General features: G+C 44.3%; 2 protein-coding genes across 3 annotated transcripts; one reads left to right on the top strand and one right to left on the bottom strand.

Moving 5' to 3' along the window:
• Nucleotides 1-27,898: 27,898 nt before the first annotated feature.
• GDPD4 (glycerophosphodiester phosphodiesterase domain containing 4) lies at nt 27,899-199,511 on the top strand. Of its 2 annotated transcripts, none has more exons than XM_089676756.1 (16): nt 27,899-28,087; nt 84,584-84,793; nt 96,943-97,046; nt 100,024-100,117; nt 122,081-122,140; nt 127,525-127,623; nt 128,181-128,274; nt 137,311-137,456; nt 138,566-138,648; nt 149,353-149,503; nt 153,072-153,296; nt 157,898-158,055; nt 173,132-173,279; nt 175,865-175,947; nt 179,546-179,625; nt 190,512-199,511. In XM_089676756.1, the coding sequence occupies exons 2-16, from the start codon at nt 84,611-84,613 to the stop codon at nt 190,625-190,627; spliced, it is 1,824 nt and encodes a 607-aa protein (XP_089532882.1). In that variant the 5' UTR covers nt 27,899-28,087; nt 84,584-84,610; the 3' UTR covers nt 190,628-199,511. The 2 variants fall into 2 exon arrangements, with proteins under 2 accessions (XP_089532882.1, XP_089532881.1); XM_089676755.1 differs by having other exon boundaries at nt 27,900-28,080.
• A 5,362-nt stretch (nt 199,512-204,873) lies between these two features.
• MYO7A (myosin VIIA) lies at nt 204,874-510,472 on the bottom strand. Its single transcript, XM_089676754.1, has 48 exons — nt 510,350-510,472; nt 460,098-460,211; nt 458,947-459,099; nt 435,952-436,136; nt 430,436-430,557; nt 430,188-430,330; nt 429,461-429,574; nt 426,811-426,964; nt 425,299-425,375; nt 414,166-414,285; nt 410,563-410,705; nt 407,103-407,313; nt 404,608-404,743; nt 393,840-393,946; nt 359,827-359,964; nt 339,327-339,485; nt 334,330-334,422; nt 326,169-326,263; nt 323,747-323,831; nt 323,327-323,545; nt 323,139-323,246; nt 315,879-316,088; nt 315,167-315,370; nt 311,557-311,733; nt 309,035-309,124; nt 305,386-305,513; nt 302,298-302,424; nt 293,139-293,258; nt 291,100-291,273; nt 284,943-285,170; nt 282,739-282,909; nt 278,317-278,434; nt 274,242-274,368; nt 258,469-258,638; nt 256,428-256,618; nt 254,821-254,945; nt 247,235-247,392; nt 244,911-245,064; nt 242,414-242,569; nt 239,410-239,515; nt 233,854-233,967; nt 229,888-229,975; nt 226,297-226,403; nt 220,714-220,899; nt 216,588-216,704; nt 213,200-213,283; nt 209,650-209,769; nt 204,874-209,153 (listed from the first exon to the last, which is right to left on the bottom strand). Exons 1-48 carry the CDS (start codon nt 510,365-510,367, stop codon nt 209,064-209,066), a joined length of 6,534 nt encoding a protein of 2,177 aa, XP_089532880.1. The 5' UTR covers nt 510,368-510,472; the 3' UTR covers nt 204,874-209,063.
• Nucleotides 510,473-576,716: the final 66,244 nt, after the last annotated feature.

Below are 576,716 nucleotides of genomic sequence, written 5' to 3'. Positions count from 1 at the left end.
TCCCCCCACTGACACCAACGATGGGGCACTATTCCTCCCCCCACTGACACCAACGATGGGGCACTATTCCTCCCCCCACTGACACCAACGATGGGGCACTATTCCTCCCACTGACACCCACAATGGGGCACTATTCCTCCCACTGACGCCAATGATGGAGCGCTATTCCTCCCACTGATACCAATGATGGGGCACTATTCCTCCCACTGATACTAATGATGGGGCACTATTCCTCCCACTGACACCAACGATGGGGCACTATTCCTCCCACTGACACCCACAATGGGGCACCATTCCTCCCACTGACACCAATGATGGAGCGCTATTCCTCCCACTGATACTAATGATGGGGCACTATTCCTCCCACTGACACCAATGATGGGGCACTATTCCTCCCACTGACACCAACGATGGGGCACTATTCCTCCCCCTACTGACACCAACGATGGGGCACTATTCCTCCCCCCACTGACACCAATGATGGGGCACTATTCCTCCCCCCACTGACACCAACGATGGGGCACTATTCCTCCCCTCACTGACACCAACGATGGGGCACTATTCCTCCCCCCACTGACACCAACGATGGGGCACTATTCCTCCCCCCACTGACACCAACGATGGGGCACTATTCCTCCCCCCACTGACACCAACGATGGGGCACTATTCCTCCCCCCACTGACACCAACGATGGGGCACTATTCCTCCCCCCACTGACACCAACGATGGGGCACTATTCCTCCCCCCACTGACACCAACGATGGGGCACTATTCCTCCCCCCACTGACACCAACGATGGGGCACTATTCCTCCCCCCACTGACACCAACGATGGGGCACTATTCCTCCCCCCACTGACACCAACGATGGGGCACTATTCCTCCCACTGACACCCACAATGGGGCGCTATTCCTCCCACTGACGCCAATGATGGAGCGCTATTCCTCCCACTGACACCAATGATGGGGCCCTATTCCTCCCACTGATACTAATGATGGGGCACTATTCCTCCCACTGACACCAACGATGGGGCACTATTCCTCCCACTGACACCCACAATGGGGCACTATTCCTCCCACTGACACCAATGATGGAGCGCTATTCCTCCCACTGATACCAATGATGGGGCACTATTCCTCCCACTGATACTAATGATGGGGCACTATTCCTCCCACTGACACCAATGATGGGGCACTATTCCTCCCACTGACACCAATGATGGGGCACTATTCCTCCCACTGATACCAATGATGGGGCACTATTCCTCCCACTGACACCAATGATGGGGCACTATTCCTCCCACTGACACCAATGATGGGGCACTATTCCTCCCACTGACACCAATGATGGGGCACTATTCCTCCCACTGACACCAATGATGGGGCACTATTCCTCCCACTGATACCAATGATGGGGCACTATTCCTCCCACTGATACCAATGATGGGGCACTATTCCTCCCACTGATACCAATGATGGGGCACTATTCCCCCCACTGATACCAATGATGGGGCACTATTCCCCCCACTGACACCAATGATGGGACACTATTCCTCCCACTGACACCAATGATGGGACACTATTCCTCCCACTGACACCAATGATGGGGCACTATTCCTCCCACTGATACCAATGATGGGGCACTATTCCCCCCACTGACACCAATGATGGGGCACTATTCCCCCCACTGACACCAATGATGGGACACTATTCCTCCCACTGACACCAATGATGGGACACTATTCCTCCCACTGACACCAATGATGGGACACTATTCCTCCCACTGACACCAATGATGGGGCACTATTCCTCCCACTGACACCAACGATGGGGCACTATTCCTCCCACTGACACCCACAATGGGGCACTATTCCTCCCACTGACACCAATGATGGAGCGCTATTCCTCCCACTGATACCAATGATGGGGCACTATTCCTCCCACTGATACTAATGATGGGGCACTATTCCTCCCACTGACACCAATGATGGGGCACTATTCCTCCCACTGACACCAATGATGGGGCACTATTCCTCCCACTGATACCAATGATGGGGCACTATTCCTCCCACTGACACCAATGATGGGGCACTATTCCTCCCACTGACACCAATGATGGGGCACTATTCCTCCCACTGACACCAATGATGGGGCACTATTCCTCCCACTGACACCAATGATGGGGCACTATTCCTCCCACTGATACCAATGATGGGGCACTATTCCTCCCACTGATACCAATGATGGGGCACTATTCCTCCCACTGATACCAATGATGGGGCAATATTCCCCCCACTGATACCAATGATGGGGCACTATTCCCCCCACTGACACCAATGATGGGACACTATTCCTCCCACTGACATCAATGATGGGACACTATTCCTCCCACTGACACCAATGATGGGGCACTATTCCTCCCACTGATACCAATGATGGGGCACTATTCCCCCCACTGACACCAATGATGGGGCACTATTCCCCCCACTGACACCAATGATGGGACACTATTCCTCCCCCTGACACCAATGATGGGACACTATTCCTCCCACTGACACCAATGATGGGACACTATTCCTCCCACTGACACCAATGATGGGGCACTATTCCCCCCACTGACACCAATGATGGGGCACTATTCCTCCCACTGACACCAATGATGGGGCACTATTCCTCCCACTGACACCAATGATGGGACACTATTCCTCCCACTGACACCAATGATGGGACACTATTCCTCCCACTTACACCAATGATGGGGCACTATTCCCCCCACTGACACCAATGATGGGGCACTATTCCTCCCACTGACACTAATGATGGGGTACTATTCCTCCCACTGATACCAATGATGGGGCACTGTTCCTCCCACTGACACCAATGATGGGGCACTATTCCTCCCACTGACACCAATGATGGGGCACTATTCCTCCCACTGACACCAATGATGGGACACTATTCCTCCCACTGACACCAATGATGGGACACTATTCCTCCCACTGACACCAATGATGGGACACTATTCATCCCACTGACATCAGTGATGGGGCGCTAGTCCTCCCACTGCAAAATTACAGTTATGAAGTAGCAACGAAAATAATTTTATGGTTGGGGGTCACCACAACATGAGGAACTGTATTAAGGGGTCGCGGCATTAGAAAGGTTGAGAACCACTGATTTAGACTATAATCATTTGGAAATGTCTTGTAAGAATTTGCAGGCAAACTCCAAATATTTGTAAATTCCTTAAACCAAAGAGAGGGAACCTTTTAAAAGTCAAAAGAAAGTAAACAGAAAAGTTTCTAAAGATCATTAAAAAACTTCACAAACACAAAGTGTGAGGGCTTTCCATGTATTTACCTAAATCTGAATTATAGAGAGAACACTCTGGCCACATTATATCTGCAGATAAATTATATATGAAATTAATTTTTAAATAAATAACATGCCCATCAATAGTTAATTAAATATAACGGGCAACATTTTACACCTATTCAGTTTTGGATACTTTTTGTGAAACATTTCTGTAGCATGAAGAGTGAGCAAGAAATCAATAAAAGAAACTTTGAGGAGTGAGTGGTATGGGAATGAATGGAGCGAATGAAGAATGAATGGAGTGAATGAAGAATGAATGGGACACAAGAGGAGTGAATGAGGAATGAATGAGGCACTGAGAGGAGTGAGTATGAAATGAATGCTGCACTGAGATAAATGAGTGAGGAATGGATGGGGCACTGAGAGGAGCGAGTATGAAATGAATGCTGAGAGAAGTGTGGAATAAATGGCAACACAGAGGAGTGAATGAGGAATGAATGGGGCACTGAGAGGAGTATGAAATGAATGCTGCACTGAGAAAAATGAGTGAGGAATGGATGGGGCACTGAGAGGAGTGAGTATGAAATGAATGCTGCACTGAGATAAATGAGAGGAATGGATTGGGCAATGAGAGGAGTGAGTATGAAATGAATGCTGCACTGAGATAAATGAGAGGAATGGATGGGGCAATGAGAGGAGTGAGTATGAAATGAATGCTGCACTGAGATAAATGAGAGGAATGGATGGGGCAATGAGAGGAGTGAGTATGAAATGAATGCTGCACTGAGATAAATGAGAGGAATGGATGGGGCAATGAGAGGAGTGAGTATGAAATGAATGCTGCACTGAGATAAATGAGAGGAATGGATGGGGCAATGAGAGGAGTGAGTATGAAATGAATGCTGCACTGAGATAAATGAGAGGAATGGATGGGGCAATGAGAGGAGTGAGTATGAAATGAATGCTGCACTGAGATAAATGAGAGGAATGGATGGGGCAATGAGAGGAGTGAGTATGAAATGAATGCTGCACTGAGATAAATGAGTGAGGAATGGATGAGGCACTGAGAGGAATGATCCTAATTAAAAGGTATGCGCTAATAACAAACTTATACAAAGGTGCATATCATCATCCAAAAAAAACATTTAGTGTTTTAAATAAATAATCATAGTATTCAAACATAAATTAGTGTCCAAAAAAAAAAAAAATATATATATATATATTAGTGTCCAAAAAATATATATATATCTTCAGTGACTTGAACCAATTGTGAAAAATCCACCACCAAAGGAGATTAAATGAACTCACCAGAGCTAATGGCTGGTCAGATTATAAACCAGCAACAGCGCTTGTGCTCTGGGAGCAATGAACCCGATGTCCAAATAGATATGGTGATGTTTCAGATACTTCCAGATAATAATAATCACAGGCAAACAACTTTGCAGCCCAAGCTCTTATGATGAACTTCTCCACTCTCTCATACCTCCATGAGAGCATACAGTACACTCAGGGACAAAAAAGAGAACATAATGGTGCAATACGTTTTTTTCATTTATCTCTTTAATAAAAAAGGTATAAGGAAACTCACAAACAAGGTGTCCAACAGACACCAGCTTCAATCGCAAAAAAAGGTGAGATGCAATTACCGCTCACCGCGGATCTCTCCCATACAGCACAAAACAGCAAGGCTCTCTAACGTCCACATCGAGTAGGCCACGCCCAACCGGTTTCGTCACACCGATGTCATCAAGGACATTGTAAAAAATAGTAAAAAACAGAATAAAATATAAATAATGAACAAAAGGTTATAAATCATAAACTAAAAATTGGATTTTTCATTATATTTTATTTTATTTTTTACAATGTAATTTATTCTTTATAATGTCATTAGCATGTACTATTACCAATATGCTTATCATCCTACCATGTTAACACCCATTATCAACATACCCGCTAGCAACATGTATATATGTTATAATTATTATGAAGCTCCTGTAGAGCCATAACCATATCCCACCTTGCAATCATGCTGTATTACCACTAAATATCTGCTCACTACTGTTACATAATTGATGTGCCAGTGCTGCAAGGTGAACATTTTACTCCACTAATCTCCCAGAATATAATTTTTTTTTTTTCTCCGATCCTCTGTATTCTTATTACCCCCATCAACTTTTTTCACATAGCTTCTTCGATTTTCAGCTGCTCAAAAATCTTTTATTAATGTCATTTTTCATTTCAATAATTTTTTTCATTTTTCTTTCTTTTTTTCATTTTTTCATCATTGTTTTCATTTCATCATTTTTCTTTCGTCTTCTGTTTTCTTATTTATTACATCCTCTCTTTTTTCCATTTGGTTTCCTTTACCCCCCCATTTAACATCCATGACTTTACACTATTCACCTTACAGCAATGGTCAATCACTGGTTAATTGATCAATTAGACTCATGTTCCCTATATATTCACCCCTGTTCATCCACCTCCCCCTGCTTCAAAAAGGAGCGCACTTCCGCCTTCCAGGGCCAGTGCATGCTCCGAAACGCGTCGCAGTGCACCCTGGGATCTGACGTCATCACGGCCACGCTGCCACTACGTTCCAGCATGCGTTCCATTCGGCTCTGAGGGAGGACGTGCACGCCGGCCGGCCTCACCGCTGTTCCCCTCCAGCCACCATGCTGTTCCAGCTGAGAGCTGACCTCCCCACATCGCAGTAAGATGACGGCTCTTCACCATTACCACCCCACCGTTAACTATTGTTAACCACGGTTTTTATGCTTATGATTACTTCACACATGTGAGTGTTTCTACATTTAGACTTGAATTAAAAGACTTATTGCACTTAGAGGCGCTTCTCTCCTTTTTCTCATCTACAGAGGTTGCTACAGCTTATTTGGAAGCCTTGCCCTCAGTGCCACACGGATTCCTACGCTCTTCATACAGTAGCCACTAATACCACGACCACCCCATACTACCATTTCCCAGGACTTTGCAGTGTTTGCGCTGTTACAACCCTCCTCATTTTTTATGTAATTAAAAAGGCACTGCGGAGGGGTTCATCTCTGCTCTTCCCCCCATCTCAGCAGTTGGCAGAAGAGAGGACAGAACTCCTCCTACAGATCCAGCACCTCTCTGAGCAGCCACAGCACCCCTTTGTCTCTGCCCTCCCCCCATCTCAGCAGTTAGCAGAAGAGAGGAGGACAGAACTCCTCCTACAGATCTCGCACCTCTCTGTAAAGTCACAACATCCCCTCGTCTATGCCCTCTCCCCCATCTCAGCAGTTGGCAGAAGAGAGGACAGAATTCCTCCTACAGATCCTGCGCTTCTCCGTGCAGCTGCAGAGGGGTTTGTCTCTGTTCTCCCCCCCCCCATTTCAGCAGTTGTCAGAAGAGAGGACAGAACTCCTCCTACGGATTTTGCACCTCTATGTACAGCCACAGCACCCCCTCGTTTATGCCCCCTCTCTCATCTCAGCAGTTGGTAGAAGAGAGGAGGATATTACCCCTCCTACAGACCCTGTTCTTCGCTTTGCAGCAGCAGTACCTCCTACAGATACTGCACCTCTCTGTGGAGCCACAGCACCCCCTTGTCTCTGCCTTCCCTCCATCTCAGCAGTTGGCAGAAGAGAGGAGGACAGAACTCCTCCTTCAGATCACGCACCTCTCTGTAAAGCCACAGCATCCCCTCGTCTATGTCCTCTCCCCCATCTCAGCAGTTGGCAGAAGAGAGGACAGAACTCCTCCTACAGATCCTACACCTCTCTGTGGAGCCACAACACCCCCTTGTCTCTGTTCTCCCCCCCATCTCAGCAGTTGTCAGAAGAGAGGACAGAACTCCTCCTACAGATTTTGCACCTCTATGTACAGCCACAGCACCCCCTCGTCTATGCCCCCTCTCTCATCTCAGCAGTTGGTAGAAGACAGGAGGACATTATCCCTCCGACAGACACTGCTCCTCGCTTTGCAGCAGCAGTACCTCCTGGCCTCCTCCACTGTCTCAGCATTCAGCAGACTCTGGCAGCTGACTCCAGCCCTCCTCCAAATCCTACACATTCTGCTTCCCAACTCTATCCCCAGCGTATTCCCAGTAGCAGCACAAGGTAAGGGGGGTGTACTATGGTGTAAGGGAGGGTGGGGGGCTCTGGACATCCAGACTTACAGATATGACCAGCTGTTTGAGGGCAACCATAATGCTGATGTGGCCCACGATGAAATTGAGTATGACCCCCCTTGTACTAGACACTAGAGGAACCCTTGAGTTGGCCTTGATACGCTGTTGTGTGTTTTGTACGTTTTGTATGTAAACCTGTTAAAAGCTTTAATAATAAGATTGAGCTTTCCAAGGAAGAAGAATACATGCAACTGTATGAAAAAAAAAAAGACTAAATTGTAGTATATCATGTAATCATACCTTCCATTGAGTTGAACTCTATGGGACCACTGGTCCAATGGGGAGCTGTAGAAGTGGAAGGTCCCCCTAGCACAGCAATGGGCAAACTACGGCCCGCGGGCCGTATACGGCCCGGCGGACCTTTTAATCCGGCCCGCGGAGCGTGGCAAACATTGCCTGTCAGGATGTGTGTAGGCAGGGCAGCGTGAGGAGCGGGGCAGCGTGAGGCGGGGCAGCAGGGGAGCTAGGCTCCTCTCACAGTCCACCCTGAAGACCGGAACGGCGCGGGAACATGGCGAGAGGAACGCGCGGAGCAAAGGTAAGTGAATTGACACAATATGGGGAATGAATTACTATAGGGGGGATGAATTACTATAGGGGGGATGAATTACTATGGGGGATGAATTACTATAGGGGGGATGAATTACTATATGGGGGATGAATTACTATATGGGGGATGAATTACTATGGGTGATGAATTACTATAGGGGGGATGAATTACTATATGGGATGAATTATTATGGGGGATGAATTACTATATGGGGGATGAATTACTATGGGGGATGAATTACTATAGGGGGGATGAATTACTATGGGGGATGAATTACTATAGGGGGGATGAATTACTATAGGGGGGATGAATTACTATATGGGGGATGAATTACTATACGGGGGATGAATTACTATGGGGGATGAATTACTATATGGGGGATGAATTACTAAGGGGGATGAATTACTATGGGGGATGAATTACTATATGGGGGATGAATTACTATGGGGGATGAATTACTATATGGGGGATGAATTACTATATGGGGGATGAATTACTATGGGGGATGAATTACTATATGGGGGATTAATTACTATGCTTACTATGGGGGAATATTACTATACTTACTATGGATGACACATACACATCATTCATCTACTCTTGGTCCGGCCCCTGGGTCCAATATATGAACCCATTGCGGCCCTCAAGTCAAAAAGTTTGCCCACCCCTGCCCTAGCATCTAGGTGTATGCAGGATATGGGTGATGTATCAGGTCCTAGGCAGACAAACCCATAATGGCCTTGGAGTACAATCCTTCAGCAATGGCCTGCTCACCTTTATAGAACACCTGATATTTGATGTGCAGATTACATTACTATGCAGCCGGTTTTCTACGCTAGCTGTCATTTCATTTCTAAGGTTTAAAGTGACAGTTGGTTGTTCTCTGTTATACCAGACGAGAAGGTGGACTACATCACCCTGTACCCAACCAATTTCTGCTTTGTAATACCATTACAATGATCCATAAATGTTTTTGAAGACATTTATAAAGCCAGCTTATAGCTTATCATATGTTTAGTGGCACTGTTTGTCTGATCCAATTTAGTAATTTGGCAAAGTTTACAGCAACTTTTGGGGACATTACCATCTTTGCTATTTGACCTCTGACTTTTCAGACCACAGGTGACAGCAGGCTTCAAGGTGTCTAGGTGATGATACTGCCACCTACAGCACACCTGTTTTTCTATTCCCACACTGCAAATTGAAACATTACCCGCCAATATAAGTAGCATTTGTCCTACTGACCACCAATGTAAGGAATATTCTTCCCACTGACCACCAATGTAAGGAAAATTCTTCCCACTGACCACCAATATAAGGAGCATTCTTTGCACTGGCTGCCAATGTAAGGGGCATTCTTCCCACTGCCCGCCAATGTTAGTGGTAACAACCAATGTAAGGGGCATTCTTCCCACTGACCGCCAATGTAAGGGGCATTCTTCCCCTAACCGCCAATGTAAGAAGCATTCTTCGCATTGACCGCCAATGTAAGGGGCATTCTTCCCACTGACCGCCAATGTAAGGGGCATTCTTCCCACTGACCGCCAATGTAAGGAGCATTCTTCGCACTGATCGCCAATGTAAGAAGCATTCTTCGCACTAACCGCCAATGTAAGAAGCATTCTTTGCACTGACTGCCAATGTAAGAAGCATTCTTTGCACTGACAGCCAATGTAAGGGGCATTCTTTACACTGACCGCCAATGTAAGGGGCATTCTTCCCACTGACCACCAATGTAAGGAGCATTCTTCCCACTGACCACCAATGTAAGGAGCATTCTTCCCACTGACCACCAATGTAAGGAGCATTCTTCCCACTGACCACCAATGTAAGGGACATTCTTCCCAATGTTTTTTTATTAAAAGTCTCAATCAATAAAAAATAATATACAGAATATAAAATAAATAAATAAATATATATATATATATATATATTATTTTTTTTACATGAAAACGAAAATAAATATAGCAAAATCTGCTGTCAGACAAAAGCAAACCTCTCAGAAATGAACGTCATAACTGGGGAAATAAATCATACTACCACTCTACATCACTACACCCGACATCAAACCTGTGAGGTCAAGAAACAACCCCGCCCCCGTTATGCATGCAGCCCTTCTTCATAAGATCTTAATCAACAAAAACTAAGGGAGTGAAAAGAACAGCATAAGGAAAGCGCCCCTCACCCAGAGATGGACAGTTCACCAAAGGCAGGTCTGATATTCCTCCACGCCCTCATCCAGACCGCACAAGGCTCCCTGCCCTTCCCAAGACCCCGAATCTTCCCAACCTCATCCAGAATATCATGCACCATCACCTCAACAGGGAAGAATTTCTTCTGCGGGGTAATCTGACACCGCGCATTCCATGTGAAGTAACGAACAACTATACTAAAAAAAGTATCCAAATCAAAGTCCCAGCGAGCTGGGAATGCCCCATACACCCACTCTGCATAACTCATGTGATAGAGAAAGGGGATGCCCAGAACCATACCCAACCTTTTATACACCTCTATGTTAAACGGACACCGGAGCAGAAAGTGGTCCATAGACTCCACTTTACCAACACACTCCACTCTAGGACAATCCCGATCATCCACAGGTGATGCTTCAGGTTCCCTCTCACATAGAGCCTTCCATGGAAAGTGATCCAGGCTTTATCCCTAAACTTCAAAGGGATTCTCTCCAAATAATTATTCACAATCCCTCCCTCATTACGGAGCCTCCTTTAAGGCCAGTGACACACTGAAAGCAGAAGCCAAAATCCTCTCCTCCAGAAGCTTCCTGGGAAAAGACCTGATATCCTCCACTGTCACCTGCCACTGCCGAACTATTTTCAGACATGGGGCAATATAAGCTGGGAGCTTGCCATGTCGGACTCTCAGACTTTTCACTGGCCCACCATCTTCCCAGCAACGCAGAAAAGGCTTAAACCAAGATTGAAAAATACCCACCCATTCCGGTGGGGTCTCTGCTAACATATTACCAAGATGGTACTTTAAAAAGAGCAAAGTAAAGAAAACTAATATGTTGACCATTCCTAGGCCACCTTCCCCTGGATCTCCTCCATACGAGACAAGACGATCAAGCTGAAACCGCAATTGCTGGAAGGCAATATACGTACCAAGCTGCTTCTTCTTATGGCCTTGAAAAGCCCAACCGCCCTTTGTTTCATAAGCTCCCACCACTCTGACTTACTGCTGCAAGAGTCGAGAATAGAAACCTGTGCTTGAAAAAAATCCTCAAAGAATTGTCTTACCTCTACATCTTCCAGGAGAACAGAATTCAGTTTCCAGACACCCCTTCCCCTGGGTGGAGTGTCCGAGGCATTCAGAGTCACAGACAGCATACAGTGGTCAGAGGACTCCACCACCCACAACTTAGGAGCCGAGAAAGTAGAGTTAACTTTAAAAAAAAAACAAAAAAAAAACTTATCTATGCTGCCCTAACTATTCCCTCTCTGAAATGTGAACATAATGTGAACATACTTTTATACATAAATTTGATGGATATGTATGACATTAATACATAAATAAAAAATCTCCATCTGCTGGATGACAGACGGGAGGGTGGCCTAGGTATGGTCAACCCAGTGGTCTTTTTCTCTCTGATGTTCTTGAAACATAACTTTGGTAACATGCTGGCAGGGAGACCGCCTGCATGGGTAGGACTGTTCCGGATCTGGTTTGGACCCTTTCTGCGCAGTTGGGAGAGTGGTGGGCCAGTGAGAAGCCTGCGGGTCAAGCATTGTGAGCTCCCGGCGTATGTGGCCCCGTGCCTGAAGTTACTCCTGCGGTGGCATGTGACTGCGGAGGAGGTCCAGTCCCTCCCTAGGAGGCTCCGGGGTGAGAGGATTGTGGCATCTGCTTTCCATGCACCGCTGGCCTTGAGAGATTGCCTGGGCCATGTTATGAGGGAGGGTTTGCAGTTGATAAATCTTGAGTGGATCCCCCTGAAGTTGCGGTACCAGGCCTGGCTCGCCTTCCACGGTAGGCTCTGCGTGAGGGCTAACCTGAAGTACTGTCCACCGGATGACCGTGGTTGTCGGAGTGTGGGGGTGAAGTGGAGACTATGGACCATTTCTTGCTTCAGTGCCCCTTTAACGTAGAGGTGCATAAACAGGTGGGAGGGGCTCTGGGTGTTCCTTTCCTCCATCGCATGTCGTATGCGGAGTGGGTGTACGGAGCATTCGAGTGTCGCATGGGATTTGATTTGGACACCTTGTTTTTAGTCAGCTTAGTTGTCCGTTATTACACTTGGATGGCACGGTGTCAGGTCTCCATTCCGCAGAAGGTCCTCCCTGTTCAGGTGGTAGTGAGTGACATCCTTGGTGAGGTTGGGAAAATTTGGGGTCTTGAGAAAGACAGGCTGCGACGCAGAGCTTGGATGGAGGCGTGGAGGAACATCAAGCCTATTGCTGCGGTCTGTTGATCTCGGGTGGTGGGATCTGTCCCTAGTTTCTGCCTTCTGCACTCCCTAGATTTTGTGTTTGGATCTTTTTGGTAGCCTTTTGTATGGTAGGTTGTAGGGGTCAGACGTGGAAGGCCTGCGGGTTCCTTAGCCCTCCCCCCGTAGTGTATATAATTGTGTGGTTAGGTTTTTTTTTTTGTATATAGCTTAGGCCAGGGGTGTCCAAACTTTTTTGGAAGAGTCTCAAACCCCAAATACCTCCAAATATGATATATTCAAATAAAACCCCACATAATTCCAAGCAAAAAATAAATAAATAAATAAAATAAATAAATATATATATATATCTCAAAAATTATATTAATAAATCCAAAAGTGTCCAAGTCACAAAAAATTAATTCCAAAATATTTTCTTTTAAATCCAGTGAAGCAAAAACGATACAAAATACTCCGTGATAACCTCAAAGAAAAAGGAAAAGAAAAAAATTCATAGTGTATTACCCTTAAAATATATAAACTTATATACTTCACTCTGTGCACAACACAAAACACATAAAGAATTGTGCAAATTTAAATTGAATTAATTAAATAAAATAAAACCAAAAACCGTGAAAAATCGTGATCACTCCAACCACAAGTGTATAGTGATACTAGGTACTAGTACCCTTAAACTCCAGCCAAAAAGTGATACCAAGTACCATTACCCTCTTCCAATATTTTCAGGCATAAGCTGACATAAAGAAACGGTTTTTCTCCATCCTTCTTTTTCAGGGGTATTCCTTCCTTCTGGCTAAACCTCAATCTCAGTCCTCAAATACTCCAACAGGCAACTCCAACTCCAACAGGCTGAAAGCATGACCTGTTGGAGTATTTGAGGACTGAGATTGAGGTTTAGCCAGAAGGAAGGAATACCCCTGAAAAAGAAGGATGGAGAAAAACCGTTTCTTTATGTCAGCTTATGCCTGAAAATATTGGAAGAGGGTAATGGTACTTGGTATCACTTTTTGGCTGGAGTTTAAGGGTACTAGTACCTAGTATCACTATACACTTGTGGTTGGAGTGATCACGATTTTTCACGGTTTTTGGTTTTATTTTATTTAATTAATTCAATTTAAATTTGCACAATTCTTTATGTGTTTTGTGTTGTGCACAGAGTGAAGTATATAAGTTTATATATTTTAAGGGTAATACACTATGAATTTTTTTCTTTTCCTTTTTCTTTGAGGTTATCACGGAGTATTTTGTATCGTTTTTGCTTCACTGGATTTAAAAGAAAATATTTTGGAATTAATTTTTTGTGACTTGGACACTTTTGGATTTATTAATATAATTTTTGAGATATATATATATATTTATTTATTTTATTTATTTATTTATTTTTTGCTTGGAATTATGTGGGGTTTTATTTGAATATATCATATTTGGAGGTATTTGGGGTTTGAGATGTGTATCACAAAAATAATTTATTAGATTGTATACTTTCTAGGGAGAAAGTAGTGTTTTGTGGTAGGGGTGCAACTTAGGAGTTTATTGATTAATTGTTTTTTGGAAGAGTGCCAGATTTGATGAAGTGAACATGTGCGAGGGCCGACCATTTTGCCCGACATTCTGATGAACCATTAACATTAAATGCAAATGAACTATTTTATGCAAAAGTTTATTGAAAACGGCATACTTTTCATTTTGTGACTTGGATGACAAATCTAAACAGGTGTTAAATCACTCTGCCAGCACAGGGAGAAGGAAAGCCCAAATCTCGCGAGATCTCGGAGGTCACGAGATTTGGGCTTTGTTTCTCCTTGCACTGTCTGATGACGTCAAGCGATCCTGAGCACCAATCCATTATAGCCCAAATTGATACCGTATTTTTCGCTCCATAAGACGCACCTAGGTTTTAGAGGTGAAAAACAGGAAAAAAAAATTCTGAACCAATGGACTGCAGACATAGTACAGGAGATGACCAGAGACTGCGGACATAGTACAGGAGATGACCAGAGACTGCGGACACAGTACAAGGGATGACCAGAGACTGCGGACACAGTACAGGAGATGACCAGAGACTGCGGACACAGTACAGGAGATGACCAGAGACTGCGGACACAGTACAGGAGATGACCAGAGACTGCGGACACAGTACAAGGGATGACCAGAGTCTGCGGACACAGTACAGGAGATGACCAGAGTCTGCGGACATAGTACAAGGGATGACCAGAGTCTGCGGACACAGTGCAGGAGATGACCAGAGTCTGCGGACACAGTACAGGAGATGACCAGAGACTGCGGACACAGTACAGGAGATGGTCAGAGACTGCGGACACAGTACAGGGGATGGTCAGAGACTGCGGACACAGTACAGGAGATGACCAGAGACTGCGGACACAGTACAGGAGATGACCAGAGACTGCGGACACAGTACAGGGGATGACCAGAGACTGCGGACACATTACAGGAGATGACCAGAGACTGCGGACACAGTACAGGAGATGACCAGAGTCTGCGGACACAGTACAGGAGATGACCAGAGAATGCGGACACAGTACAGGGGATGACCAGAGACTGCGGACATAGTACAGAAGGTGACCAGAGACTGCGGACACAGTACAGGAGATGACCAGAGTCTGCGGACACAGTACAGGAGATGACCAGAGTCTGCGGACACAGTACAGGAGATGACCAGAGTCTGCGGACACAGTACAGGAGACGACCAGAGACTGCGGACATAGTACAGGGGATGACCAGAGTCTGCGGACACAGTACAGGAGATGACCAGAGACTGCGGACACAGTACAGAAGATGACCAGAGACTGCGGACACAGTACAGGAGATGACCAGAGACTGCGGACACAGTACAGAAGATGACCAGAGACTGCGGACACAGTACAGGAGATGACCAGAGACTGCGGACACAGTACAAGGGATGACCAGAGTCTGCGGACACAGTACAGGAGATGACCAGAGTCTGCGCAGACAGTACAGGAGATGACCAGAGACTGCGGACACAGTACAGGAGATGGTCAGAGACTGCGGACACAGTACAGGAGATGACCAGAGACTGCGGACACAGTACAGGAGATGACCAGAGACTGCGGACACAGTACAGGAGATGACCAGAGACTGGGGACACAGTACAGGGGATGACCAGAGACTGCGGACACAGTACAGGGGATGACCAGAGACTGCGGACACAGTACAGGGGATGACCAGAGACTGCGGACACAGTACAGGGGATGACCAGAGACTGCGGACACAGTACAGGGGATGACCAGAGACTGCGGACACAGTACAGGAGATGACCAGAGACTGCGGACACAGTACAGGAGATGACCAGAGACTGCGGACAGTACAGGAGATGACCAGAGACTGCAGACATAGTAAATAATGGTAAATGGTAGCCCCAGTAGTAATTCCCTGCGCACCACCTGGGATCCCTCGGCCCACGTTCCGGACCCCAATATATAACTATATTGAGCTGCCCAATATATAACTTACGGCCCTCCACTAGTGATTCTGCGAACGCCACTGGGAATTCCAGGGATCTGTCGAGCGGGAATTGATGTCATCAGCCGGCACACAGAGAAGGAAAGCCCAAATCTCACGAGATCTCGGACGTCGCGAGATTTGGGCTCTCCTCCCTGCGCCAGCTGATGATGTCAAGAGATCGCTGGAGTCCTCAGTAGCTTTCAGGGAATCACTACCGGGGGCCGTAAGTTATATATTTGGGTAGCTCACCTGTGGGGCCGTTTCAGTCCGGAACGCGGGCCGCAATTGGCCCGCGGGCCGGACTTTGGACATGCCTGGCTTAGGCCATATAGGCTGTAAGCGGCAGGTTTGAATATGGAAATTGAATATGGTTTATGTCTGAGCCATAAAGGCTCCTAATTATGTGGTCTCGGCCATAAAGGCCTTGTAAATACTGTATATAGTTTTTCCTTTCAGGTTATGGACTTTTATTTATGAGCCGTTCAGGCTATGTTTGAGTTTTTTTTTCCCCAGGGACTGTTGGGACTTTTTAGTTTCTTTTCGGTTGAGTTTTGTATTTATTTATTTATATTTGTACTTTTCTACATACGTTTGATGGATATGTATGACATCAATACATAATAAAAAATTTCCATCTGCTGGATGAAGGTCAGGGTGCCATGTTCACTCTCAACCCCCTGGCTGGTTGCTACTGACAACTCCGCTGCCTGACATGGGGGGACGGACGCTGAGGTAGATGGAGCTGGGTCATCCATTACCTGGGGCTGCTGATCCACAGAACTCACTGATGTCTGGCTGACAAATCTCCTCTCATTGTCAAACTTTTCTTTAAATGTTCCACTTCTGGCTTTCAACTTTTCAAGTAATAAAGATGGTCTCTTTACCTTCTCCTCCATGTGCTATAGCTCTGGCTTCATGGCCAATCTGTTTTTACTCCAGGCCTGGCAGTACTTAGCTCTGAAGGATTTATGATCAACCTTCAAAACTTTAAGTTTTTCCTTAGCTTTTCCGATATCCAAAAATCGATATATAATCTTCTGTCTGAAGACATCCACATTCTCACCAGGGCCTGGACCCACAGTCAGGTCATCCACCTCCTCCTCCTCCTCCTCACTAGGCCCTGTGTCATCAGGGGAATCCCTCCCAGGGCCTCCCCCTGGATCAGGCATTTTTCCTGGGCCAAGCTAGCAGGCAAAACCCAGGCTTGAAAATGCTGGTTCTCAAAGAGAGCTCGTTCAGTGTGTCCTCCTCCTTCTCCCACTGACAAATGTAAAGAGCATTCTTCTCACTGATTAGCAATGTAAGGAGCTGTCTTGAATAAAGTGCATGCTCACAGCAACTAGCTAACCGAGGCATGGTCCGTGACTAGTGTAAAGACGGAATGAGGGGGACTTTGAGCATATCTGATTGGCCATGATACACTTTCATAGCCCGCACTGCCTCTGGCCACCACTAGAGGGAGACTCCAATCCAGCTGGCTGACCACACTCAGATACAAATATTACATACAATCTGGTGCACTCTAAGGGTTGGGGAGCAGTCTAGCAATTGGCACTCCCTTCTAGGACTCCTCCAGCTATCCTACAAGCTAGAACCCCAGTGTTAATCACTCTTCCACTGTCCACACACCCCCATACTAGACACGCAACAAACGGTAGCTTGCCACCACCCAACAGTTTGTCCGCAGACTGGTCTGCTGGGCCACCGCACATACACAGATCTTTGGCAGATCTGCTACTTTACAATCTGCATGCAATCTGCCAACACGCAGTGCAATTGCATACAGATTGGCAATGAACTTAGACTGAACACATTATTATTATTATACAGTATTTATAAAGCGCCAATAGTTCGCTCAGCGCTGTACATTACAGAGGGGAAAAGAACATGTGACAGAACAAGAACAATACAATGCAAAACATGAGGGGATCGAGGGCCCTGCTCTTTCGAGCTTACAATCTAGGAGGGAGGGGATGGTGGCACAGGAGGAGATAGCTGTGGGGGATGGAGTGGTAGGAAGAGTGGAGGAGGTTGGCAAGTTAGCAGGGGGCGGGGTAGGCTTCCCTGAAGAGATGGGTTTTCAGGATGCGCCTAAAGGAGAGGAGAGTAGGTGATAATCTGATGGGTTGGGGCAGGGAGTTCCAGAGGATGGGTGACACCCTGGAGAAGTCCTGGAGGCGGGCATGGGAGGAGGAGACCAGGGAACTAGAGAGAAGGAGGTCTTGTGAGGAGCGGAGTGTGCGTGCTGGGCGGTACTTGGATATTAGGTCAGTGATGTAGTTTGGGGCAGTATGGTGGACAGCTTTGTACGTCAGCGTTAGGATTTAGAATTTGATCCGTTGCGCAATCGGAAGCCAGTGGAGGGATTGGCAGAGGGGGGTGGCGGAAACGGAGCGGTTGGAAAGGTGAATGAGTCTGGCAGCCGTATTCAGGATGGACTGAAGCGGGGATAGCCAGCGGCGAGGCAGGCCAGTGAGGAGGGAGTTGCAGTAGTCAAGTCGTGATATGATGAGGGAGTGGATGAGCTGTTTGGTGGTTTCTGGAGTTAGGAACGTGCGGATTTTGGCAATGTTGCGGAGGTGGAGTCTGCACGAGTTTGTTAAAGAGTGGACTTTGGGCTGGAAGGATATGTTGGAGTCCAAAATGACACCAAGTACTCTGGCCTGCAGGGCGGGTTTGATGGTGGCGTTGTTGGACATGATGGAGAAGTCAATGGGGGGTGGTATCCGGGCTGGAGGGAAGATAAGAAACTCGGTTTTGGAGAGGTTCAGTTTAAGGAAGTGGAGCGACATCCAGTCTGATATGTCGCTCAATAGGTGTGTGATTCGGGCGGAGACCGAGGGGGTGAGGTGGGGGGTTGAGAGATAGATTTGTGTGTCGTCGGCATAGAGGTGGTAGTTGAAGCCGTGAGAGTGTATGAGTTGGCCAAGGGAGGAGGTGTAGATGGAGAAGAGAAGGGGCCCGAGGACAGAGCCTTGAGGGACCCCAACAGAGAGGGGGAGTGAGAGGGAGGTGGTGGCATTATAGGTAACGCTGAAAGAACGTTGTGACAGGTAGGATGAGAGCCAGGAGAGAGCAGAATCTCTGAGGCCGAGGGAGTGTAGTTTTTTGAGGAGGAGGTGGTGGTCAACTGTGTCAAAGGCCGCAGAGAGGTCAAGGAGTAGGAGCACTGAATAGTGGCCATTAGCTTTGGCGGTTAGCAGGTCGTTGGAGAGTTTGAGTAAGGCAGTTTCGGTGGAGTGTAGGGGACAGAAGCCGGACTGTAGGGGATCGAGGAGGTTGTTGTCGTTGAGGTGAGAGCATAGGCGGGCGTAGACTAGGCGCTCGAGGAGTTTAGATGTAAATGGGAGCAGGGAGATGGGTCTGAGGTTGTTCGGGTCATTGGGGTCCAGGGAGGGCTTTTTAAGTATGGGGGTGATGTGTGCATGTTTCAGAGGGGAAGGGAAGGTGCCGGAGGAGAGGGAGAGATTGAAGATGTGGGTGAGGGAGCGTAGGATGGAGGGGGAGGGAGGTTGTAGGAGTTGTGAGGGGATAGGGTCGAGGGGGCAGGTGGTGAGGCGGGCATCAGAGAGGATCTTGGAGACTTCTTCGATGGTAGTAAGGTCAAAGGTGCGGAGTGTTGGGGGAGCTTCAGTATGAGGAATGTAGGGTGGGGTGGGAGAGGAGATCAGAGCAGTGGTGGGGCCGTGGGAGAGGGGTGAAGAGGGGGTAGCTGAGTGAGGGGGAAGGGGGTTGGAGGGAGTTTGAGCAGCGACGAAGTCCCTGTGGGTTATGTCGAGGGGGAGGGGGGATGAGGGGGTAGCTGTGCGAGAGGGGACGGGTTGAGAAGGCGTGTGAGTTGCGGCAATGTCCTTGCGAATTGTGTCAATCTTGTTTTTGAAGTGATTGGCAATCTCAAGGGCAGTGAGTGAGGTGCTGGGTGGAGGTGGGGGTGGCGAGAGTAGAGAGTTGAAGGTGGAGAAGAGTTGGCGAGGATTGGAGGAGAGGGCCTTGATGAGGGTCAGGAAGTAGGCTTGTTTGGCAGTATGGAGGGAGGAGGTGTAGGTGTGGAAGGCAGATTTGTAGTGGGTGAAAGGTTGTTGGGATTTGGTTTTGCGCCATAGTCGCTCCAGGGCACGACTGTGTCGTTTGAGGGTTTTGGTGTGATCAGTCTGCCAGGGCTGGAGCGGTCGGGGTCTGATGTTGCGTGTGGTTAAAGGCGCTAGTGAGTCAAGGGCTGTTGACAGCGCATTGTTGTAGGCGGTCATAGCCAAGTCAGGGCAGGACAGGGGGAGGATGCGGTCATGGAGTTGATCAGCTGCGGAGTGGAGGGAGGCAGGGTTAAGGTTGCGGAGGTTACGGCTGGTAAAAGTGTGACATTTGGAGGGGTAGGCGTTGGAGGATGAGGAGATAGAGAAGGTAATCAGGTTGTGGTCAGAGAGAGGGAAGGGGGTGTTAGTGAGGTTGTGGGGAGCGCAGCGGTTGGAGAAGACAAGATCAAGGATATTACCGTCGGAGTGGGTGGTGGATTGTATGCACTGTGCAAGTGCAAAGGAGGAGGTTAAGTGGAGGAGACGGGCTGTGTCCGAGTTGTCGAGGTTGACAGGGATGTTGAAATCCCCAAGGATGATAGTGGGTAGCTCAGAGGAGAGGAAGAAGGGTAGCCAGGAGGAGAAGTCTTCCAGGAAGCGGGGTATGGATCCAGGAGGCCGGTATATCACAGCAATCTTCAGGGGGGTTGGGAAGAATAGTCGGACGCAGTGGACCTCGAAGGAGGAGAAGGATAGGGGGGGGGGGTTTGGGAGGACTCGGAAGGTGCTCTGCGGTGACAGGAGCAGACCAACCCCACCATCTTTACGACCGTTAGGTCTGGGTGAGTGGGTCCAGGTGAGACCTCCGTAGGAGAGTGCAGCAGGGGAGGTAGAGTCAGTGGGCTGGATCCAGGTTTCCGTAATCGCCAGGAGGTTGAGGGAGCGGGAAACAAAGAGGTCGTGGATGGCGGGAAGCTTGTTGCACACCGATCGGGTGTTCAGGAGTGCACATGAAAAGGGGGGGAGATTTTAGGGAGCAGGGGGACAGATACTAAGTTGCGGGGGTTGCGGCAGGACGTGGAGGCGGGAGGGTTTTGTGCAGGTGAGGGAGGTGGTGGAGGGCCAGGATTCGGGGAGATGTCCCCCGCGGTTATGAGGAGGAGAAGGGTGAGAAAGGTGGCATGGGAGCGGGATGTGCAGGAGCGTGAGAAACTCCTAGTGGAGGTGTTCGGGTCAGTGGGAGAGAGGAGTAATAGGAGGAGGTGGTGGGTGCCATAGAGGGGCGAAGGAAGCAGTGAGGACACAATATACAAATGTTTGGGAGGAGCAGAGGGATATAGTGAATAGATTTTGGGAACAGAGGAGAGGAAAATGAGAAGGAGGAGTGGAAGAGGCATTTTGGGGAGGTGATGAAAGCAATAGTAGGGAGATGATAGCAATGAGGGGGAGATGTACAAGTTTTGGGGTGGAGCAGAGGGGTAAAGAAATGAGATTTGGGAACAGAGGATAGTAATATGAAGAGGAGATGGGTGTATTATATAAAAGGTACATGGAGTGGGACTCAGGTATGTAAAAGATGTTTCCTTGTAGTCTGTCCAGCATGCAACAGAGTTTCTTGCTGTTGTTGTGTCTTCCTGCTGCTTAAGTTCTCCTGCTTTAGTTCAAGTGCTGTGTTTAACTGCTCCGCACTCATTCAAAGCCGCACTCCATCATAAGCAGCACCCCCATCAGAGACTGTGCCCCCCATCAGAGATCTCCCCCATGAGCTGAACTAAATTTATAGGGAGATGCTCAAATGAGCATTCAACTCAGCCCCAATTAGAAGCTGATAAGGCTCACATGAATAGTGGGGGATGTTTCTTAGGAACCAGGCCACAGTCATAAACCTGAGTGCGCCTAGAGGTGAGGACAAGTCAACAGATACACAAATATAATTACAACATTTGTTCAGAATTTAACAGGAGTCAATGCGTTTGTCTGGTTAAGAGTGGAGGTAGGAGATAAATGCAGTTACCCAGAGAAGAACAGCAGGAGTCAATGCGTTTGAGCACATAGACACTACGATACAACAATCTCGCTGGAGATATGAGCCCGAGCTTAAGTACACAGAAGTCACTTATTAATTTTATGATTTAATATCCCAAAAGTGGGCAGCGCATAAAATATGTACAAAGAAAAAACAGTTACAGAAAATACAAAAAGACACACCATTGGCTATTCACTATGAAATAAAGAGGGAATAAAACAGAAATTTTACCAAGATTTTTACTGCAACTGGAGAAAGTCAGAGAAAGTCTGCGATTCGCCAGTCATATGGAACCGGCTCCATATGAATCACATCATCCATATCTCAGGGTCCTCAATTTATTGAAATATGGATGTGGGCTGGACTTTAGCACTTGGCCAATCAACCCTGGAGTAGCACTTGGCCAATCAACCCTGGAGGATGTTCCTGTACCAGACCACAGGACATTCTGTGTTTTGAAGTGCCCAATCTCAAATGGGCCAGAAACGGTTTGGATCACTGGGTCAGGAATAGGATTTCCGACACCAACGTGTCAGTCCAATCACGACAGTACCAATCATTGCTCAGCTGTCGCAATCAGGCGCCATATAACCGTTTTTTGTGTTTCTTCGAGATTCTACAGAGGCTACAAATACAGTTTTACATGTAGATGTAGCCTAAAGTGTGTCCAATCAGAAGGAATTATTTTCATCTCTCTTCAACTACTATTTTAGCTTTTATGAGAGATGAAACAGATTCCTCTGATCTATTGGTATAAATCCAAGCTGGCAGACCTTTCAGGGCCTTCTCCCGGTCTCCTGCCGATTTCTGCAGCCAAAATGACTAGGATTCTTCTTTTAGGTTCAAGAAGGTGGCAAATTCTGGCTACATAGGTGAGAACGTTTTTTGGCATCTAGGTGAAAACTCTAGCCTGGAAACTTGCTCTTTCCTTTCATATGCTAATTAAAAACATATGTCTCTGACTAAGGAATACTGCATCTCTACTGATCACATCAAATCTCAACTACCCTACTCTTACATTTACGTTACAGGAGCATTCTTCTCACTGACTGCCAAAGTGAGGAAGATTCTTCTCACTGACCAAGAATGTAAGGAGCATTCTTGCCACTAACCACCAATGTAAGGAGCATTTTTCCCACTGACCACCAAAGTAAGGAACATTCTTTCCACTGTTCACTAATGTAATGGGCATTCTTTCCCCAAAATCCAATGTAAGGCGCATTCTTCTCACTGACCACCAATATAAGGAGCATTCTTCCCACTGACCACCCATTTAAGGAGCATTCTTCTCACTGACCACCAGTGTAAGGAGCATTCTTCTCACTGACCACCCATGGAAGGAGCATTCTTCTCACTGACCACCAATGTAAGGAGCATTCTTCTCACTGACCACCCATGGAAGGAGCATTCTTCTCACTGACTACCCATGGAAGGAGCATTCTTCTCACTGACCACCCATGTAAGGAGCATGGCTCCCACTGACCACCAACGTAGTGGGCATTCTTCCCCCAAACTCCAATGCAAGGAGCATTTTTCCCACTCCCCATCAGCACTCTTGGGATCCTTCTTCTCTTGCCCATATTTCTCCGAATAACACCAATCTAAGACAGTCCTTTCATGGGCCACTAATAAGGGGCTATTCTTCACTATCACTGTGAGCAGACATTTTTCCACTGAACATCAGAAGAACAATAAATTTCCCACTCTCTGCATTCCATTTTCTGGACAAATACTACATTATATTGTCTTAAGTATTGGTCCAGCCCTCCAAATCATTGGATTTAGGTGTTCCAATCACCTCCATGGCCACAGGTGTATAAAATCATCACCTAGGCATGCAGACTGCTTCTACAAACATTTGTGAAAGAATGGGTCGCTCTCAGGAGCTCAGTGACTCCAAGCGTGGTGCCGTGATAGGTTGTCACCTGTGCAATAAGTCCATCCGTGACATTTCCTGGCTACTAAATATTCCACGGTACACTGCTAGTGGGATTATAACAAAGTGGAAGCAACTGGGAACAACAGCAACTCAGCCACCAAGTGGTAGGCCACGTAAAATGACAGAGTGGGGTCAGCGCATGCTGAAGCGCACAGTGAGCAGAATTTGCCAACTGTCTGCAGAGTTAATAGCTAAAGACCTCCAAACTTCATGTGGCCTTCAGACTAGCACAACAACAGTGCATAAAGAGCTTCATGGAATGGGTTTCCATGGCCGAGCAGCTGCATCCAAGCCTTACATCACCAAGTGCAAGGCAAAGCGTTGGATGTCGTGATGTAAAGCACGCCGCCACTGGACTCTAGAGCTGTGGAGGCGTGTTCTCTGGAGTGACGAACCATGCTTCTCTGTCTGGCAATCCAATGGACGTGTCTGGGTTTGGCAATTGCCAGGAGAAAGGTACTTACTTGACTGCATTGTGCCAAGTGTAACGTTTGCTGGAGGGGGGATTATGGTGTGGGGTTGTTTTTCAGGGGTTGGGCTTGGCCCCCTAGTTCCAGTGAAGGGAACTCTTAAGGTGTCAGCATATCAAAACATTTTGGACAATTTCATGCTCCCAACTTTGTGGGAACAGTTTTGGGATGGTCCCTTCCTGTTCCAACATGACTGCACACCAGTGCACAAAGCAAGGTCCATAAAGACATGGATGAGTGAGTTTGAGGTGGAGGAACTTGACTGTCCTGCACAGAGTCCTGACCTCAACCCCATAGAACACCTTTGGGATGAATTAGAGTGGAGACTGTGAGCCAGGCCTCCTCCCCCGACATCAGTGCCTGACCTCACAAATGCCCTTCTAGAAGAATGGTCAAACCTTCCCATAGACACCCTCCTAAACCTTGTGGACGGCCTTCCCAGAAGAGTTGAAGCTGTTATAGCTGCAAAGGGTGCAATGCTGAACCCTACGGACTAAAACTGGGATGCCAGTAAAGTTCATGTGTGTGTAAAGGCCGGAGGCCCAATACTCTTGGCAATATAGTTTATGTTTTTCCCCCTTACAGAGTGTTATTTATATGGATGACCATCATGCTAAGCAAGCTACTTTGAATTTTTTTTTCTTTTTCTGTTCTTTTATTGCACACTATGATTATGAACTGCAGATATAATTAATATCAGGGTCTCCCTGAGAGCTGAAAGTTAATTTATGGGTTCCTCTATGAGTTGATCTACAAAGATTAGGGTTCTCTTTGGAAACTATGTAGCCAGTTAAGCAAGATGTTCTGCAGCAGCTGCAGAGTGTTGTCAGCAGAGTACCCCCTCAGTGCCAGGAGGCAGAACATCACCCAGCTATGAATAGCCTGTCCCTTGGCTGCTGGATGTAGTGTGGGTGTCACATGATCTCCTACTGCTGGAAGTAGTGTGGGTGTCACATGATCTCCTGCTGCTGGATGTAGTGCGGGTGTCACATCATCTGCTGCTGGATGTAGTGCGGGTGTCATATCATCTACTGCTGCTGGAAGTAGTGTGGGTGTCACATCTGCTGCCGGAGGTTATGTGGGTGTCACATCTCCTGCTGGAAGTAGTGTGGGTGTCACAACATCTCCTGCTGGAGGTAGCGTGGGTGTCACATCTCCTGCTGGAGGCAGCGTGAGTGTCACATCATCTCCTGCTGGAGGTAGTGTGGGTGTCACATCTCCTGCTGGAAGTGGTGTGGGTGTCACATCTCCTGCTGGAGGCAGCGTGAGTGTCACATCATCTCCTGCTGGAAGTGGTGTGGGTGTCACATCTCCTGCTGGAAGTGGCGTGGGTGTTACATCTCCTGCTGGAAGTAGTGTGGGTATCACATGATTTCCTGCTGGACGTAGTGTTGGTGCCAAATCTCCTACTGGAAGTGGTGTGGGTGTCATATCTCCTGCTGGAATTGTTGTGGGTGTCACATCATCTCCTGCTGGACGTAGTGTGGGTGTCACATCTGCTGGAGGCAGTGTGGTTGTCACTTCTCCTGCTCCAGGTAGTGTGGGTGTCACATCTCCTATTGGAAGTGGTGTGGGTGTCAAATCTCCTATTGGAAGTGGTGTGGGTGTCACATCTCCTGTTGCTGGAAGTAGTGTGGGTGTTATATCTGCTGGAAGTAGTGTGGGTGTCACATCTCCTGCTGGAAGTAGTGTGGGTGTCACATCTCCTGCTGGAAGTAGTGTGGGTGTTATATCTGCTGGATGTAGTGTGGGTGTCACATCTCCTGCTGAAAGTGGTGTGGGTGTCACATCTCCTGCTGGAGGTAGTGTGGGTGTCACATCTCCTGCTGGATGTAGTGTGGGTGTCACATCTCCTGCTGGAAGTAGTGTGGGTGTCACATAATTTCCTGTTGCTGGAGGTAATGTGGGTGTCACATCATCTACTGCTGCTGGAAGTGGTGTGGGTGTCACATCTCCTGCTGGAAGTAGTGTGGGTGTTATATCTGCTGGATGTAGTGTGGGTGTCACATCTCCTGCTGGAAGTAGTGTGGGTGTCACATCTCCTGCTGGAAGTGGTGTGGGTGTCACATCTCCTGCTGGATGTAGTGTGGGTGTCACATCTCCTGCTGGATGTAGTGTGGGTGTCACATCATCTCCTGTGCTGGAGGTAGTGTGGGTGTCACATCATCTACTGCTGCTGGAAGTGGTGTGGGTGTCACATCTGCTGGAAGTGGTGTGGGTGTCACATCTCCTGCTGGATGTAGTGTGGGTGTCACATCTCCTGCTGGAAGTGGTGTGGGTGTCACATCTCCTGCTGGATGTAGTGTGGGTGTCACATCTCCTGCTGGAAGTGGTGTGGGTGTTATATCTGCTGGATGTAGTGTGGGTGTCACATCTCCTGCTGGATGTGGTGTGGGTGTCACATCTCCTGCTGGATGTGGTGTGGGTGTCACATCTCCTGCTGGAAGTGGTGTGGGTGTCACATCTCCTGATGGAAGTGGTGTGGGTGTCACATCTCCTGCTGGATGTGGTGTGGGTGTCACATCTCCTGCTGGAAGTGGTGTGGGTGTCACATCTCCTGCTGGAAGTGGTGTGGGTGTCACATCTCCTGCTGGAAGTGGTGTGGGTGTCAGATCTCCTGCTGGATGTGGTGTGGGTGTCACATCTGCTGGAAGTGGTGTGGGTGTCACATCTCCTGCTGGAGATAGTGTGGGTGTCACATCTCCTGCTGGAAGTGGTGTGGGTGTCACATCTCCTGCTGGAAGTGGTGTGGGTGTCACATCTGCTGGAAGTGGTGTGGGTGTCACATCTGCTGGAAGTGGTGTGGGTGTCACATCTGCTGGAAGTGGTGTGGGTGTCACATCTCCTGCTGGATGTAATGTGGGTGTCACATCTCCTGCTGGAAGTGGTGTGGGTGTCACATCTCCTGCTGGAAGTGGTGTGGGTGTCACATCTCCTGCTGGATGTGGTGTGGGTGTCACATCTCCTGCTGGAAGTGGTGTGGGTGTCACATCTCCTGCTGGAAGTGGTGTGGGTGTCACATCTCCTGCTGGAAGTGGTGTGGGTGTCAGATCTCCTGCTGGATGTGGTGTGGGTGTCACATCTGCTGGAAGTGGTGTGGGTGTCACATCTCCTGCTGGAGATAGTGTGGGTGTCACATCTCCTGCTGGAAGTGGTGTGGGTGTCACATCTCCTGCTGGAAGTGGTGTGGGTGTCACATCTGCTGGAAGTGGTGTGGGTGTCACATCTGCTGGAAGTGGTGTGGGTGTCACATCTGCTGGAAGTGGTGTGGGTGTCACATCTCCTGCTGGATGTAATGTGGGTGTCACATCTCCTGCTGGAAGTGGTGTGGGTGTCACATCTCCTGCTGGAGGTGGTGTGGGTGTCACATCTGCTGGAAGTGGTGTGGGTGTCACATCTCCTGCTGGAAGTGGTGTGGGTGTCACATCTCCTGCTGGAAGTGGTGTGGGTGTCACATCTCCTGCTGGAGGTAGTGTGGGTGTCACATCTGCTGGAAGTGGTGTGGGTGTCACATCTCCTGCTGGAGGTAGTGTGGGTGTCACATCATCTCCTGGCAGGCTGTGCCCGGGGAGAAGGGTGTCAGTCGTGTTGCAGTCGCAGCCTGTAGCGCCTCCCTCTGTGGGCTGAGCTCTCTATATTCCACAATGACAGCCCAGGCTGCCTCCAGTCTCTGCCAGCTCCGCTGCGATCAGCTCCTGCACTCCGGAGGATCCCAGGTACAGGGTAGGAGCCGCACTTCTCATAGCAACGCCATGGCAACTGCAGGGATGAGCCTGGGCACCGCTGATCCTAGGCACACCATGGCTCTCATCTTTTCTGGGCTGCCTGGAGAATCGGGTGTTGTCACGTCTGTGCTGTCCGGCCCGGCTCTCCATCCGTCAGTGTATGATCGGCTGCCGCAGCTCCTGCCGCCCAAGGGGGTCACAATGGATCGCAATTCACAATGGAACAATGCATTGCTTCCATTGGGGGCTCGACAGGGCGCCCTCTGTGCTTCAGGTTGGGGTAGTGCAGCTTACACACGTGTATCGGGAAGGCTAGCCGGAGGGCTCGTGCTGGCCGCAGGCAGAGCAATTGTCGGGTGATTGTCGGGCACTTTGGGCACACACATTGCAATTGCCGGGTAATTGACGGGCACTTTGGGCACACACATTGCAATTGTTGGGTAATTGTCGGGCATTTTGGGCATACACATTGCAATTGCCGGGTAATTGACGGGCACTTTGGGCATACACATTGCAATTGTTGGGTAATTGTCGGGCATTTTGGGCATACACATTGCAATTGTTGGGTAATTGTCGGACATTTTGGGCATACACATTGCAATTGTCGGGCACTTTGGGCATACACATTGCAATTGTCAGGTAATTTTCGGGCACTTTAGGCACACAGATTGCAATTGTCGGGTAATTGTCGAGCACTTTGGGCACACACATTACAATTGTCGGGCACTTTGGGCACACACATTGCAATTGTCGGGCACTTTGGGCACACACATTGCAATTGTCGGGTAATTGTCGGGCACTTTGGGCACACACATTGCAATTGTCGGGTAATTGTCGGGCACTTTGGGCACACACATTGCAATTGTCGGGTAATTGTCGGGCACTTTGGGCACACACATTGCAATTGTCGGGCACTTTGGGCACACACATTGCAATTGTCGGGTAATTGTTGGGCACTTTGGGCACACACATTACAATTGTCAGGTGATTGTCGGGCACTTTGGGTACACACATTGCAATTGTCAGGCAATTTCAGATAATTTGGGCACACACATTATAATTGTCGGGCAATTTCAGACACTGTGGGCATACACATTGCAGTTTTCTGCCAATTTCAGACGCTTTGGGCACAGACATCACAATTGTTGGGCAATTTCAGACACTGTGGGCATACACATTGCAGTTGTCGGCCAATTCCAGACACTTTGAGCACACACATTACCATTGTCCAGCAATTTCAGACACTTTGGACTTATATATTACAATCGTCAGCCAATTTCAGACACTGTGGGCACACACATTGCAATTGTTGGGCAATTTCAGACAAATCATTCGAAAAAGGGCTTGATATGCTTGATCGTTCGACTTTCGAAACGTCAGTGGGCCAATTCGATTATCGGAATTCAAAGTTTTATGGCAAAAAAATAAACCGTCGTCGTATTTTTTTGAGCCTAAACGATCGATTTTCTTAACATTAGTAGTGGAATTGATCGAAAACAGTTCAAAAAAATCTACAGCGCATGTGCATATAACCCTGGAAGTCCATCAACATTGTGTAATCGATTGCCAAAAAAAGTACCGTTTGTGTGTATGTTGTCATTGATGGATAATATGTCTATAATGGGGGGAATATTTTTGATACAATGATGGCATTATCGCAGGAACGTTCGACAGATCTTTATAAATCCGACCTTTTTTTTTTTTAACCATGTATGGCCAGCATTATACATTGCAATTGTCAGGCGATTTCAGACCCTTTGGGCTCACATATTGCAATTGCTGGGCAGTTTTTTTGGCCACAGACACACAGGACAAGTGACTGGCAATTGCAGCCCCTATGGCCATAGACAGAGCAATTGTCGAGCAATTTCAACCACAAGCACACAGGGCAACTTCAGCCACTTTGGCCGTACTCAGGGCAATTGTCGGTCAATTCCGGCCATGGTCATAGACTGGGCAACTGTTGGACAGTTCCTGACACTTTGGACATGCACAGGGCAATTGTCAGACAATTTCAGAAACTTTGAACATACACAGAGCAATTGTTGGGCAATTTCAGCCTATCCCCCACACACACACACACACACACAAGGCAATTGTCGGGCAATATCAGCCATGTGGCCACACACTGGGCAGTTGTCGGACAATTTTAGCCACTTTGGGGTAGTTGTCAGGAAATCTTATCCACTTTAGACATACACAGAGCAATTGTCGGGCAATTTTAGCTACTTTGGCCATACAAAGGGCAACCATTTGGGCAATTGTCAGGCACTTTCATCTTTTTTCAACCACTTTGGCCAAACACTGGGCAATTCCAGCCACTATGACCATACTCAGGGCAATTGTCTGGCAATTTCAGCCTTGGCCATACACTGGGCAAATGTCGGACAGTTCCAGCCACTTTGGACGTGCACAGGGCAATTGTCGGGCAATTTTGGAAAGCCAGATCAAACACAGGGCAATTGTTGGGCAATTTCAGCCACATTTGCCGCACCCTGGGCAATTGTTGGATAGTTTCAGCCACTTCAGAAATGCACAGGGCAATTGTCGGACAGTTTCATCTACTTTGGATATGCACAGGGCAATTGTCGGGCAATTTCAGAAATGTTGGGCAGACACTGGGTAATTGTTGGGCAATTTCAACCTTTTTTGGCCACATATACCCACACAGCAATTGACAGGCAACATCAACCACATTTGCTACTTGCTGGGCAATTGTTGGACAGTTTCAGCTGCTTCAGAAATGCACAGGGCAATTGTCGGGCAATTTCAGAAACGTTGGGCATACACAGGGCAATTGTTGGGCAATTTCAACCTTTTTTGGCCACATATACACACACATACATAGCAATTGACAGACAATATCAACCACATTTGCCACTTGCTGGGCAATTGTTGGATAGTTTCAGACGCTTCAGAAATGCACAGGGCAATTGTCGGACAGTTTCCGCTACTTTGGACATGCACAGGGCAATTGTCAGGCAATTTCAGAAATGTTGGATATGCACAGGGCAATTGTCAGGCAATTTCAGAAATGTTGGATATGCACAGGGCAATTGTCGGGCAATTTCAGAAATGTTGGGCAGACACAGGGCAATTGTTTGGCAATTTCAGGCTTTTTTGGCCACATATACACACACACGGCAATTGAAAGGCAATTTCTGCCACATTTGCCACATGCTGGGCAATTGGTGGACAGTTTCAGCCACTTTGGAAATGCAGTGGGCAGTTGCCGGGCAATTTTAGAAACATTGGACGTACACAGGGCAATTGTCAGGCAATTTCAAATAAGGCCACACACTGGCCAAATGTCGGACAGTTCCAGCCACTTTGGACATGCACAGGGCAATTGTTGGGCAATTTTGGAAACCCAGATCAAACACAATGCAATTGTTGGGTAATTTCAGCCACATTTGCCACACCCTGGGCAATTGCTGGATAGTTTCAGCCACTTTAGAAATGCACAGGGCAATTGTCGGACAGTTTCATCTACTTTGGATATGCACAGGGCAATTGTTGGGCAATTTCAGAAATGTTGGGCATACACTGGGTAATTGTTGGGCAATTTCAACCTTTTTGGCCACATATACCCACACAGCAATTGACAGGCAACATCAACCACATTTGCTACTTGCTGGGCAATTGTTGGACAGTTTCAGCTGCTTCAGAAATGCACGGGGCAATTGTCGGGCAACCTCAGAAACGTTGGGCATACACAGGGCAATTGTTGGGCAATTTCAACCTTTTTTGGCCACATATACACACACACATACATAGCAATTGACAGGCAATATCAACCACATTTGCCACTTGCTTGGCAATTGTTGGACAGTTTCAGCTGCTTAAGAAATGCACAGGGCAATTGTCAGGCAATTTCAGAAACGTTAGATATGCATAGGGCAATTGTCGGGCAATTTCAGAAATGTTGGGCAGACACAGGGCAATTGTTTGGAAATTTCAGGCTTTTTTGGCCACATATACACACACACGGCAATTGAAAGGCAATTTCTGCCACATTTGCCACATGCTGGGCAATTGTTGGACAGTTTCAGCCACTTTGGAAATGCACTGGGCAGTTGCCGGGCAATTTTAGAAACATTGGACGTACACAGGGCAATTGTCAGGCAATTTCAATCAAGGCCACACACTGGGCAAAAGTCGGACAGTTCCAGCCACTTTGGACATGGACAGGGCAATTGTCAGGCAATTTTGGAAACCTTGATCAAACACAGGGCAATTGTTGGGCAATTTCAGTCACATTTGCCACACCCTGGGCAATTGTTGGACAGTTTCAGCCACTTCAGAAATGCACAGGGAAATTGAAGGACTGTTTCAGCTACTTTGCACTTGCACAGGGAAATTGTCGGGGAATTTCAGAAACGTTGGGCATACACAGGGCAGTTGTTGGGCAATTTCAGCCATTTTTGGCCACATATACACACACACACTCAATTGACAGCTAATTTCAACCACATTTGACACTTGCTGGGCAATTGTAGGACCGTTTCAGCTACTTTGGACTTGCACAGGGAAATTGTCGGGCAATTTCAGAAACGTTGGGCATACACAGGGCAGTTGTTGGGCAATTTCAGCCTTTTTTGGCCACAAATACACACACACGCACTCAATTGACAGCCAATTTCAACCACATTTGACACTCACTGGGCAATTGTTGGACAGTTTCAGCTGCTTCAGAAATGCACAGGGCAGTTGTTGGACAGTTTCAGCTACTTTGGACATGCACAGGGCAATTGTTGGGCAATTTCAGAAACGTTGGGCATACATGGCAATTGAAAGCCCACATTTGCCACATGCTGGGTGATTGTTGGATAGTTTCAGCCACTTCAGAAATGCACACGGCAATTGCCGGGCAATTTTAGAAATGTTTGCCGTACACAGGGCAATTGTTGGGCAATTTCAGGAACTTACAATAAAAGAAAAACAAGCGAATGCTTTATACCTCGTGCCATTTCAGTCTGTTTGCTCGAAACTGTAGATGAGATGTTGCATGGACGTGTTTTCCAGCAGTTTTCTTGGCTTGCATGAAAAGTACAAACAAAAGTATATATAAATCAGGAATATTTTTCCTCTGGATCAGACAGAAAACGGTTTATTTGTGTATATAGCCTATTTTCTTAGTTTTGGATAGAGTAGGGAAGGCTTTACACCCCTGCCAGGTTGTTTTTTTGCTGTCTGTATATCATGGGGGAAATGTCCCTTCACTTCCTGTAGTGATGCAACAGAAAATTAGAAGAAATTTCCCAAAGTGAGGGGAATTCCCTCAGTTACAATCGAATTGTAAAATCTCCTTTACCCCAGGTGGACACCTAAGCGTTTTCTGCAGCGTTTTGCGTTTTTTTTCAGAAATGCAGTACAGTCCATTTAACATGAATTCATATGGGACATGTTCAAATTTCTGCGTTTTCACCTGGTGCGTTTTTTGGAAAGGGTCAGGGACCTTTTTGAACGCAAAACATGGCGTTTTTGGTAGGGATGTACTGAAATTTCGGCCACCGAAACATATCTGCCGAAAATAGCAATGCCGATAGCAAAATGTAGCCAATACAGGAGACTGTGTGTACTGCAGATGTGAGGGGGGAGGGGTGGAGAATGGCAGGAGAGGAGCAGTGTGTACAGTGACTGACTGTCAGTATATGTCAGTGCCAGTTTTTAAATGTAATTACCAGCTTTTTTTTTCTTCACTATAGCTCAGAGAATCAGCTGTCACTTTCCCCCCAGCTAAAAGAAACAAAGTTTCCTTTTGGTTTATTTCCCAAGTTAAAAGAAACAATGTTTCCTTGTAGTTTCTTTCCCGAGATAAAAGAAACAAAGTTTCCTTTTAGTTTATTCCCCAAGTTAAAAGAAACAATGTTTCCTTGTAGTTTCTTTCCCGAGTTAAAAGAAACAATGTTTCCTTGTAGTTTCTTTCCTGAGATAAAATGAAACAAAGTTTAAAAAAAAATATATATATATATATATGAAAGTAGAAAAAAATACAAAAAAAAATTGGAGCCTCCCCACCCCCACATACTCAGCAATTTTGATTTCGGTTCGGTTTTCAACCACATGCATTCTGCATTTTCTGTATCGGTTTCGGCACCAGAATTTTCATTTCGGTGCACCACTAGTTTTTTGTTCTATAGACTTCAATGGGAACGCTGCAGAAAAGCATCTATTACGTTTTTGCTGCATTTTTGCTGTGTTTTTGCCACGTTTTTGATGCGTTTTGTATTTAAAATCTGCCTAGCAACAAGAAAAAGAAAAAAACCCCAAAAATGCATCAAAAACGCAAGTGCAAAAAGGCAATGCAAACCGCAATGCAGAAATGCATCAAATGCAACCTGCATAGGTGTGAACCTAGACTTAGACCCACCAACAAATATGGTAGCGCAAGGGCCTGTCTGATTTGATACAAATTGAATGGATTGTTTCAGTGTGCTGGGTTTTTGTTGTGTTTTTGATGCGTTTTGTGTTTAAAATCTGCCTAGCAACGAGAAAAAAAAAAACCCTCAAAAAATGCATCAAAAACGCAAGTGCAAAAATGCAGCGCAAAACGCAATGCACAAATGCATCAAACACAACCTGCATAGGTGTGAACCTAGACTTAGACCCACCAACAAATATGGTAGCGCAAGGGCCTGTCTGATTTGATACAAATTGAATGGATTGTTTCAATGTGCTGCGTTTTTGCCGCGTTTTTGATGCGTTTTGTGTGTAAAATCTGCCTAGCAACGAGAAAAAAAAAAACCCTCAAAAAATGCATCAAAAACGCAAGTGCAAAAATGCAGCACAAAACGCAATGCACAAATGTATCAAACACAACCTGCATAGGTGTGAACCTAGACTTAGACCCACCAATAAATATGGTAGCGCAAGGGCCTGTCTGATTTGATACAAATTGAATGGATTTTTCAATGTGCTGCGTTTTTGCCGCGTTTTTGATGTGTTTTGTGTGTAAAATCTACCTAGCAACGAGAAAAATAATAAAAAAAAACCCTCAAAAAATGCATCAAAAACGCAAGTGCAAAAATGCAGCGCAAAACGCAATGCACAAATGCATCAAACACAACCTGCATAGGTGTGAACCTAGACTTAGACCCACCAACAAATATGGTAGCGCAAGGGCCTGTCTGATTTGATACAAATTGAATGGATTGTTTCAATGTGCTGCGTTTTTGCCGCGTTTTTGATGTGTTTTGTGTGTAAAATCTACCTAGCAACGAGAAAAATAATAAAAAAAAACCCTCAAAAAATGCATCAAAAACGCAAGTGCAAAAATGCAGCGCAAAACGCAATGCACAAATGCATCAAACACAACCTGCATAGGTGTGAAACTAGACATAGACCCACCAACAAATATGGTAGTGCAAGGGCCTGTCTGAGTTGATACAGATTGAATGGATTGATTCAGTGTGCTGCATTTTTGCCGTGTTTTTGATGCGTTTTGTGTTTAAAATCTGCCTAGCAACGAGAAAAATAAAAATAAATGAAAAAAAAACCCCCGCAAAAAATGCATCAAAAACGCAAGTGCAAAAAGGCAACACAAAACGCAAAGCAGAAATGAATCAAACGCAACCTGCATAGGTGTGAACCTAGACTTAGACCCACCAACAAATATGGTAGCGCAAGGGCCTGTCTGATTTGATACAAATTGAATGGATTGTTTCAGTGTGCTGCGTTTTTGCCGCGTTTTTGATGTGTTTTGTGTTTAAAATCTGCCTAGCAACGAGAAAAATTCTCAAAAAACCCTCAAAAAATGCATCAAAAATGCAGCGCAAAATGCAATGCACAAATGCATCAAACGCAACCTACATAGGTGTAAACCTAGACTTAGACCCACCAACAAATATGGTAGCGCAAGGGCCGTCTGATTTGATACAAATTGAATGGATTGTTTCAGTGTGCTGGGTTTTTGTTGTGTTTTTGATGCGTTTTGTGTTTAAAATCTGCCTAGCAACAAGAAAATGTAAACATTTTTTAAAAAACCTGCAAAAAACACATAAAAAACGCAAGTGCAAAAATGCAACGCAAAACGCAATGCAGAAATTAATCAGACGCAACCTGCATAGGTGTGAACCTAGACTTAGACCCACCAACAAATATGGTAGCGCAAGGGCCTGTCTGATTTGATACAAATTGAATGGATTGTTTCAGTGTGCTGCATTTTTGCCACGTTTTTGATGCGTTTTGTGTGTAAAATCTGCCTAGCAACGAGAAAAAAAAAAACCCTCAAAAAATGCATCAAAAACGCAAGTGCAAAAATGCAGCGCAAAACGCAATGCACAAATGCATCAAACACAACCTGCATAGGTGTGAACCTAGACTTAGACCCACCAACAAATATGGTAGCGCAAGGGCCTGTCTGATTTGATACAAATTGAATGGATTGTTTCAATGTGCTGCGTTTTTGCCGCGTTTTTGATGTGTTTTGTGTGTAAAATCTACCTAGCAACGAGAAAAATAATAAAAAAAAACCCTCAAAAAATGCATCAAAAACGCAAGTGCAAAAATGCAGCGCAAAACGCAATGCACAAATGCATCAAACACAACCTGCATAGGTGTGAACCTAGACTTAGACCCACCAATAAATATGGTAGCGCAAGGGCCTGTCTGATTTGATACAAATTGAATGGATTTTTCAATGTGCTGCGTTTTTGCCGCGTTTTTGATGTGTTTTGTGTGTAAAATCTACCTAGCAACGAGAAAAATAATAAAAAAAAACCCTCAAAAAATGCATCAAAAACGCAAGTGCAAAAATGCAGCGCAAAACGCAATGCACAAATGCATCAAACACAACCTGCATAGGTGTGAACCTAGACTTAGACCCACCAACAAATATGGTAGCGCAAGGGCCTGTCTGATTTGATACAAATTGAATGGATTGTTTCAATGTGCTGCGTTTTTGCCGCGTTTTTGATGTGTTTTGTGTGTAAAATCTACCTAGCAACGAGAAAAATAATAAAAAAAAACCCTCAAAAAATGCATCAAAAACGCAAGTGCAAAAATGCAGCGCAAAACGCAATGCACAAATGCATCAAACACAACCTGCATAGGTGTGAAACTAGACATAGACCCACCAACAAATATGGTAGTGCAAGGGCCTGTCTGAGTTGATACAGATTGAATGGATTGATTCAGTGTGCTGCATTTTTGCCGTGTTTTTGATGCGTTTTGTGTTTAAAATCTGCCTAGCAACGAGAAAAATAAAAATAAATGAAAAAAAAACCCCCGCAAAAAATGCATCAAAAACGCAAGTGCAAAAAGGCAACACAAAACGCAAAGCAGAAATGAATCAAACGCAACCTGCATAGGTGTGAACCTAGACTTAGACCCACCAACAAATATGGTAGCGCAAGGGCCTGTCTGATTTGATACAAATTGAATGGATTGTTTCAGTGTGCTGCGTTTTTGCCGCGTTTTTGATGTGTTTTGTGTTTAAAATCTGCCTAGCAACGAGAAAAATTTAAAAAAAAACCTCAAAAAATGCATCAAAAATGCAGCGCAAAACGCAATGCACAAATGCATCAAACGCAACCTACATAGGTGTAAACCTAGACTTAGACCCACCAACAAATATGGTAGCGCAAGGGCCGTCTGATTTGATACAAATTGAATGGATTGTTTCAGTGTGCTGGGTTTTTGTTGTGTTTTTGATGCGTTTTGTGTTTAAAATCTGCCTAGCAACAAGAAAATGTAAACATTTTTTAAAAAACCTGCAAAAAACACATAAAAAACGCAAGTGCAAAAATGCAACGCAAAACGCAATGCAGAAATGAATCGGACGCAACCTGCATAGGTGTGAACCTAGACTTAGACCCACCAACAAATATGGTAGCGCAAGGGCCTGTCTGATTTGATACAAATTGAATGGATTGTTTCAGTGTGTCCTCCTGTTACATTTTTATAATAGTAGTGCGTGAATGCATGCAACACTGAGTTCATTAACCACTTCCAGTCCGGACACTTTCACCCCTTTCCTGTCCAGGACAATTTTCTGCTTTCAGTGCTATCACATTTTGAATGACAATTGCGCGGTCATGCAACACTGTACCCTTATGAATTTTCTAGCATTTCTTTGAGACAGATAAAGCTTTATTTTGGTGGTATTCATTCACCGCTGGGATTTATATTTTTTTGCTATGTAAATGAAAAAGTCCAAAAATTTTGAAAAAAGTGTTTTTCTTATAAAATTTTGCAAATAAATAATATTTCATCATAAATCTTGGCCAGAATTTATTCCGTTATCTTTTTAGTAAAAAAAAAAAAATAACCCAAATTAGTTTATAACCAAAAATTATCATTTTTAAACATTATTTTTTACTTTTTTTATTATTAGTTATGTTTTTTTTTTTTACATACTGTCACCCTAGCAGTACAGTGTCATCATAGTGACACTGTATTACTTGTGGGGGGGGGGGGATGAAGATTTTTGTTTTTCTTTTTACACTGATTGCTTTTACACCCATAAAGGCTGTAAAAGCAATCATTTCTCCTTCTCTCTGGCTGCATTCTTGCAGCCATTGAGAAATACTGAGTGAGCTGTGATTGGTCACAGCTTGTCACATGGCACAAGACTGTTTTGAATAGCCTTGTACCATGTGACCTCTGTGATCATTCACAGATTTCACACATAGTAAGCAATGATGACAGAAGTGACATCTTGCTTACTACTTTGCATGTGATCACTGATTGGCCAATCACTGATCACATGATCGGGACCTCGCACAGAGGTCCCGTCTGACAATCGGTGTTCCACTGTGTCCAGAGGACACAGGGGGCACCGGATCGCTGCCATTTATAAACGGCCACCCGACCCTGCAGTGCCACTGTCTGGCCGTTTATATAAAATGGTCGGACTGGGAGTGGTTAAATGTGCAAAAAACATGTTGTTCTTGGGGTACAATTCATTGTTTTGCACCCTAAACACAGCAAGCAAACGGCGAGCTGCAAACGCGGCACAACGCGCAGTTACAAAACACACAAAGCTTAAAAAGTTGTAAATTTTTGTTTATTCAAAATCTTGGAAACATACAGCTTGCTAATAAAAACATATTGACATATATACAAAAAATAAAATAAAAATGAATATACAGTGGGGCAAAAAAGTATTTAGTCAGCCACCAATTGTGCAAGTTCTCCCACTTAAAAAGATGAGAGAGGCCTGTAATTGGCATCATAGGTAGACCTCAACTATGAGAGACAAAATGAGAAAAAAAATCCAGACAATCACATTGGCTGATTTGGAAAGAATTTATTTGCAAATTATGGTGGAAAATAAGTATTTGGTCAATATGAAAAGTTCATCTCAATACTTTGTTATATATCCTTTGTTGGCAATGACAGAGGTCAGACGTTTCCTGTAAGTCTTCACAAGGTTGGCACACACTGTTGCTGGTATGTTGGCCCATCCTCCATGCAGATCTCCTCTAGAGCAGTGATGTTTTGGGGCTGTTGCTGGGCAACACGGACTTTCAACTCCCTCCAAAGGTTTTCTATGGGGTTGAGATCTGGAGACTGGCTAGGCCACTCCAGGACCTTGAAATGCTTCTTACGAAGCCACTCCTTCGTTGCCCGGGCGGTATGTTTGGGATCATTGTCATGTTTCAAGACTCAGCCACGTTTCATCTTCAATGCCCTTGCTGATGGAAGGAGGTTTGCACTCAAAATCCCACGATACATGGCCCCATTCATTCTGTCCTGTACATGGATCAGTCGTCCTGGTCCCTTTGTGGAGAAACAGCCCCAAAGCATGATGTTGCCACCCCCATGCTTCACAGTAGGTAAGGTGTTCTTTGGATGCAACTCAGCATTCTCCCTCCTCTAAACATGGCGAGTTGTTTTTCTACCAAACAGTTCTATTTTGGTTTCATCTGACCATATGACATTCTCCCAATCCTCTTCTGGATCATCCAAATGCTTCTAGCAAACTTCAGACGGGCCCGGACATGTACTGGCTTAAGCAGGGGGACACGTCTGGCACTGCAGGATCTGATTCCCTGGCGGCGTAGTGTGTTACTGATGGTAGCCTTTGTTACGTTGGTCCCAGCTCTCTGCAGCTCATTCACTAGGTCCCCCCGTGTGGTCCTGGGATTTTTGCTCACCGTTCTTGTGATCATTTTGACCCCACGGGGTGAGATCTTGCGTGGAGCCCCAGATCGAGGGAGATTATCAGTGGTCTTGTATGTCTTCCATTTTCAAATTATTGCTCCCACAGTTGATTTGTTCACACCAAGCTGCTTACCTATTGCAGATTCAGTCTTCCCAGCCTGGTGCAGGTCTACAATTTTGTTTCTGGTGTCCTTCGACAGCTCTTTGATCTTCACCATAGTGGAGTTTGGAGTGTGACTGTTTGAGGTTGTGGACAGGTGTCTTTTATACTGATAACAAGTTCAAACAGGTGCCATTGATACAGGTAATGAGTGCAGGACAGAGGAGCCTCTTAAAGAAGAAGGTCCAGGTCTGTGAGAGCCAGAAATCTTGCTTGTTTGTAGGTGACCAAATACTTATTTTCCACCATAATTTGACAAAATTTGATTTTTTTACTGAACATACTTAATAGCAAAAAGTCAAAAATATTGTTTTTTTCTCAAAATTGTCGCTTTTTTCTTTGTAGCTGAAAACAAAATGCACAGGCGATCAAATACTACCAAAAGAAAGCTCTATTCGTGGGGAATAAGCGCTAAAAATGGCCTGGTCAGGAGGGGGGGGGGTAAATCCTCTGGAGGGCAAGTGGTTATCCGGACATTGGGCTGAAGGAACAGCACACTCATCTAAGGCTCATCATTTCTTAAACGTCTTACAGGACAACTTCATGTGCCAATTGGTGGATGTCCCAAACAGAAATAATGCATTACTAGATCTATTACTTACAGATAACATCTGGGGGAACTGGAGAAAGTACAGAGAAGGGCAACCAAACTGATAAGAGGCATGGAGGAGATCAGCTATGAGGAAAGATTAGAGGAACTGAATTTATTCTCTCTTGAGAAGAGGAGATTAAGGGGGGATATGATCTCCATGTATAATACATAAGGGGGGGATATGATCACCATGTATAATACATAAGGGGGGATATGAGCTCCATGTATAATACATAAGGGGGGATATGATCACCATGTATAATACATAAGGGGGGATTTGATCACCATGTATAATACATAAGGGGGGATATGATCTCCATGTATAATACATAAGGGGAGATATGATCACCATGTATAATACATAAGGGGGGATATGATCTCCATGTATAATACATAAGGGGGGATATGATCACCATGTATAATACATAAGGGGGGATATGATCTCCATGTATAATACATAAGGGGGGATATGATCACCATGTATAATACATAAGGGGGGATATGATCACCATGTATAATACATAAGGGGGGATATGATCTCCATGTATAATACATAAGGGGGGATATGATCTCCATGTATAATACATAAGGGGGATATGATCTCCATGTATAATACATAAGGGGGGATATGATCAACATGTATAATACATAAGGGGGGATATGATCTCCATGTATAATACATAAGGGGGGATATGATCTCCATGTATAATACATAAGGGGGGATATGATCTCCATGTATAATACATAAGGGGGGATATGATCAACATGTATAATACATAAGGGGGGATATGATCTCCATGTATAATACATAAGGGGGGATATGATCACCATGTATAATACATAAGGAGAGATAAGATCACCATGTATAATACATAAGGGGGGGATATGATCTCCAAACACGGAAAGGTTTCTTCACAGTGAGAGCTGTGAAAATGTGGAATAGACTCCCTCAAGAGTTGATTCCGGCCAGCTCAGTGGATTGCTTTAAAAAAGTCCTGGATTGTTTCTTAGATACACAGAATATAACTGGATATAACATTTATAGGTAAAGATGATCCAGGGAATATCCGATTGCCTCTCGGGTGATCAGGAAGGATTTTTTTCCCTGCAGGAGCAAATTGGATCATGCTTTGCTGGGATTTTTTGCCTTCCTCTGGATCAACTGTGGGTGTAGGATTATAGCTTTTTTTTTTCAAATGGTTGAACTGGATGGACTTTTGTCTTTTTTTCAGCCAGACTAACTATGTAACTATAACATGTATCTAGTCGCAGACAGGGAAATAGGGGACAGCTTGGGAACCAGTGATCACAGGATAATTACATTCAACATAAATAACAGGACAAGGCAGCACGTGGGTAGTACAAGAACACTAAATTTCAAAAGAGCCAACTTTTGTAAACTGTGCACAAAACTACAAGATATTACATGGGGTCAAATCTTAGTAACAATGAACATGGAGGACAAATGGGAATGCTTTAGGTACATATTAAATAAAGGTGTCATCCAGTGTATTCCAATAGATAATAAATATAAAAGAGCAAAGGTTAGGCCTGGGTGGCTAAACTGTCACATAAAAGGAAATATTAAAGAGAAAAAAATGGCATTTAAAAAAGTATAAGACAGAAGGGTAATTGTAGGCATCCCAGCTCTACAAAGAATGCAAAAGGATATGTAAGAGCACCATCAGGGCGGCTAAAATAGACCATGAGAGACACATCCCATGTGGAAGAAAAATATATTTGAAATATATCCTTCCCAAATATACTGACATATATTTGAAATGCCACAATTTTGACCCTATTCAATATATATTATATATTGCATATATATTAGATATTACAAAATATATGAAAAATATTTCTAAATATATATATATTTTTAAATATAATCTTCATATTTTTTTTTAGCATATAAAGAAGTAATTTTAACATGTATTGTTACATATATTTGTAAATGCATTCCAAAAATGTAGATTTGTATTTTTAAAGACATACAGTATACTTGAACTGTATTTTTAAAAATATTTTTCATATATTTTGTAATAAAAATGCATTACAACATGCAGTGTGTGTGTATATATATATATATATATATATATATATATATATATATATATATATATATAAATAAAAGTCATACTCCCATATTACCTCCCTCACCCTTCTGCTTCTCCTAACATCTGGAGACATTTCCTCAAATCCTGGGCCACCATCTTTTTCCTTTGATCAACACACCCAGCACTGCCTATCCTCCAACAGCAGCCGCAATCCACACAATCTGGTTACTATTCCTTCTTCCTAGAACCAGCCTCCCCTTTTCCTGTGCCCTCTGGAATGTCCGCTCTCTCTGTAACAAACTCACCTCTGTCCATGACCTTTTTATCACAAACTCCTTTAACTTGCTTGCAATTACAGAGATCTGGCTTGATGAATCTGACTTTCCCTCTCCTGCTGCCCTCTCCCATGGTGGTCTCCTCTGGACTCACTCTCCCAGGCCTAGTGGACAGAAAGGAGGTGGAGTAGCAATCCTCCTATCCCCTCAAAGCACTTTTCAGGTCCTCCATTCACCTTCCTCTCTGTCCCTCTCCTCATTTGATGTTCACTGTATTTGTCTGTTCCAGGGGCGGACTGACAACTCATGGGGCCCCCGGGCAATAGGGGATCATGGGGTCCCTGTGTCCTCACCCAAACTCAAACCACACCCAAAAAAGCATATGAAAGGTACCAGGGGCATCTCATGGGGCCTCCTACTGACCCCAGGCCCTCGGGCAGTGCCCGAGTTCCCAAATGGTCAGTCCGCCCCTGGTCTGTTCTCTCCAGTTTCTTTAAGAATTGCTGTGATCTTTCGGCCTCCTGGACCGGCATCAAGCTTCCTTGATGACCTCTCTGCCTGGCTGCCTTACTTTCCCTCTTCTGAAATTCCCACAGTCATTCTTGGTGACTTCAACATCCCTGTTAATCTTTACACTCTAAACTTCTGAGCCTAACCACTTCTTTTGACCTAAAACAATGGACACATGTTTCACTCGAATGGTAACTGCCTCGACCTTGTATTCTCCTACCTATGCACTCCTTGCAACCTCACCAACTTTTCTGTTCCTCTCTCTCTCTGATCACTCCCTTATAAGCTTCACTCTCTTCTTGGCTTCCTCCTCCTTGTCTTCCAACTACCGAACAGTTACCCATAGAAACCTTCGTTATCTTAACCCCTCTCTCCTTTTTTCCACAACAGATTGTCTCTGTGACAAAATATGAGCCCTGTCCTGCCCCAACCTGGTCACTTCTGTCTACAATAGTTCACTGTCATCCACCATGGACACATTGGCCCCCCTCACTACACACAGAATTAAGCCCTGGCTGCTACAGCCCTGGCAAACAGACAATACCAGATGCCTCAAAACACGTAGCCGCTCTCTTAAGCGTTTATGGCGTAAGACTAAGACCCATCAAGACTTTGACCAATGTAAATCTGCCCTTCAAAAATACAATTCTTGTCTCCACACTGCCAAACAGACTTATTTTATCACTCTCATTAACACCCTCTCACGCAATCGCCATCAACTCTTTTCTACCTTAAACTCTACTTTGTCCTTCTCTACCTCCACCCACTAACTCACTCACTGCCCAGGAGATCGCTAATCACTTCAAAAATAAGATTGATACAATTCATGACGAGATCGCCACTGTACAGCTATCTCCCTCACCCTACACTCCTTGTCCACAATTCATGACGAGATCGCCACTGTACAGCTATCTCCCTCACCCTACGCTCCTTTTCCACCTGCACAATCTATACTTCCCTTGTTTATCCCAGCTATTATAGAGGAGGTTGGTAAACCTTTTTCTAAAGCCCACCTAACCACCTGTCCCCTGGACCCTGTTCCCTCGCAAATACTACGGTCACCCTCTGGCTCTATCCTTCATTCTTTAACTCATATCTTCAATCTCTCCCTTTCTACTGGCATCTTCCCCAACTCTCTAAAACATGCGCTAGTTGCCCCCATACTTAAAAAAGCCTCACTGGACCCCACCAGTCTTAGCAATCTAAGACCCATCTCCTTACTTCCTTTTGCCTCCAAACTCTTTGAACGTCTAGTCTACAACCGTCTGAGCTGCCACCTTATTGAAAATAACCGTCTCGATCCTCTTCAGTCTGGATTTCACCCACAACACTCCACAGAAACTGCTCTCCTAAAACTCACAAATGACTTACTAACCACTAAAACTAATGGTCACTATTCCATACTCTTACTCTTGGACCTCTCCACTCCCTTTGACACAGTTGACCACCCCCTCCTCCTCAAAAAGCTCTATTTACTTGGTCTCCATGACTGTACTCTCCGTTGGTTTGAATCTTATCTATCTCACTGCACCTTCAGTGTCACTTACAACTCTACCTCCTCCTCTCCTACTCCTCTTACTGTCGGGGTCCCCCAAGGTTCTGTCCTTGGACCTCTCCTATTCTCGATCTACACTTCTTCCTTGGGTCAGCTGATAGCTTTCCATGGTTTCCAATACCATTTCTATGCTGATGACACACAAATCTATCTCTTTACTTCTCAGCTCACCCCATCAGTTTCCTCACGTATCACCGATTTACTTACAGACATATCAGACTGGATGTCAATCCACTTCCTAAAACTCAATCTATCCAAAACTGAGCTCATAATATTTCCTCCCCCACGTGCCTCTTCCCCTGATTTCTCGGTCAGGATCAATAGCACCACTATCAACCCATCCCTGCATGCCAAGGTGCTAGGGGTAACCCCGGATTCTGAACTATCCTTTCAGGCCCACATCCAATCCCTGTCCAAATCATGCTGCCTAAACCTCCGCAACTTCTCCAGAATACGCCCCTTTTTAACCAATGATACCAAAAAGCTCCTAATTCACTCCCTGGTAATCTCTCACCTCGACTACTGCAACTCCCTCCCTATTGGATGACCTTCCCATAGGCTATTCCCCCTCCAGTCCATCATAAATACTGCTGCCAGGCTCATCCAACTTACCAACCATTCAGTATCTGCTACCCCTCTCTGCCAATTACTCCACTGGCTTCCACTCGCTCAATTAATAAAATTCAGAATACTAACAACAACTTACAAAGCCATCCACAACTCTGCCCCCAGCTACATCACCAACCTGGTCTCAAAATATCAACCAAACTCTTCGATCCTCCCAAGACCTTCTGCTCTCTAGTTCCCGTGTCACCTCCTTCCATGCTCACCTCCAGGACTTCTCCCGAGCTTCTCCCATCCTATGGAACTCTGTACCCCAATCTGTCTCCTAATCTATCCACCTTTAGACGATCCATGAAAACCTTTCTCTTTAAAGAAGTCTGTCCTTCTTCTACCTAGTAAACTGCCATTTATTTCCTCCATCAGCTCATCCCCCCAAAGCTATTACCTTTTATACCACTCAACCCTTCCTCCTAGATTGTAAGCTATAATGAGCCGGGCCCTCAGTTTCCTCTTGTACCAAATTGTATTGTAACTGTAATGTCTGCCTTCATTTTATAAAGCGCTGCGCAAACTGTTGGTGCTATATAAATCCTGTATAATAATTATATATTTATATTTTTTTAAATATATTGAATATGGACAAAATTGTAGCATTTCAAATATATATCAATATATTTGGGAGGAATAATTTTAAAATGTATTTCAAATATATTTTTCATCCATGTGGGATAGCAGAGCAGAGTAAGAAAAATCCAAAGAATTTTTAAAAATATATTAACAGTAAAAAATCGAGGTCAGAACATATTGGCCCTATAAAAGATTACAAAGGAATGTCGGTTACAATGATAAGGAAAAGAAAACTGTACTAAATACATTCTTCTCGGTTTTTACAACAAACAGGGAACAGAAGGGAATAGTAATCAAGACTGCATCATTAGTAACGCATCTCAAAATGTACCCTTCTGGTTAACAGAAGCCAGTGTCTGTAAAAGTCTTGAAAAGCGGAAAGTAAATACATCACTGGAACCAGATGACACCCGAGAGTCCTTAAAGACCTCAGCCAGATCATAGCCAGACTACTATTCTTCATTTTTATGGACAGCATATTGACAGGAATGATACCAGCTGAAGGACCATCGTGGTTCCAATATTTAAAAAAGGGCAGAGATATATACCTGGGAACTATAGACCAGTCAGTCTGACATCGATAGTATGTAAACCTTTGGAGGGGACGACAAGGGACTATATCTAAAAATTTGCTGTGGAAAACAAAATCAGTAGTAGTAATCAGCATGGCTTTACAAAGGGTTGTTCTTGCCAAACCAATCTGTTAACATTCTATGAGATGCCGTCTAGATAAAGAGAGGCCAGTGGATGTGGTGTACCTGGATTTGAAAGCGTTTGAAACAGGCTGCCATGGATGCTTAATTTACAAATTGAGGTCTGTAGGCATGGACCATAAGGTTTGTACATGGATAGAGAACTGGTTACAGGGACGTGTAAAAAGCGTGGATATGAACAACATATACTCAGACTGGGCTGGAGTCTGAGTTGGGATACCCCAAGGCTCTGTACTGGGACCAATTCTGTTTAATAGATTCATAAATGATATAGTAATTGGTATAAATAGCTCAATCTCAGTGTTTGCAGATTATACAAAACTAAGTAGGGCAATAACTTCAGGATACAGAAACTCTGCAAGAAGACCTCAATAAAATGAAGGGGTGGGCAGCTACATGGCAAATGAGGTTTAACCACTTAAAATCCAGATACTTTTACCTTCTTCCTGCCCAGGCCAATTTTCAGCTTTCAGCGCTATCACACTTTGAATGACAATTGCGCAGTCATGCAAGACTGTACCCGTATGAATTATTTAACATTTTTTTGAGACAGATAAAGCTTTATTTTGGTTGTATTTATTTACCACTGGGATTTTTATTTTTTTTGCTATATAAATGAAAATGTCCAAACATTTTGAAAAAAAGTGTTTTTCTTATAAAATTTTGCAAACAAATAATATTTCATCATAAATCTTGGCCAAAATGTATTCAGTTATCTTTTTAGCAAAAAAAAAAAAATAACCCAAATTAGTTTATAACCAAAAATTATAGTTTTAAAAAAAATTTCTTTATTAAAACATTTTTATTTATTTTTTTATATTATTATTTATGTTTTGGTTTTTTTACATACTGTCACCCTAGCAGTACAGTGTCACCATGGTGACACTGTACTACTTGTGGGGGGTGATGAAGATTTTTTTTTTTTACATTGATTGCTTTTACACCCATAAAGGCTGTAAAAGCAATCATTTCTCCTTCTCTCTGGCTGCATTCTTGCAGCCATTGAGAAATACTGTGGGAGCTGTGATTGGTCACAGCTTGTCACATGGTACAAGTGAATAGCCTTGTACCATGTGACCTCTGTGATCATTCACAGATTTCACACGTAGTAAGAAATGATGTCAGAAGTGACATCTTGCTTACTACTCTGCATGTGATCACTGATTGGCCAATCAGTGATCACATGATTGGGACCTCGTACAAAGGTCCCGTCCAACGATTGGTGTTCCACTGTGTCCTCCGGACACAGTGGGCACCAGATGGCGGTGCTGCACGCTCCCAGGGAACGTGCACAAGCAGGGGGCGGGGAGGCCGTTTATAAATGCCCACCCGCCCCTGCACTGCCACTATCTGGCCGTTTATATACAAGGGCCGGACGGGAAATGGTTAATGTTGAAAAATGTAACGTAATGCACTTGGGGGCTAAAAATATGAAGCATGTTACACACTAGGGGGAGAACCTCTGGGGGAGTCCAGGATGGAAAAGGTTTTGGAGGTACTAATAGATGACAAACTCAACAACAGCATGCAATCCCAAGCTTCAGAAAGCAAAGCTAGCACAGTATTAGTATGCATTAACCCCTTGCCCTCCAGAGGATTTACCCCCCTTCCTGACCAGGCCATTTTTTGCAATACTGCGCTGCGTTACTTTAACTGACAATTGCGCGTTCATGCAACGCTGCACCCAAATTAAATTTACGTCCTTTTTGCCCCATGAATAGAGCTTTCTTTTGGTGGTGGTATCACCTGTGCATTTGTTTTTGCGCTATAAACAAAAAAAGACTAACAATTTTGAATAAAGAAAATGTTTTTTTGACTTTTTGTTATTAAACATGTCCAGTAAAAATATTTTTAAAAATTAAATTTTGTCATAAATTTAGGTCAAAATGTATTCTGCTCCATGTCTTTGCTAAAAAAATCCCAATACGTGTAAATTAATTGGTTTATTTGAAAGTTATAGCATTTACAAATGGCGGTATATATGCTGGAATTTTTTTTCTTTTTACTAGTAATGGCGATTAGCGACTTATAGCGGGAATGCGGCGGGCATTTTGACACTGGGGGGAATTGACTTGGTGTCACTAACATCCCAAGTGACACCAATACAGTGTTCAGTGCTAATACAAAGCACTGACACTGTACTAATGGCACTGGGCAGGGAGGGGTTAACATCTGGGGTGATCAAAGGGTGCTGGGTGTGTGCTTTACACTTTCCCCTGATAGGAGCTAACAGGAGAGATCTGTGTACTTTATACACAGGTCTTTCCCCATCGGTAATACTCAGCGATCGCCGGGTGCCGGAGGGGAATCACCAGCCGGGACCTGATGATTGACAGCCGAGGCTGCGAATGGTGGTGCGGGTAGGACACGTTTGCGCCCCCTACCCAGAACTGCAAAATCACGTATATATACGTGATTTTGCGCACTCGTGATCCAGGGAATATCAGATTACCTCTCGGGGGATCAGGAAGGATTTTTTTTTCCTGCAGGAGCTAATTGGATCATGCTTTGCTGGGTTTTTTTGCCTTCCTCTGGATCAATTGTGGGTGTAGGATTATACACTTTTTTTTATGGTTGAACTGGATGGACTTTTGTCTTTTTTCAGCCAGACTAACTATGTAACAAACTTAGGGAATATAAGAAAACGTACCACTCAATGAAATTGGAAGTGAAGCGATTTAACCTTAATCCCTTCCCGCGGACGTCACACAAATATGCTGCCTCACAGAACTGGGCTTTTTTCCATGGGGCCGCATATTTGCATATTTGTCTTTGTGCTGGGAGCACGCCTCACAGTGCGCTCCCAGCACAAAGACCAGTCACTGAGAGCCCCGGGTCCCGTTCTAACGATTGGGATCCAGGACTCCAGATTCCAGGTACATGATCACTGTGATGGCCTCTGATTGGCTATCACAGTGATCTGTCACTGTGAAGCCCACCCCCTTGTTTTTTTTTTTTCCCTCTGAATGGAGGAGAGAGATACATTGTATCTCTCTATCTCCTTGCAAAGAGAGAGAGAGAAAAAAATCTTTAAAAAATGAAAATAAATAAATATACAAAAAAAAAGAAAAAAAACAAATACCGAGATCAAGGTTTGATCTAGTTCAGTGCCAGGGTTTGTGTTTGGGTCAAGGTCAGGGTCAAATGGCAAGGTCAAAGGTCAGGATTTTTTTTTTTAATTGGTATCAGTGTCAGTTATTATTATTACACAGTATTTATATAGCGCCAACAGTTCGCTCAGCGCTGTACATTACAATGGGAGACAATACATGAGACAGTACAGTAACAATACAATAAGATACACGAGGAGTTCGAGGGCCCTGCTCCTTGGAGCTTACAATCTAGTGTCAGTTAGTGTCAGTGTGTTTTAGGTAAAAAAAAAACAAAATGCGCTCCATTGTTTCTCGGCTGTGGTACAGGCAACAAATAATATACATATATATGGTATCGCTGCGATCGTCAAGAGCTGGAAAATGTATTTTGGGCTGTTCTTTGGTGGTAGGATATGGTAGTAACAAGAAACACACAGCTGAATTAAATAAAAAATATTTTTTTTTACTCTTTTGGGCCAATTTTCATTGATATTAATTTGATTTTTATAAAAAAAAATCAGGAGATATCCATTACCAATCACCACCAAATGAAAGCCCAATTTGTCCTGAAAAAAACGCGGTATAATTCACCTGGATGTACGAAGTAGTTGAGATGATATGTACGGTTTTACTGACACATGTCAATGTTGTAAAATTTTACTTAGGCTTTCAGATTTGTTTTAGGCGTGAAGGGGTTAAACTGCGCAGGGGATTTTTCACTGTCAGAGCAGTAAGGATGTGGAACTCCCTTCCACAATCGGTGGTGTCATAGGGAAGCATTGATATTTTCAAATAACTCTTTAATGGACTTCTTAGAAAACACAATATACAGGGATATGAGTTTTTAACCTACCTGGCAGTATTCCCGAGTGTAGCTCGGGGTAAAGTTTCAGTACCACAAGCGGTAACCCCGAGCTACACTCGGGAATACACTGCAGCGTTGCTCCAGGATCCCTTGATCACTTACCTTGTCCTGCGCTCCCGCAATGTCCTTCCTGCAGTGTCCCCGGCAATGTAATCCGGCGTATGCCGGCATCTGCCATCTGGGTTCTGTCCCCTGTGACGTCGAGACGTACGGGGGACGGAACGGCGGGAAATATTAAAATGACAAAAAGTGACATTCACTAAAATCACTAAAATCTGATAGTATTCCATTACTGTATCAAACCATTTCACATACATTTTGTCCCGAGTGCTTTGTCCTGTGCCCTGCCTGCATTTTTACTGTTCTTTCTGCCTGGAAACTGAGAAACGTCCATGGCGTCCAAAAAGCGTCCCTTTAGGTCAAAAGTGGGTTTAGATCAGCTAGAGAACAGCGATAGTAAATCAGAACCACTTGCAGAATTGAGTGATAATGATTTGTGGGGAAATTCGTCATCAGACACTGAAAACGATTCTGCGACTTTGCTCAGCGATGTGCGAACTTGGTGCTATATTTAAAATTTCAGTGTTTTTGGTTTGATTACATTATTGAATTAAATTTATTATTATTATTATTTTTTTATATTTTTATATATTTTTTTATTAGGACTGTTTTTTTTATATATTTATTTTTTATATTTAATAAATTATAATTTCGTGTTTCAAGTTTTATCCTACCCGGGATGTTTACTAGACTCTTGTTCGGACAGATTTCAGTGAGTTATTCCTAAAAATTACAGCCTACAATAAAAAAAATACATATTTCCATGCAAAAAAATGTACCACTTTGAGCACAGAAATATGGACATAATCAGACCACTAGGGAGGTTAACATGAACACACACACCGTTGTCACCTTAACCCCTTCACGCCGGCCGCACACAAATGTGCGGCCTCCCGGCATCTGGGCCTAGACGCCCAGCGGCCGCACCTTTGTGTTCATGTAACAAAAAACATATGTGCTGAGACCGTGCGCGCTCCCAGCATGCATGTGCAGTATTCACGGAAAGGTCCCGGTCCGCTCTTTCGATCGGGACCTTTCCCGATCATGTGACCGCGCGTCACCGCGGTCACATGATCCCTAAACCATGCCCCGCCTCCCGGCTTCTGAAACTCTTAAAGGGCCGGGAGGCGCCGGTGGGAAGGGGTTAAGATACTACAGAACACCTTCCCCTCTCCTTATCTTCATAACATACACGTCCCCCCCGCCTGTCAAATGCCTCTAAAAGTGATCCACCGCAGGGCGCTTTTCAGAGGGGTTACAACAATAGTCCCGCGTCTGAGTTCTTAGACAGTTGTAACCAGAACAAGTGTCCCCTCTATTCATGTTCTGGCGACAACTCAAAATTTTGGACTCTCGCTTTCACTTTTGGTGACAGTGGTCACTGGGACTAAGAAAGAGGGCAAATCACCCCCATGGGGACACAGACGGCAAATTAAAAAAAAAAAATAACAGGAATTCTAATTCCTTGTAACTCTACCCGAAACTAAAAAATGGCTCTGTAAACAATTTAAAGTGTATGTTAGAGCAAAATGTAAAAAACCCCAAAAACATTGAGTACATCTCCACGTTAAATGATCACAAATCCATATAAGTGCAATCAAAATCATAGTGTAATAACAATAGTCTCCATTAAATCACAGTCCTTATTCCTGTCCGTCTTCATATGTACAGACCCCATGCACGTCACTGCTCACACCATTGTGTGTTCCCTTATAATTATGACTCCCATCAATCTACCAATCAACTTCTGTCAAAGATGGAAATTTTGATCCCGGTGTACCCAGCTTAACTCTCAGTGCACATCTATGGCTCAGGTTTGACTTGAGAGGCACATCAACTATTTTTCAAAATTATTTCACATACCCAACTGTTACAGGCTTGATTTCACTGCACACTGTGAGCTTCTCACCTTGTGCATTAGAAGCTGTAAGTCTGAATAGAACCCTCCTCATATCCTGACTGGAGGATGCCCAGCATCATCTAGGGCTTTCCTCCCCAGCCTGAATGTCCCTGCCCCCCCACCCTTTCAAATTGTTTCAATCATGGAGGCCCAGCATCGTATATAGGAATTACCTAGAGTGGACTACATAAAAATCCGGTATGCTGAGGAACACCTATGACCCAAACTGGTATCCATCTCATGTGATGTATGTTGTATGCCACACTTTGCCATGACATATGCTCTGCTGTTCAGTATTTTGTATAAATCACACTTTCTGTTGTATACACTCTGTTGTATGTTATATACTCCACACTTTTTGTTGTATACACTCTGTTGTATGTTATATATTGTATTCTTCCCTATTCTATATGTTCTGCTGTATGTTATATTTTATACTCTTCTCCATTGTATACAGTACATGCTGTTGTATGTTCCACTTTTCTCTATGGTATATACTCTGCTGCATGTTATATACTCCATTCTTTCTGTTGTATACACTCTGCTGCATGCTATACATTCCACTCTTTACCATTCTATATCCTTTGCTGTATGTTCTATACTACACTGTTGTCTATTGTATGTGCTTTGCTGTATGTTCTATACTACACTGTTGTCTATTTATGTGCTTTGCTGTATGTTCTATACTACACTGTTGTCTATTGTATGTGCTTTGCTGTATGTTATATACTACACTGTTGTCTATTCTATATGCTCTTCTGTATGCTACATACTGCACTGTTGTCTATTCTATATGCTCTGCTGTATGCTACATACTCCACTGTTGTCTATTCTATATGCTCTGCTGTATGTTATATACTCCATTCTTTCTGTTGTATACACTCTATACACTCTGCTGCATGCTATACTGTATATTCCACTCTTTTCCATTCTGTATCATTTGCTGTATGTTATATACTTCACTGTTATCCATTGTATATGATCTGTTGTATGTTATATACTGTACTTTTCAACATTTTATATGCTTTGCTGTACTTAACATACTCCATTGTTGTTTATTGTATATGCTCTGGGGTATGTTATATACACTACTCTTCACCATTGTAATTACTCTTCTGTGTGTTTTATTCTTTACTTTTTTTCTATTGTAGTCACTCTGATGTATGTTATATATTCCAGTCTTCTCTATTGTATGTTAAATACTTTATTTTCTCCATTCTGTAACCTCTGCTCTAATATACTCTACTCTTCTCCATGGTATACACTCTGCTGTATGTTATATACTCTACTCATCTCCATTGTATACACTCTGTTGTATGTTATATACTCTACTCATCTCCATTGTATACACTCTGCTGTATGCTATATACTCTATTCATCTCCATTGTGTACACTCTGCTGTATGTTATATACTCTACTCATCTCCATTGTATACACTCTGCTGTATGTTATATACTCTACTCATCTCCATTGTATACACTCTGCTGTATGCTATATACTCTACTCATCTCCTTTGTATACACTCTGCTGTATGTTATATACTCTACTCATCTCCATTGTATACACTCTGCTGTATGTTATATACTCTACTCATCTCCATTTTATACGCTCTGCTATATGTTATATACTCTACTCATCTCCATTGTATACACTCTGCTGTATGTTATATACTCTACTCGTCTCCATTGTATACACTCTGCTGTATGTTATATACTCTACTCATCTCCATTGTATACACTCTGCTGCATGCTATATACTCTACTCATCTCCTTTGTATACATTCTGCTGTATGTTATATACTCTACTCATCTCCATTGTATACACTCTGCTGTATGTTATATGCTCTACTCATCTCCATTTTATACGCTCTGCTATATGTTATATACTCTACTCATCTCCATTGTATACACTCTGCTGTATGTTATATACTCTACTCGTCTCCATTGTATACGCTCTGCTATATGTTATATACTCTACTCATCTTCATTGTATACACTCTGCTGTATGTTATATACTCTACTCATCTCCATTGTATACGCTCTGCTGTATGTTATATACTCTAATCATGTCCATTGTATACGCTCTGCTATATGTTATATACTCTACTCGTCTCCATTGTATACACTCTGCTGTATGTTATATACTCTACTCATCTCCATTGTATACACTCTGCTGTATGTTATATACTCTACTCATCTCCATTGTATACACTCTGCTGCATGCTATATACTCTACTCATCTCCTTTGTATACATTCTGCTGTATGTTATATACTCTACTCATCTCCATTGTATACACTCTGCTGTATGTTATATACTCTACTCATCTCCATTTTATACGCTCTGCTATATGTTATATACTCTACTCATCTCCATTGTATACACTCTGCTGTATGTTATATACTCTACTCGTCTCCATTGTATACGCTCTGCTATATGTTATATACTCTACTCATCTTCATTGTATACGCTCTGCTGTATGTTATATACTCTACTCATCTCCATTGTATACGCTCTGCTGTATGTTATATACTCTAATCATGTCCATTGTGTACGCTCTGCTATATGTTATATACTCTACTCATCTCCATTGTATACACTCTGCTGTATGTTATATACTCTAATCATGTCCATTGTATACGCTCTGCTATATGTTATATACTCTACTCATCTCCAATTTATACACTCTGCTGTATGTTATATACTCTACTAATCTCCATTGTATACGCTCTGCTGTATGTTATATACTCTAATCATGTCCATTGTATACGCTCTGCTATATGTTATTTACTCTACTCATCTCCTTTGTATATACTCTGCTGTATGTTATGTACTCTACTCATCTCCATTGTATACGCTCTGCTATATGTTTTATACTCTACTCATCTCCATTGTATACACTCTGCTGTATGTTATATACTCTACTCATCTCCATTGTATACGCTCTGCTGTATGTTATATACTCTAATCATGTCCATTGTATACGCTCTGCTATATGTTATTTACTCTACTCATCTCCATGTTATACACTCTTCTGTATGTTATATACTCTACTCATCTCCATGTTATACACTCTGCTGTATGTTATATACTCTACTCATCTCCATTGTATACACTCTGCTGTATGTTATATACTCTACTCATCTCCATGTTATACACTCTGCTGTATGTTATATACTCTACTCATCTCCATTGTATACACTCTGCTGTATGTTATATACTCTACTCATCTCCATGTTATACACTCTGCTGTATGTTATATACTCTACTCATCTCCATTGTATACACTCTGCTGTATGCTATATACTCTACTCATCTCCATGTTATACACTCTGCTGTATGTTATATACTCTACTCATCTCATGTTATACACTCTCCTGTATGCTATATACTCAATTCATCTCCATTGTATACACTCTCCTGTATGCTATACACTCTATTCATCTTCATGTTATACACTCTTCTGTATGTTATACGGTATACTCTACTGATCTCCATGTTATATACTCTGCTGTATGTTATATACTCTACTGATCTCCATGTTATATACTCTGCTGTATGTTATATACTCTACTCTTCTATAAGGTAAATGCTTTGCTGTTATATAACTGAAATGATTCATATAATAGCAGATCGGTTTGCTACTGCTGTCTGCAAAACCAACATAATTTCAAAAGAAAAAATATATGATTGCACAGGCAGAAATACACTGCCAAAGTATGCTGGTGCTGAGGCTGCACCTGAAAACTGCGCCATTCTGTAACACCACATTCAGCTTGAAGGCGTCCACCAAACCTGTAATTTGAAGGGTTTATGTGTTTTCTATGTTGACCTCAAAGCTGTATAAAAAGTTTTTTTTTTGCCTTGATAAAGCTCCCCTACAGCAGTACTTGGCTTCCCATGCTCTTTGTTCTCAGTGACATCCCACCCACCCATTGACTTAAATGCAGTTTTCCTTAGGCAAATTTATTGATCAGTTTGCTGGACTTTGTATCTAATTCCATACATTTCACTTATCGCTATCAGTAACAGCCCTCTACCCATTTTTTTTTCATGTGTCACAGGGACAGGAAGTGAGGAAAAATGCCCCCAGTGGGGCTACAGGCTGGAATAAAAATGTGTTTTAAATTTCTTCCATACACTATCCAAAATGTAAAAAACAATAATTAAAGTTTGGCTACATTACCGCTTTAACAACAAATATATAGCTATGCGGGGGTTCTTTCATCTTGCTTGTAAGCCACATGGAGTTCCCTTTTAAGTGGAAAATTGCTAAATAAAATACATCATGCCTTGGGCATTGCCTGAAATGAATAACCCACTTTATATAATTAGTATTGATTGCTGAGTGCCGAACCCAATTCAGAGGAGAATTTACTGCACTTGGCAGAGTGAAATTACTGGCAAGATCTGTCTGATAGATACATCCAGTGAAAGTCGTTTTGAAATGCTCTTTATTGGGTCCTTGGAGAGAAAAAAAGGCGTATTTCATACATATTTGCTGAGTTAAGTTGAAAAATGACAATTTGTCCATTAAGTACAAACAATACTAAAATATACTCTAGCCAAAACGTTTATTATTACACAGGATTTATATCGTGCCAACAGTTTGCTCAGCGCTTTACAGTATAAAGGGAGACAATACAGCAACGATACAGTTCAATACAAGAGGGAAAGGACTGTTTATTTTGTGTTTGGGAATAAGTAGAGCCCCTCTCAGGTTTTTATTGCTGTCTGTGTCCCCATTGGAACGATTCACCCTCTTTATTAGTCCTGGTGACCAGGGGCTTAACCACGAATCATGGGGCCCCATAGCAAAATTTTACTAGGGCCCCATAATTTACCAGCAGGAGAACTGTCAGCATAGTCAAACTGCTGGGGACCAGTGTTGTAGTTCTTCTTATAGTAGCAATAATATTATATATATGGGCAACACAGTGACTAAATGGTTAGCACTTCCCCCTGGCAGTACTAGGGTCATTGGTTCAAATCGCAACCATGGCACCACCTGCCTGGAGTTTGCATGTTCTCCCTGTGCCTGCGTGGGTTTACTCTGGGTACTCCAGTTTCCTCCCATATATATAAAACAGTATCTCTCAGAAATGAGTCCACCTCTCACATTTTTGTAAATATGTTATTCTATCTTTTCATGTAACAACACTGAAGAAATGATACTTTGCTACAATGTGACGTAGTGAGTGTACAGCTCCATGATGTCGTCATGGAGGAGTGGAAGAGGACTCCAATGGCAACCTGTGAAGCTCTGGTGAACTCCATGTCCAAGAGGGTTAAGACAGTGCTGGAAAATAATGGTGTCCACACAAAATATTGACACTTTGGGCCCAATTTGGACATTTTCATTTTGCTGCCAGCGGTTTAGACATTAATGGCTGTGTGTTCAGTTATTTTGTTATACAAGCTGTACACTCACTACGTCACATTGTAGCAAAGTGTCATTTCTTCAGTGTTGTCACATGAAAAGATATAATAAAATATTTACAAAAATATGAGGGGTGTCCTCGCTTCTGGGAAATACTGTATATATATATATATATATATATATATATATATACTGTATATACATACATATATACATACACTGCTCAAAAAAAATAAAGAAACAGTTTTTAATTAGAGTATTGCATCAAGTCAATTAAATTCCTAGGATATTGCTCTGGTCAGTTAAGTAGCAGAGGGGGTTGTTAATCAGTTTCAGCTGCTTTGGGGTTAATGAAATTAACAACAGGTGTACTAGATGGGACACAATGAGATGACCCCCAAAACAGGAATGTTTTTTTTCCCTACTCATCTTTGTTACCCATTGTCAGACCCTATGCTGGTGCAGTGGTTCCTGGGTTCTTCCTGGTGCACGACAATACCCGGCCCCATGTGGTGAGAGTATGGAGGCAGTTCCTGGAGGATGAAAGAATTGATACCACTGAATGGCCCCCACGCTCACCTGACCTAAATCCAATAGAACACCTCTGGGATATCAGATTGCACCTCAGACTGTCCAGGAGCTCAGTGATGCCCTGGTCCAGATCTGGGAGGAAATCCCCCAGGACACCATCCATCATCTCATTAGGAGCATGCCCTGACGTTGTCAGGCATGCATACAAGCACGTGGGGGCCATACAAACTACTGAGGACCATTCTGAGTTGCTGCAATGAAATTTCAGCAAAATGGACTAGCCTGCTGCATAATTTTTTTACTTTTTGGGGTGTCTTTGAATTCAGTCCCCTGTAGGTTGATAATTTTCATTTCCATCAAATGAGGGGGCATCCTTACGCTTCTAACACATTACCCGTCCATATCAGTATAGATTTCCAGCAGGAGATTTTTTCCCTATTGAGATCTGATGTGTTTTCAAAGCGTTCCTTTAATTTTTCGAGCAGTATATATATATATATATATATACACACACACACACATATATTCACACATATATACACACATGTACACACACTGTATTGCCAAAATTATTTAGACACCCCTCCAAATCACTGAATTCAGGTGTTCCAATCACCTCCATGGCCACAGGTGTATAAAATTAAGCCCCTGGGCATGCAGACTGCTTCTACAAACATTTGTGAAAGAATGGGTCGCTCTCAGGAGCTCAGTGAGTTCAAGCGTGGTCCCGTGATAGGTTGTCACCTGTGCAATAAGTCCATCCGTGACATTTCCTGGCTACTAAATATTCCACGCTCAACTGTTAGTGGGATTATAACAAAGTGGAAGCAACTGGGAACAACAGCAACTCAGCCACGAAGCTGGCAGGACATGTAAAATGTGAGGTCAGCACATGCTGAAGCGCACAGTGCACAGAAGTCGCCGACTGTCTGCAGAGTCAATAGCTAAAGACCTCCAAACTTCATGTGGCCTTCAGATTAGCACAATAGCAGTGCGTAGAGAGCTTCATGGAATGAGTTTCCATGGCCGAGCAGCTGCATCCAAGCCTTACATCACCAAGTGCAATGCAAAGCTTCGGATGCCGTGGTGTAAAGCATGCCGCCACTGGACTCTAGAGCAGTGGAGACGTGTTCTCTGGAGTTACGAACCACGCTTCTCTGTCTGGCAATCCGATGGACGTGTTTGGGTTTGGCAGTTGCCAGGAGAAAGGTACTTACCTGACTGCATTGTGCTAAGCGTAACGTTTGCTGGAGGGGGGATTATGGTGTGGGGTTGTTTTTCAGGGGTTGGGCCTGGTCCCCTAGTTCCAGTGAAGAGAACTCTTAAGGCGTCACCATACCAAGACATTTTGGACAATTTCATGCTCCCAACTTTGCGGGAACAGTTTTGGGATGGCCCCTTCTTGTTTCCAAAGAAGACATGGATGAGCAAGTTTGGGGTGGAGGAACTTGACTGACCTGTGCAGAATTCTGACCTCAACCTAATAGAACACCTTTGGGATGAATTAGAGCGGAGACTGTGAGCCAGGCCTTCTCATCCGACATCAGTGCCTGACCTCACAAATGCGCTTCTGGAAGAATGGTCAAACCTTCCCATTGCAACACTCCTAAACCTTGTGGACGGCTTTTCCAGAAGAGTTGAAGCTGTTATAGCTGCAAAGGGTGGGGCCAACTCAATATTGAACCCTACAGACTAAGACTGGGATGCCATTAAAGTTCATATGCGTGCAAAGGCAGGCCGACCAATACTTTTGGTAATATAGTGTTTAGATAAAATAAAATGATTCTATCATAGTATAAAATATTTTATATAACAATTATTATAATACACACACACTATTTGATCCCCTGCAGATTTTGTAAGTTTTCCCACTTACAAAGAAAAGAAGGGTCTATAATTTTTATCATAGGTGTATTTTAAATGATAGAGACAGAATCTCAACCAAAAATCCAGAGAAAAACACGATACAAATGTTATAAACTGAGTTGCAGTTCAATGAGTAAAAAAGTATTTGATCCCCAAGCAAAATGGGACTTAGTACTTTGTGGAGAAACCCTTGTTAGCAAGCAGAGAGGTAAGACATTTCTTGTAGTTGGTTACTGGGTTTGCACACATCTCGGGAGGGATTTTGGTCCAGTCTTCTTTTCAGATCTTCTCTAAATCTTCTCTAGGTTTCTTGTTTGTCGCTTGGCAAACCGAAATTTCAGCTCCCTTCATACATTTTCAATAGGATCAATGTCTGGAGACTGGCTAGGCCACTTCATGACCTTAATATGCTTTTTCTTGAGCCACTCCTTTGTTGTCTTGGCGGTATGTTTTGGGTCATTGTCATGCTTGAAGTCCCATCCACGGCCCATCTTCAGTTCTCTGGCTGAGAGAAGAAGGTTCTCTTCCAAGATTTTACAATACATGGTCCTGTCCATTGGTCCCTCGATGTGGTAAAGGCGGCCTGTACCTTTAGCAGAGAAACAGCCCCAAAGCATATTGTTTCCACCCCCGTGCTTGACTGTAGGGATGGTGTTCTTAGCCTCATAGTCAGCATTTATCTTCCTCCAAACACTGTGAGCCAAGTTAATGCCAAAGAGCTCAATTTTGGTCTCATCTGACCACAGCACTTTCTTCCAATCATTCTCTAGATCATTTAGATGTTGATTGGCAAACTTCATACTGGCCTGTACATGTGCCTTTTTGAGGAGGGGGACCTTGCCGACACAGCAGGAATGCAGGCGTATTGTGTTACCAATGGTTTGTTTGGTGACTGTGGTCAGAACTGCCTTGAGATCATTCACAAGCTTCTCCCGTGTAGTTCTGGGCTGATCCCTCACTTTTCTCATGATCACCCTTGCCCCATGAGGTGAAATCTTGCATGGAGCTCCAGACCAGTGGAGATTGATGGTTATTTTTTATTTCTTCAATTTGTGAATGATCGTTTCAACTGTTGTCTCTTTCTCACCAAGATTCTTGCTGATGGTCTTATAGCCCATTCCAGCCTTGTTTACAGTCTTGTTCCTGACATCCTTTGACAGGTCTTTGGTCTTGCCCATGGTGGTGAGGTTTGAATGGAAGAAAGAGATTCTGTGGTCAGGTGTCTTTTATACACATAACGAGTTGTCGTTAGGAGCACCTTCTTAAATTGACAGGACTAATCTGTGTACCACATGAGCACAAAGCCAGTCTGCGGGGGGGCCAAAATTATTGTTGGTTAGTAGGGGATCAAATACTTATTTTACACACTGAACTGCAACTCAATTTATAATATTTGTAATATGTGTTTTTTCTGAATTTTTGGTTGATATTCTGTTTCTATCATTTAAAATACAACTATGATATTAAAAAATTATAGACCCTTCATTTCTTTGTAAGTGGACAAACTTACAAAATCTGAAGGGGATCAAATAATTATGTCCTCCATTGTTTATGGATATAAAATTGCTCTTCAGGAACAATTTGACACACATTATAACATTATATATTATGACAATATTAAATATACTCTTGCACACAATTACTCTATGACCATAATAAAAACTTCTTTAGACTTTTTTGTAGAACTTCAAACCTTTGTTGTCCTTCATTGTTTTAGAAGAGAAGAAACTCTGGGGATTTTCATGACATACAGAGTTAATTTCAGTCTGTAGCAGATGTTCAGAGGGTAATAAATCTACACTAATAGGACAGATAAGGAAATGCTTCTTACCACAACAGGGGGATATCTGTGACTAGGGAGGATCCTGAGGTTGGACTTCAGCCCCTTTTATACTGGGAATTAGTTTTCCTAACAGCTTCTCTAATGAGGCCCCCCCCTCCTACTCCAGGTCCCATAGCAGCCACAAGACCTGCTATGGCTATTGTTGTGTCAGTTCTGGTGACCATTGTCACTGAGATAGATTGATTCTCAGATAGATAGATAGATAGATTGATTATAAGACTGGATGTCGCTCCACTTCCTTAAACTGAAACTCTCCAAAACCGAGTTTCTTTTCTTCCCCCCAGCCCGGACCCCACCCCCCATTGACTTCTCCATCACATCCAACAACGCCACCATCAAACCTGCCCCGCAGGCCAGAGTACTTGGTGTCGTTCTGGACTCCAACCTACCCTTCCAGCCCCAAGTCCAACCTTTAACAAACTCGTGCAGATTCCACCTCCGCAACATCGCCAAAATACACACGTTCCTAACCCCAGAAACCACTAAACAGCTCATCCACTCCCTCATCATATCACGACTCGACTACTGCAACTCCCTCCTCACTGGCCTGCCTCGCCGCTGGCTAACCGCGCTTCAGTCGATCCTGAATACGGCAGCCAGACTCATTTACCTTTCCAACCGCTCCGTTTCCACCACCCCCCTCTGCCAATCCCTCCACTGGCTTCCGATTGCGCAACGGATGAAATTCAAAATCCTAACACTGACGTACAAAGCTGTCCACCATACTGTCCCGAACTACATCACTGACCTAATATCCAAGTACCACCCAGCACGCACTCTCCGCTCCTCACAAGACCTCCTTCTCTCTAGTTCCCTGGTCTCCTCCTCCCATGCCGCCTCCAGGACTTCTCCAGGGTGTCACCCATCCTCTGGAACTCCCTGCCCCAACCCATCAGATTATCAACTACTCTCCTCTCCTTTAGGCGCACCCTGAAAACCCACCTCTTCAGGGAAGCATACCCCACCCCCTGCTAACTTGCCAACCTCCTCCACTCTTCCTACCACCCCATCCCCCACAGCTATCTCCTCCTGTGCCACCATCCCCTCCCTCCTAGATTGTAAGTTCGAAAGAGCAGGGCCCTCGATCCCCTCATGTTTTGCATTGTATTGTTATTGTTCTGTCACATGTTCTGTCCCCCTTTGTAATGTACAGCGCTGAGCGAACTGTTGGCGCTTTATAAATACTGTATAATAATAGATAGATTGATTGACACACAGACTGCAGGTTATTGCCTGTGCCACTGATCAAGTATGGAAAATCTTATAGAGTGGTTGTACAGCAGTTGATTTCAATCCATACATGGCTGACTTCAGATCAAATGTAGTATCTGCTATTATCAGTGTCCATTAAAGGTGATTCACTGTCATTCTGGCAGCTGGGATAACTGGCTGTACAGTACCCCTGCTGGTATGATGGGAGTCCTGAAGGATCTTCCTGTGGGAACTGAAACCTGAGCACGCAATGGGTGAGGTGGGGGCCAGGAGTAATACTCAGGTGGAGGTTTCCGAGGCTGAATTGAGCAGTGCTACCAGGTCTGGCTGAGGGCTGAGAAGGCAGAGGGTCCATGGTGTCAAGTGTCCTGGGGGTGCTGAAGTAACACTATGAGTTTGGGACCCCACTGTGTGAACCTGCACTAGGTAATGACACCTTTGGTTTTTCTGTACAAGGCCTTTTAGCTTACATCAGAACGATTTTTGTTACCAGTACACCTGCCCTAATGTATGTGTTGTCATTTCACTCAGGATGGTAGGGTGTGGGTCTTCGGGCATACCCTGCAGTCTAGGGGGAGGATGTGCAGCCACCAGGTTCTATGCTCCCCTTGCCTTGGGAGGGGGGGTGGTTGGTTCTTTCTTCAGGAGAGCCCCTCATTTAGTACTTGTTGGTCGGCTTCAGCTGGTCCGCCAGCCCTTTCGGCTTGGTGGACCTGAGTGTCATTTTCTCCTGTCAGGAGTTTTGCACATGCATTTTTTTTCATTCATATTTGATGTTTAGTTTTTGCTAGAAAGCAAGAAAGAGTAGCCCCGCTAATATATGGAAAGAGGGAGCGGCGTCCCAAAATGTTTCCAGTAGCTCAGATGCAGTGAAGGAATGAACACCGCTCAAACCAGCCCAGTGAGTCCAATGTATGACCAAGCCCCAGTGGCCTGGACGAAACGCATTAGAAGTATGGTTGAAGCAGCGGCTGAGGCCATCTCATACATTGGACTCACTGGGTTGGTTTGAGTGGCGTCCATTGCTTTACTGCAGCTGGCACTACTGTGTTCTTCCGTCTTTTTATTGGGAGTTTGATATTTTTGTTTCTTTGTTTAAAGGCAGCGCTTAGCTCCCTTACCTGGTGATTCTGTCATGAGGGTCTATTTTTAGGCACTTCCTATTATAGGATGACAATGCTCTGTCCCTGTCTACCAAATTGTCCTCGTCATCTTGTCAGCATAGCTTCTGATATAGACAAAGTACCATTTCAGCAAACATCACACAGGCATGGTCCACTGTTGTCACCACTAGGAAACCTGCCTTGAGAACAGATATGTAGCTAAGTGCATGTAGACATATACCGCAACTGTCCCAGATCTCACTGGACTGTCCTGGAAATGCATCAAAATTCCAGAACACTCATTCCAGCGCCCAACTCCAACAGTGTTTGCATGGTTCTAGAGGCGGTGGCCACAGAGCAGGACACAAGTGAGTATCAACTGTACTGCTGACCACCATTTGGAAGGAGGGATGTTTCACTAGCCATCAGTTCTCTGGAAGGGGGTGTGGGGGACATTTTATTGGCCTCCAATGTGAAATTGTGGAGCGTATTCTACTGAAAAGGAGGGAAGGGTGTATTTCACTGATCACCACTGTCTGGGAAGTAGGGGATATCCCACTGACTAGCAATAACTGGGAAAAGACAGGATATTCTGCTGACTACAAAAGCCTGGAAGAAGAGGTGATCTATTATATGTCTGACCACATAACAAAGAAAAAGGATAGGACTTTAAATGTTCTACCAAGAAGCTATTAATACCACACTTAAGTTAAAAATAAAAAAATAAATATTTGTTGTTTAACAAATATATATACAGTCATGGCCGAAATTGTTGGCACCCTTGATATTTCTCCAGGAAATCATGTATTTCTCACGAAACGTATTGCATTAACACATGTTTTGCTATACACATGTTTATTCCCTTTGTGTGTATTGGGACAAAACAAAAAAAGGGAGGAAAGAAAGCAAATTCGACATAATGTCACACAAACCTCCAAAAATGGGCTGGACAAAAGTATTGGCACCCTTTCACAACTGCGGATAAATAAGAATGTTACAAGCATGTGATGCTCCTGTAAACTCACCTGGGGCAAGTAACAGGTGTGGGCAATATAGAAATCACACCTGAAAGCAGATAAAAAGGAGAGACGTTCACTTAACCTTTGCATTGTGTGTCTGTCTGTGCCACACTAAGCATGGACAACAGAAAGAGGAGACGAGAACTGTCTGAGGACCTGAGAACCAAAATTGTGGCAAAATATCAACAATCTCAAGGTTACAAGTCCATCTCCAGAGAACTAGATTTGCCTTTGTCCACAGTGCGCAACATTATCAAGAAGTTTGCAACCCATGGCACTGTAGCTAATCTCCCTGGTCGTGGACGGATGAGGAAAATTGATGAAAGATTGCAACGCAGAATAGTCCGGATGGTGGATAAGCAGCCCCAAACATGTTCCAAAGACATTCAAGCTGTCCTGCAGGCTCAGGGAGCATCAGTGTCAGCGCGAACTATCCGTCGACATTTAAATGAAATGAAACGCTATGGCAGGAGACCCAGGAGGACCCCACTGCTGACACAGAGACATAAAAAAGCAAGACTACAGTTTGCCAAAATGTACTTGAGTAAGCCAAAAGCCTTCTGGGAAAACGTCTTGTGGACAGATGAGACCAAGATAGAGCTTTTCGGTAAAGCACATCATTCTACTGTTTACCGAAAACGGAATGAGGCCTACAAAGAACAAAACACAGTACCTACGGTAAAATATGGTGGAGGTTCAATGATGTTTTGGGGTTGTTTTGCTGCCTCTGGCACTGGGTGCCTTGACTGTGTGCAAGGCATCATGAAATCTGAGGATTACCAAAGGATTTTGGGTCGCACTGTAGGGCCCAGTGTCAGAAAGCTGGGTTTGCGTCCAAGATCCTGGGTCTTCCAGCAGGACAATGACCCCAAACATACGTCAAAAAGCACTCAGAAATGGATGGCAAAGAAGCGCTGGAGAGTTCTGAAGTGGCCAGCAATGAGCCCAGATCTAAATCCCATTGAACACCTGTGGAGAGATCTTAAAATTGCTGTTGGGAAAAGGTGTCCTTCCAATAAGAGAGACCTGGAGCTGTTTGCAAAGGAAGAGTGGTCCAAAATTCCGGGTGAGAGGTGTCAGAAGCTTATTGATGGTTATAGGAAGCGACTGATTTCAGTTATGTTTTCCAAAGGGTGTGCAACCAAATATTAAGTTAAGGGTGCCAATACTTTTGTCCAGCCCATTTTTGGGGTTTTGTGTGACATTATGTCATATTTGCTTTTCTGCCTCTGTTTTATATTTGTTCCAATACATACAAAGGGAATAAACATGTGTATAGCAAAACATGTGTTAATGCAATACCTTTTTTGTGTGAAATACTTGATTTTCAGGAAAAATATCAAGGGTGCCAACAATTTCGGCCATGACTGTATATATATACACACAGTATATATATATATATATATATACATACACACATACATATACACACACTGTGTATATATACACTTGTGGCACTGTGATTAAAGTTGAATGGTACTTCACCTTTTACATGAAGTTCATTCTTTCTCTTCCCTCACCTGTAACGGAGGGGAGGGGATGGCGAGTACTGTTCTTGGTCAGTACCTACTCCTACTACCTCAATCCTTTCCTAGGCAAGTATGAAGTTGCTCATGTACCCCACCGCCCCACTACCACCACCTGTAGCCTCCTGAGACACGTCACACTTCCCAGGAGGCTGCCAGTGTCCCTGCACCAAGTGATCTTGAGCATGCACAGTGGGGAGCTGTGATTCACAAGTCACAGCTGGCTCCCAAATCCAAGATGGTATCACCTGGGACCCACAGTGGTGAGAAACATCGGCTGCGGGAACACATCGTTGGAATCCATGGACTGGTAAGTACCTGATTTTTAAAAGTCAGCTTCAGTATTTGTAGTTGCTGACTTTTAGTTTTTAAAAAACTTAGCAAAGTTCCTCTTTAAAGTGTTACTAAACCCACAACAGTAAAATCAGTCTGTATATGCAGTAAAGCATGCTTGAAAGGTAAGGGGTTAATCCTCTGCATTGTGTAAAAATGCTGTTCGATCCTGTCGTCTCTGATCCCCCCCTTCTTCCAGTGTTCCCCTCTTATCTCCTTATAAGACATATCGTGTGGAGAAACTCTGCACGTGCTCAGTTTGGTGTGTATTGCTAGAGAGGTTTTTTTTCTTGGGAGGTGCATGTGATCAGCACAGGGCCAGTCAGCACTGTCCAGACAGAGGTCAGGGGTTCTGCATCCTCCTAGAACAGAAAGAAAACTCCTCCTACAAGCTTTAACCAGTGCTCTGCTGGACACTAATAGAGGTCACAAGACTGCTATATACTGCAGATGAGAAAAGATATTTAGCAGTTTATGTTTACTAAAATAATTGCATTTCCATGTTCTGTGTACTGTGGGAGACCAGATATAGTGAATGCAGGGTCTGGGGAGACCGGATATAGTGAATACAGGGTCCTGGGAGACCAGATATAGTGAATGCAGGGTCTGGGGAGACCCGATATAGTAAATGCAGGGTCCTGGGAGACCAGATATAGTGAATGCAGGGTCCGGGGAGACCGGATATAGTGAATGCAGGGTCCTGGGAGACCAGATATAGTGAATGCAGGGTCCTGGGAGACTAGATATAGTGAATGCAGGGTCCTGGGAGACCAGATGTAGTGAATGCAGGATCCTGGGAGACCAGATATAGTGAATGCAGGGTCTTGGGAGACCAGATATAGTGAATGCAGGGTCCGGGGAGACCAGATATAGTGAATGCAGGGTCCTGGGAGACCAGATGTAGTGAATGCAGGGTCCTGAGAGACCAGATATAGTGAATGCAAGATATTGGGAGACGAGATATAGTGAATGCAGGGTCCGGGGAGACCAGATATAGTGAATGCAGGGTCCTGGGAGACCAGATATAGTGAATGCGGGGTCCTGAGAGACCAGATATAGTGAATGCAGGGTCCGGGGAGACCAGATATAGTGAATGCATGGTCCGGGGAGACCAGATATAGTGAATGCAGGGTCCTGGGAGACCAGATATAGTGAAGTCAGGGTCCTGGGTTTAGTAATACATTAAGGCAGGGGTCTCCAAACTTTCTAAACAAAGGGCCATATTACTGACCTTCAAACTCTATGGGGACTGTAGCGGGAGGGAGAAGAGTGTGACCTGGCGTCGGTGGGAGTAAACAATGCCCCATCATTGATATTTGGGGGAGTAATAGTGCCCCTTTGCTGGCATCAATGGAAGGAATAGTGCCCCATTATTAGTGTAGTGAGAGGAATAGTGTCCCATCATTGTTGTAAATGGAAGGAATAGTGCCTCATCATTGGTATTAGGGGAATGAATAGTGCATCTTTGTTGTTAACAATCTTAGGAATAGAGCCCCATCATTGGTGTCAGTGGAAGGAGTAGTGCCCAATCATATGGATGAATAGTGCCCCATCATTGGTGTCAGTGGGAGGAATAGTGCCCCATCATAGGGAGGAATAGTGCCCCATCGTTGGTATCAGTGGGAAGAATAGTGCCCCATCGTTGGTATCAGTGGGAGGGATAGTGTCCACTCATTGGTGTCAGTGGGACGAATAGTGTTCCATCATTGGTGTCAGTGGGAAAAACAGTGTTCCATCATTGGTATCAGTGGGATGAATAGTGCTCCATCATTGGTGTCAGTGGTAGGAATAGTGCCCCATCATTGGTATCAGTGGGATGAATAGTGCTCCATCATTGGTGTCAGTGGGAGGAATAGTGTCCCATCATTGGTGTCAGTGGGAGGAATAGTGCCCTATCTTTGGTATCGATGGGAAGAATAGTGTCCCTTCATTGGTGTCAGTGAGAGAACTAGTGCCCCATTGTCGGTGTCAGTGTTAGGAACTATACCCCACTGTTGCTCACAGTGGGGGGAATAATGACCCAAGGGCTGGATAAAAGCAAGCAAAGGGCCACATCCAGCCCCCAGGCCACAGTTTGGAGACCACGGCATTAAGGTATATTATGTTTGTAGGATATGTGTACAGTACATACAGCGAGTCATGACCAATGTTCAACATAGTGTTGACACATCCACTCCACACTGAGATGTCCATCTTTCTCATGTTCTAAAGTTGTCAGGTACGTAGACAGGAAATTGCTGCAAAGAAGTTGCAAAAGATCTGCTGAGATTAAACAAAAGATGCAAAAAGGAGAAGACAGTATTTAAAAAAAATATTTTTTTGTATGATACCGTGTGTTTTAGAAAATGAAAAATCATTCAATTAGGGTTTACATTTCTTTAAAAAAAAAAATGTTTAGTTGCCTTTTAAATAAAGCCTAGCCCAAGTGATTGGGTTTATAACACTTTTATTCAATGTCGTCACCAATTTAATCAGCTCAGAAATTCTTTGTACATTCCTGTCTCAACCAGCAAATTACTGGACTGCTAATATGTCGCTCTGGTTTCTGCCGGCACCGAGCTCCCTTCATCCAATCTGCTTCATTAATTAGTCACCATGTGATGTACTGCCTTATAAAACAGTTGTCACCTGCTTTTATTTACAGGCAAAAACATACAATATACTGTAAAAATGAGACGCACGCTGCATTCTGGTCTGATAATGTATTTGTAGGCTTGAAATACGGAGAGAAAAAAAAAAGAGAAGCTCAAAAAGTACCCTGTAACCTTGCAAGAATGGGGTCCTGGACTCAACTCCTTATTGGCAGACGTATTACAAGCCAGTGCCTCCAACATTATTAGTCATGACAGCCAGGCAACTAGCATTTTCCCAAGCAGAAGTCAGCAAAAGCCAATTTTCTATTCTATCAGCACAGGTTTCCTTTAAAATAAAAAATCCATTCATTTTAAATATTTTTCGGCAGGATTTTACTTTTGTCTGTGACACCCACTGGGAAGATTTTTCCTCACTTCCTGTCCCTGTGACACCCATTCAAGAAAAAAAAGGGAGGACTCACAACAATAAAAACATTGACAGAAGTTCCAGCCCTTCCTCATCCTGTCCATTTTGGAGAGATTTCTCATCACTTTCTGTCTTAACAGGGAAATTTCCCCAGCAGGAATACAGACAGCAATAAAAAACAGATAGAGTCTCTAACCCAGGGGCTAGCAACCATTGGACAATCAGCCTGCCAGTGAACTCCAGTACATTGTCTTCTTAGGGCTTGTTCACACTAGTGGTTGGAGGGTGGTAAAACCTTGCGGTTGAGGTGCGCTGTTACTGCCTCTCAACTGCTACACACCAGCCTGGGGTGTATACATGCCCTGGGCCCTGCATGGCAACTGTAGGAATTATACCGTCTGTCACTTTTGCCAGGTGAAGTGCCTGCTGAACCCGTCCCATTCAAGTGAATGAGGCAGCTCTGCAAGCAACCCACAACTGTGTGCAATGCATGCGTTTGCAGAGAGCTAGTGTAAGGTTGTAAGGGGTTAAATCAACCGGTGAGGAGGCAATGCAGTACTTTCTCACAACCTGTCAAATGCTCTCAGAAGAGCGATCCAAATGCAAATTGTTTTTCAGAGTGTGAATGAGTCCTTTGTTTTTTTAGTTTTTGAACCCATAGTTGTACTATTAATGGCAAATTAAACTTATTTTGTTTTTTAAAGACTAATGAGATAAAAGAAGAACTAAAGACAAAAATGTTTCTTTTATTTTGGATAGGGTTATAACCCCTGTCAGTTTTTTTTGCCATCTTTGTCCCATTGGGGAGATTTCCCTTCACTTCTTGTCCCATAGCCAAAACAGAAAGTGAAATGAAATACTTGGTTGTCACCAGAACTAGTGTCCCCATTAGAAGATTCCTGTTCTGGGACAACCCAAAATTTAGGATTTTCTTTCACATTCATTCGTAGTGATAATGGTTACCAGGACATGCACAGAAAGTGATAAAAATCTGACAGGCGGTATAATCCGGAAAAAAAAAAGTTTCGCTTTTAGTTACAGTGGGGCAAAAAAGTATTTAGTCAGCCACCAATTGTGCAAGTTCTCCCACTTAAAAAGATGAGAGAGGCCTGTAATTGGCATCATAGGTAGACCTCAACTATGAGAGACAAAATGAGGAAAAAAATCCAGACAATCACATTGGCTGATTTGGAAAGAATTTATTGTCAAATTATGGTGGAAAATAAGTATTTGGTCACCTACAAACAAGCAAGATTTCTGGCTCTCACAGACCTGTACCTTCTTCTTTAAGAGGCTCCTCTGTCCTGCACTCATTACCTGTATCAATGGCACCTGTTTGAACTTGTTATCAGTATAAAAGACATCTGTCCACAACCTCAAACAGTCACACTCCAAACTCCACTATGGTGAAGACCAAAGAGCTGTCGAAGGACACCAGAAACAAAATTGTAGACCTGCACCAGGCTGGGAAGACTGAATCTGCAATAGGCAAGCAGCTTGGTGTGAACAAATCAACTGTGGGAGCAATAATTAGAAAATGGAAGACATACAAGACCACTGATAATCTCCCTCGATCTGGGGCTCCACGCAAGATCTCACCCCGTGGGGTCAAAATGATCACAAGAACGGTGAGCAAAAATCCCAGGACCACACGGGGGGACCTAGTGAATGATCTGCAGAGAGCTGGGACCAACGTAACAAAGGCTACCATCAGTAACACACTATGCCGCCAGGGACTCAGATCCTGCAGTGCCAGACGTGTCCCCCTGCTTAAGCCAGTACATGTCCGGGCCCGTCTGAAGTTTGCTAGAGAGCATTTGGATGATCCAGAAGAGGATTGGGAGAATGTCATATGGTCAGATGAAACCAAAATAGAACTGTTTGGTAGAAACACAACTCGTCGTGTTTAGAGGAGAGAGAATGCTGAGTTGCATCCTAAAAACACCATACCTACTGTGAAGCATGGGGGTGGCAACATCATGCTTTGGGGCTGTTTCTCCGCAAAGGGACCAGGACGACTGATCCATGTACAGGATAGAATGAATGGGGCCATGTATCGTGAGATTTTGAGTGCAAACCTCCTTCCATCAGCAAGGGCATTGAAGATGAAATGTGGCTGGGTCTTCCAACATGACAATGATCCCAAACATACCGCCCGGACAAGAAGGAGTGGCTTCGTAAGAAGCATTTCAAGGTCCTGGAGTGGCCTAACCAGTCTCCAGATCTCAACCCCATAGAAAACCTTTGGAGGGAGTTGAAAGTCCGTGTTGTCCAGCGAGAGCCCCAAAACATCACTGCTCTAGAGGAGATCTGCATGGAGGAATGGGCCAACATACCAGCAACAGTGTGTGCCAACCTTGTGAAGACTTACAGGAAACGTTTGACCTCTGTCATTGCCAACAAAGGATATATAACAAAGTATTGAGATGAACTTTTGATATTGACCAAATACTTATTTTCCACCATAATTTGCAAATAAATTCTTTCCAAATCAGCCAATGTGATTGTCTGGATTTTTTTTCTCATTTTGTCTCTCATAGTTGAGGTCTACCTATGATGCCAATTACAGGCCTCTCTCATCTTTTTAAGTGGGAGAACTTGCACAATTGGTGGCTGACTAAATACTTTTTTGCCCCACTGTATATTTTAACCTCCCTAGCGGTATTCCTAAGTGTAGCTCGGGGTAAAGCTTCAGTACCACAAGCAGCAACTACAAGCTACACTCGGGCTTACCATGCGGCGCTGCTCCGGGATCCCTTGATCACTTACCTTGTCCTGCGCTCCTGCGATGTCCTCTCTGCAGTGTCCCCGGCAATGTAATCCGGCGGATGCCGGCATCTGTCATCTGGGTTCCGTCCCCTGCGAGCATCGGGACGTACGGGGGACGGGAAATTTGAAAATGACAAAAAGTGACATTCACTAAATACACTAAAATCACATAGTATAACATTCCTGTATCAAACCATTTCACATACATTTTGTCCCGAGTGCTTTGTCCTGTGCCCTGCCTGCATTTTTACTGATCTAGCACCACCACCAACGGTCCTGCTAACCCAGGAGGGATCCACCGACGCTCCAGGACACCAGGTACTTCACCAGGGGCGCCCACTACCCACCAGGGAGCCCAACCACCATCACACCGCCAGCCTCCAGGGACTCACTCACTCAGGGATCCCACCATCCACCTGAAACCCCAAACCACCAGGGACCCTAAGCCACTATCCCTCCAGGGATCGCTACTACCCCACCAGGGATAGCACGGCCACCATCCCACCGGGGATCCCCTGCCCACCACCCCACCTGGGATTACCAGCCAGCCACCACACCAGGGAACGCTCGCCCAGCACCCTGATTTCCGGCACGCTATTCCCTCTGGCGACGCCCCGGCGACTAATGGCCCACCACGACCCTTGAAGCTGCGGTCTCTCCTACCGGCCGCAACAGATCACGGTTGAGCACAAACCACGCAGGGCCGACGATCGCTACCGCAACGCCCCGCTCGACTCTGATGACGATCCTTCAACACCTTCAGCGCCTCACGACGCCGAGCCCTCAGCACCCGACGCCTGGCCTCAACAACCCCAGTCACCGAGCCGCCAGCATCACCAGTCGCCGTGCCTACCATCACCCCCAGCCATCGCACCCTACGACCCCTCCACTAGCCGAACCACCGTACCCACTGAAGACATGCCACAGCACCCATGGTCGCCAGCTTACTGCACCCACAGACTGCTGCCAACCAGCTGCCGCCCTCCACCCTCACTCTACCCCTACAGAAGGACTCAAATGACTCTCCCATGGTAACACAGATTCCCCACACACCTTGCCCTGACCTGTATCCCTTCACCTCCCCTGACCCAACTGTCACCCCACCCACCCCAACATGCCCCCTGCACTCCTCCTCCTCATTTTCCTCTCCACCATCCCAAAAATCGCCTCCCTCTACCCGCCTACCCCCCCAAAACAGCTCTACATTGCCCCTTCACTACTCCCCTCTCCCCACTACGGCACTCACCACCTCCTCCTGCTACTCCACTCCCCCGTCGACCCACGTGCCACCACTATCAGACCCACACGCTCCTACACTTCCCATTCCCATGCCACCTTCCTCACCCTTCTCCTTCTCCTATCTGCTGGGGACATCTCCCCAAACCCTGGCCCCTCGCCACCTCACCCCTCCTCTAGGGACCCCCCTGCTCCCGCCAGCTGCCGTAACCCCCTCAACCTCATATCTGTGCCCCTTCTCCCCGCATCCATCCCCCCTCTCTCGGTTGCACTCCTGAACGCCCGCTCGGTCTGCAACAAACTTACTGCCATCCATGACCTCTTTATCTCCCGCTCCCTTAACCTCCTAGCCATCACCGAAACCTGGGTACAGGCCACTGACTCCACCTCCCCTGCGGCACTCTCCTATGGAGGTCTCGTCTGGTCCCATTCACCAAGACTGAGCGGTCACAAAGGTGGTGGGGTCGGCCTGCTCCTATCACCGCTGAGCACCTTCCAGGTCCTCCCTAATCCTCCCTCCCTAACTTTCTCCTCCTTCGAGGCTCACTGCATCCGGCTCTTCTCACCCACCCCCCTAAGGATCGCAGTGATCTACAGGCCTCCCGGATCCATACCCCGCTTCCTGGATGACTTCGCTGCCTGGCTTCCCTTCTTCCTCTCCTCTGAGCTACCAACCATCATCCTCGGGGACTTCAATATCCCCATCAATGACAACAGCCCGGCTACTTCCCAATTCCTCCACCTAACCTCCTCCTTCGCGCTCACACAGCACACTCAATCCTCCACCCACATCATTGGGAACACCCTGGACCTCGTCTTCTCCCACCTCTGTACCCTCAACCAGTTCTCTAACACCCCATTCCCTCTCTCCGACCACCACCTCCTCACGTTCTCCATCTCCCCTTCCCCTAACTCCCCCCCCCCAGAGCGCCAAACCATCACCAGCCGCAACCTTCGCAACCTGAACCCGGCCCCCCTCCACTCAGCTGCCGACCGCCTACACGACAGAATCCTTCCACTGTCTTGTCCTGACCTAGCCACTAACACGTACAACGACTCACTATCAGCTACCCTAGACTCTCTGGCACCCCTAACCACACGCTACATCAAACCCAGACCGCTCCAACCATGGCAGAACGACCACACTAAATGCCTCAAACGTCGCAGTCGTGCGCTGGAGAGACTATGGCGCAAAACCAGGTCCCCCCGTTCATTCTCCCTCTACAAATCTGCCTTCCTCACTTACACCTCCTCCCTCCACGCCGCCAAGCAGGCTTACTTCGTAAACCTGATTAACACCCTCTCCTCCTGCCCTCGCCGACTCTTCTCCACCTTCAACTCCCTGCTCTCTCCCCCCCCTCCTCCACTCAGTACCTCACTCACCGCCCACGAGATTGCCACTCATTTCCACAATAAAATTGATGCTATCCGTCAGGACATAGTCAACTCGCAATCTACCTCCCCACCTAGCCTCCCCCCCCCTATCTCCCCCTCATCTCTTCCCTCCTCTGACCTCGCAACCGCACTGCCCCCCTCCACACCCAAGACCCCGCTTACCGTAACCCCACCAGCTCTGCACTCCTTCAGCCCCGCTACCACTGAGGAAGTCACCAGGGTCTTCTCTGAAGCCCGCCTCACTACCTGCCCCCTAGACCCTATCCCCTCTCGACTCCTCCAGTCACCCCCCTCTTCCCTCATCTGCTCCCTCACCCACATCTTCAATCTCTCCCTCTCTACCGGCGTATTCCCCTCCCCCCTAAAGCATGCGCACATCACCCCCATACTCAAAAAGCCCTCCCTGGACCCCTCTGACCCAAACAACCTCAGACCCATCTCCCTGCTGCCACTCACTTCCAAACTCCTGGAGCGCTTAGTCTACAACCGCCTAAGCGCCCACCTAACTGACAACAACCTCCTTGATCCACTACAGTCCAGCTTCCGTCCCCTACACTCCACCGAAACCGCCCTCCTCAAAATCACCAACGACCTACTTACCGCCAAAGCCAAAGGCGACTACTCTGTCCTCCTCCTCCTGGACCTCTCCGCGGCCTTCGACACAGTTGACCACCCCCTCCTCCTTAATAAACTATTCTCCCTTGGCGTCAGAGACACCGCTCTCTCCTGGTTCTCCTCTTACCTATCCCGACGCTCCTTCAGCGTTTCCTACAATGGTGCCACCTCCCCTTCCCTCCCCCTCTCTGTTGGGGTCCCCCAGGGCTCTGTCCTTGGACCCCTTCTCTTCTCCATCTACACCTCCTCCCTTGGCAAACTCATACACTCCCACGGCTTCAACTACCATCTCTATGCAGATGACACTCAAATTTACCTCTCCACCCCTCACCTCACCTCCACTTTCTCCGCCCGCATCACTCACCTCCTAAGCGACATCTCTGACTGGATGTCGCTCCATTTCCTCAAACTCAACCTCTCCAAAACCGAGCTTCTCGTCTTCCCTCCTGCCCGCGCCCCCCCCCCCATCCTATCCATCACTACTAACATCACCACCATCAATCCCGCCCCGCAAGCCAAAGTCCTTGGGGTCATTCTGGACTCTAACCTCTCCTTCCAACCTCATGTCAAATCACTGACAAACACATGCAGGCTCCACCTCCGCAATATCGCCAAAATACGCACCTTCCTTACCCCAGACACCGCTAAACTACTTGTGCACTCCCTGATTATCTCACGCCTTGACTACTGCAACTCCCTCCTCACCGGCCTACCCCAGTGCAAACTCTCCCCGCTTCAGACCATCCTGAACTCAGCTGCCAGACTCATCCACCTCACCAGCCGCTCCACCTCTGCCACCCCCCTCTGCCTCTCCCTCCACTGGCTCCCTATCGCCCAACGCATCAAATTCAAACTACTCACTCTGACCTACAAAGCCATTCACAACACTGCCCCTAACTACCTCACCGACCTGATTCCCAAGTACCACCCTACCCGTACCCTTCGCTCCTCACAGGACCTCCTTCTATCTTGCTCCCTGGTCTCCTCCTCACACGCACGTCTGCAAGACTTCTCCAGGTCCTCCCCCATCCTCTGGAACTCACTACCCCAATCCATCAGACTGTCACCTTCCCTCCTCACCTTCAGGCGCTCCCTGAAAACCCACCTCTTCAGGGAAGCCTACCCCACCCTCACCTAACTGCTGCTCTCCTTCATTCCTCCTACCACTCCATCCCCCACAGCCACTTCCTCCTGTACCACTACCCCCTCCCTCCCAGATTGTAAGCTCGAAAGAGTAGGGCCCTCCTACCCCTCGTGTGCTGTTCGTAGCTGCTGTAATGTTTCATGTATTGTCCCCCCCTCTATTGTACAGCGCTGAGCAAACCCTTTGGCGCTATATAAACTCAATGTAATGTAATGTAATGTAATGATCTTTCTGCCTTGAAACTGAGAAACGTCCATGGCGTCCAAAAAGCGTCCCTTTAGGTCAAAATTGGTTTTAGACCAGCTAGAGAACAGCGATAGTAAATTAGAACCACTTGCAGAATTGAGTGATAATGATTCGTGGGGGAAATTCGTCATCAGACACTGAAAACGATTTTGCGACTTTGCTCAGTGATGTGCGAACTTGGCGCTCTATTTCAAATTTCAGTGTTTTTGGTTTGATTACATTATTGAATTAAATTTATTATTATTATATTATTATTTTTTATGATTATTTATTAAATTATAATTTTTGATTTCGTGTTTCAAGTTTTATCCTACCCGGGATGTTTACTAGATTCTTGTTCGGACAGATTTCAGTGAGTTATTCCTAAAAATTACAGGCCTACAATAAAAAAAAACATATTTCCATGCAAAAAAATGTACCGCTTTGAGCACAGAAATATGGACATAATCAGACCGCTAGGGAGGTTAACTTACCATTAGCAGTGCACAAATTGGAACTGGTGCCCATACAAAATATGTTCACCCCCAACGCATGTACTTCAGACCTCAGATCAACTGCAATACATGCACTCCAGACCTTAGATCAACCACAGTGCTTGCTCTCCACATCTCAGATCAACCACAATCCATGCACTTTGGGCCTCAGATCAGCCACAATGCATGCATTTCAGAGGATCAACCCCAATTCATGCATTTTAGACTTCGGATCAGCCACAATGCATGCACTTCAGACCTCAGATAAACCACAGTGTATGCACTTCAGATGATCAAACTCAATTCATGCACTTCAGATCAACCAGAATACATGCACTTCAGACCTTGGATCAACCACAATGCATGCACTTCAGACCTCGGATCAACCACAATGCATGCACTTCAGACCTCGGATCAACCACAATGCATGCACTTCAGACCTCGGATCAACCACAATGCATGCACTTTAGACCTCGGATCAACCACAGTGCATGCACTTTAGACCTCGGATCAACCACAGTGCATGCACTTTAGACCTCAGATCAACCACAGTGCATGCACTTTAGACCTCGGATCAACCACAGTGCATGCACTTCAAACCTCGAATCAACCACAATGCATGCACTTCAGACCTCAGATCAACCACAATGCATGCACTTCAAACCTCAACTCAACCACAATGCTTGCAGACCTCAGTTTAGGCACAATACATGCAGGCCTCAGATCAGCTACAATGCATGGACTTCAGACCTCAAATCAACCAAAATGCATGAATTTCAGACACTCAACCTCAATTCGTGCACTTCAGATCAACCAGAATACTTGCACTTTACACCGCATATCAACCACAATGCCTGAACTTCAAAGCTCAAATCAACCACAATGCATGAACTTCAAACCTCAATGCATGCTTTTCAGACTTCAGATCAACCACAATGCTTGCAGAGCTCAGATCGGCCACAATGCATGCAGAGCTCAGATCGGCCACAATGCATGCAGAGCTCAGATCGGCCACAATGCATGCAGAGCTCAGATCAGCTCCAGTCTATGCACTTCAGACCTCAGATCAGCCCCAAACCTAGGTCCTTTAGGCTTCTTCCACACAGCATCTCAAAGTCCTCACCCGCTGGCAGTCTTTCAGTGATGTCAGGGAGATGGGTGGACCATGCTTTGTAATTGACAACCTAGTGAGTTGTCAATTATATACAATGGCAGCGAAAATGGCATCCTAAGGCTCCTAATAAAAAATAAACAGTTTGGCTTGGGTTAGAGTGTATCTAAAGACATATTTTTTTTTTTAAATCTTGGATGGAGTACGGTAGTGGACCTGTCAGTAAACAACATGGTTGTTAAGGAGTGGACAGCCGTCTGCATCCTCCACAACCAGTAAACAACATGAGCAGCCACCGCATTCCCTGCTGACACCTAAATGTAAACAGAAGAATTGCTGGCAATCAAAAATTCAGCAAGAAAACAGCATGGGGGTCCCACCCCAATCCTTTCCAGGCCCTTCTGGTCTGGTATGGATATTAAGGGGAACCCAACACCAAAATGAAAAAAAAAAAAAACGATGTGGGTTCCCCTCCCAAAATCCATACCAGATACTTAGGTCTGGTATGGAATTTGAGGGGAACACCACCCCAAAATAAAAAAAAGGCATCTATACCAGACCCTCATTTGAGCTTGCAGCCTGGTAGACTAGGAAAGGGGGAGATGAGCTAGCCTTCCCCTCCTGAACCATACTAGGCCACATGCCATCAAAATGGGGTGGGTGGTTTGGGGTAGGTGGTTCCCCCTCTAAAGCACCTTGACTCCATGTTGATGAGGACAAGGACCTCTGGCCCGGCAGTTGTGGAGATGTGGGGGTGACTTATCAGAATCTGGAAGCCTCCTTTAACAAGTTTTTGACAAGTCGTTTATTAAAAAAAGAAAAAAAAAGTCCCTCGGTGTAGATCCAGCATCAATCACATTGAATTAAAAAAAATTAATGAAAAAAAAAAAGGTCTTACCCGACAAAGGCTCCCACTGAATGACTGCTCCTCTGCTTAATAAACTAAGGGGCTGGGTATCACTGGGTGACCCCACCCCTTGTGACATCATAAGAGGGTGGGGGGTCACCCTGTGATGTCATCAGGTGGCCCCACCCCTTAGTTTATTTAGTGGTATTAGACGGCAGAGCAGGGGCCTTTGGTGGGTGGGGACCTTCGTTTTTTCTTCGGGTCATCAGAGTGGCGTTCATCATGATTGACACTGGATCTACACTGGGGAGGACAATTTTTTAAATAATTTTTTTAATAAAGGACTTGTCAAAAACTGTTGTTTTTTAACTTGTTTTTACCCACCTTTTTGGTGAATGAGTAAGGGTAGGCAAGGTTTGTAGGAAAGAGGTTGTTATTCTCATCAACATGGGGAAAAGGGGCTTTGGTGATGGAGCCTCCCTACCCCAAAGCACCCCCCTCATGTTGCAGGCATGTGGCCTGGTATGGTTCAGGAGGCGGGGTGCTCACTCGTCCTCCTTCCCCTTTCCTGGCCTGCTAGGCTGCAAGCGTGGATAAGGGTCTGGTATGAATTTTTGGGGGTCCCCCACGCCGTTTTTTTTTACATTTTGGAGTGGGGTTCCCCTTAAAATGCATAGCAGACCCAAAGGGCCTGGTATGGATTGGGGGGGGACCACCATGCTGTTTTTTTTGTTGAGTTTTTAATTGCCGGCAATTCTTTTGTATACACCCAGCTGTCAGAGGGAATCCCTGCTGACAGCTGATGACTCATCAACTGTTATGGTGTTACTAAATCCACAACAGTAAAATCAGTCTGTATATGCAGTAAAGCATGCTTGTTATACTCACTGTGGAACCTAAAGGGTTAATTCTCTGCATTAAGTAAAAAGGCTGTTTGATCCTTTCTTCTCTGTTCCTCCTCTTTTTCAAGCGATCACCACTTATCTCCAGACTGAACCGTAGGCATGCACATGCTCAGTTTGGTGCGTATTGCTGGAGAATGTTTTTTTTTGTCTTGGGAGAGTGCATGTGATCAGCACAGGGCCAATCAGCACTGTCCAGACAGAGGTCAGGGGATTTGTATCCTCCTAGAGCAGAAAGAAAACTCCTCCTACAAGCTTTAGCTAGTGCTGGGCTGAACACTGATAGAAGTCACAAGACTGCTCTAACTGCTGATGAGAAATGGTATTTAGTAGTTTATATTTACTAAAATAATTGCATTTCCATGTTCTGTGTACTGTGGGAGACAAGATATAGTGGATGCAGGGTCATTATTATTATAATACAGGACCTATATAGCGCCGACAGTTTGCTCAGCGCTTTACATTATGGAGGGAGACAGTACAGTAACAATACAGTTCAATACAAGAGGGATTAGAGGGCCCTGCTCTTTGGAGCTTACAATCTAGGAGGGAGGGGATAGTGGTACAAGAGGTAATTAGCTGTGGGGGATGGAGTGGTAGGAAGAGTAGAGGATTCCAGTATTACATGGGGTCGGGGTAGGCTTCCCTGAAGAGATGGGTTTTCAGAGTGCGCCTAAAAGTGAGCAGAGTAGGCCATAGCCTGATAGATTGGGGTAGGGAGTTCCAGAGGATGGGTGAAGCCCTTGAGAAATCCCGGAGACGGCATGGGAGGAGGAGACAAGGGAGCTAGAGAGTAGGAGGTCTTGCGAGGAGCGGAGAGTACGGTTTGGGTGGTATTTAGAGACAAGGTCGGTGATGTAATTAGGGGCAGTGTTATGAACGGCTTTATACGCCAGTGTTAGCGTTTTGAATTTTATCCATTGGGCAATTGGAAGCCAGTGGAGGGATTGGCAGAGAGGGGTGGCAGATACAGAGCAGTTAGTAAGGTGAATGAGTCTGGCAGCAGCATTCATGATGGACTGGAGTGGGGATAGCCTGCGTTGAGGTAGGCCAGTGAGGAAGGAGTTACAGTAGTCAAGGCGTGATATAACAAGGGAGTGAATGAGTTGCTTAGTGGTTTCCAGGGTTAGGAACGGGTGTATCTTGGAGATGTTGCAGAGGTGAAGTCTACATGAGTTTGCCAGCGATTGGACCTGGGGCTGAAAGGACAGATTGGAGTCTAGGATTACACCATGGGGTCATGGGTTTAGTAACACTTTAAGGACACAGCGGCTGCCCACTCCTTAACAATCATGTTGTTTACTGGTTGTTAAGGACACCAACTGCCGCCCGCTCCTTAACAACCAACTTAAAGTCACACAAAGCACAAAATGCATAAAAAAAAAGCATCAAAAACTCAACACTTGCGTTTTTGAAGTCTGTTACACCAAAAACCCAATTTGCTGCTGGAAAAAAGTCCCTGACCCTTTCAAAAACATGCATGGCTCAAAACACACAAATGTGAGCTAGATCCAAAGGAAATCATGTTAAATGGACTGTAGTGCATTTATCTAAAGCGGAAAAGGCACTGAAATCCAAGTGCGAACCTAGGCTTAACCAGAGGAGAAATCTTTAATTGTAGACACTGGTTCTGTCTAAAGATTAGGGAGATTAGGGTCAGACATTGGAAGGCATAGAAAATCTGAGTGTTCTGAGAAGGACATAGGCGCGTGAGTTCCAAGAATGGCATGACGTGTGTTGTTGTGTGATTGAAGGGTTGGAGCTGTTCTACAGGTTTAAAATACCTTCGGAAAAGGTCTGCCTGAACAAAAAAGAATGGCATTCACTTCAGGGAGGCTGAATAAAGATAGCTCTCAGCACATTTTGCAGACACACACCAGGGACAAGGGTGAGCAGGGCCCTCCCCAGGAGAGAGAGTGCTGGTGAGTGTAGGAAGCCATGAACCCACAACCATCTTTCGAATCTAACAGGTGCAGATAGAACAACTGTTATATACTTTGGATTTATAAGAGTTGGCTGCTGTATCTCCCATGGTGATCCTTCATCTGGTTTAGAACTGCTAAGTTGCACATGGATGCTTCAAGCATGACATATGGTTGATAATAGAGACATGATCTGACCACCCTCCATTTTCTGGTAGTGGGTCCTGAAATATGAACATTTTGGCTTGTACCATTGGGCAAATGCAACTTGCTTGTTGCTTTTAGCCTGCATTTGAAATCAGTTTGAGACCCTTCTCAGATAGTTCAAAGTGTATTTGACCTGCAGTTAACTTCCTCCTAACCTGCATTGGACCTCCTTCTAAACATCAACCTGCTTCAAGCTGCTTTTCCTTCCAGTTGACTTGTATGGGGAGAAAAGTTATTCTAACATGAACAAAAGCCCATTGACACTGGCTCTTTGGCTCACTGCCCTTAACCAAAACGAAGGGGAGGCCAGTTGGTGGCTTGGTGCTATCTCTGGCTTATCGCAGAAAAACTACTGATACCTTGTTCATTGGTATTTGTGCGTATCTCACGAGCCTTAGATCTTGGAAATGCCTGAATTCTTAATTTTATCAAGTTTTTCAGTTAAAGTCAAAGCAACCTACAGTATATAGGGCCCTCAGTCGCTAAGTAGCATCAGACCTGCCATAAACGTTCTATGGTTACACGACTGCAAATAAGGCATTTGTCCATCAATTCCACCCCTTACAGATTCTACTGTAATGGTCAAGAAAGAGTGAAAAAATTGGCTGGTAATGTGACTCTATGTATCTAGAAAGCTATACCCTGAGTGGCCTCATGGTGTTAATGAAATGTTTTTTTTTATGTTTTTGTACATTGAATTTGCTGTTTATTTAAAAGTGTGTTTTTTTTAATTTCTAGACACAGGGATGATATGAGGCTCTACAGATGGGGGTTTCGTCCACCAACCTTCGCAGATTGAGGCTGGGGAAGTTGAAAATTGTACGCCGACGTCTCCTGCAGCATTATGAGCATCAGCCGTTCATCTCTTTGCTGGCGGGCCTTTACAGCTGTAGATGGAAGCGGTACCAGCGCCAGAAGACTGAGCCTGGGCAGTGGTGCTGCCAATGGGTAAGGGAAGCTCCATGCTAGAGGTTCCAATTATTGTTCGCATGAGGGACAATTTGGCCAGTGTAACTAAATGGACCATTGATTGGACTGTTGTTGTCTTAGAGATTATTAGATGCTTCCACTGGTTTTGTTGACAAACTACAGGAATGTTTTTATAGGCATATGGGGTAAATACCTTTAAAAATCAAATATATGTACTGTATATATCTAGATATATGTATGTATACTAATTGAGTGTTGGCTGGTCGCAATTGTTACATTAGAAATGTATTCTTGATGCCATTATCTAGTATCTTTCTGACCTTCACAATCCTTTTAGGTTAGGAGACAGCTGAAAACCTTACCATTAGGGGTTCCTTCTGCCAGCAATTTGGAAAAGACCTCAAGGAGAAATGTTTAAAATGCACTACTTGCTCTATATTCGGCGTACAAGTATAGAACATGGCCTGAAATGGGTTAATAGTAGAGATATAACTTAAAACTAAATTTACTTTTTAAAATTTAAAATACTGTTATTAGGGAGTTATAATGGACTATTATTATATAGTGTTTGGAATAGTCTACCAATACCAGTAGACAGTAGGAGTTCCAAGAAATAGCCTAATGTCTATAAGTATTGCTTGGTTGGCACTCCTAGTAGGACATACTATGAGGACCTGACTACCCATGAAAAGTGCTGGTTGAAACAGAATACCAATGAAGGTTACTGGTTTGAACAGACCACCAGTAGGGTAGTGTTCAGAGCAGACTACTGGTAAAGGATGCTGGCTGGAACAGACTGCCAGTAAAGAGTGTAGTTTGGAGTAGACTACCAGTAAAGGGTGTTGGTTTGAACAGTCTACTAGTAAAGGGTGCCGATTTGAACAGTATACCAGTAGAGGGGGTAGGTTGGAAGAGTCTACTAGTAAATGCTGCTGATTATTGCAGACTACCAGTAAAGGGTGCTGGTTGGAATAAAGCACCAGTAAAGATTGCAGGTTGAAACTGACTACCAGAAAATTCTGTTGGTTGTAACAGATTATCAGAAAGGGTGTTGGCTGAAGTAGACTACCGTTAAAGAGAGCTGGTTTGAACAGACTAGTATTAAGCCCTGGTGTTTGTAGCAGGTCTTCAGAAAAGGGTACTGGCTGAAGCAGAGTACTAATAAAGGGTACTGGTTGAAACAGACTACTAATAGAGAGTGCTGGTTGGAACAAACTATCAGTAAAGGGTGCTGGTTGAAACAGACTACTAATAGAGAGTGCTGGTTGGAACAAACTATCAGTAAAGAGTGCTGGTTGAAACAGACTACTAATAGAGAGTGCTGGTTGGAACAAACTATCAGTAAAGGGTGCTGGTTGGAACAGACTACCAGTAAAGGGTGATGGTTTGAACAGACTTCCAGTAAAGGGTACTGGTTGAAACAGACTACCAGTAAAGAGTGCTGCTGGAAGAGACTACCACTGAAAGGGTGTACATTGGAACAGTCTACTAGTAAATACTGATTCTAACAGGTTATCAGTGAAGGCTGGATTGGAAAAGTCCACCAGTTAAGGGTGCTGCTCGAAACAGACTACCAGTAAAGAGCAATGGTTGGAACAGACTACCAGAAAAGGGTGTTACCTGGCATAGATTACTAGTACAAGCAAATAGCCACTGCCCAATCTATAACTGGCCTTCACAGCAAGGAGCACATGGAAGGGCAACACATGTCAAATAATAAAAAAGGAAAACTTCCCAGCTCAATTTACCGACCAGCTTGCGAACAAACCGAATTGTCCTGTCTAACAGTTTTTTTGTTAAAAAACAGGGTTTCAGTTAGCATACATTTGCAAATACATGTGTAAGTTGCAGACCCCCTTCATGGCACCACAATGTTCTACAATTACTAACTATACATTTTGAGAGCCTCTATAGTAGGAGCACATATATCATAATGTGTAGACTGAGGGAGCCCACCCCACCTTAAAAGTACAAGGGCTCACTGGACACCCAGCATATAGCGCAACAGCAAGTTGTCCAGTGCGCCCCTGCAATGGTATCAACAGTACAAACAAATGGCCACTACCATTGATTGCTAGTAGAGAGAGCTGGTTGGAACAGAGTACTAGTAAAGAGAACTGGTTAGAACAGACTACCAGTAATGGGTACTGGCTGGAGGAGACTACCAGTAAAGAGCGCTGGTTGGAGTAGACTACCAGTAAAGAGATCTGGTTGGAGTAGACTACCAGTAAAGAGATCTGGTTGGAGTAGACTACCAGTAAAGAGATCTGGTTGGAACAGACTTCCAGTAAAGGGTGCTGGTTGGATTACACTACTAGTAGAGGGTGCTGTTTGGAATTATCTATCAGTAAAAAGTCTTGATTGGAACAGCCTACCAGGTACTGGTTGGAGCAGACTACTAGTAAAGGGTGCTGGTTGGAGCAGACTACTAGTAAAGGGTGCTGGTTGGAGCAGACTACTAGTAAAGGGTTTTGGTTGCAGTGCTGGATTAGACTGTTGGGGGCTCGGGGGACTTCAAGTTTCGGGGGCCCCTCAACATAGAGATTTAATTACATGACAAATAAAAAAGTGAACTGAAGTGACTGATAAACTGCATTTGTTCTAAAAAAATATAATTTAGGTTCAAAGTTAGTTTCTTGCCAATACACGGAAGAAAGGTCCTCTACTTTGTTGAATTTGTCTGACACTCTGGTATGTCATTCTAGCCCAGCAATGGGCAAACTACGGCCCGGCGGACCTTTTAATTCGGCCCGCTGTCAGGATGTGTGTAGGCGGGGCAGCGTGACAAACGTGAGGGGAGCTAGGCTCCTCTCACAGTCCGCCCTGAAGACCGGAACGGCGCGGGAACACGGCGAGAGGAACGTGCGGAGCAAAGGTAAGTAAATTGACACAGGGAAATATGGGGAATGAATTACTATAGGGGGGATGAATTACTATATGGGGGATGAATTACTATGGGGGATGAATTACTATAGGGGGGATGAATTACTTTATGGGGGATGAATTACTATGGGGGATGAATTACTATATGGGAGATGAATTACTATAGGGGGGATGAATTACTATGGGGGATGAATTACTATGGGGGATGAATTACTATATGGGGGATTAATTACTATGGGGGATGAATTACTATGGGGGATGAATCACTATATGGGGGATTAATTACTATGGGGGATGAATTACTATGGGGGATGAATTACTATGGGGGATGAATTACTATGGGGGATGAATTACTATGGGGGATGAATTACTATATGGGGGATGAATTACTATGGGGGATGAATTACTATGGGGGATGGATTACTATATGGGGGATGAATTACTATGGGGGATGAATTACTATGGGGGGTGAATTACTATATCTACTCTTGGTCCGGCCCCCGGGTCCAATATATGAACCCATTGCAGCCCTCAAGTCAGAAATTTGCCCACCCTTGTTCTAGCCGAATTCTGATTCAGGGCCACGCCTGTCCCAAATTCAAATAATCTCGGAATTTGGGGTAAAACGTTCTAACAAAGTTTTACGCAATCAGGGTCAAGTGGTGAGTGAGCTTCTCTCTCTCATGTTTCTCGCTGCAACAAATTGATGCTGGTCTCCAACTTTATTCCCACATCATGGGGTTGCGCTGTTGCCTGGCACTTTCCAACATTTTTTTTTAACTTTTCTCTTGTACCACCCACTTGTTTCTCAAAAACTAGGAAATACATTCCGTGACACAGCCATGTTAAAACAAACAACTCGAATAATGAAATAATATGAACTGTAAAACATCTGCCAGAAGCCCTAATCCCTTTCTGTGCCTCTGGAGTCAGGTTTAACTGTTCCGTATCCTGACACCCACACACACAGTTTGTTCATTTGTTAAATAATAAAACTAATTTTATAATTATGACATTTTTTTTATAAAGGAAGTCTGGGGCTCCCTCTGGCAGGGGGGCCCTGGACAATTGTTCATTTTGCCCCTTAGAAATCCATCACTGGCTGGTTGGAATAAACTATCAGTAAAGTTTAGAATAGATTACTAGAAGAGACCAGAGGTTGGCACAGACCACCAGCAGGAGGCACTACTTAACCAGTTGCCCTCCACCCTATAGCAGAAGTACTGCTACTGAGGTGGCAGGGCTGCGCAAAATCACACATATATACGTGATTTGCATTTCCAGGTAGAGGGCGCGCACACCACCCTATCCAAACCGCTATTGGTGGCTAGAGATGTAAATCACCGGGTCCCGGCTGGCGATTCTCTGTCAGCACTCGGTGATCATCGGAGAAAGCTGACAGGGGAGAGACCTGTGTGTAAACAACACAGGTCTCTCTCTTGTCAGCATGGACATGCTGCTTTGTATCTCTCTGCACATAAGAGAGATACAAAGCAGCATGTCTACCTAGTAGCACACAGCGCACACAGTAAAACACACACAGCACACAGTTAACCCTTTGATCGCCCCTCATGTTAACCCCTTCCTACCCAGTGCCATGCTTTTTATTAGCACCGATCACTGCATTAGTGTCATTGAGGATGTCAGTGGCAGAAAGGCTGGCCATACGCTATACAATTTTCTGTCCAATTTCTGTATAATTTCCTTTAGATTTACCTTCCACTATGTAGTACAAGGGCCTGCCTAATTGGATACAATTGAAAGTGTTGGTAAGGTTTTGACCTCATATTATATAGTTTTTGGTAAATCTAAAGCAAAATTCTCAAGCAAATTGTGTAATGTATGGCCAGCCTTAGTCTATTCCCCCCCCCAGTGTCAGAATGCCAGCCACAGTCCCGCTATAAGTCGCTGATTGCCGCCATTACTAATATAAAAAAAAATAAAAATTCCAGTATATATCACCTATTGTAAATGCTATAACTTTCACGTAAACCAATTAATTTACACGTATTGGGATTTTTTTTTTAGCAAAGATGTAGCAGAATACATTTTGGCCTAAGTTTGTAAAGAAATTAGATTTTTGACATTTTTTTATTGGATATGTTTTATAACAAAAAGTCAAAGTATTGGTTTTTTTTTTAAGTTGATTTTTTTTTGTTTATAGAGCAAAAAATAATTAACCACTTGAGCTCCTGAGGATTTACCCCCCTTAATGACCAGGCCTCTTTTTGCTACTCGGCACTGCACTAATTCAACTGATAATTGCGCGGTCATGCAATGCTGTACCCAAACAAAATTTACGTCCTTTTTTTCACACAAATAGAGCTTTCTTTCGGTGTAATTTGATCACCTGTGCGCTTTTTATTTTTCACGCTATAAACAAAAAAAGGCCAAAAATTTTGAAGAAAAACAATATTTTTTACTTTCAGCTATAAAAAATGTATAGTAAACTCAAAGTTGGTTATAAATTTAGGCCAAAATGTATTCTGCTCCATGTTTTTGGTAATAAAATCCCAATAAGTGTATATTGATTGCTTTGTGTGGAAGTTATAGCGTCTACAAACTATGGTATAGATACTGTAATTTACTCCATTTTTCTGCTATACAGCGCTGCACTAGTTTAACGGACAATTGCGCGGTCATGCAATACGGTACATAAATGAAATTTACATCCTTTTTTTCCCCACAAATTGAGCTTTCTTTCGGTGGTATTTGATTGCCTGTGCGGTTTTTATTTTTTGCGCTATAAAAAAAAGGCTGACAATTTTGAGGAAAAAAAACCAATATTTTGGACTTTAAAAAAAAAAATGCAAAAATCAAATTTAGTCATAAATTTCTGCCAAAATGCATTCTGCGACACGTCTTTGCTACAAAAAACCCCAATACGTGTAAATTAATTGGTTAACGTGAAAGTTACAGCGTGTACAAATGGCGGGAAAGATACTGGGATTTTTAATTTTTATTTATACTAATAATGGCGCCGATCAGCGACATATGGCGGCGATCAGGGACTTATGACGGCGACCGGCGACTTATGGCCGGACTGCGGGACTGCGGCGAACATTTTGACACTGGGGGGGAACTGACTTGGGGTCACTGACATCCCCAGTGACACCAATACAGCGATCAGTGAAATAAAAATACTGAAACTGTACTAATGTCACTGGGGAGGAACATTTTTAGAATTTGCTGTGTAAGGGGAGTGTTTTACTAGGGGGCGGGGGTGTGTACTGGACGGAGGGGGGGGAGGGAGGGGGGAGCTGATCTAGGGAGAGAAACTCTTCTCTCCCTCTGCAGCTTGTCAGCGAACTGTCACAGAGCAGGGCTGTGTGTAAACAATGCAGCCCTGCTCTGTGTCAGTGATCACCGCTCATCGCGGGAAAACGGCCGGTAAAAACCGGCCATGACCTGGCGGCGGAGACCCGCTGCTGACACCCGCGGGACAGGTAGGGCGCGCGCGCGCCCCCTACCTGTTTTGAAGGCAGCCATTTTAAAACGTGCTTTTGCCTACGAGCGCCGCCCTGCCGCCGTTTATATGTGGTGGCTGGGCGGCAAGTGGTTAAGGAAAGCTGTATTTGTGTGAAAAAAATTGACATAAATTTAATTTATGTACAGCGTTGCATGACTGCGCAATTGTCAGTTAAAGTAACGTAACGCCATATCGCAAAAAAATGGTCTGGTCAGGAAGGGGGGGGGGGTAAATTCTCTGAAGTGGTTAAAGCAGGCAGTTATTAGGAGTGCTTGGAACTGGGTACCAGCAGAGACACAAATATATTTGATAACAGCAGGCAGAAAGTGTTTTCTCGTCTATCTTTGCAGACAAACAAATTTGCAGCCTAGCTCTGTTTGCAATGTATTTTACACTGTGACATTTGATGTACACAGGACACTCTGTGCCACGCACTTCACAAGGGCTCCTGATGGTGCAATAATGGGGGCCAATCGAGATTTCCACATCTAGAAAATGACAGGTTTTCTGCCAGGAGAATTAGGACAGAAAGTGCAGCAATAACCGCCTATTGAATTGTCACACAACAGAGATTAAATTACAGGCTGTAATGGGAGCACGTCTATAACATACAAAGACAATCAGCCAAGACTCGATTTCCTATTACAGCAGAAAAACATTGCAATGTGTTATTACAGAACGGAGATCAGTTTACAATATGACCTGCAGTTCATTTCTGGTATATTTGGCTTGTATGTCAACTTAAAGAAGATACCCTCATTGTCTTATTAGCACTTTAAATTGTAGCTAAAGCCCAAAACAAAAAAAAAAATGTAATGTATTTGTAGCTTTCCAGTCCTTAGATGTGCTGGCTGCATTAGTTTTTTTCCCTTTATTTTCACCTGATGATCCTGCCAGTATCGCATGTCCTGTCCTAGGGTGACAGTGCTCACTTACTCCGCTACATCTATAGAAGGGCAGTATTGTCACCCTACCCACATGGAAGAAAAATATATTTGAAATACTAAAATATTGGCCATATTCAATATATTTCAATAAATATATATATACTGCATGTTGAAATGCGTTTTTATTACAAAGTATATGAAAAATATTTTTAAAAATACATTTCAAATATACTGGGGCAGCACAGTGGCTAAATGGTTAGCATTTCCCCCTGGCAGTACTCGGGTCGCTGGTTCAAATCCCAAGCATGGCACCACCTGCCTGGAGTTTGCAAGTTCTCCCTGTGCGTGGGTTTCCTGCGGGTACTCTTGCTTCCTTCCACACTCCAAAGACATGCTGGTAGGTTAATCGACTCCTGTCTAAATTGGCCCTAGTATGTGTATGTATGAATGTGAGTTAGGGACCTTAGATTGTACACCCCTTGAGGGTTAGGGACTAATGTGAATGTACTATATACAGTGGGGATCAAAAGTTTGGGCACCCCAGCTAAAAATTTGTATTAATGTGCATAAAGAAGCCAAGGAAAGATGGAAAAATCTCCAAAAGGCATCAAATTAAAGATTAGACATTCTTATAATATGTCAACAAAAGTTAGATTTTATTTCCATCATTTACACTTTCAAAATAACAGAAAACAAAAAAATGGCGTCTGCAAAAGTTTGGGCACCCTGCAGAATTTAAGCCGTGATTTGTCATAATTGTGATGATTATGGCTTACAGCTCATGAAAACCCCAAATCCACAATCTCAGAAAATTAGTATATTCCATACAATCAATAAAACAAGGATTGTACATAGAACAATATCGGACCTCTGAAAAGTATAGGCATGCATATGTACTCAGTAGTTGGTTTGGGCCCCTTTTGCAGCAATTACTACCTCAATGCGGCATGGCATGGAAGCTATCAGCCTGTGACACTGCTGAGGTGTTATGGAAGATCAGGATGCTTCAATAGCGGCCTTCAGCTCTTTGGCATTTATTCGGTCTCATGTCTCTCATCTTTCTCTTGGCAATGCCCCATAGATTCTCTATGGGGTTCAAGTCAGGCGAGTTTGCTGTCCAATCAAGCACAGTAATCCCACGGTCATTGAACCAGGTTTCGGTGCTTTTGGCAGTATGGGCAGGTGCCAAGTCCTGCTGGAAAATGAAGTCAACATCCCCATAAAGCTCGTCTGCGGAAGGAAGCATGAAGTGCTCCAAAATCTCCTGGTAGACGGCTGCATTGACCCTGGACTTAATGAAGCACAGTGGACCAACACCAGCAGATGACATGGCTCCCCAAATCAACACAGACTGTGGAAACTTCACACTGGACTTCAAGCATCTTGCAGTGTTTGCCTCTCCATTCTTCCTCCATACTCTGGGTCCTTGGTTTCCAAATGAGATGCAAAAGTTGCTCTCATCAGAGAAGAGGACTTTGGACCACTGAACAGCAGACCAGGTCTGTTTTTCTTTAGCCCAGGTAAGACGCTTCTGACGTTGTTTGTTGTTCAGAAGCTGCTTGACAAGAGGAATACGACATTTGAAGCCCATGTCCATGATCCGTCTGTGTGTGGTGGCTCTTGATGCACTGACTCCAGCCTCAGTCCACTCCTTGTGAAAGTCCCCAACACTTTTGAATGGCCTTTTCCTGACAATCCTCTCCAGGCTGCGGTCATCCCTGCTGCTTGTGCACCTTTTTCTTCCACACTTTTCCCTTCCACATAACTTTCTATTAATGTGCCTTGATACAGCACTTTGGGAACATCCAACTTCTTTTGCAATTACCTCTTGAGGCTTTCCCTCCTTATGGAGGGTGTCAATGATGGTTTTCTGCACAACTGTCAGGTCAGCAGTCATTCCCATGATTGTGATTCCTACTGAACCAGACTGAGAGACCATTTAAAGGCTCAGGAGCCCTTTGCAGGTGTTATGGCTTAATTAGCTGATTAGAGTGGGACACTTTGAGCCACGAATATTGCACCTTTTCACAATATTCTCATTTTCTGAGATTGTGGATTTGGGGTTTTCATGAGCTGTAAGCCATAATCATCACAATTATGACAAATCACGGCTTGAACTATCTTGCTTTGCATGTAATGAGTCTATCTCATATATTAGTTTCACCTTTTAAGTTGCATTACTGAAATAAATGAACTTTTGCACGATATTCTAATTTTTCGACTTTCACCTGTATAAGTACCTGAAATAAATAAATAAATACTGTATGTCTTTAAAAATACAAATCTACATTTTTGGAATGCATTTACAAATAAATGTAAAAATATATGTTAAAATTACTTTTTTATATGTTAAATAAATCTGAAGAATATATTTAAAAAATATATATTTTACATATAAAAAAGTAATTTTAACATTGATTTTTACATTTATTTGTAAATGCATTCCAAAAATGTAGATTTGTATTTTTAAAGATATACAGTATATTTGAAATGTATTCTTAAAAATATTTCTCATATATTTTTTAATAAAAACACATTTCAACATGCAGTATGTATGTATGTATGTATGTATGTATATATATATATATATATATATATATATATATAAATTATTTTTTAAATATATTGAATATGGCCAAAACTGTAGTATTTCAAATATATGGCAATATATTTGGGAAGAATATTTTTTTAAATATATTTCAAATATAGTTTCTCTTCCATATGGGTAGGAAGTGGGTTAGGACTACAGAACAAGCCCCCCCCCCTCCTCCTTCCTCTACCATTTTTTATCCTATTGTCATAAAGGGGAGATTTTCTGTAGTTGGGGAATAGAGCCTGGGATTTGAGGCTCGGTTCACACTAGTGCCACTTTGCATGCCCTGGCACGGCTGCCCATTTATTTGAATGGACTGCCGTGCCTCACAAAACACAGGGAAAAGGTCCCTGTACCTTTCCAGAAATCGCAGCCTGCACTGGGATCCACACATTTTCCCAGATGTGTCCTTCAAACTGCAGCCAGAGTCCGGCCCCAGTAAAAAGTCTAAGGGATTTCATGACCTTCATAAGATTTGTCCTTCAAACTCCAGCCAGAGTCCGGACCCCCTAAAGTCTAAGGGATTTCATGACCTTCATGAGATGTGTCCTTCAAACTCCAGCCAGAGTCCGGACCCCCTAAAGTCTAAGGGATTTCATGACCTTCATGAGATGTGTCCTTCAAACTCCAGCCAATTGAGAATTGTATTGAGTATGAAATGGTTAAATCCTTGCCATTTTTTAGGTTGGCAAGGATTCCAATAATAAACAACACAAATAAATATCATTTGAATGATGCTTAGTGTTACTTATTTTTGGAATCATGCTGTGATAAGCTCTTGCTCTTACATTTTAGGATAATTCCAGCAGAGACTATTATGGGTGTTTTGCTTCAGTCCCTCCCTCCTGTCCGCCCTGCCATCCCCCTTGATTTGGTGGACAGGCATTATGGCAGTTGCTCATTAAAAGAGATTGGAGCTGAGGGTACACCAGCCACTTCTCTGAAGAAATGGGCAGATCCCCAAAATGCATTAACCATGGTAATCCACACAGTCATTGTTTCCTTAAAAGTGGATATATGGACTCTTTGGCTTTGTTATGTGTTTTTATCCATTTTATTTGTAAGTATACCTTTTTGTCTGTCACCCCTTTATACAGTGTAGCACTAACCCTTTAGGAGTTGCTGAAGTTTGGGTCCCCATATAGTCCTGCACAGCGAGGGAACATGCATTTTTTCCACACCGACTTGTATCCAGGAGACAGTAACCAGTCCTTGAGCTTGTATTTTGGATTTTATTAGAGGATTTCACTTGGAAGAGGTAAGGGGTGTATGAGATGCCCAAGGGTAATGGCAACAGAGGACAAACTCCTAAGCTACTATGTACAAGTCTTTACAACAAAAAGTTCTCTTCTCAAGAGCTAGCCATCATCTCTTATAGTACCACCCCAGACCCCAGACAAATCTTCCCCCCATTCAGCTGTACTGCGTGTTTCCCTGGACAGGGGTTCCAGTTCCTGCCACTGCAGTGTGAACAGTCCTGGGTAAAAAGCTAATCCAGTTTCCCACCAGAGTGGCTCTTTTCCCTTACTAGCTCAGGGGGTGCCGGTTTACTCAGTGAGTCCTTTCTCCTGTGTTGCTGGTGAGTCGGTGGTTGCTTCCAGGCCTTCTAGCTGGGCCACCCCTTCCTTGCTGTACAGATGGTCCTCTCTCTTGGGGCCGGTGAATTCCTGAGCTTTCCTCCTTCCAAGATCCTCCTGCCTGGAGGTGAGCCCTTCTCCATCTCGGTCTCCTCCCAGGCTCCTCCTCTCCATCCCCTTTCCTCCTGCTGAACAAGCTCAGTTACTCTTAAAGAATGTCCTGGCCCCTTGCCAAGCCTCCTGTTAGGGATTGGTCAGGATCCTCCAAGAGTACAGAGCAGCCACTCCTCACCTCCACCTACTCCTTCTAGATTTTTCTCCAAAGTTCCAGAGCAGGGGGAAGTCCCAGAGAGCTAGTCTGCAGAGCCTCTCAGCTCTGACCACAATTTGACCCTCCTGGCTATCACACCCAGGCTGCTACTCAGCCCTCCTCACTAACAATTGAACTAGAGCTCCCCCTAGCTAACTAGGAGGGTGCTACAAAAGTGTCAAGGGTAATGTACTAGGTGTTCGCGCCTTCTCTTTGTGTGTTTTGTTGTTCTATAGTTATGGATTCCCCAGTCTGAAGAGGGCTGCACCTGCCTGCCTCAAGTTGCACAATTGACGATTATGCATGCAATGATATTGTAGATGGTTCCCTAGGTTTCTGAACGCCAAGGTGTCAAGTTTTTTGCTTTTTGTGTTTAAACCAAAAGACTATACAAAGGGGTATGTACTGTGAACCTTTGTGGAATTCATATCTCATTTATGTCTTGCAGAAGGAGAGCGTGTTCTTCTTCTTTCTGATCAGTGCGTTTTTCCTGTCTCTGGTCTTCTTGTATTTCTGGGGAGAAGCAAAGAATGACTACAATGATTTTGACTGGTGAGTATTCACGTACCATCAAGATTTTTGAAATTCTTTCTTGGAAATGTTTCTGTACTGCACACCTGACCATAATTTGTGTCTTTAAACCTAGCAGTGCCTGTCCATAGCTTTGGAATTTTTTGGGGGGAACTAGGACCACTTTGAAAAATTTTAAAAGGCCTTGGGCACCCCTTGACAAGTAGACTTCTGTAGGGGTTTTAACCCTTCCCTGCTTGATCAAAAAAAGGGAAAAAAAAGCAACATTGATAAAGAGTCTTAAAGGGGTATTAAACCCAAAACCAAAAATTTAATAAATTGCAACTTAACAAGTATTAGGTGAGGTGGCTGCATTAGTTTTCATCTGGTGATCTGGCCAGTAACACACCTCCTGTATTAGAGTGCTCCCACTTTGGATGAAGGAGCACAGGAAGCACATTTAGACAGCAGCATTGTTAATCTGGGGGATAGGGAGAGTTAGATGTACTAGCAGATTTAGATTCACTAACAAATTGAAGTCAAACTCCAGCTCACACTTTATAAGCAGTTACAGCTATTAGGTTTTTTTTTTTTGCCTTTTTGGGATAAAGGTTTTACACAGGGATTTTTTTCTCACAGAATAGGTGCAGGAACTCTCCCTTTCCGAGTCACCCCCGGACTCTGTCCCGCACCGTCCCTGCGTTCCACCCCTTACCTACCTTCCAGTACCGCCCTTTTAGAACAAAGTATCAATTTGTATGGAATTTGTAAGGATAACAAGAAAAGCAGTAAAATAGATCCCCTGCAGCCAGCAGCAATAGACCCCCTCCCAGCAACAATGGACCAGCTGCAACAAAATACCCCCCCAGCAACAATAGTCCCCTGCATCATCAACAGATCTCCCCACAGCCAGCATCAATAGATCTTCCAGCAGCTAGCAATAATAGACCTCCTCCCTCAACAGTAGATCCATCCCAGAAACAAGTGAATCCATTGCAACAATAGATCCCCACTATCTACAGCAAACCTCCCCAGCCTCACCCCTCCTCCCCCCGCAAAAATGGATCCCCCAGCAGCCAGCATCAGTAGACCCTGCAGTATACCCCACCACCCCTTGCCATTACATACATTCAGTGGTGGAGGTGCCGCATTCCTGCTGAAAAAAAGCCCTGGTTTTACATAAATAGGCAGCACAGTGGCTAAATGGTCAGCACTTCCGCCTGGCAGTACTAGGGCCGTTGGTTCAAATCCCAACCACGGCACCACCTACCTGGAGTTTGCATGTTCTCCCTGTGCCTGCGTGGGTTTCCTCCCACACTCCAAAGACATGCTGGTAGGTTAATTGGATCCTGTCTAAATTGGCCCCAGCATGTGTATGTAGGAATGTGAGTTAGGGACCTTAGATTGTACACCCCTTGAGGGTTAGGGACTGATGTGAATGTACAATATATATGTAAAGCGCTGCATAAATTGACTGCACTATATAAGTACCTGAAATAAATAAAAAAGAAAAATAAATAAAGCTGATCATCTTATGCACCCCGGTCAATGGTTTGTCTCATCCCTGTAAACTCTCTGGAAGAGAGCTTGTTCTTTTGAAAAACAACAGACTTACTGGGTGGCTCACCAGATAAATAGAAGAAAGAAAGCCTAAAATAGAAAACTAATGCAGCCATCACATCTAAGAATTGGTCATCTGCAATATAATAATTGTTTGCTTTTGGGTTTAATACTTCTTTAAGGCCCCATTCCCACTAGCAGAAAAGAGGTGGCCCTCCCACAGCCGACATACGATGGACACTAATCTGCACAACGAACTAGGGCCTGCTAACACTAGCAAAGAAAAAAAGAAAAGAAAAAGAAGGCAGCGCACTGATCAATTGTGTGCTGGCGGTAGTGGTGGTGGTGGAGCAGGGGAGGACATGTGTCTGTGTGTGTGTGCATGCACATGTGTGTGTTTGTGTGTATGTACGTACATGTGTCTGTGTGTACATGTGTCTGTGTATGTATGTACATGTGTCTGTGTATGTATGTACATGTGTCTGTTCGTGTGTATTTCTGTGTATGTACATGTATCTGTGCGTATGCGTGTCTGTACGCGCCTGTGTGTGTATACATGTGTCTGTATGTGTGTGTGTGTACATGTGTCTCTGTGCATGTGTGTACATGTTTCTGTGTGTGTGTATGTACATGTCTGTGTGTGTGTACAGGTGTCTGTGTGTGTGTGTGTGTGTGTATGTACATGTCTGTGTGTGTGTACAGGTGTCTGTGTGTGTGTGTGTGTGTATTTACATGTCTGTGTGTGTGTACAGGTGTCTGTGTGTGTATGCACATGTCTGTGTGTGTATGTACATGTCTGTGTGTGTGTGTGTACAGGTGTCTGTGTGTGTATGTACATGTCTGTGTGTGTGTGTGTGTATGTACATGTCTGTGTGTGTGTGTACAGATGTCTGTGTGTATGTACATGTCTGTGTGTGTGTACAGGTGTCTGTGTGTGTGTATGTACATGTCTGTGTGTGTGTATAGGTGTCTGTGTGTGTGTGTGTGTGTATGTACATGTCTGTGTGTGTGTACAGGTGTCTGTGTGTGTGTATGTACATGTCTGTGTGTGTGTGTACAGGTGTCTGTGTGTATGTACATGTGTGTGTACAGGTGTCTGTGTGTGTGTATGTACATGTCTGTGTGTGTATACAGGTGTCTGTGTGTGTGTACAGGTGTCTCTGTGTGTGTGTGTACAGGTGTCTGTGTGTGTGTGTACATGTTTCTGTGTGTGTATGTGTATGTACATGTCTGTGTGTGTTTGTTGGTGGCGAGTAACTCTTAAGGCCTGGCTAGTAGCTGATGACTTGAAATTTGAAGCCCTGCCATATGTCATGTTGGATCTCCATGTTGGGTAAAACAGGGTCTGGTCGTTCTTCAGAAAAAAAATGGCAAAACTGTTATGTCTCCATATTCACATCACCTGTCATCTGTTTTCCATAGTTCATAACGTTTCTGAATTTCATGCATTCCTTTCCAGGTACACCTATCGTAGTCTGGGTTACTGGTTCCTGTGGTCTGTACTGATCCTGGCGGTGGTGGCCGTTTTGTTTACATATGTTGCATTACTAGTGGTAAGCCAACTCATTTTAAAAAAAATTGCTCTTCTGGCCTAGTCAGTTATACACAGGCTGCTAACTAGCATGCAGGCAGTCCTGGGTGTTTTTACTAGAAATTGTGGCAAGGTTTGCAAAATACATTGTATTGAGTAGTATGCAGTAGATAAAAAAGAGACATTGGCTAATAAACCTGCAAATAAAACAGTGAGTCAATCAGGTCATACCTGACGTATGCACTTTCACTGAGAGAGTAAAGCACAACCATTGTGCAGTACTACTAAGCAAGAAGAAGAGTCTGTCTATGTAATAACCAAGTATGGCTGCCCCCTTGTACATTTATAACTACAAACTACACACAGAGGGCCGGCTCACACTATAGAAACGCAGTCCAGATGTGTTCCAGATGCGTTTTTGCATGCAGGTTTTTGGCGCGTTCTGATGCGTTTTCAACACATTCCAATTCGCTTTTTTATGCATTTCAGTTAATTGTTTCCTCTCTCTTTTTCTTCAAGTTAAATAGGGACATGGGCGTTCCAGTGCGGTTTTTTTCTTTGGTGCGTTCTAGTGCGTTTTAGATGCTTTTTACCGCATTCCAGTACAGTTCTGTGCAGAAACAATGCAGGCTGTTTGCTTTTTTTTCTGCACCGGAAAGCACTGGAACTGCAAGCACTGATGTGAACTATGACATTGACAGCCATATAACCTACTTTATGTGCATTTTGGATGCAGAAGAAAAGCAACTGAAACACATGTAGTGTGAACTGGCTCAGAAAGAAGTTTTTTTCATAGATTATTGCTTAATACTCACAACATTATTTACTTTTTGCTATAAACAACTATAGAACTATCACATCTCCAGGCAGATACAGTCCCATATGGAAGAAAAATATATCTGAAATATATTTTAAAAATATTCTTCCCAAATATATTGACATATATTTGAAATTCTACAATTCTGGCCATATTCAATATATTTCAAAATATATTTCAATATTTATACAGTTCAAAATAATAGCAGTCAGACATCACTAACCGGATCAATCACTGTTTTTGGTAGAAATCATATTTCTACATGGCAAATAATTTACTAGCAGGTGTAGTAGAGTAATAAAAATCCAACAGACCCAACAGTCATGACATGCATGCTGCTGATTCTGTGTAATTGAATCACTCATTGAAAGGGGCATGTTCAAAATAATAGCCGTGTGGAGTTCTATTAGTGAGGTCATTCATTCTTTGAAAAACAGGTGGCAATTATTGCCCTTATTTAAGGAAGGAAGGCAGCAAATGTTGTACATGCTGGTTATAGTGCATTTCTCTCTGAAATTCTGAGGAAAATGGGTCGTTCCAGACATTGTTCAGAAGAACAGCGTACCTTGATTAAAAAGTTGATTGGAGAGGGGAAAACATATTAAGAAGTGCAGAAAATGATAGGCTGCTCAGCTAAAATGATCGTAAATGCTTTAAAATGGCAACCAAAACCTGAAAGACGTGGAAGAAAGCGAAAAACTACCATTTGAATGGACAGAAGAATAGCTAAAATGGCAAGGACTCAGCCAACAATCAGCTCCAGGAATATGAAAGAAGGTGTAAAGTTCCCTGTGAGGACTGTTACAATTAGAAGACGCCTATGTGAAGCCAAGCTATCTGCAAGAAGCCCCCGCAAAGTCCCACTGTTGGAAAAAAGACATGTGCTGAAGAGGTTACAATTTGCCAAAGAGCACATCGGCTGGCCTAAAGAGAAATGGCGCAACATTTTGTGGACTGATGAAAGTAAGATTGTTCTTTTTGGGTCTAGTGGCCGGAGACAGTTTGTCAGACGACCCCCAAACACTGAATTCAAGCCACAGTACACCGTGAAGACAGTGAAGCATGGTGGTGCAAGCATCATGATATGGGGATGTTTCTCATACTACGGTGTTGGGCCTATTTATCGCATACCAGGGATCATGGATCAGTTTGAATACATCAGAATACTTGAAGAGGTCATGCTGCCTTATGCTGAAGAGGAAATGCCCTTGAAATGGGTGTTCCACCAAGACAACGACCCCAAACACACCAGTAAGCGTACAACATCTTGGTTCCAGACCAACAAGATTGACGTTATGGAGTGGCCAGCCCAATCCCCGGATCTTAATCCAATAGAAAACTTGTGGGGTGACATCAAAAATGCAGTTTCTGAGGCAAAACCAAGAAATAGAGAAGAACTGTGGAATGTCGTCCAATCATCCTGGGCTGGAATACCTGATCACAGGTGCCAGAAGTTGGGTGACTCCATACAACACAGATGTACAGCAGTTCTCAGAAACAGTGCGACTACAACCAAATATTCATTAAGTGATTCAAAGGAAAGCAAAATCTTCAACATTTTTCAGTTTATATAGTGAATGTTTGAGTTTGTAAAGAAGAATACAAAAACTGCAATTTTTTTGAACAGTCTAATATTCACTTTTCTTCAATTTTTTTTAGAGGAACAACACAAATTTGATCTATTTTTCTTCATTTTTGATTTTTGATTTGGAATAGAATGTGTAGTGTTCCCAATGTATTTGTGTGTATGGAAATAAAAGCTATTAGAAGGATTTTCAGCTTTATTCACTTTTTTTAACACACTGCTATTATTTTGAACACAACTGTATATATGTGTATATATATATATATATATATATATATATACTGCATGTTGAAATGTGTTTTTATTTACAAATATATGTAAAAATATATGTTAAAATTACTTTTTTATATGTTAAAAAAAATTTGAAGAATATATTTAAAAATATATGCTTCAGACTTTTCTTCAGTCTTCTGTGCAGCAGTTCTCAGACTGGGGGAGGGAGAAACAGCAGAAGTAGCTAATTGTTGGTGGTGCAGTGCTTATGTGCTAACAAGGAGCATTCTGATAGGAGGGGAGAGCAGAGTGACAGAGAGATTAATTTATCAGTCTGCGGTTTCTTTTTTCACTGTCCAGTCAGAGGCTGAGGGAGGGACAAGGAATGTGTTACTGAACTGAGGAAAATCACGTCTTCTGCCCATCCCTTATACATGGCTCAAAAAAATGAAATGAACACTTTTAAAACCCATCAGATCTCAATGGGGAAAAATCTCCTGCTGGATATCTATACTGATCTGGACGGGGTAATGAATTAGGAATGTAAGGATGCCCCATCGTTTGATGGAAATGAAAATGATCGACCTACAGAGGACTGAATTCAAAGACACCCCAAAAATCGAAGTGAAAAAATGATGCAGCAGACGAGTCCATTTTACTGAAATGTCATTGCAGCAACTCAGAATGGTCCTCAGTAGTTTGTATGGCCCCCACGTGCTTGTATGCATGCCTGACAATGTCGGGGGAGGCTCCTAATGAGACGATGGATGGTGTCCTGGGGGATTGCCTCCCAGATCTGGACCAGGGAATCACTGAGCTCCTGGACAGTCTGAGGTGCAACCTGGCGACGTCGGATGGACCGAAACATGACATCCCAGAGGTGTTTTATTGGATTTAGGTCAGGCGAGCGTGGTGGCCATTCAGTGGTATCAATTCCTTCATCCTCCAGGAACTGCCTGCATATTCTCACCACATGAGGCCGGGCAGTGAGCAGTGTTTAAAAAAAATATAAAACACATAAGGCACTTTGACCACTTAGCAACCACACCGAATGACGGCTACAGCGCGGTTGTCCAGTCCTGCAGGGTGACATATGTCGTCCTCCCAGAATGCGCTTCCCACGCGCCCCCAGTGATCTCCGTGATTGCTGTGTCTGTAGGACACAACTGATCACGTGATGTGGTAAAAGGCCAATCACAGCAGCCTTTTACTATGTGATCAGCTGTCCAATGACGGGTAAATACGGTTGTCGGTTATCGGCTGTCACAGTGTGAGGAAAGTACTGCCGATAACCGGCAATTGTCAGAGAACAGATCGGCACAGATCATCAGTGCACAGATCATCAGTGCCACCCAGCAGTGCCACCTACCAGTGCCCAGCTCTGTTCCTGTGAGCTTTGTGAAGGGGGCTGTGTCTCGTCCCTCCAATCAGCTATTAGAGCTGTCCTCACTAAGTTCTGCAGAATGAAACTTCAGCTGTCCACCCCCTTTATTTTCTGAACTCTCAGACAAGCTTTATAAATTCAGCACTTTGAATGGACGTAGACAAGAGTGCAGATAAACAGGTACAACTTATGTAGAAGGATTTGTTTCATCTCTGTGTATCACCTGAGGATAGTCCCTTCACTGGGTAATATGGAGTAGTTTACAACGAATTTAAGGAAAGATGTATTGAAATATGGAGGCTTGTTATTGCTGACCTACTTTACAGAATACTAGTAGCATGTCTTCTGAGTGTTAGAAAATCAATGGGAATGTTAGAATTCTTATTTAAATACTTGTCCCAGATAAGACCCTGAAAAATATTAATGTTGTTGGATCAGCATGACTACCAGGATCAAGCACAGGTGTGCTGCGCCTATTGCATTAGGGTGTGCACCCCAAAGCTCAAACACATGTGCATGTGTGTGTGTGTGTGTGTGCGCGCATATATATATATATATATATATATATAGATATATATATATACAGGGGCATATTTACCACAAGGCAAACAAGGCATTTGTCTAGAGCGCCATTTTTCCAGCAGCACTGCCCCCCTGGAAGACGGGACGGAAGAAGGGACACATGTGGCTTGGGGACCAGATAGGGGATCTTAGAGAGGCTGCGAGCTGCTTGACTCATTTCCGGGGATGTCCAGAGCTGTGAAGGTGAGTATCTTTCTTTCACTGGGAGGGGAGTGGCTGGCCTATGGTAGTGGAAGGCTCTCATGGGGGGGCAAATTTTGTGTTGCCTAGGGCAGCAGAAAGCCTAAATACACCACTGTGTATATACACACACTCTTATGGCAGAGCTGGTCAGAGGGAGATCTTTCCGTCTTCCTTCCGGCACACAGAGTGATAATGCTAATGTGCACCGAGTGATTAGCGTGTGCCCAGGCACATCCGGCACACCCCCTGCACACACCAATGGGAACAAGCATGTTTTAGAAGAAGTCAGCAGTGGTAGTCTACATATATTTCAGGTTTCCTTTTACGTGGTTGCAAAAAGGTGCATTCAGCTAAAATACTTTTCAGTAGCAGCTCTCCCAGCTCCCTCTAAACACTTACCTAAATCCATTCTCAATCCAACCTCATTTGCAGCACCTCTCTTCCCCTATTTCTGGTCTCGGAAGGCTTTGCCATTGGCTCCTGCTGCTGTCAATCAAATCCAGTGAGGAGAGAGGGGGGCTGGGACCAACCTGTTCTGTGTTTGTCTGTAAACACACACAGCCTGGCTCAGAAGCATGCCTGCATGAGCACCCTTACAGCAAGCAGCTTATTATGGGGCTCTTGGACAAGAGGAGGAGCAGAGAGCGATGGAGGGGGACCCCAGAAGAATAGGTTCAGGGCCACTCTATACCAAAAACTATTGCACAGAGCAGGTAAGTATAACATATTTAGAACACGCTATTTGGGTTTAGAACTGCTTTATCTGATCAGGGGTGCCTGGATCACAAGACTGGTTGAGCACAAGTAGAACTCCTTCTGGCAGGTGAAGCAGTTCTGGTGTATTTATTCCATCGGCATATTTCAGCTCTTTGCTGGAGTTTGTAGATAAGGACACTGAGTCTCAGATAAAGAAATAGAGGAGAGTCCGTAGATTGTGACCGGCCATTTATCTCCTTATCACCATCCATCTTCGCTTCCAATCAGATAATATCCGTACTTTGATCTACCATTCTAACCTGAGATGAGCTTTGACAAAGACGACTCTTCACATTTCCCCATTTTCAATAGATATAAAATATACTCTGAAGAAAGACATGGTGAATGGATGAAATCTCCCCTTTTTTTTGAACAATCTGACACATTTCAGGACAAAACACAGGAGTCCTTGTTGTAGAATGGATGCTCAGTTATCAGAAGATTGGAAAACGGAGACTGCGAAGATTCCAGTATTTTTAAAGGAAGATAGTTGTAGCTGCTCCGTTCCTGGAGACAGTTGTCAGCAGTGTGGATAGCGGCACACTGGCTCAGCGGTTAGGACCATTGCATTGCAATGTAGGGGTCCTGCAACCAGTTCCCACCAAGCCTAAAGCCCAACACAACCTATAATATATATCAGCTAAATACATTCCAGGTACATCAAAGTAAAATGTGTTCAGTATTTTTCAGTTTGTTTTCCATCTAAATCAGCCACAGCTGCGTAGAAAAGCCTGTCCTCTGCCAGCTGCTGCAAGGTGGGCCCCTGGCAGTGACCTCAGAAGTCAAACGTGCCCCCTGCTGATTCAAACCTATAGATCTGCAGTCCATCCCATGCCGGGAGCCAAAGAAAATACCTGTGCGGGGTATGGAGAAGCATGTGACCTGCTCCAGGACTTGGCTAATGAATTCCAAAGTTCCAAATATCCACTTACATACCTAATGTATGTGATTGGAGATTGAGCCATTATACCAGGATGAGGCCTGTAGCTGTGGTACCGTATTTGGAGCTGATCGTCAATGTCCCCCTCCCCTGCCGCCGCCTTCTGCAGCTTTATCAAGATCCCCCTTCCAACATAGAGTCTCGATTGACCAGATCATAGAGCCACATAAAGACTAGATCAGCTTTGTTTGGCCCCATGATATAGTAATCTGGGAGCAATGACCTTACATCACTTCTGGTTTACTCAGAAATTAAAAACGATCTTGGTGCGATTAATGCTTTTAAAGTGTTACTAAACCCAGGACCCTGCATTCGCTATATCTGATCTCCCAGGACCCTGCATTCACTATATCTGGTCTCCCAGGACCCTGCATTCGCTATATCTGATCTCCCAGGACCCTGCATTCACTATATCTGGTCTCCCCAGACCCTGCATTCACTATATCTGGTCTTCCTGGACCCTGCATTCACTATATCTGGTCTCCCCGGACCCTGCATTCACCATATCTGGTCTCCCTGGACCCAGCATTCATTATATCTTGTCTCCCCGGACTCTGCATTCACTATATCTGGTCTCCCAGGACCCTGCATTCAATATATCTGGTCTCCCAGGACCCTGCATTCAATATATCTGGTCTCCCCGGACCCTGCATTCACTATATCTGGTCTTCCAGGACCCTGCATTCACTATATCTGGTCGTCCAGGACCCTGCATTCACTATATCCGGTCTCCCCAGGTCCTGCATTCACTGTATCCGGTCTCCCCGGACCCTGCATTCACTATATCCGGTCTCCCCGGACCCTGCATTCACTATATCCGGTCTCCCCGGACCCTGCATTCACTATATCTGGTTTCCCAGGACACTGCATTCACTATATCTAGTCTCCCTGGACCCTGCATTCACTATATCCGCTCTCCCCGGACCCTGCATTCTCTATATCTGATCTCCCAGGACCCTGCATTCTCTATATCTGGTCTCCCAGGACCCTGCATTCACTATATCTGGTCTTCCAGGAACCTGCATTCACTATATCTGGTCTCCCAGGACCCTGCATTCTCTATATCTGGTCTCCCAGGACCCTGCATTCACTATATCTGGTCTCCCAGGACCCTGCATTCTATATATCTGGTCTCCCAGGACCCTGCATTCTCTATATCTGGTCTTCCAGGACCCTGCATTCTCTATATCTGATCTCCCAAGACCCTGCATTCTCTAAATCTGGTCTCCCAGGACCCTGCATTCACTATATCTGGTCTCCCCGGACCCTGTATTCACTATATCTGGTCTCCCCGGACCCTGCATTCACTATATCTGGTCTCCCCGGACCCAGAATCCACTATATCTGGTCTCTCAGGACCATGCATTCACTATATCTGGTCTCCTAGGACCCTGCATTCACTATATCTGGTCTCCCCGGACCCTGCATTCACTATATCTGGTCTCCCAGGACCCTGCATTCACTGTATCTGGTCTCCTAGGACCCTGCATTCACTATATCTGGTCTCCCCAGACTCTGCATTCACTATATCTGGTCTCCCCGAACCCTGCATTCACTGTATCTGGTCTGCCCGGTTCCTTCATTCACTATATCTGGTCTCCCCGGACCCTGCATTCACTATATCTGGTCTCCCTGGACCCTGCATTCCTTATATCTGGTCTCCCTGGACCCTGCATTCCCTATATCTGGTCTCCCCCGAACCCTGCAATCACTATATCTGGTCTCCCCCGGACCCTGCATTCACTATATCTGGTCTCCCAGGACCACGCATTCACTATATCCGGTCTCCCCGGACCCTGCATTCACTATATCCAGTCTCCCCGGACCCTGCATTCTCTATATCTGGTCTCCAAGGACCCCGCATTCACTATATCTGATCTCCCAGGACCCTGCATTCACTATATCTGGTCTCCCAGGACCCTGCATTCACTATATCTGGTCTCCCAGGACCCTGCATTCACTATATCTGGTCTCCCCGGACCCTGCATTCACTATATCTGGTCTTCCAGGACCCTGCATTCACTATATCTGGTCGTCCAGGACCCTGCATTCACTATATCCGGTCTCCCCAGGTCCTGCATTCACTGTATCCGGTCTCCCCGGACCCTGCATTCACTATATCCGGTCTCCCCGGACCCTGCATTCACTATATCCGGTCTCCCCGGACCCTGCATTCACTATATCTGGTTTCCCAGGACACTGCATTCACTATATCTGGTCTCCCTGGACCCTGCATTCACTATATCCGCTCTCCCCGGACCCTGCATTCTCTATATCTGATCTCCCAGGACCCTGCATTCTCTATATCTGGTCTCCCAGGACCCTGCATTCACTATATCTGGTCTTCCAGGAACCTGCATTCACTATATCTGGTCTCCCAGGACCCTGCATTCTCTATATCTGGTCTCCCAGGACCCTGCATTCACTATATCTGGTCTCCCAGGACCCTGCATTCTATATATCTGGTCTCCCAGGACCCTGCATTCTCTATATCTGGTCTTCCAGGACCCTGCATTCTCTATATCTGATCTCCCAAGACCCTGCATTCTCTAAATCTGGTCTCCCAGGACCCTGCATTCACTATATCTGGTCTCCCCGGACCCTGTATTCACTATATCTGGTCTCCCCGGACCCTGCATTCACTATATCTGGTCTCCCCGGACCCAGAATCCACTATATCTGGTCTCTCAGGACCATGCATTCACTATATCTGGTCTCCTAGGACCCTGCATTCACTATATCTGGTCTCCCCGGACCCTGCATTCACTATATCTGGTCTCCCAGGACCCTGCATTCACTGTATCTGGTCTCCTAGGACCCTGCATTCACTATATCTGGTCTCCCCAGACTCTGCATTTACTATATCTGGTCTCCCCGAACCCTGCATTCACTGTATCTGGTCTGCCCGGTTCCTTCATTCACTATATCTGGTCTCCCCGGACCCTGCATTCACTATATCTGGTCTCCCTGGACCCTGCATTCCTTATATCTGGTCTCCCTGGACCCTGCATTCCCTATATCTGGTCTCCCCCGAACCCTGCAATCACTATATCTGGTCTCCCCCGGACCCTGCATTCACTATATCTGGTCTCCCAGGACCACGCATTCACTATATCCGGTCTCCCCGGACCCTGCATTCACTATATCCAGTCTCCCCGGACCCTGCATTCTCTATATCTGGTCTCCAAGGACCCCGCATTCACTATATCTGATCTCCCAGGACCCTGCATTCACTATATCTGGTCTCCCAGGACCCTGCATTCACTATATCTGGTCTCCCAGGACCCTGCATTCACTATATCTGGTCTCCCCGGACCCTGCATTCACTATATCTGGTCTCCCCGGACTCTGCATTTACTGTATCTGGTCTCCCCGGACCCCGCATTCACTGTATCTGGTCTCCCAAGATCCTGCATTCACTATATCTGGTCTCCCCGGACCCTGCATTCACTATATCTGGTCTCCCCGGACTCTGCATTTACTGTATCTGGTCTCCCCGGACCCCGCATTCACTATATCTGGTCTCCCAGGATCCTGCATTCACTATATCTGGTCTCCCAGGACCCTGCATTCACTATATCTGATCTCCCAGGATTCTGCATTCACTATATCTGGTCTCCCCGGACCCTGCATTCACTATATCCGGTCTCCCCGGACCCTGCATTCACTATATCTGGTCTCCCAGGACCCTGCATTCCATATATCTGGTCTCCCAGGACCCTGCATTCACTATATCTGGTCTCCCAGGACCCTGCATTCACTATATCTGGTCTCCCCGGACCCTGCATTCACTATATCTGGTCTCCCCGGACCCTGCATTCACTATATCTGGTCTCCCCGGATCCTGCATTCACTATATCTGGTCTCCCCGGATCCTGCATTCACTATATCTGGTCTCCCAGGATCCTGCATTCACTATATCTGGTCTCCCAGGACCCTGCATTCCATATATCTGGTCTCCCAGGACCCTGCATTCACTATATCTGGTCTCCCAGGACCCTGCATTCACTATATCTGGTCTCCCCGGACCCTGCATTCACTATATCTGGTCTCCCCGGACCCTGCATTCACTATATCTGGTCTCCCAGGATCCTGCATTCACTATATCCGGTCTCCCCGGATCCTGCATTCACTATATCTGGTCTCCCAGGATCCTGCATTCACTATATCTGGTCTGCCCGGATCCTGCATTCACTATATCTGGTCTCCCAAGATTCTGCATTCACTATATCTGGTCTCCCTGGACCCTGCATTCACTATATCGGGTCTCCCAGGACCCTGCATTCACTGTATCTGGTCTCCTAGGACCCTGCATTCACTATATCTGGTCTCCCAGGATTCTGCATTCACTATATCTGATCTCCCAGGACCCTGCATTCACTATATCTGGTCTCCCAGGATCCTGCATTCACTATATCTGGTCTCCCAGGATCCTGCATTCACTATATCTGGTCTCCCTGGATTTTGCATTCACTATATCTGGTCTCCCTGGACCCTGCATTCACTATATCTGGTCTCCCAGGACCCTGCTTTCACTATATCTGGTCTCCCAGGACCCTGCATTCACTATATCTGGTCTCCCCGGACCCCGCATTCACTATATCTGGTCTCCCAGGACCCCGCATTCACTATATCTGGTCTCCCAGGATCCTGCATTCACTATATCTGGTCTCCCAGGACCCTGCATTCACTATATCCGGTCTCCCAGGACCCTGCATTCACTATATCTGGTCTGCCCGGACCCTGCATTCACTATATCTGGTCTCCCCGGACCCTGCATTCACTATATCTGGTCTCCTAAGACCCCGCATTCACTATATCCGGTCTCCCAGGACCCTGCATTCACTATATCTGGTCTCCCAGGACCCTGCATTCACTATATCTGGTCTCCCAGGATCCTGCATTCACTATATCTGGTCTCCCTGGACCCTGCATTCACTATATCTGGTCTCCCCAGACCCTGCATTCACTATATCTGGTCTCCCAGGACCCTGCATTCACTGTATCTGGTCTCCTAGGACCCTGCATTCACTAAATCTGGTCTCCCCAGACTCTGCATTCACTATATCTGGTCTCCCCGAACCCTGCATTCACTGTATCTGGTCTGCCCGGTTCCTTCATTCACTATATCTGGTCTCCCCGGACCCTGCATTCACTATATCTGGTCTCCCTGGACCCTGCATTCCTTATATCTGGTCTCCCTGGACCCTGCATTCCCTATATCTGGTCTCCCCCGGACCCTGCATTCACTATATCTGGTCTCCCCCGGACCCTGCATTCACTATATCTGGTCTCCCAGGACCACGCATTCACTATATCCGGTCTCCCCGGACCCTGCATTCACTATATCCAGTCTCCCCGGACCCTGCATTCTCTATATCTGGTCTCCAAGGACCCCGCATTCACTATATCTGATCTCCCAGGACCCTGCATTCACTATATCTGGTCTCCCAGGACCCTGCATTCACTATATCTGGTCTCCCAGGACCCTGCATTCACTATATCTGGTCTCCCCGGACCCTGCATTCACTATATCTGGTCTCCCCGGACTCTGCATTTACTGTATCTTGTCTCCCCGGACCCCGCATTCACTGTATCTGGTCTCCCAAGATCCTGCATTCACTATATCTGGTCTCCCCGGACCCTGCATTCACTATATCTGGTCTCCCCGGACTCTGCATTTACTGTATCTGGTCTCCCCGGACCCTGCATTCACTATATCTGGTCTCCCAGGATCCTGCATTCACTATATCTGGTCTCCCAGGACCCTGCATTCACTATATCTGATCTCCCAGGATTCTGCATTCACTATATCTGGTCTCCCCGGACCCTGCATTCACTATATCCGGTCTCCCCGGACCCTGCATTCACTATATCTGGTCTCCCAGGACCCTGCATTCCATATATCTGGTCTCCCAGGACCCTGCATTCACTATATCTGGTCTCCCCGGACCCTGCATTCACTATATCTGGTCTCCCCGGACCCTGCATTCACTATATCTGGTCTTACCGGATCCTGCATTCACTATATCTGGTCTCCCTGGATCCTGCATTCACTATATCTGGTCTCCCAGGATCCTGCATTCACTATATCTGGTCTCCCAGGACCCTGCATTCCATATATCTGGTCTCCCAGGACCCTGCATTCACTATATCTGGTCTCCCAGGACCCTGCATTCACTATATCTGGTCTCCCCGGACCCTGCATTCACTATATCTGGTCTCCCCGGACCCTGCATTCACTATATCTGGTCTCCCAGGATCCTGCATTCACTATATCTGGTCTCCCCAGATCCTGCATTCACTATATCTGGTCTCCCAGGATCCTGCATTCACTATATCTGGTCTGCCCGGATCCTGCATTCACTATATCTGGTCTCCCAAGATTCTGTATTCACTATATCTGGTCTCCCTGGACCCTGCATTCACTATATCGGGTCTCCCAGGACCCTGCATTCACTGTATCTGGTCTCCTAGGACCCTGCATTCACTATATCTGGTCTCCCAGGATTCTGCATTCACTATATCTGATCTCCCAGGACCCTGCATTCACTATATCTGGTCTCCCAGGATCCTGCATTCACTATATCTGGTCTGCCCGGATCCTGCATTCACTATATCTGGTCTCCCAGGATTTTGCATTCACTATATCTGGTCTCCCTGGACCCTGCATTCACTATATCTGGTCTCCCAGGACCCTGCTTTCACTATATCTGGTCTCCCAGGACCCTGCATTCACTATATCTGGTCTCCCCGGACCCCACATTCACTATATCTGGTCTCCCAGGACCCCGCATTCACTATATCTGGTCTCCCAGGATCCTGCATTCACTATATCTGGTCTCCCAGGACCCTGCATTCACTATATCCGGTCTCCCAGGACCCTGCATTCACTATATCTGGTCTGCCCGGACCCTGCATTCACTATATCTGGTCTCCCCGGACCCTGCATTCACTATATCTGGTCTCCTAAGACCCCGCATTCACTATATCCGGTCTCCCAGGACCCTGCATTCACTATATCCGGTCTCCCAGGATCCTGCATTCACTATATCCGGTCTCCCAGGACCCTGCATTCACTATATCTGGTCTCCCAGGACCCTGCATTCACTATATCTGGTCTCCCAGGACCCTGCATTCAATATATCTGGTCTCCCAGGACCCTGCATTCAATATATCTGGTCTCCCCGGACCCTGCATTCACTATATCTGGTCTTCCAGGACCCTGCATTCACTATATCTGGTCGTCCAGGACCCTGCATTCACTATATCCGGTCTCCCCAGGTCCTGCATTCACTGTATCCGGTCTCCCCGGACCCTGCATTCACTATATCCGGTCTCCCCGGACCCTGCATTCACAATATCTGGTTTCCCAGGACACTGCATTCACTATATCTGGTCTCCCTGGACCCTGCATTCACTATATCCGCTCTCCCCGGACCCTGCATTCTCTATATCTGATCTCCCAGGACCCTGCATTCTCTATATCTGGTCTCCCAGGACCCTGCATTCACTATATCTGGTCTTCCAGGAACCTGCATTCACTATATCTGGTCTCCCAGGACCCTGCATTCTCTATATCTGGTCTCCCAGGACCCTGCATTCACTATATCTGGTCTCCCAGGACCCTGCATTCTATATATCTGGTCTCCCAGGACCCTGCATTCTCTATATCTGGTCTTCCAGGACCCTGCATTCTCTATATCTGATCTCCCAGGACCCTGCATTTTCTAAATCTGGTCTCCCAGGACCCTGCATTCACTATATCTGGTCTCCCCGGACCCTGTATTCACTATATCTGGTCTCCCCGGACCCTGCATTCACTATATCTGGTCTCCCCGGACCCAGAATCCACTATATCTGGTCTCTCAGGACCATGCATTCACTATATCTGGTCTCCTAGGACCCTGCATTCACTATATCTGGTCTCCCCGGACCCTGCATTCACTATATCTGGTCTCCCAGGACCCTGCATTCACTGTATCTGGTCTCCTAGGACCCTGCATTCACTATATCTGGTCTCCCCGAACCCTGCATTCACTGTATCTGGTCTGCCCGGTTCCTTCATTCACTATATCTGGTCTCCCCGGACCCTGCATTCACTATATCTGGTCTCCCTGGACCCTGCATTCCTTATATCTGGTCTCCCTGGACCCTGCATTCCCTATATCTGGTCTCCCCCGGACCCTGCAATCACTATATCTGGTCTCCCCCGGACCCTGCATTCACTAAATCTGGTCTCCCAGGACCACGCATTCACTATATCCGGTCTCTCCGGACCCTGCATTCACTATATCCAGTCTCCCCGGACCCTGCATTCTCTATATCTGGTCTCCAAGGACCCCGCATTCACTATATCTGATCTCCCAGGACCCTGCATTCACTATATCTGGTCTCCCAGGACCCTGCATTCACTATATCTGGTCTCCCCGGACCCTGCATTCACTATATCTGGTCTCCCCGGACTCTGCATTTACTGTATCTGGTCTCCCCGGACCCCGCATTCACTGTATCTGGTCTCCCAAGATCCTGCATTCACTATATCTGGTCTCCCCGGACCCTGCATTCACTATATCTGGTCTCCCCGGACTCTGCATTTACTGTATCTGGTCTCCCCGGACCCCGCATTCACTATATCTGGTCTCCCAGGATCCTGCATTCACTATATCTGGTCTCCCAGGACCCTGCATTCACTATATCTGATCTCCCAGGATTCTGCATTCACTATATCTGGTCTCCCCGGACCCTGCATTCACTATATCCGGTCTCCCCGGACCCTGCATTCACTATATCTGGTCTCCCAGGACCCTGCATTCCATATATCTGGTCTCCCAGGACCCTGCATTCACTATATCTGGTCTCCCAGGACCCTGCATTCACTATATCTGGTCTCCCCGGACCCTGCATTCACTATATCTGGTCTCCCCGGACCTTGCATTCACTATATCTGGTCTCCCCGGATCCTGCATTCACTCTATCTGGTCTCCCCGGATCCTGCATTCACTATATCTGGTCTCCCAGGATCCTGCATTCACTATATCTGGTCTCCCAGGACCCTGCATTCCATATATCTGGTCTCCCAGGACCCTGCATTCACTATATCTGGTCTCCCAGGACCCTGCATTCACTATATCTGGTCTCCCCGGACCCTGCATTCACTATATCTGGTCTCCCCGGACCCTGCATTCACTATATCTGGTCTCCCAGGATCCTGCATTCACTATATCTGGTCTCCCCGGATCCTGCATTCACTATATCTGGTCTCCCAGGATCCTGCATTCACTATATCTGGTCTGCCCGGATCCTGCATTCACTATATCTGGTCTCCCAAGATTCTGCATTCACTATATCTGGTCTCCCTGGACCCAGCATTCACTATATCGGCTCTCCCAGGACCCTGCATTCACTGTATCTGGTCTCCTAGGACCCTGCATTCACTATATCTGGTCTCCCAGGATTCTGCATTCACTATATCTGATCTCCCAGGACCCTGCATTCACTATATCTGGTCTCCCAGGATCCTGCATTCACTATATCTGGTCTGCCCGGATCCTGCATTCACTATATCTGGTCTCCCTGGATTTTGCATTCACTATATCTGGTCTCCCTGGACCCTGCATTCACTATATCTGGTCTCCCAGGACCCTGCTTTCACTATATCTGGTCTCCCAGGACCCTGCATTCACTATATCTGGTCTCCCCGGACCCCGCATTCACTATATCTGGTCTCCCAGGACCCCGCATTCACTATATCTGGTCTCCCAGGATCCTGCATTCACTATATCTGGTCTCCCAGGACCCTGCATTCACTATATCCGGTCTCTCAGGACCCTGCATTCACTATATCTGGTCTGCCCGGACCCTGCATTCACTATATCTGGTCTGCCCGGACCCTGCATTCACTATTTCTGGTCTCCTAAGACCCCGCATTCACTATATCCGGTCTCCCAGGACCCTGCATTCACTATATCTGGTCTCCCAGGACCCTGCATTCACTATATCTGGTCTCCCAGGATCCTGCATTCACTATATCTGGTCTCCCTGGACCCTGCATTCACTATATCTGGTCTCCCCGGACCCTGCATTCACTGTATCTGGTCTCCCAGGACCCTGCATTCACTGTATCTGGTCTCCTAGGACCCTGCATTCACTATATCTGGTCTCCCCAGACTCTGCATTCACTATATCTGGTCTCCCCGAACCCTGCATTCACTGTATCTGGTCTGCCCGGTTCCTTCATTCACTATATCTGGTCTCCCCGGACCCTGCATTCACTATATCTGGTCTCCCTGGACCCTGCATTCCTTATATCTGGTCTCCCTGGACCCTGCATTCCCTATATCTGGTCTCCCCCGGACCCTGCATTCACTATATCTGGTCTCCCCCGGACCCTGCATTCACTATATCTGGTCTCCCAGGACCACGCATTCACTATATCCGGTCTCCCCGGACCCTGCATTCACTATATCCGGTCTCCCCGGACCCTGCATTCTCTATATCTGGTCTCCAAGGACCCCGCATTCACTATATCTGATCTCCCAGGACCCTGCATTCACTATATCTGGTCTCCCAGGACCCTGCATTCACTATATCTGGTCTCCCAGGACCCTGCATTCACTATATCTGGTCTCCCCGGACCCTGCATTCACTATATCTGGTCTCCCCGGACTCTGCATTTACTGTATCTGGTCTCCCCGGACCCCGCATTCACTGTATCTGGTCTCCCAAGATCCTGCATTCACTATATCTGGTCTCCCCGGACCCTGCATTCACTATATCTGGTCTCCCCGGACTCTGCATTTACTGTATCTGGTCTCCCCGGACCCCGCATTCACTATATCTGGTCTCCCAGGATCCTGCATTCACTATATCTGGTCTCCCAGGACCCTGCATTCACTATATCTGATCTCCCAGGATTCTGCATTCACTATATCTGGTCTCCCCGGACCCTGCATTCACTATATCCGGTCTCCCCGGACCCTGCATTCACTATATCTGGTCTCCCAGGACCCTGCATTCCATATATCTGGTCTCCCAGGACCCTGCATTCACTATATCTGGTCTCCCAGGACCCTGCATTCACTATATCTGGTCTCCCCGGACCCTGCATTCACTATATCTGGTCTCCCCGGACCCTGCATTCACTATATCTGGTCTCCCCGGATCCTGCATTCACTATATCTGGTCTCCCCGGATCCTGCATTCACTATATCTGGTCTCCCAGGATCCTGCATTCACTATATCTGGTCTCCCAGGACCCTGCATTCCATATATCTGGTCTCCCAGGACCCTGCATTCACTATATCTGGTCTCCCAGGACCCTGCATTCACTATATCTGGTCTCCCCGGACCCTGCATTCACTATATCTGGTGTCCCCGGACCCTGCATTCACTATATCTGGTCTCCCAGGATCCTGCATTCACTATATCTGGTCTCCCCAGATCCTGCATTCACTATATCTGGTCTCCCAGGATCCTGCATTCACTATATCTGGTCTGCCCGGATCCTGCATTCACTATATCTGGTCTCCCAAGATTCTGTATTCACTATATCTGGTCTCCCTGGACCCTGCATTCACTATATCGGGTCTCCCAGGACCCTGCATTCACTGTATCTGGTCTCCTAGGACCCTGCATTCACTATATCTGGTCTCCCAGGATTCTGCATTCACTATATCTGATCTCCCAGGACCCTGCATTCACTATATCTGGTCTCCCAGGATCCTGCATTCACTATATCTGGTCTGCCCGGATCCTGCATTCACTATATCTGGTCTGCCCGGACCCTGCATTCACTATATCTGGTCTGCCCGGATCCTGCATTCACTATATCTGGTCTCCCAGGATTTTGCATTCACTATATCTGGTCTCCCTGGACCCTGCATTCACTATATCTGGTCTCCCAGGACCCTGCTTTCACTATATCTGGTCTCCCAGGACCCTGCATTCACTATATCTGGTCTCCCCGGACCCCGCATTCACTATATCTGGTCTCCCAGGACCCCGCATTCACTATATCTGGTCTCCCAGGATCCTGCATTCACTATATCTGGTCTCCCAGGACCCTGCATTCACTATATCCGGTCTCCCAGGACCCTGCATTCACTATATCTGGTCTGCCCGGACCCTGCATTCACTATATCTGGTCTCCCCGGACCCTGCATTCACTATATCTGGTCTCCTAAGACCCCGCATTCACTATATCTGGTCTCCCAGGATCCTGCATTCACTATATCCGGTCTCCCAGGACCCTGCATTCACTATATCTGGTCTCCCAGGACCCTGCATTCACTATATCCGGTCTCCCAGGACCCTGCATTCACTATATCTGGTCTCCCAGGACCCTGCATTCACTATATCTGGTCTCCCAGGACCCTGCATTCACTATATCTGGTCTCCCAGGACCCTGCATTCACTATATCTGGTCTCCCAGGACCCTGCATTCACTATATCTGGTCTCCCATATACAGACTGATTTTACTGTTGTGGATTTAGGAACACTTTAAGGGTCTTGCAGACCCCAATGTTTGGGGGCTCCAAGAAATTTTCTAGCAAAAAATACTGATTGTTACAGGTGAACAAAAAGTGCCAGAAAAGGTCCGGTCTTCCAATTGATTTATTTTTTAAGGGTACTTATATAGCACCATCGTTTTACGCAGCACTTTACATATATATTGTACATTCACATCAGTCCCTAACCCTCAAGGGGCGTACAATCTAAGGTCAATTTCATATATACTAGGGCCAATTTAGACAGGATCCAATTAACCTACCAGCATGTCTTTGGAGTGTGGGAGGAAACCGGAGTCCCTGGAGGAAACCCACACAGGCACAGGGAGAACATGCAAACTCCAAGCAGGAGGTGCCGTGGTTGGGATTTGAACCAACAACCTGAGTACTGCCAGGTAGAAGTACTAACCATTTAGCCACTGTGCTGCCCTAGGATGTTGATGCTGTTCTCCTTCTGAAAATCCTTGTTGCCTGGCTGTCTCTGACTTTCATACTCTCCAAACAAGCAGCCGTCCAGGGAGGTCACCTGATCTGCACTGTTCCAGGGTGGTGGTTCAGAAAATACCCAAGCTATTGGATCAGCAAGGCAGCCAGGCAACTAGATTTTTCAGAAGCAGAGGCCAGCAATGGCAGCCCTTTTCTCAGTGGAGCTTTCCTTTAAGGAAGAACCCTTTTTGGCAGAACGTCGGCAGGCATTTCAAGGCTTTTCCTTTGCAGATAAATCGCATGTGTTGGAAATTAGAGCTTGGCTCAGAGCACGTCGTTAAATTTCCCATAATCCCTCTTTCAGAAGCACAGCCAGTGCAGTTACACATATTTTTCAGGCACTTTGAATGGGCCCACAATTTGCATACTTAGCGTCCCGGAAATGTCAGATGCAAAATCAGCACGCTCAGTCCTGACGTACAAGATTAGGACCAGATGTGTCTCAGTGAAGATTTGATTTTTCCTGTACAATCCTGTACATAATTAAAACGATTGAAACTATTTTAAGAAGCATTAGTCTTCTTTCACATGTGCGGTAAACATACCACCCTCGGAAAAGTGATCTGATTCGGGTCACTTTTCAGAGGGCAGTAGCAGTATAGCACTACTGTCGCTTTCTAAATGTCAGTTTTTTGCTTGTTTGTTTTCTTTTCCTTACTTATATCTTTTTTATTGCCCAGTGGCAATTTTATATTGCAAGATTGCAATGCAGCAGCGAGCTGAGTGTTGGGCTTGTGGTTGCAGTGTGGCCTCATTAAACTCAGTGTTAATCCCTGCAGCCCGAGGTAAAAATGCCACAATAATGCCGCAAAGCATCACTGCCACACCATGTGTGTCGCCTTGTCTGGCTGTATTCTTACAGTTCAGGTCTGTAGCCAGCGGGTAGTAAAATCCTGGCAGCCGCCCCTGTGAAAGAGCCCTTTAAAGGCAGTTAGATGTATAATAAAACAGGTATGAGGCCCCATTTTTTGGGCAGTTTAAGCTGCAAAGGATTTTTTTTTCTGTCTATTGTCACAGTAGCATCTGTGCTGTACATAGCCTGTGCAGAGAACAGAGCTGTGGGAGGAACCTAGAAGGCCCCACCCACTACAAACTACTTGCAGAAAACTACAAGAAGTCATTGTGAGATCCTCAGGGGCGGAGACTGATGTGAATGATTTGATCTCTTTATGCCGTCAAAAGGGGCGGACTGACAACTCATGGTGCCCCCGGCAATAGGGGATCATGGGGCCCCTGTGTCCTTGCCCAAACTCAAAAAAGCCTATGAAAAAGGTACCAGGGGCATCTCATGGGGCCCCCTACTGACCCCGGGGCCCTTGGGCAGTGCCCACGTTTCCAAATGGTCAGTCCGCCCCTGCTCACAAGTATGTTAGGATTAACATGAATCATATAGTGATATTCAATTTTATTGGCCATTGCAATAATTGGAGTGTGAATGAATGGTGAAAGATTTGGCCTTTGATTTTTAACCCCTTGACGCCGACGGCACACAAATATGCGTCCTCACAGAACTGGGCTTTTTTCCATGGGGCCACATATTTGCGTACCTGTCTTTGTGCTGGGAGCGCGCCGCTCGGCGCACTCCCAGCACAGAGACCACAGTATCACTGAGAGCCCTGGATCCCGTTGTAATGATTGGGACCCGGGACTCCTGATTCCGGGTCACGTGATCGCTGTGATAGGCTCTGATTGGCTATCACAGTGATCAGTCACTGTGCAGCTCAGCCCCCTTGTTTTTTTTCTCTCCATGAATGGAAAAGAGAGATACATTGTATCATTATATACATCCTATTATACATTGTATCATTATATACATCCTATTATACATTGTATCTCTCTAACTCCTGGCATAGAGAGAAATAAAAATGTTTGTTAAAAAAAAAAAGATAAATAAATAAATATTAAAAAATAAAATAAAAAATAAAGAAAAATACCTAGATCAAGGTTTGATCTACTTCAGTGCCAGGGTTAGTGTTTGGGTCAAGGTCAGGGTCAAAGGTCAGGATGTAATTTAAAAAAATGGTATCAGTGTCAGTTAGTGCTAATTTCAGTGTCAGTGTGTTTTAGGTAAAAAAAAAAAAAGACAAAAACAAAATGCGCACTATTGTTTCTGGGCTGTACTACGGGTACAAACAACAAATAACATACACATATATGGTATCGCTGCGATCATCAAGAGCTGGAGAATTTATTTTGGGTTGTTCTTTGGTGGTAGGTTATGGTCGTAACAAGAAACACACAGCTAAATAAAAAAAATATTTTATTTTACTATTTTAGGCCAGTTTTCCTTTGATAATAAAAAAAATTAGGAGCTATCCATTACCATTTACCACCAAATGAAAGACCAATTTGTCCTGAAAAAAATCAAGGTATAATCCACCTGGATGTATGAAGTAGTTGTGATGATATGTACGGTTTTACTATCAACATCAACGTTGCAGAATTGTGTTTAGGCATTAAGATTTGTTTTACCCTTAGGCGTGAAGGGATTAAAATAATTTATCCGCAACATATATATTTTTTTTTTAGGTTTTAGCAGTATGTTTGTTGTCAGAAGGTCAGCAGCTCTATCTACACTGGTGTCACAAGGTAAGACTCAGTTAATACAGTATGTCAGTTACATCTGAAAGCTATAATGTTGTTATCAACTACTGACTATGTTGAATCTTCATTTGGGATCCTTATACCCTTAACAATGTATTGCGGGGGGGGGGGGGGGGGGTCATTATTACTTATAATACATCAAAACTAACACACATTGACTAAGAACATGAAAGCAGTGATCTCTCTGCCAAGGTCCCACACTAGTGAGTCATAGCTAAAGCTAGCCACTCAGAAAGGAGAATGAGTTTTGCTAACTGGAGAGCTACAGTGCCTTGAAAATGTATTCGTACCCCTTGAAATTTTCCACATTTTGTCATGTTAAAACCAAAAACGTAAACGTATTTTATTGGGATTTTATGTGATAGACCAACACAAAGTGGCACATAATTGTGAAGTGGAAGGAAAATGATAAAAGGTTTTCAACATTTTTTACAAATAAATATCTGAAAAGTGTGGTGTGCATTTGTGTTCAGCCCCCTTTACTCTGATACCCCTAACTAAAATCTAGTGGAACCAATTGTCTTCAGAAGTCACCTAATTAGTGTATAGAGTCCACTTGTGTGTAATGTAATCTCAGTTTAACCACAGCTGTTCTGTGAAGCCCTCAGAGGTTTGTTAGAGAACATTAGTGAACAAACAGCATCATGAAGGGCAAGGAATACACCAGACAGGTCAGGGATAAAGTTGTGGAGAAGTTTAAAGCAGTGTTAGGTTATAAAAAACTATCCCAAGCTTTGAGCATCTCACGGAGCACTGTTCAATCCATCATCTGAAAATGGAAAGAGTATGGCACAACTGCAAACCTACCAAGACATGGCTGTCCACGTAAACTGACAGGCCGGGAAAGGAGAGCATTAATCAGAGAAGCAGCCAAGAGGTCCATGGTAACTCTGGAGGAGCTGCAGAGATCCACAGCTCAGGTGGGAGAATCTGTACACAGGACAACTATTAGTTGTGCACTCCACAGATGTGGCCTTTATGGAAGAGTGGCAAGAAGAAAGCCATTTTTGAAAGAAAGCCATAAGACGTCCCGTTTGCATTTTGCAAGAAGCCATGTGGGGGACACAGCAAATATGTGGAAGAAGGGGCTCTGGTCAGATGAAACCAAAAGTGAGCTTTTTGGCCTAAAAGCAAACCACTATATGTGGTGGAAAACTAACACTGCACATCACCCTGAACACACCATCCCCACTGTGAAACGTGGTGGTGTAGATGGATTAGAACCCCCATCAGTTTTTATCGCGGTCCCCATTAGGGAGATTCATCCTCTTTATTTGTCTTATTTACCATTATCATTGAAAGCGAAAATTAAAAGTCCCAAATTTTGGGTTGTCCCTAGAAAAGTAATAGAGGGGAAATCTTCCAATCGGTACACTAGTTCTGGAGACCTGGGGGTCCCCAAGATTCCCTTAATTTCCCTTAGTTTGCATGGATTGTCCCTCACATCCTGTTTTGGCTATGGGACAGGAAGTGAAGGTAAATCTCCCCAATGGGGGGCACAAAATCATCTAACAGAGGCTTTCTGTATCCAAAATGAAAAAAAAAAAAGTTTCACTTTAAGGCTGAATTCACATTGACTTGCAATAAAATGCAGGGAAAATGGATGTATTTTAATGCGCATTGACTTGCGTTAATGCATGTTTTGATTTTAGCAATTTAAAATTCATTGCTTTAGCAGGATTTCCTGTAAAATTACATGCTGTGGGTTAGAGAAGGAATGGAAAAGCAAACTTTTTTTTCTTTACTTGCATTTTACAAGCACGGACCTACGTTGCATTAAAATGCATACAACTATTGTTTTTTTTTAGGTGTCTCAATACAAAACATATAAAAATACAGCGCAGCTCTTCCTTACAACAAATAGAAACCAAAATATCAAAAAAATAATAATTTTGTGGTGAACATTAATCAATGCAAGTGAACATGCATCAACTGAAACAGCAAAGTCTCTAAATAGTGATTTATTCAACTTGATTAAATGTCAAAACACTTCATATCTTCATACATCTTAATTCTCCACCATGAATCACCAGATGTGCCCTCACCTGGAATATCTGACCTCACGTTATGTTCGGTCACACAACGCATGCGCCCCTTGAAGTGGACATAAACTGATAGGTATACCCAGGGGCGGACTGACAATTCATGGGGCCCCCGGGCAATAGGGGATCATAGGGTCCCTGTGTCCTTGCCAAAACTCAAAAAAGCCTATGAAAAAGGTACCAGGGGCATCTCATGGGGCCCCCTACTGACCCCGGGCCCTCGGGCAGTGCCCGAGTTTCCAAATGGTCAGTCCGCCCCTGGGTATACCCCGGGTTTAGACTCTTCCTCCAGAGATCAACACTCCCTTGATCTCTCCTCATCCACGCAGTGTATATGATAGAAAAAGATAGGAAACACAATAGTGCTTTATCCTTAAAAACACTCAGCTTTATTAAAACATAAAAGTGGCCACTCACAGATCAAAGGTGCTACATCGCTCCAGATATATAGCGCCTTTTAAAAAACGAACAGTGTTGTAAGACAGGAATACAGAGAAATTTCTTCACTCATCTGCTCTGACCATCAATGGATCGGATTATATGTTTTGTATTGATGCACATGTTATGAGTATGTGGCTAGTGTGAGCTGCTTTCGGTAGTATTTAGTATTAGTATAGCATATTTATTGCTCGTGAAGCTTTTTTGATTATTATGTTTTTTAAGTGTCCTTACAGCTTTGCTAAAATGCAGATCAATGCACTAGTGTGAATTAGCCCTTAATGAAATGTGATTTCTGGTAATCTTCCCATGAAAGTATTTGTTCAGACATTTTATGGGATGCCTTCATCAAAGTGCCCCATTGCATCACGTGTTCCCATCACAGTGTCCCTTTATATCAACTGTCCCCCTCAGAGTGTCCCCTTACATCAGATGTCCAATCACAGTGTCCCCTTACATCAGATGTCCCATCACAGTGTCCCCTTACATCAGGCGTCCCCATCACAGTGTCCCCGATACATCAGATGTCCCATCACAGTGTCCCCGATACATCAGATTTCCCATCACAGTGTCCCCGATACATCAGATTTCCCATCACCGTGTCTCCTTACATCAGATTTCCCATCACAGTGTCCCTTTACATCAGATGTCCCATCACAGTGTCTCCTTACATCAGATTTCCCATCACAGTGTCCCCTTACATCAGATGTCCCATCACAGTGCCCCCCTTACATCAGATGTCCCATCACCGTGTCTCCTTACATCAGATTTCCCATCACAGTGTCCCCTTACATCAGATGTCCCATCACAGTGCCCCCCTTACATCAGGCGTCCCCATCACAGTGTCCCCCTTACATCAGATTTCCCATCACCGTGTCTCCTTACATCAGATTTCCCATCACAGTGTCCCCTTACATCAGGTGTCCCATCACAGTGTCTCCTTACATCAGATGTCCCATCACAGTGTCTCCTTACATCAGATTTCCCATCACAGTGTCCCCTTACATCAGATTTCCCATCACAGTGTCTCCTTACATCAGATGTCCCATCACAGTGTCTCCTTACATCAGATTTCCCATCACAGTGTCCCCTTACATCAGGTGTCCCATCACAGTGTCTCCTTACATTAGATGTCCCATCACAGTGCCCCCCTTACATCAAATTTCCCATCACCGTGTCTCCTTACATCAGATTTCCCATCACAGTGCCCCCCTTACATCAGATTTCCCATCACAGTGTCCCCTTACATCAGATGTCCCATCACAGTGCCCCCCTTATACCAGGTGTCCCATCACAGTGTCCCATTACATCAGATGTCCCATCACAATGTCTCCTTACATCAGATTTCCCATCACAGTGTCCCATTACATCAGATGTCCCATCACAATGTCTCCTTACATCAGATTTCCCATCACAGTGTCTCCTTACATCAGATTTCCCATCACAGTGCCCCCCTTACACCAGGTGTCCCATCACAGTGTCCCCTTACATCAAATTTCCCATCACAGTGTCCTCTTACATCAATTGTCCCATCACAGTGTCCCCTTACATCAGATGTCCCATCACAGTGCCTCCTTACATCAGATGTCCCAACACAGTGTCCCCTTACATCAGATTTCCCATCACAGTGTCTCCTTACATCAGATTTCCCATCACAGTGTCCCCTTACACCAGGTGTCCCATCACAGTGTCCCCTTACATCAGGTGTCCCATCACAGTGTCCCCTTACACCAGGTGTCCCATCACAGTGTCCCCTTACACCAGGTGCCCCATCACAGTGTCTCCTTACATCAGATGTCCCATCACAGTGTCCCCTTACACCAGGTGTCCCATCACAGTGTCCCCTTACACCAGGTGTCCCATAACAGTGTCCCCTTACATCAGATTTCCCATCACAGTGTCCCCTTACACCAGGTGTCCCATCACAGTGTCCCCTTGCATCAGATTTCCCATCAGTGTCCCCTTACATCAGATTTCCCATCACAGTGTCTCCTTACATCAGATTTCCCATCACAGTGTCCCCTTACATCAGATTTCCCATCAGTGTCCCCTCACATCAGATTTCCCATCACAGTGTCTCCTTACATCAGATTTCCCATCACAGTGTCCCCTTACATCAGATTTCCCATCACAGTGTCCCATTACATCAGATGTCCCATCACAGTTCCCCCCTTACACCAGGCGTCCCCATCACAGTGTCCCCTTACATCAAATTTCCCATCACAGTGTCCCCTTACATCAGATGTCCCATCACAGTGTCCCCTTACATCAGATGTCCCATCACAATGTCTCCTTACATCAGATTTCCCATCACAGTGTCTCCTTACACCAGGTGTCCCATCACAGTGCCCCCCTTACACCAGGCGTCCCCATCACAGTGTCCCCTTACATCAAATTTCCTATCACAGTGTCCCCTTACATCAGATGTCCCATCACAGTGTCCCCTTGCATCAGGTGTCCCAATCACAGTGCCCCCCTTACACAAGGTGTCTCCATCACAGTGTCCTCTTACATCAGAAGTCCCCATCACAGTGTCCCCTTACATCAGAAGTCCCCATGACAGTGTCTCCTTACATCAATTGTCCCATCACAGTGTCCCCTTACATCAGAAGTCCCCATCACAGTGTCCCCTTACATCAATTGTCCCATCACAGTGTCCCCTTACATCAGACGTCCCCATCACAGTGTCCCCTTATATCAATTGTCCCATCACGGTGTCCCCTTACATCAATTGTCCCTATCAAATTTCATGTTTTAGGTGGTCGTAACTTGTCAGCTATAAATCAGTTATAGTATCACTGTTGCTGCTGTATGGCTCACCTTTTGTTAGTTTGTTTTCATGTCATTCCATTGGTTTGTTGTCCTACTGACCCCTCTTATCTCTGGCAGGTTGGGACGCTGGTCGTTCTTGTGTTATTTATTGCCGCTCTTGCTGCCCTTTCTAATTTGTGGGGTGAAGAATGGTCCGCTGTTCGCCTTTCCTTCCAGGTACACACAATTGCTTTCAACTGTATTTCACTAAGGCTTCTTTCACATGAGAGCTACTGCTTACCGCCCTCTAAAAAGCAATGCGCGGTGAATCACTTTTCAGACTGCGGTGTAGCAGCTGTTGACAGATGTGTTTTTAACTTTTGTATTATAATTACTGAATGGCAATTTTACGTTGCAGGACCACGCAGCAACTGCAAGCCAAGCATTTGGCTCGTGGTTGCAGTGTGGCACCATTGAACTCAATGGGCGAGTTTGACAGGCAGTGCCATGAAGCAAAAGCAGGCAGAGAGATCTTGAGTATCTAAGACGTATAAGAATCTGGGTACTGACTCGCCCCACCAAATTTCACCCATGACTTAAGTATCAGTTTTGGGTAACCTTACTATTCAAAGGCCCAATCCTCCCACAACTGGCACTTCTCTATAGCATCTAGTCAGAAATTCTCTTTTGCCTCTCTAAGACCTGAAAGCTGACATCCAGTTGGCTGCTAATACATATCATTTCTCTTGTATTCTCTTGTATTTGGTACTACCTCTGTGTTTCCCTATTTGTAGGTGACGGCTCCATACCTGCACATTGGCTCCCTGGCATGCATGACCCTTCTGTCCTGGCCGATGGCCCTTTATTTTGTCCGGATGAATAAAATAAGTAAGGCTATCATTAATATGAACACATATAGGTCCAACTCCAGGCATTTTGAAAAAATGTATTTACAATAAAAAAACAAAAAAAGCTGTAACTGTTATAGTAACCTTATCTCCAGCTCAGTCCTGCAGTAATTCTTTTCTGCCACTAGAGGTCCTTAGTTCACTAGTGTCATTCAACCCTGAAGACTGAGGGAATCCTATGAATGCAGGGCAGGGCTTCAAGGACCCGCCCCTGAGGAACCATGACCGCAGCACCCTTCTTTCACAGTGTAATGGTACAGAAAGTGGGAAAACATCCATAACAGTCCCTCCATCTTGCATGAACAAAGTATAAAATACAACAAGGGAGTAGCATTTTTGGGGTGGGGGTGGGGAGCTTTAAAGCGAAATTCTGCTTTAACAGTGAAAAAATTGAAATGTATTGCAAAGATTTTCGCAAAGATTTTTAGGTTTGTGAGCCTTGCATTGCACTTTCTAAAAGTGAGTACTCAGTGGGAGGCTTTACTTATTGTCATCAGATCAAGTCTTATCAACTCCAGTGCTGTAATATAAAAACACTTCCAAATATCTCATCGGAGATGCACCCAGCCTAAGGACATAGGAGATGCCTGGAACCTTATTTCAATCTCTGGGCTATTCCTGGTTTGCCAGGTGCAAGAGCAGGGGGGTGAGATTTCTAGGGTGTTCTGTCTGCTAAATGTATGTTGTGACCACGTTATCAAAGATTTTAGATAATTTTTTACTAAACTTCATGAAAGTCGAAATAGATTTATTGTTCAGGTACACAACATGCACCCAGCCAAGACTTCATTCTCTCTTACCCAATTCACTCAGAATGGGCTTAACCTCTTGCTCCCCATATAACACATACACTACATTGCCAAACGTATTGGGCCCGCCCTCCAAGTCATTGGATTCAGGTGTTCCAATCACCTCCATGGCCACAGGTGTATAAAATCATCCCCTAGGCATGCAGACTGCTTCTACAAACATTTGTGAAAGAATGGGTCGCTTCTCAGGAGCTCAGTGACTCCAAGCGTGGTCCCGTGATAGGTTGCCACCTGTGCAATAAGTCCATCCGTGACATTTCCTGGCTACTAAATATTCCACGTCAACTGTTAGTGGTATTATAACAAAGTGGAAGCAACTGGGAACAACAGCAACTCAGCCACCAAGTGGGAGGCCACGTAACATGACAGAGCGTGGTCAGCGCATGCTGAAGCGCACAGTGCGCAGAAATCGCTACCTGTCTGAGTCAAAGCTTCACATCACCAAGTGCAATGCAAAGCGGCGGATGCAGTGGTGTAAAGCACGCCGCCACTGGACTCTAGAGCAGTGGAGACATGTTCTCTGGAGTGACTAATCACAGTTCTCTGTCTGGCAGTCTGATGGACATGTCTGGGTTTGGTGGTTGCCAGGAGAATGGTACTTGCCTGACTGCATTGTGCCAAGTGTAAAGTTTGGTGGAGGGGGGATTATGGTGGGGGGTTGTTTTTCAGGGGTTGGGCTTGGCCCCTTAGATCCAGTGAAGGGAACTCCTAAGGCGTCAACATACCAGGACATTTTGGACAATTTCATGCTCCCAACTTTGTGCGAAGAGTTTGGGGATGGCCCCTTCCTGTTCCAACATCCAGTGCACAAAGAAAGGTCCATAAAGACATGGATGACCAAGTTTGCGGTTGAGCGATTTGACTGTCCTAACTTTAACCTGATAGAACACCTTTGGGATGAATTAGAGCAGAGACTGCGAGCCAGACCTCCTCCCCCGACATCAGTGCCTGACCTCACAGATGCACTTCTGGAAGAATGGTCAAACCTTCCCATAGACACCCTCCTAAACCTTGTGGACGGCCTTCCCAGAAGAGTTGAAGCTGTTATAGCTGCAAAGGGCGGGGCCAACTCAATATTGAACCCTATGGACTACAACTGGGATGCCATTAAAGTTCATGTGTGTGTAAAGGCAGGTGTCCCAATACTTTTGGCAACAAAGTGTATATGTGGCGGGCGAGAGGGTGGGCTTTAATGCCCATGCATCCTTGCATCTATGAGCTGTAGATCATGTTCCAAGCACAGTGACAAAGCTGCTAAAGATAGCCCTAGGACTGTACTAATTATTGGGAGTCTCATGACTGGGTCCCAATCATGTGACCGCTGTGACAGCCAATTACAGTGTTCATGTGATTAGCCAATCCTTCTCAATACACCCTATTAAAGGAATGCAGGGTCTAAACGGGAAGGGGTTAATCATAGATTCATCAAAATCTCTACGATGAAACTAATTCTGGGTGAAAGGTGTTATAGAGGTTGGAGTCTTGGTGGGGTGTTTGTTGGGCGCTTGAACAATGATGACTTTGATGTAGGGTTCAGCTTGGACCTATATATCTATGTATATACTATACCTGGCTGATGCCCCTGGAGGTCACTCAAGTAGACATCGCTACACTTGCTTCCGGGTCCCATGCCAAGCAACTGGCCAGCTGCATTCTGAACACAGAAAATCAGCCACTAGGTACTGGGCCATTCAAAGGATGCTTTGCTTTTTTCTGAATGAATGCAAAGTGTTTTCTGATTGGAGGTGGAGCAGTAAATAATTAAAAAACTCAACTATTTTTTTTTAGTCAGAGTTGAACAGTTGTGGTTGCTCTATAGCAGTGGTTCTCAACCTTTCTAATGCCGCGACCCCTTAATACAGTTCCTCATGTTGTGGTGACCCCCAACCATAAAATTATTTTCGTTGCTACTTCATAACTGTAATTTTGCAGTGGGAGGACTAGCGCCCCATCACTGATGTCAGTGGGATGAATAGTGCCCCATCGTTGGCGTCAGTGGGGGGAGGAATAGTGCCCCATCGTTGGCGTCAGTGGGGGGAGGAATAGTGCCCCATCGTTGGCGTCAGTGGGGGGAGGAATAGTGCCCCATCGTTGGCGTCAGTGGGGGGAGGAATAGTGCCCCATCGTTGGCGTCAGTGGGGGGAGGAATAGTGCCCCATCGTTGGCGTCAGTGGGGGGAGGAATAGTGCCCCATCGTTGGCGTCAGTGGGGGGAGGAATAGTGCCCCATCGTTGGCGTCAGTGGGGGGAGGAATAGTGCCCCATCGTTGGCGTCAGTGGGGGGAGGAATAGTGCCCCATCGTTGGCGTCAGTGGGGGGAGGAATAGTGCCCCATCGTTGGCGTCAGTGGGGGGAGGAATAGTGCCCCATCGTTGGCGTCAGTGGGGGGAGGAATAGTGCCCCATCGTTGGCGTCAGTGGGGGGAGGAATAGTGCTTCATCGTTGGCGTCAGTGGGGGGAGGAATAGTGCCCCATCGTTGGCGTCAGTGGGGGGAGGAATAGTGCCCCATCGTTGGCGTCAGTGGGGGGAGGAATAGTGCCCCATCGTTGGCGTCAGTGGGGGGAGGAATAGTGCCCCATCGTTGGCGTCAGTGGGGGGAGGAATAGTGCCCCATCGTTGGCGTCAGTGGGGGGAGGAATAGTGCCCCATCGTTGGCGTCAGTGGGGGGAGGAATAGTGCCCCATCGTTGGCGTCAGTGGGGGGAGGAATAGTGCCCCATCGTTGGCGTCAGTGGGGGGAGGAATAGTGCCCCATCGTTGGCGTCAGTGGGGGGAGGAATAGTGCCCCATCGTTGGCGTCAGTGGGGGGAGGAATAGTGCCCCATCGTTGGCGTCAGTGGGGGGAGGAATAGTGCCCCATCGTTGGCGTCAGTGGGGGGAGGAATAGTGCCCCATCGTTGGCGTCAGTGGGGGGAGGAATAGTGCCCCATCGTTGGCGTCAGTGGGGGGAGGAATAGTGCCCCATCGTTGGCGTCAGTGGGGGGAGGAATAGTGCTTCATCGTTGGCGTCAGTGGGGGGAGGAATAGTGCCCCATCGTTGGCGTCAGTGGGGGGAGGAATAGTGCCCCATCGTTGGCGTCAGTGGGGGGAGGAATAGTGCCCCATCGTTGGCGTCAGTGGGGGGAGGAATAGTGCCCCATCGTTGGCGTCAGTGGGGGGAGGAATAGTGCCCCATCGTTGGCGTCAGTGGGGGGAGGAATAGTGCCCCATCGTTGGCGTCAGTGGGGGGAGGAATAGTGCCCCATCGTTGGCGTCAGTGGGGGGAGGAATAGTGCCCCATCGTTGGCGTCAGTGGGGGGAGGAATAGTGCCCTATCGTTGGCGTCAGTGGGGGGAGGAATAGTGCCCCATCGTTGGCGTCAGTGGGGGGAGGAATAGTGCCCCATCGTTGGCGTCAGTGGGGGGAGGAATAGTGCCCCATCGTTGGCGTCAGTGGGGGGAGGAATAGTGCCCCATCGTTGGCGTCAGTGGGGGGAGGAATAGTGCCCCATCGTTGGCGTCAGTGGGGGGGGGAATAGTGCCCCATCGTTGGTGTCAGTGAGGGGAGGAATACTGTCTCATCGTTGGTGTCAGTGGGGGTAGGTATAGTGCCCCATCGTTGGTGTCAGTGGGGGGAGGAATAGTGCCCCATCGTTGGTGTCAGTGGGGGGAGGAATAGTGCCCCATCGTTGGTATTAGTGACACAAATGATGGGGCACTATCCCTTCCACTGACACTAATGATACTTACCTTGCTGACTCCTGCTCCAGCCTGGGCTCGCTCTCTCCCTCTCCCATCTACAGCCTGCATACCTGGCTGCAGCAGCAAAATTTGCACTTACCTGTCAGCTGTCTTCCTTCTCTGGCCTCTCTCTTCACTCGTTCCTGCAGCTCCCTCAATCTTCTTCGATCTCCGCGCGCTGCCGCTCGGCTCCTCCTCTCCAAGCTCCACCTTCTCGCCGGTGATTGGCCGCCTGTGTGCCTCTCCTGAGCTACAGTTCCGGTGGCCAATCAGCGACGAGGAGGCGGTGACAGGGGCAGCATATCATCCCGCCCACACATCGCCGGAGACAGCAGCGGTGTCTCGGTTCCTAAGACCATCGGAAATATGTTTTCCGATGGTCTTAGGCGACCCCTGGGAAATGGTCGTTCGACCCCCAAAGGGGTCGCGACCCCCAGGTTGAGAACCGCTGCTCTATAGGGTTAGGCTATAAAGATACAGTAGGAATTAGGAGTGTTGTTGGGGTAATTGAGATAAAAAGTCCAGGTACAATCCTTATCTCTGTAGAAGGTACTTTTAAAATGTCCATCTACTAGGGAAGCAAAGATATACAACTCATTGGGGTTGATTTACTAAAGGCAAATAGACTGTGCACTTTGCAAGTGCAGTTGCTCCAGAGCTAAGTAAATGAGAGGAAGCCCAGGAAAAGGAAAAAGAGAGGCGCCTTCTGAGTGCAGTATGTAAAAGAAGTTTAATGATCCACAATGTAAAAACTCACATAATAGAGAAGTAAAACAAGCCCATCAGTAGACCGTTACTGGCCAGTAGAAGGAGCAGTTAGCTCCGAGTGCGCAGCCTGTGTCCTCCTTTCAGTTTGCTGCTTCTCTTCCTGTATGGCGTCACTTTCACCCCCGCTGCGGTTCACACTGGTCACTTCTGGTTCTGGTCGGACCACAGAGCCCTGGACTCCTGACTGCCTCCAGCTTCCAGGGATTCTGCCTGACGCTTATCCTACACTGTGGGACCTCCACTCTCCCCAGCTACCTGGGATTTGTCATCTCCCCTAGCGGCCAGCTCCCCACGATACGGACCCCTGCAGGACACAGTAACGGTCTACTGATGGGCTTGTTTTACTTCTCTATTATGTGAGTTTTTACATTGTGGATCATTAAACTTCTTTTACATACTGCACTCCGAAGACTCCTCTCTTTTTCCTTTTCCTTTGCATACAGAACTGGCTTACTCTGAGATGGCTGCTATCTGAAGCTGTTATTGGCCATAGACTTTATTGGAAATATGGACATTAGCCATTAGCGCGCTAAGATCTCTCTTTTATTAATGAGAGGAAGCTCTGCTGACTTCCATTGTCCAATCGTGTGAAAGACAAAATGCCATTTTTTTAGTTTCCTTACATGTGATAGGGTATTCTATGTAAAGTGAAGCTTTACTTTATTTACTAAACTTTAGAGCAACTGCACTTGCAAAGTGCATAGTCTATTTTCCTTTAGTAAATCATCCCCATTGGGTTCCACGGTCCATTCTATAGAAATCATGGTTTCCATTCACTGCACTGATAATGGCCAAAAAAGTCTGAAACAGCTGTATCCCAATAAAATACATTTACGTTTTTGGTTGTAACATGACAAAATGTGGAAAATTGCAAGGGGTATGAATACTTTTGCAAGGCACTGTAGGAGAGGTTTATTGTTAGGGTTTTCATACACTTGTAATTGACTAGGAGTAAAGACATCTGGGCACACTTGCTACGTCAGTTAGAATGAGAGCCCTCTGGAAATGTCTATATACCTCTAATCAAAGGTTTGAGTAGAAATTGGTTTTAATGTCAGAGGTCAGAAATAAAATCATAGTGGCACATAACATTCCTGTCCCTATTTAGGCCACAGTCTAGAGTAGCTTTTTTCAACCTTTTTACCCCAGAGGAATCCCAAAAATAGATTTAAGTTCTTAGGGAACCCTATCTAAAATCAATCCATTAGGGGGTTGGTCAACAGAAAAATACCCCTTACATTGTTACACTGGTGGTCAGCAGGAAGAATGGAACTCTTTGAGTAGTGGTCAGAATGCCTCCCTTACATACAGCTAAAAACATAATTGGTGTCATGCTGCTGGCTCTACTAAGTGGCTTTGGCTCTGGAACTATGCAGGCACCATCAGATGGAAGGTCAATCAGCCAAATTTCAAGAAACTCCTAACAACCCCTGGATGAACTCTAAGGTTCCATGGAACCCTGATTGAGAATGGCTGGTCTAGAGCAGTGTTTCTCAACCGAGTTTCAACTTGATGGTTCCTCCTGAGATTGCTAGGGGTTCTTTGAGCAGTAAACAGTGGTGAATTGTTCTCCCAAGTACACTGGCCACCAATGCAAGGGGCAATTTTCCACTAACCACCAACGTAAGGGGTCACTTCTACAATGGTAATTCAAGAAAGTACCACAATTTCCACTAATTGCCTTTCTTTTCTGAGGTTATTATTAATTTTGTGTATATTATTGAAAATACCTTTGTGGAAGGTTGGTAACAAATTATTTGCCCTGGGTGTGAAAAATGCTAGGCATACTACATATTTTATTATTCAAAATGTTCTTTATATTATTGGCCATGCCAATGTATCCTGAGCTGTAGATATAATCCTTTTCAGTGGGGGTTTGCCCAAGAGCCTGAATATTATTTCCTCAGGAGTAAAAAGTTTGAGAAAGGCTGATCCAGGGTTTAATAGATAAACAAAGCACATTATATTACTCTTCATTGATTTTTGCACTATGTAGGCAACAGTTACTACAGCGACCCACCACAAACATGTCTGTGACCCAGTTTGGCCCCCAACCCATAGTTCAAGAAATATTGTTGTAGAGATCAGTCACCCACCTGGAGCACTTGGGAGAAAAGGTATCACATTTGCTCTTCATTGGTCATCACTCATATGCCAGACTAGAATCCACAAATGTTGAGCCATTACCCTTTCACTGAGCCTAGAGACTCCCTTTAAATACTAAAAATTTGTCTTTGACTGAAGCATGGCGAAGTAGCATTTGTATAATGGAGGCTACAATACAAGACTGTCTTGTAGATATCCTGAAACCTTCAGGCTGGTTCAGTATTTTGGCATTCGCTTTGTAGAATGATAACAATATTCAAATATTCGGCAGTTGTCTCTTGCTCGAGGCTCAGAACCAGTGACATTTAGGGTGAGAAATGGCGCCTTTGTTTTACTGCTAAAAATACATTTGCTGATCTTAGGCAAATACGGCACGTATGTGTTAAGCCTTGAAGCAATCCTTTCAAAGGCACTTGTCCTCATAGATCATATGTGGGTAATGTACAAAAATTTTTTTTAATGTTTAGCTCAGAACTGATTCATACGTCTTTTAATGGTGATGTGCAAGTAATGAACCTTCATTCATCATTCAATTAATTATTTTCAGCACATTGATAGCTGTTTGGTTGCTCTGGGTTTCTGTACTCTGCAGGCATTACACTTGATTGAGATCAGTGTTATTAAAGCACAATTATGTGCTTCCCCTCTCCATTGGCCCTACTGTCCCCTTGAGGCCCTCAATGATTCATTGTGAGCTTTGGGCATTATCCTCACGGGTGGGGCCATGACACTGCACCTACAGTCTCTACTCTTTTGGGGACAAGACATCTTGCAGCAAATAACAATTGCGAGGGAAAAGTTCCTGATTGTTTTTTGTTTCTTAAACCAGGGCAACTTAGCCCCCGGGCTTTAAATAAGTCTTAGGTTAATATTGCTTTTTTACCATGATGGTCCTCAGAGATGTATTTTGAAGAACATTTCCAGGCATATATAGTCAGTGGTCATCTACTACTATACCAGTATGGTTACTGATGGCCAGCCTAAATCCAGCCAAATTAATTTTTTTTGGTTAGAGTGGAGAGGAGTTAGCATTATTTTGGGGGTTTTAGCTCTGTCTATGACCCAATTAGGGAGATTTTCTTTTACTTTCTGTCCATGCCCCAGGTAAAGAGAATTTAAATTTTTTTTTAATTCGTATATCAATCATATGGGGTGCTGGAGTGACAAGATGGTTGGTACTATCCAAAATGTACCAAGTAATCCCCTCCAGTACATATTGTTACTGCAGTCTGGAGTAACACAGCGTTCAGGGGTCAGTAAGTAAAGCAGAGGTCAGGAGTAAATAATGCAGAGTTCAGGGTTCAGTAGTATATAACGCAAAGTTGAGAGGTCAGGAGAATGTAGCACAGAGGTCAGTGATAAGTAAAGCAGAGTTCAGGGTTCAGTAGTATATAACGCAAAGTTCAGAGGTCAGGAGAATGTAGCGCAGAGGTCAGAGGTCAGTGATAGGTAAAGCAGAGTTTAGGGGTCAGTAGTAAGTAATGCAAAGGTAAGGAGTAAGTTGATATTTATTGATTGCAAATGTATGGCTGTCACAGTAGAACCCAACTGTGAATTTATTCTTGCACTTGTCCTTCTCCTTCAGTAAATCAGTCTTATGTGTGTTTGTTTTCAGGTTCCCAGCTGATTATAGCAGGTCCATATCTCGCTGTGTTATTGTTTCTGTATTTTATCCCTCTTGGAATGTACTCACCCTGCATCAGACAGGAGGGGACACTTGGGGCCAAACCTCTGCTGATTGGGCACAGGGGGTCACCAATGGTAAGTTTAAAAAAGTCATAATGTGGTATTGTTTACTCAACATGATATCTGTGTATCTTCTATACCCATATTCCATTATCACAGTATAATCTATTTGTAATATGCAGTCAACACACATTTAATTCTGAATTAAACAAAAATTAACTTTTCTTAAAGTATAACAATTGTTTATTTTTTTAGCTGCTTCTGTATACCTGCTTCTGTTCTATAGATCCCAAGACAGGCCATCGCATTACTAATTGTCATTAGTACCATTGACATAACCTGTTAATGGCTTGTCTTTTAATCTTGATGGTTGTATTAAAAAAATAGATTTTAATCATGGATTTTTTTGATTTTTGTACGGTACCTTGAGAAATCCTTTTCTTGTTTGTTGACCGCTGATTATTTAATAAATTTCCCCCTGTGGAGTAAGCTCCACAAATAGCACAAGCAGCATCTTGTAGCCAGCAATCACATATGACTAGAGCATAATGCGATCATGCAAGCTTGATGCTACTACATGCACTTGTGTATACTTGTCTAGCTAAAGCTGGCCATATTCTGATAGAATGCCTTTGAATTTTTTTATTTTAACAATGTTCGTTCAATTTTCTAATCGTTAGCGGGGTCAAATTGATGTTCATTTTCAGCTGCAATGACAAAATATACAAGATATAACATTTTTCTCGAGTGAATGAATTTCTAACAGTGAAACAGTGGTTTTCGCTTGTGAAAGTCCATTCATTCCAAGGTTGGATGTTAAAAGCAAATTAAATTTTGAAGTATTTTCGAGCGACATTCTTAAAGTCATTGAATGTTCTGAGAATTTTTATACCAGTATTTGAAAGTTTACTAGTGTATAGCCAGCTTTAGTCAATAGGGGAGCCATATGGTATGTTGGTTTGGCAACCAATTACTACTCTTGGTGATTAATCTATAGTGATCTCCCTTGTATCTCGAATCTAATAAAGTGGCAGCCAGCTAATGGTTAAACCATTCCATAGCAAGAGATTAAAATCGCCGGTGTAGCTTAGCCCTAAGCCAGTAAAAATCTCCTCATTCTTCAGCAATGTTAAAATTCTAAGATTTTTCCGTGTAATGATGTCTTTGCTCTCATTTCCAAACAGCTGGCACCAGAAAATACCAAGATGTCGTTTGAAAAAACGATTGAGAATGAAGGAGACGGCCTGGAGACGGACGTCACAATCAGGTAAGCTCTTTTCTATGCTTGTTCACCCCCCACCCCTGTTCTACTGATCTCTATAAGGTTTCCATGGCAATGGCAAATATTCTGCAGCAAAGGCTGTGTGAATGAAGGAGATTGAAGATTCAGATCTGGGGGGAGATAGACTTTTTATAAACCTGCTTTGTAGATCTTCAGATCCCGTGTGGTGTTCAGTTTATCTGGGTGCTGAATGGAGCTAATGGGATGGGGCCAGGTTGATTGTAGATAGCGAAGATCCTTCATGTGACCCGTGCTTAGGAGAAGTGTGTGAAATAAGATGCATTTAATAAAGTGATCACCTGATACTGAAATACTGCCAGCCAAGCTCCCTTGCCCCATAAGGAAGCCCCATGGCTAGTAAAAGCTTTTATTAATGTACAACCCTAGCTCATAGTTTTGACCTTTTCTCTGCCAGGGTTCTGTGTAACCTCTACTTACCTGATAATCCTTATTAGGACCTGAAGTTGGTCAGGGTGGATTTGCGTTTTCCTTCCTTGGTGCTTTTGTTTTGGGTTTCTCCTGAGGTTACTAAGGGTTCCTTGAGCAGTGAGCAACATGGAACTGATCTCCCGTCTACATTGATCAACAGCTCAAGACAACAACTCAAAACGCAAAAAAAACCTTGAGTTGTTTACAGACAGGACTGGTGCTTCCACGTGGCAAAATAGGCAGCCACCTAGCGCGCACTGCCACCTAGGAACGCCTGGGTGCAGCCAAGGCCAGCACTCTCTCTATGTGGGATGCCACCACGAATGATCCTTCAGGGGAGGGGCAGCAGAGGGGAGGAAAAAAGGATTTAGGAAGATGCCGGGTGTCTGGGGCCAGTGTAACAGCTGTTCCTCTCAGACTCAGTCCTTTACTGCAAGCCGGCTGGCAGCTGCTGATCACTGTGGAGTTCCAGCCCTTCTCTTCCCTTTCATCAGCAGAGGCGGAGCTGCACCTGCGGAGGAAGGTAATGTCTGACTCTGATGTCTCGTGTCTGTGTGAGTGTGACCCAGCCGGCCATCCATCACGTGTGCAATGTGTCAGTGAGTGAAGACATCATGATCCCACAGCCTGTTCTTCTAGTGCCTGCTGGGCCTGCTGATCTGTGTCAGTGTTGGTGGTGGTGTATGGTGTTGGATCTATCACTGTGTGGGATCACTAAGTTCAGCTGCCTGCTGTCACAGTATTTTATCTCCCCCTATTGCTTGGGATATTCCAGCCTGGGATCTGTCAGTGTGGATCCATCCTCCTCCTCTCACTACAACTGTCACCCCGCCACTGCCAGCCACAGATACAGTCCATCCATGACATTGATTTTGTCTTTAATATTGGTGCTTGTGGCATCTTATGGCACTTATTGTTGCACATTAGAAGAAATTTAGCAGTTTCATGTTTTATTGATTTAAGATTTTCTACCGTTTTTAATGTTTTTTTTTTTTTAGGTGGGGGGGGGGGGGGGGGTGGGCAAGTAGCTGGTCTTGCCTAGGGTGTAAAATAGTCTAGCACCGGCCCTGTTTACAGATATCCAAGGAGACCCACACACTATGTACAATTACAAAAGACCAACTCGATCTTCCCCTCCCTTCCCCTACCACCCCTTCCTTTCCTTCTGCTCCAACAAGATGTAGCAACTCTACCTCTAATTGGTATTGGTGCCTATATGCCTACGATTTTGCTAGCATCATTAATTTTTTTCTGCGGCCTACAAGATTGTTTATTTCACATCTTCCTGGTTACTGATGTTTGTACCAATACAACTTGCATCTTGTTGTCTCATTGTATTCTTATAAACTTTATTGTTCCTTTATGTTTTAAGAACTAATGGAACATAAAATTACAAAACATTTATTAGTATAACATTAGGAACCAATGGACCACAGGATCCTAAAATACCGCAGAGTATTGTAGCACATGTATGTAAATTAATTCAAACATGCCCATTAACACTATTAACACCCTGATATATTCTTGTAGATTTTTTTATTCCAAACATTTCTATTGAAATGCAATTTTGCTTGAGGTGATTGTAGCCGTATTAGTGCATTTGCGACAGAAACAATTGAGTACTGTCCGTGATACTTTTTTATTTGCACTAACATACAATTTTGAGGACAAGCTTTCGGGGTATGTCCCCTTCTTCAAGGTCTAAGCAGTACTGCTTAGACCTTGAAGAAGGGGACATACCCCGAAAGCTTGTCCTCAAAATTGTATGTTAGTGCAAATAAAAAAAGTATCACGGACAGTACTCAATTGTTTCTATTGAAATGAAAGAAATTGTAGCAAATAGCAAAGTGTCCATTCAGTTCTCAACACATTTCATGGTATACCTCTGCTTCCTCGGGATGGAACAGTATCACACTCTATATCAAGGTTTCTCAACTAGGGTTCCTCCAAAGTTTGCTAGGGGTTCTTTGAGCAATGAGCAGTTTCTTCCTCTCAAATTACCACTGACATCATCAATCTTTTTATCTATCTGTAAGGGGATAATTCTTCTCAATGACCACAAGTGTCACTTACCATCACACTAATGTACTGAGACTTTCCTGAAACTAGAAACTTATTTCAAGGGTTCCTCTGTGTTGAAAAGGTTGAGAAATGTGCTTTACAAAGTAAGATAGCTTGATTAGAAACATAAAGCCATTTATGGTCAATTGTAAATATGTAAATGTGACATAATAGATATGTTCCTTCTACATGTCATACTTAATACATTCTCATGCAGTAGTCCAGATATGTGTGGTAGCCAATAAAAGGGGCAAAGCCACTCCCTGGGCGGACACAGGGACAAAAGGACAAAAGCACCAGAGAAGGAAAACATAGATCCACCCTCGCCAACTCTGGGTTCTAATAAGGATTGCCAGGTATCAGTTAGCAGGTAGGCAACAAAGTAAAGAGTAGGGCTACAGAAAAGAGTATCTTCCCACTAATGGGTACTTTCTGAAGTAAAGTCATAACTTACTTGTGATTCAAAAATGGCAAAGCACTATTACCCAGAAAAGCCCAAATAAAAGATGCATCACATTCTAAGTTCTCTTATTATGTATAGTGTGATACTGTTCCATCCTGAGGAAGCAGAGATATTCTGTGAAACACGTCGAGAAGTGGAAAGATGCTCCACCATTTGCTACAATTTCTTGTATTTCAATGTACATGTTTAGTATAGAAAAAAATGGCAAGACTATATTAGTTTGTTATTGATGTCAAGCACCTTGTATCTCTGGAACAGACAGGTGCATTTGCAATGTACTTATGCTACATTACTGTTCAGTATTTTACAATCCTGTGATGTTATACAAATAAACCTTTTGTAATTTTATGTAGTGTGTAATCTACTTTGGTACCTGTAAAGTCCTCATTTTGTTTTCTTTTCTTTTCTTTTTTTTGGCCATCTGGTAATAATTTAGAATGTGGTACTGTGTTAGCCCTCTTTATATATAGACAACAATACAAGTTTTTTAATAACCATTATTGTAAGGCTTACCAGGGGGCAGGTTCAACTTCTAAAATGTGAGCAGCTCTTAACCTGAGATCTGTCATAATCATGCCTGTGATCCATCCACTCTTGGTACCCAAATCCAGCTTCCATTCTGCCTGCCTATTCTCTGGTGCTTGACAAAACATTCAGGATGGTCAATATGGGCCATTCCTCTGCAAAAAGCTCAGGCAAAAGACTCATTAATACAGCTGCCAAGATTGTATTGTGGCTCCCCATGGTGGGACTTCCAATACTATTATTATACAGTTTCTATGTAGCGCCAACAGTTTGTTTAGATGTTTACAAAGGAAAGGAAGAAAATACAGTGACAATACAGTTCAATGAAAGAGATTATGAGGTCCCTGCTCCTAAGAGCTTACAAAGAGAGCGCCAAGTAATACAAAAGGTAATAACTGAAGGCGGATGAGCTGATGGAAAAAGTAGAAGTAAAGTTGTTAGAGAAGGCATAGACTTCCCTGAGGAGGTGAGTTTTCAAAAGTAGACAAAGTAGGAGCAGATTGGGTTAGGGAGTTCCAGAAAGAGGGAGAGGCTTTGGAAAAGTCCTGGAGGTGACTTGGTAGCTAGAGAGTAGGTGGTCTTCTAGGAATGAAGAGGATGGTTTTGGTGATATTTTGAGACAAGGTTGGGGATGTAGCTTGGGGCAGGATTGTGGATGGCATTGTCTGTTAGTATTTTGAACCAGTGTAGTGTTTGACAGGGAAAGTGGTCACTGAGTGATCAGGAAGGTGGACGAGTCTTGCATCAGCATTTATGAATAGAATTGCAAACTAATGAGTCTCTCCAGACCGTTAACAAGCCTTCATTCACCCTCTACAGGTCCTTATCCTCTATGGACACAAAGCTGTCCCTTGACCCCCAATCACAAATCATGGAGGCCAAACAACACTGCCCAGCCTTCCTTACCTCATGTTTTGAAAATGTTTTCCAGCTTTAAACAACATGTACACAAAATTAGACATATGATCTCCAAAACAGATCAACATGTTAGTGCAGTTAAAAATACACTGCACCATATGGCTGTGGAGGTTAAAGACAACAATCTAAGGTGGCAAACCAAACAAAAACCGATTAGTTATGGACTCAACCAGGATATTGGGTTTGTTTATGTATATGATTATATTAAATAATGAATAATAAATAGAAGGGCTGGTGGTCAAAGGCACACAACGATTCCTATATAAGACAAAGACATGTCTAAAAACAACAAAAAATAACACCACACTCCACAGGTCTCAAATAGTATCCCCCATTGTTAGGAGGGTGCCCATCAAATCAATAGATAAGAAAGTTGATGACATTTGATAACTTCCTCTAGAGAAAATATATTGCTCAATGCATAAGGTTCCAAAGCTTGATCGTTTACAATCCTCTCTAATGGGAACACACTCTGCATCATGTATATGTATACGGTTGTGTTCAAAATAATAGCAGTGTATTGAAAAAAGTGAATAAAGCTCAAAATCCTTCTAATAGCTTTTATTTTCATACACATAAATGCATTGGGAACACTACACATTCTATTCCAAATCAAAACATGAAGAAAAATAGATCAAATTTGTGTTGTTCCTCTAAAAAAATTGAAGAAAAGTGAATATTAGACTGTTCAAAAAAATAGCAGTGTTTGTATTCTTCTTTGCAAACTCAAACATTCACTATATAAACTGAAAAATGTTTGAAGATTTTGCTTTCCTTTGAATCACTTAATGAATATTTGGTTGTATAAGCACTGTTTCTGAGAACTGCTGTACATCTGTGTTGCATGGAGTCACCCAACTTCTGGCCCCTGTGATCAGGTATTCCAGCCCAGGATGATTGGACTACATTCCACAGTTCTTCTCTATTTCTTGGTTTTGCCTCAGAAACGGCATTTTTGATGTCACCCCACAAGTTTTCTATTGGATTAAGATCCGGGGATTGGGCCTTGCACTCCATAACGTCCATCTTGTTGGTCTGGAACCAAGATGTTGCACGTTTACTGGTGTGTTTGGGGTCGTTGTCTTGTTGGAACACCCATTTCAAGGGCATTTCCTCTTCAGCATAAGGCAGCATGACCTCTTCAAGTATTCTGATGTATTAAAGCTGATCCATGATCCCTGGTATGCGATAAATAGGCTCAACACCATAGTATGAGAAACATCCCCATATCATGATGCTTGCACCACCATGCTTCACGGTCTTCACAGTGTACTGTGGCTTGAATTCAGTGTTTGGGGGCCGTCTGACAAACTGTCTCCGGCCACTAGACCCAAAAAGAACAATCTTACTTTCATCAGTCCACAAAATGTTGCGCCATTTCTCTTTAGGCCAGTCAATGTGCTCTTTGGCAAATTGTAACCTCTTCAGCGCACGTCTTTTTTTCAACAGTGGGACTTTGCGGGGGCTTCTTGCAGATAGCTTGGCTTCACATAGGCGTCTTCTAATTGTAACAGTACTCACAGGTAACTTTACACCTTCTTTGATCTTCCTGGAGCTGATTGTTGGCTGAGTCCTTTCCGTTTTGGCTATTCTTCTATCCATTTGAATGGTAGTTTTTCGCTTTCTTCCATGTCTTTCAGGTTTTGGTTGCCATTTTAAAGCATTTGCGATCATTTTAGCTGAGCAGCCTATCATTTTCTGCACTTCTTTATTATTTTGAACATGCCCCTTTCAATTAGTGATTCAATTACACAGAATCGGCAGCATGCATGTCATGACCGTTGGGTCTGTTGGATTTCTATTACTCTACTACACCTGCTAGTAAATTATTTGCCATGTAGAAATATCATTTCTACCAAAAACAGTGATTGATCACATTAGTGATGTCTGACTGCTATTATTACATACACTTACACGTGGGATTCCAACTACTTTTCCATCCATGGTGACCTTTTTTGAGTGGCAGATATATACATATACATGATGCAGAGTGTGTTCCCTTTAGTGCCTTTGACCACCAGCCCTTCTATTTATTATACATTATTTAATATAACCATATACAAAAACAAACCCAATATCCTGGTTGAGTCCATAACTAATCATTTTTTATTTGGTTTGCTATTGTGCTGGGGTTAGGTGCTCCTGGATCATCAAATTAATATTAAGGACCTCGAGGCTCCTGGTTGGAGAATCAACAATCTAAGGTTCAGATCATCAAACAAATTTTAATACTATACAAATATATAGTAAATACAAAATGCAGATTTTAAATGATTATTTTATTCATTAAGGGAAAAAGGCTATCCAAATCTGCCTGGCCCTATGTGAAAAAGAAATTGTCCCCCCCCCCCCCACACACACCTTGCTAAATCATACCACAAGTTTTGGAAAGCTGAGTTAAATTTTACTTGCCACATGCAGGCCTGATTACTTCCAGATTTGTTGACTCAAGAAATCACTCAAATAGAAGCTGTCTAACAAAGTGAAGCATGTTAAAAAATCTCAAAAAGCAACATGCCGCAATCTAAAGAAATTCAAGAACAGATGAGAAACAAAGTAATTGACATGTATCAGTCTGGAAAGGGTTGCAAAGTATTTTCGAAGGCTTTGGAACTCCAACAAACCATGGTGAGAGCCATTATCCACAAATGGAGAAGCTTGGAATAGTAGTGACCCTTGCCAGGAGTGGCCAGCCTACCAAATTTAATCCAAGAGCACAACGACGACTCATCCAGGAGGTCATAAAAGAACCCAGAAGAACATGTAAAGAACTGCAGGCCTCACTTGCCTCAGTTAAGGTCATTGTTCATGATTCAACAATAAGATAGAGACTGGGCAAAAATGGCAGCCATGGGAGAGTTCCAAGGCGAAAGCCACTGCTGACCAAAAAAGAACACAAAGGCTTCTCTCACATTTTCCAAACATCTTGATTATCTCCAAGGCTTTTGGGTAAATATTCTATGGATTAATGAGACAAAAATGTAAAGTTTTGGAAGGTATGCATCCGGTTACATCTAAAAACCAACACAGCATTTCATAGAAAGAACATCATCCCAGCAGTCAAACATGGTGGTGGTAGTGTGATAGTCTGGGGCTGCTTTGCAGCTTCAGGACCTGAACGACTTGCCATAAATGATGGAACCATGAATCCTGGGCTCAGAAAATCCTGAAGGAGAATGGCCGGCCATCAGTTCATGACCTCAAGTGCACTTGAGTTATGCAGCACAACAATGATCCGAAACACACCAGAAAGTCCTTCTCTGAAAGCCTCAAAGAAAAGAAAATTGAGGTTTTGGAAAGACCTAGTCAAAGTCCGGACTTGTAAGGGAACCGGAACCCAGACCGCACTGAGTTTTTCCGTTATACCACAGCTTCCCCTGTCCGAACACCATCCACAGACCACACCCTTGAAATCCCTCAGGAAAAAGACAGCACCCAGATCTTCTTAAAACAGGAAGCCAACTCAGTTTATTTTAACACAAAACACAGGATATATACAGAGGGCGGGGAAACACAACCAAGAACAGGAAATACATCATCACCCCTCCCCATCCCACCAAGACACAGAACAATGGGACGAAGCACATGGCAAAGGACATTGACCAACCCCCACCCCAATACACAAACAGTACATCCCATAATAGTTTGCTGGACAGGAAGACACAACACAATGGGGGGTAGCACATGGCAAACAGGCAATGGACAACCATGTGACCGAGAACAAAGGAACACACACTATACACAAGACTCAGACATTCACATACACACCCTGTACCCGTAAACAGGCACAGGGTGGGTTAAACATAATGATTTGGGGAGATGATACAGAGGTCCCCCCACCCCCCAAAGTCACTCCTGTCACAGGACTTATATCTAATTGAGATGCTGTGGCATGACCTTAAACAGGCCATTCATGCTCGAAAACCCTCCAATGTGGCTGAATTAAAACAATTCTGCAAAGAGTGGGCCAAAATTCCTCCACAGCGATGTGAAAGACTCATTGCCAGTTATTGCAAATGTTTGATTGCAGGTGTTGCCACCATGGGTGGCACAACCAGTGATTAGGTTTAGGAGGCATTTACTTTTTCACATAAGGCCAGGCAGGTTTAGACAGCTTTTTTCCCCTAATAAATGAAATCATTGTTTTAAAAAATGCATTTTGTATTTACTCGGGTTATCTTTGTGTAATATTAAAATTTGTTTGATGATCTGAATCACTTAAGTGAGACAAATATGCAAAAAAAAAAATCTGGAAGGGGGAAAAAAACTTTTTTACAGCACTGTATGTGACATGAGGACAAATCTAAACAATCCATTACATCTGTGTTAAATCAGGCTGACCCTTGCATTAAATACTCTAGCTGATCTGAGATCTAAAGGATCTTGTATTAATAGAGGTATAGACTCCAGAGAGAGATATCATATTACCCCGGTACAAATCATTAGTAACACCTCATCTGGAATATGAAGTTCAGTTTTGGGCACCAATTCACAAAAAGAACATTGGGGAACTGGAGAAAGTACAGAGAAGGGCAACCAAACTGATAAGAGGCATGGAGGAGATCAGCTATGAGGAAAGATTAGAGGAACTGAATTTATTCTCTCTTGAGAAGAGGAGATTAAGGGGGGATATGATCACCATGTATAATACATAAGGGGGGATATGATCTCCATGTATAATACATAAGGGGGGATATGATCTCCATGTATAATACATAAGGGGGATATGATCTCCATGTATAATACATAAGGGAGGATATGATCAACATGTATAATACATAAGGGGGAATATGATCTCCATGTATAATACATAAGGGAGGATATGATCAACATGTATAATACATAAGGGGGGATATGATCTCCATGTATAATACATAAGGGGGATATGATCTCCATGTATAATACATAAGGGGGGATATGATCTCCATGTATAATACATAAGGGGGATATGATCACCATGTATAATACATAAGGGGGGATATGATCACCATGTATAATACATAAGAGGGGATATGATCACCATGTATAATACATAAGGGGGGGATATGATCACCATGTATAATACATAAGGGGGGGATATGATCGCCATGTATAATACATAAGGGGGGATATGATCTCCATGTATAATACATAAGGGGGGATATGATCTCCATGTATAATACATAAGGGGGGATATGATCAACATGTATAAATACATCAGTGGTTCATATAGTGAACTCGGTGTAGAGTTATTCACCCTGAGGTCATCACAGAGGACAAGGGGGCACTCTTTACGTCTGGAGGAAAAGAAATTTAGAAATAAGGAAAGGTTTCTTCACAGTAAGAGCTGTGAAAATGTGGAAAAGACTCCCTCAAGAGCTGGTTCTGGCCAGCTCAGATTGTTTTAAAAAAGTCCTGGATTCTCTTTTGGATACACAAAATTTAACTGGATACTAACATTTATAGGTAAAGTTGATCCAGGGAATATCCAATTGCCTCTCGAGGGATCAGAAAGGAATTTTTTTCCCCTGCAGAAGCAAATTGGATCATGCTTTGCTGGGTTTTTTGCCTTCAACTGTGGCTATAGGATTATACTTTTTCTTTTTTTTTTTTTTTATGGTTGAACTGGATGAACTCTTTTCTTTTCTCAGCCAGACTAACTATGTGAAGGAGATTTTACAATTAGAAAGTATAGTGGATGGTCATCTTAAAGGATACGTTCACCTTTGGAAGATGTTACATGTTCTACCCGTTTTTAGGGTGGAACATGTAATGTGTTCCCATAGCCGCAGCCACGCTAACCCCCCCCCCCCGATAGTACAGGGAGAAGTTTCCCCGTACTATCTAAGATTTTAAAACAGCGCGGCCGTGCAGGACTCCACCCACACGGCAGTGTCACTCATTCAAAGAGTTCTGTGAATGAGTGCCTACAAGTCCCGACAGCCGTAGCGGCTGTTGGTTTGTAGGTTTCAATGAACTACCACAGCGCTGTGGAGTGGGCGGTCGCACTTAATGCTTGTTGAGGTTTTCCGGAGGTTCCTGCACTGCACTAGGCTGTGGTCAGGTCTGGTGAACAATGGTAAAAGGGAAGGCGAAATGGAAATGGAACCAATGTGTGGTAAGCGGAGGCACCTTTAAATAAAAGAGGTGCTTCTGAGTAGATTCTTCAAGAAAATTGATATTTATTGAGAAGAGGTTAAAACACACCATCAACGTGTTTTGTGGCTAATCAAAAAATGTTGCCAAACCTTTACAATATATATGGCTGATAAAAAGATTCAGTAAATGGACACATGGCCTTCTTACGCTTTCAGCTATGACGGGGTCCCGTTCCTCATGCATGATGGCACTTTGAAGAGAACAACAAACGTCCAAGAGCTTTATCCCAACTTGACTAACGCCAACGCCGCCATGTTGCCCTGGGACCTGCTGGAGACTCTCAATGCCGGGAAATGGTTCACAAAGGTACTGTGACTCCTGACTTGTGCTACATTGGGACATTCTTCTTCTTCTTATTATTATTATTATTATTATTATACATGTCTTCAGTGTGTGTACAGACATGCCAGATCACTATTTTTGCTGCATGAAAGTCTGTAAACTTTGAGTTATTAAAACAGTCAACACAAAGCGGCCATAAGGCGATGGCCCCATTCACACCTGAGCGTATTGGAAACACACGCAGAAACACAGGTTTCTGAAATGTGCCAAAAATGTGCATTTGGGTGGCATTCATTCTGAATGACACCCCAAACACCTGTAAAAAGCACAAAAATGCACTGTTCAAAAATGCCAAAATCAGCTCCTAAAAAAAGGTACAGGGGCTACCTTTGGCGCGTTTTTTTCACATAGGACAGCCCATTTAAGTGAAAGGGCTTCAGTACATGTCATGCAAAAAAAGTGACGCTCCCACGTAGCTAGGTGTGAATGCAATCTGATAGATCCAATGATTATTTATTTTGATGGGTAAAAAGTTCCTGTCATCAGGTTGAAGGTCTCCTTTTAAACCCTAAGGCTCCATTCACACTTGTGAATCACACTCCAAAATTGTGTGATTTCCATTGCGACTTTACAAGGGTAGAGGGCTATGGCAGATGATAAGAATGTTCCCATATTACAAACAACCAGTGGAATTGGTATCATTTGTATGAAAATAAAAATATGTAAAATACGTGTGTACAAGGTGTCAATGGATTAAAGTGTTTGTTCACCAATGCCAGAAGTCTGCCAAGCAAAATAGGGGAGTTGGAAGCTTTGGTGCATGAAGAGAACTATGATTTAATTGGTATTGCTGAATCTTGGCTTCATTCTTCGCATGACTGGGCCATTAATATTCCTGGCTAGGTTCTTTTTCAGAGAGACAGTAAATAGGAAAGGTGGTGGTGTCTGTCTCTATGTGAGAAGTGATCTCAGAGCGAGTGTGAAAGAGGACCTAGTTGATGGAGAGTGTGATGAGGCTGAAGAGCTATGGGTGGAACTGCACATGGGGGTGCCTACTACAAAGGAAATCATTGGAGTTTGTTATAGGCCTCCCAGTGTTAATGAGGAAGTGTAGACTCCTTGCACTTCCCAGCTCCTTGCACAGATGGAAAGGTCTGCAAGGGCTGGGACAGTGATAATAATGGGGGATTTTAACTACCCGGAAATTGACTCTGGAAGGACTTTAGTCTTTTTTCAGCCAGACTAACTATGTAACATTACAACTCTGATGCAACTTTGGATGGGTGCAACTTGCATGCGACTTTGGCTGTTGACTTTGGCATTGGTTGTTGACCAACTGTCGCATTAAAAACATTAAGACCAGTCTTTCATGCAACTTTTGAGAGTTTACATTGCAGTCTATGGCACTCAAGTCACATGAATGTGGCATCTAAGTAGTGCAGGAATCTTTTTAAAGTTACTTTGACTTTAAGTTGCAAAAATTTCAACGGTTCCCATTGAAATGCATAGACTAAGACTTCTCATAACAAATCACACAAGTGTGAATGAAGCCTAAATCTGAGCTCCATCCTCCCCTTCGGTCTTGCACAGTTGTACCGGCTCCTCTCCTGGACTGAAATTAGTTACTCTGATTTATCTGCACACTGTGAGCTTCACACAATGTCCATTAGAACCTGCAGCAAGTCAGATAGAGCCCACCTCATTTCCTGGCTGAAGAACATCCAGCATCATTTAGCCCGTTCCTCTCCAGCCTGACTGTCCCTGGCCGGGATTTCAGTTCTTTCAATCATGGAAGCTCAGCATCACATGTGGGTGTAAAATGAAAACAGAAACCTTTCCTTGGCATGTTGATGAAAGGGGAAAGGAAGAACCATGGAAGATATCAAATAGGCAGATAAAACTTCAGCTTTAAAATGTATGTCCAGTCATAACTTTTTTTTTTGTTTTGGGAGTGATGAAGAATTAGTCACTTCCTGACCAGCGACAAACCATATGGTGCTGGACTTTCCGTGGTTGTACCATGGTGATGCTGTAGACATCACCCTGGTACAGGGGCGGACTGACAACTCATGGGGCCCCTGGGCAATAGGGGATCATGGGACCCCTGTGTCCTTGCCCAAACTCAAAAAAGCCTATGAAAAAAGTACCAGGGGCATCTCATGAGGCCCCCTACTGACCCGGGCCCTCGGGCAGTGCCCAAGTTTCCAAATGGTCAGTCCGCCCCTGCCCTGGTACCATTTTTTAGAGATGACGGCCGGCTCTCTAGTACAAGCAATCAGAATGGCTACTAGCTGCCTACAGAAAAGTTAATGCGTAGCACCAATACAGCCAACAATTATACAGCCTTTTCGCTAATGTACAGCAAAGGAAAATTACCAGTAGGGATAGGAGGAGCGCCTGTGGCGAAAATTTCCACTAATTGCACAACTAAGCAAAATTAGCATAAAAAAAAAACAGACGTGATTTGTTAGTAAACAAAGCCCACACAATGGCGTACACTGTGATAAAAGCATCACACAGGGGCGGACTGACAACTCATAGGGCCCCCGGGCAATAGGGGATCATGGGGCCCCTGTGTCCTTGGCCAAACTCAAAAAAGCCTATGAAAAAGGTACCAGGGGCATCGGCCCCCTACTGACCCCGGGCCCTCGGGCAATGCCAGAGTTTCCAAATGGTCAGTCCACCCCTGGCATCACATAATTAAATACATGTGGCACAGAATATATTCACTGCACTTTTCTTTGTTTTTGTTCCTTATATTTTGTATTTTCTTGTTTTGATTTTTCACAGTAAAAAATAAACAAATAAACAAATGGAACATAAAATTTAATGAGACAATACATAAGAATATATTTGTGTGTTTTTTTGGGGTTTTTTTTTTTCATGAATTCATTGTTTTATGTAAAACAAAAAAAATTTAAAAAAATGCACAAAAAAGAAACAAAAAAAAAACTTGTAGCGTAGCAGTCAACGGTAAGATCAGTAAATGGATTCAAACATGCGTAGGCCAAACATAGATCTATATTCAGACAAAAAAAGTTAATAAGAATAAAATTAAATTTAAAAAAATTATATATTCAATGCATATATGAACAGAGCAGACTTGATGGACCACTTGGTCTTTTTTCTGCCATCGTTCTTCTATGTTTCTGTTTTAAAAGTCCCTGGGGTCCTCTGTCCCTTTACAGTTTTTTTTTTTTCATCCTTTCCTTTCTTATTGTGAAAAAATCCTCAAAGACAAAATAAAAGACACCCCTGCCCACCTTTGGCTTTTTAAAGCCAATTGAACCCTTAAAAACCTCCTTAATGTTGCCTTCCTATTGACTGTGTTTTTCCAGAATGGCAACATTTGGGCCAAAACAATGATAACTTCACCAAAATTTGACAAAGAAAAGCAGTCAATTGTCTGAATCAGGTAACTGTGTTACCCTGTTTGGCCTTTGGTTAACACAAAGCAAAATGGCTGTGAGGCCCAGTTGTGGTTTCTCGTACTTATTGTAGCTCTGGATGTTAGTAGCAGCTCTTGGATTGTAAGTTTTTGTTTAAGGTATAGTGATCTTTTAATTCATTGAATGATTTCTGTGTTCTCCAGAATCCACCGTTTTCCTCCATGGGTTCTCTGTCTGCAGAAGATCAGCAGATTGCCAGGAACCAGTCCATTCCTAAGCTGAGTGACTACCTGAAGCTTGCAGAACGTGCTAATAAGACGGTGCTCTTTGACCTGTACCGCCCTCCGAAAGATCACCCCTACAGAGATTCCTGGATTAATCGGACCCTGGATGTTATTCTCAATGAAACCACCATTGATCCCAAGCTGGTAGGAAATGTCATAAGAAGAAAGCAGAATTCCACTTTGAATATCATGATATTTCTCATGATATACTGTACACATGTGCATGTGTGTATATGAATTCATGTGTATGTGCATGTATTTATATATGATATATGTGTTTCTCAACCTTTTTTTTTTATTCGTTGCACTCTTCAAAAGTATGCAAAATATCAAGACACCCCTGTCTAAAATGGGGGGCGATCAGAAGCCCCCTTTCACATCAGGGTTCCCCATTCACATCAAAGCCCTTGGTCTATCCTCTTTTCCACATCAAAAGTCCCAACGGGCCCTTCTACACCATGGAAACTCATGATAATGTGCAAAAATATGCAGTGTGGCACCCCATTCAAGCCCATGAGGCACCCCAGGGTGTTGTGGCACCCTGATTGAGAAATTCTGCACTACATAACTGTGGACCATCACACCTATATGAGTTTGTTGAAGATCCCAATCCAAAACCATGGGCATTAATATGGAGGTGACTTCCTTTGTGGTCTACACTCTTATGGGAAGATGTTCCACAAAATGTTGGACTGTGTCTGTGGGAGTTTGTGCCCATTCAGCCAAAAGAACATTTGTGAGGTCAGGTTGTGATGTTGGATGAGAAAACCTGGGTCACGATCAACATTCCAATTCATCTCTCAGTTCAGTAGGGTTGAGGTCAGGGCTCTGTGCAGGACACTCAAGTTCCTTCAAAGGAAACTCATTAAACCATGTCTTTATGCAGCTGGATTTGTACACAGGGGTACAGAAAAGGGCCTTCACCAAACTGTTACCACAAGGTTGGAAGTGTATAACTGTCTAAGATGTCCATGTATGATGTGACATTAACAGTTCAATTCAATGGAAACATCTGAACTCAGTAATTTGGAGGGTTCCCCATACTGGCCATGCAGTGTAGACAGGTCATGATGGCTAGTTGTAAGATGACTTCTGAAAATTAATTCTTGTATTACATACTGTGTCTTGAAAAAGTATTCACACCCCTTGAAATTTTCCACATTTTGTCATGTTACAACTAAAAACGTAAATGTATTTTATTGGGATTTGATGTGATAGACCAACACAAAGCGGCACATAATTGTGAAGTGGAAGTGGAAATGATAAATGGTTTTCAAATTTTTTTACAAATAAATATGTGAAAAGTTCAAAGTGCATTTGTATTCAGCCCCCAGAGTCAATACTTTGTAGATCCACCTTTCGCTACAATTCCAGCTGTAAGTCTTTTTGGGGATGTCTCTACCAGCTTTGCACATCTAGAGAGGAACATTTCTGCCCATTCTTCTTTGCAAAATAGCTCAAGCTCTGTCAGATTGGATGGAGAGCGTCTGTGAACAGCAGTTTTCAAGTCTTGCAGCAGATTCTCAATTGGATTTAGGTCTGGACTGTGACTGGGCCATTCTAACACATGAATTTGCTTTGATCTAAACCATTCCATTGTAGCTCTGACTGTATGTTTAGGGTTGTTGTCCTGCTGGAAGGTGAACCTCCTCCCCAGTCTCAAGTCTTTTGCAGACTCTAACAGGCTTTCTTCTAAGATTGCCCTGTATTTGGCTTCATCCATCTTCCCATCAACTCTAACCAGCTTCTCGGTGGGGATGGTGTGTTCAGGGTGATGTGCAGTGTTAGTTTTCTGCCACACAAAGCGCTTTGCTTTTAAGGCAAAAAGTTACATTTTGGTCTCATCTGACCAGAGCACCTTCTTCCACATGTTCGCTGTGTCCCCCACATGGCTTCTCACAAACTGCAAACGGGACTTCTTTTTGCCACTCATCCACAAAGGCCAGATTTGTGGAGTGCACGACTAATAGTTGTCCTGTGTACAGATTCCTCCACCTGAGCTGAGGATTTCTGCAGCTCCTCCAGAGTTCCCATGGGCCTCTTGGCTGCTTCTCTGATTAATGTTCTCCTTGCCCAGCCTGTCAGTTTAGGTGGACGGCCATGTCTTGTTAGGTTTGCTGTTGTGCCATACGCTTTCCATTTTCGGATGATGGATTGAACAGTGCTTCATGAGATGTTCAAAGTTTGGGATATTTTTTATAACCTACCCCTGCTTTAAACGTCTTCACAACTTTATCCCTGACCTGTCTGGTGTGTTCCTTGGCCTTCATGATGCTGTTTGTTCACTAATGTTCTCTAACATACCTCTGAGGGCTTCACAGAACAGCTGTATTTTTACTGAGATTAAATTACACACAGGTGGACTCTATTTACTAATTAGGTAACTTCTGAAGTCAATTGGTTCCACTAGATTTTAGTTAGGGGTATCAGAGTAAAAGAAGCTAAATACAAATGTACGCCACACTTACATTTATCATTTTCCTTCCTCTTCACAATTATGTGCCACTTTGTGTTGGTCTATCACATAAAATCCCAATAAATTACATTTATGTTTTTGGTTGTAACATCACAAAATATGGAAAATTTCAAGGGGTATGAATACTTTTTCAAGGCACTGTATATATATATATATATACATACACTATACACACACACAAACGAAGGGATGAGGCACAGTTATCTTAGCTTGTAATATTTCACATGGAATCACTATGTGGACCTTATCAGAATGCAGAGTGTTGGAAAGAGAAATATTACAATGCATTAAAGTATTGGAGAAAAGGAAATCTACTTAGTACCCCTATTAAAGTACTTACACCAGCATACTAATGTCCTATAGATTTAAATGAGACGTTGCTCCCACAGTACGGGTATGTCCCATTTAAGTCGATACCAGTGGGCTGCTAACTGTTTCCTGCGGGCTATATTTGCTTGCCTGTATCCAGGCTTGGGGCACCATTCTTCCCACTGACACCAATGATTGGGCACCATTCTTCCCACTGACACCAATGATGGAGCACCATTCCTCTCACTGACACCAATGATTGGGCACCATTCCTCCTACTGACACCAAATGGGGCATCATTCCTCCCACTGACACCAATGATAGGGCACCATTCCTCCCATTGACACCAATGATAGGGCACCATTCATCCCACAGGCACCAATAATGGGGCACTATTGCTCCCACAGGCACCAATGATGGAGCACCATTCCTCCCACTGACACCAATGACTGGGCACCATTCTTCCCACTGACACCAATGATGGGGCACCAATGATGAGACACCATTCCTCCCACAGACACCAGTGATGGGGCACCATTCTTCCCACTGACACCAAAATTGGGCACCATTCCTCCCACTGACACCAACGATGGAACATCATTCCTCCGTTAAATGAAGACTCCTGGTCTATAGGATGTTAGGATCACCATACGCATTACCCAGCTTTAGATGTAATAAAACAATGTAATATGAGCACCAATCAAATCTATCAAATTAATTTGTATCCAGTCAGGCAGACCCTTGCACTATATAGTGTGGTGGGCATGCGTGCGCAGACACAGGCAGCCCACCACAAAATGTTTACCAACTGAACTGAAGCAAGCTTTGGGAAAGGCAAGAACGGACATGTGTGTTGGGTGGGGAAGGGGGGAGACACCTCAATATGTTGAGGGGGCTAGGAAGGGGACTGGCGGGGCTATTAAAAAAAAACATGAGCTTGTATTTTGTTCACATTATTCCCTGCACAGTGGCTGGAGTATCCAGTGAGACTCAGAGAGGGACTGCCTGTACTTCTATATGTGTAATAAAACAGAGAACACCAATGAAAGACACAAGGGGGGAGGCATAATCAGAAATCTAGATATCTTCATGTTTCAGGTACTGGGGGAGCATGGAGAACATGTGGCAGCCAAGGGCACATCGGAAAAAAAATCAAAATTGTTTCCTCATCTTCAAGCATGGAGGAGATGGATACAGCCAAAAGGCATATTATCTGATCTACAGCTAGGATCAACGTATTTCAAGCAGAACTCCAGACTTGAGTTCAGTCTTGCACTGGTTTACAGGCTTCTCTACTGAACCAAGTCAGATGGAGCCTGACTCATTTCCTGGCTGGAGGACGTCCAGCATCACCTAGATCTTTCCTCCCTAGCCTTACTGTCCCTGGCCTGCCCTTTCATTCACTAAATTTAAATGTCATTAACATGTTGCTGAGTGTAAAAAGGAGGAACCAGGGAAGTTAAAAAAAAAAGTTAAACTGCAGCTTTCAATTGAGGAATAAATAATAAATGATTAGCACTTCCGCCTGGCAGTACTAGGGTCGTTGGTTCGAATCCCAACCACGGCACCACCTGCCTGGAGTTTGCATGTTCTCCCTGTGCCTGCGTGGGTTTCCTCCAGTTTCCTCCCACACTCCAAAGACATGCTGGTAGGTGAATTGGCCCCTGTCTAAATTGGCCCTAGTAGGTGTATTTATGAATGTGAGTTAGGGACCTTAGATTGTACGCCCCTTGAGGGTTAGGGACTGATGCGAATGTACAATATATATATATGTAAAGTGCTGCGTAGATTGACGGCGCTATATAAGTACCTGAAATAAATAATAAATAATAAAAGGCTTCTGAGCTGATCCAGTCACAAAGGTGCTATTTCCTTTAGTTAACAGGGGCCATTCATTTTGCTGTGGAAAAATCACCCGAGCTTGGACACAGCTATCCCATTCCTTGTCTGTCTTCTACAGGTCTTGTGGCTGGTGAGTGACATGCGGTCCTTTGTGCAGACGGTTGCTCCAGGGTTTCAGCAGACGCAAGGTTTTAAATCCTCCGTGGAAGAACTGGTCAGCAATCACATAGTTAAGCTCAACCTGCCTTACAGCCAAATGTCCCAGCATGATATCAGGTACTTCATCAAAGGACATTCCACCTGTCCAATGCCAACAGGAATTCATTTACGGGATGTTTCCATCATTTATATTATTTATTATATTATTGTTTATGATAATATATCACATTATACAATATTATGATTTTCCATATTTAATTTGGTTATATGGTTGCTTTATTATTTATGATATTATATTTTATTAATTATATAATTTATCATTATTTATTTATATTCAATATTATTTTATCATTTATGACACTATTATATTATCTTATATTTTATAATATGTATTACATTTATGGATATTTATTTCACTTATGGATTTTTAAGACCCATCGGTTTTTGTTGACAGGGCAGCAATGGTATAGAATTCAGGAACTCATATTAACCAATCAGATGTCAGTTTTTATGAGATCGTCAGAATAATGAATGATGGCTGCTGTGTGGTGGCTATAGGTCACTGTAATAAAGGGTACCAGGGTGCTGCGCTACTAAGTGACTGATATGTGGAAAAATGAATGACATAAACTAGATAAAAATATATCATCAATCAGGTGTAAACATAACATAAATTTGTAAGGTGGTGCAAAAAATACCAAGTGACAGTGCCAGCCGCAGGAAATCGGCTATGAACTACTAGTGACACAAGTTAATAAAAACAATAACTACAAAGAGTGACTTAATCCCAAAATAGATGATCAAAAATACTTCATAAGTGATAATGCCAGCCGCAAACAAACCGGCTATGAAGTGCTAGTGACACAAGTGAATAAATCAACGGCTAATATATACAAAAAGTGACTCAGTCCCAGAATAATCAATCAAAAATAATGGATAAGTGACTCACTCCAAAAACATCAAAAAGTGACTCAGTCCCAAAAAATAAAAAAACGAAAAAAAAAAATATATATATATGTGTAAAAGGAAAATAACAGTCCCAAAAAATCAGAAAAGAATGCAGAAAATAAATGCAGTGAATCTACAGTGCATGCCGTGACAGATCCAGTACTGAAAACATATATGGACAAAACTTCCACCGGCTAGCATGCGCGCTCCCCTTCAAAATTCGACCCACAAAGAGTCACAAAGCATAGAAAGCCTCAAACGATGATTTCCAAGAGAAAGATCCTCGATACAATCAGAGAGCCGAAGATCATCTCCAACGGTGCCGACAAACACTCACAATGCCTCACATGGAAAATGCAAGCAAGAAGACTCCCAGAGTGTAATATGTTACAAACTTTATTTAAAATAACATCTAAAATAGGTCAGCAGACCAAAAAAGGAGGAATAGTGTCAGTGGGAGGAATAGTGTTTCATTGCTGGTTTCAGTTAGAGCAGCGGTTCTCAACCTGGGGGTCGCGACCCCTTTGGGGGTTGAACGACCATTTCCCAGGGGTCGCCTAAGACCATCGGAAAACACATATTTCCGATGGTCTTAGGAACCGAGACACGGCTGCTCTGTCTCGCGATCTGTGGGCGGGATGATATGCTGCCCCTGTAACCTGGCCACACCTCCGGGATCACTCACCAGCTCCGCCTCCTCGCCGCTGATTGGCCACCGGAACTGTAGCTCAGGAGAGGCACACAGGCGGCCAATCACCGGCGAGGAGGTGGAGCTTGGAGAGGAGGAGCCGAGCGGCAGAGCGCGCAGATCGAAGAAGATCGAGGGAGCTGCAGGACCGAGTGAAGAGGAGAGAGGCCAGAGAAGGAAGACAGCTGACAGGTAAGTGCAAATTTTGCTTCTGCAGGCTGTAGATGGGAGAGGGAGAGAGCGAGCCCAGGCTGGAGCAGGGGTCAGCAAGGTAAGTATCATTGGTGTCAGTGGGAGGAATAGTGCCCCATCATTTGTGTCACTAATACCAACGATGGGGCACTATTCCTCCCCCCACTGACACCAACGATGGGGCACTATTCCTCCCCCCACTGACACCAATGATAGGCACTATTCCTCCCCCAACTGACACCAACGATGGGGCACTATTCCTCCCCCCACTGACACCAATGATAGGCACTATTCCTCCCCCCACTGACACCAACGATGGGGCACTATTCCTCACACTGACACCAACGATGGGGCACTATTCCTCCCACTGACACCAACGATGGGGTACTATTCCTCCCCCCACTGACACCAACGATGGGGCACTATTCCTCCCCCCACTGACACCAACGATGGGGCACTATTCCTCCCCCCACTGACACCAACGATGGGGCACTATTCCTCCCACTGACACCAACGATGGGGCACTATTCCTCCCACTGACACCAACGATGGGGTACTATTCCTCCCCCCACTGACACCAACGATGGGGCACTATTCCTCCCCCCACTGACACCAACGATGGGGCACTATTCCTCCCCCCACTGACACCAACGATGGGGCACTATTCCTCCCCCCACTGACACCAACGATGGGGCACTATTCCTCCCCCCACTGACACCAACGATGGGGCACTATTCCTCTCCCCACTGACATCAACGATGGGGCACTATTCCTCCCCCCACTGACACCAACGATGAGGCACTATTCCTCCCCCCACTGACACCAACGATGGGGCACTATTCCTCCCCCCACTGACACCAATGATAGGCACTATTCCTCCCCCCACTGACACCAACGATGCGGCACTATTCCTCCCACTGACACCAACGATGGGGCACTATTCCTCCCACTGGCACCAATGATAGGCACTATTCCTCCCCCCACTGACACCAATGATAGGCACTATTCCTCCCCCCACTGACACCAACGATAGGCACTATTCCTCCCCCCACTGACACCAACGATGGGGCACTATTCCTCCCCCCACTGACACCAACGATGGGGCACTATTCCTCCCCCCACTGACACCAACGATGGGGCACTATTCCTCCCCCCACTGACACCAATGATGGGGCACTATTCCTCCCCCCACTGACACCAACGATGGGGCACTATTCCTCCCCCCACTGACACCAACGATGGGGCACTATTCCTCCCCCCACTGACACCAACGATGGGGCACTATTCCTCCCACTGACACCAATGATGGGGCACTATTCCTCCCACTGACACCAATGATGGGGCACTATTCCTCCCACTGACACCAATGATGGGGCACTATTCCTCCCACTGACACCAATGATGGGGCACTATTCCTCCCACTGATACCAATGATGGGGCACTATTCCTCCCACTGACACCAATGATGGGGCACTATTCCTCCCACTGATACCAATGATGGGGCACTATTCCTCCCACTGACACCAATGATGGGGCACTATTCCTCCCACTGACACCAATGATGGGGCACTATTCCTCCCACTGACACCAATGATGGGGCACTATTCCTCCCACTGACACCAATGATGGGACACTATTCCTCTCACTGACACCAATGATGGGGCACTATTCCTCCCACTGACACCAATGATGGGACACTATTCCTCCCACTGACACCAATGATGGAGCACTATTCCCCCCACTGACACCAATGATGGGGCACTATTCCTCCCACTGACACCAATGATGGGGCACTATTCCTCCCACTGATACCAATGATGGGGCGCTAGTCCTCCCACTGATACCAATGATGGGGCACTATTCCTCCCACTGATACCAATGATGGGGCACTATTCCTCCCACTGACACCAATGGCGGGACACTATTCCTCCCACTGATACCAACGATGGGACACTATTCCTCCCACTGACATTAGTGATGGGGCACTATTCCTCCCACTGACACCAATGGCGGGACACTATTCCTCCCACTGATACCAACGATGGGACACTATTCCTCCCGCTGACACCAATGATGGGGCACTATTCCTCCCACTGCAAAATTACAGTTCTGAAGTAGCAACGAAAATAATTTTATGGTTGGGGGTCACCACAACATGAGGAACTGTATTAAGGGGTCGTGGCGTTAGAAAGGTTGAGAACCACTGAGTTAGAGGAATGGTGCCCCATCATTGGTATCAGTGGGAGGAATAGCGTCCCATCATTGGTACCAGTGGGAGGAATAGTGCCCCATCATTGGTACCAGTGGGAGGAATAGTGCCCCATCATTGGTGTCAGTGGGAGGAATAGTTCCTCATCATTGGTGTCAGTGGGAGGAATAGTGTCCCATCAATGGTGTCAGTGGGAGGAATAGTGCCCCATCATTGGTATCAGTGGGAGGAATAGTGTCCCATCAATGGTGTCAGTGGGAGGAATAGTGCCCAATTGTTGGTGTTAGCATGTGTTATACATTGAGATCATATCCCCCCTTATGTATTATACATGGAGATCATATCCCCCCTTATGTATTATACATGTTGATCATATCCCCCCCTTATGTATTATACATGGAGATCATATCCCCCTTATGTATTATAAATGTTGAGCATATCCCCCCTTATGTATTATGCATGAAGATCATATCCCCCTTATGTATTATAAATGTTGAGCATATCCCCCCTTATGTATTATACATGTTGATCATATCCCCCCCTTATGTATTATACATGAAGATCATATCCCCCCTTATGTATTATACATGGTGATCATATCCCCCTTATGTATTATACATGGAGGTCATATCCCCCCTTATGTATTATACATGGAGATCATATCCCCCTTATGTATTATACATGGAGATCATATCCCCCCTTATGTATTATACATGGATATCATATCTCCCCTTATGTATTATACATGGAGATCATATCCCCCCTTATGTATTATACATGGAGATCATATCCCCCCTTATGTATTATACGTGGAGATCATATCCCCCTTATGTATTATACATGGTGATCATATCCCCCCTTATGTATTATACACGGTGATCATATCCCCCCTTATGTATTATACACGGTGATCATATCCCCCCTTATGTATTATACATGGAGATCATATCCCCCTTATGTATTATACATGGAGATCATATTCCCCCTTATGTATTATACATGGAGATCATATCCCCCTTATGTATTATACATGGAGATCATATCCCCCCTTATGTATTATACATGGAGATCATATCCCCCCTTATGTATTATACATGGAGATCATATCCCCTCTTATGTATTATACATGGAGATCATATCCCCCCTTATGTATTATACATGGTGATCATACCCCCCTTATGTATTATACATGGAGATCATATCCCCCCCTTATGTATTATACATGGAGATCATATCCCCCCCTTATATATTATACATGGAGATCATATCCCCCCTAATGTATTATACATGTTGATCATATCCCCCTTATGTATTATACATGGAGATCATATCCCCCCCTTATGTATTATACATGGAGATCATATCCCCCCTTAATCTCCTCTCCTCAAGAGAGAATAACTTCAGTTCCTCTAATCTTTCCCCATAGCTGATCTCCTCCATGCCTCTTATCAGTTTGGTTGCCCTTCTCTGTACTTTCTCCAGTTCCCCAATGTTCTTTTTGTGAATTGGTGCCCAAAACTGAACTGCATATTCCAGATGAGGTCTTACAAATGATTTGTACCGGGGTAATATGATATCTCTCTCTCTGGAGTCTATACCTCTTTTAATACAAGAGAGGATTTTGCTCACTTTAGAACCCGCAGCTTGGCAGCTCCCAGATCCTTCTCCACCATTGATTCCCCCAGTTGTACCCCCCTAGTATGTATGATGCATGCATATTCTTAGCCCCCAAGTGCAGAACCTTACATTTATCAACATTAAACCTCATTGGCCCCATAGTTGCCCAATTACACAGAGCATTGAGGTCGGCTTGTAAGTTGGAGACATCCTGTAAGGACGTTATTCCACTGCACAGCTTGGTGTCATCTGCAAAGGCTGAAATGGGATTTATAATCCCAGACCCTATATTGTTTATAAATATATTAAAAAGTAAGGGTCCCAACACTGAACCTTGGGGTACACCACTGACACCCCTAGACCATTCAGAGTATAAATCATTAACCACTACTCTCTGAATATGATCATTTGGCCAGTTTTCTATCCATTTATATACAGATTTTTCCAAACCCGTAGACTTTACCTTACACATTAGCCGTGTGTGGGGAACTGTGTCAAACGCTTTTGCAAAATCCAAGTATACCACGTCCACTGCCACCCCTCTGTCCAAGTATACCACGTCTACCGCCACCCCTCTGTCCAAGTATACCATCTCCACAGCCACCCCTCTGTCCAAGTATACCACCGCCACCCCTCTGTCCAAGTATACCACGTCCACCACCACCCCTCTGTCCAAGTATACCACGTCCACCGTCACCCCTCTGTCCAAGTATTCCACGTCCACCACCACCCCTCTGTCCAAGTATACCACATCCACCGCCACCCCTCTGTCCAAGTATACCACATCCACCGCCACCCCTCTGTCCAAGTATACCACGTCCACCGCCACCCTTCTGTCCAAGTATACCACGTCCACCGCCACCCCTCTATCCAAGGTTTTGCTCACCTCCTCGTAAAAAGAAATCAGATTTGTTTGACAACTTCTGTCTTTCATGAATCCATGCTGTCTGTTGCTTAAAATATTTTTTTCCAGCAAGAACTCATCTATGTGGTCTTTTATTAAACTCTCCAGTATCTTCCCAACTATAGAAGTTATACTAACAGGTCTATAATTACTTGGTACAGATTTTGACCCCCTTTTATATATTGGCACCACATTGGACTTACGCCAATCCAGTGGTACTATGCCAGTCATTAAAGAGTCCCTAAAAATGAGAAACAATGGCTTTGAAATGAAAGAGCTCAATTCTTTAAGGACCCGTGGGTGTATGCCATCTGGTCCAGGTGCTTTATTCACCTTTATTCTGTCTAAATATTTTTGGATCATATCAATTGTTAGCCAATGTGGATCATGTGGGGCTGTGTCAATACCATGCCCATTATGGACAAGAGCTCCCCATGCTCCTTTGTATACACAGAGCTGAAGAAGGTATTTAATAAATTTGCCTTCTCTTTGTCCCCAATCACCCACTCTAGATTATTTTGTAAAGGGCCTACATGCTCAGACCGGATCTTTTTACTATTAATGTATTTGAAGAAATATTTGGGTTTGTCCTGCCATATTTTGCAGTCTGTCGTTCATTTTACATTTTTGAAAAATAATTTTAGGCCCAAAGATTACATAAACCCCCTAAACATTATACATTTTTTGAAAGCAGACACCCTACAGAATAAAATAGTGGTAGTTGCAATTTTTATGTCACACAACATTACAAATAAATAACAGCTGATCGTTGTGAACACCCCTGTCAGTCTTGAAGTTACTAAATCCAGGACCCTGCATTCACTATATCTGGTCTCCCCGGACCCTGCATTCACTATATCTGGTCTCCCAGGACCCTGCATTCACTATATCTGGTCTCCCAGGACCCCGCATTCACTATATCCCGTCTCCCTGGACCCTGCATTCACTATATCTGGTCTCCCTGGACCCTGCATTCACTATATCTGGTATCCCAGGACCCTGCATTCACTATATCTGGTCTTCCTGGACCCTGCATTCACTATATCTGGTCTCCCACAGTACACAGAACATGGAAATGCTATTATTTCAGCAAATATAAACTGCTAAATGCTTTTTCTCATCAGCATTATATAGCAGTCTTGTGACTTCTTCCAGTGTCCGGCAGAACACTGGTTAATCTTGTAGGAGGAGTTTTCATTCTCCCCTGATTGTCCTATGAGGCTGCATGACCCCTGACCCTTTGTCTGGACAGTGCTGATTGGCACTCTGCCGATCACATGCACATGCATATCTGGTCTCCCACACTACACAGAACATGTAAATACAATTATTTCAGTAAATATAATCTGCTAAATACCTTTTATCATCAGCATTATATAGCAGTCTTGTGACTTCTATCAGTGTCCAGCAGAACACTGGTTAATCTTGTAGGAGGAGTGTTCATTCTCCTCTGACTGTCCTATGAGGCTGCATAACCCCTGACCCTCTGTCTGGACAGTGCTAATCGGCCCTGTGCTTACACATGCACCCTCCCAAAAAAAACCAAAAAAAACTCTCTTGCAATACACAGTAAACTGAGCATGCGCAGAGTGACTCCTAGAGCTCCATACTATCAGCAGATGGATTGAGGACAGTAGAAGAAGGGGAGGATCAGAGAAGACAGAATCAAACATTCATAATGAGGAGGATTAACCCCTTAGGATCCACAGTGAGTAAAACAAGCATGCTTTACTGCATATAAAGACACTTTAAGTGGTTTATCTCATCCCTGTAAACTGATACATCTGGAAGAGAGTTTTATTCTTTTGAAAAACAATAGATTTACTGGCTGGATTACCAGATGAAAATTGAAAAAAAAAAACGAATGCAGCCTAATAATGCAGACTAATAAATGATTGCTTTCGGTTGTAATACTGCTTTACAGTGATAAAACATCTCTACTACTTTAATATAGGGCACATCTGCTTTTTTTTTTTTATTTCCAGGGATAACATTAAAGCCCAGAGGTATTATTTATAGGCAGGAATGGTTTTCACACTGAGATCCTCTTTCAGCTGTCTACAATAGAAGTCAGGGTCACAACCCACACACATCTCAATGGACCCTGTAGCTCATTGATCGCCCACATGCACCTGGCTCTGAAGACGTCCTTTTCCGTGTCCTATTCTCCGGCGCTGTCAGGACCGGCTACAGCAGATGCTGCCACAATAAATTATACATTATCTGGCGGCAGCAAATCCCTAAATCTGGAAGTAACTGATCATTACACGCTGCTGGAAGTTAGCTCTGTTTTTGTTACCTAGGTGTCGGGAATGCTTAGTGCTGTTGATTTAAAGAAAATATGTCGATAAAAAAAATAAAAAAAGTAACAAGCTTCGAGGCTTTCCTCTTCACCCCCGCTAGTCAGTGACTCCGTGACCGGGAAGAAGTGCGCAGCCTGCGGAGTGAGAACCCGACCTGCATACCGTTCTAGGTCTATGATGTATTTACTGACTGTAGGAGTTAGCCTCCCCAACTTTCTAAAATCGGAAGAAGGACGACATTTAGTACATAGCATGTACATACAGGACACGCCAAATCGACCCCCTGTTACAGCAATGGTCTCCAATCCCACCGCTGTCACCAGAGTGTGATGATTATGCTCTCAGAGTGACCCTATGCAGAGATTTTCCAGTTTGTGGGATAATAATCTAAGGGCCAGCAGACTGAGAGTGAGACTGAGACTGAGACTGAGACTCATCGGGGTCAGTAAACCTGTTAAACACACAGACAGTAGCTGACGCCATGTTTTTAATGGAAACACGCACCTATTACCACATCTGCTATAGAAATTCGGACCTTTTGCACACTGCAGATTGAAAAAGCTCAGTATAGCTTTTGTTCTTTTTTTTTTTTAGATCAGTAAAAAAAAAAAAAAGAACAGCCCTTTGTTTACAATATGTCTGTACACACAGGCGTGTAAACACTCACTGCGTATTCTTTAGTGAAAAAAATACGTATACGGCCCGCGGGCCGTAGTTTGCCCATTGCTGTGTTAACCCCTTCCTGCCCAGTGCCATTAGTACAGTGTCAGTTCTCTTTATTAGCACTGATCACTCTATTGGTGTCACTGGGGATGTCAGTGACACCAAGTCAGTTTCCCTCAGTGTCACAATGTCCGCCGCATTTGTAAACGCTATAACTTTCACGTAAACCAATTAATTTACACGTATTGCGATTTTTTTTTTAGCAAAGATGTAGCAGAATACATTTTGGCCGAAATTTATGACGAAATTAGATTTTTTAAAAATTTTTTTACTGCATATGTTTAATAGCAAAAAGTCAAAAGTATTGTTTTTTTTCTCAAAATTGTCAGAATTTTTGTGTTTATAGCGCAAAAAATAAACGCACAGGTGATCAAATACCACCAAAAGAAAGCTCTATTTGTGGGGAAAAAAGGACATAACTTTAATTTGGGTGCAGCGTTGCATGACCGCGCAATTGTCAGTTAAAGTAATGCAGTGCTTTATCACAAAAAATGGCCTGGTCAGGAAGGGAGGGGAAATCCTCTGGAGGGCAAGTGGTTAATAGATTTTGCATATGAGTGTACAAATACAAAAACAGACATCTGAAATTCCCTGCATTAAGGTAAAGAATGTTGCAGTGTTTGTATCCTCCCCTCATCTCCATTACTTCTTCCATACTTACCTCTGTACTATCCCGGTCCTGCGCTGTTTCTGTTTGCAGCAGCTCTCTCCTCTCTCTCTGCTCACAGAGGTGGCAGCGGAAGCCATTGGCTCCTGCTGCTGTCAATCAAATTCTGTGATGAGCAGGGGGCGAAGCCAAGCCATGTTCTTTGCATCAATAGATGTACACAGCCCGACTCAGGATTGAGCCTCCAACTGATCACTGTGATTGCCAATCAGAGGCTATCACAGCGATCATGTGACCCAAAATCAGGAGTCTCGGGTCCCGATTGTTAGAACGGGACCCGGTGCTCTCAGTGACACCCCAGTCTTTGCGCTGGGAGTGCCCTGTGCGGCGTGCTCCCAGTAAAAAGACAGGTATGCAGAAAGCCCAGTTCTGTGAGTCCGCATATTTGTGTTACATCGGCGTCAAGGGGTTAAGAAACTTAGCCTGAGAATCATTGCAGATACTAGACATCTGCTCATTGAGCATCAGCTCCACAGTCCCCCTCGTCCACTCTTGGTCGGCTGATCCGGTGTTCAGAACCCGGGCCCCACGTTGGGCGCCAAAATGTTTTGGACTCGGTCACTTACAGACCATAGCTGTTGTGATCTACCAGTGAGCCTAATTAATGTGAGAATACGTGCACGTGGAAGTAAGACACTGGCACTGTTGCAGTTTGCCAACTTCCTAAAATTCTGTTTTATTGAGGAACTAACAGTATCATTTATAGGGCTTATGATGCAGGCAAAGCATATACATTGATTGGGTGAAAAGTCCACTGGGTTTCTGCGTGTTTTTCCATCCGTGTTGATATCTTCCAATCATTGTCCCCAAAAAGACTCATTCCCTTTTATGGGGGTTGTTTACATTAAAAGATACTTTTAAAAGATTCTCCTATTGAGTCACCTAGGGTGAGACTCCAGATGAAGGCGCCATCTTAATTATCGTCATTGTTCTGTCAACCTATATCTGATTGTTTATTTAAGAGAGTAAGGAATTTTAAAGAGCAAGAAGCAGAAAGTAGCAAGACTATAAAATTGTCATTTTACTGATCATCTAATAGAACGTGGACTGTCTTATCACAATCCCCTACACAGTCATACAGTCTCTCACCCCCTGGAAGGGGACAGGCAGTTTTTTTCAAGCTTGGTCTATCGTTGGGGTAGCTGACAAAAAAAGATAGGAGCAAGTTTTCGCCGATGAGCATTCAAACCTGGTGTGGGGCAGTGTAATAAGGCAAACTTGGCCTCTCTATGCATAGGTAGGTAAAACAGAGTAAAGAGGAGGCCAAAAACACAGGGCCAGAACCCAAGTAATTTAGGGCATGCCCACCACGTGTGCATTACTTCACCCTGCTGGCCACAACCCCGAAAACAGCGGTCACCGTAGGATGCATTTGCAATGGGCAATACGGGCTGACACCCAGTATCAACAAAAAAGCACCTTATATGCCGCCTCCAAGGTAGCTGTGTAAAATGAGCATTTATCTACAGAAGACCAGGCTTTGCTCCAGTCCACTAGGTCCACCTCAACTGCCAGATCCCTGGCATAGGAGAGATAAGTATGAGAGGAGCGACTGTTCAGCAGAGTAGAGGGCTGAGAAAAGACCTGGAGAACCAGGGTAGTGTTGGCAGGTATGCTCAAAGGCAGTTTTCTGGAACGGATAAGTGGAAGTTCTGTGTAATGAGGTAAGCCAATGTGGGAAAGGACCTGGAAGGTAAAAAATGTCAAATGTGAGAAAACCTATTGGCGACCCACCAAGAGAACACCTGCTTTAAAGACTATTTTAACCACTATTTTATCACACCTTGTAGCAGCCTCTGGCTTTAGCTGGCCATACATGGATAGAAATGTAGCCATTCACAGATGTCTAGCATTCTTCTTGATTCTCATCCGAGCATCCTTAAGGTTTGGGAACCTTGGATACGTTCTTCCTTGCCATCCCTGCCTCCTACTAATTATGGCCTCTTATAGTCGCTGCCTGTGCTAGCCCTGGATCCATGATTCTTCTAGTTTCCCTTTCGTCCATGTTTTCTTTCTGATTCCTTTTTTTTGCTAACCATTTTCTTTCCTCTTCTTTCTCTGGTAATATGTTGGATTACTGCTGCTATTATTTGGTTCGGCTTTTTGCCGTCCCTCCTTGATGTCATTGGACATTTCGTTATTTGGCTAATACAAGTCAGCAGGATGTATCTGTTTATGTGTTTTTGTTCTGCTCTGCCCCTGTGTGGGCATATCTTGAACTTGTTGTATTCTTAAAACAAAACTTTCTTGATAAAAATATTGAAACAGAAATGTAGCCGGTTCAGGAACCGGACAAATTTCGATCCATCTATGGTCTTGTCAGTTCAAATGAAGTCAATCTATTGGTTGATTTATCATGAACTGACTTGTTGGGAAATTTTGTTTTAATCAGCGCATGCAGATAATTGGCTGCAGTGCTGATCAATGTACTCTGCTTCCGGGGGAGTCCCACTATCAATACATTGACACAGCAGGGAGCATTCCCCAAATGTATAGATGGGGAAATGGCCAGCTTTAATGGAGGTTTACGACACCCAATTACAACAAGTATACATTAGAGCTTGTTGAGGACTCAGATAGTGGTTATTATATGCATGGTAGTCTTACAACTAGGCTTTTTGTCACACTACCCTTTACACTGACCTTGAAGAATTACCACAATGATGTGAATGGGCCTTATTCATTTTCTAATAGAGGTCCATACATCAGACCAAAAAAGAGGTACCCCTGAGAAGGGAGGAGAGAAAGAGGAATATGGTTCCAAATGATGGACATTTGAAAGCTATATGTAGAAATGATATCTTTTATTTTGGTCGCTTACTGCAATTAACAGAGGCATGTTAAAAGAGTTTTAATGTTTTTTTAAACTGATTTTAAGTAGAAATATTTAATATTAATAATACAGTATTTCAGTAAATGTAGTAGAGAGAATTTGACAGTCGTGCTGTTTTTTTTCCCTTTTTTTCTTATTATAATTTTACGTTTTATTACTCCTTGCTGGCTTTTGACTCCCAAAGCCATTGATGTGTACTGCACATTTGTAAAGCACATCCCTGTTTTGTATATGTTATATATTTTTTTTTATGCATGTTCTGAGCAAATTCTTTTTTCTTTAAAAGTGTACTTCTAAATTTCGTTTTAGTAGTACATTTAACACACACAAACACAATCTAATGTTACAAAATTTTCCCTGAAATATAAAACACTGCATCAAGTTAAATACAAAATATACAATATAGCTTGCTTCAAAATCATGTGCACATGTGACACTTCTAAAAAAAAAAAATACAATGCCTAAAACCTACAAGACTCAAAATTGTACGTAGGCGACACATTAAAAACTTTACAGATCATTTGTTTTTAGTTAAACCATTATGTTGGTTCTAAAATAATTGTTCTACATCTTGTACGTGTAGGAAAAAATACCTGATCTGTGAAGCGGTAGCTGTTTACGTGTGTCTGTGCATCCCATCTGTGTGTATGGGAGAGGTCTTTATATTTATGTATTGTTTGTGTGGGTCTTTTATTATTTATTTTATTTTACTTACTTATTTTATTATTTATTTATGGTTATGGTTGAACTGGATGGACTTTTGTCTTTTTTCAGCCAGACTAACTATGCAACTATTTAATTATTATTTTAAATTCATTTCTTAATTTAACTGTGTTTACTATTGTAAGGGGACTTAAAAACTCTCTATATGACAGTATTATACACAGTGACGTGCTATTTGTGGAGACTTCAATGGTCCATTGTTCCTCTGATGCCTCCTCTGCCTGCAGCCATGCAGCACAGGGACAGAGCATCCCCAATTTTCATGTTACCTGGCTGCTACCACTAGGTTATTATACCACTGAAAGAAAACACTGGGAGACATGAGCTGGTTTTCAGCCTCTTACTACTGATGGTGGCAGTAAAAGGGTTAATGTATGATACTAGATTGCCAGAGCAGTGTGAGTTTTTTAATGAGAATATGGGTGGGATCTGTATGAAAGCAGGGGGGAGGAGTCACTGCTCTAACAAATTCATTTTGAGCTATGGAGGTCTGCACACAACAGACTTTTTTTTCCAACATGAGAGTTGAAATTTTGTGAAAAAGAGCTTACAGCTCCACCTGCTGTCTGAGTAAAAGAATGCAAATTATTCTTACACAATATTTCACAACTTAAGGAAAAAGTATTCGTAGAAAAAGGTCCTGACCATGCAGAAATGAATCAACTGGTTCGCTTAAATGACTCCCTAGATTTACATAGTTGACTTCCCCACCACTCTTTGTCCAGCCTGTCCAGCAGTGAAAAGAAGTATCCTGTTCTTCTGGCTATAAGAGAGCATGTGGCTCAGTCCTCCTCCTCCTGTCATGTGACAGAGCTGGTCCTTGACAATTGCCCACGTTGGCACTCAGTACTGCCACAGATGGGCGAGGAGAGAGTCACAGGCTCCCTTTCTGTGTTCCTAATGGCTAAATGGAGCAGAGGGGAGCAGGGGCGGACTGACCATTTGGAAACTTGGGCACTGCCCGAGGGCCCAGGGTCAGTAGGGGGCCCCATGAGATGCCCCTGGTACCATTTTCATAGGCTTTTTTGAGTTTGGGCAAGGTCACAGGGGCCCGATGATCCCCTATTACCCAGGGCCCCATGAGTTATCAGTCCGCCCCTGGAGGGGAGTAAAGAGAAGGTTTTCATGTGCATCTGATCAAGGGATCAATTATAACCTAGTTCCAGTCAAACTGTTTAACTTAGTAAGAAGGGGTTAGAAACCAGGTTTTGTTGTCTGTGTCCCCAATGAAAAGTTAGGCTTTAAGTCTTTACAAGAAGTTTGTGATACCAACGTAATTAATAGTCAATTGTTGGGTTTAATAGAATTCTTCAGTTAATTATTGATTATGGATTCTCTTTGTTCATGCTACATGGCTGACCTGTCTTCTTGTGTTCTCCCCTTTAGAATGTATGCTGCTGCCAATATAACCACCAACTTTTATGTGGTCAGCGAGCCGTGGCTGTACTCCCTGGCCTGGTGTGCCGGTGCCCATTCAGTTACAACGAACACCGTGGGCATGCTCAAGAGGATGGATAAGCCCATGTTCCTGCTGGTAATAATATAGAATATTTCTAAATCAGGGGTCTCTGAACCTTCTAAAACAAGGGCCAGATTACTCCCCTTGAGACTTTAGGAGGGCTGGACTCTGGCTAATGGGAGAAGAATAAGCCCCAGCAGCTGGGGTTTAAAGTAAACCTGCTGCTATGCCCTGTTTCAACAAGGTATGGGTTTACTTTAAATGTAGTGGAGCATACTGTATGTGTGTGTGTATATATACAGTGGGGCAAAAAAGTATTTAGTCAGCCACCAATTGTGCAAGTTCTCCCACATAAAAAGATGAGAGAGGCCTGTAATTGGCATCATAGGTAGACCTCAACTATGAGAGACAAAATGAGAAAAAAAATCCAGACAATCACATTGGCTGATTTGGAAAACATTTATTTGCAAATTATGGTGGAAAATAAGTATTTGGTCAATATGAAAAGTTCATCTCAATACTTTGTTATATATTCTTTGTTGGCAATGACAGAGGTCAAACGTTTCCTGTAAGTCTTCACAAGGTTGGCACACACTGTTGCTGGTATGTTGGCCCATTCCTCCATGCAGATCTCCTCTAGAGCAGTGATGTTTTGGGGCTGTTGCTGGGCAACACGGACTTTCAACTCCCTCCAAATGTTTTCTATGGGGTGGAGATCTGGAGACTGGCTAGGCCACTCCAGGACCTTGAAATGCTTCTTACGAAGCCACTCCTTTGTTGCCCGGGTGGTATGTTTGGGATCATTGTCATGTTGGAAGACCCAGCCACGTTTCATCTTCAATGACCTTGCTGATGGAAGGAGGTTTGCACTCAAAATCCCCACTGTATATATATATCCTACTCAAAAAAATTAAAGGAAAACTTTAAAACCCATCAGATCTCAATGGGGAAAAATATCCTGCTGGATCTCTATACTGACATGGACGGGTTAATGTGTTAGGAATGTAAGGATGTCCCATCATTTGATGGAAATGAAAATTATCAACCTACAGAGGACTAAATTCAAAGACACCCCGAAAATCAAAGTGAAAGAATGATGCAGCAGGCTAGTCCATTTTGCTAAAATTACTTTGCAGCAACTTAAAATGGTCCTCAGTAGTTTGTATGGCCCCCACGTGCTTGTATACATGCCTGACAACATCGGGGCATGCTCCTAATGAGACGATGGATGGTGTCCTGAGGTATTTCCTTCCAGATCTGGACCAGGGCATCACTGAGCTCCTGGACAGTCTGAGGTGCAACCTGGCGGTGTCGGATGGACCAAAACATGATATCCCAGAGGTGTTCTATTGGATTAAGGTCAAGTGAGCGTGGGGGACATTCAATGGTATCAATTCCTTCTTCCTCCAGGAACTGCCTGCATACTCTCACCACATGAGGCCAGGCAATGTCCTGCACCAGGAGGTACCCAGGACCCACTGCACCAGCATAGGATCTGACAATGGGTCCAAGGATTTCATCCCGATACCTAATGGCAGTCAGGGTGCCATTGTCTAGCCTGTAGAGGTCTGTGCGTCCCTCCATGGATATGCTTGACCAGACCATCACTGGCCCACCACCAAAACAGTCATGATGAACGATGTTACAGGCAGCATAACGTTCTCCGCGGCTTCTCCAGACCCTTTCACGTCTGTCACATGTGCTCAGGGTGAACCTGCTCTCATCTGTGAAAAGCACAGGGTGCCGGTGGTGGACCTGCCAATTCTGGGGTTCAATGGTAAATGCCAACTGAGCTCTCTGGTGCCGGGCAGTGAGCACAGGGCCCACTAGAGGATGTCCAGCCCTCAGGCCACCCTCATGAAGCCTGTTTCTGGTTGTTTGGTCAGAGACATTGACACCAGTGGCCTGCTGGTAGTCATTTTATAGGGCTCTGTCAGTGCTCATCCTGTTCCTCCTTGCTCAAAGGAGCAGATACCGGTCCTGCTGATGGGTTAAGGACCTTCTACGGCCCTGTCCAACTCTCCTAGAGTAACTGCCTGCCTCCTGGAATCTCCTCCATGCTCTTGAGACTGTGCTGGGAGACACTGCAAACCTTCTGGCAATGGCACGTATTGATGTGCCATCCTGGAGAGTTGGACTGCCTCTGCAACCTCTGTAGGGTCCAGGTATCGCCTCATGCTACCAGTAGTGACACTGACCCTAGCCAAATGCAAACCTAGTGAAAAACAGTCAGAAAAGATGAGTATAGAAAAAAATGTCAGTGGCCTCCACCTGCAAAACCATTCCATTGTTGCCCATCTAGTGCACTTGTTGTTAATTTCGTTAACCCCAAAGCAGCTGAAACTGATTAACAACCCCCTCTGCTACTTAACTGACCAGATGAATATCCCAGGAGTTTCACTTGATGCTAGACTTTGAATAAAAAAGTGCCTCTTTAATTTTTTTGAGCAGTGTGTATTTATATATATATATATATATATATATATATATATATATATATATATAGTATCATATTATAAATCTGCTTTACGGCATTGTGTTGCACACAGGAGAATATTTGTATCTGTCCTCTCCTGTGGTTTAGTAGTGATGGTGTCACTGATATGCTGTGTGAGTCTTTTTCTTGGTAAGTCACCCGATCTCTCTCTATCGTCTTTCAGACTCCGGCTCAGTACAATCTAATGTGGATTCTCACAGATATCATTTCGGCCTTCCTGATTGCTCTGATTTTTGTTCTGCACTGGTGAGTTCTGCCTCCTCTGCTAGGTCAGGAACTGTCTGCCGTCTTTGAAAACTCTTCATCCGGGAAATCAAAGCAACCAACCAAAGTGAACTTTGGAATAGTTAGGCCAATTAGGGCTCATTTGCACAGGCAAAAAAAATGCCACAATTAGATGCGTACCGCACATTTTTGGGCGCATCTAAATGCATCACTATAGTAATCAAAGAGTCCATACTCACAGCTGTGATTACCTGCAAAATATACACTGTGTATAGCTGGGCAGATAAAAAGGACCCCTCTGTGTTCGGGGCCACACAGATCTGCAGATGATTTGCATATAAACGGATACACATGTAAATGTGTAGCCATTCATTTGAATGAAAGAAGAATTGTACACATCTAACTGCTGTATGTATCTAAATGCCAGCACCTGCTTCAGGGGCATCCCTTGTTTTAGTGTCACCAGGTGCGGTAACACTTGGTGACACCCCCTCCGACGATCCTCGCAGGATGGATCGGATCTGCGGAGTCCGATCCATTATGCGCCCCAATCAGCAGATCCGATTCATCCTGCGGGGACCATCGGCATGCAACCTATAGGGGGTGACACCGGATCCGCTCCACGAAAAGGTAAGTTGTAAAGCAAGTCGACGATCCCCACAGGATGGATCGGATCTGTGGATTGGGGAGCATAATGGATCAGAGTCCGATCCATTATACTCAATCCGCAGATCCGATCCATCCTTGCTTTACAACTTACTTTTTTGTGGAGCGGGTCCGGTGTCACCTCGTGCAGTAGGTGTCACCCAGGTAGGGGTCGCACCTGCCTAGGGATGCCCCTGACCTGCTCCCATGCAAAAAATATGCATATGCCTGTGAGAATGGGTCGGTTCACACCAGGAACTGCAAAGGAACATGCTGCGTGTTCCTGTTCGATTTATATTCAGTTTTGTGCAGTGTGATTTCTGTTCATTCATTTTGAATGGGCTGAAATTGCACCGCACCCAAAGTAGTGCATGCACTACTTTTACAAACTCACTGCTACCGCGTTGCATGATACTTTTGTAGTTTTGTTCCACTGTGTTTGCACCCTGCATTTGGGGTGTTATTAACTTTTGTGATTCTAAAAGTTGTAATATGCTTACCTGCTCAGTGTAATGGTTTTGCACAGAGCAGCCCCAATCCTCGCGACTTGGCCCTGCTCCCTCCTTATTGGATCACTGGCTGTCATTGACAGCAGCAGAAGCCAATGGCTCTCGTTGCTGTGTGAGCCAACGAAGAGAGAGAGACCCAGGAGAGCCATGGTTCTCATGCACATCACTGGATTGAGATGGAGCTCAGGTAAGTATTAGGGGGACTGATGGGGGAGCTACACCCAGAAATATTGTATTATAGCCTTTACTTGTAGAAGGCAAATATTTACAGCAGAACCACCAGCTAAAAATAATACAACAAATGAAAAGTCTAATAAAAATTAAACCAGCTTGCAGTACTGTTTTCAGCACAGCAGATTGCATCAGAAACCACCACATCCCATTACCTCTGTGTGAATAGAACCTAATGAAATGTCGATGAAAAGTAGACAGTGCGACACGCCTGGATAGGTGCTTTGGCACTGTGTCCTCCCTTCCGCGTGCATCAGCAGCAGTGCATTTTCATGGCTGCTGGTGTGAATGGGCCCTGAAGAAGATTGTATCAGGGTTAGAGAGTAATTGTGTGGAAGAGCATTAATAGATTTGTCATAGTATATGTAGCACTACCCCCATAGGAGTTGCTGAAGATTTGAGTCCCCCTATTGTCCTTCACAGCCAGGCAACACGCATTTTCCACAGACTTGCACTCAGAGTCAATAAACAGTCCTCAACTTCTTTTTTTTTTCTATTATTAAGGGGTGTTGAACTTGGATGAGGTAAGGGGTCTACAGGATGTCCAATGGAACTGCAAACCAAGGACAAACTCCTTAGCAAGTATGCACAAGTCTTTACACAGCAGAAACTCTTCTTGGAGAGCTCTCCAGCCTCTCCTGGTGTACCTCCCCAGACCCCAGATAAACCGCTTCTTATCCAGCTGCCTGAGGGAATCCCTGGGCAAGGGAATTCAGTGCCTGCCACTTTAAATAATACAGTCCCTGATACAGGGCTGCTGTTAGAAACCACGGGGCCCAATACAGCCAACCTGATAGACCTGAAAGCAAAAAAAAAAAGCAAAAAAAAAACAAAAAACACAGTGGGTGATTAGTATCGATCACTCATTGTGTTCATTCGGGAAAGAAAGGGGCTGGTACAGTAAATGTGATATATTTACCAAACCCTTCCCCCACTCTCCATCCTGCAGGATCCTATTGTGTGCTTGCAGCTGCAGGGGAGGGTGCACAAAGGGGGGTCGGGGCAGCAGGGGGAAATGTATGATGCACAGGGAGGGTGATGGGTGGGGTGGGGAGTGGAGGGGGATTACTGGGACCGATCCCCTGAATGATTCTCTCTGCAGCAGCTGAAAGCCAGTGAGAGGGAAAGAAGAAGAAGCCAGTTTTCAGCTGCTGCAGTGAGAGCCATACAGGAGATCGGTTCCAGTAATTGCCCACCAGCTGTGCTGATCGGTCTCCCTGCCCACATCCAATTTATTAATTTGCCTAGGCCCCCCTTCTGGCTTGGGCCCTGTACAGGAGGACTGGTAGTACCCTCTTATCCACGGCCCTGCCTGGATAAGGAGCTAAGCAGGTTTCCCACCAGAGTGCTCTTTTTCCCTTAACTGGCCTAGGGGGTGTAGAACTACTCACTCAGTCTCAGTCCTCCAAGCAGATTTAGGTAGGTGGCTGCCTTCAGGCCTTTTGCTGGGCTGGCTCCTTTCCTGGCTCCACAAATGGTCCTCACTCTGGGAGCCGATGAAGCCAGTGATCCTTTTTTCCAGTGCCCTGCCTGTAGGTAAGCCTCTTCCCACTGGGCCCTTTCCCAGGCTCCTGCATCTCATCTTCGTCACATCATCCACCCATACTCTCCTGCTACTGAGCAGGCTCGGTCACTTTTAAGGGCTGTCCTGACCCCATGCCAAACTTACTGCTTGGGGATTGGTCAGGATCCCTTAAGAGTGCAGACTAGCCCATCCCCTCCCACTGCTTCTAGAATCTTCTCCAAGATTCTAGAGCAGGGGAAGGTTTCAAGGAACTGATCTGCGGACCCTCTCAGCCCTGATCCAAATTTGACCCAGTTGACTATTGCTTAGGCTGCTACTCAGCCTTTCCAACTAAAAAATGATTAGCTAGCTCCCCTTAGCTAACTAGGTGGGTGCTACATATAAAATGTCATTGTGGTTATCATTATTTTTACTACAACCAGAACTTTTATCCCCAGCACTGCTCCCTAGTAGTATACTGACTATACTGACCTTTCCCCTGCTGTCTCTCCCTGATTTCGGCATACCTTATGGTAAAATGAATGCAGCAAAAAGAAGCAGGTATTGTCACAGTTGACGCTGCCAGCTGCTACAGGGAAAGTGGGGCCCCATCAGTATTTTTCTTTGGTGCCCCATGATTCTTAGTTATGCCCCTGCACATGCTTTGCTTGCCTCGTTTTTTTGACACGTGACTTTTTTTGAGGTTGACTTTATGTTTCTCTTGCATTAGGTGGAGAGAGCGGGGCTTTTCCTGCTGCCCAGAAAATAATGAGATTTCGGATGCCGGTTTCTACAACACGTTCAAAACCGGTGAGTGATGGGATTGTACAGCATCTGCTCTGTGTGCCGTCTTGTAATAGTGCAGTGAAGCTCAATGTAATTGTGAGGTTTGATCCTGCTGCTTTCATACTTGTATCCCAGTTCTGCTGAAAAACAAAGCCAGGAAAAAAAAAACCCTCCTACTTCTTGGGTGCAGCAGGGGGAAAGACATATGAATATCTTCTCCTCTAAGAAGGCCTAAGGCCCCACGTACACGGGACACTTCTATATGATGGAAACTGACTGCTGGAAAACATATGTTAAAAAACGTCTGTTTAGCCGTGTTTGCATAACGCGTTTATGTGCGTTTGCGTTTAGAAGCGTTTTTTAAAGATAAGCACAGTAGAACCTCCCAAATGCCCAGAATTCACTGAAAAGTGGTAAATTAGTAACTATTTCAGACTGTTTCAGAGAAATACAGAGAGTAGAAGCAGAGACAGCAGTACATGTTGAGATAATTAGGTGTGAGTTGCTCATTAACATTTCTTTTGTTTCCAAGGGTGGGAAAGGTGTCTGGTGGAGGGAGTCAGTAAGGTCACCTTTCAGGGGGTCTTAATGAGGAATTTGAGGTCATTAACATATCTTTTGTTTCCAAGAGTGGGAGAGGTCTGAGGTGTGAATTGGTCATTACAATGTGTGACAGGCTTAGTAGGAACATCCTGTGTTCAGTGTTTTGTCCATTTGAGTACCTTGAAAATGCTTTGCATGCATTTTTCATGATGAAAAAAGGCTCTGGACAGCATCGGGAACTGGAAGAGTTAAAAAAAAAAATTCAGCCACAAATGCTTATAAATGCGATTTGCCGCGTTTACAAGTGTTTTGCATTTGAAACGCTGATAAAATCAACTGCTTATCACAAGTTTTCTGCTATCAAAAAAACAACTGTAAACTCAAATGCCTGTGAATGACTGTAAACGAAGATGTGTACATGGACACATAGGAAAAAATTAGGGAGAGTTCAGGGACTGCTGAAAAAAACGCTGAACAGCTCCTAAACGTGAGTTTATCAGCTGCAGTGTACATGAGCCCTAACTGTGCTAAGCAATGATTGAGTTGGAGGGTTTATTAATTAATGTAGTCACTGCTCACCATAACCTGTACGGTTATATTGTTTTGTTGGTTCCCAATACCTACTCCATAGAAGCCATAGTTTCCATACACTGCACTAATGATGACCAAAAGCTGAAACAGCTGTATGCAGTTTTCAATAAAAGTCTTTACAATATTGGGCTAAATTTGCATTATACGCCAGTGGTTCTGGATATGTATTTTGCTGTGGGATGTAAAGGAATGATTTAAATGACCTGTCCTTAAACGAATAATCCTCTTATTTTTTGTTTTGGATAAATGATGAAATGAGACATGAATACTTTCTATTCCAGGAAGGTGGAAGATCTCATGTACACAGGTGCTTTGGGCTGTGTGACATAAAATTTGGTTGTATTTCCATGCCCAGGAGCCACAGATGCAGCATACAGCTGATAGACATCAATGGCTGTCCTATCAGTTGGCTGACTCCTGTTGTGCTTGACATAAGTGAGTTTGACAAAACAGCTAAGCCCTGTTCCAGGAGGGGCTCTCTTGTCTGGGGGAGAGTAGGTGTTGAGAGGACTGTCTGTCTGCTTTGAAGCCTCAGGGCTGGAACCTGGGCCTAGAAGGTGTTGCTTTTCTAAGCAGTCTGTATGCCTGGAGGCCATACTTGTCTGATCTGATATATGCTAGATTCAACACTGGAATAAAGCAAGATGACTATCACCATCTCTTCTAGTGTATCCGCAGTCTATGACCATCTCCTCTAGTATGTCCGCAGTCTCTCGCCATCTCCTCTTGTATGTCCGCAGTCTCTCACCATCTCCTCTTGTATGTCCGCAGTCTCTGACAATCTCCTCTAGTATGTATGAAGTCTATGACCATCTCCTCTAGTATGTATGAGGTCTCTGAACATCTCCTCTAGTATGGCTGCAGCCTGTGACCATTTCCTCTAGTGTGTCTGCAGTCTCTGACCATCTGCTCTAGTTTGCAGTCTCTTACCATCTCCTCTAGTATGTATGAAGTCTCCGATCATCTCCTCTAGTGTGTCTGCAGTCTCTGACCATCTCCTCTAGTGTGTCTGCAGTCTCTGACCATCTCCTCTAGTGTGTCTGCAGTCTCTGGCCATCTTCCCTAGTGTGTCTGCAACCTATGACCATCTCCTCCAGTGGGTTTGCAGTTTATGACCATCTCCTCTAGTGTATCCACAGTCTATGACCATCTCCTCTAGTATGTCCGTAGTCTCTGACCATCTCCTCTTGTATCTTCGCAGTCTCTGACCATCTCCTCTTGTATGTCTGCAGTCTCTGACCATCTCATCTAGTATATCTGCAGTCTATGACCATCTCCTCTAGTGTGTCTGCAGTCTCTGATCATCTTCTCTTTTATGTTTACGGTTGCTGACCATCTCCTCTAGTGTGTCTGCAGTCTCTGACCATCTCTTCTAGTGTGTCTGCGGTCTCTGACCATCTCCTCTAGTGTGTCTGCGGTCTCTGACCATCTCCTCTAGTGTGTCTGCGGTCTCTGACCATCTCCTCTAGTGTGTCTGCAGTCTCTGACCATCTCCTCTAGTGTGTCTGCGGTCTCTGACCATCTCCTCTAGTATGTCTGCGGTCTCTGACCATCTCCTCTAGTATGTCTGCGGTCTCTGACCATCTCCTCTAGTGTGTCTGCGGTCTCTGACCATCTCCTCTAGTGTGTCTGCGGTCTCTGACCATCTCCTCTAGTATGTCTGCAGTCTCTGACCATCTCTAGTGTGTCTGCAGTCTCTGACCATCTCCTCTAGTGTGTCTGCAGTCTCTGACCATCTCCTCTAGTATGTCTGCAGTCTCTGACCATCTCTAGTGTGTCTGCAATCTCTGACAATCTCCTCTAGTGTGGCTGCAATCTCTGACAATCTCCTCTAGTGTGGCTGCAGTCTCTGACCATCTCCTCTAGTGTGTCTGCAGTCTCTGACCATCTCCTCTAGTATGTCTGCAGTCTCTGACCATCTCTAGTGTGTCTGCAGTCTCTGACCATCTCCTCTAGTATGTCTGCAGTCTCTGACCATCTCTAGTGTGTCTGCAGTCTCTGACCATCTCCTCTAGGGTGTCTGCAGTCTCTGACCATCTCCTCTAGTATGTCTGCAGTCTCTGACCATCTCTAGTGTGTCTGCAGTCTCTGACCATCTCCTCTAGGGTGTCTGCAGTCTCTGACCATCTCCTCTAGTGTGTCTGCAGTCTCCGACCATCTCTTCTAGTGTGTCTGCGGTCTCTGACCATCTCCTCTAGTGTGTCTGCGGTCTCTGACCATCTCCTCTAGTGTGTCTGCGGTCTCTGACCATCTCCTCTAGTGTGTCTGCGGTCTCTGACCATCTCCTCTAGTATGTCTGCAGTCTCTGACCATCTCCTCTAGTATGTCTGCAGTCTCTGACCATCTCTAGTGTGTCTGCAGTCTCTGACCATCTCCTCTAGTGTGTTTGCAGTCTCTGACCATCTCCTCTAGTATGTCTGCAGTCTCTGACCATCTCTAGTGTGTCTGCAATCTCTGACAATCTCCTCTAGTGTGGCTGAAATCTCTGACAATCTCCTCTAGTGTGGCTGCAGTCTCTGACCATCTCCTCTAGTGTGTCTGCAGTCTCTGACCATCTCCTCTAGTATGTCTGCAGTCTATGACCATCTCCTCTAGTATGTCCGTAGTCTCTGACCATCTCCTCTTGTATCTTCGCAGTCTCTGACCATCTCCTCTTGTATGTCTGCAGTCTCTGACCATCTCATCTAGTATATCTGCAGTCTATGACCATCTCCTCTAGTGTGTCTGCAGTCTCTGATCATCTTCTCTTTTATGTTTACGGTTGCTGACCATCTCCTCTAGTGTGTCTGCAGTCTCTGACCATCTCTTCTAGTGTGTCTGCGGTCTCTGACCATCTCCTCTAGTGTGTCTGCGGTCTCTGACCATCTCCTCTAGTGTGTCTGCGGTCTCTGACCATCTCCTCTAGTGTGTCTGCGGTCTCTGACCATCTCCTCTAGTGTGTCTGCGGTCTCTGACCATCTCCTCTAGTATGTCTGCAGTCTCTGACCATCTCCTCTAGTGTGTCTGCGGTCTCTGACCATCTCCTCTAGTGTGTCTGCGGTCTCTGACCATCTCCTCTAGTGTGTCTGCGGTCTCTGACCATCTCCTCTAGTGTGTCTGCAGTCTCTGACCATCTCTAGTGTGTCTGCAGTCTCTGACCATCTCCTCTAGTATGTCTGCGGTCTCTGACCATCTCCTCTAGTGTGTCTGCGGTCTCTGACCATCTCCTCTAGTGTGTCTGCGGTCTCTGACCATCTCCTCTAGTGTGTCTGCAGTCTCTGACCATCTCCTCTAGTATGTCTGCAGTCTCTGACCATCTCTAGTGTGTCTGCAGTCTCTGACCATCTCCTCTAGTGTGTCTGCAGTCTCTGACCATCTCCTCTAGTATGTCTGCAGTCTCTGACCATCTCTAGTGTGTCTGCAATCTCTGACAATCTCCGCTAGTGTGGCTGCAATCTCTGACAATCTCCTCTAGTGTGGCTGCAGTCTCTGACCATCTCCTCTAGTGTGTCTGCAGTCTCTGACCATCTCCTCTAGTATGTCTGCAGTCTCTGACCATCTCTAGTGTGTCTGCAGTCTCTGACCATCTCCTCTAGTATGTCTGCTGTATTTGACAGTCTCGTATAACATTACATACACTGAATATTATGTTCTGCCCTTTTGTGCATTCAAGGGCCACAGTACAAGCTCATAAGTTGACAACCATTGGCTTAGATTACCCCCCTATCTCCCCAGCAACCTCTAGCAAGAGAAGCTGCCGAACTCAGCAACCAAGTTTTGGATGTTCCACCATTCTCTATCCATTTCCTGAATAAACAATTAAATTGTATTCTAACGTGGGCCTGCACGTCTACTGCAAGTGGGGACAAGGTGTTCTTTGGAGGGAGTCCTTCTTATCATCATAAGAACCTTCTAGGAGGCACTAAGGAATTACACACTTGCCCCCCTCCTCCAAAACCCGGTTACACACTGAAATAAAATGCTTAAAACACATTAAATGCACATATTAACATTTAGGAAGATTGTGGATGAAATGAGTAGTCTGGACCTCGTTTATTAAAAGAAAGACATTGAACACGTAAAAATCAATCTTGCGCACACAATTTTTGATTGGTATGGTAACACTTTTACAATGGCTGCAAAGTCCAGTATTCCAGCTGCTCTGCATCTCTTGGTGTCATCAGGTGGTGCACACTGAACATGAGCGCCCTCCTCTGTTGCTTCAAAGCACCTCCCGTGGGAGAGGTGCACACTACTTTCAGATCTCATTGCTGTGAAATGCATTTTGGGATTATTCCCCTAACTCAAGCCTGTCTATTGTGTGTGGTGTGACTATACATAGCTGTATTACTAGAGAAAATAGTGATCACATTAAAACATAAAACATATATAATAAAAAAACAAAATATAATTTAGGTTCAGTAAGAGATCATTAAAAACTGATAAATTAAGATAACAACCAGTAAACTAATACACGGAAAATCTCTGTTACTACAAGGTAATAATATATTCTGGGCGCTAGGTGGAGGATTAGTCCTGAAACACGAGCCGAAACACTAACTTTGATGCACAGGGGGGAATTTACTAAAACTGGAGCACTCAGAGTCTGGTGTAGCTGTGCATGGTAGCCAATCGGCTTCTAAATTCAGCTTATTCAATTAAGCTTTGGCAATAAAACCTGGAAGATAATTGTTTTTTTGTGCAGATCTGCACCTGATTTTGCACGCTCCCGTTTTAGTAACTAACCCCATAGTAACACATTCTTAGACAATTCTTGGACTATTCCTCCATCTAGTGGCCACAATATACACTACTCAAAAAAATGACAGGAAAACTTTGAGAACCCATCAGATCTCAATGGGGAAAATCTCCTGCTTTGATGGAAATTATAATTATAAACCTACAGAGGACTGAATTCAAAGACACCCTAAAAAAAATCAAAGTGAAAAAATGATGCAGCAGGCTAGTCTATTTTGCTGAAATTTTATTGCAGCAACTCAGAATGGTCCTCAGTAGTTTGTATGGCCCCCACGTGCTTGTATGCATGCCTGACAACGTCGGGGGAGGCTCCTAATGAGACGATGGATGGTGTCCTGGGGTATTTCCTCCCAGATCTGGACCAGGGCATCACTGAGCTCCTGGACAGTCTGAGGTGCAACCTGGATTGTCGGATGGACCAAAACATGACATCCCAGAGGTGTTCTATTGGATTTAGGTCAGGCAAGCGTGGGGGCCATTCAATGGTATCAATTCCTTCATCCTCCGGGAACTGCCTGCACTACATGAGGCCGGGCATTGTCGTGCACCAGGAGTAACCCAGGAACCACTGCACCAGCATAGGATCTGACAATGGGTCCAAGGATTTCATCCCCATACCTAATGGCAGTCAGTGGGGCATTGTCTAGCCTGTAGAGGTCTGTGTGTCCCTCCATGGATATGCCTCCCCAGACCATCACTGACCCACCATCAAAACGGTCATGCTGAATGATGTTACAGGCAGCACAACATTCTCCATGGTCTAGTGACACTGACCCTAGCCAAATGCAAAACTAGTGAAAAACAGTCAGAAAAGATGAGTAGGGAAAAAATGTCAGTGGCCTCCACCTGTAAAAACATTCCTGTTTTGGGGGTCATCTCATTGTTGCCCATCTAGTACACCTGTTTTTAATTTCATTACCACCAAAGCAGCTGAAACTGATTAACAACCCCCTCTGCTACTTAACTGACCAGATCAATATTCCAGGAGTTTCAGTGGCTTGATGCTAGACTCTGATTAAATAGTGCTCCTTTCATTTTTTTGAGCAGTGTATTATTTACAGTATTATTCTGTGGTTTAGGTTTCCTAGTAATTGGTTGCCGGAAGATTGTGTATTCTCACTCCAGTTGTTGTATCAGTGATTTAACCATTTCCTGAGAGTTGTCTGCCAGGCCTGAATGTATCACACAAAAGTTGCAACACAACCAGTTATGGGCTCAACCAGATAATGGTAGGTTTTGATAAAAATATACAGTATATATATATATATATATATATAAATAGGTGAGCAAAACGTTAAAGATCAACACCTTAAATCTTCACCTCCCTCCCACGCTTCTCATGGTAACGCAGTCTAGAGGAGGAAAGGTTGCACATGTCGATAATATGCTGTATAATATCTTCACCTTCCTCTCACACCCATCTAAGGGGCACGATCCAGGGGAGGATCCGTTCATTAAATCCTTAATTTCCCCTGTACTCCTAGTATTTGGCAGCACATATAAATATGTAACTGGAGATCACATTCCATATCAGTTCAATTGAGATCCAAATATCAATAAAAAATACACAGTCCATAAAGGTCAGGCATAAGCCATTAAATCATAAAGAATCACTTTGAGCAATGAGATATACAGTCCATATGTCAAGGTGGCCATATACTTATCAAAGTCATTGTAGCCATCGAAGGATCACCACCAAGGAAGTCTCCAGAGATAACGCCATCCTGACCGGTTTTGCTGGATCACCCAGCTGCCTCAGAGGCAGGATTTGTTTCAGGTCAGGTCTGAATGTAGCAAAGACAATCACCGCAGACAATCTTTCAAATTCCAAATCTACAAAAACCCACCAAAAGACTTGACATCCACAAATATCTTTATTACATGCTGAAGGACTGAGGCAAACAATATATTGCAGTAGATGTTGGCATTTGCCGAATTTGAAGGTCAAAAGGAATATTTTTTTTCTGAGCCTCAATGTGCATCTTGCAGGAACAATACGGAAAATGACAATGAAGAAGGAAGCTACCTTATACAAAAAGGGAAGGATTACAGAAAATTACAGGCCACAGGGTGGCAACATGGCCATAAATGATTAACAGTGAAACAACAAATGATATAAAGATAGATGCAATTGCATTGCCCATATAACTGATGGAGAAAGCACACCGTGTGTCCCAGGCTTGTCCAACCTACGGCCCAAGATGGCTATGAATGTGGCCCAACACAAAATTAAGAATGTTTTTTGGGGATTTTTTTTTTTTTTAAAGTTTACACTTGGTGAACACATGTGGCTGAAGAAAAATGTGACAAGTCCATCCAGTTCAATTATAGAAAAAAAAAGGGTTTAACTGGGCCTAGAACTTTACTGTGGAAACAGTTTTCATGGACAGTTAAATTTACCGTATATAGTTACATAGTCTGGTTGAAAAAAGACAAAAGTCCATCCAGTTCAACCGTAAAAAAAGTTATAATCCTACACCCACAGTTGATCCAGAGGAAGGCAAAAAAAACCCAGCAAAGTATGATCCAATTTGCTCCTCCAGGGGAAAAAAATTCCTTCCTGATCCCCTGAGAGGCAATCGGATATTCCCTGGATCAACTTTACCTATAAATGTTAGTATCCAGTTATATTCTGTGTATCTAAGAAAGAATCCAGGACTTTTTTGAAGCAATCCACTGAGCTGGCCAGAACCAACTCTTGAGGGAGTCTATTCCACATTTTCACAGTTTTATCTTCCTAAAGAAAAATCTCCCACTTTTCACAATCACACCTATTGCATGTCATCAGATTCAGAAACTCCTTAATTTGTGAGCAACTATCTTCAAGGACGAAGCACACAAAGGGCAAAATTAGAACCTGATGAGCACCATGAGCATGCCAGATATCGCACTAGTTTTATGTTGTCCTCTTTTTCTTTTACTTTTATTATAAAAAATATTACAAAAAAAATGAAGTTTTATTACTCAGATAGGTTCATTATCTATATCAGCTTTTTTCCACCAGGGTGCCTTCTGAGTTTTTCAGGGGTGCCTTGGCAAAATGACCACAAATTGCCACAAATTGCTAAAAAATTTTCAACACGCCAAGGAATGGATCAAGCTTGCCTTCTTATTACACAAAGCCACAGGTTTTTATTGTGCAGCATTACAACCTTGGGCACCGTGCGGGCCAGTCACTGGCATCGTAACGACCAATGATGTCATCAGGTAGTAAAAAGGACATCGGCACCTGCGCAGCATTCTTGTTTGCCCCTCTGGTATCATTTTAGCAGAGAAAAGGATAAACTGTGGGAGAAGAGAAACACTAGAATACCAGTCAGTATCAATCACCTCCAATGTGTGGGTTGCCCACATGTGTGGATGCTGTTGCGATATGTAAAACTATTAGTTTAAATTTTCACATAGTTAGGCTCCATGTATACTGCAGCGGATAAACTCACGTTTAGGAGATTTCTGCATTTTTTTTCAGCAGCCCCTGAACTCTCCCTAATATTTCTTATGTGTCCATGTACACTATGTCGTTTACAGGCGGTTGAGTTTACAGTCGTTTTTTTGAATGCCTCAAACTTGCGTTCAGGAGTAGATTTTATCAGCGTTTCAATCGCCAAATGTTTGTAAACGCATGTAAACGCGGCTAACAGCGTTTATAAGCATTTGGAACATTTTTTTAACTCTTCTATTTCCAGATGCTGTCCAGAGCCTTTTTTCATTATGAAACATGCATGCAAAGCTTTTCCCCAGTACTCAAATGGGCCTGGCACACCATACTTTGAGGTTTCGCATGAAAGAAAATATGTTTGACACTGCTGCAATAATTTCTGCACAGAAATGATCTGGAACACATCCAAATACCGCAAAATAAAAAAATTAAAAAAAAGACAGCTAATCTCAACACATACTGCTCTCTCTGCTTCTGTTCTCTCTATTTCTCTCAAAATGTCTGAAATAGTTAATTTTTTACTATTTTTTAGTGCATTCTGGGCATTTTGGAAGGTCTCCTGAGGTTATCTTTAAAAAATGCTTCTAAACGCAAACGCTCATAAACGCGGTATGCAAACGCGGCTAAACAGATGTTTTTTAACCTACATTTTCAAGCAATCAGTTTCTATCGTTCAGAAGTGTCCATGGAGCCTTAGTCTGGCTGAAAAAAGACAAAAGTCCATGCAGTTCAACTATAAACAAAAAAAAAGTTATAATCCTATACCCACAGTTGATCCAGAGGAAGGCAAAAAAAAATTCAACAAAGTATAATCCAATTTGCTCCTGCAGGGAAAAAAATTCCTTCCTGATCCCCCGAGAGGCAATTGGATATTCCCTGGATCAACTTTACCTATAAATGTTATATCCAGTTATATTCTGTGTATCCAAGAAACAATCCAGGACTTTTTTAAAGCAATCCACTGAGCTGGCCAGAACCAACTCTTGAGGGAGTCTATTCCACATTTTCACAGCTCTCACTGTGAAGAAACCTTTCCGTGTTTCCGTGTATTTTTCTCCAGACGTAAAGAGTGCCCCCTTGTCCTCTGTGATGACTTCAGGGTGAAGAGCGCTATACCAAGCTATTCACATTTGAGAATACGGTGCCTTGAGATTGTGCAGAATTTTAAAGGGTGTCTTGAAGGTTGAGAAACACTGATCTCCTGTATATCAGTGATTGTTAATTGTAATCTGCCTGATGTTTTCTGCTCATCAGCTATCTTTATTGTTAGTGTATTTTATGGCCTAAGACAATTGCCCAGGAAGATCAAAAGGTTGGACACCCCTGGCTTCTTCTTGTATGTGTATCTAACTTGGGCTTGGATCATATCCAGTAAGATGAATCCTGTGTAGACATTTGGACTTAACTGTTTTATTCTTTGCATATTGAGCTATTACGAGAACCCGTCACTTTTTCCATCCCAGGCAGATTTGGCCTTTTTCACTGGCATGCTATACTATGGGTTCATGGACTTTGCCCATTATCATTTCTCTTAGCTTTCCTCATCTAACTTTGCATATTTGTATAAAACCATCCCAAATGATCTTGTGTTGTTTTTCAGAGATGGACATGTCGGTGTCAGAGGACAGTTATGGGAGGAGTCTGCCTACCACCCCAAATGCAAGATCCAACGCTGACAACGTGAGCTCTGCAGAAATTGCCTGTGAGGGCCAGTGACTCTATATAGACAATGGGGCCCTATGATTCCTCTGATAGGTGCCTGGGAATGGATATGTAGCATTTCAGCTGCTTCTTAAACACAAAGGAGGCAGCCAACCTGAGACTAAACCAGTACCTGAGAAATAATGTGAAATTGTGCTCATTTTTCTGTGCTTAAAGCCCTTCCCAGGGGTGGACTGACAACTCATGGGGCCCCTGGGCAATAGGAAATCATGGGGTCCCTGTGTCTTCACCCACACTCAAACCACACCCAAAAAAAACCTATGAAAGGTACCAGGGTCATCTCATGGGGCCTCCTACTGACCTCGGGCCCTCAGGCAGTGGCGGAGTGCCTAAATGGTCAGTCTGCCCCTGGCCCTTCCTATAAGAATAATGTAAACTGAAGTGCCACACCGCTGCTAAAAGGTCCAGATATTACTTTATTTCAATAAAAGTCAGGGAGACAATCCATAGAGTAGCTTTCCTGATTTGGGGGTCCAAAAATGCCCCCCTTCATCGAGCCTGAGAGTAAAATCAATGTAAATGGCTGCCAATACCAACTGCAGGCAGTGTGCCTGTAATCACACTGGAAGAAAAACCATTAAAGGTCCAGTTCGTTTCTAGTCCAATTTTCAATCTCAAGTCCTGATGAAGGGGGCATTTTCTGGACCTCCAAAATGCGTTGGATGCCTTTCAGTCTTGATAGCACCCTAAACACTGCGATTTTGCTGCATTTGCCACAAAATGTGTGAAAATTGCCTCAAAATGCACACAAAAAAACACATCTGGTCCAGAATTTTATCCTTGAGCTTCTTTGCCATGACAAAAGCACATAGGGCAGCCCATTCAAGCCTTATGCATGAGAAATGGAAACGCATGTTAATCGCTTAAACAAAAAAACACAAGTGGGAATGCGCATTCCCACTATGCAAAATGTGCTTAGATATGTGCTTGTTTCCCTGTTAGATGCCTATTTTGGTAACTGCATCGAATCATTTAAACAACAGTGGGGATCAATAGGGTATTGACCGATTCCTTGTTGAACAGTTAGAGGTATGCAGAATTGGGCATGTCTACCAGACAGATGTCACATAACATATATGCTAGTTTTCTCTAAGTCTAGCTGGTTTTGTGAAGGAAGAAGGGTTCACGGATAGACACCTCCTAGCCCTCTACTCGTTCAAGGTGGACAATGGCAATTTGAGGTATTTATAGTGGTAAGATCCTCTTCAGACGTGGTCAACCAGGAGGTTGCTGCTGCTTTTGACATGTGACCGCCCAGTCTGGTCACAAATGGGCAAGCCATGCATTTTTTATCCTATGTTCAGCACAAGGTAATTTATGGGTGTGTATTGCTCTACCCCAGCCTTTCTTAGCCAGGATTCCATGGAACATTTGGTTTTCCCCCAGGCATTCCTAGGGGTTCCTTGAGTAGTGCTGGAGTGATCTGCAACCTACACTGACCATCATTGTAAGGGAGCGATGTTCAAAGTGCATCCAGTGAAAGGGGTCACGTCTACATTGACCAACAATGGAAGGGTATCAAGGAGGCCCACGTGCAATTGAGCATGTGTGTCAGATCGCTGTCACCTTAAACATGTGCTAGGCTTGCCTGAGTCTAGCTGGTTTGTGAAGGGAGAAGCATGCCTGGATAGACAACTCCTAGCCCTCTACTCGTTCATAGTAGACAGTGTTAGTTGGAGGTATTTACACTGATCAGATCCTCTTCAAAAGTGGTCAGACAGGAGATTGCTGCTGCTCTTGACATGAGATTGTCCAGTCTGGTCACAAATGGGCAAGCCATGCATTTTTTTTAGTCCTATGTTCAGCACAAGGTAGTATACAGGTGTGTATTGCTGTAGCCCAGTCTCTCTCAACCAAGTCTCCATGGAACACTAGGTTTTCCCCTAGACGTCACTAGAGGTTCCTTGAGTTTCTTGAGTAGTGCTGGATTGATCTCCAGCCTACATTGAGCATCAATGTAAGAGAGCGATGTTCAATGTACATCCAGTAAATGGGGTCACTTCTACATTGACCAACAATGTAAGAGTAACAAGCGGGCAGTATTTATAAAAAAAATAAATACATAGCTATTTGTCCAGTGAAACTGCTGTACAATTTTTCAGTGGCAAAACTGATCGTTCTTCTTGTTTCCTCTACAGGTCAAATGTTCATTCATATAAAATAAAATGGTTCAAGAAAATACCACACTGTGGCCACTAGATTGAGTGACCAGCAATATAAGGAGCCATTAAATGGAGCTAAAGATCATAGAAAATAAATACTTGTTTTCTATGATCATCAGTGACATCTAGTGGTCATAATGTGGTATTTCCCCAACCATTCCTTTTTTTTATGAATTACCATAATTCAATCTGTAAAGGAAATAGCCTGAGAACATTGGATTTTGCTCTATTTGCACTGGACAAATGTACCAACAGTTTCACTGGACAAATAACTATGCATTTTTTTTTTATAAATACACCTTTTTGCAGCTTGTGTTTTTTTTTGTCATTATTACTATTTGTTTCATTTCATGATGATTATTATTACAAAAATTTAGTCTTATAAGGCAGGAGGTATTGTTAAAAGGATCCACTCTGGGTGTCAGATACTGTAGGTCCCCGGTGCCCAAGCTGCGGCCCAAGGGCCACATGTGGCCCTTTGGTGTATGATGTGTGGCCCTCGGACCTTATCAGTTTGTATCGGAAACATTGATTAGGGTAATAGCATTGATCTCTACTAGCCTCATGTAACGTTCCCAGTTTCATATTGTCTTCTGGAGTATATCCCCAGCCAAAAATGTAGCATGTCCACATTCTCTGCCCCTCCTTTCCTCTGTTAGGTCTGCAGTTCTGACAGTCCTCTGAAGTATTACATATATCGAACATTTTGTGTGGCCCTTTGGTGATATCAGGGGCCACATCTGAGACAACGTTTAGCTCACAAGTGGAGAGCCACTGCTCAGGGTGCTCCAAATGTATTATTGTTTTATTTTAGGAACACCTTACCGGGATGCAGATCTACTACTAATGGACCTTAAGGCCACATTCATATTGTTGAGCTGCGGTAAAGCACATTGCTGTGATGTAGTGACATCTATTCTGAATGGCACCCCAAAGGACGTGTGTCATAGCGCATCACAACACATGGTAATGCATGTGTATTGAATCACAAAAAACTACCACATGCAGCTTCTTTTCTTTTATAATGAAGGCATGCATCTTTTTTGTGGCTCATAAGGCCCAGTCTACACTGTTGTGCTGCAGTAACGCAAATGAATAGGTCGTCTTAAACTGAGCTCTGGGTTTATTATAAAGGCTCCTCCACGCTGCAAGGGGTAATTGTTCCTTTTTGCTATTAAGGGTACCATTAAAAAGCATTTTTACTTACTTTATCCCCCGCTTCCCCAGCAGCTGGTGCTCTTCTCTTTTTTCAGATGCTCTAAATTATGGGCAAGCCCTTGGCGTCCTCACTTAAGATGCAGAACTGATGGTCCTGCATGGAACATGATGACTTAATTGCTGCAAGGCACCAGTCGCATGGAAGAACTTAATTTTCTTCCACCTCAGTACCAAAAGTTCCCCTCAGGCTAGTGACATAGTGGGCTTCTTTTGGGAATTCCCTTCAGGAATACATTGATGTAAAGAAAGTTTTTACCCTACTATCCTCAATCACGCTTTTCTATTGAATGGGCCCCCACTACCGTACAGATACAATCTGCTCCCCCCTAAAGAGCATCATCATCTACTGCAGGCCCTTCACCTCATGGCAGACCCTTAACTTCTAAGCTCATGGGACCTCCTCAAATACTTTCAAACTAAACATTCACCCCAACCTTTGACAAGGGAAGAGGGAAAGGGGTTTCTCCACCTTAATGCAAAAACTTCCCAGTCTTACATTTCACTCTATCCTACAGAGAGGTACACACAGTGTCTCTATTGATAGCTTCTCTCCATTGTTTTTTCTCTCCTACTGGTTCTAAATTGCTCCACAAGGTAGCCTTTTTTTTCCGACACCTCCTTGCAGCTTACAATCATGAATGGTGGTCACCTCCTTCCCTCTTAGAGAGGATTACAAGGAATTTTCTAAATCTGCATGTGGACTTTTATCCACTCAGCAATGCTACAAAAAAACATTTATTCTAATAACTGGGATAACCAGCCTCCTGGCTGCTGTCCAGTAGACTTGCCATCAAGCATGGCTTCTGCCTGGTATTCTTTAGACCTACCACTATATCTCTCTAATTTTAATAGCAACCACAATGTGATGGGTTTTACTCGCTATCTATTCACACTTCAGTGTAGTTTGTACATTGCTGATCTATTCTCACTTTGTGGTGCTATATAATTAGACCCCAAATCAAAGCCTGAACTTTCATGTCCGAGGGCAGCTTGGAGACCTGTTTTTCTTAGCAAGCTCCTGAGTCAAATCTTTGACCCATAGGCCTGAACATTGATGTACTCACTTCTCTCTGCACCTTTCTTGGGCTTCTTCTACGACCTTATACTGCTCAGAATTTCTGGGACTAATCCTATCTATCTTCAGTCATTAATATTTACATTTCCTTCAGCACAACTATTTGTCTATCACCGACAACATGTTCATGAGCGCTCTGCTATTGGCACTCTTCGGTTGCAACCCCATGAGAATTTCTCTCAGGCTTCTCCACTCAAGATCACTGCAACTGTCCTGCTCACTACGTGCAGAGGTTAGCGTAGTTGACCCCCTTTTCTACACAGTTCTCCCTGGCCTACAACTCTCAGACTCTGCCCTGAGTTTTGATATGCCAGCTCTGCACATTTTCAGGTCAATGATCATTGGGCTGCCTGTTTAAGAAGCTGAGATGTTCTGCTCTACCCTCCTTAAAAGATCTGGTCTTTGCACCGGTCGGCTTCATTCACTTTCTTCGACCTAGTGCTGAAAAAATTGTTGTTTGCAAGCGCAAAACACCTAGCCCTTCATACCCAGCAAATGGTTGCTCTTCACCTTCGCTGTTGCAGATATCTGGGGCCTTCCTCAGATGCTTTTTCCATGCAGCCCCCTCTCTTTGTGCTCAAAGAAGTTACTCTCTTACAAGGTCCTCTGTGAGAATGGAACCTTCTTCTCTCTCCTTAAACCCTAACAGTTGTAGTTCCGCCCTTTCTTTCCCTGTGTTCTTCCTGCTTTTTTTATGATACATGAGGACAAAGTGTATTGGAAGTCCTTCTTGCTTTCCTGGGGTTCTTTTTATCAGCTTCTGTGACAATGTCATTTTCCCTCCCTATGTTCTGTCTTGAAGGCATGTAAAACACCCATGAACTGCATTGTAGGTGGGGTCAGGACTATCATCTATGGCTGCCTGCCATGTATTCTCTTGCCAACTGACCCATCTTCCGTTTTTCACAGGGTGGTGTGGTATGGGATTCCCATTCCTATTCCACAATGTATCTATTTTGCTTTTTTAGGGCTTTTGTCTACAGTGAATGAGTCCTCCCCTACCTAAACCCATTCCCCAAGGGATGAGACAGTGACCCTTCCCAATGGTTTCAGGTCACTGCCTGTTTTTCTGTTCACATTCTCACAGCTGTTTTTTGACAGGTGACTGTAACTCTGCTGATCCCTGCTTTGGCTACAAGGTGCTTCTGCCATTGTTTGTCTGTTTGGATCCTTTCACCCTTCTTGTTTTTCTTACAGACCGGTTACTACAGTTTTGGCTGTTTTGGTGCCCACCCCTCGATTTATTGCTTGGGGATGTCCCATGGTCTTAGAATCAACACCTGTGTCCCGTACGGTATAAATAAATAATAGGAATTTTGCCATACCCATAAATTCCTTATCTTGGAGTACAGTAAATGATGCATGACCCCCCCCACCCCCACCCCCTTACCTTTTTCTGTGATCTCCCTACTGCTTGCTAAAAAACCAGAGTCTCACAGTGTGGGTAGGTTATATGCACAATAAAGCCGTAAGTACTTGGTGGTGTCACTCCAGGCTGAGGTGTAGAGCCCCACTCTGGCACTCTGGATAGTAGAGATGCCTGTGTGAGAAAAACGTATCCAGTGAGCAATGAACATTTTAGCTGAAAACCACCGCTTGCCTAGCCAATCCTAGTATGGATGTGTACAAGTGAAAGCCTCAGTCAATGCCACTCCTCAGGCTACGACCCCTGACATGTTTCACCCCACCCACCAGGGCTTAATCATAGGGCCCTCCTATGATTAACCACTTGCCCTCTGGAAGATTTACCCCCCTTCCTGACCAGGCTAATTTTTGCAATACAGCACTGCGTTACTTTAATTGACAATTGTGCGGTCATGCAACACTCTACATAAATTACATTTATGGCATTTTTTTTACCTCAAATAAAGCTTTCTTTTAGTGGTATTTGCTCACCTCTGCATTTTTTATTTTTTGCACTTTAAACAAAGAAGACTGACAATTAAAAAAAAAATATATATATATATATATATATATTTTTGACTTTTTGCTATAAAACATATCCAATAAAACAATAAAAATTCTTCATAAATTTAGGCCAAAATGTATTCTGCTACATGTCTTTGGTAAAAAAAAAAAAAACTAAGTGTATATTAATTGACCATCTACAAATGGTGGTATATATACTAGAATTTTTATTTATTTCTTTTTTTTATACTAGTAATGGCAGCGATCATCAACTTATAGCGGGACTGCAGCAGGCATTCTGACACTGGGTGGGAACTGACTAACTGCCGCTGACATCTCCCTTGGCACTAATACAGTAATCATTGCTAATAAAAAGCACTGACACTGTACTAAAGACACTGGGCAGGAAGGGGTTAACATCTGGGGCGATCAATGGGTTACCTGTGTAGTGTTTTTACTAGGAGACATGCTGCTTTCTATCTCTCTGCTTTGTTGTTTACACACAGATCTCTCCCACGTCAGGTTCTCCGCAGATCACCGAGTCCCAGCCATGAATTGCTGGCCAGGACCCGGTGATTGACATCTTTGGGAGCCACTGACAGCGCGGGTAGGGCGGCGCGTGCACTCGCACCCCCTTCCAAGAAATGTGAAATCAGGTATATAAAAGCGATTTTGCACAGCCACAGTACATCTGGTATGGGGCGGTCTTTAAATGGTTAAGCCCCAGTGGGTGGTGCAAAACATGTCAGGAGGCATGACCCAAGGAACAGCAATGACGTAGGCTTTCGCATGTACACACCCATACTAGGATCGGCTAAGGCAGTGTTTCTCAACTCCAGTCCTCATGGACCCCCAACAGGTCATGTTTTCAGGATTTCCCTCAGATGAAACAGCTGTGGTAATTACTAAGGCAGTGAAACTGATCAAATCACCTGTGCAAAATAATGGAAATCCTGAAAACATGACCTGTTGGGGGTCCATGAGGACTGGAGTTGAGAAACACTGGGCTAAGGAGAGCGGCTTTTTTGAGCTAAAATGGGTAGATTTTATGGGTACACTTGGCAGCAGTCGCAGCAAAGAATCAATTATTGTACCTTGCACTGATACAGATTCAGAATTTACAGGAACATCAAAATACTTTTTTTTTTTTCTTGGTACCATAAGAAAAAATAAGAGCACATAACAATTGCAGTGATGAAGAAGCCCCACTGCAAGGGTACATTTTTCTCTCTTTTTTTTAAGTTCAGCTTTACGCCAAAAAAAAAAAAAAAAAATCTAAAATAAATTTTAGTGTATAATGCTCCATTCGAACCATTTGGAAAAGAAAATGAATGGGGTGCCCTAATGCAATGCACCGCAATTCTCAGCACAAGACGTATGTGCTAATGCAGTGCTACAATGTGAACTAACTACTAAATGGTTAGTATATTATTATTATCATTTTTATCCAGGATTTATATAGCGCCAACAGTTTGCGCAGCTCTTTACAAAATGAAGGTAGACATTACAGTTACAATACAATTTTGTACAAGAGGAAACAGAGGGCCCGGCTCGTCAGAGCTTACAATCTAGGAGGAATGGTTGAGTGATACGAAAGGTAATAGTTGTGGGGGGGATGAACAGATGTAGGAAATAAATGGTGGTTTACTAGGTAGAAGCAGGATAGGCTTCTTTAAAGAGAAAGGTTTTCAGGGATCGTCTAAAGGTGGATAGGTTAGGAGACAGCCGGACAGATTGGGGTAGGGAGTTCCATAGGATGGGAGAAGCTCGGGAGAAGTCCTGGAGGCGAACATGGGAGGAGGTGACACGGGAACTAGAGAGCAGAAGGTCTTGGGAGGATCAAAGAGAGTGGTTTGGTTCATATTTTGAGACCATGTTGGTGATGTAGCTGGGGGCAGAGTTGTGGATGGCATTGTAAGTTGTTGTTAGTATTTAGAATTTTATTTGTTGGGCGAGTGGAAGCCAGTGGAGGGATTGGCAGAGAGGGGTCCCTATTTTCTCAGAGGTAGAGTTGTAACTAAAAGACACCAGGAAAAGTACAGTTTTCAGAGGGGTGCACAGAATAATTTTCTAGGATGAGATTAAAGTTAGCTATATATTTTACCATTTGATTGTACAATCTCTTTACAATGTATTTTTTAGATTTACCAAAACTATATAATATGAGGGCTACCTAAAAAAAAAACTATTACATCTGTACCCAATGAGACAAGTCCCTGCACTACATAGTGGCTGGCAGATCTAAAGGCGATTGTACGATCGTATTTTAATATATATATAATCAGCTAAAGGGAGAGGATGTGTGTCCGCTTTGCAAATTTTCATGTCTGACCGGAGTGTCTCTTTATTATGTGATTTATGTTAGTAATGTGTTTGATGTGTGTTTACAATCTGCTATTGGGAACTGAATAAGCTGCTATGTAGAGCAATAATGTATCTTAATGTATGATGTGACTTCATGTTACTATGGAACTGTGTCGGATGCTGTAATAAAAATGTTTTGTAAAAAACAAAATGACTTCTTGGTTCTTCTCAAGCTGGAAATGCTGCATGAAAATGATAGATTTCTCTGTAATTGTGGATTCAGAAAACATTGGTGATCTATCACAAACCCAAGGGAAGGCTTTGTGCTCAGTTACACTATAGGATGGATTTACTAAAGGTCAATAGACTGGGAACTCCAGAGCTTAGTAAATGAGAGGAAGCTCTGCTGACGCATGTGCAATCAAAAATGCAATTTTTTTTTATGCTCCTTGCGTGTGATTGGGTATTCTTTGCAAAGTGAAGCTTCACCCCATTTACTCTGAGGCTGCAAAAGTTGAAATGCCGTGCTGGCACAAGCTCTGACAGCACGGCCTTTCAACTTTTGCAGCCTCAGAGTGATCCTTGTACCAGCTCCAGAGAGGGGGAATTACCTACTTCACACATCTCTGCAAGGATATCTCTGGCCTGTGGGACTTCATCTTCACCACACGAGGGCACTTCATCTCCACATTTTCCAGCTATCCATTTTCTGACCAGAAAGAGAGGGGAATCTTCAGGATATTATATATACATGCGTATTACCAATACGCTTCTGGTTAGTGCGCATTTCTATCATTTGCACTGGAAAACAGCAAGCACTATTACAGGACTGCATTTCATTCATGATTTAAATTTTATGTTTGGTTTTATTTCTTATCATTACTGTTGCCTATATTAGGGCAACACCATATAGCGCTGCATTTTATATTTGTACATTTATCTTGGGACTTCTTATGTGTTTTCCTTGAATGTTCAGCTGCTGACATTTTGGAGCGCTCACTGCAGTTTTTTCTATTTATATAAATCCCTGTGTTTGTTTATTAGTATTATTATTACATCGGGTTTATATAGCGCCAAAGGGTTTGCTCAGCGCTGTACAATAGAGGGGGGGGACAATACATGAAACAACACAGCAACAACAAACAGCACACGAGGGGTTAGAGGGCCCTACTCGTTCGAGCTTACAATCTAGGAGGGAGGGGGTAAGGGGGTTACTCCAGCCTAAACTGTTATCATCATTATCAGAAATTATTAATGACTTAGAATGACTCTGGATCAACTGTGGGTATAGGATTATAACTTTTTTTTTTTTTTTTAATGGTTGAACTGGATGGACTTTTGTCTTTTTTCAGCCAGACTAACTATGTAACTATGAATGTGTACCCACCGAAAACAATATGGGGGAGATTTACTGAAAATGGTGCAGCTGTGCATAGTAACCAGTCATCTTCTAACTTCAGCTTGTTCAATTATACATTGACAGTAAAACTGTTTAACTGAGAACATTCGATGTTGCCATATTCACACAGAACAAATGTACATGCCGGTTTTGCTGGACAAATAACTATACAAAGTTTGTATAAATAAACTGGAAGCTGGTTGGTTACTGTGCACAGCTGCACCTGATTTTATGGGCATCTGTTTTAGTAAATCTCCCCCCATGCAGTTTATTTATACAAAATTTGTATGGTTATTTGTCTAGCGAAACTGGCATGTACATTTGTTCTGTGTGAATATTATTATTATTATTATACAGGATTTATATTATTATTATTATACAGGATTTATATAGCGCCAACAGTTTGCTCAGCGCTTTACAATATAACGGGAGACAATACAGCAACAATACAGTTCAATACAAGAGGGAAAGGAATATGGCAACATCAAATGTTCTCAGGCTATTTCCTCTACAGGTCGAGTGAGAAATTTTCAACCTGTAGAGGAAATCACAGTCAATAACAGTCAATTTTGCCGTATTTGAACAAAACGAATGAACATGCAGATCCTACAACATTAATCGCTATGTGATTTTTTTTTTATTGTTTCCTTTAAACTGGCTGATCGTACAGTTATCAAACACACACAGTGCAATTTATAGTAAACCTCTACTATAAAAAAAGAAGGTAGCTGCCCAGGGGCGGACTGACAACTCATGGGGCCCCCGGGCAATAGGGATCATGGGGCCCTTGTGTCCTTGCCCAAACTCAAAAAAGCCTATGCAAAAGGTACCAGGGGCATCTCATGGGGCCCCCCACTGACCCCGGGCAGTGCCCGAGTTTCCAAATGGTCAGTCCGCCCCTGCATCTGCCATTGCTGAACTCCTTAAAATGCTAGTGGCCTGGCTGTTATGCTGAACTTCTTGCTTCAATACTATGGAAGTCATGGATCTGAGACAACTCCAAGAAATTATACACCAGTCAGCCATAACATTATGACCATTGATAGGTAAAGTGAATAACATTGATTATCTTGTGACAATGGCATCTGAATGGGGGTGGGATATATATTGCAGCACGTGAACATGGTGTCCCTGAAGCTGATGTGTTGAAAGCAGAAAAATGTGCGCAGGTTAATTGGCTCCTGTCTAAATTGTCCCTAGTATGTGTATGTATGAACGTGAGTTAGGGACCTTAAATTGTACACCCCTTGAGGGTTAGGGACTGATGTGAATGCACAATATATATGTAAAGCGCTGGGTAAATTGACAGTGCTATATAAGTACATGAAATAAATAAATAAGTGTAAGGAATTGAGTGAGTTTTACAGAAAGGATTTGAGCGGCTGGGTTGGAGCATCTCAAAAACTGCAGCTTGTGTGGGATGTTCCCAATTTGCAGTGGTCAGGACCAACCAAAAGGGGGCCAAGGAAGGAAAACCAGCGAACTGGCAACAGGATCATGGGTGGCCAAGGCTCATTGATGCACATGGGAAGTAAAAGCTGGCCTTCATATTCCAATCCAATTGAAGAGCTACTGTAGCTCAAATTGATGAAAACCTTTAATGTTGGTTCTGATAGAGAGGTGTCACAACACACAGAGCATCGCAGATTTTTGCATATGGGGTTGCGTAGCCACAGACCATGCTGACCCGTATCCACAGCCAAAAACGCCTACAATGGGCACGTGAGCATCAAAACCGGACCAAAGAGCAATGGAAGTTGGTGGCCTGGTCTGATGAATTCAAGAATGGTTTGATGAACACATGTTCAAGGTGTTGACAGATCTTGATTCAATTGGGCATCGGTGGGATGTGCTGGAAAAATAATTCCGATTCATGGAGAACCCACCGTGCAACTTACGGGACTTAAAGGGTCTTCTACTGACAGGCTGGTGCCACATACCACAGCTTACCTTCAGAGGTCTAGTGGAGTCCATGCCTCGACGGGTTATGGTGGGTGGTCATAATGGTTTATTGACCTACATACATTTGGATTTTCCCTTTCCTGCCAAAGTGCGAAATAATTTATCAGCAACACTGAACATGGCTCATACAAAGTATCCATAGTTATATAACCAGAAGCATGAGTTCAGCTGTTTGCAGTGAAGGGTACTGTTAATGCTACAGCATATAAAGTCAATTGTGTCTTTCTAACTTTGTGATTAGGGCTGCCATTAAAAATCATATACAGTTTACCTGACAGGAAAGACGCCCCATCTCCCCATATACTCCCCATGCACCCCTCATTCAGCACCCTCTGCATTCCCCATTATACATTCTGCACTACCTGTATACAGTGGGGCAAAACAGTATTTAGTCAGCCACCAATTGTGTAAGTTCTCCCACTTAAAAAGATGAGAGAGGCCTGTAATTGGCATCATGGGTAGACCTCAACTATGAGAGACAAAATGAGAAAAAAAATCCAGACAATCACATTGGCTGATTTGGAAAGAATTTATTTTCAAATTATGGTGGAAAATAAGTATTTGGTCACCTACAAACAAGCAAGATTTCTGGCTCTCACAGACCTGGACCTTCTTCTTAAGAGGTTTCTCTGTCCTGCACTCATTACCTGTATCAATGGCACCTGTTTGAACTTGTTATCAGTATAAAAGACACCTGTCCACAACCTCAAACAGTCACACTCCAAACTCCACTATGGTGAAGATCAAAGAGCTATCGAAGGACACCAGAAACTAAATTGTAGACCTGCACCAGGCTGGGAAGACTGAATCTGCAATAGGCAAGCAGCTTGGTGTGAACAAATCAACTGTGGGAGCAATAATTAGAAAATGGAAGACATACAAGACCACTGATAATCTCCCTCGATCTGGGGCTCCACGCAAGATCTCACCCCGTGGGGTCGAAATGATCACAAGAACGGTGAGCGAAAATTCCAGGACCACACGGGGGACCTAGTGAATGACCTTCAGAGAGCTGGGACCAATGGAACAAATGCTACTATCAGTAACACACTACGCCGCCAGGGACTCAGATCCTGCAGTGCCAGACGTGTCCCCCTGCTTAAGTCAGTACATGTCCGGGCCCGTCTGAAGTTTGCTAGAGAGCATTTGGATGATCCAGAAGAGGATTGGGAGAATGTCATATGGTCAGATGAAACCAAAATAGAATGGTTTGGTAGAAACACAACTCGTCGTGTTTGGAGGAGAGAGAATGCTGAGTTGCATCCAAAGAACACCATACCTACTGTGAAGCATGGGGGTGGCAACAACATGCTTTGGGGCTGTTTCTCCACAAAGGGACCAGGACGACTGATCCATGTACAGGACAGAATGAATGGGGCCATGTATTGTGAGATTTTGAGTGCAAATCTCCTTCCATCAGCAAGGGCATTGAAGATGAAACGTGGCTGGGTCTTCCAACATGACAATGATCCCAAACATACCGCTCGGGCAACAAAGGAGTGGCTTCGTAAGAAGCATTTCAAGGTCCTGGAGTGGCCTAGCCAGTCTCCAGATGTCAACCCCATAGAAAACATTTGGAGGGAGTTGAAAGTCTGTGTTGCCCAGCGACAGCCCCAAAACATCACTGCTCTAGAGGAGATCTGCATGGAGGAATGGGCCAACATACCAGCAACAGTGTGTGCCAACCTTGTGAAGACTTACAGGAAACGTTTGACCTCTGTCATTGCCAACAAAGGATATATAGCAAAGTATTGAGGTGAACTTTTGATATTGACCAAATACTTATTTTCCACCATAATTTGCAAATAAATTCTTTCCAAATCAGCCAATGTGATTGTCTGGATTTTTTTTCTCCTTTTGTCTCTCATAGTTGAGGTCTACCTATGATGCCAATTAGGCCTCTCTCATCTTTGTAAGTGGGAGAACTTGCACAATTGGTGGCTGACTAAATACTTTTTTGCCCCACTGTATCTTCTATCGATTACACCTCACTCTACACCACCGCTACACCTCACTCTGCATCCTCTGGATTCCCTATTACCCAGTACCACCTACATCCCCTACCACTCTCTGTACCCTCATTGCACCTCACTATGTACTCCCCTCCCCCACTACCGTACTCTGTACGTATTGCAATACCTGCATTTTACAACAAATAAAGGAGTACTCCCAACCCTGTGGAAGTCAATAAAGTCACAAGCCCAGTAACAGATAAAATCGAAATTCACTTTAATGTTGGGTTAAAAAGTATGACATGTAGGAGTGAGTGCCCAGATTGATACATCACCAAACCAGTGGAGAGGTAAAACAAATATTCCCAGAAGCTAGAGGATGACACATGATCCTGGACCCAACAGTAGCTTGTTCAGCCCAGGAGCCTCAGGACAGTGGGAGGAGTGTGTGGATGGCGGCCGCCAGGAGCATGAAGATGGCACATCCGCCAGAAGTCAAGTGTTCCAGACCCGGATGTAATATCATACATCTGGCAAGAGACCGTCCGAGCACGAGCTGGTGAGGGCAAACTGGAAGCCTAGGGGAGCACTCAAACCATGTCAACCAAAGGAGAGAAGCTGATCATCATGATAACATGTTTCAGGGACTTGCCCCATCCTCAGACCAAGTCCTGCACTTGCCCTCATTACCCCACAATCTCCATCCCAGCATCCCCCATTATCCAGCACTCTGTACCCCTGTATCCCCCACTCCTCCTTAATTTGAACCCCTTACATCCCCCTAACCCACAGCACCGCTGCACCAGTCATATCAGGGCTATTCCCACCTCTGGAATATGGGGCAAAGCTTCACCTGAGGGGGTGCACTCACTGGCCACTGGAGTCTCGCTCTGTAGTGGTTGGCACTGCACGGTTCTTCCAAACTTCCTTTGCTGCATACTCAGTTCAGACACATCCCCTCCCTGCTGGGAATCTGGGTGTTGGATTTAAGGGAAGAACGGAGAACAGGGAGAAACTCTCCAAAACCTTACAGAAAGCCTTCTCCAAGAGTTCAGGCTGTTATAGTTGCAGAGGAGGAACGGGAGGGGGGAACTCCATATTAATGCCCATGGTTTCGGAATGGCATATCCAGTAAGCTCATATACAGTAGGTGTGATGGTCAGGTGTCTACAAACGTTTGGCCATATTATGTACTGTACATATTTAATTCTAAAGAATTATTTATGCATAAACACCTACACAACACTTACCGTATTGCCCCATCCTCCACAAACAAGAACATTCTACACATTTGTCATTAAAATTCAACCAGTCCTTTTTACTGAATCATTTCTTTTTCCAAATTCAACATTTCAAAACAAAAATGGTACATCATTTTAAGTTAAATAAATAATATATCTTGTTAAAATTACTCTTTAAATACTGTAACATTTCTCTAGGACTCCATCAATTGCGATATATTGGATCAGTTTTCTATTTTTATGTTCCGTTAATTCCTTTTGAGGCATCTTCTAAGATGTCCTCAAATGTTTCTGCTCGGAATATCCATTTAGCGTTCATCTTGTTCTGTGGCTCTGGAAATTGGAAGGATTATAAACACTATCATGTTAAAGAGACCCTGTCACCTCTATTTGTACAATATCCACTCTTTCTGCTCTAAAAATATCTGTGTAGTCTATGAAGAGTTACAGAAATAAGACAAAGCCTGGAGTGTCATGGCCTTGGGGCCCTTCTGCACCAATGCATTGCAGTAATACATGTACTCTTAACGTGTGTTGCAATTAACCAAACCCTGTCAGATGAAGATGAAAGGCCCATGCAATGGATGAGGTATTACAGTGTCCTGAAAGAGTATTCATACCCCTTGAAATTTTCCAAAGAAGAACTTCACTCTCTAGATCTGCAAAGCTGGTAGAGCTATACCCAAAAAGACTTGCAGCTGGAATTGCGGTGAAAGGGGGTTCTACAAAGTATTGACTCCGGGGGGCTGAATACAAATGCACGCCACACTTTTCAGATATTTATTTGTAAAAAATGTTGAAAACCATTTATCATGTTCCTTCCACTTCACAATTATGCGGCACTTTGTTTTGGTCTATCACATCAAATCCCAATAAAATACATTTACGTTTTTTTGGTTGTATCATGACAAAATGTGGAAAATTTCAAGGGGTATGAATACTTTTTCAAGGCATTGTATGCTTACATCTCCAGTGGCCCATGTTCCTATCCTCTCTCCATTCCAGAGCTGTAAACCTCTGTGAAGCTGGCCATTGACAGTTTGAATTTTGGCACCTTGCTGCTTGATCAGCCAAAATTCGATCCATGGATGGCCATGAAACACCACCTCGCTCGATAAAAGTCAGATTAAAAATTGACCAAGCTGGTTGGAAAGTTATCAGTGAAACAGTGATTGCATCTTATCAGATGCAGTCAGTGTTCGCCAGCACCAGCAGCCTCTGCTGCCACAGTTGCCCGAATACATTGGAGAGTCCTCCATCTTCGCTGTTAGTGTTGATGGGGAAATCAATATATTTTTTTCTCTCTTGCAGACTGAATGGCCGAAATTTGAGACTTTAAGCTTAAAGCAGGAAAAAAAACAACGACTCATGAGATGTATGACATCACTTTGGTCTATTGTTAGCCATACACATATCAATTTGATAGAACAATTGAAATTTAAAAAAACAAATTGAGTGCTGAGAGACAAAGGTCGATGCTAACAAATATAAGGTAGTTGCTTGTGCAACAGAGCTGAAGAAAAGGCACTCAATGTCCAAGCAGTGCTGGACAAGGTCATCCAGTGCCCAGAGCAAAGATGCCAAACTACTCCCCCCCATGCATACCTGGTTGATTATGTGCAAGCTTAGGGGATCCTACGCCCAGCAGTCACTCGCTTGTCAAAATCACTGCAACTGTCATTACTCCAGTCCCATGTAAAAGAAGGAAGGTGCCCCCATCCCTACAGCAAACCATTGCGCCCAGAGCAGCCGCCCCTTCCGCCCACCCCTTGTCCCAGCCCTGCAAACAGCAGAGGAATGCTGCTAGAGGGAGGACTTATTCTTTGTTTTTATTTGCAAGGGTTCAATCCTCTGGTAGGTGTCAGTATATCCCAAAGGTGAAAAATTTAGTGTGTCCCTCAGCAGACAAAAATTAAATACGACCGCTTTGAATGAAATTTCTGAAGGTTTACCCAGTTTTGATAATATTTGACTTCAATTCAGTCTTTTGGTAAACTGCATTAAAGCTGTCACTTTATTGCCCAATTTTATGGTGGTGGATCAAACCTGTGGGTGGTAGATTGCTTAGTTTCTGAAGATTACTTGCAGTTGCATGTGTATTTTTCCAAGGCTCAAAAAGTGGTTGAAATTGACTGAAAATTGCCATATGTATGGGCAGCCTAAAGAAATGATGATGTTAAGCCTAGGAAAAGGAGTAATGGCTTTAGGCGACTTGGAATTCCAAGGTTGGATTTATGTGAGATATGTGGGATCAGTACCTCTGTATATACTACACAGGGACAGCTAATGGATATTGGTAGAGATTGCTGTGACAGGCTCTCTTTGAAATAATTACATCCTATGTGTATCAGTCAAGACTATACGGGCAATCAAATCTGTGCTACTGAGAGATTTAACTAGTTGTTGACAATTGTCCCATTAGTAGCACATTGTGTCCAGTGTGATGCAAATAAGGCCAACAAGTAGGTAAAGTCCAACTACATCACTAGAATATACAAGTAGCCTAGGCCCTAGTCTATTTAGCTTGTGCTGCAACACTCACCTCCTCTCTGGCACTGTCACCTGCAGATTCCGTGCTCCAGTGCCAATTTTCTGCCAGGGTCAATGACACTCAATGACACCCAATCCCCGTTCTGTGAGCCCAGGCTGTCATGGACATGCAACCCTTGGAGTGCATCATCACACCAGCCTAGGCTCACAGTACTATTGCAAAGAACAGCGTTCACACCTCGTTGGTCGGAGGAGGGACTGCCCATCAGAAGAGGAGGGACCCGTGACATCACATAACCAGCCAGGAGACTGCAGGTATGGTAGGGACTTTATAAAAAAATAGGGGATCTAGCAAGGATGGAGGTCTCTTAAATTCTGGAGTTAAATCTCTAAGCAGCCAAGAGTCGTAACAGCCTTTGTAGCCTTACAATGGAAACTCTCTTCTTAAGTGATCATTATTGTCATTCCGCACTCCCAGTTTTTGGCCCATTGCTGTAAACCAAAACCATGACCAAAGCTGCCTTCGTCGGTCACAGGTAGTCATCCTCGCTGGACAGGGAAGTTGAACCTTCAGTCTCTGTGTCGGAGGAAGTCTGGGACTCGGCTCTATTCATGTTCCATACCTGAGGACAAAAGCTCTTGCCCCAGCTGCATGGGTAGCCCACGGGCTTGACAGAGCGAATCAAATCTACCGCCAGTTGCCAGCGATCCCGTTCAGTTCACTTGCTGCCCTTTGCTCCCCGTTGTTTGTTCATCGATGTCAGCATCTGGCTGATGTAGGAAGTCAAGAGATCGTCCATCTTGTATCCCTGAAGAGATGAAGTCAGGAAAAAACAGTTACCGGACCTGTGCCCTATGACAGCTGTTTTGTCTCTGACCCCCTTGTGGAAATGCTAGCTTCCTAGCTGTCATGAATCTCTAATGATTCAATGTTTTATGAGTGATTGACCTGGAAGATATATGCAGCAGAGAATGGGGGAACTCCTGCTCTGCCTTCTTAACGTACTGCATTAATGTACTAAAATGCATGAAAATAGGTACTTTGTGCATTATGTTAAAATATGCATCAGTTGGCTTAGTTGGAGTGTCATTAAAAATGAATGGAACTACAGCACCACAATGCATACGAGTGAAGGCATTGCAATAATGAGCATAGTAGCGCATGTTCCCACAGCACATTGGCCTGAAACCATAACATTCTTTGTGAGTTGGGAGCGATGTGAATGTTCAATGTTCTCTGTACAGTTCTGTGTTATAGTGTTAGACCTATACCAAATGAGAAAAATAAATACATGATTAGCTCACCAGTGAAGTCTCGCAGAGCAGTTTGCTGCCTCGCACCAGATTCCCAATGGTGATGTGGAAGTAAGTATTTCCGCTGCTCCAGTTGGAGATCTTTGTGAAAGGGTGGGTGGCCAAAATATCCTGCAGGGAGAACAGCCATTACACTTCTCATGTCATGATTTCGATGAATTGATGTCTATGCATCAGACACCAGCTGACCATAACTTTCTGGATAGGTTAGAAAAACCACTGTTACCCTTCATGAAAGTTTTTCCTATACCATAGTTTGTCCTATGCTGTACAGTATGTGTGTGCCGCACATGGTCCCCTCACCACTGTCTGTGCTGCACCCTGTCCCACCATCTATGTGAGTGGTGCACCCAGTCTCCTCAACTGTGTTTGTGTGCTGGACCTAGTCCCTGCACCCTTGCCTGTGTTGCACCCAGTCCCCCCCACCTATGTGTGCTGCATCTGGTCCCCACGCCCCCACTTTGTGTGTGCTGCACCTTAACCCTCCATGTCTTGAAGAAGTAGGTGCTACATCCAGAGATAATCCCCATGGAGGTGGAATGTCAGTGCTCTGGCTCTGTGTTTCTTCCCAGCGCAGATGCAACTGAATGATGAAGATTGGTATCATAGGCTCAGCTGCATAGAAGGGGCATTTAAATATCTACTAAACCCTGCATGAATGTTCCCGGCTTCTTTCCATAGAAGCCACTGGGCACTTCTAGATTTAAATATGGCTGCTATGTGGGGGGAGTGGGAGAGAGAAGGGAGTGAGAAAGTGAGTGGAGTGAGGAGGGAGATGAGAGAGAGAGAGGATGGGACGAGGGGTAGTGAGAGAGAGAAGGGAGGTGAGAAGGGAGGGGGTGAGATAGAGGGAGGGCAGGGAGAGAGATGGGGTGAGAGAAAGAAAAGGGAGATGACAGAGGGAGGGCAGTGAGAGCAAGAGGGGGGTGAGGGAGAGACAGGAGGTGAGAGAGAGGGTGTGAGAGAGAGAGGGGTGAGAGGAGGAGGGTGAGATAAAGGGAGGGTAGTTAGAGAGAGAGGGGAAGGGGGGAGAGAGGAGGGGGTGTGAGAGAGAAAGAGGAGATGACAGAAGGAGGGCAGTGAGAGAGGGAGGGGGTGAGAGAGAGAGGGTGAGGGGGGGGAGAGAGAGAGTGGGGGGATTAGAGGGAGGGGGGTGAGAGAGAAAAGGGGTGAGAGAGAATAGGGGGGTGAGAGGGAGAGAAAAGGGGAGAGAGTGGGGGGTGGAAGGGGGTGAAAGAGAGAGAGAGGGGGTGAGTAAAGGTAAGAGAGAGGGAGGGGATTAAGAGTTGGAGTGCGAGTGAGGGGGGGGGCTCCCCTTTTCCCCCATACTACACCAGAAGACCCCCCCATTCCCCTATAATTACACTGGATGAACACCCCCTCCCCACCTCAGATTTTATACTGTAGTCTGTAAATTCCTATTAGATGGTGCAGGGTTCCCTGATCATCAGCCATGGTAAAGGAGTCAGTGTTAGTCAGTGTACCTAAAGAATTATGGACTACTCTCAGCTTCCCACTGCCCACCTGCTCCATCACCAGCAGCCTGTAGCAAGGCACTAGCACTGCCCGGGACCCTGACTTGCTCTGCCACTACAAGAAGTGAAAGGTCAGCTACTTCCGGGTTCTGAGGCTGCTGCTGCCTCCTCCTCCGCTCCCCACACTGTCACTGGCAGTCCCCTGCTCGTTGGGTACACATTTCTCCTACCTCCTCATCCACTCCCATCCTGCCAGGTCCCACTCACAGCCATATTCCTGTCTGAATAATGTGTCCAGGTTTCAGGCGGACACATTATTCAGACAGACCTAAATATGCTGCCCTGAATGACATCTGTGAAGCCTCTCATGGGGCACCCTGCTGACCCCAGGCCCTCGGGCAATGCCCAAATGGTCAGTCCACCCCTGTCCCACCATCTCTGTCTGTGCCGCACCCAATCCCTCCACCTTGTTGTACAGCAATTATGTTTATGGAAGGACCTGCTGAAATACATTATGGAAGATAGATTGTGACTACTGTACATGTTTGCTGTGATCACTCAAATATTTTGGGGGATGCAGAATGTTCCATGCACAGTATGATTAAAGGGAATGTATAGTCTTTAAAATTTTTGTATATAAACTTAAAATGGATCAGCTTAAAATAAATGTAAACCCTAAATTAGAGGTCTCCAAACTTTCAAAAGGGCCAGTTTATGGTCTTTCAGACTTTAGTGGGGGCCAGACTGCGGCCATTTGGAGTAGAAAAGGTCCCAACATCAGTGGGGAAAAAAGAATGCCCCATCTCTGATGTCATTGTAAGGAGTTGTGCCCAATCGTTCATGTCATTGGGGAGGTATTGTGCTCTGACATTGGTGTCATTGGGCCCCATTGTTGGTGTAATTGGAATACATTGTGCACCATTCTTGGTGTCACTGGGAGGAATTGTATCCCGTCACTGGGAGGAATTATGCCCCATTGTTGGTATTATTGGATGAAATAGTGGCCCAAGGGCCAGATAAAAACAAGCAAAGGGCCACATTTGTCACCCGGGCTGCAGACTGGAGACCACTGCTCTAAATCAATTTTAAGATTTGGGTTGCCTCTCACGTTTAGGATAGATAACCCAATGACCAAATGAAGTAGATCACACATTCAGGTGATGCGAATTACTAGGCAGTGACCTAGTGTTGTCAGCCTGCAACAGGCTTCACTACTACAGCCCCTGGGTTAGTCCACTCAAAAGTGACATCCTGGTTACAGGTAGAGCCTGGAGGTCTCAGTGAGACCCAGAATTCTAAAATACCTTGGAAAGTCCAACTGTGATATCTCCCTGCAATAATTCCCAATAGTACTCCTGTCTCCAAATTTTGATTGTTTTCAGCTCACCTTGATGTGTCCCTTTTCCTCCTGTTACAAATGTCGCCTGCTTGGTTAGAGCTAGAGCTCTCCAATCAGAAGGGAGCATGAGCTTTGCTCACCCAGTAGGGGGCATGGTGGACCTCTGCAAAGAGACCAGTGCTCCCCCATTGACAGAAAGAGTCCTGGCTCTGAAGCTGCTGGCAGGGGACAGGCTTTTCTACTCAGGCTGTGGCTGTTTAAAATAACTGTGAGACTATGCACAAGTACTATCTTTATACACCTGAAAGTTTTTTCAGCTAAATTAAACTGAAGGTTAAATGTAACTTGAGAATCATAATAACTACAGATAGTGCCAGGACAAGGTCATCCAGCAACCAGGGCAAAGATGCCAAACTACACCCCTCCCCCCATTCATGTGTAAGCTTAGGGGATCCTACCTCCAGCAATCACTCGCTTCTCAAAATCACTGCCTCTATAACTACCCCTGTCAGCCTTGTAACAAAGAGAAGGCGACCCCACAGTAAATCATTGCGCCCAGGGCAGCTGCCCCTCCTGCCCACCCCTTGTCCCGGCCCTGACTGCAGATCTGTCTCAAACATTCAACCACACAGCTTGTGTCGTATTCTTCCTGTGGCAGGCTGACAAGGGAGCTTCGACCCTAATTCTACTGGAATGAGGAATAGAAGGGAGGGTATATATACTGTACCTTTGTCTTAGGGTCTATCAGGCTGACGCCATGCTTGTTAATTGCGATTAGGAGAATTTCTGGAAAATGAGGCTCTGTGGTTTGCTAATAAAAAAAGAAATAGTTGTTTTCCAGGTCAGAGATGTCTTGTGCACTCAAATCATCATCACAGAAAACAATTACTACCTGGTGGCTGGTTTTCATATGAAGCAATATCATAGCAGACCTGTGTTTTGTTCATGGAGGGCAATAAATAGGTTTACTTATTTCCCCTCCAGCTTCACTCACCCCCAATTCACTTCCCCGTTGGGGGGGGGGGGGAATGCAGAGGATGTATACAGGGGTGTATTTACCACAAGGCAAACAAGGCATTTGCCTAGGGTGGCATTTTTCAGAGTGGCAGCCGCATTTTTCAGGGGGGCAGTGGCATTTTTAAGGGGGGCAGTGCCACCCCCCGAGAGAAGGGATTTGAAGAAGGGACACATGCAGCATGGGGACCAGGTGGGATCTGAGAGAGGCTACGGGCTGCTTGAAGGTGAATGCAGAGCCCGACTCTTGTTCTCGGAGATGTCCAGAGCTGTGAATGTGAGAGTCTTCTCTCTTGCCGGGGTGGGGTTGCAAGTGTATCGGGGAGGCGATAGTGGAAGGCTCTCTCGGGTGGGGGTTGGGGTGTTTTGGTCAATGTCAAGCTCTCTTTGTGGGGGGAGGAGGGTGTTGGTCGGAGTCAGGGTCTCTCTGTGGGGGGGGAGACGATTTTTGTGTTGCCTAGGGCAGCACGAAACCTAAATACACTACTAGGTGTACATGCGATAAGACGACCCTGCCTATTACAGTGATTTCTAGTTTAGAGGGAACAAGCTGGATCAGAGAAACTATGTAAAATATCCATCTTTCTCTGAAAGCTCTCTGCCTGAGAACTATGAAAGCATGTGGTCACTGTAGTTTCCTTCCTTGCCGTAATTATCTTGCAGTAAGTGTTTTTTTTTTTATTCGTACCTAATCTCTTGTATATTATATTGTGTACTAGTGACATAAGTGTTTTTGCTGTAATAACAAAGTTTATCCTGAAGAAGTCCTCTTCAGGGAAAAAAATGTGTCGATCCAGTTACACTTCGATCTTTTCACTCTTTCATTCAAGTGAATACAATTACTGCTTTATCTACAGCCTGTATAACATGTTTTTAGATTACCAATTTTTCCTTTTTTTTTAACATTTGTATAAAATGAAAAAGTAATTTTATGTTAGTATTTTTTGGGTTGAGCTTTGATTGCACCTAAAAATCCCCATATCTTCATGGCTCCCCCCCCCCCACCTTTTCTCCTTTTTATATTTTCTGTATTCATATGTAAAATATCCATCTTTCTCTGAAAGCTCTCTACCTAAGAACTACAGGTGAAACTCAAAAAATTAGAATATCGTGCAAAAGTTCATTTATTTCAGTAATGCAGCTTAAAAGGTGGCACTAATATATGAGATAGACTGATTACATGCAAAGCAAGATAGTTCAAGTCGTGATTTGTCATAATTGTGATGATTACGGCTTACAGCTCATGAAAACCCCAAATCCACAATCTCAGAAAATTAGAATATTGTGAAAAGGTGCAATATTCTCGGCTCAAAGTGTCCCACTCTAATCAGCTAATTAAGCCATAACACCTACAAAGGGCTCCTGAGCCTTTAAATTATTATTATACAGTATTTATATAGCGCCAAAGGGTATGCTCAGCGCTGTACAGTAGCAAGGGGGACAGAACATGAGACAAGACAGTAACAATACAATACACGAGGGGTTCGAGGACCCTGCTCTTTCGAGCTTACAATCTAGGAGATGGTCTCTCAGTCTGGCTCAGTAGGAATCACAATCATGGGAAAGACTGCTGACCTGACAGTTATGCAGAAAACCATCATTGACACCCTCCATAAGGAGGAAAGGCCTCAAAAGGTAATTGTAAAAGAAGTTGGATGTTCCCAAAGTGCTGTATCAAAGGACATTAATAGAAAGTTATGTGGAAGGGAAAAGTGTGGAAGAAAAAGGTGCACAAGCAGCAGGGATGACCGCAGCCTGGAGAGGACTGTCAGGAAAAGGCCATTCAAAAGTGTTGGGGACTTTCACAAGGAGTGGACTGAGGCTGGAGTGCATCAAGAGCCACCACACACAGACGGATCATGGACATGGGCTTCAAATGTCGTATTCCTCTTGTCAAGCCGCTCCTGAACAACAAACAATGTCAGAAGCGTCTTACCTGGGCTAAAGAAAAACAGACCTGGTCTGTTGCTCAGTGGTCCAAAGTCCTCTTTTCTGATGAGAGCAACTTTTGCATCTCATTTGGAAACCAAGGACCCAGAGTATGGAGGAAGAATGGAGAGGCACACACTGCAAGATGCTTGAAGTCCAATGTGAAGTTTCTACAGTCTGTGTTGATTTGGGGAGCCATGTCATCTGCTGGTGTTGGTCCACTGTGCTTCATTAAGTCCAGGGTCAACGCAGCCATCTACCAGGAGATTTTGGAGCACTTCATGCTTCCTTCCGCAGATGAGCTTTATGGGGATGCTGACTTCATTTTCCAGCAGGACTTGGCACCTGCCCACACTGCCAAAAGCACCAGAACCTGGTTCAATGGCCGTGGGATTACTGTGCTTGATTGGCCAGCAAACTCGCCTGACCTGAACCCCATAGAAAATCTATGGGACATTGCCAAGAGAAAGATGAGAGACATGAGACCGAACAATGCAGAAGAGCTGAAGGCCGCTATTGAAGCATCCTGGTCTTCCATAACACCTCAGCAGTGTCACAGGCTAATAGCTTCCATGCCACGCCGCATTGAGCCAGTAATTGCTGCAAAAGGGGCCCAAACCAACTACTGAGGACATATGCATGCTTCTACTTTTCAGAGGTCCAATATTGTTCTATGTACAATCCTTGTTTTATTGATTGCATGTAATATTCTCATTTTCTGAGATTGTGGATTTGGGGTTTTCTTGAGCTGTAAGCCATAATCATCACAATTATGACAAATCACGGCTTGAACTATCTTGCTTTGCATGTAATGAGTCTATCTCATATATTAGTTTCACCTTTTAAGTTGCATTACTGAAATAAATGAACTTTTGCACAATATTCTAATTTTTCGAGTTTCACCTGTATGCAAGCATGTGGTCATTGTAGTTTCCTTCCTTGCCATAATTATCTTGCAGTATGGGTGACAACAGACATAGGCCAAATGAAATGGAACCTGTGTATGACAGAATGAAATCTAAATAAAATGTATAATTTTTCCCAGCTTGCATGGTGTGCCTTATGATGCCTATGGCTGGGGAGAAAGCAGAACGTCATCTAAAATGGGTAGAATATCCAGGGTGTTGAGGGTGGTTGGAGAGAATTAGGGGCAGAGCCAAAATATTTCTTACCTTGACTTCAAAAAAGGCTGAACCGAATGTTGGCCACTTGAAGATAATCTTCAGAAAGGCGACCTTGGCCTCCTCTCTGGTTTTCCCAGCGTGTTTATTGAAGTAGGCAATAATGGACTGCAGAGGAACATACAAATGTTAAATATATTTAGTTTTTTTCTTACTAGTGTAAAAGAAACTAAAAATAAGTATACACACGGCCAAATAAGGTTTTAAATATTTAGAATGGTTGCCGAAAAACAATAAATTCCCTTAATGGAATTGTACCTGTGGCACATGGAAACAGTTGACTAAGAACCTTCCTACCGGGAAGGGGGGGGGGGCCGAGCCAACACCAACATGTGAGCAGTGGGGAGAGAGAGCTCCATCTGAGATTCATTGATTCTGTTGTGATCCTGTGAGCAGTGTCCGCTATATTTGTTCCCCTCCGACACGGGAGCCCTCCCTGATTTAGGCTAGGCAATCAGCAAACCCCCAGGTACGCGGTTGGCATGTTTTGCCTAGCGTTCTCAAGATGGAGGCAGCAGCCATGTGGACTGGGGAGAGGTTAGCTTACCACCTTCTATGGTAGCAGAGGATGAAGGCGCAGCTTCAGCAGAGGTGAGCCCACTGCCCAGGTGAGATCGAGTGCAGCCCAGGGGGAAGTCATTGGACCGGCTGTGTTCCCAGGTGGAGCCTTCCCTCAAACAAATCATGGCCACCATACACTTATGGCAGGCTACCATGACGGATCATACTAAAGGCTTGAAATTAGACTTCTCCTTTCTGAAACAAGATCTACAGAATGTTAAAGGGAGAGCTGCTGCTGAACAGTGTGTTAGTGATTTAGAGGACTGTGTTCGACCATTGGAGACTGCAGTCCAGGTCTCTCAGAAAGCCGTTGCCGAGCATTGCACTAAGATAGCAGATATGGGGGATGGACAGCATCGGGATAACAGCAGGCTCGTGGCCTTTCCGGAGGGGGCAGAAGGCAGAAACTCTGATTTTCTGAAGAAATGGCTCAGGGATACCATGGACCCCACTATCTTTTCCTGGCTGTTTGCCATTGAAATGGCCCATCGTATTCTTCACCCCATGATTGCATGGTTGTTACATTTCCGTGACTGGGAAAATATTCTGCAAGCAGCACGGGTAGATCCTGAGTTGATGTATAATGGCAACCGTATTTCCTTGAATTCTGATTTCTCTCTGGATAATAAGAACCTTCCAATGTATAGACAACTGCAATGCAAATTTCAATGCCAGATAATAGCTCTAATACCTTGTTTCTGTTGTCCCGTTTATTTGTTTTCTCATTGCATTTGCTTAACCTTCATTAATACATTTACCTTACTAATTCCCAAGTTGCTCATAATCTATTTTCTGCGTACTATCATACACCAGTAGAATATTAACTACACAGGTGTAAGTAAAGTACTGTATAACCAAATGTGTTGATGGAGACCAAGCAGGTTCAAGTGTGAAGGCAGAGAACAGAGGACCCAACAAACCAAGCGGCTTCTCTGGGGGTAGCACTACTATTAAACTCCAATATTAAAGCAGAATAAATACTTCCCTTTAATAATGGATAATTGAGATGTCTACCCACTAACTTGCAGGAAGAATGCAATCATTGAACGGGTCTTCAGTTATTTTGAGACATCCCCAATTAAGCTCCATTCTCATAAATATGGAATTGTATCTCTAAATTTGTAAGAAGTCCAGGAATAAGGCATTTGGTAAAACTTCTTTGAAGTGGAACTAAACTCTCCTATCCACCAAGGAGAATGCCATCCAAGTTAACAGTGTGCATGCTGCAGCCCTTAGACTGTTTCTCTAATTAGGTGTTCTATCGCCATTTAGACACGTTGAGGCTTTTTTTCTTTCAAAGTGTTTTTCCTGTGCTAGGTTGTTGTTTTTTGACATTGTATACATTTTATACACAGTATGTGTTATATTTGTATCATGCAGGGGCGGACTGACAACTCATGGGGCCCCCAGGCAATAGGGGACCTTGGGGCCCCTGTGTCCTTGCCCAAACTCAAAAAAGCCTATGAAAAAGGTACCAGGGGCATCTCATGGGGCCCCCTACTGACCCCGGGCCCTCGGGCAGTGCCCGGGTTTCCAAATGGTCAGTCCGCCCCTGGTATCATGTATCTGTATGTGGTTGTTAAAGGGGTCATTTCCTTCATCTCCTGTCCTGGAGACAACTCCCCACCATGGACACAAACAACTATAAAACCCTGGCATACGCTGTAATACTTTCTTCTCTTCGGTCTTCACAGTAAGAATTTGTAAATACCCGAACAAGTTTAATGAGCTCCATAATCATAACTAAATTCAGAGGCTGGAAGTGCTAATGAAATTCCACGACATTCTCTCGCTAGATTCAAACATCAAATCTGTCATCAATCAGGCTTAGAGAATTGCCATTTGTCTATTTTTTGGCAGAAATTGGTAGTAAAAAATATCAAATGTCAGGAAAGCCCAACAATGAGTGAACTATTGCCATTGTTTAATATATATTAATGCCTTTGCAGTTTTCCCTGTGCAAGTGTCAGTGCACTGTTGCTGTTGGATCCCAGTTGTAACTTTTCCATTCAGAGATTAAACCACAAACATTTGTGAGTCTGCATGTTTCAATAAGCTAAGCTTTCAATAACCGAAGCTCTTTTTTCTCTCTCTGTATCCTCACGTTATGATTTGAGACTAACTTTTGCTTGGAAATGCCTTAAATGCTGCTTTCTGGTCTTCCACTCCAGTGCTCTGTGCTGACAGAGCTGAGTAACAGCCACACCCCTTCAGACAGACTAGACCCACAGAAGAGAGGGGAGGCGTGTCTAGCCAGGTCTGTTACCCACTTGCTGCACAATCACATACCTGGTACGTTATTGTACTTCGAGTGGTAATTTTTTTAGAGCCGGTGGTTGGCTCTTTTGTAAAAGCAATCAGAGCGGCTAACCAGCCACTCGGTTGCTTTTACAAGCAGCGGGAGGGGCCGCCTCCCTCCGTGCCTCACTCTGTCTTGATCTCCTGGACTCAAGCGACAAGCCAGCACATCCACTGGCTGGCTGGGCAGCCAAAGAAAGCCAGGATCAGCTTTGATCGGTTCTCTATTATAGTAAACCAGAAGCGATGACCTGACATCACTTCCGTTTTACTCGGAACTAAACAGTGCCATTTAAAAAAAAATAAAGCATTCAAAACCACAGATCTTGGTGTTTTGAATGCTGTTAAGTGCAGAGACGGGATCTGGGGTCTTATAGACCCCAGAGCCCTCCATAAAGAGTACCTGTCATGTGCTTATTGCTGCCACAAGTAATGTTTACATTCCTTGTGACAGCAATAAAAGCGATTAGTAAAAAATCTTAAAGGAACAGTGTAAAAATAAAAAAACTAGATAAATTAATAATTTAAAAAAAATTTAAGTGCCCCTATCCCTCCCATGCGTGGAACACATGCGATGGTCCTGCACGCAAGGAAGTAGCAATCGTCCCACACACGTGAGGTATCACCAGGAACATCAGATTATGGGCAGTAATTGTAGCACCAGACCTCCTCTGTAAATCTAAAGTGGTAACCTGTAAGAGCTTTTAAAGTGCCGCCTATGAATAGTAAAATTTACGTAGTTTGACACCATTGCTTGGGCGTTTGCAATTTTAAAGTGCGGCATGTTTGGTATCTATTTACTCGGCAGAACATCACCTCTATATTTGACAAAAAATAGAGTTATGGATTGTGTTTTTTTGTAAAAAACACATTTTTATCCGAAAAAAAAAATGGCATTTGAAACCGCTGTGCAAATACTGTTTGACATAAAAAATTAAAAAACCCACTTATTCTCTAGGGCCTCTGCTTTAAAAAAATAGACAATGTTTGGGGATTCTAAGATATTTTCTAGTACAAAAAAAATAGTTACATGTAAACAAAACGTGCCAGAAAAAGCCTAATCTTCAAGTGATTACTAACTACTGATATCTGAGGTTCCTCAGTCTAATTCTAGTGCCTATTGGACTGAACCTCATTTTTAAATACCCTGTACAACTGACTTGAATATGGAGGTAGACTGTCTGATTGTATATCTATTTCTGTGACTTCAATTGATTTTTTATTCAAATTTGAGATCCAATTATTATCTTTGACCCACCCGCTTCCAGTCATCGGGATTCAGTTGCCGGATGAGATCTTGAGGGACTAGTTCCTTTAACATCTTGGGGATATTTGGGAAATAGGACTTATCATCTTCGAACTTGACTCTGTAGATGAGAGCTGCCAAGTGGAGGACATCTTCTCTTGTGCACTTATGGTATCCGCGTAAGTATTTTGGGAGTTCCTGCAATATAACACATTTGAGGAAGATAGCATTAAAAGGACCTGTCACTTTGTAGAAATCATGGGAACCAACAGATAAGAAAACCACACAATTGTAACTGACATAATGCAACATGTTTATGTGTCTTCATAGCTACTGTTGTCCGAAGACAAGGCCATCTTAACCCCCTCACGCCTAAGGGTAAAATGAATCTGAACACCTAAGCACAATTTTGCAACGTTGACATGTGTTAGTAAAACCGTACATATCACAACTTCTTTATACAGCCAGGTGAATTATACTTTGTTTTTTTTTCAGGACAAATTGGGCTTTCAATTGGTGGTAAATGGTAATGGAGATTTCCTGATTTATTTTTTTTTTATTATCAAAGGAAAACTGGCCCAAAATAGTAGAAATTTATTTAGCTGTGTGCTTCTTGTTACTATCATATACTACCACCAAAGAACAACCCAAAATAAATTTTCCATCTCTTGGCGATCGCAGCGATACCTTATATGTGTATGTTATTTGTTGTTTGTACCCGTAGTACAGCCCAGAAACAATAGTGCGCATTTTGTTTTTCAGGACAAATTGTGATTTCATTTGGTGGTAAATGGAGATTTCCTGATTTATTTTTTTTTATTATCAAAGGAAAACTTTCCCAAAATAGTAGAAAAAAAATATTTTTTTTATTTAGCTGTGTGCTTCTTGTTATGACCATAACCTACCACCAAAGAACAACCCAAAATAAATTTTCCATCTCTTGACGATCGCAGCGTTACCATATATGTGTATGTTATTTGTTGTTTGTACACGTAGTACAGTCCAGAAACAACAGTGCGCATTTTGTTTTTCAGGACAAATTGGGATTTCATTTGGTGGTAAATGGATATTTCCTGATTTATTTTTTTTTATTATCAAAGGAAAACTGGCCCAAAATAGTAGAAAAATTTTTTTTATTTATTTAGCTGTGTGCTTCTTGTTACTACCATAACCTACCACCAAAGAACAACCCAAAATAGATTTTCTAGCTCTTGGCGATCGCAGCGATACGCATTTTGTTTTTGTTTTTACCTAAAACACACTGACACTAATAATTTAAAAAAAAAAACATTTGACCCTGACCCAAACACTAACCCTGGCACTGAACTAGATCATACCTAGGTCTAGGTATTTTTCCATTTATTTTTTATTATTTATTTATTTTAAATTTTTTTACAGGTTTTTTTTTCTCTATGCAAGGGGGGGGGGAGAGAGAGAGAGAGATACAATGGATCTCTCTCCTCCATTCAGAAAAAAAAAAAACAGGGAGGGCGAGCTGTACAGTCACTGATCAATGTGATAGCCAATCAGAGGCTATCACAGCAATCATGTGACCCAGAACTCCCAATCGTTAGAACGGGACCCCTGGAACTCTTAGTGGCACCCTGGTCTTTGTGCTGGGAGCACACTGTGTGACGCACTCTCAGCACAAAGACAGGTATGTAAAGATGCGTCCCCATGGAAAAAAGCCCAGTTCTGTGAGGCCGCATGTTTGTTTTACGTCGGCGTGAAGAGGTTAAAGAAAGGGGTACCTTTAAATCCTGACAGTCTACCTCCTCCTGCTGACTCTCTCCTGTTCCCCAACTGAAGTCCTGAGTTACTCGTCCTGTTTAAGCTCCAAGTTGCTCTATGCCAGAGATTATATTGGGCTAACAATCTTCTCCTTGCCACTGTTTGACAGTGCTAGAGACTAGTTCCTCAGATGAAAGAAAGAGAGGGTCACATGCTCTCAGCATATCCAAGCAGAACTGGGTATTTTCATGGGCTATGGCCGGAGGACATTGTGTTGGAGGAGTGTGTAATGTACAGTTGCAAGAAAAAGTATGTGAACCCCTTGGGATTACGTGGAGTTTTGCATGAATTGGGCATAAAATGTGCTCTGAACGTCATCTAAGTCACAACAATAGAAGAACACAGTCTGCTGAACATAATACTACACAAACATTAGATGTTGCCATGGTTTAATTGCACATAACATGTAAACATTCACAGTACAGGGAGGAAAAAGTATGTGAGGCCCTAGCTTAATGACTTCTCCCAGAGCTAATTGGAGCCAGGAGTGAGCCAACCTTGACTCCAATCAGTGTGATGATATTGGATGTGTTGCTGACAGCTGTCCTGCCCTTAAAAAACACACACCTGTTTTGCGTTTACTGGTTTCAAGAAGCACTGTCTGATGTGAACCATGCCTCACAGAAAAGAGCTCTCAGAAGACCTACGATCAAGAATTGTTGACTTGCATGAAGCTGGAAAGGGTTACAAAAGTATCTCCAAAAGCCTTGATGTTCATGTGTCCACGGTAAGACAGACTGTCTACAAATGGAGAAAGTTTAGCACTGTTGCTACTCTCCCTAGGCGTGGTCGTCCTGTAAAAATGACTGCAAGAGCACAGCGCAGAATGTTGCATGAGGTAAAGAAGAATCCCAGAGTGTCAGCTAAAGACCTACAGAAATCTCTGGCACAAGCTAACATTTTTGTTGACACATCTACAAGAAAACATTAAACAAGAATGGAGTACATGGGAGGACACCACGGAGGAAGCCATTGCTGTCCAAAAAGAATATTGCAGCACGTTTGAAGTTTGCAAAAGAGCACCTGGATGTTCCACAGCACTACTGGCAAAATATACTGTGGACAGATGAAACCAAGATTGAGTTGTTTGGGAAGAACACACAACACTATGTGTGGAGAAAAAAAGGCACAGCACACCAACATCCAAACCTCATCCCCACTGTAAAACATGGCGGAGGGAGCATCATGGTTTGGGGCTGCTTTGCTGCCTCAGAGCCTGGACGGATTGTTGTCATTGATGGGAAAATGAATTCCAGAGTTTATCAAGACATTTTGCAGGAAAACGTACGCCCATCTGTCCGCCAACTGAAGCTCCGCAGAGGATGGGTGATGCAACAGGACAATGACCCAAAGCATACAAGTAATTCAACAAAACAATGGCTGCAACAGCACAGAATACGCCTTCTGGAGTGGCCCAGTCAGAGTCCTGACCTCAACCCAATTGAAATGCTGTGGCATGACCTTAAGAGAGTGATTCACACCAGACATCCCAAGAATACTGCTACACTGAAACAGTTTTGTGAAGAGGAGTGGTCCAAAATTACTCCAGATCATTGTGCAGGTCTGATCTGCAACTACAGGAAACGTTTGGTTGAGGTTATTGCTGCCAAAGGAGGGTCAACCAGTTATTAAGTCCAAAGGTTCACATACTTTTTCCTCCCTGCACTGTGAATGTTTACATGTTATGTGCAATTAAACCATGGCAACATCTAATGTTTGTGTAGTATTATGTTCAGCAGACTGTGTTCTTCTATTGTTGTGACTTAGATGACGTTCAGAGCACATTTTATGCCCAATTCATGCAAAACTCCATGTAATCCCAAGGGGTTCACATACTTTTTCTTGCAACTGTAAGTATCAACAGAAAGGGAAAAGAGCCATGCCTGAATGGACAAAGTTTGAGGTATACTTTGAGTCTTAAAATCTTATATCTTTTACTTTTTTTCAGCCTGCAGCCTGAACATCCAGTGCTGAGACTGGATCCAGCTCTAGTACAGATATCACAGGAGGTCACTAGCTCAGCACCTCCTCTATTCAGAAAAAGCCTTGAATTCTGGAAGACTTGCTGTGGTATTTTTACTATAGCCGGAACTACAAGTCTCAGTGCCTGATGCTCGGAATAATTAAAAAGTAAAGATTTAAGAAATAAGGCACCCAGAGATGAGGCATACCTCACTAGAGAAAACTTATATTTGCTGTGCAAATTTTATTTATTATTTATTACAGGTTCTTATATAGCACAGTCAATTTACACAGCACTTTACATATATATATATTGTACACATCATACATACACATAGTAGAGCCAATTTAGACAGGATCCAATTAACCTACCAGCATGTCTTTGGAGTGTGGGAGGAAACCGGAGTACCCGGAGGAAACCCACGTAGGCACAGGGAGAACATGCAAACTCCAGGCAGGTGGTGCCGTGGTTGGGATTTGAACCGATGACCCTAGTACTGCCAGGTAGATGTTTTAACCATTTAGCCACTGTGCTGCCCTTAATGTACACAAATAGTATTTGGCTTACTTTAGCTTTAACTGTTTACTTTTTTCCTTGTTAATGCTGGCCCCTTGAAAAACTTTTTGAGATCACCAATGGCTTAAATTTCTTAGCCTAGGACTAAGGAATTCAGAGGCTGCTATCTTAAACTGTTACTAAACCCAGGACCCTGCATTCATGATATCTGGTCTCCCACAGTGCACAGAACATGGAAATGAAATTACATAGTTACATAGTTAGTTTGGCTGAAAAAAGACAAAAGTCTATCCAGTTCAACCATTAAAAATAAAAGTTATAATCCTATACCCACAGTTGATCCAGAGGAAGGCAAAAAACCCAGCAAAGCATGATCCAATTTGTTCCCGCAGGGAAAAAAATTCCTTCCTGATCCCCAGAGAGGCAATCGGATATTCCCTGGATCAACTTTACCTATAAATGTTATATCCAGTTATATTCTGTGTATCTAAGAAAGAATCCAGGACTTTTTTAAAGCAATCCACTGAGCTGGTCAGAACCAACTAATTTACATACAATACAACTCAATACAATTATTGTAGTAAATATAAACTGCTAAATACCTTTTCTCATCAGCAGTATATAGCAGTCTTGTGACTTCTATCAGTGTCCAGCCGAGCACTGGTTAAAGCTTGTAGGAGGAGTTTTCATTCTGCTGACTGTCCTATGAGGCTGCATGACCCCTGACCCTCTGTCTGGAAAGTTCTGATTGGCGCTGTGCTCATTACATGCACCCTCCCAAAGATAAAAAAAACTTTCTAACAATACACATTGAACTGAGCTTGTGCAGAGTGAATCCTATCTGTAGATGAATTGGGGACAGTAAAGAAGGGGAGGATCAGAGAAGACAGGATCAAACAGGCTTTTAACACAATGCAGGATTAACCCCTTAGGTTCCACAATGAGTATAACAAGCATGCGTTACTGCATATACAGACTGATTTTACTGTTGTGGGTTTAGTAACACTTTAACACAAAGGACATCTGCAGAGTTATAGTTATATTGAATAAATTATCCTCAGCATTCTTCTGAATGTACTGTACATGTTCCAAGCCCCCAAGGATCTGCTGTAGTAGAGCATTAGGGTACTTAAACCATATGCACCTCCACCAATAGACTTGACTTATAACAAAAAGAGCCTTAGTTTTGTGAAAGGTAGGTTAGGCCTCACTGGAACAAGGTCTCTGCTGAATGGATGTAACCTTAATTAAGTGAAAGGATTTTAGTTTTTTTAGGAGGTTTATAATAAGATATAAGCTGGGGCTTTAAAGAAAAATGAAAATACCTGGTAGTAGTGGAAGATGGAGTCAGCCATGGGATCCTTCGCAGGAACTGTATTTGTCCACAATTTTTTCATGAAGAACACTTGGTAGGTGAGAGAAGGCACTATCCCTGCAAACAAACATAGCATTGTCTGATGGTGTTGTGCTGATTGTAGAATTGGACTCTTTGTGTGGCAAAGCAACAAATGCAACTATGCATAATGGGGGTGATTTACTAAAACTGATGCACACAGAATCTGGTGCAACTGTGAATTTTAGCCAATCAGCTTCTAACTTCAGCTTGTTCAATTAAGCATTGGCAACAAAACCTGGAAGTTGATTGGTTTCTGTGCAGAGTTGCACCAGATTTTGCGCTTTCCAGTTTTAGTAAATAAACCCCAATGTCTGTAATGTCAAATTGTCATGGGAATCACAGCAAGCGTTCACCAAGCAAGGCCCCCTTAGACAGTCTGTCTAATGAAGGGGTCTGTCTGACAAAGGGGTAGTTTGAAAAAGCTTTGATTTCTACTGCAGTTAGGCAGTAAATGTACACTGCTGAAAAAAATTAAAGGAACACTTTGAAAACACATCAGATCTCAATGGGGAAAAAAATCACTTGCTGCATTTCTATACTGATATGGACGGGGTAATGTGTTAGGAATGTAACGATGCCCTATTATTTGATGAAAATGAAAATGATCGACCCACAGAGGGCTGAATTCAAAGACAACCCGAAAATCAAAGTGAAAAAATGATGCAGCAGGCTAGTCCATTTTGCTGAAATGTCATTGCAGCAACTCAAAATGGTACTACGTAGTTTGTATGGCCCCCACGTGCTTGTTTGCATGCTTGACAACATAGGGGCATGTTCCTAATGAGACAATGGATGGTGTCCTGGGGGATTTCCTCCCACATCTGGACCAGGGCATCACTGAGCTCTTGGACAGTGTTGGATGGACGAAAACATGACATCCCAGAGGTGTTCTATTGGATTTAGGTCAGGCGAGCGTGGGGGCTGTTCAATGGTATCAATTCCTTCATCCTCCAGGAACTGCCTTCATACTCTCACCACATGAGGCCGGGCGATTGCCTCTTGGGGGATCAGCGTAGGGTCTGACAATGGGTCCAAGGATTTAATCCCCATACCTAATGGCAGTCAGGGTGCCATTGTCTAGCCTGTTGAGGTCTGTGCGTCCCTCCATGGATATGCCTCCCCAGACCATCACTGACCCACCAGCAAAATGGTCATGCTAAATGATGTTACAGGCAGCAGAACGTTCTCCACGGCTTCTCTAGACCCTTTCACATCTGTCACATGTGGTCAGGGTGAACCTGCTCTTGTCTGTGAAAAGCACAGGGTGCCAGTGGTGGACCTGCCAATTCTGGTGTTCAATGGCAAATGCCAATTGAGCTCTAAGTTACCGGGCAGTGAGCACAGGGCCCACTAGAGGACGTTGGGTCCTCAGGCCACCTTCATGAAGTCTGTTTCTGATTGTTTGGTCAGAGACATTCACACCAGTGGCCTGCTGGAGGTCATTCTGTAGGACTCTGGCAGTGCTCATCCTGTTCCTCCTTGAACAAAGGAGCAGATACCGGTCCTGCTGATGGGTTAAGGACCTTCTACGGCCCTGTCCAGCTCTCCTAGAGTAACTGCCTGTCTCCTGGAATCTCCTCCATGCTCTTGAGACTGTGCTGAGAGGCACAGCAAACCTTCTCACAATGGCATGTATTGATGTGCCATCCTGGAGGAGTTGGACTGCCTCTGCAACCTCTGTAGGGTTCAGGTATCACCTCATGCTACCAGTAGTGACACTGACCCTAGCCAAATGCAAAACTAGTGAAAAACAGTCAGAAAAGATGAGTAGGGAAAAAAATGTCTGTGGTGTCCACCTGTAAAGCCATTTCTATTTTGGGGGTTGTCTCATCGTTGCCCATCTAGTGCACCTGTTGTTAATTTCATTAACACCAAAGCAGCTGAAACCGATTAACAACCCCCTCTGCTACTTAACTGACCAGATCAATATTCCAGGAGTTTAATTGTCTCGAGTCTATACTCTGATTAAAAATTGTTCCTTTAATTTTTTTGAGCAGTATAGTACCTTCAATTCCTTTTTCTTTTTTTAATATTTACTTTTTTAAATTCAGTTCTACGTCAAATAAATTGAGTGGTTTGTATAAATGCTAAAGTAGACCTCCAGAAAAAAAAGTTTAATTTTTTTGGGAAGAGTGGGGAAGGTCAGATTTTTGTCTCTGTCTGTGTTCTTGTTAGCAAGATATTCTCAACCATGACCCAGCCAACCACAAAAACCTTTGCAGAGCGTGACGTCATTCCACCGCCGGAGCCACGAGGAGGCCCGGCGGTCATCATTACTGGGGTCAGTACTGCTGTATTTTATCTTTTACATGATGTACTACATGCATACTGCCCTGCTGTTTTAATAATAAAAACTCGTTTTTTGGACATACTGGGCATCTGTTTCTTGGGGTTCCTGCCTGGAGCTTTCACTCCCATAGAAAAAGCACTTTGCCATCCTGAGAGGAGGTTTTTTCCTGAAGTACCTGGCTGACCTTAAGGGGACCCCCTGGACCTATCTTAGGAGTCTGTGATGACCCACCGTGAGGGAGATGCCTGGCTTCTGATGTACCCAATGCTTGTGATGCATGATCACACATGCGCATAACCCATGCATTTCCGGTGAGTGCGCATTTCTGTTATTCTGACAGAGTGGAGGCCGTGGGAATTCGTATATCTACAGTTTACCACTGTGGATATTGTACTATCACCTTATTGACTTTTCATCTTTTTAAGCGCTGCACTCTATTGTTTTGAGACTGATTGTTTGTATTTGAGGCATTATGGTTGCCTAAAGTGTTCTAGCTGCTGACATTTATGAGAGCGCTCACTATTTATCTTTTATATAATTAACCACAAAAACCTGACACAGGTTCTGACTCCTTCCCACCATACCCAAAGTTAAAAGAAAAAAATTTACTTTACTCAGTGATGCCTTTCAGTGCACATCAGTGCCCTCTATCAGTGCCCACCATTGCTGCCTACCAGTGCCCATCAGTGCAGCCTATCAGTGCAGCCTCATCAGTGCATATCAGTGAAGGAGAAAAATCACTTATTTACACAACTTTATAACAGGAAAAAAACTTTTTTTTTCCAAATTTTTGGTCTTTTTTTTGTTTGTTTAGCAAAAAATAAAAACCCCAGTGGTGATTAAATATCACCAAAAGAAAGCTATATTTGTCCCAATAGAATGATACAAATTTAATTTGGGTACAGTGTTGCATGACCATGGAGTTGTCATTCAAAGTGCAACAGCGCTGAAAGCTGAAAATTGGCCTGGGCAGGAAGGGGGTAAAAGTGCCCGGTAGGCAAGTAGTTAAACCTTCTGTAATTTTTAATGGGGCTTTGACATGTTATCTCTTTAAAAAAATACATGTTTTCTATGCTGGAGATCTTTGAATTCTTCCATGTTGTTCAAGTAGATCTCTAGGTCTCCGGAACTGCCTATCCCTGTTGTTGACAAATAGCATAGTTGACAGATATCACACCAAAAGTCGAGAGGCACACAACAAGCATGTTACCATGTAGCCATCATGCTTACCATCCTTGGAAGGTCGGGCTTTCTTTATCCAGTCTGTCAGATGTCTTACAAAGTCGAAGAAAAAGTCTCCTTCTGGGACACTTATAACCTAAAAAAAAGAATACACACTTTTAGTAGGTAAAAACTTTGGGAGTCCCAACATGGTGTGAGTAATACTGAATAAAGGTTAAAGTGCATCTAAAGCCACTGTTTTTGTATAGAACGTAAAAGGTTTACATTTTTATTGCCGCCTGTGCCCTGACTGGAGAGATTCACCCTTTCTGTTTGTCCTGGTGACTATTCACACCAGATCTAAAGTTTTGAGTTGTCTCTAGAGTAAGAGATGACAGGAATCCTTCCACTGGGGAACCTTGTTTGATCACAATTGTCCCTTTGGAGAATTCTTCAGCACTTTACATTAGGAGTCTTGGGAGGCAGGTTCTATTAAGATACACTTGAGCAGAGCTGCATTTGAATGCTAAAGGGAAGCCTTTGACAACAACATCCATCTACAGGAGCCCTTTACAAGGTGCCCAAAGAAGAGCACTGCACAGGAACCATCTGATGTCTATGACCACCGCTAATACACAGAATAGACTTACAATTGGAAAAAAGTCTTCTTTTCATTTATGTTATAAATATATGAATAGAACTCCTCAAAGTGGCTGTGTCTTCTAACTTTCCAAGCTGTGCCACCATACAAGTTAACATACAATCACACAATTTCATTTCATGTTCATATTTTATGCTAAGCTAAATGAAGACTTTCCTGGCTCGGCTTCTACATAAGGATATGATCTATTTATCCGCAATTATCTATTCTCCCCTTACCTCTTCCCCATTTGGGGTTTTTTGTTTTTGTTTTTTTTCTCTCTTTTCTAAACCCCCCCCCCCTTCCCCCACTACACCACTGCACACTCCTTTCTCTAACTGTCCTATTCTTTTGGACTTATCTTTATTCTTCTTGTTCATTTTATTAATTTTGAAACATAGGGGGGAAGGCATAGACAATTGGCATTAGACATTGTACAGGCTGTGAAATACAGAGAAAAATGTACACAGCAGACATGTCTTTAAACAAATAGGGAGAGAAAACGTCAAACAAAAAGTGCAATGCAAACAAGCTTGTAACTCTAGGCATACAGAGATTATTTTAGGAAAAGGTAACGATGTGCTAAAGAGAGTTCGTTCATTGGGATTAGAGACTCTCCAGAGATACTTAAGGAGTTGGGGAGAGGCCGAGGGGGACCAAGAAAGAGTGGAGGGGGGGGGGGGAGGTGGCGGGAATGACTCCAGGACCAGTGAGAAAGAATATACATAATATGTGAGACCGGTTAGAAGTGGTACCAGCATTGTGTAGGAAAAAAAAAATATTTAATCTAATTTGGATCAAGGAAGAAGGAGGGATTCGTCAAAGTTTTGCGGAAGGAAATTTTCGACCCAGGGAGTCCAGACATTCAAGAACTTAGGAATTGTATCAAGAATTGTGGCTTCAACTTTTGCGTGTATCATAGCTTGTGTTACTCTGGTTTTAACAGCAGCAGTGCTTAAGGCGGGGACTTTCCAAGATTTTGCTATGACCTGCTTGGCTGCTGTGGTAACTTGCATGATAAGTTTGAATTGTGACGACGTCACATTGGGAGGGCATAGGTTGAGAAGAGCTGTTGTTGGGGTGGGTTGGAGTATGTTTGTACTAAGTCTGGATATCATAGTGAAGACATCCGTCCAAAAGGACTTGGCTACTGGACAATCCCACCAGATGTGGTAGTATGTTCCCCGGTCTACACAGCCTCTAAAACAGTTGGGGGAGTAGCTAGGAGTATATTTTGCGATTCTCTATAGTTGGTTTCCAAGGCCGCAACGTTCTGTGAAGATGATTTCGTATTGGCCCATATGTGATCCCAGTCAGATTGATTTAAATGCCTATCCAAGTCTGTTTCCCACCTACAGGTATATGAAGGGAAGGATGCGGTGGCCGAAGTTGTAATGAGGGAGTATAGATAGGAAATGAGGCCGCGCCTATGGGGGTCTTTATAGCAAACTCGCTCAAAGGGACACATGGTATTAGTTTGGTTGGGTATTTTAGCATAGGGGCCATAAAAGTGTTGCAGCTGTAGATACCAGAATATTTAAGAGGCTGGGAGGCTATACGCCTCCTGTAGTGAGGCGAAGGATTTGAATTTATTTCTCTACAAGAAGTGATGAGTGCAGAGTAGGTTAGCTGAGGTCCATAATTTAAATGAGAGTGGCGAAGACCAGGCCGGGGGAAAAGCTGGATTCTTTAGATGTGAGAGTAACGGGTTATGCAAGGATTGGAGAGGGTAGCGAGTCCTGAATTTGTCCCATAATGATAGAAAGTGAGAGGTAATGGGGTTTGTTATCGAGCGGCGGTCACTTGGTCTGAGCCAAAGTAAGTTAGCCGTAGAAAGGGGATCACAATCTATAGATTCAAGAGCAACCCACTGAGGTATTTCATAGGTCGCATGGTATTTTGGCAACTGAGCCAGGTGTGCCGCCTGATAATATTTACCGATGTTTGGTAGACCAAGACCTCCGTTAAGTTTGGAGCGATAAAGGGTGGAGCGGGGTACGCGGGGGCGGATAGTGCCCCACACATAGGATGAAATGCGACGCTGTAGAAAGCTAAGATAGTGGGGAGGTACTGGGATTGGGAGAACTCTGAAAAGATACAAAATTTTTGAAAGTATTGACATCTTTATGACCGTTATTCTGCCAAGCCATGCGAGAGGTAAGGAGGACCACTTAGTCATAAGAGCGGTAAGATGTGTTAACATAGGAGTATAATTAGCTGTATAAAGGTCTGATAAAATAGGGGTTAGTTTGATTCCCAAGAAAGGAATATGATTCCGAGACCAGGGAAATGGAAGTATATGCTTCAAATGTGCCAGCTCCTTAGCGGGGAGGGAAATATTAAGTGCCGTGGATTTGTGGGGGTTTATTATAAGGCCAGAGAGTACTCCGAACCTCTCGAGAAGCCGGAGGAGGGGAGGTGAGGAGGTCAAAGGAGAAGTGAGAAAAAGCAGAACGTCATCCACAAAGAGGCATAATTTATGGTGGGAGACACCTATTTCAAGTCCTCGGACATCCGGATTAGCTCTGATTAGGAGGGCAAGTGGTTCTATGGCCAAAGCAAAGAGTAAAGGGGAGAGAGGGCAACCTTGCCTTTTTCCCTGGGAGATTGGAAAGTGAGCAGATCTATGCCCCAGGTATCTAATGCTAGCCGATGGCTCTCGGTACAAAGAGAAAACCCAGGTTAAAAAATGCGGGCCAAAACCCCAGCGGTTCAGAATGTAGCGTAAATAGGGCCATGAAACCGTGTCAAATGCCTTCCTTATGTCCAGGGACAGGAAACAGGTAGGAATATCACGGGATTTAGCAATATGCGCCAGAAGAGTTGCGCATCTGACGTTGTCTCCGGCCTGCCGAGATGGAATGAATCCCACCTGGTCATTATGGATTAAGGAACCTATACACATATTAAGGCGTGTGATCTTTATTCTTCTTTTTGTATACACTCTCATCATTCACTTAGCCCCAACAGAATATAGCATTTATTCTCTTACAGGCGCAACTACTTCAATGTAACTCACATATTCTTAATCCGGATGCACAACACAGAACATACACGCTTTTCAAGGCTACCATTACCCAACACTTTATACTCCCTCAACATAAGAGCTCACTATTATATGGGTCAGTATCCATTATTATATATATTACCTCGTCTAGTATACTCTTTATATCTGCAGATATGTAATATGCACTTGTTTTAATGTATTGTCCTACTCTGATTGCACTGTAGTCTACAACTATGACCCGTCTGCGATACGGGAGGCTGTCTACTGTGTCTATGCTCGGACTGTGATCCGTAGTTGTATATGCATTGATATGCCCTTTTTTCTTCTAAAAAAATATTTTATGGAAAAAATGTCATGTTCTGAGGCTCCAAACTTCTGTCATTGTCACCTTATCAGAAATCTTCACAAACAGGCTGAAACCTTCCGGGGATTTCAGGAGCAGTCGGTTAGCAATATCTTGGCAGAAATCCTTGGCTTTGGTGCTAGATTCTACTTCGAATGCCTGTAAGACATGAACAGCCGAACATTCAGTTGGACTTTTCTTGATGTAAATTTGCAGCAGAAAATTGGACTACTTAAGAGAAACAAAGTTGTCTTTCATAGCAACTAACTAAATCCATGCTTAAAGATTAAGTTAACTTTCCAAGTAAACCTGTAAATCTAAAGTTTAAAGCTTAAACCCCAACTGCAGCTCTGTCCGGTTTACTGCCTCCCACCCCCATTTAAAAAAATTGTGTATACATACCTTTTTCCGGGTACATAACAAAAAAGGCCTTTTCCTTTTTTTCATCATTGGTGGAAGTCCAGTCCTGAATTTTGCAGAACAGTGCCACATCATGATGATGATGTACTCTGCAGCATTCTCCTATCGGTCAAGGGTTGGTCTTTGACACCATGGGTTCCCATAAATTTGGATGAATAACCATGAGTGTTGTTCAATCTAGAGGAGCAGCCCCATCTCGTAGTACAGAGGACCTTTAGCAAGGGACAGTGCTGGAGATAGGGTGAGCATTGCAGCAAGAGCTGCTTTTTTTATTTTAACCTTTTTTGTGGATTATTTTTGTTTTTACCAATATGGAGTTGGGCCTCAACTCCAGATGAAACTACACAATTTGAAACACATATGAAATCGAAACACAACTGTATACCTGCCAAAGAATTTGTTACCTTGTATAGCCAGTTTTCTGATCCAGGCACTCCAATAAAACTAGGGACTAGACATTTGTGTAGACTACACTGCACTTAAAGCAGAGATCCAGCTGAAAAAATAAAAAATAAAAGTCAGCAGCTACAAAAATTGTAGCTGCTGACTTTTAAAATACCGCCACTTACCTGTCCCTTGGTCCAGTGGTGTCCTCACTACCGCTGGTTTAACCGGCCATCCTCTCTCCCTGGTGCCAGCATCTTTATTGTGGGCACCCGGCTGTGACAGCTTGCGGCTTCACAGCCGGGGGGCCACTGCGCATGCACGAGAAGCGCTGCGCTTTGTGAATGGACCCGTAGTCTTCTGGGACCTGTCACAAGTCCCAGAAGACTACGGGGAGGTGGGGGGAGGACAATGAAGACTATGAAGAGGGGGGAGGACAACTTCCATTTCCGATCGCCTAGGCGATCGCAGTGGAAGTAGGAGCTGGTACCTGTCAAATTCGGGTACCAGCTCCCCCCCGCTCCCCAAAGGTGCCAATCCTTAATGGGGAGCGGGGAACAAAGCATTCAAATCATACTTCCCCTTTAGGTGGAGCGCCGCTTTAAGTAATACAGCCTGATCCAAGACCTGCCCTAGCCTGTGACTGGGCAACAAAGAAGCAACACACTTTTGATTCAATCCATGTTCTATCATCTCCTGTAAGCATATTTGATGGTGGCACTGTTTAATGCAACAGAGCTCTGATTGGCTCAGTGAATTGCCCCTCCCTCTCCTTGTCTGAATACTGCTGTGCATAACAATCACAGGAGGCTAGTAATATAGATTTGGATACATTTGCTAAATTAGATGTAAAAATATATATTTTTTAATACATATATTTTACTGGATTAAACAGTATTTTTCCTGTAGTTTGACCTTACACTAACCCTACAACCAGTGCTCAGTCCTTAAAATCAGCTTACACCCCTAAATCTGGAACTAACTGTTACAGACCCAACCTGGACAGGGGCTTTTCGAGGGGACTGCAGGCTAGACTCTTGCCTACTGACCATGGGCCCTGGCATTTGAGGGGGCTCTATTCTTTGGGAGGTGTGTGCCTGGGGGATCTTTGAAGAAGTTTTACTTCGGATTCAAGTCCGTGTGTCCCCAAAACACACAGACTCCGAGAACTAAAGGACCAGGATACAGATTTGGGGTCTCTGTGCCCAAACCAACATGCTTCAACCCCCTGCTAGATTCACAGCAGATGTTAATATAATCAGCTCAAAACCCGATGCTGAGGTCTCTTGCTGTAATCTGTTTATTAAGGTGTAATATCTTTACTGTGTCCCATTGTTAATTGAGTTATCTATTGTTTCTGCCTGTTGGCTAGTCCTCCTGGAGGTTCCTACATGATGGTATTACTCTTGTGTCAACTTAACCTTGTTAACTAAGCAGTGTGGTATGTTTATCCAAATGTGTAATGTTTGTTTTACTGTTCATGTGGGGCCTGCCCTTATTTCTGAAAAACCTGTATTTCTGTTCAATAAACAGTTCCAGTTGCACCTAAGCTAGTGTCGTCTAGTCCTTGGGTGCAATGCCCAGCTATGATACCTTGGTCCTGTGTCCCAGTGGTGTGGAAGCAGTTCTCTGACTGAGGCACTCAAGCGGAATGCCAGGCAGCCCGTCACACTATCATTTTGACATTTTTCTACTATTTGTACCTATATTTGTGTAGAGGTAAAATGCACTCATGATCTGTTGTTGAATACAGGATGATGTAGTGTTGTGTGACTTCGGCTGCCTGTTGCTTAAAGCAGGAATAGTTAGAGAAAAAAAACACTGATTTGGTGATAAAAAAAGGAACATTTAGACAATTCAGACAGATCACTAAAGTCAATTAAAGCATTAAAATTCTCGCTCACATTAGTTTGATAATGAACAATTTTGATAATGAAAAAAAAAAATAGAATACTGGATAATCTTTTTGTAGTCAGTGATGGACTGCTCCCTTTTCGATGATGAAAACAGAACAAAGCTTTCACAACCAAAACCAAATCTGCCAGATAAAATGGGAAAATGAATGTGGCAGGTCCCATAAGCTTGCAGTTTGGCTAAGGATAGGCAGAGCTCTCAAAATCCCTTCCAGGAGAGGATTGGGAACTTTTAGCCTGGGAGGCAAACACAACCAACTGGTCCTTTTAAGGGAGGGTTGGTTTCCTGTAGACTAAAGAAAGTGAACCGCACAATGTCTGCTGCCATAATTATGAGTGGCTACAGTGAAAGATGGGTTCTTAAGGAACATGGCCTATATAAATTAAACCTTGGGATCAGGGGCAGACTGACAACTCATGGGGCCCCCAGGCAATAGGGTATCATGGGGCCCCTGTGTCCTTGCCCAAACTCATCTTTTTCATACCTTTTTCATAGGCTTTTTTGAGTTTGGGCGAGGACACAGGGGCCCCATGATCCCCTATTGCCCGGGGGCCCCATGAGTTGTCAGTCCGCCCCTAGTTCCAAGGCCAATTAAGGGCGCATTCACACCACTTAGGGTGATACATATCAGGGGAGGAGAGGTCACTGTGTTTGGTAGGAGGTTGCTGCACAAGGAGCAATAAAGTTTAATGAAGATGTAAGTAGAGGTAGTGTCAGGGATGCGGGTGTGACCAGAAGTGTGTGGACTGACACAGGGAAACGTAGGCTTCAGATATGGTAAATAATATAATTTATTAAGACTAACAATACAAACATAAACGCAGTGCACCAAACCCCAAGCTAACACAAATACATACAACAAGGTGAAACAAACCCAAACCTAAACTGATATAGATACACAGGTACATACACATATAGAGCACAACGTAGTCAGGCAGGCCGGGTCGATAACTACCGGGCAGGTAGGTACAGGACGATCAGGCGGAGAGTAGTCAGGTCACGAGCTGGGTACAGCAACTAATGGACAGGTAGGTACAGGGGGTCAGGCAGAGAATGGTCAGGGTCACAAGCCAGGGATCAAACAGGAGAAGTCAGCAGAGGTCAGGATCAGGCAGGGTCGGCAACAAGTCAGGCAGAAACAGTAATGCAGGTTACAAGATACAGGGGCCCATGGAAAAACACAGACCAAGGCACAGACTGCAGGTCTGGCCATCCCTTAAATACACCACCTGCAATCAGCCCCAGGTGATGGCTAATTGCCGAAGTGAACCTCTGGTTGTTGAGAGCACCCGCTGGTCAGCCCTGGTACTGCAGCCCACAAGGCAGGTGAGTCCCACCACTATTGGCAAGTCCATTCCTGACAGGTAGTGTGGCCCCTTTCCATGCACGTTGGTGGATGGTATATTATGACAAAACTTTTCATGTGCACATACCTCCCAACTTTCTGAGATGGGAATAAGGGACACCTATAAGCAAAAGTACATATTCATAGGACACACAGCCCTGCCAAGCCCCCTAACATGGAGAATTTATACGCAAAAAATGATTGGTGAAACCCACAAGGGCTTTTTTTTTTACCACACTATCCTTTTTTATTGGCTTTTGAAATGTACAAATGCAAAAATTCAGAAATTGGATGAAAGGCTTAACACTGGAAAACACTTTTTGATAGATAAATAGTGCGTTTTTAATACGGGTATATACAGCAGGCCAAAATATTAGACAAGGGACCGAGGAGGAAAGAGGAACAGAAGGACTTTATTCCAAATGAGGGATAGTCCCTCAAAATCAGGGACAGTTGGGAGCTATGTGTATATACTGAAAAAAAGGGGTGCTTTAAAGAATGAAATGTGTAAATAGTGAAGCTAAACAAGATGAAATCCACTTTGTGAAAATGATAGGGACTTGTTTAAATAAAATACCATGACACCATAAAAAATAATCCTGATCAGTCAGCTTCAATTATGCCATATCTGATTCCAAAGCTTTTCCCCTCCCTCCAATTGCTCTGGATGACCCTTTGTAACCTCACTTACAATGCAGGTCTGCTGGTCCTGCATTGTCAGAGTAACTGTGACCAACAGAGTGGCAAAGAGAAGCAGTTTGGTAGAACTGGCCATGCAGTTTGGAGGAGGGCTCCAGGAGCGAAGAATAAAGTAGGCATACTGTATATGCTTTTTATGTTGCTGCTAAATAAAATTAACATTAAACCCTTGCAGTTCACGAGGGCCCCACTGCAAAAGTTAATCCCCCCCCCTCCAGAGATCAGTTTTAACCATTGAGCACAACACATTTTACAAATTTGGATTCTTCCAGCACTGATTTTCTTCCAGATATCAGAATTCCATCACATAATATCTCAGAGCCACATGGGAAGCTGATGCTGGAATATATCTGTCCATCAGGCAGGAGTAGACATCTTTGCAATGGCCAGGAGCTGTTACTGACTGGAGGTCCCGGACTGATCACTGTTTGAGTGGGGCATTATCTTCAATGAGGGCCACCAGATAATCATATTTTTAGTACTGGCCCGGGGGACAAATGTCCCTTCCCACCAAGCAGGGCCGTGAAAAGGGGGGGGGGGGGGCACAGGAGGGGGAGCTGCCCTGGGCACAAGGGGACAGAGAATTGGACATAGGGCAGTAAACCGATTCTACAGCATGCATTATCAGTGATGGAGGGGGGTGCAGTTCCACATCCTTGCCCTGGGCGCTAGATGAACTTGTCGCAGCACTGCCACCAAGTCTACATCTCCCCTGGGCATCTGCCCGTATACTAACTCAATGTCCTACATCTTATCTTCTTTATTTGTAATGTACAGCGCTGAGCGAACCATTGGCGCTTTATAAATACTGTATAATAATAATAATAATAATCTCTCACCTCATCTGTGTCATCAGGGAAATACACTTTGTGGAAAATCTGGGTGGTTTTGTGCTGAATTGCTTCAACCTCTACCAGATGCGGCGGGTACTTCCTCGAGCCATTCCTACACCAAGGAAAAAGAGTTACTGAGTTGTATGAGAATCATCTTGCTACTACTATATCATTTATACTAAAAAACATTGACATGGAAAACTAACCAAACCATGAACAATTTAAAGGAAACCTGAATGTAAATGTGTATACTGCCATTGTTGGCTTCATCAAGAAATCCTGGCTTTAGTGCTATTGTCCTGGAACAAGTATGTATACCAAGGGCTATGACTTTTGAAAAACCTGTGGGCTCATCTTATTTTCTTAACTGGTCCCCAATGCACAGAGGAGGCACTTCCAAATAATGATAATATCTTTTTAGCTCCTTGGAATTTCCAAGGATTCCATGATAGTTTCTTGGCTTGCCTTTTCCCATGCCTGTGTCTTCCTATTGGCCAACAGATAAAAATGGACGTGGGAGGAGGTGGGCCACAGAACAAGCATGAAATTTGCAGTTGTTGTCTGCATAGTAGAACACTCCAGATTTAGGGTATCCCGGGGCACAATGAAGATAATCTATAGATATAGCAGGGTTTGCTATATGAACCAAGAAAAAAAAATTAGGAACAGCCACTGACTGACTAGTGGTCAGTGATGCTTATATGCCCAGACCAGGTTCAGCAGCACCAATGTACACTGGTTAGCTCGACAGTAACTCTATCTCTAAATACTTTTTTCATATTAGCTGTCAATGTGCTACTCTGTGAAAGGCACAATGACGGCTCAATGGGCAGTTTATTTTTTTAAACAAATATTAGTGATTGCCATGATTTACTATCATAGTAGCCATGTGACCGGGAACCAGACTGGTTACTGATCGTCAATCAGAGAACTAGGCGCCCCGAGCTGCTCTCAGCTTCTAGTTCCGAAAGGTAGTTTGGACTAACATTTCCACAAAATAGGACTTGGTGCTGGGGATTGGGAGGTTTCAACTCACTGGCTGCACTTTATTTTGGGTATGTGCTTGAGCTGCTGTTAGAAACCACGGGGCTCCATACAGCCAACCTGACAGTCCCCCCTCCCCCCCCCAAAAAAAGCACAGTTCACTATGTTTCAGTTATGAATGAACACAGTGAGTGATCAGTACTGATCACTCATGTGCATTTGTTCATTCAGGAAAGGAAGGGGCTGGTAAATGTGACATATTTAACGGAACTTTCCCTCACTCTCCACCTGAAGGATCCCATTGTGTGCTTACAGTTCCAATGTGTATATATATATATATATATATATATACACCTACATTTTTTTCTCTCACATACAAATGTTTTAGAATTACCACCTACAGGCAGAAGGTGGTGACCAACCAACACGAAAAGCTGAAATCACAGATGCATTGTAGACCTCAACAGCAGGAAATCAATTACATGCAGATTGACTCACAGAGGAGGGATACATCTACTGTATATCATCTTCCTCTCTCCTTGAAGAGATGTTAAATACCCTTTAAAACTCTTGTATTACATCACATTCAGGTATCTCCAAAATCCAGATAGCTAAATATACACTTTATATACACTCACTGGCCACTTTATTAGGTACACCTTGCTAGTACTGGGTTGGACCCCCTTTTGCCTTCAGAACTGCCTTAATTCTTCGTGGCATAGATTCAACAAGGTTTTGAAAACATTCCTCAGAGATTTTGATCCATATTGACATGGGTTATTGTTGTCTTTCTTTCATCTCAAACCAGTCTGCCTATTCTTCTCTGACATCAACAAGGCATTTTCATCTACACAACTGCTGCTCACTGGATATTTTCTCTTTTTCAGACCATTCTCTATAAACCCTAGAGATGGTTGTGTGTAAGAATCCCAGTATATCAGCAGTTTTTTAATTACTTAGACCAGCCTGTCTGCCACCAACAACCATGCCATGTTCAAAGTCACTTAAATCCAATTGTTTCCCAATTCTGATGCTCATTTTGAACTTCAGCAAGTCATCTTCACCATGTGTACATGCCTAAATGCATTGAGTTGTTGCAACTGGCTGATTAGCAATTTGTGTTACCAAGCAATTGAACAGGTGCACCTAATAAAGTGGCCACTGAGTGTATATCAAATTCAAGTCTATTGTGGCCAGAAAACAAATAGCCAAGAGGGTCAGTCCTAGCCCTCCTACCTTCCATGAATGGTTGGACAGCATTCCAATTATGGTGAAACTGCATGGCTGTGTCTCATTTGGTCTTCTCTACCATTGACATAGGTACCATTGGTCTCCATACTACCATTGACATAGGCATACCACCTCAATCACCACTAAGTAGGGAGCCTACCAACAATTTCATATGCAACCTCAGGAATTTGTGGAGGGTTTTGGATTTGGATATATGACTCAGATCCTATTTGTACTGTGGGCTATACAAAATACCATACTTGAATGTTATTAGTGAAAGCAAACTAATTTTTCACCATATATCCCAGAAATATCATACTACAGTATCATGTGACCAGCTATATGGCAGAGATTTTGTTTTGTAGAAAGAAATGGGGTGAAGGGATGTGAAGTTTAAAAATAAAAATTTGATAGGGGAAAAAAAACATTTGGTAGCTACTTGCTGAGGAAGAAAATGAAAACAGAATATACAGCATAGTTCCAATAGTTCTGTCAGATACACAGAGCCTACATAATTTCTAAAATGAAAAGTGGAATCTGATTGGTAAGGACAGCAAAGACACTTTCATACCCAAGGTACTAAATAAAAAACATAATCCGTACCGGAGTCTATATACATCCTCCAGACCCAAGGCACCCAATAACAAGCATAACCCGTATCTGAGTCTACATACAGTACATCCTCTAGCAGAGTGTACCTAACCTCTACATTTCTCTTGAAGAGCAAGTACAGTTTGTAGCTCCTACTCCTGACACTGTCATTCTCTGGTGCTGGTGTTATGCAATATTTTCATACCGGATAGCTCTCTGAAGCCTGTGCATGCAGTCGGCAGCCAGGACATGCTGCTTGTGGGATTGAATGAACCTCTGCACATGGGGGAGAAGAATATTGCTGGGTGGGAAGAGCCCAGTGGCTAACCATAGCAGCTCCCATCCCTTCTCCTCGCTGTACCTGGAAGACAAGCAAAAATAGGAGACTCTTAGCACTGCTTAAAAATTACTCATAGCATATAGATAGCTGTAGGGTTATTCAGCAGTAATACAATCAGCACAGTGAAAAGAAAATGTTTTTATAAGGTGTTTTATAGAGGTTTTCTATATTTTCCAGCTCATTTTATTTTGTTAAACCATTTTCATCCTTTTTATAGAAGTTTTGATCAGCAGAGGTCAATCAGATCATTAGTGAAACATCTTCAACGTTACAGAACAAGTCCAGTTGAATGAGACTCACTACTACTGGCTTTACCATTACACATTTAATTTCCCTTATAAATCAATAGACCCAGGCAACCGTTATGATAGAGACTTAAAGTTACCACCTTATTTGGTTTGACATCTGACTATATGAATTTTAAAGATGTACAAATATAAAAGCAGCTAATAATTTGTGTCTACTATACACATGTGGAAAATTTGCTGCTGCCCCAGCATGGACCAAGGTTCTTGTAGTTTTTTGCTAGTGCAGGCCAAGGTTCTTACAATCTTTTTTTTTAGTGTAGGCAAAGGTCCTTGTAGCCTTTTTAATTAGTGTAGGCCAAGGCTCTTGGAGGATTTCTTTCCTAATATAAGCAAAAGTTCTTCTAACTTTTTTCTTGATGTAGGACAAGGTTTGTTACCTTCTTCCTAGTGTAGGCCAAGGTTCTTGTAGGTCAAAGTCTTTGCAGCTTCTTTCCTAGTATAGGCCAAGGTTCTTGCAGCTTCTCTAGTGGAAACCAACATTCATGTAGCCTTTTAGATAGTGCAGGCCAAGGTTCTTGCAACCTTTTGTCTAGTGTAAGACAAAGGTCCTTGTAGCCTTTTTAATTAGTGTAGACCAAGGAACTTGGAGGCTTTTTCCCCCAATATAGGCCAAATTTCTTCTAATCCTTTTCTTGGTCACATTATTCCAACAATAAGCACGCATATAATGAAATTTGAGCCACAGGATGCGGTAATGATCAGCCTCGCAGGAGTGTTGACACACTCCGTCAGTACTCGCCGTAATGATGATCCGATACGTGGTGACGTCACTGCCCCTCCCCAACGCGTTGCGCCACAGGGAAAAACGTAGCTTCGTCTGGGGGATGTACATCATTACGGCGAGTACTGACGGAGTGTGTCAACACTCCTGCGAGGCTGATCATTACCGCATCCTGTGGCTCAAATTTCATTATATGCGTGCTTATTGTTGGAATAATGTGAGTGCAATATGGGAGCACATTAAAGAGAGTTCATATATACCTTGGATAAGGCACCATATTTCTCATTTTCTTTCTTCTATGGGTCATATGAGGATATATTGAGCATTGGAGTGAGGAGAGGCTCTAGCAGGGAGGAATCCTTATGTCTACATAGGCTCACAGGACGATCCGTAGGTCTCCATCCATATCACCATAAGCGGCTTGAAAGGAGAGTATAATATCGGCATCTTCTAAAAACTTTTTTTTTGCACATTTTTTCCTTTTTGCAAATTTTTGTTGCTGAACTTTATGTATTTATATAATTTTTAACATTTTATTTTCACACACATATATATATATATATATATATATATATATATATATATATATAATTTATTTTTTGCTTTGTACTATTTGCACATTGAACTTTATGAATTTATTTTTAATGAGATATTTATAATTATTTTTGTTTTACACATTTACACAGTACACCTTATGAATTTATTTATATATTTTTAATGAGATATTTATATTGAAAAATTATTATTGGATTTAATCACACACTTTGAATTTTTTATGTTTTACTAAACACTGTGGTAATATAATTAGATTAATTCAGGTAATGCAGTTGTTAAGTTGATATTGACACAGTATTTATTAATTAATGGTAATATTAAAGCGCGGTTAATTACTTATTATTTTTATGTAGCTCACATCTTATGAGGGTGAGAAAAAATTCCAGCGATCTAATATACTGATCTTTGACTCCAGTGACTCACAAGTTCATTTTAATAATATTTTTGCAATAAATAAGGAATGTACATTCTGGTTAAAGATCTTTCCTATGGATGACCACTCAGGAAAGAAATATCTAAACAGCCACTGGTGGACTCTCACGATGAAAATGAGTTACCTGGTTGTCGTGCTGATTTTTTGGATTATTTCTCAGACACCAGCTTATTACTTATTCCAGAGACCTCAAAAAGTAGTGGAGACCCAGGCTTTACATGACAGACAAGCTACTAGCATTCTTAAACCATGCTCAGCAATGGTAGATCCATGTATTTTTCGTAAAACAGATTCTCTTTAACTTGAGCTCTGGGAATTACATTATCCCTATATCTGTTAACTTACTTGATGTGGTTTTCACTGAGCTGCTTTAGGATCTGACAGTAGATCTCATCTTTCAGGGGTTCTGCTTTTAAGGCACCTTCAAAGATCTGATCTGTCAGCTCGTTGACCATTCGCATACGCTTGGATGGGTAATCTCCCATATACTTTAATATAGGTGCAAAATGCCAGTCAAGGAATGTAAGGAACAAATTTTTCACCATGCTTGTGTTAAGACATTACCATTAGTAATTCCTGTGTGTTCTTACAGTCTAATGTTAGTGTAGCCCTGTTTTGGGGGGGGTTATGTGACATGGCCCACACCAAACAGGCTATGGCGCTAACCTGTATATGAGTAGGCAATCCTGAGCCTTCGCTATATGGAAGAGGGGGTTGTGATAATACAAATGGCAGTGCCTCCACCTAGAATAGGGATCCTGCAATTGAGGAGACTCACCCCTTTCTAAGAATGTAACAGGTAGACAACTTAAAGTAACTATACATAGTAGTATTAATGCACCCAGCTTATATTTCTAACATGAAAATATGTCACCACACCTGTATGAGATTAATACAAAGTTTATATAAAGCAGCCACATAAAACAGGATGCATAAGACTAACATTCAGGTATTACAATTTACCATAAATTGGGAGGTTGCAATTATACCCGGGTATATGTGCATGTAGTATACAGAATACCTCCAACCATGAGTTATAGCGCAGTCCGGTTGCAGGGGCCCCTGGAGAGGTGAGAGTCAATAAGATGCACGCTTCCACTTCAGATGCTGCAATGGCGTCCAAGTAACCCGTTCTATGCGGATGATTGCACGGCTTGTCTGACGATCAGCGATGCATCACCTAAAAGGATAAAATTCCCTATCTCTCCTTACTCTTAGTCCCTATCCTTAAACTGGGCTGTCACCGCAACCGGGCCTCTATCTGTCTAAGTGGCCGTCAGATGCCTAACCTACCTCTAGCCTAATCTATCCAACGCTCCCTATGCTAATTCTAGCTAAAGGGAGATCCAGACCAATAAGGGTGCTATGGCTTTAAGAAAAGAGGCTGCGAAGATACACTGCAATTAACAGAAAGTTCACCTGACAGTCTTATGCAGCTGAAAACACTGATAGACAACTATAAGGATTCGCAGTGTGTAAATAGAATAATGATAATGAACCACAAATCTCTCTCTTACAGAGATATTAGGGTTCCTATACAGAAGTTGAAATATAACAGAGGCAGACCTAATCTGCTTCAGTAACAACTAGATAGATAGCAGCCTTGTTAATCTGGATCATTACTCACAGAATCACCATACAGTTCTCCCCAGATACATAGCACATGGCAGGCTGGCACCCTCTGCCTGATACTTCCTGGAAAATAACTATATAACATCCTGGGGTTTCTTGACCTCCTTGTAGGGGCAGGAAGCACACCTAGGGACTTGTCTGTAATGGGACCTCTATGGTAGTGGCTGTATATGAATGTAGACAAACCACAACTAGTGTATAAAATAACAGTTCCCTACATTAGCAACTCCCTACCTGCATCTTCCTAGACCTAGAACATTAATGCTTATCATGCCAATCTTTCATACAACCAAACCTTCTGGTATTAACAAGTAACAAGATGGTGGCCTTAAACTGGACTCTGAAAAATAATTTTTGGTTAAATTCTGCCGGGCACTTCTTGTGTCTTGAGCCTTACAGCTGTACGTCTGTTATGGGAGATCATTTAAGGCGCTGTTGCCTTTGAATGCTAGTTCCAACAGGTTTAGAGTATCATTTGGGGATGTTACTATTTTGCTGCTCAATGCAACTTGGATGCTACTTTGAAGTGGTTTGCATATTCTATGGTGCTAAAATCATGCTGGAATCACACTAAAGTAGTACAGGAACCTTTAAAAAAATCAGTCCGTGCTGTGTTCCATTGATTTCAATGGGCACCATGTAAAACAATGTGATTTCCATTGTCGTGTGACTCAAGTTGCAACTGAAATTGCACTAGTGTGAACAGAGCCAAAAGGGACCATCTGGCCACATATTTTAGTTCTGAGTGTCTAGGATCAGTAGCTGAACTCAAGGTGAGTATAAACAGGAGGAGGAGAAGGGAAACAGGTCAGTCAACCTAATGTTTGAATGGGCAAATTACAAGCTAACTTTAAGATCTCATTATTTCTAAAATGTGGCAGTATGAGGCTATACTGCTGCATTACTAATTATATGTTTTATTCCCTCTGACATTGTAGATGGAAACATTTTTATAGCATAAAAACTGGACTAAGACATATGTCATGTGCAGGTCCAACCCAATAAAATATAGTAACCAGCTTTCCATGAAAGGATATCGATAAATGACATGCATGCCTCCTGCGACAGCTCATCACTCATTAGCACTTTCCTTAGAAGGCCTTGTTTGATTGGCTCTCGAGTGTAGCACCACAGCTTGTCCTTCCCTCGGTTTTTAGTGATCATGACGCGGCTCAGTGTATGTTTTGGAGGCGGCCTAATTACAGAAAGGGAAAGTTATTAGATGCACAGAATGTTTGCAGGCTAAAAGGTATCTGAATGTGACGTTTTCCTCTTCCATACGTCTTATGCTGGCTATACACTGTTACATTTTAAGAAATCATGTATGAACATTCATACGAAAATTCCCATTACATTCAATGGATTGATGAGTGTTGCTTGAAAGCAGTTCAAAATTTAGTTAGCTTTTAACATTCAATTTTGTAGTGAATAGACTTTCCTGAACAAAACCATAAACACTGTTAGAAATTCATTAGAAAAAAAGTTTCCATCCTGATACTTCGAATTTTCTTGTCACTGTGATTAAAAATGAACATTGATTTGAGTTATGATTAGAATATCAAACAAACATTCCTAAAATGAAAAATTTCAAATGCAATTCTACCCAGTGTATGCCAAGCTTTACTCTAGTCTATAAAAAAAAAGAGTCACCTAGCCAGCCAACATACTAAAAAATGTTGCTGCCTGTGCTCCCGACTTCTATATTTTTATTTTAATTGTATTCATTGTCGTTGGCCCACCCAGAACAGTTTCACTCCACCTGCATTGCCATTACACAAAGTATAAATCCGGCCCTCAGCTTGGTACAAAGTGTTTAGTAATTTTGGGTTCAAGTGACATTATCTGCATGAAGTTTGTTCTCCCTGTGAGTTGACTTCTTTCCTGTCCTGCTAATGCATGGAAACCCAATGTCAGCCAAAGTTTTGTTTTTTTTCAGTTTTAGATATGTGTGCCATATTTTCAATGTTGTCTGTCACCCCCATTTGGGAGATTTCACCTTAGTTCCAAAACTTGTGACATCCAGGCTGTAGGCTTGTTCTGGCTCAGTATATCTTCACAATAGGACCAATTTGCTTTTACTTTAAAGTGATTCTAAACCTATTATTTTTTCTTTAAAATAACAAACATGTTATACTTACCGTATTTTCCGGCGTATAAGACGACTTTTCAACTCCTGAAAATCTTCTGAAAAGTCGGGGGTCGTCTTATACGCCGGTGCGAGCCGGCGGCAGGTGTCAGGGTGGCACTTTTTCGAGGGGCGGCGCTGCGCCGCGCCGCCCCCCTCCTCCTCCAACGGACACTAAGTACAGGGGTGGGCAGAGGGGCTGCTGTACCTTACCTGGCTCCGGTCCCACGACGATCCGGTCCAGGCAGCGCGGCTGCTCCTCCTTTCAGTTTGGCCGCTCGATGGTCACGCGGCTGCTCGGCTCTGCCTCCTCACCGGTGATTGGGCGCCAGCACTGGAAAGGCACACAGGCGACCAATCACCGGCGAGGAGGCGGAGCCGAGCGGCCCCGCGAAAATCGAGCGGCCGAACTGGAAGAAGAAGCAGCCGCTCCTCTCCCCCACTGACACTAACGATGGGGCACTGTTCTCCCCACTGATACCAATGATGGGGCACTATTCCTCCTCCCCACTGATACCAACGATGGGGCACTATTCCTCCCACTGATACCAATGATGGGGCACTATTCCTCCCCCTGATACCAATGATGGGGCACTATTCCTCCCACTGATACCAATGATGGGGCACTATTCCTCCGCCCCACTGATACCAATGATGGGGCACTATTCCTCCCACTGATACCAATGATGGGGCACTATTCCTCCGCCCCACTGACACCAATGATGGGACACTATTCCTCCCACTGACACCAATGATGGGGCACTATTCCTCCCACTGATACCAATGATGGGGCACTATTCCTCCCACTGACACCAACGATGGGGCACTATTTCTCCTCCCCACTGACACCAATGATGGGGCACTATTCTCCCCACTGACACCAATGATGGGGCACTATTCTCCCCACTGACACCAATGATGGGGTGCAATTCCTCCCACTGACACCAATGATGGGGCGCAATTCCTCCCACTGACACCAATGATGGGGCGCAATTCCTGCCACTGATACCAATGATGGGGCGCTATTCCTCCCACTGACACCAATGATGGGGCGCAATTCCTGCCACTGATACCAATGATGGGGCGCTATTCCTCCCACTGACACCAATGATGGGGCGCTATTCCTCCCACTGACACCAATGATGGGGTGCTATTCCCCCCACTGATACCAATGATGGGGTGCTATTCCTCCCACTGACACCAATGATGGAGCACTATTCCTCCCACTGACACCAATGATGGGACACTATTCCTCCCACTGACACTAATGATGGGACACTATTCCTCCCACTGACACCAATGATGGGGCACAATTTCTCCCACTGACACCAATGATGGGGCACGATTCTTCCCACTGACTAATGATGGGGCACTATTCCTCACACACTGACACTAATGATGGGGCACCATCATTGGTGTCAGTGGGAGGAATAGTGTCCCATCATTGGTATCAGTGGGAGGAATAGTGACCCATCATTGGTGTCAGTGGATGAAATAGTGCCTCATCATTGGTGTCAGTGGGAGGAGTAGTGCCTCATCATTGGTGTCAGTGGGAGGAATAGCACCCCATCATTGGAATACCATACTGAAATTGCATACCATATTGAAATCAAATCTGATGTTTTTTCATTTTTATTTGGTGTGCCTTGGAAGAGGGGTAGTCCTATACGGTGAGTATAGCTCAAACCCTATATTTTAACAGGAAAAGTAGGGGGTCGTCTTATACGCCGAGTCGTCTTATACGCCGGAAAATACGGTACCTGCTCTGTGCAATGATTTTGCACAGAGCAGCCCTGCTCCTCCTCTTCTCAGGTCCCCCGACGATGCTCCCAATTCCTTCCCTTGCCGAGTGCCCCCCTAGCTAGCCACTTGAATGCATTAAGGTAAAATATCTTCTACCTTTAGAACCATTTTAATTCACCCACACATTTGCACCTCACAACACATACACTGGGGAATTCATAAAAAGTGTCTATGGCACTCTTTAGAATTCCATTGTGCTTCTGCAGAACAAATGTTGGTGTGGGTGACAGATTCATGTACCTGTTCTAAATGATGAATGTGGGTCAAGCAGCATGTGCAGAGGTGCACTGAAGGCACTTGATCACCCAGTGCAGTGGCTGTGGAGTTTTGTAGCTGGGTCAGAGGAGCCCAACATGGTTTCAGAGACACTAGTTCCCCATCAGGTCTGCTCTCCTGACAGCAGACAGTAGATGGATTCCTTAGCCAATAGATTGCCATTGGCTATAGAATCCATCTACTGCCTGCTGTCAATCACAAGGAGAGAGCAAACCTAATGGAGACTAGTGTCTCATTTCGCAATTAGGCTTTCCTCATTGTCAGTGTCACTGCTTGCTAGGAGCTTGTCAGCTGTAAAGCCAACACTGAAAGGTGGAGAGGGGGTAGCAGCAGCAAACATGTTTCTCTGCTACACAACGGTATACAGAGACAGGTACTCTGCCTGTCTCTATATGCCAATTCAGACTTGTTCCTAATCACCTTCAGTATCGATGTCTAAGAGCTGGAGGTATCATTTTGAATTTAATGCAGCCATTGCGGCACTTTGTAAAAGTGTCACTTTTAAAAACTACCTGAATCTGCCACACACATTCCTAAAGCTCCCTAAATTGGTGGGAGGGATTTTTGAGTCTGATGCAGGCTATTTAAAAGTGAAGAGTGTTGCAAGAGCTTTACTGAATCCCTACAATAGTGTTTCCTACAGGAAACACTAGGAACATATGAACCTACGGGATTGGCAATACCTCTTTTCCTCTCTATTTGATGAAAGGTACAAAAATATTCAAATATACACTGCTCAAAAAAGTTAAAGAAACACTTTATAATCAGAATATAGCATCAAGTAAATTAAACTGCTGGGATATTGATATGGTCAGTGAAGTAGCAGAGCAGGTTGTCAATCAGTTTCAGATGCTTTGGTGTTAATGAAATTAACAATAGGTGCACTAGATGGGCAACAATGGGACAACCCCCAAAACAGCAATGGTTTTACAGATGAAGGCCATTGACATTTTGTTCCCTACTCATCTTTTCTGTTTTTTACTAATTTTGCATTTGGCTAGGGTCAGTGTCACTACTGGTTGCATGAGGCCAGATCTGGACCCTACAGAGGTTGCACAGGCAGTCCAACTCCTCCAGGATGGCACATCAATACATGCCATTGCCAGAAGGTTTGCTGTGTCTCCCAGCACAGTCTCAAGAGCATGGAGGAGATTCCAAGAGACAGGCAGTTACTCTAGGAGAGCTGGGCAAGGCCGTAGAAGGTCCTTAACCCATCAGCAAGACCGGTATTTGTAGGTTGATAATTATCATTTCCATCAAACAATGGGGCATCCTTACGTTCCTAACACCTTACCCAGTCCATATCAGTATAGATATCCAGCATGATATTTTCCCCCATTGAGATCTGATGTGTTTTCAAAGTGTTCCTTTCATTTTTTTTGAGCAATGTATATTAGCTAATCCTTCCTTTACTCCTCTTTCTTCAATAGTACAATTGCTTTCTTCTTTCTGTAACGTCTGTCTGTCTTCAAATATTGCACAACTCCCATCGCAAATGTAAAATCATTAAAGTGCTCCACCAAATGCACCAAAACATGTTTCGTCACATTGTGACTTGGTTAGGTGTTAAAGCTCTCAGGGGAAGTGCCTTGCTGCAAAATCATAATTTTAAAAGTCAATATAAAAGGTAAGTTTTAGTATCTAATGGGTAAGATGCTTGGAGCATCATTTTTCAGAAATATCTCTTCCATTGTTCTGGTTCAGGGATAGAGTACTCCACTCAGAGAAGGCCCATAGACAAGAGACTGCTCCAGTGTCCAGGAACAGTCTGACTGTTCTCTGACACATCCAACACTGCCATAAACATAATTATATCCAGCTCAGTCTGTGCAAAAGAAGAGGGGAAAAGAAGAGCATCAGCTGCCAAACCCACTTATCCCAGAGAGAGCAAATTGGAAAAAACTGGTTCATCTGATCTGATCATCTGATACCAACTGTCAGGAGCCGACTGGCAGTAGCCTCTAGCGACCCACAGGCCGGAATTCCTCAGGGCGCGGAGTCTAAGCCTCAGTCTGCTGGTTCACCAGAGCCCCTGATGGTGGGGATGGACTTGAAGCAGCCTGAGACCAGGTCGCGACCCCCGAGTACAACCAGCTGTGGTAGAGGTAGCCGCCAATGGCGGGTAGCAGGTAAGAGCCAGATGTGAAGAGGTATTAACGTAGTCAGACAGGCCGGGTTGGTAACAGCGGAGCAGACAGTACAGACCAGTAGGCAAAATAATAAACAGGTCACAGGTTCAGCAACAGGAGGTCAGACAATCAGGATCAAGCAGAGAATAGTCAGGACGAGCCAAAGGTCAGAGCAGGAGAGGACAACAGGATCAGGATCAGGCTGGGTCGGCAACAAAGCAATCAAATATACAGGAGCAATCAGGAACACAGGAACAAAACCATACGGCAATTTAGAGAGCACAGGGCTGGTTTAAATAGTGCGCCCTGTGCTCTCATTGGTGCCAGGCACGCGATCGCGAGTGTGCATGCGCAGCCGCTGCGATTGCCCAAGCCCCAGTGCTCGCTGGCTAATGCGCATCAGCGTTCTGCGCATGCGCATACCCGTGTGCTGCCGAGATCCCTGACACCAACTCTGGTCCACACAATTCATGCTTGCTCAACTTGGCTCTTTCTAAACAATGTGAGGAAATCGCAAAAGGATCACTGCCCTAATTTTGCAGTTCCACAGATGCCTGAGCATCCATGGAGCTTGCTAGGTGCAAATAAAAACTAAAAGACCAGAGCTCTGCAATTAGGAGTTATAGGGGAGGGGAACTTAAATGAGACCACTGCTTTTACACAGTGAGCAAATGACCTTCTGTGCAGCATGATGGCAAGGGAAAGGTTTTTTTACTTTTGTGGTTGTGGCTGTTTTACAAAGAAAATATTTTTTTCTAAGATATTGAACACCTTTTATTTTGGCGCATCTGGGATGTGTTTTACTGGTTTACATTTAAGGTTCAGCTTGGCTTTAAAGCAGTAGTAAACATTTTAAACAAAAAAAACCTTTTGCACTAGAAGGTAAAGGCATAATGTGCTAGTATGCATCACATACTAGCACATTATGAAAGACTTACCTTGAAAAGAAGCCCTCCAGTGGTGTGCTGCCACTGCTGCAGAGGCTTCCACCTTCACCCGGTCCTGCCTCTTGAATAGCCGAATTGCGTTGATGTCACTCCTGCCTGCATGTGACATCACCAGCTGCCAAGCAAGCAAATATCTCCTAAATCAGGGGTCTCCAAACTTTCTAATCAAAGGGCCAGTTTACTGTCCTTTAGACTTTAGGAGGGCCAGACTGTGACCAGTGGGAGTAGAAAATGCCCTGGCATTGATGGGCATAAACAATGCCCCATTATTTGTTTGAATGGAAGGAATTCCCATTGTTGGTATCAATGGGAAAAATAGTGCCCCATCGATGGTGTCAGTGGGAGGAATAACCCCCCATTAAATACGTCTCATTGGTGGAATAGTGTCCCAAGGGCCAGAAAAAGGCAAACCAAGGGCCACATTAGGCCCCCGGGCCACAGTTTGGGACCACTGTCCTAAACGGTGTACGTTTAAGAGATAGTCATTTAAACTCTTGGCGATGGCTGTTCGCATATATGTAGCCAGCCTCCCCTCTGATGATGTGCTTTTAGCACGAAAGGCCTCAGGAAAGAGGAGCTGTACAGAGCGCGACGTTTATGCCGCTGGAGCCACAAGGAGGCTCGGCGGCCATCTTTAAAGGGGTCAGTACTGCAATATATCCTTTATCAATAGTATATGATGCACACTGCCCTATGTTTGTTTTTATGCTCCAATAAATCTTTCTGAAATACTACACTATTGGGCACCTGTTTTTTGAGCTCCTATGCGAGCTATCACATCTGCAGGAGATCCCTGTGATATCCCATATCCAGAGAAGGGAGCCCTTTCTAAAGCAGAGTACCAGTCCATCCCAAGGAGGACCTCTGGACCAGGCAGAATCTCATCATTCTTTTAGGATCGATGACCGGAGAGACAGCCCAGCACCTATCATTCATTACTACAGACGCTTTTAATATGCGCTTCCAGTGAGTGCGCATTTCTGATAATTACTGGTTGGCTGTTTATACCAGCATTTGGAGTACCGAGATACCTGCCCCATAAGGATTTACCGCTATTCATTGAACTTTTATATATTTATTGGTGGAATTTATCCTAAGTGCTGCACTTTTTTGAGTGACCACATATGTGAGTCCCTGTTAAAACATCTTAATGTGCTGAGAGTGCGCTCCCTGCACACTCCCAGCATGGTAGCAGGCAGGGATCGGTAAGCTCCTGATGCATACTTGCGATCAGGAGCTTTACGATCATGTGACCGCTGTGACAGCCAATCTCAGTATTTTTGTGGCTTTTGGGGACACAGGATAAAATATATATGTCTGCAATAATATAGAAATATGCTAACCTGAAATAGTCATAGGAGAATTCCTCCAGTGTGTATGGCTTAACCTTCTCCTCCTGCTCCTGTGTGGTCATCTGTACAGTCCGCACAACATCCTGCTTTTCATCTGGGGTCATTGTAACCAATGCCTTGATAAAACCACAGCGAGAAAAATATAATTATTGCAGCCCCAAACCTGGAATACTTTTCTGTTTTTCCCATTATAATAGGAAATACTTATAATAACAACAATACATATAATACTTTCAGTACAGTTATCCTTCAAGTGACCCCCTTTCCCTACCAGCAACCCACAAGTCTTTTACTTACCCATACCTCAAAACTGTCCCTGATTTCAAGGGATTGTCCCTGATTTGGAACAAAGTCCCTCTGTCCCTCTTTCCTCCTCATGTGTCCCTCGTTTTGTCTGATCTATTTAGTTGTATATAAAATGCACTATTTATCATTCAAAAAGTGTTTCCCAGTGCTAAAACTTTCATCCAATTTCTAAATTTAAAAAGCCAATATAAAGGAATAGTAGTGGTAAAAAAAGGACTTGTGGGTTTAACTAATCATTATTTTTGTATAATTCTCCTTTAAGGGGGTGTGGCAGTAGGTGTGTCCTAAGCCTGCATACATTTGCTAATAGGTGTCCCTCATTCCCATCTCACAAAGTTGGGAGGTATGCTTACCTGTCCTCCATTATGCATTGATGGGTGCCCTATCCATAGGAAAAAATGGAGATTCAATGAACCCAGCTGGAAGATTTGTGGAGCACAGGCTGTGCAGATCCCAATGGAGATCTCAGAGGAGCATACTTTGGCAATCATTAGACTGTTGGGGGGTCATTTAAAGGGCAACTGTACTAAAAGTATAGCTATCCTTTAAAACTGGAATCAGGGCACAAAACTTTTCATTCAAATTGATTGCTTAATAACCAAGATATAAATGCACTTTGTGCAAGAAATGCTTTTTGCAAATCCAGATGATGCCTTTAAAGACAGAGGTGACATCATTGTGCTGCATATAACTTATACAGAGAGCAGAGCTGTGGAAGGGAGCAGCAGGCACCAACTACAAGTTGCCTGTAGAAAACTACAGAAAGGGGTGGAGACAAGACCAGTCACCATGCACAAGGCAAGAGAGCAGCAGTGACCAGTCTTTATTATAGGAAGCTCCTGCACAAAAGAAAAGCTTCACACTGATTACTGCACAAATCTGGAGGACCATACCAAGATCCAAGTAAGAACAGACATGACTCTTGTATTTACACAATATTTGTTAAGCCTGGAATTCAGCTTTACTGCTCTCTTGTGTCCTTAATTCTGCAATCTGGTCTAATGCTGGTCATAGATATCTGATGATTGTTGGAACTTGGCCATATTTAGACCATTGGCAACATGCAAACATTCATATGAATGCTCCAGTCAATGGTGGAGGGTAGACGTCTCTATGAAGAAGCAAACAGGACCCAACACAACTATTTCTCATGCATCTTGCGTGATGAATGGAAGCAGTGATTAATGCTTTCCTTCCCTCTTCTCATGTATAAATGAGAAAAGGAAGACCTCAGACCACTGCATGAAGCATTTACAACAATTTGGAAGACCATTCGCTTGGCAGGAACGTACCACAACCTCAGAGGGAGGCTTAGTGACGGTCGGCATCACATACACAATCTCAGTGGGGAAATCTCCTTTCTGTTTGCTCCGTTCATTGTATCCATGAGCCCAACCTGCGTTCATGACAGTTTCCCCAGTATCCTGGTCCAGGATGATCAGATCTCCTTTCTGAAAGCCCAGGAATCCAGAATTTTCACCCGCTGCATGGACAGGACAATGCATTCGAAAAAATAATAGAAAAAAAGGCTTACCATGGTTGGTGCATGAATAACTAACATAACAATATTGCACAGTGCAAAAGTTTTCATTGAGGATTCATGTTGAGCTATCACTGTAAAGTCTACTTGTTGTTATGTTTTTCACATTTTGCATGCTTCCTTTGCCTTAAAGAGCACCTGTACTCTTATTTACATAGTTGTAAGGTTTGATAAAGTCACTGGTCCATCCAGTTCAACCTATATATGTGTGTGTATTTTTTGAATTTATCTACATTCCTCACTGACATCACCAACTGTGGAAGCAATTTCCACATCCTTACTGCTCTAACAGTAAAGAATCCTTTACAGCATTTAACAGTGAACTTCTTCTCATCCAACATCATTGTGTGGCTGTGTGTCTTCTTTGGAAACCTTAAGTTAAATAGTTTCCTCCCAATGATACAGTCACCATTTAAATATTTGTATATTGCGATATCCCCTTGAGTCATTCCTCAACACGGAGGTTCCCTAGTCCCTTATTAGCTGTTTCCCTTCTCTGGACTCTTTCCAGTTCAAGGACATCCTTTCTGAACATTGAGACATAGTGGTCAAAAAACCAAGCAGAAGACTAGGACTATTCACAAGTCTAGTTAAGGCTGTGGGCTCCCCATAACTGATCTTCTCCCTAATACTAAACTGTCTATATTGTCCCTAGTATATGTATGTATGAATGTGAGTTAGGGACCTTAGATTGTACACCCCTTGAGGGTTAGGGACTGATGTGAATGTACAATATATATGTAAAGCGCTGTGTAAATTGACGGCGCTATATAAGTACCTGAAATAAATAAATAATAAATAATACTGACTTACCAGAGGGTTGCATAGCAATTGCTGCCTCCTAAAGTCTGGTTTTTTTTTTGTTTTGTTTTTACCTTTGTTTTAATTGACAAATGGCAATTTATACATTGCAGGATTGCACAGCAACTGCAAGCCAAATGTTTGGCTCACAGTTGTGGCACAGCCACATTGTTCTCAATAGGTGAATTTGACAGGCTGTGCCAAAACCACCTTAACTACACTTTTCCCATTGACTACAAAACTGACCTGTTACTCTGACCTATTTAGTTCTGTGATTGTCATCATTGTCTGGTTGGCTAGAAGTTAGTTTAGTCGTGGAAATATTCTAACTGGCTTGTACTGTAATTTTTAAGATAGGTCTGGTACTGTGAATGCTTTTGTACACGCAAGAACGAGTTGAAATGTCTACCTTTTGTCTTGAATTTCTCCTCAGAAATAGCAGTGCACATGCTCTACCCAGGCACCCCTGCACCTTGACCCTTGTAGTTGTGTATCTGCAGTGTGAGATCATCTAAAGCACTGCTGCCTGACTGACTGCTAGTTTCACCAGATTTGGTGATGTCGCTATTGCGTTTCTCAATGTTTCAAGTCAATGTTCTTGCTGGAGATGAAGTTGTACTTGAGGACCTGCAGTGCAAGGATCTCCTTGCTTCTGCTTCATTCAGTGTATCTCTGTTTCCTACTCTTTTCCTGCTATTACTTGATTATTACCCCTCCAGTCATCATATCACCAGCCATCAGGGGGCTTCTCTGACATGAGCAAGCAAAGCGCTGCCTTTGCTAAGATGGGCGCCTCTGCATAGAGACACAATGCAGAATAAAGCATGGAATGGGGAAAATATCAGCTTCATAAAGACCACAGACTGCTTGATTTTTTGGACATAGTTTCCACAATAAAGATAACGTCTGAACATCTGACCTGTGATTGGTTGACAAAAGATGCTTTCCTGTGTACCAACACTGAAAACAAATATTTATCCCTCCAGCCATACCTGGATTCAGATTGTCTTGAAGAGCCACCACATATTTGGATCTTTTTCTTAGTCCCTCTAGGAAAGTCACTACCAGGTCCCTGATGTCTTCTGCGTTGTTGGAGGTGAAGGTGTACTCATCGCTTTTAACGGTAGCCAAGGTAAAACTCTGACCCTGCAACTTACTCCCTCTACCACGGCCAGCAGAAGACAATGGCAGAGAGAAAAAAAATTACAGTGTTAGGAAAAATGAGGAAAAAAATATCATTCACACCCTGTCTAAACATCACACAATAATATCTTAGTTAACGACGTTACAATAACACGTTAAAGTGTATCTAAAGCCAAAACTTTAATGTTTTCTTTGGGTAGAAAGGTGAAGGGTTAGAACCACTGCCCAATTTGTATTACTGTGTCCCCAGTAGGGAGTTGAACTCTCGATCTGTCCAAATGACTGCTTCATTGGGACCGAAAGTGAGGGAGAAACCAACATTGAGAGCTTTCACCAGAACAAGAAATAATGAAAAATATTCCAACTGATACTTATTGCTGACAACTATCTAAGAGGTGGTTTCCCTTACTTTGGAAAATTTTTTTCCCAGTAAAGCAGGGGAGTGGCTTCCAGACAGTTTGCCTCTTTTGATGGATGTAGGTAGGTGGCTTCTGGGAGCATGCTAGCAAGAATGGCTCCTTCAAACCCTACAGGGGAAATAAGCCACCCTCAATCTGGATTTCAGGACCAGTGCTGGAGTAATAATCTGATGCCAGAAAACGTGACAGAATAAAGGAGCAGCATATCCGGGAAATTATTTCAGAAACATATGAAAAGTGTTCTTTAGACTTTCAGTTTAGACTTTGCATACAGGTGCTAAATGCAGGAGAACTTCCAATGCTCAGGTTATCTCAGGCTGCAGTTTACCCTGTTCTGAATACTGCCATAAGATAGCGCACCCATGACATGCACTGTACTGTTGTCAAAGCAATGCCATCTAAATGCACACATATGTACTATCCCCTTCAGCTCACTGCAATCTTTCAGACATGTTAAAGCCAACATTCAAAAGCAACAACCCTTCAATTCACTCTTTATTAGGGCTTGTTTACACAGTGTTAGCCTAGTGAAGAGTGATCTGAAGTGGATCAATTTTTGCAGAGATTTTTACAGGTGGCAAAGAGGTGTTATGTCACTTCCTCACCACCTGTTTAACCCCTAAAAGCTTGTACCACTGCACACTATTCACTTACATTGATTGCACTCAGTGAGTGGTAGAGCCTGCTGAAGGAGACAGGGGCTTTAATTCTTGCTGCAGCTATGAAGCAAAGCATTACGGCCACGATTTGTGTGTAAAACCCGTCTTTTCCCTTTGCAGTTTAAGGGGGAGCCATTAAGGGTTTTTACCACCCCTCAAATGTGACTGTAAACTTACTTACTCATCTTGGCCAATCACAGCTTTTATCAAAGCTCTGGTTAAGGCTGGGATCAACCAATCTGTGTAAGCAGGAGGTTTTAACCTTTTGTACATCATATTCTGCAGTGCATTGCAATAAGGGATGCAATTAAGGACTGCCCTTATAGGGTAAATTCCCACCAGATGCACTGGCATGCATTGATTTACAGCAGGAGGAAGACTCAAATCAGGCACCAAATAGAAGTCCAGCTGTACCCAGACTGGGAGAACCTTAGCAAGAGCAATCAAGTTGCTACCTGTGAGTAAAAATGTTCTTATTCCATCAATTTTGGTGCAAACCACACCCCATAATGCAATCTATGAAATAACGACACCCCAAAAAATATTTGCCATAGCAATGCGTTTTTAATAAACAACAGATCTTGGTACAACACAATGCAAATTCAAACCTAATACAATTTTAACAATCATTACTGCAGGCAACAATGCTAATGGTTTTTCAGAAATACTATGTATTCAGTACTATGAGGCAAACCTTTCCTGCCACAGAACCTGGCCTATTGGTGACATAGCACATTCAGCCATCTGATCATCTATAGTAGAGGCTCTCATGTTTCCCCCTGACAATGATCCGTTCTACATGGTCAAGGTTATGGTCTATAGTCTCATGAAAGTTATAGCCATCCCTCTCCTTTTTTATAGTTGTGTAGCACCCAGGTAGTCTTTATGACATTAGTCGCATTCTGTGGGGACATTTGCATAGCTGTGTGCAGTATATGCCATTGTTTTCTAGTGCACCAAATGTGCACACATCCATCCTGCGTGCACGAGCAAGCCGATCATTAAATATTCGCCTTGCAGGGGTTAGACCCCTCTGCGAAGACAGCAGCATAAGATGTTCTCCTAGGCCAAATGCCTCATCGGCTACAAGAACAAATGGGTATATTGGCTGACCAGTTCCAGGCCACGGTCTGTTTGGTGGAACCTTCAGTTGCTTATTACTCAATATCTTGGCAAGTTTTGAAGTCTTAAATGTTATTGAGTCAATATTGCTTCCAAAAGCCCCAACGCCAATATAGGTGAAGCGGTAATCAGCATCTACAACTGCTAGAAGAACCACAGAAAAATATTTCTTATAGTTGAAAAATCTGCTTCTGCTACCCATTGGCTTTTCGATTCGGATATGCTTCCCATTAATTGCACAAAGACAATAAGTTAAATTGCACTGTGACAAAAATATTTCCACAATATTTGTCCATATTGCTGCTGTAGGTGTTGGCAGGACTCTTTGCTTTAAGTTTCTCCAGATTGCTTTGCAGGTAGAATGCACTATGTAATGGATGGTAGATTTTCCTAGGCAAAACTCCAAATGGATGGCCGTAAATGAATTGCCAATTGCAGGAAACCTGAAAATTAAAAACAAAAACGAATCAATTCCCCTGTTCTAAGTTTTGCAGTGCAATCACGGAAAACCAGATGGCAGACAATGCATGGCAATTTTCAGAGAGAGCTACCTAAACAGCGAACTGAGAATTGTAGTGTTTCAACCTCCATAAAACCCAACCCCCTATGTTCATTTTGCACAACCTGAATTTCTGTGCCACATCATGAACCTTTGTCTGTAAGAAGACATAGCTACATAACCATAATACCTATGTTATCATGAACAATATGTAATCTTTTTTTTCTGTCTCTTTGATATGATGAGGAGGTGGAGGAGACAACAAGGAGGATCCTGCAGGGGTTCCAGTGGTAATATCTAGGTCAACCACTGCCACTAATATTGTGGAAAGGGTAGGACCTTTGGGTCAGTCAAGATGTGCAGCTCCACCACCAGCTCAGATCACAATGCCAAGGCAACCCACAAGTGGTTCAGTGGCTTCCAGTCACAGATCCAAAAATCAGTGCCCTGGGGAACTCATGAATGCACTCATTTTTTCATAGAGAAGAGAGGGGAACATTTTTAATTTACTATGACCCTTATCCCCCTTATGGAGGAACTGCACTTTCACAGGTTGGTGAATATGCGTAAAGATGCGATAGACTTACTTTTCTCTTACGATCAGGACACCCTGCCAAGGTCCAGTAGGCCCATTATGTCTGGTCCTCCCCCACCAGCACCACCACCAACTTCTTATTACAACCCATAGTAGGGACGCCTACCTTACCAACATGCCTTCTCACAGCCTCCAACCTCATTTTTTGACGATCCCCCACTGACTCTGTCATCAATGGGAATCCAAGTTTATGGAGCATAGAGTAACTTTCAGCACTCGCAAGATAGCAACTCCCCTTTTATTTTTTATCTTTAACTTTTTTTTGTTAAAACTGTTTTTTTTTGGGGGGGGGGATTTAAAAAAATACCAAATAAAAAAAGGGCTAAAATATAACCTGTGACACAATGGGGTTGATTTACTAACAGCAAATATACTGTGCACTATGCAAGTGCAGTTGCTCCAGAGCGTAAGTGAGGAGACGCTCTGCTTGCTTCCAACATCCAATCATGTGCAAGCAAACATGCTGCTTCTTTATTTTTACAGCATTGGGTACTCTTTGTAAACTGAAGCTTTAACTCATTTACTAATCTCTGGGACAACTGCACTTACAAATTGCAGTCTATTTGCCTTTAGTAAATTAACCTCAGTGGGTTTTTGTTGCAAATGTTTGTCAAGAATTAAAAATTTTTAAAAATACAAACAAATATGATCTATGCCAAAATTTTCTTGAAAATAAAGAAAAAGTTGTTGGCATTGCTCAAGTTTTTTTTTTTTTTTTTTTAGATAACATTTTCCACTGATTGTTTTTTCTCTAATGCACACATTAAGCACACCTTTGCTTAAAGCAGTACTATAGGCCTTTTTCTTTTTCATTTTGGGTAGAATGAGGGAGTGTTATAAGCCTTGTAATTATATTGGGGAGATTTCCCTATATTTCCTTTCCAATAGCCAAAACAGGAAGTGAGGAAATTCCTGCAAATTACCAGAACTAGTGTCCCCATTTGAACATTTCCACTGTTACTGTTCTGGAAACAACCCAAAAATCTGAGATTTTCTTTTACGTTCACTTTCAATGAAAATGGTAAAGAAAACAAATAGAAATGGTGGATCTCTCTAATGGGTACAGAAGTTCTATCCCCTCTCTACTTTGTCCAAAACTAGAAAAAAAAAAAGTTTTGGTTTTGTGAGAATGTAGGAAGTTAATACTTGCAGATAAACTGGCTTGTGTTATGTTCAGTTGGATATTTAACAAATGAGACCTGTCTCCTAGCACCTAGCACCAAACAGGGGCGGACTGACGATTTGGAAACTCGGGCACTGCCCGAGGGCCCGGGTTCAGTAGGAGGCCCCATGAGATGCCCCTGGTACCTTTTTCATAGGCTTTTTTGAGTTTGGGCAAGGACACAGGGGCCCCATGATCCCCTATTGCCCGGGGGCCCCATGAGTTGTCAGTCTGCCCCTGGCACCAAATGTCAGTATTGGTTAGGTTAAAGTGGACCTGCCCTATACGCTCCTCCCTTCCAGTGCTGCAAATCCCTGGTTAGCAGCAGCACCTTCTCCTGTCTTCTTCAGGGTTTGGATCTTTTGTTACATAAAGGTCCTGATAGAGAAAAAATGTAATAACTGAAACCTTCTGATCAAAGAAGGTTTTCCAGTGGGTCCGTTCAACAGAAACCAATATAACGATTACTTTCCATTGCACGGAGAGGAATACACACATATCAAAATTCAGTCCCTGCTGAACCAGGTGATTTTTGATCCCTGTGTACCCTCCTTTAACAAACCGAACAATGTTTGCTTAGTGTTGGGGGCAGCATTACAAACTGTTAAAAAAGGTATAAAGTATTAGAAACTTACCACAGTGTTACCAGAAGATGTTCAATAGGTGACGCAGCAGTCCTGTAATTTGTGTCCTGCAGTTGAAGATCAGGCAATAGAATTTCAAGAAGAAGGTCAAAGCTATCATGGAAGTGAAAGTTAATGATAATGAATCATCAGTATAAATCATAAACAATACATTGCATGCCATATGTCATATGAAATGACATTGATATTGCTTAATATCCAAATATATTGCAAACATCAACTTACCTTTCAAGTGACGTGGTTATTTTCATAAAAACTTGACAGCAGATCATGGTACAAGGTCCAAAACTGGCCCTTCTGTTCTCTCTCTATAAAAAGCAGATGGAACCAAAAACGCCGATTCTGACGACTACGTCATCCAAGGATAGTGATAATTATCACCACAATCATCAAAGGTGACATTTGCAGCCAAACAACATTGATTCTGCACTGGGAATGTACACAGTTACATACTCCAAGATGCAGAAAGTGGCCAAACAGTAAGTTTTCAATAACGATTATTGAGAATATTAAAAAAACAAAACACAACCCAACGGAATGTGACAAACATGTACCATCGATGTACCTGTGTTTAGCTCCAATGGACAGAATGCAGTGTGAATGGAAACTTAGATAGCTGACTTTTCAATATCAGTTGAATTTGTACCAAAGGAGATATTGTCAAGTACAACGCCACACAGTGCTGGAGGTATGGGTGGCACAGCACCGAGTTTCACGTTATTGGTTCAGTCATTTAGACCAATCTTTTGGAGGTCGCTCGTCAAATGTCAAAAACACCCAGCAAATCACTGGGATATCTCCATCAAACACCAGAATGGAAATGGACCTTGTTTTCTAGGTGCTGCAACAAACAATTGATGGCAACATGGTTAACAAGCAAACATAAGTTGCCGACACACCAATTTCTTCATAAAAATGTTCACGTTAACACAACCCTGGGTTGAAAAACACTTACCCCGGGATACCAATGCCACCCTCTGGGAACCTTGACCAATCCATTACTTTGTCACTTGTTTGAACTCTTGGGATTGTTGCTAATGCTGACTCTGGAACTATTCTCCCTCCTTCTTTCTCCTTTTCCTTTCCTTCCCTACTTTCCACCTTAGACTGCTGGATACTTACTATATATACTGTATCTTCCTGACAACACTTGGTCCTTGATATTCCCAGGACTTTGGCTGGGCTGGACCATCCCTTTGTCATCTCTTTTTGCTCCTTCTAATCTTAAAATGTTTAATTAAATGTTCACTGCCAACGCCTAGCAGATCCTTTTTGCTATACCTATGTTTACCCTTGGAGAAGGGTTAGTGTTTTTATCCGAGCTGTTATCAGTGTGTTAACCTTGTTTCTCCCCTTGTGTGGAGAACTTTACTATTTTCATTAGATGTTAAATTGCTTGTGATGGCATTTATATCATCCAATAAAATGTTTGAATTAAAAAAAAATCACATTAAATTTTATGAGTAAATTGGTGTGCTGGAAATGTATATTGGTGACAGCTCTGAAGGTTCTCCCAGGTCACGGTTTAACTAATAATAGTAAGTTGCATTCAATTGGACTTGTTCTGTAATACTAAAGAAGGTAAACAAAAACGAAAACTCAGACGTATTTGTAACAAACATGGCATCCATAAGTTACCGACACACCAATTTCTTCATAAAAATGTTCACGTTAACACAATCCTGGGTTGAAAAACACTTACCCCGGGATACCGATGCTACTCTCTGGGAACTTTGACCAATCCATTACTTTGTCACTTGTTTGAACTCTTGGGATTGTTGCTGACACTGACTCTGGAACTATTCTCCCTCCTTCTTTCTCCTTTTCCTTTCCTTCCCTACTTTTCACCTTTGACTACTGGATATTTACTATATGTCTTCCTGACAACACTTGGTCCTTGATATTCCCCGGACTTTGGCTGAGCTGGACCATCCCTTGGTCATCTCTTTTTGCTCCTTTTAATCTTAAAATGTTTAAAATAAATGGTCACTGCCAACTTAAAAAAAATCACATTAAATTTTATGAGTAAATTGGTGTGCTGGAAATGTATATTGGTGACAGCTCTGAAGGTTCTCCCAGGTCATGTTTTAACTAATAATAGTAAGTTGCATTCACTTGGACTTCTTCTGCAATACTGAAGAAGGTAAAAAACCCCCCAAAACTCTGAAGTATTTGTAACAAACATGGCATCCCTAGGTTTTTCAAGTCCAGCAATACAATGAGACAGAAGCTTGTACATCCTACAGACCCAACACTCAAACAGTGTAGTGAGGAATGCAAAGACCTATACACTTGAAAGACGAACCAAACTCCTACCCTTCAAGGAAAAAGGAAATTTTTTTGAGGACAGTGAGGTATAAATTTTGGAAGGGGACAACTGGTTCACAAGCAGGGGCGGACTGACAACTCATGGGGCCCCCGAACAATAGGGTATCAAAGGGCCCATGTGTCCTCACCCACACTCAAACCACACCCAAAAAAGCCTATGAAAGGTACCAGGGACATCTCATGGGGCCCCCTACTGACCCCGGGCCCGAGTTCCCCAATGGTCAGTCCACCCCTGTTCACAAGTGCGAGAAGGAAGACATCTACGTCAATCTGGAGCATCCATCACTGAACTGGAATAAAGGCCTTCAACACAATCTGTCTTCCACATGTAATGCTGTTTTAATGTCTCTACCCCAGTGATATGACATATCACACCTTCAACCCATCTGAGTTGAAGGATTAACATCTGAACAGACTCCCTGACACCAGGGAAGGAATTGTGTAACTACATCAGATGGATTCCATAATTTTCACACCTCCCGTCCTGTTCTTGTTCAATGAGTATCTGCCTTTTCATGGTGATTGCATTAAGGTGTCTGTGTTACCTGTGTGGATATAAATGTTGGGGTACAATGGAAGAAGTGGCTTAGAAAAGTTACAAAACATTTTCAACTTTACAGAAGTTAATGGGACTAACTACTGGTAGCTAAAGTGTATTTATGAACTTAAAGGAATGAAAATATTTGAGATTTTTTTCTGGTTTTGGGGAAGTTAAAGTGTTACTAAACCCACAACAATAAAATCAGTCTGTGTATATTGTACAGTAAAGCATGCCAGTTATACACACTGTGGAACCTAAGGGGTTAATCCTCTGCATTGTCTAAAAATGTTGTTTGTTCCTGACTTATCTGATCCTCCCCTTCTTCCAGTGTTCCCCTCTTATCTCCTGATAAGACATATTGTGTGGAGACACTCTGCACATGCTCAGTTTGGTGTGTATTGTTAGAGAGTTTTTTTTTCTTGGGAGAGTGCATGTGATCAGCACAGGGCCAATCAGCACTGTCCAGACAAAGGTCAGCGGTTCTGCATCCTCCTAGAGCAGAAAGAAAACTCCTCCTACAAGCGTTAACCAGTGCTTTGCTGGACAATGATAGAAGTCACAAGACTGGTATATACTGCTGATGAGAAAATGTATTTAGCAGTTTATATTTACTAAAATAATTGCACTTCAATGTTGTGTGTACTGTAGGAGATCAGATATAGTGATTGCAGGGTCCGGGGAGACCAGAAATAGTGACTGCAGGGTCCTGGGATACTATATATAGTGAATGCAGAGTCCTGGGAGACCAGATATAGTGAATGCAGGGTCCGGGGAGACCAGATATAGTAAATGCAGGGTCCGGGGAGACCAGATATAGTGAATGCGGGGTCCGGGGAGACCAGATATAGTGAATGCGGGGTCCGGGGAGACCAGATATAGTGAATGCGGGGTCCTAGGAGACCAGATATAGTGAATACGGGGTCCTGGGAGACCAGATATAGTGAATGCAGGGTCCTGGGAGACCAGATGTAGTGAATGCGGGGTCCTGGGAGACCAGATATAGTGAATGCAGGGTCCGGGGAGACCAGATATAGTGAATGCAGGGTCCGGGGAGACTAGATATGGTGAATGCAGGGTCCTGGGAGACCAGATATAGTGAATGCAGGGTCCTAGGGGACCAGATATAGTGAATGCAGGGTCCTGGGAGACCGGATATAGTGAATGCAGGGTCCGGGGAGACCAGATATAGTGAATGCGGGGTCCTGGGAGACCAGATATAGTGAATGCGGGGTCCTAGGAGACAGGACATAGTGAATGCGGGGTCCGGTCAGACCAGATATAGTGAATGCGGGGTCCGGGGAGACCAGATATAGTGAATGCGGGGTCCGGGGAGACCAGATATAGTGACTGCAGGGTCCGGGGAGACCAGATATAGTGAATGCGGGGTCCTAGGAGACCAGATATAGTGAATGCGGGGTCCTGGGAGACCAGATATAGTGAATGCGGGGTCCTGGGAGACCAGATATAGTGAATGCGGGGTCCTAGGAGACAGGACATAGTGAATGCGGGGTCCGGGGAGACCAGATATAGTGAATGCGGGGTCCTGGGAGACCAGATATAGTGAATGCGGGGTCCTAGGAGACAGGACATAGTGAATGCGGGGTCCGGGGAGACCAGATATAGTGAATGCGGGGTCCGGGGAGACCAGATATAGTGAATGCGGGGTCCGGGGAGACCAGATATAGTGACTGCAGGGTCCGGGGAGACCAGATATAGTGAATGCGGGGTCCTAGGAGACCAGATATAGTGAATGCGGGGTCCTGGGAGACCAGATATAGTGAATGCGGGGTCCTGGGAGACCAGATATAGTGAATGCGGGGTCCGGGGAGACCAGATATAGTGAATGCGGGGTCCGGGGAGACCAGATATAGTGAATGCGGGGTCCTGGGAGACCAGATATACTGAATGCAGGGGTCCTGGGAGACCAGATATAGTGAATGCAGGGGTCCTGGGAGACCAGATATAGTGAATGCAGGGGTCCTGGGAGACCAGATATAGTGAATGCAGGGTCCTGGGAGACCAGATATAGTGAATGCAGGGTCCTGGGAGACCAGATATAGTGAATGCAGGGTCCGGGGAGACCAGATATAGTGAATGCAGGGTCCGGGGAGACCAGATATAGTGAATGCAGGGTCCGGGGAGACCAGATATAGTGAATGCAGGGTCCGGGGAGACCAGATATAGTGAATGCAGGGTCCAGGGCTTTAGTAACACTTTAAGAACCTTGTGTGACACCTTTAAATGAAATTGGCTAAAATTACTGTATTCGATTGCAAGCTGTTATGAGCAGGACCTTCTTAGTCCTCTTGTATTTTATTGTATTGTACCTGTACTGTCTCCTTTTATATTGTAAATCACTGCGTGAACTGTTGGTGCTTTATAAATCCTGTATAATAATAAATAAATCAACTGCATACATTTAAAATGCAAATGTAAATTATATGCCAAAATAAAATAAAAAGTAAAAGATGTTAGTAGATCTTTTAAATCAAAGTACACTTATAAGGATGGAATTATAAGAGCACCCATTGAGGATTTGGTTTTTAAAGGTGTACGCTTCTTGATCCTGGCTTCACTACCAACTGATTTATGACCCAAAAAAGGCGACTCATTAAAGTGGACCTAGCAGATATTTTTTTTTCCTGTTAAGCGCATGCATGGTAAGTAATGTATAAGTATAAAACTTCCAGGTATTTATTACTGCTTACAGAAATCACAGTTCTCCTCTCGACAATGTCTTCATCTGATTTTCTATCCAAAAGGATGGCACCATCTTTTTTCAGGCATCATGCAGAAGCAGCATCTATATCCTAGACTTAGATGCTGACCCAGAAATAACACAATCATGTAAATTCTGGTATTTGTGCAGATTTTTTTGGGCTGTGTTCACAAAGGTCTTCCACAGATCAGCCCCTGCTACCGCCTTTCATCTTGTGTCTTGCTACAAAGTTGCAATGTTACAGCATATTTATGCTGAAAAAAGATGCGTTCATATTATATAGTAATATAAAACTTCTATGGGTATGGTGGAGTGGTTCCGGTGTATTAATAAAATCAAGGACATGAGGAACTGATACACGCCTCACAAGAGAGAATCACACATTTTCATAAGACATGGATGTGTTGGCTTCAGTACTGACCTCCTCCAATCTGAAGGGTGAACATACAGCCTTAATTTACACACGAGTTTGGGATCTTCTCGGTAGACCCGTGGGTGGCAGTGAGAACCCTCCACTCTGTTTTACCTGGAGGAGTGTTGTGTGGGCATATCCCCTCCCCCCTCATCAGTGTCACCCTTTCCTTCCATACCCCTTTATCTTTCCCCCTCCCCTCCTTCTCCTCTTCCCATCCCCCCCCCCCCCCTTCATTCCTCTCTTTCCCTACTCCCCCTCCCCCTTTTTATTTATTTAATTTATTTTTCTCTTTCTCCTTTTCTTTCTCTCTATTTCCCCTCCCCCCTTCCCTTCTTCTTCTCTTTATTCTCTTTTCTTCTTTCCTTTTTTCCTTATACCCCACAACTCCATTAGATACTTCCAGTCTTTCTTTTTTCTCGATTAAGTTTGGGTTTATCCCTATGGTGTTCAACCACTCTTATCTTGTGTTTCCAAACTGACAGGTACATGGTTGGCCCCATACAGTGGTGGATGAGTCTCAGTCCTCCTTCTGGCCCCATACAGTGGTGGAGGAGGTTCAGTCCTCCTTCTGACCCCGTACAGTGGTGGATGAGTCTCAGTCCTCCTTCTGGCCCCATACAGTGGTGGAGGAGGTTCAGTCCTCCTTCTGACCCCGTACAGTGGTGGAGGAATCTCAGTCCTCCTTCAGGCCCCGTACAGTGGTGGAGGAGTCTCAGTCCTCCTTCTGGCCCCGTACAGTGGTGGAGGAGTCTCAGTCCTCCTTCTGGCCTCGTACAGTGGTGGAGGAGTCTCAGTCCTCCTTCTGGCCCCGTACAGTGGTGGAGGAGTCTCAGTCCTCCTTCTGGCCCCATACAGTGGTGGAGGAGTCTCAGTCCTCCTTCTGGCCCCGTACAGTGGTGGAGGATTCTCAGTCCTCCTTCTGGCCCCGTACAGTGGTGGAGGAGTCTCAGTCCTCCTTCTGGCCCCGTACAGTGGTGGAGGAGTCTCAGTCCTCCTTCTGGCCCCGTACAGTGGTGGAGGAGTCTCAGTCCTCCTTCTGGCCCCGTACAGTGGTGGAGGAGTCTCAGTCCTCCTTCTGGCCCCGTACAGTGGTGGAGGAGTCTCAGTCCTCCTTCTGGCCCCGTACAGTGGTGGAGGAGTCTCAGTCCTCCTTCTGGCCCCATATAGTGGTGGAGGAGTCTCAGTCCTCCTTCTGGCCCCGTACAGTGGTGGAGAAGTCTCAGTCCTCCTTCTGGCCCCATACAGTGGAGGAGTCTCAGTCCTCCTTCTGGTCCCATACAGTGGTGGAGGAGTCTCAGTCCTCCTTCTGGCCCCATATAGTGGTGGAGGAGTCTCAGTCCTCCTTCTGGCCCCATACAGTGGTGGAGGAGTCTCAGTCCTCCTTCTGGCCCCATATAGTGGTGGAGGAGTCTCAGTCCTCCTTCTGGCCCCGTACAGTGGTGGAGGAGTCTCAGTCCTTCTTCTGGTCCCATACAGTGGTGGAGGAGTCTCAGTCCTCCTTCTGGCCCTGTACAGTGGTGGAGGAGTCTCAGTCCTCCTTCAGGCCCCATACAGTGGTGGAGGAGTCTCAGTCCTCCTTCTGGACCCGTACAGTGGTGGAGGAGTCTCAGTCCTCCTTCTGGCCCCATATAGTGGTGGAGGAGTCTCAGTCCTCCTTCTGGCTCCATACAGCGGTGGAGGAGTCTCAGTCCTCCTCCTTCTCTGCTGTCCATGATTGGCATCTTTGACTCCTTGTCTCTGTTTTTATGACCTTTTTGGTTTGTGAGTATGCATTTGTAATTTTATAATAAATTTCTTACTATCACGGTAATGCACGAGGAGAGTGCGCCCTGTTTTGTTCTTTTCTGCTAGTATCAAGACTCCTTCTGAGATATGATTATTGTAAAAGGCCCTTCACACACTGTATATACTGTTCTCTACACATGTATTATAGGGGCCCATGCGCTCTTTTCGTTGTTATATTTGTCATATGACTGTTGGATGCTTCTGAATTAAAATTGTTCAAGTTATACTGTTCTGCAACTGTTTTAAAGGTTTTTCCCTTTTTGATCTATAACACTCGTACATGCTTGGATGTGTCTGTTACAACTTCTCTGTACCAAGTCAAATTTGTTAATAAAATCTCTTTATGGAAAAAAACTTCTATGGGTACCATCCCTAATCAAGACAGAAAAAAACTTAGCCTAAAATAATGGGATAAGTATATCAAATGGGAAGTGGTGTAAACCTCAAACATCCAAAGAACAAAGGTATACCGGTCAGGCAAACAATCCAGATCAATCTACGACTGGTGCAGGCTCTGGGCCACCACCACCCACGATGCAACAGGAAGCAGGGTCAGCCGCACATCGGAGGATTGATAAATATAATGTATATTTATTGATCCATAGGACACACAAAACACCAGGACATGAATACAGGACCTGTTAACGCGTTTCACATAATCTCGTGATTAAGCACAAGATCGTATGAAACGCGTTAACAGGTCCTGTATTCATATCCTGGTGTTTTGTGTGTCCTATGGATCAATAAATATATACTATATTCATCTATCCTCCGGTGTGCGGCTGACCCTTCTTCTTGTTTCAAACCTCAAACATGAAATATGAACAAAGCATATCCCTCTATAGTGTGTATTTGTCTCATTTAAGAACAATAAGTATCATTTCTGTCTGCTGGCATCCTCTCTGGTATCAGCATGAGTCACTTTTGACAGGTTTTCCTAACAGCAAGAGAAAAGTGGTGACAGGGGAGGGACCTCCAGAAGATTGACAGCCTCAGCTCTGTTCCTGTGAGCTGTGTGTGTGTATGCGTGTGGGTGTGTGGGCGGGGGGGGGGGTCTCTTCCCTCCAAACAGCTTTCTGAGCTCTCCTCATTAAGCTCTGCAGTATGCAGTTGCAGCTCTCCTCCCCTTTTTTCTGAACTTCCAGACAAGCTTTAAAAACTATGGACTTTGAACGGCTGTAAAGAAGAGAAGACTGCAGATAAACAGGTACAACTTATGTAGGAGGATTTGTTTCATCTATATGTATCACCTGAGGCCAGTCCCTTCACTGGGTATATGTAAGGGTGTTAAAACCACTTTAAATGTACCACAAAAACAAAATCAAATAGTATAAAAATCACATTATCATTAAAAACACATGAAATTGGGGCTCCAAATTAACATATAGAGCTTTAAGATTCAAGATTCATCTTTCACGATGAAACCGCTTCCTCAGGATCCGCACTGATATAGATATTAACACATTCAATCAGGGAAAACTGTATCATTTGGAAGCTAAATCCATACACGTTATCTCAGTGTTTCTAAAACAAACTTATATCATAACCCAGATGTTAATATTGGTCCAATTCAGTGAACAAAAAAGCATAAAAACCCCAAAAGATATCAAAATTGGACCCCCAGACCAATATTAACGAACAAATAAAAAATCCACCAAACATTAAAGGTAGTATGCAGAGGAGTCCCTTAAATAACTTATAGGTAATAAACCACTTCGAATGTGTCAGCAGGGGGGCCCAGGCAGATGGGTTAATCAGATGTGGGCAGGAAGGGTGATCAGCATGGAGTGACAGGTCAATTACTGGAACCGATCCCCTGTATGGCTCTCTCTGCAGCAGCTGAAAATTGGCTTCTTCTCCTCTCCCTCCCACTGGCTTTCAGCTGCTGCAGAGAGAGCTATACAGGGAATTGGTTCCAGAAATTGACCCCCCAACTGCACCCATTATCCTCCCTGTGTACAATACATTTTACCCCTGCTGCACAGGTCCCCCTGTGTGACCCCCACCCCTGCAGTGTTTCCGGCTTCCCTCCTCTCCTTCCCACCGGCAGCTGCAAGCACACAATAGGATCCTTTAGGATGGAGAGTGGAGGAAGAGTCCGGTAAATATTTGACATTTACCAGCCCCTTCCTTTCCTGAATAAACACAATAAGAGATTTGTAGCAATCATTTACCGTGTTCATTCATAACTGAAGCATAGACAATTGTGCTTTTTTTGGGGGGGGGGGGCTGTCATGTCTGTATGGGGCCCCGTGGTTTCTAACAGCAGCCCTGTGTGTCAGCATAGCTAAAAATGGCAAACACTTTTTTTTTATTATGCTGACACACCTGAAGTGGTTATATATTACCCTCATGCTATTTAGGAGGAAACTAAATGATTTGATTTTAAAGTGCTATATGATGATTATATTATTCTGGAACCCCAATTTCAAGTTTTTTTAATGATAATGTGATTAAAAACATATTGAGAAAAACTCATAAATACACAAAATACACATCTATATCAAACAGTAAATTTACTTCAAAATGTATCCTGCTAAACTGAATGTGGACCACTGCAGCCTTTCACATGGGTCCCTAAGAGGTCCCTCAAGCCAAGGATAACACTGATGGCGGTGTAAGCCTGGGGAATCTACATCACAAGATCTCCAGATTTACAGTATGTTCGTGTCCCAGGTACTCCTAACAGTGTCAGAAATGTTTACAGGTTCACATCTGTCCCAAAACCAGATACCTGCTGCTGGATACAGCGGTGATCTCAGGGAAGGAAAGTTCAAGAAGAACTTGCTCCTGCTCATCCACAAAGTAGACCCCAGTCCAGTTAACGGCGACAATCACATCATTCTTCGGTAGACTTGGTCCTGGAGAGCAAAGAGATTATGTATGTACAATCAGCAGAAACAGTAATGACTAGACTTTACAGTTTACAAAATACATAGTTAGTCTGGCAGAAAAAAGTCAAAAGTCCATCCAGTTCAACCATAAAAAAAAAAAAGTTATAATCCTTGTCACGGATCCTCACTGCATGCACACGCCCACAGCGACTAGCTAACCAAGGCGTGCACGTCCAGCCGTGACTTGGGGTAAAGAGTGAATGAGAGGGACTTACTTTGAGAATATAAGACTGGCTGTGATACACTTTCACAGCCCGCACTGCCTCTGGCCACCACTAGAGGGAGACTCCACTCCAATCCAGCTGGCTGACCACACACAGGCAGATACGAATCTTATATACAATCTGGTGCACTCTAAGGGTTGGGGAGCAGTTTAGCAATTGGCACACCCTTCTAGGATTCCTCCAGCTATCCTACAAGCTAGAACCCCGGTGTTAATCACTCTTCCACTGTCCACACCCCCCCACACCAGACACACAACAAATGGTAGCTTGCCACCACCCAACAGTTTGTCCGCAGACTGGTCTGCTGGGCCACCACACACACACAGATCTCTGTCTGGCAGATCTGCTACTTTACAATCTGCATGCAATCTGCCAACACGCAGTGCAATTGTATACAGATTGGCAATGAACTTGACCGAGCATATATAGACACTGCAATAAAATACAATCTCTCCGGAGATATGAGCCCGAGCTTAAGTACCCAGAAGTCACTTATTAATTTTATGATTTAATATCCTGAAAGTGGGCAGTGCATAAAATATGTACAAAGAAAAAACAATTACAAAAAATGCAAAAATACACACAATTGGCTATTCACTATAAAATAAAAGGGAATAAAAGCAGAAATAAAACTTTTACCAAGAGTTATCCTGCGACTGGAGCAAGTCAGAGAAAGTCTCCGATTCGCCAGTCAAATAGAACCGGCTCTGTACGAATCACACCGTCCATATCTCAGGGTCCTCAATTTATTGAAATATGGACGTGGGCTGGACATTAGCCCTTGGCCAGTCAACCCTGGAGGATGTTCCTGTATCAGCCCACAGGACATTCTGGGTTCTGAAGTGCCCAAAGTCGATTGGACCAGGAACAGTTTGAATCACCTAGTCAGGGATAGAATTTCCGTCACCAGTGCATCAGTCCAATCACGACAGTATCAATCGCTGTTCAGCTGTCGCAATCAGGCGCCATATAACAGTTTTTTGCATTTCTCTGGGATTCCACACGGGCTACAAATACAGTTTTACCTGCAGATGTAGCCTACAGTGTGTCCAGTCAGAAGGATGTATTTTCATCTCTCTGCAACTAATATTTTAGCTTTTATGAGAGATTAAATATTTTTCTTTGATCTGTGGGTATAAGTCATAGCTGACAGACACATTGGAGCCACTCCTGGTCTCCTGCTGCTTCCCGAAGCCGAAATGGCTGGAGCTCTTCTTTTAGACTTTAAGAAGGTGGCAAAGTCTGGCTACATAGGTGACAATGTTTTATTGACATCTAGGTGTCACCTCCAGCCTAGAAGCTGCTCTGTCCATATGTCTCTAACTGAATACTGAACACTTGTCTTTAATAACATGGAATTAAACTAGACCTATGATTACATATTTCTACTGATCACCTCACATCTCAGCTACCTGAATCTTACATTTATGTTACAATCCTAAACCCACAGTTGATCCAGACGAAGGTAAAAAAAAACCAGCAAAGCATGATCCAATTTGCTCCTGTAGGGGAAAAAAATTCCTTCCTGATCCCCTGAGAGGCAATATCCCCTCGATCAACTTTATCTATAAATGTTATATCCAGTTATATTCTGTGTATCGGAGACAGAATAAAAATGAATTAAACAGTGGTTTTGGGTTGTAGTGCTCAGGTGTAGTGTAGTTCCACTTTAATCACTAATGTAAGATGATCCTTCTTCACGGTCCACCATTGTAATGAGGTCCTTCTCCTACTGTGCTTCTTGGTGAGGAGGCCCTTCTCCTCCTATGCTCCAATGAAAGGGGGTCCTTCTCCATTGACCACCTGTGTAAGGGGGAACCTCTCCCACTGATTGCCAATCTAAAGAGCCCTTATCCACTGACCATCAGTGTAAGAGGGAACCTCTCCCACTGTCTGCCATTCTAATGGACCCTTATCCACCGACGACCAGTGTAAGAGAGAACCTCTACCACTGATTGTCAATCGAATGGACCCTTATCCACTGACGACCAGTGTAAGAGGGAACCTCTACAAATGACTGCCGTTCTAATGGGCTCTTATCCACTAACCAACAGTAAAAGGGGGCATATATATATTGACAATCAATGAAAGCTGGCATCAATCCACTGACCACCATGTGGGGGAATTTAAATAATTTTGTCTTATAAAACAGTTATGGCTGTTAAATACAGAAGTCTTATTTTTTTTTTATATTCTCATATCTACAGCTTACAGTTCATCGTAATATACCATGAGCTGTACATATTATTAACAGGGGTTTTCTGAGGCCTGAAAGTTATTTCATGGGTTCCTCCATCTTAACAGGTTATGGACCAGAACTATTTTCACAATCCAGTTATAAGTCTATAATACTAGGTATTATTTTTTGAAAGCTGCATATATAATCTTGAAAAACTTACAATTTACTTTTGTAGTTACATTAACACGTTAAAACCTAAATTATATTTTTCCATTTACATATAATTTAATTATGGCTTCAGATTCATTGGCCACTTCATTAGGTACACCTTGCTAATATCGGGTTGGACCCCCTTTTGCCTTCAGAACTGCCCTAATTCTTCATAGAATAGATTCAAGAAGGTGCTGGAAACATTCCTCAGAGATTTTGTTCCATATTGATATGAGTTACTGTTGCCTTTCTATCATCTCGAACCAATCTGCCCATTCTCCTCTGACCTCTGGCATCAACAAGGCATTTTCATCCACAAAACTGCCACTCACTGGATATTTTCTCTTTTTCAGACCATTCTCTGTAAACCCCACAGATGGTTTTGCAAGAAAATCCCAGCAGATCAGCATTTTTTGAAATACTCAGACTAGTCTGGGTCCAACAACCATGTCACGTTCAAAATCACTTAAATCCTTTTTCTTCCCAATTCTGATGCTCAGACGGAATGTCAGCAAGTCGTCTTCACCAAGTCTACATGCCTAAATGCATTGAGTTGCTGCCATGTGATTTGCTTATTAGCAATTAGTGTTACCAAACAATTGAACAGGTGTACCTAATAAAGTAGATGGTGAGTGTCCTAAGGTCCCTAAGTCCTAATGGTTCCCCTACCTCCACCTCAAAACCATCCTTCCACCAAGAGCAGTGTTTTTGCAGAATAGTAACCAACCATTCAGCATATTCCCTTATTTCAGAGTCATTTATAAGATATGTCCAAGGTGTATGATTTTCCCCTATTACTGTCTGAGTAGATCATTATTCTCATCGGTGCAGTAACCCCTAGAGGTACGCTGCTTTGCTGTGCTTACAAGTACACCCTAGCTTAGCCATTCTCAATGAGAATTCCTTCAGATGTAACTAGGGTTCCTCCAGAGGGTGCCATTCCTTGAACTGTGTTTGATAGACTTCCCATCTGATGGTGCTTGAATAATTTTGAGACTATCACTACTTGGCAGAGCCAGAAGCATGATACCAGTGATCCTTTTAGCTGTTGTTAAGGGTGGCATTGTGACCACCACTGTAGGATGGAGGGGAATTCTTCCCATTGGCCACCAATGCCAGGAGAAGTCTTCTCACTGTCCCAGAATGAATTAATTTTAGCAGCGAGACCTAAAATTATTTCAAAGATTCATTTGTGGGTAAAAAGCTAGTCTGCCCTGGTTGAACAATATTTAAAACGCACACACAGAAAATACACAAACAGTATATTGGAACATGCCTACTGTAAATTCACATATAATTTACCTGAAAACTTAAAGGCCTCATAGAATCTAGAGAATAGCAAAGGCCACTTAAATCTTGCAAAATCCACCACGTTCTCCTTCACCTTCTGAGCATCAGATCTTCTCTGCGCATATATGCCCTACAAAGATAAAACAAACATTCATACAGTAGGTTGCTCAAGGAGATGTTCCTTATACACTAATAAAGAGGTAGTATTCTCAAACATGGGACTACATGGGAAAGCCCGGTGAAATTACAAAATTATAGGAGTAAATCCAGTGGTGTGTTTTGGTTGTGTACTGCCCTAGGCAAGAGAAAAAATCGTGCTACCCCCATGTCGGTGGGTGTAGTTGGGGAGAAAGAGAGAGAGAGAGATTCCAGCACTCACCCACTGACCACCCCAGGAGCCATGATCAAGAAAGCCCAACCTTCCTTCTGCTCTGATCTCAAACAATGATCCAGGAATGGGAGTTGGACACCCTTCAACAGCCCACAACCCGCACTGCTGTGCCTGTGCCTCACCCGCTCCCCATCCTCAGTCACTGGCTGCCATGTGTGTTACTTCTGCCGGGGGTGGCGCCACCCCCCTGAAAAATCCTGCCCAAGGCAAACGCCTTGTTTAAATACACCCCTGAGTAAATCCACACAGAAGTTTGTATTTCATCAAAGAAAAATGAACAAAAACAAAGGAAGATATTGTAGGTGATTCTGCCTAGGTTAGGGAAAGGAAAAACCAGTTTGCCAGTCTCCCTTGCCTTCCTCCCCGGTCTATATATACAGTGGGGATCGAAAGTTTGGGCACCCCAGCTAAAAATTTGTATTAATGTGCATAAAGAAGCCAAGGAAAGATGGAAAAATCTCCAAAATGCATCAAATTACAGATTAGACATTCTTATAATATGTCAACAAAAGTTAGATTTTATTTCCATCATTTACACTTTCAAAATAACAGAAAACAAAAAAATGGCGTCTGCAAAAGTTTGGGCACCCTGCAGAATTTATAGCATGCACTGCCCCCTTTGCCAAGCTGAGACCTGCCAGTGTCATGGATTGTTCTCAATCCTCGTCTGGAAAGACCAGGTGATGTCAATCTCAAAGGTTTTAAATGCCCAGACTCATCTGACCTTGCCGCAACAATCAGCACCATGGGTTCTTCTAAGCAGTTGTCTAGAAAACTGAAACTGAAAATAGTTGACGCTCACAAAGCTGGAGAAGGCTATAAGAAGATAGCAAAGCGTTTTCAGATGTCAATATCCTCTGTTCAGAATGTAATTAAGAAATGGCAGTCATCAGGAACAGTGGAAGTTAAAGCAAGATCTGGAAGACCAAGAAAAATATCAGACAGAACAGCTCGCAGGATTGTGAGAAAAACAATTCAAAACCCACGTTTGACTGCACGATCCCTCCAGAAAGATCTGGAGGACACTGGAGTTGTGGTACACTATTCCACTATAAAGAGATACTTGTACAAATATGGTCTTCATGGAAGAGTCATCAGAAGAAAACCTCTTCTACGTCCTCACCACAAAAATCATCGTTTGAACTTTGCAAATGAACATATAGACAAGCCTGATGCATTTTGGAAACAAGTTCTGTGGACCGATGAGGTTAAAATTGAACTTTTTGGCCGGAATGAGCAAAGGTACGTTTGGAGAAGAAGGGGCACAGAATTTAATGAAAAGAACCTCTGTCCAACTGTTAAGCATGGGGTTGGATCAATCATGCTTTGGGGTTGTGTTGCAGCCAGTGGCACAGGGAACATCTCACGAGTAGAAGTAAAAATGGATTCAATAAAATTTCAGCAAATGTTGCATGGTAACTTGATGCCATCTGTGAAAAAGCTGAAGTTAAAGAGAGGATGGCTTCTACAAATGGATAATGGTCCTAAACACACCTCGAAATCCACGGGGATTACATCAAGAGGCGTAAACTGAAGGTTTTGCCATGGCCTTCACAATCTCCTGACCTCAACATAATTGAAAATCTATGGATAGACCTTAAAAGAGCAGTGCGTGACAGACAGCCCAGAAATCTCAAAGAACTGGAAGACTTTTGTAAGGAAGAATGGGCAAAGATACCTCAAACAAGAATTGAAAGACTCTTGGCTGGCTACAAAAAGCGTTTACAAGCTGTGATACTTGCCAAAGGGGGCAGTTCAAGATATTAACTCTGCAGGGTGCCCAAACTTTTGCAGACACCATTTTTTTGTTTTCTGTTATTTTGAAAGTGTAAATGATGGAAATAAAATCTAACTTTTGTTGACATATTATAAGAATGTCTAATCTGTAATTTGATGCCTTTTGGAGATTTTTCCATCTTTCCTTGGCTTCTTTATGCACATTAATACAAATATTTAGCTGGGGTGCCCAAACTTTCGATCCCCACTGTATGTATATATATATATATATATATATATATATATATAGGGGCCAGGGTCAAGAGAGCTTTTCAACAGGACTGCATGGCAAGCAGGCAGGTCTGCACTACAAGAGAAGATGTAACCTGAAGCAACCTTTGTCAAAGAAGCAATTCTCAAAGAATGGACTTTTCCAAGCATGGGCTCTCACCTGTACAAGTATTCCTGGGCAGCCACAGAGTAGTTAGACAGGAGGATTGTGTTATAGTTTAACTGTGATGTCTTCAAACGCTTTTTTAAGCCTGGTCTGAATAGTGGTTTCTATCGTATTGAAAGAACAGGGATGGTACAACATACATGGAGTACAGAAGTGAGGCCACTACAGAGGGTTAACTCAGCAGGAGGTTTGGAGGAAGAGAACAGTCGCCTTAGTTAACCAAGAACTGGTGGAAAGTGAACAGCAGCCTGTCAATAAGCGCGGTCCTGGTGGGGATGACGGGTCCTCTGGTAGCAAGGGGGTTGGTGTTCTGGCTCCTTCCCTAGTGGTCGGTTCCCCCAAAAGTATCTGAGAGTAGACCCTTGGTACAGAAACCCCACAGCCTAGCTGCATGGCACAGGAGAGCAGAAGGAGTTAACTACTTTATGTTCACACATCTAGTGCGCAGCATGAGGGAGGTACGTAACAGAGATACACTGGATGGGCGCAGAGGGCATGGGCTGAGTGATGTCCCTCCTTAATGCAACCACTCACCGACAGGGTGTGTAATAGCATGGGATAGTATATTTTACAGAGACCCTGTATACTTCACTACTACACACTGTGCACGACTTATCTCCAAGTCAGAAATCAGGATACCACCATAATGTTGATCTCAAATTAATGCGGCCCTGTCTAGTATTGACGGTATTGACGAGTGTGCACACACATGAAAGGTACCCCCATGTGCAGGGTGAGTAGGCCCCACTCACAACTTGATTTGGGATCAGATATTCCCTGGAGTCAATGACCCATCACTGCTTCCTCCAGCACTGCATGAGAAGGCACAAACAATCACCTTTTTACAGCTTACAGATCCAACACTGCTTCCTCCTCCACTATCTGGCAAAGCACAAACAGACATCTTATATACAACTTACTGATCCAGCATTGCTTCCTCCTCCACTATCTGGCAAGGCACAAACAGACATCTTATATACAACTTACTGATCCAGCACTGCTTCCTCCTCCACTATCTGGCAAGGCACAAACAGACATCTTATATACAACTTACTGATCCAGCACTGCTTCCTACTCCACTATCTGGCAAGGCACAAACAGACATCTTATATACAACTTACTGATCCAGCACTGCTTCCTCCTCCACTATCTGGCAAGGCACAAACAGACATCTTATATACAACTTACTGATCCAGCACTGCTTCCTCCTCCACTATCTGGCAAGGCACAAACAGACATCTTATATACAACTTACTGATCCAGCACTGCTTCCTCCTCCACTATCTGGCAAGGCACAAACAGACATCTTATATACAACTTACTGATCCAGCACTGCTTCCTCCTCCACTATCTGGCAAGGCACAAACAGACATCTTATATACAACTTACTGATCCAGCACTGCTTCCTCCTCCACTATCTGGCAAGGCACAAACAGACATCTTATATACAACTTACTGATCCAGCACTGCTTCCTGCTCCACTATCTGGCAAAGCACAATCAGACACCTTATATACAGGTTTTTGATCCAGCACTCCATCACTGACAGGGAATACACCAACACCTTACTGATCCTGCACTGCTTCCTCCTCCATTATCTGACAAGGCACATACTGTCAGATTATACACAGTTTATTGATTGAGCAATGCTTCCACTGGCACTCAGATGTCTCCATACTACATGATTTGAGTGAAATTGGGCAGTAAAAGGTCTGTTCAGCAATGACCCACATATAAACCCAGTGGTTGTTTGGTACACAAATCTGTGTACATGGTGATAAAATGGAAACTAATAATTAAAAAATGCTTTTACTACAACTGTTCACTTACTGAATTTATTTTTTTTTCCTGCACAGTCATATTATTGATACCTTTTTGTGTGCAGCAATTATGAACTGCGCCCATTTCTCCACGTTCTTGGACGGTGTGATCTCTCGATCTGGGATATAGGAAGGTATAAGATTTAGCAATCTCTCCATGACCAGCTCAGAGCCGTAGTCCACAAAGTACTGCTGGGAGGCCAGCTCTGCCAGATCTTCCTCCTGCAAGAAGCGTTTTAGATTTTTAGAAAGTGTGGTGACTGGTCAGCAGTGATTGGAGAATAAAAGAAAAAAAAATTATGTTAAATGGTCACAAAACAAGAGTATCATTTTGAATTAAAAAATATTGTTCCTGGTGAGGTGAAACATGATAAAAAAAATAATTTGGACCTTCACTCTCTCTGGATGTACACTATGAGGCCAGAAGTATGCAGACAACTGTCCAAAATATTAGTTTCAGGTGTTTTCAATGAAGGGGACTGCTACAGCTAACAAAGACATTTTAGAATTGTGAATTGTGAACTTCTAATCTCGTAACAACCATTTGGTTAAGGCCTTTTTTCTGTTCCACCATGACTATGTCCAAATCCAGCTCCATAAAGACATGGTTTCATGAGTTTGGTGTGAAGGAACTTGAGTGGCCTGTACAGAGCCCTGACACTATGAGACCAGAAGTATGCAGACAACTGTCCAAAATATTAGGTTCAGGTGTTTTCCATGAAGGGGACTGCTACAGCTAACAAAGACATTTTAGAATTGTGAGCTTCTAATCTCGTAACAACAACCATTTGGTTAAGGCCTTTTTTCTGTTCCACCATGACTGTGTCCAAATCCAGCTCCATAAAGACATGGTTTCATGAGTTTGGTGTGAAGGAGCTCGAGTGGCCTGTACAGAGCCCTGACCTTAACCCTACTGATCTCCTTTGGGATGAATTAGAACGTTGACTGTGAGCCAGGCCTTCTCATCCAACTTCAGTACCTGACCTCACAAATGTTCTTTTAGCTATCTGGGCACAAATGTCCACAAATACACTCCAAAATTTTGTAGAAATCCTTCCCAGAAGAATGGAGGTTGCTATAACCTCAAAGGAGGAGGCCAACTGCATGTTAAACGTAGACCATGATTTTGGAATGCAATATCCAACAATCTTATATAGGTGTAATGGTCAGGTATCCACATTCATGGAGCCATATTGTGTAGTCTGTATGTTCTTCCTTTGTCTGTGTGGGCTTGGTGGAAAGCCATGCTGGTCTGCAATGCTTTTGTGCTGATACTGAGAGTAGAAACAACAGCAGATAGTTATAATGAAGGTTTTTCCATCATGTGATCATGCCAGCTATGAACGCTCTTAGAAGATAGAAGGACCATATGCTTTGCTGGGAGCGTTGACATAACAGCAGAGGGAGAAGGGTGGAGTGGCACCCTCAATCTGACAACCCCAGAACATCAGATTCCTATTAAAAGGTAAGTTCACCTTTTTACAAAAAATAATAAATGCACATTTTTACTGCAGGTAAAAAAATGTGCATTTATTATTTTTGGTTTCTGGAGCCTCTGAAGCATTTCACCAGCGATCAGCAGAAGGTGTCATGCAGGTCTCCTGCAGACCTGTCAATATATCTGCTTACCCGTAGGGGATGTACGGGCAAGCAGATATACTGACAGGAAGAATCAATGAACTACCGTAGCGGTCCACAGCACCTTTTTAGTTCACTGAGAACTACAAGACGACAGCCGTGAAGGTTGCCAGGACTTGTAGTTCATTAATTCACAGAACTCCGTGAGTGAATGACGAGGCCGTGTGGGCAAAGCCACATTTTACAAGAATTGTGACAGCTAGCAGGGAGGAGAAGATCCCCGATAGCTGTCACAATGGGGAGCAAGAAGGAGCAGGGGCCATTCCATTCATAACATGTTACACAGTACACCCTGAATAAGGGTGTAACATGTAACATGTTACGAAAGGTGAACTTATCCTTTAACTCTGCAAGTGTAATTAAACATTATTTTTGCCTTAAAATACAATATTTAATACAAAACTCTGAAATGATGACAAGCTCCAACTTCTGGCTGGAAAAGGTAAATATGAAAGTTATATTTAATGCAGTTTTCAGATTTACCTGAAAAAAGATAAATAAATAGAAAAAATATATATTTTTAATCCTTAACACAATACAAAAAATATATACAGTATATACAAAAGAATATAAAATGTAAAATATCAAATGTGGTAGCCAAACAGGGTTAAACTCACCTTGTCACACCTATACTCTCCAAATTTCACCCCTCTGACAATCTGCTGATAGATGAGATTGGTGGCTACATTGTCCTCAGTAGGATCATGCCAAGGGGTAAAAATCTCTTTCCTGAAAAAAAGTCTCCATGGGGCATTCCTCTCCTGTGCTCCCTGCTCCTTGGCGTACTGCTCGCACTGAGACACAGCGTCCATCACATGATCATTCCCGCTGCCCAGAGAGGACACCTAGTGAACACAGCAGATGATAAACCGTAACCTCTCCATCACAACATATATGGCAAATGACATACATAAAATATATTCCTTACTAATACTGAATGATACACTGTTAAAGAAATTAAAACCTTAGTAAATGATTGAGCATAAGATGGAAAAAGTGCTGTACCAGGGGTGGACTAACCATTTGGAAACTCGGGCACTGCCTGAGGGCCCGGGGTCAGTAGGGTGCCCCATGAGATGCCCCTGGTACCTTTTTCATAGGCTTTTTTGAGTTTGGGAAAGGACACAGGGGCCCCATGATCCCCTATTGCCCGGGGGCCCCATGAGTTGTCAGTCTGCCCCTGTGCTGTACAAGAACAAAATAAAAAGCTAAACATTTAAAATAAACCTGACACAAGCCTGGGATCTTCAGACTGTGCAGATAATAAAAGGAATACAAAAGCATACATTAACAGAAATGAAAATGTCAAAATCAACAATAGATCCATAGAGAATAAGACATACAAGTCATATTTATTTTTCCTGTAACAGTCCAGCTTGGACCCTGCCGCCTCCTGAGCCTTGGTATTGACCCTATATTATGATAGATAGGCTACATTGTCCAACAGGGAGGCAGACATTTCCTTATACTACATAGTATGGAACTCGATTGATGGAAAATCTAAATATCAGCGAACGTTTAGATTTTTTATTTTTATGATTAACCCCTTCCTGCTGCTTCCTCCTGGACCTTTAAGATGATCTAAATACCTGGAGGCGGAGGCAGGCATTCCGGTTATGTGACCACTGTGATTGGCAGTCACAGGATCGGAATCCTCCCGATTGCAAGTATGCATCGGAAGTTTTCCAGTACCCATTCATTACTGTGCTGGGAGCACACAAGGAGTGCCCTGTACAGCACAGTAAAGTGTTTACTTATGGCTGTATATACACCCATCGGCCACTTTATTGGGTCCACCTTGCTAGTGCCAAGAAAATCTCCCCCCCCCACCATTACACCACCACCACCAGCCTGAACCGTTGATACAAGGCAGGATGGATCCATGCTTTCATGTTGTTTACGCCAAATTCTGACCCTACTATCTGAATTTCGTAGCCAAGGGCGGACTGACAACTCATGGGGACCCCGGGCAATAGGGGATCATGGGGCCCCTGTGTCCTTGCCCAAACTGAAAAAAGCCTATGAAAAAGGTACCAGGGGCATCTCATGGGGCCCCCTACTGACCCCGGGCAGTCAGGCAGTGCCCGAGTTTTTAAATGGTCAGTCCGCCCCTGGTCGTAGCAACCAGTCTGCCCATTCCCCTCTGATATCAACAAGGCATTTTCATCCACACAACTGCCATTCACTGGATATTTTCTCTTTTTTGGACCATCCTCTTTAAACCCTAGAGATGGTTGTGTGTGAAAATTCCAGTAGATCAGCAGTTTTTTAAATACTTAGACCAGCCTGTCTGGCACCAACAACCATGCCATGTTCAAAGTCACTTAAATCCCCTTTCTTCCCCATTCTGATGCTGGTTTGAATTTCAGCAAATCGTTTTCACCACGTCTACATGCCTAAATGCGTTGAGTTGCTGCCCTATGATTGGCTGATTAGCAATTTGTGTTACCAAGCAATTGAACAATAAAGTGGCTGTTGAGTGTATGTGCCAAGTCGGTGGAAAGTGGCTAAAGCTCTTCTGCATTCCGGTGCAGTCTTCCGATGACGCATTGTTTGCCCCACACCCTCCTCGGTTAGTGAATGGGGGTGATGTGCAGGGCTCTTAGTGCCATTGGCGGCTACAGATGTCGATCATTGGGTCCTGGCCGGAGATTACCCGCCGACATTCGCCGAGGAACAGTGACAGGGGAGAGACTTGTGTGTAAACAACACAGATCTCTCTCCTGCCAGCAGTAACTTGCTGCTGTGTATTTCTCTGCCCAGCAGAGAAAAACACAGTAGCATGTTTCCCTAGTAAAACATACACAGCACTGATCACTGTATTAGTGTCACTGGGGATGTCAGTGGCAGTTAGTCAATTCCCCCCAGTGTCAGAATGCCCGCCCAGTCCTGCTATAAGTCACTGATCGCTGCCATTACTAGTATAACATTTTTTTTTTAGATTTCAGTATACATACTGCCATTTGTAGACACTGTAACTTTCACGTAAACCAATTAATTTACACGTATTGGGATTTTTTGTTAGCAAAGACATGTAGCAGAATATATTTTATCCTAAATTTATGAAGAAATTTGATTTTTTAAATTTTTTATTGGATAGGTTTTATAGAAAAAAGTAAAAAAGATATCTTTTTCAAAATTGTCAGTCTTTTTTTGTTTGTAGCACAAAAAATAAAAATGCACAGGTGATCAAATACCACTGAAAGAAAACTCCATTTGTGGGAAAAAAATGACATAAATTTAATTTATGTACAGCATTGCATGACCGCGCAATTGTCAGTTAAAGTAACGCAGCTCTGTATCGCAAAAAATCCTAAGGAGGGCAAGGGGAAGTAAACCCTACTTTTAATTATTTACCTACAAGAAAGCCTTTAATAAGGCTTACCTGTAGGTACTGTAAATATCTCCTAAACGTCCACCGTTTAGGAAATATTTACTGTAGCAGCACTGGTGATGTCACCTGCACATGCGCACTGCACTCTCAATGGATGGCGTTCCATCCATTGAGAGAGCCGTGCCACGGGCGAAACAGCCGCGCACATACATGGAAGTAACGTCATCACAGCTCGGCCAGTGAAACATCCACTGCCTGCGAACCCGGAAGGAAGACCAGGTGAAGATGAAACCTCAGGGATTCATGACAGTGCTCCGCTGCAGGGCTTAGTTTTCAGGTAAGTCTTTCATAATGCATGTGATGCATACTAGCACATTATGCGCTTAACTTGCAGAGAGAAGTTCTGTTTAGATTTTTTTCTAACGCTTTAAAAAGGCTTTTATGTGTTTTGTGCTGAGACTTTTTAATAAATGCTACACTATGCAGGGCTGTCTTTCACACAGGGCAAAAGGGGCAGGTGCCCTGGGTCCTGTCACTTTTGTGGGGCCCAAAGCAGCTGTTGCTTCAGTCCGGGAGCGTCTGGAGCAGAGATGGGTAGGGGTAAAATTCCGGCACCATTCTACAGAGAGCACGTGTTGTGTCAGCATGGCCGGACTGATATGGTGGAGGACAGCCCGATCCTCTGTTCTGCCTGTTAAAGTGGACCTCCACCCAAAAGGGGAAATTCCACTTTAAAGACTGGTCTCCCACTCCCCATTAAGGATTGGCATCTTTGGCAATCGGGTACCCAAAATTGACAGTCACTCCTACTCCCGCCCAGTCCCACTCCCTCCCTGTAGTCTTATGGGACACGTGACAGATCCCAGAAGACTACGGGGCCATTCAGGAAGCGCAGCGCTTCTCACGTGAAACTCTCACAGCTGAGTGCCCACACCTGGAACAAAAGATGACTGGTGAAGCGGGCTGCGGGGAAGACACTGCGGGACTGTGGGACAGGTGAGTTGCTGTTTTTTAAGAGTCAGCAGCTACAGTTTTTGTGGGGGGATTTGTGCAGAGGAGAGCACTTTGGACAGAGGGCAATGTTTGCAGAGGGTGCACAGTGTGTAGGGAAGGACAGTGTGCAGGGGAAAGGGGGACTGTTATAGTTGGTGAATTTAATTTGGGCTAAATCTTAGGTTTCTTCAGTGTTTCTATTCAGAATCTACATTGTATTAAACCACACCCGATATTCCTTTTTAATCCAACCATGCCGGAAAGGACAGTGGGGTGGGAGGCAGCAAAATGCACCTTCGCCTGTGTAGACAAAAATCTTTGCACTGGCTCTGCCTCTAGCAACCAGTCAGTGAACATTAGTGATCTGCTGAAACCTCTAGCAACCGATCAGTGAGCAATATTGGTGTGCTGTAACCTTTAGCAACCAATCAGTGAACAACAATGATCTGCTGTAATCTCCAGCAACCAATCAGTGAACAATAATGATGAATTGTAACCACTAGCAACCAATCAGTGAGCAGTAATGATGTGATGTAACCTCTAGCAACCAATCAGTGAGTGGTAATGATGTGCTGTAACCTCTAGCAACCGATCAGTGAGCAGTAATGATGTGATGTAACCTCTAGCAACCAGTGTGTGGTAATGATGTGTGGTAATGTCTAGCAAGCAATGGGTGAGCGGTAATGATGTGCAGTAATGTCTAGCAACCAATCAGTGAGCAGTAAGGATATGTTGTAATCTTTAGCAACCAGTCAGTGAGCCTGAACCAATCAGTAATAGTATAAATATAAAGAACTGGTCCACACTCAAAGTTTTTTGAGACAAGTCTATGTGCGTGTTTGTTTTTTGGGATGTTGGAGTGGAGAGCAAAATTGCATGGGGGGGGGGGAGGCGCAAGAATATGTTTGCCCAGGGTCCAATCAATATTAAATACGGCTCTGACACTATGAGAGATCTTTGTGGCTCCCGGTTGTGAGCATTTATCCTGTACAGCTGCGGTATCCATTTTCCTGTCCTGGATGGCGTTGCACTAACCAGTGGTGCAGTCAAAGAGGAGGCACCTTAAAGGGTCTGCAACCTGAAGACCAGTAGTGTTACCTGGGTGATAAAATTCAGGACTTTTACTACATATATCCATGCAGCCATATGTTCTGGTGAGTGCGGAGTGCTGGTGGTGGCAAACAGCACGGCAGATAATCACAGTGTTGTTCATCAGTCCACGTATTAGTGGTAGAAATTGTCTGCACTTTATATGAACTGGTTGTTTTTTACATTTATTCATTCTTACCTGCAATATCTATACGTATGAAATTGTGGACTTGTCACAATAAGGTATTAGACTACTGGTGGTTGAACTGCACATTTTATTTTTTTTTTTTTAAGAAGAATTACACCTCATTCTGTTTTACAGCACTTTTTGAACTTTTGTATAGTAATATTTTTATTATAGGCGGTGCGTTTTATATTTATTGTTTCATAGTAAGAGTTGTGGTCAAGCTGATATTGGGGTTCTAATCCATCTCTTTAAAGTAGTATTAAATTATCTTTTTTTATGTAGTGGGAAATGTAAAGCACACATCTGTGTCTTTATGTGCAATTTCCCTCCCTGCGCTTGGCTCTAGCCCCAGATCCTCACGTCCCTTTTTCCTGAAGTTCCAGATAGTGAAGCATGCTTCTTGTGCTCTTCCCAGACATGGCACAGCAGGGACAGCATAGGCTCTAGCTGGAGGGAGTAGCAGGGGTGTCAGGGCTATGAGCTTCTGTGGACATAAGGAGACACGTCTACCATGTCAGCCAAGAGCACACAAAGGTGGCTCCATTGGTCGCTATAAGAGGATTGAGCCACCCGAAAAATGGAGCTCTAGTATATTTTCTATAGAGGACTTGAAAGAACAACGGACCTGAAAACAAGGTAAGTGTTGAGGTCTACAGCACTATTTGTTTTTGTTTTTTTTTAATTAGGATTTAATATCACTTTAATTAATTCATTAGTTTTTAATACTATAATTGTATCAGACAAGTACAGTATTGAACACAGGCACACTGTCAGCTAGAGGCTGGCCTCTGAAGCTAAAACCATTTTTTTCTAAATGAAGCCTTCAATTTGCATGTTTGACATACTGGGGTTTATTTACTAAAGCTGGAGAGTCCAAAATCAGACTCCATTCTGCACAGAAACCAATCAGCTTCTAACCTCACCTTGTTCAATGACGCTTTGGCAATGAAACCTGGAAGCTGATTGGTTTCTATGCAGAAGTGAGTCTGATTTTGGACTCTCCAGCTTTAGTAAATAAACCCCACTGTGACTGCTAACCAGTCTTATGGATTCCCAATAGTCAGCTGTTCAAAGGGATGATATTTAACTAAAGGGTCTTCAGCACAGGGCTTTGAAGTGAGAAATGTTTCTCTACAGATTGTAGATGGAAATGGGTTGAAAAGCTCCATACCTTATCGAACAATGCTATATACAATGAGAAGCCAAAACGGTCCTTCAGGCTGATTTTGTCAGACAGTGCATTGCAGAGCTCCTTCGCTGTAGTAGCTGAGTCAGTGAGAAGTGTTTTTGTTGTTCCATCCATGAATGTCACCGGCAACATGATGGGCTTCTTGGACTTTGTAGCCTGAGGAAGGATGGGAAAGGAAATATGGCAGATTAATGCAAACAATGGAAAACACTATGGGGCCTATGCATAAAACGTGTGTTACCAATCAGCAACCAAAAATGTCTACACTTTTTTAAACTCTATTATATATATAAAAATATAAAAGTGCAGAAACGTTTTGAAGATAGTTCGTACTTGAATTGCAATGATTGTCACTACAGGTAACAATAAATGTGTCCATGCATTGGCCCCTAAGTGAACAGTGTGTAAGGCATTAGATAGGAGAGAAAAGGCTCCATTTCGGCTTTACACATAGACAAAGGTCTTTATTTTAAGCCACATTACTTTATTTTAATTTCTCTTTGGAGAACCTTATTCTGGTTCTTTGGCTTTGAAAATTGAGCCTAAAGTCTCCCAGTTTATGAGTTCACTTTCAGCAAACTTAAAAGCAGAGTTCCAGAAGAAAAAAACAAAAAAAGTCAGAAGCTACAAAAACTGTAGCTAATGACTTTTAAAATAAAGCCACTTACCTGTCCCTTGGTCCCACTGTGTCCTCACCACTGCTGGTTTCACCGGCCGTCTTCCCTCCCCGGCACCGGCATCTTCAGTGTGGGCACCTGGCTGTGACAGCTTGCCGCTTCACAGCTGGGTGCCCACTGCGCATGGACGAGAAGCGCTGCACTTTGTGAATGGCCCGTAGTCTTCTGGGACCTGTCATGTGTTCCAGAAGACTACCTTATGGGACTTGTAGTTTGGCAACAGCTTGAGGGCCACCAGTTTGACACCCCTGGCCTAAGGCGATCGGAAGCGCGAGTTGTTCCCCCTCCCCCCCCCCTCCCAGTAGTCTTCTGGAACCTGTCCCGTGTCCCAGAAGACTACAGGGAGGGAGAGCAAATTCTGCTTCCAATCACCTTAGACCAGGGGTGTCAAACTGGTGGCCCTCAAGCTGTTGCCAAACTACAAGTCCCATGAGGCATTGCAAGATTGACAGCTACAAGCATGATTTCGAAAGGTAGAGGCATGATGGATCTTGTAGTTGTGCAACAACTGGAGGGCCGCCAGTTTGACACCCCTGCTTAGGCAATTGCAGCAAAAGTGGGAGCAGGTACCTTTCAAATTCATTTTCTGCTCCCCAAAGGTGCCAATCCTTAATGGGGAGCGGGGGACAAAAGCTTAAAGCGGAACTACCCCTTTTGGGTGGAGCTCCTCTTTAAATTGATTGTAATTTGAACAAATTACATGAACAAAGCATATCGCTCTATAGTGTGTACTTGTCACAATCTAGAGCACTAAGTGTAATTTATATCTACTGCGTCGTTCATCTGCTGACAGCATAAATCACTTCTGACAAGTTTTCCCTTGACTGGCCTGCAGAGAGTCCTGACCTCAACCCCATAGAACACCTTTGGGATGAATTAGAGCGAAGACTGTGAGCCAGGCCTCCTCCCCCGACATCAGTACCTGACCTCACAAATGTGCTTCTGGAAGAATGGTCAAACCTTCCCATAGACACCCTCCTAAACCTTGTGGACGGCCTTCCCACAAGAGTTGAAGCTGTTATAGCTGCAAAGGGCGGGGCCAACTCAATATTGAACCCTATGGACTAAGACTGGGTGGCCATTAAAGTTCATTAGCGTGTAAAGGCAGGCTGACCAATGTTTTTGGTAACATAGCGTATCTTCATATGTTGAGGTATGAAAAAGAAAAAGGGTATCCACAGGATGAGGGAGTGATCACCAATCTCAGTCAAACCATTGTTGTGATTGCTAGTTGGCAGGAGCTATTACAGATAGTTCATACTGCTAACATAATGAGACCCAATGTTATTTTCTTTAGGAATAAAACTGTCATTCTTCTGTAGACAAATAATTGTGGTGACTCACCTGAAGTTCCAACCAGCTGGGTGGCTGTGTCCTGGTGCCATTAGCAAACGTCCTCCGCAGTCGCTCCTCGCAGTACGGTGCATATCCTGGGGGGCCTCCATTAATGAAGTTCCTCAAGTACTAGAAAAGACAGGAATACAGAAATAAAAATCATAGTCTGGTCGCTGGGGTAGAGGAGACTGAGGAAATACTTCTGCCTACAGCAGACTGATGCCATCATCTCAGCCTAGACAAAGTCAGGGGTCTGGAGATCATAGATTCTTGATTATAAATGGTGGAGCTTTTCCACAAATATTACTGTCGCTGTATTTTAATGCGAACTTGCAGGAATACATTTATGCAGGTTTGTAAAATTTTACTTTAGGAAATACCTCATTGGCATGTAGCAGTACCTAGTTTACCCTACTATTTTTACCTGTCATCTGTTGTGATGTGTACTTTCAGTCAATTTAATTGCATGTGAATACAGGGATAATCATTAACAATTTATTTTGAAACAAGTCCTCCAATTATATGTTTTACATTTTAACCTTCTGTTTAAACTGTAGGTTTAAGTAGGAAATAATGTAAAATTAGAAGAACAAAAAAAACTACAGTACTGCAAGAGTTCTGAGCAAACCTTATTTTAGTGTAGCACCCGCCTAGTATAGGTGCTGGGTGGTACATAGATTAGTGTAGTTTGCTCCTTTGCCTAACAGGGTAGCTAATAGGTAAATTTATCCTTGGCACTATGCTCCAATCTATTAGTCAGAACTGCTCATGATGCTCTGGTGCTGTTGAGTTTACCTGCAGATCCATCCTGCCATCTGGAAGCCACTAGAGCTTTCCAGAACATAGGTGGGAACTAGGCAAATGAACAGCATGAATATAGATACATCTCTGGCCAATTACAGGGGAAGGATGGCCCCATTGCATGCTGTGAGCTGGTATTTATATCCTGGGGGCACATGGGCTCTGTGTTCTTCCCAGAGTGGATTGCACCACGCGGGGGTCGAGGCAGGCTTGCCTCCCCTGGCCCTTCGTGCCAGGAGGCCTCAGGTGGGCAACCTGAGGGCCTGAAATTGGAACTGGCGAGTGGCCCTGGTTCTCCTAAAGCTGACTGATGGGGAGTCCACTGAGGATCTGTCTGGTATCAATGAGAGGAGGCTGGTTGTTCTACAGGAGCCTGTGAGTACAAACATTGTGGGATCTCAGGGACCTGGTGCAGTTAACCCTCCTCTTCTGTCATCTAGTTAGTGAATGACCCAGCTCACATCACTGGCTAGTGATCTGAAGAGCTCTGTCTACCTGCCACCTACTGGAAAGGACTTTGCACAAGCTTCTTTACTACTACACTGCCATTACAGGAGAAGTCTGCCAACTGCTCCCAGCAAGGGACTTCACCTTAGGCTCCATCCTGGAACAGCTAGCGTCCTCAATTTCTGAATAATTTTTTTCGGAGTATCCTACTTCAAACTCCTAGCACTATCCAAGTTCCTCTAAAATAAAACTACAAAACAACACCCCTAAACAGGTCTTTGACTCCAACGAGTTAAAAGTGTATGCATCTGGCTGTGGCAAATTACCTTGTTTCTGGCTGTCAGCATAGTAGAGGGGAATACTCGGGCAATAATCAAGCAGCTCCTATGGGGGTAGTGCTACATTAGATTACTACTTACGTCTGATATTCTATACACCCTTTGCTCACTAACACATTTCAAATTCAAGCCAAGCTGGATGATGTCAGTGCAAAACTTGTCAATCACTCAAGTAAACCACCAAAAAAATCTTTCCTACACTTTTTTTTTAAAGTTGCTATTTAGATATAAAAAATTTGACTCAGAGCAAGACCATATACTATAAAACATGGTAAAGGATAATGGGTGCTTACTACCTATTCTGCTTTTTAAGTTAGTAGTAGTCACATTCAACTGAACTTGATCTGTCATTTTGTATTTCAATATTTTTTATTGAAGAAGAATTTAATATTTTTTTCAGCTTACAAAATCAGTAATGTAAACAACGTAACAAAAGTTATAACACATTGTTTACGTCTGGAGGAAAAGAAATTTATTTCCAAACACGGAAAGGTTTCTCCACAGTGAGAGCTGTGAAAATGTGGAATAGACTCCCTCAAGAGTTGGTTCTGGTCAGCTCAGTGGATTGCTTCAAAAAAGGCCTGGATTGTTTCTGAGATACACAAAATATAACTGGATACTAACATTTATAGGTAACGTTGATCCAGGGAATATCAGATTGCCTCTCGGGGGATCAGGAAGGAATTTTTTTCCCAGCAGGAGCAAATTGGTTCATACTTTGCTGGGGGGTGTTTTGCCTTCCTCTGGATCAACTGTGGGTATAGGATAACTTTTTTTTTTTTCTATGGTTGAACTGGATATAGTTTTGTCTATTTTCAGCCAGACTAACTATGTAAATATGTAATTGTTTAGTCTCAGTACAATAAATAGTGTACAGGTTGAACAGAGAATTATGTGGAGGCAATGCCTAATCTCTGCCCAAAAGCAGAGAACATTAATAATATGCCGCTGGAAACATCAAAGAAACATCAGGGAAAAAAAAAAAAAAGATATCCCCACTAGCTATTGTTTGAAGGTACAAACTAAATTGTAACCATAAAATGTATTAACACCTCATACAACTAACCGTGACTTGGCTAATCATTAATATAAGAAAAATAAGGAAACAAATAGAATTAATAGGAAATAGATAAAGAAGGAAAGAAGAGGAAAAGAGAGAGTAAAATCCCGGTTCGTCAAGGGATATAAATATACCGAATCCACGGGTTCCATAAGGTGTCAAATTTTTTAGTATTATTACTAAAAATACAGGTGAATCTGTCATTAATCATATTCCAATTGAGTTTATTCTTGACTTAGTCAAGTGAAATTACCGACTGTTTCCAGTATTTTGCTTTAGCGATCCTAGTCGCCAATAGCATATAAATTATTAATTTGTGTGATTTTCTGGGGACTTCGTCGGAAAATTTATGAAAAAAGGCTATCTCCGGGGATCTACGTACATTTACCCCCATCACTGAATTGATTAAATTAAACATGCGGATCCAAAATCTAGTCACCCTTGCATACTGCCACCAAATGTGATACATGGTCCCCAGTTGGCCACAACGCCGGAAACAATGCGGCAAAGCTGAGGGGTGCATTTCACGATTCAAGTGGGGACCAAATACCATCGTAATAGCGTTTTATAGTTCGCTTCAATTAAGGTGGTATTAATTGATACTATAGATAATGCGAAAGTGATATCTTGCCAATCAGCTAAATCAAAAGGTCCCTTTACCATTGAATCATAATAAGGAAGCTTACTATTTGGGTCAGTGAGGAGAGAATATAGGATGGAGACCTGGCCCCTCAAATGACCTCTTGTTTGGCATGAAAGCTCAAAAGCTGTAAGCGTAAGTGGCCCATCCAGCAACCGAATCTTAGAGCGAATATAAGAGACAATCTGATTGTACCTGAAAATCTCATTAGAAAGTATATCTAATGTTTCTCTAAAATACTGTAAAGAAAAAATATGATCCCCATTTAGATAGTCTCCTATTCTTAACAACCATTTATTAATCCACCATTGAAAGGATGCGAACACCAAGCCAGGTACAAATTTTGGGTTACAAAAAATTGGAGCCAGGTGTGTATGTTCGGAAGATAAACGTTTATAATGGCGCACTCTGTCCCAAACAGCTAAAGAATATGACAAGGGTGGACACAATATGGGAGGGCGCACCTGGTTAGGAAGCCATAATAAAGAGCCAATGGTGACAGGGTGACAGGAGAGAGCTTCAATAGAAACCCAAAGGGGTTCAGGCTCTATAGCAGTGGTGGAGGCCAATTAAGCAATTTGTGCAACTTGGAAATAGGCTTGAAGGTTAGGGAGGCCAATCCCACCCCTCCGTTTCGAGGCAAATAAAATCATCTTGTTCATCCGGGGTTGTTTGTTAGCCCAAATGAAACTCAGAACTTCAGCTTGTAGTTGTTGTAACTCGCTTTTTGGAATCGCTATCGGTAGGGTTCTAAAATAATATAGCAATTGGGGTAGAAACGTCATCTTAATCGAGTTGATTCTGCCAAACCAAAATAGAGAGTAGCCTGCCCAGCAGTGTAAGTTGTCTTTAAGTTTTTTAAAAAGCGATGGATAGTTCGCTCGATAAAGTGTGTTGACAGAGGCAGTAAACTAAGAAGTTATGTGCCCATTGAAAATTATAAGAATTTTGGAGAGCTTGTTCTGTTAAGGGGAGTAAAGACACATTAAGGGCTGTCATTTTTTGAGCATTTAAAGAAAGCCCAGAAAGGTGAGAAAAGTGGTGTAACAGAGACAGTAAATTAGAAATGGTGACTTGAGGGGCAGTGTTTTCATTTTGAAGAAGTTTTTTAGCTTCTCCATGTAATTTCTGTATCAGAAACATGCCCAGTGACAGATAGCACAGACACCTCAATCCACCAATGGAAATCCTGAGGAAGTCACAAGTGTGGTGACACAACGCGTAGATATGTAAGAATGCAGCATCCGGCGAGCGGTGGCGTACTTCCGGTACAACCACCATTTTGGTACACCTGTCAGTGAGGCGAGTTCATCCATGCAGTATACCCATGCATTTGAGGAGGAACACCTGTTAGATCTTGCTGTATTATGGAGGGAAGCACTGTAGTGCTCACCTAATGTAAGTGCTATTTTAATTTATAATAAAGCATTGATTATCTGGAAATACTACACTATCAGAGTTTTCTATATCCTTTATCATCTTGATGAGTGGCGTACCCAGCGGTGGTCAGGAGCCAATGCATCCAGTTTATCATCCCCACCTGATATAATACTCGGAGGAGCTTGTCTGGCAGCATTTGTGGTTAAGATTCCACTAGTGATCTGGAAGGCCTGTAGGCCCTTTTGGGTCGCTTGATTAAGGTGAGGGGGCAATTCAGCCAGAGGAGGATTGTCACTCACCATCACCAGAGTTTTGTCTATGCACTTTGCATGAAGTTTTACTGCGTTGCAGGCACCACCACTTACTATTTGAGAACTTTATTCACGTTTGAATCATTTACCTACCTCACACACCATTTTATAGAGTGGGAGCGAGGGAGGCACGGCTACTGTTATCATTACTATTTCTGTCAATTCATATGGTTGAAGGTGTTATGGCTTTGAGAAGCTACTAAACATCTTTAGCATTACGGAACAAGCCCAGCTCATAGTTGCCAATAGAGATGAGCGAATCGAACCAGGCGAACCGGAATTCGAGTCGAATTTCAGGAAATATTCGATTCGCGTCGAATCCGAAATTTTGCCTACTTCGGGTGCGCGAATCGAATATTTCCCGATCAGCCGGCAAAAGTGTCCCTGCAGTGAGCTCCGCTATTTCTGACAGTTCTCTGACAGAAGGAACACATGTTTAGCGGTTGAAACATTGTATCTATTAGTTTCCATTTAGGATACAGATGTTTCAACCGCTGTACATGTGAAGAAGCTGTCAGAGAACTGTCAGAAATAGAGGAACTCTGCACATACACTTTTTGCCGGCTTGGAATTATTCTTATTTTCATCCTACTTCTTCTTCTTCTTCATCCTCATCCTCATCCTCTTCTTCTTCTTCTGAGGATGAGGATGAAGAAGAAGAAGAAGAAGAAGAAGAAGAAGAAGTAGGATGAAAATAAGATTAATTCCAAGCCGGCAAAAAGTGTATCTGCAGCGCTCCTCTAAGTGTATTTGCAGAGTGTCATTTTTTCCATAAATGACATTCTGCAAATACACTTAGAGGAGCGCTGCAGATACACTTTTTGCCGGCTTGGAATTAATCTTATTTTCATCCTACTTCTTCTTCTTCTTCTTCATCCTCATAAGAAAAAGAAGAGGATGAGGATGAAGAAGAAGAAGAAGTAGGATGAAAATAAGAATAATTCCAAGCCGGCAAAAAGTGTATCTGCAGTGCTCCTCTAAGTGTATCTGCAGAATGTCATTTATGGAAAAAAATAGATACAATGTTTCAACCGCTGTATGGAGTGAGTGTCCCAGAACTGTCAGAAATAGACTATTTCTGACAGTTCTGGGACATTCACTCCATACAGCGGTTTCAACCGCTGTATGGAGGGAATGTCATAGAACTGTCAGAAATAGACTATTTCTAACAGTTCTGGGACACTCACTCCATACAGCGGTTGAAACATTGTATCTATTTGTTTCCATAAATGGATCCATTTATGGAAACAAATAGATACAATGTTTCAACCGCTGTATGGAGTGAGTGTCCCAGAACTGTTAGAAATAGTCTATTTCTGACAGTTCTATGACATTCCCTCCATACAGCGGTTGAAAGCGCTGTATGGAGTGAATGTCCCAGAACTGTCAGAAATAGTGTATTTCTGACAGTTATGGGACATTCACTCCATACAGCGGTTGAAACATTGTATCTATTTTTTTCCATAAATGACATTCTGCAAATACACTTAGAGGAGCGCTGCAGATACACTTTTTGCCGGCTTGGAATTAATCTTATTTTCATCCTACTTCTTCTTCTTCTTCTTCATCCTCATAAGAAAAAGAAGAGGATGAGGATGAAGAAGAAGAAGAAGTAGGATGAAAATAAGAATAATTCCAAGCCGGCAAAAAGTGTATCTGCAGTGCTCCTCTAAGTGTATCTGCAGAATGTCATTTATGGAAACAAATAGATACAATGTTTCAACCGCTGTATGGAGTGAGTGTCCCAGAACTGTTAGAAATAGTCTATTTCTGACAGTTCTATGACATTCCCTCCATACAGCGGTTGAAACCGCTGTATGGAGTGAATGTCCCAGAACTGTCAGAAATAGTCTATTTCTGACAGTTATGGGACATTCACTCCATACAGCGGTTTCAACCGCTGTATGGAGGGAATGTCATAGAACTGTCAGAAATAGACTATTTATGACAGTTCTGGGACACTCACTCCATACAGCGGTTGAAACATTGTATCTATTTGTTTCCATAAATGGATCCATTTATGGAAACAAATAGATACAATGTTTCAACCGCTGTATGGAAGGAATGTCCCAGAACTGTCAGAAATAGACTATTTATGACAGTTCTGGGACATTCCCTCCATACAGCGGTTGAAACCGCTGTATGGAGGGAATGTCCCAGAACTGTCAGAAATAGACTATTTATGACAGTTCTGGGACATTCACTCCATACATGTCCCAGAACTGTCAGAAATAGACTATTTCTGACAGTTCTGGGACATTCCCTCCATACAGCGGTTGAAACCGCTGTATGGAGTGAATGTCACAGAACTGTCAGAAATAGACTATTTCTGACAGTTCTGGGACATTCACTCCATACATGTCCCAGAACTGTCAGAAATAGACTATTTCTGACAGTTCTGGGACATTCCCTCCATACAGCGGTTGAAACCGCTGTATGGAGTGAATGTCACAGAACTGTCAGAAATAGACAGAAACTGTCACAGAACTGTCCTTCTTCTCATCCTTCTCCTTCTTCTCATCCTTCTTCTCATCCTTCTTCTCATCCTTCTCCTTCTTCTCATCCTTCTTCTCATCCTTCTCCTTCTCCTTCTTCTCATCCTTCTCCTTCTTCTCATCCTTCTTCTCATCCTTCTCTTTCTTCTCATCCTTCTCCTTCTTCTCATCCTTCTCCTTCTCCTTCTTCTCATCCTTCTCCTTCTCCTTCTTCTCATCCTTCTCCATCTTCTCATCCTTCTCCTTCTCCATCTTCTCATCCTTCTCCTCCTTCTTCTCATCCTTCTCCTTCTCCTTCTTCTCATCCTTCTCCTTCTTCTCATCCTTCTCCTTCTCCTTCTTCTCATCCTTCTCCTTCTCCTTCTTCTCATCCTTCTCCTTCTTCTCATCCTTCTCCTTCTTCTCATCCTTCTCCTTGTCCTTCTCCTTCCTCATCTCCAAGGGCATTTAAATTAAAGGTACAGTGTTCTGCACTAATTTAAAGGCTCTCTGAAGCCTAGAAACCCTTTTAATAAGTTAACTTCGTAGCGAATTAATTCGCATCGAATCGAATTTCATACTGGAATTCGCCGAATCAGCCGAATCGAATTTTTGAAAAATTCGCTCATCTCTAGTTGCCAACATTTGAAAAAAGTTTTCAGGGACACTTTCTTTTCTGTGTGGTGGGAAAGGTTCGGTGGGCATAACCCAGATGTTATGGGTGTGGTTGTGGCTGTGCTGAAAAGTGGGCGTGGTTTAGAATGTGCCACACATTGAGAGTGGCTTAAAGGGGGTGTGGTTAAATAGAGTTTGAGATGACTTACATAGTGCTCCGGTGGATTGCTACAAAAGTGGCCGGGAGCTCAGTTTAGTAATAAAAAACAGCAGCACTACAGATTACTCCCGAAAATAGAGAAATAGTCCCCAGTCTGCCGTGGCCCACCTACCCGCTGAGCAAATAAGACAAGGAAATCTTTTTAACTGCTCTAAACTCTTTCAGAATTAGGAACCCCTATCTGCTGCTGCCCCCACCCTGATCTTGGATTCTGGGACACTGGCGTGGACTGAGGCATGGCGGGACAGCATTCAAAAATTTGTGACTGTCCGCAATCTGACAGTTGGCAACTATGCCAGCTGAATGTGACTAACTACTATTAGATATACCATGACCTGGAAAAATAAAAACATTCACAGACATTTGTTGTTTCTGATTCTAAGTATGTTTTGTCCAAAAGATGGTATGATATGCTACCCTTAGATCAGGACAGAGATCTGAACTGTGCTCAGGTTCTGCAATACATGCACACTTGCAAAATCTAAATTGAGGAACTCAATGTGCTGGGAAGTTATAGGCCTCCCACACATGTACCTTATTGCCACTAAACTAGGTATTTGTGGGTCTCTTAAAGGCCAAATTCATCTTTTCAAAAAAAAATGAAGAGACAAACTAGCTTTAAATATCCTGACCACCACTTCAGACCCTGCTAAAGATAGAAGCTGTGATGTCCGCAGACTGTACATCGCAATGCACCACCCCAGGGTGAGTATCCATAATAAATGCTCACAATGGCAAGCATACATAGGTGAGCACACGAAAAGGTGAACTTACCCTTTAAAGGAGCCTTCAATGATGCCGCGCAGGTATAAAATGTTCTATATGAATGACACATTCCTTGCACACACACCAAATAAGCAGCATCAAATGTGTGTAACTGACCTTGACAAATTTCTCAGAAGGTGCAAAGCATCCTACACAGAGAGACATGAGGATCCAGCCGCGAGCATGGCTGCTTTTTGAAGGGTTCTGGGTAAGCTGTTTGCATATCTGGCAGTAGATTTCATCCCTGTAGAATCAAAATGCAAGATCAGTTCAGCATACATTGATAGGAGTGCCATGTACTCTATACAAAATACTAGAAGACCATGCTGACCATCTTCTGAATATACAGTACTAGTTGGCCAGCTGCCATCCTGATCTTTTCATATTCCAAAAATTTAAAACAGGACTTCTTCGATTGCACACTTGTGATAGGTCAGTGGTTTAGAATATACTGAAAGCCCAATTATGAGTTTGGGATCACCCATACTTTTTTTTTTAATTGTGTATACATCCAAGTGTCTTAGGTCTGGTGACATCACCCTCTTTTTCTTCCAGTGGTGGGCAGATCCTGGATGTTGCAGGGTGGCACCATGTAATAAACTGGTGGCTCTCTATGCAACATTCTACTTCTGAGTGCAAGGTGGGGGCGGGCCTATGACACCCTGAGCTCTCAGGAAGTAGGTTGATTGCCACTGGAGCAGAAGGCAGAGCAGCAGTAAAAACACGTAGTTACCCTCCATCAATGTACTAATGTGTTTTTTCATCTATGCTCCCAATGCAGAGCTTTTCCAACACTCCCTGTCCTGATAGATGGGTGTAACAGTACACAGTGTCTTCAGGGGCCAATCACATAGTAATGCTGGCACAGACACTGATATCAGCAGTGCACAGATTGTGGCCAGTTATATAATTAATGGATTGATGGAACAGGCAGTCAGTGATGACACCAGGGTTGGGTAGCTACTTATTCTCAGATAAATTAAAGAGTCATTTAAGAAGATGGTGGGAGGAAATGGAATGAAGCACACTAAACATGCTAAAATTGGAGGGTGTGGGTGAGAGGCACCAGATTCTCAGTTTCAGTTAGTGGTGTGTGATTTGCTACTTGTAGAAGAGTCTAGTGTTTGTGGTTAGACAATTTCTGTGCATGCAAAAAAATGCCTCTAGAAGGGTCCTAGGTGTATACTATAGATTAGCATTTCTCAACCGTTACTTGGAAGGTTGCTGGGGATTCCTTGAGCAATGTTTCCTAATACATTCTTCATGAGTATCCCTAGGAGGTCTTTCATTCACAAGCAGGTACCTTATCCCTAGAGGAGATCTTACATTCACAAGCAGGTACCTTATCCCTATAGGAGATCTTACAGTCACGAGCAGGAACCTTATCCCTATAGGAGGTCTTACAGTCACAAGCAGGTACCCTATCCCTATAGGAGGTCTTACAGTCACAAGCAGGTACCTTATCCCTATAGGAGGTCTTACAGTCACAAGCGGGCACCTTATCCCTATAGGAGGTCTTACATTCACAAGCAGGTACCTTATCCCTATAGGAGATCATACAGTCACAAGCGGGCATCTTATCCCTATAGGAGGTCTTACAGTCACAAGCGGGCACCTTATCCCTATAGGAGGTCTTACATTCACAGGTACCTTATCCCTAAAAGACGTCTTACAGCCACAAGCAGGTACCTTATGGAGGTCTTACATTCACAACCAGATACTTTATCCCTATAGGAGGTCTTACAGTCACAGGCAGGTACCATATTCCTATAGGAGGTCTCACATTCACAAGCAGATACTTTAATCCTGTAGTAGGTCTTACATTCACAAGCAGGTACCTTATCCCTATAAGGGTCTTACAGTCACATGCAGGTACCTTATGGAGGTCTTACAGTCACAAGCAGGTACCTTATGGAGGTCTCACAGTCACAAGTGGACACCTTATCCCTATAGGAGGTCTTACATTCACAAGCAGGTACTGTATCCTTCTAGGAGGTCTTACATTCACAAACAGGTACCTTATGGAGGATTTACAGTCACAAGCAGGTACCTTATCCCTTTAGTAGGGCTTCCATTCACAAGCAGGTACCTTATGGAGGTCTTCCATTCACAAGCAGGTACCTTATGGAGGTCTTCCATTCACAAGCAGGTACCTTATCCCTATAGGAGGTCTTACATTCACAACCAGGTACCGTATCCCTTTGGAGGTCTTACATTTACAAGCAGGTACCTTATCCCTATAGGAAGTCTCACAGTCACAAGCGGGCACCTTATCCCTATCGGAGGTTTTACATTCACAGGTACCTTATCCCTATTGGAGGTCTTACAGTCACATGCGCGTATCTTATGGAGGTCTTACATTCACAAACAGGTACTTTATCCCTATAGGAGGTATTACAGTCACAAGCAGGTACCTTATCCCTATAGGAGATCTTACATTCACAAGCAGATACTCTATCCGTATAGGTGGTCTTACAGTCACAAGCAGGTACCTTATCCCTATAGGAGGTCTTACATTCACAGGTACCTTATCCCTATTGGAGGTCTTACAGTCACATGCACGTATCTTATGGAGGTCTTACATTCACAAACAGGTACTTTATCCCTATAGGTGGTATTACAGTCACAAGCAGGTACCTTATCCCTATAGGAGGTGTTACATTCACAGGTACCTTATCCCTATAGGAGGTCTTACATTCACAGGTACCTTATCCGTATAGGAGGTCTTACAGTCACAAGTAGATACTCTATCCGTATAGGTGGTCTTACATTCACAAGCGGGCACCTTATCCCTATAGGAGGTGTTACATTCACAGGTACCTTATCCCTATAGGAGGTCTTACATTCACAGGTACCTTATCCGTATAGGAGGTCTTACAGTCACAAGCAGATACTTTATCCCTATAGGAGGTCTTACATTCACAAGCAGATACTCTATCCGTATAGGTGGTCTTACATTCACAAGCGGGCACCTTATCCCTATAGGAGGTCTCACATTCAGAAGCAGGTACTTTATCTCTCTGTGTGAAAGAGGTCTAAATTTTTGCTATGCAACTGTAATATTGTCACCTAATGTTCTGTACAGAAATAAGGAGAGATTTGTGAAAAAATGTATTTAGAATGGTTACCAACATCCCAACCTTGCCTGTTCTGGAATGGGCACACTTTTGCTAGTAGTAATAAAAACAACTAAAACAACACCAACCGAAGTGCTGGTCTCAGGATTCCATTGCCGATAATAAAATGGAGTTTTTCCAGGTTTGAAGTGGGCCGATCTTCAAGCATGCTGTTCCCCTGCAGGGTAGACTCTCCATCATGCAGTCTTTTTGTTACCTAAACCAGAGGAAGCAAAGGGTTAATGAAAAAAAGGGGTGATCTAGGTGACATTAATGGTAATATCAACTGATTACTTGTGCTGCTTCTCACCTTCTCAGTCTGAGCTCTGCTGTACAAGAACAGCAAGAAGCTGATACCAACTGAAATTCAAGTACTTACAATGCTTGAATAGAAAAACATTTTGGGGTGTATATTATTTTCTATCTGCTCAGAGTTCATCTTTTTACTTGCATAGAATGTTAGACTTGAAGTGGTTGTAAACCTCAGACATGAAATATGAACAAAGAATATCCCTCTATAGTGTGTACTTGTCTCCATCCAGAGTACTAAGTGTCATTTCTGTCTGCTGTTTTGTTCCTCTGCTATCAGAATGAGTCACATCTGACAAGTTTTTCTGACACCAAGAGATAAATGGTTACAGAGGAGGGAGCTCCAGCTGATCGACAGCCTCAGCTCTGTTCTTATGTGCTGTGTGGAGGGGAGTGTGTCTCTTCCCTCCAATCAGCTCTCCTCAATGAGCTCTGCAGAGTGCAAAATCAGCTCTCCGCCCCCTTTTTTCTGAACTCTCATACAAGCTTTATAAATTCAGCACTTTGAACGGGTGTAGAAAAGAGAAGACTGCAAATAAACAGGTACAACTTATGTAGTGGGATTTGTTGAAAATCTGTGTATCACTTGAGGCCAGTCACTTCACTGGGTATATGGAAGGGTTTGCAACCTCTTTTAACACCTGGCCTATAGCAGATTAACGTCCAAGCGGGAAGCTCCTCCTGAGTGGACGTCATATGACGCCGATGACAGATCACCACACCGCCCGCTGCCAGTGTCATGTGACCACTGTGACCAATCACAGCATATCACCTGACAATTGTATACAATAGATAGCTTTCTTTCATGCCATCCATTGTATACAATTGTGTTGTTAGCTGTGACTGATCACAGCGGTCACATGGTACAGACAGGGCCAATGACAGCCCACCTGTACCATGTGTTGAGCTTTGCCAAATCACAGCTAATCCCAACAAAAGACTGCTTGAATCAGTTTTATTCAGTAAAAATGGTTGCTTATATCAATAAAATACATTGGTATTAGCAATCATAGTGTGTAAAGAAAAACAAAAATTCTGATCACTTGCCCAGAGTAGTACAATGTTACTATGGTAACATGGTATTGCTCTGGTCACAGTGTGTTGATAAAAAAAAAGAAAAAATATGTAATAAAAAAGAAATAAATAATAGGTAAAAAATCTAAAGAATTGTATTTATTTATTTTTTAACATACTGTCATCAGTCAGTGTCACGGATCACCACCACACCAGTTATATGATAATGCTGCACTGGACTGGTGACAATATTGTTATTATTATTATTATACAGTATTTATAAAGCGCCAATAGTTCGCTCAGCGCTGTACATTACAGAGGGGAACAGAACATGTGACAGAACAATACCAATACAATGCAAAACATGAGGGGATCGAGGGCCCTGCTCTTTCAAGCTTACAATCTAGCTTTACAAATCTTACAATATGTAAAAAAAAAAGTGAATTTTTTAAAATTTAATTTCTTTGTTTTCCAAAAAGTTACGACAAAAAAATTACAACTTCAAAAAACTTGCCATACCTCCTACTAAATACCCTGGACTGCCATAAATGGGTAATTTGGGGGGTATTTGTACTAACCTGGCATTTTCAGGCCTCAAGAAATGAGATTGACAATCGATTACTCCTGATGTACTGACGGCCATATATACTGTATATACCATGGTTTGTGGACTCTCTAACTTTCCTACAGACTAAATAATATACCGTATTTTTCGCTCCATAAGACGCACTTTTTTCCCCCAAAAAAAGGGGGGAAAATGTCAGTGCGTCTTATGGAGCGAATATAAAGCGGCCGGTCCGGTATTTTTGCGGCCACCATGTCAGAACACCGGGCCAGCCGCTCAGCTGTTGTCTCCTGCAGGGCCTTACCTGTTCCTCGCTCCAGCGCTGCACAGTCTTCCCGCGCCGGCTTCTGTGACAGCCGGGTGCCCACTGCGCATGTGCTGCGGTTTGTGAATGATCCGGTGTCTTCTGGGACACATGACAGGTCCCAGAAGGCGCCGGGCCATTCAGAAAGAGCAGCGCTTTTCGCGCATGTGCAGTGGCCACCCGGCTGTCACAGAAGCCGGCCCGGGAAGAAGAGGGAAGGACAACTCCGCGGAAGTGGGAGCGGGTACCTGTCAAATTCAGGTACCCGCTCCCTCCCCAAAGGTCAGCAGTCTCTAGTCATTCCCTGCACTGTCTGCAGTCTCTGGTCATTCCCTGCACTGTCTGCAGTCTCTGGTCATTCCCTGCACTGTCTGCAGTCTCTGGTCATTCCCTGCACTGTCTGCAGTCTCTGGTCATTCCCTGCACTGTCTGCAGTCTCTGGTCATTCCCTGCACTGTCTGCAGTCTCTGGTCATTCCCTGCACTGTCTGCAGTCTCTGGTCATTCCCTGCACTGTCTGCAGTCTCTGGTCATTCCCTGCACTGTCTGCAGTCTCTGGTCATCCCCTGCACTGTGTTCGCAGTCTCTGACCATCTCCTGCACTGTGTCCGCAGTCTCTGGTCATCCCCTGCACTGTCTGCAGTCTCTGGTCATCTCCTGCACTGTGTCCGCAGTCTCTGGTCATCTCCTGCACTGTGTCCGCAGTCTCTGGTCATCTCCTGTACTGTGTCCGCAGTCTCTGGTCATCTCCTGTACTATGTCCTCAGTCTCTGGTCATCTCCTGTACTGTGTCCGCAGTCTCTGGTCATCTCCTGTACTGTGTCCGCAGTCTCTGGTCATCTCCTGTACTGTGTCCGCAGTCTCTGGACATCTCCTGTACTGTGTCCGCAGTCTCTGGTCATCTCCTGCACTGTGTCCGCAGTCTCTGGTCATCCCCTGTACTGTGTCTGCAGTCCATTGGTTCAGAATATTTTTTTTTCTTGTTTTTCGCCTCTAAAACCTAGGTGCGTCCTATGGTCAGGTGCGTCTTATGGAGCGAAAAATACGGTACACTAATTTGGGGTATTTTCACCAAAGAAATGTAGCAGAATACATTTTGACCTAAATTAATGAAGAAAGGTTATATATTTGCAAAATTTTACAACAGAAACAAAGAAAAACGCATTTTTTTTTTCAAACGTTTTGGGGTTTTTGGTTTTGTTTATTTAGCAAAAATATAAAAACCTCAGTGGTGATTAAATACCACCAAAAGAAAGCTCTATTTGTGTGAAATAAATGATACAATTTTTTTACTGGTTGTTGCATGACTGCACAATTGTCATTCAAAGTGACAACACTGACAGCTGAAAAGTGGCCTGGGCAGGAAGGGGGTAAAGGTGCCTAGTATTAAAGTGGTTAAATAGTATATTTGCCTAAATCACAGATCACAGTCAGTGGTTTAACCCCTTTACTGCAATTTGCCATGCATGTACTATAGATTTGGTTTCAGCTGAAAACTGCTTCATAAATTCAAATAAAAAGCAAACATACACATTTATATATCATACCTCTTCAGTTAACTTGGATTTTTTCTTCAGCGTTAGAGAGACCAGTTTGTGGCGTACACTATTCTTCTTCAGACTGTCAATGTGAGCGCTCTGCATGGGAGGGCAAAGAACATGACATTACATTTTCAGCCTCTGTTTCCTGCTTTGCTTTGTTACACTTTATTGCTCCTTCTCACCGGGAAAGTCTACGAGTCCGCTAACTCACTGAAAACAATGCACTTGAAGGCAAGTGCAGTCCGTTTTCTCCACTGCCTGTAGAGCTGGACTACAGCAGCAAGGCAGTGGGGGGAGGAAGTGGAAAGAAACTGGATTGTAGGCTCTTGTCCCATGTGACTCTGGCAGCCATCTTGGCTCAGGCAGAGCCTATTTAAGACTCTGACCCCAGGTTTTGGCGTGCTTTATGCAAGTGGCTAGTGTAGGGACAGGTCACCTGTCTGTCAGGGACAGGATTAGCGGCAGGGAAGGTTCAGGTGGAGTAGGGAAAGAGTAGAGATTTCGTCTACCTTCTCAGGGAGCTCCCTATTAGGTCAGAGTGGCCAAGCCAAACTCCACTTCTTGTGACAGACACTGTCTGCAGCTCGGTATCTCTGTACTGAACTGTTGTAAGTGCCCTGGTTGGGTGAGTCTCCCGCCGGGCCTGGTTGTACTGTTTTTACTAGTTCTGCTAATTTGCCGTTTTTGGCAAAATTGGAACTTTGGGTGCTTTCTGCCTGCTGCACCTATCCAATACACTCCTGATGTGGCTAATATCTCATCCCAACAATTGTAAACAAGTGAACCTTCGAGGACAGCAATATGGGAGAAACCACTGAATATTGTGAAAACCCAATTTTGGAAAACCTGAATATTATTCCTTGGCATCATTATGTCCAATGCAAGGTTATGGACCCCACAAATATCTTGATGAAGGCATGACCTTAGACTGTTAGAACATGGGGTAGAAGATGCTGCGGTGAATCATCTAGTGGTGAAGGGGAGCAGAGCATTGGGTAGGTTCTATAAATCTACATTCCTAGGGATTCATCACCGTGATGGGCAACCTCACTGGCTAATAGAAATGTGGAGGGTAGAACTGCCAAGATTCAGGGGCTTTTCCTCATCAATGCAGTTTCTTTTGATGTTAAAATAATTTTAGCATTGCATTTTGTTTTTTGAAAGATAAACTGGTGAATTAGGAAAATGCATCCCACTGTCATGTCAAAGTCAAATTTTCCACTTGCAGGTACAAATTAGGCTTCCTATTCCACATATAGAAGTCTAGATATAAAACATTCAATCCTGGATTGTCAGCTCCATCTATTGGCCAAAATGCAGTATTGTTTTCTGATACCCCAAAAAGAGAAAATATACCACATGTTGGCCACTAGAAGGAGCCAACAATCATAGGGATAAATCTATTATAGCCATTATAATAGCCAACATTACTCTATTATAGACAAATTAGAAAAAATTAGAACAAATATATTGGACATTCATCCAACAAATGTTTTATGAATGGACCCCTTAGTCTTTGTAACTCTGTGGCGTGCACATATCCTCCTGGTGCAAATGGTAAACAAATGCCACATATACTCTGCATATTAGAACTCTGCTGCCAGTTAGAGAACTGGCCATCCACAACTCTGGTGCTAAACCAAGTATGTGAGATTTCTTTATACATTTAATGAACAAAATTCACACATACTAGGGAAATCCAGCCTCCCTATCTGTCCTGCTTACTAATGTCATTGGAACTGATAGTGCTTGGAAATTCAAAATGTTATGGTTGTCACAGGAAAAAGAAGTTTTAGTAATAATGGCCTTAGAAAAATTTCCACTAACTTTGGAGAGATTTTCTAACTTCCCATTGTGTTCCAGGATAGGAAGTGATCTATCCCTAAGCAGGGCCGGTACAAGGGGTGGGCGGGTGGGGCGGCTGCCCTGGGTGCAATGGTTTACTGTAGGGACGGGGGTGCCTTCCTTCTGTTACAAGGCTGACAGGAGTAGAGATAGCGGCGATGATTTTGACAAGTGAGTGACTGCTGAGTGTAGGATTCCCTGAGCTTGCACATCAGGAATGGGGGGCACAGTTTAACATCTTTGTCCTGGGCATTGGATGACCTTGTCCCGGCACTGTACCTAAGAGCTTGGATGGGATCCAAAGTTCTTATAGAATGGAATTTGAGCTCCAAAACCAGCCTTGAGTTGTGCTGTATACAGTCAGGTCCATAAATATTGGGACATCGACACAATTCTAACATTTTTGGCTCTATACACCACCACAGTGGATTTGAAATGAAAAGAAGACATATGCAAACTGTTGTAATTCCTACACCGTTCACCTGATTTGGATGTAAATACCCTCAAATTAAAGCTGACAGTCTGCAGTTAAAGCGCATCTTGTTCATTTCATTTCAAATCCATTGTGGTGGTGTATAGAGCCAAAAATGTTAGAATTGTCCCAATATTTATGGACCTGACTGTATAATTAAACATGATTTGAATGATGGACCCTCATTGTTCTGTGTTCAAACGACACTTACCTCACCCTCTCCTTGTAGTGCCTGAAGCTCCCTCTTATATGTCTTCTTCCCCAGCGTCTCGTAGATCTTTGTCATGACGGGGATCTTCTCGCTGCCATCACTCATAGCTGTGTGGTATTTTGGCTCTGGAAGGTCGCCCATAAAACGGAGAATGGTAATCCAAACTGCAAGGGCAGCCTAAGAAATAAATTCATAAAAATGAGATATGGTATGCAAAAGAGCTCCTACTACCGTTTACAAATCCAGGGTTAGCTCCTCTGTCAGAGTTTTATTACTAGATGTGTCCCTATGTTGGAGATCAACCCTCTCTTTCTGTCCAAGTATTGGATATCAGACAGAAGATGAAGTGAAGGGAAATCTACATAACCAGAGTGACAGAGATAAAACCTTGAGAGTGTTTGTAAAGTGTAAACCCAAGAAGAAAATGTAATACAATATATTGCAGTTTACTAATCCTCAGTGGTTGTGGTTGCATTAGTTTTTTGCAGGTTTGCTTTATTTTCACCATTCTTCAGCTTCTGGAGCTAGACATCATTTAACATATTTTTACTCTCTGCTTATACATTTGTTCATCATTTGCTAAATTTAAAATTTCTCAGGACTGGGATAAGTTTACAGTAAATTAAGTTACACCTAAGCTGTGTTCACTTTTCTGTGTTTTTGCAAAAGTTCCAAAGCTCAGTTTTTTTTGTTTCTGACAGCTACTGTTGAGTGGGCTCCACCAGTCCACCCAAGAAGACATAACTACTTACATAGTTAGTTTGGCTGAAAAAAGACAAAAGTCCATGTAGTTCAACCCAGGGGCGGACTGACCATTTGGAAACTCGGGCACTGCCCGAGGGCTTAGGGTCAGTATGGGGCCCCATGAGATGCCCCTGGTACCTTTTTCATAGGCTTTTTTGAGTTTGGGCAAGGACACAGGGGCCCCATGATCCCCTATTGCCCGGGGGCCCCATGAGTTGTCAGTCCGTCCCTGGTTCAACCATAAAAAAAAAATAAAAGTTATAATCCTATACCCACAGTTGATCCAGAGGAAGGCAAAAAAAAACCCCCAATCAAAGCATGATCCAATTTGCTCCTGTAGGGGAAAAAAAATCCTTCCTGATCCCCCGAAAGGCAAATGGATAATCCCTGGATCAACTTTATCTATAAATGTTAGTATCCAGTTATATTCTGTGTATCTAAGAAAGAATCCAGGACTTTTTTTAAAGCAATCCACGGAGCTGGCCAGAACAATGACTTAGAACTCCCAAACATTATACATTTTATTTTTTAGCAGAAGCCCTAGAGTTTTGCGATTTTGTTTATGTCACACAGTATTTGCGCAACAGTTTTTCTAACACAATTTTTTCGGAAGAAAATACACTTTCATGAATTTTAATTCACACAAACACCATATAATACCCATTTTTTTTATAAAATATAAAATATGGTGTAAACAGATACCAAACATGTCACACTTTAAAGTTGCGCACACTTGTGGAATAGCTCCAATCTATGGTACGTAACCTTTTCGCGTTGGCCGCACGCAAATGTGCGGCCTCCCAGCGTCTGGGCCTTGACGCCGAGCAGCTGCGCATTTGCGTACAATTAAGAAAAACATATGTGCTGAGCATGCGCGCCCTGTGTGATCCCAGCATACATGTCTGGTACTCACGGAAAGGTCCCGATCTCCCTTTTGATCGGGACCTTTCCTGATCATGTGATCACTGTCACAGCGAATCACGGCAGTCACATGACCATAAAACCCCGCCTCCCGGCTTCTGAAACCCTTAAAGGGCCAGGAGGTGCCGGCGCCAAGGGGTTAAAAGTGGTTCTAAAGGCTCCAGGTTTTTTACCTTCATGCATTCTATGCATGAAGGTAAAAAACCTTCTGTGTGTAGCAGCCCTGCAGCCTCCCCTAACACTTGCCTGAGCCCCATCCCAATTCAGCGATGTCCATGAGAGCCTCGGTTCTCCAGGGACTCTCACTCCTGATTGGCTGAGGCAGCAGTGGGAGCCAATCAAGAGAGGGAGGGGGCAAGGTTGAGCCAAGGTAGGGCAGAGGAGACCTCTCCTCTGCCCTAAAAGCATCTGATCACACCAAGATCGGTGTGACCAAATACTTAAAAATGCTGCTGTTTACTACACTGGAAACTGGAAGTGACAATAGTACTCGTCACTTCCGTTTTTTTTATCATAGAGGTCATGGGAGACCTTCTGGTCCTCCAATGGCTCTATGGTAAGCTGGGGGAACCACCGGCATCAATTCCAGAGTCTCCATTGGGACGGAGATCCCAGAGAGGCACTGGCAGGTGGCGGGAGGGGGGGGGGGGGGGGTTCCACCTACCTACTGTAAAAAAACAATACCAGGATGATCATCCCAGTATACCACTTGAAACCCGTAACGTATATGTACGTTAGAGGGTCTTCAAGTAACTAAGTTATTATTATTTATTCTAAGTTTTTTTATTTATTGTTATTTATCCTTCCCAGGCAACCAGCAAGGAGTTGGCCCAGTGGTGTGTGTTGAGGGAAGGTAAAACGTGTGCAGCAACCTTCCACAGTGCTGTTCTCCTCTAGGCTCTTTCTACTGGATTACGCTTGCCCACAACCTATCCTGACTTTAGACTATCCCAGAATTCTGCTACCAGCCACTGTCTTTTGCCTGACCCACCTCAAGATTACTTTGTGATCTGGCCAGAAACTATGGCATAATGTTCTAAGACCAGTGGGCAACCAAGTACCAGTAGGCCTCTATGCCTTAAGGGACTGGGGGCTGCTAAATGGAAAGAAAAAACTCACCAGCTATAGTTCCTGAACTAGGCATCAGGCTATTCATGACATCACAGTTGTGAGCAGACACGAGAACCTTGGGTTTAGACATTCAAATTCACTCAGCTATACCTTATGTGTGCCTGGGGTTACAATAAGTTGCTGAATTCTCCTAAGGTAGCTGTTAAGACATACTGATGCTTTTGGTGTTCCTTCAATGTCTCTCCCAATGAGTGTTCAACAAAATATACTAAAGTTACTGGTGTCCATCTTTCCAGACCCAGAACAAGGATCCTCCCTTGAACGTAGATGTGCCTGGGATTTATACTAAAGTAAGTAGACTGGGAAATATCAGATGAGGTACCTACAAGACTGTTTGAAGGTCATCCCACATGACTGTGGTTAATGTTATCAGTTACATCAGTGCATGTAATAGATGTTAATCACATAAGCAGGCTGTAGTATTGGTCTGTCATTAAAAAAAGACAAATATAAAACTTTGATGGTTCTGATTTTTTAAACATGTTGCTTGTTTTCAGTTTTACTGGAAGATATACAGTACGTATGAGATTTACATGGACACATCTAGACTGGAAGATATACAGTACGTATGAGATTTACATGGACACATCTAGACTGGAAGATATACAGTACGTATGAGATCGACATGGATACATCTAGACTGGAAGATATACAGTACGTATGAGATCTACATGGACACATCTAGACTGGAAGATATACAGTACGTATGAGATTTACATGGACACATCTAGACTGGAAGATATACAGTACTTATGAGATTTACATGGACACATGCTAGACTAGAGCATACAGGAGACATTATAGGTCCTCTTACCAGTTGGTCTCCTTCATCTTCATGGTAGAGGAGAGGCTGCTTTAGTGGTCTCCTGATGTAGGTGTTGGTAGTTGTCCCCTGAAAATATGTTGCTGCAAACTTTGCAAACTTATATTCTGAGAGATCTTCTTCCTCCTCTTCAGGAAGGGGCAGAGCCTCATCTAGATCAGCTTCCTCCATGTCCCCTTGGGTTCTCTCCAGATCCTAAAAGAAGACATGTTGGTTAAAGGATGCGTTAAATTAAATAGTAACACATTTTAATTTCTGTAGTATGGAGTTTGTGCTTCTCTGTGTTTATGTGGGCTTCCTACCACAATCCAGTACCATACAACTAGGTTAAAGTGTGTCTAAACCCAGGAATATATTGCAGCTTACCACTTCTTACATGTGGTAGCTGCATTAGTTTTCTTGTTTTTAGGCTCCTTTTCTTTTGATGATGATGAGCCGTTTCCCCTTACATTGGCAGTCAGAGAAAATTGTACCCCATACATTGCATGCCAATAAAAATAGCTCCCTTACAGTGGTAGTCACGGTAGGTAGGAGACAAATCTGCCATTTCTCAATGGACCTCTAGCAAACTCTATAGGAATTATAGAGTTCCACAGAACCTGGTGGAGAAAGCCTGACTTAGAAGCTTTGCTCCTTTCAACATCAGGAAGTCTGGAAATGAGACCATTTGGGATGAACAAGCCATTTGTATGGTGTACATTACCTCAAATCCCGTGGGTGCCTGCCCCTCCTGTCCTGGAAGAGATGACGTTGTTCCAAGGAAGCCAAACATTTTGTCCACCATGTCTGAATCATTCACTGGTTCGTTTCTGGCCTTCTCCATCTTGTCCAGCAACTCCTTCTTCCTTCGGGCCTCTTCCTTCTCCCTCACCTCTCTCTCAGCATCCTCCCGTGCCAGCTGGGCAAGACGTTCCTATCAGTGAGTACAAAATAAAACTTTGTGAGCCAAAAGGAAATAATTTTACATATGACTCTACAATCTCCATGTCCTCTGAGGCTACCTGCGCATTTTTATATTTCAGTATGATGTGTTATAAAGTCCGGTTTGAGTAGTGCCAGATTAACCTCTGTGGAGGCCTCTAGGCATTCGAGACCTTGCAGGTTTTTGGAGGTTTCTCATATGTGGGCTCTAGTGCAGTATTTCTCAACCTTTTTTCAGTCAAGATACCCTTTAAAATTATGGACAGTCCCAAGGCACGTTTTAGAATTGTGGACAGTCTTGAGACACCCCATTCTAAAATGGGGTGCCTCAAGACTGTCCATAATTTTAAAAGGGCACCCCATTCTACAATGTGAAAAACTAATGTAATAGGTTTATATAACGCAGAAACATCCACACATGTAGGACACCCAACATTAGAGGTGATTTGTTCTTCCAAAGCAAATACACTTTTGTACACTGGTACTGAGTAGTATTCCAGTGTTTCTCCTCTCCCTCAGTATTTCTCCATCACTGAACTCATGTGACCCCAGCACTGATGGAGAGGGGCAGGGAAGGGTCAAACAAGGATGCTGTGCAGGCAACCAGCATCCTCCGCATCAACTGATGTCATTGCTTGTCAGGACGCCAGCAGCTAGAAGATCATAAGGGTGCAAATTGAAAACCTGTGGCTTTGTGTAACTAAAAGTCAGGCTTGTTCCCCCTGCTGGCTTGTATACAATTTTGGACAATTTTTAGACATTTTACCAAGGCACCCCTGAGGAATCCTCAAGGCACCCCAGGGTTCCTGGGCACCCTGGTCTAGTGGAATAAAATTGAACTAAGTAGTGTGCATGTCAGCCGCTAGATGGAGATGACCATCACTAATGTACATTACATGTTTGTAGCCTGCACAAAAAAATTTTGACAGCTGAAAGAAGATTTGCTTTTTAGAGACAGACTGAAATGTGAATCTGTCTATGGTTTATATCTTCAAGTTGTTACTGGGTACATTACATGAATACAGTATTTTCCCTATAGAGTCTTTAATGTAAAGTTTTTGTTCCTTTGAGTTGATTCCTTTGTTTGATCTTTTGTAAACAATTTAAGAAAGCTGCATTGTAACTTTCTTTCAAGGTCAATCAACATTATTTTGATCTGTTCATGTGGGGCCCATAAATGGCATGGAGCCCATAGGCCAGTGACTACTTTGCCATTTTGGTAATCAATTACTGGGTTTGATGCATCTTAGGTTTGATTTTTTTTTGTACAACACATCTACCTTAGGGGTGAATGGTCATGCATGGTAAATGCAAGTGAGATGCAACTCATACTTAAAAAGCCCTCCCTGGACCCCAATGACCCAAACAATCTCAGACCCATCTCCCTTCTCCCATTTACATCTAAACTCCTTGAGCGCCTAGTCTACACCCGCCTAAGCTCTCACCTCAACGACAACAACCTCCTCGATCCCCTACAGTCCGGCTTCCGTCCCCTACACTCCACCGAAACTGCCTTACTCAAACTCTCCAACGACCTGCTAACCGCCAAAGCTAATGGCCACTATTCAGTGCTCCTACTCCTTGACCTCTCTGCGGCCTTCGACACAGTCGACCACCCCCTCCTCCTCAAAAAACTACACTCCCTCAGCCTCAGAGATTCTGCTCTCTCCTGGCTCTCATCCTACCTGTCACAATGCTCTTTCAGCGTTACCTATAATGCTACCACCTCCCCCTCACTCCCCCTCTCTGTTGGGGTCCCTCAAGGCTCTGTCCTCGGGCCCCTTCTCTTCTCCATCTACACCTCCTCCCTTGGCCAACTCATACACTCTCACGGCTTCAACTACCACCTCTATGCCGACGACAGACAAATCTATCTCTCAACCCCCCACCTCACACCCTCAGTCTCCGCCCGAATCACACACCTACTGAGCGACATATCAGACTGGATGTCGCTCCACTTCCTTAAACTGAACCTCTCCAAAACCGAGTTTCTTGTCTTCCCCCCAGCCCGGACACCACCCCCCATTGACTTCTCCGTCACATCCAACAATGCCACCATCAAACCCGCCCCGCAGTCCGGAGTACTTGGTGTCATTCTGGACTCCAACCTATCCTTCCAGCCCCAAGTCCAATCTTTAACAAACTTGTGCAGACTCCACCTCCGCAACATCGCCAAAATCCGCACGTTCCTAACCCCAGAAACCACTAAACAGCTCATCTACTCCCTCATCATATCATGACTCGACTACTGCAACTCCCTCCTCACTGGCCTGCCTCGCCGCTGGCTATCCCCGCTTCAGTCCATCCTGAATACGGCTGCCAGACTCATTCACCTTTCCAACCGCTCCATCTCCGCCACCCCCCTCTGCCAATCCCTCCACTGGCTTCCAATTGCGCAACGGATCAAATTCAAAATCCTAACACTGACGTACAAAGCTGTCCACCATACTGTCCCGAACTACATCACTGACCTAATATCCAAGTACCGCCCAGCACGCACACTCCGCTCCTCACAAGACCTCCTTCTCTCTAGTTCCCTGGTCTCCTCCTCCCATGCTCGCCTCCAGGACTTCTCCAGGGTGTCACCCATCCTCTGGAACTCCCTGCCCCAACCCATCAGATTATCACCTACTCTCCTCTCCTTTAGGCGCACCCTGAAAACCCATCTCCTCAGGGAAGCCTACCCCACCCCCTGCTAACCTGCCGACCTCCTCCACTCTTCCCACCACTCCATCCCCCACAGCTATTTCCTCCTGTGCCACCATCCCTTCCCTCCTAGATTGTAAGTTCGAAAGAGCAGGGCCCTCGATCCCCTCATGTTTTGCATTGTATTGGTATTGTTCTGTCACATGTTCTGTCCCCCTTTGTAATGTACAGCGCTGAGCGAACCATTGGCGCTTTATAAATACTGTATAATAATAATAATAATAACTGAATATCTGGAGGGGAATGGGATTTTCAAAGTTCAGGATCTTGCCAAAACTTAATTGACTGAAATTCACTAAATCACCTTCTCTCTTTTATTCTTAAAGGGTAGCTTAACTTAAGTTGAAAAAACAGCAAATTAAAAAAATATATAACTTGTACAATTGCTCTAATTAAATGCCATTTAAAATGACCTTTTCTTTTCAATCTGCAGCATTGTCATTTTCTGTAAAGTTCAATGCATGTAGGCGTTCTGTACACATTTGGTATCCAGAACGCCCCCAGAAATGTAATTTCCTACATTTTGTGATAGACTCAATGATTTGCTACAAAGTTTGTCAAAATTCCTGCAAGGTACATTGATCACCCAAAGTGGACTGCTTTTTTTTTCTCAACAAAAATTGAGTTTCTCTTTAAAGGTGAACTCCAGGTAAACTGCCTAATGCCTATACTGGAAGTGTTTTACATGCCCAAGTATTAGTATTTCTGTACATCCAGTTCTGAGGTTTACACAGCTCTGCCACACAACACACCTTTATCTGGTAGGACAGAAGACTCTGTAGCAATTAAAAAACATTTACAGGTCTTGTCAGGGGCGTCCCTAGGGTTGGTGTCACCCGGTGCAGTAACATTTGGTGAAACCCCCTCCGACGATCCCCGCAGAATAGATCAGATCAGCGGATTGAGCATAATGGATCAGAGTCCGATCCATTATCCTCTTCAATCCGCAGATCTGATCCATCCTGCGGGGATAGTTGGCATGCAACCTATACAGGGTGACACCAGACTCGCTCCATGAAATGGTAGGTTTTAAAGAAAGCAGACTATCATCGGCTTGCTTTACAACTTACCTTTTCGTGGAGCGGGTCCGGTGTCACCCCATGTGGTAGGTGTCACCCGGTGCGGCACGCATCCCCCGTACCTGCCTCGGGACACCACTGGGTCTTATCCTTCCCCCAGCCTGTGACTGGACAAGGAAAGGAGAAGTAGCAGACTGATGAGCTCATCAGTCTGCTCTTTTCTCCAATCTCCAAGGAACACCATGGTCCTTGCATGGAAACTCAGCTGCTTAGCACTTCTCTTTCTCAGTTTGGGCCCTGCTGTACAGTGGCCTGCAAGAGACCAAGTTACGATCAAGCGCTTACACTGTTTTCAGAAAAATATTACTTTTGGGAATGTATTGGTGAATACATTCATGTGTGTCTTTTGTATCAAACTCAATCTATCCGAAACTGAACTCATAATATTTCCTCTCCCACGTGTCTCTTCCCCCGACTTCTCTGCCAAAATTGAAGGCACAACTATCAGACCGTCCCTTCATTTCAAGGTTCCAGGTGTTATCCTGGGCTCTAAACTATCCTTTCGGCCCCACATCCAATGACTCTGCAAAGTCAACGTCTTCAAAATATGACCCTTCCTGACCAATGACGCTGCAAAGCTTCTAGTTCACTCCATGGTCATCTCTCGCCTTGACTATTGCAACTCCCTCCTCTTTGGATTACCTTTATATAGGCTATCCCTTCTTCAGTCCTCATGAATACTGCTACCAGACTCATCCACCTTACCAACCATTTAGTATCTGCTACTCCTCTCTGCCAATCCCTCCACTGACCTCCAATCAGTGTCCTCCACCCCTCTCTGCCAATCCTTCCACTGATCTCCAATCAGTGTCCTCTACCCCTCTCTGCCTATCCCTCCACTGACCTCCAATCAGGGTCCTCCACCCCTCTCTGCCAATCCTTCCACTGATCTCCAATCAGTGTCCTCTACCCCTTTCTGCCAATCCCTCCACTGACCTCCAATCAGTGTCCTCCACCCCTCTCTACCAATCCCTCCACTGACCTCCAATCAGTGTCCTCCACCCCTCTCTACCAATCTATCCACTGGCCTCCAATCAGTGTCCTCCACCCCTCTCTGCCTATTCCTCCACTGACCTCCAATCAGTGTCTTCCACCCATCTCTGCCTATCCCTCCACTGACCCTCCACTGACCTTCAATCAATGTCCTCCACCCCTCTCTGTCAATCCCTACACTGGCTTCCAATCAGTGTCCTCCACCCCTCTCTGCCAATCCTTCCACTGATCTCCAATCAGTGTCCTCTACCCCTCTCTGCCAATCCCTCCACTGACCTCCAATCAGGGTCCTCCACCCCTCTCTGCCAATCCTTCCACTGACCTCCAATCAGTGTCCTCCACCCCTCTCTGCCAATCCCTCCACTGACCTCCAATCAGGGTCCTCCACCCCTCTCTGCCAATCCTTCCACTGATCTCCAATCAGTGTCCTCCACCCCTCTCTGCCAATCCCTCCACTGGCTTCCACTCTTCCAACGAAATCAATTCAAAATACTAACAACAACTTACAAAGCCATCCTCAATTCTGCCCCCAGCTACTTCACTACCCTAGTCTCAAAATATCAACCAAATTGTTCTCTTCGTTCTTACCAAGACCTCCTCCTCTCTAGCTCCCTTGCCACCTCCTCCCATGCTCGCCTCCAGGACTTTTCTTGAGTCTCTCCCATCCTATGGAACTTCCTACCCCAATCTGTCTGATTATCTCCTACTCTGTCCACTTTTAGATGATACCTGAACACCCATCTATTCAGACAAGCTTTCCCTGCCCCCACCTAATATCTGTACTTTATTTTCTCCATCAGCTCACCCCCCCCCTAAGGTTATTACCTTTTCTATCAATTTACCCTCCCTTTTTTTTATTGTAAGCTCTAACAGGCAGGGCCCATTGATCCCTTCTCTATTCATTTGTATTGTAATTGTACTGTCTGTCCTCACATTGTAAAGCGCTGCACAAACTGTTGGCGTTATATAAATTATGTATTATAATAATAATCTGCCAGTTCAGCTTTAAGGGTAGGCAAAAATCGGTAAGAGTTTTTAAGAACTTATTAAATAAATAAACAAGCTTTTGCCTTTCAAATGATTGGATAATTGAAATAAAACTTCATTCAATTCACTGAATGAAAATGTTTTATTTCTTTAGTAAATCAGCCTCTCTGTCCTGGAGTTTATCTCCAATGATATCACTTAAAGAATATTTACTAGTTGTGTTTTTTTCAATAAAATGTATACTTATTTAATCTATATTACCCCTAACCTAATTAGTATTATTCAACAGCATAATTATCTCCTTCCTGCCCTTAGCTATTATTTTTCTGCTGTTTTTTATTATTTTTATTACCATTAATAATTTTTTTATTCGTTTTCATTCATTTATATCTTCTTCAGTGTCGCATAACAAAAAATTGGGCATATTAAAAAAAAAAAGAAAAGAAAAATTAAGTTTTTATTGAGTGAAAAATATTATTTCCTTTAGTAAATCAGCCTCTCTGTCCAGGAGTTGATCTCCATATGATATCACTGAAAGAATATTCACTAGTTATGTTTTTTTCCAATAAAATGTATACTTATTTAATCTATATTACCTCTAATCTAACTTAATCAGTATTATTCATCAGCATAATTTTCTCCTTCTTGCCCTTAGCTATTATTTCTCTGTTTTTTTCATATTTTTATTTTTTTTACCATATATATATATATATATATATATATATATATATATATATATATATATATATATATACTTTGTCATTCAAAGTGTGATAGCTCTGAAAGCTGAAAATTGGCCTGGACTGGAAGGGGGTGAAAGTGTCCAGACTTGAAAATGTATGGCTCAAATTATGACGCACAGAAATCGCATGTGATTTACCCAGGAATGCGGTGCAGTTTCTGTGTGAATCACATGCGATGTGCCGGACTGCATTCGTGTGAACCAGGGCTCAGTGTCGCATAACAAAAAATGGGCATACTATAAAAAAAAATGTTTTTTCCTTTCTAATTATAATAATTTTTTGCAAAATACCATTGGTGAAAGGGAGCCTAGTTTTTCCCAAAAATCAATGTACCTATTAATTTCTTATCTTAAGTAATGACAAAGTTCTTACCAAATATACAGGTCCATAATGGGAATGTAAAAATCGCTCTGTTTCATAAGGGGTATACAGGTAAGAGAGCCAAAGTAGTTAAGTTAGTTGAGTATGCCAAGTTTGGGGCCGCCATTTTGTTTAAGTAAAAAAAGCAATAAATGTGGAAGATAGACACTTTACTTGATGTTTTCTCTCAGCTTCCTGTTTGGCTTTCTTGGCGCTCATTTCCTTTTTCAGACGTTCTTCTTCAGCAAGTCGAATTTTCTCTGCTTCAAGGCGCCGATGATACTGAAGACAAAAGATAAGTCATTAAAGAATGGCCGTGTTCTTGGAAAGGAAGAGCACAACTACATAGACGGCCATCATACCTCTCCTTTAAGGCGCTTGTACAGCCGTCTAGCGATCATGCCTCTGGCGTTTGCCTGAATTGTGTAGACTGCCCAGAGCCGATGTCGGAAAGCTTTTCGGACCAGGTAACCTCGACATCGAGCCTGGAAGTGGCTGATACGCTTGCGGGCTATATGGTACTGCTGGTGAAGTTTTCGGGATCGGTACAGAGCTTGGAGCCGCAGGAAGCCAATCCTCATCTAGAAAAAGAAAGCAAGGTGTCACCAATGTTGAAGCTTCATCTTGGTGGACACTGGACTATCTTTCATGATTCCAGTCTGGACACTCTGATAAGCATCAACAGTCGGAACCATTCTGTTTCTTTGAACCTTTCATGTTGATGAGTGAGTACACCTATGCTTACTGAAGGATTTTAGATTTTTTTTTCAGCCATGACTTACCACTGCGTAATTTTTCCTGCAGTTGTGTCCTCTCCAATATCTCTGGATCAGCAAAACAGATTTTCTGATTTTCAAGAAATTGGACCTAAGAAAATACAAATAATTTGTTTTCTACATTGATTAAAAGATTGATTATGACCATAACAGCAGAATAGCACATTTCCTGGCTAATTAAAAGAAACCTGTGTTTTATCCACGCAAGTCTGCTTTTCGTTTGCTCTCCCACTGCTCTGTTCTTTTGTCTAGAGCAGGGGACTTCAAACTTTTGAAGTTTGGACTGGACTGTGGCTAGTGGAAGTATAAAATGCCATACATTTTGTGGTCAGTGGGAATAAAATAATTATATGAATGGTGTCAGTGGGAGTAATAGTGCCCTTTCATTGGTGTCAGTGGGGGGAATAGAGCCCCATCACTGGTATAAGTGGGAGGAATAGTGCCCCATCACTGGTATAAGTGGAAGGAATAGAGCCCCATCATTGGTGTCCTTGGGAGGAATAGTGCCCCATCATTGAGGTCAGTGGGGGGAATAGTGCCCCATCATTGGTATAAGTGGAAGAAATAGAGCCCCATTCTTGGTGTCCTCAGGAGGAATAGTGTACCATTGTTGGTGTCAGTGGGAGGAACAGTATACCAATGTTGGTGTCAGTGGGAGGAATAGTGTACCATTATTGGTGTCAGTGGGAGGAATAGTGCCCCATCATTGGTGTCAGTGGGGGGAATAGAGCCCCATCACTGATGTAAGTGGAAGGAATAGAGCCCCACCATTGGTGTCCTCGGGAGGAATAGTGTACCATTGTTGGTGTCCTTGGGAGGAATAGTGCCCCATCATTGAGGTCAGTGGGGGGAATAGAGCCCCATCATTGGTATAAGTGGAAGGAATAGAGCCCCACCATTGGTGTCCTCGGGAATAATAGTGTAACATTGGTGGTGTCAGTGGGAGGAATAGTATACTATTGTTGGTGTCAGTGGGAGGAATAATGTACCATTGTTGATGTCAGTGTGAGGAATAGCGGCCCATAATTGGTGTCAGCAGGGGAAATAGAGCCCCACTATTGGTGTCAGTGTGAGGAACAGTGCCGCATCATTGAAATCAATGGGAGGAATAGAGCCTCATCATTGGTATCAGCGGGAGGAATAGTGTACCATTGTTGGTGTTAGTGGGAGGAATAGTGCCCCATCACTGGTGTCAGAACCCCATTCTGACACCAGTGATGGAGCACTATTCCTCCCACTAACTATTCCACTATTCCTCCCACTAACTATGCCCCCCCAATAGTGCTCCATCATCGGTGTCAGTGGGAGGAATAGTGCCCCATCATTGATGTCAGAGGGGGGAATAGAGCCTCATCATTGGTATCAGCAGGATGAATAGTGCCCCATCATTGATATCAGAGGGGGGAATAGAGCCCCATCATTGGTATCAGTGGGAGGAATAGTGCCCCATCATTGGTGTCAGTGGGGAAAACAGTGCCCCATTATTGGTGTCAGTGGAGGAATAGTGCCCCATCATTGGTGTCAGTGGGAAAAACAGTGCCCCATTATTGGTGTCAGTGGAGGAATAGTGCCCCATTATTGGTGTCAATGGAGGAATAGTGCACCATCATTGGTGTCAGCGGGAGGAATAGTGCCCCATCATTGGTATCAGTGTGAGGAATAGTGCCCAGATAAAGTCAAGCAACAGGTCACATCCAGGCCTGCGGGCCACAGTTTGGAGACCCCTGGTCTAAAGCAAAGAGAATACCTGGTACAACTAGGTATGGGGGAGCATGTGAATTACTTCCCTTCATGTGAGGGCATTATTGTTTTGTGATTGCCCATGCGGTTGGCAAAGTCATATGGAGGCAAGTAGAGAAATCTCAGCCCTGTGTATGATCCAAGTAACAATTTGGAGAATACACAGGACATCCTCTCTTCAGTTCTAAAGGACAGATTAGTATGTGCAGCTGGGAATGGTGATAGGTAAGTGAACCTTTGCTTTGCTCTGCATGTGCAAATTATAGGTTCCCTTTAAATGAACATTATGGGCGTCGATGCCATATACACATGGATCACAAAATTCCCTTCCATGCAATATCACAGGCTGGACATTTTTGTATTGAAACTCTGAAAAACATAATGTAATACTATGTGTAAACAGACTTTCATTAGTTACATTTGTGACAAAATGTTTAGGATGGGCCTTCAAATGAGTGTAATGGTGGCACCACTACATGGTGGTCAATGTTAGTTGAATTATACGGTCTTCCTGCCCCCCACCCCACTCAATTGTTTCAAGTGTTCTACCCCTTCCAAGTCCATCATGTGCAATGTACACAGTGGATGACAGTCCCATTATGACAACAGTTTCCACATCACTTTCTTTACAGCCCTTATTATATACAGTATTTAGAGTTTAATGATAAAAATAAAACTGGGAGTTCACCTGTCCTTGAAGCCGCGCACTACTTTCTGGATGAGAATAACCTTGTCCGTAATGGCCTTGTCCCTTTCTATTTCCAGCAGCATGTCATGGTGGTCCTAGAATAAAAAAAAATAAAAAAAACATGATTGAAATAGACGTAAACCCTACCAATGATCTTCTTTGCTCCCTTCTGGTTTGATAATTATACCTTTGATAGCTTTGTGTTACAGTATCTCCCAGAAGTGAGTCCACCCCTCACATTTTAGAAAATATTTGATTCTTTATTTTCATGTGACAACACTGAAGAAATGACACTTTGCTGCCATGTGACGTAGTGAGTGTACACCTTGTATAACATGTAAATTTGCTGTTCCGTCCAAATAACTCAACACACCGCCATTAATGTCTAAACCGCAACAAAAGTGAGTTTCTTCCCACACTCCAAAGACATGCTGGTAGGTGAATTGGCTCCTGTCTAAATTGGCCCTAATATGTGTATGTATGAATGTGATTTAGGGACCTTAGATTGTACACCCCTTGAGGGTTAGGGACTGATGTGAATGTACAATATATATGTGTAGAGCGCTGCGTAAATTGATGACACTATATAAGTACTTGAAATAAAAAAGGCACCCTTTAAAATTATGGACAGTCTTAAGGCACCCCATTCTAAAATGTGAAAAATATTCTAATAGCTTTATATAACGCAGCAACATCCACACATGTAGGACACCCAACATTAGAGGCGATTTATTCTTCCAAAGCAAATATACTTTTTCACACTGGTACTGACTAGTATTCCAATGTTTCTCCTCCCTCAGTTTTTCTCCATCACTGAGATATTCTGACCCCAGCACTGACAGAAAGGGGCAGGGGAAGGTCAAACCAGGATGCTGAGCAGGCAGCTGACATCCTCCTTATCAACTGATGATGTCATTGGTTGTCAGGATGCCGGCGGCTAGAAGGTCATAATGGTGCACAATGAAAACCTGTAGCTTTGTGTAACTAAAAGTCAGGCTTGTTCCACCCGCTGGCTTGTATACAAGTTTTGGGCAATTTTTAGACATTTTGCCAAGGCACCCCTGAAGACACTTCAAGACACCCCAGGGTGCCTGTGCACCCTGGTTGAGAAAGGCTGCTGTGCAGTAATCCAGTGTGAGACGTTACCTCTGTGCAGGAGCTTCCTCTAATAAAGACCGGTCAATGCTGCTCTCTCTACTTGTGCAGAGTGACTGGTCTTTTCTCCGCCCCCTCCTGTATTTTTCTATAGGCAGTCTGTAGTGAATGTAGCCTGCCGGGTCCCTCCCACAGCTCTGTTCTCTGCACAGTATATGTACAGCACAGTGATGATGTCACTGCTACATTTACAAGGTAATAACATGACTTGCAAAGGATTTATATCCTTTGTGGATATTTAGGAATATGAATAAATGAACAATTTTGTGCCCTAGGTGCTGAATACTATACTGTGTTACTGACAGAGAAAGGTACAAAGAGCTCCCCTGACATTACAAAATGCCCTGACAAGGGGATCTCCATCTCTAGCTGTAATTATAAAGTAACCTATGTATAAATATTTATCTGATCTCTATCCTGTTCTTAGGAATAATTTGATAGCCTGTTACGTCCGGGCCCCTCCTGTTTATTCACAGTCCATGGAATGTCCAGCCAGCTGTTCTCTCTATTTCCTGTTGGGGAAACCTCCATTTCCTGCAGGAGTTTCCTTTTGGACTGACAGATGCCACATCCGATAAAAGACATTGGAGAGGCCCCGGAGCACAATAGGATGTCATAGAAGGGGTTTCTGTCAGCTTTCTGGGAAGCTGAGATATAGGAAAGTGATACCAACGTGCTTCTCGCACGGGCCAGTTTAACACATGTAAGCTGGAGTCTACTGGTTACGTTTAGAGCCCCATTGCACTTGCAATGCCCTCCAGGTTAGCCAGATAGGCGAAATAAATAATAAAATGTGAAGTGAATACCACAAAATAAACGTGACCAAAAATGAATAGACCAGCCGTGATTAACCTCCCTAGCGGTCTGATTATGTCCATATTTCTGTGCTCAAAGAATTTTTTTGCATGGAAATATGTATTTTTTTATTGTAGGCCTGTAATTTTTAAGAATAACTCACTGAAATCTGTCCGAACAAGAGTCTAGTAAACATCCCGCGTTTGTTCAAATTTGAAACACAAAATCATAAATTATAATTTAATAAATAATCATAAAAAATAATAATAAATTTAATTAAATAATATAATCAAAACAAAAACACTGAAATTTGAAATATAGCGCCAAGTTCGCACATCAATGAGCAAAGTTGCAGAATCGTTTTCAGTGTCTGATGAGGAATTTCCCCCACGAATCATTATCACTCAATTCTGCAAGTGGTTCTAATTTACTATCGCTGTTCTCTAGCCGGTCTACAACCGCTTTTGACCTAAAGGGACGCTTTTTGGACGCCATGGACGTTTCTCAGTTTCCAGGCAGAAAGAACAGTAAAAATGCAGGCAGGGCGCAGGACAAAGCACTCGGGACAAAATGTATGTGAAATGGTTTGATATAGGAATGGAATACTATGTGATTTTAGTGAATGTCACTTTTACAACTTTCAAATTTCCCACCAGTTCCGTCCCCGTATGTCCCGACGTCGCAGGGAATGGAACCCAGATAACAGATGCCGGCATCAGCCGGAGGACATTACAGGGGACACTGCAGGAGGGACATTGCAGGAGCGCAGGACAAGGTAAGAGAAGAAGAGATCCCAGAGCAACGCTGCAGAGTATTCCCGGGTGTAGCTCGGGGTTACCGCTTGTGGCGCTGAAACTTTACTCCGCGCTACAATCGGGAATACCGCCAGAGGGGTTAATGTGATAAAAAAAGCAATTGAAATTAAAAGTGATCCAAAGTCCATGAAAAAGTATAATAAAGTGATCCAAAGTCCATAAACTCATTTCTTATATTTCACCGCATTTTATAGACTGACAACCAAGTGCTTCACAGAACCCCCCACATGGATGTACACTCACCACAGATAACTGCCTTCCACTCTCGTGGTTGGCAAACAAGCTTCCAGGGATAATCTTCCCAATTATAGATGAAACTTATATATTGCATGAGAAAGACTCCACTGCCTCGAGATAAACCATGTAAAACATACACAGAAAGACGCTCCAAAGGTGTTGTATAAAAACCAGATTCTTTAATTTAGTAAATGGACCTTACTCACAAGCAAACTAGTAAAACAAGTCCAAAGGATTGGACCATGGATAAGCCTGAAGTGATCATATACCAGGTGCTCTCATCACCTTCGGTTTGTTGGTATCGGACGCCGTCGCGTCACTTCCGGTCACGGTCCACGTCACTTCCAGTCGCCGCACCGTCAAGCCCAATCAGTGACGTGGACCGTGATTGGAAGTGATGCGACGGCGTCAGATACCAACAAACCAAAGTCTTTTTCATGGACTTTGGATCACTTTTAATTTTAGTTGATTTTTTATGAAGGTAATCACGGGTGGTCTATTAGTTTGTGGTCACATTTATTTTGTGGTATTCATTTCCCATTTTAATATTTATTTAGCGCCACTACAACACTATATGAGTGTTTTTTTTTAATTTAATTTACTATGGTTTATATATAGTGGCAGCTTTTTCACATATTGATTACATTCAGCGCAATATAATAGGTGTTGATAATTGTCACGATTATATTATCACATTTATTTTTCTTTTAGCCAGATAGGCTGTTTGTTTGTTTTTTTTAGGCAGAGGCTGAGTAGCAGCCTGGGGATGAGTCAGCCTGTGAGTGAGGCAGGAGTTTATCTCAGGACAGGCTAAGAGGCTCTATCAGATCAGGGTTTCTGGAGCCCTCCCACCTCACCAGAAACCTGAAAGCTTTCTGGACAAGGGGAGGAGGCCCAGATCTGCATGTCTGAGGGACCCTGGCCAATCCCCAGGGCAAAGGTGACCTCAAATGTGGCAGAGCCTGGGGAGCAGGGTCAGAGTGTAGGGTGGAAGATGGAGTGAGGAGCTGGAGTTTGGAGCCTGAGAGGGGGTTGGCTATGTTCAGTTGCTGGAAAAGAGGACCTTCACTGCACCACTGTCTCATAGGGAGGACATCCTGAGCAGCAGGGAAGTAGACAGCCCAGCGAAAGACCTGCAGGCAGCCAACAACCTGACAGGAGAGGACAGTGTGAGTACTCTTGCACCCCCCTGGGCCAGATAAGGGGGGAGGGCAATCAGGTGGGAAAACCAACTAGCTTCTCATCTGGGACTGCTGCTTTAAATTGGCGGCTTTTGGGCCTCGTTGCCCAGGGATACCCTTAAGGCAGCTGGGTGAAGAGGAGGGATCATCCATGGTCCGAGGAGGTACACCGAAGGGGCTTTAGCACCCCTTAAAGAGAGACAGTTGCTATTCACATTTTTGTACATAGTTGCTAAGGAGAGTGTCCTCAAGTTCTACAGTACCTAGGGTATCCCATATGCCCCTAAACTCCGTCTAAGTTCTTAACCCTTCAATAAAACCACAAAACCAAGCTCAAGGACTGTTCTTTGACTCCAGGGTGCAAAGTGTGAAAATGTGTGTTGCCTGGCTGTGCAGAGCTTAAAGGGGACCCAAAATTCAGTGACCCCCTAAGAGGGTAGTGCTGCACTCTTTTGCCCTCGAAAAATTTAAGTCAATAAGACCTTCCATCTTAAATGCAACAATGGCAAAAAAAGGCCTTGTGTGATGTCTATCACCAGGGTCAAATGGGGATCCTAGCTTTGCCTTTAGGTCCCTTTTACATTACCGAATGGACATCATAGGCAGGCAAGGCACAGGTTCATTTTGAGTCCAGCATGACATCTGTGCAGGTGATTGAGGTGATGTTAGTGTTTAACTGCAAATGATTGCATCAGACAGTAAACTATAGTCATGGTGAGTTGCAGTGCCTTTAATTTTCAACATTTTGAATGGGCTTCAACATACGCATGTTGAGGTGTGTATGCAAGGTGTGCTGTTCATAATACGTAGCACTGCAATGCACCAAAATCCTTACTTACCAAGTGGTGCAATAATTCACGGTAAAACACCGGCATTACCGCAATGCACAGATGTGAAACTTGCCTTAACAGGAACCTTTTCCTTGTCTATGCATGGCAAAGCAACATGTTCCATTTAGGGTGAACCTAGCATGAAACGGTGACGTCCATTGATCTTGAGCCAGTCTACTCCACCTCCTTCCATATGTAGCGTTACTCCCGCAGGAGCTGCAAGAATACTGTCAAGGTTTCCCCACAATCTTCAATCCTCAGCCACGCACACAGGTTTATTCACACGTTTCATCAATGACTCTAGCACCAGAGGGGTGGCAAAAGCACAAAGGTCTCCAAGGTCTTTCAGAAGCATCTGTAGGCATGTAAGGCTCAAGGACAGCTGGTTGCCTCCTTTGAAATCGTGCCCCCCATCACCCAATAAAATGTAGCACCCTCCTAGGAAAGCTAGGGGGAGCTAGTTGAATATTTTTTTTTTAGTTAGAGACTGAATAGCTGCCTGGTGGAATACTCCGAGGGGTCAAAATTGGGTTAGGGCTGAGAGAAGTTCTGCAGATCAGCTCACTGATACCTCCCCCTGATCTAGAGACTTGGAGAAGTCTCTAAAATTCAGTGGGCCATGATGAAAAGGAGCTGGTCTGCGCTCTTAGGGGATCCTGACCAATCCCCAAACAGGAAGCTTGGCATGGGGTCAGGACAGCCCTTAAGAGTGGCTGAACCTGCTCAGCAGCAGGAGAGTTTGAGTTTGATGGAGTGAGCAGAATGAAGTGTGGAGCCTAGGAGGGGGTCAAGGATAGGGGCCTACCTACAGTTGTAGGAGCTGGAAGGGACGATCTCTCAGTCTCATTGTCCCATAAGAAAGGACAACCTGGAAAGCAGGGAAGGAGCCAGCCCAGTGTAAGGCCTGAAGGCAGCCACCAACCCACAAACTTGCAGGAGAGACTGAGTGAGTAACCCCACACCCCCTGGGCTGGATAAGAGGAAAGGGCATTCGGATGGGAAACATGACTAGCCCCCATCTGGGACTGCTTTCATTTAAAGTGGCAGCTTCTGGGACCTCTTGGCCATGGATTCCCTTGGGCAGCTGGGTGAAGAGATTTCATCTGGGGTCCGAGGTGGTACACAAGGAGAGGCTGGCTACCTCTCCAAGAACAGAAGAGAAAACCCCTTCTGACTACTTGTAAATAGTTCCAGGAAGTTGTCCTGATTTTTACAGTTCCTTGGGCACTCCATGTATCCCTCAACCCCATCCAAGTTATCAATCCCCTATTAAAACCAAAAAAATAAACAAGCTCAAGGACTGTTTACTGTCTCTTTAGTACAAGTCTGGAAGGAAATGCATGTTGCCTGGCTGTGCAGGACTATAGGGGGACCCAAAACTTAGCAACGCCTAAGGGGGTAGTGCTACAAAAAGGTGGGCTTGCTACCCAGTAGGGTGATGTGGGGAGAACATATGAATGGGAAAAGTCCCTGTTTCAGGTAATACACCACTGATTTTCAAAGTATCAGGGTCTTCTGAATGAAAGAAGAAAGCACACAGGCACCTAAAGGAAGACTGGCCACCGAATTACTAGCAATCATTCAAGACAAAGTAATAGGCTCTCTAGAAAGAATAACCCTCCAGTCCTTGATATTCCCTACGATCCTCCAACAAAGTTGCAAACCCTGTGCAAGCTCTGTATTGGAGCTTACACTGTGTTGATGACTTCCCTCCATTCCTCACGTGACAGTGGTCAGGCCTGGTGATTGACCATTCCAGCTCAAGCATTGCATCCTGGGAGTATGGGGAGGAGACCATATGCTCCCCCATACCTTGAAATACTCATTAAAGTCTCAAACCAGGCAATGGAATAGCAGCAAAATGCACTGCAGGTGAGCATCAGTGGTTGTTTTTTTTTTTTTTTTCAAGAGAACCTGCCATTATGCTTTGAATTGGCAAAGTCGCTTTTAAGTGACTCAGGGTCACTTTGTATTTAATATAATATCTATTAAAAAAAAGGGAATACACATACTTTTGAAGTGGCCTGTTTGTTCAAATGCTGCCTATTGGCTGCTCCCTGGCCACTGAAAGTGGTCGGTCATGCTCCAGGTCTGTATGGAAGAGGGGCGGACTGACCATTTGGAAACTCGGGCACTGCTTGAGGGCCCGGGGTCAGTAGGGAGCCCCATGAGATGCCCCTGGTACCTTTTTCATAGGCTGTTTTGAGTTTGGGCAAGGACACAGGGGCCCCATTATCCCCTATTGCCCGGGGGCCCCATGAGTTGTCAGTCTGCCCCTGGTATGTAATACTTGCTCCCCCTCTGCCCACATTAGTTTCTCCATCCAGCTCAAATTTCCTGTAGGAGAAACCAAAGCAGGCAGCAGGGGAGCAGATATTCCAGAAGCATGAAATACTTGAAGAGACACGCAAGCAGTGAAGATAGAGGGTCTCAATAAAGGGACTGCTGGAAAGGTGAGTATATACAATGGGACCCTATGCTGACAGGATCACTTTGCTCATATTATATGGTTTTTGGCAAATCTAAACCAAAAATCTCAAGAAAATTGTATAATGTATGGCCAGCCTTTATCACCGATCTGGCTATAGATATGTTGCATTTGGTTATTGCACTTTGCATCCCACCATTACTCCCTGTATTGCCACATGAAATAAGGTTGGCCATACATTACACAATTTTCATGAGATTTTTGGTTTAGATTTACCAAAAACCATATAATATGAAGTCAAACCTAACAACACTTTCAGTCGTATCCAATTAGGCAGGCCCTTGCACTACATAGTTGAAGGTAAATCTAAAGGACATTGGGCAGAAAATTGTAGGAAAATTGTATAGTGTATGGCCAGCCTAAGTCTATTTAGCCTCCCGGCGTCTGGTCCTAGATGCCAAGCGGCCGCACATTTATGCTCTATTAAAAAAGGACATATGTGCCGAGAGCGCACGCCCTGTGCGCTCCCAGCACACATGTCCGGTACTCACGGAAAGGTCCCGATCTCTTTCGATCGGGACCTTTCCCGATCATGTGACTGCCGTGACGGCGGTCACATGACCCTAAACCCCACCTCCCGGCTTCTGAAACTCTTAAAGGCCCAGGAGGCGCCGGCGTGAAGGGGTTAAGAAACAATGTTTTTGCTTGTTATTTAAATACCTTTAAGAAGATCTTTGTTTTGCCAATCTGCCAATCGTCATCCTTTCCCAAAACACATTCGGCGATGCGCTGACACGTTCCACGCAAGTCTCCCTGGAAATTAAATCAAAATATAAAGTAATACGTTTAGAACATTCAAGGGAAACCTCCACTGTCATCCGTTCAGATCTACGCAACTTAAATTGCAGCAAATCTAAAAAGGTTTTTGCACAACTTTGATGCGACTTTAATGCGACTTGAGTGCCATAGACTGCAATGTAAACTCTCAATGGTTGACCTGGACTTTTGTCTTTTTTCAGCTGGACTAACTATGTAACTATGTAAAAGTCACGTGAAAGTCCTATTTTTATGTTATCAATGTGACGGCTGTGCAACAGTCAAAGCCAAAGTATACAGCCAAAGTCGCATCCAAGTCGCAGCCATTCAAAAGTTGCATCAAAGCCGCAATGGAAATTGCATGACTTCGGAGCCTTAACATTACTTTGTGATCAATGTGATTCAAATCCTAGAATATAGCTCATCAGGGACGGACTGACCATTTGGAAACGCAGGCACAGGGAGAACATGCAAATTCCAGGTGGTTGGGATTACGAACCAACAACCCTAGTACTGCCAGGTGGAGGTGCTAACCATTTAGCCACTGTGCTAAATGGTCCTAAACCTCTGGGCAAACAGCTAAAGGCACAGATCGAACAGATATCTGGCAACTGTTTTACCTGCCGTTCATCCAGTTCTAAGATTTACACAGCTCTGCCAGATTGAAGAGCCATGAGGATGACAGTCCTTACAGATAATGCATGCATGGGGGTCCATGCTGCTGGTTGGATAGAGGAGGAGAAGCAGAAGACTGATCAGGTCATCGCTCTGCTCACTCTGCTTTCTCCTCCTATCAGGAGCAGGGGTAGACTGACCATTTGGAAACTCGGGCACTGCCCGAGGGCCCGGGGTCAGTAGGGGGCCCCATGAGATGCCCCTGGTACCTTTTTCATAGGCTTTTTTGAGTTTGGGCAAGGACACAGGGCCCCATGATCCCCTATTGCCCGGGGGCCCCATGATTTGTCAGTCCGCCCCTGTAGCTCATGTAAAGCATTGTGAATTGACCCTAATGTCACCTATAAATCAGAACAGTGAGGCTGATATCCAACGTTCCGGGAGTAGGATACCCATCTACTAGGAGTAGAAGTGAAGCATTTTATTAATAAAATCTACTGGCTATGATATACACTGCTTTAATAAACTCAATGTCATTCATTTAGCCCGGGTTCACACTTGTGTGGTGCAGCTTATCACGTGATTCGCACAGGCACCGCACTGCAATTCCTGTGCAAATCACATGCAAATTCTGTGCAGTGCGATTTGAACCATACATTCGGTATTGACACCTATACGATCCGATTCTGCACATTGCACCGCGTTTTGCGGACCGATTTCAGTGTGTTGTTAACTTAACATACACACCCGCAGCGGTTCCCATGAACGGGGTGCGATTGTGATGCGGTGCGGAATTGGCACAGAAACCGCTGCAAATTCTGCACCGCATCAATGGGAACCCAGGCTGAGGATGTAAACATCTATTGTAAAGCAGAATTCCGAGCAAACAGTCAAATTCACAGATGAAATACAATAAGGAAACGGTTAACCTATCAATGGATTTATAATTCTGTCCATCCAGCCCTGCGATTTGGGACCCGTGTCAATGAGCGTTGATGGGCAGATGAGATGTTTGTGAGATCCTTCAGACTTTGTTGCAAGTATAGATGACCTACTTCAGCTGCTTTTGAATCCCCATAGACCAGTGACCTCCAAACTGCGGCCCGTGGGCCAGTTGCGGCTCTTTGCTTGCCTTTATCCAGCTCTTGGGGCATTCTTCCTCTCATTGATACATGGCATTATTCCTCCTATTGACAACAATGATGAAGCACCATTCTTTCGTCTGACGCCAAAAGTGGAGTACTATTCCTACCACTGACACCAATGGTGCTGCCCTATTGCATCCACTGGCACCAACAATGGGGAATGCTTCTTTCATCGGATATAAACATTGGAACACTATTCCTCCCACCATTACCAATAATGGGGCACTATCCCTTCCACTGACACCAAATGAAGGGGCACTATTCCTTCCACTGACACCAATAACGGGGCACTATCCCTTCCACTGACACCAAATGAAGGGGCACTATTCCTTCCACTGACACCAATAACGGGGCACTATCCCTTCCACTGACACCAATAACGGGGCACACTGACACCAATAACAGGGCACTATTCCTTCCACTGACACCAATAACGGGGCACACTGACACCAAATACGGGGCACTATTCCTTCCACTGACACCAATAACGGGGCACTATCCCTTCCACTGACACCAAATACGGGGCACTATCCCTTCCACTGACACCAAATACGGGGTACCATTCCTTCCACTGACACCAATAATGGGGCACTATCCCTTCCACTTACACCAATACCGGGGCACTATTCCTTCCACTGACACCAACAATGGGGCATACTTTTGTAAATATTAAATATATAAGTGAAAAAATGGAAACGATGTAAATCTATCAATCCATCCAATAGCCTGTAACATCACTCCTCATGAATGTGATCCTTAGACAAATTATTTATGGAGCTTATTTTCAAATTAATTAAACAATATGTGAAGTGAATGGAAAATACCACAAAACTCTCAACCTTCTAATACACCAAAAATTATATAACCAATGTATAAATAAATTTAAATAAACATTAAAACATATAAAATTAAAATAAAATAAAAAATATAAAATATAAAAATATATATATTTTTAATTTTAATTATATATTTTTTAATTACTTTATTTATATGTTTATTTAAATTTATTTATACATTGGTTATATAATTCTTGGTGTATTAGAAAGTTGAGAGTGCAGTTTGTGGTATTTTCCATTCACTTCACAATGGGGCATACTTCTTTCATCGGAGAGAAACGTTGGAAAACTATTCCTCCCACCATTACCAATAATGGGGCACTATTCCTTCCACTGACACCAATAATAGGGTACTATTCCTTCCTCTGACACCAATAACAGGGCACTATTCCTTCCACTGACACAAATGAAGGGGCACTATTCCTTCCACTGACACCAATGATGGGGCACTATTCCTTCCACTGACACCAATAACGGAGCACTATTCCTTCCACTGATACCAATAATAGGGTACTGTTCCTTCCACTGACACCAATGATGGGGCACTATTCCTCCCACTGACACCAATGATGGGGCACTATTCCTTCCACTGACACCAATAACGGGGCACTATTCCTCCCACTGACACCAATGATGGGGCACTATTCCTCCCACTGATACCAATGATGGGGCACTATTCCTCCCACTGACACCAATGATGGGGCACTATTCCTCCCACTGATACCAATGATGGGGCACTATTCCTTCCACTGATACCAACAATGGGGCACTATTTCTTCCACTGATACCAACAATGGGGCCCTATTCCTCCCACTGATACCAATGATGGGGCACTATTCCTCCCACTAATACCAATGATGGGGCACTATTCCTCCCACTGATACCAACAATGGGGCACTATTCCTCCCACTGATACCAATGATGGGGCACTATTCCTCCCACTGATACGAATAACGGGGCACCATTCCTTCCACTGACACCAATAACGGGGCACTATTCTTTCCACTGATACCAATAACGGGGCACCATTCCTTCCACTGACACCAATAACGGGGCACTATTCCTTTCACTGACACCAATAACGGGCACTATTCCTTTCACTGACACCAATAACAGGGCACTCTTCCTTCCACTGACACCAATAACGGGGACTATTCCTTCCACTGATACCAACAATGGGGCACTATTCCTCCCACTGATACCAATGATGGGGCACTATTCCTCCCACTGACACCAATGATGGGGCATTATTCCTCCCACTGATACCAATGATGGGGCACTATTCCTCCCACTGATACCAACAATGGGGCCCTATTCCTCCCACTGATAGCAATGATGGGGCAATATTCCTCCCACTGATACCAATGATGGGGCACTATTCCTCCCGCTGACACCAATGATGGGGCACTATTCCTCCCACTGATACCAATAACAGGGCACTCTTCCTTCCACTGACACAAATGAAGAGGCACTATTCCTTCCACTGACACAAATGATGGGGCACTCTTCCTTCCACTGACACCAATAACAGGGCACTATTCCTTCCACTGACACAAATGAAGAGGCACTATTCCTTCCACTGACACAAATGACGGGGCACTCTTCCTTCCACTGACACCAATAACAGGGCACTATTCCTTCCACTGACACCAATAACAGGGCACTATTCCTTCTACTGACACCAATTATGGTGCACTATTCCTCCCACTGACACCAATTATGGGGCACTATTCCTTCCACTGACACCAATAACAGGGCACTATTCCTTCTACTGACACCAATTATGGTGCACTATTCCTCCCACTGACACCAATTATGGGGCACTATTCCTTCCACTGACACCAATAACAGGGCACTATTCCTTCCACTGACACCAATAACAGGGCACTATTCCTTCTACTGACACCAATTATGGTGCACTATTCCTCCCACTGACACCAATTATGGGGCACTATTCCTTCTACTGACACCAATTATGGGGCACTATTCCTCCCACTGACACCAATTATGGGGCACTATTCCTCCCACTGACACCAATTATGGGGCACTATTCCTTCCACTGACACCAATACAAAACACCTAAGGTATATAAGGGAGTGGATAATAGGTGCTGGAACCATGAAGTCTTTGTTATTTATTCGTTTTGTAAACGCAGCAGAGAAAAACATTTTTACCGTGACTTTACACATCTAACGTTAGCGGCGTTGTGAAAACGTCCCGTGTGCATGAGGACTGGTGGTCATAGACCGCACAGCGAATGATTCCAATGTATACCCAGACGCCCATTCTGCCTCCTATACAGCACCTGTTTGTAGGCCGGCTTCACTCCTGGCATTAACACTCGATATCGATCCACAAACTCCACGAAGGTGTAACGTATGGGGTACCCAGCCCGGCGGATTCGGATGGTCTCCATCATTCCCGAGTACCGAAGCTGGCGCACACACAGCTCTCTGTCAAATAGCTGGAGGAAAAAGGAGAATCGTTACACCAAATTATTTTTTTATGATTATTTTTTATTTATTTCAGGTACTTATATAGCGCCGTCAATTTACACAGCGCTTTACATATATATTGTACATTCACATCAGTCCCTAACCCTCAAGGGGCGTACAATCTAAGGTCCCTAACTTACATTCATACATACACATACTAGGGACAATATAGACAGGAGCCAATTTACCTACCAGCATGTCTGTGGGAGGAAACCAGCGTTCTCGGAGGAAACCCACGCAGGCACAGGGAGAACATGCAAACTCCAGGCAGGTGGTGCTGTGGTTGGGATTACGAACCAATGACCCTAGTACTGCCAGGTGGAAGTGCTAACCATTTAGCCACTGTGCTAAATGGTCCTAAACCTGTAGGCAAACAGCTAAAGGCACAGATCGAACAGATATCTGGCAACTGTTTTACTTGCCGTTCATCCAGTTCTAAGATTTACACAGCTCTGCCAGATTGAAGAGCCATGAGGATGACAGTCCTTACAGATAACGCATGCATGGGGGTCCTTTTTCCACCCCCCAACCTGCTGGTTGGATAGAGGAGGAGAAGCAGAAGACTGATCAGGTCATCGCTCTGCTCACTCTGCTTTCTCCTCCTATCAGGAGCAGGGGTAGACTGACCATTTGGAAACTCGGGCACTGCCTGAGGGCCCGGGGCCAGTAGGGGGCCCCATGAGATGCCCCTGGTAGCTTTTTCATAGGCTTTTTTGAGTTTGGGCAAGGACACAGGGACCCTATGATGCCCTATTGCCCGGGGGGCCCCGTGAGTTGTCAGTCCGCCCCTGATCAGGAGGCCCTTTCCTCCCCAGCTGACTGTTCCTGTCTCACCCCTTTCAATCACAGATGACATGGGGGGGGGGGGTTACCTAGGCCAGGTCACATGCAAATGTGTCTGTCTAGAAATGCTCACTCTTCAAGACTGACATCCACCCATCAAGGGATTTTTATTATTGCATATCTTCCCTCCCTAAGAGCCAACCCACTGCACGCATCAGGGCTGGGGGCTCTTGGGAGGAGAACTGAGGAAGGATGAACTGAGGAAGCCATGTATAGCACCCTGCCAGTCTCTCCCACCAGCTATGATCTACCTGCATTGCATAGTGAAGCACAGAGACCCAGTGATGACTGGGCCAAGGTTCAACCATGAAAGGAAAAATATAAGCAGATTACACTTGCAGCAGAACTTCAATCCCCCTCCTTCAGTGGCTCCAGTTAGCCAAAAGAAATGAAATGTTGTTCAGCCAGAATTGTGCTCCAGACATCCCTGCCAGACAGCACAGCCAGCTCAATGACATCACACTTGTCAGTTTCAGTTATGTAATATTCCTTGGTCAAACCCCTATCCCAAGCTGATTGGATAAGAAGCAGTACACTGCTGGGAAGATCCATGAGTGCCCTATCCTGCAACAATGCTGGCCGGCAATAGAGCCTTGATTGGCTCAGAATGCTGACCCGCCTCTTCCATGGCTGCTGTGAAGAGGATCTGGAGCAGCCAGTATAATGATGTATACAAATCTATCTAACATCTACAAGTCTATACAAATGCACAGTCTAAAGCCCACACTTTTATCAGATTTAGGCTCCATGCACACTAGCGATTTTTAAGCTCCTAGAAGCTGTTATCAGCATTTTATTTCTGCTCCTAGAAGTTAACCCCTTCATGCCTAAAACAAATCTAAATGCCTAAGCACAATTTTGCAATGTGCATAAAACTGTACATATCAAAACTGTACATATCACCTAAAACTGTACATATCACCACAACTACTTTGTACATCCAGCTGAATTATACCGCATTTTTTTCAGGACAAATTGTGCTTTCATTTGGTGGTAAATGGTAATTGATATCTCCTGATTTTTTTTTTATTATCAAAGCAAAACTGACCCAAAATATTAAAAAACAAATATTTTTTTTTATTTAGCTGTGCGTTTCTGGTTACTACCATAACCTACCACCAAAGAACAACCCAAAATAAATTCTCCAGCTCTTGATGATCGCAGCGATACCATATATGTGTATGTTATTTGTTAGATAAACGAAGGGTGCAGCGCTAAAAGATCATAGACACAGTAAATATAGGCAGATACATGGTTAATCAGTCTTGTGACTTGGTGTGCTCACTAGTTTCTATGACATCTATATGTAACACACCATAGGGCATAAAGAAAGTGCAAAAGGAAAAACCGTCCACACATGTATTGAATACCCGTGTCACTGCGCCGTGACTGTTCAGTATTACATGTGAGTATACAGTCCACAATATTCCAGTAGATGTGGTGAGAAAGATCACAAGGATCCTAGCGGTATATTCAAAAGGTGATGGTGTCCAAAACTGATAAAAGACTGCGCACTCACCAGATGCACAATCATGCGCATGTAAGAGATAACCCCTCTTAAGGTTTTCCCCTGCTCCTGCAGGGGAAAAAATGCCTTCCTGATCCTCTGAGAGGCAATCAGATATTCCCTGGATCAACTTTACCCAGGGGAGGACTGACAACTCAGGGGGCCCCCAGGCAATAGGGAATAATGGGGCCCCTGTGTCCTTGCCCAAACTCAAAAAAGCCTATAAAAAAGGTACCAGGGGCATCTCATGGGGCCCCCTACTGACCCTGGACCCTCAGGCAGTGCCAGAGTTTCCAAATGGTCAGGCCGCCCCTGACTCTTCCTATAAATGTTAGTATCCAGTTATATTCTGTGTGTCCAAGAAAGAATCCAGGACTTTTTTTAAGCAATCCACTGAGCTAGCCAGAAACAACTCTTGAGGGAGTCTATTCCACATTTTCACAGCTCTCACTGTAAAGAAACCTTTCCATGTTTGGAGATTACATTTCTTTTCCTCCAGACGTAAAGAGTGCCCCCTTGTCCTCTGTGATGACCTCAGGGTGAATAGCTCTACACCGAGTTCACTATATGAACCACTGATGTATTTATACATGGAGATCATATCCCCCCTTATGTATTATACATGGAGATCATATCCCCCCCTTATGTATTATACATGGAGATCATATCCCCCTTATGTATTATACATGGAGATCATATCCCCCCTTATGTATTATACATGGAGATCATATCCCACTTATGTATTATACATGGAGATCATATCCCCCTTATGTATTATACATGGAGATCATATCCCCCCCTTATGTATTATACATGGAGATCATATCCCCCTTATGTATTATACATGGAGATCATATCCCCCCTTATGTATTATACATGGTGATAATATCCCCCCTTACGCATTATACATTGAGATTATATCCCCCCTTATGCATTATACATGGAGATCATATCCCCCTTATGTATTATACATGGAGATCATATCCCCCCTATGTATTATACATGGTGATCATATCCCCCCTTATGTATTATACATGGTGATCATATCCCCCCTTATGTATTATACATGGTGATCATATCCCCCCTTATGTATTATACATGGAGATCATATCCCCCCTTATGTATTATACATGGAGATCATATCCCCCCCTATGTATTATACATGGAGATCATATCGCCCCTATGTATTATACATGGTGATCATATCCCCCCTTATGTATTATACATGGTGATCATATCCCCCTTATGTATTATACATGGTGATCATATCCCCCTTATGTATTATACATGGTGATCATATCCCCCCCTTATGTATTATACATGGAGATTATATCCCCCCTTATGCATTATACATGGAGATCATATCCCCCTTATGCATTATACATGGAGATCATATCCCCCCTTATGCATTATACATGGAGATCATATCCCCCCTTATGTATTATACATGGAGATCGTATCCCCCCTTATGTATTACACCTGGAGATCGTATCCCCCCCTTATGTATTACACCTGGAGATCGTATCCCCCCCTTATGTATTATACATGGAGATCGTATCCCCCCCCTTATGTATTATACATGGAGATCGTATCCCCCCCTTATGTATTATACATGGAGATCGTATCCCCCCTTGTGTATTATACATGGAGATCGTATCCCCCCTTGTGTATTATACATGGAGATCATATCCCCCCTTGTGTATTATACATGGAGATCATATCCCCCCTTGTGTATTATACATGGAGAACATATCCCCCCTTGTGTATTATACATGGAGAACATATCCCCCCCTTGTGTATTATACATGGAGAACATATCCCCCCTTGTGTATTATACATGGAGAACATATCCCCCCTTGTGTATTATACATGGAGAACATATCGCCCCTTGCGTATTATACATGGAGAACATATCCCCCCTTATGTATTATACATGGAGATCATATCCCCCCTTATGTATTTATACATGGAGATCATATCCCCCCTTATGTATTATACATGGTGATCATTTCCCCACTTATGTATTATACATGGTGATCATATCCCCCCTTATGTATTATACATGAAGCTCATATCCCCCTTATGAATTATACATGGGTATCATATCCCCCTTTGTACATGTTGATCATATCCCCCCTTATGTATTATACATGGAAATCATATCCCCCTTATGTATTATACATGGTGATCATATCCCCCCTTATGTATTATACATGGAGATCATATCCCCCCCCCTTATGTATTATACATGGTGATCATATCCCTCCTTATGTATTATACATGGTGGGTGATCATATCCCCCCCTTATGTATTATACATGGAGATCATATCCCCCCTCATGTATTATACATGGTGGGTGATCATATCCCCCCATTATGTATTATACATGGAGATCATATCCCCCTTATGTATTATACATGGAGATCATATCCCCCCTTATGTATTATACATGGAGATCATATCCCCCCTTATGTATTATACATGGAGATCATATCCCCCCTTATGTATTATACATGGTGGGTGATCATATCCCCCCTTATGTATTATACATGGAGATCTTATCCCCCCTCATGTATTATACATGGTGGGTGATTATATCCCCCCCTTATGTATTATACATGGAGATCATATCCCCCTTATGTATTATACATGGAGATCATATCCCCCTTATGTATTATACATGGTGATCATATCCCCCCTTATGTATTATACATGGAGATCATATCCCCCCCCCTTATGTATTATACATGGTGATCATATCCCTCCTTATGTATTATACATGGTGGGTGATCATATCCCCCCCTTATGTATTATACATGGAGATCATATCCCCCCTCATGTATTATACATGGTGGGTGATCATATCCCCCCATTATGTATTATACATGGAGATCATATCCCCCTTATGTATTATACATGGAGATCATATCCCCCCTTATGTATTATACATGGAGATCATATCCCCCCTTATGTATTATACATGGAGATCATATCCCCCCTTATGTATTATACATGGTGGGTGATCATATCCCCCCTTATGTATTATACATGGAGATCTTATCCCCCCTCATGTATTATACATGGTGGGTGATTATATCCCCCCCTTATGTATTATACATGGAGATCATATCCCCCTTATGTATTATACATGGAGATCATATCCCCCCTTATGTATTATACATGGTGATCATATCCCCCTTGTGTATTATACATGGAGATCATATCCCCCCTTATGTATTATACATGGTGATCATATCCCCCCTTATGTATTATACATGAAGCTCATATCCCCCTTATGAATTATACATGGGTATCATATCCCCCTTTGTACATGTTGATCATATCCCCCCTTATGTATTATACATGGAAATCATATCCCCCCCTTATGTATTATACATGGAGATCGTATCCCCCCTTGTGTATTATACATGGAGATCGTATCCCCCCTTGTGTATTATACATGGAGATCATATCCCCCCTTGTGTATTATACATGGAGATCATATCCCCCCTTGTGTATTATACATGGAGAACATATCCCCCCTTGTGTATTATACATGGAGAACATATCCCCCCTTGTGTATTATACATGGAGAACATATCCCCCCTTGTGTATTATACATGGAGAACATATCCCCCCTTGTGTATTATACATGGAGAACATATCGCCCCTTGCGTATTATACATGGAGAACATATCCCCCCTTATGTATTATACATGGAGATCATATCCCCCCTTATGTATTTATACATGGAGATCATATCCCCCCTTATGTATTATACATGGTGATCATTTCCCCACTTATGTATTATACATGGTGATCATATCCCCCCTTATGTATTATACATGGTGATCATATCCCCCTTATGTATTATACATGAAGCTCATATCCCCCTTATGAATTATACATGGGTATCATATCCCCCTTTGTACATGTTGATCATATCCCCCCTTATGTATTATACATGGAAATCATATCCCCCTTATGTATTATACATGGTGATCATATCCCCCCTTATGTATTATACATGGAGATCATATCCCCCCCCTTATGTATTATACATGGTGATCATATCCCTCCTTATGTATTATACATGGTGGGTGATCATATCCCCCCCTTATGTATTATACATGGAGATCATATCCCCCCTCATGTATTATACATGGTGGGTGATCATATCCCCCCATTATGTATTATACATGGAGATCATATCCCCCTTATGTATTATACATGGAGATCATATCCCCCCTTATGTATTATACATGGAGATCATATCCCCCCTTATGTATTATACATGGAGATCATATCCCCCCTTATGTATTATACATGGTGGGTGATCATATCCCCCCTTATGTATTATACATGGAGATCTTATCCCCCCTCATGTATTATACATGGTGGGTGATTATATCCCCCCCTTATGTATTATACATGGAGATCATATCCCCCTTATGTATTATACATGGAGATCATATCCCCCCTTATGTATTATACATGGTGATCATATCCCCCTTGTGTATTATACATGGAGATCATATCCCCCCTTATGTATTATACATGGTGATCATATCCCCCCTTATGTATTATACATGAAGCTCATATCCCCCTTATGAATTATACATGGGTATCATATCCCCCTTTGTACATGTTGATCATATCCCCCCTTATGTATTATACATGGAAATCATATCCCCCCCTTATGTATTATACATGGTGATCATATCCCCCCTTATGTATTATACATGGAGATCATATCCCCCCCCCTTATGTATTATACATGGTGATCATATCCCTCCTTATGTATTATACATGGTGGGTGATCATATCCCCCCCTTATGTATTATACATGGAGATCATATCCCCCCTCATGTATTATACATGGTGGGTGATCATATCCCCCCATTATGTATTATACATGGAGATCATATCCCCCTTATGTATTATACATGGAGATCATATCCCCCCTTATGTATTATACATGGAGATCATATCCCCCTTATGTATTATACAAGGAGATCATATCCCCCCTTATGTATTATACATGGTGATCATATCCCCCTTGTGTATTATACATGGAGATCATATCCCCCCTTATGTATTATACATGGTGATCATATCCCCCTTGTGTATTATACATGGAGATCATATCCCCCCTTATGTATTATACATGGTGATCATATCCCCCTTGTGTATTATACATGGAGATCATATCCCCCCTTATGTATTATACATGAAGATCATATCCCCCTTATGTATTATACATGGAGATCATATCCCCCCTTATGTATTATACATGGAGATCATATCCCCCCTTATGTATTATACATGGAGATCATATCCCCCCCTTATGTATTATACATGGTGATCATATCCCCCCTTATGTATTATACATGGAGATCATATCCCCCCTCATGTATTATACATGGAGATCATATCCCCCCCTTATGTATTATACATGGAGATCATATCCCCCTTAATCTCCTCTTCTCAAGAGAGAATAAATTCAGTTCCTCTAATCTTTCATCATAGCTGATCTCCTCCATGCCTCTTATCAGTTTGGTTGCCCTTCTCTGTACTTTCTCCAGTTCCCCAATGTTCTTTTTGTGAATTGGTGCCCAAAACTGAACTGCATATTCCAGATGAGGTCTTACTAATGATTTGTACCGGGGTAATACGATATCTCTCTCTGGAGTCTATACCTCTTTTAATACAAGAGAGGATTTTGCTCGCTTTAGAACCCGCAGCTTGGCATTGCTGCCATTATTAAGCTTGTGATCTACCAGAACCCCCAGATCCTTCTCCACCATTGATTCCCCCAGTTGTACCCCCCCCTAGTATTTATGATGCATGCATATTCTTAGCCCCCAAGTGCAGAACCTTACATTTATCAACATTAAACCTCATTTGCCACATAGTTGCCCAATTACACAGAGCATTGAGGTCGGCTTGTAGATTGGAGACATCCTGTAAGGACGTTATTCCACTGCACAGCTTGGTGTCATCTGCAAAGACTGAAATGGGATTTATAATCCCAGACCCTATATTGTTTATAAATATATTAAAAAGTAAGGGTCCCAACACTGAACCTTGGGGTACACCACTGACACCCCTAGACCATTCAGAGTATAAATCATTAACCACTACTCTCTGAATACCATCTTTTAGCCAGTTTTCTATCCATTTACATACAGATTTTTCCAAGCCTGTAGACTTTACCTTACACATTAGCCATGTGTGGGGAACTGTGTCAAACGCTTTTGCAAAATCCAAGCATACCACGTCCACCGCCACCTCTCTGTCCAAGTATACCACGTCCACCGCCACCCCTCTGTCCAAGCATACCACGTCCACCGCCACCTCTCTGTCCAAGTATACCACGTCCACCACCACCGCTCTATCCAAGTATACCACGTCCACCGCCACACCTCTGTCCAAGTATACCATGTCCACCACCACCCCTCTGTCCAAGTATACCACGTCCACCGCCACCCCTCTGTCCAAGTATATCATGTCCACCGCCACCCCTCTGTCCAAGTATACCACGTCCACCGCCACCCCTCTGTCCAAGTATACCACGTCCACCGCCACCCCTCTGTCCAAGTATACCATGTCCACCACCACCCCTCTGTCCAAGTATACCACGTCCACCACCACCCCTCTGTCCAAGTATACCACGTCCACCACCACCCCCCTGTCCAAGGTTTTGCTCACCTCCTCATAAAAAGAAATCAGATTTGTTTGACAACTTCTGTCTTTCATGATTCCATGCTGTCTGTCGCCTAAAATATTTTTTCCCAGCAATAACTCATCTATGTGGTCTTTTATTAAACTCTCCAGTATCTTCCCAACTATAGAAGTTAAACTAACAGGTCTATAATTACTTGGTAATGATTTTGACCCCTTTTTAAATATTGGCACCACATTGGCCTTACACCAATCCAGTGGCACTATGCCAGTCATTAAAGAGTCCCTAAGAGTCCCATTAAAACACTAATAAAACACTAAAGTTCCTAAATGCTTCTAAACACTACTACCAGCTTTTTTATCCAGCGTTTTTTGTTTTTTTTTTATCCAGCATTTTATGAGCTTAAAAAAAAAAAAAAAAAAAAAAGAGAATGAGGTAGAATGAGGACGCATTTAAATTTCTGCATTTTGTTTTTGCTTGTGTCTCCTGTTGGGGAGATTTCCCCTTCCTTCCTGTGCCCGTGATACCCATACAGGGAGGAGAGCTTATCGCCAGGACAGAAAAGCACAAACAGCACAAAAATATTGTCAGCCATTCTAAACCTTCACCTCTGAAAACGTGTTTTTGTTTTTTTGTTCGTGACTCCATTGCAGAGATCTGCCATCACTTCCTGTACAAACAGGAAACGAGGGAAATCTCCCCTACAGAGACATAAACTGCAGCGAAAAACCTGCCAGAGGATAGAACCCTTCCCTGTTCTACACAAAAACAAAAAGTAAATTAAAATTAATAAAACTAAAAATTAATAAAAATAATACATAGTAACACATTATTTAAAACATTCATAAAACAATAACACACAACGCAATCTATTGAAGTCTAAAAATAAATAGAAAAATAAAAGAAGACTTACATACCTTAATTTTTTTTAAATAATAATTTATTACTATTTATTATTTTTAGTGACTACTATTTTTATGTATTTTTCATAAATATAAATAGAAAAAAATAAATAAAATTTTAAAATAATAATTCATAAAAATAATACCTAGTAACGCGTTATTTAAAAATTTGATAAAACCAGGAAATGAGGGAAATCTCCCCTACAGAGACATAAACTGCAGCGAAAAACCTGCCAGAGGATAGAACCCTTCCCTTTACTTCACATAAACAGAGTAAATTAAAACAAATAAAACTAAAAATTCATAAAAATAATACCTAGTAACACATTATTTTAAAAATTCATAAAAACAGGAAATTAGGGAAGTCTCCCCTACAGAGACAAACTGCATCGAAAAACCTGCCAGAGGATAGAACCCTTCCCTGTTCTACACAGAAACAAAGTAAATGAAAACTAATAAAAATAGTAATTCATAAAAATAATATCTAGTAACACATTATTTAAAAAATTTATAAAACAATAACACACAACGCAATCCATTGTAGTCTAAAAATAAATAGAAAATAAAAAGACTTACATACCTTAATTTTTTTTAAAATAATAATTAATTACTATTTATTATTTTTATTGATTACTATTTTTATGTATTTTTCATAAACATAACTAGAAAAAAAACATTTAAATAATAATTCATAAAAATAATACCTAGTAACACATTATTTTAAAAATTCATAAAAACAGGAAATGAGGGAAATCTCCCCTACAGAGACATAAACTGCATCAAAAAACCTGCCAGAGGATAGAACCCTTCCCTTTTCTTCACAAAAACAGAGTAAATTAAAACAAATAAAACTAAAAATTCATAAAAATAATACCTAGTAACACATTATTTTAAAAATTCATAAAAACAGGAAATTAGGGAAGTCTCCCCTACAGAGACAAACTGCATCGAAAAACCTGCCAGAGGATAGAACCCTTCCCTGTTCTACACAGAAACAAAGTAAATGAAAACTAATAAAAATAGTAATTCATAAAAATAATATCTAGTAACACATTATTTAAAAAATTTATAAAACAATAACACACAACGCAATCCATTGTAGTCTAAAAATAAATAGAAAATAAAAAGACTTACATACCTTAATTTTTTTTTAAATAATAATTAATTACTATTTATTATTTTTATTGATTACTATTTTTATGTATTTTTCATAAACATAACTAGAAAAAAAACATTTAAATAATAATTCATAAAAATAATACCTAGTAACACATTATTTTAAAAATTCATAAAAACAGGAAATGAGGGAAATCTCCCCTACAGAGACATAAACTGCATCAAAAAACCTGCCAGAGGATAGAACCCTTCCCTTTTCTTCACAAAAACAGAGTAAATTAAAACTAATAAAACTAAAAATTCATAAAAATAATACCTAGTAACACATTTTAAAAATTCATAAAAACAGGAAATGAGGGAAATCTCCCCTACAGAGACATAAACTGCATCGAAAAACCTGCCAGAGGATAGAATCGTTCCCTTTTCTTCACAAAAACGGAGTAAATTAAAACTAATAAAACTAAAAATTCATAAAAATAATACCTAGTAACACATTTTAAAAATTCATAAAAACAGGAAATTAGGGAAATCTCCCCTACAGAGACATAAACTGCATCGAAAAACCTGCCAGAGGATAGAACCCTTCCCTGTTCTACACAGAAACAAAGTAAATGAAAACTAATAAAAATAGTAATTCATAAAAAGAATATCTAGTAACACATTATTTAAAAAATTCATAAAACAATAACACACAACGCAATCTATTGTAGTCTAAAAATAAATAGAAAAATAAAAGAAGACTTATATACCTTAATTTTTTTTTAAATAATAATTTATTACTATTTATTATTTTTAGTGATTACTATTTTTATGTATTTTTCATAAATATAAATAGAAAAAAAAAATTTAAAATAATAATTCATAAAAATAATACCTAGTAAACGCATTATTTAAAAAATTGATAAAAACAGGAAATGAGGGAAATCTCCCCTACAGAGACATAAACTGCATCGAAAAACCTGCCAGAGGATAGAATCGTTCCCTTTTCTTCACAAAAACGGAGTAAATTAAAACTAATAAAACTAAAAATTCATAAAAATAATACCTAGTAACACATTTTAAAAATTCATAAAAACAGGAAATTAGGGAAATCTCCCCTACAGAGACATAAACTGCATCGAAAAACCTGCCAGAGGATAGAACCCTTCCCTGTTCTACACAGAAACAAAGTAAATGAAAACTAATAAAAATAGTAATTCATAAAAATAATATCTAGTAACACATTATTTAAAAAATTCATAAAACAATAACACACAACGCAATCTATTGTAGTCTAAAAATAAATAGAAAAATAAAAGAAGACTTATATACCTTAATTTTTTTTTAAATAATAATTTATTACTATTTATTATTTTTAGTGATTACTATTTTTATGTATTTTTCATAAATATAAATAGAAAAAAAAATTTAAAATAATAATTCATAAAAATAATACCTAGTAAACGCATTATTTTAAAAATTCATAAAAACAGGAAATGAGGGAAATCTCCCCTACAGAGACATAAACTGCATCGAAAAACCTGCCAGGAGGATAGAATCCTTCCCTTTTCTTCACAAAAACAGAGTAAATTAAAACTAATAAAACTAAAAATTCATAAAAATAATACCTAGTAACACATTTTAAAAATTCATAAAAACAGGAAATTAGGGAAATCTCCCCTACAGAGACATAAACTGCATCGAAAAACCTGCCAGAGGATAGAACCCTTCCCTGTTCTACACAGAAACAAAGTAAATGAAAACTAATAAAAATAGTAATTCATAAAAAGAATATCTAGTAACACATTATTTAAAAAATTCATGAAACAATAACACACAACGCAATCTATTGTAGTCTAAAAATAAATAGAAAAATAAAAGAAGACTTATATACCTTAATTTTTTTTTTAAATAATAATTTATTACTATTTATTATTTTTAGTGATTACTATTTTTATGTATTTTTCATAAATATAAATAGAAAAAAAAAATAAAATTTTAAAATAATAATTCATAAAAATAATACCTAGTAACACATTATTTAAAAAATTGATAAAACCAGGAAATGAGGGAAATCTCCCCTACAGAGACATAAACAGCAGCTAAAAACCTGCCAGAGGATAGAACCCTTCCCTTTTCTACACAAATACAAAGGAAAATGTTTTGGCTGGAATTGGGTTTTCAATGCTATTTAGAGATGCAGACAGCTCTGCCGTTACAAAGTATAAAAAAGATTTTGTTTAGACTGGAGTTCATGAATTTTAGTAGAAAGGATCTGACTTTTGGCGGAGGCGCTGTGGCAGATAAGAGGTAACTGTGCTGAAATCACGTTCCCCATCACTGTTTATTTACATAGTGTGCGTCGTTCTCCCTCTAGGATAATAAATGAGGTTGTTATTGCTAGCTGTTCCAAAAATCTAAAATTAACACCCAAAAATCCTGTTAAAATAACTCCTGTGTGAACTGTGTCCCCGGACCGAAAAATATGTTTTTTTCATCAATGACCTCCTAATGACAATTTCTGCTCTCTAGTAAATGGCAAGTTCCTTGAAGGGGTCTTTAAATGGCTTCCGATTACTATCAGCAAATTCCATCATCACTAATTTACCAGAAACTTTACACACGTGCCTGTAATAAGTGGACGGCTCGGAAATTCCATTTAAAGGAAAATTTCAGCTCAAAATCATTTGCACATCTGCCCCATAGCAATCAGCTTGTAAAATTGACAGACACAGAACAGAAGGAGCAAAGAGTGCCAGCAGGGGTCCGGGGCCCCTCTGTGCAATACCATTGCACAGACCAGGTACGTATAACATGTTTTTTTTATTTTAGATTAATAAAATCTGTATTTTTTAAAACCACTCTAAAGTGTTACTAAACCCAGGACCCCGCATTCACTATATCTGGTCTCCCCGGACCCTGCATTCAATATATCTGATCTCCCCGGACCCTGCATTCACTATATCTGGTCTCCCAGGACCCCGCATTCACTATATCTGGTCTCCCAGGACCCCGCATTCACTATATCTGATCTCCCCGTACCCTGCATTCACTATATCTGGTCTCCCCGGACCCAGCATTCACTATATCTGGTCTCCCCGGACCCAGCATTCACTATATCTGGTCTCCCAGGACCCCGCATTCAATATATCTGATCTCCCCGTACCCTGCATTCACTATATCTGGTCTCCCCGGACCCAGCATTCACTATATCTGGTCTCCCCGGACCCTGCATTCACTATATCTGGTCTCCCCATACCCCGCATTCACTATATCTGGTCTCCCCGGACCCCGCATTCACTATATCTGGTCTCCCCGGACCCCACATTCACTATATCTGGTCTCCCAGGACCCCACATTCACTATATCTGGTCTCCCAGGACCCCGCATTCACTATATCTGGTCTCCCCGGACCCCGCATTCACTATATCTGGTCTCCCCGGACCCCGCATTCACTATATCTGGTCTCCCCAGACCCCGCATTCGCTATAACCGGTCTCCCTGGACCCCGCCTTCGCTATATCCGATCTCCCTGGACCCTGCATTCGCTATATCCGGTCTCCCTGGACCCTGCATTCGCTATATCCGGTCTCCCCGGACCCTGCATTCACTATATCTGGTCTCCCCGGACCCTGCATTCACTATATCCGGTCTCCCCGGACCCTGCATTCACTATATCTGGTCTCCCAGGACCCTGCATTCACTATATCTGGTCTCCCCAGATCCTGCATTCACTGTATCTGGTCTCCCAGGACCCTGCATTCACTATATCTGGTCTCCCAGGACCCTGCATTCACTATATCTAGTCTCCCAGGACCCTGCATTCACTATATCTGATCTCCCCGTACCCTGCATTCACTATATCTGATCTCCCCATACCCTGCATTCACTATATCTGGTCTCCCCGGACCCAGCATTCACTATATCTGGTCTCCCCGGACCCAGCATTCACTATATCTGGTCTCCCCGGACCCTGCATTCACTATATCTGGTCTCCCCAGACCCTGCATTCACTATATCTGGTCTCCCCGGACCCCGCATTCACTATATCTGGTCTCCCCGGACCCCACATTCACTATATCTGGTCTCCCAGGACCCCACATTCACTATATCTGGTCTCCCAGGACCCCGCATTCACTATATCTGGTCTCCCCGGACCCCGCATTCACTATATCTGGTCTCCCCGGACCCCGCATTCACTATATCTGGTCTCCCCGGACCCCGCATTCGCTATAACCGGTCTCCCTGGACCCCGCCTTCGCTATATCCAGTCTCCCCGGCCCCCGCATTCGCTATATCTGGTCTCCCTGGACCCTGCATTCACTATATCCGGTCTCCCCGGACCCTGCATTCACTATATCTGGTCTCCCAGGACCCTGCATTCACTATATCTGGTCTCCCCAGACCCTGCATTCACTATATCTGGTCTCCCAGGATCCTGCATTCGCTATATCCGGTCTCCCCGGACCCTGCATTCACTATATCTGGTCTCCCAGGACCCTGCATTCACTATATCTGGTCTCCCCAGATCCTGCATTCACTGTATCTGGTCTCCCAGGACCCTGCATTCACTATATCAGGTCTCCCAGGACCCAGCATTCACTGTATCTGATCAAATTTAGCATGTGCAGCTTGCTCTGTTCTATCAGCAGATGGACTGGGGACAGTGAAAGAAGTGGAGGATCCGAGAAGACAGGATCAAACAGCCTTTTTTACACATTGCAAGATTAACCCCTTAAGTTCCACAGTGAGTACAACAAGAATGCTTTACTGCATATACAGACTGATTTTACTGTTGTAGGTTTAGTAACACTTTAAAGCGGAGTTCCACCCAAAAATGGAAGCTCCGCTTGTTTGCCTCCTCCCCCCCTTCACTGCCATATTTGGCACCTATTGGGGGGCAACAGGTACCTGGTTTTGACAGGTACCCGCTCCCATTTCCGGCTCAGTTCACCACGGTGAAGTTAGCTGGACGTTAGGCCCCCTCCTTCCTCCCACAGTCTCCTGGGAACCTTCTACAGATCTCAGAAGACTTATAGGAGGAGTTTTCATTCTCCCCTGATTGTCCTATGAGGCTACATGACCCCAGACCCTCTTTCTGGACAGTGCTGTTTGCCCTGTGCTGATCACATGCACCCTCCCAAAGAAAACTCTCTAGCAATACACACCAAACTGAGCATGTGCAGAATGACTCCTAGAGCTCTCTAGTATCAGCAGAAGGATTGGGGACATTACAAGGGGAGGCTCAGAGAAGACAGGATCCTTTTCACATAATGTGGAGGATTAACCCCTTAGGTTCCACAGTGAGTATAACAAGCACGCTTTACTGCATATACAGACTGATTTTACTGTTGTAGGTTTAGTAACACTTTAAAGCGGAGTTCCACCCAAAAATGGAAGCTCCGCTTGTTTGCCTCCTCCCCCCCTTCACTGCCATATTTGGCACCTATTGGGGGGCAACAGGTACCTGGTTTTGACAGGTACCCGCTCCCATTTCCGGCTCAGTTCACCACGGTGAAGTTAGCTGGACGTTAGGCCCCCTCCTTCCTCCCACAGTCTCCTGGGAACCTTCTACAGATCTCAGAAGACTTATAGGAGGAGTTTTCATTCTCCCCTGATTGTCCTATGAGGCTACATGACCCCAGACCCTCTTTCTGGACAGTGCTGTTTGCCCTGTGCTGATCACATGCACCCTCCCAAAGAAAACTCTCTAGCAATACACACCAAACTGAGCATGTGCAGAATGACTCCTAGAGCTCTCTAGTATCAGCAGAAGGATTGGGGACATTACAAGGGGAGGCTCAGAGAAGACAGGATCCTTTTCACATAATGTGGAGGATTAACCCCTTAGGTTCCACAGTGAGTATAACAAGCACGCTTTACTGCATATACAGACTGATTTTACTGTTGTGGGTTTAGTAACACTTTAAGTGATACCCTTTATTGGCCAGTCGAACTAAACCTCACAATACTCAGCAATGCAATGTCGCTGGTATGAAAAGTCTTCTCCCCAGGTTTGGGGTCTTCAGGCATCCTCATGCTGTACAGTGCAATTACATAGTTACTCTGGCTGAAAAAAGACAAAAGTCCATCCAGTTCAACCATTTAAAAAAAAAAAGGTTATTATCCTACACCCACAGTTGATCCAGAGGAAGGCAAAAAAAAACAGCAAAGCACGATCCAATTTGTTCCTGCAGGGAAAAAAAATTCCTTCCTGATCCCCTGAGAGGCAATTGGATGCAATGAAGGGCTGTTGGTGGCCGCAGCTATGTGTGATCGTTCGCACAGTCAATGATCACTGCAGGTAGCCTCTGGCTGTGTGAAGAAGCACAAATCGCTGTGGTCCCCCTGAGTTGCACTGTACGGGCGTGGCGGCCGCAGCTATCTGCGCACAGCTGTCAATCCCGGCCACAGCTATCTGCGCACAGCTGTCAATCCTGGCCGCAGCTATCTGCGCACAGCTGTCAATCCTGGCCGCAGCTATCTGTGCACAGCTGTCAATCCTGGCCGCAGCTATCTGCGCACAGCTGTCAATCCTGGCCGCAGCTATCTGTGCACAGCTGTCAATCCTGGCCGCAGCTATCTGCGCACAGCTGTCAATCCCGGCCGCAGCTATCTCTTCACAGCTGTCAATCCCGGCCGCAGCTATCTCTTCACAGCTGTCAATCCCGGCTGCAGCTATCTGCGCACAGCTGTAAATCCCAGCCGCAGCTATCTCTTCACAGCTGTCAATCCCGGCCGCAGCTATCTCTTCACAGCTGTCAATCCCGGCTGCAGCTATCTGCGCACAGCTGTCAATCCCATTCAGGAGATTCTTGCTGCCGGGATTTGTATTGTGGCTCAACATCTCTACAAATGGAGCCTTAAGTCCCCTTTTCAAGCACAAGGCTCCGTTCACATATATACATTTTGAGTTTGATGCTTTTTGCAATTTGTTCTGCGTTTTTCTACACACGTTTTTACCGCTTTTTTGCATTTTTGTTCAGTTCTTTTTTTATTTGTTAAAGTGGAATTTTTTTTTTGTAGCTGGCCAGAATAAAAATGCAAAACTTGGCAAAAATGAACTACCATGCATTTCAGAGGCTTCTCTATTGAGCTCTGCTTTTTGCTTTTAAAAAAAAAGTCCCTGACTGTTTCCAAAAAACGCAGCTGCTCAAAAAAAAGCATAGATGTGAACCCGTTCCATATGAAACCATGTTAAATGGACTGTAATGTGTTTCTGCAAAAAGCAAAAAAAAACACATTGGTTGTGAACGGAGCCTTAGTCCTCATGCACACTGGATGTTTTTACAGCGGCTGTTTTTGGCGTCTGACGTTTTTTTTCTACAGCCAGTAAACCCCCCAGCATGTTATCCTATGTGTCCATACACACATAGACTGGAATCAACGTTTTTTGGGCTGGGACGTTTTTTGGCTGGAAAAAAACCCAGAAATAGTGGGGTCCTAAAGGAGGTTCTTAGCTGTAAAAATGCTCTAACGCTGAAAAACATGGTAAAACACTGCAAACCGGCATTTGTGGACTTTTTTCGACCAAAAAAAATTATTTTTTTGTTAAAAAAAACGCTAAAATGCAAACACAGAAAAACGCTGAAAAGGTGGCAAAATGCCACAAACCGGTGTTTTTGGACTTTTTTTGACCCAAAAAATATTTATTGGGGGGTCAAAAAGCGCTACAAAATGCAAATGCAGCAAAACGTGGCAAAACGCCACTAAACACTAAAAACTCACATTTTTAACGTGACTTTACACAGCTAATATCACCAGTGTTATCAAAACATTCACCCACATGGAAGAAAAATATATTTGAAATATATTTTAAAAATATTCTTCCCGAATATATTGCCATATATTTGAAATGCTATCATTTTGGCCATTTTCAATATATTTCAATAAATATATATATATATATATATATATATATACACATATACATACACTGTATGTTGAAATGTGTTTTTTTTATTACAAAATATATGAAAAGTATTTTTCAAAATACATTTTAAAATATACTGTATGTCTTTTAAAAATACAAATATACATTTTTGGAAAAAAAGCTGAAAAACTCATGTTTTTAACATGACTTTACACAGCTGACGTTACCAGCGTTATCAAAACTCCTACCCACATGGAAGAAAAATATATTTGAAATATATTTTAAAAATATTCTTCCCGAATATATTGCCATATATTTGAACTGCTACAATTTTGGCCATATTCAATATATTTCAATATTATCTATTTATTTATTTCAGGTACTTATATAGCACCATCAATTTACGCAGCGCTTTACATATATATTGTACATTTACATCAGTCCCTAACCCTCAAGGGGTGTACAGTCTAAGGTCGCTAACTTACATTCATACATACACATACTAGGGCCAATTTAGACAGGAGCCAATTCACCTACCAGCATGTCTTTGGAGTGTGGAAAGAAACCGGAAGAACTCGAAGGAAACCCACGCAGGCACAGGGAGAACATGCAAACTGCAGGCAGGTGGTGCTGTGGTTGGGATTCGAACCAACGACCCTAGTACTGCCAGGCAGACGTGTTAACCATAACCATTTAGCCACTGTGCTGCATATATATATATATATATATATATATACATATATACACACACTGTATGTTGAAATGTGTTTTTGTTACAAAATATATGAAAAATATTTTTCAAAATACATCTTTAAATATACTGTATGTCCTAAAAAATACAAATCTAAATTTTTGGAGTGCATTTACAAATATATGTTAAAATGACTTTTTTATATGTTAAAAAAAATCTGAAGGATATATTTAACAAATATATATATATTTGAAAAAATATTTTCATATATTTTGTAATATAAAAAAATGCATTATATATAAACTGTATGTTGAAATGTGTTTTTTATACATTACAAAATATATGAAAAAACATTTATATATATTTCTTGAAATATATTGAATGTGCCCAAAATTTTAGTATTTCAAATATATGTCAATATATATATGGGAATAATATTTTAAAAATATATTTTTCTTCCATATGGGCAGTGTGCATGAGGACTTTTGGATGATAACACAGGAAGAAGGGATCTATGGCGTCCCGAAAACTTGCGACTTAAGTTAGTCAGTTAAGGGGCATCGCTTACACAGCAAACATTCTGAAAAGGTTTCGGACACCCAGAAATCTCTATAGGCATCAGAAGAAAGGCTGATATATATTCAGTGTGCAAGTCCGAAGCTAAGACCCCATAAAGTGACCTCTGAAGAGCACCCCACTGAAGGGCGAACTTACCATGGGCTTCTTGTACTCGTTGGGCTTTATACATCGTACGAAGAAAGGCTGACACACGCTCAGGGTTCTCATCAGCAGCTCCAACGAACGTTTGAACTGGCTGCTCAGGGTGGGCGAGCGCTTCCTGGTCTCGGCCCCCTGAAAGGGAAAAAAACACACATATATATTGGAATTAGAAGCAAACAAATTGGAGTCAGGAAATGAAAGATGATAAGAGTGAGAGAGCCTCTTCCTCCCTCCTGTGTCACTGAGAGGGAAACCCGGACAGAGGGAGGCAGAGGTGCTGGACTACACTGATGACTTAACCCCTTTCCTGCTGCTGTCTCAGCCAGGGGAGTGCAGGGGTTTAGAATTCTTGCCCTTGATGTTTAGTCTTCCTCGGTCCCCCATCATCAACATGCTAATGAAGTTTTTAAATAAACCCTTTTCACTTTATGACATGCCTTGTTTTAAATCCAGTGATCACATTACCGTGTCTCTGTGCTTCTCTAAGCAATGCAGGCAGATTATCGCTGGTGGGAGGGGCCTGGTGCTGTACATAGCTTCCTGAAAACATCCCAGTACCCGGACTCAGCCACTCCTCTCAAGAGCCCTCTGGCTCTTGGAAGGAGTTATGCAGGCCATACATGGGTCGAATTCTGAACCCTTTTTTTGTCCGAAGATTGAAAACGTCATTCGCTCGGTAATCCGATGGCGCCATCAATGATTTTGAAAATCGGCCGAAAAGTCATAACGTTCACCCCATATAACAGGCGAAACTTCTGTTCCTTCCAGGTCACGGCTCATGCGCACATTCTTTCCGGAAAAACCATCGTACGATTTGACCATCATTGAGTTGAAAATCGGTGCTTTCTCACGAATTTTCCAACATGCCCGATCACCGAAAAGGGGAGGAACCACGAAAATCAGCCGGTGCCATTGACTCACTAACAGAGCAAAAATCGGCCGATTATTCTTAGGTCCGATGTTCGGATGACAAATCGGTTGAATTTCAACCCATGTATGGCCAGAATTATGCAAATATCAAAATACCTTGATGGGTGGATGCCTTCTATTTCCATGTTTGAAAGAACCGATGTATGAGAGGAGCGGGCAAGGGATATTCAGGATGGGGAGGAAAGATGATGCTGGGTGATGCATTATTATTATTATTATACAGTATTTATATAGCGCCAAAAGTTCGCTCAGTGCTGTACATTATAATGGGAGACAGAACATGAGACAGTACAATAACAATACAATGCAATACACGAGGGGTTCGAGGGCCCTGCTCCTTGGAGCTTACAATCTAGGAGGGAGGGGAGAGTGGTACGGGAGGAAATAGCTGTGGGGGATGGAGTGGTGGGAAAAGCGGAGGAGATCAGCAATTAGGTGAGGGCGGGGTAGGCTTCCCTGAAGAGAGAGGTTTTCAGTTTGACGAATTGGGGTAGTGAGTTCCAGAGGGTGGGGGAGGCCCTGGAGAAGTCCTGGAGATGGGCATGGGAGGAGGAGACAAGGGAACTAGAGAGTAGGAGGTCTTGTGAGGAGTGGAGAGTGCGTTTTGGGTGGTAGATGGATATCAGGTCGGTGATGTAGTTCGGAGCAGTGTTATGGATAGCTTTGTACGTCAGTGTCAGTATTTTGAATTTTATGCATTGTGCAATCGGAAGCCAGTGGAGGGATTGGCAGAGGGGGGTGGCGGATACAGAACGGTTGGTGAGGTGGATGAGTCTGGCCGCAGAATTCAGGATCGACTGAAGTGGGGATAGCCTGTGTTGAGGTAGGCCGGCGAGGAGGGAGTTGCAGAAGTCAAGTCGTGATATGATAAGGGAGTGAATGAGTTGCTTTGTGGTTTCAGGAGTTAGGAACGGGCGTATTTTGGAGATGTATGCAAACGTACACGCACACATATGTGTATGTAAGCAGCAACTACACCACATGTATGAAGAATTGCTGCAAATGTGAGAGCAGTGATTCTAGGGCCATAATGTATCAACTGTAAACTGATAACCTGTAAAGGCTTTCAAATGCACCTATAGAAAATATTTGGTACTGTCATCTTTTGCCAATTCACGAACACACAATTTTAAGGCTCAAAAAATAGTGTTTTATTGTGTTTGTCTGCACTAAAATGAATTTGTTATTTTGTTTGCTGAACATATATGTGTTTGATAAACTATTGTGTAAAACAACGTGTGATATAATACAATTTCAGCTGCCACCCTTTTATTCTATGGGGCCTCTGCTTTTCTTAAAATATATAATTTAAAGTAATTTTTTAGCAAAACATGAAGATTTTAATGTGTGCAACATATTTAAAAATTTCCCATTAAAAATGTCCTCCCTGCACTGTGAATGTTTACATGTTATGTGCAATTAAACCATGGCAACATCTAATGTTTGTGTAGTATTATGTTCAGCAGACTGTGTTCTTCTATTGTTGTGACTTAGATGACGTTCAGAGCACATTTTATGCCCAATTCATGCAAAACTCCACGTAATCCCAAGGGGTTCACATACTTTTTCTTGCAACTGTACACAGCACTGACAGAGGTTCCTGCAGCTCCTTGGGATGAAGTTGGCTGCAGTGTCACACTTGGCAAGGGCTGCATTTCTGTGTTCATTCTCACTCCCAACACAAACCCATAGCATCACAGAGAACTCATCTTTAGCTCGTTACATTCATTCTTCAGCATGTGCGCAAAATAATGTACAAACCGGCTCTGACAGCAAAAGGTTTAAAGCAGTTGTAAAAGCTAAAGGTTCTTTACCTTCATGCATTCTATGTGTGTAGCAGCCCCCCCCCCCCCCCCAAACAGTTACCTGAGCCCCATCACGATCCACAGCGATGTCCACGAGAGACTCAGTTCCTTGGGGACTCTCACTCCTGATTGGCTATTGAGCCATTGACTCCCGCTGCTGTCAATCACAGCCAGTGAGCCAATCAGGAGAGACAGAGGCAGGGTGAATGGACACACAAAACCATGGCTCAGGAGCGTGCCTATTCAAGTGCCCCCATAGCAAGCTGCTTGTTGCGGGGGCACCCGACAGGAGGGAAGGGCCAGGAGCACCGGTGGGAGATCTGAGAAGAGGAGGATCCGGGCTGCTTTGTACGAAACCACTACAGTAGAACTACATTATTATTCGTTATATATGTTATTTCAATATCCATATACACTGCTCCAAAAAATGAAAGGAACACTCTGAAAACCCATCAGATCTCAATGGGGAAAATCTCCTGCTGGATATCTATACTGATATGGATGGGTAATGTGTTAGGAATGTTAGGACGCCCCATCGTTTGATGGAAATGAAAATGATCGACCTACAGAGGACTGAATTCAAAGACACCCCGAAAATCAAAGTGAAAAAATGATGCAGCAGGCGAGTCCATTTTGCTGAAATTTCATTGCAGCAACTCAGAATGGTCCTCAGTAGTTTGTATGGCCCCCACGTGCTTGTATGCATGTCTGACAACGTCGGGGGAGGCTCCTAATGAGATGACGGATGGTGTCCTGGGGGATTTCCTCCCAGATCTGGACCAGGGCATCACTGAGCTCCTGGACAGACTGAGGTGCAACCTGGCGGTGTCGGATGGACCAAAACATGATATCCCAGATGTGTTTTATTGGATTTAGGTCAGGCGAGCGTGGGGGCCATTCAGTGGTAACAATTCCTTCATCCTCCAGGAACTGCCTCCATACTCTCACCACATGAGGTCAGGCATTGTCGTGCACCAGGAGGAACCCAGGACCCACTGCACCAGTGTAGGGTCTGACAATGGGTCCAAGGATTTCATCCCGATACCTCATGGCAGTCAGGGTGACATTGTCTAGCCTGCAGAGGTCTGTGTGTCCCTCCACAGATATGCCTCCCCAGACCATCACTGACCCACCATGAAACCAGTCATACTGAACCATGTTACAGGCAGCATAACGTTCTCCACGGCTTCTCCAGACCCTTTCACGTCTGTCACATGTGCTTAGGGTGAACCTGCTCTCATCTGTGAAAAGCACAGGGTGCCAGTGGTGGACCTGCCAATTCTGGGGTTCAATGGCAAATGCCAATCCAGCTCTATGGTGCCGAGCAGTGAGCACAGGGCCCGCTAGAGGACATCGGGCCCTCAGGCCGCCCTCATGAAGTCTGCTTCTGATTGTTGATCAGAGACATTCACACCAGTGGCCTGCTGGAGGTCATTTTGTAGGGCTCTGGCAGAGCTCATCCTGTTCCTCCTTGCACAAAGGAGCAAATACCGGTCCTGCTGATGGGTTAAGGACCTTCTACGACCCTGTCCAGCTCTCCTAGAGTAACTGCCTGTCTCCTGGAATCTCCTCCAAGCTCCTGAGACTGTGCTGGGAGACACAGCAAACCTTCTGGCAATGGTACGTATTGATGTGCCATCCTGGAGGAATTGGACTGCCTGTGTAACCTCTGTAGGGTCCAGGTATGGCCTCATGCTACCAGTAGTGACACTGACCCTAGCCAAATGAAAAACAGTCAGGAAAGATGAATAGGGAAAAAATGTCAGTGGACTCCACCTGTAAAACCATTCCTGTTTTGGGGGTCATCTCATTGTTGCCCATCTAGTGCACCTGTTGTTAATCGGTTTCAGCTGCTTTGGTGTTAATTAAATTAACAACCCCCTCTGCTACTTAACTGACCAGATCCTATTCCAGGAGTTTAATTGACTTGATGCTATACTCTGATTAAAAAGTGTTCCTTTACTTTTTTTGAGCAGTGTGTGTGTGTTGTGACAGGATGAACGGCGAGGTGATAGAGGGACGCTATGTGTCACCTCGCATATGCTCATACCTGACCGTTTAGGTGGAGTCCACTCCGGGTTTTCGGGGCCACAGTTAAGCAGGTGGGTCCGGACCAGAGTTTGGGCTCCACTGATGACCACCAACAGGTGGTATAAATAAGGCAGGGCTGGAGCAAGGAGTTGCTCGTGGCCTGGGACTCAGAGAGGTGTTCTGAGAGAGCTGTGTGTGTACTATACCTACAAGAAAAGGTTTGCTTTTGTTTCATTTCGGTGACAGGGAGAAGCCCTTCACCTCTGAGAGAGGAAACGCCTTTTGTTTAGTTAGTGCCTGGATGGCAAGGGTTTATTTTCATGTTTTGTTTATTTTCTGCGAACCTTTTAAATAAAGCTGACAACCAGTCAGATTTTGATGAAAGCCTGCTGTGCGGTCTACCTTTGTCCCAGGGAAGGAGATCCCCCACCTGAGCTAACCCCACATATGGTGGATTTGGCGGGCACTTCCTGAGCAAGTGGGAAGATGGAGGAAATAATAAGAGCCTTGCTGCAGGCCAATGCAGCACAACGGGAGACAAATCGCCAGTTTGCGGAGGCCCAAGAAGCAGACCGAGAGCTCCTTAAGCAGGTGGCCCAACACCTATTAGAATTAAAGAAGGAATCTGCAGATCCGCTGCCATTGGAGCAGAAAATGGCACGGGCCAGCTATGTTTTGCAGAAGATGACACCTGCGGATGATGTGGAGGCCTACCTCTCAACTTTTGAAAGGGTTGCTGTTCGGGAAGGATGGAAAAAGGAGCAATGGGCAGGACTGCTTGCGCCATTTTTGACAGGTGAATCCCAAAAAGCCTATTATGACCTGGAACCAGGGGATGCCCAGGACTATGAAAAACTGAAGGCTGAGGTCCTTGCACACCTGGGTGTCACCATTGCAGTCCGGGCTCAGCGGGTGCATCAGTGGCATTACAGGGCTGACAAACCACCCAGATCTCAGATGTTCGATTTGATACATCTCTCCAAAAAGTGGCTCCAGCCAGAGGTATTGTCAGGCCCTCAGATTGTGGAGCGTGTGGTCATGGACCAATATTTACATGCGCTCCCTGCCACTTTGAGGAAGTGGGTTGGCCGTGGAGACCCTAAATCTGCAAACGAGCTGGTGGACCTGGTGGAGAGATATGTAGCCGCTGAGGACTTTTTTCATTCACCTGGGCCGTACCCCAATGTCACTCGGGGTGGAAAACTATCCGGAAGATCCGGTAAGACTGTTCCATGGGCCAAAGGCTCAGGGAAAAATGATAAGACTATTGTGTCAGATAATGAGACTGTAGGCTTAGGACCTAGAGACTGGCCAAATAGGTCAGGAAGGTCCCCGAAGCCGTTTAGAGGTCTAAGTACTGAACATATACAATGTTATCGTTGCCATGCGTTAGGTCATATTGCTGCAAACTGTCCTTTAAATGATGAACCTATGCAATGTGAAAATGCCTATTTAGGAAAACTCATGTCTCTTTTTGCACAGGTGGTATGTACTGCAGCATGTCAGAAACGCATGGAAAAGCAAATGTGTGTGATTGCCATTGATGAAAAGCCAGTAACTGCTCTGCTAGACTCGGGTAGTGTTGTGACCTTAGTTAAGAGTGATTTGGTAAACCCTGCAAGCTTACACCCTAGCATGATTGGAGTTATTTGTATTCATGGGGATACATGTAATTACCAGACTGCTATAGTGGAGATTGATACTCCCTGGGGCCCTGTGACCCATTCTGTGGGGGTGGTGCCCTCTCTGCTTCATGAAGCCATAGTGGGGAGAGATTTTCCCCATTTCTGGAAGTTATGGGATAAGGAGGGGAGTCAGGAGGACTGCCCTCCCCCTGCTGGGGAAACGCCGAAAACTCCTGAACTCACTCCTGACCCCTTTGACGGCAAGGTGGAAGGGGAAACTGTTGGTGTGTCCGAGGAAGGTGTAGATCTTTTCCCTTTCTCTGTAATGGCTGGGGAGCAGGAGGAGTTGGATCCAACCCCAGACATTGAGGATATAGAACAAGAGATGATCGCTGGCTCTAGTGAGCGTGGACAGAATGTGGTGCCTGACCTAGAGGTCAGAAAAGAGGATTTTTGTACGGAACAACTGAAAGATTCCACACTTAATAGAGCCCGTGAAAACATTAAAATAATTGATGGGGAACCAGTTGAAAATGATGTAGCGGTGTCTTTTCCCTACATGGCTCTTAACAATAACTTGCTGTATCAAGTGGTAAAGCAAGGGGAGGAGGTGGTAGAACAGTTCGTGGTCCCCCAACCCTTTCGCTGGATGGTACTGGATTTAGCCCATGGGCATATAATGGGTGGACACCTGGGTGTAGAGAAAACAAAGGAGAGAATAACCCAGAGATTCTTTTGGCCAGGCTTACATGGAGACGTCAAAGCACATTGTGAGTCATGCCCGGAATGTCAATATTCTGCGCCCTCACCCCATTTTCGCAGTCCGCTAGTACCTCTACCCATAATTGAAGTACCGTTTGAAAGAGTGGGCATGGACCTAGTGGGTCCAGTAGTAAAGTCTGCCCGGGGCCATCAGCACATACTGGTTATACTTGACTATGCCACCCGATATCCTGAAGCCATCCCCTTGCGTAATACCTCCGCTAAAAATATCGCCAAAGAGCTTGTCCGGGTGTTTAGTCGTGTAGGTATTCCAAAGGAGATATTAACGGATCAGGGCACGCCATTTATGTCTAGAGTTATGAAAGAGTTATGCAAATTGTTCAAAATCTCCCATCTCCGTACCTCGGTCTACCACCCCGAAACCGATGGGCTTGTGGAGAGGTTTAACAAGACCCTTAAGAATATGTTAAAAAAGGTGGTGGACAAAGATGGGAGAAATTGGGATTTTTTGCTACCATATCTCATGTTTGCTATACGGGAAGTACCTCAGGCATCTACAGGATATTCACCTTTTGAACTACTGTATGGTAGACAACCCAGGGGATTGCTAGATGTTGCAAAAGAAACCTGGGAGACAGAGTCCACGCCCTATAGAAGTGTCATCGAGCATATCTCACAGATGCAGGATAGAATCGCAGCTGCCATGCCACTTGTTCGGGAACACATGGAGCAAGCCCAGGAGGTCCAGAGAAGGGTTTATAACCGGGGTGCCAGGATCCGTACCTTCAACCCTGGGGATAGAGTGCTGGTGCTAGTCCCCACCGTGGAAAGTAAATTCCTCGCAAAGTGGCAAGGTCCCTTTGAAATTAGGGAGAAAGTGGGGGAAGTAAATTATAAAGTTTACCAGCCAGGAAAAAGGAAACCCGAACAAATCTATCATGTGAATCTCTTAAAACCTTGGAAAGACAGGGAAAGTTTGTTGGCAGTACCAAGCCCCCAAAAGGACGTGGTTCCCGTGGCCCCTCAGGTACCTGTACCGGAAACCTTGTCAGTAGCCCAACAAGATGATGTTAAGGAGTTTGTGAGGAAAAATGGAGATTTCTTCTCCCACCTACCTGGACTGACGACTGTCATACAGCATGACATAGTTACCCAGCCCGGGGTCCGCGTAAATGTCAAGCCCTATAGAATACCCGAGGCCAGGCGGGAAGCGGTGGCAAAGGAAATAAAGGACATGTTAGAGTTGGGAGTGATTGAGGAATCTCACAGTGAGTGGTCGAGTCCCATAGTGTTGGTCCCAAAACCAGATGGAACCATTCGTTTCTGTAATGATTTCAGGAAACTGAACAGTGTGTCTAAGTTTGATGCGTACCCGATGCCTCGGGTGGATGAGCTCATTGACAGGTTGGGAACGGCTCGGTACATAACCACCTTAGATCTGACCAAAGGCTATTGGCAGATTCCTTTAACGGAAGCTGCAAAAGAAAAGACAGCATTCTCCACCCCCGAGGGGTCCTTTCAGTATAAGCGGATGCCGTTTGGTTTGCATGGGGCTCCTGCATCATTCCAAAGGATGATGGACAAGACGTTGAGACCACATCGCCAATATGCAGCTGCCTATTTGGACGATGTCGTCATCCACAGTCCCGACTGGGAATCTCATTTGTCCCTCTTGCAAGCGGTCGTAGATTCGCTGCGGGAAGCAGGTCTTACCGCCAACCCCAGAAAGTGTGCCATTGGCTTAGAGGAGGCCAAATATCTTGGCTACATCATTGGTCGAGGTCTCATTAGGCCTCAGATCAATAAAATTGAGGCAATTCAAAAGTGGCCCCAACCTGTAAATAAAAAACAAGTCCGGGCATTTCTTGGAATCACGGGGTACTACAGGCGGTTTATCCCCAATTTTGCCACCATTGCAGCCCCACTGACAGATCTGACAAAAGGTAGGGGGTCAGTCATGATTAAGTGGAATCCTGAGGCGGAGACCGCATTTCAAAGGCTGTGCTCAACCTGTGCTTGTGACTCCAGATTTCACAACAGAGTTTGTGGTACAGACTGATGCCTCTGACGTGGGACTAGGTGCGGTACTGTCCCAAATCAAAGATGGGGAGGAGCACCCTGTGGTCTTCCTAAGTAGAAAGCTCAACAAACATGAGAGAAACTATGCCATTGTGGAGAAGGAATGTTTGGCCATCAAATGGGCCTTGGAGGCCCTGAAATATTACCTGTTAGGAAGACCGTTCAAGTTGGTTACTGATCATGCCCCGCTCAAATGGATGTGTGATAATAAGGAGAAAAACAGTCGAGTGACAAGGTGGTTTCTCGCGCTACAAGTGTTCAAATTCACAGTGGAACACAGAGCGGGGAAACTGCAAAGTAATGTAGATGCCCTCTCCCGGGTCCATTGTCTGGTTGGGACAGTTGCTCAGCCGCAGGGGCTTGAGCAGAGGGGGGGGATATGTGACAGGATGAACGGCGAGGTGATAGAGGGACGCTATGTGTCACCTCGCATATGCTCATACCTGACCGTTTAGGTGGAGTCCACTCCGGGTTTTCGGGGCCACAGTTAAGCAGGTGGGTCCGGACCAGAGTTTGGGCTCCACTGATGACCACCAACAGGTGGTATAAATAAGGCAGGGCTGGAGCAAGGAGTTGCTCGTGGCCTGGGACTCAGAGAGGTGTTCTGAGCGAGTTGCTGTGTGCTTAAATAAGAAAAGCTCTACCAGTTGAAGCGAGTTCCCACAGTGTACATATATATATACACACACACACACAGTGAAGGAAATGCGTATTTGATCCCCTGATGATTTTGAATGTTTGCCCACTCACAAAGAAATGATCAGTCTAAAAATCGAATGGTAGGTGTATTGTAACACTGAGAGACAGAATAGCAACAAAAAATTCAAAACAAATGCATGTCTAACAAATGATGACTGATTTGCATGTTCATGAGGGAAATAAGTATTTGATCCCCTATCATTCAGCAGGATTTCTGGCTACCAGGTGTCTTTCATACAGGTAACAAGCTGAGATTAGAAGCAGTCTCTTAAAGGGAGTGCTGGTAATCTCATTTTGTTACCTGTATAAAAGACACCTGTTCACAGGAGCAATCAAAAAATCTAATTCCAAACTCTCCACCATGGCAAAGACCAAAGAGCTGTCCAAGGATGTCAGGGACAAGATTGTAGACCTACACAAGGCTGGACTGGGCTACCAAACTATCACCAAGAAGCTTGGTGAGAAGGTGACAACAGTTGGTGCAATCATTAGCAAATGGAAGAAACACAAAACAATGGTCAGTCTCCCTAGGTCTGGTGCACCATGCAAGATCTCACCTTGTGGAGTGTCAATGATCATGAGAACAGTGAGGAATCATCCCAGAACTACACATGAGGATCTTGTCAATGATCTCCAGGCAGCTGGGACCACAGTCACCAAGAAAACAATTGGTAACACACTATGCCGACAAGGATTGAAATCCTGCAGTGCCCACAAAGGTCCCTCTACTCAAGAAAGCACATCTGAAGTTTGCCACTGAACATCTGAATGATGCAGAGAAGGACTGGTTGAAAGTGTTGTGGTCAGATGAGACCAAAATTTTGCTCTTTGGCATCAACTCAACTCACCATGTTTGGAGGAGGAGGAATGCTGCCTATGACCTCAAGAACACCATCCCAACTGTGAAACATGGTGGTGGAAACATTCTGCTTTCGGGGGTGTTTTCCTGCTAAGGGGACAAGACAACTGCACCGCATCAAAGGGAGAATGGACGGGGCAATGTACCGTCAAATCTTGGGTGAGAAACATCTTCCCTCAGCCAGGGCATTGAAAATGAGTCGTGGATGGGTCTTTCAGCATGACAATGACCCAAAACACACGGCCAAGGCAACAAAGGAGTGGCTCAAGAAGAAGCACATTAAGGTCCTGGAGTGGCCTAGCCAGTCTCCAGACCTTAATCCGATTGATAATCTGTGGAGGGAGCTGAAAGTTCGAGTTGCCAAATGTCAGCCACCAAACCTTAATGACTTGGAGAGGATCTACCAAGAGGAGTGGGCCAAAATCCCTCCTGAGATGTTTGCAAACCTGCTGGCCAGCTGCAGGAAACATGTGACCTCTGTGATTGCTAACAAGGGATTTGCCACCAAGTACTAAGTTATGTTTTGTGAAGGGGATCAAATACTTATTTCCCTCATGAACATGCAAATCAGTGCATCATTTGTTAGACATGCATTTCTGCTGAATTTGTTGTTGCTATTCTGTCTCTCAGAGTTACAATACACCGAACATTCGATTTTTAGACTGATCATTTCTTTGTGAGTGGGCAAACATTCAAAATCAGCGGGGGATCAAATACTTATTTCCTTCACTATATATATATATATATATATATATATATATATATATATCTGGTAATCCTGTCAGTATTGGCACCTTCTTTTAAGCAAGCACTGCAGCGTTGTCACCATAAGATGCCACCAGCACCAATATTAAAGATAAAATCAGTGTCACGGACGGACTGTATCTGTGGCTGGCAGTGGCGGGGTGACAGTTGCAGTGAGTGGAGGATGATGGATCCACACTCTGACAGATCCCAGGCTGGAATTCCCCAGGCAAAGGGGGAGATATAACGAGGTGACAGCAGGCAGCTGAACGGAGCGATCCCACACTGACAGATCCGACACAACACACCACCAACAACACTGACACAGAGCAGCAGGCACTAGAACAGCAAGCATTGTTATCGTGATGATATCATCACTCACTGACACATTGCACATGTGACGGATGTCCGGCCGGCCGGCCAGGTCACCCTCACACAGACACGGGACATCAGACATTACCTTCCTCCGCAGACGCAGCTCCTCCTCCGCTGATGAATGAGAAGAGAAGGGCTGGACCTCTACAGTGATCAGCTGCTGCCTGCTGGCTTGCAGTAAGGGACTAAGTCTGAGAGGAACACCGGAAGGAGTTGCAGCTCAGCCGTTACAATGGCCCCAGACGCCTCACACCTGGCATCTTCCTCTGTCCTTTCTTCCTCCCCTCTGCTGCACCTCCCCAAAGCTGAAAGATCATTCATGAAGTGGCGGCATCTCACACAGAGAGAGTGCCGGCCTGTGCTGCGCCCCAAGCGCCCCTAGGTGGCAGTGTGCCTAGTTTGCCTAGTGGAAACATCGGCCCTGATGCCGCTAATCATGTAAAGGCAGCGTCACCACTGATAACCCTCCTCCTCACTTCTAATGGATGCTGACCCCGTAATCCAATGGGTGTCCTGGACCTACCTGAAATCCAGTAAGTGGCCTGGAACACCCACTTGGATCCCACCTGCTGGCTCTGGTGGAGTGAATAACTTGGGAGGCCTCTGGAAAGAAGTCAAAGGAGCAAAGAAGAGAATTCCTTTACTCACGGACACAGTACATTGCATTTATTTAGGGGGGGGGGCTGACAGAGGGTCTCTTTCTGTATGTGGATGATAGTATTTAAAAAAACCCACCTAAGTTCCTTTTATCCTAATCAATATACAGCTGTCACATGACCCAGCTCTTTCTCAGACTGTCTGCAGGTAAACATATGTAGGAGGAGCTTATCTGCTGCTTTTCACATACTCAAAATAAAGAAAAAAAAAAAAAAAAACAGCCTTTGGTATACAGAGCAAAAATAAATCATTAATATCAATAAACGCTTTTAAATCATCATACAAATATATACGTATTTGAAATCAAACCTTTATTATTTTTTTACCAGTAACATGTTGTAGGCGGATGTCTGCCAGTCACAGATTATGTCACGCCCCTCCAGCCTGTGTCTTAGAACAACAGGGAGGAGAAGCCTCCGTCAATCAAGATGTACTATCCATAACAATACATGCACAGCACACCAGGGGTATCCCTTTAAACATACTGCAAGAACAGAAAAATATCACAAGCAGTGGAGTTATATAAAATGCCTCTCCCTATGTGATGGAGATCAGGAGGGCGGATGTACTCTGTAGTCCATCAAAGGAGAGCTGGGCAGGGCTGACACCACTGTCACAGGGCAGCAGAGGCAGTATTGCTCCGCCCATAGTTAAAGGGTATCTCAAGGCAAGACCAATTTTTAGTTCTGAGTAAGAACAGGTTACACCAGGCTTTCACAACATTTTTTAACAGCGTGGAACACCTTGAAATAATTTTCAGGTCCAGGGGAACCCCTTCTAAACCCAATTAACTACTTGCCCTCCGGAAAGTTTTACCACCTTCATGACCAGGCCGTTTCTTGCTATGTGGTGCTGCACGACTTTAGCTAGTAATTGCGCGATCATGCAGCACTGTACCCAAATGGAATTGCTATCAATTTTTTTTTTCACACAATTATTTTGGTGGTAAATCCAACAGTAACCAGAACCGGCACTCAAATCTCTCTTGCTGCACTCAAAATGGAATCCTGCACTTGCTGAGGTGCCGCCCTTGGTTATATATTTTATAGCAGAAAGTAAAAAATATTGTTTGTTTTTTTCACAAATTTTTGGTCTTTTTTCATTTGTATAATAAAAAAGAACTCAGTGGTGATTGAATACCACCAAAAGAAAATTACAAAACAGGGAGCACTCTCCTCGTGCATTACTGTGATAATATGAAATGTATTATAAAAATACAAAAAGATACTCACAAGCCAAAAAGGTCATAAAAACAGAGACGAGAAGTCAAAGGATGCCAGTCCTGGACAGCATGGGTCCTCGAGTAAAGTGCTAACGTGTTTAGGGAGTCGAACTCCCTTCCTCTATTGCTCTGAGGAAGGGTGTTCGACTCCTTGTTGGGTTTTTTTTTCCTGCTTTGCCAGGAATTAACAAAAAAAAGTAAGAACGCCTGTACAGAGCTCTGTGTTGTTTACCAACACAGAGCTCTCTTCCGTGAATCACGGAGCCAATCTGCAGAGTTGTACCGGTTTCTCTTCAGTTCTGAAATTGCTTACTCTGATTTCACTGCACACTGTGAGCCCTTCCGAATGTGCATTAGAAGCTGCAGCAAGTCAGTGGAAGTCTGGTCTAACCCTTCCTTACTCTATCTAGAAACTAGAAAAAAATTTTGCTTTGAGATACCCTTTTACTATGGGCGGAGCAATACTGCCTCTGCTGTGGTGTCAGCCCTGCCCAGCTCTCCTTTGATGGACTACAGAGTACATCCCCCCTCCTGATCCCCATCACACAGGGAGAGGTATTTAATAAAATTCCACTGCTTGTGATGATTTTCTGTTCTTGCAGTATGTTTAAAGGGATACCCCTGGGGTGCTGTACATGTATTGTTATTGAAATTACATCTTGATTGACGGAGGCTTCTCCTCCCTGTTGTTCTAAGACACAGGCAGTATGTTTAAAGAGATACCCATGGGGTGGTGTGCATGTATTGTAGATTTTTATTGCATTTTTATTTCTTTTTTTTTTTCATTTTGCCCAGACATATACATTTACCTAAGAGGTACAAAAGATGCGAAGATACTTGGTCAATATTCATTTTTTGCTACAAAAAGACTGAAGTGGTTCTAAATTCCATTCTTTTTTACCTTACTCAATTCCTAGCATTAATGTAAAAAAAAAACTCCCCACTATCTACCCTACCCTTCCCCCACCCTAAACACTTACCTGACTCCTGTTACTGTTCAGGCACTGTAGTGGCTGCAGCACCTCTCCTCTCAGTTCCTGGTCCCACAGGGCAGTGGGAGCCTTAGGATCCAGCTGTTGTAAACCAAACTCCTGTGAGGAGGGATCTGGGGGTGTGGCTTGCTGGTGCTGTGTGTGTCTATGGATGCACACAGCCCAGCTTGGGTGCAAGTCTGCATCGGTACCCGCATAGCATGTGACTTGCTAAGGAGGCACCCAAGGGAAGGAGGAGCAGACAGCACTGGCGGGAGGGCTGCCAAAGAAGAGGGCTCACTCTGTGCAATATTCTTGCACAGAGCAGGTAGTATAACACTTTATTATTTTAATTTAAAAAAAACTTTTAAAGTGTCACTAAACCCACATCATAGAAAACGATCAATAAATGCTGTATTACACGCTATTCATACTCACTCCATCACTATGGGATTCCTTTTCTGGATTCTGCTAAAAATCCTGGCTGATCCTGCTGCTCTCTGTCTCCCCCTCCTGTCTATGTCCCCAATGCAGTTGGGGATTTTGCAGAACAGTGTTGGCAGCCAGTGCACATGCTCAGTTTGCAGTCAGTTTGTGCTACTAAAAGACTGAAGTGGTTCTAAATTTCATTTTTTTTTACCTTTACTGAATTCCTAGCATTAATGTAAAAAAAACTCCCCACTGCCTATTCTACCCATCCCTCTCATTTCCTGACTGGAGGACATCCAGCATTAGCTAGCACTTTCCTCCACCAGCCTGACTGTCCCTTTCATTCATTGGATTTCAATTCTTTAAATCATGGAGGCTCAGCATCACATTTAACTAGGGTGATCTGTTGTTTTCAGAAAGCTATGTGCAGCCCCTTTCATTAGCCATGATCTGCCTGCATTGCCCAGAAAAGCACAGGGACCCAGTTATGACATCACTGGGTATAAAATAAGGTTAATTTAACCATTTCCTGTCCGGCCCATGTACATAAACGGTTGGACGGGAGCATTGCAGGAGCGGGTTGCAGTTCATAAACGACGCCTGCATTTTCAGGCTGTGTGCGCTCCCTGGGAGTGCACGGCACAGTGATCTGGTGCCTGCTGTGCCCTGAGGACAGGCTGGACGGGAGCAGTGCAGGGGCATAAATGGCCTCCTCGCTCCCTGCTTGTGCGCTCCCTGGGAGAACGCAGCACCGTGATCCGGTGCCCGCTGTGTCCTTCGGACACAGTGGAACACCGATGGCTGTACGGGACCTCTGCGTGAGGTCCCAATCATGTGATCACTGATTGGCCAGTCAGTGATCACATGAATAGTAGTAAGCAATGATGTCACTTGTGACATCATTGCTTACTACGTGTGAAATCTGTGAATGATCACAGAGGTCACATGGTACAAGGCTATTCACAACAGCCTTGTAACATGTGACAAGCTGTGACCAATCACAGCTCTCCCAGTATTTGTCAATGCCTGCAGGAATGCAGCCAGAGAGAAGGAGAAATTATTGCCTTTATGGGTGTAAAAGCAATCAGTGTAAAAAAAAAAAAAAAAATCTTCATCACCCCCCCCCCCCCCAAGTAGTAGTGTCACTATGGTGACAGTGTACTGCTAGGGTGACAGTATGTAAAAAAAAATAAAAACTAAAATAATAAAAAAAATAAAATAAAAATGTAAAACATTTTTTAAAAAATTATACTTTTTGGTTATAAACGAATTTGGGTCATTTTTTTTTTTTTTACTAAAAAGATAACTGAATACATTTTGGCCAAGATTTATAAAGAAAGATTATTTATTTGCAAAACTGTATAAGAAAAACACTTTTTTTTCAAAATTTGTTTAACTTTTTCATTTACATAGCAAAAAAAAAAAAAACCCAGTGGTGAATAAATACCACCAAAATAAAGTTTTATCTGTCTCAAAAAAAATGCTAAAAAATTCATATGGGTACAATGTTGCATGACCGCACAATTGTCATTCAAAGTGTGATAGCGCTGAAAATTGGCCTGGACTGGAAGGGGGTGAAAGTGTCCAGAATTGAAGTGGTTAATACATGTCATTAGCATGTTGATGAGGAGGAGGGAGGGATGAACCAGGGAAAGCAAAATAGAAGGTGACTAAACCTCAGCTTGAATGATGAATACTAAGTTACCAATGAGATCTGAGTTATAGGATGTCTCTTGTGTCATACATGGACACTGCGGGCCCCTAGCAGTCATGATGGAACCCCCCTGTAGGTGACCAGCAGTTACAGAGTTACAATCATGTCCTCAGAGGCACTGACAGCACTGTTATCGGAGAAATATGAAAGTGATGATACACAATAACAATTCTAAGAGCGGAAAAAGGAAATAACAGAGACAATGGGCCGTGTTCTGACAACTTTCACTGCTGCCAGAAATGACAATGTCATGCAGAAATGATCCCAAAAATCCAAAGAGCACCCGATTCTCACACTCATGCAATAACATCTGCGCTGAACTACAATCTGACAAATGATATCATTTCCAAGTCGCCTGCAGATGAGATTTCTTTGCTGAGTTTCTGTGTGTGTGTGTGTGGGGGGGGGGGGGTGGTGGTGGTGATGTGAAGGGGGGCAGGGGACACTGCTTTTGGGGGGTGGGGACAGGATACTACTTTTGGTGTGTTTGTGTGGGGGGGGGGCAGGGGTGGACTGACAACTCATGGGGCCCCTGGGCAACAGGGGATCATGGGGCCCCTGTGTCCTCGCCCGCACTCAAACCACACCCAAAAAAGCCTATGAAAAAGGTACCAGGGTCATCTCATGGGGCCCCCTACTGACCCCGGGCCCTCGGGCAGCGCCCGAGTTCCCAAATGGTCAGTCCGCCCCTGGTGGGGGGGGGGATGTGAAGGGCACAGAGTACACTGCTTTGAGGGGAGGTACCGGACACTACTGTGGGGGGAGGGCAGAGGACACTTCTGGGTATGTGTGGGGGGGAGCAGAGGACACTGTTTTGAGGGGGGTACCAGACACTACTGTGGGGGGGGGCAAAGAACACTTGTGTGTGTGTGCGTGGGGGGGGGGGGGATGTGAAGGGGGCAGAGAACATTTCTTTGAGGGGGGTACCAGACACTACTGTGGGGGGGGGGGGGCAGAGGACACTTGTGTGTGTTTATGGGGGGGGGGGATGTGAAGGGGGCAGAGAACACTGCTTTGAGGGGGGTACCGGACACTACTGTGGGGGGGGGGGGGGCAGAGGACACTTGTGTGTGTGTTCATGGGGGGGGGATGTGAAGGGGGCAGAGAACACTGCTTTGAGGGGGGTACCGGACACTACTGTGGGGGGGGGGGGTAGAGGACACTTGTGTGTGTGTTCATAGGGGGGGATGTGAAGGGGGCAGAGAACACTGCTTTGAGGGGGGTACCGGACACTACTGTGGGGAGGGGGGGGGGGCAGAGGACACGTGTGTGTGTTCATGGGGGGGGGATGTGAAGGGGGCAGAGAACACTGCTTTGAGGGGGGTACCGGACACTACTGTGGGGGGGGGGGGGTAGAGGACACTTGTGTGTGTGTTCATAGGGGGGGATGTGAAGGGGGCAGAGGACATTGCTTTGAATGGAGTACCGGACACTACTGTGGGGAGGGGGGGGGGGGGCAGAGGACACTTGTGTGTGTGCGTGCGTGGGGAGGGATGTGAAGGGGGCAGAGAACACTGCTTTGACGGGGGTACCGGACACTACTGTGGGGAGGGGGGGGCAGAGGACACTTGTGTGAGTTTGTGGGGGGGGGGGGGATGTGAAGGGGGCAGAGGACACTGCTTTGAGGGGAGTACCGGACACTACTGTGGGGAGGGGGGGGCAGAGGACACTTCTGTGTGTGGGGGGGATGTGAAGGGGGCAGAGGACACTGCTTTGAGGGGAGTACCAGACACTACTGTGGGGAGGGGGGGGGGCAGAGGACACTTCTGTGTGTGGGGGGGATGTGAAGGGGGCAGAGGACACTGCTTTGAGGGGGGTTACCAAACACTACTGTGGGGGGGCAGAGGTCACTGCTTTGGGGGGTACAGGACACTACTGTGTTAGTGGAGGGTGATGTAAAGGGGGCAGAGGACACTGATTTGGGGAGGGGGTGTACAGGACACTACTGTGTGGGTGGGACTAGAGCGGTAGAGAACACTACAGTAGGAGGGGTGCTGTGAAGGGGAACAGAGGACACTGCTTTGGTGGGGGTATAGGATACTACTGTGTGAGGGGGGGGGGGCAGAAGTCACTGCTTTGGGGGGGGGGGCACAGAACACTACTGTGTGAGGGGGGTTGATGTAAAGGGGGGCAGAGGACACTACTGTGAGGTGAGCGGGAGTGGGGACAAGAAAAGCATTTTTACTCACCTGATCCTCCGCTCCCCCGCAGATGGTGCTCCAACAGTGGACCGTCTATTGGTGTCCTCCCTTCAAATGAAGGGTTTTTGGTCTTTGATGACTTCTGGTGAGCTTACCCTGCCAAAGTAAAGGTGAGAGGAGGCCACAGGGACCTGCCTAGCAGCGCAGAGGAGCTGCAGGAGTGGAGGGTCGGGTAGGTGAAAGTGCTTTCACAGTCCTCCTAGGCATAAAAGTGATCTCTTGCAGAGGGTGTTGTAGGTTTCCACCTTTAAAGACCGCAATGTGCAATGGGTAATTTATCCATGAGTATTGTTAGTCAATGATATATATCAGGAAAGTTTGAATTACGAATTAAAATCTATTGAAAATATTTTTTCGAAATAGGAAGTGAGTTCCCCCAGGATGCATTGCACCTGGGAGGGTTATAGCACCGGCTCCGTGCCTTTAAAGTGCACTTTATAAAGAGTTTTGACAGATAAAAGACTTTATTTTTAGTTTTTTCTGACCTCTGGAATGGAATAATTAGCTTTCAATGCATTCCTATAGGAAACCGCGTTTCGGTTTATGAATTTTTCGCAATACGAAACGTCCCGGGGAACTCATTAAATTCGTAAACCGAGGTACGCCTGTATTTTTTTTCTTTACACAGTTTTTTTTTCTCTCTGCAAGGAGCGAGAGAGATAGAAAGTATCTCCTCCATTCAGAGAAAAAGAAAACACGGGGGTGGGCTTCAGTGACTGATCACTGTGATAGCCAATCAGGGGCTATGACAGCGATCAGGTGACCGGGAATCAGGAGTGCCAGGTCCAGGGGCGGACTGACAACTCATGGGGCCCCCGGGCAATAGGGGATCATGGGGCCCCTGTGTCCTTGCCCAAACTAAAAAAAGCCTATGAAAAAGGAACCAGGGGCATCTCATGGGGCCCCCTACTGACCCCGGGCCCTCCAACTTATGCTGGGCAGATCACAATGCAAAATGCATCAAAAACGCGTAAAAAATGCACTACATGCATTGCTGCAGCATCTCCATTGAAGTCTATTGAACCAAAAATGCAACATTTTGCGATTTAAAAAGTCCCTGACCCTTTCCATAAAAACACACCGGGTGAAAACGTGGAGATGTGAACGTGTCCCTTAGGAAATCATGTTAAACGGACTGCTGTGCGTTTCTGCAAAACATAATGGAAAACACATAGGTGTGAACTGGAGCTTAGCTTCAATTTGTTAGTGTATCTAAATCTGCTAGTACATCTAACTGATACATTCTACATCAACCTAGGTTCACACCTATGCGTTTTCCATTGCGTTTTGCAGAAACACACAGCAGTCCGTTTAACATGATTTCCTAAGGGACAGGTTCACATCTCCACGTTTTCACCCGGTGCGTTTTTTTGGAAAGGGTCCAGTCTCTTCCTCCAATGAAAAAAAAAAGCAAAAAAAAAAAAAAAATGCATCCAAACACGTGTTAAAATGCCCAAGTACATGCTAAAAAAAAGTGCACTAAAAAAAGCCTGATTATGTGGCAGCACTAGTGTGATCCCGGGCTAATCCTGCTGTGGCCTCAACACACTTACTTCCTTTTATCCCCATTGATAGGATTTATCAGTAGGGCTCACTAGCGCCATCACATGGACGTTTTAGGTTTTGCAGCACTATTCTCATTGCTTTATCTTTTCTCACATATCATATCATATCATATCATATCTCATATCACGAAGCCCTTCACTTAGAACTGAATATCCTTCTGATTCCACCAAGCTGTCCCCAACTCCCCACAGGCTTCATGATGGTTCAAGACTAACAGATATGTTGGACCATATTCACACCAAGACTTAAAGCAGAAAGAAACTCAAAAGCAGGGGCGGACTGACAACTCATGGGGCCCCCGGGCAATAGGGGATCATGGGGCCCCTGTGTCCTTGAACACACTCAAAGCACACCCAAAAAAGCCTATAAAAGGTACTAGGGGTATTTCTTGGGGCCCCCTACTGACCTCGGGCCCTCGGGTGGTGCCCGAGTGCTCAAATGGACAGTGCGCCCTTGCCCAAAAGCAAACATTTATAATATTGCGGGTTTATCAAACCTTAGACGTGATGGCTGCATTCGTTTTCTTTTTTTTTTTAGGCTTTCTTACTTCTATTTTCATCAGGAGATCCAGCCAGTAGGTCTGTTGTTTTTATCAAAAGAACAAGTTCTCCAGTGTATCAGTTAGAGCAGGGGTGGGCAATTGTGGCCCTCCAGCTGTTGTAGAACTACAAGTCCCATGAGGCATTTGAAAACTGACAGTTACAAGCATGACTCCCAAAGGCAGAGGCATGATGGGACTTGTAGTTCACCAACAGCTGAAGGGCCACAGTTGCCCACCCCTGAGTTAGAGGGATGAGACAAGCCATTGAACACTGACAGGAGTGCTTACAATGATCAGCGTATATTTATTCATGTAAAACCTTTGTACAAAAAAAAAAGGAAAAAAAAAACATTTCCTGTAATTGCTTAGAAAGTTTGAGCTGGATTTTGGCATCAATTTTTTAGTGTATTTAAATTTGCTAGTACATCTAACAATCCCCCCCCCCAGACTGACAATGTTGCTGTGCCTCCTGTGCTCCTTTGTCCAGAGTGGGAGCGCTCTAATACAGATGTGTTACTGGCCAGACAAGGTCGGACTGACCATTTGGGAACTCGGGCACTGCCCAAGGGCTCGGGGTCAGTAGGGGGCCCCATGAGATGCCCCTGGTACCTTTCATAGGATTTTTTGGGTGTGGTTAGAGTGTGGGTGAGGACACAGGGGCCCCATGATCCCTATTGCCCGGGGGCCCCATGTGTTGTCATTCCGCTCCTGTGGCCAGATCACCAGGTGAAAACAGAGGAAAAGAAAACAAATGCAGCCATCGCCTCCAATAAATGGTAAGATGAAATATATTACATTTTTGGGTTTGAAGACTTAAAAGCAGAAAGAAACTCAAAAGCAAACATTTATAATATTGCGGGGTTATCAAACCTTAGACGTGATGGCTGCATTCGTTTTCTTTTTTTTTAGGCTTTCTTACTTCTATTTTCATCAGGAGATCCAGCCAGTAGGTCTGTTGTTTTTCAAAAAAACAAGTTCTCCAGGGGAGTGTATCAGTTAGAGGGACGAGACAAGCCATTGAACACTGACAGGGGTGCTTACAATGATCAGCTTTTATTTATTCATGTAAAACCTTTGTAAAAAAAAAAAAAAGGAAAAAACAAACAAACCTGTAACTGCTTATACAGTGTGAGCTGGATTTTGGTGTCAATTTGTTGGTGTATTTAAATCTGCTAGTACATCTAACAAACCTCCCCGACTGACAGTGCTGTTGTGCCTCCTGTGCTCCTTCTTCCAGAGTGGGGGCGCTCTGATATGTTGCTGGCCAGATCACCAGATGAAAACAGAGGAAAAGAAAACAAATGCAGCCATCGCCTCCAATGATTGGTAAGCTGAAGTATATGACATTTTTGGGTTTGATCGTGCTTTAAGTGTATTACTTTTTGAACAACATATTTATTAAATGATCTTCTGAACAATCCAAATGTCCTTTGGATTTTTTTTTTTAGTTTCTTTGAAACATTTGAAATATATTTTTTGATAGAGAGAGAGAGAGAGAAAGGGGGGGGGAGGGGGGGGAGGAGAGAGGGGGGGGGGAGAGGGGGGAGGGGGGAGGAGAGAGGGGGGAGAGAAGGGGGAGAGAGGGGGGGGAGAGAGGGGAGAGAGAGAGGGGGGGGGAGAGAGGGGAGAGAGAGAGGGGAGAGAGAGAGGGGGGAGAGAGAGGGGGGAGAGAGAGGGGAGAGAGAAGAGGGGGGGAGAGAAGAGGGGGGGGGAGAGCAGAGAGGGGAGAGAGAAGAGGGGGGAGAGAAGAGTGGGGGAGAGAAGAGTGGGGGAGAGAAGAGGGGGGGGAGAGAGCAGAGAGAGAAGAGAGAGGGGGAGAGAGGGGGGAGGAGAGAGAGAGGGGGGGGAGGAGAGAGAGGGGAGAGAGGGGGGGTAGAGGAGGGGGAGGGGGGAGAGAGGGGGGGACAGGGGGGGAGAGAGGGGGGAGAGAGATAGAGAAGAGAGGGGGGAGAGAGGGGGAGAGGGGGGAGAGGAGGGGGGAGGGGGGAGAGATAGAGAGAGAGCAGAGGGGGGAAGAGAGGGGGGAGAGGAGAGAGAGAGGAAGAGGGAGGGGGAGAGGGGGAGGAGAGAGAGGGGGGAGAGAGGGGAGAGAGGAGAGAGAGAGGGGGGGAGAGGAGAGAGAGAGTGGGGAGGGAGGGAGAGAGAGGAGGGAGAGAGAGGGGGGAGATAGAGGGGAGAGAGAGAGAGAAAGGAGAGAGGGGGGGTAGATAGAGGGGAGAGGGAGCGAGGAGGGGGGGGAGAGGGAGCGAGGAGGGGAGAGAGAGCGAGAGAGGAGGGAGGGGGAGAGAGAGCGAGAGAGGAGGGAGGGGGAGAGAGAGAGCCTGCGAGGATCGGTATGTGGAGGGTAGGCTACATGATTACCAGGGCTGCATGTCCTACATGTGGGACTTTCTAGCACTTCCATTAAAGCAGTATTAAACCCAAACCCAAATCTGTAATATATTTCACCTCACCGATCATTAGATGTGGTGGCTGCATTAGTTTTCTTTTGTAGGTTTTTCCCCCCCTCTGTTTTCACCTGGTGATCTGGCCAGTAACACACCCCCTGCATAGGAATGACCCCATTCTGGATGAAGGAGCACAGGGGGCACATTTGAACAGCAGCATTGTCAGTCTGGGGGGGAGGGGAGTGTTTGATGTATTAGCAGATTTAGATACACTAACAAATTGAAGCTAAGCTCCGGTTCACACTTTATAAGCAGTTGCAGCTTTCAGTTTTTTCCTTTTTAGGATAAGGTTTTGCATACAGAAATAAAAGCTGATCGCTGTAAGCACCCCTGCCAGTGTTAACTGTTTTGTCTCATCAATGTATCTGATTCATTCTACTGGAGAGGCAACAGACTTATGAAATGAAAATAAAAGAAAGCCTAAAAAAGAAAACTAATGCAGCCATCACATGTAAGAATCGGTAAGCTGCAATATTATATATGTTTGGTTTTGGGTTTAAAGCGACAGGGAACTCTAGTTTAGAAAAAAAAGCGTGAATTCTTAACACAGAACAGTACATTCTATCGCTCTCAGCTTCCAAATTTCTACACAATAGACACAGCACAGGAGACACCATAGACACAACACAGAGGGAAGCAGACAGGAGGTCGTAGACCATGACTTTACCTTTGCAGGAGGGGTAGATGATGGGCCGTAAGCACTGCTGGCATAGCCACAGAGAAACTACAGGACAGAGTGCCGCGGAGGAGGCAGAAGAGAGACAGAGATCAGTAAGAAGATTAGTGGGACGGGGGACACAAGGTGAAGCATCACTTGCTCAAATCTCCCAGGATACGAATTACTGGGCCATGTTATATCATCATTGGATTAGTTGTTATGTCATCGCAGACAAGACAATGTCAACCTTCTCTAGAGAATAACATTTCAGATAAAGAAAGATCTCACTGAAAACGTATATTATTTTCTACAACAAAAACCTGAAATCGCTAACAATAATCAAAGAAAGTAGAATTTTACCCCAAACCATTTTTTTTTTAGACTTTTGCCACTAGGGCAGAAAATGGGGGGAGCTCTTCCATAGAAAAGTGGGGGGCATAGATAGCAATACTAAATGGACAGAGGTGCTGACACTCTAAAGGGTCTATTTATAAAACATTTGTTGCATGAATGTCAGACGTATTCCTGCAAGGTGAACAAATGTCACTGTATTTTTGCTAACAGATAATTTCCTGTATCGCCAGCTCCATCTAGTGGCCAAAATGCAGTATAGTTTGATCACTGAAGTATTAAAAAAAAAAAAAAAAAAAAAAAAACCTATACTGCATTTTGGCCACTAGATGGAGCTGACGATACAAAAATGAATCTGCTTCTGACATTTCTGTCAGGAGGTCTCCAAACTTCCTGAACAAAAGGTCATTGCATTTCTGGTGTCAGAGGGAGGAATAGGGCCCCATTGTTGGTGTCAGTGGGGAGAATAGTACTCCATTGTTGGTGTCAGTGGGAGGAATAGTACCCCATGGTTGGTGTCAGTGGGAGGAATAGTGCCCCATGGTTGGTGTCAGTGGGAGGAATAGTACCCCATTGTTGGTATCAGTGGGAGGAATAGGGCCCCATTGTTGGTGTCAATGGGAAGAATAGTACCCCATTGTTGGTGTCAGTGGGGAGAATAGTACTCCATGCTTGGTGTCAGTGAGAGGAATAGTACTCCATGCTTGGTGTCAGTGTGAAGAATAGTACCCCATTGTTGGTGTCAGTGGGGAGAATAGTACTCCATCCTTGGTGTCAGTGGGAGGAATAGTACCCCATTGTTGGTGTCAGTGGGAAGAATAGTGCCCCATTGTTAGTGTCAGTGGGAAGAATAGTGCCCCGTCCTTGGTGCCAGTGGGAGGAATAGTGCCATGGTTGGTGTCAGTGGGAGAAATAGTGCCCCATTGTTGGTGTCAGTGGGAGGAATAGTGCCCCATTCTTGGTGTCAGTGGGGAGAATAGTACCCCATCCTTGGTGTCAGTGGGAGGAATAGTACGTCGTTGTTTGTGTCAGTGGGGGGAATAGTACCCCATTGTTGGTTTCAGTGGAAGAAATAGTGCCTTATTGTTGGTGTCAGTAGGAGGAATAGTACCCCATTGTTGGTATCAGTGGGAGAAATAGTGCCCAATTATTGATGTCAGTAGGAGGAATAGTGGCTCCATTGTTGGTATCACTGGGAAGAATAGTGGCTCCATTGTTGGTGTCACTGGGAGGAATAGTGGTTCTATTGTTGTCACTGGTAAAAATATATCCCCATTGTTGGTGTCACTGGGATGAATAGTGACCCCATTATTGGCATCAGCAGGAGGATTAGTGACCCATTGTTGGTGTCACTGGGAGGAATAGTGCCCCACTGTTGGTGTCACTGGGATGAATAGTGCCCCATTGTTGGTATCAGTAGGAAGAATAGTGGCCCCATTGTTGGTGTTACTGGAAGAAATAGTGCCCCATTGTTGGTGTCAGTGAGAGGAATAATGCCCCATTGTTGGTGTCAGTGGGAGGAATAATGCCCCATCATTGGTATCAGTGGGAGGAATAGTGCCCCATTGTTGATGTCAGTGGGAAGAATAATGCCCCATCATTGGTATTAGTGGGAGGAATAGTGGCTCCATTGTTGGTGTCACTGGGATGAATAGTGGCCCCATTGTTGGTGTCAGTGGGAGGAATAGTGTCCCAGGAGCTGGATAAAGGCAAGCAAAGGGCCGCAGTTTGAAGACCACTGCTGTAAATATTCTTGTATATATTATAAAAAGACCCCTTAGATTGAAATAAAAGGGATTTTATAAACATGGATTTTATTGTGTTATGTTACAACTGCTAAAAAATATAACTGTGTGAATTTTGATGTTTTTTAAGCAGAACTCCAGTTTGGATTTTTTAAATCTTTGCTGCACAGGGGGTCCTGACTCCACTTTTGTTTTCCGGTTCATTCCAGCTTCATGGTCTGTGGGGGGCGCACCTTTGTGGATTTTCCTCCAGCAATAGCTTTGTTGGAACTTCGACTACATGACCATGAGCCTCAGCAGCCACCTTCTGGTCATTTTAAATACTACAATGCCATGCCCATTGGTCTTTACTATTGGCCCAAAAAAGCACAGTAGCCACACCCACAGCAGCTTGAACCTCTTCTGGGACATGTAGTCCGTACATCGCTGCTCCTCCCTGCCCACCGCCATATCTCAAGGAGAAGAATGGGAGCGGTCTGCTTATAACAAGGTGGCCAAGTGAGCCCAGAACCATATTAAAGCTGAATTCCAGGTATGCATATTATTGCACAGCTACAATGATCCAGCTGGAGTCCATGTAAATCTTCAGAGACCTACCTGGCCAATCCCCATGGAAGCAGAGAATTACTGTAGTAGCCCCTGCTACTACATTGATAGCCACTGTCTTCTGAGTTCTGTGCCGAGCAGCTGCCCTGCTACTTAGTGAACACAAAGGGTTGCTTGGGTCTGCCATTCACATATTTTCTATGAATGCAAGGAATTCTCTGATTGGATGAGGTGAAGAGGCAGAGAGGTGACGCCATAATCTCCACCTTGTCCAATCAGATAACGCCTTGCATTCATTGAGAAAAATACCAGGCGCCCTGTGAATGGCGTGGGACTGGGGTATTGTAATAAAATGCACCAAGGTCTGGGCGGTAAAATTTTACGGTCCGAATCTCATGTAGGCCCCTGTGGTGCGCCAAACCACATGTTGCTGCGGTGCGATTTTGAAAAAAAGGGTCGGGGGCTTCTTTGTGTTTCTCATGAGTAGTGCAGCCCATGAAAATGAATGAGCTGACCTACCCATGACGTGTGCACCAAATGCACATGTACAGATCTGAGCCTGGACTTACGTCAGTGTCCTCAATCCTCACTGCACATCGCAGTCCCCTCCTCGTTCACAGCAAGATCCCCTCTTCATCAGTGTCCTCAATCCTCACTGCACATCACAGTCCCCTCCTCGTTCACAGCAAGATCCCCTTCTTCATGAGTGTCCTCAGTCCTCACTGCACATCACAGTCCCCTCCTCGTTCACAGCAAGATCCTCTCTTCATGAGTGTCTCCAATCCTCATTGCACATCACAGTCCCCTCCTCGTTCACAGCAAGATCCCCTCTTCATGAGTGTCTCCAATCCTCACTGCACATCACAGTCCCCTCCTCGTTCACAGCAAGATCCCCGCTTCATCAGTGTCCTCAGTCCTCACTGCACATCACAGTCCCCTCCTCGTTCACAGCAAGATCCCCTCTTCATGAGTGTCTTCAATCCTCACTGCACATCACAGTCCCCTCCTCGTTCACAGAAAGATTCCCTCTTCATGAGTGTCCTCAATCCTCACTGCACATCACAGTCCCCTCCTCGTTCACAGCAAGATCCCCTCTTCATGAGTGTCCTCAATCCTCACTGCACATCACTGTCCCCTCCTCATTCACAGCAAGATCCCCTCTTCATGAGTGTCCTCAATCCTCACTGCACATCACTGTCCCCTCCTCATTCACAGCAAGATCCCCTCTTCATGAGTGTCCTCAATCCTTACTGCATATCACAGTCCCCTCCTCGTTCACAGCAAGATACCCTCTTCATGAGTGTCCTCAATCCTCACTGCACATCACAGTCCCCTCCTCGTTCACAGCAAGATCCCCGCTTCATGAGGGTCCTCAGTCCTCACTGCACATCACAGCCCCCTACTCGTTCACAGCAAGATCCCCGCTTCATGAGTGTCCTCAGTCCTCACTGCACATCACTGTCCCCTCCTCGTCACAGCAAGATCCCCGCTTCATGAGTGTCCTCAATCCTTACTGCACATCATAGCCCCCTCCTCGTTCACAGCAAGATCCCCGCTTCATGAGTGTCCTCAGTCCTCACTGCACATCACAGTCCCCTCCTCGTTCACAGCAAGATCCCCTCTTCATGAGTGTCCTCAGTCCCCACTGCACATCACAGTCCCCTCCTCGTTCACAGCAAGATCTCCTCTTCATGAGTGTCCTCAATCCTCACTGCACATCACAGTCCCCTCCTCGTTCACAGCAAGATCCCCGCTTCATGAGTGTCCTCAGTCCTCACTGCACATCACAGTCCCCTCCTCGTTCACAGCAAGATCCCCTCTTCATGAGTGTCCTCAGTCCTCACTGCACATCACAGTCCTCTCCTCGTTCACAGCAAGATCCCCTCTTCATGAGTGTCCTCAGTCCTCACTGCACATCACAGTCCCCTCCTCATTCACAGCAAGATCGCCTCTTCATGAGTGTCCTCAATCCCCACTGCACATCACAGTCCCCTCCTCGTTCACAGCAGGATCCCCGCTTCATGAGTGTCCTCAGTCCTCACTGCACATCACAGTCCCCTCCTCGTTCACAGCAAGATCACCTCTTCATGAGTGTCCTCAATCCCCACTGCACATCACAGTCCCCTCCTCGTTCACAGCAAGATCCCCGCTTCATGAGTGTCCTCAATCCCCACTGCACATCACAGTCCCCTCCTCGTTCACAGCAAGATCCCCTCTTCATGAGTGTCCTCAGTCCTCACTGCACATCACAGTCCTCTCCTCGTTCACAGCAAGATCCCCTCTTCATGAGTGTCCTCAGTCCTCACTGCACATCACAGTCCCCTCCTCGTTCACAGCAAGATCACCTCTTCATGAGTGTCCTCAATCCCCACTGCACATCACAGTCCCTTCCTCGTTCACAGCAAGATCCCCGCTTCATGAGTGTCCTCAGTCCTCACTGCACATCACAGTCCCCTCCTCGTTCACAGCAAGATCCCCTCTTCATCAGTGTCCTCAATCCTCACTGAACATCACAGTCCCCTCCTCGTTCACAGCAAGATCCCCGCTTCATGAGTGTCCTCAATCCTCACTGCACATCACAGTCCCCTCCTCGTTCACAGCAAGATCCCCTCTTCATGAGTGTCCTCAATCCTCACTGCACATCACAGTCCCCTCCTCGTTCACAGCAAGATCCCCTCTTCATGAGTGTCCTCAATCCTCACTGCACATCACAGTCCCCTCCTCGTTCACAGCAAGATCCCCTCTTCATGAGTGTCCTCAGTCCTCACTGCACATCACAGTCCCCTCCTCGTTCACAGCAAGATCCCCTCTTCATGAGTGTCCTCAGTCCTCACTGCACATCACAGTCCCCTCCTCGTTCACAGCAAGATCCCCTCTTCATGAGTGTCCTCAATCCCCATTGCACATCACAGTCCCCTCCTCGTTCACAGCAAGATCCCCTCTTCATGAGTGTCCTCAATCCCCATTGCACATCACAGTCCCCTCCTCGTTCACAGCAAGATACCCTCTTCATGAGTGTCCTCAATCCTCACTGCACATCACAGTCCCCTCCTGGTTCACAGCAAGATCCCTTCTTCATGAGTGTCCTCAATTCTCACTGCACATCACAGTCCCCTCCTCGTTCACAGCAAGATCCCCGCTTCATGAGTGTCCTCAATCCTCACTGCACATCACAGTCCCCGCCTCGTTCACAGCAAGATCCCCGCTTCATGAGTGTCCTCAATCCTCACTGCACATCACAGTCCCCGCCTCGTTCACAGCAAGATCCCAGCTTCATGAGTGTCCTCAATCCTCACTGCACATCACAGTCCCCTCCTCGTTCACAGCAAGATTCCGCTTCATCAGTGTCCTCAATCCTCACTGCATATCACAGCCCCCTCCTCATTCACAGATCCCCGCTTCATGAGTGTCCTCAATCCTCACTGCACATCACAGTCCTCTCCACGTTCACAGCAAGATCCCCGCTTCATGAGTGTCCTCAATCCTCACTGCACATCACAGTCCCCTCCTCGTTCACAGCAAGATCCCCTCTTCATGAGTGTCCTCAGTCCTCACTGCACATCACAGTCCTCTCCTCGTTCACAGCAAGATCCCCGCTTCATGAGTGTCCTCAGTCCTCACTGCACATCACAGTCCCCTCCTGGTTCACAGCAAGATCCCCTCTTCATCAGTGTCCTCAATCCTCACTGCACATCACAGTCCCCTCCTCGTTCACAGCAAGATCCCCGCTTCATGAGTGTCCTCAATCCTCACTGCACATCACAGTCCCCTCCTCGTTCACAGCAAGATCCCCTCTTCATGAGTGTCCTCAATCCTCACTGCACATCACAGTCCCCTCCTCGTTCACAGCAAGATCCCCTCTTCATGAGTGTCCTCAATCCTCACTGCACATCACAGTCCCCTCCTCGTTCACAGCAAGATCCCCTCTTCATGAGTGTCCTCAATCCTCACTGCACATCACAGTCCCCTCCTGGTTCACAGCAAGATCCCTTCTTCATGAGTGTCCTCAATACTCACTGCACATCACAGTCCCCTCCTCGTTCACAGCAAGATCCCCGCTTCATGAGTGTCCTCAATCCTCACTGCACATCACAGTCCCCGCCTCGTTCACAGCAAGATCCCCGCTTCATGAGTGTCCTCAATCCTCACTGCACATCACAGTCCCCGCCTCGTTCACAGCAAGATCCCCACTTCATGAGTGTCCTCAATCCTCACTGCACATCACAGTCCCCTCCTCGTTCACAGCAAGATTCCCGCTTCATCAGTGTCCTCAATCCTCACTGCACATCGCAGTCCCCTCCTCGTTCACAGCAAGATCCCCTCTTCATGAGTGTCCTCAATCCTCACTGCACATCACAGTCCCCTCCTCGTTCACAGCAAGATCCCCTCTTCATGAGTGTCCTCAGTCCTCACTGCACATCACAGTCCCCTCCTCGTTCACAGCAAGATCCCCTCTTCATGAGTGACCTCAGTCCTCACGGCACATCACAGTCCCCTCCTCGTTCACAGCAAGATCCCCTCTTCATGAGTGTCCTCAATCCCCATTGCACATCACAGTCCCCTCCTCGTTCACAGCAAGATCCCCTCTTCATGAGTGTCCTCAATCCTCACTGCACATCACAGTCCCCTCCTGGTTCACAGCAAGATCCCCTCTTCATGAGTGTCCTCAATCCCCATTGCACATCACAGTCCCCTCCTCGTTCACAGCAAGATCCCCTCTTCATGAGTGTCCTCAATCCTCACTGCACATCACAGTCCCCTCCTGGTTCACAGCAAGATCCCTTCTTCATGAGTGTCCTCAATCCTCACTGCACATCACAGTCCCCTCCTCGTTCACAGCAAGATCCCCGCTTCATGAGTGTCCTCAATCCTCACTGCACATCACAGTCCCCGCCTCGTTCACAGCAAGATCCCCGCTTCATGAGTGTCCTCAATCCTCACTGCACATCAGAGTCCCCGCCTCGTTCACAGCAAGATCCCCGCTTCATGAGTGTCCTCAATCCTCACTGCACATCACAGTCCCCTCCTCGTTCACAGCAAGATTCCCGCTTCATCAGTGTCCTCAATCCTCACTGCATATCACAGCCCCCTCCTTGTTCACAGATCCCCGCTTCATGAGTGTCCTCAATCCTCACTGCACATCACAGTCCTCTCCACGTTCACAGCAAGATCCCCTCTTCATGAGTGTCCTCAGTCCTCACTGCACATCACAGTCCCCTCCTCGTTCACAGCAAGATCCCCTCTTCATGAGTGTCCTCAATCCTCACTGCACATCACAGTCCTCTCCACGTTCACAGCAAGATCCCCTCTTCATGAGTGTCCTCAGTCCTCACTGCACATCACAGTCCCCTCCTCGTTCACAGCAAGATCCCCTCTTCATGAGTGTCCTCAACTCCTCCTCTACATCTCCCCCCTCCACCCCCTTCACAGTTCTGTTCTCACACTTCCTTGACATCAACCCCCCCAACAGTACTGTCCTCTGCCCCCTTCACTGCAGAGTAATGCACTTTTTTACATCATCCCCCCACATTACTGTCCTCAGGCCCCCCCCCCCCCATGTGACTTTCCTCAGCCCCCTCCATATTACTGTCCTCAGCACCCCCCCCCCTATATTACTGTCCTCAGAACCCCCACATTTCTGTTCTCAGCACCCTCACATTACTGTCCTCAGCACCCCCCCCCCCCGCATTATTGTTCTCAGCTCCCCCCCCCACGTTACTGTCCTCCTCCTCCACATTACCGGCCTCAGCCCCCCCATGTTGCTGTCCTCAGCCGCCTCCTCCACATTACTGTCCTCAGCCCCCACATTACTCTCCTCAGCACCCCCCCCCCCCACATGTTACTGTCCTCAGTCTCCACATTACTGTCCTTAGCCCCCCCCCCCACATTACTGTCCTCAGCCCCCCCCCCCCAATTACTGTCCTCAGCCCCCCCCCCCACATTACTGTCCTCAGCACCCACCCACATTACTGTCCTAGCAACCAATCACATGCTTGTTAACCTCTCCATCCAGAACTGTCCTGTCTCCCACTGTCAGCTCTGTGAGGATGACCGCTGGATGGCTGGGGGAAGAAAAGGCTCCTAAATAGCGGGACCGCATTGGGTCTGGATGGGATAGTGACTCAGTCCACATCCAGACCCCGGTCCGCCATTTATTGATGCCTGCTGTAGGACCTGATAGATAGCGGCAGTCACTTTAGTAGCAGCCCCTACTGCAGTGATTCCAGCTTCCACGGGGATCCCACATGAATCCATATACTTACCAGGCTGGACCAATGTAGCTGTCCTATAAAATCCTCACCTAGAATTCCACTTTAACCTCCATATTTAGCAAAAAAAATCTAAAACAGTTGCACAGACTTGGAATACTCTAGATGTATATACTCCAGTATATATATTATATATACTTTATACATCAGCAGATCTGGACGCACAAAAGCATACAGAGATCATTTGTGTGGCTCCATCCATGATGATCATCATAAAGAATAGACAGTTTTATGGCATTGCTGGGTTTGGATACACTTGAAGAGAGCGGTCCCTGGACTGTTGCTTAAGCTGGCTATAGATTGATCGAAATTCGGCCACTTCAGCAGGAACTGGACGAATTTCAATCCATTATTTGTGGCTGTACAGGGTGGGGAGATGGGCCTGGCTTTTCTTTCTTGCGTCAGGTTTACTTTAAGTCCGGAGAAATCTTCCCAATGCACACGTTCCTGGAAATGGCAGTTAGGTAGCTCGGTGCTGCAGTGATGACCAGCTGGGAACTGGAAACACTCAGAGCAAAGGATATGCCACCAACACCCCAAGGATCTCCAAAAAAAGGGTCCAATGACCAATACCAATCACATTACAGCTAAAATAGTGACCTTTTGGGGCCACGCAGGACCCCTTTATCCTACATAACTGATGAAGGGGTTCTGTGTGGCCTTGAGCTGTGATGTGATCAGTAAATAAAGCATTGGACCCATTTGGAGATCCTGCTAGCATAGCCTTTGCTCTGAGGTTTACTTTAAGACCGTGGTAACAGTGTGCGCCAGATATCAGTGACGGATAAACACTGACACACACACTGATATCAGTACTTACCATGGCCACATCTGCCTGGAAGATCTGCTTAATGAATTTATTTTTAGAGGAGTGGACCAGCTGTATGATGTCCCCATGGAGGGTGTCCCGGTTCTTCTCCAGGAATCCTGCAGAAAGAAGGGTAAATGGTCAAAATATATTAAGATGTATTTATGATCAAAATCTAATTTGGATCCAGTAGAGAAGAGATACAACCCCTGGCAGGTTTTTTGCGGTGTCTCTTGACCAGGGGCGGACTGACCATTTGGAAACTCGGGCACTGCCCGAGGGCCCGGAGTCAGTAGGGGGCCCCATGAGATGCCCCGGTACCTTTTTCATAGGCTTTTTTGAGTTTGGGCAAGGACACAGGGGCCCCATGATCCCCTATTGCCTGGGGGCCCCATGAGTTGTCAGTCCGCCCCTGCTCTTGACCCTTTTACAACCCCTCTCACCAACTTAAAAAGAAATCAAGTATTTTTCAGCCTGGGTTCACATATATGCGTTGCGGTAAATCGCATGTGATTCGCACAGGAACCGCATCACATTCCTCATGCGATTTGTGTGCGGTGCATTTTTTATGGCTCTAATCGCACCGTACCTGCACCAAAAAGGTGCAGGAACCTTTTTTGGTCTGCACTAGAATCGGATTGCATGGATATTCACACCTATGCGATCCAATTCTAACATCGCACCACATTTTGCGGACCGCTTTTGGGGTGTTGTTAACATACTGATGCGGTGCGGAATTTGCACAGAAAACGCTGTGAATTCCGCACCGCATCAGTGTGAACCAGGGCTAAATGATTAGTTGCGGCAGTTTTCCTTTCTACATATTATTTTTTGCAATGTGCTTTAAATCTTGACGACTTTATGAGGAGTCAATTCCCTAGCAAAGCTTTCTTCTATCATAGCCTTCTCCTCCTCTGGCAGAGTTTAATTACTGTCTGTGACGGCCCAGCTCCTCCACCCCTCCCCTTACCTCCATACATAACCTATTTCATAGCTGTTGGGTATGTCCTTAGCCCCTTTAACTTCTCCCCCTCCCCTTCACTGCAGAGTACTCCACCCATTTTGCATCATCCTCCCACTTTACTGGCTTCAGACCCCCCCCCCCCCACATTACTGTCCTCAGCCCCCCACATTACTGTCCTCAGCCCCCCCTTTACCCCCCCCCCCCCACACACACACACACTCCTACCTTACACAGACAGTGATTGACAGAAAGTGATTAATTGCTAAGACTGCCCTTCATCCTAGCAACCAATCACCTGTTTGTTAACCTCAGACAGCTCCCGCCCTCCATCCAGAACTGTCCTGTCTCCCACTGTCAGCTCTGTGATGGCTGGGGGAAGAAAAGGCACCTAAATCGTGGGACTGCATGGGTCTGAATGGGATAGTGACTTTGTCCGCATCCGGACCCCGGTCCACCATTTAGTGATGCCTGGTGTAGGACCTGAAAGGTGCCTGTTGGGTAAGAAGCGAAGGGGCATACAATAGAGGGTCACTTGATTGACAGCTCCGGGTCTGCTGAGGCTGCTGACTTCATATGAAAGAGCAGCCTCAGGGCTTTTGGATGCCTACAAGTAAATAATATGCCTAAAATACAATAAATGCAGATACAGGTGTATTTCAGTTTACGAACGCCTCGGTTAACATAATTTTCGGTTTACAAATGAAAATCCATTGAAAATAATGCCTCGGTTTACAAATTTTTTACTAATTGTTTTCGCAATACGAAGTGTATGTCGGTGCCGATTTTTAAATGCAATTGCCGGCTTTTTTTTTTCTTCAATATAGCTCACAGAATTAGCTGTCACTTTCCCCGGAGCTAGAGGATACTTTGATTCTTTTAAGAAACTAAAAGGAAACATTGTTTCTTTCAACTTGGGAAATAAACTAAAAGGAAACTTTTTTTCTTTTAGCTGGGGGGAAAGTGAGAGCTGATTCTGTGAGCTATAGTGAAGGAAAAAAAAAGCCGGTAATTACAATTAAAAACCGGCACTGACATGCTGTTGCAAGAAAAAGTATGTGAACCCCTTGGGATTACGTGGAGTTTTGCATGAATTGGGCATAAAATGTGCTCTGAACGTCATCTAAGTCACAACAATAGAAGAACACAGTCTGCTGAACATAATACTACACAAACATTAGATGTTGCCATGGTTTAATTGCACATAACATGTAAACATTCACAGTGCAGGGAGGAAAAAGTATGTGAGGCCCTAGCTTAATGACTTCTCCCAGAGCTAATTGGAGCCAGGAGTGAGCCAACCTTGACTCCAATCAGTGTGATGATATTGGATGTGTTGCTGACAGCTGTCCTGCCCTTAAAAAACACACACCTGTTTTGGGTTTACTGGTTTCAAGAAGCACTGTCTGATGTAAACCATGCCTCGCAGAAAAGAGCTCTCAGAAGACCTACGATCAAGAATTGTTGACTTGCATGAAGCTGGAAAGGGTTACAAAAGTTTCTCCAAAAGCCTTGATGTTCATGTGTCCACGGTAAGACAGACTGTCTACAAATGGAGAAAGTTTAGCACTGTTGCTACTCTCCCTAGGCGTGGTCGTCCTGTAAAAATGACTGCAAGAGCACAGCGCAGAATGCTGCATGAGGTAAAGAAGAATCCCAGAGTGTCAGCTAAAGACCTACAGAAATCTCTGGCACATGCGAACATTTTTGTTGACACATCTACAATAAGGAAAACATTAAACAAGAATGGAGTACATGGGAGGACACCACGGAGGAAGCCATTGCTGTCCAAAAAGAATATTGCAGCACGTTTGAAGTTTGCAAAAGAGCACCTGGATGTTCCACAGCACTACTGGCAAAATATACTGTGGACAGATGAAACCAAGATTGAGTTGTTTTTTGAAGAACACACAACACTATGTGTGGAGAAAAAAAAGACACAGCACACCAACATCAAAACCTCATCCCCACTGTAAAACATGGTGGAGGGAGCATCATGATTTGGGGCTGCTTTGTTGCCTCAGGGCCTGGACGGATTGTTGTCATTGATGGGAAAATGAATTCCAGAGTTTATCAAGACATTTTGCAGGAAAACGTACGACCATCTGTCCGCCAACTGAAGCTCCGCAGAGGATGGGTGATGCAACAGGACAATGACCCAAAGCATACAAGTAATTCAACAAAACAATGGCTGCAACAGCACAGAATACGCCTTCTGGAGTGGCCCAGTCACAGTCCTGACCTCAACCCGATTGAAATGCTGTGGCATGACCTTAAGAGAGTGATTCACACCAGACATCCCAAGAATATTGCTACACTGAAACAGTTTTGTGAAGAGGAGTGGTCCAAAATTACTCCAGATCGTTGTGCAGGTCTGATCTGCAACTACAGGAAATGTTTGGTTGAGGTTATTGCTGCCAAAGGAGGGTCAACCAGTTATTAAGTCCAAAGGTTCACATACTTTTTCCTCCCTGCACTGTGAATGTTTACATGTTATGTGCAATTAAACCATGGCAACATCGAATGTTTGTGTAGTATTATGTTCAGCAGACTGTGTTCTTCTATTGTTGTGACTTAGATGACGTTCAGAGCACATTTTATGCCCAATTCATGCAAAACTCCACGTAATCCCAAGGGGTTCACATACTTTTTCTTGCGACTGTATAGTGACAGGGACTTTTTTTTTACTTTTTACTGACCTCCGGAACAGATTAATTAATTTTCAATGCGTTCCTATGGGAATCCGCATTTCAGTTTATAAATTTTTTTTGCAATACGAAACGTCCCAGAGAACGCATTAACCTGTATAATCTTTTGGGCACATTTTTGGTAAAATAAATGGTCTGTCTAAAAGGTCTCTATGACTAAGCCCAGGTGGGCAGGGTGAAACGCGTCAGTATGTGGTTTAGTAGAGCCATGTAGGCTGAGGTCGCTCCTCACTCTATGGTCTACAAAGGCTGGACATGAGAACGGCGATCCTTCCATATATACCCTCTGGATTGGTACACACATACGCTGGCACCTCGTTGTCCTGTGGTTCCAAGGATGAGGCTCCTCTTTTGCTTTGAGCGGAGCCATAAGCATTTACTAACAGGTCTCTTTAACCCCAGGTTCACACCCAAGCGGTTTCCGCAGCGTTTGCAGAAACGCACTGCAGTCCATTTAACATGATTTCCTACGAGTAATGTTCACATCTGAGCATTTTCACCCGGTGGGTGTTTTTGGAAAGGGTCAGGAATTTTTCTGAATGCAAAAAGTTGCATTTTTTGTTCTATAGACTTCAATGGAAACGCTACAGAAGAGCATGTATTGCATTTTTGCTGCTTTTTTTGTATTTTGAGTTTTAAATCTGCCCAGCAACAAGAAAAATAAAGAACAAAACACAAAATGCAATGCAGAAACAGCTGAAATGCAACCTACATAGTGTAAAGGATATATAATGCCAAAACAAATTTTGAAGTTTTTTTTTTAAAAGGCAGGGGAGGGTTTGAACCCCTGTCATGATTTTTTTCCTGCCTACATCCCACTGGGAAGATATCACTTCCAGAGGCACAACAAGACGAGGAAATATCTCAAAGACAGTTGCTAGTAGAACAGATGTGTCCATAGGAAGATTCTTTTCAATTCTCCATGATATTAGTGACACAGACAGGGTGAATGTTCCGAGCAGGGAAGCAGGTATTGTAATAATAAAAACCCAACAGGGCTTCTAATTCTTCTACACATAATTATAACTGTGAGAATTCAGTCAGTTACTTTGCTGAACAACTGCTGAGATAAAACTAATATTAGACCCACTATAGAGAAAACGACTTTGGTCTGGAAACTGTATGGGGTTAGCTTGCAAAATATTACATTTAGTGATCAAACTGCGGCCCCCGGGGCCAGATGCAGTCATTTGCTTGCCTTTATAAGGCTCTTGGGGCACTATTGCTTCCACTGACCACAACGATGGGATGCTATTCCTCCCACTGACACCAATGATGAGGTACTATTTCTCCCACTGATACCAACGATGAAGCACTATTCCTCCCACTGGCACCAAAGATGGGACACCATTCCTCCCTCTGATACCAAAGATGGGACACTATTCCTCCCACTGACACCAATGATGGGACACTATTCCTCCCACTGACACCAACGAAGGGGCACTTTGCTTCCCACTGACACCAATGATGGAGCACCATGCCTCCCAATGACACCAATGATGGAGCACTATGCCTCCCACTCACACCAATGATGGGGCACTATTCCTCCCACTGACTCTAATGATGGGACACTATTCCTTCCGCTGACACCAATGGTGGGCCACTATTCCTCCCACTGGCACCAATGATGGGGCACTATTCCTCCCCCTGTCACCAACGAAGGGGCACTGTGCTTCCCACTGACTCCAATAATGGAGCACTATGCCTCCCACTGACACCAATGATGGAGCACTATGCGTCCCATTGACACCAATGATGGAGCACTATGCGTCCCATTGACACCAATGATGGAGCACCATTTCTCCCACTGACACCAATGATGGGACACTATTCCTCCCACTGACACCAATGATGGGACACTATTCCTCCCACTGACACCAATGATGGGACACTATTCCCCCCTCACTGAACCCAATGATGTCCCAGAGAGCTGCTGGGGGGGAGGAGGGTGTGACGATCGTGGCGTCAGACCCCTGACCTTCTCACCAAACTCGTGACCGAAGGACTAGCCAATCTAAAACCGCAATGTGACCTGCGTAACAATGCCACACCCAGCTGCACCCTGCACAACGATTTTCCAGCTAATGGATCACCAACCGATGTACCGGCAGCCTGAATGCGCTTGTTACTGGGTCAGGTTAATTACGCAATTAACCCTTCACACTGCCACCACCTCCTTTTAGTACAGAGAAAGAGGAAACTCGGCAATCTCAGCAATAATACTATGATGGTTGAGATAATCGTCTGTATAGCACTGTCACTGCAGACTGGTTATACAGAGGGTTAAACACACACAGTAGCGCTCTTTTTTTTAGAGGCAGGAATTCGTAAGTTGCAATAAAGAGCTATAGAAACAGTTTAATACTTTCAGAAGGAAAGATTTATTACTAAAAGATCATTTTTGCTCATAACTTTCCCCATGCACAAGTGACATTCCACCCGCAGGTAGATTACTATGCAGACGCATCTGAAGAACGGTTAGATATGAAATGTGAAATACATATTTGAATGGTTCAAGAGATGTAATTTTCTGCTTTCCTAGGTATTCCAGTCAGGTAGTGCGACCTATCAAACTGTTTGTCTTCTCGTGGCCAATCTGAAGATATACCTGGTTTTTATGTAAGTCTCTCATATTCCAAGATATGAGACATAGGGGAAAAATGGATTTTAAAAGTGTTATCTAGTCTCTACTCTTCTGGAATGTGTTTGAACTCAGGGGAAGGCTTGGGTTATCTTTTTACAATGTGCTAGATTGCACAGGTTCTTTGGACAGCAAGGCCCCAGCTCCCTTGGGGGTTTTATAGCTTGGGGCTCCCTGCTGTGCTCCGGCCTCCTGTGACATTGCCAACACACAGGCCATATGTCACTGTGGCTGAACAGAGAGGAAGAATGAGAATGAGGGGGATATGTTTGTACAAGATGGAGGATCCTTTGCCAAGATGGAGATTGGAGCCAATATGGTTGAACCGAGTCCATGTCTGTGGGCATGATTGCTACAGAGGGAACTTCCGGCTCAATTTACCGCAGCAAACTGAGCCAGAAGTGGAAGCAGGTACCTGTCAAAACCAGGTACCTGGTCCCCCCTCCCCCCCAAAAGTTGCCAAATGTGGTAGAGGGGAGGGGAAGACAAATAAGCGGAGCGGGGTTCCTCCCTTCCACCCCTGTCCCCATTTTTCTCTTGGTGTCAGGAAAACTTATCAGGAATGAAACTTAGTGCTCTTAATTGAGACAAGTACACCACACTATACAGGGATATGCTTTGTTCATGTTTCATGTCTGAGGTTTACAATCACTTTAACCAGTATGCACAATCACGCCATTCGCGGCCTCAGCTGTCAATCACCAGGTCCCAGCTGGTGATTACTTACCGGCAGCCGGTGATCGCTGAGTATCTCCGACGGGGAGAGGTCTGTATGTAAACAATACAGATCTCTGCCCTGTCAGCTCCAGCACACTGCTTTGTATGGCTCTTCATAGCAGAGCAATACAAAGCAGTGTGCTCACAGTGAAACACACACACAGCCCCCATAGTGAAACAGCATGCCATCAGTGCCCATCAGTACTGCCTATCAGTGTTCATCAGTGCCTCCTCATCATTTCCCATCAGTGCCCATCAGTACTGCCTATCAGTGCCCACCAGTGCCGCCTCATCATTTCTCATCAGTGCCCATCAGTACTGCCTATCAGTGCCCATCAGTGCTGCCTCATCAGTTCCCATCAGTGCTGCCTATCAGTGCCCATCAGTGCCTCCTCATCATTTCCCATCAGTGCCCATCAGTACTGCCTATCAGTGCCCATCAGTGCCGCCTCATCATTTCCCATCAGTGCCCATCAGTACTGCCTATCAGTGCCCATCAGTGCTGCCTCATCAGTTCCCATCAGTGCTGCCTATCAGTGCCCATCAGTGCTGACTATCAGTGCAGCCTCATCAACGCACATCAGTGAAGGAGAAAAATGACCCGTCTGCAAGATTTTATAATAGAAACAAAGATAACCTTTTGTTTTCAAAAGTTTCTTTTTTTTTTGTTTATAGTGCAAAAAATAAAACACAGTGCTGATTAAATACCACCAAAAGAAAGCTCTATTTGTGTGAAAAAAAAAAAGTATAAAAATGGGTATAATGTTGCATGACCGCTCAATTGTCATTCAAAGAGCGACAGCACTGAAAGCTGAAAATTGGCCTGAAGGGGGTGAGAGTACCCGGTAGACAAGTGGTTAAGGATACTGGAAGTTTTCCTTCATCTGACTGCACATACAAGTTTGAAACTTCCCAGCATCTCTTTAAATGTTTTTGTTCTGGAGTTAAATAGTAAGGAAATCATTGACAAAATTCGATATCTAAAATAGGAGCTTTTGCTCTTCTTATGCATGATCCAGAAAAAAAAAACATATGACCTCTGGACTGTAGGCATCAGGAACATGAGACTATGCAGTAATATGAAAATTGCTTTACACCTGACCCCGAAGACACGGGAGATGAAGAATGGTGTCACTAATTCTGCACCTACCATCTGGCTCCTGCTGCCTATCAAATTCACTGCAATGTTCTCTTCTACACTGAATTACCCCTATCGCCTTTCAGGAGGTGGCCGCACATGGCCTCCCCTCCACCACATGCAAAGTGCTCTCCAAAACCGGGGTAGCTGGGCAACTGGCTCGCCAGCATTAAAAGTAATGCCAAGGGGCTGTATTGGAAAATCGGTAAACAATTGGCAGACTGATCGCTTTGCTGCAATAGGAGTTTCAATTTTGGTGGATATAATTCTCACAGGTAAAGGGTTGCAAAGGCTGCTGGGGACTGAGACGGATCGGATGGCTCTAGTAAAACAAACCCTCCCACTTAACAGTCGGTTTATGCAGAGTGCTTGACAGAACCAACATTAATATTTATTTATTTATTTCAGGTACGCTGTCAATTTACGCAGCGCTTTACATATATATTGCACATTCACATCAGTCCCTAACCCTCAAGGGGTGTACAATCTAAGGTCCCTAACTTACATTCATACATACACATACTAGGGACAATTTAGACAGGAGCCAAATAACCAACCAGCATGTCTTTGGAGTGTAGGAGGAAACCGGTGTACATGGAGGAAACCCGCGCAGGCACAGGGAGAACATGCAAACTCCAGGCAGGTAGTGCCATGTTTCAGATTTGAACCAATGACCCTAATGCTGATAGGCAGACGTGCTATCCACTTTCAGAACCAATTAAACAAACAAAAAAATAAGCATAATCTTTGCTAAACTCATGAATGTTTTCTCAGCAATACTAGATTTTTCAGTTTAGATCAGGGGTCTTCAGATTTTGTAAACAATGGGCAAATTTACTGCCCTTCAGATTTTAGATTGTCAGACTGTGGCCAGTAAGAGTCGAAAATATCCTGGCATCAGTGGGAGTAAGCAATGCCCCATCTGTGCTATTAGTGGGAAAATGAATGCCCCATTGTTGGTATAAGTGGGAGGAATAGTTGCCCACCGTTGGTGTCAGTGGGAGGTATAGTGCCCCATCTTTGGTGTCAGTGGGAGGAATAGTACATTATTATTGGTGTCAGTGGGAGGAATGGTGCTCTATCAATGGTGTCAGTGGGAGGAATAGTGCCCCATTATTGGTGTCAGTGGAAGGAATAATGCCTCATTGTTGGTTTCAGTGGGATAAATGGTGCCCTATCATTGGTATCAGTTGGAAGAATAATTCTCCATTTTTGGCGTAAGTGGGAAGAATATTGCCCCACTGTTGGTATAAGTGGGAGAAATAGTGTACTATCATTGGTATACGTGGAAGGTATAATGCCCCATCATTGGTATCAGTGGGAGGAATAGTACCCCACTATTAGGGTCAGTGGAAGGAACAGTGAACTATCGTTGGTGTCATTGGGAGGAATAGTACCCCATTATTAGTGTCAGTGGGAGGAATAGTACCCCATTGTTGGTTTCAGTGGGAGGAATAGTACCCCATTATTGGTGTCAGTGGGAGAAATAGTACCCCATTATTGGTGTCAGTGGGAGGAATAGTACCCCATTATTGGTGTCAGTGGGAGGAATAGTACCCCACTATTAGGGTCAGTGGAAGGAACAGTGAACTATCGTTGGTGTCATTGGGAGGAATAGTACCCCATTATTAGTGTCAGTGGGAGGAATAGTACCCCATTGTTGGTTTCAGTGGGAGGAATAGTACCCCATTATTGGTGTCAGTGGGAGAAATAGTACCCCATTATTGGTGTCATTGGGAGGAATAGTACCCCATTATTGGTGTCAGTGGAAGGAATAATGCCCCCTTGTTGGTTTCAGTGGGATAAATTCTCTATTTTTGGTGCAAGTGGGAAGAATATTTCCGCACCGTTGATATCAGTGGGGGTAATAATTTTCTATTGTTAGGGTCAATGGGAGAAATAGTTCCCCACCGTTAGTGTCAGTTGGAGAAATAGTTCCCCATTGTTGGTTTCAGTGGGACAAATGGTGCCCCATCATTGGTATCAGTTGGAAGAATAAATATTCTTATTGCCCCACCATTGGCATCAATGCGGGGGAATAATTCTCCATTGTTGGGGTCAATGGAAGAAATAGTTCTCCACCGTTGGTGTCATTGGGAGGCATAATGCCCCATTGTTGGTCTAAGTGGGATACATGGTGCCCCATCGTTGGTATTAGATTGAAGCATATTTCTCTATTTTTGCTGCAAGTGGGAAGAATATTGCCCCACCGGTGGCATCAGTGGGAGGAATAATGCCCCATTGTTGGGGTCAATGGGAGAAATAGGAGTAATAATGCCCCATTGTTGGGGTCAATAGGAGAAATAGGAGGAATAATGCCCCATTGCACAGCACTAGAAGCCTAAAAAAAAGGTTTTGGTTACACCTACACTACATAAGACAACTTCATTAAAGTGAAGTAGTTGTCTTTTGAACAAGGAAAAGTTCCAAGGTTACTAAACCTTCTAATAGTTGACACACCTAAGAGTGGACACCTCGTCCTCCCTAAATGTGGCTCATAAGATGGTGAAGAATGGAGACTCTAGTGTAAATAACTCTTCGCTGATCTGCTCATAGATGATCGGAATATATGAGTATAAATAGCTTCATAGAAAAATAGTAGGACAGTGTCTCACCTTTTGTCTCGTAGTATACAACGCCGGCAAAGTGGTTGATTCCGAACTGCGTCTCGTAGTTGTTTTTCGGAGGGATGTAGAAGGTGTTCAGTTTATGCTGGGTGTTCAGCTTGTTCAGCATGGTGGTATCTGTGCCCTGTAACACCAAAAGCAAGTTATTCCTACCCAACCAATTACTGAGCTGGTTAATGCAGAAGGAATGAAGTTTAGGTATGGCAATTTTTAAATAGCTTAATTCAAGGCTTTCTTCCTCCGAGAATAGGTGCAGAAACTTCCCCCATTCTGAATCCACCTCCCTACCTATCTCCAAGCACAGTCCCTTCGTTCCAACCCCTACCCAGGGGTGGACTGACAACTCATGGGGCCCCCGGGCAATAGGGGATCATGGGGATCATGGGGTCCTTGCCCAAACTCAAAAAAGCCTATGAAAAAGGTACCAGGGGCATCTCATGGGGCTCCCTATTGACCCCGGGCCCTCGGGGCAGTGCCTGAGTTTCCAAATGGTCAGTCCACCCCTGCCCCTACCCACCTTATAGAGCACAGGCATCAAACTGGTGGCCCTCCAGTTGTTGCCAAACTACTACAAAAAGTCCCATGAGGCATTGCAAGATTGACAGCTTCAAGCATGACTCCCAAAGGCAGAGGCATGATGGGAATTGTAGTTTCGCATCAGCTGGAGGGCCACCAGTTTGACACCCGTGTTATAGAGAATACACAGCCAAGTATTATTTTGTGGTGCTATGTAATTTATGTTATCATTTTATGTTATCATTTTATAATGTCTTAATGATAACAAGAAACGCAGTAAAATAGATCCCCCAAGCAACAAAATACCACCCCCAGCAACAATAGACCCCCAGGAGCAACAACATATCTCCCAGGAGCAGCCAGCATCAAAAGACTTTCCAGCAGCCAGCAACAATTGACCCCTCCCTCAACAGTAGATCCCTTCCAGCAACAAGCTCTAAGGGTGTATATAAGGTTCGGGAGGCATTAGGCTAGGTTCAAGAACAAAGAAACATGACTTCATACTAGCAGGAGGAAAGTTCAAATGTAACTAATTAATAATGAATGAGTATTACTTTACTAAAATAGTAATTGATGCTTGGAACAGACTTCCAGCAGAGGTACTGATTCATCAAGAGGAAGAAAAGCAAAATCAGCGCTCAGGTCTATAAGCATCCCAGGAACACGGTAACAGTCACTTGCTGAGGTGCGGCCCTCTAAAGATCGGGGAATCTTGATTGTACCGGAAGAAAGCAAAAAAGGGCGCACCCTCCTCATGCATTACCGTGATAAAAAAAGGATTTATTGAAAATGACAAAAGTATATACTCAGGAACCAAAAGTCATGTAAACCAACAGTCCCAGCAAATGGTGGTCTTGTGAAGGGAGTTCATTTCCCGAAACGCGTTAGTATGCCCTGTCGCAAGACCACCATTTGCTGGGACTGTCACATCGGTTCCTTCTTGGTTTATATGTGTCAGGAAAGGCCTGCCCATAGTGCAGGTGAAACTCCACGGCGCACAAATATGCGCATGCGCAGAGTCCTTGCAAGTCGAACAGATGTGCAGGCACTTGGACTTAGGCGTACACACGTGCGAGTGCATGCGCACTCGCGCATACGGGCGCGCGCGCCTGTCACTAATGCTGGCACCAAAAGGGCTATTTAAACTGGCTGCAGTAGTTGTCCCATTGCCGTATGGTCTTTTCCCCTGCTCGTGTTCCCTGATTCCTGTGATTGACTCCTGATACCGAACCAGTCTGTTCCTGATCTCCACTTGATTGCTTCTGCCCTGACCTCTGGCTTGTCTTGGATTATTCTTCGGTCTGTGCTCCTGTCTGATTGATCTTGCGTTGCTGACCTGGCCTTTGACCTGACTACTCTTCCTCCTGCCGCTGTAAGCCTGCTCTGCCTGACCGATACCGAACCCGGCTCGGCTGACCCTGCATCCTCAGCACGCTGCGCTCGAGTATCCATCCATCCCGCACGGCTACATCAGAACCCTGCTCCTGGCCTGCAACTCATCAGTTCTTCAGCTATTCCTGGACTGATCACAGGCACTCATACCCCACCGTGCCCCTGCGACCGCTGTCTCACCATCAGCGGTCCTTGAGCCGGAGTTGTACGGGAGGCCTGCCTCTTCACGTCAGGCTCACTATCCAGGTACGTGACAATATGACTCTTGCTTTGTGAGTATATACTTTTGTCATTTTCAATAAATCCTTTTTTATCACGGTAGTGCACGAGGAGAGTGCGCCCTTTTTTGCTATCTTCCAGAGGTACTGAGTCAGTCAGCAGTAAGTAAATTTAAACATGCTTGGGACAAACATAAATCTGGATTCAGACAAAAAAATTTAAACAAAACAAACCCCCCCCCCCCCCCAAAAAAAAAAAAGAAGAATAGTCTCGATGGACCACTTGATCCTTTTCTGCTATCACTCCTCTATGTTTTGATCTTGGACTGAAGGCCTTTTCAAGGATAGCTGCCATACCTTTGGAAACTTGCTCTCCTCGTCAATGAGTGAGATGATGTTCATGGGTTTAATGGCGATCATGTCCAGCGCATCCTGGTTGTCGGTGAACTCGATGTGCAGCCAGTTTATGTTCTCCAGGTTGTACTCCTCTTGCTCCAGCTTAAACACATGACGGACGAAGAATTGCTGCAGATTCTCATTGGCAAAATTGATGCAGAGTTGTTCAAAGCTGGAAAATGGAGTATGGTAAAGAGTTAAACCTGAACTGTAGGCACAACTCTAAATCTACAAAGGAAATATATATAAGGGGGCCCCTGTATTATATTGTGGATGAAACCCTCCTAACATTGCCTCTTATGGCACCAGCCCAGACTCACAAAATGTAATATATCTTTTTTTCTCCAATCCCACGACTAATCATGGTGTAGAACAGTGGTCTCCAAACTGCGGCCCTTGCCTTTATCCGGCCCTTGAGGCACTTTTCCTCCCACTGATACAAGACACTATTTCTTCCACTGACACCAGCAATGGGGCATAATTCCTGCTACTGACATCAGCAATGGGGCCCATTGACACCAACAATGGAGCCCTATTTCTCCCAGTGACACCAACAACAGGGCACTATTCCTCCCACTGACACCAGCAATGGGGCACTATTCCTCCCCTGAATACCAAAAATGCATTGCTTACTCCCAATGACACCAGGACAATTTCAACTCCCAATGGCAACAGACTGGCCCCTCTAAAGTCTGAAGGACAGTAAACTGGCCCTTTGTTTAGAAAGTTTGGAGACCCCTGGTATAGAACATAACCAGAGGACTTCAATGTGCCATACAGAGGACAGGCATCCATAAAAACAACATCTTTATTATAAAGTTAAAACATAAGAAATTACATTCACCATATCAAATATAATATGATTACTAGTGCTTATTTGTTATTCCAAGGTAGCATAGTGGATTAACACGTTTCACGTTCGTCTTGCTTCCTCAGGATCAACTCCCTTTGAATTCACAAGTGATATGGCTGCAAGATATTATCAAAATGAGATCCCCATAAAAGGGAAATGGAAGAGTGATGTCACCAAGGACTCCCATAAAATCTAATAGCACGTCTTGGAGAAGTAGTTGATGTCTCTGATACTACTATAATTCAATAGTGTCCTATATATTTCCAGATTTAAGAGGCATTTGCTATTCTATCCAAAAATTTTAAAGTGTACCACACTTTCAAATTCCCCATCATATCAGATCTTTTCAAACAGTAACGCATAATCTACAAGGAAAACAGTGCAGAGAGACATCTTTCATTCTTTCATTTCCCTGCTCCGAGGATCTTGTTTTGGTAATATCTTGCAGACATATCACTTGTTAATTCAAGAGAGTAGATGCTGAGGAAGCAAGGTGAATGCAAAACGCATCGATCCACTATGCTACCTTGGAATAACAGATATACTCTGGTAGTATTGAATTTGATATGTTGGCTGTAACTTCTAAAAGTTTTTAAATGATGTTTAACTTTATATTAAAGATGTTGTTTTTATGGATATGTCTTCTCTGTGGCACATTAAAAGTCACCTGGTTATGTTCTCCACCACGATTAGGCGTAGGATTGGAGAAAATATATATTACATACTGTATGTAGTGCCCTCTTAGTGCAGCTAGGGGGAGCTAGACCCTAATGGTTAGTTAGGAGCTGGTTAGCAGCTTGGGTGTAATAGCCAGAGAGGTCAAATTGTGTTCAGGACTGGGAGACTCTGCAGGCCAGCCCCTCTGGAATTTCCCCTTGGTCTGAGGCTTTCGGAGGAGGGTCTTGGAAGCAGTGGGAGGATTTGAAGATTAGTTGGCTGCACTCTTGAGGGACCTCAGCCGATCCCCAACAGAAGGCTCGGCAAGGGGCTGGGACTCCCTTGAAAGTGTAGGGGTCTGCTCAGTAGAATGAATGTGGTGGGAGAGGTGTAGAGAGAGAGAGCTGAAGGAAGATGTGAGGCTGGAGGAGGAAGACTGCCAGGAGGGCTAGTAAGATGGGGTCTGCCTGCGAGCCTGGAGCTGGAAAGGAGGAAAACTCTGGACTCACTGGCCCCCTGAGGGAGGACCACGTGAATGGCAGGGATGGAGCAGCCCAGCTGATAGGCCTGGTAGCAGCAGCCAACCCACAAGCAGTACAGGAGAGGATCTGAGTGAGTGCACCTACACCACCTGGGCAGATAGGGGAAGGAGCACTCTGGTGGGAAACTAGATTAGCCCCCTTCTATTGACTGCTCATCCCATGTAAAGGGACAGGAGCCAGATCCCCTGCTCAGGAAGAAAGTCTCCAGATTGCTGGGTGAAGAGGAGTTCATCTAGGGTCTGGGGTGGGACAACCAGTAGCTGCTGGCTAGCACTCCAACAGAGACTGTGTTACTTCAAGAAGGAGAAGTTGTGGATCATTCAGGAAGTTGTATTCAGATATCGGTTCCATTGGGCATCCTATACCCCCCTTACCCTATCCAAGCTCTAATCCCCTCAATAAAATAACAAAACCAACTCCCAAGGACTGATTTCTGTGTCCGGATGAAAGCTTGTGTGGAAAAAGGTTAAATGACTGGCTGGGCAGGGCTATAGGGGGACCCAAATTCTCTTAGCAACCCCCAAGGGGGTAGAGATACACATATAAGGGGGCTATTTTACCTACCAATGGATTTATATTTCTGTCCATAGAATCCTGAGATTTACACAGCTCTTATACAGATGTTGATCCTCCGACTGTAGCACACAACCACCTGTCTCAGTCACTGACCTGGAGCAAACATGCAGCGAAGATAAACTGATCTGCATGCTTTTTTTGGGTCAGTGGCTCAGAAATGATTGAAGCCCCTGGATCAGCATGACAGCAAGTCGATTACCATTTCACAAAGGAAGAGGTAAGGAATGAAAGTATCCACTTGTTTCCTTTAGTAGAGAAACCTTATAAAGTAAAGCTATTATGAGAAAAAAATGAGTATGCTACCTACCTATCTGAAATTGTTGGTTGCCTGACTCTAGAGCTGATCCTCTGTCTATAGATTGTCAGTCATTGGTTTGGAGCAAATATGTACAGTGGCTAAGTGGTTAGCACTTCAGCCTAGCAGCACTAGGGTTGCTGGTTCCAATCCCAACCACAGCACTGCCTGCCTAGAATTTGCATGTTCTCCCCGTGCCTGTGTGGGTTTCCAAACTCCAAAGACATGCTGGTAGGATAATTGGCTCCTGTCTAAATTGTCCCTAGTATGTGTATGTATGAATGTGAGTTAGAGACCTTAGATTGTACGCCCCTTGAGGGTTAGGGACTGATGTGAATGTACAATATATATGTAATACATAAATACAGTATGTAATGTAGCCAGTGAAGACAAGGTGCAGTTAGACCTCATGATCTGTATGCTACGTACTACTCGCAGAAGGAGAGCTACCTATGTATTTCTCTTATGAAAGGTTTAACCAATGTGAGGTAAGCCTACCTATTTACAGTGAAGTTCTCAAACCCGAAAATATCCAACAGACCAATTGATCTTCTCATCAGTTTAGGCTCATTGGAGACAGGTCGATAAATGGCGGCGTTAATCTTCTCCACGATCCACACAAACAGGCGTCCATATATGCCCTACCATACAGAAAAGAGAGTATGTCACGCTTTAGCACAACCCTCCATGGAAATGATGTAACTCTTGGCTTTGCTGTGGATGCTAATGTTAACCAATTCAATACCGGGCACTTTTACACCTTCCTGCCCAGGCCAGTTTTCAGGTTTCAGCGCTCTCACACTTTGAATGACAATTGCGCGGTCATACAACATTGTACCCAAACTAAAATTTTATCATTTTCTTCACACAACTAGTGCTTTCTTTTGGTGGTATTTAATCACCGCTGGGGTTTTTATTTTTTGCTAAATTAACAAAAAAAGACCAAAAATTTTGAAAAAAAAAAAAGTTTTTCTTTGTTTCTGTTATAAAAGTTTACAAATAAATAATTGTTCTTCATAAATTTAGGCCGAGATGTATTCTGCTACATGTCTTTGGTGAAAATAACCCAAATTAGGATGTATTATTTAGTTTGTAGGAAAGTTATAGAGTTCACAAACTATGGTATAGATCTGAATATTGATCAATCCTGAAGTACTGATGACCAATCTAATTTCTTGAGGTCCAAGAATGTCAGAACAGTACAGATATCCCCCAAATGACCCCTTTTTGCAAAGTAGACAGTCTGACGTACTTCATAAGAGGCATGGCAAGTTTTTTGAAGTTGTATTTTTTTTGTCATAATTTTTCAGAAAATGAAAAAATTAAAACAATTAGTTTCACTATTTTTTTTCTACATATTGTCACCAGTGCAGTACAGCGTCATCATATAACTGGCATGGTGGTGATCAGGGACACTGACTGGTGAGAGTGTGAAAAAAAAAATTATATATATTTTTTTTTTTATTACATTTTTTTTCTTTTTTTTTTTAATTTTCTTTTCATATTTCACTAGGACCAAAGTAGTACAATGTTACCATAGTAACATTGTATTACTTTGGGGAAGTGATCAGTATTTTTTTTTTTTTTTTTACACAATTTGCTTATAGCAAAGAATTACTTTGCTATAAGCAAGCATTTACCTGAATGACATCAATTCATTCAGGGTTTTTTTTTTTTTTTGTGCTTAGCTGTGATTTGGCCACAGCTAATTGACATGACATGTGCATGTGATTAGCTGTGACCATTCACAGCTAGGCAGTAGTATACAATGGATGGCATGAATGAAGCCATCCATTCTATACAACTGTCATGTGACCTGCTGTGATTCGTCACAGCAGGTCACATGGTACCTACCGGCAACGGGGCCGATACTCAGATCTGTCATCGGCCGTGTCCGAGGTACAGATCGGGCCGCTGCGCTGCTCTGTTGGAGCGCAATCTGCACATGTGCGGGAGGATGCCATATGGCGTCCACCCGGAACGCTGATGACATTTGCCGCCCGCCATTCGGCCATAGGGCGGGCGGCAAATGGTTAATCATGTTGCTTCCAAATATTGAGTCTTGTAGAAGAGACCTTATGCTGGCCATAGACAGGTCGAAAATCGGCCGATTTTTCGGCCAAATAAAAAAATCGGCCGATTTTCACACTGTTTGTGGGTTAATTGGTCAGCTGTTTTTCTGGTTTTTGCAGTTTTTTTATCGGTCATGTTGGAAAATCTGCACATGAGCTGTGACCTACAAGGTTGGCAGCATTCTTTTTACTGTAAATGCACACACACACACACACGTGTGTGTGTGTGTGTGTGTATATGTATGTATATATATATGTATGTGTATATATATATATATATATATATATATATATGTATGTGTATATATATATATATATATATATATATAAAAATAATTTTTTTTATTTTTTTTTTCTGAAAGTCCAAAATTAAATTGTATTCCTAGAAAGGGTAATGAGGTTCTAAAAAGGTTCTTTAAAGTTTTCTATTTTCCAAGTAAAGATAGGTTTATAGGAGTAGAAAAAAAAACAGTTGTTTCAGCAGATGTACTGCAGATATCCTAAGAAGTAGAAGAAGACAAAAAAAGAAGAAGATGAAGAAAAAGAAGAAGTTGCTGCCTCACAAGCAGTTAATTCAGTGCACCATTCTCAGTCCTGGCCTTTGCCTGCCCTGTGACTGCTCTGTACTGCGCTATGGAATGTACAGGTGTCACTGAACGGCGGCTCTGTTCTTCTTCTGCTATTATATTTTATATGAAAAAGTCTTGCGGTTGCAACAAATGTATCCATTTGTATCCAAATAAAAACATAATGTATTTGTATTGCTGTCACATTGTATGGTGTGCTCCTTGTCGCTGTCAAACTGGTTTCTTGTCCCATTCTTTTGTGAGCATTGGTGGCAGCATCGGAAATGGCACCGACCGATTCTTCGTTTATCGATCGACAATTCGGCCAAGAAACGGTCCATCTATGGCCTGCATTAGTCTGCAGCTCTGCCTTCAGACAAGACTACATATGTATTGGTGGAGCGCTGAACCCCAGGGTAGGCAGAAATCAAATTAAGGATGCGACTTTCAGAGGCAGCTCCCGGTCAACCAGGGTCACTAAGGGGGTCCCTGGAGAAATATGGAGATCATCAGAGAGAGGAGAGCACCACAAAACTTGAATGAGTCCAGTAAAAATGCATTTTTCCCCACAAGAAGTAAAAAACAAAACAAAACAAAAAAAACACATTTCTGGGGTTTAGAGCTCCCTTTCATCAAGACAAAGAAACAAGATAACATAACAAAATATAAACTGAGAACCTAAAGCTATAGACACACATTCTATAGTAAAATAACCCAATATCAAAAATAAATATATAAGCTAAGTACTCTAGAAAACTACTGTATATACTGTACTGTAAAAACAGCTATGTGTAAAACAAATCAGCACCAAAAGTTATACAGAGGTAATAGGAACATCTTTTTATCAATTTAAATTATTAGATGTAATGCTCTCTTTGTAGTTCCTATTATCCTTTTATTACTTTTGGTGCTGATTTTATTTAGACTTATAGTTATAGACTTTTTTTGCAGTATGACAGATGTTTTTACAGTACAATATATACTTTTCAAGAGCACAGATCTTTTAATTACGGTAGATATTTTACAATTGATTTTGTGTTTGTAGCTCTAGATCCCCAGTTTATATTATTTTATGTTATCTTGTTTCTTAGCCCTGATGAAGGGCAGCTCTAAACCCCCAAAATGCACTTTTTGTGGGGAAACATAGCAAGTGTGAAATGCGTCAGCCTCTTTCTCTCTCTCTTGTGTGTACATCTGTTACTGCTTTTATGGATATTTTATGATTTAATAAAGAGATTGCTTTATATATTAAGGGAGTGCAACTGTCTGGACTTCTCTTTGTGCCTGGTGAAGGGGAGCTCTGAGCCCCTGAAACATGTTGGCTTTTTGATCTCCTGTTAAAGATAAATTCTTACTAGACTCATTCAAGTTTTATGTCACTCTCAGCCTTCTAATGTTCACAAGACAAAACATGTCATATAGAACAAAAACTGAAGTCATACATTTGACGGGCTGTTCAATACCTTAACAAAGGCGTCCCTGACATCCAGAGCCTGCTCCATGCTGAGAGGGGTGGACACTGTCTCTCCTCTGGTGATAATAGTTCGACTCGTGAGGCAGTTCATGAGATCCTGAGGTCCCACCTGTAAAAGTAAATGCAAACCCAATCACTAAAATCTCATAAATTTTAGTCCTCACGCACACGGGACATTTTTACAGCGGCTGTTTTTGGCTTTTGATGCTTTTTTCTACAGCAAGTAAACCCCCCAGCATGGTATCCTATAGACTGTAATCAACGTTTTTTGGCAGGGACATTTTTTGGCTGGAAAAAAAAACAGAACTAGCGGGTTTCTAGAGGAGTTTTTAGCTGTAAAAACACTCTAATGCTGAAAAATGCTGAAAACATGGCAAAACGCGGCAAAATTCTGCAAACCACTGTTTTTGGATTTTTTTGGTAAAAAAAAATGCTAAAAAACACTAAAGAAACACAAATATGGAAAAACGCGGCAAAATGCTACAAAAAAGCTTGTTATGTTTTTAACGTGACTTTACACAGCTAACGTTACCAGGGTTATCAAAACGTCCCGTGTGCATGAGGACTTAACATGGTTATTTCTCGTCTTGACTATTGTAACTCCCTCCTCATTGGCCGACCTCATCGCAGGCTATCCCCTCTTCAGTCTATCATGAATGCTGCTGCCAGACTCATCCACCTTACTAACTGTTCTGTATCTGCCACCCCTCTCTGCCAATCCCTCCACTGGCCTCCACTCAGTGCCCTCCACCCCTCTCTGCCAATCCCTCCACTGGTCTCCACTCCGTGTCCCCCACCCCTCTCTGCCAATCCCTCCACTGGCCTCCACTCAGTGCCCTCCACCCCTCTCTGCCAATCCCTCCACTGGTCTCCACTCCATGTCCTCCACCCCTCTCTGCCAATCCCTCCACTGGTCTCCACTCCATGTCCTCCACCCCTCTCTGCCAATCCCTCCACTGGCTTCCCATTGCCCAACGGATAAAATTCAAAACATTAACAATAACATATAAAGCCATTTATAACTCTGCCCCAAATTACATCACCGATCTTGTCTCCAAATATCACCCAAACCGTACTCTCCGCTCCTCACACGACCTCCTGTTCTCTAGCTCTCTTGTCTCCTCCTCTAATGCTCATCTCCAGGACTTCTCCAGAGCCTCCCCATCCTCTGGAACTCTCTACCCCAATCTGTCCGGCTATTGCCTACATTTGTAGGCAATCTCTGAAAACCTATCTCTTCAGGGAAGCCTATCCCGCCTTCAGCTAATAATGGAATCTCCTATTCCTCCTACCAGTCCATCCCCCACAGTTACTACCTTTTGTACCTTCAGCCCCTCCCTCTTAGATCGTAAGCTCCCAGGATCAGGGCCCTCCTAACCCTCTTGTATTGAACTGTATTGTTGCTGTATTGTCTCCAGTTATATTGTAAAGTGCTGCACAAACTGTTGGCGCTATCTAATTCCTATATAATAATAATACCTGGATTTGACTAGACAATCTGAGCAGTTCTCCTGCCCTACATACAAATAGAGCCCCTGGATGCAGCCAATGTGGGGCCACAGATGGCATTTCTGCAGAGTTTTAGCCGCCTACAAAGTGGCTGCAGCTAATTGGACAGCTAGTAGGTGGGAATAGCATGGAGTGTTGCTGCAACCAGAGGTAGTATTTAGCCGACTATAAGTGCCTAGTACACACTGCCTTCACACTAACCCTCTACCCCTAGGTTCACACTTATCGGGATTTCAGTGAACTTCCCAGTTTGCAGAAACGCACCACAGTCCATTTAACAGGATTTCCCATGGATCTAGTTAACGTCTGTGCATTTTGAGCCGATGCAGATTTTTTAGAGGGCCAGGGACTTTTTTCTCGCAGCAGATTGCGATTTGCGATTTGGAACTATAATGGAACTGCACCAAAAATGCAAGTGCATGTTGAATTTTGCACTTTGTGTGACTTTAAGCTGGTTGTTAAGGAGCGGGCGGCTGCCAGGATCCTTAACAACCAGAAAAATCATGGTCATTAAAGAGCGGGGCCACAGTCTTAATAATCGATGAGTCATCAGCCTTCAGCAGGGTTCCCAGCTGACAGCTGAATGTAAACAAAGCTGGTTCCGGCAATTAAAAATTCAGGAAAAACATAGCATGGGTCCCCCCTCAATCCATATCAGGCCTTTGTCCACGCATCTAGTTTGGCAGACCAAGGGCATACTGGGTTGATGACGTCACAAGGGAGCTGGGTCACCTGGTGACATCATTGGGTGGCCCCAACGCTTAGTTTAGACGTCAGACGGTAGAGTTGGCAGATGGCAGGAGCCAGCATCAGGTGCGTAGCTCTTTTTTTGGGGGGGTTGGTGGCCCTCCCGTGTAATTGACATTAGATCTGCTTTGGGGACAATTTTTTTTGGATGTTGTGTTTTTACTCACTTTTTGGGTGAATGAGTAGGGGTACTACATATCCCTACTCATTCACATGGGGAGAGGCAGTATCTGGGGGCCCTCTTAAAAAAAGGGGTTTTCCATATTCTGATGTCACCCCCTGCAGACCCCTCAATCACAGCCCGGGGTTGTGGGTAAGATGCCCTTGTCCTCATTAACATGGGGACAAGGTGCTTACCCATGTTGAGGGTATGTGGCCTGGTATGGTTTTGGGGGGGGGAACTCACTCGCTCACCTGAAGGGCCAGGCATGGATTGGGGGGGAACTCAAGCTGTTTTTTTCCTGACATTTTAATTGCCAGCAGCTGATTTGTTTACATTCAGCTGCCAGAGGGGAACCACGCTGACAGCTGATGACTCATCAGTTGTTAACCGCTTCCCCACCGCCCTATAGCAGAAATACTGCTACAGCGTGGCACGGGTGCGCAATATCACGTATATATACGCAAGGCTGTGGATAAGGGGGTACCACCAGTCCTCTTGTTTGGGGCCCAGGCCAGCAGGGGGGCCCAAGCAGCTGGGTGAATTGGATGTGGGCAGAGAGGGTAATGGGCAAGGTGGGGGGGGCGATTACTGGAACCGATGCCCTATATGGCTCTTTGCAGCATCTGAAAGACACACACAGCACACAGTAGGAAAAAAAAAATAGGACACAGTTAACCCTTTGATCGCCCCAGAAATTAACCCCTTGCTGCCCAGTGCCATTAGTACAGTGTCAGTGCTTTTTATTAGCACTGATCACTGTATTGGTGTCACTGGGGATGTCAGTGACACCAAGTCAGTTCCCCCCAGTATCAGAATGCCCGCCGCAGTCCTGCAGTCCCTGCTCGTCGCCATTACTAGTAAGAAAAAAAACCCAGTATATACACCACCATTTGTAAACGCTATAAATTTCACGTAAACCAATATACATGTATTTGGATTTTTTTTTTGCAAAGAAATGTAGCAGAATACATTTTGGCCTACATTTATGATGAAATTTGATTTCATAAAATTTTTTACTGGACATGTTTAATAGCAAAAAGTCAAAAATATTATTTTTTTCTCAAATTGTTGGAAGGCTCCCTGCTGGCAGAACACAATACTTTAAAAATGTTTTAATTGGTAAATTTTTATTGAAAAAATATGGCACTATGACAGCAATTAAATCACTTAGCAGCCACTGCAAAATTGCATTATATCCACCCGGCATTAGTGGTAACAACATGTATTCCTGTCCTTCAGCACCCAATGGGCACATAGTTGTACAATTAGGGTCCTTTCACAAGGGCGTTTACGCATGAAAAACGGACACATGTATTTCTATGGACTAGCGGATATAAATGGCGATCATCTATTAACCACTTGGCAACCATGCTATAGCCGAATGACAGCTACAGTGCGGTTACCCAGTTCTGAGAGGGCGTCATATGGCATCCTCCCACGCACACTTGGGGGTGCGCATCCGGTGATCTCCATGATCGCTGTGTCCTACAGACACAGCTGATCACATGATGTAGTAAAAGGCCAATCACAGCGGCCTTTTTCCACGTGATCAGCTGTGGCCAATGACACAGCAGATCACCGGGTAAATACAGTTGCCGGTTATCGGCTGTACTTTCCTCACACTGTCACAGCATTAGGAAAGTACTACTGATAACCGGTGTCATGGAAATTTTGTATTGTTGGTCGAACTTTAAATGTGTCATATATTCGTGTTATTCATATGTCTCTCATGTGGCTTAATTAAAGCTCTGAAGGCTGCAATTGGGCCATGCGCATGTACAATGTATGTATTACAGTACTCAGCTCGGTAATGGATGAGATGGCAGATCTGCGCTTATAGACCGGCGTGTATACCACCACGGCATTCGATGCGAATGTCGCTGGCAGTAGACCGTGGGCCTGTATCCACATATCAGCAGCATAGTACCACATGGGCTTCATAACGCAAGGCGCCAAGCGGTGTGAACTCCACGTGTAGGCTTATGCATATCTTACAACCCATTACCAACTTGAAACTGTATCTTGGATGTATGTGTTTTAATAAAGATCGTATCGGGCCCATCCAGGTACAGACTGATATTTTTAGGGAATGCTTGTACAAAGAATTTACATACCAATAGAAGCTAGTAGGACAGGAAATATGACCTCAGGTGGCTCATGGGGGGGAAGGGGAGGAAGTCTGCTGACCTCAGAAGACTCATGGGGGAGGACCAGTGATAGATAATAGGAAAGGCTATGCTCCAATTGGAATGTACATCCTGTGTATAGGCACTCCCCATTGCATTGTTTGGTGGGAGGGGATTGACTTTATTCATGTGGGGGGCATGTGTGTATTTTTAATAAAACAGAGAGCTGAGTCTGAAACCAGCCTTATGTGAATTGCAACACCATCCTGAGAGTGTCGTTTGATCATTCTAGGGTAACGGAGCTCCACCCCCACATCTCAACAGAAGCTAAAAGTAGTTGGATGGGCAGGAATCGTGTAGTTTAGCTGCAGTCGTGGTAAGCGAGATTCGCACAGCTTTATGGGGGATTTCTGCGCATCCAACTGCGAGTACTCACGGTAAGGAGAAATTCGTTAAAGCGAATTTCCAAGACACCGGCAATTGTCAGAGAAAAGATTGGCACTGATCATCAGGGCACTGGTGATCAGTGCCCTGATGATCAGTGCCCAGCAGTGCCGCCCAGCAGTGCCACACACCTGTGCACTGCAGTGCCACCCACCTTTGTCTAGCAGTGCCATCCAGTAGTGCCACCCACCAGTGCAACCCAGCAGTGCCACCCACCTGTGCACATCAGTGCCCTGCAGTGCCACCCCCCGTGCTCAGCAGTGCCACCCACCAGTGCCCAGCAATGCCAGCCAACAGTGCCACCCAGCAGTGCTGCTCAGCAGTGCCGCCAGTCAGTGCCACCCATCAGTACTGCCCATCAGTGCTGGCGTTCATCAGTGCAGCCTCATCAATGCACATCAGTGAAGGGGAAAAATTTCCTGTTTGCAAAATTTTATAATAGAAACAAAAATAACCTTTGCAGAAGGGCTACAGGTTCAGTCTGTCTTATCAGCGTGGACATTTGAACAAGAGGAGGGCCAGAGAAGACAGGATCAAACAGCCTTTTTACACAATGCAGAGAATTAACCCCTTAAGTTTCACAGTGAGTATAACCAGCATGCTTTACTGCATATACAGACTGATTGTACTGTTGTGGGTTTAGGAACACTTTAGGGTATCAGGAGTATTTTTGCGAGTATGAGTACTCATGAAAATACTCGGTATGGGCACCGATACTGATATAGGTGAATCCCTAGTGTATAACCAGCTTTAAGCTGTTACACAGTATTACATACAACAGTATTACAGTACAGTATTACGCAAAACAGTATTAGGAGCAGACCTACCACCGACAGGGGCAATTATTCCCTAATGCGCCACTTAACACGTTATATAGTAAATCTGTTGCACAGTAAAGCCTTCTTTCCATCACATATCCATCACATATCCCCAAAATAAGAGGATTTTGCCTCATTTCAGGACAGTGGGTTAAGCTGTGCAAATCATTGTTGTATGCCCCATTAGCCTGATGGACATCCAGAACCCCTGTCATATAGTGCAAATATAGCCTAATGTTACAGAGCTATTTATTCCAAGATGCAGGCAGCCAATTTGTTTATTCTTATGAGCCCATTGTGGGTGTGGAAAAATAAACCACCAGAAATTAACCAAAAAAGTGAACACACACTAAAAAATACATTTGGAGTTTGTCATGCCTGAAGAGGAAGGTCCTTCCCTGACCCCATGGGGCACAAGGCTCCTGACGGGGACAAAGCACACTTAGATCCACCTAGCCAAAAGAATCACTCCTCATGAGCTAACCAACGAGAACCAGGTGAGGCTCACCCAAAGAGAACTGCCCCAAGGCAGGGGGAGAAGGAATCTAAGGGCCTAGACATCAGGGTAGGCCTGAAGACCCACACCTAACAATCCAACTGAAAAAGATGTGTATACAGTGCAGGTAACCCACATGTCTAAAGGAAAATAAGCAAGAAAAATTAAAAACAGTGCCAGTGCAGGTGCAATGGCTAGGCCTTGTGGCCTGGTGACAAAAATTGCCCTGGTTTCGGTCAAAAGGCTTAGCTATTTCATCATCAGTGCAGTGTATGGAAACCATGGCTTTCATGGAGTAAGACTTGGGACTCAACTAAGGTTACCACGTCATCCCTTTAAAACCGAACACATATTACAGTGATACCTCGGTTCACAAACTTAATTCATTCCACGACTCTGAGCGCGAACCAAGGCAAATTTTTCCATAGGGTTCAATGTAAATCAGGTTAATCCGTTCTGACCCCTACGAACATGGTCACAAACTGAATTTGATGGCGAACTGAATGAAATTTTCCCATAAGGTTCAATGTAAATAAGGTTAAACTGTTCTGAACTTTTTTTTTTTGTTTCTTTTTGAACCACAAAATATGAAACAAAGTACAGCACAGTATGAAGAGAGAGAACACTAAGATTACTTGAAACGACTTCTGGCGTGGAGGAGAGGAAGGCGGGTAAGAAGAAGTTATTGTTCGGAGGAAGAGTCCCCCTCCATAAGGACATTGGGGAGAGCTCCTTCAGGGGTTTCCTCTCTTCTTTGTCTCTTAGCTGCAGGCTCAGTTTTGGTGAAAAATCTGTCCAATGTCACTTGTCTTTTATTGCACTGCATAATGCTTCGGAAATGAGAGACCACGTTATCGTTCATCAGATTCCACACTCTGTTCGTTACAGTTATGTTGGGGTGGTGCTCCTCAAAAAAATCATGGCACTCATTCCATTTTTCCATAATGGATTTTATGGCTTTACTGCTAACCTCCTCCTCACCTTCTGCTGCTCACTGTGGAGTTCAGAAAGTTCTTCCATAGTCAGCTCCTCCTTATGCACACCAAAAAACTTCTCAGTACTGTAAGTGTCTTCACAGTACACTTTCAGTGTCTGTCTGTGACCGCGATCTCGCCTACAGGAAGCCACGACCACGTGTCATTGTAGGGAAGATGGCCGCAGCTCATGTTCGTCAACTGAAGCAAATTTTTGTGAACTCTTTTGTTCGTGAACCAAGTTGTTCGTAAAAAGAAGTGTTCTTGAACCGGGGTATCACTGTATTTACACAGGTTCTGAGGCTGATTTAATGCAGATAAGGCTTTAACTGAGTTTAATTGCCATCTTATTCAGCCACAGAACCTGTGTAATTTGTATGTGTTTGGTTTTAAACGGATGAGGTGGCAACCCTGGACTCAACAAGAAAGTAGAACCACACCAAATATGGTGAGATGAGACTAAATGAATACAAAATTACTGTGCATAGCACAATAAAGCCTTTTTGGATCAGAAGGTATTAACGTCTCATTCATTCACATGTCGCATTCACGTCCCAAAAATAAGAGGATTATTCCTCATTTTGGAACAGTGGACAGATATAATTGTTGATAATTTTTACTACTAATTTACCTTACCTACAAGACGCAGTTATACAGCTTTGTGGTTTTACAATTTACACCCTTTGACTAAATGGACTGTTATCAGCACTTTTGTCATTTGTGTACATTTGGATACACTTGCAGCTCCCAGATATCCTGATAAGGATAATTAAGTTATATAATTGTCTTATTATAAAGCCAGCCATACATGGATTGAAATTTGGCCAGTTCAGCAGGGACCAGCTGAGATTTCATCCATGTATGCTCAGGCTGAATGTACCCAAGTCGGTCCATCGATCGACTTAGATACAACCAGCCTGTCTGATTTTTTACATACGAGGTGATAGCAAAAGTTTTGAGACTAGTTTTGTAACATGCCAACAGAAGGTAGCACAAGGTTGCATGCACAGGTAGCACTGACCTTCATAAGTCAGTGTGCCAAAAAAATCGTCCTGTGTATATCAGGAGCTGTGCAACTAGTGCTTTTCTGAGCACGTGCTTTACCACGTCTGCTATTTGATCATGGACAGCAAGTTAGCACAAAGAGCAAACAAGAAATTCTGTGTGCAACTGGGCAAAAAGGCCACAGAGGTATTTGACATGATTCGGCAAGTTTACGGCGATGCTGCAATGAGTTGTTCAAGGTGTTTTGAGTGGCAAGCATGCTTCAAGAGTGAAAGAACATCATTGGAAGCCAATGAGAGATCAGAAGATCTTCAAACAGCTCAATCCCCGAAAAAGTCAAAAACATTTGGCAACTTGTGCATGATGATCGTCGGAGAACAATCCACAACATTGCTGCCATTGTTGGTGTGTCATACGGAACAGTCCAGGCAATCCTCACGTGTGATTTGAACATGCACAGTGTTGCTGCCAAGTTCATCCCCAGGCGCAATGTTCTCATTTCCACATCCACCCTACTCGCCAGATTTGGCTCCTGTGGACTTCGCCCTCTTCCAGAAGATGAAGATCCAGCTCAAAGGCCGCTGTTTTGACAACACTGTGAAGATCCAGTGCGAATAGCAGAGGGTGCATGACTGTCAGGAAAGGTCTTCCAGTAATACAAGAAGAGCACCGCGGCGCACGAATGTGCGCATGCGCAGGGTGCTGAGAAGACCAACAGATGTGCGGGTGCCTGGACAGAGGCGCGCGTGGCTGTGCTCGCGCCCACGCATGCGCACTCGCACACGTGAGTGCACGCCTGTCACTTATACTGGCGCCAAGCGGGCTATTTAAACTGGCTGCTGCGGATACCTAGTTGCCGTATGGTCTTTTCCCCTGCTTGTGTTCCTGACTTCTGTGATTGTTCCCTGGTGCCGAATCCAGCCTGTTCCTGACTACTGATTGATTTCCTCCTGCCCTGACCCCTGGCCTGTCTTGGATTATTCTTCTGCCTGCTCCTGATTGACTGATCTCCTGCTGCTGAGCCTGGCCTGTGACCCGACTACTCTCCTGCCTGCTGTTTATGCCTGATCTGTCTCGTCCAATACCGAACCGGCTTGTCTGACTCTGCGACTTTCTACACGGTGCACCCGCATCCATCCATCCTGCACGGATCCTTCTGCACCCTGCTCTGGTCTGCTACACATCAGTCCAACAGCTCTCATCGGACGGATCCCAGGCCCTCTTACCCCACCGAGCTCCTGCGACTGCTGTTCCACTCTCAGCGGTCCCCGAGCCGGGGTTGTACGAGAGGTCTGCCTCTTCACGTCAGGCTCACTACCCAGGTACGTGACAATGACACACTTCGGAAAAAAAGACTTCCAGGACACATTCCCCACTCCCCCCCCCCTCTGCCAGCAGAACACAATAGCAACACAGTCAGTGCTGATGGGGGGAATCAAGTGATTTTCGTTCCTTCCACCACTAAAAAATGAGTAATCTATGGGCTCACTAATGAGTTAGTTAGGAGGATAGTTTTATTTGTTGACATAACATTCATATTTTGACAACTTGGTCTTTTTTCAAAATTTCCATATTTCCTTATTGTATTTAAACTAGGTTAGCTACCAGAAGCTGATACTAGCTCAGTGCAATGACTCTCATAGCTGAATTCTGGGGAAATTTAAAATTACCTTTGCAGTGAGGCTGCCTTTGCACTGCAAGGGTTAATGCTCCTTCTTGCCTAGGGTACCATTAAAAAGCAATTTTAGTTAACTTGTCTCTCGTTCCTCCGGCAGCCAGCACTCTCCTCATCCCTCCGAAACTCCAGATTGTGGACACGCCCTCAGTGTCCTCACTAACATTGCAGGACTGCTGGTCCTGCATTGTGTGGGATGACATCATATTTTGACTGAGGAATGGAGTGATGAAGAGAAGCGGCTTCTGGGAACCGATCATATGGAGAGGAGGAAGCCCAAAGTATGAGAAAGAAAGTAAATTAAAGTGCTTTTTTATGGTACTTTAGACAAATCGTTACAGTGCAGGGGAAGGCCCACTACAAGGGTAGCATTAAACTTCCCTGGAGTTAATTGATGAGATAAGATATCAGCCAGGCAGGGAGCACAGTAAGCCGAATGGATCGAATCTTGGCCAGTTGAGTGGGTGACCATTCAAGATCCGATTCATGTATGGGCAGGCTGGTTGTACCGAAGTCTATCCATAAACTGAATCAAGCTATTTTCTTTCCTTCCACCCATGGTAGAAGGAAAAAATATTGTATCATATATGGGCTGCCTTATTCCTTGCCAACACATAGACTTGCATTGTTCGAAGGAGCAGTGAATGACAACCATGACATGGCCATCAATACAGCAGTGCACAAGTCTTGTGGTCATCAGCAGACCAGTGCATGGGTGCTGTGGTCAACAGTGGACAAGTTCCAGGGAGTAGTCATTGGACAATGATGTGTGCTGTGGCCAACAGAAGACTAATGTGTGGTTGACTTGGCCATTGGTAGAAACGTGGCCAGCAGGGGGGTGGCCAGCAGTCTCATTTTCACAGTGAAAGTGAATGAGTCAACAGACCAGAGATACATCGCTTATCGAAGGCTTAAAAAAGAAGGATTTGTCCAGTATGGTGTCACTGCATAAATGTATATGGTGTCATTGTGGGTGGGGCCTAAATTTTGTTTGCTGCAAAGAATAATTTAATTTATACTACCATAGGTGATATGCTATAGAGTCCCATAAAAACATATTTATATGGAGTTCATTTTTGAACTTAGGTTTTTGACACTTCTAGGGAAAGGTCTTAGGTTTATAAAACAGCACCAGAATCAGAAATATAATTTCTGTGTAACTAACCTCCAGTAGTGTTGCAGCTGTAGTTAATGAGGTGGAATAAACCACTTCACAGGCATCCAGGTTATCGTACATTCGGGCTGCAAAAATAATAAACATTATTCAAAGATACTATCAAATGTGAAACCTCATATATTAAGATAAAGAACATCAGTGGGAATACAGTTTATTCATTCACTAGAGACCAGAAATATCACTGAAAATATCTTTTCGCTAGAGACCACTGACGTCACTGACAATGCTCCCTGCACATTCAATAGCAAACCAGTAGCACTACAAAAAATGCAGCTTATATAGGCACTGGAGACTGGTGATGTGACAGGAGTCACTTTGGGTGGGGGGCCCATGGAACACAGCCCCCTTAAGAGAGGTGGGGAGACCCGTCTCAGCTCCCCATATCCCTCTTATGTGTAAGTCACCCTGTGCCTGTCAGGGGTACAGGGTAGAATGTCCTGCTATTGTGTATACATGTATAGGTGGGGGGGTTGTTCATTGTTTAATGCCATGTGGTTGTCCCATTGTTCTATTGTGTGTCTTGCTTGGGAGCAAATTATTATGGGATGTATGTGTTTGTGTATTGGCTTGGTGGGAGTTGTCTGCTGTGTGTCTCTTGTTACTAAATGTATTTCCCCCGGCCTGTGTATAAATCTTGTATCTGTGTTAAACTAAAGCAGTCTTTTTCTGGTTTCCTTCAAGTCTGGTGCTGTCTCCTCTTGTATGGTCAGCGGTGGTGTCCGTGGATCTGTGTTCGGACAGAGAAGCGGGAGTCTAACAGAAATACCCTAGTGCAGTCAGGGTCCGGTTACATTACAGGTGACATCACTGAAGATGCAGCCTATCCATTCACTAGAGACCAGTGACATCACTGAGAATGCAGCCTATCCATTCACTAGAGACCAGTGAATTTTTTTTATTTCCAACCAATATAATCACTACATGGGTGCAATTAAAGGAGAAATATGGCCAAAGCTCTTTAGGCCATATGTGTCCAGTGCACTTAGTTCCGTACCCCTGTGTCCCAAATTCTGAAGACAGCAGGTTAAAACCCGTTATTAGCTGATAGACCGTAGACCTAATCCAGGCCCTACAGGGATCTCAGCAATAATGTTGGCTTTCAGCCAGATTCCTGACTGGCAGCTGGCTCAGCCTCTCAGAACACCACTGAGAGCCTGCGCCAGCTGCTCCCACCCCCTCCACAGCCTGGCAGTCCAGTGAGCATTGGAGGGGCAGAGAGCAAAGTGGTGACTGACACTGCCTGCCCCTCCAGCACTCACTGCTCAAAGCCCACCCAAGAACTGAGTGATCAGTGGTCACTTAGTTCTTCGTGTAGAGCCGGTGGGGGACAGCTGCAGCATTGATCTGATTCTGCATTTACATAGATGAGTATTTATGTTTGTTATTTTTGAATCCTGCAATTCTCTTTTTAAAAAAAACTGAAAATGAAATCTATGATTAAAAAAAATTACTTTTGAGAGACTGAAACCAAAGATAGCTGAGCATTTGTATAGTCAATACCTTCATAACGAAGGTTCCCCATGTGCAGTATGGCAGCCAGGAGTCGGGAGATCTCCCAGTTCTCAGTATCAGTAAACATTAAGACTTTCATGGCTGAGCGAATGTTAGCATACTCCTTAGTGTCATCTCTACCATCACAAGTTGTACAGTTGCCCTGCAAGAAAAAGAAGAAAACAGACATATCACATGTTGTCCTCAGTGTACACTGTTGTGAGATCAGTTCGCCTACCTCTCATTCCATTCAGAAGCCCCTCTGTCAGTTTCTGCAATGACCAACATATGGAGGTCTTACAGACAATCAGTCACCAATGGGCATTTATAATAATCACGCATTACATTTTTTTATTATTCACTTTGTATTCTATTCCTGTCAGAATAGAAATGCTGTTGACTGGTGTGTTACACACAACGCAAAATTGTGGGTACATCTGGAACAAACCACAGTCGACCTACCCTTGCCTGGCCTTCCTTGGCACCCGTGGTCCTCTCTGCCATTACCAATCAGACAGCACCCTTTGATAGGAGCAACACCATTTTTAAAGCCACAGATATCTCCCTGCATCCAAGACCTCTAATGCCCATTATAAGGGCAGCGGGATTCTTACCGGGACTTCAGAGCACTCTCCAAGAGCGGACTATTTCACATAGTTCCTTTCTCCAGGAATGGTCATCTTATGACGTCCCAGGAGTTAAAATAGGCCTTCTCTTCGAGTTTGGACTTTCTTTGGAGAGCACAACTGGGGGCATTTGTGTACTCTTTACCAAATGAGTCTATTAACTTGAGGGAGCCGTCCTCGTTCGAGAATATATGTAGGGCTGGTGAACCCCTACTTCACTCGCTTTCTCATTTTTATACCTCCTTGATAGCATCTGACGATCCATCTGAACTCCCATTTTTGCAGTGTTGGGAAAGGGACCTGAACATTACTTTTTCTCAAAAGCAGAAAGACAGAATCATACTCTTTGTCCATAAGGCCTCCCAGGAGGGGGGATACAAACTATTCTGACTCAGATTGTTGTGATAGCGATTTATCCCTTGTGAGACCTCTCTGCCTAGCCTGTATAAGCAGATATAATCACTGTGGACAATCCTTATCAGATAGCTTGAACTCACCAATACTGTGTTCATCCAGAAGTTGCTTTATTCTGTACATGTGAAACAGGATACAGCAGAATGAATGGTTTCCAGTATTATGCGGTCAAAAGATTATACTTTCCATAGCGTACTATGCAGAATACATGTGTCCCTGTTACATGTGGTCTGTTAGCTGCATCCATGACACAGGAAGTGCTGAACTCAAGAAGAAGGGAGGAGCTTCATATACAAAGGAATTGTGTCATAGATCTCAGGGAGGTAATATAAAAAACAAATACATTACCAAATAAGGCCACTGGATGGCAGCATAACTAACTATAGAAATGTCCATAGGAAATGGTACAAAAAATAAACTATATGAATTCTCATGTACATTAACATAAATATTAACTGTGTAACAGCATACAAACTTTCCACTGGATGGTACAGGATGCCAGAGGTACTTCATGGTATGTTCCCCCAGGTCTCGAATCTTTGTTGGCGGTGCAAGAAATCTGTAGGGTCTTTACTCCACATTTTTTGGGAGTGTCCCAATTTGCAAGATTTCTGGACTATGGTGGAACAGACGATACACACACTAACGGGCATATCCCTTGGAGGGAATCCTGCAGTCTTTCTCCTTCATGACACACCCCTGTCAAGCAAACATTACAAGCACTCTGTCTTAAAATATCTCCTCAACATGGCAAAAGCCTGCATCCCGGCACTGTGGAAAAATCCATTACCCCCTACAAAAACACACTGGCTTGCCCGAATTAATGAGATTCAAGAAATGGAAAACATGACCATGATGCTCAAGGAGTAAGGAGAAAAATACTGGAAAACTTGGACCCCTTATTTCTTCTATAAAGATCAAACCGTGTTAGCCTCCCAAACATGAGTTGACTGGGGCAGAAGCGCAACTCTTTACATTGGCCGATAGACCTATGGGAGCTTTCGCATGGTCGGTCAGTGCGATGCCAAGGATATATATATTGGATTGGCTGTGAGTTTTAATACATTAGTTTTTATTAACACAAGATTTTAGCTTGTGCTGGTGGTCAGTGGAACTTTTCCCCCTTGTGCTGGTGGTCATTGGAAATTTGACCCCTTGTGTTGGTGGTCAGTGAAACTTTGCCCCGTTGTGCTGGTGGTCATTGGAACTTTGCCCCCTTGTGCTGTTCGTCAGCGGAACTTTGCCCCCTTGTGCTGGTGGTCAGTGAAACTTTGCCCCCTTGTGCTGTTCGTCAGCGGAACTTTGCCCCCTTGTGCTGGTGGTCTAGTGGAACTTTGCCCCTTTGTGCTGGTGGTCAGTGGAACTTTGCCCCTTTGTGCTGGTGGTCAGTGAAACTTTGCCCCCTTGTGCTGGTGGTCAGTGGAAGCTCTGTTATTGGTAATGTATGGGTTACGTTTTCTAAACTTAAACCTCAGTATTCAGGTTTAATTGCAGTGTTGGCACTTCGCAATAAATTAGGGGGTTTGGTTTGCAGGTTGGGCACTCGGTCTCTAAAAGGTTTGCCATCAATGCCCTAGGCATTAGCCCTTATGGTCAAAACAACCACCATACCCACTCACCATACAGAGGTAGTTGTAGTCAATGGCTTTTCCTAGACCCAACTTCTTCTTCTGATCTGGTGGCATCCCTTTCAGCATACAGTAGAAAATATGATAATTTCGTTCATCTGAAGCCTAGGAAACAAAGCATTCATATTTGTATCTAATATATAATTAGGAGTTAAATGTACAGTTAGGTCCATATATATTTGGACACAGGCACAATTTTAGTTTGGATGTACATACCCTCAAATTAAACCGGAGTGTGCACTTTCAGCACATATCCATTTTATACTAAAGCTTGAATATGTTTTGGTCAGTACCTGAAAAACACTAAAATTGTGCCTGTGTCCAAATATATATGGACCTAACTGTATAATAAATTGAAATTAATAATTTAATAATGACTGAGGAAGCAGATGTTTTCTTGTCCTCTTTGTCAATGATGGAGGATGCATATTGGATAGCACATGTGCAAGAGATGCTGTGCCCAGTTCACCCTTGCCAGGCCAAAAGCAGATATACCCCCAGCACTTCTGCTACTATTACAGTACCTGTTATACCTGGTATTGTTACAGCTTCTAAAGTTAGGTTCTATGCACATGGTACTGTAGTTAGGAGTCTTTCTCTCCATTACCTCTCCTCTTTATTGCAGTATATAAGTGGAAATGCAACACAAAACACACAAGTAAGAAGGTAAAATTAACCGCTACTCTCCAACATGTATAATGGACACTTTTCCATCTACCTGTCGACAAACCCGTGACTTTTCCAGGAGATACTGCTCAATCTTGGCCCCTTCTATGGCTCCTTTCTTGTTGAAATGAATATCGATGTACTTTCCAAACCGGCTGGAATTATCATTTCGTATTGTCTTGGCGTTGCCAAAAGCTGAAAGTGCAAAGCATGAGTTTGAAACAGGAACAGCAAGAGTGTGAAGCTTCAAGGAGCTATAAGTTTAACATACTGGAAGAGATATGAAAACCACAGTCTGACCTTCTAGGATTGGGTTTGCTTCCAACACCTGCTGCTCTATCCATGAGTGCTGCCCGCTGATGGCTGCAAGGAACTGCAGAATTAACTTGGTGCTTTCCGTTTTCCCAGCGCCTGACTCTCCGCTGCAACAGACCATAAGAGAATGAGACATTGGGTTTTATTCAGTAACATACTGGAAAGAGAAGCGATTAGGTCTCATATGAGTTTAGTGAGACAGATGGAAGATGCTTTCTAAATAGAAGGATTGAATGAACAGAATAACCTCCGCCTTCAGTCTTTCAGATTCTGACGAAGTGCGCTGCAGCCTCCGCATGAATGACCAATTCAGGTCCGACTTGTAAACTTCAAGAGTGTTTAATCAATGGTGGTGCCACCAACTACACATTGTTACTATGCACATGGCAGATCTGAGCAGCTTCAGCCAGCCAATAGGGTCCATTTATGCTGTATGGTGGAAGTATGTGTGGCACTGCCCCTTTAGGAGTCGCTGAGTTTAAGGGCCCCCTACAGTCCTGCACAGCCAGGCAACACTCATCTTCTTCCTCCACACTTACACTATGAGATAGTAACCAGTCCTTAGGCTTGTTCTTGTACTTTATTAAGGGGCATTGAACTTGGATGGGGTTGAGGGATGCATGGGATGCCCAAGGAACTGTAAACTACAAGGAAAAACTATGCAGAAGTCTATGGACAGAAGCAAAATCTGTCTCTTCTTTGAGAACACTCCAGCTCTCCAGTGTACCATCTCAGACCCCACAAGAATCCTCTTCTTCACCCAGCAGTACTAAGGCAGCTTCTGGATCTCCTGGGTAAGGGTATCCAGAAGCTGCAAAAGCTACCAAAGATTAAACAGTTCCAGCTGAGGAGCTAGTTGAGTTCTCCACCTGACTGCCCTCTCCCCTTATCTGGCCCAGGAGGTGTAGGGTTACTCACACTGTCCTTTCTGTTAGCTTTATGGGTTTGTGGCTGCCTTTAGGCCTTCTGCTGGGCTGACTCCTTCTCTGCTGCTCAGGGTCTCTTAGTAGACAGTGACACAGTGGAAGTCCCCTCTTCCAGAATCAGTCTGTAGGTAGGCCTCTTCCCTGAGCCACCTCCCAAGCTCCACAGCCCAGCCTCATACTCCATTTTCCATCCAAAACACACTGACTACTTCCTGCTGATCAGGCTCAATCATATCTGAGGGCTGTCCTGAACCCATGCCAAACCTCCTGCTTGGGGATTGGTCAAGGTCCCTCAGACATGCAGATCAGCCCCTCCCCACCTCCACCTACTACCTTCTTGAAACTTCTCAAATCTCTAGAGCTGGGGAAGGCATCAGGAAACTGATCTGCAGAGCCCTCAGCCCTGACCCAAGGTGATCTGGCTGACTCACACCCAGGCTGACACATGCCTAGGCTTCTATTCAGCCTCTGCCTATGTGGGATCCTGCTTTCAGCAAGATCCTGTGTAAATCAATATGACCATGTGAATGAGGCTTTACATTTAGGGCTTATGTAGGAGAGGCTGTCTTGTCTAACTTATCCCTATATATTCAATTGCAGCGCTTCTCAAAAGCATGCAAAATGCAGAATTTGACAAGAAAAGGCTTTGACCTATTTTGCCAGCAGTTCAAATTCACCTCAATAGAACATGCTACATCCAAAGAAACACAAAGAAATGTAGGTCAGACACATCCTCTGAACTGTCGTTTACACCACTCCATTGAAGTCAATGAGAATCTGCTGACCTGTATTTGACGTGCATTTCAAACCCACTTCAAATGTGGTATAACCAATCATCTGCGTCCCTGAGAATTACATAATAAATCTTTGGTGAAAGACTGATAAAGACCCATCTACTTGACAACTGAAATTTCAGTTATGAGTAGTGTAACTCATGCATGGACATGTACAGTATATGTGCGGCTACTGGGGTGGCAATGCCTCGACCACTTATGATTGGCAGTCTGCAGTGACAGCTTCCTGGCGGGATAGGGCAGGCGAGTTTGGACTAGTATCCAAACACACTTGAGCTCATTCCTAGGGACAACCATGGCTTCCTCTATAGATACAATGGAGGAGTGAGCATCGCCACCCACGGAAAGGAACTTATTCACAAAGTGAAGCTATAGGAAGATAAGGTGGGAAAAAAGAAACTAATGCAACCACTACATCGAAGGACTGGTAAGCTGAAATATATTACAAATTTTGTTTTCTGGTTTAGCATAGTTGCCAACATTTCCCAAGAAATTTTTAGTTACACTTTTTTTCCAGTAGGCAGAATATTATTTAAATTAGGGGTGGGACATTCATTAGTGGGTATGGCCTAGCCATGGCAGGAAAAAATATGGTTGTGGTTTTAATTGCCAGCCCATATCCTCATTATAGACTGTCCTCAATACAGGTCCCCTCTTAATACAGACTACCCTTATTTGTTTACCCCCCACCTAAGTACAGACTCAACTCCTTCCAGCCCCCCTTCCCCAGCATAGAAGTGTACAGATCTACAGAAGTCTCCTTTGTGGGTATAGGGGGTAGAAGAAGAGGGGGAGTGAGCAGAGTTGGGGGGTGGAGAAGAAGGGGGTGAGCAGAGTTCGGGGAGGTGGAGAAGAGGGGGGTGAGTAGAGTTGAAGGGATGGAGAAGGGGGGATGAGCAGAGTAGGGGCGGGGGTGAGCAAAGTTGGTGAAGAGAGGTAATGATCAGAGCTGGGCTGTTCGGGGCAGTCAGGATATGTGTATTGGGGGTCAGAACAGAGACTGCTGGGAGGGAAAACTGACACTGGGACATAGACGGTTGGGGGGACAGGCACACAAAAGCTACTGAGTACACGCACAGGACTTGGCACAGGACAGTCTGCAGATGGCCTTCTATTGGAGCACTTACCAGGCTGTGGCTTTTCTGGCAGATGACACTATGGCAGGCAGGGATGTGGACATGGTGTTGCCGCACACCGGGTGTCTCACTCTGTTCTGCACTGCCCTTATCCTTCAATATGTCAGAGACAAGCCGCAGGGAAGTCTGCGGGCCAGTAACGTCATGAGGCACAGTAGACACCTAGCCCCTCAGGGAGCCAGGACTAGGACTGGAGACTGGAAGGAGCCTTATGGTGGGCATGACTTTGACAGGAGGGCTGCGTGGGAATCCTGTAGCCACACCAGTGGTTGTGATTACCTTTGTCAGTTCCAAACTCCCCCTGTCCGTGACAAAGCCAAATTTTCGGGATTCTGCCCAGGACAAGCTCTGAGCAGGACATGTGTCTGATTTCCGTGAATGTCCTAAACAATCTGTGACTGTTGGAAACTATAGTTTAGATAAACTTTAGATCTGCTCGCGGATAGGTCAGAAGTCCTTGTGAACAGAGGAGAGGTTGCATGAAGTCTGTGCTAAAAAATGCTGTGAGTGGCATTTGGATCCTAAAAGTGTCTTAAAGAGACAGGAAGCTAACCTATTATTTTGTGCAGTTTTGAACTGACACAGACCTCTACAAGCAAAACTCTTATGTTCAATACCACAGGGGTGAATGAAGAAGGGCAGGAAGCCCTCAAACGTTTGGTGTGTGGACTACCTCCCTGCAAGCTTGCCGTGTAAACGTGATCCATACAGTAGACACTAGTGAGCTAAATCACTTCATTCAATCAGGATTCCTGTGTTTTCCCTCATCAACCACCTGGGTATTACTCATCTTATTATACTCTGTAAAGTACATTCCAGAATGCAGCCCAAAACAGGGACCCTGAAACTATGGCTGCAGCAGGTTGACAGAATGGGGAACACTGAATTAGAGATCACATTATTGGGGTTTCTAGGAGATTTAATGTGTTACTAGACCCAGGACCCTGCACTCATTATATCTGGTCTCCCAGGACCCTGCATTCACTATATCTGGCATCCCAGGACCCTGCATTCACTATATCTGGTCTCCCAGGACCCTGCATTCACTATATCTGGTCTCCCAGGACCCTGCATGCACTATATCCGGTCTCCCCGAACCCTGCATTCACTATATCTGATCTCCCAGGACCCTGCATTCACTATATCTGGTCTCCCAGGACCCTGCATTCACTATATCCGGTCTCCCCGGATCCTGCATTCACTATATCTGGTCTCCCAGGACCCTGCATTCACTATATCTGATCTCCCAGGACCCTGCATTCACTATATCTGGTCTCCCTGGACCCTGCATTCACTATATGTGGTCTCCCAGGACCCTGCATTCACTATATCTGGTTTCCCCGGACCCTGCATTCACTATATCTGGTCTCCCCGGACCCTGCATTCACTATATCTGGTCTCCCAGGACCCTGCATTCACTATATCTGGTCTCCCAGGACCCTGCATTCCCTATATCTGGTCTCCCACACACAACATGGAAATGCAATTATTTTAGTAAATTTAAACTGCTAAATATCTTTTCTCATCAGCAGCATATAGTCTTTTGACTTCTATCAGTGTCCTGCAGAGCACTGGTTAAAACTTGTAGGAGGAGTTTTCATTCTCCACTCACTGTCATATGAGACTGCAGGACCCCTGACCCTCTATCTGGACAGTGCTGATTGGCCCTGTGCTGATCACATGCACCTTCCCAAGAAAAAAAAAACTCTCTAGCAATACACACTAAACTTTGCACATGCAGCTTACTCTGTTCTATCAGCAGATGGATTGGGGACAGTGAAAGAAGGGCTCAAAAGAAGGATCAAAGAAGACAGGATCAAACAGCCTTTTTTACACATTGTAAGATTAACCCCTAAAACGGAGTTCCAATCACCCTGTCATAAAATAAAAGTCAGCAGCTACAAAAACTGTAGCTGCTGACTTTTAAAAAACAGCCACTTACCTGTCCCTCGGTCCCATGGTGTGTCCCCCGCAGCCCATTTCACTGGCCGTCCTGTATTCCAAGAGGTTGGCATCTTCACTGTGAGCACCCGGCTGGGACAGCTTGCGGCTTCACAGCCGGGTACCCACTGAGCATGCGCGAGTAGCGCTGCGCTTTGTGAATGGTCCTGTAGTCTTCTTGGACCTGTCACGTGTCCCAAAAGACTACAGGGAGGGAGGACACCTTCCGCTTCTGATCACCTAGGCGATCGGACCAGAAGAGGAAGCGGGTACCTGCCAAATTCGGGTACCCGCTCCCCACCCCCCACTGCCCAAAGGTGCCAATCCTTAATGGGGAGCGGGGGAGCAGTCCTTAAAGCATAACTTTCCCTTTTGGGTGGAGCTCCGCTTTAAGTTCCACAGTGAGTATAACAAGCATGCTTTACTGCATATACAGATTGATTTTACTATTGTAGGTTTAGTAACACTTTAAAGCGGACTTCCACCCAAAAATGGAAGCTCCGCTTGTTTGCCTCCCCCCCCCCCCTTCACTGCCATATTTGGCACCTTTTGGGAGGGAGCGGGTACCTGGATTTGACATCATGGTGCCATCTTCAGGTTGGAGGAAGTACCGCAGCCTGCAACTGCCTACATGCCCGGCTAGCCACATCCTGCCTCAGATGAACATTACAGACCCAATGAGATGAGATGGGGACACAGCTCACCTGATGATGCAGCACTGGTCCTTGTTATTCCTCTGCATGTTGAAGTAGCAGTTGTCCGCTATGGCAAAGATGTGTGGCGGCATTTCTCCAATCTTCTTGTTGGTATACAAGCGAATCTGATCTGGGGTGTAAATGGGCAGAAGCTGGTATGGGTTCACTGCTACTAAAATAGATCCAGTGTATGTCTGCAGAGAGGAACACATGTAGCCATAAGAACAGATGCATATTATTAACAATAGGCTACAACATATGGGCTTTAAATGAAGATGATGTCTGATTAAAGAAAAAAAAATAGCTATGATATTTGAAAAAAAAATTTGAAGATTTGCTACGTTATAAATGCTTTAATTTGGAATTCCTCCCCAAAAAAAACAACACTTTTTATATGTGAGTGTGCCTACAACCTCATAGCTGTATATCTGAGGTGAGAGATCTAAGGCACTGCTGACCCTAACTGCTAGTCTAAGGAGATTTGGAGTGATTCATTTTACTGCTGTGAAATTATCCCAGGAGTTTAGCATTAAAATAAAAAGGAAACCCATGGTAAGTACTTTAAACGTTAAACCTCTGCTACTGGATATCATTTTGTGAAATATAGAAAAAGGAGGACTGCCACTGTTGACTTGCCATCCATGCATGTGGAATGGCAGAATGTAAAATGGACTAAAAAATATTCCTAAACAGACTCATCTGCTGTGAAGGATGTAATAAAACGACAGTCAGTGCTGGTATTAACAGCAGAAATGGTCTTTTATATGAGTCCATTTAAATATTGTTTGAGTCTAGTTAACAATCTGCCATTTCGCTTAGCCTTGATGAAGGGGGATTTTGTGGCCCTTGAAATACATTGGCTGTCCTTGGCTGTTCTTTTCGTAACTAGTTGAACAATTTAAGATTTTGGACTCTCAGGGATTTTTGGTTGGTGCTCTCATTGACCTTTTACCCTTATATTGGGTGTCTGTTTAGTACCCACTTACATGGTGGTCATATGGGAAGGCTCCCTTCCATTGGGTGTCAACTCAGTGTCTTCTTACATTAGAGTTTAAAGGAGAAGAACCCCTTAAATTGGCAGTTTAGTGCCCCTTACATTGGTATGCCCCCCTACAAACAGCTAACTATGAGATATGAGAGGAGAGACTCTGCTGAATCTGCCAAGTGACTGTGAGGGAAGACACATTCCAGTGCGCAGAAGATTGGTTTGTGGCCAATTCTCAGGTGCGCATATGTGTGCGCGAACACGTGTGCGAACATTCGCAAATGCCAGGCGGGCTATTTAAGCTGCACTATGGGTTTGGGTCTTTGCTGTTTGGTCTATTACATTTCCTGAAGTATCTGATACCTGTTCCTGTGTTGACTTCCTGGTACTTTTTTTTTTTTAAATTTAAATATTTATTAATTTTCCATGTTAAGTACATATTTCATCATTACTCTCATATAACATACAAAACCATCAATTATATCCCTTTCTATCTTTATTCCCATTACCCCCCACTACCTATCTAATACCCCCACCCACCCTAAAACAACCCTCCCCCAATAATAAAACCACCCACTCTGCATTTCTCCACTACATATTTTCTTAAAAAAGGGGTACTTTCACATATCCCTCTCTACTGCTTCATATAATTCACCTTGGGCACAAAATCTTCCCATTTTCCTCACCTCCTGTAATATAACCCCATCTTGTCTTCTTGCATATAAATACAGTTTCTCCATCTTACATATTTGATTCACTCTTTCTACCCAATCCTCTTCTCTCGGCACCTCTAAACTATGCCAAAACTTAGGTATCAGACCCTTTGCCGCATTCAGCTAGTACCATATACCCGAATCCTTGTATTTGTTCACTGATAGCTCTGTACTATGTAATAGACACAACTCTGGATCCAACTGTATCTTTATCCCAGAGATTATCCCAATTAAATGAACTATTGTCTCCCAAAAACCTTGAATATTTGGGCACTCCCACCATATGTGATATAACGTACCTATCTTTCCACACCCCCGCCAACACTCCAGTGTATTCTCCCCACTCATCTTGTATTCAATGTTCGGTGAAATGTGCCATCTTGTTAAACACTTATAGTTTACCTCCACCTCTCTCATGCTTACATTCTCATGTGTTAGTCTATATATTTTCCTCTGTTTGTCTTCATCTATCTCTATTCCCAAGTCCCTTTCCCATTTTACTATGTACATTGGTTTTGTGTGTGTGTCTAATTCAGTGAGAATCTTATAAACTTTTGCCATGCCCCGTTTCCCATCTCCACGTGATTCCAACAACCTCTCAAACAAATTCCAATCCTTTCTCAATCTCAAGGGTTTCTCCACTCGTCTATCTTAATGAAAAGTTCCCTTTTGTCCTTTTTCAAGTCCTTAAGTGTTCTCAATTCTTGCCCTTCCATAATATCCCTCAGTTGAATATCCTCCTTTTTAAACCATTTTCCTGACTTCCTGGTACTTGATCTGTTCCTGACCCTGCCTGAACACTGCCTGTACCGACTCCTGGCTTGTCTTTGGACTTCGTCTCTTCCTGCTCCCTTTGCTTATCTGCCCATCTGCCTGCTGCTACTGACCCTGGCCTGACTTTGACTATTCCTCTGCCTGCTGTCTGGTACCTTGATCTGCCTTCCAATTGCTGACCTGGACTGCCTGACCCAGCTCATCTGCAACTGACCCTGATGACCTATGCCTGCTTCTGTCCCGGTCTTCCTGCATGTACAGCCTGCTCTTCAGCATGCACAACCTGCTTTTCAGAAATGCAAAGCCTGCTCTTCAGCAATGCATAGCCTCCTCTTCAGCATCCTGCAACGGAAGAGCAGTCAGGCACTCATGCCCACTCTGTGTTCAGGCACTCCTGTCACTTTACCAGGGCTCCTGAGCCGGAGGTGTAAGAGAAGACTACCTCCTCACATCAGGCTCTACCACCATATACGTTACAGTGACACTAGTGACATAACTATGCAGGCAGCATGAAGTAGAAGATCAATCAGCCACTGCTCACTGCTAAGGAACCCCTTTCAGCCTCTGGAGGAAGCCTGGTTGAGAAAAGCTGATCTATAGACCATGGGAAAAATCATGCCTTCTCTTTAAAAGAACATACCTCTTCCATAGCAAACAAAGACCACTCTAACTTAGTTGTTTCTTGCATTACCTGAGTTGACTATCTCCCTCTAACCAAACTGAAATTATCATTATACTTACCTTTCCCATCATCTCCCACAATTCAATCCAACTTTCAGACTCATTCCTAGATATGGGTCCACGTGACCGTCTTCACTTTCTACCCAACTCCAGTTATTAACATGGCTGCTGTAGTTCGTTCAAGAGGCCTACACTTTGATGCCTTTACCCCTAAGCCTCAGTGAAATGCTACTATCCTACTCAGAAATTTCCATGGCTGTATGGGAAATGGTATGTCAAACAAGCACCCATGAGAGAAAACAAATTACGGATATGATATCTTACAATGAAAGATGAGATTGCAATGGTTGGAGTGATGGTGGAATGAATGGATCAGAACCGTGGTTATGGATGACGCAACTATATTGAGGGTGGTAAAATCAACCATACTTACTCTCCCTCCACAGTTAGTCTTAGAAAAGAAACAATAATTGGAAGGTTAGCATTAACTCTAGAACTGAATATTTCTTTAAAATGAGATATCTGTTTGTGAATTATAACATTATAAAATGTATTTTATTGTTTTGGATAGAATAGAACATATTAAAACCCCTGTGTGTCCAGTTGGGGGTGATTTGCCTTGATTTCATGTCCCAGAGATATAGTGTAGATGTAGTGAGAGAAATACCTCCAAACTAAGAAGTAATCTCCTTTTAGACTGTTGTCAATGGAAAAGGTGACTCCATTGGAAGATTTCCTTTGAATTCCTACTTCAGTGACAGCAGTAAACTTTAGGGTTTCTTATCACTTTTCTATCATACAGAGAGGGTGAATTTCTGCAGGTACACAGCCAGCAATGTAATCAAGGGTCCTAACCAGGGGCGGACTGACCATTTGGAAACTCGGGAGATGCCCCTGGTACCTTTTTCTTAGGCTTTTTTGAGTTTGGGCAAGGACACAGGGGCCCCATGATCCCCTATTGCCCGGGGGCAACCTTTCCACACTTTATCCACATCTAAAACAAAAAAGGTTTGGCCTTCGATACACTTTTAGGTTTAGGAGCTGTGTTGATGGGCTTTTGTTAATTTCCAGAGGGTTTGCAATATTATACAAGTCTATGGGAACACAAAACCATTTTGATGGAGGTTAACTGCAGGTGAAATGTGCCTGAATTCATAATCAACTCAGAGGGGTCTCAAAATTATGTCAAACTGATACCATCGACACAAGACCAAAGTTCAGCTGTACAAGTCTTAAAGGAAAGCTTCTATGAAATTAATATGGAGCTTACTGATCCTGACAAGTGCTAGTTGCCTGGCTGTTATCCCGACCCTTTGGATTCAATATTTGAAGTCACTGACCTAAAACACATAGCAAATAGGTACTTCTCAATTTCCTGATCTGCACGTTTTTTAAATTATAATGGATCAATAAACATTATCAACGAGTAGTGTAAGGACAAAATGTACAAATGTACAATGGTACATAAAATTGTTCACAAATGTAACAAAGGTGGTAAGACAATTGTTGTACATGGCTATTGGTCAGTTGCTTGATGGTACATTAGAGGCAGAGTAGGATATGACTACATGGGACACTGTACTATTTAAAATGGAGTTATGATAGTGTAGACATTAAAAAAAAATCCCAAACATGTAGCCGCTCAAAAAATAACAAATCTTTAATTTTTCTCTCTCTACTGGAACCATCCCCTCCTCTCTAAAGCATGCATTGGTCATCCTAATACTTAAAAAGTCTTCACTGAACCCCACCAGCCTGAACAACTTAAGACTCATCTCCTTGCTCCTAATAACCTCTATACTTTTAGAATGCTTGGTCTACGACCGTCTGAGCTCCTACCTCAGTGTCAACAACCATCTTGACCCCCTACAGTCTGGCCTTCACTGACAGCACTCAACAGAAACTGTCCTGCTAAAACTCGCTACCAATTTAATAATTGCTGAAACCAATAGCCATTACTCCATACCCCTACTACAAGGCCTTTCTCCTGCCTTTAAAACTGTTGACCATCAGCTCCTTCTCAATAAACTCCACTCCCTTGGCCTCCAAGACTCTGCTCTTTCCTGCTTCTCCTCCTATCTATCACAGTGCTCCATCAGCGTTTCTTAAAACTCTGTTCCCTCCTCTCCACTTCCTCTTTCTGTAGCTCTGTCATTGGACCACACTCTTGGGTACTTGCTTTTCTCCCATGGTCTCCACTATCATCTCCTTGCTGATGACACCCAAATCTATCTCTCTACCCCTCACCTCACTCATAAGTTTCCTCTCACAGTACTAACTTACTAACTTACATATCAGCATGGATGTCACTCCACTTCCTCCAACTAAATCTTTCTAAAACCAAGCTCGTAATATAACCCCCACCCCATCCCACCTGTGCATTCCTCTCTGACTTTCCATTACAAAATATTTATTGAGGTTTTCAAATAAAAATATAACATACAGCACTAGATCCCAGTACAAAAAATATATAAGAGTAGTGAGAAAATAAAACCATATAATGGAAAACAATACAGTACGGGCCAATAGGTTGAAAATGGCGAGAGCAGTGAGACCCAAAATGGCTACTGGTACAATAATGGCCAAATAGGCCATACAGTCAAGCCGCAAACTCACAACTATGTAGAGAAGCATTTGAACTTGCGAGGTCTGCATTTCATGATTGATTGGGGTCACCAACAACCTTAAGGAGGACGCAGTAGTATTTGCCCTTCAAACAAACTGTCAGCCGTAAAGCCTTAAGGGCGCTCCCTGACTTTTCCGTCAAGATCAACAATAAAACTATCACTCCCTCCCCTTATGCCAGGATGCTAGGTGTAATCCTGGACTTTGACCTGTCCTTCCAGCCCCAAATCCAATCACTGTGCAAAGCTTGTAGACTTCACCTCTGTAACATCTCTAAAATTTGAAAGGGGGAGATGGGGTGGTGTATGAAAGGGAATCAGGTGACCACGCAGGGGGGGTGGAGGTGTAGGGGTGACAGTTGCTACACTTCAGGAGGTCACTGGTAGGCATTACCCCTGATTTGTATTCTTCTTGCCAGTCAAAGACTCAGAAAGTACTGATCTCAGTGGGTCAAACTAATTGGCAACTAGTCAGTAAAAACTGCCCAATATCCCTTAAGAATGGTTCATATTAAAGGGTCAGTCCACAAAAAAACAATATTTTGGCTCTCAGAAGAAGCTAACTGGCCTCTTATAGGACAGCCCAGCATGCACTTCACACACTGAATTATGGAAACACATGGTATTAAATGGTTATTTGCAGTTAATAGTGTGATAGAAGATGTTCATTTATAGACAAACTGAAAAAAGGAAATAAAATTAGCCAAAATCCAAAAATAGTTCTCCTAAAGTCGAGTTAAATGTGATTACTACGTTTTCATATAAGCTTTAACAGTTTAATTTAATTTCAAATTCTTTCTTTTTTTTTTTTTAAATCTCAGATTTTATAAAAAATAATACCTAACAAGTCTGCCTCTAAGGTCTTTGTTCAAGCACTTCCTGTTTAAAGGTAACAGACTTTTTTTCTCAGCTGCATAAGGCGCTTACAGAGCTGTGGGTGAAGAAGCAGCAGTACACTAATCTATCCAGTGAATGACTGTACAGGGAGGCATGTCACCAGACGTTTGATCATTGGAGGACAGGCAGGCTGTTCTCCCAGCACAGCCAGGAAACTGACCATACTGGAATATATGTGCTCTCATGCCTAGCATAGTCAGTTTGAAATAGGGAAGCAGAGGGACTGGCAGGATCACCAGGTTTTTCATACAAAGGAAGCAATATAAAGGGAACAGGAAACTTTTTAAAACAAGTACACTATATTGCCAAAAGTATTGGTACACCCCTCCAAATCATTGGACTCAGGTGTTCTAATCACCTCCATGGTCACAGATGTATAAAATCAAGCACCTAGGCACGCTGTGAATTCAAGCATGGTACTATGATAGGTTGCCACCTGTGCAATAAGTCCATCCGTGAAATTTCCATGCTACTAAATATTCCACGGTCAACTGTTAGTGGTATTATAACAAAGTGGAAGCAACTTGGAACAACAACAACTCAGCCACCAAGTGGTAGGCCATGAAACATGACAGAGCGGGGTCAGCGCATGCTGAAGCGCACAGTGCACAGAAGTCGCCAACTGTCTGCAGAGTCAACAGCTCAAGTTTGGATTGGAGATGTGTTCTCTGGAGTAATGAATCACGCTTCTCTGCCTGGCAATCCGAAGGACGTGTCTGGGGTGATGGTTTCCAGGAGAAGAGTACTTTCCTAATTGCATTATGCCAAGTGTAAAGTTTGGTGGAGGGGGGATTATGGTGTGGGGTTGTTTTTCAGGGGTTGGGCTTGGCCCCCTAGTTCCAGTGAAGAGAACTCTTAAGGCAGCAGCATACCAAGACATTTTGGACAATTTCATGCTCCCAACTTTGTGGGAACAGTTTGGGGATGGTCCCTTCCCGTTCCAACATGACTGCGCACCAGTGCACTTGACCTCAACCCAATAGAACACCTTTTCGATGAATTAGAGCGGAGACTGTGAGCCAGGCCTTCTCATCTGACATCAGTGCCTGACCTCACAAATGCCCTTCTGGAAGAATGGTCAAACCTTCCCATAGACACCCTCCTAAACCTTGTGGACGGCCTTCCCAGAAGAGTTGAAGCTGTTTAAAGCTGCAAAGGGCGGGGCCAACTCAATATTGAACCCTACGGACTAAGACTGGGATGCCATTAAAGTTCATGTGTGTGTAAAGGCAGGCCGACCAATACTTTTGGCAATATAGTGTATATGGTACAGGCGGCACATATCAGGAATATGAAATTTTGAGGTAACATATGATTTAAAAGTGAATTTGCACTTACATTCCACAAGTCATAGTCTAATAGCTCCAAATCCCTGTAGAGCCTGGAGTTTGCATGTTCTCTCTGTGCCTGCATGGGTTTCCTCCCACACTCCAAAAACATGCTGGTAGGAAAATTGTCCCTAGTATGTGTATATATGAATGTGAGTTAGGGACCTTAGATTGTACACCCCTTGAGGGTTAGGGACTGATGTGAATGTACAATATATGTAAAGCGCTGTGTAAATTGACGGCGCTATATAAGTACTGGTAATAATAATTATAATAATAATAATATGCATGGAGGAGCGCAGCTATGAGCAAAGATTAGAGGAAATGAATTTATTCTCTCTTGAGAAGAGGAGATCAAGTGGGGATATGATCTCCATGTATAATACATAAGGGGGGTTAGGATCTCCACGTATAATACATAAGGGGGGATATGATCTCCATGTATAATACATAAGGGGGGATATGATCTCCATGTATAATACATAAGGGGGGTTAGGATCTCCACGTATAATACATAAGGGGGGATATGATCTCCATGTATAATACATAAGGGGGGGATATGATCTCCATGTATAATACATAAGGGGGGATATGATCTCCATGTATAATACATAAGGGGGGATATGATCACCATGTATAATACATAAGGGGGGATATGATCACCATGTATAATACATAAGGGGAGATATGATCACCATGTATAATACATAAGGGGGGATATGATCTCCATGTATAATACATAAGGGGGGGCATGATCTCCATGTATAATACATAAGGGGGATATGGTCTCTATGTATAATACATAAGGGGGGATATGATCACCATGTATAATACATAAGGGGGATATGATCTCCATGTATAATACATAAGGGGGGGATATGATCTCCATGTATAATACATAAGGGGGGATATGATCTCCATGTATAATACATAAGGGGGGGATATGATCTCCATGTATAATACATAAGGGGGGATATGATCTCCATGTATAATACATAAGGGGGGATATGATCTCCATGTATAATACATAAGGGGGGATATGATCTCCATGTATAATACATAAGGGGGGATATGATCTCCATGTATAATACATAAGGGGGGATATGATCACCATGTATAATACATAAGGGGGGATATGATCTCCATGTATAATACATAAGGGGGGGCATGATCTCCATGTATAATACATAAGGGGGATATGGTCTCTATGTATAATACATAAGGGGGGATATGATCACCATGTATAATACATAAGGGGGATATGATCTCCATGTATAATACATAAGGGGGGGATATGATCTCCATGTATAATACATAAGGGGGGATATGATCTCCATGTATAATACATAAGGGGGGGATATGATCTCCATGTATAATACATAAGGGGGGATATGATCTCCATGTATAATACATAAGGGGGGATATGATCTCCATGTATAATACATAAGGGGGGATATGATCTCCATGTATAATACATAAGGGGGGATATGATCTCCATGTATAATACATAAGGGGGATATGATCTCCATGTATAATACATAAGGGGGGATATGATCACCATGTATAATACATAAGGGGGATATGATCTCCATGTATAATACATAAGGGGGGATATGATCACCATGTATAATACATAAGGGGAGATATGATCTCCATGTATAATACATAAGGGGGATATGACCTCCATGTATAATACATAAGGGGGGATATGATCTCCATGTATAATACATAAGGGGGGATATGATCTCCATGTATAATACATAAGGGGGGATATGATCACCATGTATAATACATAAGGGGGGATATGATCTCCATCTATAATACATAAGGGGGGATATGATCTCCATGTATAATACATAAGGGGGGATATGATTTCCATGTATAATACATAAGGGGGGATATGATCTCCATGTATAATACATAAGGGGGGATATGATCTCCATGTATAATACATAAGGGGGGATATGATCACCATATATAATACATAAGGGGGGATATGATCTCCATGTATAAATACATCAGTGGTTCATATAGTGAACTCGGTGTAGAGCTATTCACCCTGAGGTCATCACAGGGGACAAGGGGGCACTCTTTACGTCTGGAGGAAAAGAAATTTAATCTCCAAACACGGAAAAGTTTCTTCACAGTAAGAGCTGTGAAAATGTGGAATAGACTCCCTCAAGAGTTGGTTCTGGCCAGCTCAATGGATTGCTTTAAAAAAGTCCTGGATTCTTTCCTAGATACACAGAATATAACTGGATACTAACATTTATAGGTAAAGTTGATCCAGGAAATATCCAATTGCCTCTCGGGGGATCAGGAAGGAATTTTTGCCCCTGCAGGAGCAAATTGAATCATACTTTGCTGAGTTATTTGCCTTCCTCTGGATCAACTGTGGGTGTAGGATTATAACTTTTTCTTTTGGTTGAACTGGATGGACTTTTGTTTTTTTCAGCCAGACTAACTATGTAATAATAGAGAATCTGTGAGCCTCAAAAAAAAATAGGAAGTTCTGACCAGCTCGAAGGGAACCATCACTGGCCCACTCCCCACCCCCCACCTCCCGCACCTCACTATTGGTTAATGAGGCTACAAATCACTAAACAGGCCATTAGCATGGTGCAGGTTGTGGGATGGGGCTGACCAGAGCTGGTGATTAAGTAAATGCTATTTGCATATCAAAGAGCTCCAGTTTCTGGATTTCCCAGCGTGTTCTACAGGAATGCTTACCAAACCTGCAGGCACTACTTGGTCCACAGGCCCGTGTTACAGTTTTTATTTAACATTTACATTTGTACACTCTTGCTGTACCATATTTCTGGACTCCATTAATATACTGTATACTATAGTTTCTTTATAACAGTGGTTTGTACTATGCTGTCTATGTCCCCAAGGACTCAAGTATTTCAGAAGTAGTATGAGGTCACAGGTCTCTCCTGAAATTCAACTCTCTTCCTTGCAGTGAATAATTTAGAGCAATATTACGCTGAGTTCTACTCAAACAATGACAGCAGGAGCACACCTTACCCGCTCCATTAAATCTTAATGTAGATTTTTCTGAGCTGAACAATGTATTACAGCTGGGATGCGGGAACAACAATCGTCCAGTTTATCTATGGTAATTATCTCATTAATGATGGTGTGACAGCCATTCCAGGAAAAAATCTGAAACATAGTCCTGAAAATGTCCCAAAGGTGACTAATCGAAAGTAAAAATGGTGGGTCAACCATTCAGCTTTTCTTTTTCTAGCGCACATTACAAAATGAACACTAAAAGTAAAGACATCAAAGATTCAAATGTAGGATCAGGTCCAACCCAGGCACCGCAAAATAATCAAAGACTTGTTGAAGGGCCAAGCTTGTGCTTATGGAGGAAGGGGAAAGTCATATGTCCCAGATACTTCTATGCAATGCGGGAACACATACGCATTCACGACTGCTGCATCATGCATTAATGTGCATTACATTATGGCAGCTCACTCAAAATAAATGCATTGCCAACGCACCCTAACAACCTGCAAATGCATTGCCCTAGGACATGGGTGTCAAACTGGCGGCCCTCCAGCTGTTGCCAAACTACAAGTCCCATGAGGCATTGCAAGATTGACAGTTACAAGCATGACTCCCAAAGACAGAGACATGATGGGACTTGTAGTTTTTCAACAGCTGGAGGGCCGCCAGTTTGACACCCCTGCCCTAGGGAGTATTGGTGAGCCAAGCATACCTAGATTCGATTCAAGCAGGATTTGATGAATGTGACTAGTGCCAAATCCAAACCCCATTGAAGTCAATGGGAACCAAATGTTACAAAATATTTTGACATTATTTAGGTTTATATGCAATAGACTGTCAAACAGATGGCATGAGGGCTGGGCACTGCCATGGAAGATATGTACCAAAGCAAAAAACAAAAAAAAATGTTAATCATTTAGTTTAGCTGTTAGTAGCGATTTAAGTAATGCTTAATGTGTTACTAAACCCAGGACCCTGCATTCACTATATCTGGTCTCCCAGGACCCTGCATTCACTATATCTGGTCTCCCAGGACCCCGCATTCACTATATCTGGTCTCCCAGGACCCTGCATTCACTATATCTGGTCTCCCAGGACCCCGCATTCACTATATCTTGTCTCCCAGGACCCTGCATTCACTATATCTGGTCTCCGAGGACCCTGCATTCACTATATCTGGTCTCCCCGGACCCTGCATTCCCTATATCTGGTCTCCCCGGACCCTGCATTCACTATATCTGGTCTCCCCGGACCCTGCATTCACTATATCTGGTCTCCCAGGACCCCGCATTCACTATATCTGGTCTCCCAGGACCCCGCATTCACTATATCTGGTCTCCCAGGACCCCGCATTCACTATATCTGGTCACCCAGGACCCCGCATTCAATATATCTGGTCTCCCAGGACCCCGCATTCACTATATCTGGTCTCCCAGGACCCCGCATTCACTATATCTGTCTCCCAGGACCCCGCATTCACTATATCTGTCTCCCAGGACCCCGCATTCACTATATCTGTCTCCCCGGACCCTGCATTCACTATATCTGGTCTCCCCGGACCCTGCATTCACTATATCTGGTCTCCCCGGACCCTGCATTCACTATATATGGTTTCCTCGGACCCTGCATTCACTATATCTGGTCTCCCAGGACCCTGCATTCACTATATCTGGTCTCCCAGGACCCTGCATTCACTATATACGGTCTCCCACAGTACAATGGAAATGCAATTATTTTAGTAAGTATAAACTGCTAAATACCTTTTCTCATCAGCAATTTATAGCAGTCTTGTGACTTCTATCAGTGTTCAGCAGAGCACTGGTTAAAGCTTATAGGAGGAGTTTTCTTTCTGCTTTAGGAGGATGCAGGACCACTGACCTCTGTCCTGACAGTGCTGATTTGCCCTCTGCTGATCACATGCACTCTCCCAGGAAAAGAAAAACCTCTCTAGCAATACGCATGAAACTGAGCATGTGCAGCTTTCCCTCAAGGCTCCGTTCTATCAGCAGATGGACTGGGGACAGTAGAAGAAGGGGAGGATCAGAGAAGTCAGTATCAAACAGCCTTTTTACACAATGCAGAGGATTAACCCTTTAGGTTCCACAGTTAGTATAACAAGCATGCTTTACTGCACATACAGACTGATTTTACTGTTGTGGTTTTGGTAACACTTTAAAGTCAAACATTAAAAATGTAAAACTCCATTAACCACTTGCCTACCGGGCACTTATACCCCCTTCCTTACCAGGCCAATTTTCAGCTTTCAGCACTGCCGCACTTTGATTGACAATTGCGCGGTCATGCAACATTGTACCCATATGAAATTTTGATCATTTTTTTCTCACAAATAGAGCTTTCTTTTGGTGGTATTTAATCGCCACTGGGCGCTTTACTTTTTGCGCTATAAATTAAAAAATGTGCAAAAAATTTGAAAAAAAAAAAAAGTTTATTTGTTTCTTTTATAAAATTTTTCAAACAGGTATTTTTTCTCCTTCACTGATTTGCGTTGATGAGGCGGCACTGATGGGCACTGATAGGCAGCACTAAAGGGCACTGATAGGCAGTACTAATGAGGTGGCACGGATAGGCGGCACTGATAGACAGCACTAATTAGGGGTCACGGATAGGCGGCACTGATATGCAGCACTGATAGGCGGCACTGATAGGTGACACTGATGATGGGTACTGATAGACGGCACTGACTGGCATCACTTCTGGGCACTGACTGGCGGCACTGACTGACACAACCCCTGGGCACTGACTGGTGGCACTGACTGGCAGCACTGCTGGGCTGCACTGGTGGGTGGCACTGGTGGACAACACTGGTGGGTGGGCACAGGTGGGTGGCACTGGTGGGCACAGGTGGGTGGCACTGGTGGGCACAGGTGGGTGGGCACAGGTGGGTGGCACTGCTGGGCACATGTAGGTGGCACTTCTGGGCACAGGTAGGTGGCACTGCAGAGTGGCACAGGTGGGTGCACTGCTGGGCACAGGTGGGGGCACTGCTGGGCACAGGTGGGGGCACTGCTGGGAATGGGTGGGCGGGGCTAGTGGGCGCACTGCTGATTGGAACTTGCGGGGGTCACTGCTGGGCACCGATCATCAGGGCACTGATCATCAGTGCCCTGATGATCGGTGCCGATCCCCGCTCTGACAACTGCCGGTTCTCGGCAGTACTTTCCTCACGATCTGACAGCGTGAGGAAAGTGCAGCCGAGTACCGGCACTTGCATTTTCCTGTGATCAGCGTGTCATTGGACACCGCTGATCACGTGGTAAAAGGCCGGTGGGATCGGCCTTTCACCACATCACGTGATCAGCTGTGTCCGTAGGACACAGCGATCACGGAGATCGCCGGGTGCGCGCCCCCTGGGGCGCGCAGGAGAGCGCGTTCTGGGAGGACGTCATATGACGTCCACTCAGAACTGGCCGGCCGCGGTGAAGCCGTCTTTCGGCTATGCGCGGTCGGCAAGTGGTTAAATAACATACCTGCGGGATGTCCGGACCTTGCCTGTGAAGTGGTGCATTTGTGCAAAACCTGCTACAGCAACACTGACATTTACAAAGAAAAAAATGTGCTTAAATTGCTGGCAAAATGACAGCACCGAGACGGTTCATTCTGTTTGTAAACAAAGCAGTCGGGGATTCCGTTCATCTGAATGCCCAAACAGCTAAGGTTAGATCTGACCTAGTTTTCGGACTGAACCTTAGGCTCAATCCTATTAGAGTTGATTGTCGTTCAAAATGATCGGCACTGCAAAACAGTAACGTATGTTACATGCAGAACATGGGCCTTGCAAACGTGTAAATGGGCACTGAAAGTGTAACATAGTTACATATAGTAACATAGTTAGTCTGGCTGAAAAAAGACAAAAGTCCATCCAGTTCAACCATAACAAAAAAAATAAAAAAAGTTATAATCCTATACCCACAGTTGATCCAGAGGAAGGCAAAACACCCAGCAAAGCATGATCCAATTTGCTCCTGCAGGGGAAAAAATTCCTTCCTGATCCCCCGAGAGGCAATCGGATATTCCCTGGATCAACTTTACCTATAAATGTTATATCCAGTTATATTCTGTGTATCTAAGAAAGAATCCAGGACTTTTTTGAAGCAATCCACTGAGCTGGCCAGAACCAACTCTTGAGGGAGTCTTTTCCACATTTTCACAGCTCTCACTATGAAGAAACCTCTGCGCATTTGGAGATTAAATTTCTTTTCCTCCAGACGTAAAGAGTTCCCCCTTGTCCTCTGTGATGACCTCAGGGTGAATAACTCTACAACGGGTTCACTATATGAACCACTGATGTATTTATACATGGAGATCATATCCCCCTTATATATTATACATGGTGATCATATCCCCCCTTATGTATTATACATGGAGATCATATCCCCCCTTATGTATTATACATGGTGATCATATCCCCCCTTATGTATTATACATGAAGATCATATCCCCCCCTTATGTATTATACATTGAGATCATATCCCCCCTTATGTATTATACATGGTGATCATATCCCCCCCTTATGTATTATACATGGAGATCACATCCCCCCGTTATGTATTATACATGGAGATCATATCCCCCCCTTATGAATTATACATGGAGATCATATCCCCCTCTTATGTATTATACATGGAGATCATATCCCCCCTTATGTATTATACATGGAGATCATATCCCCCTTATGTATTATACATGGTGATCATATCCCCCTTATGTATTATACATGGAGATTACATCCCCCCTTATGTATTATACATGGTGATCACATCCCCCCCTTATGTATTATACATGGAGATCATATCCCCCTTATGTATTATACCTGGAGATCGTATCCCCCCTTATGTATTATACATGGAGATCATATCGCCCTTATGTATTATACATGGTGATCATATCCCCCCTTATGTATTATACATGGTGATCATATCCCCCCTTATGTATTATACATGGAGATCATATCCCCCCCTTATGTATTATACATGGAGATCATATCCCCCCTTATGTATTATACATGGAGATCATATCCCCCTTATGTATTATACATGGAGATCATATCCCCCCCTTATGTATTATAAATGGAGATCATATCCCCCCCTTATGTATTATACATGGAGATCATATCCCCCCTTATGTATTATACATGGAGATCATATCCCCCCCTTATGTATTATACATGGAGATCATATCCCCCTTATGTATTATACATGGAGATCATATCCCCCCTTATGTATTATACATGGAGATCATATCCCCCCTTATGTATTATACATGGAGATCATATCCCCCCCTTATGTATTATAAATGGAGATCATATCCCCCTTATGTATTATACATGGAGATCATATCCCCCCTTATGCATTATACATGGTGATCATATCCCCCCTTATGCATTATACACGGTGATCATATCCCCCCTTATGTATTATACATGGTGATCATATCCCCCCTTATGTATTATACATGGAGATCATATCCCCCCTTATGTATTATACATGGTGATCATATCCCCCCTTATGTATTATACATGGAGATCATATCCCCCTTATGTATTATACATGGAGATCATATCCCCCCTTATGTATTATACATGGAGATCATATCCCCCCCTTATGTATTATACATGGAGATCATATCCCCCCTTATGTATTATAAATGGAGATCATATCCCCCCTTCTGTATTATACATGGAGATCATATCCCCCCTTATGTATTATACATGGTGATCATATCCCCCCTTATGTATTATAAATGGTGATCATATCCCCCCCCCTATGTATTATACATGGTGATCATATCCCCCCCCCCTTATGTATTATACATGGTGATCATATCCCCCCTTATGTATTATACATGGTGATCATACCCCCCCCCCTTATGTATTATACATGGTGATCATACCCCCCCCCCCCTTATGTATTATACATGGTGATCATATCCCCCCTTATGTATTATACATGGAGATCATATCCCCCTTAATTTCCCCTTATCAAGAGAGAATAAATTCAGTTCCTCTAATCTTTCCTCATTGCTGAGCTCCTCCATGCCTCTTATCAGTTTGGTTGCCCTTCTCTGTACTTTCTCCAGTTCCCCAATGTTCTTTTTGTGAATTGGTGCCCAAAACTGAACTGCATATTCCAGATGAGGCATTACTAATGATTTGTACCGGGGTAATATGATATCTCTCTCTGGAGTCTATACCTCTTTTAATACAAGAGAGGATTTTGCTCTCTGACTTTCTCCAGTTCCCCAATGTTCTTTTTGTGAATTGTAACTAAGCCCCCCAAAAAATGTACTGTACCGTAATTTATCAGTCTTTAGATGTGGTGGCTGCATCAGTTTTTCCTTTTTTAGCTTTTTTTTTTTTCTATCTTCACTTGTTGATCCTGCCAGTATAACAATTCTTGTCCTAGAGTGACAACGCTGTTTCACCGTACTGTATCTATTTATTAGCAGCGTTAGCACCCTATGACAGGACTACAGAATAGAGCTGGCCATACACGGCTGAAAGAAAAAAGCCAAACTGATTTCCCTATCCACACATTCAAAGTGGAAGGGGAAATCCTCCCCACTGAGCTCAGCATTGAGATTGAGGAAAGAATCAACACTTTATTTATAGTTTAAGAGCACAGTGTTTTGGATTAAACCCTCACCGATCTTTTTATTAGGTACATCTGTTCGATTACTTGGTAACACAAATTGCTAATCAGCCAATCACATGGCAGCAACTCAATGCATTTAGGCATCTAGATGTGGTGAAGACGAATTGCTGAAGTTCAAAGCAAGCGTCAGAATGGGGAAGAAAAGGGATTTAAGTGACTTTGAACATGGCATGGTTGTTGAGGTCAGACGGGCTGGTCTGAGTATTTCAAAACTGCTGATCTACTGGAATTTTCACACACAACCATCGCTATGGTTTACAGAGAATGGTCCGAAAAGAGAAAATATCCAGTGAAAGGTCAGAGTAGAATGGGCAGACTGGTTCAAGATGATAGAAAGGCAACAGTAACTCAAATAACCACTCGTTACAACCAAGGTATCCAGATACCATCTCTGAACTCACAATATATCGATCTTTGAAGTAGATGGGCTACAGTAGCAGAAGACCACACTCCTGTCAGCTAAGAACAGGAAACCGAGGCTACAATTCGCACAGGCTCACCAAAATTGGACAATATGAGATTAGAAAAATGTTGCCTGGTCTGCTGAGTCTTGATTTCAGTTGTGACATTCAGATGGAAGGGTCAGAATTTGACAAACAACATAAAAGCATGGATCCATCCTGCCTTGTATCAATGGTCCAGACTGGTGGTGGTGGTGTAATGGTGTGGGGGAGATTTTCTTGGCATTAGCAAGGTGTACCTAATAAAAGTGGCCAGTGAGTGTATGTTTGAAAGGACATAACACAAATTTTGCAATTTTGTGCTTTGTGAATCTGATTTTAGCTATTGCATTGGTGATAATCTGTATTTAATCACAATATTTTGTATTGCATTTTAGCGATTTTATTTTGTTGGGTCATTGTCACTGGTTGTCAGGAGTAGCGCCTACCTTTTATTCACTATTTGTGCACTTAAAAATGTGGGTACACTTTAAAGGGGCAGCTGCACCTGTTCACATTAAAATTGGGTTGGCGTCCTCTTATTATAAATACTTTTCTGGTACAGATCAAATTTGGTTCCTGCTGAACCGACTGTATGTCGATGGTCAGCTTTAAGATGCATTTCCGTGAATCTTGTTTGATATTCAGCAAACCCAAACTTACCAGCGAATTCAATTAATGTCTATGGGGTGCAAATATTGTTTGAAAATTCTGGTAGTTTTTAGGGGTAATAGGCAAGTCATTGTCAAAAAGGGTATGGGAACCTGGGCCCTGTCATGGGGGACCTGTATCACAATGCAAAGAAAAAAAAAACTATACAACAAGGGGAGTGTCTTTTCATGAAGCTTTGAGAGTGACATTGAAAATACAGAATACCTATATATACCATGCTTTGGGGATGCCTTAAAGCCAACGTGGTACTTTGGAACAGTACGATTCTAACAGACAGCCACAGAGACAGCATAACCTGGTTGCACATATTTGGTTGTGGAAATAAAGTTCAGTTTTTTTCTCTGTAAATCAGCACAAGGGACAATACTTGCTCTGAACAATATGAAGTGTCCCTTGCATATACCATGCTTTGGGGATGCCTTAAAGCCAACGTGGTACTTTGGAACAGTACGATTCTTACAGACAGCCACAGTGACAGCATAACCTGGCTGCACATATTTGGTTGTGGAATTAATGTTCAGTTTTTTTCTCTGTAAATCAGCACAAGGGACAATACTGAACAATATGAAGTGTCCCTTGCAGGGGCGGACTGACCATTTGGAAACTCGGGCAGTGCCCGAGGGCCCGGGGTCAGTAAGGGGCCCCATGAGATGCCCCTGGTACCTTTTTCATAGGCTTTTTTGAGTTTGGGCAAGGACACAGGGGCCCCATGATCCCCTATTGCCCGGGGGCCCCATGAGTAGTCAGTCCACCCCTGGTCCCTTGTGCTGGTGGCTGCTCTGTTCAGTGAAATCTTCACTCCTCTGCCTCTCCCATAGCCCTGCAGCTATGATCTTTTTATGCTATAGGGTTCATATAAACCACTGGACCTGTCACCCGCCCTTTCTGCCCCTCTCCTCCATTCATAAAAATCGTACTATAGCTTCCCAAATGAAAAGCACTCTATGAATAGAGGATGGGCAGATGAATTAAAGATCCACCACCTCCATTCATTGACCGCTTTTTATTACAGGGAAGTGATAGTACTGTTTTTATGAATGGAGGAGGGAGTGGAAAGGGCAGGCATAGCTGGCACTATTGGCAAGAGTCTGTGACAGAACAAAATCTGGTGCAGCTATGCAGAGAAATCAGCTTCCAGGTTTTGTTTTCAAAGCATTAGAAGATGTTTTGCTGCCATGCACAGCTGCGCAAGATTCTGAGTGCTGCAATTTTAGTACAGGCGTACCTCGGTTTACGAATTTAATGCGTTCTCCAAGACTTTTGTATTGCAAAAAATTTGTAAACCGAAACGTGGTTTCCCATAGGAATGCATTGAAAACCAATTTATCCGTTTTAGAGGTCAGAAAAAAGTAAAAAAAAAAGTATTTTACCTGTTCAAAACTCTTTATAAAGTGCATTTTAAAGGCATAAATACTGTACAGGGACATGATTAAACATTTCCAGAATGGCTCCAAAACTTGATGCAAAAACCACTCCGACACCTCCACACTCGACGCCACATGCTACTCACAAACCCCACCATGCACGGGGTCGGCGCTATAAACCTCCCAGGCGCAATTCATCCTGGAGAAACTTGCTTCGTATTGCGAATAAAATTCGGAAATGCATTGAAAACCAATTAATCCGTTCCGGAGGAAAAAGGTTAAAAAAAAAGTCATATCTGTTCAAATCTCTTTATAAAGTGCACTTTAAAGGCACGGGGCTGGCGCTATAAACCTCCCAAGCGCAACGCATCCTGGGTAAACTTGCTTCATATTGTGAACAAAATTTGTAAACCGAAGCATTATTTTCAATGGATTTTCATTCGTAAACCGAAAATTACGTTAACCGGAGGTAAGCCTGTATTTCCCCACCCCCACGTAGGAGTTTAGAGGCAGAATAAAAAACCCCACAGCGAGCGTGTCCAGGAACAGCGGTATTTTGACAGAGAAAAAACACTTGACGAGTGTAAACACATCTAAGTTCACGTTATTGCGGGGAGTGTTTAGTACCTGATCGGTAATTCATTTCAATGGCCAAACTAAATTATTATTTAGAGCAGTGTTTCTCAACCTTTTTTCAGTCAAGGCACCCTTTAAAATTATGGATAGTCCCAAAGCACCCTTTAAAATATGGACAGTCTTGAGGCACCCCATTTTAAAATGGGGTGCTTCAAGACTGTCCATAATTTTAAAAGGGCACCCCATTCTAAAATGTGAAAAACTATTCTAATAGTTGTATATAACGCAGCAACATCCACACATGGAGGACACCCAACATTAGAGGCGATTTATTCTTCCAAAGCAAATACACTTTTGTACACTGGTACTGACTAGTATTCCAATGTTTCTCTTCTCCCTCAGTTTTTCTCCATCACTGAGCTAATGTGACCCCAGCACTGATGGAGGGGGCAGGGGAGGGTCAAACTAGGATGCTGTGCAGGCAACCGGCATCCTCCTTATCAACTGATGTCATTGGTTGTCAGGATGCTGGCGGCTAGAAGGTCATAATGGTGAACAATGAAAACCTGAAGCTTTGTGTAACTAAAAGGTTTGTTCCACCCACTGGCTTGTATACAAGTTTTGGCCAATTTTAAGGCACTTTGCCAAGGCACCCCTGAAGAAACCTCAAGGCATCCCAGGGAGAAAGGCTGATTTAGACCAATGAAATAAATTAATGCCCAAATGCTTATACAGAGAGAGCTGGTTATAGCCAGAAGGTGTCAGCTACATTACTTTCTATGCGTGTATTGGGTGCAATGGAGCACCTGAATCATGTGAGTTGCTTCTTTATATTTTAATATAAGAAGGTTTTTTAAAACGATAAAGCACTATTGGTCTGCCTGTGTATTTCCTACATGCATGCTGAGTGGAGGAGAAGCAGTTAGAAGAAGGAGCTGGATCAACAGTATAGGAGAATCTTGGTAGAGGTCATACCATCACTATATGTCCACCTAGGGGACACAAGCCATTTTTGACCAAACCTAGTTGCGAAGTCAAAAATTCCAGGTGAGGACACAGCTGGTGTGACTGATGGTGGAGGTGCACTGTATATGAAAAACAACGTTTTTTGATGGCAAAAGTTTTTTCTAGAGTTGGAAGGACTATGCATTAGTGATGGACTGTATCAGGGGTGGACTGACAACTCATGGGGCCCCCGGGCAATAGGGGATCATGGGACCCCTGTGTCCTTGCCCAAACTGAAAAAAAGCCTATGAAAAAGGTACCAGGGGCATCTCATGGGGCCCCCTACTGAACCTGGGCCCTCGAGCAGCGCCCGAGTTTCCAAATGGTCAGTCCGCCCCTGGACTGTATTAGTTCATAGCATTTGGGCATATTGTTTGTAATATTTTTTCACTATTCAGTTCACATTGGGATTATTTTTAGGTCACTATTTGAAGTTGAAAAAAGCGCGGCACTGTTGTAGAATTATGAAATGCCCAAATGCTTGGCGCACCTAAACACATTACACGTGTTTACAATTGACAAACGTTTTTGGGCCAAATCGCTGCCCCCAGGAGGAAAGGTGTCTAGGAGAGATAACAAAACCTCCAGTGTGCATGATGCCTTACTACTGGGGTATCCAAGACATATTCAAAAAAACAGGGACTGACCTAGCCAATCAGGCTCCTCCCATACCTTACTTGGCTAACCATTTAAATAGTATAAAGATGATATGGAACATAAAGAAATAATAAAATAAAAAATTCCTTTGAAGGAAACAGTTGATGATTTAAACGTCAAAGAAACACAGAATAGCTCTGTCAATTTCTACATTGGCGTCTCACTTCTTCTAGTGCAGTGGAGGTGTTCCCACATCTTCTGTTGTATTCTCTATACATATATTTGAATGAAATATATCTAATATCTAGCAGGAAGAAATTAATTCTGGTGAACCTATAGCTTGACGAAGAGCGCTAGAACTTAAGTTAGACTACCTGCTACAAGCAGAGGAAGTGATCAGAAATCTCTCCAGGGGGGACACATACAGCAACAACAAATTGGCAGAGGTGGTAACACATCCCTGCATAGTCTTTTAATGTAATAAGTATTTTTTAAACCCTTTCAAAAGACTATAATGCATTCAATCATTGGAGATGTTTGGCTCAGCAGTAAAATGTCCCTAAGAATTATTGAGGCAGCCTTGGAAGTGTAGCAAGGTAGAGTGACAGCATCTGCCATTACAGTCAGACCTACTATATATGACAATAAAACTCCTTCATACTCACATAGATAAGGTGTTCCCGGTATCTAATGAGTAGGTTACGGAGGATTCCAGCCTCATTAAGATCCCCCAGACGGATCATGTCTTCCACTCCGTGGATGGAGGTAGGATGCATTGGTTTGATGTGCGATGCATTCTGGGGGGAGATCCAGTGCTCCTGTAGATGGAAGCAACCAAATAAATATCCTAAAATGAGTTACTAATTAGAGCTAGAGACTATGCTGGACTGGTTCAGAGAGTTATTGATAGTTGTTCCGTATGGTAGTGCTAATCTTTCTTAGGAGGTTTGGGTTGCTACCTTACTGATATGACGGAGTTGTCACTGCAGTAAAACCAATGCTTGAATGGAAAGGTTGTCCAAAAAAATTTAACCCTTGATGGGAGATTAAAATCGTTTATTGAAAGCGTGAAAATCTACAGGTTGAGCCAATGTGCTGTAAGGGAACTGCTTCCTTTTTCTTCAGGGCTGTTGGTACATGCTAAGAGAGATGGATGGAGTACCAGAATTTTTTGTGATGGCAAATGCCAGCCTGTAAAATGCATTTGCTATCGCGTAGAATTCTAGTACTACCACAGAGTCCATCCATCCCCATTAGCATGTACCAACAGCCTTGAAGAAGGAGGAGACAGTTCCCCTGAAATGCGTTGGCTCAACCTGTACGCTCTCACGCTTTTAATAAATTATTTTAATCTCCCACCAAGAGTAACATTTTTTTGGACACCGGGTGCTCCTTCCTTCTGATTCAAGATGACGTCGGTTAGTCAAAGAACCAGCTCTACTGGCTTTGCTGTGGCATGCACCAATGTGTCCTCTGACAGTGCAACATTAGTGGTTTACACCAAACACAGCTATGTAATAAGACTGCCATTCACAGATTGCTATAAAAGAACAAATCCACCTAACGTCTGGTAGAGAATTACAGGAAAATCATCATTAAAACCACTATCCACAGCAGACTGAGCATATCTTCACAAAAATAATATCTTCGTCTTGTGGTGGCCACCAGCCATTAGAAGTAACTCAGGCATTTAAGCCTTGAACAAGATTTGTCCTCCATTAGTCTTCCATTGTGTAAACCAATGATGATTAACGCCCAAAGATAGGAACTGTACATAGCATAGCTTGGAAAAACAAATCTAAACAACTAGACTTACATTTCCTTCATCGTCCAAGACTTGGATCTGGCCAGAATCACACAGCTTAACCACGGCTCCAACTGGTACATCAAACTCCCGGCCTGTCTTAAGGTCCAGCCAGACATAATCGCCCTGTAGTAAAGCAAAAGAAATATCATTAGCATTGACATTCATTAGTAAAGTTTGGGATATTTTACTCTGTTTGAGTTCCTTCCTGCAAAAAAAAGGCTGAGAACTTTGAATATGCCTACAAAAAACAAAACCAAAATGTAGCCAAGTACTGGGCTACACAGGTATGGAGGAAAGGAGACAATAACTGTGCCCAGTGACTTTCACTTTGCTGTAATGCCAGAGCTATAATATTCTAGTGCCCTTCTTGATCACCGGGGGGGGGGGGGGGGGTCACCACTGAATAAGAAACAGAGGATTATGGGGCTTGTGGGACTGAAACCACCTTTTAATATTGTATTATGGAATGATTAAATTACAACTCCCAGGAAGCCTTGTGACAGAAAGAGGGTAAGGAGGCCTTATATGGAATTGCGGTGGGAAGGCTTGCTCTCTTGGGAGTGCGGAACCATAGTGTACGCATCAGGGTGTACCAGCATCTTTTAAATGCAAAATGGAGCGTTTTTGGTTCAATAGACTTCAATTGAGACACTACAGAAAATGCGGTTTTGATGCATTTTTTACTTTTTATGATGCATTTTGTAAAAACCGCAAAATGCATCAAAAACACGCATTCAAAAACGCAAAATGCCCTGCAAAAAGCACTGCAGAAACGGACCAAAAGTAAACTCCATAGGTGTGAACCAGGCCTAAATATTCATTTGCAATTTTCCCCACTAAACGTGGTTAGAGCTTAGGCGCATTAAATGCATTTTTGCCACATTTAGCATTTAACTGCTCCTAAACTCTGCTGTTGTTAAACTCTGATAAAAGCTTATGTGTGTATGGACACATAGGCTTTTATTGAGTTGAATTTTGGGGCAAAAAAAACGCCAAAAGCTCAGGAGCAGCAGTGTACATGAGGCCTTAATCAGTGGGTTATAAAGCGCTTACACCCCTCAGGGGGGTTCGAGGATCACTGCCACAATCCCTCCTCTCAATGCTCTTCTGAACCACAGGAAAAAAAGCTTATTTAGTGTAAAACCCTTTTTATTTTAAAATCCAGTAATTAAAATACAATACATCCACTCACATGTTAAAGTGCATAGCCTTGCACTAGGAATGACTCATATATACTGCATAGGACATTTATTTATTTCAGGTACTTATATAGCGCCATCAATTTACACAGTGCTTTTACATATATGCTATACATTCACATCGGTCCCTAACCCTCAAGGGGAGTACAATCTAAAGTCCCTAACTCACATTCATACGTACACATAGAAACTAGGACAATTTAGACAGGAGCCAATTAACCTTCCAGTATGTCTTTGGAGTGTGGGAGGAAACTGGAGTACCCAGAGGAAACCCACACAAGCACAAGGAGAACATGCAAACTCCATGCAGGAGGTGCCATGGTTGGGAATCGAACCCATGACCCATTTACTGCAAGGCAGACATGCTAACCACTAAGCCACTGTGCTGCCCAAACATTGGCTCCAACAACCGCGGTTCGTCATTTCGAGTGTATGTAGAGGGATGATGTCACTTTCTGTAGCTCTCCCCTGAAGACGTCATTATGACGAAACGTGTCGGGGATGATTAAGAAAAGGGGTCATGGTGAGTTTTCTGGTGTGGAGGTGACAGCAAATGGGTGCTGAGCTTTATAGTGGGAAGATGCATGTGAAGATTTAAACGAGCAAGAGCCCTGAATACTTTGAAAATTAGCACTTTTTTGTGAAATAATTTGCAATGGACACTTTTCTTGTGAAATCATTTCACTTACTTTGTTGATATTTGTGTACAACACCTTATTAATTCATTTATATGTATATAGGATATATTTTTTGTGCTGTAAAACAATATGCACAAGTTTTATAACTTTGCCTAATTTTTTTTTTCTATTTTATGCTGAAAGCTACTTGTGACAAAGATGCAATGCTAAACCTAAAGTGTCAGAAGGGTCGAAGTGTTCTGAAGGTGAGAGTAGGCACAGAGGTCCTATACTATTCAGCGACTCCTACAGGGGTAGTGCTACAATGGTATCAAGTTATGATGTTTTCAAGCCCATTTGAAGTTTCAGTTGAAATCAGCGAACAAAAATTAAGAGATAAAACTAAAAAAAAAACCAAAAAATGTTTGAAGAATTAAAATTAGATTCCACCGCCTTTCCCTGCCAGTATGCTGCAAAGAAGAACCCTTTCTCTTTGTGTGCAAGCAGTGGTCTCTCGGCAGAGGTCTCAAATGCTCCTCGCTGAGTTAGAACCTAAAGTGGTTCTAAAGCCTCTGCATTAAGGTAACAAAACCTTCTCTGCTGCAGGATCCCCTCAGCCCCCCCCCCCCTTATTCTTACCTGAAGACAATCTCATTCCGCGACGTGCACGACAGCAGTGGATCCTCATTGGGCAGATTGATAGCAGTAGGGCTCCCGTCCCTGTCAATCAACTCTAGTGATGAGGGAGCAGGGGACTGGGCAGAGTCCCACCGTTTCAATGGACGCAGCAGAGGGACTCAGGAATGAGCATGCAAGTGTGCTCCTATGGGAAACTTCTTCCCATGGGGGCACTGGACAGAGAAGAGGAGCCAAGAGCACCATCAGAGGACCCAGGAAGAGGAGATTCTAGGCCACTCTGTGGAATTCCGTTGCACAGAGCAGGTACATATAGAGATATTTGTTATTTTTAATTTTTTTTTTTTTTTAATTTTCCTTTACAATTGCTGTAAATTCTCAATCAGCTCCCTGCTGATTGGAGAACTCCAGCTTTGACTCACAGGGATTGATAACATTGTCACCAGGACAGTAAAGTTAAGGTGAATTCCCCCAGCGAGGTCCCTGAGAGCAGTAAAAACCACACAGAATTTCTAACGTTTTTCTACATTATCTAAAATTATTTTTTAAAAAGTGTATCTGGTAATATATTGTTCGACACCCCTTAGTCTCTGCTACACTGCTGATCCATGCTCCTGACACTGCTGTTCCTAACTCTTCATCTGCATCCACAATGCAATCTCTACTCCTCACCCTTTATCTAACACTGCTGCCTTCTGCTCCTCCCCTCCATCCGATATTGCTGTCCTCTGCTCCTCACCCTCTATTTAACACTGCTGGCCCCTGCTCCTCAACCCCATCCAGTGCTGTTGCCCCCATTCTCTACCCACCATCAGCTGCTGCTGTCCCCTGCTCCTCAAACACCATCCAACAATGCTCTCCCCTCTTCTCCCCCATGCAATGCTGTTGGTCCTCACTTCTCACTCCCATTTTGGCATTGTTGGCTCCTATTGCACCTTCCCTCTCATCCAATACTGCTGTCTCCCACTCTTCACCCCCTAAACGAGGCTGTGGTCTCCATTTCTCATTCCTCATTCAATACTGCTGGCCCCCACTCCTCACCCTCGATCTGACATCTCATTCTTCATCATTAGGGAACAGACCAGGTTGGAGTTGGAGCCACCTGGGACTGCCGGGGGTCATGGCAAGTAAGCACACAGAGGGCATGGCTGCTGCCAAAGTTGTAAGGAGCATATTGGAGTGGATTAGACTCTACAACAAGGAGGTGTAAGGGGGTGAGTTTCACTACTCTGAAGCACTTTTCTCCCTTCCACCTGCCCAAGTCATAGCACCCCCCACCCCAACCCACATCACCCCTTCGCAGTCACAGAGCTTTCCTGCACCCATTCCCACCCATCAGGTCACAGCACCTTCAACCCACTTCATTTACCCCCAGTCATAGCACATCCTCCACTCTGTTCCCTACAAATCAAGGACAATTTGGAGCTGTGATAATGTGAATGGCTGCTAAAATCACTGTGGTATGTATCATTTTGTATCAACACGTCCTGTCCTGGCGAGGAGCTTTGAAAACCACAGAAGAAGGAATTGAAGAGACAGAGAGAGCTGAGCCACATAGCATTATATACACAGGGACTGCTACTGCTCTTGTATTTTCACCCAGATCAGAATCAGAGACTATTCTGCAAGTATTCCTATGTTTTAATAGTTTAACTGCAGCTTCTTGAGTGTATTTCTGCATCCTAGTGACAGACGAGACTCTGTCCTCAAATTATCTCACATGCACAGTACCAGATAGCTAGATCTGTGTTACTATACAGTATGGGTGTAGTGGTCACCTTCTAGTATATTAGTAGGTGAACCTGTTTATTGCAATAGAGTTTATATACAGCTCTATAGCTAATTGTAGCTCAAGGCTCAGAAACCAGCATAGGTTAGAGCTAGGTTAGACATCCAATAACCACTTTTGGTAGTTAGAAGGTTAAAGGTTGCATGTCAGGTTAGAAACTACTAGGGAGGGACTAAAGTGCAGTGTAGATAGGATGACTCTGAGTTCCAGTGCCACACCACAGTTCCTGCCAGTGAGACGCTGCATTCCAGGCTGGTTGGACAACAGTTGGAGGATACCACCCCCCATGATATCTGATCTTCTCTTCAGGTCTACAACACAAAGACAGATGCCACATCATTCTGAGGGGCCCCTGCAAACTCCACCTGGACTCCCATCAGTCAATTAAAGTGGTAGTAACACTTAAAAAAAAAAGTATCCCCCTGCAAAGTAATACCATAATGTGCTAGTATGCATCACATACTAGCACATAATGAAAGACTTACCTTAAAATGAAGGCCCCAAGTGACTCGCTGTCACCACTGATAGGGCTTCCATCTTCACTCGGTCTTCCTTCCGGGTTTGCGGCTTCCGGCCATCTGATTGGCTGAGCCATGATAACGTCACTCCAACGCATGCATGCAGGAGCCCTGGGCACAACACAGAGCTCTGAAGGAAAGTCAAGGAGCGCATGCGCCGGTGAAGTCTTCGACTGCTGCTGCTCGCTAGAATATATCCTAAATGGTGCATGTTTAGGAGATAATCATTTTACCTACAGGTAAGCTTTATTATGAGCTTACCTGTAGGTAAAAATAAACATAGAGAGTTTACTACCTCCCGACCCTTTAAGGGGGTTGTGACACTGGGAGGCGGGGCAAGGTTTAGGATCATGTGACTGCCGTGATTAACTGTCATGGCGGTCACATGATTGACTGCCGTGATTAACTGTCATGGCGGTCACATGATTGGAAAGCTCCCGACCTCAAGTACCAATCAGAACCTTTGCGTGGGGGGGGCAGTAAACATGCCAGGAGCTCTCTGCACATCTTTTGTTTGCATTAGGTACGCAAACATGGGGCCCCTCGGCACCAAGGCCCAGCTGCTGAGAAGTGCTAGGGAGTTAAGCTTTGACAACAAAACTTGGAAGCTGATTGGTTTTAGTAGATAACACCCTCTAATGTCTTCATACAGGTCACCTGCAGATTACTATTACATACAAGACTTGTCAGCTGACTTGTGATAGAGATAAAGTTGTTAGGACCGCCGATGTCCTAGCAACCAATCACGTGATTTCTCCGCCCCCACTAGCGCTGACAGTGACAACAGAGGGCAGCGGCTCGGTGGTGGATGGCACCTGGCTTCGATGCACTGCCTGCCTCCAGGCAGGGTACTCTGGGGGGGTTTAGACCTCCCAAACCCCCCCTTATCTATGTCCCTGCACAGCCATGCTGCCCCCCGCCGGAGCACACATGGCCTCGCCCCCCGCCCGAACACAGCCGAGCCTGTCCCCACGCCCGAGCACACACGAGTCTGCCCCCCTGCTGAACACAGCTGAGCCCACCCCCCCACCCAAGTACACATGAGCCCACCCCCCTGCCCGAGCACAGCCCTTTGTAGATGGCCCTGGTTCCTTCTGCCTGGGGGTGATGTCGCCCCCTGAAAAATGCCACCCAAACAGGTGCCTTGTTTGCCTCGCGGCAGATACGCCCCTGGTGATTGCAGTTGTCTTCTGGGTCCCATGCCCAGTGACTGCCCTGCTGCTTAAAGATAATTAAAAAGATAATTGGTTTCAGTGGTAACTTACCTGAGAGTCACAAAGTGCTCATTGCTCGGGTATCAGCATCCTCTGGAGGAACCCTGGTTAAGAAAAGCTGCCTTAGCTGTCATCCAAAAGTGCCATCATTTGCCTCTATTCCTATTCTGGTGACAACTGTAAAGTTATAGATTGTCCTTCATATTCTGTGCCCCCCCCCCCCCCCAGATTTACCCTATTTGTTCTGGAGATCATTGTCAGAGAAATTGAACATAATGGAAGATTAAACGTTTTACAGTTGTCACCAAACCAAGAGGTGAGAGGAAATCTGTTCAGTGACAATAATTAAAGAGACATTTCCCTATTTCTGGAGAACTTTCCCTCTACTTCCTGTTGTGTCTCCTAGGCAGGAAGTGAAAGCAACTCCTCACAATAAGACACAACACCAAAAGAAAGTAAAAAAAACTGACAGGTGTTCTAACACTAACCAGTCAATGTCAATCCACTTAAAATCGATATCTTCCCTCCCTCTTAGATTGTAAGCTCCCAGGATCAGGGCCCTTCTAACCCTCTTGTATTGAACTGTATTGTTGCTGTATTGTCTCCCGTTATATTGTAAAGGGCTGAGCAAACTGTTGGCGCCATATAAATCCTGTATTATAATAATAATATCGTGTTAATAGTTGAAAAACATCTAAACAAGGCTAATGACTGTTGAAGGTGGAAAATCGCCTTAACCATATTTAGCTTTTTCCACAGAACATCTCTCGGGGACACAAGAACCTCCATCACCATGGCAAAGCTATCAAAGAATACCGCTCACCGGTAGTAGGGTGCTGGGTTTCACTGCCTGGTTAACATTTCGTAGAAGTGCCCACTTGCCCTGGTCTTTCTCCAAGACATCCTCCACTCCTCGCCGGAGATACATTCCAAGAAAAATTTGTTCAGCCTTCCAACGCACAATGTGAATGCCCAAAGGACGTCCTCACCATTCTCAGGAAAAAAAAGGCTCGCTTTTTCCACCACCAGTCGCCCAACTAAGGAAGCGTTTCCATGTTGCAAGGGGGGCTTTACCAATCAAAAAAAGGGCAGAAGATCCTTTAAAGGAACAAAACGCTGTTTGTGGTGAACACGAGTCCAGATTCCATGTACCGATCCTATGTGGCCACATCACCGACCACTGGTACACAAGTTTAGCCAAGCAGGTCTTTTTGCAGACTCAGCTCATGTCAGACATCTTCCTTGGCTGCTTCCTAGTGAACTCTGAGACGTAGACAGAGAATTCGAGTCCCTTTTGTACTTATTAATCTTCAGATGGGTCCAGCGGTATGTAACAAATGGCTTGTACATTAACTTAATTCCTTAACGACCAGCAAGACGCAGAGCACTGAGGCAACCCAAAACCAAGACCCATCTGCAGCTCCTCCGAGTATAAACAGATAACCTAGATCCATAGCAACTGAATTTTAAATAATTCATTGATTTGTCACCTTTCTTAAGTAGTGTGTTCTCTTTGGAGTATTAACTTGTGTCCGAAGCGCATGTCAATCAATTACTCGTTAGGGCAAAGCCAATAGCTGTATGTGACACAGCTTAGCCATTGACTGTCCCTCTTGTCACTACCTTAGTTCTTCTGTATTGCTAGGTAAAAATTAATACGTAGATGGCAGAATAGTTTATTTTGTTCTTAAAGGAAAATCTTTCATGAGAGATACACACTATTGGCTTATACTAACAAAACTGACAAATAATAATGTCAAATATAAGATAAATAAAAATGACAAAACAGATTTACCAAAACTTTTTAATATGAAGACCTACCTAATCTATCCAATCAGCTTGTATCCAAAAAGGTATTCCCCCTCAATACATGGCTACTATATTTCTAGATCTAAAGGAGAAGTACAATCAGACTGTAACTATTTACTTCACTAAGTGATGGTACCTCTTCCTCTCCCCTGCAGCAGCTGCTCACTGAAACAGGGGATCATGTGATCGGACCAGGGCAGCTGCAGCATCATATGATCAGACCAGGGGAGCTGGAGCTGCAGAATCATGTGATCAGACCAGAGCAGATTAAAGCGAAGATCCACCCAAAAGGGGACGTTCCGCTTTAAGGACTGCTCCTCCGCTCCCCATTAAGGATTGGCACCTTTGGGGGGCGGGGAGCGGGTACCCGAATTTTACAGGTACCCTCTCCCACTTCCAGTCCGATTGCCTAGGCGATCGGAAACGGAAGGTGTCCTCCCTCCCTGTAGTCTTTTGGGACACACGACAGGTCCCAGAAGACTACAGGACCATTCATGAAGTGCAGCGCTACTCGCAAGCTATCACAGTTGGGTGCCCACAGGGAAGATGCCGGTCTCCTGGAATACAGGACGGCTGGTGAAATGGGCTGCGGGGGACAAATCACGGGACCGAGGGACAGGTAAGTGGCTGTTTTATAAAAGTCAGCAGCTACAGTTTTTGTAGCTGCTGACTTTTATTTTTTGACAGGGTGAGTGGAACTCCGCTTTAAAGATAGGTGAGTTCACAGATATTTTTTGTACAGGTTAGGCAGGATAGGTAGGAGGAGGGTTAGGGAACATTTAAAAAAATAAATATAATTAGGCTTTTCTTCCACTTTAATCCTTTATTATATAAAGCACATTCGGAAAGTATTCATACCCCCTTCACTTTTTTCAGTTTTGTTATGTTGCAGTCTGATACTACAGTTGTTTAAATTAATTTTTTCCTCATTAATCTACACTCATAATGACAAAGTGAAGAGAGAATTTTAGAAATGTATGTGAATTTATTAAAAATGAAAAAATTAAATATCACATTGGCATAAGTATTCAGACTAGGGTTGCACCGATGCCGATACCAAATACTTGTACAAGTACTCATGCAAATGCTCTCGATACCAAACCGATACCTTTGAGATGCGATTTCAGCCCATACAAAATGAATAGACTCAAATCGCACTGCAAATGTATCAGTACGCGGTATCGGTGAGTACTTGACCGAAAGAATTGGTACTCATACTCACTGGTAAAAAAAACGGTATCGGTGCTTCCCTAATTCAGATCCTTTGCAGCAACACTTGAAATTTAGCTCAGGTGCCTTCCATTTCTTTTGATCGTTGCTGAGATCTTTCTATATCTTGTTTGGGGTCCACCTGTGATAAATTAAATTGGAAATTATTTAAAAAGGCACATCAGAACAAAAGCCATGAGGTGAAAGGAATTGCCTGCAGAGCTCAGGGACAGGATTATTGCAAGGCACAGATCTGGGGAAGGCTACAAAAAATTCTGCTGCACTGAAGGTTCTGAAGAGCACAGTGGTCTCCATATTTCTCAAATGGAAGAGGTTTGACACAACCAGGACTCTTCCAAGAGCTGGTCGCCTGGCCAAACTGAGCAATTGGGGGGAGAAGGACCTTAGTAAGTGAGATGGCCAAGAACCCAACTGTCACTCTGAGTGAGCCCCATAGATCCTGTGTGGAGATGGGATAAAGTTCCAGAAGGACAACCATCACTGCAGCCCTCCACCAATCTGGGCTTTTTGGCAGAAGCTTCTCCTCAGTGCAAAACACATGAAAGCCCACTTGGAGTTTGAAAAAAAGCACTTGAAGGACTCTCAGTGGGCTTTCATGTGTTTTGTCAAACTTCTTCTATTTGAGAATTATGGAGGCCACTGTGCTCTTGAGAACCTTCAGTGCAACAATAAATTTTTCGTAGCCTTCCTTAGATCTGCGTCTTGCAATAATCCTGTCTCTGAGCTCCACAGGCAGTTCCTTTGACCTCATGGCTTTTGCTCTGATACAGTATGCATTGTCTGCTGTGAGGCCTTTTATAGAAAGGTGTGTTCCTTTCCAAATCATGTCCAATCAATTTAATTTAGCACAGGTGGAATCCAATCAAGGAATAGAAACATGAGAAATGGGAGGCACCTAAGCTAAATTTCAAGTGTTGTTGCAAAGGGCCTGATTTCTGATATCAATGTGATATTTCAGTTTTTTGTTTTCCATAAATTTGCAAACATTTCTTAAATTCTGCTTTCACTTTTAATGAAATGAACTCAAATAACTGTATCAGGCTGCAACATAACAAATTTGAAAAAAGTTAAGGGGGGGGGGTGTACAGGATGTGAAGCACTGTGTGAATTGTTGGTTCTTTATAAATGCCTGTAATAAATAAATAAATGATGGCATTGTCACCTGAGGTTGCATTATTTCCTGCATGCTCCCAAATTGGACTACAAGCAGCCTTTCCAAGGCTGCAGAATGCTTCTTTGTTGGTGAGGAATCATCCCTTAATGTCTGCTAGTGAACCAAGGCTTCTGGGAATGTTGATCTTCTATGTCCTCCACAGTGCTCAGTGGTTTTTCCTGCTAGCCTTTACATCACTAAAGGACACATCTGTGACATGGAGGTTGACTGGAGGAACCATTGAGTACAGCAGTGAACACAGGTGATTGACAATCTCAAAAGTTTTGGTTCCCCAACAAAGGAACATCAAAGGAACAATTGCTCATCAACAGAGAAGTTTTTTCCAGTAAAAGGAGTATTTATACTCTTCTTTCAGGCTCCCACTTCTTGGTGGATGTATTAGAAGATACAGTCATGGCCAAAAATATTGACACCCCTGCATTTCTGTCAGATAATGCACCACTTCACACAGAAAAGTGTGGTACTTACAAATGTTTAGGCGTTCTCATGTTTATTTCTTTTGTTTGTATTGGTATGACACAAAAAAGTGGAGAAACAAAAAGCCAAATCTGACACATTCCAATCAAAACCCCAAAAAATGGGCTGGACAAAATTATTGCCACCCTCAATTTATTAAATTAATAATAATTAAAATCAATCGCTTCCTGTACCCATCAATGAGCTTCTTACACCTCTGTTCTGGAATTTTGGACCACTCTTCTTTCGCCAACTGCTTCAGGTCTCTCAGATTGGAAGGGTTCTTTTTTCCAACTGCTCTTTTGAGATCTCTCCACAGGTGCTCTATGGGATTAAGATCTGGACTCATTGCTGGCCAGTTCAGTAATCTCCAGTGCTTTGTCTGAGACAATTTCTGGGTGCTTTTTGACGTGTGCGTTGGGTCATTGTTCTGCTGTAAGACCCATGACCTCTGACAGAGACCCAACTTTCTGACACTGGGCCCTACATTGCACCCCAGAATTCTTTGGTAGTCTTTAGATTTCATAATGCCATGCACACGGTCAAGACTGCCAGTGCCTGAAGCAGCAAAGCAACCCCAAACATCTGTGAACCTCCACCATGTTTGACCGTAGGGACTGTATTCTTTTCTTTAAAGGCCCCATTTCTCTTTCTGAAAACAGCAGAATGATGGGCTTTACCAAAAAAGCTGTAATTTTGTTTCATCTGTCCACAGCACACATTCTCCCAAAAGGTATTTGTCTTCCACAGGTAAATTTTGGCAAACTCCAATCTGGCTTTATTATGTTTCTGTGTCAGCAGTGGGGTCCTCCTGGGTCTCCTACCATAGCGTCCATTTTTATTCAGATGGTGACGTATAGTGCAAACTGACACAATTGTACCCTGTGCCTGAAGGTCAGCTTGAATTTGTCTGGAAGTTGATCGAGGTTCTTTATCCACCATTTGAACAATCCTTCTTTGCAATCTTTGATCAAGTTTTTCTCTTTCATCCGTGTCCAGGGAGATTAGCTACAGTGCCATTGGCTGTAAACAATGTTGCACCCAGTGGACACAGGAACATTAAGATCTCTAATTGATACAGGTGAGTTTAATTACAAATTACAGGAGCATCACAAACTAGGAATGCAATTATTTCTTACAATTTTGAGAAGGTACCAATAATTTTCTCCAATACATTTTTGGGGTTTTGCGTGGAATATGCCAGATTTGGCTTTTTGTTTCAATTTTTTGTGTCATACCTATACAAACAAAAGAAATAAACATGAGAATGCCTAAAGATTTGTAATTGCAAAAATTTTCTGGACGAAGTGGTGTATTATCTGACAGAAATGCAGGGGTGCCAATATTTTTGGCCATGACTGTATCTTCTAATAACATCCACCAAGAAGTGGGAGCCTGAAAGAAGAGTATAAATACTCCTGTTACTGACAAAAACTTTTCATGCAGAAAATGCTCACCCAGGTTACCTCTAGTGCCAATACTACATAACCAGAAGGCTTTTGTTCACATGATTACAACAGCCAGTCTGGACCTTGACCCTCTCCCTCAGCAGAGATCATGCGACCAAATGCCTAGGCTTATAAGCAGAGATAATCAGTTTGGGGAAACTTGCTTTTTCTGTGAGAAAACAGCAGGAGAATGAAGGGAAGGTAATAAAGTCTACTGAATTGGGCATCACTAAAGTGTGTCTATAACTTTGCCCTGTATGGATAAAGCACAGGTTCTACTTTAGCTCTGTTCAAGCTTTTGCATAGGGGCTTAGCAGGTGGTTCTGATCCCCCCCCCCCCCAAGCTCTCCCAAAACAACTGGGAGCATTATGTGAACACTGTTTACAACAGCCATTCTCACATTCTCAAGCAGGGTTCCATGCAACCCTAAAGTTCCTTCAAACATTGGTAGGGGTTCCTTGAGCTGTAGCTGGTTGGCCTTCCATCTCTTGGTACCTACAGAGTTTTGGGTCCAGCAACACTTGGCAGAGCCAGCGGCATAAAACCAATGATATTTTTTGCTGTTTTAATGGTGGCATTCTGATCACCACTGGGGGCATCCTTTGCACTTACCACCAATGTAAGGGGCATTCTTCCTACTGACTCCCCATAATTTTATTTTAGCAGGGGTTCCTTGAGATCTGAAAATTGTTTCAAGGGTTTCCCTGTGATGAAAATGATAAGAAATGCTGGCATGCAAGATTCAGGCCATGGCCGCCTATTGATTTGTATGACTACCCCCAGTGGACTTGGCTGCAAGAAGAGCAGTCCGATACAGGCAGGATGCTGTCTCATTACCTGGGTATTGGACACTCCTCGGAAGCTTCCATGTGACTCCAATCACATACTCTTTCACTGTAATAATTTGCTATTACAGTTGCAAGAAAAAGTATGTGAACCCCTTGGGATTACGTGGAGTTTTGCATGAATTGGGCATAAATTGCGCTCTGAATGTCATCTAAGTCACAACAATAGAAGAACACAGTCTGCTGAACATAACACTACACAAACATTAGATGTTGCCATGGTTTAATTGCACATAACATGTAAACATTCACAGTTCAGAGCACATTTTATGCCCAATTCATGCAAAACTCCACATAATCCCAAGGGGTTCACATACTTTTCAGAATCATTTGTACATCACTCATCATCCATCTTTCCCATGACTGGTCAAATGCTGTTTGTTATTAGTATCTAAGAATGAAGGACAACTGTAATACTTGTAAAGGCTGCCTGCTCTCTCAAGGGAAGCAGGTGGTAGATATTTTTTAATAATGAATACAAAATATCCTGACAGCTGAGCCTTTTATACGGAGCTAGACATACCAATTGTGTAGGCAAGAGCCCTTTGGGATTTCTAGGGTCTATATCAGGGGTAGGCAACGTTGTAGAGATCTACCTGAACAACATGGGAGAAGTCAAAGATCACAGAGGCACGGTGTCACCTCCTCACACCTGATTTAGACCTCTACCGTGTCGCAATCGGGTGCATTGTATGGCAGTCGTGGGTTTAAATCAGGTGATGAGAAGGCAACATATCACCTCCCCACCACCTTGTGAATGAGCTTAGTTGCATTGGAAGCAGTACCCTTGGGGCTTATTCACATGTAAAGTTGGAGGCAGGGGCGGACTGACCATTTGGAAACTCGGGCACTGCCCGAGGGCCTGGGGTCAGTAGGGGGCCCCATGAGATGCCCCTGGTATCCTTTTCATAGGCTTTTTTGAGTTTGGGCAAGGACACAGGGGCCCCATGATCCCCTATCGCCCGGGAGCCCCATGAGTTGTCAGTCCGCCCCTGGTTGGAGGGTGGAAACACTGCAGTTGAGTTGTGGTTTATACATGCCGCAGGAAGAATTACTCCCTGTTGCTTTTGGTGGATGCTACCACCTGCCACTCATGACCTATTCAAGTAAATGGGGCCACTCTACATTCGCCCCGCAACTCTATGGAGTTTTGGTGCGCTTTCAGAAAGTGTGCAAAATCTGCAGGATACAATAGAAGTCTATGGCTGTGTGCAGCAAACCCATAGGAAAGCTGCAGATAAACTGCACTGCACCCGCGTTGTGGGTAAACCGCAGCGCATCAGTGTGAAAGCAGGCTTATATTATTATGCCCAGTGTATTGCTTCACACTGACCTGAGGATCTTTTCTTTTCTGCTGCTGGCACCACTCTGGAGACCTCTAGCCGAGATAAGATGTGGAGTGCAGTTGGTATCACTCGGCATGGGACAGGAGTCAGCACTACAGAGGAGGCATTGGCTTAAGCAGCTTTTACTCCCTACTACACCTCCAACTTCACAAGTAGTCCCTCTGCATTGCACTCTGTTTGATGCCTTGGGATGGCGGGTCAGCAAACCCCAATCATGATCTACCAGACACCTGGCCATGATCTACTGGTTGCTGAACCCCAGTATAGATGGCTGTTGGGACCCTTTCCACTGTCACACAGACTTGGGCATTGGTAACGTCTATCTAGCTGTCAATTGATACACAGTGAATTAAGGGTCCAAAAAATGGTCCTGCAAAAGGGCCCCTTGGCCACACTATTCGTCACTGCTCTAATACAGCATAAATCATTGTTAATATAGAACATTTTTGCAGCTATACAGATCAAGTAAGTCAGAATGTCTTCGGAAGAGGGGACCCAAACAATAGGTGGTACCTCCGAGTCTCCAAGGGAAAGAATGAATTGCAATAAAAGAGCTTACAATTAACAGCTTTTACAGAAAGACACACAACATGCAGATTTACAATTGCATGCATACCTCATTCAAAGAAATATTTAAAAGGGACATTTGGCATGTAAGTCTCTCCCCCTCCATGGCTCCCCAAACCACCAGGTCTTATTGATATTCAAACCATATTCAATTAGGTAGGCCCTGTCTGTGTTGGACTGTTCATTCCTCTCTTCAATAGGACTAACAAACCAACCTACCAACCAATGAATAACCCAATGTAGGGGGGCAGATTGTACAGATAAAGACTCAGCAGTCTTTCTACACATTAAGTAAAATGGCATTCTTTCAAGGACAGTGAGGTGCACATTTTGGGCAGATAGGACAACTGGTGTGAAAGAGGCCATCTACGTCAAATTGAAATAACCATCCCTGAATGAGATGGGGGTCTTCAACATATAATAACATATAATGCTGTTTTAACATCTCTACTCTGACTATTTAAAGTGGAGCTCCAGTTTTGAGTGAAAAAAAAAGTCAGTAGCTACAAAAACTGTAGCTGCTGACTTTTAAAAAACAGCCACTCACCTGTCCCTCAATCCAGCGGTGTGTTCACCCCAGCCAGGTTCACCAACCATCCTCCATCCCCTGCGGCCGCATCTTAAGTGGCTTATCTTCACAGCCGGGTGCCCAATGCGCATGCGCAAGTAGTGCTGCTCATTGTGAAAGGTCCTGGAGTCTTATGGGACCTGTCACTTGTCCCAGAAGACTGCCGGGGGGGAAGGAGAACTTTCAAGCTTTCGATCACCTAGGTAGTTGGAGCAGAAGTGGAAGTGGGTACCTGTTAAATTGGGTTCCTTACCCCCGCTACTCAAAGATGCCAATTCCTAACGGGGAGCGGGGGATGAGTCATTAAAACAGAACTTCCCCCTTTGGGTGGAGCTGCGCTTTAACAATTCACGTTTAGCCATTAGTATTGGAACACCCCTCCAATTCATTGGATTCAGGTGTTCCAATCACCTCCATGGCCACAGGTGTATAAAATCAATACACTCCATCAATGTGGTTGCACAATAGGCTGATGGTTTGACAGCGAGAGTGCCAGTCTGAAGCTTTGACTCAAGCCCTTTTGATCTCTATTAATTGAGATCATCTCCATTTGGTATGAGACCTCTTCACCCTTTAAGGAGCACAATTTTAAAGCACTGGAACACCTTTTATGAAGACGTTTACAAGCGCTGAGCACATTTGCAGACTATTTATGTTATGAACTTTTTTCTTTTTAGGTGATATTTATCTATATTGCCAAAAGTATTTGGCCAGCCCTCCAAATCACTGGATTCAGGTATTCCAATCACCTCCATGGCCACAGGTGTGGCAAGCAAAAAAGCAAGCACCTAGGCATGCAGACTGCTTCTATAAATATTTGTGAAAGAATTGGACGCTCTCAGAAACTCAGAGAATTCAAGCGTGGTACCGTGTTAGGTTGCCACCTGTGCATCCGCAAAATGTCCTGGCTACTAAATATTCCACGGTCGACTGTTTGTGGTATTATAACAAAGTGGAAGCAACTGGGAACAACAGCAACTCATCCACCAAGTGGTAGGCCACGTCACATGACAGAGCGGGGTCAGCGCATGATGAAGTGCACAGTGCGCAGAAGTTGCCAACTGCAGAGTCAATAGCTGAAGACCTCCAAACTTCATGTGGCCTTCAGATTAGCACAACACTGCCTAGAGAACTTCATGGAATGGGTTTCCATGGCCGAGCAGCTGCATCCAAGCCTTACATCACCAAATCTAATGCAAAGCATCAGATGCAGTGGTGTAAAGCAGGCCACCACTGGACTCTAGAGCAGTGGAGATGTGTTCTCTGGAGTGATGAATCACACATTGCTGTCTAGCAATCTGAAGAATGTATCTGGGTTTGTCATTTTCCAGGAGAACGGTACTTGCCTGACTACATTGTGCCAACTGTAAAGTTTGGTGGAGAGAGTATTATGGTGTGGGGTTGTTTTTCAGGGACTGGCTTTGGCCCCCTAGTTCCAGTGAAGGTCAGCATACCAAGAGATTTTGGACAATTTCATGCTTCCAACTTTGCAGGAACAGTTTGGGGATGGTCCCTTCCTGTTCCAACATGGCTGTGCACCAGTGCACAAAGCAAGGTCCATAAAGACATGGATGAGTGAGTTTGGGGTGGATGAACTTGACTGGCCTGCACAGAGTCCTGACCTCAACTAGACAGAACACCTTTGGGATGAATTAGAGCTGAGACTGCGATCCAGGCCTTCTCGTCCAACATCAGTTCCTGACCTCACAAATGTGGTTCTGGAAGAATGGTTAAATATTCCTATAGACACACTCCTAAACCTTGTCGACGGCCTTCCCAGAAGAGTTGAAGCTGTTACAGCTGCAAAGGGCGGGGCCAACTCAATATTGAACCCTACTGACTAAGACTGGGATGCCATTAAAGTACATGTACGTGTAAAGGCAGGAGGCCCAATACTTTTGGCAATATAGTGTAGGTCGAGGAACAACACCTATGCAGACCTCCTGACACCAATGATTGGATTATATAACTAGAACAAGGAAGGTTACACAACTGTATTTCAGGTACTTATATAACACCATCAATTTACAGAGCGCTTTACATACTGTATATATTGTACATTCACATCAGTCTTTGCCCTCAAGGAGCTTAAAATCTACGGGCCATAATTCACATTCATACGTACACATACCAGAGCCAATTTACCTACCAGCATGTCTTTAGAGTGTGGGAGGAAACTGGACTACCCGGAGGAAACCTATAGAGGCACAGGGAGAACATGCAAACTCCAGACAGGTAGTGCTGTGGTTGCAATTCAAACTGACAACCCTAGTGCTGCTAGACAGAAGGACTAACCACTTAGCCACTGTGCTGCCCTTCCCTGCTCACCCCCCATCCTCTTCTTGGACATTGGATTAAGGTGTTGGTGCTAACTGTGTAGATATAAATGCTGTTACAATCACTCATTAAACATGAAGGCTTGGAAAAAGGTACAAGACACCTTCACAATTACAGAACAAGTCCTGTTGAATGACAGTAACTTATAGTTATACCGAGACCTGAATAAATGAGAACCTTCACAGAAATAACTTTATGAGTTAAGGTCCACTTCAAAAAGAGAGTTTTGCTTGTGGATCTGACCCCTGGCAATAACTGGTCTGACTGATATTAATCACATCTAGCACTGACATATTCCAGAGCACTTTACAGAAAACACCATTCCCATTAGTTCCTGCTTACAACCAAATGTCCCTTCAGTAGTCATACAGAGACCAAAGCTGGTCATAGAGGACCTTATAAAAACAAGCAACAATTGCAATTCCAGGAATCATACAAGATAAACAGACGATTGTGGTATTTGTTATGGTATAGCAAACTTGGACCATCTGCCCAATAACTGAGCAGAATCTTCTCTTTTCGAGAGGTGTGTAGCACCCTCCTAGTTAGCTAGGGGAGCTAGACTCCAATTGTTAGGGCTGAGTAGCAGCCTGGTATGATAGCTAACAGGGGTCACATTTTGGTCATAGCTGAGAGGCTCTGCAGATCAACCCTCTGGAATTTCCCCCTGCTCTAGAACTTTGGGGAAAGATCTAGAAGCAGTGGGTGGATCTGAGGAGTGGCTGGTGTGTACTCTTAGAAGATTCTGGCCAATCCCCAACAGGAGGCTTGCCAAGTGGCCAGGACAACTTTTAAGAGTAACTGAGCCTGCTCAGCAGAAGGAGAGTGGTTAGAGTCAGGTTGCAGATATGAGAGAGAAAGAGTTAGGAGCCTGTGAAGGGGCCCAGATGGAGAATGGCTCACCTGCAGGCAGAAGATCTTGGAAGGAGGAAAGCTTTGGACTTCACCGGCCCCCTGAGAGAGGGAAAGAGCAGCCACCTAGAAGGCCTGGTAGCAGCTACCGACCCACCGGCAACACAGGAGAGGGACCAAGTGAGTAAACCTGTACGCCATGGGCCACATAGGGGAAGGAGCACTCTGGTGGGAAACTGGATTAGCTGCTACCTGGGACTGTTTCATTTTGCTGCTGTAATAAGGAGAATCTAGGGTCTGGGATGGTACATCAGGAGAGGCTGGCAAGCTCCCCAGAAGAGGATTTGTGCTGTAAAGACTTGTAAATAGTTTCAGGAAGTTTGCCCTCAGTTCCAGTTCCATTGGGCATCCCATACTCCCCTCACCCCAAAAAAGTGTATTATCCCAAAATAAAACATCAAAACAAGCTCAAGGACTGGTTACAGTCTCCTTGGTGCAAGTCTGAATGAACATCCATATTGTCTGGCTGTGCAGGACTATAGAGGGACTCAAATCTTCAGCAACTCCTAAGGGGTAGTGCTACAGGTGTCAAGGATTGAAAGTGCTGATCTTATCAAAGGGGGAGCATTGTGGTGTGTGTCTGGGTATTGGAATTAGCTGTTCCAGGACACAGATTTTCCCAACTGTCATCCTTGGAGTGACTGTCTATGGACAGTCTAACACTACAGTAGGTGCAAAAGCCAAGAAACAAATTAGTATGTTTTTGGACATTTTATTTACTTCTTGACTGCTCCTGACCTATTTTATTTTGACGTTTGCTCCAGTAAATTCTAATATCTTCAAAGAGTTACAGATATTAGGGCCTTCGGGTGCCCATAGAAATAAAAGGATGAACGGAGGGTCTAATCGCCCTAAGAGCAGCTAAATGAGTATCCCAGGCTTTCAATTCTTCTTTTGGTGGTGATCTTGGAATAAGTTGAGCCAGACCTATGGACCTGTAATCTCTGCTCCATCTGACCATTTTTGCTATGTCTATGCTTACCTTTCAACCTCAAAATATGACCAGGAACATTTTAGGTCAGGGCTTATCAACCAGGGTTCCATACAGGGCCAGATCTAGCCTATCTGATCTGGGGGTGCAATAAAAAAATCAGGGGGCATAATGTCAATAGTGTGACAGGGATGCAGGGAATGAGTATTCTGTACCACTGAACCCAGACAACCCAGAAGTAACGTCTGACAGCTGATGCAGAGGTGGTTCAGGAGTGAACAGGGAACAGGGGCGGACCGACAACTCATGGGGCCCCCGGGCAATAGGGGATCATGATCCCCTGTGTCCTTGCCCAAACTCAAGAAAGCCTATGAAAAAGGTACCAGGGGCATCTCATGGGGCCCCCTACTGACCCCGGGCCCTCGGGCAGTGCCCAAGTTTCCAAATGGTCAGTCCGCCCCTGACAGGGAATGCTAGTATGTATCAGGCTATCATTAGATTAAGATGATTAAACAGAACCTGTGCCCCCTGTTGTTCTTATCAAAGTCCCTCCTTACCCCTGGTTCACATATATGCGGTCGTGCGAGCTGCGTTTTGTGCGGGCACGAGAGCCCATTTATTTGAATGGACTCTCGTGCCCCATGACACACAGGGAAGAAGTCCCTGCACTTCTTCTGAAAACGCAGCCCGCATGGAACCTCGGTTTCCAGTACGGTTGCGTTTTCCAGTGCAGGCAGCGTACCATTAGAACTAATGGCACCCGCCCGCGGTTCCGCATTCCTCTGGGTGGGTGCACGGATTTCTGTGTGGATCCTCAGTCGCACCACCCGCATATATGTGAACCTAGCCTTACATCAGGAATCCTCATCACAGTTCCCTCTTACATCAGAGTTTTTATAAGGGTCCTCTCTTGTACCAGTTGTCCCCGTTACATCAAATGTGCCTCCTTACGTCAAATGTCCCCAGCAGAGTGCCCCCTTACATCATTTTCCCCCATCAGAGTACCCGCTCACATCAAATGCTCCCATCAGAGTCCCCCCTTTGTCAATTGTTCCCATATAGTCTCATGGATTAATGGGTACATGCTAAGAGATCTGGAGGTGCACAAATAAAATGGGGGGGGGGAGCACAGCCCACACCAGCACCCCTCTAGATCCGGCCCTGATTCCATGGAATACTAAGGTTCTTCCAGAGGTTTCTAGGGGTTCCTTGAGCAATGAGCAATTTCTGCCTCTCAGATAAGTTCCCCCTAACACCATTGATCTTTTTCACTATCTGTAAATGGGGTATTTCTTCCCAATGATCATCAGTGGAAGGAGCATTCTTCCCACTGTCCATCACACCAATGTATCATGAGTTGTAGATATAGCCATTGTTAGAAGGGGTTCCCTGGGACCAGAAAGGTATTTCAGGGGTTCCTATGTGTTGAAAAGGTTGTGAAAGACTATTTTAGATAGAGGGCTAACATGAAAATGAAGCACCAGTTCCACCTAGTGGATGAATATGTTCATTACATGCTTTGCATGGTTAAAGTAGAACTCCGCTCAAAAAAGTAAAAAGCTGAAGTGGTATATCCACGAACTGACAAACTCTATGGCAGTCGATTTCAGAAAGAGACAAGCTGGATCATGGTAAGGCTACAAGACCATTAAAGTCTCACACCAATGTCCAAAGACATGGATAAGCCTTGCTATGTTTCTTCAAAGGGGCAGAATGCATGATGAGGGCATGAAGAGAATGTTGGTGTATGTTTGTGGAAACAGGAAGGGATCCAGAAGAGGGAAAGAAAATGTGGAGAGACTCAAGGAGATACACAAGAAATATACAGAAACCACCAAAGATAAGCCAGAGAAGAAAGCCAACCACTTTTACCCAAGCATGCCCTAGAACAGGGGTGGGCCAACTGAGGCTCTCTTGCTGTTGCAGGACTACAAGTTCCATCATACCTCTGCAAGTCATAGCTGTAACTATCAGTTTTGTAATGTTGCAATGCCTCATGGGAAATGTAGTTCCACAACAGCTGGAGAGCCACTGTTTGCCCACCCCTGCCCTAGAACACCACTGACCGGTAGCTGGACCAACACTCTTCAAGTAGATATTTCTAACTGATCCTTTGCAAACAGCTTCTGGAACCTCTTGCCCATGCCTGCCTCTCCGAGGGTGTGGCACAATGTCCAATGGACCTCAGAATGGACCTAAAACCTAGTGGATGGAAATAGGACATGCTGCAAGACCCAGAAATTGCTCAGGCTGGGGCTTTCAAAGGAAGCAGATTTCAATCAACCTCACAGCCCATTATATGAAGATCAGATGAACATTTCAGGTAGGAATTCTCCAGGTATAGAGGGTTCCAGTGACCACAGCCTAAGCCATTAAAGATCATCGGAGCCCCCTGCATTCTGGTGTCAACCTCTTTATTATCAAAGAATCACAGCTTACATAGTGAACAGTGATAATGTTCTGAACAGGTAGAGGAGGGGAATTTCAGTATGAAGCATGCATTCTGCAAATTGGAATGCTTCATTAAATCAAGAGCATAGACTAGGAATTCCACGGAGGCCCAGGACCATTATTTGTTCTTCTAATGGGATGTTTGGTTCCGGGATCTGTGTCAATTGGACATTGATTTGTACAGTAACCATTAAAAAAACTGAACAAACTTTTTTAAAAATAAAAAATTTCAAACAAAATTCTACTTGTGCATGGCCAACTTTATTGTATTGCTTAATTAATGTTCTCTAGTATGCGAAGTTGGGCCATTGGCAGGGCAGCAAATGTAACCTTTGGCCCTCTGTACAGAATAGGGTCCATGCACGCTTTTTGGTGTGTTGAGGCACATTGCATTAGGCTGACTATTCAAAATGAGAGGTCTGTCAGCGTCTTGTATGAATGAGCCCCAGAGGTCATATGACACTAGCAAACTTGTAGCCACTGTTGATAGAGGCTACAAACTCTTGTTTATCAATATCTTTTTCCTAAGAAAAAATTCATTGTAATCGCCTCCAGTAGCAATTTACTTCTTGTAGCCTTATAATTACAGATTTGCCAAATTTTGTAGCTACTCATTATTTGCTGGAGTTGCTGATAGCCTTGGCACACCAATGGTTTGTAGCGGTATAGATAAGCATTGAAGACAGCAGAAAAAGATACATCAGCAGCTCTACATCCACCTACTGATTGTTTCCTGAGACCTGAATATTATATCAAGGGTTCTTCACAACCCTGACCCTTGGAATGATTGGAACGGGGAAGTGAGACTTTGTGGAAACTGAGAACAAAGCTCCAGATGCAGTGAAGCTAGAGAACAGTCAGAGGCACAGGTCTCATGTGATCCTGCAGTGATGTGGATCTACGGGGACAGTATGCTTTGAGACCCCTTTCACATCAGCTTGTCATGCTAATGCACTTTTTTCTTTTGCTCGTTTGTCGTGCGACAGCATAGGGCAATCCATTCACTTGAATCGGCTGCCCTATGCATAACAATTACACCTCTGAAGCTCCTGCCACTTTTTCAGGCATTGAGCCTTGCGTGATTTGATGCGCAACAAAATGCACGTCTGCTACCCATGTTTGGGGTGCCATTAAGAATCAATTACAGAATTACAAATGAATGGCACTGCAAGTGCATCATGTGTTTAGCATATTTCCGCACACCTTCCCAAAATGCCTAGGTGTGAATGGGGCCTTAACACTTACACAGGGGCGGACTGACAACTTATGGGGCCCCCGGGCAATAGGGGATCATGGGGCCCCTGTGTCCTTGCCCAAACTCAAAAAAGCCTATGCAAAAGGTACCAGGGGCATCTCATGGGGCCCCCTACTGACCCTGGGCCCTCGGGCAGTGCCCGAGTTCCCAAATGGTCAGTCCACCCCTGCGCTTACATTAATTAGGACGCAGCAGAATATCTGGCATATGTAAGGCCCCATTCACATCTGCGTGTTCCCGGAAGCTGCAAAAAATGCAATACAGTGTTTGACACTCTTGTGGTGCCATTAATTCTTACATCAGAAGCCCCCATCACACCAGAAGTCCCCCCTTTACATCAGAAGTCCCCCCATCACACTAGAAGCACCCCCATCAGATGAGAGGTCTCCCTATCACATCAGAAGTCCCCCTTTGCATCAGGAGCCCTCCATAATGCCAGAAGCCCCCCATCACACCCGAAGTCCTCCCTTCACATCAGATGTCCCCCATCAGATCAGAGGTCCCTGGTGTAAGGGGGGTGGACTCTGATAAGGGCACTGATGTTAGAAGTGACCCTGAATAGGACCCTGATGTAAGGGAGAGTAGAAAGCTGATAGGTAAGGGGGGGCTCTGATGTCATGGAGGGGCTTCTGATGTGATGAGGGACTTCTGATGTGAAGAGAGGACTTCTGGTGTAATGGGGAGCTTCTGGCATTATGGAGGGCTTCTGATGCAAAGGGGGGCTTCTGATGTGATAGGGAGACCTCTCATCTGATGGAGGGCTTCTAGTGTGATGGGGGAACTTCTGATGTAAAGGGGGGACTTCTGGTGTGATGGGGCTTCTGATGTGAAGGGAGGACATTAGTTTGATGGGAGTGACATCTAAAGTGATGGGGGGCTTCCTATGTGAAGTGAGGACTTTAATGTAATGGGTGGATATCTGATGTAATGGGGGCTTCTGATGCAATGGGAGGACTTCTGGTGTGATCGGGGGCTTCTGGCATGATGGAGGATATCTGATGTAAAGGGGGGACTTCTGATGTGATAGGGAGATCTCTGATCTGATTGGGGGCTTCTGAGGCAAAGGGAAGACTTCTGGTGTGATAGGGAGACCTCTCATCTGATGGGGGGCTTTTAGTGTGATGGGGGGACTTTGGATGTAAAGGGGGGACGTCTGGTGTGATGGGGGGCTTCTGATGTGAAGGGGGGACATTAGTGTGATGGTGGGGACATCTAAAGTGATGGGGGCTACCTATGTGAAGTGAAAACTTTAATGTAATGGGGGGACATCTGATGTAATGGGGGCTTATGATGCAAAGGGAGGACTTCTGGTGTGATTGGGGGCTCCTGGCATGATGGAGGGTTTCTGATGCGAAGGGGGGACTTTTGATGTGATAAGGAGACCTCTGATCTGATGGGGGGCTTCTGATGTGAAGGGAGGACTTCTAATGTAATGGGGGCTTCTGATGTGATGGAGGGACTTCTGATGTGATAGGGAGATTCTGATGTGATGGAGGGACTTCTGTACTGATGTGATGGGGGGGGGGGGGGGCTTATGATGTGAAGGGAGGGCTTCAGATGTGATAAGGGACTTCTGATGTGATGGAGGGACTTCTGTACTGATGTGATGGGGGGGAGGGCTTATGATGTGAAGGGAGGGACTTCTGTACTGATGTGATGGAGTCTTATGATGTGAAGGGAGGGCTTCTGATGTGATGGAGGGACTTCTGTTCTGATGTGATGGGTATGAGGAAATGCGGTGGTTGACTCCTGCCCTTCTCACAACTCATGACAAAGGACTGGTCAACCTCACACTGTGCTGACATTTACGTGACAATGCCACTCTCATCTGCATCCTGTACAAAGATTTTCCAGCTCGCAGGACCACTCACTAGGTGCCTAAAAGTGATTGTCACTGGCTTAAGTTAACTAAGCAATTAACTCTTTAAGCTACCACCACCACCACCTTTTTTACTGAGGAAACTCACAATCTTAGCAACAACAACTATGATTTTAGAATTAAACATCTGTAACACGCACTCTCACCACAGACAGGTATGTTCAGAGGATTATACTACAATTTGCATTAAAAGCTTTAGGGACAATTTCATCATTTTTCCAAATATGATTTAATAATGGAATAGGTCAGAATGGTGCAAATAGACAGAAAAAAGGGTGTTACAAGGAAACAAAAAGACAAAGCAACGGATAAATAAAAATTAGTTGAAAATGAAGAACACTTGCAAATCCCTTGGTCACAGCAGAGTTCAATTGATCAAGCAAAAATGGTACAGTGGCTCTCTCAAGTCCAGGTAGGTGTTCTTTGATTGATGTTAAAACGAGAGCTGTCAAAAGGTCCCGACATTCCCTTTTTCTGTGGTATCAAAGGGGTGTTGACAGAGGCCATCTGACCAATCATCTGGTTTAAGGGGTGGGTGCTGGGAGGTCACCACGTTCATGACCAAGTCCCAAATACATTTTCCTATAAGTATTCTTATTTTATAATACCTACCGTTTACAGTCTGCTAACATGCAGATTATTGTCCAGCATGAAATTAGCTTCGAAATGGGTATAGATTTGAAAGGTCTCAGATATCTATTCCTCATAGGAGAAGTGTGGAGGCCTAATCCGCTCTGGTACCTCCTAGCATAGGGGTGTTTGGGTTCAAAATGCTACCCAACAACTGATGAAGGTGAATATGTCTATATTCTGACTGTGCTGTCATTATTTCATAAATTATGAAATATGTTGAAGTTTTAGAGTCTTGGCTGACAACAAGTCTATCCAGGAGGTACAGTATATTGGCCCTTTCCATTCAGCTGAGCTATTTACTGCTGGATATCTGTTAGTTCTCTGAATTGCTCAAGCTTGCGAGGGTGACAGTTTTCTTAGGGTTTCCAGACTAAAATTGTGGATTGAGTAATGGAGAGGTCTGTGTGTCCGAATAATGGATTGAAAAAAAAAGTCCTGGCATCAGTTAACAGTTGTGTATTGTGCCAGGTAGCTTCCTGGGATGATGTAAAAGGAGACCACTGCTGCCATTAGGCCTCCTTGTGTTACAAAGTGTCATGGGTGAATTCCGATCAACATGGCTGACACACACACAGCTTTGTGAGGGCCTAATCAGCGTTACCATTAAAATGGGGGCTTATGATGTGAAGGGAGGGCTTCTGATGTGATGAGGGACTTCTGATGTGATGGGGGATTTCTGACGTGATGGGGGATTTCTGACGTGATGGAGGGCTTCTGACATGATGGGGGGCCTCTGATACGATGGGGACTTCTGGTGTGCTAATGACTTTTGATATGATGGGGGAGGGCTTCTAATGCGAAAGGAGGACTTCTGATGTGGTAGGGGGGGGGCTTCTGATGCAAAGGTAGGACATCTGATGTGCTGAGGGGTTTCTGATGTCATGGGAAGCTTTTGATGTGATGGAGCACTTCTGATGCGATGGGGGTCGTCTGGTGTGATGGGGGATGTCTGGTGTGATAGGGGACGTCTGGTGTAATGAGGGACGTCTGGTGTGATGGGGAGGGCTTCTGATGCAAAGGGAGGACTTCTGATGCGATGGGAGGACTTCTGAAGTGATGGGGGACTTCTGGAGTGATCAGGGATTTCTCGTGTGATAGGGGACTTCTGGTGTGATGGGGGGGGGGTGCTTCTAATGCAAAGGGAGGACTTCTGAAGTGATGGGGGACTTCTGATGTGAAGTTATTATATTTAAATTATATTCATTCAGAAATATTTAAAAATAATACAATGTAACCTTGTAAAAAGTTTGATGACCCTGCAAAAAAAAGGACATTTTACCGTAAGCATTTTCATTTCTTCTTCTGGAAGTTGAAGGCAAGAGTGCACACATCCTGTAACAACTCACATGACCCCTCTATTGTCTGACCGAGTCCTTTGTCAGTGGTTGGGATGGAGGTAATTTGATAAAGTGTCTCAGATGAGCGCAGAAGTCAGGTCACAAATGTCAGCTCTTGCAAAAATCGTTCGCCAGGCTCCTATTGTTTTAATTGTTTCAATAAATTGTCACAGAGTGATTGAAGAGCCCTTCCTGGTAGACACTATTAAAATGTCATCTGTGGCAAAAATACTACAAGTAACGGCCAGTTCCAGAAGTTTATGAACACGGCACGGCAATCTATATGCTAATGTGAACTTCTGAAGGCTTGTAAAAGCAATTGTCCGTGGCCATCAAAAAGATTTCATTCCTGGGGGTCTAATTCTATAATAAAGATAAAATGTTGTCCACGTGTAGGGAACATGTCATGATAAACATGGGAGCTGCAATTGTTGGTTTTGAGGCTGTCATGCTTATCCCAGCATTGGTTTCCTATTAGGCCATTGGCCAGCTTGGCTAGATATTGAAGCCTGCAGCTTTAACAAAATGGTAGTGGGAGTTCTTACATCCCTATCTTCATAGTTTTAGTCAACGTATGATGAAAAAGTACTTTCACTGAAAACAATGTGAAATTGACTTGCAAGGGGGCTTGGCCATGTGATGATGCCAAGAGCACAAGTCCCTACCCTGCTACTTCTTGCTACCCGAACAACCAGGGGCGGACTGACCATTTGGTAACTCGGGAACTGCCCGAGGGCCCGGGGTCAGTAGGGGGCCCCATGAGATGCCCCTGGTACCTTTTTCATAGGCTTTTTTGAGTTTGGGCAAGGACACAGGGGCCCCATGATCCCCTATTGCTCGGGGGCCCCATGAGTTGTCAGTCCGCCCCTGCGAACAACCACCTGCTTGAGGTTTTAACCCTCCGCCATCCTGTGCCCATCTCCTTGCCAGAGCCCTTCCCTGGCCACTGACCGTTATATCCCAAGGAAGGAATGTCCACACAGAACATTAGGATTGCTGCACTTTAGTGATGTTAGGAAAGGGCCACTACAGTAACTAGACATGTGCGCTTAGTTTTGTTCCGAATCGAAATCCAGAAGAATTTTTCGTTATTCGGAGATTTGGATGTATCCGAATTTTTGAATTACAGTAGTAACGAATTTAAACGAATCCAAAATAACAAAACAAAATTTTGTCCGAAATTAAAATCAAATTTAAAAACTAAATTGAATTCGAAAACAAATTCGAAATATAAACATATTGCTGACTTTCTTCAAAGACTATGTGTATTATTGTTAGGATATAGCTGTCTTTCGAAATTAGAATTTCGAAAAGAATACAATAGAATAAAACAAGCATATATCTATACTCAGACAAAAAAGTTAAGAAAAAAACAAACAAATAACCCCCTCGAAAAAAAAAAATGGGCAGACTCGATGGACCACTCAGTCTTTTTCTGCCGTCACTTTTCTATCTTTCTATGTTTCTATTAGAATAGAAAGTAAAACAGAACAGAACAGAATAGAAAATAAAAGATTAGAATAAAATAGAATACAAAACAAAGGAGTAGAATAGAATAAAATAGAAATAATATAGCCGTCTTTTGAAATTCAAAAAATAGAATAGAATAAAAGGGAATAAAACAGAAAAAATAGAGTAAAACAGAACAGAATAGAAAATAAAAATAGAATAACATAGAATAGAAAATAATAGATTAGAATAGAAAACAAAATAAAATAATACAATTGAAAATAAAAGAATAGAATAGAAAAAAACAGAATAGATTAGATTAGAATAGAATAAATAGAAAGAATATAACCATCTTCCAAAATTTGAATTTCGAATAGAGTAGAACTAGCTATTCTTCACAATGATTTTGGATCCATTTGATATTTGAAACAAAACTAAATGAAACGAATTTCATCATGAATTCTATGAAAGGAAATCAATAAGTTAACAAATCGATCCAAAATGAAACAATTTAATTTGTTCTGCACATGTCTAGCCGTAACCTCTGACTTGGGTACACTTCTCCCAGGCTCCACGTGGGGATAGCTACACTTTGGGAACACGTGGCCTGGTCTAAAACCTTCCCTAGCTGCCAACACCATAAGGGTCAGGCTTTTCTGGGTGCAGGTCTACGTCTTCCAGCCCTGTCCAGAGCCTCCACTTGCTGACTACTTCTGCCTGATGTGGGGGGGTTTGGATCCCATGCCCCAAACTACACTAAAGGCTCCTCCCAATCTGGCTTATATATGGGCACTGACTCACCCATGACATCACTACAGGTAGGCTCTAGTTCAGGGGTCTCCAAACTTTCTAAACAAAGGCCCAGTTGGCAGTCTTTCAGACTTTAGGGGGGCCGGACTGCAGGAAGTCAGAGAAGAAAATGTCCTGGCTTCACCGGGAGTAAACGCCCAATCTTTGGAATTAGGGGAGGAAACACACCCCATCATTGGTGTCATTGGAAGGACTAGATTTCCATCATTGGTGTCAGTGGAAGGAATAGTGCCCCATCACTGGTGTCAGTGGGAGGAATAGTGGCCCATCGTTGGTGTCAGTGGGAGGAATTGTGGCCCATCGTTGGTGTCAGTGGGAGGAATTGTGGCCCATCGTTGGTGTCAGTGGGAGGAATTGTGGCCCATCGTTGGTGTCAGTGGGAGGAATTGTGGCCCATCGTTGGTGTCAGTGGGAGGAATTGTGGCCCATCGTTGGTGTCAGTGGGAGGAATTGTGGCCCATCGTTGGTGTCAGTGGGAGGAATTGTGGCCCATCGTTGGTGTCAGTGGGAGGAATTGTGGCCCATCGTTGGTGTCAGTGGGAGGAATTGTGGCCCATCGTTGGTGTCAGTGGGAGGAATTGTGGCCCATCGTTGGTGTCAGTGGGAGGAATTGTGGCCCATCGTTGGTGTCAGTGGGAGGAATTGTGGCCCATCGTTGGTGTCAGTGGGAGGAATTGTGGCCCATCGTTGGTGTCAGTGGGAGGAATTGTGGCCCATCGTTGGTGTCAGTGGGAGGAATTGTGGCCCATCGTTGGTGTCAGTGGGAGGAATTGTGGCCCATCGTTGGTGTCAGTGGGAGGAATTGTGGCCCATCGTTGGTGTCAGTGGGAGGAATTGTGGCCCATCGTTGGTGTCAGTGGGAGGAATTGTGGCCCATCGTTGATGTCAGTGGGAGGAATTGTGGTTCAATGTTGATGTCAGTGGGAGGAATTGTGGCTCATTGTTGGTGTCAGTGGGAGGAATTGTGGCCCATCACTGGTGTCAATGGGTGGAGTAGTGGCTTGTCATTGGTGTGAGTGGGAGGAACAGTGCTCCACCATTGGTGGTAATTGGAGGAATAGTGCCCCATGGTTGGTGTCATTGGAAGAAATTGGATCCCAGCACTGGTGTCAGTGAGAGGAATTGTGCTCTACTGTAGGTGTCAGTGGAATGAATAGTGCCCAACTGCTGGTGTCAGTGGAAGGAACTGTGCCCTACAGTTTGTGTTTTTGGAAGGAATTGTGCCCCATTGTAGGTGTCAGCGAGAAAAATAATGCCACATTGTTGATGTCATTGGGTCATTGGGAGGAATAGTGCTCCAGGAATTGTATACTATCATTCGTGTAAATGGGAGGATTTTTGCTCCATTGTTGGTGTCAATGGCAGGAATGATGTCCCAATGTTGGAGTCAGTGGATGGAATAGTGCCCCAAGGGCCAGATAAAAGCAAGCAAAGAGCCACATCCGGCCCTTGGGCCACAGTTTGGAGACCACTGCTCTAGTTAAAAGGGACCTAGCACCTGATTACCCTGTTATCATACACTATTCTGGGACGGAGCCACCTAATGGCAGACTAGCTAGCTGCACCTGCTTACACTTCCCCTCCCCCCACCTTTAAATATGGCACACCCTTGTGCCAGGAGGGGGATCCACACCCAGAAAGATGGCTTGCATAAACCTCAATGTAGCAATACAGTAGTAAAATGCAAAAAAAACAACATAACAAAACAGTGCAAATAGCTCAAGGCATAATAGTCTAACTATAGGTATTAAAGTCTGAATGCCAATCACTAGACTTCACAGATAATTCCCGGTTGCATAATATAAACGTAACTTGGTCAACATGCCCAATTGGCAGCATATTGATAGGAACAAATAACATGCACAGTATGGAGTAGTAAAAGGGCATGCTGATAAAACAGACAGCAGAACCAACAGTATGGAAATATCGGCTAGGTGTAATATTTGAGATCCGGGTACTCCCTCCACTCCTCCATACCCAGAATCTGCCTAATGGATGTCCTTGGAAGTGGGACTGGCCACCACCACCTCGTCCATAAGTCTGTTCTTGATATACCCAATGAAACTCTGTGCAGGTGGCTGTCCCCTCCACAAGCACCCAGTGGTGCTTGGGCACCCGTAGATGGTCCTAGACAACAGTTCATACCACTGCTGCCACTGTGCCTCCAAGGTATAGAACACTGCACGATAAATGTCAAGGGGGGCTAGAAAGGATGGTGGCCATCGGTGGGTCTCTGGGACACTGCTGGACCCACTCCCTTCCACAATCTCCTCCGACTCCAGGTAAGGAGGACGCCAGGTCGACCAAGGGTTAGGGACCTTGCGGTGATGCCCCCTACCTGTAGGTCCCCAAGTGGAAACGTGTCAGGGTCCTGGAGAAGTCTGCGAGGAACTGAATTTGGCAGCTTCTGATTTCAGTCTGGTGGCTGTAGGTTGTGGCAACAAGGGGGGCTAGATAGGATGGTGGTCATCGGTGGGTCTCTGGGGCCCTGCTGGACCCTTCCCCTTCCACAATCTCCTCCGACTCCAGGTAAGGAGGATGCCAGGTCTACCAAGGGTTAGGGACCTTGCAGTGATGCCCCCTACCTGTAGGTCCCCAAGTGGAAACGTGTCAGGGTCCTGGAGAAGTCTGCGAGGAACTGAATTTGGCAGCTTCTGATTTCAGTCTGGTGGCTGTAGGTTGTGGCAACAATGGGGGCTAGATAGGATGGTGGTAATCGGTGGGTCTCTGGGGCCCTGCTGGACCCTTCCCCTTCCACAATCTCCTCCAACTCCAGGTAAAGAGGGCGCAGGTCTACCAAGGGTTGGGGACCTGGCGGTGGTGCCCCCTACCTGTAGGTCCCCAAGTGGAAACGTGTCAGGGTCCTGGAGAAGTCTGCGAGGAACTGAATTGGGCAGCTTCTAATTTCAGTCTGGTGGCTGTAGGTTGTGGCAACAAGGGGGGCTAGATAGGATGGTGGTCATCGGTGGGTCTCTGGGGCCCTGCTGGACCCTTCCACAGTCTTCTCCGACTCCAGGTAAGGAGGGCATCAGGTCTACCAAGGGTTGGGGACCTTGCGGTGGTGCCCCCTAGCAGTAGGCCCCCAAGTGGAAATGTGTCAGGGTCCTGGAGAAGTCTGTGAGGAACTTAATTTGGCAGCTTCTGACTTCAGTCTGGTGGCTGTAGGTTGTGGCAACATCAATACTCCACTCTTGCCAGGGTATTGAAGATATTTTTGTAGAGGTGGCATGAGTCACTATTGCCATAGTGCCACAAAAAAAGGGGGGGGCTGACTTATGTTGTTGACTGCACATATGTGCAGGGGCGGACTTACAACTCATGGGGCCCCCCGGGCAATAGGGGATCATGGGGCCCCTGTGTCCTTGCCCAAACTCAAAAAAGCCTCTAAAAAAGGTACCAGGGGCATCTCATGGGGCCCCCTACTGACCCCGGGCCCTCGGGCAGTGCCCGAGTTTCCAAATGGTCAGTCCGCCCCTGCATATGTGGAATATTGGGTATCATAATGTGACGTGTATGGACATTTTTTGCTCTTGCTAGGGCAATTTTGACACTTTGTGGTTTACTACTGGGGTCACACACAGGGCCGGGACAAGGGATGGACAGGAGGAGCGGATGCCCTTGGCACTGTCGTATCATGTGAGATGGGGGGGCACCATGAGGAGATTGGGGGGGGATTTGTGTTGGGAGTGGGCATTTGAGGGTGGCAGGGGGTAAGAATTGTTCTAGAAATTGAATTTTGGGGAGGTGTGCTAGGAGTGGTGATTTGGGGAAATTTGTGTTTGGGATGGGGGAAAAGGATTTTTGCTAGAATTTGGGATTTGTGGGGTTTGTGCTAGAAAAGTAATATGGTGGGGGGATTTATGCTGGGAGGGGGGGATTTGGAGTGGGGGGGGATTTGTGCTCAGAGGGGAAATTACAAGGGTAAAGGATTTGTGCTAGGAGGGAGACTTTTTTTTGGGGGGAGGGTTGTGCTAGGGGCACATGGGGAGAGAGGATGTGAGCTTGGGGGGCAGCAAAATTTGTGCTGGGAGGAGGGATTTCAGCAGGGGGGTGGATTTGTACTGGGAAGAGGGGGAATTTATGCTTGGAGATTAAGCATTCAGATTAGTTTTCAATTTTTTTTGTGGGGGGGGGGGGTTGCTGACACATAATGCTCATACATGTTGGGGGGGGGCTAATTTGGCATGTTTGCCCTGGGCTCTAGATGACCTTGTCCTGACACTGGTCACACACCATACAGGGGTCATAAAGGACAAAGGTAATGATCTCCTGTACTGAAAGTGCATACTCACAGTGTGCATTAGAAGCTGCTGCAAATCAGATAGAGCCCTCCTCATTTTCTGGCTTGAGGACGTCCAGAATCATCTAGCTCCTTTCTCCCCAGCTGAATGCCCCCTGGCCCACCCCTTTTATTCACTGTATTGAAGTTTGTTCAACCATGGAGGCCCAATGCTAACTGCATGCAAATACAGACTGATGTTCATCCATCAAAGCATTTTGAAATTTACATAACTCCTCCCAAGAAGCACCCCACTGCTTACAGCAGGACTGAGGGGTCTTGAAAGGAGTGCTGTGATGTTTTCAGGAAGCTATGTACAGCACTCTGCCGGCCCCTCTCACAGACGTGATCTGCCTGTATTGCATAGAGAAGCACAGAGACCCAATAATGACATCATTGAGTCTAAAATTAGATATTAATGAAAACAGAAAGGTTTCCATTTAAAAATGTCATTAGCACGTTGGCGAAGAGGGAAAGAAGGAAACAGTGAAGGCAAACTCTAGGCAGATTAAACCAGCTTTATTGCAAGGCCTCCTTTGAATTGAATTGGCTAAAATGTTACATTCTTTATATGAAACTCTATTGAGAAATATATTTCTGGCAATGAGAAAGAGAAAACCCAAACAGCTGAACCCAGGAATAAAAAATGTAATATATGGCAGTTTACCAGTCCTTAGATGTGGTGGCTGCATTAGTTTCCATTTTCCAGGTTTTCCCTTCATTTTCACCTGGTGATCCTGCCAGTAATGTTGGCTATAAATGGGTCAGTTTGGTTGAATAAAAAAAAAAGAACTCGGCCCTGATTCCCCCATCCAGACATTTGAAGTGGATGCAGGAATCCTTCTGCTATATCATTGTGTTCTGCCGTCAGAATACACAGATCAGCGCTGCAATCTATAGACTGCAGTGGAGAGCGAGCGAGAAAATACTGACAGGGCAGCTGAACAGAAGTCAATCAATAAATCAGCTTCTGTTCAACTATAGGCAGGGCTGTGGATAAGGGGGTACCACCTGTCCTGTACGGGGCCCAGGATAGCAGAGGGGCCCTGGGTGAGTTGGATGTGGACAGGGAGGGTGATCGGCATGGCGGAGGGGGCAATTACTGGAAACTCTCTGCAGAAACTGAAAGCTGGATTCTTCTCCTCCCCCTCCCGCCACATCAATCACCTCCCCTGTGCACCATATGTTTCCCCTTTCTGCCCAGGCCCCCTGTGTGCCCCCCCGCTACCCCTGCAGTGCTTCCAGCTTCCCTCCTCTCCTTCCCACTGGCAGCTGCAAGAATGCAATATGATCCTTCAGAATGGAGAGTGGGGGAAGGGTCCAGTAAAAATGTCACATTTACCAGCTGCTTCCTTTCCAGAATGAACACAATCAGTGATTGGTACAGATCACTCACTGTGTTCATTCATAACTGAGGCGCTGTAAACTATGTTTATTTGGGAGGGACCTTTCAGGTTGGCTGTATGGTTTCTAACAGCAGCCCTGACTATAGGGGCCACACATGGATTGACATTCATGTATGATCCATGTATAATATACCAAGACTGATTGCGCTTAATGTTATTAATATAAATGAATACATTCGGAAAGTGAATATTTCTCAATACCAGCTGCACTCACTATATTCCACACAAAATATAAATAGCAAGTTAACCTCTTCATGCCGGCCAAACGCAAATGTGCGGCCTCCTGGCGTCTGGGCCTAGACGCCGAGCGGCCGCACATTTGCGTTCTATTAAAAAAGGACATATGTGCCCAGAGAAAGCGCCCTGCGCGCTCCCAGCACACATGTTCGCTACTCACGGAAAGGTCCCGATCTCCTCTTTCGATCGGGACCTTTCCCGATCATGTGACCGCCGTGACGGCGCGTCACAGTGGTCACATGACCCTAAACCCCGCCTCCCGGCTTCTGAAACCCTTAAAGGGCCGGGAGGCGCTGGCATGAAGGGGTTAAAAAGCTGTGTTGCACCCACAAATATAACGTTCATGTAAAAAAAATATATAACTCAAAAGTTCATAAGTAAACTCAGTGCTGAATTCATAGTCCATAACCAAATGGAAATTCCAGTGCAGATAAAGCAGCCCAAAAAAGATCCCACTGATCCCAGATCCCAGAAGATCCCACTGATCCCAGAAGATCCCACTGACCCCAGATCCCAGAAGATCCCACTGATCCCAGATCGCAGAAGATGCCAAATTCTTCACCACTTGTGTGCACCAATACACACAAACTGCTTACCAGATCCTCAGACCTCAAAGAGAAGGCGGTCTGGCTACACATTGAGGGACAAGACCCGAATGGAATAAAACGTCTTCATAAATTCAGGCCAAATGCATATCTTTGGTGGAAAAAAAAAATCCCAATAAGTGTATATTAACCACTTCAATATCCAGCACTTTCACCCCCTTCCTGCCCAGGCCAATTTTCAGGTTTCAGTGCTCTACCACTGTGAATGATAATTGCGCGGTCATGCAGCGCTGCACCCACACTAAAATTTGATAATTTTGTTCACACAACTAGAGCTTTCTTTTGGTGGTATTTAATCACCACTGGGCTTTATTTTTTGCTAAATTAACAAAAAAGACCAAAATTTTTGAAACAAAAATCAAGTTTTTTTGTTTCTGTTATAAAAGTTTGCAAATAAATAATTGTTCTTCATAAATTTAGGCCGAGATGTATTCTGCTACATGTCTTTGGTGAAAATAACCCAAATTAGGATGTATTATTTAGTTTGTAGGAAAGTTATAGAGTTCACAAACTATGGTATAGATCTGAATATTGATCAATCCTGAAGTACTGACAGCCAATCTAATTTCTTGAGGCCCAAGAATGTCAGAACAGTACAGACATCCCACAAATGACCCCTTTTTGCAGAGTAGACAGTCCGACGTATTTCATAAGAGGCATGGCGAGTTTTTTGAAGTTGTAATTTTTTTCTCATAATTTTTCGGAAAATGAAGAAATTAAAAAAATTATTTTCACATTTTTTTTAACATACTGTCACCAGTGCAGTACAGCGTCATCAGCGTCATCATATACCTGGTGTGGTGGTGATCAGGGACACTGACTGGTGACAGTACGAAAAAAAAAATTGATCATTTTTTGTTAATTTTTGTTTTTTTTACATTTTTTTTCTCCTTTTTTCAGATTTTTTTTTTCATATTACATTATGACCAAAGTAGTAAAATGTTACCATAGTAACATTGTCCTACATTGGGGAAGTGATCAGTATTTTTTTTTTATTGCTTATAGCAAAGAATTTCTTTGCTATAAGCAAGCATTTAACTGAATGAAATCGATTCATTCAGCTTTTTTAGTTGTGATTAGCTGTGATTGGCCACGGCTAATCACATGACACAGATGGGCTGTGACTGGCCCAGCCTGTGCATGTGCTCACTGTGACCGGGCACACGCAAAGTGCAATCTGGGAAGGACATCATATGACGTCCTCCCGGAGGGACAAGAGGCTCTATAGTCAAATGATGGCCGGGCGGCAAGTGGTTAATTGGTTTGTGTGAAAGTTATAGCGTCTACAAACTATGGTATAGATACTGGAATTTTTACATAATTATTTATTTTTATACTAGTAATGGCGGCGGTCAGCAACTTATAGTGCGACTGTTGTTGGAATACAGCAGGGTTTCTCAACCAGGATTCCATGGAACCCTAGGGTTCCTCCAGAGGTTGCTAGGGGTTCCTTGAGCAATGAGCAATATCCGCCTCTCAGATAGGTTCCCGCTGACACCATTGATATGTTTAGCTATCTATAAGGGGGTAATTCTTCTCCATGACCACAAGTGTAAGGAACATTCCTCCCACTGACCACCACATCAATGTATCATGAGCTGTAAATACAGTCATTTTTAGCAGGGGTTCTCCGAGACCAAAAAGTCATTTTAAGGGTTCCTCTGTGTTGAAAAGGTTGAGAAAGGCTAGAATACAGTGTTCATGTATTCTTTGTGTGCCAAACTCTCAATGTGTTATATCACAGGGGTCGCTGTGCCTGTAGGAGCCGCCCCGCCGTAGTATATGTACTGTGGGGGGGTTGGCAAGTGGTTAAAAAGAGACTCTCTATAGTCCTGGTGTCCAACCTGTGGCCCGAGAGCCACTTGCAGTTCTTTGGTATAGGATGTGTGTCCCTCAGACCTCAGCAGTCCATAGAGGGAACCTTGATTAGGGTAATAGCATTGATCTCTACCAGCCTCATGTAACGTTCCCAGTTTCGTATTGTCTTCTGCAGCAAATCCCCAGCCAACAATGTATCATATCCACACTCTCTGACCCTCATTTGCTCTATTAGGTCTGCAGTCTCTGACAGTCCTTCCAAACATTACATACAGTATATTGAGTATTAAATATAAAACAAACAGCGAGCTGTCCCTTTAAATCATGATTGTGCAACCGCATTGATGGAGTGTATGGATGGAGTGTATGGATGAATCCAATGGCAGCCTTTAGTCTCAAATAACACTCTCTGCAACTATATATATATAAAGCATAAAGGGAAGAAACCTCATGGTGCAGTAAAATCAAGTTTTGATGTATTAATAAAAGTATTTAACTTACATCAGGTAAGTAGGTAGACACGAGCAGTAAAACACACTCAGACACCCAACATGTTTCCCTAAAACTGGCGTCCTCTGGGATTGGAGGCTTCTCCCTTTATGCTTTATATACTTAGAGTTGCAGCGAGCGTTATATGAGACTAAAGGCTGCCATTGGATTCATCCATACACTCCATCAATGTGGTTGCACAATAGGCTGATGGTTTGACAGTGAGAGTGCCAGCCTGAAGCTTTGACTTGCTTTTGATCTCTATAAATTTAGATCATCTCCATTTAGTAAGAGGCCTCTTTACTCTTTAAGGAGCACAATTGTGTGCACTGGATCACCTTTTATGAAGAAGTTTACAAGCACTGAGCTCTTTTGTGGACTATTTATGTTATGAACTTTTTTCATTTTAGGTGATATTTATTATACACTATATTGCCAAGAGTATTGGGCCAGCCCTCCAAATCATGTGATTCAGGTGTTCCAATCACCTCCATGGCCACAGGTGTATAACATCATCACCAAGAAATGCAGACTGCTTCTACAACCATTGGTGAAAGAATGGGTCGCTCTCAGGAGCTCAGTGACTCCAAGCGTGGTACCGTGATAGGTTGTCACCTGTGCAATAAATCCATCCGTGACATTTCCTGGCTACTAAATATTCCACGCTGAACTTTTAGTGGGATTATAACAAAGTGGAAGCAACTGGGAACAACAGCCACTCAGCCACCAAGTGGTAGGCCGCGTAAAATGACAGAACGGGGTCAGTGCATGCTGAAGTGCACAGAAGTCGCCAACTGTTTGCAGAGTCAATAGCTAAAGACCTCCAAACTTCGTGTGGCCTTCAGATTAGCACAACAACAGTGCGTAGAGAGCTTCATGGAATGGGTTTCCATGGCCGAGCAGCTGCATCCAAGCGTTACATCACCAAGTGCACTGCAAAGCATCAGATGCAGTGGTGTAAAGCACGCCGCCACTGGACTCAGTGGAGCAGTGAGCAGTGGAGACATGTGAAGAATCGTGCTTCTCTGTCTGGCAATCCGATGGACATGTCTGGGTTTGGCAGTTGCCAGGAGAACGGTACTTGCCTGGCTGCATTGTCCCAAGTGTAAAGTTTGGTGGACGGGGGATTATGGTATGGAGTTGTTTTTCAGGGGTTGGGCTTGGCCCCCTAGTTCCAGTGAAAGGAACTCTTAAGGTGTCACCATACCAAGACATTTTGGACAATTTCATGCTCCCAACCTTGTGGGAACAGTTTGGGGATGGCCCCTTCTTGTTCCAACATGACTGCGCAGCAGTGCACAAAGCAAGGTCCATAATGACATGGATGAGGGAGTTTGGGGTGGAGGAACATGACTGGCCTGCACAGAGTCCTGACCTCAACCCCATAGAACACCTTTGGGATGAATTAGAGTGGAGACTGCGAGCCAGGCCTCCTCCCCCGACATCAGTGCCTGACCTCACAAGTGTGCTTCTGGAAGAATGGTCCAACCTTCCCATAGACACCCTCCTAAACCTTGTGGACGGCCTTCCCAGAAGAGTTGAAGCTGCTATAGCTGCAAAGGGCGGGGCCAACTCAATGTTGAACCCTACGGACTAAGACTGGGGGCTATTAAAGTTCATGTGCGTGTAAAGGTCGGAGGCCCAATACTTTTGGCAATATAGAGTATATGAACTGTGTTAATAATATTTTATATTGAGTACATTTTGCACCTTTTGGTAATTTGTTTATTGATAAGAGACATGGAGGAGATCAGAGGAACTATATTTATTCTATCTTGAGAAGAGGAGATTAAGGGGGGATATGATCACCATGTATAATACATAAGGGGGGATATGATCACCATGTATAATACATAAGGGGGGATATGATCTCCGTGTATAATACATAAGGGGATATGATCTCCATGTAAAATACATAAGGGGGGATATGATCACCATGTATAATACATAAGGGGGGGTATGATCACCATGTATAATACATAAGGAGGGGTATGATCTCCATGTATAATACATAAGGGGGATATGATCTCCATGTATAATACATAAGGGGGGATATGATCTCCATGTATAATACATAAGGGGGGATATGATCACCATGTATAATACATAAGGGGGGGTATGATCTCCATGTATAATACATAAGGGGGATATGATCTCCATGTATAATACATAAGGGGGGATATGATCACCATGTATAATACATAAGGGGGGATATGATCTCCATGTATAATACATAAGGGGGGATATGATCACCATGTATAATACATAAGGGGGGATATAATCACCATGTATAATACATAAGGGGGGATATGATGTCCATGTATAATACATAAGGGGGGATATGATCTCCATGTATAATACATACGGGGGGATATGATCTCCATGTATAATACATACGGGGGGATATGAACTCCATGTATAATACATAAGGGGGGATATGATCTCCATGTATAATACATAAAGGGGGATATGATCTCCATGTATAATACATAAGGGGGGATATGATCTCCATGTATAATACATAAGGGGGGATATGATCTCCATATATAATACATAAGGGGGGATATGATCTCCATGTATAATACATAAGGGGGGATATGATCTCCATGTATAATACATAAGGGGGGATATGATCTCCATGTATAAATACATAAGGGGGGGATATGATCACAATGTATAATACATAAGGGGGGGATATGATCTCCATGTATAATACATAAGGGGGGATATGATCTCCATGTATAATACATAAGGGGGGATATGATCACCATGAATAATACATAAGGGGGGGATATGATCTCCATGTATAATACATAAGGGGGATATGATCTCCATGTATAATACATAAGGGGGGATATGATCACCATGTATAATACATAAGGGGGATATGATCACCATGTATAATACATAAGGGGGATATGATCTCCATGTATAATACATAAGGGGGATATGATCTCCATGTATAATACATAAGGGGGGATATGATCTCCATGTATAATACATAAGGGGGGATATGATCTCCATGTATAATACATAAGGGGGATATGATCTCCATGTATAATACATAAGGGGGGATATGATCAACATGTATAATACATAAGGGGGGATATGATCACCATGTATAATACATAAGAGGGGATATGATCTCCATGTATAATACATAAGGGGGGATATGATCTCCATGTATAATACATAAGGGGGGATATGATCTCCATGTATAATACATAAGGGGGGATATGATCTCCATGTATAATACATAAGGGGGGGGATATAATCACCATGTATAATACATAAGGGGGGATATGATCACCATGTATAATACATAAGAGGGGATATGATCTCCATGTATAATACATAAGGGGGGGATATGATCTCCATGCATAATACATAAGGGGGGATATGATCTCCATGTATAATACATAAGGGGGGATATGATCTCCATGTATAATATATAAGGGGGCTATGATCACCATGTATAATACATAAGGGGGGATATGATCACCATGTATAATACATAAGGGGGGATATGATCACCATGTATAATACATAAGGGGGGGATATGATCTCCATGTATAATACATAAGGGGGGATATGATCTCCATGTATAATACATAAGGGGGGATATGATCTCCATGTATAATACATAAGGGGGGATATGATCTCCATGTATAATACATAAGGGGGGATATGATCTCCATGTATAATACATAAGGGGGGATATGATCTCCATGTATAATACATAAGGGGGATATGATCTCCATGTATAATACATAAGGGGGATATGATCTCCATGTATAATACATAAGGGGGATATGATCTCCATGTATAATACATAAGGGGGATATGATCTCCATGTATAATACATAAGGGGGGATATGATCTCCATGTATAATACATAAGGGGAGATATGATCTCCATGTATAATACATAAGGGGGATATGATCTCCATGTATAATACATAAGGGGGGATATGATCACCATGTATAATACATAAGAGGGGATATGATCTCCATGTATAATACATAAGGGGGGATATGATCTCCATGTATAATACATAAGGGGGGGATATGATCTCCATGTATAATACATAAGGGGGGATATGATCTCCATGTATAATACATAAGGGGAGATATGATCTCCATGTATAATACATAAGGGGGATATGATCTCCATGTATAATACATAAGGGGGGATATGATCACCATGTATAATACATAAGAGGGGATATGATCTCCATGTATAATACATAAGGGGGGATATGATCTCCATGTATAATACATAAGGGGGGGATATGATCTCCATGTATAATACATAAGGGGGGGATATGATCTCCATGCATAATACATAAGGGGGGATATGATCTCCATGTATAATACATAAGGGGGGATATGATCTCCATGTATAATATATAAGGGGGATATAATCACCATGTATAATACATAAGGGGGGATATGATCTCCATGTATTATATATAAGGGGGGATATGATCTCCATGTATATTACATAAGGGGGGATATGATCACCATGTATAATACATAAGGGGGGGATATGATCTCCATGTATAAATACATCAGTGGTTCATATAGTGAACTCGGTGTAGAGTTATTCACCCTGAGGTCATCACAGAAGACAAGGGGGCACTCTTTACGTCTGGAGGAAAAGAAATGTAATCTCCAAACACGGAAAGGTTTCTTCACAGTGAGAGCTGTGATAATGTGGAATAGACTCCCTCAAGAGTTGGTTCTGGCCAGCTCAGTGGATTGCTTAAAAAAAAAGTCCTGGATTCTTTCTTGGATACTCAGAATATAACTGGATATAACATTTATAGGTAAAAATGATCCAGGGAATATCCGATTGCCTCTTGGGGGATCAGGAAGGAATTTTTTTCCCTGCAGGAGCAAATTGGATCATGCTTTGCTGGTTTTTTTTGCCTTCCTCTGGATCAACTGTGGGTATAGGATTATAACTTTTTTTTTTTTTAATGGTTGAACTGGATGGACTTTTGTCTTTTTTCAGCCAGACTAACTATGTAACTATATCCCTCCCTCTTAGATTGTAAGCTCCAAGGATCAGGCCCTCCTATCCCTCTTGTATTGAATTGTACTGTTGCTGTATTGTCTCCCGTTATATTGTAAAGCGCTGAGCAAACTGTTGGCGCTATATAAATCCTGATTTATAATAATAATAATAAGTAACTATTTTTATTCATGATTTAAAGGGACAGCACACTGCTTGTTTAATATTTATCACTGGTATCTAGTATTCAAGATATCCTAGTTGCAGAAGTTCGTGTTATTTTTTTTTTGGTTAAGTGCCGGGAACTATTTCTATATATTGAGCATTATGTGCATCCCTTTGGTGATGTCAGAGGCCGCATTTGAGGTCCCTTCCTACGCTGACAACCACTGATCTATACCCAAGACAGACAAGCACAGGCACAAAGGTCATGAAATCTCAGCAGAGCAGACCTGCCGTTCCGTTGTGGTTTCTATTTCAGGACGCTGAGATAAAAAGAACATACCTGTGAGTGGGCTGGTCTCTGGTGTCCGCCTAGTTTTACCTCCCAGGAGTGGTTCTCTGACCCACACCTTTGTGATTCCGCTGCCATGGCAACCAGTCCAGGTAAACTCATCAATGAATTTGGCGTGCTGTGTACCAGACTCCTCTCCTCCCGAGTGCCAGAGCTCCGACTACCAGCGCCGAACTCCGCGCAAGTCGCATACCCTCCCCCCGGGGCACACAACAGCCACCATTCACAGGCTCCTGAGGCTGCCAGTGTGAGGCGCCCGGGCAAACCCCGTTTCCATTGTTTACCAAAAAGGAGGTGCCAAGACCAATTTGTCTGTGAACACAAGAGATAAGTTTTGGCTCGGGGCCCTGAATTCCAGCTCTCTGTTTGCTCGTCTTCAGATGCACTGAGGGATGACTTTGTCCTGCGTTAGTGCGGCGTGCTGTTTACTTCTCAGTGGAAATTGTTTTTTTAGGTTCATAATCCTTTAAAGGAAAGGAGATGCCTGGGACTTCGCTGACTACTGCACATGACACCATCCACGTGACAGGGACACCAAAAACAACAAATATTGTGCCAGTATATACTACTTGTATCTGATTGGTCCAACTCCAGCAACACACTATTTTTAAATAGAATTTAGAAGAGTAAGTACTTCTGGGTTTCACTGCTCTCTGTTACCACGTCGGGGTGATCTGCCATCACTTCCTGTTCCTGTGACACCAGAACAGGAAATTGGGAGGGAGAGGGGGGGCAAGCTGACCATACATGCTGATCTGGCTGAATTTTGATGTGTGGCCACTGTGGTTGAAGAGAAGTTGATCTAAGACTCCAAAGACATGCCGGTAGGTGAATTGGCTCCTGTCTATATTGTCCCTAGTATGTGTATGCAGGGGCGGACTGACAACTCATGGGGCCCCCGGGCAATAGGGTATCATAGGGCCCCTGTGTCCTTGCCCAAACTCAAAAAAGCCTATGAAAAAGGTACCAGGGGCATCTCATGGGGCCCCCTACTGACCCCGGACCCTCAGGCAGGGCCCGAGTTTCCAAATGGTCAGTCCGCCCCTGTGTGTATGTATGAATGTGAGTTAGGGACCTTAGATTGTACACCCCTTGAGGGTTAGGGACTGATGTGAATGTACAATATATATGTAAAGCACTGTGTAAATTGACAGTGCTATATAAGTACTTGTAATAAATAAAAATAAATAAAATAAATCTACTGGTCGACTTCTGTTTGACTGCCCTGTCGGATACAAGCAGCTCGATCAGTGCTGAAGGCTATAGGCTGCAGTGCTGATCTGTGTATTCTGATGGCGGGGGAGTCTCCCAGCTATCAGAATACAAGAGCACAGCAGGAGGATTCCTTCGTCCACCTTGAATGAGTGGATGGGGAAGTCAATTCCGTTTTTTTTTCTCATTTAACCCACCTTCTGAACAATAAAAAAAATGAACCATATATGGCCAGCCCTAGTCATTAGAAGCAGGACACAGACAATAAAAATCATAACACCAGAACAAAAATGTGGGACTTTCAAAGTGACTTTAAAGTGTTCCCAAACCCAGGACCCTGCATTCACTATATCAGCTCTCCCCGGACCCTGCATTCACTATATCCGGTCTCCCCGGACCCTGCATTCACTATATCCGCTCTCCCCGGACCCTGCATTCACTATATCCGCTCTCCCCGGACCCTGCATTCACTATATCCGGTCTCCCCGGACCCTGCATTCACTATATCCGGTCTCCCCGGACCCTGCATTCACTATATCCGCTCTCCCCGGACCCCGCATTCACTATATCCGCTCTCCCCGGACCCCGCATTCACTATATCCGGTCTCCCCGGACCCCGCATTCACTATATCCGGTCTCCCAGGACCCCGCATTCACTATATCTGGTCTCCCAGGACCCCGCATTCACTATATCTGGTCTCCCAGGACCCCGCATTCACTATATCTGATCTCCCAGGACCCTGCATTCACTATATCTGGACTCCCAGGTCCCTGCATTCTCTATATCTGCTCTCCCAGGTCCCTGCATTCTCTATATCTGCTCTCCCAGGTCCCTGCATTCTCTATATCTGGTCTCCAAGGACCCTGCATTCACTATATCCGGTCTCCCAGGACCCTGCATTCACTAGATCCGGTCTCCCCGGACCCTGCATTCACTAGATCCGGTCTCCCCGGACCCTGCATTCACTAGATCCGGTCTCCCCGGACCCTGCATTCACTAGATCCGGTCTCCCCGGACCCTGCATTCACTAGATCCGGTCTCCCCGGACCCTGCATTCACTAGATCCGGTCTCCCCGGACCCTGCATTCACTAGATCCGGTCTCCCCGGACCCTGCATTCACTAGATCCGGTCTCCCCGGACCCTGCATTCACTAGATCCGGTCTCCCCGGACCCTGCATTCACTAGATCCGGTCTCCCCGGACCCTGCATTCACTAGATCCGGTCTCCCAAGCCCCTGCATTCACTAGATCCGGTCTCCCAGGACCCTGCATTCACTAGATCCGGTCTCCCAGGACCCTGCATTCACTAGATCCGGTCTCCCAGGACCCTGCATTCACTAGATCCGGTCTCCCAGGACCCTGCATTCACTAGATCCGGTCTCCCAGGACCCTGCATTCACTAGATCCGGTCTCCCAGGACCCTGCATTCACTAGATCCGGTCTCCCAGGACCCTGCATTCACTATATCCGGTCTCCCAGGACCCTGCATTCACTATATCCGGTCTCCCAGGACCCTGCATTCACTATATCCGGTCTCCCAGGACCCTGCATTCACTATATCTGGTCTCCCAGGACCCCGCATTCACTATATCTGGTCTCCCAGGACCCCGCATTCACTATATCTGGTCTCCCAGAACCCCGCATTCACTATATCCTGTCTCCCAGGACCCTGCATTCACTATACCGGTCTTTTCTCATCAGCAGTTAGAGCAGTCTTGTGACTTCTATCAGTGTTCAGCAGAGCACTGGTTAAAGCTTGTAGGTTGAGTTTTCATTCTCCCCCGATTGTCTTATGAGGCTGCAGGACCCTTGACCCTCTGTTTGGACAGTCCTGATTGGCCCTGTGCTGATCAGATGCACTCTTCCAAGAAAAAAAAAAAACTCTAGCAATACACACCAAACTGAGCATGTGCAGCTTGCCCCCAGGTCTCTGTGCCATCAGGAGATGGATTGGGGACAGTAGAAAAAGGGAAGGATCAGAAAAGACAGGATCAAACAGCCTTTTTACACAAAGCAGAGGATTAACCCCTTAGGTTCCACAGTGAGTATAACAAACATGCTTTATTGCATATGGCATAGGCTGATTTTACTGTTGTGGGTTTAGTAACACTTTAAACTCCAGTAAAAAAAAAAATCCATTCAAGTATGTATTCCTAACTCAAAAAGTCCCTTCTATTGCTCTCAGCCTCATCCAAATCTCCAAATATCTTTTCTTTTTGCTGCTGTGATCTGACTTCCTGTTAGAGGGTGGCTACATCCGTTCTCCACGGTCCCATTGTATGTAGGAATGTAGCCACCCTCTCTGTCTCGCTCCAGAGATGGACTATGGAATTGATAGTGTGCTTAGACAGCAGTGCACCTGACCACAACTAACATGCAGTGCTCCTTCCAAACAAATAGAAGTAAGGTGGAAAAGAGAGGTTCGGGAGCTCACAGAGGATGGTACAAGGAGGAATAAAAACACAGTAAGAAACAATTTTATGAAAAATAGATTACAGGGCGATTAATAAAGGATGTGTATAGATTATTTTTAGAGAATGAGGTAGGGTTTAGTACAGGGGCGGACTGACAACTCATGGGGCCCCAGGCATTAGGGGATCATGGGGCCCCTGTGTCCTCGCCCACACTCAAACCACACCCAAAAAAGCCTATGAAAGGTACCAAGGGCATCTCATGGGGCCCCTACTTACCCCGGGCCCTCGGGCAGTGCCCGAATTCCCAAATGGCTGGTTTAGTGTCACTTTAATGTGCAGAGATGCAGATATATGCCAATTTAATTCCTATTTAACCGCTTTCCTGCCACCCTATAGTAGTAATACTGCTACAGGGCAGCAGGGCTGCGCAAAATCACCTGTATATACTGTACATGATTTTGTATTTCCGGGTAGGGGGCGGGTGCACGCCCTACGAGCGCCGCCATTGGCGGCCTCGGCTGTCGATCACCGGTTCCCAGCCAGCGATTCCCCACCAGCATCCAAGAAACACTGACAGGGCAGAGACCTGTGTGTGAACAATACAGATCTCTCCCCTGTCAGCTCCTGCATACTGCTTTGTATGGCTCTGCACAGCAGAGAGATACAAAGCAGCATGTCTCTCTAGTAGCACACAGCACACAGTAAAACAGCACACTTTTAACCCTTTGATCAACCCAGATGTTACCCCCTTCCTGCCCAGTGTCATTAGTACAGTGTCAGTGCTTTTTGCAGCAGACATGCAGCAGAATACATTTTGGCCTAAATTTATGAAGACATTTTTTATTTTTTTTTATTTTTTACTGAACATGTTTAATAGCAAAAAGTAAAAAATATAGTTTTTTTTCTGAAAATTGTTGGTCATTTTTTTTTATAGTGCAAACAATTAATAAACGCACAGGTGATCAAATACCACCAAAAAAAAGCTCCATTTGTGGGAAAAAAGGACATAAATTTCATTTGGGTGCCGCGTTGCATGACCGCGCAATTGTCAGTTGAAGTAACGCAGTGCCATATAGCAAAAAATGGCCTGGTCAGGAAGGGGGGAATCCTCTGGAGGGCAAGTGGTTAATAGAGAAGGCTGGCCCTAGACAGTGACAGAACTACCAGGGTCGTACGGGTCTCACTTGCAACCAGTCCCTGATGTTCCACAACTGTGGTGGGGTCCCCAAGATGGCTGCGTGTCTGGGGCAGTGTTAACAGTCACTTTTCTCCTGTCTGTAAACAGGAGAAAAGTGTCTGTAAAAAATGTCCTTGTCAGGGGCCTGCGCAGTTCTGGAAGCAGCCGATTGGAGAACTGCCAGGCTGGACCTCGGATGGTGCTGCAGAGTGTGGCTTATATTCACATTCCCCACCGTGTGAGTAGAGACCAAGCTCAGCAGTACACTAATCATGTGCAGTTCCAAGTCACCACCCAAGGACAAGTGTTTTACCGCCAGCCCATCTGCTTGCGATTTGCAGGCGGTCCGCTGTACGCTTGCATCACAGAAAGCCAGAGCCCACAATGACACTGGGAAAAGGAGGTGATTGGTGAGTGCCTATACTTTTACATTGCTCATACTAACAGCATAAATTCCAGATTCTCTTTTTTAGCTCTGGAAGAGGATCTTAGTAGATCAAGAGTGCCCCCTTACATCCTCCAGAGTGCCCCCATACATCCTCCTGCAGAGCACCCCCTTACATCATCCTCCAGAGTGCCCCCATACATCCTCCTGCAGAGCACCCCCATACATCCTCCTGCAGAGCACCCCCTTACATCATTCTCCAGAGTGCCCCCATACATCCTCCTGCAGAGCACTCCCTTACATCATCCTTCAGAGTGCCCCCTTAGTACTGCTATGGACACTAGGGGAGCACTCTGGAGGATGTAAAGGTGCTCTCTGGAGGCATAAGGGGGACTCTAAAGGATGTAAGGGGCACTCTGGAGCACCGTGGGGACACTCTGGAGGCATTAAGAGGGCAAACTGGAGGTGTTATCCAAGTGTACCTCCAGAGTGCCCCCTTACATCCTCACAAATACCCCCTAGTAATAGTAGCGGTACTACAGGGTCGCAAAGATCGCACTTGCAACCGCATTCTACCATCATGTGGGGGCCTCAAGATGGTGGGAAGGGGGCCTACTACAGAACATGAGAAAGGGCCCCAGGATGGGGTCAGGGGGGCCCTTCATGGTTTCTTGCCCCAAGGCCCTGAAGGTTCTAGTTGTACCTCTGGCTGCAGAATTATTGCTCGCACTCTGGCTTGCATGTATTAAACTTACATTTGTTTTTGGTTTTCTTTTTTTATTTGCAAATGACCAATCGCATCTCTGTTTCCACCATGTAACCTCATAATCTGATCGATCCAAATAGATTGTGTTCCTGAACAAAGTATCTCAGTGCTGCCAATCATTGCTAAGTGATCAATCATTTTCTGCCCTGGCAGTCTGATTGAATCTGAAGTCATGGCTTTTCGATTGTTTGCAGATTTGATCGTTTTGATTACATCATAGATCAATCAGATAATAAAATCAAGGCGTGTATGGCCACCATCAGAATGGGACCGAGGTCTGTGTGAACACTTTCATTTTAGTTAAAAAAACCTTAGAAAATATTCTTAGAAAATTATTATTATTATTATACAGTATTTATAAAGCGCCAATAGTTCGCTCAGCGCTGTACATTACAAAGGGGGGCAGAACATGTGACAGAACAATACCAATACAATGCAAAACATGAGGGGATCGAGGGCCCTGCTCTTTCCAGCTTACAATCTAGGAGATAGAGAATTTTCATACTACAAGAAATAAAAAAAAAAGAGTACCTGCCGCAGAATGACCATCTTGTCACTTTATTCAGAGACATCAAGCAGCGGTATCTGGGGACAAACAGAACATTTATTATTATGACACCAGGAGTTATTAGTCTTTGCAGCATTGTGTATGCATTCCATGTGCCCATATGGTGTCAGCTGCTTTTTATCAGCAGTCCTGTAATGACATTAGCATAGCCCATTCTGTCTGTTCAGTGGTAATCTGTTAATGAATGGAGAATTAAATTCCCATTGATAAATTGGACACGCCACTCGCCCTTTATATCTCCCAGGAGGAGGCTTCCGCTCATTTCCCTGTGCTGGATTTCAGCACACACCTGTGACACCATGTAGAATAGGGCCACTCATGCTACTTTACTATATATACACATAAATATAGTATACATATATATATATATATATATATATATATATATATATATATATATATATTCTGTATATAATTATATATAAATAACTATATATATATATATATATATATATATTCTGTGTATAATTATAAATATATATATATAAAACTAAATATACATATATATATATATATATATATATATATATATATATATATATAGTATACAATTATATATTTTTTTTTCTTTTTCTGCATATAATTATATATAGATAACTAAATATATATATATATACATATTTATTTTGTATACAAATATATATATATATTTTTTTTTTTTCTGTATAAAATTATATATAGATAACTAAATATATATATATATATGTATATATGTATATTCTGTATACAATTATATATAAATATATATATTCTGTATATAATTATAAATAAATATATATATATATATATATATATATATATATATATATATATATACACACACACACACACATTTTTTCCCCTGCATGTATGTATATATATATATATATATAAAGTATATCTATATATATATATCTATATATATATATATATATATATATATACATACACACACATATATTTATTATTTTATTTATTTTCCTGTATATATATATATATATATACACACACACACATATATATATATTTATATATATATTTATATATATATATATATATATATATATATTTATTAGACAGAGAGAGAGAAGGACAGCAAGAAAAATAGTCCAATCTGCAACACCTTGTAGATTTATATAGAGGGTTATAAAATATACAAAAATATATAAAATAAACATAGTACAGTAAAATAATATGATATTATCTAATATAATAATAAATATAATACAATAATACATCATAGAATGTATGCATATAAATAAGAATATAGTATACAAAATATTCAACACTTTCAGACCTGAAGGATATACAGTATATACAAACAAAATTTTTCGGAACAGCAAGATATATTTTTATATACTGGTAAGTCTGGGATTGCTGCACTTAAAATCTATTGAAGAAACAAAAATATGCCTGAGGAAGGGTGTTAACATTGCTGCCCAAAACTGTTGCTGATGTCAGTGGAACAAATTGCATTTGTATATTTTTGTTTCTTTAATAAATTTTAAGTGCAGCAATCCCAGACCTATTTTTTTCTATATATGCCCTTGCATGCACTGAAAAATCACTGCAGTGCTGTTCACCTTACCTGTCTATATATATATATATATATATGCACACACACAGTATCTCACAGAAGTGAGTCCACCCCTGACATTTTTGTAAATATTTGATTCTTTTCATGTGACAACACTGAAGAAATGACACTTTGCTACAATGTGACGTAGTCAGTGTACAGCTTGTATAACATGTAAATTTGCTGTCCCTTCCAAATAACTCAACACACAGCCATTAATGTCTAAACCGCTGGCAACAAAAGTGAGTACACCCCAGGGGCGGACTGACAACTCATGGGGCCCCCTGGGCAATAGGGATCATGGGGCCCCTGTGTCCTTGCCCAAACTCAAAAAAGCTATGAAAAAGGTACCAGGGGCATCTCATGGGGCCCCCTACTGACCCCGGGCCCTCGGGCAGTGCCAGAGTTTCCAAATGGTCAGTCCACCCCTGGTCCACCCCTAAGTGAAAATGTCCAAATTGGGCCCAATTAGCCATTTCCTCTCCCCGGTGTCATGTGACTCGTTAGTGTTACAAGGTCTCAGGTGTGAATGGGGAGCAGGTGGGTTACATTTGGTTTTATAGCTCTCACGCTCTCACACTGGTCACTGGAAGTTCAACATGGCACCTCATGGCAAAGAACTCTCTGAGGATCTGAAAAAAAGAATTGTTGCTCTACATAAAGATGGCCTAGGCTAGTGGTGGGCAACTGTGGCCCTCCAGCTGTTGTAGAACTACAAGTCCCATGAGGCATTGCAAAACTGACAGTTACAAGCATGACTCTCAGAGGCATGATGGGACTTGTAGTTCGCCAACAGCTGGCAGGCCACAGTTGCCCACCCCTGGCCTAGGCTATAAGAAGATTGCCAAGACCCTGAAACTGAGCTGCAGCATGGAGGCCAAGACCATACAGTGGTTTAACAGGACAGGTTCCACTCAGGACAGACCTCGCCTTGGTCGAGCAAAGAAGTTGAGTGCACGTGCTCAGCATCATATCCAGAGGTTGTCTTTGGGAAATAGACGTATGAGTGCTGCCAGCATTGCTGCAGAGGTTGTAGGGGGGGTCAGCCTGTCAGTGCTCAGACCATACGCCGCGCACTGCATCAAATTGGTCTACATGGCTGTCATCCCAGAAGGAAGCCTCTTCTAAAGATGATGCACAAGAAAGCCCTCAAACAGATTGCTGAAGACAAGCAGACTAAGGACATGGATTACTGGAACCATGTCCTGTGGTCTGATGACACCAGGGGCGGACTGACCATTTGGAAATTCTGGCACTGCCCGAGGTCAGTAGGGGGCCCCATGAGATGCCCCTGGTACCTTTTTCATAGGCTTTTTTGAGTTTGGGCAAGGACACAGGGGCCCCATGATCCCCTATTGCCCGGGGGCCCCATAAGTTGTCAGTCCGCCCCTGGATGACACCAAGATAAACTGATTTGGTTCAGATGGTGTCAAGCGTGTGTGGCGGCAACCAGGTGAGGAGTACAAAGACAAGTGTGTCTTGCCTACATACAGTATAATGTGACTAATGAAAAAGATGATTCCAGTCCAATGAAATAGCAGCATACAATAGAGAAGCTTTAGGCTGCATTCACATCTTTGTGTTTCCTGGACCTGCGGCAAAACACACAGGAAACCACATTTTTCCATGCATTTCGGAAGTTCGCTCTAGACGTGCATCACTCCACTAACTGTTAATGGCACCTCAAACGCTGTTAGCAGGCGTGCGTTCTGTAACGCTACAGATGCACGAAAATGTCCGAATGGGTGTGGCTGCATTCACACCTCTGTGTTTCCAGAAAGCCTGACAAAACATGCACATGAACATGTGCTTTGGTGCAAGTTTTGTAAACGCATGAAAAATGCATTGGAAACACATGACGCGCTTGCAGTGCCATTACCTGTTACTGGCACCCCAATTGTGGTTAGTAGATGCATATCTTTGCCATGCATGTGTCTGCGACAAACATGCTACAAATGCACTGAAACGTGTATGCTCCACACCTGAAGAGGTTCTGGAGCTTCTTTGGGGAGTTTGGTGCTCAAAGCGCTGCCCTATTAAGGTTGCGCTAAAACCTGCGGGGAAAATGTGCGGGAACGTGGGTTCCCGCTACAGAAGGTGTGAATGAGGCGTTCTACGAAAATCTTCAGAACAATGCAGCACTTGAGGTGAGACAACACAATGTCATCCTCCTGAAATTCAAGATCGATTGTGACCACTGCCCTGGAGTAGGAATGGAAACTCACTATACAGTTGGCCCTTAAAGTAGAGGCGTACCTCGATTTACGAACGCCTCGGTTAATGTAATTTTCGGTTACGAATCAACATCCATTAAAAATAATGTCGTTTACGATTTTTTTTCGCAATACGAACGGGTTAATTGGTTCTCAATGCATTTACAAAATGTTTTTTTAATCATGTCCCTGTACAGTATTTATGCCTTTAAAGTGCACTTTATAAAGAGTTTTGAACAGATAAAAGACTTTTTTTACTTTTTTCTGATGGAATGGATTAATTGGTTTTCAATGCGTTTACGAATTTATTTTTAATCATGTCCCTGTATAGTATTTATGCCTTTAAAGTACACTTTATAAAGAGTTTACAAATAAAATACTTTTTTTTACTTTTTTCTGACCTCCAGAATGGATTAATTGGTTTTCAATGCTTTTCCAATTTTTTTTTTAATCATGTCCCTGTATAGTATTTATGCCTTTAAAGTGCACTTTATAAAGAGTTTTGAACCGATAAAAGACTTTTTTTTACTTTTTTCTGACCTCCAGAACAGATTAATTGGTTTTCAATGCCTTTACGAATTAATTTTTAATCATGTCCCTGTACAGAATTTATGCCTTTAAAGTGCACTTTATAAAGAGTTTTGAACAGATAAAAGACTTTTTTTTTACTTTTTTCTGACGGAACGGATAAATTGGTTTTCAATGCATTTACGAATTTATTTTTTAATCATGTCCCTGTACAGTATTTATGCCTTTAAAGTACACTTTATAAAGAGTTTAACAGATAAAATACTTTTTTTTACTTTTTTCTGACCTCCAGAATGGATTAATTGGTTCTCAATGCATTTGCAAATTTTTTTTTAATCATGTCCCTGTACAGTATTTATGCCTTTAAGGTGCACTTTATAAAGAGTTTTGAACAGATAAAAGACTTTTTTTAACTTTTTTCTGATGGAAAGGATTAATTGGTTTTCAATGCATTTATAAATTAATTTTTAATCATGTCCCTGTACAGTATTTATTTCAGGTACTTATATAATGCTGTCAATTTACGCAGCGCTTTACATATATACTATACATTCACATCAGTCCCTAACCCTCAAGGGGTGTACAATCTAAGGTCCCTAACTCACATTCATACATACACATACTAGGGCCAATTTAGACAGGAGGCAATTAACCTACCAACATGTCTTTGGAGTGTGGAAGGAAACCGGAGTACCTGGAGGAAACCCACGCAGGCACAGGGAGAACATGCAAACTCCAGGCAGGTGGTGCCGTGGTTGAGATTTGAATCAACGACCCTAGTACTGCCAGACGGAAGTGCTAACCATTTATCCACTGTGCTGCCCAATCATTTATGCATTTAAAGTGCACTTTATAAAGCGTTTTGAACAGATAAGACTTTTTTTTTTACTTTTTTCTGACCTCCGGAACGGATTAATTGGTTTTCAATGCATTCCTATGGGAAACCACGTTTTGGTTTATGAATATTTTGCAAACCGAAAACTCCCTCAGAACAAAATAAATTTGTAAACCGAGGTACGCCTTTATACGTAAACCCTTACCTTGTAAACAACCCATTCAGTTTAAAATAGAAATAAAAGACAAAACATTTGTGTTTAGAAATGAAATAAACATTATAAACACCTTTTTACCCCTTTTTTTTTATAAGTGATCACATTCCCTCTGTTCTTAGCTGTATAAGGAGCTCAGAGAGCTGCTGGGAGGAGACACAGCATCACACTAGTCTTTTGAGTGAATGGCTATTGTCAGTACAAGTCTGATCATTGGAGGAGAGCAGGCTGGGTTTCCAGCACAGCTAGAGAACTGACCATGATGTGCTCTCATGCCTAATGTGGTCAGTTTTTAACCGGAAAGCAGAGGGGCTGACAGGAACACCAAGGATTTCACACAAAGGAAGGAATACAAAGACTCCAGGATACTTTTTCATACAAGTACATGGTACAGAAGGCATATATTAGGAATATGAAGTGTTGGGTTTACAAATTCGTTAGGAAATAGGAGGCCAATAAATGCTTTTTATACTAAAAACCTGAATGCCATCTTTGGCTTGCACTACATATTCCACAGTGCATGGGTGCAGCAACTGTCTTTTGTGCACTGTGGCGGTTAACAGAGGAAATGGCAGTTTCCGTTACTTGCATAGGATGAGAATTAGTTGTCGGCTCTCTTTGGGGATTTCATCCATAATTAAGCCTGAGGGGCTCATATAAGAACGCACTGAATGGTGATCTCTGATTGAGGACACAAAGGTAACTGCAGTTCACACCATCCATACACTCCCCCACCCGGGCAGCAGACATCAAGAATTCTTGGAGATTCCCAATCAAAGAATCCTGTAGCAAGGAAATATGAAAGTCGATAAAGCTGGCCTCCTTCCAAACCTACTAGTTCCCTGGCTGTCATGCTGATCCGCTGGCTTCAGTACTTTCCAAGTCACTGCATGCAAGCTGTAGCCAGGGCTGGCGTTAGAAACCATACAGTCAACCTGACAGGGCCCCCCCAAAACCACAGGACCCCATACAGCCAACCTAACAGTCCATCCCAGGGGTGGACTGACAACTCATGGGGCCTCCAGGCAATAGGGGATCATGGGGCCCCTGTGTCCTCGCCCACACTGAAACCACACCCAAAAAAGCCTATGAAAGGTACCAGGGGCATCTCATAGGGCCCCCTACTGACCCCAAGCCCTCGGGCAGAGCCCGAGTTCCCAAATGGTCAGTCCGCCCCTGGTCCCTCCATCTCTAACAAAAAAAACCCACAGATTACTATGCTTCAGTTATGAATGAACACAGTGAGTAATCAGTACCGATCATTTGTTGTGTTCACTCAGAAAAGGAAGGGGCTGGTAAATTAGTGAAACAGAACCCCTGTATGTCTCAGCAGCAGCTGAAAGCCAGCGGGGGGGAGAAAAAGCCAGCATTCAGCTGCTGCAGAGAAAGCCACACAGGGGATTTGTTCCAGTAATTGCCCTGCTCGACCTTCCTGCCCACATCCGATTCTGCCAGCTGCCTGGGCCCCCCTGCTGCCCTGGGCCCTGTACAGGAGGCCTGGTGGTACCCCCTGGATGTATCCTCATATCCCTCTTCTGCTACGCATGCTTGTTCTAGGTCAGTGTTTCAAAGATCTGAATCCAGAGATGGCCAGGCAACTAGCATTTCCTGAAGGAAGTGGCAATGGCTTCTGCATTTTCCTAGATAAGAATGCTCCTAGTCCTATGTACTGACCTGGAGATGGCGGTGGATGCCGCGTCCTCGTGCTGTGTACATCGGCTTGTCATACTAACGGATGTCATATGAGAGGCCACACCACCGTTAACAGGATAATCTCATTTAACACCCAAGTCATTAACTTTCCAACGCCGATCGCCATTGCCGCGGCCTAATCTCTCACATTCTTTCCCAGAAGTGTCTGAGAACGCTTGTTAATCAGAACCACAAGACGGGATGTTTCATTTTACAAAGCCGATGACCGGGAAAGCGGCAGAACAGCCTCAGCGACCAATCGTCTTCCAGATGCCATTTTCCTGGCTGTCGTAGGCAGCATGTGATTGGTTGTTTGCTGCCTTGGGCCTGAACCCAGCTAAGATTTCAGGATTCCACATGAAAAAATCAGGGGGCCCCCGGGCAATACATGGGGCCCCCGGGCGATAGGGGATCATGGGACCCCTGTGTCCTTGCCCACACTCAAAAAAGCCTCTGAAAAAGGTACAGGGGCATCTCATGGGGCCCCCTACTGACCCCGGGCCCTCGGGCAGTGCCCGAGATTCCAAATGGTCAGTCCGCCCCTGTGACAAATACAGATATCCCAATGATTGTATTTTATATTTCAGTAACTATTGACCCAAGCCAGGGGTGGACTGACAACTCATGGGGCCCCCGGGCAATAGGGGATCATGGGGCCCCTGTGTCCTTGCCCAAACTCAAAAAAGCCTATGAAAAAGGTACCAGGGGCATGTCATGGGGCCCCCTACTGACTCCAGGCCCTCGGGCAGTGCCCGAGTTTCCAAATGGTCAGTCCGCCCCGGTGACAAATACAGATATCCCAATGATTGTATTTTATATTTCAGTAACTATTGACCCAACCAGGGGCGGACTGACAACTCATGGGGCCCCCGGGCAATAGGGGACCATGGGGCCCCTGTGTCCTTGCCAAACTCAAAAAAGCCTATGAAAAAGGTACCAGGGGCATCTCATGGGGCCCCCTACTGACCCAGGGGCCCTCGGGTAGTGCCCGAGTTTCCATATGGTCAGTACGCCCCTGGACCCAACAGTTTGAAAATTGGGTCGGAATTAAATGTTGTTGTGGCCGCTAGGGACTAAACTTTTTTTATAATCTGATTTAAGGAAAAAAAAAAAAGGTGTTGATGGGCTGCTAAAATATTTTTACCTTTTCGGTTTCCATGCGATTTCCGCACCGCATCATAATCTCACCCAATTCATGTGAAAACCTCAAAATCGGTTCGCAAAGCACGGTGCGATGTGCAGAATTGGATCGCATAGGTATTCACACCCATGCAATCTGATTCTGGTGTGGACTATTTTGGTGCGATTTGAGCCATACAAAATGTGTGGCTGAAATTTCACTGCTCAGAAATCGCATGTGATTCATAGAGGAATGTGATGCGGTTCCTGTGCGATTCGCATGCGATGTGCTGCACCGCATCAGTGTGAACCCGGGCTTAGCCCAATTTTCGTTCCCTGAGCTCAATGGGTGACACCTAGTCCTAAACCAATAGGCCTGTGATTTTTTTTTTTTTATACTTTTTTTAAAATTTATTTTCTTATCTCTTATTTATATTAAAATGTATTTATTTTTTATTATTATAAGTATTACCCCAGGTTCACACCTAAGCGTTTTTCTGCTGCGTTTTGCAGAAACGCACTACAGTCCGGTTAACTTGATTTTCTATGGGACACGTTCACATCTCCACGTTTTCACCCGGTGCGCTTTTTGGAAAGGGTCAGGGACTTTTTTGAATGCAAAAAGTTGCATTTTTGGTTCTGTAGACTTCAATGGAAACGCTGCAGAAAAGCATGTGGTGGGTTTTTGCTGCATTTTTTGCAATTAAAATCTGCCTAGCAACAAGAAAAAAAAAAAAAAAAAAAAAAAACCCCGAAAAGCACATCAAAAATATGACAAAAATGCATGAAAAATATAGGTGCAAAACGCAATGCAGAAACGGGTCAAAACGCAAACTACATAGGTGTGAACCTAGCCTAATTTATTTGTATTATTTGTATAAAAATTATTTATTATTATTTATATTATGTATTTATTTTATGCAATGCTACAAAAACAAAATGTAATGAAACGAATGCAAGCAAATCCAATATTCACATCCCAGAAGTAAAATCATTTTGTAATTATCAGACAGTAAAGCTTGCCAAGACAAGGGAGTAAGAAAGCTAATTAGGGGTTAATTAGAAAAAAATGCAGCAGAAAAGCATGTAGCGGGTTTTTGCTGTGTTTTTGATGCAATTGTGTTTTAAATCTGCCTAGCAACAAGAAAACAAAACAACCCCCCCCCCAAAAAAGCATCAAAAACGCATGACAAACGCAGGTGCAAAACGCAATGCAGAAACAGGTCAAAACGCAAACTGCTTAGGAGTGAACCTAGCCTAATTTATTTGTTTTATTTGTATAAAAATGATTATTTATTATTATTTATATTATGTATTTATTTTATGCAATGCTACCAAAACAAAATGTAATGAAACTAATGCAATATTCACATCCTAGAAGTAAAATCATTTTGTAATTATCAGAGTAAAGCTTGCCAAGACAAGACGAGGGAGTAAGAAAGCTAATTAGGGGTTAAATAGAAAAAAACGTTGCAGAAAAGCATGTAGTGGGTTTTTCCTGTGTTTTTTTAGATGCGTTTTGTGTTTTAAATCTGCCTAGCAACAAGAAAACAAAACAAAAAAAAAAAACCCAAAAACACAACAAAAACGCATGAACGGGTCAAAATGCAAACTGCAAAGGTGTGAACCTAGCCTAATTTATTTGTATTTGTATAAAAATGATTATTTAATATTATTTATATTATGTATTTATTTTATGCAATGCTACAAAAACACGATGTAATGAAACAAATGCAAGCAAATCCAATATTCACATCCTAGTAGTAAAATCATTTTGTAATTATCAGAAAGTAAAGACAAGACGAGGGAGTAAGAAAGCTAATTAGGGGTTAAATAGGAAGAAACAAGTCTATAGCAGATAAAGTGTCTTACAAAGTTACCCAAAGTGCAGGGATGGTTCTGCCAATGTCCATTCTGATTGGTTCCTGTTCACATGCCAGGACGGCAGCGGCCAAACTCAAGGTCATGTTGCGATAGCTTGCAACCTGAACACTGAGGCTCTGTTTATACGTTTGCGCTGTGGGAGTGGCCACACTACCTCAACACAAAAAACGCACATATTAAGCATTGCGGTGCTGCAGTGCCATTCATTCCTAATGGCACTCCAAACGCATGCATTTTCGCACACCACAACGCAGGGTAGTAGAGCGCTACTGTGGTGCACCATCCTTCAAAAAAAGTGCTGTACATGCACCTTTTCCAAATGAATAGGCTGCCCCAACACACCACGAGTGACTGTAGGTTCAATTATGTGCGGTGCGGTATATCGCATGTGATTCGCACACGAACCGCACCGCATTCCTGTGCCAATCACATGCGATTTGTGTGCAGTGCGATTGGAGACATACATTTTGTATGGATCTATTCGCACCGCACCTTCACCAAAAACATGCAGGACCCTTTTTTTGGTCCGCACTAGAATCGGATCGTATGGATATTCACACCTATGCGATCTGATTCTGCACATCGCACCGCGTTTTGCGCACCGCTTTCGAGGTGTTGTCAACTTAACATACACACCCGCAGCGGTTCGCATGAACGGGGTGCGATTCTGATGCGGTGTGGAATTCACACTGAAAACGCTGCGAATTCCGCACCGCATCAGAGTGAACCAGAGTTTAATGTGCAAAGTAACGCATGGTAATGCGCTTGAGCAGGGGTAGGCAACCTTAACCTCTTCACGCCGGCCTCCCAGCATCTGGGCCTAGACGCCGAGCGGCTGCACATTTGCGCTCTATTAAAAAAGGACATATGTGCTGAGAGCGCGCGCCCTGCGCGCTCCCAGCACACATATCCGGAACTCATGGAAAGGTCCCGATCTCCTCTTTCGATCGGGACCTTACCCGATCATGTGACCGCCGTGACGGTCACAGCAGTCACATGTCCCTGAACCCCGCCCCGCCTCCCGGCCCTGTACGAGTTTCAGAAGCCGGAGGCGGGGCGGGGTTCAAGGACATGTGACTGTCGTGACGCGAAAGCGGTGCGCAAAAGGGTTAAGGAGGTGGAGATCTTCCTGAACAACATGGGAGAAGTCAAAGATCACCGGGCACAGTGTTGTCTCCTCGCACCTGATTTAACCCTCTAATTGTCGTACTACCGTGTCGCAATTGCGTGCATTGCGCGTCAATCACAAGTTTAAATCAGGTGGTGAGGAGGGCAACGTATCACCTCCTCACCACCTGTCAAACACACTCGGATCGCTTTTCAGAGGAGCAGCAGCGCCTGCTGCACTTGTGAATGAGTCCTTAGTTGCGTTCGGCAGCGACACCGTTAGGGCTCCTTCACAGAAAGTTGGGGGGTAGAAAAACCCTGCGGTTGAGTCAGGGTTTTACCGCCCAAACTCAACCCCTTTAGCTGCTGAGGCAGCAGTCAAAGGTGTACACATGCCGCGGCAGGAATTAAACCCCCTGTTGCTTTTGGTGGGCGCTACCGCCAGCCAATCATGACCTATTCAAGTAAATGGAGACACTCTTCAAGCACCCCGCAGCTGCATACTTCTGCAGGGTCCAAGGGCTTAAAGCGGGTGGTGAGAAAAGCACACAGCTCTGCCTGTTTAACCCCTTGCTTGCTGTACTGCACAAGGTTGCAGGGCACTTGCAGAGCAGCTTCATTCGTTTGAATGGGTCATACTTGGCAGGTGCTACACCCACCAACCATGACATGGCGTAGGAGCCGGCACTACACAGGAGGCATCGGCTTATGCGGATCCCATTCCCTACTACAGCTCCAACTTTACAAGTAGTCCCTCTTCATTGCACACTGATTGGTGCTCTGGGATGGCGGGTCAGCAAGCCCAGACCGCGATCCACCAGCCACTTAGCCAAGATCTACTGGTTGCTGACCCCCGCGCTAGAAGGTCTAAAACACTTGCTGGACGGACGTCACACATCATTTTTGTAATAGATTAATTCCTATGATTTGCAGCTACATCTTGTGGCCAACATGCAGGATATTTTCTCATTGCAGTATTGCAGAAAATGATACCATATCTAAGCCACTAGGGATATATTCATTACAAAAATGACGGGAGGTACATTTCAGAAACGATAGATCGGGATCTGGAAAGTCCCCAAACTATCCTGTCACCAAACCTAACTGTTCCTGGAAAGAACGGTTCCTCTCTCTACATACCCCATACTATAGACACTCCCAATGGTGTAAGCATCTCTCTCTCTCTCTCCCCCCCCTCTCTCTCTATATATATATATAGAGAGAGAGAGAGAGCGCCCCTCTAGTTAGCTAGTTAGCCAGGGGGAGCTAGTTAGATTTTTTATTTAGAGGCTGGATAGCAGCCTGGAATGAGTCAGCCAGGTTACTTTAGGTCAGGGCTGAGGGCTCTGCAGGTCAATTCCCTGGTACCTCCCCCTGCTCTGGAAGCTTGAGAAGTTTCTAGAAGGCAGTGGGTGGGGGTGAGGAGGAGCTGATCTGCAAACTCAGGGGACTCTGACCAATCCCCAAGCAGGAGACTTGGCATGGGGTCAGGGTAGCATATACGTATGGGAGAGCCTGATCATAGTGGTCAGTTTCAGATGGAAGATGATGTGAGAAGGCTGGAGTGTGGAGCCTGGGAGGGGGCCCAGGGAGAGGCCTTTCTGCAGACAGGAGCTGGGAAGGAGGATTCCTCAGCCTCAACTGAGAGAGGAAGCAGGGAAGGAGCCAGCCCAGCATAAGGCCCGAAGGCCACCAACCCATAAGCTTACAGGAGAGGAGTTAGTAACACCACACCCTCTGGACCAGATAAGGGGAGAGGGCAGTCAGGTGGCAAACCCAACTAGCTCCTCATCTTGAGCTGCTTTACCAAGTGGCAGTTTCTGGGTCCCCTTGCCCAGGGATTCCCTCAGGCAGCTGGGTGAAGAGGAGGATTAATCTGGAGTCTGAGGAGGTAAACCAGAAGGGCTTGAGAGCTCTTCAAGGACAGTCTGTTTGTTTATGGACTTGTACATAGTTGCTGAGGAGATTTTTCTTCATGCTCACAGTTCCTTGGGCATTTCATACATCCCTCAACCCCTTCCAAGTTTAATACCCCTTAATAAAATCATCAGGCGTGTTGCCTGGTGCAGAATTATAGGGGCGACTCAAAACTCAGAAACTGTTAAGGGGGTAGTGCTACATGTGTATATACACTATATTGCCAAAAGTATTGGTCGGCCTGCCTTTACACACACATAAACTTTAATAGCCCCCCAGTCTTAGTCCGTAGGGTTCAATATTGAGTTGGCCCCGCCCTTTGCAGCTGTAACAGCTTCAACTCTTCTGGGAAGGCCGTCCACAAGGTTTAGGAGGGTGTCTATGGGAAGGTTTGACCATTCTTCCGGAAGTGCATTTGTGAGGTCAGGCACTGATGTCGGAGGAGAAGGCCTGGCTCAGTCTCCGCTCTAATTCATCCCAAAGGTGTTCTATGGGGTTGAGGTCAGGACTCTGTTCCAGTCGAGTTCCTCCACCCCAAACTCACTCATCCATGTCTTTATGGACCTTGCTTTGTGCACTGGTGTGCAGTCATGTTGGAACAGGAAGGGACCATCCCCAAACTCTTCCCACAAAGTTGGGAGCATGAAATTGTCCAAAATGTCTTGGTATGGTGACGCCTTAAGAGTATCCTTCACTGGAACTAGAGGGCCAAGCCCAACCCCTGAAGCACAACCCCACACCATAATCCCCCCTCCACCAAACTTTACACTTGGCACAAAGCAGTCAGGCAAGTACCGTTCTCCTGGTGACCACCAAACCCAGACATGTCCATCGGATTGCCAGACAGAGAAGCACGATTCTTCACTCCAGAGAACATGTCTCCACTGCTCTAGAGTCCAGTGGCAGCGTGCTTTACACCACTGCATCCGCCGCTTTGCATGGCACTTGGTGATGTAAGGTTTGGATGCAGCTGCTCGGCCATGAAACCCATTCCATGAAGCTCTCTATGCACTGTTGTTGTGCTAATCTGAAGGCCATATGAAGTTTGGAGGTCTTTAGGTATTGACTCTGCAGACAGTTGGTGACTTCTGCGCACTGTGCGCTTCAGCATGCGCTGACCCCGCTCTGTCATTTTACGTGGCCTACCACTTGGTGGCTGAGTTGCTGTTGTTCCCAGTTACTTCCACTTTGTTATAATCCCACTAACAGTTATCCGTGGAATATTTAGTAGCCAGGAAATGTCACGGATGGACTTATTGCACAGGTGACAACCTATCACGGGACCACGCTTGGAGTCACTGACCTCCTGAGAGCGACCCATTCTTTCACAAATGTTTGTAGAAGCAGTCTGCATGCCTAGGGGCTTGAATGTATACACCTGTGGCCATGGAGGGAATTGGAACATCTGAATCACATGATACAGTATATCCCCTTTGGGTCCAAGAAGGCCAATGAAATCTCCTGTCCAAAACAAGAGATAAGGTTCCCCCAAGGTTACTGCTTGGAGTTCTATACAGAGGACATACCAGTCCTCAGACAGGCTTCCCAAGCAGCAGAAATAAGTAACATCAGTCACCGAACTGCTTTGTTTATTCCCCAAATTAGGAAGTGAGCTCGTGATCTTACGATCATTGCCTCTCTCCTCTGTCCTGCTAACCTGACCGAGTGGCAGCACCACTCTTCAGCTTAACAGTGGCATCAGCAGCAGAACAAGCAGCACCTACCTACAGGTGGGTGCTCCAAGTGATTGCTACAGATGGTGCCATGCCAGGACCGGATATGAAGATACAAAGTCACCAGCAGTCATAAGAAACCAATGTTTCAGGGTCCCTTCCTCCCCCCTCATGCACACGGGACATTTTGATAACTCTGGTAACGATAGCTGTGTAAAGCCACGTTAAGAACTTCAGATTTTTTTAGCATTTAGCGGCGTTTTGCCGCAATTAGCAGCGTTTTCCCATGTTTTTCTGTGTTTGCGTTTTTAGTGTTTTTATGTTTTTTAAATTTTTTTTTTATCAAAAAAATGTCCAAAAACTGCAGTTTGCGTGTTTTACAGCGTTTTGCAGCATTAGAGCGGTTTTACAGCTAAAAAAAACTCCTCTAGAAACCGCTACTCCTGGGTTTTTTTTATCAAAAAAATGTCCAAAAACTGCAGTTTGCGTGTTTTACAGCGTTTTGCAGCATTAGAGCGGTTTTACAGCTAAAAAATACTCCTCTAGAAACTGCTACTCCTTGGTTTTTTTTCCAGCCAAAAAACATCCCTGCTGATTGCAGTCTATATGTACATGGACACATAGGATAACATGCTGGGGGGTTTACTGGCTGTAGAAAAAAAAAACGTCAAAAGCCAAAAACAGCCGCTGTAAAAAGGTCAATTGTGCATCAGGACTCAAGGTGACATTGTACAGTCCAATACATCGCAATCGATCGCAAAAATATACTGTGCCAACCTGAGATCACTTAAAGATGAAAATACAGATTTTTGGTAGTGTGACCAGCACTGAAGAGAACCTAAAGCAGCATTTTCTCCCAAAAAGGTATATCAGCCCTTTGGAAACATTTCAGTACATGTCTTGTTACAAATGCTCCCGCCACATCCTTAAACCCAGTAAACCCAGTCTGTTCGGAGAGTATGGTCACTTGCTGATGTGATACCATCCACAGGCAGCTTAACTCACCAATCAGAACTGGAATTCAATACAATTGAGGTCATTGCAGTACAGAGGTCATTTTTCCAGTCTTCAAGTGTAAGAAAACAATGACATTCCGGAGCCTTAAAGCCTCATGCACAACGGATGTTTTTAACTCCTAGGGGCGTTTGGCATTTATTTCTTTCTGCCTCTAAGCGCCCCTGCAGGAAAAAAAAACCCACTGCCAGGGCATCCAGGAGCAGCGGCATTGTGGCAGAGAAAAAAACACTTGGCGCATGTAAATACATTTAAATGCGTATGTACACTAGGCGCGTTTAGCACTCGAGAATTAATTTATTTCAATGGCCAGAATAAATTGTTATTCTGGTCACTGAAATGAATTAAAACACAAGTGCTTGACACGTGACAGCTGTTTACAAGCGTTAAAGCCGGCCATACATGGGTTGAAATTTCACCGATTTTTCTAAGAATAATCAGCCGATTTTCGGTCTGTTATGAGTCAATGGCACCGGGCGATTTTTCGTGGTTCCTCCCCTTTTCGGTGATCGGGCATGTTGGAAAATTCATGAAAAACTACAGATTTTCGACTCAATGATGGTCAGATCGTACGATCGTTTTTCCGAAAAGAATACACGCATGAGCCGTGACCTGGAAGGAACAGAAGTTTCACCTGATATATGGGGTGAACTTTATGACTTGGTCGGCCGATTTTCAAAATCATTGATGGCGCCATCGGATTACCGAGCGAACGACGTTTTCAATTTTCAGACGAAAAAATATTCTGGTAAATTAAATTGATTAAAACACAAGCGCTTGACGCGCCTAAACACGTGACAGCCAGTTACAAGCGTTAAGGCCGGCCATACATGGGTCGAAATTCGACCAATTTTTCGTTCAAAAATCGGACCTAAGAATAATCGGCCGATTTTCACTCTGTTAGTGGGTCAATGGCACCGGCCGATTTTCGTGGTTCCTCCCCTTTTCGGTGATTGGGCATGTTGGAAAATTTGTGAAAAACGACCGATTTTTGACTCAATGATGGTCAAATCGTACGATAATTTTTCCCAAAAGAATATGCGCATGAGCCGTGACCTGGAAGGAACAGAAGTTTCACCTGATATATGGGGTGAACTTTATGACTTGGTCGGCCGATTTTCAAAATCATTGATGGCGCCATCGGATTACCGAGCGAACGACGTTTTCAATTTTCAGACGAAAAAATATTCTGGTAAATTAAATTGATTAAAACACAAGCGCTTGACGCGCCTAAACACGTGACAGCCATTTACAAGCGTTAAGGCCGGCCATACATGGGTCGAAATTCGACCGATTTTTCGTTCAAAAATCCGACCTAAGAATAATCGGCCGCTTTTCACTCTGTTAGTGGGTCAATGGCACCGGCCGATTTTCATGGTTCCTCCCCTTTTCGGTGATCGGGCATGTTGGAAAATTTGTTAAAAAAGACCGATTTTCGACTCAATGATGGTCAAATCCTACAATAATTTTTCCGAAAAGAATATGCGCATAAGCCGTGACCTGGAAGGAACAGAAGTTTCGCCTGTTATTTGGGGTGAACTTTATGACTTGGTCGGACGATTTTCAAAATCATTGATGGCACCATCGGATTACTGAGCGAACAACGTTTTTAGACGAAAAATCTTTGGAATTTGAACCATGTATGGCCTGCATAAGTGTTTTTTTCTGCCAAAACGCAGCTGCCAGGAGGAAAGGTGTGCATGAGACCCAGGGGCGGACTGACCATTTGGAAACTCGGGCACTGCCCGAGGGCCCAGGGTCAGTAGGGGGCCCCATGAGATGCCCCTGGTACCTTTTTCATAGGCTTTTTTGAGTTTGGGCAAGGACACAGGGGCCCCATGATCCCCTATTGCCCGGGGGCCCCATGAGTTGTCAGTCCGCCCCTGATGAGACCTATCCAGGAAAGGTGTGCATGAGACCTATCTCTGTGAATAACTAACGCTGACTTAGGGAACATGGGAGAAGTGGGGAGGGTCTAGCTAGGACCAGGGCAATAGGGGATCATGAGGCCCCTGTGTCCTTGCCCACACTCAAACCACATCTAAAAAAGCCTATGAAAGGTACCAGGGTCATCTCATGGGGCCCCCAACTGACCCTGGGCCCTCGGGCAGTGCCCGAGTACCCGAATGGTCAGTCCGCCCCTGGCTAGGACTAAACTAACTAGCATTAAAAAGGAAAGGGAGGGGGGGGACAAAGGAATATACCAAAACCACATTAGTATGCAAGTTGTAGTGCATGTCAGCATACTACAAAACAACAAAACCCTAATGCAGTTCAATACAAGACAAAACAAATGTCAGAAAAGTGGGGCAGAATAGTACAGGTACACTCTATGGTGACGGTTAGAAACTATGGAAGTTGCTCCGACGATTTTTACAAGTTTTTGGTCCTATAACAAAATACCGGGACATCCCCACAGAGATCAGAAACTAGACAGAGTCCTCGCAGGGCAGATGAAGGTGTTATATTTTCCTCGGTCTGCCTGCGTCACCTTTATTAGATTCGCAGAAGCGGTTCATATATTATTGAAGGCATTCATAGTTGTGCAGCCATTGTCCCCGTCCGGCGTGCGCTCTGTATGGAGGACGGGGCCGATTGTTATGATGGGATCCGGTGTCACTAGTTTATCTCGTCTGTTATTCTGCTCTATAAGAACGTGACACCTCATGAAGATTTTATGACGCTGCATGCTTCATGGGTATGAATAGACCGAATCAGTGCTGCATGACGGACGGCAAGACACGGCAAAGTTCCCTTCACCAGGGCTGCTGTTAGAAACCATGGGGCCCCATACAGCCAACCGGACAGGGCCCCCCCAAAAAATACAGTATACTATGCTTCAGTTATGAACCATGGGAGGACTGACAACTCATGGGGCCCCCGGGCAATAAGGGATCATGGGGCCCCTGTGTCCTTGCCCACACTCAAACCACACACAAAAAAGCCTATAAAAGGTATTAGAGGCATCTCATGGGGCCCCCTACTGAACCCGGGCCCTCGGGCAGTGCCCGAGTGCTCAAATGGTTAGTCCTCCCCTGTTATGAACTGTCATGTTTAACATGACTGTCATATGCCTTTAAGTGTTCTCTATATTTTGTCTCTGCTCCTCCCTTTCCTCTGGTTTAGCTCTTGCTGTATAGATAGCTCCGCCCCTTTTTCCCAGTAATGCATTTCAGGTTCAAGCCTCATGTCATGAAGCAGAGCACATTATGATCTTTTGACCTATCCGATGTTCATTTTTGTAAGATTCTCTCAGTGTATGGAATAAACTTCACAAGATCTACAAGGTGTTATCTGCATCGAGTCACTGCCTGTGTTATTCAACTAAGATTGGAGTTATCGCTATCTCATCACAACTGTAAGTTACAGAGTTCACACTTTCAATGCTTAGATTGGAGAGACAGAACATGAACGAATACAGTGAGTGATCATTACTGATCACTCGTTGTGTTCATTCAAGAAAGGAAGGGGCTGGTAAATGCAACATATTTACCAGACCCTTCCCCCACTCTCCATCCTGAAGGATCATAGTGTGTGCTTGCAGCTGGGAAGCCAGCAACACTGCAGGGGTAGGGGCACTGGCAGCATATGGTGCACAGAGAGGGTGATGGGTGCTGCAGAGGGGCAATTACTGGAACTGATCCCCTCTAGGGCTCTCTACAGCAGATGAAAGCCAGCAGGAGGGAGAGGAGAAGAATCCAGCTTTCAGCTGCTGCAGAAAGAGCCATACAGGGGATCGGTTCCAGTAATTGCCCCCCCCCCCCCCCCAACGTGTCGATCACCCTCCCTGCCCATACCCGGTTCACCCAGCTGGCCTGGGCCCCGTACAGGAGGATTGGTGGTACCCCCTTATCCACGGCCCTGCCCTTCACCGACAGCAATCACAGCTCTTCCAGCAGAGGCGCCCCTAGGGTTAGTGTCACCCGGTGTGGTAACACTTGGTGACACCCCCTCCGACGATCCCCGCAGAATGGATCGGATCTGTGGATTGAGCATAATGGATCGGACTCCGTTCCATTATGCTCAATCCGAAGATCCGATCCACCCTGTGGGGATCGTCGGCTTGCTTTACAACTTACCTTTTTGTGGAGCGGGTCCGGTGTCACCCTGTGCGGTCACGGGACGCCACTGTCTTCCAGTATCTGTTGGAAATGGAGATGGATGACGGACTCAGTCCTCTCCGCAAAGTCCGTTTTAGGGGATCCTGCCTATTACAGTGAGGAACATAAGCATTTGAACACCCTGCGATTTTGCAAGTTCTCCCACTTAGAAATCATGGAGGGGTCTGAAATTCACATTGTAAGTGCATTCCCACTCTGAGAGACAGAATTTAAAAAAAATTCAGGAAATCACATTGTATGATTTGTAAAGAATGTATTTGTCTTGCACTGCTGAACATAAGTATTTGAACACCTTGGAAAATCAGTGTTAATATTTGGTACAGGAGCCTTTGTTTGCAATTACAGAGGTCAGACGTTTCCTGTAGTTCTTGACCAGGTTTGCACTGCAACAGGGATTTTGGCCCACTCCTCCACACACATCTCCTCTAGATCTGTCAGGGTTCGGAGCAACACGGAGTTTCAGCTCCCTCCAAAGATGTTCTATTGGATTTAGGTCTGGAGACTGGCTAGGCCACTCCAGAACCTTGATATGCTTCTTACGGAGCCACTCCTTGGTTATCCTGGCTGTGTGCTTCGGGTCGTTGTCATGTTGGAAGACCCAGCCACGACCCATCTTCAATGCTCTGACTGAGGGAAGGAGGTTGTTGCTCAAAATCTCAAAATAAATGGCCCCATTCATCCTCTCCTTAATACAGTGCAGTCATCCTGTCCCCTTCACAGAAAAGCACCCCCAAAGCATGATGTTACCACCCCCATGCTTCACAGTAGGGATGGTGTTCTTGGGATGCAACTTATCCTTCTTTTTCCTCCAAACACGACGAGTGAAGTTTAGACCAAAAAGTTCTACTTTGGTCTCATCTGTCCACATGACTTTCTCCCATGCCTCCTCTGGATCATCCAGATGGTCATTGGCAAACTTCAGATGGGCCTGGACATGTGATGACTTGAGCAGGGGAACCTTCCGTGCAATGCATGATTTGAAACCATGACGGCGTAGTGTTCTACCGACAGTGACCTTTGAAACTGTGATCCCAGCTCTCTTCATGTCATTGACCAGCTCCTCCCTTGTAGTTCTGGGCTGATTCCTCACCTTTCTTATCATCAGTGATACCCCACGAGGTGAGATCTTGCATGGAGCCCCAGTCCGAGGGAGACTGACAGTCGTCTTTAGCCTCTTCCATTTTCTAACAATTGCTCCAACAGTTGATCTATTTTCACCAAGCTGCTTGGCAATTGCCCCGTAGCCCTTTCCAGCCTTGTGGAGGTCCACAATTTTGTCTCTGGTGTCTTTAGACAGCTCTTTGCTCTTGCCCATGGTAGTAGTTGGCGTCTGACTGACTGTGGGGTGGACAGGTGTCTTTAAAGAGCTCAGACAGGTGCTACTAAGTTAGATTAATGAGTGGAGTAGAGGTGGACTTTTTAAAGGCACAGTAACAGGTCTTTGAGAGACAGAATTCTTGCTGTTTCTTAGGTGTTCAAATACTTCTGTTCAGCAGTGCAAGACAAATACATTCTTTACAAATCATACAATGTGATTTCCTGAATTTTTTTTTAATTCAGTCTCTCAGAGTGGGAATGCACCTACAATGTGAATTTCAGACCCCTCCATGATTTCTAAGTGGGAGAACTTGCAAAATCGCAGGGTGTTCAAAAACTTCTGTTCCTCACTGTATATGCATCAACAAAGTCGGAGCGCTGTGGCAAATGCGCCATGCATGGTTTTTGGTGCATTAAAGCCAACGCCCTTCCCTCGTCCCCTCATCTCATCAGGCTAAGTTCACATGTATGTGTGTTAGGAACAAACGCAGAATCGCACATGTTCCCGACATGCAGAGACATGCGCTGGCCTTTAACAGACACATGGAGACGCCATTCATTGTATTGTTTTTGGGAATCAAAGACTTTTCTGCCATTCTCACACGTAGGGCAGCCCATTGAAACGAATGGATTGTATTACACACGATGTGTGGATATGAGCTGAAAATGTGTGGAAGAGTCCATCTTAGTGTTCCTCCTTACATCAGAGTCCTCCATACGAGCCCCCCCTTACATCGCTGTCCTCATAAGAGCCCCCCTTAGATTAGAGTTCCCCTTTTGTCAGAGTTCTCATCAGAGTCCCCCTTACACATCAGGGTCCCGATCAGAGTGCCCACTTACATGAAAGTCCATTTTAGGATAACACCCCAAATCCCAGTAAATCCTAGGAGTCCCCCCTTACAACAGTGACCCCATCAAAGTGCCCCCTTACATCAGAGTCCATCTTAGGAGTCAACCCTTACATCAGTGTTCCCATCAGTGTCCCCCTTACATCAGTGTCCCCATCAGAGTCCCCCTTACATCAGAGTCCTTATCAGAGTCCACCTAACATCAGTGTCCCCATCAGAGTATCCCTTACATCATCTTAGGAGTTCCCCCTTAAATCAGAGTCCATCTTAGGGTTCCCCCTTACATCAGAGTCCATCTTACAAGCCCTCCTTCCTTACATTAGTGTTCTCATAAAAGTCCCCCGTACATCAGAGATGTCATCTGAGTTCCCCCTTACATTAGAGTTCCCCTTATTTTAGGGTCCTCATCAGAGTCCCCCCTTAAATCAGAGTCTGCCTTAGGAGCCCCCCTTCAGAGTCCCGCTTACATATCAGGTTCCCCATCAGAGTTCCACATTACATCACAATCCATCTTAGGAGTCCCCCTTTAAATCAGAATCAATCTTAGGAGTCCTCCCTTACATCAGTGCCCCCATCAGAGTCCTCCTTACATTAGTGTCCCCATCAGAGTCCTCCTTACATCAGTGTCCTCATCAGAGTTCCCCCTAACATCAGAGTACACCTTACAGCAGTGTCTCCATAAGAATCGCCCTCACATCAGAGTCTTCATCAGAGTCCCCTTTACATCAGTGTCCTCATCAGAGTTCCTCCTTACATCAGAATTCTCCTTACATCAGTGTCCCCATCAGAGTCTCCCTCACATCAGAGTCCTCCTTACATCAGTGTCCTCATCAGAGCCCCCCTTATATCAGGGTCCTCATCAGAGTTCCTCCCGACATCAGAGTTCCCCTTACATCAGTGTCCCCATCAGAATCACTCACACATCAGAGACCTCCTTACATCAGTGTCCTCATCAGAGTTCCCCTTATATCAGGGTCCTCATCAGAGTCCCTGCTTACATCAGAGCCCTCTTATATCACGGTCCCCATCAGCAGACACCAACTCATCTGTATATTCAATCTGTGCACACAAGCTGCAAGCCAGATCAAATCTTGTAGTGGTCCAGACGTGGCCAGCAGGCCAAAGTTTAAAGTATGAAATTCATTCCAAATTGTTGAGTCCATGAAAGTGCCATCAACCGCTCATACTAATCATTCTGATCCTTTCTTGTCCGAATGTTCCAACCAAATTCTACAGGTGTATGGTCAGCTTTAGATTTGATAAAAAAATTCTATCCCTATCCTTTAATTTTTCTGCTCACTCAAATGCAATTGTTGAATTCATGAACTCCTAGATCAGTGGTGGGCAACCTTTTTTTTCAACTGAGCCAAATCTCGCCAAAACCACGATTGAAATTTATTTTGAGAGTCACATTTTTAAAACTGAAAATACATCCCCCATATAGTAATTCATCCCCCATAGTAATTCATCCCCCATATAGTAATTCATCCCCCATAGTAATTCATCCCCCCTATAGTAATTCATCACCCATAGTAATTCATCCCCCATATAGTAATTCATCCCCCATAGTAATTCATCCCCCATAGTAATTCATCCCCCATAGTAATTCATCCCCCATATAGTAATTCATCCCACATAGTAATTCATCCCCCATATAGTAATTCATCCCCCATATAGTAATTCATCCCCCATAGTAATTCATCCCCCATATAGTAATTCATCCCCCATAGTAATTCATCCCCCATATAGTAATTCATCCCCCATAGTAATTCATCCCCCATATAGTAATTCATCCCCCATAGTAATTCATCCCCCATATAGTAATTCATCCCCCATAGTAATTCATCCCCCATATAGTAATTCATCCCCCATAGTAATTCATCCCCCATATAGTAATTCATCCCCCATATAGTAATTCATCCCCCATAGTAATTCATCCCCCATATAGTAATTCATCCCCCATAGTAATTCATCCCCCATATAGTAATTCATCCCACATATAGTAATTCATCCCCCATAGTAATTCATCCCCCATATAGTAATTCATCCCCCATAGTAATTCATCCCCCATATAGTAATTCATCCCCCATAGTAATTCATCCCCCATATAGTAATTCATCCCCCATATAGTAATTCATCCCCCATAGTAATTCATCCCCCCTATAGTAATTCATCCCCCATAGTAATTCATCCCCCATAGTAATGCATCCCCCATATAGTAATTCATCCCCCATAGTAATTCATCCCCCATATAGTAATTCATCCCCCATAGTAATTCATCCCCCATAGTAATTCATCCCCCATAGTAATTCATCCCCCATAGTAATTCATCCCCCATATAGTAATTCATCCCCCATAGTAATTCATCCCCCATAGTAATTCATCCCCCACATAGTAATTCATCCCCCATAGTAATTAATCCCCCATATAGTAATTCATCCCCCATAGTAATTCATCCCCCATATAGTAATTCATCCCCCATAGTAATTCATCCCCCATATAGTAATTCATCCCCCATAGTAATTCATCCCCCATATAGTAATTCATCCCCCATATAGTAATTCATCCCCCATAGTAATTCATCCCCCATATAGTAATTCATCCCCCATATAGTAATTCATCCCCCATATAGTAATTCATCCCCCATATAGTAATTCATCCCCCATATAGTAATTCATCCCCCATAGTAATTCATCCCCCATAGTAATTCATCCCCCATATAGTAATTCATCCCCCCTATAGTAATTCATCCCCCCTATAGTAATTCATCCCCCATATAGTAATTCATCCCCCATATAATAATTCATCCCCCATAGTAATTCATCCCCCATATAGTAATTCATCCCCCATATAGTAATTCATCCCCCATATAGTAATTCATCCCCCATAGTAATTCATCCCCCATAGTAATTCATCCCCCATATAGTAATTCATCCCCCCTATAGTAATTCATTCCCCATATTGTGTCAATTCACTTACCTTTGCTCCGCGCGTTCCTCTCGCCATGTTCCCGCGCCGTTCTGGTCTTCATGGCGGACTGTGAGAGGAGAGGAGTTCGTCACGCTGCCCCGCCTACATCCTGACAGCCAATGTTTGCCACGCTCCGCGGGCCGGATTAAAAGGTCCGCCGGGCCGTAGTTTGCCCATTGCTGGGCTAGCTGCAGAGTCCTGACTTTTGGGGCGGCCGCCCGAGAGGAGGGAGGGGAGCGGGCGCCCGGCACACAGAAGAGCCGCATTAAAATGTGTAAAGAGCCGCGGCTTGCCGACCACTGAGCTACGGCAACCCTATTGCCTGTCACCTGGTGGGCAGTGTGCTCCGGAGCCGCAGCAAAGGTGAAAAAGAGCCGCATGCGGCTCTGGAGCCGCGGGTTGCCGACACCCGTCCTAGATAATCAAACGAATATTCTGAAAATGGGAGTTATTAGAATGGAGAGCTACTGGTGTAAGGCCAGCTTTACAATAATCAATAAACAAAATTCCGCACCCTATCACCTAGAAAATAACTACTATTCCCAAAAGAAAAGTAAACTTTCACCCTTGAAAGTACATGTAACTAAACTCTTTTTTAAACACAAATAAATCTATCCCAATAAATAATATAAATGATACACACATAAATTAATTAGATACAAAAAATAAATCATAAAATAAATAAATATATCCCAAAATTATATCAAACTAAACATCCCAAAAAAATGTCCAAAGTGTCTCTGTAAAGATGTCTTTCCAAATTCTCAAGCAAACTCGTATCGCTCTTTAATCATCCAGTATGGAATTTCCAAAACCTCAAAGAAATAAACTTATGATAGTGTATTACCTTTTAACTGAACAAACATGCAAACTTGTGAAAACAGTATATCATGACAACTGCATAACGTATACTCACACGTGAATAATAATAAAAAAAAACAAAAAAAAAAACTTTAAACAATATATCAATCTCTCAATAAGTAAATATACTCGTGACAATAATCAAAATAGTGACCATTCCAACTCCAAACTATAAAACATATGTGATCACTCCAAATAGTGAAATGAATACCCAAAACCCCAAAACTCTAATAGTGAGCACTACAAACTCAATATTAGTGAAAAAATAAAAGTGATCTCTTCCAACTGGTGCAACAATGGATAATTAACCTTTAGAAATAAATGACAGGCTTTTAAAACCAGTGGATAGTAACACTCTCCAGGCTTCCTAATGTTCCTGTTGCCACTCTTCCATATTCCTCATAAGGTGAGATAGAAGATAATCAGCTGTATATCGTAAAATATATAAATCTTTATTAACCCCTTGCCTACCAGGCACTTATACCCCCTTATTTACCAGGCCAATTTTCAGCTTTCAGCGCTGCCGCACTTTGATTGACAATTGCGCAGTCATGCAACATTGTACCCATATGAAATTTTGATCATTTTTTTCTCACAAATAGAGCTTTCTTTTGGTGGTATTTAATCGCCACTGGGCGCTTTACTTTTTGCGCTATAAATAAAAAAGTGCAAAAAATTTGAAAAAAAAAAAAAAAGTTTCTTTGTTTCTATTATAAAATTTTTCAAACAGGCATTTTTTCTCCTTCACTGATGTGCGTTGATTAGGCGGCACTGATGGGCACTGATAGGCAGCACTAAAGGGCACTGATAGGCAGTACTAATGAGGTGGCACGGATAGGCGGCACTGATAGACAGCACTAATGAGGTGTCACGGATAGGCGGCACTGATAGGTGACACTGATGATGGGTACTGATAGACGGCACTGACTGGCATCACTGCTGGGCACTAACTGGCGGCACTGACTGGCACAACCCCTGGGCACTGACTGGTGGCACTGACTGGCAGCACTGCTGGGCTGCACTGGTGGGTGGCACTGGTGGACAGCACTGGTGGGTGGGCACAGGTGGGTGGGCACAGGTGGATGGCACTGGTGGGCACAGGTGGGTGGGCACAGGTGGGTGGCACTGCTGGGCACATGTAGGTGGCACTTCTGGGCACAGGTAGGTGGCACTGCAGAGTGGCACAGGTGGGTGCACTGCTGGGCACAGGTGGGTGCACTGCTGGGCACAGGTGGGTGATCTGCTGGGCACAGGTGGGCGGAGCTAGTGGGCGCACTGCTGGGCACAGGTGGGCGGAACTTGCGGGTGGCACTGCTGGGCACCGATCATCAGGGCACTGATCATCAGTGCCCTGATGATCGGTGCCGATCCCCGCTCTGACAACTGCCGGTTCTCGGCAGTACTTTCCTCACGATCTGACAGCGTGAGGAAAGTGCAGCCGAGAACCGGCACTTGCATTTCCCTCTGATCAGCGTGTCATTGGACACCGCTGATCAGGTGGTAAAAGGCCGCTGTGATTGGCCTTTTACCACATCACGTGATCAGCTGTGTCCGTAGGACACAGCAATCACGGAGATCGCCGGGTGCGCGCCCCCTGGGGCGCGCAGGAGAGCGCGTTCTGGGGGGACGTCATATTACGTCCACTCAGAACTGGCCGGCCGCAGTGAAGCCGTCATTCGGCTATCTGCGGTCGGCAGGTAGTTAAATATCTTACATTAAAATTGAAGACTATCAGCTTCCAACATTCAAATCAGCTCTGGTGTAGTCCTGTGTATTCCCAGGAGTCAGAGAGAAACAGTGTGTAGTGAGTGGCCTCAGCCATCACTCTGGCTTTCCTGCTGACGTGTTTCGCTGACCCATTAGGGGGCTTGGTCACAGAGTTGCTTTTAAAAAGGTCCCTGACCCTTTCCAAAAACACAGCGGCTGAAAAGGTGTGTAGATGTGAACATGTCCCATAGGAAACCATGTTAAATGGACTGTAGGGTGTTTCTGCAAAATGCTCTAAAAAATGCATTGGTGTGAACCCCCATATGGAAGAAAAATATATTTGAAATATATTTAAAAAATATTCTTCCCAAATATATTGCCATATATTTGAAATGCTACAATTTTGGCCATATTCAATATATTTCAAAATCTATTTCAATATATATATATATATACACTGCATGCTGAAATGCGTTTTTAATACAAAATATATGAAAAATATTTTTAAAAATACATTTCAAATATACTGTATGTCTTTAAAAATACAAATCTACATTTTTGGAATGCATTTCCAAATGCTTGTAAAAATATATGTTAAAATTACTTTTTTAAATATGTTAAAAAAAATCTGAAGAATATATTTAAAAAATATATATTTAAAAAGCCATTAACTCTGCCCCAAATTACATCACCAATCTTGTCTCCAAATATCACCCAAACCGTACTCTCCGCTCCTCGCACAACTTCCTGCTCTCTAGCTCCCTTGTCTCCTCCTCCCATGCTCGTCTCCAGGACTTCTCCAGAGCTTCGCCCATCCTCTGGAACTCTCTACCCCAATTTATCAGACTATCGCCTACTCTGCTCACTTTTAGGCGATTTCTGAAAACCTATCTCTTCGGGGAAGCCTATCCTGCCCTCAGCTAATACTGGAATCTTCTACTCTTCCTACCAGTCTATCCCCCACAGTTACTACCTTTTGTACCACTAACCCCTCCCTCTTAGATTGTAAGCTCCAAGGATCAGGCCCTCCTATCCCTCTTGTATTGAACTGTATTGTTGCTGTATTGTCTCCCGTTATATTGTAAAGCGCTGAGCAAACTGTTGGCGCTATATAAATCCTGTATAATAATAATAATTTTAACATATATGTTTACGTATATTTGTAAATACATTCCAAAAATGTAGATATGTATTTTTAAAGATACACAGTATATTTGAAATGTATTTTTAAAAATATTTTTCATATATTTTGTAATAAAAACGCATTTCAACATGCAGTATATATATATATATTTATTTATTAATATATTGAATATGGCCAAAATTTTAGCATTTCAAATATATTTTTCTTCCATGTGGGCCAGGCCTGCCCCACCATAATAGTTATAGCTGTGGCAATATAAGGGTTAAAACTAGTTCATTCACTTGAGGGCTGTAGAGCACAGACTGGGAGATGGGGAAAAAAATGGAGAACAGTTAGGCTCTATTCACATCAGCACATCTCTAAACTCGCTTGAATTCCAGTGACTTTGATGTGACTTTTGGTGTGACTTTTGATCCAACTTTACATTCACTGGACTAGAGTTGCATCAGAAGTCGTAGGAAAGTAGTGCAGAAACTAGTCTGCCCCGGCTTGAAGTCGCACAAATTTGAACGGTACTCACTGGGCAACACGGGGTGCGACTTGTCATGTGACTTTGGACCCCAAAGTCGCATGGCAAGTCGCACAAGGCTCTTTCTGTCACTTTTTGTTCACAAGAAACAATCTTTTTTTTTTCTAGAAACTGACTTCGAACCCCCAACAGTCTATATTTATACACTAGTAGAATTGCATATGACATTTTTCATGTTTGTTCGATTTTCTAATCCTTAATCGACGTTTATTTTTGACCGCAGTGATATGGAAATTTTTTTCTAAAGGTGTAGGTGGTTGTCATTTGGTAAAGTACATTCGTTCTAAAGTCGAAGGTTAAAAGCAAACGAGTGCTTCCGAATGACTGGCAAAGACGTTTCTTACGAATACTCGAGTGTACGGCCAGCCTAAGGGAATAATGGATTTCATTCTTGGCTGCCCCTGAGATTGTGAGAGTCGGCCGGGCCGGGTGGTAAATGATTGAAGAGGTGCCGCCGCGCTGGTTCAGGAGGGCAGGGTGTAACCCAGTCCAGCTCTTTGAATGAATTCAGGTTACCTTTATTATGTGACCTCGGAGGGATGCTGTTACCAGGGATCAAAAGACACTTAACCTCTCCGAAACACAATCGCTGTGCTGTATGAGACGGCCAGAGGGTAGAAAATCTACGACCGCCGACTTATTACAAAACTGCATGCAGGGCCCATTTACACCATTGTGCCCGGTAATGAGTGCGTTACCACAAGGCGTGGTGACGTGACGTTGCATTCATTGCAATTCATTTTCAATGGCTTAATCGCTGTGCTGTATGAGAAAGCCAAAGGGGAGAAAATTTAAGACCGCCGACTCATTACAAAACTGCATCCAGGGCCCATTTACACCATTGTGCCGGGTAATGAGCATGTTACCGCAGGGCGTGGTGACGTTACATTCATTGCTGCATTGCAATTCATTTTCAATGGCATAATCGTGCTGTATGAGATGGCCAGAAGGTAGGAAATCTATGACCGATCAGGGGTGGACTGACAACTCATGGGGCCCCCAGGCAATAGGGGATCGTGGGGCCCCTGTGTGCTTGCCCAAACTCAAAAAAGCCTATGAAAAAGGTACCAGGGGCATCTAATGGGGCCCCCTACTGACCCCGCGCCCTGGGGCAGTACCCGAGTTTCCAAATGGTCAGTCCGCCCCTGCTGCCGACTCATTACATAACTGCATTCAGGGCCCATTTACACCATTGTGCCTGGTAATGAGCGCGTTACCGTAAGGCGTGGTGACGTGACATTACATTCATAACTGCATTGCATTTAATTTTGAATGACACAATCGCTGTGCTGTATGAGACGGCCAGACGGTAGAAAATCTGCGACCAGCATTCATTGCTGCATTGCAATTTATTTTCAATGGCTTAATGGCTGTGCTGTATGAGAAAGCCAGAGGGGAGAAAATCTACGACCGCCGACTCAATACAAAACTACATTCAGGGCCCATTTACACCATTTTGCTGGGTAATGAGAGTGTTACCGCAAGACGTGGTGACGTGACATTACATTCATAACTGCATTGCATTTAATTTTGAATGACACAATCGCTGTGCTGTATGAGACGGCCAGACGGTAGAAAATCTATGACCACCGACTCATTACAAAACTGCATTCAGGGCCCGTTTACACCATTTTGCTGGGTAATGAGCGCGTTACTGCAAGGCGTGGTGATGTGACGTTACATTCATTGCTACATTGCAATTCATTTTGAATGGCACAATTGTTGTGCTGTATGAGAAAGCCAGAGGGAAGAAAATATACGAACACCGACTCATTACAAAACTGCATTCAGGGCCCATTTACACCATTGTGCCGGGTAATGAGTGCGTTATCATAAGGCGTGGTGACGTGACGTTACATTCATTCATTGCTGCATTGCAGTTCATTTTGAATGGCGCAATCGCTGTGCTGTATGAGACGGCTAGAGGGGAGAAAATCTACGACCGCCGACTCATTACAAAACTGCATTCAGGGCCCATTTACACCATTGTGCCGGGTAATGAGTGTGTTATCGCAAGACGTGGTGACGTGACGTTGCATTCATTGCTACATTGCAATTTATTTTGAATGGCATAATTGCTGTGCTGTGTGAGACGACCAGAAGGTAGGAAATCTACGACCGCCGACTCATTACAAAACTGCATTCAGGGCCCATTTACACCATTGTGCTGGTTATTGAGTGCATTACTGCAAGGCGTGGTGACGTGACGTTACGTTCATTTTGAATGGCATCCCCAAGGCACCATCGTTTTGTGATTCATCTGATTTTCCAGACGTGTTGGTGCATTGGCACCAAATGTTATGCACATTAAGGCCCGTTCAAAGCGTGATTCTAATGAGATTCTGTGCGTCGCATAGGACCTGCCCATTCACTTCAATGGGATGCCCTATGTACGTTTGTCACCCAAAAAGAGCTTCTATTTGGGCGACAATCTTTGTGCAATTTATAAAGGCATGGTTTGCCGCAATTGCCACATGACAATCATGGCAGAATCGTATCCTTATTAAGGACAATGGCAACCAAACGCACGTCAAGTGTTTTGCAGCAATTTCCACGGGATTTGGAGTCACGGACAAAATGGCAGCGATTCTGTCCGTAATTCCAAATCGCAAAGTGTGAAAGGGGCCTATTGCATGACATACCACAAATATGTAAATAGGCCCCATAGCAGAAAACACAGCAAATCATTAAAGACACATTATTATCGAAGACTTTTATTGTATAGATTCAATAATGAATTAAATCTCATTTTTAAATACAGCGGCTTTAGGCGCAGTTTTCACAATGCTTTTAGAAGACCTGGACAAACATCCAATGTGCATGAGATCTCGAATTTCCCTTCATTTTGTGGAAATTTCAACTTAATTCCTGTTGTGTCTCTGAGATAGGAAGTGCAGGGAATTCTTAATGATGGAACTACAGACAGCAAGAAAAGTCCTTCATATTCCACTACGAAACAAAAAGGCTGAAGTTACACTTAGATCACCTGATATACAGTGCCTTGAAAAAGTATTCATACCCCTTGAAATTTTCCACATTTTTTCATGTTAAAACCAAGAAAGGAAATGTATTTTTATTGGGATTTGATGTGATAGACCAACACAAAGTGGCACATAATTGTGAAGTGGAAGGAAAATGAGAAATGGTTTGCAAAATTTTTTACAAATAAATACTGGAAAAGTTTGGCGGCATTTGTATTCAGCCCCCCGGAGTCATAACTTTGTAGGACCCCCTTTCACTGCAATTCCAGCTGCAGGTCTTTTTGGGGATGTCTCTACCAGCTTTGCAAAAGAGGAACATTTCTGCCCATTCTTCTTTGCAGAATCCCTCAAGCTCTGTCAGATTGGATGGAGAGCTTCTATGAACAGCAATTTTCACATCTTCCCACAGATTCTCCATTGGATTTAGGTCTGGACTGTGACTGGGCCATTCTAACACATGAATATGCTTTGATCTAAACCATTCTATTGTAGCTCTGGCTGGATGTTTGGGATCGTTGTCCTGCTGGAAGGTGAACCTCCACCCGGTCTCAAGTCCTTTGCAGACTCTAACAGGTTTTCTTCTAAGATTGCCCTGTATTTGGCTCCATCCATCTTCCCATCAACTCTGATCAGCTTCCCTGTCCCTGCTGAAGAAAATCATCCCCACAACATGATGCTGCCACCACCATGTTTCACAGTAGGGATGGTGTGTCCAGGGTGATGTGCAGTGTTAGTTTTCCATCACATATAGCGATTTGCTTTTAGGGCAAAAAGTTAAATTTTGGTCTGATCTGACCAGAACACGTTCTTCCACATTCCCCCCCCCCCCCCCCCCCCCCACACACACACATGGCTTCTCGCAAACTGCAAACGGAACTTCTTATGACTTTCTTTCAACAATGGCTTTCTTCTTGCCACTCTTCCATAAAGGCCAGATTTGTGGAGTGCACGACTAATAGTTGTCCTGTGTACAGATTCTCCCACCTGAGCTGTTGATCTCTGCAGCTCCTACAGAGTTACCATGGACCTCTTGGCTGCTTCTCTGATGAATGCTCTCCTTGCCCGGCCTGTCAGTTTAGGTGGACGGCCATGTCTTGGTAGGTTTGCAGTTGTGCCATACTCTTTCCATTTTTGGATGATGGACTGAACAGTGCTCTGTGAGATGTTCAAAGCTTGGGATATTTTTTTATAACCTAACCCTGCTTTAAACTTCTCCACAACTTTATCTCTGACCTGTCTGGTGTGTTCCTTGGCCTTCATGATGCAGTTTGTTCACTAATGTTCTCTAACAAACCTCTGAGGGCTTCACAGGACAGTTGTATTTCTACTGAGATTGAATTACACACAGGTGTTTACTATTTAAGTGACCTCTGAAAGCAATTGGTTCCACTAGATTTTAGTTAGGGGTAACAGAGTAAAGAGGGCTGAATACAAATACAAGCCACACTTTTCAAATATTTATTTGTAAAGAATTTAGAAACCCATTTATCATTTTCCTTCCACTTCACAATTATGTGCCACTTTGTGTTGGTCTATCACATAAGATCCCAATAAAAAAAATTTATGTTTTTGGTTGTAACATGACAAAATTTGGAAAATTTCAAGGGATTTGAATACTTTTTCAAGGCACCGGCCCCAACCAGGGGCAAAAGGGACAGCTGTCTCGGGCCCTGTTATTGTTGTGGGGCCCAAAGAAGCTGTCCCTTAAGCCTGGGCTTCCTGCAGAATTGCCATGATTTTCATTAAGCTGTCCCAAGATGGCTGTGTCTAGTGACGAGGGACAGAAATAAGAGCTGTGGGTATAGAAGAAGCCCTGTCTGCTCTCTCTCCCAGTTGCTGCACCTTCCACCACCGCTCCATCTCTCTCCTGGCCCTTTCCAACATCTCCCCCCACCAATACAATTCTCATGCCTGCAGTAGTCTGTCCAATTGTGGGCGCCTAGTGTACCATCTGGACCCACCCCCTTTGATGAGTCGGGCCAATAGGCTCCAGTGGGAGAGAGATTTGCAGCGGGAAATGTTGAATATGGAAATGCGATCGATCGGAGCTGTGTGTCCTGAGAGAGCGATGTGAGCCCCAGCACCGAGAAGGGGCTATACACTGAAATGTATCACCTGGATTAGGGCTCTACTGAGGGAGTGGGTGGGATAGAAAGACTACAGCTGGAGGACACTGCGAGAAAGGATCCACATAGAGGGGAGATGCAACTGGAGGAGGACGACATGGGAGGAGAGACGAGAACATGGAATGAAGGAAGAGAAGGACATAGAATGGAGGACATGGAATGGAGGAGGACATGTGATGGGGGAGGCCCAGGAGGAGGAGGACATGTGATGGAGAAGATGAGACTGGAAGAGGAGGATGTGGGATGGGGGAGATAAAACTGGGAGAGGAGGACACTAGATGGGGGAATGGGACTGAAGGACATGGGATAGAGGTGGAGGACATAAGATGGAGAAGGAGGAAGACATAAGATGGAGGAAATGTGATTAGAGGGGGAGGAGGACATGGAATTGAGGAGATGCAACTGGAAGTGGAGGAGGACATGGGATTGAAGAGAAAGAGGACATGGGATGGAGGAGGAGGAGGACATGGAATGGAGGAGTAGGAGGACATGGGATGGAGGAGAAGGAGGACATGGGATGGAGAAGGAGGAGGACATGGGATGGAGAAGGAGGAGGACATGGGATGGAGAAGGAGGAGGACATGAGAAGGAGGAGATGTGATTGGAGGAGAAGGAGGACATGGGATGGAGGAGATGCAACTGGAGGTATAGGAGGACATGGGATGGAGGAGAAGCAGGACATGGGACGGAGCAGGAGGTGGACATGAGATGAAGGACATGCAATGGAGAAAGAGGAGGACAAGAGATCGAGGACATGGGATGGAGAAGGAGGAGGACATGAGATGGAGGAGATGTGACTGGAGGAGGAGGAGGACATGGGAAGTGGGAGATAGGACTGGGGAAGGAGGAGGAGGACATGGGATGCAGAAGGAGGAGGACATGAGATGGAGGAGATGTGACTGGAGCAGGAGGATATGGGATGGAGGATATATTAAGTTTCTAAGAGTGTTAAAACAAAAGTGGGTGCACTGAAGGACTCAGTGGGATGGCCAGTAGGTGGATTCAGTGGGATGGCCAGTAGGCGGATTCGGTGGGATGGCCAGTAGGCGGATTCGGTGGGATGGCCAGTAGGCGGATTCGGTGGGATGGCCAGTAGGCGGATTCGGTGGGATGGCCAGTAGGCGGATTCGGTGGGAAGGCCAGTAGGCGGACTCAGTGGGAATGCCGGTGGGCGGATTCAGTGGGACTGTGTAAACGGCCACAAAATATCTGATGGCTGCCCTGCTAATATTTTCAGTGACACTAATACAGTGATAAGTGCTAATAATATACACTGTCATTGTACTAATGACACTGGCTGGGAAGGGGTTAACATCTCGGGGCAATCAAGGGGTTAAATGTGTGCCCAGAACACCCATGCAATGCGATTCAAGTGCAGGTAAACAAAAGGGTCCTGCACCTTTCTGGTGCTGATGCGATGTATCATTTTGTGGTGGTAAATAATTTAGATAGAATTTGTTGAAGATAACAAGAAGAGTAGAAAAATAGATCCCCTGCAGCCAACAGCAATAGAATACCTCCCCCCAGCAACAATAGATTCCTGCAGCAACAATGGGTCCCCAAAACAAAATACCACGCCAGCCACAATGTACTTCCAGAAACTACAACAGATCTCCCAGCAGCCAGCATCAATAGACTGTCCAGCAGCCAGCAATTATAGACCCTACCCTCAACAGTAGATCCCTTTCAGCAATAAGTAGCCCCCATCAACAATAGATCCCCCAGCAGTCAGCAACAATAGATCCTCCAGCACCCCTTGCAAGTACATACATCCAGTTCTGGAGGTGCCGGAACTCCCCCGTGTTCCCGCTGAAAAAAAGTCCTGGACTATCAATACATTTGAAGGACGTTTATTAATTTTTCCCTTTTTTTGTTGTTTTATTGAGATTTTGTGCCACATTTTTTTCTATCTTTAACTTATATTATGACTTTTGAAGCGGGAGGAGTGAGAACACATCAAGCAGGGTGAGAATAACCAAACCTTTTAGATGGGAAAGAAGGTATATGGCAAGAAAGTCTGTTGTTTTTCAACAGAACAGACTCACATGCAGTTACAGGGATGAGACAAACCATTTACCACTGACAGGTGCTTACAGCGATCAGCTTTTATTTATGTTACACCCTTATCCCACAAGAAAAAAAATGTTTGCTGTGACTGTGTATAATGAATTGCTAGAGTTTGGCTTCCATTTGTTATTGTACACTGCTCAAAAAATGAAAGGAACACTCTGAAAACCCATCAGATCTCAATGGGGAAACATCTCCTGCTGGATATCTATACTGATATGGATGGGTAATGTGGTAGTAATGTAAGGGTGTCCCATCATTTGATGGAAATGACAATTATCAACCTATAGTGAAATGAATTCAAAGACACCCCGAAAATCAAAGTGAAAGAATGATGCAGTAGGCTAGTCTATTTTGCTGAAATTTCATTGCACCAACTCAGAATGGTCCTCAGTAGTTTGTATGGCCCCCACGTGCTTGTATGCATGCCTGACAATGTCCGGGGAGGCTCCTAATGAGACCACGGATGGTGTCCTGGGGGATTTCCTCTCAGATCTGGACCAGGGCATCACTGAGCTCCTGGACTGTCTGAGGTGCAACCTGGTGGCGTCGGATGGACTAAAACATGACATCCCAGAGGTGTTCTATTGGATTTAGGTCAGGTGAGCGGGGGGGCCATTCAGTGGTAACAATTCCTTCATCCTCCAGGAACTGCCTGCATATGCTCACCACATGAGGCCGGGCATTGTTGTGTACCAGGAGGAACCCAGGACCCACTGCACCAGGAGGAACCCAGGACCCACTGCACCAGTGTAGGGTCTGACAATGGGTCCAAGGATTTCATCCCGATACCTAATGGCAGTCAGGGTGCCATTGTCTGGCCTGTAGAGGTCTGTGCGTCCCTCCATGGATATGCCTCCCCAGACCATCACTGACCCACCACCAAATCGGTCATACTGAATGATGTTACAGGCAGCATAACGTTCTCCACGGCTTCTCCAGACCCTTTCACGTCTGTCATGTGCTCAGGGTGAACCTGCTCTTGTCTGTGGAAAACACAGGGTGCCAGTGGTGGACCTGCCAATTCTGGTGTTCAAATGCCAAATGCCAATCTAGCTCTATGGTGCTTGCAATGAGCACAGGGCCCACTAGAGCACATCGGGCCCTCAGGCCACCTTCATGAAGCCTGTTTCTGATTGTTTGGTCAGAGACATTCACACCAGTGGCCTGCTGGAGGTCATTTTGTAGGTCTCTGGCAGTGCTCATCCTGTTCCTCCTTGCACAAAGGAGCAGATATTTGTCCTGCTGATGGGTTAAGGACCTTCTACGGCCCTGTCCAGCTCTCCTAGAGTAACTGCCTGTCTCCTGGAATCTCCTCCATGCTCTTGAGACTGTGCTGGGAGACACAGCAAACCTTCTGGCAATGGCATGTATTGATGTGCCATCCTGGAGGAGTTGGACTGCCTGTGCAACCTCTGTAGGGTCCAGGTATCGCCTCATACTACCAGTAGTGACACTGACCCTAGCCAAATGCAAAACTAGTGAAAAACAGTAAGAAAAGATGAGTAGGGAAAAAAATTTCAGTGATCTCCAGCTGTAAAACCATTCCTGTTTTGGGGGTCGTCTCATTGTTGCCCATCTAGTGCACCTGTTTTTCATTTCATTAACACCAAAGCAGCTGAAACTGATTAACGGCTTCCCTGCCACCCTATAGTAGAAATACTGCTACAGGGTGGCATGGTTGTGCATGTTGCTTTTTTTTCTGCATCCAAAATGCACAGAAAATTGGGTATATGATTGTCAATGTCATAGTTCACATCAGCGCTTGCAGGTCCAGTGCGTTCTGGTTGCAGAACAAAAAGTAGAACAGGCTGCATTTTTTTCTGCACAGAACTGTACTGGAACACAGTAAAACGCATCAAAAACACACCAGAACACACGTGTCCCGCTGAAGAAAAAGAAAGAGGGTAAAAAATGCACTGGAACGCATGAAAAACATAAAAAGAGCACTGGAATGCGCCAAAAATGCGTCAGTAAGACACGTGTGCAAAAATGCATCTGCAACGCATCTGAACCATATTTCTATAGTGTTACTGGGGATGTCAGTGACACCAAGTCAGTTCCCCCCAGTGTCAGAATGCCCACCACAGTCCCACTATAAGTTGCTGATCGCCGCCATTACTAGTATAAAACAATAAAAAGAAAAAAATTCCATTATCTATACCGCCATTTGTAGACGCTATAACTTTCACGTAAACCAATTAATTTACATGGATTGCGATTTTTTTTTTTTCAGCAAAGACATGGAGCAGAATACATTTTGGCCGAAATTGATGACGAAATATGATTTTTAAATTTTTTTACTGGACATATTTAATAGCAAATAGTCAAAAATAGTTTTTTTTCTCAAAATTGTCTTTTTTTTTTATAGCGCATAAAATAAAAAAACCACAGGTGATCAAATACCACTGAAAGAAAGCTCTATTTGTGGGGGGGGGAAAGGATGTAAATTTCATTTGGCTGCAGCATTGCATGACCGCGCAATTGTCAGTTAAAGTAATGCAGCGCCGTATTGGAAAAAATGGCCTGGTCAGGAAGGGGGGTAAATCCTGGAGGGCAAGTGGCTAGCATAAAAACAATCTTAAAAAAATCCCATTATCTGTACCGCCATTTGTAGACGCTATAACTTTCATGTAAACTCTTTGATCACCCCAGATGTTAACCCCTTCCTGCCCAGTGCCATTATTACAGTGTCAGTGCTTTTTATTAGCACTGATCACTGTATTGGTGTCACTGTGGCTGTCAGTGACACCAAGGCAGTTCCCCCCAGTGTCATAATGCCCGCCGCAGTCCTGCTATAAGTTGCTGATCGCCGCCATTACTAGTATAAAAAAAAAAAATTCCAGTATATATACCGCCATTTGTAAATGCTAGAACTTTCACATGAACCAATTAACCACTTGCCTACCAGGCACTTATACCCCCTTCCTTACCAGGCCAATTTTCAGCTTTCAGCGCTGCCGCACTTTGATTGACAATTGCGCGGTCATGCAACATTGTACCCATATGAAATTTTGATCATTTTTTTCTCACAAATAGAGCTTTCTTTTGGTGGTATTTAATCGCCACTGGGCGCTTTACTTTTTGCGCTATAAATTAAAAAAAGTGCAAAAAATTTGAAAAAAAAAAAAGTTTATTTGTTTCTTTTATAAAATTTTTCAAACAGGTATTTTTTCTCCTTCACTGATTTGCGTTGATGAGGCGGCACTGATGGGCACTGATAGGCGGCACTGATGGGCACTGATAGGCAGCACTAAAGGGCACTGATAGGCAGTACTAATGAGGTGGCACGGATAGGCGGCACTGATAGACAGCACTAATTAGGGGTCACGGATAGGCGGCACTGATATGCAGCACTGATAGGCGGCACTGATAGGTGACACTGATGATGGGTACTGATAGACGGCACTGACTGGCATCACTTCTGGGCACTGACTGGCGGCACTGACTGGCACAACCCCTGGGCACTGACTGGTGGCACTGACTGGCAGCACTGCTGGGCTGCACTGGTGGGTGGCACTGGTGGGCAGCACTGGTGGGTGGGCACAGGTGGGTGGCACTGGTGGGCACAGGTGGGTGGCACTGGTGGGTGGGCACAGGTGGGTGGCACTGCTGGGCACATGTAGGTGGCACTTCTGGGCACAGGTAGGTGGCACTGCAGAGTGGCACAGGTGGGGGCACTGCTGGGCACAGGTGGGGGCACTGCTGGGAACGGGTGGGCGGGGCTAGTGGGCGCACTGCTGGGCAGAACTTGCGGGTGTCACTGCTGGGCACCGATCATCAGGGCACTGATCATCAGTGCCCTGATGATCGGTGCCGATCCCCGCTCTGACAACTGCCGGTTCTCGGCAGTACTTTCCTCACGATCTGACAGCGTGAGGAAAGTGCAGCCGAGAACCGGCACTTGCATTTCCCTGTGATCAGCGTGTCATTGGACACCGCTGATCACGTGGTAAAAGGCCGGTGGGATCGGCTTTTCACCACATCACGTGATCAGCTGTGTCCGTAGGACACAGCGATCACGGAGATCGCCGGGTGCGCGCCCCCTGGGGCGCGCAGGAGAGCGCGTTCTGGGAGGACGTCATATGACGTCCACTCAGAACTGGCCGGCCGCGGTGAAGCCGTTATTCGGCTATGCGCGGTCAGCAAGAAGTTAATTTACACATATTGGGATTTTTTTTTTAGCAAAGACATGGAGCAGAATACATTTTGGCCTAAATTTATGAAGAAATTCAATTTTTTACATTTTTTTACTGGACATATTTTATAGCAAAAAGTAAAAAATATTGTTTTTTCTTTTCAAAATTGTCGGTCTTTTTTGTTAGGAATAAAAAGCGCAGAGGCGATCAACTACCACTGAAAGAAAGCTCTATTTGTGGGGAAAAAGGGATGTAAATTTAATTTGGGTGCAGCGTTGCATGACCGCGCAATTGTCAGTTAAAGTATCGCAAAAAATGGCCTGCTCAGGAAGGGGGGGGGGGAATCCTCTGGAGGGCAAGTGGGTAGTATAAAAACAATAAAAAAAGAAATCCCAGTATCTATACCGCCATTTGTAGACACTACAACTTTCATGTAAACCAATTAATTTTCTCAGATTTGGGTTTTTTTTTAGCAAAGACATGGAGTAGAATACATTTTGGCTGAAATTTATGATGAAATTTAATTTTTTAAATTTTTTTACTGGACATGTTTAATAGCAAAAAGTCAGAAACATTGTTTTTTCTTTTCAAAATTGTTGGTCTTTTTTGTTAGAAATAAAAAAACGCACAGGTGATCAACTACCACGGAAAGAAAGCTCCATTTGTGGGGAAAAATGGTTGTAAATTTAATTTGGGTGCAGTGTTGCATGACCGCGCAATTGTTAGTTAAATGAAATGCAGAGCCGTGTCGGAAAAAAAATGGCCTGGTCAGGAAGGGAGGGAAATCCTCTGGAGGGCGAGTGGTTAGTATAAAAACAATAAAAAAAGAAATCCAGTATCTATACCGCCATTTGCAGACACTACAACTTTCATGTAAACAAATTCATTTTCTCATATTGGGTTTTTTTAGCAAATTTTTTGGAATTTTTTTTTAGTAAAGACATGAAGCAGAATACATTTTGGCTGAAACTTATGATGAAATTCAATTTTGAAAATTTTTTTACTGGACATGTTTAATAGCAAAAAGTCAGAAATATTGTTTTTTCTTTTCAAAATTGTCGGTCTTTTTTGTTAGAAATAAAAACGCACAGGTGATCAAATACCACGGAAAGAAAGTGTGGGAAAAAAAGGACGTAAATTTCATTTGGGTGCAGCGTTGCACGACCGCGCAATTGTCATTTAAGTAACGCAGCGCCGTATCGCAAAAATGTCCTGGTCAGGAAGGGGGGGGGGGAATCCTCTGGAGGGCAAGTGGTTAACACCTCCTCTGCTACTTCCCTGAGCAGATCGATCTCCCGGGAGTTTCACTGACTTGATGCCAAACTCTGATTTAGGGTTCGTTCACACTTGACTGTTTTTCCAACTCTTGCCAAACGCCCCTATAGCGTTTGACAAGCGTTGGTCCGGCGTTTTTAATGCTCCGCAAACGCTCCAAAAACGCCGCATGTGCGGTTTAGTAGCGGTTGATAGGCATTTGCCAAGCATTAAAAACGCCCCACAAACGCCTATAATGAAGTTTGATTGGTGTTAACGCTCAGCAAACGCCTCGCAACCGCACCGCAAACGTTGGCCGGGAGTTTGCGGAGCGGCACCATAGACTTGAATAGGAGGCTTCAACTCCTCCTGACTCAACCAGAGGCGTCCGTTTTGCCGCGACGCGATGCTAACACTCCGGTGTGAACAGCACCATGTGCTGCAATGTGCAGAATTTTGCGAGGAGCTTGGAAAACGGTAAAAACGATTCCCAAACGCCTGTCTGACGCTTGCTGACAACACTAGTGTGAGGTTGCGTTTGATGCAGTTCTGCATTGCGTTTTGCGTTTTTGCACTTGAGTTTTTGCTAAATTTTTGATGCGTCTTGCGGGGGGGGTCATTTTTTTTAAATTTTTCTTGTTGCTAGGCAGATTTTAAACGCAAAACGCATAAAAAACACAGCAAAAACGCAAACCGCAATACATGTTTTTCTGCAGCGTTTCCATTGCAGTCTATAGAACCAAAAGGTGCGTTCAAAAAAGTCCCCCACCCTTTCCAACAAACGCAGCGGGTGCAAATGCAGCGGGTGAAACCGCATCGGGTGAAAATGCAGCGGGTGAAAACGCACAGGTGTGAACGTGTCCCATAGGAAATCATGTTAAATGGACTGTACTGCGCTTCTCCAAAATGCTGCAGAAAACACTTAGCTGTGAATCTGGGGTAAAAAGGGGTCCTTTCATTTTTTTTTGGGGGGGGGGGGGCAGTGTATATAAATCTGCTGGTCCATCAAACACTCCCCTCCCCCCAGACTGGCAATGCTGCTGTCTGCTGTGCCCCCTGTGCTCCTCCATCCAGAGCTGGGGGCACTCTAATACAGGAGGTGTGTTACTGGCCAGATCACCGGGTGACAACAGAGGGAAAGAAAACGAATGCAGCCGTCTCGTCCAGCGATCGGCAAGCTGCAATATATGACATTTCTGGGTTCAGGTTTAATACTGTTCCAGGGGCGGACTGACAACTCATGGGGCCCCCGGGCAATAGGGGATCATGGGGCCCCTGTGTCCTCACCCACACCCAAAAAAGCCTATGAAAAAGGTTCCAGGGGCATCTCATGGGGCCCCCTACTGACCCCGGGCCCTCGGGCAGTGCCCGAGTTTCTAAATGGTCAGTCCGCCCCTGTACTGTTCTCATTTCAGATTCGATCAAATTGGTTCCAGGGTGGGAAATGATCGATTGCTGTGAATCAGTCGGCCACAGTGAGGTACTCTGATCCTGAATGAGATCGAATTTCCATCAATCAGATGACGAGATTACATGATGGAAACAGACATGCGATCGATCACTTATGATCAGGGGCGGACTGACAACTCATGGGGCCCCCCGGGCAATAGGGGATCATGGAGCCCCCAGGCAATAGGGGATCCTGGGGCCCCCATGCAATAGGGGATCCTGGGGCCCGTGGGCAATAGGGGATCATGGGGCCCCTGTGTCCTCGCCCACACTCAAACCACACCCAAAAAAGCCTATGAAAAAGGTATCAGGGGCATCTCATGGGGCCCCCTACTGACCCCGGGCCCTCGGGCAGTGCCCAAATGGTCAGTCCGCCCCTGGTTATGATCACGAGATACAACGATATCTTAGCAATTGATCAAAATCCATGTCTCTGTGTATGGCTTATTGATTGAATGGATTGTCAACTATAGATCGATTATTCCTATCAGATGAGATTGCTTGGAAAATAAATTGATCGTTTATCAAAGCATGTTCAGCCGGCCATATACTCTACAATCTGATTGTACCATCTCCTTTACGGTGATCATACGCTCTACAATCTGATTGTACCGTCTCCTTTACGGTGATCATACGCTCTACAATCTGATTGTACCGTCTCCTTTACGGTTGTCATACACTATACAATCTGATTGTACCGTCTCCTTTACGGTGATCATACGCTATACAATCTGATTGTACCGTCTCCTTTATGGTGATCATACACTATACAATCTGATTGTACCGTCTCCTTTACGGTGATCATACGCTATACAATCTGATTGTACCGTCTCCTTTATGGTGATCATACGCTCTACAATCTGATTGTACCGTCTCCTTTACGGTGATCATACGCTCTACAATCTGATTGTACCGTCTCCTTTACGGTTGTCATACACTATACAATCTGATTGTACCGTCTCCTTTACGGTGATCATACGCTCTACAATCTGATTGTACCATCTCCTTTATGGTGATCATACACTATACAATCTGATTGTACCGTCTCCTTTACGGTGATCATACGCTATACAATCTGATTGTACTGTCTCCTTTACGGTGATCATACGCTATACAATCTGATTGTACCGTCTCCTTTACGGTGATCATACGCTATACAATCTGATTGTACCGTCTCCTTTACGGTGATCATACGCTATACAATCTGATTGTACTGTCTCCTTTACGGTGATCATACGCTATACAATCTGATTGTACCGTCTCCTTTACGGTGATCATACGCTATACAATCTGATTGTACCATCTCCTTTGAACTGTAATATGAGGACAAGCTTCAACAATTCATTAAATTTGTATCCAATCAGACAGGCCTTGGCACTACATAGGTGATGGCAGATTTTATGGAGATTGTACAACCAGATTGTATAGTGTGTGATCACTTTAAAGGATATTATACAAGATTATGTAGTGTGTGATCACCTTCAGATTTACTAAAACGAGTTATTATGAGAACAAACAATACTTTAAATTTGTATCCAATCAGAGCAGAGTTCCTACTTCATGGCTGATGATAGATTGTACAACCAGATTGTATAGTGTGTGATCGCCTTCAGATGTACCAAAACTACATATTATGAGAACCAACAATACTTTAGCCAGTTCCCTCCATGCTATGGTGATAGGACGGCTACAGCACGATTGTCTAGTTGTGGGACGACATCCATGGACGTAATTCCAGAACACGCCCCCTGCACCCCCCAGCACCGCTGGTGACCACCAGATCATCGGGTAAATACAATTGCCGGTTATCGGCTGTCACAGCGTGAGGAAAGTACTGCTATTAACCGACAATTCTCAGAGACGTGATCGGCACTGATCATCAGTACACTGACAGTCAGTGCCCATCAGTGCCCCCCATCAGTGCCCAGCAGTGCGGCCCATCAATGCCCAGCAGTGCCCCCCATCAGTGCCCATCAGTGCCCCCCATCAGTGCCCAGCAGTGCCCCCCATCAGTGCCCATCAGTGCCGCCCATCAGTGCCCAGCAGTGCGGCCCATCAATGCCCAGCCGTGCCCTCCATCAGTGCCCAGCAGTGCCCCCCATCAGTGCGGCCCATCAATGCCCAACCGTGCCCCCCATCAGTGCCCAGAAGTGCCACCCGTCAGTGCCCAGCAGTGCCGCCCATCAATGCCCAGCTGTGCCCTCCATCAGTACCCAGCCATGTCCCCCCTCGGGTGCCCATCAGTGCCCCCCATCAGTGCCCAGCCGTGCCCCCCATCGGGTGCCCATCAGTGCCCAGCAGTGCAGCCCAGCAGTGCCCCTCATCAGTACCCAGCCATGCCCCCCATCAGTGCCCGGCAGTGCGGCCCATCAATGCCCAGCAGTGCCCCCCATCAGTGCCCAGAAGTGCGGCCCATCAATGCCCAGCCGTGGTGCTCATCAGTGCCCCCCATCAGTGCCCAGCAGTGCGGCCCAGCAGTGCCCCCCATCAGTGCCTATCAGTGCCCCCCATCAGTGCCCAGCAGTGCGGCCTATCAATGCCCAGCCATGCCCCCCATCAGTGCCCGGCAGTGCGGCCCATCAATGCCCAGCTGTGCCCCCCATCAGTGCTCAGCAGTGCCCCCCATCAGTGCCCAGCAGTGCGGTCCATCAGTGCCCCCCATCAGTGCCCAGCAGTGCGGCCCATCAATGCCCAGCCATGCCCCCATCAGTGCCCAACAGTGCGGCCCATCAATGCCCAGCCGTGCTCCCCATCAGTGCCCAGCAGTGCCCCCCAGCAGTGCCCAACAGTGCGGCCCATCAATGCCCAGCTGTGCCCCTCATCAGTGCCCGGCAGTGCGGCCCATCAATGCCCAGCCGTGCCCCCCATCAGTGCCCAGCCGTGCCCCCCATCAGTGCCCAGCAGTGCGGCCCAGTAGTGCCCCCCATCAGTGCCTATCAGTGCCCCCATCAGTGCCCAGCAGTGCGGCCCATCAATGCCCAGCCATGCCCCCCATCAGTGCCCGGCAGTGCGGCCCATCAATGCCCAGCCGTGCCCCCCATCAGTGCCCAGCAGTGCCCCCCATCAGTGCCCAGCATTGCGGCCCATCAGTGCCCAGCATTGCGGCCCATCAGTGCCCCCCATCAGTGCCCAGCAGTGAGGCCCATCAATGCCCAGCCATGCCCCCCATCAGTGCCCGACAGTGCGTCCCATCAATGCCCAGCCGTGCCCCCCATCAGTGCCCAGCAGTGCCCAGCAGTGTGGCCCATCAATGCCCAGCCGTGCCCCTCATCAGTGCCCAGCAGTGAGGCCCATCAATGCCCAGCCGTGCCCCCCATCAGTGCCCAGCCGTGCCCCCCATCAGTGCCCATCAGTGCAGCCCATCAATGCCCAGCCGTGCCCCCCATCAGTGCCCAGCCGTGCCCCCCATCAGTGCCCATCAGTGCAGCCCATCAATGCCCAGCCGTGCCCCCCATCAGTGCCCAGCCGTGCCCCCCATCAGTGCCCATCAGTGCAGCCCATCAATGCCCAGCCGTGCCCCCCATCAGTGCCCAGCCGTGCCCCCCATCAGTGCCCAACAGTGCAGCCCATCAATGCCCAGCCGTGCCCCCCCATCAGTGCCCAGCAGTGCCCCCCAGCAGTGCCCAACAGTGCGGCCCATCGATGCCCAGCCGTGCCCCCCATCAGTGCCCAGCAGTGCAGCCCATCAATGTCCAGCCGTGCCCCCCATCAGTGCCCAGCCGTGCCCCCCATCAGTGCCCAGCAGTGCGGCCCAGCATTGGCTATCAGTGCCCCCCATCAGTGCCCAGTAGTGCGGTCCATCAATGCCCAGCCATGCCCCCCATCAGTGCCCGGCAGTGCGGCCCATCAATGCCCAGCCGTGCCCCCATCAGTGCCCAGCAGTGCCCCCCATCAGTACCCAGCAGTGCGGCCCATCAGTGCCCAGCCATGCCCCCCATCAGTGCCCGACAGTGTGGCCCATCAATGCCCAGCCGTGCCCCCCATCAGTGCCCAGCAGTGCCCCCCAGCAGTGCCCAGCAGTGCGGCCCATCAATGCCCAGCCGTGCCCCTCATCAGTGCCCGGCAGTGCGGCCCATCAATGCCCAGCCGTGCCCCCCATCAGTGCCCAGCCGTGCCCCCCATCAGTGCCCAGCAGTGCAGCCCATCAGTGCCCAGCCATGCCCCCCATCAGTGCCCAGCAGTGCCCCCCATCAGTGCCACCCACCTGTGCCCATCAGTGCCTAGTAGTGCCACCCAGCAGTGCCCATCAGTGCACTCCATCATCATGCATCAGTGCTGTCCATTAATGCCGCCCATCAGTGCAGCCTCTTCAGCGCACATCAGTGAAGGAGAAAAATTACCTGTTTGCAAAATTTTATAATAGAAACAAAGAAAAATGTTTTTTTCTTTTTTGTTTATAGCACAAAAAATAACCCCCCCCCCCCCCCGCAGCAGTGATTACAGAGCACCGAAAGAAGGATATATTTGTGGGAAAGAAATGATAATTTAATATGGGTACAGTGTTGCATGACCGCGCAATTGTCACTCAAAGTGTGACAGCACTGAAAGCTGGAAATTGGCCTGGGCAGGAAGGGGGTATATGTGCCCTGTAGGCGAGGAGTTACATTTGTGTCCATTCAGGGAGGCCTTTGTAATTCACGGTTGAAAGCAGATGTAAAGGAGATTGTATAATCAGATTGTATAGAGTAGGGTCACCTTAAAAGAGATGGTACAATCAGATTGTATAGTGTATAGCCACCTTCAGATCTGCCATTAACCATGAAGTACAAGGCCCTCCCTGATTGGATACAAATGTAGGAGATTGTACAACCATATTGTGCAGTGTAGGGTCACCTTAAAGGAGATGATACAATCAGATTGTATAGAGTAGGGTCACCTTAAAGGAGATTGTACAATGAGATTGTATAGAGTAGGGTCACTTTAAAGGAGATGATACAATCAGATTGTATAGAGTAGGGTCACTTTAAAGGAGATTGTACAATCAGATTGTATAGAGTAGGATCACTTTAAAGGAGATGATACAATCAGATTGTATAGAGTAGGGTCACTTTAAAGGAGATGATACAATCAGATTGTATAGAGTAGGGTCACCTTAAAGGAGATTGTACAATCAGATTGTATAGAGTAGGATCACTTTAAAGGAGATGATACAATCAGATTGTATAGAGTAGGGTCACTTTAAAGGAGATGATACAATCAGATTGTATAGAGTAGGGTCACCTTAAAGGAGATTGTACAATCAGATTGTATAGAGTAGGGTCACCATAATGGAGATTGTACAATCAGATTGTATAGAGTAGGGTCACCTTAAAAGAGATGGTACAATCAGATTGTATAGTGTATAGCCAGCTTCAGATCTGCCATTAACCATGAAGTACAAGGCCCTCCCTGATTGGATACAAATGTAGGAGATTGTACAACCATATTGTGCAGTGTAGGGTCACCTTAAAGAAGATGATACAATCAGATTGTATAGAGTAGGGTCACCTTAAAGGAGATTGTACAATCAGATTGTATAGAGAAGGGTCACCGTAAAGGAGATGATACAATCAGATTGTACAATGCATGTTCTGTCTCCCAGCCCCCAGGTGATGGCGGACCCCCGGGTCGGTGTCCCCCCATCGATTTCCCGATGAATGGGCCCCTTGTGCGGAGGGAATTGTCGGTCCAAGCCTAAGGAGATTAGTGAAATCCCTGGAAGACGGAGCGCAGTGCAGATCCCGCTCCCCACTCACCATTCGCAGCCCCTGGAGTCGGGCACCTTGGAGGGGCGCTCCACCTGGAATGTCCAATGTATGGAGGCGACTTCTCCACCGACTTGTCTGCAGGTTGGGCTCAGCTGGACGACTACCTGGGGAGTGCTGGTTGTCAGCTACACCACCGACTCGGCGTCTGACAGCCTGGCCATTCATGCCGGCTGATCCTTCTTAGAGGAGGAGATTAGAGGCCGGGAGGTTCGGTCAGGGAGGAGGGAGACGTGAAATCAGACCTGCACAGCCAGGGGGCACTGGAGGCTGAACCCACCTCTGATCGCACCTCTGAAGAGCGATTCACACCGCGATTCCCCTATTCCTAGAAATGGATCACCTTCAGCCAAAAGCACATGCAAACCATGGCAGGCGATAAATCTGTGCAGCTTCATCCATTCACACTCTGCGACTAGGAATCGCCACAATTCTACCCGTGATTCCGTATCGTGTAATAATTGCAGAACCGCATCCACACACAGAATCACATGACACACAGAATCGCATGACACACAGAATCGCATGACACATAAAATCGCATCCACACACAGAATCGCATCCACGCACAGAATCGCATGACACACAGAATCGCATGACACACAGAATCACATGACACATAAAATCGCATCCACACACAGAATCGCATCCACGCACAGAATCGCATGACACACAGAATCGCATGACACACAGAATCGCATGACACACAGAATCGCATCCACACACAGAATCACATGACACACAGAATCGCATGACACACAGAATCGCATGACACATAAAATAGCATCCACACACAGAATCGCATGACACACAGAATCGCATGACACACAGAATCGCATCCACACACAGAATCGCATCCACGCACAGAATCGCATGACACACAGAATCGCATGACACATAAAATAGCATCCACACACAGAATCGCATGACACACAGAATCGCATGACACACAGAATCGCATCCACACACAGAATCGCAAGACACACAGAATCGCATCCACACACAGAATCGCATCCACACACAGAATCGCATCCACACACAGAATCGTATCCACACACAGAATCGCATTCACACACAGAATCACATGACACACAGAATCACATCCACACACAGAATCGCATCCATGCACAGAATCACATGACACACAGAATCGCATCCACACACAGAATCGCATCCACACACAGAATCACATGACACACAGAATCGCATCCACACACAGAATCGCATCCACACACAGAATCGTATACACACACAGAATCGCATTCACACACAGAATCACATGACACACAGAATCGCATCCACGCACAGAATCACATGACACACAGAATCGCATCCACACACTATCGCATCCACACACAGAATCGCATCCACACACAGAATCACATGACACACAGAATCGCATCCACACACAGAATCGCATCAACGCACAGAACCGCATCGACCCACAGAACCGCATGCGTACACAGAATCACACACAGAATCACATCCACACACGGAATCGCATCAATGCACAGAACCGCATCGACCCACAGAATCGCATCCACGCACAGAATCGCATCCAAACACAGAACCGCATCCACACACAGAATCGCATCCACACACAGAATCGCATCCAAACACAGAATCGCATCCACACACAGAATCGCATGACACACAGAATCGCATCCACACACAGAATCGCATGACACACAGAATCGCATCCACACACAGAATCACATGACACACAAAATCGCATGACAAAACAATGTAACGAGAACGCCTTTTCCCACTAAGCGATAATGTGAACAGGACCCAGGACTTGCATCTGAACTGCTGTGCCACTGAAAAGCGATCCACACGGTGCTTCCTCTCTCACTTGGACGGGTCCCATTTGGCCAAGTTCATCGGGAACGATCGTTTGTGCTGCAGCAAGCAAAGCATGGCAGCCGTGGCATGTGATGACCCCCATCTGCTGCCTTTGTGGCTTCAGCCCTACTTCACACCGCTGCGACTTGTCATACGTCTTGACATTTCCAAATCACATGACGAGTCGCTCCCTATTGTCGGCAATAGAACCGTTCACATTTTTGATTTTGAAAATAGTTCCTGAGACATTTTCTGCAATTTCAGGTGCGACTTGCATTGTCATCTGTGCATGAAGTCGTAGCAGATCTCAGGCAAGTCACATTGACCTGCGGCTGTGAAATCGCACTACTTCAACTTTCAAAGTCACATTCAGGGCTTGCATCTGCCACTGAAAAGCGATCCTTCCCCTTTTGCTTGCATGGGTCGCATTTGGCCAAATGCAGCGGGAGCAGGGGCGGACTGACAACTCATGGGGCCCCCGGGCAATAGGGGATCATGGGGCCCCGGGCAATAGGGGATCATGGGGCTCCTGGGCAATAGGGGATCATGGGGCTCCTGGGCAATAGGGGATCATGGGGCTCCTGGGCAATAGGGGATCATGGGGCTCCTGGGCAATAGGGGATCATGGGGCTCCTGGGCAATAGGGGATCATGGGGCCCGCGGGCAATAGGGGATCATGGGGCCCCTGTGTCCTCGCCCACACATAAAAAAGCCTACGAAAAAGCCAATGAAAGGTACCAGGGGAAGGTCATGGGGCCCCCTACTGACCCCGGGCCCTCAGGCAGTGCACGAGTGCTCGAATGGTCAGTCCGCCCCTGGTCGGGAGCGATCGTTTTTGCAGCAAGTGCAAAGCAAAGCCTAAGGCTGGCCATAGACGGGCCGTTTGTCGGCCAATAAACGAAAAATCGGTCGTTGCCGATGCTGCCGCCAATGTCTACAAAAAACATCTGTTTTTCGCTGATTTTCCAGTATGACCGATAAAAAGAAACGAGAAGATCCACGAAAAACGGCCAATGGCATTGCCCCACTAACGGCGTGAATATCGGTCGATTTTTTTGTGCGGACGAAAATTCGGCCGATAAACGATCCATCTATGGCCTGCATAAATCTGACGCCTCCTCACCGCCTGTTTTAACCCCATAATCACCTCACTGCCGCGCTGCAACCACCTGCATGACGAAGTGCCTCCCCATTCGCTTGAATGGATCGCAGGGACTGCCACTCCTCTGAAAAGCGATCCACGCACCCGGGTTGCCCGGGTTTAACCCTTTAAATGCTGCCGTTGAAGGGCGGCCCCGTAGATCGACATTATTCGTTATTCACCAGTACAGTCGTGAGCGGCTGCATGTCACCGTTCAGGCGGGGGGGGGGGGGTGCAAAACCGCATCTCAACCACCTGGTTTTTCAGCCCTTAGGCTGCCCGTGTAAACAAATCCTAAAACTTGCATCTAAACGGCCGCACCTCTGAAAAGTGATCTGCTCTCAGATCGATTTTCAGAGGTGTTTGACAGGCGATGTAACACCTCCTTACTGCCGGTTTTAACCCCGTAGTGGCCACAAGTCATTTACAGCATTGCAGGCAGTCGCAGGGCAAGCAATCGCAGCACTTCCCCGTTTGCTTCAGTGGGTCCCATTTGGCTGAACACAAAGGGAGCAATCGTTTTTTTCCGCAGGCAGGAGGCAAAGCCTTGTGCCTGTGGGACTGGTGAGTGTCAGTGGTGTCACTGGAAGGAAAATATGTCCCTTTGACAGTGGTGTTACTAAAAGCAGAAACTGTCCATGTGTAGGTGGTGTCACTAAAAGAGATTGTCTGTGTTAGCGGTGTCACTGGAAGACGAAACTGTCCCTGTGTCAGTGGTGTCACTGGAAGGAGAAACTGTCCCTGTGTCAGGGGCGTCACTGGAAGACGAAACTGTCCCTGTGTCAGGGGCGTCACTGGAAGACGAAATTGTCCCTGTGTCAGTGGTGTCACTGGAAGGAGAAATTGTCCCTGTGTCAGCGGTGTCATTGAAAGGAGAAATTGTCCCTGTGTCAGGGGCGTCACTGGAAGATGAAATTGGCCCTGTGTCAGTGGTGTCACTGAAAGAAGAAATTGGCCCTGTGTCAGTGGTGTCACTGAAAGAAGAAATTGTCCCTGTGTCAGGGGCATCACCAGAAGATGAAATTGTCCCTGTGTCAGTGGTGTCACTGGAAGACAAAACTCCCTGTCAGTGGTGTCAATAGAAAGAGAGACTGTCCCTGTGTCAGTGGTGGCACTGAAAGCAGAAATTGTCCATGTGTAGGTGGTGTCACTAAAAGAGATTGTCCCTGTGTCAGTGGTGTCACTGGAAGACGAAACTGTCCCTGTGTCAGTGGTGTCACTGGAAGGAGAAATTGTCCCTGTGTCAGTGGTGTCACTGGAAGATGAAATTGTCCCTGTGTCAGTGGTGTCACTGGAAGATGAAATTGTCCCTGTGTCAGTGGTGTCACTGGAAGATGAAATTGTCCCTGTGTCAGTGGTGTCACTGGAAGATGAAATTGTCCCTCTGTCAGTGGTGTAATAAATGCCTGGTAAGCAAGTGGTTAACTGAAAATTGCACAGTCATGCAGCTCTGAACCCAAATTACATTTATGTCTTTTTTCCCACAAATAGAGCTTTCTTTTGGTGGTATTTGATCACTTTTGCATTTTTATTTTTTTTTTTGCGGTACAAACAACAAAAATACCAACAATTTTGAAAAAAAAAACTCAATATTTTTTACTTTTTGCTATAAAACATGTCCAGTTAGAACATTAAAAAAATCAAATTTCGTCATGAATTTAGTACAAAATGTATTCTGCTCCATGTCTTTGCTGAAAAAAATCCCAATACGTGTAAATTAATTGGTTTACGTGAAAGTTCTAGCGTTTACAAATGGCGGTATGGATTTTGTTTTTTTTAATACTAGTAATGGCGGCGATCAGTGACTTATAGTGGGACTGCAGGACTGTGGCGGGCATTCTGACACTGGGGGGAACAGATTTGGTGTCACTGACATCCCCAGTGACACCAATACAGTGATCAGTGCTAATAAAAAGCACTGACACTGTACTAATGGCACTGGACAGGAAGGGGTTAACATGTGGGCCGATCAAAGGGTTAACTGTGTGCTGTTTTACTACTTGGGCTGTGTGCTTTACTGTAAGCACACTGCTTTGCATGGCTGTGCTATGCTGGTGCTGACAGGGGAGAGATCTGTATTGTTTACATACAGACCTGTCCCCTGTCAGCATCTCCGACAATCACTGAGTCCCAGCCGAGAATCAGCAGCCGGGACCCAGTGATTGACATGCTGAGGAGCCAATAGTGGAATGGGTAGGAAGCGCGTGCGCCCGCCCCCTACCCGGAAAAAGAAAATCACACACATATATGTATGTATATATATGTGTGTGTGTGTATATATGTATGTATGTATATATATACTGTGTGTGTGCAGTACTTCTGCTGTAGGGCGGTTGGGAAGCAGTTAAAGAATGTTTTCACTACTAAAATACCACATGACTTAATAATACACGGCTCAAAAAAAATGAAAGGAACACTTTTTAATCAGAGTAAAGCATCAAGTCAATGAAACTCCTGGAATATTGATCTGGTCAGGTAAGTAGCAGAGGGGGTTGTTAATCATTTTCAGCTGCTTTGGTGTTAATGAAATTAACAACAGGTGCACTAGATGGGCAACAATGAGACAACCCCCAAAACAGGAATGGTTTTACAGGTGGAGGCCACTGACATTTTTTTCTATACTCATCTTTCCTGACTGTTTTTCACTAGTCTTGCATTTGGCTAGGGTCAGTGTCACTACTGGTAGCATGAGGAGATACCTGGACCCTACAGAGGTTACACAGGCAGTCCAACTCCTCCAGGATGGTATATCAATACGTACCATTGCCAGAAGGTTTGCTGTGTCTCCCAGCACAGTCTCAAGAGCATGGAGGAGATTCCAGGAGACAGGCAGTTACTCTAGGAGAGCTGGACAGGGCCGTAGAAGGTCCTTAACCCATCAGCAGGACCGGTATCTGCTCCTTTCTGCAAGGAGGAACAGGATGAGCTCTGCCAGAGCCCTACAAAATGACCTCCAGCAGGCCACTGGTGTGAATGTCTCTGACCAAACAATCAGAAACAGACTTCATGAGGGTGGCCTGAGGGCCCGACGTCCTCTAGTGGGCCCTGTGCTCACTGCCCGGCACCATAGAGCTGGATTGGCATTTGCCATTGAACCCCAGAATTGGCAGGTCCACCACTGGCACCCTGTGCTTTTCACAGATGAGAGCAGGTTCACCCTGAGCACATGACAGATGTGAAAGGGTCTGGAGAAGCCATGGAGAACGTTCTGCTGCCTGTAACATGGTTCAGCATGACCGTTTTGGTGGTGGGTCAGTGATGGTCTGGGGAGGCATATCCATGGAGGGACACACAGACCTCTACAGGCCAGACAATGGCACCCTGACTGCCATTAAGTATCGGGATGAAATCCTTGGACCCATTGTCAGACCCTACACTGGTGCAGTGGGTCCCGGGTTCCTCCTGGTGCAGTGGGTCCCGGGTTCCTCCTGGTGCACAACAATGCCCGGCCTCATGTGGTGAGAGTATGCAGGCAGTTCCTGGAGGATGAAGGAATTGATACCATTGAATGACCCCCCCGCTCACCTGACTTAAATCCAATAGAACACCTCTGGGATATCATGTTTCGGTCCATCCGACAATCCAGGTTGCACCTCAGACTGTCCAGGAGCTCAGTGATACCCTGGTCCAGATCTGGGAGGAAATACCCCAGGACCAGGGGCGGACTGACCATTCGAGCACTCAGGCACTGCCCGAGGGTCTGGGGTCAGTAGGGTGCCCCATGAAATGCCCCTGGTACGTTTTATAGGCTTTTTTGGGTGAGCTTTGAGTGGGGGCAAGGAGACAGGGGCCCCATAATCCCCTATTGCCCGGGGGGCCCATGAGTTGTCAGTCCGCCCCTGCCCAGGACACCATCTATACTGTGGACTATTGTGAATAAAGCATTGTTTAGGACTTCAACTAGTGTGCACTGTTTGTTTCAAACAAATAGAAGTGAGGGGGAAAGGGAGAGGCTGCGGAGGCAAAAAAACACACAGTAAGAAACGAATCCATGCAAAACAGATTACAGGTCCATTAAGTAGTGGATGTGTGTGGGTCATTTTCTGGAAAAGAAAAATAAAACAGGTTTCTCTGGGCTGTTAAAAGCAGAATTAAAAAAGCATCTTGATCAGGACTGCATCAGTACATGTGCTGAAGGAAGCAAGTCAATTCTTAGCAGCTGAGGGTATGTGTCAAGCCGTTATGGATGGAAGGATGTACATGGCTGGACAGGAGTGCATTGTGTGATGGCTATTTGTTTTCTTTTCTCTTTCAAACCAAAAACAGACAGTAAACAGGTTCTCATCTCACGTATGTACAGAGGCCATCCGTCTCACCCCGCGTTCCCTTGTCATAGTCTGAGTGACATTAAATCGGCAGCCTTGAATGAAAAAAAACTGATAAAAAGGCGTGTAATGCCGTAGGACAGTAAATGCCATTTTTGAAAAGGGTGTGGAGGCAGCAGGAGTATAAAAGGAGAGTTAAAGGATCAACGGTGTGTTTATTGTGTGTGAAGAATGATACATTGTGCCATTTCATTCATGTATGAGCCTTTCTGTCCGCTCATCCCTCCTACAGCATATCAGGAATGAGCCTTTCTGTCCGCTCATCCCTCCATTCTACAGCATATCAGGAATGAGCCTTTCTGTCCGCTCATCCCTCCTACAGCATATCAGGAATGAGCCTTTCTGTCCGCTCATCCCTCCATTCTACAGCATATCAGGAATGAGCCTTTCTGTCCGCTCATCCCTCCATTCTACAGCATATCAGGAATGAGCAACATGCTGTACAATGAGAAACGTACCTCTGCAGGCCTGGCTATGCTTGGGGGAGTTGGGGGAGATCCAGGGGTCCTGCTTTTATAACAAGGTTCCTCCCGGGGTAACTAGGGCTTCCTACGGCAATGTCAAAGGGACTTTTACAACGACCACTGATATAAGGGGGCAATTTCCCAACTGACATCCAATATAAGGGGTCACTTCTCCACTACCCTGTAACATTGCAATGTAACCACCAATACAAGGGGGGACTTCTCCAATGACCACCAATGTAAGGGGGCATTTCTCCACTGAAGACCGATGGAAGGGGGTACTTCTCCACTGAACATTGATGTAAAGGGCATTTCTCCACTGAAGACCGATGGAAGAGGGTACTTCTCCACTGAACATCAATGTAAAGGGCATTTCTCCACTGAAGACCGATGGAACGGGGTACTTCTCCACTGAACATCAATGTAAAGGGCATTTCTCCACTGAAGACCAATGGAAGGGGGACTTCTCCAATGACCACCAATGTAAGGGGGCATTTCTCCACTGAAGACCGATGGAAGAGGGTACTTCTCCACTGAACATCAATGTAAGGGCATTTCTCCACTGAAGACCAATGGAAGGGGGTACTTCTCCACTGAACATCGATGTAAAGGGCATTTCTCCACTGAAGACCGATGGAAGGGGGTACTTCTCCACTGAACATCAATGTAAAGGGCATTTCTCCACTGACGACCGATGGAACGGGGAACTTCTCCACTGAACATCAATGTAAAGAGCATTTCTCCACTGAAGACCAATGGAAGGGGGACTTCTCCAATGACCACCAATGTAAGGGGGCATTTCTCCACTGAAGACCGATGGAAGAGGGTACTTCTCCACTGAACATCAATGTAAAGGGCATTTCTCCACTGAAGACCGATGGAAGGGGGACTTTTCCACTGAACATCAATGTAAAGGGCATTTCTCCACTGAAAACCGATGGAAGGGGGTACTTCTCCACTGAACATCAATCTAAAGGGCATTTCTCCACTGACCACAAATGTAAGGGTGCAATTCCCCATTATAAGGGGTAATTTCTTAAGTAGACATCAATGTAAGGGGACATTTCTCCACTGACCACCAATGTAAAAGGGACATTTATACTGAGCACCAACATAAGGGAGCATTTGTCCATTGAGCACCAATGGAAGGGGTATTTCCCCACTGACAAACATTTCTCCATGGTACACCAATATAAGGGGCCATTGATTCTGAGCACCAATATAAATAAGGGAACCTTTGTCCATTGAACACCAATGGAAGGGGTTATTTCTCCACTGAGAATCAATGTAGGGGGCTTTTCTCCACTGAGTACCAAGGTAAGGGGCATTTCCCCACTGAAGACCAATGCGAGAGGACATTTCTCCACTGAACTCCAATGTAAGAGGATATTACCCACTGGGAACCAATGTAAAGGGCATTTCTCCGCTGGCCGCCAATGCAAGGAGAAAATTTTCCACTGAACAACCATGTATGGGGGAATTTTCGTAACTAAGCATTTGTCAATTGAGCACAAATGCAAGGGGGTATTTCCCTCTTAGAACCAATGTAAGGGGGCATTTCTCCACTGAATACCAATGTGAGGGGTATTTCCCCACTGAAGACCAATGTAAGGGGGCATTTCTCCACTGAACACCAATGTACAGTTGCAAGAAAAAGTATGTGAACCCCTTGGGATTACGTGGAGTTTTGCATGAATTGGGCATAAAATGTGCTCTGAACGCCATCTAAGTCACAACAATAGAAGAACACAGTCTGCTGAACATAATACTACACAAACATTAGATGTTGCCATGGTTTAATTGCACATAACATGTATACATTCACAGTGCAGGGAGGAAAAAGTATGTGAACCTTTGGACTTAATAACTGGTTGACCCTCCTTTGGCAGCAATAACCTCAACCAAACGTTTCCTGTAGTTGCAAATCAGACCTGCACAACGATCTGGAGTCATTTTGGACCACTCCTCTTCACAAAACTGTTTCAGTGTAGCAATATTCTTGGGATGTCTGGTGTGAATCGCTTTCTTAAGTTCATGCCACAGCATTTCATTGGGTTGAGGTCAGGACTCTGACTGGGCCACTCCAGAAGGCGTATTCTGTGCTGTGGCAGCCATTGTTTTGTTGAATTACTTGTATGCTTTGGGTCATTGTCCTGTTGCATCACCCATCCTCTGCGGAGCTTCAGTTGGCGGACAGATGGTCGTACGTTTTCCTGCAAAATGTCTTGATAAACTCTGGAATTCATTTTCCCATCAATGACAACAATCCGTCCAGGCCCTGAGGCAGCAAAGCAGCCCCAAACCATGATGCTCCCTCCGCCATGTTTCACAGTGGGGATGAGGTTTTGATGTTGGTGTGCTGTGCCTTTTTTTCTCCACACATAGTGTTGTGTGTTCTTCCCAAACAACTCAATCTTGGTTTCATCTGTCCACAGTATATTTTGCCAGTAGTGCTGTGGAACATCCAGGTGCTCTTTTGCAAACTTCAAACGTGCTGCAATATTCTTTTTGGACAGCAATGGCTTCCTCTGTGGTGTCCTCCCATGTACTCCATTCTTGTTTAATGTTTTCCTTATTGTAGATGTGTCAACAAAAATGTTAGCATGTGCCAGAGATTTCTGTAGGTCTTTAGCTGACACTCTGGGATTCTTCTTTACCTCATGCAGCATTCTGCGCTGTGCTCTTGCAGTCATTTTTACAGGACGACCACACCTAGGGAGAGTAGCAACAGTGCTAAACTTTCTCCATTTGTAGACAGTCTGTCTTACCGTGGACACATGAACATCAAGGCTTTTGGAGATACTTTTGTAACCCTTTCCAGCTTCATGCAAGTCAACAAGTCTTGATCATAGGTGTTCTGAGAGCTCTTTTCTGCGAGGCATGGTTCACATCAGACAGTGCTTCTTGAAACCAGTAAACCCAAAACAGGTGTGTGTTTTTTAAGGGCAGGACAGCTGTCAGCAATACATCCAATATCATCACACTGATTGGAGTCAAGGTTGGCTCACTCCTGGCTCCAATTAGCTCTGGGAGAAGTCATTAAGCTAGGGCCTCACATACTTTTTCCTCCCTGCACTGTGAATGTTTACATGTTATGTGCAATTAAACCATGGCAACAGCTAATGTTTGTGTAGTATTATGTTCAGCAGACTGTGTTCTTCTATTGTTGTGACTTAGATGACGTTCAGAGCACATTTTATGCCCAATTCATGCAAAACTCCACGTAATCCCAAGGGGTTCACATACTTTTTCTTGCAACTGTAAGGGGTATTTCCCCACTGAACACCAATGTGAGGGGGCATTTCTCCACTGAAGACCAATACAAGGGGCATTTCTCCACTGCACACCAATGTAAGAGGGCATTTCTCCAATGAATACCAATACAAGGGGCATTTCTCCACTGCACACCAATGTAAGAGGGCATTTCTCCATGGTACACCAATGTAAGGGGGCATTGATACTGAGCACCAATATAAATAAGGGAACCTTTGTCCATTGAACACCAATGGAAGGGGTTATTTCTCCACTGAGAACCAATGTAGGGGGCATTTCTCCACTGAGTACCAATGTAAGGGGTATTTCCCCACTGAAGGCCAATGCAAGAGGGCTTTTCTCCACTGAACACCAATGTAAGAGGATATTACCCACTGGGAACCAATGTAAGGGGCATTTCTCCGCTGGCTGCCAATGCAAGGAGAACATTTTCCACTGACCAGCCATGTATGGGGGCATTTCGTAACTGAGCATTTGTCAATTGAGCACCAATGTAAGGGGATATTTCCCTGTTAGAACCAATGTAAGGGGGTATTTCTCCACTGAATACCAATGTAAGGGGCATTTCCCCACTAAAGACCAATGTAAGGGGGCATTTTTACACTGAACACCAATGTAAGGGGTATTTCCCTACTAAGACCAATGTAAGGGGGCATTTCTCTACTGATCACCAATGTAAGAGGTATTTCTCCACTCCTCTCTGAACTCTCTCTCTTGTTCTTTTTTTAAACCGGTGCCCAAAATTGAACTCCATATCCAAGATAAATGATGGTATAAATGGTTACCACTATTTTAGGCAACATAAGTTCATTAAAAGGGTGTACAAGGGTATAATATATATAAGCACTGTACTTTTATACAATATTAATAAACTTGCTGGGAACATAGAACTGGAAGTTAATAGTCTTTAAAGGTCTAAGTTTGACAATCCTGGTTGGTATACATACACTATACCACCATAGGTTTGTAGACACCTGACCTTTACACCTATAAGATCTTGTTGGACATCGCATTCCAAATTCATGGCCATTAATATGGAGTTGGCTTCCCTTTGCGGCTATAATATCCTCCACTCTTCTATGAAGACATTTCACAAGATTTTGGAAGGTACCTGTAGGCATTTGTGTCCATTCAGCCAAAAGAGTATTAGTGAGGTCAGGAACTGATGTTGGATAAGAAGACCTGGCATCCCAACTCATCCCAAATGTGTTCATTCAGGTTGAGGTCAAGTTCCCTCACCAAACTCATAAAATTATGTCTTTATAGAGCTGGCTTTGTGCAAAGAGGCACAGTCATATTGGACTAGAAAAGGAACTTTATCTCACGTTGAAAGAACATCATTGTCTAATATGTCTTTGAATGATGCAGCATTAACAGCATCCTTCCCTAAATTACGTGAACTCCATAATTTGGAGAGGTCTTTACAGCTTTTGGACATATACAGTCGATTACCTGGAGTATAAAAATCTATGAACTTCTTGGCGCACATAACCGGGAATGACTATAATTGATGGGGACATATAACTAGAGTATAAAAGTCTGTAAATTGCTGGGGGTTGATGTTAGGTACAGATAAATAGGATAGGGTAGTCCATAAACTTCTGGGTACACATAACCGGAGTAAGAAAGTCCGCAAATTAAGCACATATTTCTAGAGTATGACCTTGATGGAGTTTCCATTGGACTGCCTTTACTTAAGCACTTTTGGACCTCTTCTCTGCCATGGCTTGCTGTGCTCGGCTCATACAGCCATGTGTGTTCTCTGCTGACCATGACACCCTATCACCCCAATTGTCCATTCCCCTGTACCATGCCCATTTTCACCATCACCGTCAGAGACAGTAGCTATTTACAAACTGAGAAGTCCTCTCCATGTGGTTGCATATTGGGCAATGGTAAATTTTAGATATTTGTGTTCACTATGCTTCAGTTTATGAATGAACAGGAAGGATGCGTAGATCTCTTCGTGTTCATTCATTCTGTGCAGCTGAGGCTGTAAAAAGGAACTGGGGAATGCGTTTCAAATGTCTCAAAAGTGAAAATAAAATAAAAAAATACAACAAATTAAAAAAAATGTTTAAATGTACAAAATAAAAAAAAAATGTAGGACCCATTTACATTAGTTCTCTTTCGAAATACAATGTGAATGAGTGGTTTGTTACATAGTTAGTCTGGCTGAAAAAAGACAAAAGTCCATCTAGTTCAACCACATAAAAAAAAAAAGTTATAATCCTATACCCACACTTGATCCAGAGGAAGGCAAAAAAACCCAGCAAAGCATGATCCAATTTGCTCCTGCAGGGAAAAAATTCCTCCCTGATCCCCCGAGAGGCAATCGGATATTCCCTGGATCAACTTTACCTATAAATGTTAGTATCCAGTTATATTCTGTGTATCTAAGAAAGAATCCAGGACTTTTTTAAAGCAATCCACTGAACTGGCCAGAACCAACTCTTGAGGGAGTCTATTCCACATTTTCACAGCTCTCACTGTTTGTTTTGGCGGCCGGTTACTCTATAGCACGGACGTCAAACTGGCGGCCCTCCAGTTGTTGCCAAACTACAAGTCCCATGAGCAGGGGCGGACTGACAACTCATGGGGCCCCCGGGCAATAGGGAATCATGGGGCCCCTGTGTCCTTGCCCAAACTCAAAAAAGCCTATGAAAAAGGTACCAGGGGCATCTCATGGGGCCCCCTACTGACCCCGGGCCCTCGGGCAGTGCCCGAGTTTCCAAATGGTCAGTCCGCCTCTGCCCATGTGGCATTGCAAGATTGACAGTTACAAACATGACTCCCAAAGCAGAGACATGATGGGACTTGTAGTTTCACAACAGCTGGAGGGCCGCCAGTTTGACACCCCTGCTCTATGGGGACATAGAGGCTGTACGAACACAGCCCCACAGGTCCTAATTTGACCGGTGTACAGGTGTGGGTGAATGGTCCTGAACTTTCATTGTCTGTGTTTGGGGCCATACACATGCATCCACACCAGGGGCGGACTGACAACTCATGGGGCCCCCGGGCAATAGGGGATCATAGGGCCCCTGTGTCCTTGCCCAAACTCAAAAAAGCCTATGAAAAAGGTAGCAGGGGCATCTCATGGGGCCCCCTACTGCCCCTGGGCCCTCGGGCAGTGCCCAAGTTTCCAAATGGTCAGTCCACCCCTGATCCACACACTTGTCAAACTAGGACCTGCAGCTGTGTTCGTACAGTTACTGTGTCTCCATAGCATAACATAGGCTGCCTGCACACAGCTCCAGCCACAAGCTCCCATGTAAATGAGCCCCAAGGCCTCATTCACATACCAAGCTTTATGTATTACCTCAATACTGTTTTATCTTTTACATGTAACATTTAGAAATGTTCTTCATTATTTTGTGATTCCGCTAATAAACAATGTAGTGCAAAAAAATATATATTTAAATAAAGATCTGAAGTAACTCTTTAGCCACCTGGAGTATCTTGGCACGCTGGGAGCATCTTGGCGCATGGTGGAATTGGTGAATGGTAGCGGGAGGGCACCAGTTCAACTTTTGCACTGGGGACCACAAACTTCAAGCTACACCTCTGATTAGATGATATTTTAGACATTTAGACAGATACTGTAGATTTTTTTGGGGATTTCAAAAGTACAAATTTACTTTTCTCATTAAAGACTTTTGAGGTTTTACAATAAAGCCCCATACACACCGGCCAAAATCAGCCGGATACAATAGGGACCGGCCAACATTCAGCTCGTGTGCACAGGTTCTTGTTTGACAGAAGCAGAGCTCATGGCAGGCTTCTGTCGAATGGGCTTGCTGGAAAACCAGCATCCAATCAGCACTCTCAGCCAATGGCTGCGAGTGCTGACCGGTGTGTTCTGGTGGGGGGGTCGGGCAGTCCCCATCAGAACACAATAGCACAGCGGGGAGATCGCTATACTAACATTGCATCATAAGTACAGAGACCTCCTCAGTTTTTTTTTTTCGTTCATCCCAGCACAACTTACCATGTGTAACAGGCTTAAGAAACCAGTTTTGAGGGAAAAAAAGGTGCTTGGTGGAATGAAGTTCCTTAAATCAGCCCAAATGTGTTGACCAGAGCTTGTGGACAGGAAGAATTGGTGGTTAATGTAACAAAGGTTAGTAGCAGTCACATTGAACTGGACTTCTGTAATATTGAAGATGTTTTTTAGCTTCTCCAAGCCAGTTCTTCGGTTCTTGACGATGTTTTTTGAGCTTCTCTAAAGCGACTTCTGCATTTCTTGAAGATGTTTTTTGAGAAGCTTAAAAAGTGAAAAAGAGTTCACCACAACAGTGAGCCAAATGGTAGGGTCTTGGTTGCAGCATGGTATTGTCATTCAGGAACCTAAAAAAAAAAATGTAGGTAATCTGGAGGGGGCAGTATTGTCTCCTGAATGCCTCTCAGGTGCACCACTGCCAAAAGCGACCCACCACAGAATGCTCTTCAGAACCTTTGTTTTGCACCCTGGTCATGATGTGTAGGTGTATTTCCAAGCCATGTTGTAGTAGTCTCAAAGGATTTACAGCTCATAACATTTTGCAGCACATTACATAGCAATACAGTTAATGATTTTGCAATTTTAATTTCCAGCAACATTTGCGCATGTAATTAAACCGCAGATTTCAGAGTCCACTGGCACGGTGAATACATTTCTTCGGCATCTGGTTCGCTTTAGACTTCTTTAGAAGCTTTTCCATAGCAGCACTTTAAATCTTTTTCCTGGAATGTGTGTGTCCATAGTGCCACCTTGTGCTTATCTTCATTACAGCAACTGTTTCATAAGAATTTGAGTATACAAACTGCCATTGCTAAATTCCCTCTGGAAATGGCAGTTGCCAGGTTTTTTTAGAGCCAGCAGTCAGCTCTCTTCAATGAACAATTGGAGAACAATTTGATCGCTGTTACTAGCAGCGGGAGGGGACAGCTTTTTCGGGAACTCCCATCCCACCAGGAGACCTGTGTGTCCTCCGGCTGGTCGGTGAGCCGAACAAAAGCTGGAATCAGCTTTGATCAGCTCTGCGCTATAATAACCCAGCACCATTGATAAAGACTCAAACACATTCCAAACATCGATCTTGGTGGTGTTTTGAATGCTTTTTAGGTGCAGAGGAGGGATTTGGGGTCTTATTGACCCAGATCTCTCCATAAAGAGTACCTGTCACAGGCCTATTGCTGTCCCAAGGGATGTTTACATTCTTTTTTTTTTAAAACGACAGTGTAAAAATAAAAATAAATATTTAAGGAAAAAAATGTAAGTGCGCCCACACGCGTATCGGACCCGCACACATGCAAACAGCGATCATCCCACACATGTGAGGTATCACCACAAAGTCAGGTCATGGGCAGTAATTCTAGCACTACACTAGACCTCCTAAATCTAAAGTTGTAACCACTAAGGCTCCATTCACATCTGAGCGTAGCGTTTTTCAGCGTGTCAGCATATTTTACTGCAATGTTTGCACGTTTTATGCATATTTGCATACAGCGTTTTTAGCCCTTTTTGAGCTTTGGGGTATTTTTTATTACCAATAGAGAAAAATATCATCTGTTACGTCATTCATTGCTAGGTGTTTCTGCTTCAGCTTTTCCATCAGCTTTTCTTTCTTTTTTTTAATTCTTCTTCTTCTTATTATTAATATTAATCATTTATTATAATTTTGTTTTTTGTTAGGGTAAGGGGTTAAAGTTAAGGTTGGGTTAGGGTTAGGATTAGGGGTTGGGTATTTTATTTATTATTTTCTTCTTATTTATTTTTGTTAGGGTGATGTTAATAATAATAAATACACCCTGTTTCAAATTATTAATTAGATTGGCCGGTGAGCCCAATTTAAGGAAACTACTAAAGGAGGGTGTTCCACATTATTAAGCAGAGCACCATTTTCAAGCAATATGGGGAAGAAAAAGGATCTCTCTGCTGCTGAAAAGAGTGAAATAGTTCAATGCCTTGGATGAGGTATGAAAACATTCGATATTTCACGAAAACTTAAGCGTGATCATCGCACTATTAAGAGATTTGTGGCTGATTCAGAGCAGAGACGGGTTGGTGCAGATAAAGGCACATTGAGGAACACTTCTGCCAGATCCATGCATCGGATCAAGAGAGCAGCTGCTAAAATACCATTACATAGCAGCAAACAGATATTTGAAGCTGCTGGTGCCTCTGCAGTCTCACGGACATCAAGGTGTAGAGTCCTCCAGAGTCTTGCAACTGTGCATAAACCTTCTATTCGGCCACCACTAACCAATGCTCACAAGCAGAAACGGCTGC

The sequence above is a fragment of the Staurois parvus genome, unplaced genomic scaffold, assembly GCF_062004578.1.
Source record: "Staurois parvus isolate SC_StPar_1 unplaced genomic scaffold, SC_StPar_1.0 ptg000173l, whole genome shotgun sequence".
Classification (NCBI taxonomy): Eukaryota; Metazoa; Chordata; class Amphibia; order Anura; family Ranidae; genus Staurois; species Staurois parvus.
Note: the sequence above shows the minus strand (reverse complement) of the source record. Positions and strands in the feature narration are given on the sequence as shown.

Coding starts and splice junctions, on each gene's coding strand:
- GDPD4 (XM_089676756.1), top strand. CDS start 84,611: ATGGGGGTTTCGTCCACCAACCTTCGCAGATTGAGGCTGGGGAAGTTG. Junction 127,624..128,180: donor CTGTTCGCCTTTCCTTCCAG/GTACACACAATT, acceptor CCCTATTTGTAG/GTGACGGCTCCATACCTGCA. Junction 137,457..138,565: donor GGCACAGGGGGTCACCAATG/GTAAGTTTAAAA, acceptor ATTTCCAAACAG/CTGGCACCAGAAAATACCAA.
- MYO7A (XM_089676754.1), bottom strand. Junction 247,393..254,820: donor TTCTCCTATGACTATTTCAG/GTTAGCATATTT, acceptor TTCTGTAATTAG/GCCGCCTCCAAAACATACAC. Junction 242,570..244,910: donor CTCAGTGAAAACCACATCAA/GTAAGTTAACAG, acceptor CTTGTCTTCCAG/GTACAGCGAGGAGAAGGGAT.